At 43.3% G+C, this 576,716-nt stretch overlaps 5 protein-coding genes across 11 annotated transcripts; 1 reads left to right on the top strand and 4 right to left on the bottom strand.

The window, feature by feature from the left end:
• Positions 1–85,881: 85,881 nt before the first annotated feature.
• On the bottom strand, positions 85,882–154,599 carry TIPARP (TCDD inducible poly(ADP-ribose) polymerase). 4 transcript variants are annotated; one of them, XM_075937757.2, is made up of 6 exons: positions 128,982–129,110; positions 125,997–126,985; positions 105,201–105,369; positions 102,637–102,818; positions 89,390–89,665; positions 85,882–89,044 (listed from the first exon to the last, which is right to left on the bottom strand). In XM_075937757.2, exons 2-6 carry the CDS (start codon positions 126,923–126,925, stop codon positions 88,597–88,599), a joined length of 2,004 nt encoding a protein of 667 aa, XP_075793872.1. In that variant the 5' UTR covers positions 126,926–126,985; positions 128,982–129,110; the 3' UTR covers positions 85,882–88,596. The 4 variants fall into 4 exon arrangements, with proteins under 4 accessions (XP_075793872.1, XP_006123534.1, XP_006123533.1 ...); XM_006123472.5 differs by lacking the exon at positions 128,982–129,110 and adding an exon at positions 129,136–129,563 and having other exon boundaries at positions 85,883–89,044; XM_006123471.5 differs by lacking the exon at positions 128,982–129,110 and adding an exon at positions 153,783–154,599 and having other exon boundaries at positions 85,884–89,044.
• A 155-nt stretch (positions 154,600–154,754) lies between these two features.
• SSR3 (signal sequence receptor subunit 3) lies at positions 154,755–162,232 on the top strand. The gene is made up of 5 exons (XM_075937764.2): positions 154,755–155,040; positions 158,485–158,611; positions 159,692–159,790; positions 160,848–160,979; positions 161,691–162,232. The coding sequence occupies exons 1-5, from the start codon at positions 154,902–154,904 to the stop codon at positions 161,755–161,757; spliced, it is 564 nt and encodes a 187-aa protein (XP_075793879.2). The 5' UTR covers positions 154,755–154,901; the 3' UTR covers positions 161,758–162,232.
• On the bottom strand, positions 161,825–406,997 carry KCNAB1 (potassium voltage-gated channel subfamily A regulatory beta subunit 1). Of its 3 annotated transcripts, XM_075937758.2 has the most exons (16): positions 406,903–406,997; positions 405,725–405,780; positions 399,471–399,660; positions 260,745–260,788; positions 239,424–239,461; positions 232,868–232,947; positions 227,428–227,472; positions 221,444–221,488; positions 217,328–217,371; positions 210,580–210,666; positions 180,080–180,165; positions 177,591–177,711; positions 176,618–176,712; positions 167,561–167,681; positions 165,485–165,573; positions 161,825–164,909 (listed from the first exon to the last, which is right to left on the bottom strand). In XM_075937758.2, the coding sequence occupies exons 2-16, from the start codon at positions 405,762–405,764 to the stop codon at positions 164,820–164,822; spliced, it is 1,215 nt and encodes a 404-aa protein (XP_075793873.2). In that variant the 5' UTR covers positions 405,765–405,780; positions 406,903–406,997; the 3' UTR covers positions 161,825–164,819. The 3 variants fall into 3 exon arrangements, with proteins under 3 accessions (XP_075793873.2, XP_006123536.3, XP_006123538.3); XM_006123474.5 differs by lacking the exons at positions 405,725–405,780; positions 406,903–406,997 and having other exon boundaries at positions 399,471–399,848; XM_006123476.5 differs by lacking the exons at positions 399,471–399,660; positions 405,725–405,780; positions 406,903–406,997 and adding an exon at positions 346,809–347,807.
• A 28,482-nt stretch (positions 406,998–435,479) lies between these two features.
• On the bottom strand, positions 435,480–452,672 carry LOC102446760 (vomeronasal type-2 receptor 1-like). Its single transcript, XM_089780993.1, has 6 exons — positions 452,440–452,672; positions 446,521–446,812; positions 442,863–443,732; positions 439,360–439,587; positions 438,286–438,409; positions 435,480–437,217 (listed from the first exon to the last, which is right to left on the bottom strand). The coding sequence occupies exons 1-6, from the start codon at positions 452,670–452,672 to the stop codon at positions 436,220–436,222; spliced, it is 2,745 nt and encodes a 914-aa protein (XP_089637119.1). The 3' UTR covers positions 435,480–436,219.
• Positions 452,673–488,108: 35,436 nt separating this feature from the next.
• On the bottom strand, positions 488,109–562,464 carry GMPS (guanosine monophosphate synthase). Of its 2 annotated transcripts, none has more exons than XM_075937754.2 (16): positions 562,289–562,464; positions 548,196–548,377; positions 543,576–543,690; positions 539,531–539,628; positions 536,729–536,832; positions 532,557–532,750; positions 531,962–532,127; positions 529,993–530,144; positions 529,083–529,256; positions 523,581–523,686; positions 521,869–521,984; positions 518,095–518,220; positions 516,172–516,287; positions 510,925–511,055; positions 501,427–501,599; positions 488,109–488,661 (listed from the first exon to the last, which is right to left on the bottom strand). In XM_075937754.2, the coding sequence occupies exons 1-16, from the start codon at positions 562,313–562,315 to the stop codon at positions 488,560–488,562; spliced, it is 2,082 nt and encodes a 693-aa protein (XP_075793869.1). In that variant the 5' UTR covers positions 562,316–562,464; the 3' UTR covers positions 488,109–488,559. The 2 variants fall into 2 exon arrangements, with proteins under 2 accessions (XP_075793869.1, XP_025040649.1); XM_025184864.3 differs by lacking the exon at positions 562,289–562,464 and adding an exon at positions 550,362–550,619.
• Positions 562,465–576,716: the final 14,252 nt, after the last annotated feature.

Below are 576,716 nucleotides of genomic sequence, written 5' to 3' on the forward strand. Positions count from 1 at the left end.
TGTACAGCCGCTGTGCACTCTGCAGACTCATTGGAGGATAGTCCATAGACAACCTGTACTGCTATCAAAACAAATGTGCAACACTTAATGCATTTTATTTTTTGTGTGCTTTATAGTAAAACAAAATGTTGGGTTTGTACAGTACTTCTAATAATAAAAGTAATGGTGCAGCAAAACACAACAATCATTGTATATGATCACTTGAGTCATTGATAAGTATACATTTTAAACTTGTTTTATTGAGTGAAAAAAAATGTTAACCAGGACATAGGAATTTACCCGTGCTATCCAAAACTCCAATCTTTATCTTCCACTGGAACAGGCACAAGAAGGATAGACAAAACTTCACTCTTCTAATAGGCCCCTCTAATAATTGAGTATAACTGCTATTATTGTTGTTCTACAGCAGTGGTAGGCTATAATTTTCCAGGGGGGGGGCCACAATGAATTTTGGTACATGGTCCTGGGTCTGCTTCACCCCTAAAAGGGGGGGGGGGACCTAGGATGGAAGGGGCAGGGCTGAGGACTAGCCTTCCCGCAGAGTTGTCTGGGGCTGGAAGCTTTGTATTAAAAACACAGGAGAAGGCTCCTGGATCCCAGCCCCACTGCTACCGCATTGCCTGGCAGCCACCCAAAGTAGCTGTGACTATTTAAAGTGCTCACAGCTTCAACCCCTGCCGGGATAACATTGTGAGTAGGAGTTGGGAGCCATTTTAAAAGGATCTGGCTGCCTGAGAAACTGCCTGGAAATTTGGTGGCATGGGCAGGAGTCTGTAAGTAGCACCCAGATGTAATCTGCAGGCCAGATCAAAGTGTTAGGTGGCCTGAAGCTGGCCCCCCAGGTCCCATCTTGCCCAGCCCCATTCTACAGAGATTTGCAGAGAGCCTCTGCCACAGAATTGCAATTGAATGTAAAATTAGTATTTTACTGTTGCTCCCAGGGATGGGAGGGGACCTATGCCATCTCAAGCATCTGCTACTTTAGAATTTGCCATATTGCTGCATAATGGATTGTGGTGACCTAGATTCCACTCCTTAATCCATGCTGTGACCAAGAGATCAATTTAGCATTAGTAGTCAACAACTGGAGAAGCGGTATATTCAGGCCCACCAGGATAGTGTGAACAGAGAGAGGATAACCAGCTGACTACCTATCCAGTTTTATTGAAAATAGAAAATCCTGATTTCACTTGAGCTGTCTGTGACCCTAGAATTGACTCTAAAGCCTGGGTCAATCTCTATAAACTAGGACATCTGTTCACCCTCTATATGAACTGTCTGGCTTGCCAGCCCTGAAAGAAATCTGTTAAGAGTTTACAGTAGAGCAGCAAAAGAATTAATTAATTAAAGAAAGATATGAGAATCAGAGTAGGAGTATTTATTATGACTCACTCTGTTGAATTCATTTCATATTTTACACTCTCTTTTCATCAGTGTTGTTTTATGTGCAGCCTCCCAAATCTATACCAAGGCCAGAAATCTGGGGCTTCTTATTTTATTGTGTCTCATAAGCCTTGCCACAACAAGCCATACATTTAGTTCATACACTGGTGAAATTGTTTTATTTTGTTGGGTTTTTTTTATTAAACAGCTATGGTCAATCAGATCTTTTGTCTAGGTCCTGCACTCAGTGAACCCATGGAGTTCTCTGGTACTGCAGATGAGGCTTTGACCACAGAACATCCTCCTGGCCTCCTGACTCTGCATCTTTAAAGATGTTCATTTCCTAAGCCACATACAATACTGCCCTTTCATTTTTAAACTATGAGGCTACGTCTACACTGGCCCCTTCTCCGGAAGAGGCATGCTAATTTCTAACTTTGGAATAGGGAAATCCGCGGGGGATTTAAATATCCCCCGCGGGATTTAAATAAACATGGCCGCCGCTTTTTTCCTGCTTGGGGAAAAGCCGGAAAAGAGCGTCCAGACTGGCGCGATCCTCTGGAATAAAGCCCTTTTCCGGAGGATCTCTTATTCCTACTTTCAAGTAGGACCTAGACAAGTAGGAATAAGAGATCCTCCGGAAAAGGGCTTTATTCCGGAGGATCGCGCCAGTCTGGACGCTCTTTTCCGGCTTTTCCCCAAGCCGGAAGAAAAGCGGAGGCCATGTTTATTTAAATCCCGCGGGGGATATTTAAATCCCCCACGGATTTCCCTATTCCAAAGTTAGAAATTAGCATGCCTCTTCCGGAGAAGGGGCCAGTGTAGACTTAGCCTGATAGTTAAATGAGATAAATTGTCTTAGCAGAGGTTCAATAGGCCCCGCGCCCTGGACCCACAAAACTCTCATCCACCCCTGAATGCAAGGATGGGAACCTTTTTTGGATTGGGTGCTGCTGACCCACAGAAAGATCAATCGCGGGCCACATACAAGTGAGAAGCAAAAAAGAAAAACCAAACCCTCACTGACCTGGCCCCTCACAGAGAAGGAGAAAGTCACTCCTAATATTCCCTTTGCATACCAGAGCCTGGGGGCCCCAGGCTAGTAGATTTTGTGTGCTCCAGCGAGATGGTGGGACATGGAAGGAGCAGAAACCGCAGTGCAGGCTCCGCAGGGGATGGCCAGATCCAGGCAAGCCAGCGGCTACATCCGGCCCTTGGGCCTTAGGTTCCACACCCGCTTTAGTGAAAACATGGTATGCGATGAAATGTGCTAGAATTCTGAACTGAAAAAGTCTAGCAGCTAGCATCCTGCAATGGATGGTGAATTATATGGGCCTGTGATGCTGAGGGCCCAGCTCTACTAAAATTCAGGGCTGGGTCTCTCCCCTGGCCCCACCTGCCGCTTCTGTGTGCTTCCTCTCAGTTCCACTTGCTGCCCCTAGGCAATTTAAAATGGTGCAGGGGCCCCTGCTCCTACTACCAATAGCACAGTGGTGCTAGAAAGGCTTCCTGCTGCTTGCTCTACTCAGCTGCTGCATGTCCCTGGGGAAGGGGAGGGGTTCCACATGCTGACTCTGCCCTGAGTGCCCATGGCAGCAGCATGCAGAGACTCCTACCTCCCCGCCAAGAGTCATTGCCAGAGAGGAGTTCCCCAAGTAAGCACCCACCCCTCTCCCCCACCCACCTTCAAGAGCCTGCACCCCAGCTCCTCTCCTGCTTCCAAATTCCCCCCGCACCTCCCACCCCCACATCCCTTCCAGTCCTCAATCTCCCTCCCAGAGCCTGCACCCTCTTCCCCTCCAGTGCCCCAGCCCAGAGTCTGCACCCAGCACCCAGACTCCATTTCAGAGTCTGTACCCCAGACCCCCTTCTATACCCACATTCCCTCCTAAAGGCTGACCCCTTGCCCCCTTCTGCACCCAAACTCTGTCCCAGAGTCTGCATTCCTCTCCCCACTCAAACACTCTTCCAGAACCTTAGTGGGGAGGGATTTGAGGTGGAGGAAGTGTGTGGTCTCTGGGCACTCCCAAAATTTCCTAATAAATATCTTAAAGCGTCTATAGCCCACTTCACTGCCAGTGCTTCCTTTTCTATTGTGGAATAGTTCTGTTCTCGTGGGAAGAGCTTACGGCTCATATATACCACTGGGTGCTCCCGCCCCTCCGCCTGCTGGGACAAAACCGCCCCTAAGCCCCTCTCTGAGGCATCAGTCTGCAGCAGAAAGGGTTTCGAGAAGTCAGGGTGTAACAAGATGGGGGGCTTTAGTAAGTTTGTCTTTCAGGGTCCTGAAGGCCCTCTCGCACTCTGCTGACCACTGTACTTTATTTGGCTAGGTGTTTTTAGTGAGGTCTGATAATGGCGCAGCGATATTCGATAAACCAGGTATAAGCCGGCAATAATATCCTGCTAGACCCAAAAACTGCATACCTGTTTTTTTTGTTTTGGGTGTCTTACATTCCCGCAGGGCTTCTACCTTGTCTATTAGTGGTCGTGCTGTCCCCTGTCCGATGGTGTAGACTAAGTAGGTCACTTCCCGGCGGCCCAGCTGACATTTTCACAGATTGGCTGTCAGGCCGGCCTTGTTCAGGGTCTCCAATACTGCTTCTAAGTGTTGTAGATGTGTCTCCCATGTCAGACTATAGATCACCACATTGTCCATGTAGGCAGCCGCGTAGGGGTGGTGGGGCCATAACAATTGGTCCATCAATCGCCGGAATGTGGCCGTGGCCCCATGAAGTCCAAATGGCATGGTCACGAATTGAAACAGGCCAAAGGGGGTGGGGAAGGCAGTTTTTTCCTTGGAGGCTGGCGTCAGGGGAATCTGCCAATACCCTTTTATCATGTCTAGGATGGAAAAGTATTCCATCTGCCCGAGCTGGTCCAGTAACTCCTCGGCTCGAGGCATCGGGTAGGTGTCAAACCGCGAGATGGCGTTAACTTTGCGGAAATCAATGCAAAAGCGCATCATCCCATCCGGTTTTGGGACGAGAACAATTGGGCTCCTCCATTCACTGCGGGACTCCTACACAACTCCCAACTCTAACATCATCTGGAGTTCCTTCTGGGCCATTTCCCACATCTTTCTGGGTAGGGGCCGAAGTTGGCCTCGTACTTTATGGCCCGGACGGGTAGCGATATGGTGGTATATTGCGCTGGTCCAGTTGGGCTGAGTGGAGAAAAACTGTGTGAATCCCTGGATGACCTGCTGTAATTCGTTCCACTGTACTGGACTCAGTTCCTCACTCACAGTGACCTGAGCAGGTCCCTGGAAGTCTTCTACTGCAGGCCCCAGTTCTGGATCCAGGGGATACGGAGTGACTAGTAGTCCTTCGGCTGTTTTCCATTTCTTCAGGAAGTTGATATGTTATATTCGTACCTCTTTCCTCCTTCCGGGTAACCTCACCTTGTAATCTACAGCCCCTATTCGCTGTACCACCTCAAAGGGGTCTTGCCACTGGGTTAACAGTTTGGAGTCTCGAGAAGGCAGTAGGACAAGTACATGGTCCCCTGGTTCAAAAGAGCGGAGTTTGGCCCCTCGATTGTAATACCAGGCCTGAGTCTCCTGTGCCTGTAAGAGGTTAGCCTTGGCAAATTCCCTTACCTTCTGCAAGCGCTCCCACAACTGTAATATATAGGGCACCATTCCTTGGACCCAAGGTTCCTGTTATTCCCAGCTTTCTTTCAGTAGGTCAAGTATCCCCCTTGGCTGGTGTCCATAAAGGAGTTCAAACGGGGAGAACCCTGTTGACGCCTGGGGGACCTCCCGTATGGCGAACAACAGGGCCGGTAGGAGCTTGTCCCAGTGTCGGGGTCTTCGATCACAAATTTCCACAGCATTGCCTTTAATGTTTGATTAAAACGTTCCACCAGGCCATCTGTCTGGGAACGGTAAACAGTCGTTCTCAGAGGGTGGATATTTAACAACCATGGCAGTTCTGCCATCAGTCGGAATGATACATTGGTCCCCTGGTCGGTCAGGACCTCTTTGGGGATCCCCATTCATGCAAATAATTTGAAAAGTTCCTCTGCGAGGGTGAGGGTGGTGGTATTTCGTAGTGGCGCCACTTCCAGGTAACGCGTGGCGTAGTCCACCACCATGATATATTGGCAACCAGAACTGGCCTTCTCTACGGGTCCCACCAGGTCCAACCAAATCCTTTCGAATGGGATCCCCACCACTGGAAGTGCCACCAGTGGGGCCTTCGGACCCCCTTTTGGCTGGTGAGTTGGCATTCGGGACAGGATTCACAAAAGTCTCGCACTGCGCGGTGTATGCATGGCCAAAAAAACCTCAGCCCTTCCCATTGCAGAGTCTTTTCTTGTCGTAGATGACCTGCCCAAGGAAGCCAATGTGCCAGCTGGAGTACGGAATTCCTATATTTGCTAGGGATCAGGAGCTGCCACATGTTTTCCCCCGTCTGGGGGTTCCGGACCACCCTATATAGCCGATCCGCTCTCACATGAAACCGTGGGCCTTGAGGCTTGCGGGTGTCCTGGATTGCCTCCTCTCCGGGTTCTTGCACCTGCTCCCATGCTTGGCTCAATGTCTGATCTTTCCTTTGTTCCCTCATGAAGTCCCCGTCCACTTCCAGTGTTTCAACCTCATCCTCCCAGGTTGGGTGGTCCCCTCTGGCTAGCGGTGGGTCCTTCAGTTGGTTCCGAGTCAGCCTTTCCTCCCTTCCTAGACTCTTGCCTTGGGCGGCCTCCTCCTGGTCGTGCAGAGGGGAGCCAGGGCCCTGTGCCAGCTGCTGGCTCCAGTCTCATAGCACCCTGCCGAAGCCCTTCCAGTCCCAGCCTAATACCGCGGGTAGGCTAATGTCGGGCCAGCCCCACTCTGTAAATCCCAACATCCTGACCATCATCTAGTCACACCCATGCCGTTGGGTACGCCCGTACCTCCCCGTGTACGCATAATAGTTGAATTGGGGCCCCTGCCAGCTCTGGGTTTTAATCAGGTCTGTCCTGACCAGGATCTGGCTGCAACCTGAGTCCACTAATGCCATTGTGGGGTTTCCTTCTACCCATAGTCGCACAACCAATTTGGCGGGGTCCCTTGCCCCGTTTTGGAGCCCCACAGTCAACGCTTGTCCAAAAGGGCAGCCCCTGTGGGGGCTCTCCCCTCCATGTCCACCCCTTAGTCCACTATCTCCTCATCCTTTTTGCCTAAGGATCTTCCCTTCTCCCTCTCCTTTGGGTGGCACCATGCTAACCCTTGGGTTTCTGCAGGGGGTCCTTCGCCCAGGCCCCTTCTTTCGCTGAGCCAGCAGCTGGGCAGTGACCTCCCGCTCCCATTGGCGCTGCCACCGCTGCAACCTCACTGGCTGCTCCTGCAGCTAGTTCTGGTACAACTCTGCTGATGTTGCCATTCTGACAACCACCCCACCCACTTCCTGGGTCCCCTTCTCCCAAGTCTACCCATCTTCTTTGCTGGCCCCTTTGCACAGGGGAGGGATTGGGTACCCATGTTCTCCACGATGTGTCGAGAGGCCACCCCCATTCTGGGGGGGCCTGCCCAGATCCGGGGCATACTTCAGGCCTCCTGAGTCTGGTCACCAAAGTAGCCTGCCCCTATCTGAGGGGAAATACGACCCTCTGGCCAAGTTTTAAGGTCCAGTACACCTGCCTTAGGGGAAATATGGCCTGCCGGCCTAGTCCCAAAGTCCAATGCCCCTGTCTTAGGGGAAATACGGCCCTCTGGCCAAGTCCTTTATATGCAGGCTCTGTGGCCTCGTCCTTTACATGTTTCCCCACTCGACGGGGGTCTGGGAAGCAGGGGTAGGGGGGCCCAGGCCCTTCCTCTCCACTGGGCCCTGACCCAGGGCCCTATCAGAGGCGGGTGGCTCCTACAACTGGCTCGGCGCAGAGTCCTTCCTGAAACTCACCAAGCCCACTGGGGCTTTTCCAGCTCCCCATCCTGGGTCACTTCCTACCCCCTTTCCCCAGCCCGTCGCGGTCCCATCTGTAGGCGTGAGTCGGGCAGTAGTAGCGGTGGTTCCCCACCTGGCGTCCAATGCAGCGCCTGTGTTCAGGGAGGCTGTACGGTGGCTCCGACGTTGGAGTCGGGCCCAGCCTGGACCTGGCAGAGGCGAGATCGGCCTGGCGCCTCTCTCTCTGGCTGTGGCTCTGGAGGTCTTGCCTTAGCCCCTTCTCCTCTGGGGGTCAGCCCCAACTGAGCAGTTCTGCAGCTCTTTATACCTGGGTGGGACCCTCTCAGCCAGCTGGGCCAGGTGAATTCCCTGGGCTTGAGTGCGGGGCAGTGCCGTCCTGTCACAGACCCCTTCCAGGATCCAGCCAATGTGATGTGAAATTTGTTCAATCCCAGCTTGTTTTCTATGCATGTCAACATTTACAAGAATTTTTATGGAGAAATATAGGCACAATTTCCAGCTCCTTTTAAACTGATTGCATTAGGAGGGAGTGGGAAAGGATAATTGTTTTGCTGAAAACTAGGGACTGTCCCTCCTAAAATGGGGACATTTTGTGGTGTACACAGTGCGTTCTTAAGCACAGTTTGTTATGATTAGATGAAGGCAGCTGTAACTGAATTGTCTTTCGTTTATTGTCAGAAATCTGATTTGAACACTTAAACCTTCCCTCCCTCTTTAGTGTATGGCGTGGAAGGGAGGCATATTTACATTTGGTCACAGCAGGGTTATCAAACAGGGACAGTTGGAAGGAGGGAGGTTTTTTTTAATTTTGAAATGTTAGGATAAGATGTAAATCCCTGTGGAGTGAACACACGCCAACACAGACCAAAATCCTCTTTCACCAGCTGCAGAGACTTGAAAAGCCTGATCACTCAGTGAGAAACTCCCTTCCCAGGGGCAGGTCTGGCTGGGGACATTTTATTGAGAAGTTTGCGAGTTATGGGGGGTGGAGAGCAGCCTGCAGATCTCCCACTAGGTTTGCTGTAAGCGGGTTTCTTTCCCAGATGTTACACTCCCGCTGATAACGAGGAGACTGTGTGTTCCTCCTCCCTGGGGAACTCACTGCCTGTCCCAGCAATAGCGTGACTCTCCTGGCCAGGCTCAGAAAGCAGAAGCTGAGCGTTTAGAGATTAACTTGCTCCTCCCTCTCCAGAGCACCTGCCCGCCAGCCCGGCAGCAGGGAGAGGGCTCCGGGGTCACTGGGGCAGAAGCACGGAGTGCGTGTGCCTCAGCAGCTCATGAATCCCTGCACATCACGCAATCTCAGAGCCTAGCAGGCAGCGGCAGCAGCCACTGCGTGCCAGGTGCACACTCATGTCACACCACAGAGCAACCACACGGAAAGCACGGCTCTCAGCTTCTCCTGCAGGGCATGACCCTGCCGCCAGGGAAGGGCAGTGCGGTTTAACTTTCATGGCACCTACTTCCCGGACACTGCCCAGCCCCTGGAGCACCATGGTACCAAAGCAGGGCTCAACCTAGGCACTGAGTTCCAAGCTTACCCAGGCACCTGGCTCCACGGGCAGCGCAGGGCAATGTCCAGATCCTGGGCACCAACTGCACGGCTCTGTCAGGATGGGCCATGCTCAGTGAGTGCCTGCTGCCTCCCCCCTGGGAGTCTGATTTCTCAGCTGCAGTTCGCGTGTGTGTGTCCATGTGTAACTAGCTCCCCACAGGGCGAGGTTTGCGTGCAGACCTTAAAGCTGGGCTAACTCGCTAATCCTGCGCTTGGCCAAAGCACAGCAGTCTGCCCCAGCCCTTTCACCTCCGGGGAGCTTCTTATTTTCGCGCACCAGTCAGGCGGGCAATCGAAGCAGCTAATAAATAGAACTGATTTTCGACACCAGGACACAGAAGAAGTTGCCACCCTCTTATTAACCTATTTATTTGGGAGGGTGGAAATGTCACTGAATCACTTTATCTCTAAACACCCTAGCTAGAAATTAGGCAATTACTGCGGGGCTGACTGTCACTAGCTGTAGACGAGACAGCCAAATATAGCTGTCGCACGCACGCACGCACGCAGGCTTCAGGGGGTGTGTACATATTTCTCCACACGCTGATTTCATGGGGGTTTAAAAAAATCACCGCAGGGATGAGGCGCCTAGCAAAGCGGCGTACAAGCTCTCTCTGCGTGTGCTTCTAGCAGAACGTGACGAGCTCCAGCTCGCCCTTCTCCCCAAAGCTTCTCTCCCCTCCCCCGACCCATTTAATAATTCAGCAGCAGGCAATGCTAGCAGCTCCCTCCATGTTCAAAGCGCTTTACAAATATTAACTAATCATGCGATCTCCGGAGGAACACATGTTCAAAGGTCAAAAGCAAGGGTTGGCGAGTTCTTTTAACCCTGATCGAAAGACCTGGGTTTCTCAGTCTTTTCTACATGCTACGCGTAAGAAGCACAGCCCCCCCCTCAAAAAAACTGGTGCAAAACCACCTTCCCAGCTCATATTCCGGAAGGGGGGGGGAGGGAAATAAGTGTCAAGTAGTTCAACCACTCTGTCATACCGCCTGCCTCACCACAAACCACCCGCTTCACCTTGAATGGTGTGTGTGTGTATGTGTGTGTGGGGGGGGGGGATAGTTGTGCTGCGTGCGAAGCAGTACGGAGAGACTGGAACTGCGTTGATAGGTATTTCATTGCGTGCAGTGTTAAAGGAAGGGAGCCCGAGCACCCGGCCCTTTGATCAGTGTAAAAAACAGAAGAGCTCCAGCGGTTGCTTTGCCTTCCGAACATATGTTCCGCCTCCACGAGCCCGGTTAGTGATTTGCAGGGAGGGGGCCTGCAGGCACTGGGGAGGGCTGGAGGGACTGCTCTCTTAGCTCCTGTCACGCTACTGCTGTGTAAATTTCAGGGGAAGGGTGTCGTGCAGATCAGCACTAAGATCGGTTTAAATAACCACAGTGTTATGATTGTGAAACAGAGTAGTCACGCAGCAGCTGGGAGCTGTAGGGAAAGGGCAGGGCTCCTCCTCCCCCTACACAAGTCGAGTCTGCGGCTGTGTGAGAGGAGATCCTGACAATTACACCCACACCCCCGTACACACACTGCTATGGCACCAGGGGAGGTGATTCAGCCTGCCGTAAAGCAGTCACCCTTCGGGAAATGGGGTGATTGGTATTGAACACACACACACACGCACACAACGTGAGAGGTAGCAAAGCGGAGGTGGGATGTATGGTAGGGAACAGGCGCATAAATGCAGCATGATTAACTGCCAGTGCCGCCCCCATCGCTTTCTGCTCTGAAATGACCCGGGGTGTTTTCTAAATGTAGCATCAAATTATCCTGAAGCAGAAATCAGCACAGAAATAGCTGACACTGCACCCACCATCACGTTTTATAGGCTGCATATTCCTGGAAACGCTCAAATGGCATTGACAAGAGTGAAACTACCCCAGGCCCCTGCTCCACCAGGGTTTTCTCTTCTCACTAGACACATGAGGCCGCAGTTGAGTGTGTATGGAGGGGGAAGCAGCGTTCGACATTGTCCGAACCTGCTGCACTTAGCATGACTTTTAAGGGACGCTTTTTGTGCAGTTTGTGAGGCGGAATCACCGTGTTCAGCGCAAAGGCAAGTTGCAGGCGGCAGGAGCGGCTTCCAGGCCCAATGAACGGGCAAGGAAATGAGTGCAGAGCAGGCAGCAGCCGCCACAGCCTGCCTCTTCCTTTGTCTCCCTGGCAGCAGCAGCTGAAACAACAAATGCGTAAAATGCCCCCACAATACTTTGCCGTCGTGGGGCAGGGCCACTTATTCCGTGCCTCTAGGAATCAGTGTAATGAGGCCCAATGCACCAGGCAGAGCACAGGCACAGGAAAGTATTCAGATTGCGGGTTGGCGTGTTCTCGGTGTGACTAGGCCTGCTTCCATGATAGGAAGATTATAATAATTGAACAGGTACTTTATCTGTTCTGGTAAAAAGCCTGTTATTTTATATGTGGAAGGCTTCGTGCTTTTAGGGCTGCTCTGTTTTTGTTTTTTAATCCAGTACATGATAGTAGTAATACAATTTACAGAAGCAACCTTCCCTAGTTATCCTAAATCTACTCTTGTGTGACTTTCCTTATCATTCCAAATGCTCAGCTAGGGGAATGGGGAGCTGAAGCTATAATTTTGTTTTACTAGCCCATGGGTATGCATAGCACCAAGGGCGGATATAGGGCAGGGCGAGCGGGGCGGCTGCCCCGGGCCCCACGCTTCAAGAAGCCCCACGCATGCACCATGGCAAAGGGGGGTCACACGAAATTGGGCTGCCCTGAGCCCCGCAAAATGGTCATCTGCCCCTGCATAGCACTCCACACAGAAATAAAAACTAAGACCTTGTGTTGACACAGCGAGCTTGTAGCCTAGGTCTCCATAACAAATGGAGAGTGACACCAGACAAAATAGGAGGTGTCAAAGGAAGGAGTTTTCAGCAGTGTGGAAGGTCATGCTATGAGGCTGTTTCTGGTGCTATGGATACGCAGCAGGTTAGTTCCTGTTTTTTAAAACTGTATTGTTTGTTTGAGTTGAGGTTTTTTTCAGTGGTGTAGCTAGGTGTGGAAATTTGGGTGGGCCCTTATTTCTGGGTGGATGGGTAATAACAAATCAGTTTCTCCTCTGACACCACGTCCTCTTCCTAGCCCTGGTGCACTCAGCCACAGGGCACACCTGCCAAGCAGGGCATGCGTTCAGGGCAGCTCAGAATATGGCAAGGCAGAGCTACCAGAGCTAGCTATCTGAATGGTGGGTACATATCTCCGTCCTGGATTTCAGGTGCTTGAGTAACACTGTAGGGCTGCTGTGGCAGTGCTACATCCCTGCTCAGATTTTGGTGGGCATGGAAGTTGAGTGAGGTGGGGTGTAGGGATCTAAGCAACTAATCGAATAGTCACTTCCCCCACCTTGCTGTCTATCAGAAAGAGGCAGCACAGGGAAAAAAGAAAACGGGTTCGTGGGGAGCAGGCTTAAAAACCGGTTCTCCCCAGCTCCAACTCTGGGGGAAAGGCAGGGGCACAGCAACAGCATTCCAACTTTGAAAGAAGAAGCGCCACATGGAGCCTGGGGCCAGCGGGGGGACTCTCCGCTGGTCCCCGGCTCCACATAGTGTTTCAATCTTTGAAATGCACATGAGCCCCTTCTGGTACACCCGCCCTGCGCTAGTCCTTATCGACTAATCAAATAGTCGATGGAAATGCCATCGACTATTAGATTAGTTAATTAATCAAAATTTAACATCCCTGGTTGCGTCGCCCCGCCCCGACCCGCACAAGGCTACCGTCCCTTTTACATTTTTGCAGCAATGCTGGGTTCAGACGTGGGATGAAACCTCTCTAGGGGGTGTGTTTTGAGGAGGGAATTGAAGCTGAGGGGTGGATGGGAACAAAGGCCAGCAAGATAATTCCAGACAAAGGAATAGTGTAGGAGAAAGTGCAGAGATGTTTCTGGAAAAGGGTCTTCCAGGAGGTATGAAAGCTAGTGGAGCTGCCAGAGCATAAAGGAAGTAGCATGGTGGAAGATGAAAGAGAAATGTAGGCAAGGGAGGAACTGAGCACAAAGCACTGAAGGCAAAGACAGGGAGTTGCTGCAGAGGGCAATGTGATGCCAAGGGAGAATGGAAATATGGGATGAGTGGTAAGTGCTAAGATGATTTTGGCAGCAGCTTAAAACAGACTTTAGTGCATGGAAAGCAATACTGAAATAGATTAAAGGGAAGGAGGTTGGGACATTACCAAATCAAAAGACAAGGTAAGAGGGATGCAGATGATGCTATAGAAAAGGAATCAGTAGTGTTAGGCAATGACTTGATGTCAGGAGAGGAGACAGAGGTGTCAAGGATGATATCAAAGGGTATGTCTAGACTACATGCCTCTGCTGACAGAGGCATGTAAAATAGGCTACCTGACATAGTCAGTGAAGCGGGGATTTAAATATCCCCGGCTTCATTAAAATAAAAATGGCTGCCACGCCGTGCCGGCTCAGCTGATCGTCGGCAAAGCGCGCAAGTCAAGATGCGGATCAGTCGACAAGGGAAGCCTTTGTCGACCGCTCCTGTAAACCTTATTTCACGAGGCATAATGGAGCGATCGACAAAGGCTTCCCTTGTCGACCGATCCGCATCTTGACTCGCACGCTGTGCCAACAATCATCTGAGCCGGCACAGCGCGGCAGCCATGTTTATTTTAATGAAGCCGGGGGGGGGGGGATATTTAAATCCCCACTTCATTGACTATGTCGGGTAGACTATTTTACATGCCTCTGTCGGCATGTAGTTTAGATATACCCAATGGTGCTTGCTTGGGAGACAGGCAGGAGAGCGGATTTCATGACCAGGATGGAAAAGGAAGGGGAGATATGAAGGGAAATGAGTTCATATTGCATTTGAATCATCAGCAAAGTTCACTCTAAGCTGTGCAGCAGCATGGCACTGCAGCTGCTTAATGAGCCCCGCCCAGCCAGTGGCTCAGAACTAGGACATGAAACTGCCTAGCTGGGGGAGGGGAACTTCTCCCTCAGTGACAGCAGCAGCTCCCTGCTAAGGACAGAGCAGCAAGTCTCTCCCGCTGGCTAGGAGGGGCTCATTAAGCAGCTGTGGTGCCGTGCTTCCACGCAGTTTAGAAGTAATCTTGTTTGGCAGCAGGATGTCTAGGGATAGATGTCAGAAAAATTCAGAGATGTAAGATTGAAGTGAAGGACAAGTCTGGAAAGGGCCGCGCATAGAGAGATGCAGGACCTGGTGCAGCCTCCCCCAGCCTGCCCCAGGCGTGGGACCTGGGGCAGGTCCATTCCCACCCACCTCTTTCAGCTCCTGCTCCCCACCCTGCCCAACACCACCTCTTCCCCCTGCTCCACCCTTTTCCCAACTCTTTCTGTCCCTGCTGCCCCATCCCATCCTCTTGTACTCTTGTACTCCTTCCCTGAGGCCCTCTCCCTGGAGCTATGTGACCTGGGGATTACCGGGGGGGGGGGGGGGGGCTAAAGCAGGACAGCACCAGGGATCAATTCCCTACCCCCCGTACTCACCACAGTTGTGAGAGCTCGGAAAGCAGAGTAAACTGGCAGCCTGCTCCTCTTCACTGCCCTCTCCCAGCCAGGGCACTCAATGTCAGCATCGTGTCAGGAAACGGAGCACCCCAGCCCACTCCCCCGAGCCCTGCATCACTTGGGGGAGCAGAGTGCAACAGGCTGGGGCCAGGGCACTCTGCTTCCCCTGCCGCAGTGAGTGGTGATGGTGCCACTCCCCACCAGCTCCTCCCACCTTAAGTAATCCTGTAGGCTGTTCTAGGACCCATGGGATCCCATCTGTATAGAGGACAATCCCATCCATAGGATGGTTGGATGTGGCTTTGGGGAATCACTGCGCGGCAGCAGCAGTCAGCCGCCCCTCCCCCCACGCTCCCCGCGACAGCAGGAGCCATGGGGAAGCAGAGTACAGCAGAGCGAGCACGCCCACCAAGTGCACTCTGCTCCATGGCTCCTGCAGCTACAGGAAGTGCAGAAGGGCCTGACTGCTGCTGCCTCCTTATGCCATGCACACCCCTCCCCCACAATCCCCAAAGCAGCATCCTTGGGGACAGGGTGCCATGTGGGGGGGAGAGACTGGGTCAATGACAGGAAGGGGTGGGTTTGGGGACAGTAAAGACAGCCCCTGCGGCCCTAACCTCCCTCCCCCATTGCACCCTGTCCCCAACAAATGCCACTTCGGGGATTACCACGGGGGAGGGCTGGTGCCATGTGGCAGCAGCGATCACATAATCCCATTTCTGCCACTTCTTCCTGCTGCGGCAGGAGCCAAAGGGAAGAGGAGCAAGTGAGCCCGCTGACAACTGAACCAGTTGAGGATGGTCCGCAGGCCGAGAGTTTGAGATCTCTGGTGTAAAGAAAGAGGAGGATGGGGGTCACAATCCAAGTCTCAGGGACACCAGAGGAAGATAGGAAGATAGGTTCATATCGTCAAAATGCTAAGTGACCTGGGCTCAGAATAGTTGGGACATCCAAAGCTTTAAGATGAGAACTGTGGTCAACAATTTTGGTCTTCAAGCAAAATGGAATTTTCTGTCGTAAGGATAAAACTCCTTTATAAAGGGAGGGAGCTTTCTTAGGGTATGTCTACACTGCATGGCTATTTCACAATACCAGAGGATACCAGAGGTATCCTGAAATAGCTACTCTGTGTCTACACAAGCTGCCCGTTATTTCTAAATATTTTTTGAAATAATGGGCGCGTGCTGTTTCCCCATCCCAATAAATCTTGTTGCATGAGAGCTAAGGGATGGCTCAAAATAGCGCATTATTGAAAAATTTGGTGCTGTGTAGACATGCCAAATTTCAAATTTCAAAATAGATTCAAAATAAGATACGCAAATTGGGTATCTTATTTTGAGTTTAGGGTACTGTGTAGCTGCAGCCTGAGGAGCCAAGACAAGATACCCAAAAGAACTATGGACCAATACAAACCTCACCTCCTATCCACGTGCCAAGTGGCCTGCTTTGTTTAGGATATACACACTCAGTGTGGTTGTTAAAAACCTTAAAAAAAAAACCTCCACAAAAACACGTACCACTGCCTTTTGTAAGAGGATGGAGAGTATGAAGGAACTACAGATGACAGGTGCTCATCCTGATGCTTAATGCACTACTGGAAGGCGGTCAGATATTAAAATAATGAAGGAGGTATAAGAACCTATATGGAACTGATTAAATAGGGAAAGTCACCCACAAGAAAGTCACTGAAAAGTCAGGAAGGAGTGAATACTAAAGAGAATGAAGTGACTGACAGTATTGAATCCAGCAAACTGATTGGAAGGTCAGAGAGAAAAAAACAGGAAGTCATCACCGTACATTGGACAAACATCTCAGACACTTCGCCAAAGGATTAATGCCCACAAAACAGATATCAGACAAGCTCACAAAGAGAAAACAGTTTCTTGCCACTTTAACCAGAAAGGACACTCTCTAAATGACTTAGCCACCTGCATTCTGCTACAAAGACCTTTTACATCTGCACTTGAAAGGGAATCCTCTGAACTGTCATTCATGTTAAAATTCGACACTTACCAACAAGGACTTAACAAGTCTTTGAACTTTCTCACCCATTACCAAGACAGTTTCCCCAATTATCACCTGTAATACCATTAACTCACAAACATCCCACTCTCCCTACCTTTAATATCAGCAATTCACAGACACTTACCTTCCTTCCTCCCCCTTCCCACCCCCCCCCCCCCGCATCCCCCTTCTGTTCTGCAATGTGATTTGTCCTTTTCATATTTGTTCATTTTTTTTAAATTGTATCCTTTGGTATATATGGTTGTGACTACTTTCTTCCACTATTTGATCTGAGGAAGTGGGTCTGGCCCACGAAAGCTCATCATCTAATAAACCATCTTGTTAGTCTTTAAAGTGCTACATTGTCCTGCATTTTGCTTCAACTACCCCAGACTAACACGGCTACATTTCTATCACTATCACCGTAGATGTGAGTGACAGCAGCTTCAGAGAATGTGATTAGAATATATAGTGCCCGCTCCTTTGTATTTGTCTCCATAAAGTATTTTGAGATGCAGGTTTTCGTGAAAGTTTATATATCAAAATAAGGTCCCAACCATTACTTGGAATTAGTCATATTAGTCAAGGCTTACAGCCTTAAAATTGTGTTATAATGAATTCTACTCTGGACTTCCACCTACCTTCTGTTGCTCTGGATGGATCCAGTCAATCACCAACAATAATAGTGGTACTACTTACTTACTTTGTTCTAGGTGGTTTTAATCCTTTCCTGCACCTCCTCCTCGTGATGTAACATCATGGCTTGTCAATACAATGTGATGCATCAATACATGCTGCATTGTTGTGACAAATGACTTGATGTCTCACAGGACCATGGTAAATAAATGACAACCCTAGCAGATAGCACAAGGTGTACTTTCATTATGCACACATTTGGATGGTGGATAAAATTTAATCAGAATTTTATGCCTTGCAATGAAGCTAGGTTGACAATATTGTACAATAAAAACTGTAGTTTAGAATCTGACCTGGCTCCCATCAAACTCATTGGTAAAACTCCCGGGCTATGTCTACACTCGCGGCTTCTTGCGCAAGTAATATGCAAATGAGGCTAAGCATGGAATATCACTAAGCCTCATTTGCATACCTAATGAGCCACCATTTTTTTCAGAAGAGGCTCTTGTGCAAGAAGGAGCGTCTACACTGCCCCTTCTTGCGCAAGAAAAACCCTCTTGCGCAATGCCGTTATACCTATTACTTTTCAGGAAGAACGGCATTGCGCAAGAGGGTTTTTCTTGTGCAAGAAGGGGCAGTGTAGACACTCCTTCTTGCGCAAGAGCCTCTTCTGAAAAAAATGGTGGCTCATTAGGTATGCAAATGAGGCTCAGCGATATTCCACGCTTAGCCTCATTTGCATATTACTTGCACAAGAGTGTAGACATAGCCCCATTGTCTTCAAATGGATGCAGAATCAGGGCCTAATGTGCAATTTATTCATATATTAATATGATTGTAATGATATTAATATCAAAAAGAGGAATACCTTGCATGCAGTTTATTAAAAAGCAAAGATAATTACGTCTTTAGAACATAACAGATGTATGCAATAGAAATAGATCAGTGGCATGACAGCAAATTTAGATATATTGTGCACCATATGAAAACAGAAAACTGTTGGCCTGAGCCAACTTACATTTATGTCAGTGTAAACCACGATTAACTCCATTGAAGTTAATGAGGACACAACAGAATAAAATCAGCATGAGATCAGAATCAAAACCTGTGACTGTATAATGTAACTAAATGTATTTCCATTCAGACATTGGTTAGTCTGGCAACAATGTGGAAGAGAATCAGATTGATTCTATGATGTCTTGGAGTGGAAACATCCACCTTGAAGAACTTTTTACTTTGACTCTCTGAAAGTAAAAAAGTAGAGTCGAGTGATCTATGCACCATGAATAATTTATTAATTTAGCTGTCTTATTCCTTGTGAATTATCTGTGATCAGGTCATGATTTCTGCACATTTATTTGTATTATCCTAATGATGTGTAAAAGCAAATGTTAGCCTATAGATTGTTTGCATAATAATTGCTAGGAGTGTTTGCTATTCATCTAAAAAACCAACCAAACAATTTGGCCCAATTGGCAGCGAGAGGCCAAGAACAGTAGGGTGTTCAGGTGTACTGGCTGAGGCTGATGTGCACTGGCAGAGTTCTTGTCTGAAGCTCCTATAAGTACTTGCCTACATTATGCCTAGCTTTAGTCCATATTCGGGGCCTTCATCTTCATGAGCAGAGAATTCCTCCCACCATTTTCTCTGTATATATAAAAAAAAGATTTTACTGAGGGATGACAGAGTGACATCATCAGGCCACTCTGCATCCCACCTGCCTCTCTCCCGTGCCTTTCCCCAGTGCTTGGCTGCTGTGCAGTGTCTGGGGAGGTCCCAGAGCGGCAGCCGGGATCCACACGGCCTTTCCTGTTCCTTCATCCCTGGTGCTGTGGGAGGGAGAGCCGAAGCTGGAAGCTGTGTGACTTTTTGCCTCCCTGCTGCTCCAGTAAGTGGGGAGAGAGGGGACCACAAGCCGCGGGGCCCCTGAAGCCACATGACCACTTCCCTCCCCACTCCGTGGTGATCTGGGGAAAGGGGGCGGAAGCTGCGATCCTCTCCCGTCCCCTGCCCCCTTCACATGCCACCTAGGTTGGGGGGGAGAGCAATGGCTAGGGGGCAAGAAAGAGCCAGGGTGAGTTAGGGGGGAGAAGGGGCAATAAAGGGTTGTGGGGGGGCCCAGAAAGGACCAGTGGGACAGAAAGAGCAGGTTGGGTGGGGGGTGCGGAGGCCAGAAAGACCTGAGGCAGGCCCCAGGGCAGAAAGAGCTAGGGGCAGGCCTGCCCTGGCGGCTAGGAGCTGGAGCAGCGCAGCCTTCCCCTTTTCCTCTCCCCAGTGCTTGGAGGGGGAAGGGAGAGGGAAGGGAGCTGCATGGCCTCCTCTCTCCTCCTCCCTGATTCTCTGGGGTGTGGAACAGGAGCCACACAGCCTTCCCCCCCACCCCGCTGCTTTGGGGAAGTGGGAATGGGGTTGATGAGTGTAGCAAGAGCGCAGCCCCCTAATTTTCATAGAATCTAATGTACATACAGCATTGACAGTGGTGTCATTATTTCTCATGCCTGACTTCAACACCACTTCACTGGTGGAAAGTAAATACATCACAATCCTTATCCAGATGTATTAGCTGCCTAGCAACTGGCTTCCAAGGAAAAAAACAGGAGGTCAGGATAAATGCTTCCATTATTTTGATCCTTTAGGATCGAACCTTAAACGACGCAACATGGTCTAGTAGAGGGAGCATGCAATGTTTGTGTATCTGACTAAACCCTACTTTCTGTATTCTCTTGATGTCAGTGGGCCTACTTGTGTAAGACTTTTCCCATAAGCTGACAGCTTTCTTTGATAGAGTAACAGGCCTTGTGGATGTGGGGGAAAGAGGCACATTTGTGGTATATTTAGACTTTAGTAAGGCACTTGATGCAGTCTCGCATGGCCTTCTCATTAATAAACAAGGCAAATACAACCCAATTTAGGGGGAGTTGGATGGTGGGTAAATAATTGATTGATTAGCCCTTCCCAGAGAGCTAGGGGCAGAGGACCGTTTTGCGGGGCCCCGGGCAGCATAACTCCGCGGGGCCCCCCCTTTGCCACGGCGCATGCGCGGGGCATTTTTAAGCACGGGGCCCGGGGCAGCCACCCCGTTCGCCCTGCCCTATATCCGCCCCTGCAGAGAGCAGTTATCAATGGTTCACAGTCATGCTGTTAAGGTGAAACTAGAGATGTTAAAAAAGCAGTTAATTAGGTAACTGTAACCTGGCAAATATCTTAGCAGTTACACACTGAGGGCTCTGCAGCCTAAAGTTTATCTTGCAGAGCCCACAGTGAAGCTGGTTCCCTGGGAGAGAGGCCCATATCCAGTGCACACTGGGAATATAAGTTTTATACCACAGAGTTTGCAGCATGTCATGGCATCCAGCTCCCTGGGAGCCAGTGTGCGCCAGGACCTAGTTCTGCTCCCGGATACACAGCCAGAAGTATGCGGTGGCAGTGGCTCCCCAGGAGCAGGGCCAGGAGCTGGCATGTAATCCTTATGGTAACTGATAAACTTACGCTTATTGGTTAACTGTTTAAATGGTTAAACTTACATCCCTAGACATAACCAGTGGGGTTCTGCAGGGATCCGTTCTGGGATCAGTTCTGTTCAACATCTTCATCAATTATTATTTATAATATAGCACAGAGAGTACATATATAGAATTTGCAAATAATACGAAGCTGGGAGGGATTGCAAGTGCTTTGGCAGCTAGGATTATAATTAATAATTATCTGGACAAACCAGAGAAATGGTGTCAGGTAAATAGGATGAAATTCAATAAGGACAGATACAAAGTATTCCACTTAGGAAGGAACAATCAGTTGCACACATACAAAATGGGAAATGATTACCTAGGAAGGAGTACCACAGAAAGGAATCTAGGAGTCGTAGTGGACCATAAACTAAATATGAGTCAACAGTGTGATACTATTGCAAAAAAAGCAAATGTCATCTTGGGATATATTAGGAACGACTAGTTGACTATTGGATAAACACACTAGTCAACTAGTCGGTTCCCGCTCCCCCCCCCCCCAGCTTGCTGCCTCTATCAAAAAGAGGCAGCAAGGGGAGGGGAAGAGGAGGAGTGCTTCAAAACTGCAGTGCCACGTAGAGCCCGGGGTCAGATCATAGGCTCCACACGGTGCTGCCACCTTGAAATGCTGCGTGGACAGCGTGTGTTGTTTCAAAGCGGCAGCACCACGTGGAGCCCAGAGTCTGCTGCTTTGAAATGCCACACATTCAGCCTGGGTCTCCAACTGGCCCCAGGCTGCAGCAGCGCCACGTGGAGCCTGGGGTCAGTAGGGGGGACTTCTCTGCTGACCCTGTGCTCCATGAGATACTGCCACTTTAAAATCACCGCCTGGAGCCTGATGCTGGGCTCTCCACGGTATCAGTACCACATGGTGCCCAGGGTCAGCTGGGGACTCAGAGTCCCCAACTGATCCGAGGCTCCTTGCAGTGCTGCTGCTTTGAAATGCCACAGGGAGCACAGGTGAAGATGCCCTTATCGACTAATCAGATAGTCAATGCAAATTGCATCAACTTCGATTATCCCATTAATCTAAATTTAAAATCCCTAGGCTATATTAACAGGAGTGTTGAAAGCAGGACACAAGAAATATTTCTTCCACTCTTTGCAGCGCTGATTAGGCCTCAGCTGAAGTATTATGTCCAGTTTTGGGCACCACATTTCAGTAAAGATGTGGACAAATTGGAAAAAATCCAGAGAACAACAAAAATGATTAAAGGTACAGAAAACATGACCTATGTGGAAGATTGAAAGAACTGAGTTTGTTTAGTCTGTAAAAGAGAGGACATAACAGCTTTTAAAGACATGAAAGATTGTTACAAGAAGGAGGGAGAAAAATTATTCTCTTTAATCTCTGATGATAGGACAAGAAGCATTATGGTATCGTGCAGAACAGAATTTATCTTACTGTCTGTGGCGGTGTTTGCCCACCCCATCACATGAGTATGGCTATTCCGACATGTGGGGGCCGTACTTGATTGGTCACCAGACTCTCAGCCCACTCGCTAGTCCATAACTCCCTTGCCCTGTGCAGGACTCAGTCCACTAGTAGTCTGCTCCACGGAGCTAACGCTCTGTTAGTCACAATCAATAGATGTCCTTGACCCCAGGGTACTAGGGAGTAATGGGCAGAGTCGAGAAGTGCCCCTGTTTGTAGGGCAGTAAGGCCTAGTGGCCAGAGTCAGTGAGTCAGGGTTTCACCCCGGGTTGGAGAACACTGGCCCATCCTGCTCCACCAGGTCCCGACCCAGGGCCCTATGAGCGTAGGAGTTGCCTACCACTCTCTCTCGGTGGGGACTCCTGCCGTAACAAACCGAGGATACCTGGGTGGGAGGAACAGCTCCTGCACCCTCCCTGGGTCGCTTCCTACTGGGCCGTTGTATCTCCCTGTTCCCTGGTGGTGGTTTCTTCCTGAATCTCCATAAGGGTTGAGCAGGTGCTGCCTCTCGGCCTTTCAGCTCCCTCTATCTGGACCACAGTCTGTAACAACACTAGAGCTCTATCTAGGGATCCTTCCCTTTGCTGGCCAGCCCAAACTGAGCTGCTCTCTGGCCTTTTATACTGTCCCAGCACTTGGAGCATGCCAAGTCTGCTTGAACGGGAGGGACTTCCTCCGCTCAGAGGGTTTTCACCCCTCCCCTTCTAGTGCAGGGTCTGCCCATCCCCGCACACTGTCTTTATGCTTCCCACTCCTCGGTTTTTCCTTTGTGGGTCCTTCCTTTATCCCATGTTACGCAAGTATGACTTGTCTATCACATGGATTAGAGCTTTTAAATAGCACAAACTTAGTTTCTGGGACACAGCTATGACTCAGGAGAATAACTTTTCATAAGCTATACAGAGTTTTTTCTTTTGGTTTGTTGGAATTAATTCCAGCAGAGCAGTGAAGCACTATTGTCTGTTCTCTTTAGTGTGCACCTTTCATTATAATATCCAGGCACAGTCACAAATTTAAAAGGCCAACATTTCCTGTTTGGAAACAAACCATATTCTCCACTCTACAATTAAAGGCATTTTGTTATTGCTAAATATTTATATTGCAGTGATGCCCTGAGGTTCCAGCCAGGATTATGGCTCATTGTGCTTGGTGCACTGCAAAGTACAAAATAAAAGACAGTCCCTGCCTTCAAGGAGTTTACAGTCGGCCTACATCCAGAAATTAAGTGGTTACTCGCCAGAAGCAATATTGCCAAAATAATTTTGCAGCCTTTTTTTTTTTTTGGTTAGACGGAAAGTCAAAGGAAATTGATACTACCTCAGGCGCTGTCAGCAACAAGTTTTACAACTGAGGGGCCTCTGTTGAGACTGCCTGGCCCTGAGATACCAGACTGACCATCCACGGTCAGCAGGATGGACAACGTTAAAAATGAAAACAGACAGCAAAAAAAGTACTCTTTCAAGCTCCTCCCACATACATTACTTACAGCTGAAAAAGAATGAGCCAGTTGTTGGAGCACTAACTAAAACCACAGGAGATCCAGGTTGAATTCCTGCTCCAATACAAATATCTTGTGTGTCCCTGGGCAAGTTACTCAATTCCCCCTCTACAAAAGGAGGATAAAAGCACTGCCCTCCCTTACAGAGGTGTTTTGAGGGTAAATACATTAAAAGTTGTGAGCGGTACAGGCGCCACACACAATACTGTAACGATCCTGCTAGCTCATAATAGGACACTTTTCTAATCCCAGGTTTAACAGTGAGCCTGCAGAGTACAGGAATGGGAAGTAAGTCCAGGCTCAGTAGAGGCTGGATTAGAGCAGGAGCATTGGTCAGAGACAGTAGCCTGGAAGTTTGCCGTGGTGAGGAAGCTGGAGAGCATGCAGCCTTAGAAATTAGGCTGGAGGGTCTGAGAACAGCTAGACAGATCAGCTAGACCTACTGCTGGCAGGGTGCAGAGGCAGCCTTAGCAGGAAGGCCCAGGGGTGAAGCCAGAACGCTATCAAAGGGTTAGAGTGAGACTTTTATGTTATTTTCACACGGCTGGCCTGGACTGCCCATAGGGACTGGATTGGGAATTTCTGGGTTCCTTTTTGGTAGCAAGCGAGCCTGGAATATTCACATCTTTTATTTCTGGCAGCCCTAGCAAAGAATCTGCCCTTGTACAAAGTGGGAGTGCCCTAAGTAGATTCTCAAGGGCCGGAGGCTGAAGAGCCTAATGCTTGGAGTACATGCTGCACTTGTCCGTGAGCATGTGGTGTACTTAGGCCACTCACTGCCAGACACCTAGGGACTGGTGTAGCACAGCACTCACAGTAATGCCTGCAGTGGGGTCAGGTCCAACAGACTGGGCAGATATTCGCAGTATGATCACATGTCATGGAGTCCTCAGGCTCTGTTCTCTCTCTGAGGCTGGTAAATGATTCCATGTACTCACCCCAGGCAAATATATAACATACCCATAAATCTCATCAGTAGCCACAGATGAGAGAGCACTGAATGTTTCCTTCCAGCTTCTCACTGCTTTTGCTTCCTACGTTACCTCCTGTAATTGATCTGTCACGGGGCCATTGGGAAGACCTGAGTTGGGCTGTGGCTGGACAAGGCAATTCAGGTGGCGCTCCCCTCTAGTACTGACCTGCTGGTTTGTGGCCCAGGATGTTGACCCCCAAGCTTCCTTAAACTCTGCCCCACCTCTTCCCACACTGTTTCCACCACTCCCCAGCCCTTTCCCACTTCCACCCTGCCTCTGCTTCTCTCCCTCCCCTCATGAACAGCTGAAAAGGTTCAGAAAAAGGCAACAAAAATGATTAGGGGTTTGGAACAGGTCACATATGAAGAGAGATTAAAAAGACTTGGACTTTTCAGCTTAGAAAAGAGGAGACTGAGGAGGGATATGATAGAAGTCTATAAAATCATGACTGGCATGGGAAAAGTGAATAAGGAAAAGTTATTTACTTACTCCCACAATAAAAGAACTAGGGGTCACCAAATGAAATTAATAGGCAGCAGATTTTAAACAAAAAAAAGGAAGTTTTTCTTCACTCAGCACACAGTCAACCTGTGGAACTCCTTGCCAGAGGATGTGGTGAAAGCTAGAACTTTAACAGGGTTCAAAAAAGAGCTAGATAGATTCATGGAGGTTACGTCTATCAATGACTATTAGCCAGGATGGGTAGAAATGGTGTCCCTAGCCTCGGTTTCTCTGGAGGTAGGTGACAAGGGAAGGATCATGTGAGGATTACCTGCTGTGATCCCTTCCTTAGGGGCATCCACTAGAGGCCACTGTCAGCAGACAGGATACTGGGCTAGATGGACCTTAGTCTGACCCAGTCTGGCCGTTCTTATATTCTTATGATTACAGGAGGCAGAAGATGCTGGGAGGGAGCAGGAAGAGCAGTTCCACAGGGCTGCTGATGGGTGCTGAAAACCCACTATTTTTTTCTCTGCAGCTGGAACAAGTCAATGCCTATGCCCAGGGGGGCAATAGACTTGCCAGGACCATGGGAGCAGTGGAGGAGGGAGAGGCTCAATGTACCCAGAAGTGGTGGGACCTCGAGTGGAAGACATGGGGGCGGGGCAGTCAACCCTGGGTGCTATCCGGGGCACACTGTGCTGTGCTCTTCATGGTGCTCTCAGAGCTGCCCTGAGTACACCATCCAGTTCTCTGGTTGTGATGTAAAGGGCCCAGGACTCCAGCTGCTGTTGCCACAGTAACAGCAGTGGTCAGGAGTCCTGAGTCTTTCTGAATCACCAGGCACTGAGGCAAGTGCCTCCTTTGTGTCTCTCCCTCTCCCTCACCCTGTCAGTGAGCCTGCCTATGCCATAATAACGTATTAGGGAAGTTCACTAAACTAGGCACAGTCCAAAGGAACAAGAGACCTGACGCCTGAGGACCAGTAAGTAGGAGAGGCAGACAGAAGCCCAGGGGGGTTATCAGGAAGGTAAAAGCGCAATTGGGATTGCAACTAGCAAAGGATGTGAAGGATAACAAGAAAGGTTTCTACAGGCATGTTAACAAGAAGAAGGTGATCAGAGAGAGTGTGGGGCCCCTACTGGATGAAGGGGGTAACCTAGTGACAGATGATGTGGGGAAAGCTGAAGTACTCAATGCTTTCTTTGCCTCTGTATTCACGGACAAGGTGGGCTCCCGGACTAATGAGCTAAGTGACGCAAGATGGGATGAAGATGGACAGCCCTTGGTGGGTAAAGAACAGGTTAGGAGCTATTTAGAAAAGCTAAACGTACACAAATCCATGGGTCCGGGCTTAATGCATCCGAGGGTACTGAGGGAGTTGGCAAATGTCATTGAGGAGCCTTTGGCCATTATCTTTGAAAAGTCGTGGAGATCGGGAGAGATCCCAGATGATTGGGAAAAGGCAAACGTAGTGCCCATCTTCAAAAAAGGGAAGACGGACGATCCAGGGAACTATAGGCCAGTCAGGCTTACCTCAGTTCCTGGAAAAATCATGAAAAGAATCCTTAAGGAATCCATTTTGAGGCACTTGGAAGAGAGGAAAATGATTAGGAATAGTCAGCATGGATTCACAAAGGGCAAGTCATGTCTGACCAATCTGATTAGCTTCTATGATGAGGTAACTGGCTCTGTGGACATGGGAAAGTCAGTGGATGTGATATACCTTGACTTTAGCAAGGCTTTTGATAAGGTCTCCCACAATATTCTTGCCAGCAAGTTAAAGGAATGTGGATTGGATAAATGGACGGTAAGATGGATAGAAAGATGGCTAGAAGGCCGGGCCCAGCGGGTAGCAATCAACAGCTTGATGTCAGGATGGCGGTCAGTTTCTAGCAGAATGCCCCAAGGTTCGGTTCTAGGATCAGTTTTGTTCAATATCTTTATTAATGACCTGGACAAGGGGATGGATTGCACCCTTGGCAAGTTTGCAGATGACACTAAGCTATGGGGAGAGGTAGATACACTTGAGGGCAGAGATAGGGTCCAGAGTGACTTAGACAAATTGGAGGATTGGGCCACAAGAAATCTGATGAGGTTCAATAAGGACAAGTGCAGAGTCCTGCACTTGGGACGGAAGAATCCCAAGCATTGTTACAGGCTGGGGACCAACCAGCTAAATAGTAGTTCTGCAGAAAAGGACCTGGGGGCTATAGTGGATGAGAAGCTGGATATGAGTCAACAGTGTGTCCTTGTAGCCAAGACGGCTAATGGCATATTAGGGTGCATTAGGAGGAGCATTCCCAGCAGATCCAGAGAAGTGATTATTCCTCTTTATTTGGCTCTGGTGAGGCCACATCTGGAGTATTGTGTCCAGTTCTGGCCCCCCCCCCCCCCCTACAAAAAGGATGTGGACGCATTGGAGAGGGTCCAGCAGAGGGCAACCAAAATGATTAGGGGCTGGAGCATATGACCTATGAGGAGAGGCTGAGGGACTTGGGTCTGTTTAGTCTGCAGAAGCAAAGAGTGAGGGGGGATTTGATAGCAGCCTTCAACTTCCCTAAGGGAGGTTCCAAAGAGGATGGAGAGAGGCTGTTCTCAGTAGTGACAGATGGCAGAACAAGGAGCAATGGTCTCAAGTTGTGGTGGGAGAGGTCCAAGTTCGATATTAGGAAAAACTATTTCCTAAGTGGTGAAGCACTGGAATGGGTTACCTAGGGAAGCAGTGGAGTCTCCATCTCTAGAGGTGTTTAAGTCTCGGCTTGACAAAGCCCTGGCTGGGTTGATTTAGTTGGGATTGGTCCTGCCTAGAGCAGGGGGCTGGACTTGATGACCTTCTGAGGTCTCTTCCAGCTCTAAGGTTCTATGATTCTATGTGCAAGTCATACATTCTGCTTGCAGTTCTAAAGTACACTGCATTGATCCTCCCCATTGCTGGCAGTGGAGAGTTAGTGAGTTACCCTGCAGGTCAGACTTCTCTGGTAGAACTGAATAGAGTGCATACTGCTGCTGTGTTTGCAGTTCAGTACATTTTTGTTGTTGTGGTTGCTTGCCCCGTTGCTTGTTTTCAAATACACATGTTAGCATGCTGCAAAATAACAGAATACTCAGGCACTGGTGCTAGCATACTCACTGTGACTTCCTTAGTTTCCCGGGTTCCACTGGTCAGTGGAGAATTTAGATTTTTAATAATCCAGAGCCTGGCTACTCTCTTAACACTACATATACATTGTCAGAAGACTAGGGGTATGTCTACACTTGCACCCTAGTTTGAACTAGGGATTCAAATGTAGGCATTCGAAATAGTCAGTGAAGCAGGGATTTAAATATCCCACACTTCATTATTATGATCTCGCCAGCAAGTTACTCCGATCAACAGCTGCTGTGATAGTGAAAGTATGCGCTGGGACGCGTTACTTTGAACCAAACCCCTTGGTTCAAACTAACATTACTCATTTTTTGAGGAGTAATTTTAGTTTGAACCAAGGGGTTTGGTTCGAACTAATGCGTCCCGGTGCACACTTTCACTTTCACAGCAGCTGTTGATCGGAGTAACGTGCTGGCGAGATCATGCTAATGAAGCACGAGATATTTAAATCCCCGCTTCATTGACTATTTCGAATGCCTACATTTGCATCTGTAGTTCGAACTAGGGTGCAAGTGTAGACATACCCTAGGAGCGGCATATGATTTGCACAAAGGGCTCTGCCTATGGTGTATGAACTGTTTACCAAAGAGGGTCATAATGTATGGCGTGTCCTGATGGTTTGTGAGCAATGGTGGCCTGAGCACCCATTCCATCAACACTTAAAGCAATGTGAGGGCTGCTCTAAATTACACTCTTTAGCCCCTTCTGCTTTGTTGGGAGGATAGCAGAGAGTATCAGAGCAATGGGAGACAAAGCCAGTCACACAAGCCTTAATTACTGCTCTAAGGAAGGATCATCTAGAGCATACTGGAATTTACAGAAGCTCAGATCCCCTTCTACAACAGCCATATCCTTTAGGGATGTAAGCGATTAGTCGACTATACAATAAGAAAAAGTTTATTGGATAGTTGACTAGTCCCTCGACTAGATGCTTCCCTCTCCTTGCTGCCTCTATCAGAGGCAACAATGTGGGGAAGCAGGAGTTAGTGCTCGGGGGAGCTGGCTTAAAGCAGGTTCCCCCCAAAACCATCTCCACAGGGAGCAGGGGGGTAGCAGGGACCAGGCACGAGCTGGGAATAAGTTGATTCCTGGCTTGTGCCCAGTCCCAGATGCTGCGCTTCTGCTTTTAAAATGTATTAAGAGCCTACCGTCTCTTAATACATTTAAAAGTCAGAAGGCGGGGGAGATCCAGAACAAGCCTAGACAGCTGATTTCTACTCGTGCTGGGTCCTGCCCACAGTGCTTTAGCCTTTTTAATGTATTAAGAGCCATCAGGAAGGCTCTTAATATATTTCAAAGGCTAAAGTGCAGCAGGGGGGACCCATCGGGAGCTGGGGCAGCTGATTCCCAGCTCACGCAGAGTTCCCCCTGCTGCGCACCAGCCTTTTAAATACATTTAGAAGGCTGGTGCACAGTGGGAGGGGGGACCCTGCGTGAGTCAGGAATCAGCTGTCCTGTGCTCGCACTGGGTCTCTCCTGCAGTGCTTTAGCCTTTGAAATGTATTAAGAGCCGACAGGCTTTTAATATATTTAAAAGACAAAGCCGCAGTGGGGTTAGCTCCCGGGGCAGTAGCTAACCTCGCTGCGGCTGCCCTGCTTATCGACTAATCAATTAGTCGATAGAAAATCCGTCGACTAGTTGATTAACCTAAATTTAACATCCCTAATATCCTTTCCAAGGTATTTGGTAAGTCAATGGCCAAGTTGTGAACAGAATCCAGATCTCCTGACTTCCAGACAAACTGTAGCTGCATCAATATATAATAAATGAATTATCAGTAAAAGTGAACTCCACTGTAGTTGCTAAGGAACATTAGTCACAAGGATATCTTCATCTATATGTAAATAATTAAAAATGTCCCTTCAGAATTACTGCTTCTGCCAGCTCTTGTTTAAATCAGACAACAGTTTTTTTCCTTACTTTTCTCAAACCAGTGCATCCCAGCTATGAGACGATTTACCAGGACATCCTCATGCTTGCTATAATTCTCTTGTCTTCAAAGCAGCACACACAAGGGATGAATTGAGACCATCATTTCCAGCTAAGCCTAGCCTGTTGCATTACATTACATAATGTGTGAAAATACCAGTGCAGCTGGTCTGGCATGTCATGGCTGCACAAGGAAATTAAAGTAGATAAGACATAAAACACAAAGACCCAATGTTTGGCACAGTGGATGGATTTCTGACAAGCTCTCTGCACTGTGGCATTACCAGTCAATTCACTGCTAGTGATGGGTAATCCCAGCTACTTGGACCACGATGTTAAAATGTAGTTTTCTAAACATCGAAAAGGGAAATTGAATTAAAAATAAACAAATGTATTTGTTGTAAGAGAACATAGTTAAATTCTACACATAGAGCCAAATTCAGAAGTGACAAATGGCAGAGTAAGTTCTGTAAGAAAGCCAGTGGGCTTGGCATGTACTGAGTGGATGTAGTTTATACACAAATGGGGCAGAAGGTCTGGGTTATATCAGCAAAGGAATTTTTTGGAAGGTGTAAGATGTACATGTGGGAAACCAGCTTTTACATCTGTTCTCCCATTAGCAGCTTTTCCTCCTAATGTCCACTTATTCAATGACAAATGGTGGTGTAAATTATATCACTTTACATTGATTTAGTAAGGAGGCGTAATTTATATGGTGAGGGAATAGGCAGACCAGGCTGTAACAGGAAAAAGCTCACAAAATAAAACCCGTTTCCTTCTTTGCACAGCTTGATCTTACATTTTGTAGTCTCTTGTTGGTAGTATTCCTGCTACAGCCTTGCCTTCCTTCTTCCCCCATAGCACCTACTTACACTCATGTGTACCAATTTGTATAGAGTTAGCAACACATCATGGTAACTGTAGGCCACTTTTGTCTCTACAAGGAAATTGTAGCAATTTAATTAAATTCCTTACTGACATCAGCTAACTCAATAGAAGACACCCAAATCAAAATGGCTGTCTAGACTGGTAAGTTTTTCCGCAAAAGCAGCTGCTTTTGCGGAAAAACTTGCCAGCTGTCTACACTGGCCGCTTGAATTTCCACAAGAACACTGACGATCTCATGTAAGATATCAGTGCTTCTTGCGGAAATACGATGCTGCTCCTGTTCGGACAAAAGTCCTTTTGCACAAAAGGGCCAGTGTAGACAGCTCAGATTTGTTTTGCGCAAAAAAGCCCTGATGGCAAAAATGGCGATCGGGGCTTTCTTGCGCAAAACCGCTTCTAGATTGGCACGGATGCTTTTCTGCAAAAGGTACTTTTGCAGAAAAGTGTCCATGCCAATCTAGACGCTCTTTTCTGCAAATGCTTTTAACAGAAAACTTTTCTGTTAAAAGCATTTGCGGAAAATCATGCCAGTCTAGACGTAGCCAATAAGTTTATGACTCCATACAGAGATTGCATCAATTTAACTAAACTGGTTTCTAAATCAAGCTAGTTTAATTAGTACAGCTCTCAACTAGACAGAATTTTGAGTGTGTGCTTTGTGAAGCAGGAACTGGGACTTTATGTATTACATGAAGCAAATAATGAAAGTTTAATTTCACTCAGAACTGTCTCGCAGCTTTTTTTTAATCTCTAGTTGAAGGATTTTACAAAAAAGGCTGGGGCCAACTTATCAGAAGGGGCAAGTGATACATTTAAGAATGAAAAACACTTCAGAAAGGAAGAGAAAATTGCAGTTATTCCTTGTACAGTGCCCCAAGGAAGGAAATGTAGCTGCTTAATAAAGTAGAAGGTGTTGAATTAGATAATCGTATTTTTTCTTGTCTCTTGAAAATATAGCACTAAAGCCACTTTCTTCCATTTTAAAGGAAGATTGAACTGAATTTATAAGGTCAGAAACTGCCTTAATTTTACACAGGTTGTTCTCCATGTAATGGGCATTTTGTGAGAGGTGCAAGGTCAGTAAGTAGTCCTTCATTTGTGTACTCATTACCTGTGTGGCTGGAATTTGTCATTAGTACTGACAGACTTTTTTTGTTGAGTTACAAATTTATTTGATACAGCGAGCTTGTGTCTCATGTGATTGGCCAATCCAAGGACAGAAATGGCCGTAGGCATAAATTAGAGCAGCCCAAGGGAAACATAGAAGAGGCATATGTGCCAAAGACACAGGATGACCACTTTGACATCATAGACTCACCCTGGAGGTGAGCTGGATGCCAGGGGATGCTGTTTCTCCTCATTGACAGTGAGCACAGAACCTTGATGCTTTCTTCCATGCTGCCCTTTCAGCAAGAAACATCTGCCCCAAATCTGTTTGCAAAGCCACCATTACCTGTTTTAATGCCATCTCAAGTCCTACCTCTAACATGATGGCCAATAAGAATGACTAAGACATGGTCTCTCAGTGTGTGTGTACACTGTACCGTAGCTTGAAATAAGATACTCAATTTGAGCTATGCAAATTGTGCATCTTATTTTGAAATAACCCGCTATTCCGAAACATCCCTCACGCCTTATGGAATGAGGTTTTCAGGGACGTCAGAATAGCGAGCCCTTATATTTCAAAATAATGGGCTTGCTGTGTATCCCAAAATAGCATTGCAGTGTAGATGTAGCCTTAGAAATTCTCTCTCACAAACTTAAACCTGCAAATTATGCATATAGCTGATGTAAGTGGCTATGTATTTCTATTGCTGTTAGTGTAGTTTTCATCTCTCACCACTACCATTGAGTATTTTCCTGTTTTGTCATAGGTGGTCTTCAATTTCACTGTGAATTTCTTAGAACCATGGTTGTCTCACTACATTTTTGTACAGTGGCTATCACTGTGGGGCCCTGATCTTTTTAAAGCTCCAGATATTACCTCAATACAAGTAATTCATTAATATTGTGGCTCTTCCCCAGCACCGTTCGCATCCCTTTCCTTCTGTTGGACACCTAGCATCATGACTTTCTCATCCACAAATGAGCATTCCTCTCTTCATATGCTGGCCATCATCCTATAACTGAATAGTAGCTTAGGCTTTACCCTCTACACTTACAAGGCCTTCATAGCCCCTTCCAGCCTTGTTTCTGCAATTATAGGACCAAATTTTGGCATACAAGAGCTACACCTTTGTATGCCCCTGATATTGGAGTAGTTCAGTACACTCCTGCTCCCCACCCTGGACTAGAACAGTCTGAAGATTTGGCAAGTGAAGCAAAGCAACTCATAGGTTGAAATTCGTTCTCGTGAAACATTCAAACAAAGAATTTTAAACAACCAGAAGAGTCACAAAATCAAAGTCTGCAAACAATTTTTGAACACTTAAAGGCACAGTAAAGAGCAGCTCTAGTGAAAAACAGATTGTGAAAAATTTTTTCCTTTTTAGGTTAGGAAATGCACCTTCTCCAGTTGGCCCATGTCTCGCATGGAATTTTATACTTCATATGTGCACAGGGAAGAGGGGTGTCACTGTACATAGTGAAAGAGGCTATTATGGGAGAGCTTCCTGTTTGTGTCCCCATAAAAAGAACATGAGAAATGTTTGGGAAAGAGCCAAATTCTACTCTGATCTAGAGTGATGTAGCAGTACTTCATTAGAAACCCAATTTATGAGCCGTTTCAGACTAACAAAATAGAATTCAAAAGCTACCTATTCAAATATTATAACCAATAGATTTAATCTAAAATAATCAGGAATGAAGAGTCAGCCCTTGCTTTGATCTTAATTGAATGTAAAAGAACACAGAGCTTTTGAGGCTTGCAAGCACACTTCAGAAGGCTCTGCCTCTGTACTTGGTACCAGCAGGGCCACACAAGCCAGCAGATATTGTTATATCCCAGTTCTGCAGTTCTTACTCAGTCAAGACTCCCACAGAAGCCATTTGTGCATAACCTAAGACAAAAATGTTGCTCCTAGATAAGCCAGTGTTTAAGCAGATTAATTTATTGGCATAGGACAGACGTGAGACTCAATTCACTTAGGGCTAGGCTAATGAGCCTAAATTCTTCTCTGGAGTAACTCCATTGGCTTCAGGGAGTATACCAGAGGTGAATTTGACCTAACATTACCATCTTGCAAGAGATTCAGACTCTCACAAGGAGATGGTTAATAGGTGGTTAATCTAGAATCTACAGTTTTCAAAAAGATCAAGTAATTTAGAGGTGACCTGACAAAGATCACAAGGTTTACCAACATCTTCAGAGGTGCAACTTATTATGAACCTTGTCTGGAAACTCCATTAAAGGGTATGTAGATTAATCAGTGCCCCTCCCCCCATGGTACGCTGGGCCAAATCTTCTGTAGACAGAAGCTGCTCTGGCCAGGCTGGAGTGTCCCGCCTCCCTTCCCACAGGGGACTACTCCAGCCCCCACCAGTTAACCGTAACCGGTAAGGATGATGCTTACTGGTTAACCCTTCAGCTCCCTAATGTAGGTTCCTTTTCAACTTCTATATACTGCCATATCTAAGGGTAGTTCTACACTTGGCGCTGAAGGTGTGTGATATTCCCAGCTTGACTAGATGTACACAAGCTCGTCTTGTACCCATGAGGCCTTGGCAGGTTTGTGTTTGGGCAGCCACTCCCCATGCTCCACAGCTACACCTATGAGCTTTCGCTCAGTAAGAGCTAGCCCAAGTATGGCTGGCTCCTTAAGCCAGGAATCATACCTTTAGCACCAACTGTGCTAGCCCACTCCATTGCGCCATCCCACTCCATTGCTGTTTCTCATGCTTATGATTCAAAACCCATGGTTCGCCCCTTGCCCCATTTTGTGCATGAAATGCAGCAATTACCTATGCATTTGTCCAGACGTCGGGCAATCTTTAGCAAGAGAATTCAGGTACTTCTCCACTGTTTAAAGGAGAGGAAGGAGAAGAAGGTGAATTAGCTCTTACAAATGGACAGAAAGTCCACGGAATTTCCTTTCCACCCTGGCAGGCAGGATGCTTATACTATGTACATACATCTGTGTTCTTGGGCATCTTCCAACTGCCTTTTGGAGAGCATTACACAGGAAATGGATGCCACAGGGCAAATATTCATTCTTCCCATTTTCCCTCACAAAACAAGTACAGATTTGCTGTGGCTAGACTCACTTCCTGCAGAACAATTGCTTACCCCTGCTTCCTTCAGAGAAAGATGTTCTCTGTTTCAGTTTAGAGCATGACTAAAATGCAAAGAAGGGGGGGGTCCTAAATCTACCATATGTGGAAATAGCATCAAAATTTGCAACACAAAGAACATATATTTCGTAGAGAAGGGTGATGCTTGTTTTCATTGCCCAGGCCAGTTCAGACAAGCTGCCAAACTTGCAGCTACAGAAGTCCCCTGTGTTGCAAGGGCCCCACCCCACAAGTGTCAGGTTGAAATGTTGGCATGTTTACTGTGTTCATTCTCTAGAACTGTGCAGTGTAGGGTGTGAACTGCAATGATGCGGACTGTGATAAAAAATTAAACCCCATGGGAAATCAAGGTATATTCCTCCATCATTACTGATTCTTACCTCCTCCTATTTAACAGGAATTCTCTATTCACAAGTTCCCAAGCATTCTGCCAACACCCCTGGTGGAGTTCTGGACATGTTTCTTAAATCTCCCCACCCTCCGGAACTTAATCCCCCCACGTGGCTTGGAAAAACAGATATACAGAAGTTTCACACTGAATCTTGCATCCTGCAGAGAGGGTTTTGATCAAATGGCTTTGCAGGATGCTTCAGTTTTGCTTGCACTAGTCCTAACTTACATTCTAATCACAACACTGTGCAGGATGCTTCAGTTTTGCTTGCACTAGTCCTAACTTACATTCTAATCACAACACTGTGGGGGGGGGGAGGGTTAGAAATCAGAGAGTCTGGCTCCCAGCTACTGTTCTAAGCACCAAACATCAGACCTACCAAATAGGCATAACAGTGCAGTGAAAATAATCCATCATGGTTTTGGTGATGGTTCACCAGTTTTGCCTGCCTAACCTATTAGAATTCTTGCAGAGAGAATATAAAGTCTAGCCAGTGAATGAAACATGCTATCTGTTAGGCGACAGAGAAAAATCTGCTCTCAGATTAAATACCACTTAATTTAAGAACCAGGAAGCCAAAAGGAAGATAAATAGCCCATTCTCCTTCTGGAATGAGTGAGCAGTGCTAAGAACAGTGTTGTCCAATACATTTATTAAAGATTTGGATGATGAAATGAGCAGCAAGGTAGCACAATCTGTTAAAGAGAGAAGAAATTTGGGAGGCGTTCAGGAAAAGTCTAACAAAGTGAAGAACTTGAGCAATACAATGGCATATGAAATGTAATAGGGCCATGGGCAAGAGAATGCATGCTGGAAGAACAAGCTGCCCAGCTCTCAGACAGTAAGTTCTAATTATTGCAATGATTATTGAGGAAATACAGGCACCTGGATAGGGGTTAATGAACTCTATATCGTACCTGGCAGGCCTGAGGTAAGCACCTTGCCTCACACAGAGATCCTCCAGGCTTACCAGAATTCTGTCCCTATCACTTCATCCTTGGCCAAAATAATTGCTGCTACCAGTACACCAACTTCAGGCATGAGTTTGCCCAGTGGCTGACGAGCAGTTGCTGCAGCTATCCGATGACACAGCTGGTCTAGCAGACCCCAGACTGCTTGTACTCCACATTGCAAGTGAAGTGATGGGTGACAGCGGCTCTGAAGAACATGAGCCTCCTTAATCCAGTGTGGTGACAAGGAGCTTGGAGTTGGCCAGACAAAGTTAAGGCCTCGTTATCAGCTCCTGTGGGGCTCTTGTGGATCCATTGCTGGGGTTTAAAGTTGCTCTTCCCCAAGGGACGAGAGCAACAGCACCCGGGTTCTAGTAACTAGGACTAGGATGTCAGGATGCATTAAGAATGGCAAAGAGATTAAAAGTGATAGTGATACACTTCATAAAGCAATGAATATTCCTTGACTACAGCTTTACATTCAGTGTTGGTCATTTAAATAAAAACCTACTATAACATCAGGGGAGAGGAACCCTCTTGTTATTTATTTCAGGGATGAATTTGGCCCCTTATCTAAGACAGGACATTCGGTATGAGAAAAAGAAGAGTCCATGTAGAAGCAATGAAAGTGGTTAGAGAAATCCAGCTGAGTGCGGAGATGAAAAATAATGAGCCATATATTCTACTTTAATTGTATTGTGCAATACCATTATCATCAGTGGGGTTGCATGGAGTTTAGTAACAGAACAGGGTAGTCAAAGAGCTGAAGTATATGTTTTTCCATGGGTATAACAGAAGTATTTAGCCAAAAGACAAGACAAGACAAGACAAGAAAAAAGATAGAAATATCTAAAATACAGACTACAGAATAATCTGGCCATCATATACAGACCACTGGATACAGAATCAAAGAGCATCAAACTGAGCCATCAGCATATTGCAATATGTCAAGTCCAATGACAAAAGCCTAGCACAGTTGGAACAGCCTCTGCTCCAAAAATTACAGTCAGCCATTGATGGAACCCCCCCCCCCCCCCCCTGAAAAAAACACCTTTGTTTAAATAAGCATGTAGACCATGCATAACTTTCCATCCAGGCAGCTAAACCTGCTAGATCCTTATTTTGTCATTGACATTTCAGAATTCTCCTTCGTTCTGAGAGAACAGAGTTCTACTATTTCAGAACCTACAGATTAATGATCTGCTGATCATTCACATTGTCTTGATTATTTTTTTAGTTATCTTACATGAACCTGTAGCTAAAACTCTGTGCTGTGTGGGTAGTGGAAAGTACATTCAGATAAGGGTTCAGCTGGCATAGCTTTTACTTCCCCCTTCTCAAAGTAGTCTCCCATTTTTTTACATAGAGCTATTGCAATTTCTGACAGTTGAGGCTATCACTGTGTGCTCTTGAGGCCCAAATTAATTCCTCTTGAAAGTATAAGCAGACCAGTCCCCCATTAAGTGTATTTGACCATCTCAGCTAAGCACTCACAGTATAGGAGTATGCCTTGTGAAAACCTTCTATGCAGTTCTGGACAGCCCAGCACTCTGAGAGCTGTGAGAGAGAGACACACTGTGAAACTGAATCACTCCTAGTTCCAGTGTGAAGGAATTTACATACTGGTTTGGAGAAGTCACACTGTGCTGTACTTGCATGCACTGTACCAGTTTGCAGATAACAAAAGAACTTCTGTTTTTGCCTGTTAGCTTATTTTTCAAAAGAATGACCAGTTACTCTCAATTCAATAGAGGAACAGCAACTGTCCTATTTCAGAATTTTTGCCTTGTGGCCAGCTGTTCAGATTACTTTTGTACGGTTACAGAAGGCTGCCGTTCCAAACAAAGTATATCTGTTACATACAATCAGGGGAAAAACAGAGGTCTCCAAGTCCACCTTCTGCATTTTTATCTTCACATTTTATCAAGCCACAAATATCATTTTGTGACTCATGACTATGTCCAACTGTTGCAAAAAGGTTTCACAAGCTAAACATTGAATAAAAACATTGGCTTCCCCCCTTATGATAGATCTTTTACAAGGAATTCCTGTCTCTCCGTTATTAGAGTGGTGGAGAAGAAGCACTGAGCCTTCTTTTTCTGGCTCCAGACAATGCTGATGGGGTCAGATGCCACTGGGTGCGATTGTGAAAGGGTGATTGAAGTTCAGTAAAGGACGCCGCACATAGTTGAGTGTCAACATTTGAGAGCTTATATTGGGAATCTGAAATTATACAAACCAAGCAGGAATGTTTGGTAGATGCAGCTGGTCACCATTATGCAACCAGATTGCCAATATTATTGTTCATTTGACTGCTTCAAATGGCAGACATCTTGTAACCTTTAACTGATACTATAAATGATCCCGAAAGTTATATTACAAAGCAAAGTGTGGTTTAAAATTTTAAAAAGCCCAATATTTGTCATCTAACTACTATGTTGCTGTCAATAATTGTTCTTTTTTTAATTAGAAAAGTTAAAGTCTCCACAATGTTACAAAACTTTCAATATTTTCATTTCTAGCCGCTATTACATATACAGAATGTTTAATATATGGCAGATTTATTAAAGTAAAAACAGACTCTCATCCAATACCCATTAACGTCAATAGGAATACTGTATTTGCACTGACACCAAAGATCACAGCACAGAACAAATGGAAAAGTGACTAGTTTGCGCACAGACTCCATAATTATGAGAACAAACGGAGCTATTTAGTCTGACTAAGCAAATGTTGCACTCATGGGAAAAGAAATAAGGAACTAAATTCCATAAGGGTATTTGTTGTAATATTCCCTCCCACATCCACTGAAATTCTGCATGCAATTTGGTATGATAGAAAGCCCATGAAGGTATTTTGAGGAAGCTGCTATCCAATTGTGCTTATTCAGAGCTCTAAACTATACTAATTCATCCTCAGTGATTTTCAGGAAAAAAAGATTCTATCTTTCTTGTTTCTCCCACAACTTATCTTGAAATGAGTAACGAGAGAAATCCTGAAATAAACATAAAATTGAAATTGCGTGATGAGTTTGGTCACAGAAATCCCCTTAAGACTTGATGTGCTAAAAATACCACTGAGCCTGCCTACCTGCCCTCTGGGGTGCCTTATCACCCTGTCCTGCTAAGCCAGAACCTCAGGTCACCCCGAGCAATGGCACAGAGTTGGGCTCTCAGTCTACAGCACAGAAACACAGACACTGATCAGCTAGCTCAGTTCTGGGAAGACTCAGTCTTAGGGACTTGACACAGCACCCAGGTGCACAGACCCAATTGGACCAGAACACCAGATTAAATAATACATCTTCCTCTGTATGATAGTTTTATACACAGCAAGCTCATACTTGTTTGCCCTGTTCATCAATAGAAGAGCTATTCACAGCTTTTGCCCCCCTCCCCCAGTAACAATTTTTACACAGGGCTTATTAATAAACAAAGTGATGTTATTAAGTATAAATCCTACCTTTTAAGTGGTAGTGAGTAAATAGTAAACAAATCAAAGTTACCATGCAAAATAAAGCACATATCTAAGATTAATACACTAAGAGAATTTGTTACAAATCATAATTCCTCAACCTAGTTATTATTTCAGGTAAAATCCTCCTCAGGCCAGAGATGTCCATCAGGGATGGTCTAGACTCTAGACAGTACTTGGTCCTGTCTTGAGGGCGGGGGACTGGACTCAATGACCTCTCGAGGTCCCTTCCAGTCCTTGTATTCTATCATGTCATTTGTGTCCAGAAGTTCTCCTCCACCCCTGTCATTACAGTCCTTTTGTTTCCAGGTGTTTTCATGTAATCTCTGGGGATGAGAAGGCAGTCTGTAAAACAAGTGAAGATTATCATTGTTTATTACCCTTGTTTTATCTAGAATTTCCCTCAGGTAGGAAGCTTTTGTTCAATTCCTCCACATTTCTGTGGAAAAATACAAAATTCAAGATGGATTCCAGCATCAGGTGACATGGACACATGTCTTTGTAGCACGTCTGCTGGAAGACAGGTTTCCTCACTCAGTTGTCTTTTCCTAATACACTGTGTCTGGATTCATCATTGTTTCTAATGGGCGAAGGAGTGACAGGGCAGCCATGGCCAGGATCCACAGGCTTGACGAGATGGATCTGTCCTGCGGAGACTGTCTTACCCACCCTTGTTCTAGTGACATCCACATACAACTGATGTAATGCCTAGTAGGAATGTAAAGGGGAAACCAGTTACCTGATAAGCATTACCTTACTGGCATACGTACCAGGATAAGGAGTTAACTGGTGCTCAGCTGTGCTTAGGCAGCCGCCTGCCTGCACTGAGATGCAGTGGGCCCTGTCCGGCCCAGTGGGACGCTGCTCCAGCCCACGCAGGCCCACCATGCTGCAGCATGGGCAGGAGCTGCTCCAGCCCACCTGGACCCATCATGCCACACCTTGGGTGGTAGACTGCTTCAGCGGCCCCTGTCTGCGGTGCAACGCAGCATGCTGATTAACCAGTTACACATATAGGTTAACCAGTTAACATTTTAAATGGGATTTTACATCCCTAATGCCTACGTGAACTAAACCATACATGCACAAAATAGATATTACTTGAATATCTCTAAATTTCAGGGCTATTAGAATTGTAACCTAAATCTAGACATTAATGTCTCAGATGGCCTCTACTTTTAGAATTAAAATAGCAGACCAAAACACGTCTGAACTTTAGGAAGTCTGAAGTCTCGATTCAGATTTCGTGACTGTGATAAACAGCAATCACTTCACCAACCACTAAAATGTAGCCACCTCACTAATGTGCTGCAGCAAATCTTTAAATGCACACAGCAGCAGTTCAGGGTGAGAAGTGAAGTACACTGTGCAGTTAAAACCGCAGAGAACATTAGGTGGACAGAATGTAAGTATCAAAGATGACTGGAATTTGTTCAAGACACAAAGGTTAACTTCCTTATTCTGGGATTTTTTAAGAGCCCACAAGCGGTCAAGTTCTACAGCTTCTCCAGTACCCTTGATGCCTCACTGGAGTATTTGTTTTGTTCTGATCCTGATGGTAGGTAGACCACCAGCCACTGAATTACCAGCTCCGCTTCCTGCATTCATCTTGGTTTTCCTCAGAAGAATCCCTTCTTAAAATTGGTTAAGTTGTTGCTATTACTGCTTAGCCTGTGATGAGATCACACACAGCCTAAGACACTGTGGCTGCGGGTCATGAAAATGAAGTCATGATGTTACCCTTTATTACAGCCAGGAGACTTTTCACTGTATCTGCTATAAAGTCTCATTTTCATTTTCAGTGGGTGAATTGGAAACTTGGGACACATGGAAGTGTACTTGTTTTGAGTGATGCAATTATTTTAAATGCTAAAATAATTTTGAAAGAGCTTCATGTTAATACAGTTACACGTGGTAGCAGCTAGCCCATACTGTGGTCAGTGTTGCTGATGTCTCAACTTCCTCTCTTCTTGACTTTGGCTGAAGATGCATATTAACCTTTGATGCTCTGCTAATGTACATGCTTAGTAATTGTGCCTCAAAGATGTTTCATGGTGTTTTTACTACACTTTTCATGTATATGTTCATGCAAGATGGTAACAGTTCCACAGTGTTTGTTACAGTTATTTGCATAGCACTCTTCCTTGTTGGGAAGCTATGCTCCAGGTTGGGAAGCTACGCTCCAGAACACAAGAAACACAAGCTGTGCACAGAGGGAAGAGAGGGATTGTGCTAGGCAACAAGTCTGTGCTGCCTAGTGAAACTTGGAAACATAACCAAGAAATAAGGAAGAGACTGAAATCCCCTCCCCAGCAGAGGAAGTCCGTACAGTCAAGCCACCAGGAGCTGTTAGCAAGGGGAAATGTTTTTGCCCTCCATGAGAGGAATGTGAAAGGCTTGTGTACAACTTTCAAAATGAACAATGATCTTTGGAACAAGGGGAAGAGCTGATGATAATGCTGTTTAGAGAGACAGCCCCAGTTTAGTTGGGAGGGTCCTGGGGAGCTGGTGTCCTGGGTCAATTCCCTGTGACTTTGTTGAAGCAGTTTCCCAGTCCCCTCCCCCTCCCACTCCCCCCCCAGCTGCTTTGTTCGCTGGCAGCAGCTCCTTCCCTCCCCTGTTCCTGCTGACTCCTGACTCTCCTCTCTCAACAGCACCCAGAGCAGCTGCAGGAGCTGGACTATCAGCTACTCACAGTGCAAGGAAGAGCTGGAACTAATGGTTGCACAGACGGGCAGCTGGGAAGGGATAGCTGATTTGGTGCTGGGAGAGGAACTTGCATGGGAAGGAGGGGAAAGATCAGAGGGGCTAAGAGTTGGAAGCAACCACCAGAAGACTGATTTAGTTGGAGAAAAACAAAAAGGAGTCAAATGTTGACTGCTATGCATATTTCAAAGGTAAAGCCTATGCTATCCTAAGCAAGCCTTGTTAGAAAAATGTGCTTACTTGTACTAAACTTTTCCTAGGGAAAAGTTACTAGCAGTCTCCCTTTGTTGTGAAACAGCTCAAATGGGAGGAAAAAGCCCTTTGCTCCCAGAGACAGTAGGAGGGAGGTGATGAATGAGCCTAGAGACGGTATTTCATTCTCCTAAACATTCCTGCCACTCCCTAGTCAGCTCAAGGCTAGAGCCACAGTGTCCAGTTCTGTTACCTCCCTTTTCAGCCACCTAAAGAAAATAAGGAGAAATAGAATATTTGTTCGTTGAGTGATGGCATGAGATCTTTCCTGACTATGTCACAGCTCCTGTTTCAAATTTCTTATTTGCCAGTCTGTACAAGTCAGCATTTGGAGATCTGGAGAGTCTGGAAAAACTCTGTATCTACTCCCACCACACCTCACTAGGCCAATTTGGGCTAGTAAAAATATTGTTAGCTGATCACAAACAACTGTGTGGACCAGCTAACATGCTTTAAAAGTGTTGAATTCTGTCTGAAACATATTAGCTAGAATCCTTGTAGAAACACCCTGTTTTCCTAGTCCAGACAGAGCTGTGACAGGACACAAAATAGGTTTTGGGCAAGCCACATATAGGAGCTCTATTGTAACGTACATCTGAGTGTCTATAAGGCCATGTCTACACTTACAAGCTTATGGTGATCTCCGGCCAACATACACTGTGCACACAAACACTTGTGCTGGCAACATTTATGTCATTCATGGGGTGTTTTTTCACACCCCTGAGCAACAAAATTTTGCCGGCCTAAGTGCTACTAGTGTAGACTTGGCCTAAAAGATGCCAGTACAGTCACCTTTTAAACTGCAACACATTGCATGTCATAACAAACTACTCATATGTGAGTCAGATACATGCGTGCTAAATGCTTCCAGCTGCATAATGTACTGGGAATATGAGTCAAAAAATGTACCTCAGCTGCTGTCTCATGTACCTGGGAACTTCTTCCTGGAAGATGCATTGATGCTGGCATGTAAGGATTCTGGGGAACACTACCACTATGCCACCCTGCAGGTAAAGTGTTCATTTACCAATGGGATGAGTAATTCCCTAAGGACAGACGGTGAGGAAGGAAGGGGTGACAGCAATATTAGAGAATGCAGACACCTACATGAAACAGCAGCAAACATTAACCTCTCTCAGCAGCAGCAAATTGCTACATGTCTTTGCAAAAGAACCATTGGATATGTCAAAGGTAAGAAACAGAATAACTTGTTTCAGAGAATGAGGGCTATTTAGCTGTGTGAGTCACAAAAAAGGTTCATTAACTCTGCATTTATGTAATTTGGGGGGGTACATTTTACCCTCCAATTGCAGGGAATTTCTAGTGTTGCCTTCATTTCTTTTGGATCGATTCTTTATATTCCCTATTTCTTATTTACAAAATGCCAGCTTAAATTTTCTTAGCCACATTGTTACTAGAATTCCTCAGGCTTCAGCACTGCAGGCTATGCAAGCCAAAGCTCAGTCAAAATCTCAGAAAGGCATGTTTCTGATTTGAACATTCTACACAAAGCAAAATGCTGGGAAGAGCAAGTTCTCAGCTTTCTGGCTGAAGCAGAAGGATACGTATTATATATGTAGGGTGACCATCTTTCCCTATGCTGAATACAGGACACCTGGTACTCGTATTCAAGCAAGTTCAATGGCAATCAGTTGGAACAATGCAGTAAAAACATTCAAATTAACATCAAATTGACTGAACCCCTGTTAAAAAGGAATATTGCATAATATTGGGTTCTTTTTATTTACTGTTTTATCTTTAAGGCTTCAGGGTTCACAGAGAGAGAGGTGACATACACTCCACGCATGTCTCTCACATGGAGGGAGGGGCAGGTGACCAGCGCTCTCCACCCTCCATGCCTGGCTGGGTCCACTCTAGGAACCCACCTCTCCTAGTAACTGATGCTTCCTAGAGGCAACATGTAGTGAGGTAAGCAGATTCTGCCAGGGTTCATGCCAGAATGTGGCCAGCAGCAGATTCTCAGCACTATGTGTGAGGAAAGGGATAGGAGCTGCTTCCAGCTGTGAGGATTTAGAGTGAAGGGATGACCTGGGCCATGTCTTTGCAGAGATCATCTCTGCCTCCACCCCTGCTCCCCTATGGCTGGAAGCAGCTTGTCCGTTCCCATCTGCATGTTGTCAAAAGGCAGCTAATGCCTGCAAGCTGCGGCTGGCCGCTGACATAACCCAGCTACCTCCTTCCCCCAACTATAGCAATGGCAGGAAGGGGTTGTGTTGTGCACCAGAGCTCAGGGAACCTGACTGCGGAGACTTCTGTGAACACAGCCAGAGAAGTGGCTCAGCAGGGGAGGGTGTCTAGGAGACAGAGCAGCCCTGTGGTCCCTGGGCAGAGTGGGTGAAGAGGGTACTAAGCTCCTGTGGAGTCTGCATGGTTGGGGCATGAACAGGGTGGAAGTTACTTCTCTCCTCCTCCCCCTCTCCAGGCACCTGCCCTCCACAGCTTAGCTGAGGGGGGTTGAGGATTCCCCATGCCAGGATTATACAGGGATGGCACATGCAGGGTCAGTTCTTGGCCAGCGCCCTAGGCTGGAGGCAGTGGGGGTAGGAAGGAGCTGGCTAGTCAGGCTGTTGCTGAGCTGAGCGCTCTGACCAGGGGCTGGTTCTCTGCACAGTGCTGGGAGTGGAATGTCCCTGCCTGAGGCAATAGGGAGGAGCAGTGGGGTTGGAGGAAGGAAGCTATAAAGCAGCAAGAGAGCCAATGGTAGGCAGCAGAGGCAACATATAACCAGCTGGCAGCCCCCACCTAGTGCCTGCCCAACACTCACCAGCCACCACAGCTCACAGCAAGTGCCATTCGGAAATGAGAAGGGGGAGGGGAGAGAGGAGTAAATCTCTGTTGATAAAGAGCCAGGCGGCAGTGGGGGGTGCACTGACAGACTAGCAGGGGGAGCAGATTGCTCCATGCCAGGGGTGAGCAATAATTTTCACAGGGGGGCCACTTCATGAATTTGGTACCTGATCATGGACCAGCTCCACTTCTGGAAGGAGAAGGGTTGGGGAACAGCTGCCCCTTAGCACCGTCTGGGGCTGGAAGCTTTGAAGTAAAAACACAGCAAAGGGCTTATAGCTCCCAGCCTTGCCGCTACCGTATTACCTGGCAGCCTCCCGGGTCTCCTGTGGCTATTTAAAGGGCTCATGGCCTTGGCCCTGCTGTGTAGTGACATTGCTGGGAGCTGGGAGCCATTTAAATAGGATCTTGCTGCCTGAGCCACTGTCTGGGAACTTAGTGGCACAGGCAGCAGAATATAAACAGAAAGCAGCCAGATGCAGTCCTCAAGCTGGATCAAAGTGATAAGCAGGCTGGATCCGGCCCGCGGGGTGGATCTTGCCCAGCACTGCTCCATGTGCTGCAGCCTTGCACACCCATCCCCAGTATCAGGCACTGCACCTGACCCCTCCCCCACTCACTGCTGTCGGGAGGGTGGCTGGCGAGCAGGGATCCAGCTAGCAGCAGAACCACCTGTATTGATGAGAGGTGACAGGTAATATGGAACAATTTGCCTATTTTTAAGAAAAAGTTAGGATACCTGCAGGAGGGCATAAATATGGGACTGTCCCTTTAAGAACAGGTCATCTGGCCACCTTATATATACACACTTATGCATTTATAGTTATAAAGCTTGCAGGTGACACAAACATAGAGGGGTAAATCATGAAAAGGACAGCTCAGTGATTCACAGCAATCAGTACACTAAAGTATACAGTTAGCCATTTTAATAATCTGTGGGTGGGGGACTATCCAGAGAAGCTGCAACTCCGAGAAAGATTTTGGGAGGGGAGATAAACACAAACTCTGAGTGATGCTGTGACCCAAAGAGCTAATGCAATCCTGAGAGGCACGAACGAGGGAATTTCAAGGGGGAAAGGAAACAGAGAAGTTATTTTACCTCTGTATTTGGCCGTGGAAAGGGGGCTGCTGAAATACGGTATCTAATTCTGATGCCCACAATTCAGGAAGGATGGAGATAAATTGGAGAGGGCTCACAGGAGAGTCTCCAAAATGATTAAAGGATTAGAAAACCTGCCTCAGGAGCGATAAACTCAGAGCTTAATCTATTTAGCTCAGTGTTTCCCAAAAGTGGATCACAAGCCTAGTGCAGGGGGCTTGTGGTATCGTTGCCCTTACTTCTGCACTGCCTTCAGAGCTGGGCAGCTGGAGAAGGGTGACAGCTAGTTGGGTGTCCAGCTCTGAAGGCAGCGTTGCCACCAGCAGCAGCAGCAGAGAAGAGCATCATGGTACAGGGGTGGGGGTCATCACAGCCTGAAATATTTGTAGAGGAGTCCCCAGAAAAAAAAGTTTGAGAACCCCTGATTTAGCTTAGCAAGGAGAAGGCTAAGGAGTGACTTAATCACTGTCTACAATATCTGGCTCCTCAATCCAGCAGAAAAAAATAGCCATAACATGACTTTATGGCTAGAAGTTGAGCTAGACAAATTCAGACTGGAAATAAAAACGTACATTTAACAACCAGAGTAATTAGTTGTTAGAGCAATTTGCCAATGGCCATCGTGTATTCTCCCTTCCAGTTAATTTTTAAAATCAAGGTCAGATGTTTTTCTAAAAGATCAGCTATAAGAATCATTTTGGGGGAGTTCTGGGGCCTGTGGAATACAGGAGGTCAGACTCAATGATCTCAGTGATCCCTTCTGGTCTTGGGATCTATGATTTATAGACCAAATCCTCTCTCCCCACCCAGATTCCAGTGGGGCTGCTCCCATGAATAGAATTTGGCCCTAATGGACACTTCCATTTCACTTTAAAATGTTCTTGAAACTAGATGAGCCACAACCAAGGGGTGGCTGCCAATTGAATAGACCTCTTCAATCCAGCAGTTTTAATTAAACCTAATTTAGAGCAAGTTTGCTGAGTGACTATAACAAAGGTCAGCGATTGCCCATGCTTATGAGATACAAGAGGCTGTTTTGTTTAAAGTCATGATGCAATACAAAACACACCCCTGAAATTAGAATTTGGCTCTAGACATTTGCATGATGAAGGAACAGGAGCTCAGAGGCCTTTCATCTCAGGGAAGAGATAAATTTGCCTTACATTTTAAGGGAAGATATTATGAGGGTGTCAAGTTTTACAGGATAAAAGAAAGCATGAGCAGGAAACTTGCAAACAATGCTCTTCAGTCAGCATTGCAGCTGAGAGCACTGCGTGATGCGATGTGCCATACCACCACAATTCACTGTGCCGAGAGGAGATCTTTGAAAAGGAAGAAATCCCTGCAGAGAGAAATTGATGAGATTCTAGAGGAAAAATCAATCAGACGTGCTTCACGGCAAATGATTTCCTGTGATTTCCACAGAGAGGAAATTCCCCCCCCCCTTCCTCCCCTCTAAAAAAGTCTGCATTTATGGAAGAAAGCTGTTAGGAACAGGAGCACCGCACAAAATGCAGATACCTATGTTTGGCCAAGGAAAGCTGTGTGTACTTGGTATCTGTGCAAAACCCTCGCCGGACGACTCTGTGCCTAAGTTTTCAACAGTGTGCAGTTGTCTAGCACAACTATGGCTTTGTGTGTACAACAGATGCATGCTTTGTGGCTACAGTTTTAGGCATTTATATTTCAAAATTTGGCACAATACAACGCAAGTCAATCTGACAGGCATCACAGAAAGCTAAAAGCTGTTACATGCACCTCATTGATTCCTCACCACAACTATTTCCGATGGAGTTCCTAGCCCAAGTAACCTGTCTCTCCCCGACTCTTCTACATACCTATGTAACCCAGAGGCTCTGAGACCACTGAAAAGGGAGAGTGAATTCTGCTCCACAGCCTTAGCTAAGAGCTCATGAAGTAGAGCAGGAGAGGGGAACCTAAGGCCTTGGATCTGGCCCCTGAGGCTTGGGGCTCCCTGCAGCATTGGGGAGTCAGCGCTGTGGTTTCCAGGCCCACGCCACTACCCCTGCAGCTGCTCCTGCAGGGTTGGAGCACCAGCACTGGCTCGTCTCTGAGGGGTGGGGGGAGAGCCCTGAGCCTCACTGGCCGGAGTCAAGTGAGCCAGAGCTGGAGCCGACCCACAGGCTCTGCCTGGTGAGGGGAAGAATCAGCTCCATGCGCTGCCGCTCCCCGTTCCCCCAGCTGGCTCAGTAAAGCACTGCCTGGAGGCTTGTCCCCCACAAAATCTATTAGCCTGGGTCCCACTAGGCTCTGGTGTGCAAGGAGAATGTGTGTGTGGGGGGGTGTCTTTAGTGTCTTTCTGCTTTTCAATTGGGGGCCATGTCAGTGAGGTGTGGCAGCGGCATTTGGCTTTAGCCCGTAAGGTCTCAGGTTCAACCCCACCTACCAACAATCCGGGTTGGTCAGTTTTACACTTATGTCATACCACTGTAGGAGAGCTCCACAGAAAAGCCACGTGAGGCCTCATGCATAACAGGCCACAAGGTGTTTTTAGAGGAGTGCTTTAGAAGGGTAAATCAGTATCTGGGAACAAAGCATCAGCATGTGTTGCTAGCAAAAGCCTCAGTGCTCTAATGCCTTTGCAGAAAGAAATACATTAGTGCAGTTACCAAAAATTGCAGGTGTGCAGGCTATAATTGAAGCAGGCTGGAGGCAGAACTAATCCATATACATGTAGCTCCGCTTCAGAGCTGTTTTGACAACTCTTTGGTAATATCCCATTTTAGTTTTGCCCTGTGAACACTGTTCAACAAAAGCTCTGTATAGCTGGGTAAACAATGCGTCATGTGCAAGCTGCAAGAGAACAATTAGGGTACAAAGTGATTTATCGGAGCTGACTGTGGATGTTTTGTCTTGCACTGAATTACATGGGTTCTCCGATTAGACTGCTGGTGGGAACCTGAAACTGAATTCCCTGTGAATGGGGGGCTTGGGTGCTCGGATGAAGGCAGGGTTGGCCCTTGGACTCCACTAGAGAAACCCCTTCTTTCGAAATAACCATAAAACCTCTTTTTTTTTTTTTAGGAGTAAGGGTTATTTCGAAAGAAGGGGTTTCTTTCAAAATAACCGAGTCTACACGTGGTTTTCAATCTCAAAATACGGTATTTTGAAATAGCGTCCGGACGCGATTATGCAAATAAAGCATGGGAAATTCAAATCCGCACTTCATTTGCAATTTTGTTCAGCTGCATTTGCATACCTCCTTCAAGAGAGGAAAGCAATGTAGATATACCCTATGGCTACGTCTAGACTGACATGATTTTCCGCAAACGCTTTTAACGGAAAAGTTTTTCCATTAAAAGCATTTGCGGAAAAGAGCGTCTAGATTGGCACAGACGCTTTTCCGTAAAAGCACTTTTTGCGGAAAAGCATCTGTGCCAATCTAGATGCGGTTTTGCGCAAGAAAGTCCCGATCGCCATTTTCGCGATCGAGGCTTTTTTGCGCAAAACAATACCGCGTTGTCTACACTGGCCCTCTTGCGCAAAAGCATTTGCGCAAGAGGGCTTTTGCCCGAACGGGAGCAGCATAGTATTTCCTCAAGAACACTGACAATCTTACATGAGATCATCAGTGTTCTTGCAGAAATTCAAGCGGCCAGTGTAGACAGCTGGCAAGTTTTTCCGCAATTTTGCGGAAAAACTTGCCAGTCTAGACGCAGCCTATGTGTCTATTTGCATACCAAGGCTGATGCGGATTAAGAAATTGCAAAATCTACAAGAAAAGAGTATGCAGGGAAATACAATCAGTCATCACTGCCTCCTGTTGATAAAGACAATAAGTTGTTTTTCTGTGCCTGGGGGTACAGACACGTGGGTCCTTTCCCTGAAGGGGCAAAATGACACCACCAAAGACCAGCACCTACAAACACAGTGAGAGAGAAGCCCAGTCCCACAGAGATTACAGTCTCAATGCATGAGACAGAGGAAAGGTGGGACGGAAAATTGAAGTTGGGTGAGATGAAGTGACTCAGCCAAAGTCAAACAGCAGGTTAGCAGCACAGCTAAAAATAACACATAGCATAGGTCTCCTGACTCCCAGTCCATGAACAAAAGATCACAGCCACGGTCTTGGGGTGAGCATGGCTCTCCAAGACAGGAAAGTGTCTAGCTAAGGGTGTCTAAGTTCTAGAATGTATGTTGTAACTTCCCAGTGCTTCTCCTTACTAGTACTTCAATCTCTATGTTTTGTTAAAATAAACTTGTATTTGTTTTCATTACACACACCCCTCAGTGCTGTGTGCTAAATGGAGCAGTGATCTGTGGTAGAACTGGAAAGCTGAGTTGTATGGATTCTTGGGAAACAGCAAATGTGTGACTACTAGGAGCAACCAGAGGACCAGGGGCTACACACTCCAGTGAGATGCTCAGCAGTGGAGTATCCTGAATGCTAGCAAAGAAGCAGGCTCCATAGGCCAATGATAGAAATGTAGCCGTGTTAGTCTGGGGTAGCTGAAGCAAAATGCAGGACAATGTAGCACTTTAAAGACTAACAAGATGGTTTATTAGATGATGAGCTTTCGTGGGCCAGACCCACTTCCTCAGATCAAATAGTGGAAGGCCAATGAGGAGGGCTTATGTTGCCTTTGGTGATGGAATTGGGAAGCTATCGTCTTGCAGGTCAAGACATGGCTTCCGCACACAAGGGCAAGGTTTGGTGAGGTGCCTCACAACACCTGGTACCCTTAGGAAGTATCAAGACTCCCTACATACTGTGTTCACCCTAGCACCCCTGCAGTTAATGACTTTCTCTATCATGACTTTTTTCAGACCCCCTTGGGATGCATGAGGGGCCCCTTTCCCCAGCTTAGTACCAAGCTTAAAGGCAGGATTAAATCCAATGTGTGCTAAATATGCTAACTAGGTCCATATACAGTCAATGAGAACAGCTGGCAACACCTTATCTTAACGGCCTCCAAATCCTTTCTTACAGTGAGTTTTAACAGACAGCAACTGTGATTTAAATGAATGCCATTAGGTGATCAGGAACATATGTCCTGATGAGGTACGATTGTTGCAGACACACATAGTGCCCATCCCCCAGTTCCCAGCATCAGAGTTCCAAATTAAGCAGAAGATACTGGCAGAGCTAAGAGGACAGTTTTCTTTGGGAGTGAGTCTACATGCAGAGAGAGGATGATTTTTGCAACTTCTCACAGCCCTAATCAAGAACAGCTCTTGTCCAGTGGAGCACTGATGCTTCTCTCTTTCCTGGGCTGTGTCCAGACTCAGGGGTTTTTTCGGGAAAAGTAGCCTTTTTCCGAAAAAACTTCACCTGCGTCTAGACTGCAGCCGCGTTCTTTCGAAATTAAATCGAAAGAACGCGGCTTTTCTTTCGACGGCGGTAAACCTCATTTCACGAGGAAGAACGCCTTCTTTCGAAAGTGCTTCTTTCAAAAGAAGGCGTTCTTGAATGTAAATAGGGCTTCTTCGAAAGAGAGCATCCAGACTCACTGGGTGCTTTCTTTCGAAAAAGCGGCTTGCTCTTTCGAAAGTTCCGCGTGCAGTCTAGACGCTCTCTTTCGAAAGAGGCTTGCAGTCTAGACATAGCCCTGGAGGTTAATGTTCAGTAAAGCTATTTTTTAATAAATCAGCTGATCGTTCATTCATAAGGAGTCTTATCACATTTAAATGCAATGCACATATAAAGTATTGCCATTTGCAAGCGCCTACACCCTATGTGACTAAGCCACACTTCTCCTCTAGTTACTGATGCACATTCCAATGCCAGTGGAAAGTTTACTTAAAAATAATGTATCAAGCCACCCTGGCTCCCACTGTGAACATGGAAATGTGCTGCTCAGTAAGAAAGTAAAAGACCCAGATGTTCATAGGACTATAGTTTCTACAGGCCCCCGCAGCAGGGGAAGAGAACCTTAGCCTTGCCTGTGTCTGGGCTCCCCCTCAGCATTGAGAAGCCTGCACTGGTGCTGCAGGCTCCCTCTGCCCCCCCCGGAGGGCACACAAAATCTACTAGGCTAGGCCCAACTGATTTTTCTGTAGGTCAGCAGCCCCTGGCCCAAAAAAGGTTCCTCACCCCTGTCCTACAGAGAGCAAGACCCCATTACGCCAGGCCTGTTCAAACCAGAGAAAGTCCCTGCCCCAGAGACTACACTCCAAATGGACAAGACGGACAAAGGATTGGAGAGGAAACAGGCCGAGTAAGATGAAGTGCCTCAGCTAAAATCAAACAGCAGATCACTAGCCCAGCTGGGGATGGAAGGTCTGTCTCCTGGCTTCCAGGCTAGGGCCCTACTCACTGGATCACGTCGGATGAGCAACTGTGTTGTGCCAGCCTGTCCACAAACCATCTGGGCCATTGACCCACAACCCAAGATGTTCAATGATTGCGCTATAACGGGGCTGGGCAAGAAGCAGCCCCAGAGCTGGATACGGCCTCTAGACTGCATCTGACCACTTTCGATTTACATCCTGTTGCCCATGCCACCGAATTTCCAGGCAGTGGCTGAGGTAGCAGGATCCCGTTTAAATGGCTCCCAGTCTCAGTGCTACCCTGGTTGGGGTCAGAACCGGGGGTCTTTTAAATAGCTGCAGCAACATCAGGTGGCTGCCAAGCAACATGGTAGTCATGGGACTGGAACACGCAAGCCACAAGCCCTTTAAATAGGAGCAATTTAAAGGGCTCACAGCTCTCAGCCCCACCGCTACTGTATTGCCTGGGAGCCGCCATGGGCTGCTGTAGCTATTTAAAGGCTCCCTGTCACAGCACTATCCCAGCAGGGGCTGGAGCTACAAGCCCTTTAAATAGCCACAGCAACCCCAGGCGGCTGCCAGGTAACACAGTAGCGGCAGAACTGGGAGCTGCTAACCCTTTGCTCTGTTTTTACTTTAAAGCTTCCCACCCCAGACTCCGCCCCTTCCAGGTGGAGCCAGCCCTTGACCAGTACCAAAATTTATTAAGTGGCCCTGCTGCAAAAAGTATTGCCCACCTCTGCTCTCCAAGCTCACTTTTCGAAACATTCTGCTGCTTTCGTATCACCAGAGAGGGTGTCTAATGGGACTTCGTCTGTGCAACTATCCCGCAGTGGTTGAGATGAAACCAGACACGCCCTTTAGGCCACTTTTCAAACAAGGGATAAGATGAAAATGACAACTTTTTTTAAAGCAATAAGGAATATTTAAGGTCCCAAGTCAGAATAGTGCAGGTGGTGAAAGAATGCCATTCGGCTCTGGAAAAAAAAAATCAACTATTGATTGAAATTATGGAGTTCCACGTTGTCCCCAGGCCTGCTGACAGGGGAGGTAGGCAAGGGGGCAGTTGCTCTGGGGCCTGGCAATTTTAAAGGATCTGGGGCTCCCTGTACTACTGTGGCAGGGCAGCGGCTGGAACCCCAGACCCTTTAAATTGCTGCCAGAGCACTACGTGACCTACTCTGGGCAATGCTGAAGGCTGACTGCCCCCAGTCCTGTCCTTTCCACCCCAGGCCCCCGCCCCTTCTGGGAGCACAGAGCCAGCTTCTCCTCCTCCCCCCCACCCCCACCCCAGACCTCACCCAGGCGTAGCTGTCAGCTCCCCGATTGTCCCCGGTGATTTCCACATCAGACATACGGAAATTTACAAGGAAAATTCTCCCCACACCGTATCTGCCAACCTGGGAGCTGACTAGTCAAGTTAGGTGCTTTCAAAGCTCTGATAAGAGGAGACATGTGTGCAACCCCATTTGTCTTCAGCAGATTTGCACAGATACAAGTAATTGGAGCTTGTTACAGTATTTTACTGATGCACCAGGACAGACCGTCTCAAACTGGGGATTGGAACTCCTCAAGAGGTTGTGAGGTTACTACATGTGAGCAGGGGGGAGTCATGAGCTGTCAACTCAGTAAACTTCCACCCCAAACCCTGCTTCTCTCCAACATTTATAATGGTGTTAAATATATTTAAACATGTTTTAAATTAATAAGTGTGTGTGTGGGAGGGGGGTTGGAGGCCATTAGCCTCAGGTGGAAGAATCACCACACAGCTCCATAATATGTTGGTGCAGTAACAGCAGACGCAATGACTGTGACCCTCACTTCCAACTGCCCCTTGCACAAAGTTACATGCAGCTGCCCAGAATCCTGCTCTACTATGTGCAAGGGAGCAGAACCCCCTTATCCTTGTTCTGCTGCTGCTTAACCTCTGTGCCTGACAGAAGCATCACAGATGCATTTGGGACCTGAGTTAATGGCTAAACGTCACCCCGATGATATTATATTATACAGGTCTTTTGTACTTTATTATTTGCCAATCTCCAGGGCTAGGCCAAAGGTTGGGAGAATTCAGTGGTGCTTTCTTTCCAACTTTTGCTAAATATTTTTCTTTTTAATTTAAGCCACCGTTTTCCAGGGGAAATAATAAAGAACATGTTTTTCTAGCTAAGTGGGTGTCCGTGCTATGCAAACAATACAGTTGCTTGTTTGAAAGTCATCCTTCCCCTACTTCCAAAGGAATAAAATAGGAAAACAAATATACAGCAGCTCAGAATCCCGGTTGCTACCAGAGCCGGCTGAAACTGCCATTGCTTTGAATTCCGTACTAGCTTGTGAAACCATGCAGAAGCCCCTGTCTGTGCTTTCCAAGCAGGATTGCTTGATTCTGCAGTTTGCAGGGGGCAAGCTGGAGATCCCACAACAACTTTATTCCCTTTAAATGCAAACTTAAAATCACGAGTCACTTGGAAATGTAAGTGCCTCCATTTTAGAGGGAAGTAAAAGCCACCCAAAAGCATTTTAACCAGTTGAACTGGTTAACCATTGGCCATGGTTGGAGGGCTGCTCTGGCCCCCATTTGCTGTGGCCAGTGGGAGCTGCTCCAGTCCCGCCACACGAGGCTACTCCAGACCCATGGGCTGGGGGCTGCTCCAGCCCTGCCATTCACGGCTTCCGGGGTCCTGCCGACCGGGCCACCATGCGCGCAGGAGCTGCTCCCACCGGTGGGGCCCTCTGGTTAACTGGTTACTCAGTAAGCACCTCTCCTCCATTTTGTAGCTGTCTAAGTTGAGGCTCCTTAAAAGAATTTGACTTGCCGAAGGTGGATGCTTAGTAACTTCCAAAAATCAGGAATGTTTAGAGCTTTTTGAAGTGCACACCCACTATTTCCAGTCACTTATGGAATATTTATGCCCCAATTGGCATTCTATATTTATATTAAAGGGACCAACTGAAAGGGAGGCTCCATTGTATTAGGCGCCCTTCAAATAGCACTAGACAGGCCATCCTGGATTAAAGATGAACATGAATACAATCCATATAGTACCTTGTGTTCATTTTCGACTCATTTCAGTTTTTTACATGGTCTTCGCATATTGTTTCTGTCATGTTGATACTCCTGTAGAGAATGCACAACAGCAGCACCCAAAAGGACGAAACTGGAGCTTTCGAGAGTGGTGAGTTTGGAAAGAAGGAGAGATTTTGGGTACCTTGGGAAGCAGTTTGAGATGAGCAGAAACAGTCCACAAATATGCTCAAAGGATCATCACTGAAATAGTTAATGCTGACATTTAAAACTGTCATCTTTTGGTTTCAGAGTTAATCCACAGAATTGAAATAGGGCAAATTCATATAACTGAGCTATTGTTTCAAGCTGTCTACAGACTTAGGAAGACAACACTGCATCAGTTACATTTGGTTTTCATTGTCAAGGTTCTTTGTAGCCATATGGATAGAAAAATTGATTTTCTAAAATGAAAGCCCAGTTTCTGGAGTCCAATTCTGCAGCCAGGTGTAGATTTCATGTGCTTTGACCATGATTTTGAATGGGTGTAATTGGGCCAAATCAGCCCTTTTACCTAAATGAATCAGCCCTTTTACCTAAATGATACACCTAGGCTATGTCTACACTGCAGGCTTTTTGCACAAGAACAGTTGTTCTTGCCCAAAAACTTGCAGGGCATCTACACTGCATGCGCGTTCTTTCGCAAGTAAATTTATAGTACAGTGTCAGAAAACAGGGCTTCTTCCGGAAGAGTTATTCCTCTCCCCACGAGGAATAAGCCCTCTTGAGCAAGAGCTTTTCCACAAGGAGGCAGTGTAGACAGGCAACATGAATTTCTTGTGCAAGAAACTCCTATGGCTAAAATGGCCCTCAGAGCTTTCTTGCGCAAGAGAGCGTCCACGCTGCCATGGACGCTCTTGCACAAAAGCACATCTCTTGTGCAAAAGCTCATGGCAGTGTGGACGCACTCTTGTGGAAGACCTTTTGCACAAGAACTCTTCTGCAAAACAGTTCTTGCGCAAGAAGCCTGCAGTGTAGACGTACAAATGTTTCAAAGAAGCTTGCTCTCCAGTATACAATGGAGCTGTGGTTTAAGTTTGATTTCAGGCTTCATGGCTTATATTAAAACTTCAAAGGCTGTTTTCTTTCTTCTTAGGAAAACCAGGTCATTTCCAAAAGGAAGGAAAGCCCCAACTGGAGAGCTGGGCACAAACTTCGCTGAGAAGCTGCGAGGAGAAGCTGAGCATCCTGGCTTCTGTTTTAGACCCTCAGCACCTGATCTTAAACAGCTGAAATCCATGGGGAAGAAAGACTCATCTGAAACTTGGTTTTATTTTCTTGTGGGACCACTAATATTTTATTTGATAAAAACAAATTGTGACTAGTCCACGGGAAAGTTCTGAGCTGCTGCTCGCCTACAGCTCATTCCAGTACAAAACAGCAAGCTTCCTAACAGCCCACCCACAGACATCTGCGTATGGATTCAATTTCCCTTTCTGAAATACCCATCGGATATGCCCTTAATCCTCATTTAAATATCCCTGGCCACATCCTGCCTTTTTTCCACTAAATAAAGTCACTTGTGTTGCCTGTCTGATCATTTTAAAGGTGAGCATAGAGCAGCTTGCTTTGGAGAATAGGCTGTAAATTATACATATAAATCACTGAACTGTAGGAGAGTGGTCATCTTGATCAGGAATAACTCACAAGATTTTATAAAGAAATGTCATGACTCATTCACTAGCTGGAATCCCTGGAGTTATTACTGCCAGAAGAGTTGTAACGCTAATGAACATAATTCATGCAGATGCTCAAAGCAGCCAGCACATTCTACACATTGAGATAACAGGCTAGTTTCCCCTTGGTGTTATCTGTGGCCTCACCACTGAAAGTCACATCCTATGGTGTTGGGGTGAATTTGGCTCAAGATTTTAAGCCATCAGGTAGGGTGCTGCAAATTGAATCAGATATGCTACTTAGCTAAAAGGAAAAGAAATCTCTTCATAGATTGCTCCTCATTCAACAATCCCTAGAGAGAGATTGTAGGGGAGGTGTAGACCAGTAGATGTGAGATTTGGTTTCCTTACCTAAAGAGTAGCAGCAGGAGGAAGAATATACAAGGGTCTTTTAGGAGGGCAAAGAGAGTAGCAGCAGAGACATCCCTTCAGTATTTCAAGGACCCTACTGTTTTTGCTCTTATATGTGAAGGGAAGGAGAAGAGTAGAAGGGTCAATTTGTTAGTGAATGGCGTGTATTTAAAAATATTTCTACATCATTTTGTGATATGAAATAATGGGATTTTGAGAGGCTAATTGTTTTTAAATGCCACTAATTTTGCACTCCTAAGTAACTGCAGTTGCAATCAGCCGTGAGCCCAAATTGCAACCTAGATAACTCTTCACATGCATTAGGTATCTTACTCCTACTTCAGTATCTAATCAGTTATTTCATTTAACCGTGTCTTAAAAAAACAAACAGAAAAACCAATAAAAAAGTTTTTTTTTTAAACAAAATGTCCAATGTAAAAAATATTTGTAAGGAAACTTCTTGTGGCCCAGTTACTGAGGCAAGTTGGTACTACCTGAATGCCAGAAAATGAAAGTGACCAAATAAAAGTGAAATTGATTCACTATCCAAACTGAACATGTATGCACACTGCATCAGTGTAAAGAATAGTGAATTAGATTTAAATTGGTTTATTCATAATCCACGTTGTGATTCTAGCACTAATTTAAACAAAAAGTAGTATATGAACATTGGCCCACTAGATCATAACATTTTTATAATAAACCAGGGCTTGAAAATCTTGATAGTTAATTTAAGGAAAAATTTTCCACTCAGATCTGCACAGTGGATCTGGACCAGGGCTGGGCAAGAGGTTGTCCAGCTTGCCTAGCACTTGGATCCAGCCCACAGCAGCTCCTGGATCCACTGCTAATGCGTTGCCTGGGAGCCGCCAGAGAGGCACAAGCCCTTTCAATTGCTACTATTTAAAGGGCTCACAGATCCTGGAGCTGGAGCCAGGAGCCCTTTAAACAGCAGCAATTGAAAGCTCCTGGTCCACGGTGGTCCCCCTGCCTCCAGGCCAATCTAGACATAGGGTTCGAGGAGCATGCAAAGTCTCCTCTCCCAGCCAGGGGCAGGTGGCACTAGAGGGAACCACAAGTTGTTCAAAATAGCTGGCAGTTCTCTCTAAGCGCTGTGTGCCCCTGACAAGTGTTGGGGTCTGTGAGGCTAAGACTTCATGTGCTCTCCACCCCAGTCAGGGTCTGTGGGCAGTGAATTCTCCTGCCCCTTCTGGAGTGGCTTGTGACCATTTCGGAAATCCATGAAGTGGCTCCCCTTTAAAAATGATTGCCCACCCCTGATCTGGACTGTGCTCTTCAGCTCTTCCTCTATAAATGTGCAGGAAGGGAGAACTACAGGTCACAATCAAAATGTTGCCTGGGGATCTGTAAGGAGAATTGTCTATAGCCCACTTGTAATAATATTAGGTTTTATGTTGTCATGGTGACGTTACAAACATAAGTCCCTAAACACTGACCTCTGGCTCACACTGCAAAGTTAAAAAGGGGGTGGAGGGATGTTTCTAAAGATCAGTAAATACATGCTTTTTAAATGCTCCCTGCATGTAAAAAAGAGTTAGTAGAATTTAATCATTTTGAAGATATTAATTTCACTGGTCAATTTTGGTGCTGTAAAAGTGACACCACACAGCTTTTTAACTGGCTGTAACAGTTCAACTGCTTGGATCAAAGGTCAGAAAATATGGGTGTGTAGGTGCAAAGATATGCCCGAGGACATGCTGGTAATAGATCCATAAAATATTAATCAACCAGCATTAACCTATGAGGATTTAACCATTATTTTTCAAAAAGCTAAACGCTGACATTAAAGCTGCCTTTGAATACAGATTTGGCCAAGTTCTATGTCACCTGCATACTCCATAGCATCGGTGAGAATTGCAGCTGTATATCGAGCTCAGGAATATTTCCTGCTAGGTTATATCCGCCACCATCTTGTACTTCCATGACCCTCTTCGCCATAGCATCGGAGCAAGGGTTTAACTTACCCAGCCCCCATTCTTTCTGATCAGGGAGAAAGAATAAGATCCTTAAACAAGAGCAGCCTTTACTGGCTGGTGGTGCAGCCCCATTGTGAGACGTGGTGGATTGGCCAATTCCACCCATTTGGGAAATACACCAGAATAGAGTGTGCTGAGGAGCAGTGTAGGACCCACAAGCATCTACCTGTTCTTCTAATAGTGAATCCCCTTTTGCCCTATAGCAGCACTTTTTAAGGGCTAAAGGAGAAATAACTTGTTCCCGGTTAGTGGCCATGGTTGGGAAAGGCAAGTTAGGCTGCGTGCCAGTTGTGTGAGATGAATGGATGGTAGCAGTGTAAGGACTAAGCTCCTATGAAATCCCCACAGGCAAAAAATGATACTAGCCCCTGCAGAGAAGCTGTCGGGGTGAAACTAGCTTGGGGCCAGCCGGGAGAAATTTTCAAGACTTCTCTGGACCTAATTCTACAAATAAGTATAATTGTCCTGGCCTGATGTCTGAGGTGTGGTTTGAAGACTGATGCATTCTGGTATCAGCGCACAAATGGCATTTGACTTTTCTTACGACTGAGGGCCACCTAACATTCACCCATAGACACAATGTTCTCTTAGCCCTGAGAGCTTGCAGTTTCATTTGTTTTGGGGACTCTTGACCAAACCCTAGTGACACACACTATGCTCTGCTGTAGTCACAGACATTTCCCCAATGCCAGAGATGGACATGCACAGACCAGGAATCATAGAGCTTGTGCTTTACCAACGTGCCAAGGAATGTGAAGTGTTCACACATGGAAATCTAAACAACACAGCAGCATCAATATCCATGGGACCTGTGATTATCAACTGAAACAGCTTGTTGCCAAATCCCCAGATCCAGCCATAGGACACACGGTCACCTGGTCATGTATCAGCAAAGCACACTCGAGGACTTGTGCATAGTGAGTGCAAAAAAGGAAAAAAAGAGCTTTGCTATCACTTTACACCATACTCAGACTGCAACATATTCAGAAGAAGTAACTGCTGTCCTTGAAGGATCTGATTCTTACTCTTATTTGTTCATCCTGCTGCCCAGCATTTCCTGACCAAGTTTTGCCTCGCTCACAGCTAAAGAGGAGTCCCTAGGCTTTGTCACTGGATACTGAGCATAGTAAAGTGTCCCAGGCTATGTCTAGACTGCAGGCTTGTTTCAGAAGAAGCTTTACCAGAAGAGATCTTCTTAAAAAACTTCTTCTGAAAGGGAGCATCCACACTGCAAAAGCACATAAAAAAAGCTATCTGCTTTTTCGAAAGATAGCGTCCCTTCAGTGTGGACGCTATCTCGCATTTAAGCTGTGATTACTATGGACAGAGTGGCCACTAGAGCACCTGTGCTTTTGTCTTTTTCATCTTCTTTCAAAAGAATTCCCTCTTTCCCGTCCACACACACCTTTTTTGGAAAGAGCTCTTTTGGAAAAAGGCTTCTTCCTTGTAGAAAGAGGTTTACCAATGTTGGAAAAACCCCTCTGTTCTTTCTTTTTTTCTACGATTGCAGTGTGGATGTAAATGAAGTTTTTTTAGAAAAGTGGCCGTTTTTCAAAAAAGAACCCTCTGTAGTATAGACGTAGCCCCAGTAAAAACAAAACAAAAAAACCAGTTTCCTCTGTGATAGGTAAGTAATAGAAACTATGATCCCTGAATAATAAATAGTAATAATAGAAACAGAATCCCTGAGCAAAACATCGAGGATGAGATTAATCTTGGCTCTTGAGGCCATGCGTACTATAAAAAGCATTACAATGATTCAGGACATGCTAATGCTTCAGAAGACCTAGCATACTGCTTGTCCTCAAGTTGTTTGGGCAAGAAGGATCAAGGCTATACTCAGAAGTCTCAGATTTCCTTTCATCTGCTAATCAGGATTTATTCATGAAGGCAATGCCACGCCTGTGACTAAGAACTGAAGCAGAAGTAAAAGTAGATGCAGAAGGAAATATATGTCTGGTACCGTGAGGAGTCAAACTGACTTCTTACTGGATATGGTCTCTAGAACAGTGTTTCTCAACCTGTTTTTATCAAGTACCCCTTTACAAAACATTATATGTACCCCCTAATATCCATAGTTTTCAAACACACACAAAATTTTTTTGCTGTTGCAACTCTTTTTTAAACAACGTAATCATAGCTGGGTGGGCAATGAGATGGTTGGGTGTGAAAAGTACAAAAATAATAAAGTGCTGTAAAACTTAAAACAAAAATTCAGTTTTCTCCAAATTTCAGTTGTTTTGACGTGCCCCCCAGACTTCTCTTGAGTGCCCCTACAAGAACTCATACCATTGGTTGAGAAACACTGCTCTAGAGTCTAGAAGATGTAGTAGCAGCACACATCTTCAGCAAGGACTGTTCTGGTCAGACCTGCACCCCTGCTCTTTCTGCAATTCCATCTCCCAGCAGGACAATCACCGTTAGCAGGGGAATATATAGAAGAACACTGATACCCTGTCATACCATAACTCTTAGTTCTAGGGCCTAATTCTGACCTCCACTGTTGCTCATGACCCAATTAAATATCTGATTTTTTATGGCACAGTGTTAATAATAGTTACATTTGCTCATCTCTGTCTAAATTCACATTACCTCATTTTTTTCCCATTAGTGTCCATGGTTTCCCACACTGAGACTGGGCCCTCGAGACACAGCTGGTGTGCAGCCTGAATAGAAGCTATGTAAAGCACATAGAGTACTCTGCCACATAGAGTATTAAAAGAAATCAGGAATAAGCACAGGACCACATTCACAAAGCTAACAAAACACTCTGCCCTTAGATTCTACTTTGATTAGATATTTCACTTGCTGCAAAACAGATCACTTGTGTGCACAGATACAGTGACAACCACCATGAAGACTGGAGTCTCCTGTTTATCCATAAACATCTGTAGGTAATGGATTTATTAATTTATTAATGCTGCATGTTGACTTGGATATTGAAATGTCTGCTGTCTGACTTTATTAGTTAGTTTAATGGAGAGCACAAAAAAGAAAGGAGAGACACAGAACATTTCAAGATCAGTGTTTACTGAAAAATAGCTTACGGGGTGTTAGGAGAATTGGTTTTGACATGCAGGGCCAAGGCCTGGGAGCTGGAAGATCAAAAAACTTTAACAGTTTGAGAAAGGACTCCTTCTCGAGAGGCTCAGGGAAGTGTGTGTGTGTGTGTGTGTGTGTGTGTGTGTGAGTGAGAGAGAGAGAGAGAGAGAGGCATAAGGATCTTGTGCCAAATGGGGTTTTTGCACAAAAAACCCATTCACACTGCTTCTTTTTGCCCAAAAACCACTTGCGCAAAAATAAATGGCGAAAAATATGCTAATGATGTCACGACTTATGCTAATGAGTGCCTCATTAGCATATTTTCTGCCAGAAGAACCTGCAGTGAAGACAAAACCTCAGACACACCACAAAGGCGCAGCTAGTCCTGCAATTGTGACATTGTGCATAGCAGATGTGTGAGCTTCCCCACACCACTTTGATACTGTTCCTCAAACTTGACCTGGAGGGATCATCTCTAAGGGTCAAAGGGCCCCTGGTGCTGGAACACTTAATGGTGGGGGCGCTGAAAGCCAGACTCCTTACCCTGTCCATTTCCCTCCCCCAGAGCAGGGGTTGTGAACAATGCCAGGTATCTGGGAGCAAGAGAAACCAGACAGGGTAAAGGGGCTGAGGCTCAGGCTACAGCTGGGGTGGGCACATGATCAGGAGTGGAGTCCATGGCCAACAACCAGGACCCGGGGGTAGGTCCAGCAGCCGCAGCCCTGTGAGAAGGGACTGGTAGCCAGAGCCAGGTATGTCTACACTGCAACACTATTTCCAAGTAACTAGCACTTTTCTGAAATAACTTAGTCTGCATCGACACAGCAGGCAGTTATTTCGAAATAGTGTCAAAATACTATCAAGCTGGAGGACTTCTTTCTCGGACTCTTGTAACCTGCATTGTACGAGGAATAAGGGAAGCTGTAGGAAGAGTGCTCTATTGTGATATAAGTGCTGTGTAGACGCTCCCTATTTCAAAATAAGATATGCAATTGACGTAGCTCAATTTGTGTAGCTTATTTTCAGGTAAGCTCTGCAGTGTAGATGCACCCCTAGTTCCTACATCTATGCAAAGGGCAGTTCATTGGTCAAGTCCATCCAGTTCTTGACCTCTCAGCCGAGACTGTCAACATAACTGTCACTTCCAGTGATGGATTCATGATGTCAAGAGCTGGGAGCATGACCTGCAAGATGTAGAACACAGATTGTGGCTCCCCTGGAGTAAATGGCAAAATTCCCATTGACTCATCCATAGTCTCTATGGGTAACTCTACACAGCAATAAAACATGTGTGGCTGGCCTATGTCAGCAGAGCCAGGCTCATGGGGCTCAAGCTGCAGGACTATAGAATTGTAGTGTAGATGTACAGGCTAGGCAGTATCCCAGCCTCTGGAACCTATGTCTACACTGCAGTCTAAGCCCAGGGTTCAAGCACAGCCTCACGTCTAACCCCCTGCCATCAACACAAATGTGCAAACCCAGCAGTTGGACTCAGGGTCCCAGCTCCTTACAGAGCTGGAGTCAAATAAAGATCCAGGGTTCAATCCACATGGCTTTGCAGTGTGGACACAGCCCCAGTGGATCTGTGCTCTGGGAGTCCACCAAAAGCATCCCACAATCCTACCATCTGACTTTTTGTCCTCTGAAGAGTCATGTTTGGTGGGCAGTTAAGTTTTCCCACATTACACCATGAACAAAGGGGTAATACAGCCATAGTTTGAGAAGGGGCTTGGAAGCCTGGGTATGGGTGATTGGACTCAGGTGCAGTGTAGGCACTGAATTCCCAGGCTGGGACCCAGGGTTCAATCATTCCTAACATTGGTTACAAAGGAGAGTAGATGCTCAAGCCGTAGGCTAGCAGATCCTGGATTTGCTAACGCCATTTCAACAAACCCTTGATTTACATTTCAGGGTAGACATACTTCAACATGAGCTGGGTTTGAACTCCCTGCCTATCACTGAGTAGCTCAATGCCCAGAGATCACTGGATTTTACTTGCACGTATTGATCTTCTTTTAAAAATGTTGCTGAGACACATTCATGCTAATTCTAGAATGACATAAGCAATGAAAGCTATTGGAAAAAAAGAGGATCATGTTACCCAGTATACATCCTGATCGGAAAGTGCATAAATATAAGCCCATATATTTCCACATATTTTAATATCAGAGTTCTTAGCTGACATTTTCCAGAGATACGTGAAACAGGATACAGTTAGATTAATAAAAGAGCTATTTTCCCCTCCATCCTAATTGGCCAGTGAGTTCCGATCTGGAAATTTCTTACCCAACAATACTCTTCTTATGGCCGAAATAGCACTGTTTACGCTGTTGTCACAGCGTTTGAGGATTCTGTCATCACAAATCTGCTTCAAGCCTGAAACAGAGGAAATGCATTTTCCTAGAGATGGAAAAGATTTTCTTCTGTCAGTTGGAATAAAGTGCTAACTGGAGTATAAATAACTGATTATTTTTGTACATTTTACAGTCTGTTTTTCCCTTCTCTTTTGGCCTGCATGTTGGGTTGAGCAGGAAGAAGTGCCTTCTGAAGCTGGTTTTCACAAAGAGACATTGTTTCTAGCTGTGGATTAGATAGGCTAAAGAATTTGTCAGCAGCAACATACAAAGATAGAGATACCGGTCTGATTTCTTTTAGACTTACACCTGTGAAACAGCATTCATTTCACTGGAATTAGTCATCAATTCTTGTGGCAGGGAAATACTCCACTCCTGCCTCATTCCAGACAAACAAACCATTCAGAGAACTTTTTCAGGTAAAACACGCAGTGATTTATTTACCAAATGCTTTCCTAACAACTAGACAGGTTGTACAGGAGCTTTCACAATATCCTTGGCCTCTAAATTCCCGATCCCAGCAAGAGAAAATTCTCCAGTGTTCTTGACCCTACAGCTCCTCTACTTTCTCTCTACCCCATTTAGGTTTCCTTCCTGTGCCTTCTGAGTTAATAAAGTAATGAGCTTTTAACACTCCCCATCCCATCTTCAGTCTGTCAGTTTGGCACTGTTTCCACATTCAGGAATGTGTGGGGCAACTAATTGAAGCTGCGATGATCAGAGTGCTGGATCACTAGCTATTGTCCAGCGCCCTGCCACAACTGCACTGAGATGAACCAAATAGAATCTTGTCCTGATTATTTGTATTTTCAGGGTACAGTTAATTTTCAGCCAATGAACCTGAATTTTTACACCAAAATTGGGTAAAAATACATTGGAGTTGTGCACAGGGCTGGACAAGAAAGATAATTGTAGGGATGGAGGCACAGGGAATTTGTATATTGGTTTTATGATAGACAAATGAAATCTTTGGTTCCCCTCACTTTTCCCTCTCCCAATCTTTTCCAGTTGCCACATATTTCAGTTTGATGTTTAAAATATCTTGTGTGAAATGAAAACGTGCAAGGAAAAGTCTTAATTCAAAAAGTCACTTTCTACTGAAAAAAACAGTTCTGATGAAAAAAAAAAAAAGATTTCTCCCACTTATAAAAGCATCTTTCAGCTAATGATAATAAAGTGTTTCTTTAACATTATGCTGCAGAGCCTCTTTGTAAGAGTAAGATCTCCAGGCTATGCCAACACATATATTTATCACAATTTTCACAATATTTGGTGTTTTTCTTAAGACCCCGGTTTCCATAGTAACAGTGTGTGTGTGTGGGGGGGGGGGCATTAAAATCTAGATCAGTGGTCTCCAACCTTTTTACACACAAGATCACTTTTTAAATGACAGAACAAGCCAAGATCTACCGCCCCGCCCTTCCTTGAAGCCCCGCCCTCTCTATTCTCCTCCTCTCCATAACTTGCTATCCCCAACCCTTATATTGCTGGGGTTTTTTTTTCCAATTCTTCTGTAGGAAGAGGTTTTTCCAACATTTGGCCTATCCCCTTCTTTTGGAAGCCCCCTTACTCCTCATGGAAAGATGAATATAGGGGTGACCGAAAGATCATGTTTGCTCTTCCACTAAAAGAAGCAGAAGAACAAATACATCCCTGTATGCAGAAGTGTTTTTCTGGGATATCTCCGGAATCCTGAAAACTCCTGCAGTCTAGCCATAACCTCGCTGGGTTGAGACAGGATGTGTGGGCTCTGGGGTGGGAATGAGGGATTTGGGTGTGGGAAGGGGTGAGAGGTGCAAGCTCTGGGAGGAAATCTGGATGCAGGAGAAGGTGGAGAAGTGGATGCTGGTTTTGGGAGGGAGCGCCAGGCCGGGCAGCGTTGGGGGCAGATGTAGGGTTAGGGTACTAAGCAAGCCACAGACTTCTGGATGTGAGGGTTCAGGAATTTGGGTTGGGGTATGGGGGGGAGGGGTTTCAGTGCATGATAGGCTCAGATGTAGGGTCTGGGGGAAAGGGGAGTGCAGGAGTGTTATGATGCTGTGGCCAGATGGGGGCTTGGCCCCAATTTGGGGTTTGTTGGCCAGGCTTCATTTTTAAATGAAATACTACATCAAACAAAATGTTTCCGCGTTGTCTTTATTTCTGAGAAGGGCAGGAAACCTTTTTTGAGTCAGGGGTCACTGACCCACAGAAAAGTCAGTTGGGCCACACAAGTGAGATGCAAAAAAACCCTCCTCCAACCTTCCCCCCCCCCCCCAGCTTCACTAATGTGGCCCCAACTGTGTTGGTGAGAACAGGCGACATAGTACTGGGGAAGGGTGCTAGTGGGTGCTTTGGCAGGGGACAGGGTGCCAGTGGGGACAGAGTTCTGCGGCTGCGGGCAGGAGAGAGGGAACAGGGTGCTGGGAGGGCAGAGGACAGGGTTCTGCAGCAGGGGACAAAGTGCCAGTAGGGACAGGTTTCTGCATCTGGGGACAGGGTGCCAGTGGGGACAGAGTTCTGTGGCTGGGGACAGGGGAGTGGGGACAGAGTTCTGGGAGTGGGGATGGGAATGGGGACAGAGTTCTGTAGCTGGGGACAGGCGAGTGGAGAGTTCTGTGGCTGGGGAGAGGGAACTGGGTAGTGGGGGCAGGGGAGTGGAAACAGGGGGCAGGGGAGTGGGGACAGGGGGCAGGTGCCAGTGGAAGCAGAGAGTCCCCTGCATCTGCCTCCTCCAGGATTCCCCGCCCCCCCCCCCCCGAGGGAAGCCGGTGCATACCTCCTCCGGGCCCAACTCCCCTCCACCCCCGCAGCACAGGGAAACTCCGAGCACGCCTGCTCTGGGGCTGAAACCCCCACACGCGCCTGCCCTGGGGCCAACTCACCCCTCCTGCGCCGGTGCAGAGAAGTTGCCATGCTTCTCCCCTGGGGCTGACGCCTCCTCCCTCAGCATACCCAGCAGAGCAGCCAGTGCACTTCCGGAACCCCCAGAAGTGGCACTAAGCTGTGGGACATCCGTCCACCCATGGGAAGCCGGCACTACTTCCATTTTTGCTGGAGGTAGGTAGTGGGGCTTCTCAGGGGTAGGGGAAAATGGGAGGGGGCGGAGACGCCTTGCGATCGACTGGTCGAGGCCTCGCAAATCGACCAGTCGATCATGATCGACCTGTTGGTGACCACGGATCTAGATGTTCCTTGATCAGTGTGTACATTGGTTTCAGCTGCACCTCTCACCATTACTCTATTTTCTTCATGGGCAATAAAACAGACACCACACAAAGTCAAAATACTTACACAATTCAAAAGAACCAGAAAGACGTCCCTGACAGAAGTTACTGAACAAGACAAAGCACTTGTGACAAAACATTTGTGTTAATGCTACGATTCAGTGTCTCTCAGCCATTATATACAGCTCTTCTTATTGCTGTGAGAATTCCACTGCAGTCACTGGAAGAGCTACCCAGGGCAAACTCATGCAGCCTTTCATCAGAAAATCACTCATTGGGTCTGTCATGGCTCCTTCCCCACTCTGGCATGATAAATGCAGAAGTGGGGGCCAGCAAGTGTACCCCAAAGCCTTCTCTACCAGGCTTTGGTATAAAACTTCCCCCAAAATCTTAAAAACCTAGATCTTAGGAATAAAACTTCCGCTGCCACCACCCAAATGTTGCTAAAGAAACCAGGGGAAAGATCATTTGGGAAATCTCACCACTAAAATAAAAATCAGGGCACACCATTAACCAATGCCAGGTTAATAAAAAGAAAAGAAAGAACTTTTATTATTACAGCAGTATTCCTGTTGCAAGCAGAATGACTAGATGGGAAGGTAACAAAATATACTCATGGAGAAACTCCATGGGCCTAGAACTTAGTTACAAAGAAAAGCCAAAACATCTTTTAAGCAGTGCCAGATCTCAGATCCCATACCCAATCCTTAAAACAATAAAGCCTAACGAAACTATCTAAACTTTGCCCTACTTACAGAAAATGAAGAATGGTGTCTTAGAGAGAGAGAGAGAGAGAGAGAGAGAGAGAGAGATGCTTGTCCCTCTCTGTAGCTGCAGAGAACTCACCCAGAGAGACAAAAGGAGAAAGGAAAAAACCCAAATTCCTTTGTCCCAGTTTGAAAGTCCCACCTACATTCTTATTGGTCACTCCACCTGTCTAGGTGGAGTTTACCCCTTAATCCCCAGGCTGCTGGCTAACCCTCATAATCATGACAGGGTCCAACACTGCTCTACTTTACCCCAGGAACCCCTCCAACATTCACTGCACCGAATTTAGAAATGGTGTGCAAGATAACAGTGACTGTTCTAATCTGTACTCAGGCTGCAATAGCCACAGGGACCATGCAAGAGCCAAGAGTCTCTGGAAAGCTGGGCTCACCATGCACGAACCCTTCCACCACCCTCAAGTCCCTTCAGACTACTCACTCTCTGGCATGTGTCTGGCTCCAAGAGCTCTTAGCGATTGTGGTTCAGAGCCATTATATTAGCCCAGAGCCACCTGGGGACCCCCCAGTTTCAGGAATATTCTCCCATGGGATGTTCTGGCCATTTGTTGCCCCCTGTATACAAGGGCTACGTCTACACTGGCACCTTTTTCCGGAAATGCTTAAAACGGAATAGTTTTCGTTATAAGTTTTTCCGGAAAAGGAGCGTCTACATGGGCCCCGGAGTTATCGTTGTAACAAAGCGCTTTTCCGGAAAAGCACGTCTACATTGGTGGTGCGCTTTTCCGGAAAAGCAGAAGCCCGGAGCCATTTTGAAGAGGGCAAAGGCCACCAGACCTTTCCGGGGGTGGGGCCAGAGCGCCGTTCAGACACGTGCTTAAGGGGGTCTCGCCGGGCAGCCGTTGGTCTCCTGCTCCCGTGTCTTGGGGCCTCTGCCAGGGACTGGCACCCTTCGCAGGGTCTGTGGTTGCCCTCTGAGTTTTGGGGACACCACCCTTTGGCCCCCAACTGCTTTTGCCTGCGTTTTTTTTTTTTTTTCTGCCCTGCTCTGTCTGCTATGGAGCAGTGGGTGGCCATGTGCCTGGTCAGGCCCCTATTGGGGCTGTTCAGGTGGCTGCAGCTCGTGCTGCAGGCCGGTGCCCTGCTGTTCATGGACCAGGAGGCAGAGATCGCCTTGGACTCCCTTACCAGGGAGGCCGTGGCAACCGTGTGGCATCAGCACCCGACCGTAGACTGGCCCATCTGGAGTTTGGACAGCAGCACCGACTGGTGGGACCGGGTGGTCCTCGGACGATGGGACGACCACCAGTGGATCCGGAATTTCCGGATGAGACAGCAGACCTTCCTGCAGCTGTGCACCTGGCTCACCCCCGCGCTCCAGAGAGCCACCACCCGGCTGCAGGCACCCGTCCCCGTGAAGAAGAGGGTAGCCATCGCGCTCTGGAAGCTGGCCACACCGGACAGCTACCGCTCGGTGGCCCAGCAGTTCGGGGTGGGAAGATCAACCTTCGGAGTGATCGTCATGGAGGTAAGTCCCAGGGGGAGTGGAATGGGGGGAGGGTGCTGCACTCCAGGCCCAGGGACAGCCAAGACTCCCGGCTGGGTCGCCCAGGGGTTTGGGCCGCCCCTCCCTTGCATAGGCCCGGTGGGGGGGGGCGTGAGGCGAGGGGGGTCCTGGTGTGTGTGTGTGTGTGTGTGTGTGTGTGGACAGAGGGAATCAAGGGGGGGGTCCAAGGGAGTGCACACTCACCCCTGCCGTATGTGATGTGTTCCCTTGTGTTTCTCTGCACCCTTCTGCAGGTCGTCCACGCCATCAACGACGTCCTGCTCCCGCGAATCATCCTCCTGCGTGACGTGGATGATACCATGGCCGGCCTTGCTGCCCTCGGGTTCCCCAACTGCGGGGGAGCCCTGGACGCCACCCACATCCCCATCCGAGCTCCGGAGCACCGAGCAGGCCATTTCATGAACCGAAAGGGGTACTGCTCCATCGTTCTGCAGGCCCTCGTGGGCCACCGGGCCCACTTCGTGGACATTTACAGGGGCTGGTCCGGCCGGGCACACGACGCCCGCATCCTCCGGATCCTGTATCGCAGGTTGGAGGCGAGCACCTACTTCCCCTGGCGGGACTTGACTGTCAGGGATGTGCCTATGCCCATCTGCGTCGTTGGGGACACGGCCTACCCCCTGATGCCCTGGCTAATGCGGCCCTACATGGGGCAGCCGGACCAGAACTGGGCCCGGTTCAACGACCGCCTCAACCGGGCCCGAAACCCAGTGGAGCTGGCCTTTGGACGTTTAAAGGCCTGCTTCCATTGCTTGCTCACCCGTCTCGAGATGGGTGAGCAGAATGCAATGGAGGTCCTGGCCGCGTGCTGCGTGCTCCACAACATTGTGGAGCGCAATGGGGAGGCCTTCCTCTCTGCATGGATGGCAGCCAAGGCACAGACCTTGGAACAGCCCGACACAGCTGCCGTCCGCCAGGCGCGCCAGGATGCGGTGCGCATCAGAGAGGCCCTGGTGGACATGTTTGCCCAAGCCCCGTAGTAGGGTTGCCTGGGTCTCCCCAGACTACTCCCGCTCGTCCCCTACCCTTCCCCATCCCCTCCCCTTACCTCCCCCCCAATTGTAAAGCATCGGGTCAAAGCACGTTGGCCGTCATCGAGTCTGTTCGTCGGGTGCGTCGGGCTTAGTTAGGGTTTTTCTTTTTAGCTTAGGCTAGGGTTTAGGCCACCATCGCCTGTCCTGAAGAACAGCCATGAGGATGCGGGGTTCATGTGGAAGGCTGAAGTCAGCGTACCTGATTCCAGTCATCTTCCGTCGAGGGATCTCCTGGCTGTTCCTCTCCTGAGGCCCAGAAGGACCAAAGGATTGAGGTGGCCAGCAACACCACCCAATTGTCCTCCCTGCGCCTAGACTATGTTTAATTATCTGTTGTGTGCATCTTGTAACCGTTCTTTCTAGTTTGTTATCTATGTAAATATAGTTTGTGGTTTACATTTTAGTGAAAAGTGTCAGCATTTATTTCTGCGCCACAAACCACTGACCACTTACGAAGGGCCCCCCCAGTGATATAGTACAGATTTCGTTCTCCACAGTTTGCCACCATGTTAAATTTAACTGGCTACTTGGCATCTCACATCATTTCGTACACTACCTAGAGTTACACAATAACCAACACAGGAATGAACAGCAAAATAGAGAATTGTTTATTTACAAGGGGGGGGGGGGAGACCTTCAACTGGGACAGGAAGGGGGGCAGTTACTGGGACGGGCAGCCCCTGCGAGCGCTCCTCCGGGGGCCAGCCTGCCCACGCTGGGCAGACCGCGTCGGGGCAGGCTGCACGTGGAGGTGGCCAGGGGCAGGGGCAGGGATAGGAAGAGGGGCAGGAACAGGGGCAGGAGCTGGGATGGGAGGGGACATGGGCTGTGCTATGGGAGGGTTGGCGGGGGCCTGGGCTCCACCCATGCCATAGTGAATCGCATGCACAATATGTGCCATCAGCGTGTCCATAGTGGCGCGCATCCCTCGGCATTCGTCCAGGAAGGCAGCCCAGCCCTCCTGCCGCCACTGCAGGTCCCCCTGCACCCGCTCAGCGATGGAGGCCTGGATTGCCTCCACGGCGTTGATGTGCCGGCGAAGCAGCTGGTCCCTCTGGCGGAGCCTGTGCCTCCGGGGTTGGCCTGCTGGGGGTGCCGCTGCTGCCGCATTGGAGGGTCTGGTGCTTGGTCCCGCTGCAGGGAAGAGAAGAAAGGATGGGTCAGTCAGGCAGGCCGTCCACTGTCCCCACACCGCAGGCCATCCACCCCTGAGCCCAGGTGACCCCACAGTTGTGTGGCTTGGGCCCACTCGGTTCCCCTCCTGCCCCCGTGTTGTATGTTTGCAAGGAGGACCGCCCCTGGAGTAGAGTCCCCCCTCCAGTACTGTAAGCACCGGTCTGTATCCTGGCCCCGTGGAGGGTGGGAGGGTGCTTGTGTTGCATTCACCTGTGGAACTCCCTGCCGGTGGAGACTGTGAAAAGCTTTGGGCTAATCACTGGTGTTTGACAGGGAGCGAGATGCATCCCCACGCAGTGCCTGGGAGCACATCTGGCAGAGGCGGGTCTGGGCTCTCATATCCCCTCGCGTGGGATATTTCCTGGACGGAACCAGAAGAGTGACTGGGTGGGGGGATGTTCCATCTTTGCAGCAACACTCAGGGGCCCTTCCCCCTCCCACTATCCCTCCCGCAAGCCCGGTAGCCCAGGGACATGTGTGGCCACAGTGGGGACCTGAAGTGGGTCTGGCCCACGAAAGCTCATCCTCTAATAAACCATCTTGTTAGTCTTTAAAGTGCTACATTGTCCTGCATTTTGCTTCAACTACCCCAGACTAACACGGCTACATTTCTATCACTATTCCCTCGGGGAGGCAGCCAAGGCAGCGGGAGCAGGCGAGGGGCTCGGTGGGGATCCACGGTCACAGGACCGTGACGCTGCGGAGTACCCAATAGCAGCTGGCTGTGCCTCACAGCGAGGCATGGGACAGTGTGCCGTTCTCCGTGCTGCACCCTTGGCGGAGCTGCGGGCTCTGAGCTGAGTCCCTGGGGCCCTGGCCGGTTCCAGCCGGCATCCACCCTTTCCCCTGGTCCCGCCGAATGTGTGTGAGCAGCACGGTCCCAGGCGTGCCCTGCAGCTGCCTGCCATGGCCACGTGCCGCTCGGTCACCAGGCTGCCCGTGATTGCACGTGCTGCTTGCTGCCTTATGCTATGCAGCGTGCAGCTCACGTGGCCTGAGTGACATGCTCTCCCCCTCCTCCCTCCGGGATCCTCGCCCCCCCCCCCCGCCCTCCACCCCCCGCCTGTTGGGAGTGCAAACTGCACAAACTCACCAGTGGGTTCCTCCCCGGCCTCGGAGGAGCTGCTGGAGGGGGCCTGCTGGGCGAGGGCAACGCTGGCCTCCTCACCGCCAGATGCACTGGCGCTGTCCTCTCCCTCCCCTGGCTCGGTGGGACGGTTGATGGGGGGGCACTGGCAGGTGTCCATGGGGACAGCTGGGGCTTCCAGGGCTGGCTGGCCCAGAAATGCATATAGCCAGTCGTAATAGGGGCAGGCATCGGGTCCTGCCCCCCTTCCGTCGGTGGCCCGCACATACCCCAGCCGCAGCTCTTTGACTTTGGACTGCACCTGCTCGCAGTTGCGGCCGGGTGTCCCTGCTGCGCCAGGTTCTGCGCCAGCCGCGTATAGAGGTCTGCATTGCGGCGGCGGGACTGCAGGTCGTGGAGACCCTCCTCCTCCTGCCAGAGGTCCAGGAGGGTCTCCAGCTCCCTGGGGGTCCAGGATGGGGCCCGGCGTTTCCAGCCCCTGGGGGCTTCCTCCCCTGCGGGTGCAGGTGGCTCACCACCCACAGCTGCCATGCTGGGCTCAGAGGTGGCTGTTGGGCAGCACAGCGGCACGTGGCAGAGCTCAAGCTGCACGCTCTCTGGCAGGCTCCTGCCACGGGCGCCCAGCAGCCTCCGAGCTCTTTAAGAGCTTGGGTTACCAGGAAGTCCGGGGCTCCTACGGGGTCTCCCGGCATCCAAACCGCTTTTTTCCGTGTCTTCTGCTTTTCCAGAAAAGCTGTCTACACTGGCCCTTTTCCAGAAAAGCTTTACCGGAATAAGGACTTATGCCTGAGAGGGAACAGCGTAGGGTTTCCGGAATAGCGGCTTATTTTGTACAGGACAGCGTCGTTGCTTTTCCGGAAATTCAAGGGGCCAGTGTAGACAGCTCGCAGCTTATTCTGGAAAAGCGGCTAATTTTCCGGAATAAGTGGCCCAGTATAGACACAGCCAATAGGAGCAGTGTCAAGAGACCAGAATCAGGGCAATGGCCCCTGCCCAGAGAGCTTACAATGTGACTTGACCCATCCTGTGTTAAGAGGAGGGTTCAGATTTGTGGTGGAAACATGGCTGAAGTTGTCTGGCTACTTTTACTCTGCATTTCCATATTTGCAGATGCCTGGGGTTTAAGTGTAACCCTGGCTTGGAAATCTTGATTTTCTTCTGTTCAATTTCCAAGCCTAAAAAACTATTCTGAAGAGTTTTTCCCTTTCAGATCAGTCTTTAGCCTTCACACCAGCATAAGTGATTTCATGATATTGGTGGTAAGCCCGAGATGTTTATAGACATTCTCTAATGACTAAGGCAGAGATGACTAAGTTAATTTTCACTTCTGGCCTAAATCAGGATTTGGACTTAAGTTTCCAGAGAAGAAAAGCAAAAGCATTCACTCAGCAAATCCTCCAAAGCATACAGAGTGCGGGAATAAACTGCAAGTTAATCAAGACCTTGTGGGACCAGAGCCCTGCCAGAATACACACTGCATTTTATAGTCTGGCCTAAAGTTTCCTGCAAGTCTGGAAATAGCTATTTAAATCTAGCCAAGCCTGACAACCCCACCCAATTTAGAAACTCCCTCTTGACAAACACATGCTTATTACTGCTCTCTTCCATAGATCTCTCTACTATAAATTCACTGCATTTTCTGACCATTTCCCTTAAGCATATGCCATCACCTACAGGTTAAATGCATGAATATTTAAGCTCTTTATCATCACCAACAACACTTTGTATGCAGGTTTATCCTTGACTTTCAACACACCCAATGCACCATTTCTTCTCCTACTGGGATTCCAGAATTCGTATTATTATCCATATGTACTGAGACCTGACCCAGGATAAGGACCCCATTGTGCAAAGTGCTGTACATGAGCAGAAGAGGACGTTGGCCCTGCCTTGAAGAGCCTGCTCTCTAAATGTAATGCAAGGCACAAGTTAATTTACCACATAATAAAAGGGAAGTGGTGGGAAAGGTAGCAGCATGATGAGATAGGCCAGCTGTGACCACAACTTGTGGGTTTCAGATCTTTGTTTTTTAAATATAAATAGAGATCAGCAGTCCTCCCCCTCTCCCTGCCCCGGCCCTCTAGGTAGCCACTGACCTGATCCCAAACCCAGCGAAGTCAAAGGAAAGTCGCCCACTAACTTCAGTGAGCTTCCAATCTAGTCCATTATCTGCTGATTATTCTTGTTGCTATTCTGTTAGAAGTGGACCGGGTGGAAAGGTTTAAAGAAGGGCAGGGTTGCTGTTTCAGACCTGTCTAACCAGGATCCTATTGAGCAAGTGGTTGCTTGGAAAAAAGACAAAGATGTTTGTGAAGCAATTAACCAAGATAATTAAAATCTATTGATGTCTCCTATTCTTTCTGACAAATACTGCTCTCAGTTATGCACAGGCAAACCTTTCTGTCTCTGGCCCTATTGTGTGGCTGCATCTGAGGACAGAATTTAGTCTCTAGTGTAAACTAAACTGCATTGTTTTAAGAATGTGACTAGACCAACTTGTGGGCAACTCCTAGAGAGGAATTCTTCGCTGAAGTTACCTTGGGTGATCAGCAACTGGGTTAGCCTTGCCAGGCTTTCAGCAGCCATATTGCAAATGCCCACCCAAATTAGTATGGCCAGTATGGTGCTGTGCTCACCTGTGTGTGACAAGGCTTTCCAGGGGCATATCCCTTGGTTCTTTGTCCTGCGGTAAGGTGAGTCACTCTAGGGCAGTGGTCATCAAGTAGTAGATCTGGATCTACCAGTAGATCTTGGAGCCTCTGACAGGTGATCCTGACTGGTTTGGTCAAGTGCCCGCACTTCAGCTGCCCTTCCCCCGATTGCTGCGCACTTCCTTCCCTTTGCCTTGGAGCTGCCTCCCCCCACTCCTGGGAGCTTCCTGCTTGCTGTGCAGGGCAGGAGAGGAAGAGGGGCACTGATGTCAAGGTGCCCTCTCTCCCACCCTGTATCCTGGATTGCACTTTAATTCAAAAAGTGATTTCGTGCGTGAAAAGGTTGGAGACCACTTCTCTATGGTGATTCTTCCCTAGGGAATTGTGGGAGAAATTGTCTGGCCTTTGGAGGGAGTTGTGGGAAGACACTGGAGGACTATCAGAACTGGAGTGATTTAACTTATGTTCCTCATGCAAAGTCTGAAGTAATGTGTGAGCAAACCTGGCATTGAGGCTCTAAATAATACCACCAGCTAGCTTGGGTTTAAAGCACTACCCCATTTGGGTGAGAGGATTTAGTATGTGGATGGGAGGGATGTTGGGTCTTATTTGGGTGTTGCACCTAAGTTAATGTTGCAGTAAGGACCTGCCTCTACGGATCCAGGAATTTAACTGCAAGCACGGGCTCAATTCCCTTTGCGCTCACAGTAACTCCATTACTCAGTGACATTACATCAAACTTACACCTGAGACAGAGGAGAATCAGGCCCTATGCACTCAGTGTGAGCATGTAACTTGATCGCCATATGGTAAGGAGTTGCTAATTTGATGAGTCTTTGAAAGATACTCTGTACTTTCTGAACACGTTGGTATGGAAACAACATAAATATTGCCAATACCCTGCAGTGCAAGCAAGGACTTTTTATTGTCAGCACTTGAAGCTATTTTTATTAACTATAAAGGAAATTCTAAAAGATGAGGCAGAATACAGGAAAACTTCAAATCATCTGAATATCACAGAGGGGCAGTCAGAGCACTTGGCTAGTTGGGATCTTGGAGAAATGTGGGAGGTGCCAAGGTATACAAGAGTCACTGCAGGGGCCGGGGGAGCAGGCCTCTTTTGGGAAGACGAGGAGTTTTGCATAGCACTGGTGTGGGTGGAGGCTGTACAGTGGCTAGCAGAGCAAGACAGCTGCTTGTATGCAAAGGTTTCTACTGGTAGCTTTCGAGCTCAGGAGTGTTGGAACAATTTGTATAGCGTGGGCACTGAAAGCCAGTGAACAAAACCATAAAACCTGTGTATGATGGAAACTATTTCAAGCCAGGGGAGGGGCTGCCCTCCCAGTACCCCTACTTCCAGCATCCCTGTTCAGACTGATGTATGGAGGAAAAATTCACTATAATGCCGTCCACCCACTAGAAGAGAGCTTTCATATACAGTGTCTGCTAGCCCTGTGCAACACCTACTGTATCGCAGGTCACCTGACACACACAACCTGCTCCTCCCACTTTCATATCATGATTCTGATTCTATATGGAAGGGGGCCCAGTCTCCCGGCATACTCAGTGGAGGGTTCTCAAGTTTGAGTTCATTTCCCCTTTCAGCCTGGAAGTCCCAAAGGCTGCTGTTAGTCTCTTACCACATATTCTAGACTCCTTTTTTTCAGGGACACAAAAAGGAAAGAATAGAAGCTCACAGATGGGCAGTGGGGTCTAGACAGGTATTAATTGTGTGTGACCCTCATCACCCTGGGATCTGAACCCTTCACAGTATTAATGGATTTTATCTTCACACCCGTGGGGGTATTCTCCCCATTACCGACGAGGATGAGACAGAGGGAAGATTAAGTGTCTTGCCCAAGTTCACTGAGAAAACCAATGACTGATCTGGGAACTGGCCCTGCATCTTCTGAGTACCAGCCCAGTGCCCTCACCCCTACATCAGCTGCACTTTGAGTGTTGGCCTGGGTGACAAACCAGCTGGAGAACCGGAGTGAGGGGGAATCTATTTATCTGCGCGCTCTCTTTCTTTTTTTTTAAATTGTATGCAAGTTTAGGGGAAGTTAATTTTTAAAACGTAAATAAATCAGGAACAATTTGGCAGCATCACTGACTAGCTAATCTCAACAAGCATTTGTCAACATATGATCAACGATATCTGTTTTCCTACCCACAAACTCTCTGCCACATTAAACAAAAGCTTATTTTGTAGGCATTCCCTAGGAGCTGAACGGGACGGATTAATATCTGATTCTTTAATGGACTAAGGATTTTTCATGACATTTGGAAAAAGAGAAGCTCTGCTTTCCTCATGCTAAGCTTTGCACCTACACAGTGTGTGCTTTATGACGGAACCACGTTAGGATACTCCTGAGTGCAATCCAGACCAGACAGGGGTAATGTCACTTCTGCTATGAACATTTGGTACCCCACAATGCTTTGCTGCTGTAACTCCCACCTGTCCACTCACAAACAGCTTGTAGGTCACACACGGAGTCACAGGTGCTGAGTTTCTAATGTGCTGGGGGGTACTCTACCCATGTGTGACGGACCCCGCCCCCCGCCATTCTTTATGAAATGGACTCATGGACATGAACATTCATAACTCAAAGGTGGTTTGAGCAAATTATTTCATGTAACCCATCGATCTTCATGTCATGATTTGCTGGTTCTGTTTATCTTACTGTGTTGTATGTATCATTTGTGTGTGTAAAATTAGACACGGGCAGTGGGGAATAATTTGTGAGTTTCCAATGTGTGAATGGGAGACATGGAGGGTGTTACCTGCAACTTCGAGATGAGCCACTGTTAAACAATCTTTTGTCCTTAAGTCTGAGCAGTGGTTGGTAGGGAGTGGCCTCAACTCCTTAACAAAAGGAATAGGAAAGGAGACCTGAGTCTTTTGGCTGGGTTGCACCTGAAGGAAGGAGCCTGAGACCCCAGGGTGGGGAAGAGACCCTGGTTTAGAGTGGCAGCTGGAAAAGAGGTTTTAGGGTGAGTTTAAGTTTGCACTGAGGTTTCAGTGGAGAATTAGCCAAGCGGTTTTGTTTCTTTTGATTTGTAACCTACTTTGCTCTGCCTACTTTCTCTTATTACTGCTTAAATCCTACTGCTTCCACTTAATAAAACCATTTTTATTTTCTATCAAACCCAGTATAAGTGATTGTTCCCGGGGGGGGGGGGGGGGAAACCAGTGTGCACATTCCCCCTTTCATTGTTAAAGGAGGCTCACCTAATTCTTTGGGGTTTGATCCCATCTGGGGAGTGCTCTCTCAGGAGGCTGGGCCCTAAACTGCACTCTCCTTGGACCTGAAGTGGTTCAGGTGGGGGCAGGGACCTCAGTTCAGGGCCTTGGCTGGGGGAGACCAGTGGAGCTGGCCCAGCAGGATTGGGCGGTGAGGAGCCCCAGAGAGCAGGAAGGCAAGTGGCAGTGGCCATGTTAGCACCTCCAAGGGGTCATCTGTGACTGCACCCCGTCACACCATGGCTCTGCCTCAGGCCGACCCTGCTTCATCCCTCTCTCTCCCCCCTCCCCAGCACCTGATCAATCTACCTCCACCCATGCTCCACCCTAATCCAACCACTTCCTGCCCTGTTCCACCCCCTCCCCTGAGTGTGCGGTGTCCTCACTCCTCTCCATGCCCTGCCAGAGCCTCCTACACATGGAAAATAGCTGATTGGTGGGGTCCACCAGTAGGTGGGAAGAACATGGGAGACCCCCCATGGAATCAGCCCCTATGCCCTGAGTGACTGTGTAGAGCTGTTGCCTTCCAGCCATGTATCAGTTGCACTCTGGCTCCTCCCAGCCTTGGTTACCTCTTGCAAGGTGATTCCACACACACCCTGCTGATGATTCCCCCCAACAGTGTGTGTTCTGTGCTGCTCCATACATGAGGTCTGGTGATGAATGAGGTCCCATGCCATCATTTGCTAAAATGAAGATCAATCTGCTCCTACCCTCCTTCTTTGCCAAAGAATGGCCACTTGACAAGTGACCTCCCATCCACTTTGATGACTCTTGGCTATAGGCTTTAGCTTGTCCTTTGTCTTTGAGAAAGATTCACCCCCTTGTCTGGTAATCACCCTTGCATCACAAGTCCAGCTTATTGTCAATACTTTACATATAATGGTGCTACATACATCTCCCCCTGATATTATTGATCAGCAAGTGATTAGTTAGTTTTCAAAGGATACCCTACAAGGCAGAGTTTGTGCATTATTACAATGGTGTGAATATGGGGTGCACATTGTCACACGTTTCTCCATTCTCATGTTCTGTAGCAATCTTGTTTCTCTGAATGGTAGATTGGTCAGAAACCTTTGATGGGGGAAGTCAACTATTAGAAAAAGGTAGGACATCTGCACTTCTTCAGCAGTTGGACAAATGGACTCAGACAGCTGGGTTCCTCCAAAAGACTTGGGGCTTACTTCTCTTCTCACTAAACAATAGTTTTACACCCATGTATCTATGCTGCCTTCAGCAAATTTCTTCTCTGACTTGAGTTGGTGGATATTGGGAGAGACTGCACTGGAATCAGGGGAATTACATGGGATCAGAAAGAAGAGAGTCGGGTCCTCTGAATTTTTAGGAAGGTGTATGTGAATGTTCAGCATGTCCTCTGACAGCCGTAGGAAGTGCTAACATGCTGTTAGCATGGGGGAAATAAAGAAAATAACCAATATTAACTGCATTTCAAATCACTCAGTCTGGTGCCTATTCTTGGGGAAACACAGAACCATAATTTAGGAGATATTAATGATGTCATAACACTAATGAACCATTAAGAAATACTCCAAATATCTATTATTCTCTGGAAGCATTTACACATACTTGTCAGGTAGTTGGAAGGAAGCTGGAAAAAGTGGTCATAAAATCCTTTTTCAGGGGATTATCCACAGAGTGCTCCTGAGCCTTTCACCTCCAAGTCACCAATTCAAATCCAAACTGGACCAATATTAATATGAAACAACTGACATCTGATACCGTTTGCCGGCCCAAATGGAGTGAGTGTAGACTGTCTCCGTTCAGTGCCCATGGAACGAGTGTCCATATCACATACATCACCCTCAGTGGCTGTCAGTCACAAAAGGGAGACCAAGGATGACTGGATCAGTCGCTGAGTTACCTTCCCACCTTTCTCTCTAAGTAGTGGCAGGACACACGTGCAGTTAGCTTGCCTTAGAAAATTTCCCTTCTTCTACCACCTCCTCCTGGGATGTACTATTCTGCAGTTGAAAAGTGCCCCTGATTATAGGTGTGGTGTGGGGATCTGGCTGCCCTCAGTGGAAGACGGGGTTGCAAAAGCAGATCTGTTGAGAATTCCATGCTGGGCATCCTATGTCAGAGTTCTGTGAATGCTTGCTCACATTTTACACCACTTCAGGGTGATGAGGCAGGAGGCGTCTCATTCAGAACAAATCAGATGGCAGAGCCCACTTCCGATCTCCTCCTATAGCTCAGTAGGCCCCCGCCAGCTTCCATTGCCTCAGCTCTGATGGCACAGGGGGAGTCCGTGGCTATTAAACTCCACATTAGCTGTTTCCACTGCTCCCAGGTGTGATCTCACACTGCTGCTGCTGTCCCACCGCTGCCTCCTGGGTGGGATAGGAACAAGCTGCTGCCAAAACACCTTGCTCCCTGTGTAATGCCTGCATCTGCTGCCTGTTACCAAAATGATTAAATGTTTCAATTGCTACAGCAGGAACAGGTCATCCTGCTGAGTCAGAGCCATGCTTTGCTAGCCACTGGGAGTGGTTACTTCAGTGAATTGCTGGGCTCAGAGCATTTCTACACAGGGGCCCAGAAAAGACAGAATGCTTTCCCACAATACCCTGCAAAGAGAATTCATGCAGCGCCACAGCTTAGAGAGGCTCAAAAAGCCATGGGAAACCCCCACAGAAATCCTAGTGCCTCACATGGGTGCATACCACACCAGTGTGGACACAGCCATCTGGAGCTGTCCTGGGTAGGGACTGGGAGTGGGGCTGCTCCACCAGAGCTAGCCTAGACTGGGCTAATCGCAGTGAAGACATAACCTGTCCCTAGCAGCTAGTATAGGTAACTAAATAGTCTCAGCATGTGAACCAGATGTAACAGACTGTGATGTCTGTGCCAGGTTCTTCCAAACTAGGCAATATTTCAGGGAGGTGCTCACAGCTGTGGTCATTTCACTGTATGTTAACTGGGATGCCTAGTGACAGTAGCTTGTAAGACAACATTGTTAATTATTTCACAGCTCATCACAGCACAGGAAGGATGCACAATGAGGGAGTGACTTGTATGGGTGAAGCTTACCCTGCGAGTGGAGCTTGAAAGAATACCAGTCCTTCCCTGATTTAGACCCCAGTACTTAAAAGAAGCTTAGTAGGGAATGGGCTGGGTTACTGATGAGAGGCCTACAGTCCTAAAATCCCACTCAGAGTTAATAGCCCCCTGTCCATTGTAACCGGCAATTGCCATCTTCATGTAGTTTTTGTAAAGGATTTCAAAGAAGCTGCCAGCTGAGAGTAGTAAGAGGAGAGAGTGCAGGGTTCCCACTGAGTATCAGCCTCCACATGTCACGTTTTCATTTCCACAGGGAACCTGACTGGAAATTTGTTTCTTGCTGCCCTTGAGAAGCATTTGAAAATATACTCCAGAAACTCTATTGACAAGGGAGGTGGGGTAGTGGAATTCACCCACTGGGGAAGAAGGCATGAGGTCTCGAGACAAGATACCTACAGAAGTGAAAAAGCCTTAACTCTGAGATTTTGTCTCTGAAGGAAAGTTCTACCATTTTAATTATACCTTGCAACTCATAAAGCTCATGCCATAATAAAATTGTTAGTCTTTAAGGTGCCACCAGACTTTTTGTTGTTTATACTGGACTAGTTAAACTGAGCATTATATTGGTATAACCTTCTCTATGGACACTCAGTTCAGAAAGAGTGGCTTTTTTGGTTTTACTTAATCCCCTTCCAAAGTGACATCCCATGATTTCAAATAGGTCCCTTCCAAAGTGACATAGGAAAAAGGTTTAAAAAAGCACTCCTATACTAAGCATGCCAGAGGGAGCAAGACCCATTTCAATTCATACTAAGGTAACCTTCCCCTATAAACAAGTCCCCACCCCAGCCAGGTAGCATGTCTCAGTATATTTGTACAGAAGTGAAATCCTTACCTGGGTCTTTGAGAAGCAGCACCTAGCAGCAATATCTTTCCCTTATCTCTTCCGTCTGTGAAAAGCCCCTCCCTAATTGGCTTTTAGGCCAAACAAACATTGCTGCCTATGATCCCCATGCAATCAGAGCCATGCAAGAAAGTAGCTGTGCCTAGTTAACCCTGTCTGGTGTCCTTCCATTCCTCCAGCTGCACATGTGGCTATGGCTTTACTCACCCCAGAGGCCATTTTCTTGATTTCCCAAGAGGTCTCCATACCCCCATAACAAACCTGGAACCAGCTGACCCTTATTTCCCCCTTTAATACTTCCATCCCAAGTAAAGAGGGCTGGATCTTGCTTTATCTGGCACTTATTAAAGCTGTGCCGTGAGTCAGCCAGCAAATCTACACAAGGTCCTGGAACAGTGAGACTGTGGTAAGAACTTTAAGTGACAACAACCATGATTATTTGCTGTATCAGCCACATGCAAATAAGATAGACCCTTCCTCCTGCTTTGCATATGTATTAAGGGTCCTAAGCATACAAGGTGCACCATGCATGCTCTATTGCAGACTGCCTCCAGGACAGAGGGAAATGTTCAGGTTGGAAGAGTGGTGAGTGGCTTTACTACTACCAAATGACTCGTACAGTCAAAAACTCAGTGGGGCAGAGGGTGTTGTGCTGCAATGAGTAATATTAGTGATTTGATACTTCAGAGTAAGGACTTTGCTATGTGGAGCTTCAACTCCAAAGTTCAATGCCCTTCTGGTGAACCAAACTGTGTAATTTGAGTGCATTGTTATGCTGCTAGGGCAGCTACGTAGGTGTTGACTCTGTGGGTGCTCTGGGGCTCAGGCACCCAGGGAAAATAATAGTGGGTGCTCATCATTTATCAGTCCTGTGGCTGCTGATCAGCTGTTTGGTCAGTGGGAAGCACCAGTGGGAGAGTAAAGAGCAGCAGGCTGGTAGGGAACCTTAGGGTCAAGAAGAGGCAGAGCTAGAGTAGGACTGTGAGGGAGGGATGGAATGGGGGGCAGAGCCACAGGGCAGAGCATCCTGTGGGCAGCGGGGGTGAGAGCATGCAGTGTGGTTGATAGAGGGAATCTTGTGTCTCAGACTTATTGGCTCCCCAAGGAGAATGTGGAAGTGGAGAAGAATATTGCATGGCAGTAAAGGAACAATTCCAAAGATTCTTGATGAGACTCCATGGCAACATAAGGTCTCCAGAGCCTGCTTCTCCTTCTCATGCCAATGGGAATCAGGAGAACTTCCATTTAGATCAGTGGCCTTACATAAGTGCCCTATGAACCCAAGACGTACTCTTGGGCCATGTCTATATTAGCAGAAGAGGTGTTTTTACATGATAGCCAACACTTTGTAAGATCTGACTGTAGACAGGGCAAGTTGCAGTTTACTTCAATGTAGCTGATTGAGGTGAATACTCAAGGGCTGTGTCTAGACTGGCAAGCTTTTCTGCAAAAGCAGCTGCTTTTGTGGAAAAACTTGCCAGCTGTCTCCACTGGCCGCTTGAATTTCCGCAAGAACACTGGCTTCCTACTGTCTGAAATCAGTGCTTCTTGTGCAAAAGGGCCAGTGTAGACAGCTCAGATTTGTTTTGTGCAAAAAATGCCATTTTCGCAAGCAGGGCTTTTTTGCGCAAAAGTACGTCTAGATTGGCACGGATGCTTTTCCGCAAAACGTGCTTTTGCGGAAAAGCATCCGTGCCAATCTAGACACTCTTTTCCGCAAATGCTTTTAACGGAAAAGTTTTCCGTTAAAAGCATTTGCAGAAAATTATGCCAGCCTAGACGTAGCCAAGGGGTCCACCTCAATCATCGGTATCAAGGGAAAACTATGACTGTTAACTATGTAGAATCTAACATAGTTATCTCCTTGTAAAATCACTTAAAACACTAGTGTAAACAGGGCTTGCAAAAAAAATTTCATTGTGTCCTTGAAGCATTTATCAACTGCACTACTGAAATGAGACTGAGCTAAACGCTGTGATAGTAGTGTATGCAGAAACTCTGAAAAATACATTCATTGTTCAGCTGCTGGCAGGAAGTGGAATATCTTGTGGAATTCTAGTGCTGTAGAACGTGTTCCCTTTTGTATCACAACAGCATCTCCTGAGTCACTCAGGTGAAATTAGTAGACTAGAGCCTGCTCTACCCTAGACCAGGCAGGTCAGTTTAAGCTATGCCTTCCACCTGTGCAAAATGTGTAGCTAGATTTGGCTTACCTTAAGTCGAGCTGCTTCACCGTCTACAAATGTTCCCATCTGCTTCCCTTACACCTCACAGAATAAGGAGTACAGGATTCCAGCGTGGGCTTCCCTCAGAGTTCTATTTGGGAGTCTACACTAGACCTGCTAAATCAGACACTAGAAGATCGACCTCCAGAGCGTCGATCTTCTCTGTAGTGTAGACATACCTCAGGATACCTACATAGTTAGAAAATTTGGAAGGGGATATAATTGCTCTTTCAGTTTTTATGGATTTTTAATACTAATCTAGGAATTACTGCAATTCTATTACCATTGGCATAGAGAATGTTTTTTTCTTCCTTAGTTCATCTATTTAAAATAAAAATAATTCCCTGATCCTGCAATGACATCTGTGTGAGCAAATCCCTGCATTGTGTGGAGCTTAGTTGAAGCCAATAGGGCTCTGCTTATGCAGATGCAGATCAGGTTAACAGAAGGTACCATTATGATTATCTAGTCCGATGTCTGGCATAACTCAGGCGCTAGTCTCTCATCCAGTGATTTCTGTATCAAATGTCTATTTGGGCTACAGCATAAATTTTAGACAGATTTAAACACTTCTAGTGATAAAAGAATCCACCATGGAACTAGACAAGTTGTTCCAATGGTTAATTACCTTGACTGTTAAATTGCACTGCATTCTTAGTCTGACTTTGTCTAGCCTCAGCTTCTGTTCGCTGAATGTTATGTTTGTTAGCTTGAACTACTACTATCAAGAATTTGCTACCCATGTAATTACTTGTACATCATTATCAAGTCACTCTTTACCCTTCTCTTGTATAAGAAACATGAAATCTCTCACTATAAGGCAGGTTTTTTCCAGACCTCAAATTATGCTCGCTCTTTTCTGAACCTTTTCCAATTTTTTAACATGCTTTATGAGATGCGGACACAAGACTTGGACTCACTAAAATAACACACAGAGCCAATGCCATCTTCCTACTCCTACTTGATACTCCCCAGCTTATCCATGAGGATCATGTTTTCCCTCATAGTTACCGTGTCATATGGGAGCTCATATACAGATGGTAATATAGCATCTGCCCTAATTCCTTTTCCATTTAGCTACATTCCTGGATACTCTTGTGTCTCTTGTAATTATGACCTGCTTTCTTTGTCCCTACATGTATGACTCTGCATTTGGCTGCTGAAATGCACATTGTTCATGAAAGCCTATTTGGTCTGCATAATTGACTAGCCCTATCATTATTTATCACTGTTAGCTTTTGTGTTATCTGCAAATTTTACCATCAATGATTTTATATTCTTCCAGATCATTGCAAAAGATATCAAATGGCACTGAGCCAAGCACAGATCCCTGAGGCCTCAGTAGAAATACCCCATAAGATAAGTACTCCACATTTACAATTACCATTTAAAAAGTTAGTTTAGCTCTCTTCAAAAAATGAATGAGGTCCACGTGAAATTGTCCAACTCACAGATCTTAGTCAGAATGTCACACAGGACTCTCAAATGCCTCCAAAGTCTAAATATATTAAGTCAACAGGCGTCTTTACTAACCAAACTTGTAATATCATAAAAATTACATCAAGTTTGCTAGACAAGATCTATTTTCCATGAGATATTTAGCCCTGCCTTAAGTGCAGGGGACGGGACTAGAAGACCTCTCAAGGTCACTTCCAGTGCTACAGTTCTATGCAAATTATGTTGATTTGCATTAATTATACTATCATCCATTAATTCTTTATGGACTCTACAGCCTTTCTATAATTTTGACCAGGATCTATGTTAGTTAATGGAACTATATTTAATTGTGGGTCATCTCAGTTAAGTTCATAGCATTAGCTTTTATTCAGTCCTTAAGAATTTCCTTAATGTTTTAAAAATTAACAGTCAACATTAGTAGTTCATAGGGCAACCCAGCTGTTTCTTTCAATACTCTTGGTTGCAAGTGATCTTGCTCTTGCATTTAAATAGATTTTTTTAAGATTTCAGTATCAGGGAATAAGCATTTTTCAAGACAACTATGAACCAATACACCCATAAGCATAATCACAAAACAATTTAAATAATTTGACCCACAATTTTTTAAACATGAATATTTACTAACATAAATAAACAGGGTTTTATAACAAAAGGCACAGATTTTCAACTATAAACAATGGGAAAATATTAACAATTTGCACATACATAATCAAACAGCAAGTGCACAACTGGTCTTCAGAATTTTTTTTATATATTTTTAAGCCCTCCTCCAAGCCACTAACTTTATATCAGTTCAGCAAAGTCCATGTTTTTTTCACAAAAACTACTACAAATGTCAGATAAGAGTTCATTATACTGAATAATTTAGCAGTATGGAGGATTTTCAAATGGAAACAGTGTTACTAACTTCTTCATACTGAATAACAAAATAAGGGTAGCTCTGGTCGTCATTAAAAATGACAAAAATCTGAGGTTCAAAATAATTGTCTACACAAGAGTCATAAAGGTCACTGGTGATGCTGCCAGGGTTCACAGGTGGAGGTCTCCTCATTGTATGATTGCCCACGGTGTATCTTCCTGTCAGTACTTTAGCCAAAAACATGTAATGCACTCCTTTGGGTGACCTTTTGGAAAAGTTATGAGAGTAGCTCGCCTTCCTGGCAAAGTAACTGCCTTGTCCAAACATGGTAGCATGCTTTCCACAGACTCGTGGATCAAAGTTGTGCTTGCAGATTCCATCCACTACATCCTGGGAGGTACCATGGAACAGGTGCCTTTCATTCATTATTCTGTCAAGCCCTGTCATTTTTTTAGACATGTATTCCTTTTTCCTGGAATAGAAAAAGAGAGAAGGTGAATTTTCAGTGCACATCTCTGGATAAAAGTTTCTCCATATGCTAGTGTTATCTTGAAAGTTAGAACCATAAAAAGGAAAATGAGAACTTCAATGTTAAATGCAGCATATAATCTTCTTATACAAGAATTTTCAGGAAATATGTACACCAATTGTAATTATTCAATTTAAAGCTGAAATTTAAAGAGGCGATTTTAGGAAATTTGTGTATTGTTTAACAATCAGATTATATTTCATGACCAATACCATCATTTCTTTTTTATTTCAGAAGGCAAGTTTTCCAATGTAATGTAAGAAAAAAAGGCTTTTCATATGGACTCACCTTTTATATTTCTCCCAGAGAAACTGGTTTTGCACTCTCTGTATTTTCAAAACTCTATATTTGGTCTCTGGCACAGTCTTGTGAAACAGATTGTAAATGGTTCTGTAGCTTTTATCTTCCTTAGAAACAGGCACTTGGATGAAGTCCTGAGCTGGATCCATGCTAATCCAAGTTTCAGGATAAAGGTTTGGAGAGGTAATAGTAGTCGGAGATAAGACTTGTGAAGAGGCTGATTCAGCAGATGGAGTAGATATTGGAGGATTGCCACCCAGAGTCCTAGTTTGTGAAGGAGAATGAATTTGCATTAAAAAAAAATCAGAACTAAGACTTTCAAACTATGATTATTTAGTTGCCAAGGTTCTGTGGCCTGCAATGTGCAGGAGGTCAGACTACAAATTCATGATGACCCTTCTGACCTTAAAGTCTATGAGAATCTCAAATTATTTGCTGCTTTACAGCTATACAGCAATGCCGTAATTTATATAGTTCAAATACTCGTTTAAGAAGTCTGTTTAGTCCCATGATGTGTCCTGCATACATTCAAACCAATGCCAAAACTCTTCTCCTGAGAACAGCATTAGTTCACTAAGGGGAAAAAAATCTCTGTGCAAATACTGCTGGTGGAAACCTATTATTAGCATCGTCCTCAACTAGGTTTCTAATTTACAGAGAAACCCAGAATGAGTTGCTATGCTAGGCAGTTTTTCCTAAAGCTCTCGTTCAGACAGAACACTACCAAATGGAATTATTTTACAGACTCTGACTCATTAACCCTTTCCACTGAACAATCAACATACAAAATAAGAACAAAACATTTTGACAACAGGCCTCCATCAGTGTTCCCTCTAATTTTTTATACCCCTGTGCACAAAACTTTCATTATATGCACCTATGGCGGAGCTGTATCACATAACAAAAGTCATCCTGCACACACAGTATGTGGCAGGGGTAGGGACAAGGAGTTAGGGTTCGGCTCTAAATGGGGGCTCTGGGCTAGGGCAAGTAGCTGGGGGGTGAGGATTCTGGCTGGGGGTGTGGGCTCTGGAGTAGGGATGTAAAAGTCTGTTTAATTAGTTCATTTAAACATTAAGTTTAACCAATTAACAGATTAAACTGGGGATGAGGGATGATGCAGCCCCTCCTCCCCCGCCTGACATGACTAAGCTGGAGCTGCCCCACTGCTGCAGTCCGAAGCTGCTCCAGTTGGTCTGGAGTATCCCTGCCAGCAGTGTGCCACAGGCCCGCTGCAGAAAAACTCCAGCTGGGCAGGAGCATTCCCTGCCCATAGTGCGCCCCATGGGGGCCAGAGGGTGCAGGGGGCTGCTCCAGCCCCACTGGTTAACCATTAACATCCCTACTCTGGAGTGGAGCTGTGGAGTAGGGCCAAGGAATTCGGCATACAGGAGAAGGCTACAGTTGAGGCGGGGTGGGGAAGAGCTCTGGGGTGCAGAAGTGGGAGAGGGCTCTGGGGTGGACTTGAGAATGAGGGCTTTAGGGTGCAGGAAGGGGCTCCAGGCTGGGATTGGGGCTGAGAAATTTGGAATATAGGAAGGGGCTGCAGTTGAGGCAGTGAGCTGGGGGCTTTGAATGGTTTGAGGGCTCTGGAGTGGGCCCAGGGATGAGGGGTTTAGGATGCAAGAGGGGGCTCCAGGTTTGGTGAGAAGCTCAGGACTGGTGCAGGAAGAGGTACAGGCTCTGGGTTGGGAGTGTGGGCTTTGGGGTGGGGAATGAGTGGTTTGGGGTGCAGGAGGTGTCTCCAGATTTGAGGGGGCTCAGGTTGGGGTAAAAAGGGGGGGGTTGGGCTTACCTGGGCAGCAGTGCTAAGGCTTGGTGCCTGCCTGGCCTGGAGCACCATGCTGCACCCTGGAAGCTGCAAACAGATCTAGCTCCTGGGAGTTGGGGGAGAATGAGGCTCTGCAGCGTACGATGCGCGTGCTCTCACCCACAAGCACTGCTCCCCCCAGCTCCTGTGGGCTGGCAACTGGCCAAAGGGAGTGCGGAGATGATGCTCAGGATGGGAGCAGCACATGGAGCCCCCTTCCAGTCTAGAAGCCAGACCTACTGCTAGCTGCTTCCTCACTGGCTTCAGCACGGAATTGCCCCAGCTGCAGCAGCTCCATGCTGGGACCAGTGGGGAAGGTCCCTCTCCCAAAGCCATGGCATCTTTAGGGCTCGGGGAGAGGCCTCTCTTCCTGCAGCAGCCCTGAGCCCTGCGTAAAAATCAATAGTCTGGGTGTGACCGTATGGCCACGCAGCTTAGTGGTCTCTTAGGTGTCCATACTGCCTTAGAACAGTGCAGGCATGCATGACTTACAATCCTGGATAAATACTGCGAAAACATAATTAATATCACAAGAGACAGCTAAATTTTAATGTTGCATGTTATTATTCTAATGCTGTCCTGAGAAGCTCTCCAGAATTAGCTTTTATTTCCATGGGCCAGAGCATATCTGCACTTGTTTGTTTTCATATTTTGGACCAGCCTCTGTTTGCGGGAAGTGCTGCCAGGTAAAAGCTGACATGTAGGAAGGAGCAGCAATGCTGCTGTCTGTAATGGCTGTGGCAGCAAAGGACCATGCATGCCTGAGGAAGGGAAAACAAGTTTTTGCTACACATACAATTGGCGTGATTTTTAAAATGCACAAAAATAAATACTAAGGGTGAAGTTCTGGCCTGGCAAAAGTCCATGGGAACTTTGCCAGTGATTTCACTGGAGCCGAGATTTCACCCATAATGAATAATTCCAGTTCTGAAGCATGTTTCAGGTACATTTAAGACTTGCTAAGTTTAGATCACTTGCGTAGCATCTGGCTTATATTCCTCTGACCTGAACATGCAAGCCTTATTCAACTGAATTTTGCTTGCTTGCTTGAGTGTCCATGATCGAATAAGGCTATATAGAGTCAGATTCTATGAACTTCAGGTTTTCAGGTGATGTAAATAGGTGTAGCTCCACTGAAATCAATGTAATCTCTTGACCTGAATGTATTTTACAGTTTCTTCACTCAGTCACTGGGAGAGAGGAAGGGAAATTGATATGGACACTTTCCTCTCCTTTCGAGGGCCAAGCTATGGCAAAGGTGATCAGTAAAAGAGTAGTCATGAGTGAGCAAATACCATTTGGCCAAGGTCAAATTATGAAATCACCAATCTCTGATCTAGGGCTTTCTGGCACACACAATACACCTGGGTATCAAGCAGTGGTGCTCATATTAAATATACCCTTAAAGTTACCAGGTCACTTATATTTTACAAATCGTATCCCTACCGAAAAAGGGAAATCTATGTTCTCTGGCTTGGAGGAAAGAGGGTCAAGACAACTTTCTGTTTATCAATTACTACATTAGGTGACTTTTTTTGTCTATACCTCAGGCCCAGTCCTGCCTGCCTTACTTATATAAGTAGCTGAGTTTAAGTCAGTGAAACTCAATGGATGGGAAATGCAAGCAAGATTTAGTTCCTTATGCCATCTTTGGGGGGAAAAAAAGCTTACTATTGCACTATGTCTAACAAAGAATGTGCTGAAAACAACACTGTTTGCAGCCAATTTCCTTTGGTTAAAGTATGGTTCTAGTTTAAAAGTGATTGTGTAAAACTGGCAATTTCTTACCCCAACAGCCTGCTCTGCCTGTGTATTCAGAGACTCTTTAACTGACTTAATTTATATTTCTCCTGCTTTTCACAGCAGAGCCAACTCAACTACGGGAAAGGGAGCTGGATTCTATTCTTGTTCTGCTGATAATGCACGAACTGTCAACTAAATTCTGATTGCAGAATCTTTATTGATGGTGAGGCATAAGCCAGAAAGAATCCAATGTGACTTTCTGATTAAAGGTTGAACTTATAAGGCTAAAAACAGTTTTAAAAAAAAAAAGCTGTTTATTTTAAAAAACTTCTCAGATTTGATGTGGGTCTCTGGGAAACAAAACTTTTCGGAGTAGAAAAGGGGTGGGGAAAAGGGCCCGCCAAGTGGGTGGATCCGGCCCACAGAAGACCTGCCGCTCTCCCATCCCCAGGCCAATTAGAGCCTGGGAGCACGCAAAGCCTCCTCCCGCCCTGCCAGAAGCATGTGGTACTTTGAAGGGCTGAGCATGCTGCTTGCAAGGCAGGGGTAGAGCGGAGGACGCTTCGCATGCTCCCCTGTCCCTATTTTGCCTAGGGGCAGAGGAGTGCGGGAAGTCTCCTCCCATGCCAGGAGTATGGGGAACTTTTTTGGGGGGGGGGAGCAAAAGCACTCCCTCACCTCCAGACCAATTGTCTGGGGGTGGGGAACCTGGAAGTATCTTGGTCTCGCCCCTTCCAGTGTGGCCTGGGGCCACTTCAAAAATTTCCAAAGTGGCCCTCAGAAAAAAATGACTGCCCACCCCGGAGTAGAACTACACTTAAATCTTTCTCCTTACAGAGATTTCTTTCTCCTTACAGAGATTTCATCTGCTATACCAGTGGCCCCCAACCTTTTGGGGCTGCTGGGCATGGGGCTGCTCACGGGGCAAGGGCTGGACCAGATCATTCGGCGGGCGCACATAAATGCCCCGGCGGGCACCATGGCACCCACGGGCACTGCCTTGGGGACCACTGGTGCTTTACAATGCTGAAACACAGAACTGCTAGCCAAACTCTGATCTCCGTTGCAGCCCTATAAAAACACAACTCCATTGACTTCACCTGTGGATTTTTTTATATCTGTTTAAGAGAGCTCAGAATTTAGCTCACTATGTTCATTAATAGTTTAAAGGAAACCTGGAGGATGAATTCTGAAGTAATTGTTTGTGATATTACTAGGGCCCTACCAAATTCATGGTTCAGTTTGGCCAATTTCATGGTCATGGAGGCTTGGGGAAGGGGAGAAGGTCTTAAAATTGGTCAATTTCATGATTTCAGGCTTTTACATCTAAAATTGCATGGTATTGTCATCAGATAAAGAAATAGATCTCAAGATGGGTAAAGAAAACTTAAGTCACACCATTCTGTCTGGCAAGAAACTACTTATCAATACTTGAGGTTGTGGAATCCTCATTCTATGATCATTGTCATTACACTTTCCCTATTGTTTGACTGTGTGATCTGTGTCTGGTTGGTAACTGTTTCTGTCTGATGTATAATTAATTTTGCTAGGTGTAAATCAATTAAGGTGGTGGGGTATGATTGGTTAGGTAATTTTGTTATGAATGGTTAGTAAAATTATACTAAAATAATTGGTTAAGGTATAGCTAAGCAGGACTCAGGTTTCATTATATAAACTAGGGTCCAAGAAGGAGACCAGGAAGAAGACTGGAAGGAGCAGAAGCAGAAGGAAAGAAGCAAAAGGCCAGAAGAAGACAAAAGGGAGACAAACACCAAGAAGGGGGAAGACCTGGAAGAACAACTCACCTCCAAGACACAGCCTAAGATAAGAGCTGCCAGGATTCTCCTGCACAACCATGACGTGCAGCAATTAAGATCCAGAGAGACTGATATTGCCTGGCCAACAGGGGAAGTCTGCCTGTACCAGGATTGGTGAGCATAACACTGTGTGCTTAGCATGTGTATTCTGCTTGTTTGGGAACTGTCAATAAATAGAGTATAAGGATATTACTTTGTGAGGCTCTTTCCATGGCTAAAGATCCTGCAAAACCTACAGGAAGCTATGCCCTAGGAATTGGGCAAGGGTGGGTGTGTAAATTAACAGGGTGCACCTTGAGCCCTAGGAACTGGATAAAGGTGTGTGTGTGGAAGGGATAGAGAAATCTGTGTGGGTAACAGTTTGGTCACTTTCATGGTCATGGAGACTTAAAATTGGTCAATTTCATGATTTCAGACTTTTACATCTAAAATTTAACAGCACTGTATCTGTGGAGGTTCTGATATAAAATGGGATGGGGGAGGGCCTTCAGGATTTCCATACTGCAAAGCCCAGCTCTGAAGGCAGCAACTGAAGTGTTTCCTGCACTAGAAGAGGCTCCCACAGGCAGAGGTGGATGCGGTCTCCCCAGTGCTGTTAGGAAGGACTCAAACAGGGGCTAGTCAGACCGAGGGCGAGTGGTGGATTAATGCATGACCCCAGAGCTCCTGGACAACTTAAAAAATGGGTTCCTCAGCCCTTGCAGAAGCCATTGGGTGGAAGCCCTGAGCCTAAGCAGGCACACTGGGAGCTGAAGGCTTGAGCTCGGGAGCCCTGAGTTCCAGCAAGCCTGAAGCCCCAATCCAGGCACTCCAAGCCCCAGCTGAAGCCACAGGTGGATGGGGAGAAGAAGAAGCCTGAAGCTCAGTCAGGAGCTGTGGGGGGTAAAAGCCAAGAGCTGGCATCCCCTCTGAACCCAGGCAGGAGCTGCTGGGGGGAACTGCAGAGGAGAGGCGAGAAATGGGGAGGGCAGCATAGAATCATAGAACACTAGAATTGGAAGGGACCTCGAAAGGTCATCAAGTCCAGTCCCCTGCCTTCATGGCAGGACCTAGTACTGTCTAGACCAGTGTTTCCCAAATGGTGCTCTGCAGAACCCTGGGGTTCCATGAGGAGCCGGCACTCCCACACCCCCTCTGAAAGAGAGAGACGGCTAGCCAACTTCTTAAAGAAACAGCACACTTGTTTCCCCTTCCTCCCTGGCGAAGCAGAGGCGTAGCGAGGCGGGGGCAAAGGGGAACAATTGCTCCCGGCCGGCATACTAGAAGGGTGCTGGACAGGGGTGACCCACAGTGGGGAGGGAAGCACTTCCCCTTCCCAAAGGAGCCGGCACGTGCTGCCTAAACAGCTGGGGCTGTGGCACCTGGCAACTTAGTTCTGTGGCCTTTCTGCGCGGATGGGGGGGGAGGTCAGGAGACCCGGGGCTGCGCAGCTCCAACTGCATCCGGCATTGCAGAAGTAAGTTGCTGGGGTGCAACAGCTCCTGCTGTTCAAGCAGCATGTGCGCCAGCTGTTTGGGAAAGGGAAATACAGTTGCACATTTCCTGGAACCTAGAGGTGTTGCAGGATTGCCAGGTACTAGTCCCAGCTGCCCCTGCCCCCACCAGCACCCTTTCCTGGTCCCAGCACCCTGCCACCCACCCCAGTGCCCAGCAGGACCATGTCCCTGACCCCAGCACCCTCTCCCAGCCCCAGGAGCACCCTGTCCCCTGCCCCCACCAGCACAGTTGGGACCACATAGTGAGGCTTGTGGGTTTTGGAGTTGGTGTTTTTTTTTTTTTTTTTTTTTTTGCATCTCACTTGTGTGGCCCCAACTGACTTTTCTGTGGGTCAGGGACATGAGATCCTTGACTCAAAACAGGTTCCCCGCCCCTCTCATAAATAAAGACAATGCTAAAAACCATTTGAGTTTGACATATTTTATTTCAAAGTGAAACCTGGACAACAAGCCCCCACCTGGGACCAAACCCCCATCTCACTGCAGCATTGTGCATCATAACACTTCTGCACCACCTGACCCCAAATCTGAGCCTATCATACACTGGAACCCGCTGTCCTGAGCCTCTTACATCCTCAAGCTCCTGCATCCCCACATCCTCAGTCTTCTGCCACAACACTCCTGCACCACCCCCACATCACAAATCTGTGTCCTGAACCCATCATACTCACAGCCTCCTTGCCCTGAGCCCCTCACATATCCAACCTAAACTCCTGCACCCTCACATCCACAAGCCTGTGGCTTGCTCAGCACCCCAACCTTCCACCTGAGCCCAACACTCTCCAGCCTGGAGCCCTCTCCCTGAGCCAGCATCCCCCTCTCCTGTATCCAAATTCCCGCCCAGAGCTTGTACTTCTCACCCCTTCCTACACCTAAATCCCTCATTCGTACTCCAGAGCCCACACCTCCTGTCTCAACCCAGTGAGAGTGTATAAGGGCTGGGGATAGCAAGTGATGGAGAGGAGGGGAACAGAGAGGATAGGGCCTCAAGGAAGAGGTGGGGTCTTGGGGAAGGAATGTGATTTTTCATGCACTGATGGGACCTTCAAAGCTGAAAAGGGTTCCATAGCCAAATAAAATTGGGAAACACTGGTCTAGACCATCCCTGATAGACATTTATCTAACCTACTCTTAAATATCTCCACAGATGTAGATTCCACAACCACCCTAGGCAATTTATTCCAGTTAGGAACTTTTTCTTAATGGCCAATCTAAACCTCTCTTGCTGCAGTTTAAGCCCACTGCTTCTTGTTCTATCCTCAGAGTCCAGAGGTAGAACAAGTTTTCTCCCTCCTCCTTATGACACCCTTTTAGATATCTGAAAATAGCTATCATGTCCCCTCTCAATCTTCTCTTTTGCAAATTAAACAAGCCCAATTTAGGGGGGAGGGATAGCTCAGTGGTTTGAGCATTAGCCTGCTAAACCCAGGGTTGTGAGTTCAATTCTTGCAGAGAGCCATTTAGAGATTTGGGGCAAAAATGTGTCAGGGATGGTACTTGGTCCTGCTATGAAGGCAGGGGACTGGACCTTTCAAGGTCCCTTCCAGTTCTAGGAGACAAGCAATTGCCATCAATTTATATTTTTTCAGTCTTCCTTCATAGGTCACATTCTCTAGACCTTTAATCATTCTTGTTGCTCTTCTCTGGACCTTCTCCAAATCTTTCTTGAAATCTGGCACCCAGAACTGGACACAATACTCCAACTGAGGCCTAATCAGCACAGAGTAGAGCGGAAGAATGACTTCTCGTGTCTTGCTCAGAACACACCCATTAATGCATCCTAGAATCATATTGGCTTTTTTTGCAACAGCATCACACTGTTGACTCATTTAGTTTGTGGTCCACTGACTCCTAGACCCCTTTCTGCCATACTCCTTCCCAGACAGTCGCTTCCTATTCTGTATGTGTGAAACTGATTGTTCCTTCCTAAGTGGAGCACTTTGCATTTGTCCTTATTAAACTTCATCCTGTTTGCCCCAGACCAGGTCTCCAATTTGTCCAGATCATGTTGAATTATGCCCCTATCCTCCACAGCAGTTGCAACCCCTCCAAGCTTGGTATCATCTGCAAACTTAAGTGTACTCTTTATGCTGATATCAAAATAAAAGCTCAATCATAGTGAGCTCAAACAGGGGGGAGGGAACAGTGCGGAAGGGAACAGAAGCCCTAAGTGCCCAGAGCTCTGGCAGGAAGGGAGAAGCAGCAGCAATCGTAGAGTCCTGATCCAAGGTATGAAACAGAAGGGAGGGAAGGGGAAGGGAAACCTGAGCTGGGCAGAAGCTGCAGAGGCTGAAGGCCCCAAGCCCCACCTGGAGTCCAGGGTCCCCCCAGCTCCTGCAGGAACTGCTGGGGAAAGCAGGGAAAGGAAGCAACCCCAGAGTCATGGTGGAAGCTACAGGTGGCATTAGCCACGCCCAGTGCAGATACCTGGAGCCTGTGCAGAAGCCTGAAGACCAGCTCCCTCCCTGTGAAATTCGTAAGGCCCTAGATATTACAATGGTTTATTGTCTTTTTGCTCCTAAAGTGAAAAGATCAGCTGGAAAAAAAGTTAACAGTGAGTGTACACCCTGCAATGAAGCTTTTGTGGGGAAAAGTGTCCACTTTTGGCACTAAAAAACTTCCATTCCTATGAGACACTTTTCTTCCTGGCCCCTTTACTGTGGATGAAGAGCCAGTGTAGACACCGCTGCTTGTTTTGTCAATAGAACTGGCTTCTGTCAGTATCCCCTAATGCCTGCCCTGGTGGCTCTGCTCAGTGTTTTGATCTGTCCTGCAGGCATGCACCCCTTCCCTTTCAAAGCCTGGGAAGTATCTGAAAGCAAATCGTTGGACTGCTCCTGTTCTGCCCTGCACTACAAACTGGACGGCAGACAGAGTGCTGCTGCAGGGGGAAGGTTGAAGAGACTGCTGTGGTACTTTGACATTCCTCAGCACAGAGAGCTCACAGAGCTACTCAACATGCCACTCCCAGCAGCTGAGAAGGCTGTGGGAGAACTTGGGAGGGAATCCCACAACATTGCACTGTAAGATACATACCCACAGTGCACTGTTCACATTGTCAATGATGATGCCCCAAATGTGGACATGATCTGTCGACAGAGGGAGTAAGTGTGAACACTCTTTGGCAATTTTTGATTTGTTAACTTCTGAGTGTTGACAAAACTTGGTAGTGCAGACAACGTCTTAATATATATTGTTCCTTTATTTTGACAAGTGTAAATTAATTGTAAGCATTTGTGTAACATGAAAAGCCATTAAAAAGTCAACATTTGTCGACCATTATCAGGCATTTACCACAACTCCTATATTGTGTATCCTACACTAAACTTCGGATCCTAGCCTCTTATTTTAGGTATAAGAAAAAGTGGCAATTACTGTTTGTATCTGGTGGCAAATGTTGACTTTTTAAATGACATTCACTGTACTTAATAGTGAACTAATACTGTACTATAGAATATTTTGTAAGTTATAAAGTCCGAATAGTAAGATTCTCTACAACATATTGTTATTTTCTGCTAATCAGTAGTGTATGATCACTAGTTTATTTGTGAGAATTATCAGGTCTCTGGGCTACTGCATTAAGAATAAAGGAAGTTTATGGCAGGACAGTGGAAATTTTTACCATGAATCTATTAAAGTCACTGGGAGCTGAAGAGGCTCAGCACCTTTCAGGATCAGACCCTTAAACTGTAATAAAACATTACTTAGGCATAAAGGAAGACACCTAATGCCTTCATTTTCACCGAGATTAGAATCAGAAGTGTTATAATTAGAAGTCTATGTTTTTACATATTTACTCCTTTTTTTCCAATATTGTTAGTTCTTGGTTTTCCCCACAGAAGACTATAACTGAAAATGTTTCCAAACAATTACTTGGTTCAAAGCCATGAACCAATTAAATTTCACCTCACAATTATGATACTATAACAATTCAGCGAACTAATGAGCATTCTAGCCCTAATACAGCAGTTAAATCTTCTTTGATTGGCCCAGCATGACAAGCTGCCAGTCAGACAAATGACTTCCATCCTTTTGCTCAGAGGACAATATGTTCCTAACTATTGGACTCTGACAATGTTTCCAGCTGTGCTGATGAGATCACAAAAATGGCATTTTTATGTATTCTAATCAAAAAGAACTACAATGCAACACTTTTCTCATTTGGGTGAACAAGTTCACCCCCAATGCAGAGAATGATAAAACAAGGCAAGCTTCATCTCTAATCGTTCTTCAAAATGATCAAGTGTTTTTGAACATTTGTTTTTTATGAAGCAGAGCTGTTGGCTTGGTGATCACTTGAGAGAGAGAGAGAGAGAGAGAGAGAGAGAGAGAGAGAGAGAGAGAGAGAGAGAGAGAGAGAGAGAGAGAGAGAGAGAAAGAAAAAAGAAATGTGGACAACAGTTTGGCAATCTTCAAGTATATCTGTACTTCTCAATGTTCAGAAGCCCAACGAACAACTGTAAATTACGTCCTAAAAAAACCACAAGCACCCTTTTGTGGGAAGGAGCCCCCTCAGATGTTAATCATCCTGCAAGATGTTAAGTGCATTAATGCCAGGATTGCGAAAGCCATGGCTGGTATGACACTCTCTGTAAGCTGGGAGCCTGGAGAGAAGAAGGAATTCTGTCCCAGGAGGGATTAGGGTGACGTTAGTTTCATCTGAATATGGATATGGTGCGCCAGTCAGAAGGTCTGGAGTTCAGATACACACCCAAATGTCTGTCCAAACTGCTGGCAGTCCCAAACTCCTAAGTGCCTCAACATTCCATCCCACCACAGACTTTTCCTCATGACAGCAGGCCTGTCCTCCCTAACTTTCACCCACTCTCAAAATCAGACACCAAGTGCCTTTCCACTCTTTGCCTCGACCCCTTCTGCTTGCACTACAATTCATGGATTAGCTGAGGCCGGGAGATAAAGGAGGAGCAGTTAGCTACAGGTTGGCTCTCCACACTACTACCTCGTAAGTAGCAGGAAGCTGAGAGCCCCCAGGCCTCAGTAGAAGTAGGGAGTTCATAATATAAGCAATATAATTTCTGGTGACAATTCTGAAAGTACTAGACCAAATCCTACCTTGAATTACAACCGACGTTCTAATATTCCAAGGTTTGCAGCACGCACAAGGTAGAATTCTAAGACTGATCCCATTTGGGTAGCTAATCAACACCACAAGCTACCAGAAATTAGTATCTAGTCTCCCAAACAAGATTGTGCCTGAGCGCAGAAAGGATGAAGGAACTGGGGAGAGTGGAAGGCTCCTTATGGTTTTTACCAAATGCATGCATCTGTGTACTACTGAAGGTTAGATTTTGAGTACAGGATAGAAATGAGATTCAAGGAAAGAAAATGGCTACTCACAAAAGCAATAAGTTAAATATACACCCAGTTTCTATAACGTCCCCTACACTTGGTGGCCAGCATTTTGTCTTACACATCATTATAAATGACAGACTTGCTAACACAGCATTCAGCCATTACTGGGCAGAACTCCCAGAGATTTCAATACACTGGGAATTTAAGAGGTTTGTATTCAACTACAGTAGGGTTGTGCCCTGTAGGCTCTCACTCTAAAATGTCAAGCCAGAAAAGGCCATTAAGTGTTGGCATGCCATTTCCCTGCTCCACTGATCATAGAACACAATATTCCAGGATCAATAAATCAATATGTTCCAGAGACATGCTTGAACTAAAACCTCAGCTTAAAACATGTGGAAACAACGTAATGCACATTGAGCTCTGGAATTCATAGTTCAGGCTGATTTCTTCTGTGGACAATGCAGTTACTTTTCAGTGAACATCTCCAGTCTATGCCCAAAGAAATCTACAACATGTATGAGGAAGTCAGAGAAAAGAACTCTAAACATAATGCTAGTGTTATTCTTTCGTTCCTCTTCTAAACTGCTGAGCAGTTTACCTGTGAGCTGTTAAATAGTTGCAGGGTTTTACCACAGAGGTGGTAGAGGGTGATGTGGTTCTGCGACATGTTTATAAATCCACTGGTGAAGTGTGCAAAGCTTTGGGATAATTTTAATTGATACACCAATGGTACTGCTTCAGGAAAGCCCTTAAACATAAGCTTAACTTAAGATACACTTAAATACCTTTCCTCTATAAGACAGAATCAGGGCCCATTTTCATATATAAAAAGTAAGTATCAATAATTCAGAAATCCTACTAGATTGAGTACCAGAGTACTTGATTGAGTTCATTTGCCTGCAGTAAATAATACTGGACAAACCTATTATTTCTAGATTTTCCTAGCCAGTAAAGGAAAATTCCCCGTCATGTCTTAAAGAAGGTAATATTTGTCAAAAGACCTTTAAAAAAGTACCCTTTAACAGTAAAATGTCTACACCCTTGGATACCTACTGTAAGAATGGCATCAGCACAACACATGAGCGAAGAAGAGGTCTCCTCTTGATTTCTCTTCGGAAACATGCATTTTGTTGGAAGCCATCTTTGATGTTCAAGATATACTGATTGTGCCAGGTAACAAACCGAACCTCTTTCAGACCCCGACAGTTGGCTTCTTCTATCAGTTGTACAACAGGCTGTTTAAGAAAGAAAGGAAAAAAAGTTATGATAAATTAATGCAAAAAAATTAATGTTGCTTCAATCGTCAACAGTTTTTTGTAAAAGGTTTTTAACAGCTCAACTACACAGCTAAATGTTTACATGGGTATTTGTCTTATCACATTAATCTCAAATGTCTACTTCAGAAGTACTAATAAAATGGAGAATTACACTTAATATAATGATTTACATATTCATTCTGTTCATTTGCATTTAGACTGTTCTTCATTCAAGTATCTCAAAATTATTGACAAATATTAAATAAGTCACACTATACTCCTGTGTGTGAGGGGAAATAATAGCATCCATATTTTACACATGGATAAACTGAGGCACAGAAGTGACTTCCTGAAGCCAATACAGCAAATCACAAATAAAGACAAAAATCGAACACAGAAATCTCACCATTAGCCAATTTTTTTTCCTTTCCAAAGTGAGTTTTCAGAACAATGAACAAGTCCAAATGAAAAGAGCTTTCCTTTAAGGATAGATCTCTGTAACATACTCTGTCACCTCATAAGATCAGTTTCTCAGGGACTAACCACATTCACTTGAAACTAGCATGTGTTAATTTGCTCTTAAATGTGATAGTGCCTATTAGTCAGCATCTACACTTAAAATGTTATCAAGTCATTTCTGGAACAAAAGTTCAGCAGAGCACAGTTCTCATTTGATTATTGTCTCTGCTGGCTGTGTGCAATATCGATTCTATTCGACAGTCACCCTCATATTTAAGTAATTTCTACATATCCGTGGCTGTTTGTAAAGGAGCAATTGGAGACTAATGTACAGAAACCTTATAAACCTTTGTGTAGCAAAATGCAATAATGTTCTCTTTAATCTGGTGACACTCTTGGAACTAACTAGTTTCATTCTCTGATGCCAGAGGATTTTGGAAACATTGCTCCTGAGCCCAAAGACTCTCAAAAAGAGAAAAACATTACAGAGATTTAATGGTTCTGTTTTACTAAAAGTGTCTTTAGATTGTGATTCTCTACTTCTGTATTTTTACAGGAACAAGTCTAAGCCAAGTACAAGCTGAAAATAAATTGAATCCTATAATACCAGCCTGTATTCAGCCACTCTGCAGGTATATAAGGGAAAGAGGATACACAAGAGTTGTTGTGTTGCCTGAATGGGAGCTGTGCTCTGCATGTGGGAGAACTCTGAGAAGGATTTTGCTTCCTTGAGGCACAGTCCTTGGAAAAACAAAGGGTACATCCAGAATACAGGCATTGTCGACAAAGGCTAGACTACAGCCAGTTCTGTTGACAAAGCAAGCCGCTTCGTTGACAGAGAGTCTGGACGCTCTCTTTTGAAAAAGCACAGTGTGGATGCAATCGCGCCTTCTGTCGACAGAACTCTGTTGACAAAAGGCGTTATTCCTCGTAGAATGAGCTTTACCGCCATTGACAAAACTGCCGCGTTCTGTCAACTTACTGTCAACAGACTTGGCGGTTGTGTATACACAGGTATAGTTTTGTCGACAAAAGTCCACTTTTGTCGACAAAACCCTGTAGTCTAGACACACCCAAAGATTCCTGTGGCACCTTAAAGATATATCTGACAAAGTGGATTCCAGCACACAAAAGCTTATGCCCAAGTATATTTGTTAATCTTTAAGATGCCACAGAATTCCTCATTTTGCTGAAACAGGGTAACACAGTTGCCCCTCTAAAACTAGCGTTTCTTGGCATGCCAACCTGGGGAATGAGGCTCCATGCTGACCCAATGCAGGTGCCCCATGGCAAGATTAAACACGTCCGGTGAAATTCAATACCCTGCCCCACTTTACTAAGACCAAATCTGAGTTTGAGCAGGGGGAACTATGTGGAGACTGGGGCTGGGCAAAACTAAAATACACCGCTAACTATCAGTAGGGGTTAAGTAGTCACATAGCTACCATTCTAACCTCTCACTATAGAAGTTGATAAAACCAATGGGAAGCACCTTCACAACACTTTGGTCAATGATTACGGCCAATGACAGAATTACTGGCCACGTCCCTGTTCCTTCCCTGTCACCAGCCACAGCCTCTGCACTTTGCAGAAGGACTGTGGAGTTCTGCAGTTCTGGAAGCTTTCTTTTGCCATAAGATGCAGGGTGAATTTTGACCACAGAGAAACAAAATCTTTGCTTATTATGCATCAATAAATTTGCAGTGGAAATAAAACTATCCAGCTCCCTGCAAGCAAAGAGTATTGGCTCTCTGAGAAAGGACACATTAAGTATTTATACAGATACTACATTTGTTTGGGGAAAGAGATCAAGGAGGATGGATACCCACTCCACCTGAGCAGGTGTTTCTGGTATAGTTTTGGGGTTTGGTTCAAAATCAGTGTATATAATGTTTCAGATACCTCTGAGTACTCTCTCCAGCCAAAGTGGTCCCTGCAGAAGTATTTCCAGACTGTGTAGTAGTTGGAATTGGAACTGGGGCAGGATGGCGTGGACAGCCTCCGCAGTTGGTCAAACTCAATCGTTTCATACAAATTCATAACATTCAGATCTACCAAAAACTCATGTCCCCTGGAAAGAATAAGAAAAACAAAGAATTCTCAATTTTTAATCCATCCAAGAACACTTTGGGTAGAGGGGGTTGGAAACAGTGCTATTACAACATGTCTCAACTGCACCATGCTTAACCATTACTAGCAAGCTAAAGTGAAATCTAAGCACTCCGCATTGAATTCTGTACTCATACCACACAAAACTGCATGGACTTCCGCAGAGCTCCATGGGATCTAGGTGGACATAATCTATTTACAGCTAGATTATGACAAAACATGGCTGTATACAGTGTGGAACTGTGCTATCTTGGGGCTGCAGGTATGTGTCAGAAAGTTCTAGAATACCAGGTTGCATATCTATTACTCCATATTTTAGGATGCTGCAGAACAGTTCACTCTGGCTGGTCAATGTGGAGGAAGAGTATTGGAGCTACAACCCCACCTTCTCTCCACCCACTTTGTAGAAAGTGCTAGGAAGAAGCTGTCACTGCACTCAACCTCCTCTTGTAGGATGATTTGTGCTTAGAGAACAGAAGAGGGAAAGGTCTTCTTTCTCCAACATACACAAAGGCTATGGGCAATCTAACCTTAATATATTTATTAGGACACTGGTGAAGTAATACTGTATAAGCACAAAAAGAAAATAAATCTATCTAGTACAGAGAGATATGGAAAGATCAATATATGCATCCTTGACATTTGTGGCATACTATCTAAGGAAGTATATCACACAACCCTGTTTGATGAAGCAGCCAAATACTATTCAAAAGGTTATTCTTGAGAAAGTTAGTGCTTCAGGGGAGAAGCGGAAATGTAAATGTCTCCAGATGAGGAGCATCTGCTGCTAATCCATCGGAGAGTTCAATTATCTTTCATCATATGTGCGGCAGAAAAGAACTGGCATCATATGAAAAGAAAAACTGATTTCACTATTATGAAGCTTACCCAGAGAAATATTTGCTTTTTGTTCTGCTAGCTGTACTGCCGCTACAAAATCAACACTCGAACATGCAACTTTATATAAAAAGTAATTTGGTGCTTTCAGAAGTGTATGAGAGAAAATTGATATTACCAATCAAGAGTCTGAGCCTATAGTTTCTCTCTCAAGGAAAAATATGGCTGTTATGCTGATGCAGGAGTCATGTTTAAATGTCGCGTCAGTATGGGGGGTTTCAGTCAAAATTGCTTTTAACACCATTTGACTAGCTATTGTTGAGGGAGTTAGAGCAAAATATTCTTTTACATATTGATTAAGCAAACAACCTCACCAGCCAGCCAAACTGTTTGAAACTAATTTCAGGGGAACAGCAAAGGTGATCTTGACCCTCAACATTTTAAACTGATCCAAGCTAAACATTCTGTAATTTGATGGTGTTTGGATTTGTGTTAAAAAAGGCCATTCATATGTCTTTAAGTCCCATCTCCAATTGAAGCTACATGTACATAGTTCCCAAGTACAGTTCTTATGCCAATAAAAAGAGAGTGTATGAGAGTTTTCTTGCAAGACTACAGAATGGGGCCAAAGTAGTGATTTATGAAATTATCAACTTCACCCTTCATTGATAATAGCCTTCAAAGACCTTAAAATATTCCATAACGTTACTGAAAGTGTTATGGTTTATTTCAGGGCTGGGCAAAATCCGGCCTGGGGGTCCTGGCCCACGAAGCCTCTGGATCTGGCCTGTGGACCATCCTGCCGGGACCCTCAGGCACACAGCTGCCACAGGTTTAAAGAGCAGTCCAGCGACTCTCTGCTCTGGAGGGAGGAGGAGGCTTCATGTGATCTCCCTGCCCTCAGCCTAATCCTCAGCTCTTATTGGCTGGAAAGAACCAGCCAATAGGAGCTAAGAGATTGGCCTGGGGGATGGGAGCAGTGCAAGCCTCTCCCCCTCCAGGAGCTGAGAGCCACATGGTGGGAGCACCCTGCAGCTCTAAGTGATCTGGGGCTGCAGCAGGCAGGGAGCCCAGCCAGCCTTGGGGGTGCTGGCCAGGAGATGCTTAAATAAGCACCTCCCAGCCAGAGCCTGCCTCTGGAACCCCTGCCCTCCCACACTCCAACTTCCTCCCACAGGCCCATCCAAACCCTCTGCACGCCTCTGCTCCAGGTCATAACCCTCTCCCAGGCTCTGAACCCCCTTCCCCAGGCCATAATCCTCTCCTGCACCCAAACCCCTACCAGACCCTGCACCCCAATCCTCTGACCCAGGTCACAATTCCCTCCTTCACCTAAACTCCCTCTTAGACCTCACAATCTCCTGCACCCCAGTCTCCTTAACCCCATGCACCTTTCTATACCCAGCCTCCATCCTGGACCCCACATCTCCTCCACAAAAAAGTGCAGCCCTTGATCACTTTTCAAAATCTTGGAGTGACCCCCCTCCACCAGAAATTATTGCCCACTCTGGTTTATTTACATAAGATATTTAAGGCACAGATGTGAATAGCTCTATTTTCAGTCATGGGCTGAACTATTAGATGATTATTCATGCTGAACATCACGTTACTTCTTGCATGAGTATATCACAACCTAGCCCTTACCCATTACAAAGACAGCTTCCCCAATTATCACCTCTAATATCATTAGCTCACAGACATTTACCTCCCGCCTCCCCCCCCCACATTCCTCTTCTGTTCTGAAATTTGATTTGTCCTTTTCATATGTGTTCACTTTTTTTTTTAAATTGTATCCTTTGGTATATATGGTTGTGACAATTTTCTTCCACTATTTGATCTGAGGAAGTGAGTCTGGCCCACGAAAGATCACCACCTAATAAACCATCTTGTTAGTCTTTAAAGTGCTACATAGTCCTGTCTTTTGTTTTAGCCCCTAGGATGTAAGCTTTTATGGGCAGGAGATGACTTAGCTATGCTCTGTAAAGCGCAGTATACATTTTTGCTGAGGAATTTTACCCATCCTCTCTAGGGAGCTTCATCTCTGTGTATAGGGTTTTAGGGGAGGAGGCAGGGCCGGGTGTTTAAATAATAGAATATTTCTTCTTTGACAATCTGCATATTAAACTTAAAAAAAACCAACACATAGTCTGGTAGCACTTTAAAGACTAACAAAACATGTAGATGGTATCATGAGCTTTCATGGGCACAGCCCATTTCTTCAGATGACCAGTGGCATATTTTCAAGGTAGTTTGAGAAGAGAAGTTCATTAGAGCCCTGGCAACAAATCACAACATTTGCTACTTTGAAAACAGGATTCCATTTTCTATACACAGTCATAAAATTAATTTACAGCAAGTCTCCATATTATTAGCCAATAAATAAAATGAATAAATAATAAAATCAGGTAACTCAAAAACTGCTGCTTAGTAGTCAACCAAGAAATACTTCCAAGATCAGTGGTTTATTAGCAAATGGATGCTTAAACCTGGCCATTCAAAGGAACTAATGATTCCACAGGACCACTGATCACAGTACAAAGAGAGGGCTTTGTGAGAGTGAAACATACATAAGGCACATCTATATCTGTCTCTGTAAAATAATCAATTCCTGACAGGCCTGCACAAAGCTGCTAACACAGAATCACTCCACTCTTACAAGAAGAATCAGATTTCTTTATAGGGATGTAAAATTTAGATTATTTGGCTAATTTATATATATTTATATAGTCTGCAAGGACAAATAAGAGTCCTTACTGAATACTGTAAGATAAAACAAAAACACCACAACCAATAACAAACAACCCAACAAAACAGGGGCTCTGCCGTAAACACTCTGCGCCAAATTCACTCTTTTTCTAACTCCACTGAAGTCAACTTGGAGTTACACCAAAGATGAATTTGGCCCGTTCCATTTCAGAGTTAGGTGATTCACAGTTGAACTTTCAATCTCACTGCAGCAGTATAATTGCATAATAAGAATGTCTTCATGTAGTAAAATCCAATTATTTCACATTTATACCTTGCTACATATAAAGTACATTTTGCCATGCCATTATCTAAAAGATGTTATGTTATAGCTGTGATTCTAAAAAAGATTTCTGTTGAGAAGGTAGTATAATGTGCAAAAAATCACTGGAATGATTAACAATTTGTTCACTACATGTGTGGCCAATATATGAAATAATTACAAATTGAATCTGGTTATGAAAAATAACAAAATCTTGAAAAGGAGGCCTCTTCTAATATCTTGTGTGTGTTCTTACAAGTATCTCCTCCTACCCAATAAATCTTGATACACTCATTAAATCTGACGATCCACAGCATATTTTATCAATGAATAATGCACAAACACCTACACTGATTCAGAAATGTGCCCTCTTGTTTTAAGAGTATCCTATACTTTAGTTAAAAACAGCATGTACAAATCAAACACTGAATGCAATTGCATGTAAGACAATCAGCACTAGATGAAATAAATTACCAGTGTGAATCCGTTTAAACTGAATGTAGGTCTAAATAATACAAAAACTTTCAGGAGTGAAAAAAGCACCTTCCTCATATGCAATCATTTTGTTCCCTAACAGTAAGCTGTAAACTTCTTTATTTGAAAATAATGTGTGAAGATATAATTTCTGTTGGAAAGCCGTGCTATATTATCTGAAGTATTTGCAAGCAGCATTATAAATGTGAATTTGTGTGTTTGAAAGTTTCAGAAGATTTGTTTTTTGTTTATTTTTCTTTAAATAAATGCTTACTTCTGTATACTTTGACACAAAAATTCATCTTCGAATAAAATATCTAATTTTTAAAAGAACCGGGGTTGTTTTGTTTTTCCTTTTCACAATAGGATTGGTTTGGAATAAAACACAGACTCAGTTTCAATTCCTATGTGTTATATTTTTAAGCTAAAGCACAATTTTTATTTTCATAACATTCAGCTCTATTCACAAAACTGAAAAGAAATAAAAAAAGCATTTTAAAAATATTTGGTAAACTATTCAACAGCTCTATTTATATGTAAATATTTTCTTTGATGAATAAAGCTCTTTACTTGGTCATTATTGCTGATTTTACTAACGTAAGTATGAAGTGGACAAGGGTTTATAATAACCGTACATCAATGCAAATACTCCATAGCATAATCCAAAAATACAAAGAGCCATCTTTGCCACCACCCAAAATGTGTTTTCAAGGCCAGAGCTGTTCCTAAAATATTATGTATGTGATTAAGATCCTTGAAGGATCAAAGTCATAAAATGTTGAATGCTGCTAAAGGAATTTCACAGGCATTCAAACCATGGCTGGTTACGGATACGTGACTTTGATGTTTCAAACATAACTGCTAAAATACAGTATCTGACCTAACACCTTGTAGCTCAATTGAAAGGGTGAGAAATAAAGTACCATGAAATACTGATGAGTTGTATAAAATAAAATGTTATTAATTTTAGGGGAATGTACTGAACTGTGTGTTTAATAGTATCTAAATTATAGCAACTTAGACTTACTGGGTCAACTTTCCAAAACTCAGCTCTACATGAATGCACAAATAATTTAACACCACCGGCAAATGGAAACTTGGAGGGATTTTTTTTTTTTATAACTTTTCTTCTAATAGTTCTTCAGCCATAACAAAAGGTCAATTTATTCTTCTCCACAATAAGTATGAGGTTTACATGGTTAGACACTGATCCAATAAATGGACATGCAATTACTTTTTCCCTTATATCTGTAATTATGGAAAGTCTATTCACAGCTGAGTTTGCAACTGACTTTATTATGTGCTATGTTTAGCCTCCTTATATATCTGGTTAGCAAAAATAGCTTGGCCTGAAAATTGCTGTTGATTTTGAAGACTAAAGAGAACTCTTCTGAAAAGCTTTAATTCAATTAGTCAAATTACTTCTAAGTTTCAGATATTTTTCAATAACTATCTGAAATAGGCTGATTTTTACTGATGTCTAATGTTTCTTGTATCTTTGTAGCTCAAGGATTCCCAGCCTATTCCGTATCAGTTTCCCCTCCCATTTAGCAATAGGACAGCACCTTAACACTTGTTGAAAATCCCCAGGTTAAGATCCCATGTATGCAGCTCAAATACAGCTTATTCCAACCTCTTCAAAAACATTCTTCTAGATGGATAAAATAAGTTGTAATTAAGAAAATTTAGTAATGACCACTGTATCTATCTGTAGTGGTTACAATGTGTGTCTGAAAATGTTGTCCTCTGGTGGCTAGTTGCACCTTAGCTAGAACATAAGAGTCCTATTTGCTCCTATGGCATACAGGGGCTTCCCTTAGGACAAGCAGTATAAGCTTATAGTTCCGAAGCTAAGAGATCAAGATTTTTGAGCTAATTGTGGGGTACATGCAGTCACTGTTGGGTTTTTTGGTAACATGAATGGAACCGAATTTTTTAATGTATTTTGATTTATTTTTTTGCATAAAGAAAATTGGTCAAGCCTTTTTGAGTGATAGATAATTAAAACATTGCCATGAATATTGGAAGCTACTATTCATCTCCCTCAGAATTTTGCAAAAGCAAAAAAAGTGAGTGATTTCTTCTAGGATACAGCATAGTCGATTTTTTACTAAACAGTTTGAAAGCCAAACCGTTTTTTAAATAATGGGTGCTTTAAAAAAGGGTGAAGTTTTCAAAACTGAGGGTTTTTTAGATGCTCACCTCCCAATAATTTTTGTGAGAGCTAGGGGCCCAGGTCACCCAGACATCTTTGAACATCTCAATCAAAGTGTTTGACTTTTTGAGGTCCCTCTATAGTCTGACTGTAAAACTTTAAAGCTAACATTTTTAAAATCTAGGAAGGAAAATGTTTAGAACAGATAAGGTATTATTTAACACAGGTCCGTTTACTGAAGTGCCTGTATGAGCCGTGGATGGCTTTGAATATTTACCTATATTTCTATAACATTAAAAATGCTTATGCTTTTTCAATTGTAATATTTGTTGGTATTCATGCATTGCAACCTTAACATATGTTCACAAAGTTATTTGTCCATCAGGGACTTTTTCCTAAGGGTGTCAAATGTTTAACATTATATAAGATCCACTCTTTTACGATCACGATTCACCATTTCTGATATAAATAAATTAACAACGTGACACTGCAGCAGGTAAGCATGGGGTAGATAAAATGAATAATGGACAAATGTTTGGCTTGGGAATTAAAACTCATCCTAGTGGGGAAGGGATAAAGTGGATACTCCCTCAAACCCTCTTTGAGCTTAACCCCAAAAGATTAACTCCATGAAATAGAATACCATTCATGGAGACAATGTAATATGAGGGAGGGTACTGCTGGCAAAGAGATCAAAGGACCATCTCAGTCAATGTTGGTCAAGTTATATTAGTCAATTTTTATCTGGAAATATCATTAGCAGGAGTCAGAAGAAAGGAAATGGTGGAGACCATAATTTGGTACAGGCTTGGGAGAGCAGGAAATACATTTGAACACTCCGCTGCGTCAAGAGCTTCTTCCACTGCCTGTTTAGCTGTACAACATGTAACCTACAATAAAATAATCGTTGGCATTTCTATAGCACCTTCCAACTGAGACAGTTAATTGCAAATTGTGCCTCACAGCAACCCTATGAGGTAAGGCAGAATTTACCACACCCATCCAGACAAACTGAAATATGGAGAAGCTGTGACTTGTTCAAAATCTTTTAAGCACTCAGTTTTAGAGCTAGGAATTACTCTTGTGGGAATTATATGCCCCAAAATTAAAATTCTGTTCAAAATATTTTAAAACTCTGCGTATTTTATTTGCAAAAACACCCTATATAAGCACAAGTTTCAATTATTTTGGTAATTTATTTTAAAATGCCTATCAGCGATTATATCTGTAGCAATATAGAAGAAAATAGAAGTAGAATGTTAGGAAACCGCTATGACAACCTAGCTCCTATTTCTCTATTCCATCGCCCCCAGAGCCCAGCAGGGAGACCAGGCACTCACACCCTTTCCTTTTAAAACTTAGCCACAGAGCACCCCTAGCTTAAACACCCTCATTCCCTCCCCCTGGACCTCAGCTATGCCTCCCCTGATGCACACATGCCCTAACCCCAAGAGTGACTGCTGCTGAAAAACATGGGGAGCACTGGCCACATAACCACCCCCAGTAGGACTCCTCACCACGTCTAGCCCCGGGGTGGGCTGGGAAAAGGCCTGCCTCATACACTGTCCCTTCAGCACCTCTTTTCCCCAAGACTCATCTCCCAAGTGATGTGGCCTGGGGGACTAGAGGAGATTGGATGCTGGCAGCAGTGGTTGGGTCCCATACACTGACAGCAGAAAGTGGACAACCTGGCCCCAACACTCTCTGCTCACTTGCCCACATGGCTTTGTTTCCAGCCAGTGAGAGTGAGAAATGATCCGGACTATGGATGTTACATATCGTGTAACTGAATAATTGTGTAACTGCATCCAAATTTTAGCAGTTACATGATTATTCAATAGTCCCAGGTGGGGCTGGCATGCTGTGCGCTCCCGGACCCACTTTTGGGGAGCCCCCTGCCACCCAGCACTGCTGCCTCTATATCAAAGGCAGCAACATGGGGTGGCAGGTGGAAGCCAGTCTGCAAGAATCCCACCTTGCACCCCGCACAGCTACCTCTGATACAGAGGCAGCAGCAGCCCCTGTCCACAGGGGACCCGAGTTCCCTGCAGACAGAGGCTGCACCAGCATTCCACAGAGCAACTTCTGTACACATTGCTCTACTTCCCCCTGCTACTGCTGCTGGTGAGTGCAGGGAGCCTGACTGTTGGTGCAGGAACCAGGCTGCCCCGCTAGTCTCCCAGACTTCCCAAAGGCTGTGGTCCTGCCGGTAGTTGGACCCCTGCCCTCCCACCTGTAATTTTTTTTGGGGGTAGGGGGGCATGTTCTCCCTCCCCCCCATCGTTCCTGCCTAACCCCCAGAGCCCAGGGATCCAGGGGGAGAAATAACCTGATGCTGAGTCCTGGGCTTTTTGCAGATTCCTGCATGCTTCCTTCTCTTCAGGGCATGCCAAGAACTGCAGCTGCCAATAAATTTCCAGCTTTCTCCCCTTCCACCCAGCAGTGTTTTCTACTTGTTAGCTGTGCTCTGTTGATCCAACAGGGCCTAGTGGCAGCCAGCAGCTCTACAGACCATTTTTAAGAGGGAAAAGGAAATTCTGTACAAAAATATTAATTTCTGTGCAAATTCTGTATGCATAGTAATGCAGAATTCCCCAAGGAATATAGTAGTATAAACTGTCCTGTACTTTAACTAGATCATGCTTCTTTATAAAACTGAATTATTTATAGCGATCTAGTTATTTTATTTACATGATGAGAATATTCTGTCCTCTCTTCAGTGAGCACGTCTTAAGATCATATATATATATATATATATATATATATATATATATATATATATATATGTATATATATTGCATACACATAGGAGAGGCCAAATTCTGTACTCATTCAGATTGTGAGACTCCATTGACTTCAATGAAGTTGTTCTAATCTCATGCAATGCAGAATAGAATACGAATAAATGTTCCTCTGCACCCGATCCATAGAGAATGGCAATGAAGCCATCTGAAATCTATCTTGTATCCTTTTCAAAGTTACTTATGAACCTACTAACAGCAAATTAAAATCACATGTTGCTCTCTTCAAGGAACATGGTACTCTAATTCTCCTGATAAACTTAAGTTTAATGAAGGAATGATCTACAGACTATCATTGCAACCAGGCAATCAATATATAAACCTGCGCAAACAGAGGTTTAGGAGAATTTTTTTTTTTAAATCAGCAGTACCGTGAAAAAGTATGTGGGTTTTAAACTCTGCTCCTAAGTTCAAATACATGTCATGAAACTTACCACATATTAGACAACAGAGGGGGGGGGGGGGGGAAGGTGCACTGATCAACAAAGGTCTGTACAGGAAATGAAACTCAGTTCCCATCAGACCAGCTGTGATATGAAGCAAGATTAAGAGCTCAACACTATCTGAAAGAATGTAACTGTTGATTTCCGCTCTGTGACTAAACCCCACTCATCTCTGAAATAGCAAAAGTATATACGTTTTTCAAAAGAACAGACCAACTGGGGTCTCCAAATAGATAGGAAGTCCTTTTGTGCTAAAATCTGCAAGCTTGGTTAAATCAAATTCACTCACATGTAAGTCATACGAATACTGGTTAGGAATTCACACCTCCTGGGTAGCTTTGCCAATTTTCTAAGTGAGTGGTATTTTCTCTAATAGCAAATAGTTGTGCAAAGTAATAAGGTGAAATCCAGTCCTGGGGAGATGGAGAGCACAAAGCTTATACTGCTTAAACTGCAATGCAGGAGGCTGAATTTCACCAAAAGTAAATGATTTTAGAAAAACCCACTAAGTGAGGTTACCAGTAGTTTTAAACATCACAGCCTTAGATACTGCATGACATGGGTCCAACTCTGCTCCTACTAAAATCAATATGGGCTCATATACCAAAAGAGAGTCATGCTCTGTAAGTACTTGATTCAAAATATATTGAAGTCAATGGGAGTCTTTCCAATTACTTCTGTAGGCTTTGAAGCCTTAGATGAGAAGTAGAGTAAGTTTTGCTATTCAAGAGATCAGGACAAAACCTCATGAATTGTCATGCCAAATTAACATAAAGGGAAAAATTCAAATCTGGTGTAAACGAACTTAACTCCAAAAATTCATCCGAGATGTACCTATTAATACCAGGCCTTGATTTGGAAAAAGGAGAGGAAGGGACTGAATGAGATATTTCAAGTCTTTAATTTTGTGATATTTTCATGATCTGCCAATATTTTTTTTTCTAAATTAAAGGCCAATTTTCAAACCTGAGTCCCCAAAGTTGGGCTTCTAAATACATACCTAACAGGTACTGCATGATTTTCAATGGCACTGAGCACCGTTCTCTCTGAGGGACTGATTACTCACCTGCGAAGCTGCGCTACTGCACAATTCAGTGGGAACACTGGTGCTGAGTGTCTGCAAGTAGGCGCTTAGCTCTTCCAAAATATCAAGCCTCTTTTACTGAAATATTTGTATATTATCACAGCTCAAAGAATCTACCCAAAAGATGAAAATCCAAAAGTGAGTAATTAAAACACTCACAAGAAGTAACAGTTAAACATTATTATTCCCATTATTCTGCAAATGGGGATGCTACACAGAGAAGTTATGGGACTTGTCTCTGTCACTGAAATCCTGTGTGATCGTAGTCAAGAACAAATCGTGGAAATCCTAACTCTTAAATCCTCTGGTCTGACTTGAAGAACCATTCCCACCTTTGAAAAGCAAAAGCCTTTTTAGGTATTTCCCATCCCCAAATAAAGCCAAAAAAATGCATTGCAACACACTGTCTCATTTAACAAAATGTTGTGAAATACCAAGCCAATTAGTTTCAATGAGACTTCAAGAAAGGAATTTTTCTCATGATTTTCATAAAGCATGTGATTGGGTTTTGAGTGCTTCCTATCAGAAGAATGAGCAGCATCCTCCCAGCTGCAACATCTTGCAAGAAAGCAACTGCTAACTCTAAAAGCGGCAAACATGAAGTTCACTCATGATCTTATCTTTATTTCAACATTCTTAAACTAAAAAATGAAAGCAGGCAGGTGACAAGCAGGGCAGGAAATTATCTGGTATTTTGCTTAATCTGTCCTCTCACCACGTCACATAGCTCTTCTCAAATCTGACTGTAAGCCTTGCAGATCATATACAGTAAACATGTCACAGCAAGCAACATTCATCCCAAATTAATTCCTTCATCAATGATGCAAAACTTTTTCTGACTGAAAATCAACAATACTATTTTCCTCAAAATTTGCAAATATTCATAAACTGAGAAGTTAAAAAAATATTTCACAGATTGCGGAAGTGGAGAAGTAAAAGACCAATGTTTTTTGTTGCACTGCTGTAAATCTAGAATAATTATAATGGTCTTGGCTCCAGACTTACACATGTGTAATTCAGATGAGACTCTAGATCCTAACAAATACACTACTGATGTCAGACTTATGCAAATCATCCAGACATTACTGGATGTATTGGTTTTCAGAGTGCAAGTCCCAGTTGTCCCTTCTACTTACATTACAAGATTTATACTGAAATCCTCAGCTGGTGTAAATCAGAATAGCTCCTCTGACATCAGTGACAGTATTCTGATTTACATGAGCCAAGGATATGGGTTGTAAAGATTATGGGCTGTAAAGATTATGGGCCAGATTCACTGGAATTTTCAGTTTGTTTTGTACCCCTTTGGTGATGCAAACCAGCCAGAAACCAAGAGAAACTGACGGTAGGCTGGTTTCATTGCTGCTTTGTATCAACAGAATGGGATAAAAGCAGGCCAAATGAACCAAGGAATCTGGTCCAATATAGGATTTTTAAGTACTTGTAGTTCCTCAGATGAAAAAGCGCTCAGTAAGTGCAAAGTTCTGTCACTAACAAACAGTAATGTGGGCCAGTTTTTAAAAGGTTACTGCAACAGGTGCACTTTCAGGAATGCACACCTACCTGTTGAACACACAAAACCTCACATGTGCACAAGAAGTGTAAACACACATGCAAGAATTCTTCACCATTCAAAGATTATGAACTTTTATGTAAACCTGTTTTATTAACCTTTGACATTATGAAAACAATGGGTCTGATTCTGCTTTCACATAGAACATAAGAATGGCCACACTGGATTGGACCAAAGGTTTATCTAGCCCAGTATTCTGTCTGCCAACAATGGCCAATTCCAGGTGTTCCAGAGAGAATGAACAGAACAGGTAATCATCAAGCAGTCCACCCCCTGTCACCCATTCCTAGCTTCTGGCACACAAAGGCTAGGGACACCATCCCTGCCTATCCTGGCTAATAACCATTGATGGACCTATCCTCCATTAAATTTATCTGCTTCTTTATTTAATCCCATTATAATCTTGGGCTTCACAACATCCTCTGGCAAGGAGTTCCTCAGAATGATTGTGCATTATATGAAAAAAAATACTTCCTTTTGTTTGTTTTAAACCTGCTGCCTACTTCATTTGGTGACTTGTTCCTGTGTTATAAGGTACCAAGCAGGAATAACTCCACTAAGTCAATGAAGTTATACTTAACTGAAAGCAGAATCTGGCCCTGAATGTCTAGTCACCTCAAAGAAATGCAGTTTATTACAGTATTATCTTCCCTACCCCCAAATATAGCAGTGTATTCATTGGACCACTTCTGAATGATTGTCTTCTGCCAAATAATAGGGCATCTTATCCCCACATTTTTGGTCTGGTGTTTGATCCATTTCTTGTGATGACTATGCTTAGATTTATCATCATTGGTCAAATGGGGTGTTCCCAGTAAACAGATAGTATATAGCAGTTAAGTACAATCAAGGAGACAAATTTTCTCTTACTTGCTGTTTGGAAATAAGTAAACAGAGACCTTCCTTAATACCCTATTTGCCTGACTTTTCATACCGTAGCAACAGTAACTATATACGTTGACAAAATAAGCAAAACAATCAGCCTGAGAACTATGACCTGTTCATTTGGAAACAAAATTCTGCCTACCAAGGCACTGATACAATCCTATTGACTTTGATAAGACTGCATCTTTGTATTTAAGGGGTGCATTTAGTTCTAATGTATGTATGTTGCTATCATCTCAAAGTACTATCCAGCCTAATAAACCACCAGATTTTTTTCTTTGCATCTCCCAGGAATAGGCTAATGTAAACCAATTAACTTTTGACTGCTCAAATTCTCTACTGAAAGCTGATGAACCATAAAATTCAAACTCAGGCTTGTGTATCTGAACCAAATGAGGTCTATGAATCACTTTATAAAATGTCAAATAAGAATAGGGAAAATAATGAATAAATAAGTTTAACAACAGGGTCAGTGATTGTCAGATACTGGGAAGTATACTAGATGGGAAAGTGTATTTTCCCCTTGCAGTTTTACACAATTTTTATACATCTAACCTAGCAACAAAAATATCACATTAATTATTTTATAACCATATGGAATGATGGTCTCCTAGTTGGTACTATGGACTTTAACAAATCCATTGTAATTATGGATTAGTGAATGAAAGGGGAATGATCATTCCTAATCTCTATATTTTGCTGCCATTTTTTTGCTGCTCAAATAAAAATTAAATGGAGGCATTAAAAAGAAAGTTACAACAGCAATATAAAGTTTATAACATACAAGGTGTTTTCATTTCTCTGCTAATAAGCCGATGACAATTCAAATGCTGGTGATGTGGGGGACTTCCTTCAAGCAATGGCAACTGGTAATTCACTTCTAAGTTACCAGTATGAATCTAACACAGATCAGTAGAACCAACCCATTAGAATCTGAAAGTTGTCTGATGCCTTATACAGCCTGAGGTTATGGTGTCCGTGCAAGGCGGCAGCCACAAGTAGTAGAAGTACAAATCCTCATTTGGGGGTGGACTTTCTGCTCACTGTTTGCAATATAAAAGGTGCCAATACAAGTAAACTACCACCAAAGCAGGTACTCATCTTGAAAGTCTCATCAGAATGACCAGGCAAGGGGAAAAAATAACTCACTGCTAAATATTAGAAATGGTTGGAAAAAATGGAATTTCCATTCCACAGGATATTCCAACCTTTTAAAACATTTATTTCAACATTTCCCATGAAATAGAAATTCTGGGGAAAAAAGATCCAAGATCACTGAATTTTTTTGTTTCAATAACTTGCTTGAATTATTCTGTTTCAAATTATATATACACACATAATAAAAAATGCATTAAAATATACAAAGGGAAAACTAAATGAATCAACATTATAAAACAATAAGAAATTCAAAATTATTCTGTCAAAAATATTGAAATTGATACAATTCCACAAAATGTTCTGAATTCAATGAAAATTTTAAAAAGCACCCAAATGATTTAGGCCCTTTACGTCTCATTTTCAAAAGAGATTTAGGCAACTGGGCATCTGTCTCCTAAACTAAATACATGAATACTGAAATGAAATTACATTTATGACAAACAATACATTGTACCAGCTGCATTAGTATTTTATGGTTGACAATCAGTTACAAATAAACAACATTTCAGTAGTGGCCACCAACCCTAAGGGCCTCAGTTTTTTGGGTGGCAAACTTACCTTCTCAAGTTGAACACTCAATTGAGATTCTCAAAATCACAGGCCATTTTTGAAAATGTGATTGCAAGGACCTCATGTAAGTATATATCCTAACAGACTCTAAATGATTTCAATAAGTACGTCGTCTAAATTAAAGAGGACTTTAGGATCAAGGTTCCATCTAAACAAACTATTTTACTGAATTCTTTTCTGCTATTCCTCCTTAATGAACTGCACTGGTTAGCAATTACACAATATTGTGACGACTGGATTACCTATAAACAATTCTTCCAAGCAACCTCATTTAACATTTATAAATCTTTGCTTTTAGAAAGGATTGTTTTATTACCATAAGTACACAAGGAACAGACTGACCTAAACCAGAAGCCAGGTGACAGCTGCTTTCAAAATTCTAATCTGCTTATTGATACAAAAGGAGAAAGGGAATAAATGAGTGATTTCTGTTGAGTCCTATGACAGCTCTACATATATCTTACAAATTCTCCCAATTTTTATAGCTAGAAGCCAATTAGTTTGATTTCATACCTAAAAAGTAGTATAAGGAGGGGCAAATAAGAATCCATTGTACTGTATTATCATAAGGCACATTTTAAAAATCACTTCAAACACTTCTTGCTTAGTCTCTCTCTTGCTTTCTTTCTAGCAAATAATTTTAAAAAATAAATTCAAATCTATTTAGCAATACACATTCAAGAAATATGAAGAAATAGCAAGGCATAGTAAATTTCAGCTGTTCTTTCATTGCTGGTATTATCAATAACAATGATCTCATACATTGTAACAGCTGTGCAGATGAGAGAGAACCTGTTTAATTTAACAATTCAAACAAATGGACTTCAGTCAGAAAACCCTGAGGGGATAAAAAGTCTTCTGTTTTCCTATAAGTGACTTTAGAACCACATTGAAACACCTTAATAATATTAAAGTAGTGTCAGAGGCATGTTAATCATAGTTTGTCCAGTTTTAGGGTGTTTCTTCCAGTCCTATGATGGAGGGTTGCCACATGAACAAATCAAAAGAACAATGATCTGTTCTTGACTCACAGTGACATGGAATGTGAGAAGAAAGAAGGGCACAATGGAATGGATGGCCAGAAATTCCACTGCATGCAAGAATGTCTCCTTTCCAAACAGAGGTGCTGGGATGTTCAGCCAAATGAGGGGTCTGACTGTCTGCATATTACATGGTGACTTTATGAAGATCAGAATGCAATAAGTAATGATAAATTTAGTTTTGAAAACCTGATTAATATAGTACCTTTGAACTTTTCCCATTTTCTGCAGAAACAGATGCATTGTATATACAGCACTGAAAAAGTCCTGCTAATTTCGCAGCCAAATATCCCTTACCGAAGAGTATCCTACACTATTATAGCCTGGGCACTCTTACACTGGAAAGTGGTACTAGGCACTGTTCTCTCAAATACTTAGTGTCAATCTGGAATTATCCTGGGAGTCTCCTTAGATATATGATGATGAAGACTAAGTGTTTGACTTTTTTGAATATGGGAAAGTTCATATCCCTGACTACCTTAAAGCTGTTGCTACTTGCCTCCAAACACACTGAAGATTTAAGAAAACAAAACAGTGTGATCTCATTTATGATGAATTTATATTTTCAGTCAGAGGCCAAATTGCAGTAACTATAGATTTGAGGCATCCTTTCTACAAACAACTAATTAAACAAGGTTCACTACATTTCCTACTTTAAGATTACATTTCCTTTGGTAAAATTCAACAAATGAATGTGTATTTAGATGTGTAATGTAACAGATAATACAGATGAGGAAAAAGACCCATCTAAATATAAACCAAAATAATATATTTTTAATTTAGATTTTAATCCCTAATTGAGCCAGTAGTCCAGAACTATGAACATTTTTGAAGCTCTACACAATGAAAATATGATGGCTACAAAGTGTAATAATAAGTACCTGTGCCATGTAAACTATGTACAAAACAAGGGGAAAATAAACTACCACCTGCTGGTTACTAGAGAGGCCAGTTTCTGCTTCTCCTTTCTTGGACGTGCAAACTGCTGAACAGACATTTCCTTGTTTTATGCAATCTGCATAGATAGGCCTGTAAAGCTAGTCTGACCACAAGAGATTAATAGCTTTAGCCAAATAATGTGGTAACCATGTGAACCATGAGCTGCTCTAGCTTGTTTGTGAGCCTCTCAGCAAGGTTCAACATGCCGCTATCTGCATCTTGTTGCCAGGAAACACAACATCGCTCTGGAATACAGGAAAAGTCAGGTTGCAGTGACCACAAGTGAACTCCAGGAAGACTCATAACTGACCCCAAACAGTTCATATCCAAAGGATTAGGAAGTTTCACTGACTAAGAAATACTGTTTGTCAGAGAGAGCTTCCTCCTACACTACAACCCCTAAAAAGTATTTTTCAGATTCATTATTCAAAACTAGAAGTACCAATGCTAAGTAAGTTCTGTGTCTGGGTCAGGGATCAGCAGCAACGTTGCCGCTCTTAGTCTGTCACTGTAATCCGCTGGTGGGCCCAGGACATTTTGTTTATGTTGAGCATTCAGAGGTACATCTCCTGCGCAGCTCCTAATGGCCGAGGCTTGTCATTCCTGGCCAATGGGAGCTGAGGGAAGTGGCAGCCAGTCTGTGCTGCTTCCTGCAGCTCCTATTGGCTGTGCTGCCGTTTTCCACAACTCCCTTTGGCTAAGAATAGTGAAGCACAGCCACTGGGAACTTTGGGAGAGTTATGCCTATAAATGCAGAATGTAAACAAAGTGTCTTGTGGCCTCCAGCGAATTACCCTGACAGACTGAGTCTCAAAGGTTGCCTCTGGTTTAGGATCATGCTGATAATTATCTTGTAAGGGTCATCGCTCAAGGAATGAAATAGTTGGATGTATAGCAATTGTTAGATCTTGATTCCACAATAACAATTAATATAAATCTTTTAACAGAAAGGATAAGGCTGTGGAAAATTGCTAGTATACATTAAGCCTTATTCTGTGACTTGATTTTGTAATATTGACAAAGGCCAAGCTCCCTCCAAGTCAATGGAGAGACTAAGATAAAGTTTATAGGATCAGCAACTTCGTGAGGAAGTTTAGCAACTAAAGAGTAGTAAATATATTCATAATCTCAATATGCTACCTCCTCTTTATCTTCCCCAAACCTAAAATGAACAATACCCACAAAGAGACTGCTGTTTAAAATTGATTCAATTCTGGATGTTACTTCAGCAACACAGTCTCTAGCTGGCTATAGAACACATTCAGAGTCGTTTTGGCCTTAGCATTCCTGGATGTTATAGTATTACACTGCTTCTCTCACCTTACTCACAGCAATAGAACATAATGTGTTCTACAATAATCCTGATACATTTCTGACTAGTTTAGACAAACTGCATGTACCAAGATACCAAAATATTCACCAGATTGGAACTATGCATCATACATGTAAAGTGAGGGCACTATCCTGCTAGTTTTACAATCTCAAAGATGAGAGGATTAAAGTGGCAGTTAAAGGGTATCTGATTTTTTAAATTATTCACTCCTGACAATGTAATTGCATTTTTTCCTACCTTGCTTAACATTTCAAAGCAGGTAATGAGCTACCTAGGTATTACCATTTTCCAAGGTATTCTCAGTAAAAGGGTGAGGAATCTTAGGTGCTATAACTGAGGAGGCTAGGATCAAAGAACCTAATCTAGTGCTCAATAAGGTCAATGGAAAGACTCACACTGACTTCAGTGGAATGGTTTGGACCTCTGGTGTCAAAAAGGCAAGTTCAGCTTTGTAACCAAAACTGAAACGTTTCTGACCCTGAAATATTAAGGAAGAAGAAATGCTACTCTTCAAAGTGTGTGTAGAGAAAACAAATTCAGAGAGAGGCAAATACTAGAAATTAAACTCAAGGTTTAGTCTGCGTATGTAGACAAAAGGGGTGTTCCGCACTCCTCAGAATAAGTGGCACTGCAAACTTCTCAGGCAGGGCAGAAAAGATAGTAATATGAAAATAAGAAAAGATCTGAGAAACTACAAAATGTAATATTTCCTTTAGTATATCTCCAACACTCTGAGCTTTGCATTATGATTTCTTTTAAAGGTCCTTCACTTGAGCCAAGAGAGGGAGATATTTAATCCAGCAGACTTACTTTTCAGTAGAAGGACTCAGGTAAGTGTAGTTTCATTTCTATATTACACAGTACTCCAATGGAGAGGCAAGAGTCTACACTTGAAACACTATGCAGCTGTTTCACAGTGTAGGCACTCCCTGCAGCAACAGGAGTGGTTCTCCCATCAACGCAGGTAATCCTGCAATACAGAAGTAAATGGGAATTTTGCCAATAGTTTTGGTGGGAGTAGAATCAAGCTGAAAGTGAGAACTGAATCTGAAAAATATTTATCCTCTTGTCATTGATTTTCAGGCAACAATACATTGTCTACAGAGGAAGCTATGACTTCAAATATGCAGTATGACATTCCTGTGTGAAATTGCTAAAGCTGGAGAATAGTGCTTTCAAAAGTTTTGAATAAGAACATTCACAGTCAAATAGCTAAGTTATCACCAAACATTCTTTGCTAGGTGAAATGTACACCATTCTTATATTGAATTGTTTAATTTGAAAATTTGTTTGGAACGTACTAATGAAAAATGTAGTTGGAATGTATGTGGTTAATCTGTATTCACATTAACTGAGCATTATAAGTGATTCAGGCAGGACTGACAACAGTGCTTTCAGTCTTTCTATTGTCCTCTTTAAACAGCCAGAAATGAGTAGTTCCTAATGCAGAGACAAGTCTTTGAATTCAGAAGTTGACCAGCCAGTGCTGAACAATAGGTGTCATATCAACAGTCGCTGCTGACCCTGTCAGTTCTAGAGAATATAAGCTTTCATTTTTCAAAAGTTTCTCTGGCACAAAAACCCTGTAGATGATAATCCATGTGTGTCAGTCTTACTAAACTTGTAAACAGGCATACAATAATTTCAGATTTGGTCAGTGCCTATGGATTACAAAGGGAGTATTACCAATAACATCAATGGACAGCCCTACTGACTTCAATGGGCAATGGACCCTAGGAAAGGTATGAAATGACTCCGTTCGTGTAGGCTGTCCTGTTTCACTCAAGTCTGATAAGTACCACCTTGATCATTTTAGCAGAGGTTTTCAGATGTTCCAGCACTATGAACTGAGTTTGGAATTAGACAGATGTTGAACAAGTAGATCACCACCATTCTTTTTCTCCCAACCTAGAAGTCCCTTAAAAATATGCTATTCCCAGGTATTGTTATTTATCACTAAGCTAAAAGGGAGAATGTGCTACATGCTGTAAAAGAAAAGACAATCCCTACCCTGTAAAGTTCACAGTTTACAAGTATGTTTTAAAGGGTTTGGTAGCGGTGTGTCTGCAGAAGAGTGGAATATTACTAGTATTGGAACTTTAACACTTACCCAACTAGCTCAGAACAGGGAGACTGAAGGCAATATTACCATAAATGTCAATAAATACTGATATATTAAAAATATCTGAAAAAAATCTAGATGTATGGGAAAATAGCATTAAGTTTTATTTTCCTTAATTCCTTAACTGAGTGTACTTGGCTTTGCTAGTGAATGAATGCAATTACCTACCGGTACTTCACTTTGATCCTGTCATTGTCTGGATTGCAATAGAGTCTTTCCAGATGCTCCTGAGAGTCATTGGTTACACTTTGCCAGGTCTGAGTAGCAGTCCTCCTGATCTGCCAATGATAGGGCAAAACAGTATGATGTTTGGGGCAGTCACTGCCATAAATACAATTGCCCTGCAAAAACTCCACACAAATCTCTATCCCATCTTCCTGGTGGGTGTGATATTGCAGCTGGTTCAAGAGTTCAAACACAAGATCAAGTGAAGCTTCCTCACTTTTGTCCTGGAAGAGCCCTGCATTGAAATCATCATTTGGGTTCAAATTGTACTGCGTCATGCAGCTATTCTCCTGGAATAATCCAGATGTGTAGCTTTCCAGTATCTTATCTGGGCACACTGCAGCATCACTTTGGACTGAGTGACAAGGGTGATGCTGGAATGATTCATTTGTGGAATCCGCAGCAGTCCCAGGATTGGTTTCTGATGGGAAGCCTTGAACCCCAGATTGAATCTCCTGCTCAGCGTGACCAGGGGGAGGATGAGTCTCTGGCATTTGACCTTGCACATCTGGAGTTCCTGGCATCAGCACAGCCACATTACTGTCTGGCTGCGGACAGGGGGCACTGAGTTCCAGGGCCTTTTTCACAACGGGTTCACATACATTTCTATGACCTCCACTTTGGCCTCTGGGCACAAAGACTCCATCCAGGTTCCCTGCTCCCAGCAAACTGGTGAAGATTGGCCGCAAAGCCCTGAGAGTTTCTGCACCCAGCCTCTTCTGCACTTGCTGTTTCTTCTTGAAGCAAGGCTTTACTGGTGGGATCTTATCAGAGAGTCCTATCTGAGGAGGGAAGTCTTCTGAAGGAGGGCGCTTCATCCCCGGACACTGTGCCTGCTGCACAACACAGGCTGGCTCCAGTTCAGCATCCATCTAATAGACTCTGCTCTCTCCAAATCACTTTCAAACTCCCAGAGCCTCACAGGGGCCAACCTAGTGCAGAAGGGAAAACAAGACAGTTAATCTCTCTAATTGCTCATGGTTGACATGAACAAGATCACTCCTAGAGAGGATTTCAGGTCTACAACAGCAAACTCCTCCTCCTGTGTCTGTGGGTAGCCCCCAGGCACGCAAAGCATGAAACCGACTAAACTCAGACTAATTAATCCCAATCACACACTTGTAGTCTTCTCACACACAGAGTCTCCAAGATACACTCAGACATGCACACAGTCGCTGATGGACACAGGGAGAATAGGCCCTTCTTCCCAGACTGTTGTTTATTAGTAAATGGGGCTTTGGGTCATATTATAGAGAAGTATTACAGTTCCTTCTCTGTCTCACTCTCTCACAGACCCCTATTCTCACTCTATGCAGATAAATTTTCTTTCACACAGTCTCATATACCAACATACGTACACTTTTAAATATAGGGTTGAAATCCTGACCACATGAAAGTCAATGGGAAAGCTTCCATTACCTTCAATAGGAACCAGGATTTCACCTTTACTGCAAATACTTACCCACTGTTCCTCCTACCCACCCACAAGTCTCATAGATGCATAGACACTCCCATCTTATGTCTGGATACAGCCTCACACACCATACACTCTCTCACAATCTGACTCACATATACATCCTGCCCTTGGTCACCCTTGTATGACACACCAACAAGCACTTGCCTAACAAGGAGCTGGCAAGCTAGAATTGCACTACTCAAAAAGGGCATCAAGGAGTGATTTAATTTCTCAGGAATAAGGGAAACATTTGTAACAAAAAAAAAAAAAAAAAAAGGTCAGTTATTTACCAGAAGGAAAAAACAAATGTTTCCAAAATACATAAATTACATTTCTAGTGGGTTGCTGGAAGACAAAATGCTGATTTCTTACCCAAGAGTTTTATATATGATTACATTTATTTAATTAAAAACTATCCAAACTCACCACATGTAGCCTAACATTTTACTGTTTAGTACATCAAAGATTATGATTAATTGGAAATATGCATTCAAGCAGAGTAACTGAGTGTTCTGAAGTAAAACCTGTGAAAACCCAGATATGATCTAATTATTTTTTCATGCGGAAGGTCTGATCTGCAAAAATGATCTAGTTTTGGTTGCATATTTGTTATAGTGAAGTATTTATTTATAAATATTTCACATGAAATAGTGCTATCAGAATGGTCAGGAAAAGGAAAATAAAATTAGGCAAATGCTGTTGTGTTCCCTGATTTTAAGGTCTTAGGATTACTTTGAAAGGTGACTACCAGTCTGTCAACTAGAACACAAATTCAGCTAGAACACTTTTTTACTCTCCCACAGTTCACTATTAATCAGTTGTCTATTTTGAACCTTAAAATAAAACCTTAAAACTTCAGATAATGTCAAAGGTCCATCTGATTTAGGGCTTAAACATTCAGAATATAAGAGGATACAGAGTTACAGAAGTTGTATTATTCCACACCCAACTCTAGCAGCCTGTATGGTATGTAAGAAGTTCAGGGAGCCTTATTGCTGTTGGGGAACAACTGAGGGACTTAAAACGTTTTCAGCTATGTCTTTAATAATGCTACTGCATTTCAATGCTGCTATTGCTCACTTGACTGCTTTATGCCTCTGTGCTATAGTTTTTAAACAACAGATTTGGTTTGTATTACAAAACCGAGTTCTCCACCATGTCTATAAAAACAGAAACCTATGGGAATAATGATAATTACAATCTCTAGATATCTAAATTTAGGCACCTCTTTAATGTCACAACATGACCAGTATTATTTTGAAATGTTTAAATAAAGTTGCCCTGCGTCCAGACCTTGCGTGCCATGTTTTAGCAGAGACAAGTCTCATGGGTTACAAACTAAGCCCCTGAAAATAAGAAAGAGCCATCACAGATGCCCACCTCCCTTCACTTTGTTGGGGAAGCAATTCCCCCACCGCCCTAAGACAGGGTTGGACTGGTCAGCTGGGGACTTTGTCTCCTCCAGGGCGTACCTCCAGTCAGCAGCAACGCAGATCCGCACCCCGCAGTGACCTGCCAACCACACCGCTTTTGTCGCCCTCTCGCAAACACGACCAACTAGCTCGCTCTGCTAGAGGGAGGCCCCCGCATTCGGGATTAATTTGCAATCCACTTTACAAACAATACCTTGAGCTGGTGACAAAGATTTTACTGCTCGTCGGTTTCAATCAGACATGTACTTCCCTCCGTTCACAATACCTGGCTCTCCTGTCACAGCACAGGCTGAAATTGCTCTGCGGTTCCCCAAAAGCCAGCAGCAGAGCCCCAGGGGACGGGGGAGGTGAAGCCGGGGAGAGCGCCTTCGCTTTGGTCAGCAGCGGAGTCGATTCACTTGGCTGGAGGGGAGCTTGTGTTCTGGAGAAAGCGGCAGCCGCCTTCTTCCGCTTGCTCTCTGCAGCGTGTGAAGCTCATCTGGCTCTCACAGCCTTCCCGCCTGCCGATCTGTACGTGACAAACCACCCATTCCGCCCTCAGCAGCCGCAGCGCCAAGGCTCTCCAGATCCCTCTGCTTCTCACATGTTACACTCTAGCTGTTTTAAATATTGCTTCCTGAAAGCACTCGCCAGGCAGCTGCACGACTCTGGGCGGAGCTATGAGGCGGCAGCCAAGCTGCACCTCTCGGTACCAGGAATCCAGGCTCCTCCCTCCCTTTCTCCCACCCCAAGTGTGTGCGAGCGAGCCAGGGAGAGAGAACGCTCCTGTTTGTTTGTATAGCTCGGATTCTGTACTCTCTGTGCGGCTGAAAGCCCCACGGGGGCTGACTGAAGGGTCACTTTGTTCTGGAGACAGACAGGGGGAGAAATATGCACGGAAAGATTCCGTTTTCGGTCACATACTGAACAAATCATCATGTTTTAGTCCTTACCTCCCCTTTCCCTGTAATAAGAACTGCACTTCCAGCAAACAAACAAACCACCCAACCAGTAAAACACAGAGAGCTGAACTGGAAGGCTCCCATAAAGTATGATCCTGTAAGTAACATACACACATCCACCCACCCACCCACCCGCTTGACATAATTTCCTGGGAAAAGAATCCGCTTCTGCTTGTAGACTATAATCAGTGTCGGATCTGAAGAACAAAAAACAAGGGGCCAGGAGAAATGGAGTGGAGAGGGAGTGATACTATTTATATTAACTAATGTTAGTAGGCAGGTTTGGCACAAAGGAAATTTTCCCTGAAGTGTTTTAAATGAAACATTTTTAAAATAAGTAGCATCTCGTCAAATAGCTTTATTTTTTTTTTATCTTGCCTGTGTGGTTTTAAAAAATTATTCTAACAATTATGTCCCTATCTTTATTCTATGCTGAGATGAACATTTGCTAATAAGTATTAGACTATGCAAATCAAATCAAATATTCTTAAAAGTTTGGTAGTAATCAGGTAATTGAACAATACACACTCAGGAGATAATAGAAATCCTGGAGCATCTGACTTGGTTTTATAACTAATTTTAGATATAAAGGCCCCTTCTCCCGTATTCCCTGTACACCACAAATTTCCACTGTAGCCAATGGGTGCTTTGGGTTTGCAAAGAATGTAGGATTAGTCCCAAATAGCTATTTATATATGAAGAGAGAGAGAGAGCGAGCGAGAGAGAGAGGGATTCTACTCTAATAAATGTAACATAACATCAATCCTCATGGTTTAGTTAGGACAGTGGCTCTCAATCTTTCCAAACTACTATACCCTTGCAAGGAGTCCGATTTGTTTTGCATACTCCCCACCTCACTTACAAAAACTACTTGCTTACAAAAATCAGACATAATACAAAAATGTCATAGCACACTACTAGTAAAATAATTGCTTACTTTCTAATTTTTACAATATAATTATAAAATAAAATTGGGATATAAATGTTGTACTTAGATTTCAATGTATTATATAGACACACATATAGGACAAGTCAGTGTATGAAATTTTAGTCTGTACTGACTTTGCTAGTGCTTTTTCTGTAGCTTACTGTAAAACTAAGCTGATGTACTCCTCAGAAGACCTCTGTGTACTCATACTCCTGGTTGATAACCACTGCTTTAGGAGACATAAACCCCATGGATAAAATCCTTGGCCACAAACCCCATGGAAAATGTCTTGGCTCCACTGAAGTTAATGGGGATGGTCTCAATTTATTTCTCACTATGAATGATTAGATTTCAGTTCAGGTGTTAAGAAGGATATGCACCAGATCAGATCAAATTTAAGGGCGCAATCTGCAACGAGCTCCTTGTATACAGCATTCTGCACCAAGTAGAGCCCCTTTTACTGCAATGTAGCACCATATGGCACAGGAATGGGCCTGAACTGAGCACATAGAAGAATTGGAACTAAAGCCACTGATTAATATTTGTACAGAATTTTAAAGAGGAAAATGCTATGCAAGTACTATTACTATAATATATAAGCAATTTTGTTTTTTCTGAGTTTTTCTTTGAATAGCTTTATCTAGTATATTTTACATGTGGTTTTGTAAATAGGTTTCTAATTTTGCTTTTGTGGAGCAGCCGTTACCATGCTGTCATTTTTGTTGCTATACTTTGTTCAACTGCCAGAACATGACGGATTAGTTCAACATGCTGGTGCTATTGGTTGAGATGTTTCTATAGTGAGTCACAAACATACGTTTGATTACTGTGTTTCAGCACAAGGCATGGCTGTGTGTCCATCAACTTCAAGTGGCTGGATAGCACCAGAATTCCATTTACCTGGGGGTAATTAATTCTCCACATACAGTGAAATATAATGAGGTAAATAATAAAACACAGAAGCCACTGTAGTGTAATTACTTTTTTTAAGACCAGGGATCAATCCTTCACTCCTTTTGCACCCAGATGCCTAGTTATTTTAGTGACCGCTCTGTATGCAGAGGAAAATGCAGAACTGGATCCAAAACAGTGAAGGTCACTTTTAGATTAAATAACTAACTTCAGACTAATCTGAAAATGTTTTGCAGTTGTATTTAATACAGAGAGAAAATTCTGTCCCTGCTACATTACAACTAGAGGATTTATCTTCTGATCTGGGGGCTAACTTCATTTTAAAGAGTGGGTTATAAAGGTATTCCATCTGTAGCAAAAATGAAACTCATCTTCATTATAAATATTACTACTTGTTCACTGAGCACTGAGTGTCCAAAACGTTACATAAAATCAAGCCTTTGTAATTAAACTATACTTTGAGGTTAACAATATGCAGGCAATGAGAATGTGGAACATGCTGCCATGTCTGTATTTGTATCATATTAAACTAACCACACAGCTCAGTTTATTTTTCAAAAACAGCCAACACAGAAATGATCTAATCTGTTTGAAACAGCATATTTTATAAGTAAGCTATAAATAACACATAAGGTCAAACTCTTCACTTAGACAAGCATGTGCAATTCCCACTCATTTCAGTGGGGTTGACAGAGTGTAACTGAATTTTGTCCTGAATATCTGTAGACCAACATATAATTTTAGAAGATACATGTGGGCTAGCTGCAGAATCACACAGCACTTTCTGAGCCTACTCAGCATACAAAGAGAAACCATGACCACCAAGAAGGTATGAGCTCATTTCTATTTACGTGTTTCATGCCCTTGGCAATAGCAAGTATGTTTTAATTAATTCTTTTAAATTATAAACTGCACCAGAGTGCTGTAATTAACAATTTTGGCATAAAGTAATGGAATACTCAATATGTGCCCTTTATTTCTATACTGGAGTCAGAAAGGAAGCTTCTGAGCTTTAGCCTCAACTGTTCTGATTTAAAAAGAGGGGAAAGGGAGTTTCAGACTCCAACATGCATCTTTTGATAAAAATAAAATCTTCACATCTGAATTCTTGCAGAATGACATGTATAATTTCCCAACACACAAAGCACCACATTAAGTTGATCTTACTGTCATGGAGGGAAGCTACAGGTGTTGCAACGTGGGAGGATGTTGCAGAAGAAGGGAGAGCAGCAGATGTGCTGTTTGCTTTCTTCCCTCTTATGGCCCTCTGAAATTCAAATCTACACCACTGAGGCTCTGTATTTCTGAGTTGGGTGAAGAAGGATAGATCAGGAGCCAGAAAAGAATCATCCTGTGGCATACTTGTATCTTAACTCTCTGTACTTCTACTAGATATCCCAGTAAAAGAGAATGTTCATTATTTCTTTTCCATAACTTTTAGTCATCTTATGAGATGAATGGTAGGCGCAGCCAATGGCAGCAAGGCTACCAAATGACCCTTCTTACCCAGGGTTGCTGGTATCAGATGTCCAGAAAGTCTTGTCGAAAAGGGGCCCTGACAGTATCTGGTTAGTATTACTGACCAGATGCCAATAGTTCGGTTATCTGAATAAATGACCCCAAATTGACTTCTATACTGCCACTGGGAGGGCAGGAAGAGTAGCTCCAGCTAAAGCTGGAGGAGCATTCAGAAACTTCTTGGCTCCAGTGGAAAAAGATACTGGTGTCTGGCATCTGGGGAAGGGATTCTGAAGTGCATAGCCTCTGAAGAGCAAGGCCAGTGGCTTGCCTGTGTCCTCTTCTTGGCCTCCTTTGTGCCCCGCTTCTGGTGTAGACACCTCTCCTGCCCCCGTCACCCCTTTCTCCTCCACAGAGTGCAGCTCTTCCTTCCCCATCCTGGCTCACTCACCACACCCCTACCCTAACAGAGCAGCTCTCCCTTGAACATTGTGCCCCAGTCACTCCTCAACAGTACCTCTGGATCCCTGCTCAGCTGATGGGGAAGGGAGGTGGAGAGAGCAGCAAATGATGGGGGCTCAAGGGAAGAGCCAGAGCAGGGATGGGGCATTAGAGGAAAGAGGTGGGACAGAGGAGCTTCTGTTGCTTAGTGTCTGGTTTTCACAAGCTGACCATTTTATTTCTGCCATAGAGGCCCTGCAACAAAAATGTCTGATTAATTCCACTCATGGTGGGGATACCTATGTGTTCTGTCTGTTCTCAAGATCCACAAACCTTGCAAGCTACTTCTTCCACGTCACTCTGCAATCCCATCCACTTGATCCGGATGCTGCAGAAGAAACTGAGGGGAGAAGCTCAGGTTTCTTCCTCCTATTGATCTTCCATGGACAGTTGAATTTGAATATACAGCAACTTTTTGATCTACATGCTCCCAATTGTAATAAGGCACAGAAAGGGCTGAAACTGAGCTGTGTTACTAAATAGGTATTGTGCTATCAAGTCAGGTAGAAACAATGTTAGTAACCAGCAGTGGGTGTCACCAACAACGCCTACTGAAAAGATTAAAACCCATAGCTTAACTTTTGGGAATGCTAGACAGCAGGGCTCTACTACAGGAGCTGTTGGGCAGAAACTGCACCAACGGGTGCATATGAAAACATACAGAAAACTTTTCTAAATCCTTTGCTGTCTGAAATCAGTTTCCCATCACCTCACACACCATTTACAGATGGTCTCTGTAGGCTTAGATACCAACAGAAACATTTATCTTTTGGCCACATCAAGATGCAGGGTTTTTGTTAATAGCAAGTCAAGTCAGAATAGCATTAACTTATGAGATTTCTCCAGTTATTCAGTGATCTTTTAAATCTTTAAGAGCAAGACATGACTGTCTCTACTTTTCCAGAGATGGATTTGTCCCATGCTCTCCAAGACTTCTCCAGATTATTCCCTCTTTCTGAAGCTGGTAGATCTTTTCCAGATTGTCCAGAGTTTTGTATGTCAGAATACTACGGAGGAGATTTTAGTTTATGTATTGAACTTGAAGGCAAGATTCATAGCACGTTGCAGGGCACAAGCCATGGAAGCATATGGCCCAGAGTTTTTAAATGTGCATATTTTATTAGCTTCTTCATAATTAGGAAAACAAGTTAGTGACAGGAAAAAAACTTCTCATCCTTTAAGATACCTTTCCCAATTGCATTATCTAGTTTAGTCATTTGCCTGAAACTTTGTGTGTTTACATTTTCATTTTCTCAAATATGGGACAGGTGAACTTTAAAACTACTGAAAAGAAAAAAAAACTCTGAATGGAACTATTGTTTAGCACATATCTCTGTAGAGCACCTGAGCCAGTCCCTTCAGATAAAAGTGTTGCAAAGTCAGCATGCAAACCAGTTTGTACAGTAAGAAGGCTACCTTCTTTGTGAAATTACAGTGTGATGATTAGGGAGTGCAACATCTTAATTATGTTAAAAGCTTAGCTACTAGAAACAGAAACTGTGTGACCAACACCCATGCTAAGAAAGCCCACATAACACTGATAATAAATAAAAGTAAATTTGAGGTTATTTATAATAAAATTTGGATTCCTCTGTAGGCTTTAAGCAGAGAATCTCAAAGCGTCTTACAAAGGTCAAGCTTGACAATATCTTTGTGACATACTAAACAAAGCGTAATTTTTTTCAGGCACAATGTAAACATGTAACAGCAGCCTCCCTCACCCGGGAGCATACATACCACAATTTGCAATTTGGGCTGCACCTCCCAGGGCCTCCGTAAAGTATACCTTCCCTCTCCCCCATTGGGATGCTTAAGCATTACTATTCTCACTTTGTATTTTACAGATTGGAAATTTAGATTAAGTGATCTCCCAAGTTTATACAACAAGTCAATAGAAGAGCCAAGAATATAGCTCAAGGATGGAATCTTGTCTCAAATGAGGGTAATGTCAAGATTCCCAGTAAGTTTAATGGAGCCAGAATTTCACAAAAAGATTTCTGCACCATTTCCTAGATCTAATCCCATATCATATTTTATATATAGTAATTCTCACAACTAGCTCTCCAAAGACTTTTAAAAATGGGAAAGTATCATTACTGTTGTAAAGTGCTTTGAGATGTACTGAGCCAAAATGCAATCATAATGTTAAATATCATCAATATTACACAATTTAAATTGTCTGCTATATATTTTTACCATTAAGAGAAAATGAACATAGAGAAGTAAAGTGACTTATTTAAGGTCCAACAGCAAACAATTGACAGTAGGAAAGGAAACTAGGTCTCTGAGTCCTGATTCCCAGTCTATTGCCCTATCATCATTGTAAAGGATTCTATAGAATTACCTTTTTTCCCCTTTGCTGTGCAATAGGTCTTATAAAAAGGTGATAGAAAGGGAAAGAAATGTATGGATAAACTTCCTGTTCTTTTAAACTAAACCATGAAGTAGCTTCTTATTTATTTACAGTAAAAAGAGTAGAGTACAAAGCCATAATTACTTTAATATTTTATCAAAACTCTCGTCAGCATCTCACACCCATTAAATGTAATTTGCTAATGTTTACAAGCTTTGTATAAATAAGACATAAATATATTGCGTAGAAGTCAAGGACTGAAGTTAACTACCCAGGGAAATAAATTATCTAGACAAACTGCCACTCTGTTTAAAGTAATCAAACTTTCTGAGGCCTGTGCTTGACAGCCTTAAAAGGTACCATCTTGTTAATGTCTGAGGATAGGACAAAAAGCAATGAGCTTAAACTGCAGCAAGGACAACTTAGGTTGGATAGTAAACAAATATATATTTTTTAAAAATCCTAACTACTAGGGTAAGTAAGCACTGGAATTGTCTGGGGAGGTTACAGAATGTCTAACCTGCTCTTAAAACAGTCCAATGACAGATGAACACCTATAATATAAGGGATGGTCAAGATAATACTTAGTCCTGCCAAGAGTGCAGGGGACTGGAGTAGATGACCTCTCAAGGTCCCTTCTAGTCTCTTAATTCTAAACGCTAATATTGACCCCAGTAATAATATGAAAGCCCCAACCCTGTTCTGAAATGGACATGTGCTAGCAAGTCAAGTGACATGTTCTGAGGGGAAAAAAATGTTAATTATGTAGGCATTAAACAAGTTACTAACTGAAAAATGAAATTCTGAGATGTCTTAGTTCATGTTAGTGAGAGGTGCTTAATCTGCTACATAATCTAGCTTTTGAGACTGTACACTTTATTTGGATCCATTTTTAATGCAAATACTTCTTAGTTTGGGTTGTTATATGTAAAGATTGCCACTTTTAAAAAAAATATAGCACCCTATAAATAAATAGTGTGGAATTCTGGCATACTCCAGTTCCTGGATGTCTTATTTCCATTCACCCTCTTTATCCTAGCCTTGATGATTACAACCCTACAACCTTTCTGTGATTTTAATTTTTGTTTTTCAAAAATCAAACCATGTGCTTGGAATGCTCACATGAGGAAAAGGAACAATGATGAAGATTGGTTCTGAATGGAATGGGAGATTTGCAGAAGGAAGGCAGCAAAGGTTAATAGGTCCAAAGCTGTATCTTTAACTATGGCGCCACCTAGTGGGCAAATCTTGACCTTCTCTACACTGATCGTTTTCATAAATGCTGCTTGAGCCACAGCTATAGCTAAAACTGCAAGGTCCAAAGAGGATGAGGTGAGATTTTCAAAAGCTCTCAGCATTACCTACAATTGTTTCTAAGTCTGATTCCAATCTGAATGCTTCGCATTGACCTACCTCTGGTCTCACCGGGAGCTAGGACAGTGTGAAAGTAGTCTAGGGCCGACTCACCACTTTGTAAGCTCCCACTCCCTGCAAGGGCCAAACTGGGAGGGAAATAATTGATTGGGACTGGATGTCTAACCAGGTAACAAGGGGATTCAGTTTACTTGCTGGGGACTGTTAAATGGGAAACAGGAAAAGAAGCAGGAAGGAAAGGTAAAGGTATCCAAGATCTAAGAGAAATAAGACCTCTCATCCCCTGGGCCAAGGAGGTAGGCTAAAGCTTCATAAAAACCTTATGGTGATCAGACACAAAGCTGAAAGACACCACAAATAAAGTACACCATGATGCACTTACGCAAGAATGTGTGATAACAGCTTTCAAAGTAAAATGCAGGATGTAGGAGCCATTTACTTCAATAGCAGCAGTGTTAGGCCAACATTTAAGTGCTTCTGAAAATCTCACTCATATTAACAATAGATCTGACAATAAATAAAAAGAAGTACTTGGCCTACTTGTATTCTACTGCTGACTGATGTAGTCACAAATCTCATATAGTTCAGTAGTAAGGTATATCTGATTAACATGATTTTCTTTTGGGAGGACAGCAGTGCCCTGTTGCAGCAATAGCTTTGATAAAACACATCTGTGTATCTGAAGTAATTTCTGGTACTATCCACGAGCAAGTCTTCAATCACAATCAGACTAGTCGTTTTCTTCTGTGCCACCCATTTGGTTCTCCTGTATAACTGGAAAAGGTTGGCTAATTTAAGTTTTAGTTTTAAATTAAGGGTTCAGATGAAGTATTCCTGCAGATTAAAAATAAACACACTTGTATGATTTTTTATCCAGTCTAGGCCTGATTTTCCTTTCCTTTCTACTGGTGCAAATCAAGGGTAATTCCAATAAAGTAAATTGAATTATCCCATCATAAAACCCCTGAAAGCGAGGACTCCATTGGGTTGTAGGAACTCACCCCATGTGCTAGTATGTAGCCATATCAAAACTGTCTTTCCCCTTAAATCATAAATTCCACATCCCCATTTATGTTCAAAATAACGTATTAAGAACGTGATCCAGCTATGCATGTCTGTTTAGCAAGTAAGGTCTTGAATACTTATTGAAAACATTTTATTACCCAAAATGTACAAAGCACACAAATACAATATATAATTTCTGCTCACTCTCTTCTGGTTTGTAGGTAAGAAGTATCTGTGTATAATCTGATTCATTTGTAGGAATGTGTAATTAATGATTCAGAGAGTCAGTCCCTACCCTGAAAATATTTATCTGCTGATCATTTTTACAGACATGTTTTGCTATTTTAAGATTGTGGGCCAAGGACATCGGACCATCTTGTAAATATATAGAACAATGTTTTCAAATTATTACTACAATGAAACTCACCCATTCTTTGGAAGTAGGTAATTAATTTCTCTTATTTAGGTATAAATTCTGCCATGGGCACTGGCCATCTGAAGAATTACTCCAAATTATGAAGCCACCTTTATATGAAAGAATTGTATACAACTGCTTTTATACTTCTACTAGACATTATTTTCTAATAATGTCAACCAAATAAAACCACTAAGTCGTATGCCATATCCTTCAGCCTTTATAACCGTGGTCACCAACCAGTAGATCGTGAGCTACCGGTAGATCTCAGGGGCTCTAAGAGTAGCTCTTGAGCCCTCTCTGAACTGTGTGCCTGCGCAGTACATTTACATTAGATTTCCTCATTTGAGGAGCCACAACACAGGTGAGTAGCTGCGAGGAATGGTGGGAGCTGGGAGGTTGAGAGGGCTGAAACACCCCAGCCAGCTGACTGTGGCTTTCACAGCTGGAGCTAGACGCGGCCTCCCTGGGCTGAGCGCAGGGCAGCCGGGCTGGAGCGAAGAAAAGCAGCTGCCCGGCCAGCTGGCGATGACACTCAGCCAGGGTGCACCACGCTCCACATGGGCTGGCGCAGAGGAGAAGCTGCCTGGCCTGCTAGCTGTGGTGTTCAGCCCAGAGGAGGCTGAACAGCGCTCCAGCTGATTGGGCGGCTTCCCCTCTGCGCCTGCCCACATGGAGCTTGGTGGCACCCTGGCTGAACACCATGGCCAGCTAGCCAGGCAGCCACTTTTCTTCGCTCCAGCCCGGCTGTCCTGCGGTCAGTCCAGAGGGAGCGCGGGTCAGAGGCTCCCCTCCGTGGCTGGTGTAGGGAACTCCCTGCCCCCAACCTTGTTCCCTCTCCTCTGCCCCAAACTTGTCCCCCGCCCTCGTGGCCCCCTGTTCCTTCTCCCTTGCCCCCCCGACCCCGCTGCAGAAACCTGCCCCCCCCTGCAGAAACTTGTCCCCCAGCACCCTGCCCCCCCGCAGAAACCAGTTCCTTCTGGCACCCTGTTTCCTACCACAGAAACTTGTCCCCCTGCTCCCCTCTGCAGAAACCTGTCCCCCCCAGCACCCTGCCCCCTGCTGCAGAAACCTGTCCTGACACCCTGCCCCCTCTCTCCTGCCCCCACTGGCACCCTGTTCCCTGCTCTAGAACCCACTAGCACCCCTCCCCAGTACTATGTCCCCTGCTCCCAAATGACTTTTCTATGGGTCAGTGACCCCTGACTCAAGGCAGGTTCCCTGCCATTCTCATAAATAAAGACAATGCAGAAACTTTTTGTGTTTAACATAGTATTCTATTTAAAAATGAAGCCTGGCCAACAAACCCCCAATTGGGGCCAAGCCCCCATCTGGCCACAACCACTCCTGCACTCTCCCTTCCCCAGACCCCAGATCTGAGCCTATCAAACACTGGAACCTCATGCCCTCAGCCCCTCACATACCCCAACCCAAATTCCTGCACCCTCACATCCGCAAGCCTGTGGCTTGCTTAGTATCCCAACACTGCCCAGCCTGGAGTCCCCTCCCCGAGTCAGTGTCCCCTTCTCTACCTCCTCCTGCATCCAGATTTCCTCCCAGAGCTTGCACCTCTCACCCCTTCCCACACCCAAATCCCTCATTCCCACCCCAGAGCCTACACATCCTGTCTCAACACAGCAAGGGTCCAGCTAGACTGCAGGAGTTTTTCAGGATTCTGGAGATATCCCAGAAAAACTCTTCTGCATCAAGGGCTGCGTTTGTTCTTCCGCTTTTTTAGTGAAAGAGCAAACAGGCTCTTTTAGTCACCCCTATATTCCTCTTTCCACAAGGAATAAGGTGGCTTCCAAAAGAAGGGTTTTTTTTCTGACATTTGGTCCAGTGTAGACAGGCCAAATGTTGGAAAAACCTCTTCCTACAGAAGAATAAAAAAATAAAATAAAATAAGCAGCAGTATAAGAATTGGGGATAGCAAGTGATGAAGAGCAGGAGAATAGAGAGGGCGGGGCTTCAAGGAAGGGGCGGGACGGTAGATCTTGGCTTGGTCTGTCATTTAAAAAGTGATCTTGGGTGTAAAAAGGTTGGGGACCACTGCTTTAGAAGAATGTCTTTCTAGGTGATTTTTTCCACTGCGACTACAGGTTGGACCTCCCTGGTCTGGCACCCTTGGGATCTGACCCATCCCGAACTAGGGGATTTGCCAGACCAGGGGAGGTCTCTCCCCTCCTGGCCTGTGCTAAACTGCTGCTCCCCCTTCCCCAGCTACCTAGTCACTCCTTGGGCTGGAGCTCTCTAGCTCCTGCTGACCTGGCTGCTGCCAGGGCAGGAGCTATGCACCCAGCGTTCCCTGTCCATCGCTGTGGCTGGAGTTGTGCAGGAAGTGCTGGAGCTGCACAGCCAGGGCTGGAAATTCTGGTCTGCTGCTGGGGCCGGAGGTGCATGGCCAGAGTCAGTGCTCCCTAGCTGTCGCCAGGGTCAGAGTTGCATAGCCAAGGCTGGAGCTTCCAGGCTGCCACCAGGGCCAGAGCTACATGGCTGCTGCTGGACCCCTGCTACTGCCCAGCTCTTGGGGACAGATTTCCCCACCGCGCCGCCTGCTTCAGCCTCCATGGGGCTCCCAGCTGAGTCACTGGGCCCCCTCGCTGCACTCTTGCCCTGCGGCCAGACCTCCATATACCTGGACTCTGTGGTTCAGGAACATCTGTGGTCCTGCCAGACTATGGATGTTGCCAGACCAGAGAGTCCTGGTTAAGGGAGACACAACCTGTATAAACATCAGTGTTGCTCTAATCAGTGAGAGAAACTGATGCCCTGTCTAAAATGTAATTCTAACCAATTTGATTTACAGATTCAAAGGCCAGAAGGGGACACTGTGATCATCTAGATTCTAGTCTGATCTCCTGCACAAAACAAGAGATAGGATCTTGCACAATAATTCCTGTTTGAGCAAGGGATGTTAAGGACTAGTCGACTACCCGATAAGCAAATGCTTATCGGATAGTCAGTTGACTAGTCAATTCCCTCCCCTTGCTGCCTATATCAGATAGAGGAAGCAAAGAGGGGGGAGGAGGGAAGAAGGGGTACTTCAAAGCGTCAGCACTGCACAGCTGAGCTTGGGATCAGCTGTGCGGCACTACTGCACATGGAGCCCGGGGTCAGCTGGGGACTCCCCAGCTGATACCAAGTTCCAGCGTGGCATTTCAAAGCAGCAGTGCAGGGTCAGTGGGGGGGAATCTAAGTCCCCATACTGGCCCCGGGTTCCATGCTGCGCTGCTGCTTTGAAATGTACCAGAGCCCCCGCTGGGGATGCTGGTACATTTCAAAGCTGGTACATGCGTGCAGCCCGGAGTCAGCGGGACTTTCGGCTGGCCCTGGGATGCATGTGGAGTTCTGCATTGCTCCTTTGAAATGTACAAGAGCCCCAACGGGAATCTTGTATATTTGAAAGGAGGAATGTGGAAGTGACTACCGACTACTCAACTAGTAAAATAACCGTTACCTACCATCCTTAGTTAGAGCTAAATCCTCTTATAGAAAAGCATGTTAATTTAAAATTGCTACAGATAGAATCAAACACATTCAGTACGCAGTTGTTCCAGGATTATTTACCCTCACTATTAAAAATTCACACCTTACTTCCAGTCTTAATTGGTCTAGCTCCAGCCATTAGAACCTGTTAAACATTTGTCCGCTAGACTAAAGAGCTCATTGTCAAATATTTGTTCCTCACATAAGTGCTTATGGACTGGAAAAAGTCACCCTTTCCAACTGATAATGACACGTTTAATATGGTAAATTTCTGTCACATTTAAAAGACAAGTGATCTTGGATAGAAATGTCTTTTATTGTTATTTTCAAGCCATGCTACACTTTGGTCATTTGTAGGGCTGCCACATCAATCAGAGACTCAGTTAAAACATAGGAGCTTCAGGGGGTAGCCAAGTTAGTCTGTTACAGAAAAAACAAGTGGTCTGATAGCACTTTAAAGACTAACAAAACATGTAGATGGTATTATGAGCTTTTGTGGGCTGTGCCCACTTCTTCAGATGACCGGAGTTATGAGTTGGGGATATAAAAACTCAAAATAAATAGGAGAGGGGAGAGAAAGAAAAAGGGAGGGGGGTAGGAGACAGCATCATTAAGTATCTGGAGAATGGGTACTTAAACCTAAGCAGATAAAAATCAAAGTCAATAGATAGATACCTAAAACAGGAAGGATACCACTCAGGGAGCTGTTAGCACCTTCAGTGGTTATTAAATAGGTAGAGTCCCCACCAACCCATATCTCGATTGAGTCCATTATCATGTGACTTGAATTTGTGGATGAACTGGGATTCTAGGGTTTCTCTGTGTATTTGGCTTGTAGAGCTGGTTTGTGACAAGACAGATATTTGAAGGTCTGTCAGACTGTGATTAGGCAAATTGAAATGCTCACCAACAGGCTTCTGTATATTCCCTTTATGTATATCCGATTTGTGTTCATTGATTCTTTCCCACAGAGACTTTCTAGTTTGTCCAATATATATAGCAGTGGGGCACTGCTGGCATTTGATGGCATAGATCAAATTACTGGATGTACAGTTCAGGACAGTGCAAAACTCAATCATCTCAATCATGTATTGTAATATGGGTCTAACAATGTGGCAATTCATCAATATAGAGGGAACCTTTCAATAAAATTGTCTACTCACCAAAAGAGCATGTATAAGAACTTTACCACACACAAAAATTGCACTCATTTATCTGCCTCAGTTTAGAAAAAGGGTAGGAATTCTCTACACCAATTTAAGAGTGTCCACACAGGGGGATTACACCAATTTTTAACTATATTTAGGCAATTCCTTTAAGACACGGATGGGCAATAATTTTTAATGGTGGGACCTCTCCAATATTTTGGAAAGTGATCAAGGACCACACTTCTGTGGAGGGAGTGTGGGGTCTTGAGGCAGTGGTTGGGTGCAGAAAAGAGCTTGGAATAGAGAACTGTGGTGCAGGAGAGGGGGTGGAGTCTTGGAGTTTGGTTGAAGGAAGGCGTTGTGCTTGTGATCTGGGGCAGGGACTTGGGGTGCAGGGTCCAGGAGGGGGTATGGGTGCAGGAGAGGATTTTGGCCTGCGGGAGTGGCATTAAGAGGGGGTACAAGGTTTGGGGGGTAGTTGCGACCTGAGAGAAGGGGGAAAAAGGGAGCCAAGAGTTTGGGTGGTGACCTGGGGCAGAAAGTTGGGGGAGAGAGAGAGAGTGGGGTGCCAGAGGCAGGCTCTGGCTGGGAAGCACTTACCTAGGTGGCTCCCAGCCAACAACTCTGCAGGAACCTGAGGCAGGCTTCCTGCCTGTCTGCTGCAGCCCCAAGCTGCTCATGTGGCTCTCCATCAGCAGGGGGTGGAAGGGATGGAGGAGGCTTTGCATGCTGCCCCTGCCTCCAGCAAAATTTCTCAGTTCATATTGGAGAGAAATTGGCCAATAGGAGCTGAGGGATTTTACTAGGTGGCAGAGGCAGTGTGTGAAGCCTCCCCTTCCCTTCCCAGTGCCCAGAGCAGAGAGCAAACAGCTGTTTAAAGCAGGATGAGCTACTTTGTAGTAAAGGTCCTGGAGTGGCAGCCATGGGCCAGATCCAGTGGGTTGGATTCAGCCTGATGGCCACATCTTGCCCACCCCTGCTTTAATAGGACACTTTCAAAGTGGTTTAAGAATGCCTTGTAGCCATTTAGCTGTATTCATAAACTAAATCAATATAGGACACATAAACCAATGCAGTTCAATGTACACAACTTTTGTGTTTATACAAGGGTTAATTCTATGCTACATGTGACCTCTTGATATCAGTAGGCCCCTACTACATGGTAATAATTACTGGGTGGATGGCGGCCCCATGTTTCCTTTCATGTAGGCTGGTGCCTATTTAAACTAAATAGAGCTGGAATATTCTTGGTTTTATTATGTCAAAATACACTAACTTAGAAACACTTCCAAGAATTTTAAGAACTTCCAGGAGTAGGTGAGTTATTGTCTCACACGAGTAACAGTCATTCACTCATCATAGTTTCAGTGAATTAAAAAATGACCATCTGGAAGATAACATCACTGCAGTATATTTTATCTGACAATGACAGCTAACAGTTTTGTTGGTATAGCAAATATTTAATAGACCTCAGTTGTTAAATCAGTGGCTGATTCTGCAAATGCCTGACCTTTACACCTATGAAGTGTCCCACCAAAGTCTCAGGGCAGGTGTGAGGCTCTGACTTGTACTTTACAAGATCAGAGCCTACAACGTTAGTGCCTTAACTCTGTAAGTAGCCTCACTGACTTCAATAGGACTACTTTTGGAATAATGTATTATCCAACATGGGTAAGGATATCACAAATGTGCTTTCATGATGCTAGGTATATCAAAGGTAGTACTAGATTATTATATGATGTCATAACTAATCTATATAAATGTATGGATACAGAAACAAACCTTGTGAGAAAGCAGAACATAAATAAGCCTAGAACCTCATCCTGCTATCCTTATTTCGCACTGACTAAAGTCCTTAATTGTCTGCAAAAAGAATGCAGGACCTAGCTTTTGGTGTGAACTAGTCTGGGAGGCACAAAGAGTAAATTTTCACAAATATGTATGTTTCTGTAAGGGTGAAGGGAAAAGTTAGTCACACACAAATAATAAATTCTCTCCTCACTTAGATTGAGGTTTGGCCATTATTACACAGAGATGTCATCTACAAAGTCCAGATTTAGATTTAGGTCTGGACTTAACCACATTCAGTGGTGTTTGGGTTTCTAGTTTTGGTTTAGGACATTAATATAAGAGTCTCAGATACAGATAATCAGAACCAGAGTGAGTGGAAATTCACCACCATCCAGGATAACAAATAATTTTCCTCAAGAAAGGAGGACAGAAAACATCAAAGATATATGCACTCAGGCTGATGTGACTTCTTATGACTGCTACCTTGCAACTGGGATGTGTGATTGCAGTACACATCCATGTTTGCTTTGATGTAGCTAAATGAAAGCTAGCTTCGGTAATAATGCTGTAGCTACGACAGCAGGGACAGCAGCATAGGCTAGCTGTGTGAGTACATATCCAAGACTCTGGGCATAGTTGCGCTCTGGGGGCTAGCTCATACCATAGGCCATGCTGATATCACCACATTGCTACTGTTACTCAAGCTAGCTTTGATCAAGATATGTTTACATGTGCTTCAATCACACTTTCCTATTGCAGTGCCGACATACCCAAAAGGTAGGCATATGCTATATGCGCTACGGTTTGGGCTCAAACTTGGGCTCTGAAGCCCTAGAGAACATAACAGCCATACTGGATCAGATCAAAGGTCCATCTAGCCTAGCATTTGTGTTCTGACAGTGGCCAGTACCAGGTGCCCCAGATGGAATGAACAGAACAGGTAATCATCAAATCATCCATCCCCCATCTCCCAATCCCAGCTTCTGATGAACAAAGGCTAGGGATTCCATCTCTGCCCATCCTAGCTAATAGCCACTGATGGACCTATCATCTGTGAATTTATCTAGCTCTTTTTTTTAACCCTGTTACAGTCTTGGCTTTTATAATATCCTCTGGCAAGGAGTTACACAGCTTGGCTTTGTCTACACTGCAGGATTTTTGCACAAGAAGTTTTTTGCGCAAGAGATCTTCCAATGTGCTTTTGCGCAAGAGAGCTGCATGGATGCTCTTGCGCAAGAAAGTTCTGATCGCCATTCACAGAATGGTCATCAGAGACCTGTGTTTTTTGTGATATTCTTTTTGCACAAGAAACCCCTGTTGAGCGTCCATACACACCTTTTGGCTGGTTTTGCGCAAAAACCTTGTAGTGTAGACATAGCCCTTGACTGTGTGTTCTGTGAAGAAGTACTTCCTTTTATTTATTTTAAACCTGCTACCTATTAATTCCATTTGGTGACCCTCGTTCTTGTGATACAGGAAGGAATATATTACTCTTCTTTATTCACTTTCTCCACACCAGTCATGATTTTATAGACCTCTATCATATCCCCCCTTAGTTTTCTCTTTTCCAAACTGAAAAGCCCCAGACTTATTAATCTCTCCTCTTAGCCCAGTCCCCTAATTATTTGTGTTGCCCATTTCTGAACTTATCTCCAAAAAGATACCTTGATATTGGAAAGAGGCAACCATATATGCACTGAGGAGAAGGCTGGAGTGGCTTGAGAATCCAAACCACATCAATGCAAAGCCTACACAGCTATTTTTAGAGCACTAGCACAAGCCCCACTAGAACCAATCTGTGGACCTGGTTATGGAAACTTGCTCCCTGAGGCAGTGTAGATATACTTAGTGACCAGCATGGTCTACAAATGATATGGTTAGAACAAATAGCACATTACAAAGATAAAGGAAATCATAAAAGTCCAATAAGTCATGCTTGTGTGAGGAAGAACTTTGCGGGGAAATAATTATTGAAACCAAATAAAAGAAACTGCATCTTTGCTTAAGGAATGACTCTTTTGGAAGAACAGAGCAAGAGAAATGATTGCCAGACAGGAAAATTAATGGCTGATAAGTTAGCCAAGTGCATGTCTTCGGTTAGGATGCTTATTAAAGGGCAGCTTTCAGTCAAGAGAAAGAGGTGGGTACTTCTGACCTTTAAATATGATTCACTTTGAAAATATATCATGCTGGAACAGAGGTCACAAGCTGAGACATAAAACTTGTAGGCACAGGTGCAGGAAATCGAGAGGAAACACTCACTGAATTCTTGCTGATCCTTCTAAAGATGAGACTTAGTTATTTTAATAGGATTTAAAGAGAGGAGCATTTGGCAGTGTTTGTTCCTAATGCAACAGAAACAATATCACTGATACTGATTTTTTAAAGCAAGAGAGAGACACTGTTGGCTCACATTTGGTAGCTAATTGGAATAAACATTTTTTTCTAAAATATCAGTAGTCTCTAGATTTTATGTTCTGTGATTTATTACCTATCTATAATATATGGGAGTGGACCCTAGCAACTTCCATATAGGATACCATGTTTTACTCTAAGATAGTTAAAACTGTACAAACTTCATTGGGAATATACATTTCACCAAAAAGGTTACATCTAGGTAATCATATATGGGATTTTTGTAGCTCTCCCAGAGGATGTATCCTAGTCCATATTTCTTTTTGGCACAATTGTTAAAGTTGGAATTTGATAACCCTAGCCTAAAAATCTAGCTATACAGTATTTTAATTAAAACTGTATTTTATACAAGGAATTGTCATGGCAAAGCACAGAGTAATATAAAGCACAGATTAAAATGCTGCGCGACTGCAAAAATGGTTCTATTTAATCTGCTCTTCTATCAGATGGTTCAATTTTAGTTTTTAAGTTCTTGAAAATTTCCCAGGAATTCCTCACTGTTTACCTAAAAAATTTAAAATAATTAAAATTATGGATGTGACCAGCTAACTGGTTAACCAGTAACCATGAGCCTTTCTGGCATGCTTAATCAGACACTGGCTGGAGCAGTCCCCCACCTGCATTATAGTGCCATGAACCCTGCGTGGCCCCCCACTCACATCGCACCGTGGGCGGGGGCTGCTCTAGAGTTAATCAATTAAATGTAGTGTTTAACCAATTAACTTTTAAAAAAGATTATTGACATTTCTAATGAAAATCTGTGCAAAAAATTAATTTCACACATCTCTGGATAAATGTTGGGTTTAATACTGGGGGATGGAAGGACCGGGGGGGAAAAAAGCAAAAAACAGAGAAAAGAGCCCTGAAAGTTTTAAATCGGTTTAATACTATTGTTTGTATAAATGAAGTAACATTATAAACACATACTTCTCCCATTCTATGACTGCCATTTCTTTAACAGACAGCCTCACATTTGCACTTAATCATAAATTAGTCTAACAAACACAGCAACCTAATGTAATGTATTGGATTTTCTTAACATAATAACTGCATGGAAATACTGAAGTAGCCCAAAATTCAGGAGAAAAGTCACTACACCTGAATAATAGCTTTTGCAGAACTGAAAAACAAGGGTCTTATCAATGAAGAAAGCTCGTATGCACAAACTGTTAATCTCAAGGGACTGTTTTCATAGTCATGGAGTTATCATGAGACTTTGAATTAAACTAGAAAGAACAATATAAGTTATCAGGCTATAAATAATATTTCATCATCTTAGTAGAACTAATCCAAGACAGAAATGCTACAGGATGACTGGAGAGCTTCAGAAGCAATACTCACAATGATCTGCTACCTGCAGAAGTGACCTCTTTGTGTTCCCAAGCATTTATTCAGCCTTAATGAAACAAGTGTAATCAGAATCTGTGAAAAAGGTCGTATTTAATAAAAGGGAGCAAAGGGAAATGCCTTCATAGCTTGGAAGAATCACTATAAAATTTATAATACATGAAAATGACATGGACAGTCATTACTTTGACAGTACAAGCCCAAATGACAGACTGGAAATACTGCTCCTTATAGATGACATACAGACCTGTGGTGTAACACTCAAATTTAGAACAGATCATTTGGTGTAGTACAGAAACAGAGAAGAGACACTCATGAAATTTAGATTCGGATCAGAACTGAAAAGTTCTGGTGTGTTTTGACATATGATTTTATTTTGATGACTGCAAGCTCATATACAAGTTAAGGCCCACATATTCCCGTCCCGAATATAGAGCCAAAACAGGCTGGGCTCTAGATAGCTGTTAATGAGGCTGGTCACTGGAAATTGAAGGAATGCTCTCTCAGTTTAGCGAGCAACTCCAGAGTCACTACATGGCTTGTACTTCAGCAGTAGCCCACCTTATCCAAGGATGGAATGTAAAACAGGAGGATCTATGTAGCAAAAAAGACTTTGACCCTATCCTTGACATAGCTCAACCCTATCCTTGACATAGCTCAACTTACTGCTTGGGCACAACCTACTGCCTGCATGAATAACCTCTGCACAGGCCCTATAAATCCTGCCTCTCTTTTGAGTATCAGAACTACATCAATTCCACAGCCAGAAAGATTTTAACACCTAAAGATCGTTTGACTAAATGAAAACCTCAAAGTAATATTAATTATAATATTTAATATTAATCACAACAGGGTACTGGATGTGGTGGATTCTCCGTCTCTAGCAATTTTAAAACCAACATATGCTTTTCGATTAGAGGATTTAGTTCAAACAGGAATTAAAGTGATATTCAAGTCTGGTAAGGACCAACCTTCTTTTAGGCTGTCGTACTGATGACAATCATTCTTGGGCTTTGAGAAGGCACTGGAGAGTAATTAGTTTGAATGGCCCTGGGGAGGAGCTATTTCGAAATAACACCAGTGGAGCGTCCACCCTACAGCTATTTCGAAATAGCTTTTTCAGAATAGGTATTATTCCTCGTGGAATGAGGTTTACAAAAGTCAGAATAAGCCATCTGTTATTTCGAAATTATTTTGAAATAATGGAATTTCTGTGTAAACGCTTGCATTGTTATTTTGGAATAATGACTGTTATTCCGAAATAACACTGCTGTATAGAAGCACCCTAGAGCTGGCTGCATTTCAGTGGTTTATGACACTCTCATATAAAACTCAGTATTCTGAAGTTTCATGGTGTAAGGTACTCAAAATGCTTAAACAATGTTAGATGGGTGAGGCTATATCTGTACAAAATGGAAATAAAATTTTAAAAAAAACCTGCTATCACCCAAGGAATTTGAATGTATTTGTTTAGGCTATTTATATATAATGGTTCAACATAAAAGTTGTCTCCATTAAGGAAATTTTTCATGACAGTGCCCAAAATAGGTAAAGCATGATTTGCTCTTGCACTGTAGAAGAGACCAAGGCATATTTTAATTTATTTCCAAATCTAGTTCCAGTCTTGAATTCGGCAGGGCTGTGTTGCAACTCCAGACAGAGTATGATGAAAATATAGTTCTACTACATCTACAATGGACAACATAACTTGGCAATACCATATTGTGACTAGATTCAAATAGGGTGGGATCTTTGGTGGGGTGTATCAACAAGTCTTGAATCATCACATGTTTTGTACAACATCTGCTCAGTACAACAACAAAAAAAACCACATATCCCTCTATTAACAGTACTGAAAGCAGTACTGTGCTTTATCAAATGTCTAACAAAAGGTATGCAGAAAAAATTCACTTGCAAAATGGAAAGGGAGAGATGGAACCTGGCTCAACCATACTGTACTTTAGGTAACCCAGTTTACCTCTTTATAACCACTTTACTACCATACATTTTCTCTGTCATCATTTGCTTTCAACAAATAGCACGAACAAACAAACAAGGGATGTAAGCAACTAGTCCCCCGACAGGCTTAAAAGCCAGTTCTCCCCAGCACCTGTGGTAGGCAGGGGAAGGAAGAGGGTAGAAGGGACTGGACGTGAACTGGAAATCAGCTGTCCAGGCTCACGCTATGTCCCTCCTGCTATGCTTTAGCCTTTTAAATGTATTAAGAGCTGACACACTCTTAATACATTTAAAAGGCAGAGCCGCAACAGAATTAGCTCCCAGGCCAAGAGCTAACCCTGCTGTGGCTCCCCCGCTTATCAATTAATGGACTACATTTCATTAGCTGATTAAACTAAATGTAACATTATTAAAACAAAGTAATCAAACCAAATAAAGTAAAGTAAAATTAACTTCCTTACATGCTCTAGAAGTTTCTTCAGACTAGAAACAAAACTTTTACACTTCACAATGTAACTCTGTTTAAACACGGTTCAGACATGGTTACAACAATCCCTACTTACAATATGACTTATTCAGACCGTTTGGATTTGAAAAGCAAATGGTTTTAGCTGACCAAAAGAAAGAAGATCCTGTTCCAAAGTGATGTTCTCCCTTCCATGCGTACACAGTCCTGGGACAGGAACTTGGATTCCTATCCTACATATTACACGTCTTTAAAAAAAATTACTCACATTACTAAAATGGAGAAATGTTTGTACAGAATAGCACAGTCAAGGCACTGCTATACAAAAACCTGTAAACAACCACACCCTGAAATCTCCCCACAAGTAAAGCTGGAACACTTTGGTCAATTCACTAACAACATGTTTTGGACAGAAAGATCCTTTGCACATCGCTTAGTCACATAATCAAACAGTATTATTAATAAATATGTAGTTTTAGTGTTTGTTTTAACAAGAACCCAGAGGCAATTCTCAGTATTTCTACTCTCTTACTTGGATAATGCTTTATATTTAATATATTTAGAGTGCCATCTAGGGGGCAAACAGCATTTGTCAAAGCAATGGTTCTCAACTACAGGTCCTGGGGGGCCACTAGCAAGCCCAGTATTAGGCTCACTTTGGCCCATGGCAGAAAACCTAATGGCTGAAGCATGGGGCCTTGAACGCCTCCACTCAGAGCTGAACCAAAAGCGTGAGCAACTCAGCTTCTCGGGGTGTCTTGTGGCTTAACTAAATGCTCTGCTTGCTACCCCTTAAGCCAACCTGGGGTTTTATACACAAAAAACAATTGTTGTGGCACAGGTGGGCAGTCAAGATTTTATAACATGTTGGGGAAAGTTTCAGAAAGAAAAAGTTGAGAACCCCTGATATAAAGCATTTTCAGAACACATTTTGTGCATCGTAAAGCTGCAGCAAGGACCTGGAACACTATGGGTCAGATTTGTAAATGTATTTAGGGGGTTTGAGATAGGCAACTAATGGGATTTTAAGAAAAATCTAGGTGCCACGGGCATTGGGCACCTAGATGTTTCTGAAAATCCCACTAAAATGCCTTTGTGCATCCTTAGATGCCTATATACCTTTAAAAACTTTGTGTTATGGAACTTGTTTTTTGAAGAATTGACACATTTATGTAACCATTTTGGGGATGTGAAAAATTTCAAAATACAAGCTAGTGCAGTTGTAATACTGTCTGGAGACTAGGCTAGTGTAGACAGCCACGTTAATTTCTTGCGCAAGAAAGCCCGATGGCTAAAATGGCAAAAGACATCTTTTGCGCAAAAGCATCCGTGCCAGTATAGACGCTTTCTTGCGCAAATACTTTTAACAGAAAAACTTTTCTGTTAAAAGTATTCACGCAAAATCATGCCAGTCTAGATGCAGCCCTAATGTTTGCAGCCAAGGGGTAATAAGTGTGAAAAGTAGTAACAGTACCACTCAATGTTTAGAAATGGTTTAGCCATATTTTGAGCCATGGCTAAGAATAGAGGGATGGACTTATTTGCTGATGTGGTGCTTCCCTATTGGCCCAGAGGTAGCATGACATCACTGATAATAGCACAGTAGCAGTCTGCTGTCTACATTTTGGTAAACTTTCAATATGAGTTTGCAATTTAACAATAGGAGATCCAGAAAGATTCAACTATGCTTAGATTTTTTTTCATTGACATGTCATTCTTAAATTAATTTTGAAAATTTCAAGTACCACTTGCTAATTTGCAGCAAGTACCACAGCACCTAATTTGTCTCACAAAGATACCAACAAATTGGAAAATTAAGCAGAGAGCTTCAAAATGGATTGATTTGTGAGAAAAACTTAAAAGAACTAAAGATCTAAAGGGTTTTCTTTTTGCTAAGCAACAATAAAAATAGGAAATTATTGTCATGTATGTGGCAGATATACATACTAAGGAGGAAGAAAAAAAAGATGTCCTAGATGATACAGAGTAAAGAAACAAAATTACACCAAAGAAATATCCTAACAACAAGATCTGTTAGGTTGTGGAATATTCTCCCTAGACTACCAGTGAAAGCCCTCAAAGTTGAAACAAGTGTGAGAGAAACAGCTGTAAAGCACCTAAACCAACTATATTTTAAAAGGTGATCAGGACAAACAGCAAATGTGGTTCACTAGTGCCCTCTTTCCTGGGGTTTTTTTTTTTTTTTTTTTTTTTTTTTAAACACACACACAAGCTAAAATAATCAGGCACAACGTACTTCACCTAGTTTAGGATTCAGAATTTAAAATGCCCTAGTAAGACATGTCCTCTGACACTTAACACAGAAGATATTCTTTGTTACCTTAAAAACTTGATCCCCCAAGCTGGCAGATCTCTGCTTTCAGCCAAAGGAATCATACCAGGTGGCAATAGCAGTGATGCAAGACAGTGACTGCTTGGTGCAAAGTTATCATAATGTGTAATACAGTCCGTACGTCCTTATGTGACTTCACCATGTTGTGCGTAGAGTGGCGACCTCTCGACATTGCGTGCTCGTGCTTGATACAGCGATGCCCTTTTGGTGTGAGGTCAATGGGCTGTGTTGCCGCGCTGACACGTAGGTGTGAAGCCACTACAAGGCCAGCAATCACCCAGCAGCAGGGTGAGGTCACCGTGGGCCGTTGCTGTAGCACTTCAGAGCCCGGGCAGGAAGGCGCTGATGGTTGCACGGATACCATGGGGCAGACACGGAGGCAGCGCCACTGGGCCAGTCCCTGCTGCTGCCCCCTCTAGCGCAACTACACCCGTGGCACTTGGGCTGCATGTGCCCAATGCTAAGTCAGCGGCAGTTAATTGCTGCTGACGACACAGCGCGGGAGCGGGACTGAGCACGGACCCTGGCGCGTTAGCGGCCTAGCTCGCTCCACCGGGCAGCTGCTTGTGAAAGGAACGAACAAAACCGGCTTCCCCTGCCGGGGCGGACTCGGCGGGGTGAGGCCTGGCCGCGAACTCGGGCTCCCGGCTGCAGCCCTAGGCCGGGATACCGGGGAAGGGCCCCTCCACCCCGCAGGCGGCTGGTTCAACATCTCTGCTCGCTCGCGCCGCTTCACCCACGCCACAGCGCCCGCCTCCTTCGGGGCAGTTAGCCAAGTGGGAAATGATCCCCGCCCCCATCCACGTTGGCCGGGCCGCTGGTGACCCGGAAGCGATCTCGCTTTGCCGGGAGGCGGGATTATTTCCTCCGGCCTTTGTTTTACACGACGCTTCTTGTTGGGATCCGCTGGTTTAAGCAGCGCAAGACGGCCGCTTTCCGGGGCGTTTCAGGGTCGGGAAGAGTAGGGAGACTCCTGTTGACCCCGGAAGGACTTGACGCAGGGGTGTCCCCGCCCTTGCGTTCTGAGTGCTGAGTGTACGTTGGCGGCCTCAGCTACGGCTCCCGGGCAGGACCAGTGGTAGGACACTCGCGCGGCAGCTCTCGGCCATGGCTCCGAAAGGCGGCGGCGGGACCCGGCAGCAGTCGGAGGAGGACCTGCTGCTGCAGGATTTCAGCCGCAACCTCTCGGCCAAGTCCTCGGCGCTTTTCTTCGGCAACGCCTTCATCGTGTCCGCCATCCCCATCTGTGAGTGCCCGCGGGGCGCGTCGCTCGCTCCGCGTCTCGCGCTTCCCTGCCGGCCGGTGTCCTGGGTCGCGGCTGCAGGCAGCCTCCGCGGTGGCGACGTGGCACGTTAGTGGGGGGTAGCTGAGGTGCGGGCGCATCGCGGCTGCGTCCCTCAGGCAGCGCCCTGAGCCCGTCTGCCAGTTGGCTGCCTCCTGCCCTGGGGGGCGAGACCGGGGCAAACCAGGGACTCTCCTGGCATCTGCCGTGGGGCCCTTAGTATCCGCGGGAAGGGGGGAGGGAGGGTTCCCGAGTTACGCAGCCCGCTCAGAAAGAGCAGCGCCCTCAGTAGCATTTGCTCCAGCCTGGTGAAGGGGGCCCGCTCCCCAAATCCTGATGTAACCCACACGCCTAGTGTGGGTCACTGTCCCGTGCACTGGCACCGAGACCACAGCAACAGATAAGACCAAGAGACCACTACAGCAGTGGTCTCCAACGCGGTGCCAGCGGGGGCCATGGCACCCACCGGGCCATTTCTGTGCACCCGCCGAATGGGGCTGGCCCCGCACCCAGGTGCGTGGCAAATGGGCGGTGTCAGCCCCTGGGCGTATGAGCGGCCCCGGGCACGCGGCGGTTAGGTGGCCCTCACCCCCGGGTGCACGGAGTGAGGTCTGTGCTGGCCCTGGGCGCGCAGCACATGGGCAGCCCTGCCCCCAGGTGAGTGGCGAAATGGCTGTGCCGGCCCCGGGCTTGCAGCATATGGGAAGTGCCGACCTGGGCATGTGGCATAGGGGTGGTGCCGGCCCTGGGCGCGCACCACATGGGCAGCCCCGCCACCGGGCACATGGGCGCTGCCAGCTCCTAGGCATGTGGCACAGGCTCTGGGCACGCAGCGCATGGGCGGTGGTGGCCCTGCCCCCGGGACATGGGTTGTTCCGGTCCCGGTCGCGTGGCGTATCGGCGGCCCCAGCCCTGGGCGTGCAGCACAGTTGTGGCGCCAGCCCCGGGAGGGCAGCGCGTGGGTGGCGCCAGCTCCAGGCACACAGTGTATGGGTGGCCCTGCCCCCAGGCGTGTGCGCAGCCCCGCCCCTGGGCGCATGTGTGGCCCCGGGTGCCCGACATGTGAGTGGCCCAGGCACCCGGCAGCCCCAAAAGGTTGGGGACCACTGCTCTAAAGCATGGGCTTAGCACCAACTGGCTTTTAGCTCAAAGGGTATGTCTACACTACAATGTTAGTTCGAACTAACGGATGTTAGTTTGAACTAACATTCATAGCCGCTACACTAGCGCTCCGCTAGTTCGAATTTGAATCGAACTAGCGGAGCGCTTAGTTCGAACTAGGAAAACCTCATTTTATGAGGATTAAGCCTAGTTCGAACTTACTAGTTCGAATTAAGGGGTGTGTAGCCCCTTAATTCGAACTAGTGGGAGGCTAGCCCTCCCCAGGTTTCCCTGGTGGCCACTCTGGCCAACACCAGGGAAACTCTATGCCCCCCCTCCCAGCCCCGGACCCCTTAAAGGGGCACGGGCTGGCTACGGTGCCCGTGCCAGGTGCAAGCCTGCCAACACCCAGCTAGCAGACCCTGCACCTGGCATGGCACAGAGCCGCCCACCCCCTCTTCCCAGGACCAGGCTGGCGGCTCCTGGGAGCTTGCCCGGGACCGCAACAGGCGGGCACCTTCCTGGGCTAGTGCGGACATCGTGGACCTCGTCCACGATCTCCACACTAGGCACAGGAAAGTGGCTGTCTAGGGCAGGAGAGCTGCCAGCCTGGCCACCCAGGAGCAGGTGTGCATGAAAATCAAGGGGGTCCACTGAGACCCCCGACCCTGAGCCCTGAGCTTACAATGGCCGTACTGGGTCAGACCAAAGGTCCATCTAGCCCAGTAGCCTGTCTGCCGACAGCGGCCAACCCTAGGGACCCTGGAGGGGATGGACCGAAGACAGTGACCAAGCCATTTGTCTCGTGTCATCCCTCTCCAGCCTTCCACACACTTTGGGCAGGGACACCACTCCTACCCCCTGGCTAAGACTACTCCATGGACCCAACCTCCATGACTTGATCTCACTTCCCTTTAAACTCTGTTCTAGTTGTAGCCTTCACAGCCTCCTGCAGCAAGGAGTTCCACAGGTTAACTATTTGCTTTGTGAACAACAACTTTCTCTTACTAGTTTGAAGCCTGCTACCCATTCCTTTCCTTTGGTGTCCTCTAGTCCTTCTTTAGGGGAACTCATGAAGAACTTTTCTGTGTGCACCCTCTCCACCCAACCCCTGCTTTTAGAGACCTCTATCCTGTCCCCCCTCCATCTCCTCTTTTCTAAGCTGAACAGTCCCAGTCTCTGTAGCCTCTCTTCATCTGGGACCTGTTCCCAACCCCTGATCATGTTAGTTGCCCTCCCCTCTCCCAGCCTTTCTCTTCCCCTCTCCCACCTCCTTTTCCCAGTCTCCCCCAGTTTTGTTCAATAAAGACAGAGTCAATGTTGGAAGAAACGTTATCTTTATTTTGTACATCAATAAGAAGGGGGGCTAGGGAAGGGTAAGTGGAAGGAGGTGAGGGAGGAATGGGGTACGAGCCCCCGATGGGGAGGACTGGGCTGGCTCTGCGGGCTTCTGGGGGTGGAACCTCTCCTGCAGCCCCCCAATTGCCCCCTCTCCCCAGATGGCAGCCTGTGGCAAGTGCAGCCGGGCTGATGGCCGAGTGGTGTGATGTGCCCAGTGTGCGTACTCCGGGCAATCCAAGCCAGAACTGCTTTGCAAGCGGGGCACCCCTTAGAACTGTCTGTCCGGGGTGGGGGTCGGGACCCTTTAAGCGCAGCCCTCGGCTAGCCTGAGACAGCATCTCCACGCTCTAAGTCCTCCTCTGATGCCCTGCCGGCACTGCTTCCGGCCATCCTTAAGCCCTGTTCAGGGTCCACTCAATGTGGACTTGCTAGTTCGAATTAGCAAAACGCTAATTCGAACTAGTTTTTAGTTCTAGACACATTAGTTCGAATTAGCTTAGTTCGAATTAACTAATTCAAACTAAGTTAGTTCCAATTAGCGCTGTAGTGTAGACGTACCCAAAGAGTGGAGGCTCCCGTACTAAGCTTCAGGGAGGTCCCAGGTTCAGATCCCCATGTCGGTTACACTGGCATGACTATAACTTGGCCTCCAGCTTCCCTTCACTTAATGGGGGCACTGGGGCTGCTGAAAGCCATTGAATCATGTATATGATGGAAACCACTTCAGGCTGGGGAATGTGGTAGCAAACTTCTCAGCTGCCAGGTTATTGTAGATGAGCCCCTAAAAACAGATAATTTCTGCCTCAGGAAAATGGTTTTTTAAAAAATTGATGCCTCTGCTCTCTTAACACTACTGTTTCCATCCAACAAATTTGACCAATTCTAAACCAAGTGTATTGAAGATAAAATCTTAACTTGCCTCATTTAATGACTCTTCAAATCTTAATGAGTATTCTTGGTTTTTAGGGCTGTATTGGCGAATATGGCACATGGATCTTGTTCAGTCTGCAGTCCTCTACAGTGTAATGACCCTTGTCAGTACCTATCTGGTAGCCTTCGCCTACAAGAATGTAAAATTTGTTCTCAAACATAAGTAAGTTTGCTAATAAGTTGAATACATCTTTTCATAAGAGATAGTGATATTAATATTTACAGTGGGTAAGAATGTAAAATCCCATTAATCAGTTAAACATTGTTAACCACTTAGATGGGGCAGGTGAGGGGCTTCTGTGGCCAGGCTGGGCCTGAGGCAAGTGAGGACTACTCCAGTCTGGCCACCAGTTAACCATTGATATCCCTAACCGTGGGATGTTTTTTTCAAATATTTACCCAATTCTGGCTTATTGAATAAGGCTCAATTTCCTGAAATATCATTCTGCCCCTAGGAGGAGTATCTGAAAGGATCTTAGGGGTGTCCACTGTGTGAAAGAGATTCTCTAAGAACTTGCTTCCAATTATGCTTCAAAACATAATCGTAGTAGAAACAGTTCTTTGCTTTATATAAGGATTGGTGTAGTTTTGAAAGTTCTTAGCTGCTTTTCCATGACTTCTGGCATTGCATTGGTCAGTAAATTGTCTTAATTCTTGATTGAATGGAATTCTTGTGCATCAAGCTCAGACTAGGAATTTCATCAGAAATTTACTGAACTAATAGGAAAAAAATTAGAATGTCATTAGTTTTGGTGTGGAGATGAGCCTCTTCAGCCAAATAACCATTTCCAAGTGTCAGTGTGCTGAGGGTTTATGAGAATATTATATGAGAATCATGCTTAAATCTGTTCTTACAATTGTTCCATGTAACCCTTGGGATCAATATAGCTGGAAGATCAGAGGGGAACTATTTTTTTGGTGTCTATGTATTTGATGGCCTTAACATCAAAGTTACAAAAAGGTGGTACTCTTTTCTTTTCTTTGGCAATATATTTCTGTTGTTTGTGAGGGTCTATCCCGTTTCTGTGTGGAAAATATTTTTAACTAAAAGAACCAACGTTGGTAAAGATCTCACGGGCAGCTGTAGTATAAAACTACATTTAATCAGTTCTTTAAAAATCATCTGGCTTTCAGTTGGTGTCAGTTTAAGATGACACATAGTTGCTAAATGTTTTGGTTTGTTTTGGAATCTATAATGTTATTGGGAAGAAACTGCAGTTGAACTAAACTTGTGTCCTTGCAGAGTTGCCCAAAAGAGAGAAGATGCTGTTTCCAAAGAAGTTACTCGCAAACTTTCTGAGGCAGACAATAGGAAGATGTCTCGTAAAGAGAAGGATGAGAGGTAATAATTTTTTATTCTCATTGTAATATTTTTTATAATTTTTATATGGATAGGATCCTAATATTAAAGTCCCTTGATAGAATAGTTGGCATGACTTAAGACATCTGTCGTCAGTGGGAACTCTGTAGTTGAGGAATCCATGGTGAAGCCCTTTGACTTGAGGCAGGGTTAATAGAAAGTCTGTCTTTGGAACCTTTAATCAAGAAGGGATAAGAATTGCCACGTCTGACTGTCTTTGGAACATAAAAATTCAGCTTTTCACAAAAGTCTTCCTATAACTGAATCTAAACAATAGATTTTTTTTTAAAGAACATGTTTATTAGTGTTGAAGATTAGATCATTTATGAACAAATAGAGTAGACCTTGGATTTGTATTGAATGACTAAGAAATTTAGTGATGGGTATATTAGGAATACTTAAATGCAGATGAATACTTCTGAAAATTGAACCATCAGATTTTTAGAGTAAGAGCTATGTTTTCCTTTGGGTTGACACTATGGGCACTGTACCTGCAAAATGAGTATTCATCTCAATCTAGTAATAAAAGTTTAATTTTTAACAACTGTTGGACTTGGATTCTTGAAAAACACAATGACCTTAAGTATGTACATGTGTATTCAATATATATTAGGTTAGTATTCCTGTATCTAGCTTGTGAGGCCTTAGGTAGCATAACTGCATTCTCTTTTGTAGAAGCATCTTTAAAACAGTGAGCCTAGCTGTATATGTACTACTCGCCAGGGAATGTCTCTGTATAGATAATAAATTTGTTTATTTGTAATTGAACAGTTCCCTTGTGGTTTCTTCATGTTCTTTTAGGTAAAGAGAGACAATGTTTAACGGCATTGCCTGTCTCTGATTTGTATTAATTTATCAGCAACAGTAATGAAATAGTCCTGTTATGACTTTTAATGGTTAGTAACTTTGTTATGATGAAAGGTTCTTAGAGAGGTTTCAGTGTGGCATAAAAGGAGCCATCTCCCTGTGACGGAAGTGATGTTAGCATACAGATTTGCATTAGCCTAGAAATGTTTAATTTATTTGCATTTATACATAGAATTCTGTGGAAGAAAAACGAAGTTGCAGATTATGAAGCAACAACATTTTCTATCTTCTATAACAACACACTCTTTCTTGTCTTGGTCATCATTGCTTCCTTCTTTCTGTTGAAGAATTTCAACCCCACTGTGTATCCTTTGTTTACAGTGAAATACTAATCTTTTGTTGGTCTTTAAGGTACTGCAAGACTATTCGTTGTTTAAGTTTTTCCAGTTACAGACAAACATGGTTACCTCTCAGGAAATTTAAATGTTAGTTGCTGTAGACTGTTGTGCTACAGAATGTTTAGAGCCCTGCAAATCTGTGGCAATCTGCATCCATGATTCATTTTTGCAGATGAGAATACAAATTTTGTATCTCAAACCCTGTATATTTGCGGATAGCTACTTTATATCCATAGGTCTCTGCATCCACGGATGTCAATGCAGCTATCTGGGGCTTATTTTTTGTGAATGTGGATACAAATTTTGTATCAGCGCAGGACTCTAGATACTTTTCTGCTGTGCAGTAATTTCATGAATATGAAATCATGTCTGCAGCAAACGTACTTTATGCAGCACTAATTGATGCATTATTTAAGATACGCTGTCTAGCAGCATTTAAAACTTCTCTTTGGAGGCAAGTCTAGTCTTTTTTTTTTTTTTTTTAAATCAATGCATACTTATAAATAGGCTTAATTCCTATGAGCTTCTGTTTCTAAATTAGACAAGTAGTACCTGTTAAACTCAAATATAGCAAAACACTGTTTCCACACTTTCTCTTTAGACTCCTAAAGATGGTAATTGCAAGGGATGTTATTTGTGGTAGTTTTACATGTACATCCTTAACCTTTCCATCACAGAAACTATATTCTGTCTATAAGTGCTTCATCTGGACTGATCGCCCTGCTGTCTACAGGCTCCAAATAGATAAAACAGTGGTCATCTGTTTGTAATTGTGGGTGGGTCCACTTTCATAAAGACTTAAAGGTGGGAGATAAAAACAGTCTGAAAACTTGTCTGAAATTTTTTTACACAATTATAAATGTAAAACAAACTTTGAATTTAGTTTTGGTTACTTGATAAGATATTGTTGAAACAATTGAATGAATCAAAGTGGTGGCAGAAGGAAATATACAGTATTAGAAGTTGTAAAAACAAGCTTAACTCTTTGGAAGCCCTTTGTAATCATAATTAGAATGATTTGTAAAATGTTTGTTGGGATTTCCATAAACTGGATTAGGTTACAACTCAACAGCACAGAAAATAGCTGTGCTCTGAACTGCCAGATTTGAAAATGTGATGGCTTTTTATGTATAAGAGCTTAACCTCTTAGTTACAGAAAGGGACAATCCATCTCTTAATATGTATCATTTGAAATGTTTTAATAAAAAGTTCAAGAATACTGACCTGTAGTGGGCTTCTTGATATTTACCCTTGAAATTTTGGGGGACTTAAAACTTTTAGGTAGAAAAATATAAGTAGAGCTTTGTGGTTGTGTCAGCCTCAACCTTGCCCAGTAGTGTTGTGCTTCAGAGTCAAAGCCTCCATGTTACTTTTTAAAAGGCTCTGGTCTAGCTAAGAACCTGGAAAATATGACCCAGGAATAAACCTAAACAAAGTTCTGTTGGAAGTTGTGAATCTGAATTAATACTTTGGGATGAATGAGTTAAATCAAACCTAAAGATGACAATCAAAATGTCAACATTTTAACAGTAGTAGAATATACCTTTCTGGCATCCCTTTGGACAAAGGAAGATGGGTAGCATGCTGGAATCTTCCAGCAGTGTTACCCAGGACATTTGCCACCTCTCCAGTGTATATGTGGGGGACCAGGTAAAGTTGAGATGAAAGTCGGGAGCTCACAAAAGGTAGAGTCCATGGTCTTGGGAAAGCTAAGGAAGAAAAAGAAAAGAACCATCTTCACTTTCTTCTCTGGGGGGCCCTAGGCAATGAAGACACTCAAGTGGTATCCCACAGTCTGCAACCCTACCATCTGGGCCTGGGGAACTTAAATTCCAACCCTGCTCCTTCAGAGTTGCACCTCCAGCTGATCGTTAATTCTGCTTTTATAGGATCTGCCCTTCTCCAAGCTTGACATGCCTCACAGGATTGGGGCTGATGGTTAAAGACTTCCTCTGTGTCCCTTTTTGACTGAGAGGGGGCTATACTAGAGTTTCCTACTAATGTTGGTGAACAACCCCCAACTTCTTTATTTGCCTAATGCTTTAATTACTCCTCTTCTCAATGATCCCTTCCAAAATCCATCTAAATACCAAAATCTGAAGCTAACACAATGGTTTTGTAAAAGTTGTCACAATGTTACCAATACAAATCTAAAAACAATGTAGGAACAGGCTAATATGAATAAAATGCAATACTGAAGTATGAAACATAACTGTACTCTGCTTTCATCTACAAGGAACATTAACTGTCTTTTTAATATTTAAATATCGCCTCTGCAGAATTTGCAGAGTGCTGCAGGTATTACGTTTGGCATCACTCTTTCACTCCTGAAGCCCTTCCATGTCACGCAAGAATTAAATCAGTTCAGTTTGTCTTATTTCAATGTATATTTTAACAACTTATGGCCTGGGATAACCCCCTCATCTAACAATACTGTTTTTCTCCCCCATATTCCCTCTTTTGAGCAGTTGATCACTTAAAAGTAGTTAAGATCTTAGTGTGCCAAAGAGAGATCATTGACAACTCATTCATGTCAATGGAAAAATCTCATGTAATATTTTTATGGATCTTGTAAGATATTCATCTTTCTGCTGAGTGTATTCTATGCATTTCCTTGTCCTAAAAGTAAAGTCACTGCTAGTAATAATAAATGGTCTAGTTATAAGATTAGGTGCACAAAATGCTTTTATTGTGTACAAGCAGAAGTTTGATTGCAATTCCTAATATACAGCAGCTAAATTCATTTACACATAGATCAATGGATGAAACAGAAGAAAAGAAACATTTTTACTTTAAAAATATGAACTAGGTTCTGTTCATCTGTCATTTGAAATGTGTGCAACATTCATGAAGTTAAGAAAAATGTACAGCACTTTTAGGACCCTTGTATACCATAATCATACCCTTTATGAAGTGGTTATATATGCAATACATGTGGAAAATACTGAACTTACAGTAAATTCATTTTACAAAGCAAAGTAAGGTTACTTTATGAACCTGTTCATTAAACAGGAAGATTAACTGATAAATGAACCAGTGTTTCCTGTATAAGGATGAAACATTCACAAACTCATTGTTTTAAAAATACTTTGTCAAAAATACTAAGCATAATACTTATGGTTGATTTCCAGAATATAGATGGAGCAAATGTAACTTTTTCACAAACAAATACCAATTTTCTGATGTTCTACAGCAACTGTGAATTATATAATGAACAGCTAAGCAAGCTCAATATGCAAAATTCTTAACTAGACTATTTAGAAGCTAAATCACACAACTTGTAATTAACTTTCTGATTTTTTTAACTGTAAAGTCTCTGTTTAGCTACAGCCTTAATACTATATAAAAACTGCAAATTGTAAATTCTGAACTTGTAGCTGAAGAATTTTTATAGTTGAATTTTCTTAGAATGTGTCTTTACTAAAACCTTATGTTTTGTTTTTGTTCATTGAAAAAATATATCTGTACATCCTTCTTTAATTACCAAGTACCTAAAGGATATAAATATTTTTTTGCTTGATATGTGTATTTCACTGTATAAGCATGAGGTGCTAAGAGAAAAGTAAAAATTAATGACTTTAGTCAGAGATAAGAAAATACAAAGAATATTCTCAGTAAGAGAGATCAACTGTGTTTTTGAATTTTACTGCAAATTGGTAGCAACAGCACACCTTGAAAAATCCAGTAACAATAGAGACTAAGCAGCAAGCTGCTAATTTGATTCTCATGACTGGATATTAATTCAGTACTGTACTATATACAGAGCACTATTTTAACCATGCAGTCTTGTTTAATCATGCATTGTATTATGATCTGTAGTCCTTCTTGCTGTAGGGCTTATTCCCTAGAATATTATCTATTTCACTTACAATGTGTGATGTCATCTTTGGAAGAACCTAAGGATGAAGAAAAAATAAAACCCGCATGTTATCAGAATTGCTTAATGGTTCTTGATTAAACAGGTTTTTCAAAATTAAACCAATTGTATAAAATAATTGTTCTGTCTTTGTATGGTAATATTTTACATCTGTAGGGGATCTTTGTTCCTGCCAAATTGTAATGATTGTATGCTAGAAGATCTGTAACTTTTTCCTAAGGCTCTCAGGCCATTTTGTAAACTACAAACATCAGTGAATAGAAACGGGAGGGAAGTTTGTGGTCAAGGATATCAGAGCAAGCCCCTTATGAACAATGCTCTGGGGCTATTTAATGCAGTGCAGACCTTTGTTCTTAAATTCTTCTGCAGAAGATTACTGGAGATTGGAAAACACTATTTGTGGGCTACAGCGAAGTAGAGTATATTTGTTTCTTTAATTAAAGTGTCAGTGGTATTGAAGCTGAAAAATTGATTAAACATTTAAATTCAGGACATACTCCACATGGAGTATGTACAATTCTACCCTGAAATAACTTCAAATAGAAGTAAACAAACACTCTTGATACTAATAATATTTATTCATACGCTACTTGCCTGAATGGCTCCAAGATTTTCTATCAGTTGCTCAGGATTGGAAGATCCAAGAAGAACAGAACTCACACCTTCATTTCGCAGGCACCATGCTAGGAATCAAACCACATGCTCAGAAGCATAAGAATTGTCATACTTCATCTACGTCAGCCTAGTCAGGAATCATTTGTGTGACAGCAGTCAATAACAGATGCTTTAGAGGTGAGTGCAAGAAACCCTATAGTAGGTAACTATAAAGTAACCTGTCTACAAAGCTAGTTTCTTTTTAATCCCTGTTAGATAGTGGCTAGTTGATATTCTGAAGCATTAAGAGTTTATATTACTTTTTTCTTTAAGTATCCATCTAATATAACAGAATGTTCTCATTATCCATATAAAAAGCAAATCCTTTAAAAATTTTAACACTTGACACTTTGTGGTAATGAGTAACAGTATTGTGTAAGTATTTCCCTTTTTCAGTTGTGAATTTCCTGCCTTTCAGTTTCATTGAATGTCTCCTTGTTCTGATATTTTAGGAAAGGGTAAATAGACTGCTCGATTGTGTTATTCATTATACTGTGTAGCTTTATCTTATATTTACTTATTTCTTCCTCAAACGGTCCCAAGCTATCAAAGCCAATTTCCCCTAAGAAACTTGCACTACAAAGCCAGTTCCCCCAGCTTTTGTTGTTATATATACTTTTGAGTCTATTTCCACTCCAACTCCTCTGATGAAGTGGGTTTTACCCATAAAAGCTCATGATCCTATATAAGTGTTAGTCTTTACGGTGCCACATGATTAGTCATATTTAACATATGTGAGTGTTTCCATGCCTCAGTTCATGTTAATCCAACCCACCGTTGTTACTCTTATATCCTTTTGAGATGGGATGGCTAGAAAAAAGTAGTATACCCAAGGATCATGTGCACTTGAGCTGCTAAAACTGATATAAGGAGGAGGTGCTTCTTACCCCCCCCCCCCCCCCCCCAGGGAACAGGAATGATTGCTTAGGCAATTTAATGTGAAGGATCATTTCTCTGATAGCCATCTGTGCGCAACATTTCAGTAATGGTTCAAGGCAAGCGTGGAGAAGACAGCACACTTAAAAATGATTGACTTCTTTTGAAAGAAAGGCGTCTCTGCTGTGTTTAAAAAGCACAAGTCAATTGGGTTGGTGTTTTTTACAATGGTACCACACTTCTGGGACACCGCAAGAAGCTAAAGGCATGCATGATTATTTCATGATAATTGCTAGCTCACCGTATTGCTGTTGTATAAGGAAATGGATATCGTCTTTGCCAGAGACTGAGCCAAGAATAGGGTAGTAGTTTAAACTGGCATTTTACATTGCACTTCTTCCGTTTCATCTACTCATTTCCTGCAGTTCTTGCCTCTTTATAAAGCAGCATTACATCTCACGTCATCCATCGCTGGTGCTCTGGTCTACAGCTTTTATCTAAATGATCACTTGACTTAATCTGTCTTTTTGAGTGGTCACTTGACTCAAAGCACATCTTTCTGAAACCGGAAGATAGCCTTGCTGGCTGTCATTTTGAAAATGCCATTTGAAATGCAACTGGCCCCAGGGATATTGCTGATTCTCAGGCTATTAAGGCTTTTAAGTTACTCAGGGCTGGTCTACGCTACAGTGGAAGGTCAAATTAAGATACATAAATTCAGCTACGTTAATTACTGGTATGTAGCTAGAGTCAACGAATCTTAAATTGCATTTCTGCACCGTCCACAATGGGAGGTCAACAGGAGCAAACAATCCCTTACGCCTCACAACTACAAGGAGTACAAGTGCCAGCTGGAGCTTTTATGGGTCTGTACTAGACCTGCTAAATCAAATGCCAGAAGATTGCTGTCTGGAGCATCAATCTGCCAGTAAGTATAGATGTGACCCAGAGACCTCTATGGAGTGAATATTAATGTAGTACCCACAATGTCACGGGTTTGTGCCAAAGATCAGTCAAACACAAAAATTGGTATATGAGATTACTATACTAGTTCGAAAGTGGTCTTTTTCTTCAAAAGACATATATGAAGCAAGAGGAGAGGAAAGCAGCAATAAAAATTATATTTTTAGTATTTCTTACCAACTGCTAGCTGAGGTAGTGTGCAGCCAAGACGATCTGCAATTGGAAGAAGGTCTTTCAGCTTTATTTGCTGTTTTCTTCCTTCTTCACTTACAATTTTTTCTTTTAGCCACTGGTAACACTGGGAATCAAATACATAGGAAGGTTAAAACTAAGTGATTACAAACAAAGGTGGGTGGATCAACTTCTGTTGGTGAAAGAATCAACCTGTTAGTCACAGAGCTCTTAGTCATGTCTCTATAACACTGCAAACAGTGATTACAAATTCAATTAAAAATTCAGAGTTGTTACTGGCAACTTATCTTAGCCCACTAGGGAGATCTTGAATGATACAAAACTATTTCTGCATGAAGATGATGATGATGATGGGTAAAATAACTCATCTTGTAGATTCCACACTGATAATTTTGACAGATGAACTAAAAACTAAAACCTTCAGTATAAACGATGGAATATGAAACTACCCTACTTGCTTTTGATCCTGATTGGATTCAAACCCAGAATGGTTCTGTTTTCCTATTTGGGGAGGATGCAAGCAAAATCATAGCCCTTGTTAAATTTTGGCTCAAGGTGTTAGTTAAGATCTTGGAAAAACTGCTAACTGTATGGATTATTACCATCGAATATTGATAACAATTCCTCTGAACAATGAGATTTTAGAACCCTCTAATCCAAATCTGATTCTTCACCCTCAACCTTGAACTGTAATGTCAACACTAATTTGGATCTAGAGCTGAACAATACCAGCTTACGAAAGATATCTTTATACTATGATTTGTCAATTTCATTGAGGAAATAGATTCTTTTGCAATCAAATACAATATTTTGATCATTCTAATATTGTTTTATATTCATGTCATATGTGTAATAGCATAAGTTTATTCTTTAAGCAAATTAGATGAAATCTATTTAATATGCAAAACACTAGTAATTAGAAAGGAGCATGATATAATAATGTCCATAAAAATGAGTGAAAATGATATACTGGTTGAAACACAAGACTGGGTGACAGAGGAGCTGAATCCTATTGCTAGTTCATCCACTAATCATATGGCTTTGAGCAAGTCAGGATTTTGTGCTTCACTTTTATCTGTGAAATCAAAGTTTGTGTTCTGTATATATTTAATTGGTAATAATAAACAGGGTAATTTCACAGGGTTGTTGCAAGGCATTAATGAATTAATATTTGTAAAGCACTTTAAAATCCTTGAAACTCTTATTGTGCTTTCTATCCTTAAAACTTCCAGGGCTTTGTAGTAATGGACTAAGTATTATCCTCATTGCATGATGAAGAAACTAAGGCATAGGATCACACTGAAATCCAGTGGCAAAGCCAGGAAGACAACCTAGAGCTGCTGACTCCACTGGTTCATGGATCAGCTTCTATAAAAGAGCATAGATGTAAAATACTTTCAGATACTCAGATCTGTGTGCTGCTCTGTTATTTTTCAATCTCAAACAGTTGAGAAGAGCTAATGAAGGGAGAGATTCTTCATCCTTTTACATTTATTGCAGAGGGTTGATTTTTACCCATGAGATAATACAAATGACTTTGTAGTCAAACATCCTGAGCCTTTAAAAATGTTGTTAAAACCCTGATGTCTTAACGCACTGCCATGTTTCAAACTGTCAGTCACGATAAAGACAGTACATAACAGAGCAAATATTAAGTAGGCTTCAACAATAACAGGGAAAGTGGTGCCTTTTGCTGGGGCTAAATGCTAATATTTGTACAGTGAAATGAGTGAGAAAAATGAAAGCAGTTCTGGATACATGTAGATTCTGGCATGTCAGATTGTTACATTACAAATGGAATTGAAGTAACATTGATTTTCATGTTGCAGATCAGCACTAAAGACCTAACTCTACTGTTTTCTTATGCACTCAACCCCAGAGCAGGCCAGCAAGTTATGTATCACCATCTTAATGGATAAAATAAGTTTGTGCAATATCTGTGTATAATTTGAGATTTGAATTGTTGGTGCTAATGGTAGGACAGCAGCATGATAAGGAATAAAAGACAAGTGTAATGCATTTGATGTTTCAGCTCTGTTGTGATAGCTCACTGTTCATGGTGGGTGAGAGTTACTCTGGGAGAGGAATTCAATTTAAGATATGCAATTCCAGCTACGAGAACAGCATAGCTGGAGTTGACATACCTTAAATGGAATTTCTGTGGTGGCCCCACTGCAGGAGGTCGATGGAAGAAACTCCCCCATTGACTTCCCTTATTCCTCATGAACCCCAGGGACTACCAGGGCCAACAAGGGTGCCATCAGCGGTTTATTTAGTGGTCCTCACTAGATCAGTAAAATTGAACACCAGAAGATTGATCTCTGGGTAAATACAGACAAGGCCAGGGTGAGCTAATACCAAGATTCAAATAGTAAACTCTTAACTAAACTCCTTTTAGTCTCCTGTAGCCTTGCTTTTCTTCCCCGGCCTTCTCAATTTCTTTCTTAGAGTGACCCTCACTCTGGCCAGAAAATACTCCCATTAGAATCCATGAACCCAGTTTGGAGCATCACCCAGAATTATTCTCTTCCCCACCCATTTTACAACTTAGGGAAGGCATGCACCCAGCCAGTGTAAATTAATGTTAAAGATTACAGGAGTATATTGTTATAAAGTTCAGTGTTACATTATGATCAATAATATTAGACTCTGACAATGATGCTAACATGGTACTTATAGATTAAATAACTCACTTTGATAATTACATATCACTAACCAATGGCTGAATTGTATCTGAGTCTAGTATCATGTGATGTTTCTTTGTTCTTTAATGATGGTCGTCTACATGTAGTCTTATCTAGCCTTGCAACTTGAAATTAATTACTAGGGAGCATGGAAATATGAGGACTTAAAAGGGGGGAAGGAAATATAAAATTAGGACTTTCCAAAGGCAAGCTAATGAAGGCAAAAGCTGCACTCCATTTAACTCATGCTCAATAAATCAGAGCTATGAATCATTTTTATTACCATGCAAGGTGCTTTTCAGGATATTCTGTCAGTATAACAGTAGCTTAAGATGGACAAAATGCCTATTTGCTATGCTTGCTATATATTTAGAATTTACTTCCAAAACTACTGTTTAAATACAATTTTGTGTTCGGCAGTGGTCCCCAACGCGGTGCCCGCGGGCGCCATCTGGGCTGGCTCCGCCCCCGGGCGTGCGGCAGGTGCCAGCTCCGGGCGCATGGGTGGCTCCTGCCCCGGGGTCGCGGCACATGCCAGTGCTGGCCCTGGCCCCGGAGGCACGGCACATGCCAGTGCCGGCCCCGGGCGCATGGCGCCTGGGCAGCCCCTGCCTAGGGTCGCGGCACATGTTGGTGCCGGCCCCGGGCATGCAGCGCATGGGCGGCCCCTGCCGGGGGTCATGGCACATGCCGGTGCCGGCCCCCTGTGCATGGCGCATGCTTGACTCCACCCTCAGGCACGTGGCCTGTGAGCGGCCCCGGACGTGCGGCGCGTGAGCGGCCCCGCCCCCAGGCAGCCCCAAAACGTTGGGGACCACTGTGTTAGGGGAATATATGCACATTTAGAACATGATTCCTTTACTGCTATTCCCTGTATTATAAAAGCCTCCTGATGTACCTTGCATATGCCCTGATATTTCATATTATATAGTAAAGTCCACATAGTCCCATCCTACTCAACCCTGCCTTCCCCTCCCCCCAACTTCCCCCAGTCAGTATGGCTGGTTGATGTAATATAGACTGGTGGGACTGCTGGGAAGACATCTTTGCTATTATTATTTATTAATCTTCAGATTGTCAAAAGCCTCATCCTGGGCAGACCTGTTACACTTCGTTTGGCCCAGTGCTGATTGAAATGGCTCTGGTAGTTACTTTTGAACAGTGGTTTTCACCCTTTTTTCATTTGTGGACCCCTAAAAAATATTGAACGCACAGACCACAGAATGTGGTCATTCCGGTGACCACAGGCTGACAACCATTGCTATAGAGAATACAGTACTCTGTATTTGAGTAATTCAAGATTTTTCTTTTGTCATCTTAAAATTCTGCTGGTAGCACTGAGCAGCACTAAACAAATCTGGTGTATGAGTAGTTGTCTTTCAGCTGCTGACTAACAATATTTACTATTTACAGAAGTTGTTGTTTCCAGGCACTGAAAGAAAATAAAGAAATTTCATAAAAATGGCCTGGGCTGTGATTCTGGGATGCTTTAAGCATGAGACAACAGAGGAAGAAAAAGCTTGAGGTAAAAAACACAGGCAAGAATTCTAGGATCTGGAGGTTTATCTCTGCCATTTCAGAGACTCACTGTATGAGCTTGGGCAAGTCTCTATCCTATTTTTGCCTGTGTTTCCTAATGCAAAATGTTGATAGTGGACCAAATCAATTTCTGGGGCAACTCTGTCAAATGAGCTGAAGATAATCAGAGATAATCTGATCTAGTAATATTCACCATCTTTGAGGGAAGGTGGGAGGCTTAATGCTTCCTTGTTCAGTGTACAGCCAGGTGTGCAAGATATTGCACTCGAGGACAGTGCAAATGAGGGTTATGCAAAGATGCAAAATAAGATTAAGCCCAAGATGTAGCCCTCCACTCTGAGCAATAAGTCTGGAGTTTCCTGTATGTTATTTGCAAGCGTGCAGTATTTAAAATGGGGTGCAATTGGGGAATATGTAAATCAAAGATGAAGGGGATTAAGCACTAGCATTTAGCTATGAATTCCCTTCTTAAATCCTTTCTTCTATGGCAAAGGAACTAGATTTGCAAAAGTATTAAGAAGTGTGTTGCTGCTGAATGATGCACCACCTAACTTTTAGGTGCATAGAAAAATCACAGGAACAACACAGCTTCACAAAGCCTGAGTAAGATGCCTCAGCTTCTTATACAATGAATTGGGAGAGTGGCACCTTGGAACACAATCCACAAAAGCCTGCAGCCTGGGTAAGGAACCACTTAAGCTAGCCACTTGATCAACAGGTTCCATGTTTAGCCCCATCCTTTTCATTGAGATAAGTGCCTACTTCTGTGTGGGATTCTCAGCTGTGAACCCTGTCCTGGAATTAGATACCAAAGGTGTTTATTGTAAGAGGTGAGGGAGCTTCTGCAGAACTTTTTCCACAAAGGAATTTACCACATCCCAGGCAAACTCCCTAATAACCACTGGGCTATCAGATATTCTGATATGGGCTCCCTCAGTCTCTCCTGTTAAATCATTGCATATTAATAGTCATTATATCATGGTGACTAGACCCAGGGTCTCCCACCTCCCAGATGTGTGCCTTATCCACAGGCTATAGGGTAATTCTCAATATTGCTATTGGCTTCCCTTCCCATTGTTCTGTTTCTGGAGGTAGGCAGCCTCTGATCATGCCTAACAGATCAAGCCTAATCTGTGATTTCAGCAGATCTTTAAACCCCTATCTTCCCTGGTTAGTGAACCACCTTGGGGCTTAGGTGGGAGATAGATATCTAGAAGCCTACAGTAAGACGACCATGCACATGCTTGGAGGCAGAAATGTAGGTGCCTAGGGAACCTTTAAAACAAACTTAATCACCAAGCAAGTTTAGGTGCCTACTGGGGGAGGCAGCAGCCAAGTGGAGATTTTATGAATATCGGTAAAGCCTAAATCTGGGTCTTTGGCACTAGTGTAGCAGATAGACACCTAAGTCTCTTTGTGAATCTAGTCCTCAGTGGCCAAGCTCCCGTGCTTCCTTGGATTTCATCATTTTTATTTTGAATCCTTCCAGTTCCTAAGCCTGTCTCTGCTTAGCCCCATGGTATAGTGGTGATGCTGGGCATGGGGAGGGCTGTGACTGGAGCACACCGCACTCCAATAATTCCCAACTGGCACACGCTCCCCTGGGGACTATGGTGAGCTGGCATAGGTTCAGACAGCTTCTCAGCTGCCCTAACTTTTACACAAGCCAGTGCAGATCAACCTAAGAATCAAGGAGTCACAACTGGTTTTCTAATGCTGCTTCTCACTCCAGCACCAAGCAGATCTCTTGGCAGGAGAATCTGAGATTGTGTCTACAGCGGGCTGCAGTGTGGACAACAACAGGGAGATGCATGGCAAAAGGCACTTCAGTATTACAGTGTAACTGCCCTGTTTAGACACTGCTAGTGCAAAGTCTAAGGAACTTAGTGCATGTTAACATAGTCCTCATTCAATCAAAATGATGCTACTGCAAACTGGATATCGCTGTTCACATCCTGATAGTGAGCACTGTGGTGCAGTGTAGACAAACTGAGCCATTTTGTTTTTAAAGACAGCTGCAAAGTGCTTTTAGTTATAATGAAATGAAAGACTGGACTGGAAAGGACAATACAAAAATAATCTGTGGGCTATGAACCAGTGCCAGTTCATGGCAGAGCCCCCGGGCCAATTCACTTGTGTATTAGTATAGATCAACATGATTGTTAAATGTGTAATTGTATTTGGTGTTTATACTTCATGAAAACTAGTGGGCTATTACCAGCATTGTTCTCACTAATCTGTGTCGCATTATAATGTAGTAGCAAACATTTACATTGTGTATATCCCTGTAATTAAATGATCTATGAAATGGGAAAGAAGCCTTGTGGGATGAAAATGAAAAACTTGAACAGAAAAGTGCTAATTTCAAACCAAGTGGATCATTGTGTGTGATGATTGGAGGCCAAAGACAGAAGATGCATTCCTTACTCTCTGTCATCAAACGCAAAACCCAGATGGGAAGTGACACTGTCAGCTGAGAAGAAGCTGTAAGTGTGGATTCAAGGAAAGATCCTGGCTTTCTGGACTGTTTGGACTCTTACAGGGAAGTGTACCAGATACAAAGCAGAGATGCCCAGCTGCAATTGGGGTAGCCTGAAAAGACTTTTTGGAAATTGGCAGTTTATTACATCACTGCCGCCACTTGGAATGACAAACTGAGACTCATTTATGTGTCTTTTTTAATCGGCTTTAACTTCTTAATAACTCTTATTTCCTTTTCTTATCAAATAAACCTTTAGTTAGTTTAGCATAGAATTGGCTATTGGCTGCGAATTTGGTGTAAGATCTATTTACTAATGGATATGGTGTAAGTGACTGGACTCATGGAACAGGAAGCAACCTAAATGTGCTGTAATTTTCGGTGAAAATAACTATTTTATCACAAAATCCAGTTTATCTGGGTGGCAAGATAAACGGGAGAGTCTAAGGGGACTGTCTGTGACTCCTTGGTGAGACTGGCAGTCTCTATGGGGGTGCAGGGCCCAGGACAGAAATGACGAATTCATCACTTCCAGGACTGATGTGTCACTTCCTGGACTGACTGCAGAGGTCAGTTACACTAGCTCATGGGGCCCACAAAGTGTAGGGCCTGAAGGAGTCAGCACAATTCATGGTCCCCTAGGGACAGCTCTGACTGGTACAGTTATCCAAAGGAGTTCACGTTTGCTTGATGAAATCTAATTATAGAAAACAGCACCACACCAGTTGGGGATAACTGCCTGTTTTCTGAGGTAGCCACTCACAGTCATGAGCCACTTTGTACAGCCCGACAGACTGTATTCCTCCTCTAGCAAAGGGAAGGAATTGACAAAGGGAGTGGACTATGCAACCTGGTGGGTTTTTTACTGGGCCTTCCTCACCCATAGACAGAATATGCAGCTGCATAGGGCACTGAAAAATTTGGGGTACCACTAGGTCTTAATATTCACCTATGCACCTCTTCCTCCCTGTTCTGTTGCTCTGCTTCCTCTGGAGAAGATCTAGTTAACTTAAAACTGAAACAGCCTGCCAGACCTCTTAGCAGAACACTGAACCTGTGAAAGAGACATTGAAATGGTAATGAAGCCATTTAACAGGCATTTGCCAACCCCAGGTATATATTGTCCATTGCTGAATTTACTGTGTTAGTTTTAAAGCAAATTTTAAACTAAGATACTGTAGACTATTTCATTAGTATGTTGTTAAAAATTATAAAAATCACATCTCTAACAAATCATCACCCCACCTCAGGGTTGTCGTCAGGGTAAGGGCACCAGTTTAGTAGTACTGCGTAGGGTCTCATAAATCCTAATGATAGCCCTGGTCTTTTAAATCTTTAGTTTCTATTGGCATATTCTGAGTCTTCATGAAAAGCCTGAATAAAAGGGCTTTGTGCAGAGGAATTACGTGCATCATATAGAGGACAAAATCCTGCTGTTCCCCAACCTATAATTATGGCCTGGTGCTCTACTATGGTTGGGGAACTTTAGTGATACAAGCCTCAGAAATAAAGTGTTCAATACTCTGTCTTGAATAAACATACCTTTGAGAGCACAGATCATTACAATCCCTGCTTCAATTAGACATCCACGGAGCATTATTCTACTCCCTGTGGAGTTCTGAACAGGGATTTGTTCTGACCTTGTAGGCATAGCCTGCACAATCAAATTCCTTCAAAGAAGAGAGTGGTAGGGTAAGACACAGGTATTGCCAGAATTAGGTTTTCCTATACTTTATCTAGGTTGAACCTCCATAATCTGGACTTCCCTAATTCAGCAACACTTCTGGTCTGGCATAGTCAGCAATCCCATAGAAGCACTCAGAGGGACAAACTGGCAGTCTATGGTTAGGAGCATTCCTGGACTAGGGGGAAAGTGAAGCTGGTATTGGCCTCCCCTGGTCTGGCAAATTCCATGGTTAGGTCCTGAGGGTATTGGATCAGAGAGCTTCAACCTATATTTTTTTGTCCAAGATGATTTTGTTAGGCTCTCCTCTCAGTCTGGAAAAGCCTGTTAACAGACTGAAGAAAAATAAAGAAGGTTAATCTGGTCTAGCTCTGACTTCAGTGCATTTAGGTCAGTTCACACCAATAAGGATCTGGCCTAGAATGCTCACAAAGCTAATGAACAACATCACAATGATGAATTAAACTGTACCAATGAAACTGAGAATTTCTTACAAAACAGACTTTCATTCCTGCTGGCTTATGGTTGCCAGAGAAACTGAGCTGATGCATTATCAGAGCTGGGTCTATGGGCCTTATTATAACGAATCAGTTCATCTTTCATTTCAAGCCCTCCCAAGGCTATGCATTCACTTCTCTTGAGCATAGGAGAAATACCTTCAGTGAAGCCCTGGAGTTTTCAGGAACCCCATTTCCGTATTTCCCTGAGATGATCCCGCAGGCAAGTGGAGACCATGTCATTGCTCCAACCCCTACAAAGCAATCCGATAAGGAAATCACCATGAATTATGGTCATATTGGTACATGACAAGTGTGACTATCTGCAAACAGAAATACCAAGTTTACTGCTTATTCCTGTGGTAGAAGTTAGTGATATTCAATTGGAATAATGGTAATAACAGTCTCTTCCTTAAAAGGACCTGGATAAGGTTATTTCTTATTTTTAAAAAGCTGTTTGATTCCTCTTAGAGCAACTGGCACAGTCCTGTCATGGCAGCTGCCTCTTCCACATGCTGGTTCCTGCTCTTTCCAGTTAATGGCGGTATCCCAGTCTTGTCCCTTGGCTTAGGTGGCTCCTGTGTTTCACTGTTGAGTGGGGATGCCCCCTGCCTCTCTTTGTTATGCTGTCACAGCCCTTTTTCTGCACTGCATCTGACACCTCCCCAGAGAATGGCAGAAAAAGGTCCATCCTCCACCAGAACAAAGGGAGGAAAATGTGAACCCCCAGGCAATCTGCTCCTCTTCCGGCCCACCTTGTCCTCATCCCATCCCCAGCGCCGATCACTCAACCCACATAGTGGCTTGTAGCCATGGAAAAGACAAACTGTTTTGCAGGCAGATGCATCCCCTTCACTACAGAAGAAATGAGCTTTGTGACGGTGGCTCCCCTTCATGCTCAGATACAGAGATATCATTTGGGCTTTAGAAATTAGTATCTCAAAGTAATAGGTATCTACACTGAGTCCTCTCTTTGGGTGGCTCGGCAGATGTTTGTCTTCTACCACACTGCTATTTAACAGGGAAACACAGGAAAGGATTCTGAATGTCTATCAGGTCTGTGTCCTTGCTACTAGCTTTTCATTTCCTCAAGAGAAAGAAATGAGAGAACAGAGCAATCTCAATATTTTACCTATTTTGTGATATAATTCTGGCAGTTGAACCTCCACTTTCTCTCGCTGGAAAAGATGATATTCAGCCTGCTCACATACAGGTGGAATCATATTAAATTGTCTTGCTACAGAGTAGGCTTCCTGTACAAAATCAATAGAATAAAATGAAGTATTAATGGAGACTATCCTTGTGGGATATAATATTCCAATCAATTACACATCAATAAAATCAGTGCATGTCCCAGACCTCTAAGTATAAGAATCTGCTGCAAGAATTGGTATGTTCCCACATTTTTGTCAGATGCTGTATATATATTATATTACATTATATTATATCACATTACAATATAATTAATACAATATAATATACACGTTTCCCCAGCTTCTTTTTCAAAGAGCTTTTTACTGTTTGTAAAGTTGGGGAATGTGGGACCGTAAGGGCTGAAGGGGGTGCCAGTGCATGTGGCTGTCCTGGAAGTCCGCCATGCGCCTCATCACATCTGCCAGGACCGTCAAGACTCTCTCCTGGTTCTTCATTTTGAGTTCCCTGCATCCTCTCCTGTCCTGAGAATTCATGACCAGGTGTGCTGCCTGCTCTGAGGTCTGCTCACCATGCAGGCCACACCGGACATGAAATTCAAATTTTCCTAGGCCTTTTCCTGTTCACCTGGAGAGCAGCAGAGTTGAAAGTCCTGGCCAGAGAGGTCACAGTGGAGCACTGTGGGACACCTCCCAGAGGCCAAGAAAGTCAATTTTCACAACACTGCACCTGCACTACTCTAGAATCAACTATGCATGGTTGAATTTACTGTTACTCCTTTTGAAAAAGTCAATTTCAATACTCCCTGCTTCACGGCCCTTAGAATTGAAGGAATGGGCTTGGTGATGTGGACTCGCTGTTTAGAAAATCAACCTAAGTTCGACTTAAACTCCCAGTGTAGACCAGACCTGATAGTAAATGAGAAATTGCTTGAGATCAAGATTGTTGTCTAAGTTAGACACTAGAAGTATTTTATATTTGGTTTACTTTAAGCCATTTTCAATTTCTGTATCCTCAGTTACTGTCACTTAAATCTCTGTTCTTTATTAATAAACTTATTTTTTATTTTACCATAAAATCATCTCAGCACTGTCTATTAAAGCTAATGTGAGAGGCTGGTGCGTGCACTTTCTTTGGAGGCAGCAGACTTGATCATTTCAGTGAGTGTCCAGTGACAGGGACTGGATACTGCAGAGAGATGTTCTGGAGAACTTGGGAAGAGGGGTTCACTGTGAAGGTTTAGACAAGGTTTAGTCTGGCAGAGTCTCAGGGAATTTGCTGGTGAGGCAGACAAACTGGTGTGGCTCTGAGCCATCATTCAGTTTAAGCTCCAGCACAACTCTCTTTTTCTAAGGTTGGGGAGGTGGGATAGCACTGCAACTTAACATTACCAACTTACCTGAGGACAGTGCCACAGCTGTTATGTTTTAAAAGAACCCAAACCCTTTTTCTTACCCTAGATAAGGTCAACAGGGTTGTGCTTTTATCAGTGCACAGACAGTGGATGCCTAGAGTATGTCTGAAAAAACCAAGCCCCTGCAGAATCAAATCTTTTTACTGTTTACTTTTCAAAAGTCTCCTCTCTATTGGGGCATTACATGTCTGTACCCATACAAATGCCAGTGCAGATGTGCACTGCTAGAGGGTGGAGCTGAATCTGTGCAGTGCATCCACACTGATGTGGATTGGGGATAGCTACACCACTGCAAAAATCCCTGATGTAGTCAAGTTAAAAGTTTACAGTAAACTTCAGACTCAGACTTGCGGCAAATGATTTGATAATTTACTGATAAATATTCATTTCTGATCACCTGTTGGCTGCCTGATGGATGCCAGGCTCCTTCATCTTTTGGCCCTGGTTGATGAAGTGAAAACTCCTTGGAATTGAAAAATTGACTTCCATCCCTTTGGAACTTAAACAGTCAGGACTCAAATTTTCCAGGTCTAATTTTTTCATCACAAAAAGGAATAGCAATTACAGTATCACTTACTAAGGAAGTCACTGCTTCTAGATTGCTTGAGATTTCTGGAACTGACAGTAATGCTGACACATCTATTTAATATGGCTGTGTGCCGAGCTTAGTTATCCATGGAGAAACCCTCCCCAATCTTGGAATCCTATTCAGTGAAACATCATCCCCCGACACCCAGATGGAACACATTCACAAGTACTATTGTTGGGGAAGTTTATTGAATCATCCATGGCCACTGAGCCAACAGGAGAACTCCAACAGTCTTCCTACCAAGAGTTATGAAATAAGTAAAAACACCTAAAAGTTGGTCTACACTACAACTGGTTTTAATATTGGCTTAGCTGAACAGATTTTAAGACCAGTTTAAACATTTTCCCAGCATAGACAGATACTTATAATTCCACCTTTGCTGTACATTACGGCAAATTCTGCAGCCTTATATGTGGTCTAAAGCATGCAACAGAAACTGATGATACTTTTTTAAAAGCCACATTACCATGATCTCCATAGCACTCCACCGAGAGGTTCCCCAGTACATGGCCATCCCCTGGTTTATCACATGTGTCATGGCTCGGACAATTTCTGAATGAGAAGAAAAAATAAAGATCTCCATGAAATATCATATAAATCCAACTATTACAACCCAAATTACTATAATATTGACAAACTGTAAACAATGGAGCAGACAATCATTGACACGTGCAAGTACATTATACAGTGATTGCTAAATAAATACCAGCATAAACAGGATATTAATATTATCCATTATTAATGTTTGATAATACAAACATTAGTACATGCACCCAACTCTACCCATGAATCATGCCAAAACTAGTAGGCATATTTTCATACTTCAAGCTCAACAACTTTGGGTGTTTCGAACTGGCATGTCAGAACCTGATTTGGATTTCACTTTGATAATGTAAAACAGGTGTAACAATTTAAAGTTATAGAAGATGTACATGAGATAAGACAGTTTCCCCCAAATGGTGTTCCACGGAACCCCGGGGTTCCGCGAAGTGAAAATAAGGGTTCCATGAGACAATTCCATTACAATAACATTTTATGAGTTAAAAAAACAATTATAATATTTAAGCATTTATGAATTTGAAAACAATTTTAATTTGTGTGGCCACAATAAGTGTCCTTGTGTAATGCCAGCTTAGCCAGAGAGTGAGGACGATGATGTCACTACTCAACACTGCGCATGTAGTCAGTCAGTGGTGCGATTACCTGATATATAGCACTGTAAATCCCCATACTCACTCTCAGGGAGCGTGGATCACGTGGGTGACTGAATATGAACATGTACACATTTAATGTGATTTTTGTTTTTAAATATGTGCAATTAAACAAAATGTTGATCTCATAACCTTGTTTAGCATTTGTTTATTATCCTCTTTACTTATTTGTTGTCTATTTTTTCAGCTCCATACATAAGACGGTTATTAGGGGTTCCACAAAATTCTTTCGAGTTTAAAAGGGTTCCATGGCCAAATAAAATTGGGAAACACTGACAAAAAATAAGGCTCTGGGTTCAAGCTACTTTAGAAATGGGTGGCAGCTGCAGGATCCAGGTTGAGATTGTGAATCTCCAAAGGGCAGATGATGTCCAGTTGGAGAAATTTTCCCTGGACTCACCCATCTTTGTGGTAAATATAAGGCTATTAATAGTGAACCACGAGCTAAGCAGTTTGAGTAAATGACCAACATGAAACAAAAAACAATCCTAAAATAATGGCATTGTAGCCCATGTAACAGTATATTCTATCATACATCCTTGTTCGCATTTTTTCTGTTTATTGATAAAATTGCATGGTATGCAAATTTCAGGACAATAACCATGCTGTGTAGTGAATGTACATTTCTTATTAAACAAAATATTACATGTGGTCAGGCTGATCCATGACATTTTTCTAAACCTTTAAGAACACAAGAGGGCAGCATTATAAAAGAAGAGTTTTGGGAAATGTAATGAATAAAATCTGCTAAAATCTATAAAGTTCATAAGATTTCTTATTAATTTAATTTTACAAATCACAAGTATACACTCAGATTTGTTGCATTTTATTAAGATTGGTAAGATGCTAGTAACAAAATACAAAGCTGGCTAATCATATTTTTGGTTATATCAGTACACCTGTTTTTCTATTGTCCGTTTACACCCTCACCGAGTATCAAAGTACTGTATTAGATTATACCTCTTTGCCTTACAAAATTCTACAGTACTTATCAGTTTTATGTGGGGTTATGGAAGGGGATGATATGATTGCAATTAATAATGTAATTTAGCATTTATATAGTGCTTTGTCTTCCATAGGCTTCAAAGACCTTACAAATCAAGATAGGCACATTTCTCTCTATTTACTGATGGAGCAGCAGAGTGCAGAAGGTTTAACTAACATGTCCATAATCACTCAGAGTCAGTAATAGCCTCAGGACCAGAACTCAGATATCCTGACTCCTGAGTTCCTTGCGTAGTCCATGAGACCAGAATGCCTCACCCAGAGGTGTGACCCAGAAGTGGGTCTCCACAAATTGCCAAATGGATTTCATCTCGCTGGTTGAGAAAGCAGCATAATCTCTTGGTCTCACCAATGAGAGCTGTGGAGTATCCAGCACTTTAAGTTTAGGCATCCCTGAAGAAGTGGCATGATTTTTTTTTTTTGAGTATGTCTATACTGGAAACAAAGATGTGTCCTTAACTTAGAGTAACTAAGTATTAGTAAACATGGGTTAAAATAGCAGTGAAGACGTAGCAATGCAGCTTTTAACCCAAGTTCAAAGCAGAGCTGTCCACGTCTTCACTGCTATTTTAACCTCTGATACCTAAGTCAAGTTAACTAATCTGAGTTAAGAACACAACTGTTTTGCAACATAGATACAACAGATTTTCTAAAATCTTGGCTCGCAATATTTAAGATACTCAAAGCATTCTCGGGTACATGAGAAATGAACAAATTCTCTGTGCCAAAATCTGGAAAATGAGCAGGAAGAAAGTTATGTAACGGGATGCAAATAAACAAAACTCAGCTAGAGTTGATTTTTAGATGAATCTTATGGTTCCAATTTTTAGTTTTGGGAAGGTTAGGGACCTCACAAAGGTCCATCTAGCCCAGTATCCCATCTTCTAACAGTGGCCAATGCCAGGTACCCCACGGGGAATGAACAGAACATATAATCATCAGGTGATCCATCTGTTGCCCATTCTCAGCTTCTGATAAACAAAAGCTAGGGATACTATTTCAATAACCATTGATGGATCTATCCTCAATTAATGTAATTAGCTTTTTTTTAACTCTGTTATACTCTTGGAATTGAGAACATCCTCTGGCAAGGAGTTCTACATATTGTCAGTGCGTGATGTGAAGTAGTACTTTCTTTTGTTAGTTTTAAACCTATCTATTAATTTAATTTGGTATTATGGGAAGGAGTAAATTACTCTTCTTTATTCACTTTTTCCACACCAGTTGTGATTTTATAGACTTCTATCATATCCCCCATTATTTGTCTCTTTTCTAAGATGAAAAGTTCCAGTCTTATTAATCTCTCCTCATATGGAAGCCATTCCATACCCCTAATAATTTTTGTTACCCTTTAACATTTTCCACTGCCAAGATATATTTTTTGAGATGAGAGGACTACATTTGCATGCTGTTTTCAAGATGTAGGCATAAAAAGGATTTATAGAGGCAATACAATATTCTTGGTCTTTTTTCTCTCTTTCTTAATGATTCATAACATTCTGTTAGCTTTTTTGATTGCTGCTGCACATTAAATGGATGTTTTCAAAGAACTATCCACAATGATTCCAAGATCTTTCTCTTGAGTGGTAACAGCTAATTTACCTCCTGATCATTTTATACAGATAGGTAGGATTATGTTTTCCAATAAGCATTACTTTGCATTTATCAACATTAAAATTCATCTGCTATTTTGTGGCAGTCACTTAATTTTGAGATTCTTTTGAAGCTCTTTAAAGATGTTTTTCCATAATATACAGAGTGATGTATGCATATATAACAACCAAATTTAGTTTGCAATTGTTAGTTGCTTTGACCTTCAAATGAATATAGTTGCTGATTTTCATTCCAAAAAAATGAAAAAAAGTAGAAAGATGCAGAAGGCTGGGATGTGTAATACTAGCATTTCTAGATGCCTAGAGCAAGATTTTCAGCTGATGTAAATCATCTGTACAGCTTCAGTGGTTTAATGGAGTTATGCCAATTTGCATTAGCTGAGGCTCTGGTACCTAGAGTTTATAACTATTCATGTAATCATACTGTACAGTTAATTTACATAAGATCAGGGGGGATGTCTACACTACCCCGCTAGTTCGAACTAGCGGGGTAATGTAGGCATACCGCACTTGCAAATGAAGCCCAGGATTTGAATTTCCCGGGCTTCATTTGCATAAACTGGGCGCCGCCATTTTTAAATCCCTGCTCGTTCGAACCCTGTGCCACGCGGCCACACACGGCACGAACTAGGTAGTTCGGACTAACTACCGTTACTCCTCATTCCACGAGGAGTAACGGTAGTTCGGACTAGGAAGCCGCGCAGCACGGGGTTCGAACGAGCAGGGATTTAAAAATGGCAGCGCCCAGTTTATGCAAATGAAGCCCGGGAAATTCAAATCCCGGGCTTCATTTGCAAGTGCGGTATGCCTACATTACCCTCCTAGTTCGAACTAGGAGGGTAGTGTAGACATACCCAGGTAGCCAGAAGATTAACAGAATTCCCAACTTTTTTTTATTATTCTGGGGGAAATTGATATGCTGAAAAAATAAAGAGTTTCAAAATGCTCCAGGATATTTGTGCCCCAAGAATCTCTCTCTGGTGTTTAGTTTTATACCCTGTAAGTAGAAGCAGAGAGCTGCAGGCCAATTAGATGCAGCTGGGAGGTAGCTGGCTCAGGCAGATTGTGGCCAGCTGACTCCTCTGCTGGCTAGCTGAGGGCCTTTAAAAGCCTCAGCAGCTGGAAGCTGGGGGGTGTGAGAGGACAGAAGGGAAGTGGTGGAGAGACAGAGAAGAGGTTTGAGAGCACAATCCGTAACAGCATTAGGTGGAGGCAGCTAGGAAGGGAGTCTGAGGAGGCGTGGCCGGGTTTCTTACCACAGAGACCTGCTGCAAACCCTAAGTTTTGGGGTTAGGAACGAGAGACCTGCCCAGTGGTGGCCTGGGTAAGAGGGGCCCTTATCACAGCAGTGATAGATTTCCATCACTTGGTCCATAACAGTGTTGAATAGATCAGAGGCAGCTATACACCCTTGACAAATACCACAGTTGTACTCGACCCAGTTGGACATCCTACTATCTCAGTGGACACAGCTCTCATTTTGTGGTGCATTTTTATAAGAAGATTGAGGAGCTTGCCAAGTATACCAGCAGCTTGCAGGAAGAGACAAAGGGAATTATGATCAACAAAGAAAAAGGCAGATTTTAAATCGGTAAAGGCTATATACACCTCATCCTTGGACTTTTTCAATAATTCGTCTAATGGAGAAAATCTGCTCCATGGCTGGACATATACCTGTTCTAATGTAGATGACCTAGATTCCTCATGGTGGTCGTAACATGCTCAAGAAGAGTTAGCATGAACAGTTTTTTGCTTGGAATGGAAAGCAATGAGAGCTCATGAGGACATCACCTTTCCCTTTCCAAATGGAGAGAATAATCCACTGTGCCAGTTATTGCGTAGCATCTCATGAATCCACACTTTGTTGATAATATGGGTCAGCTGCCCCAAGACAGGAACCTCACCATGCTCCATCAGCTGGGCAGTTATACGACAAATATCGACAGCATGTCCATTCTTGAGTTTGCAGGCTGCACTTCGAAGCTCCTCGATGAAGACTTCCACTGAATCAGGTGGGACAGATGATATATCTAACCAGGGTGCAATTCACCCCTGGGCAGAAGACCAGCACAAGGACTGTGCATCACTTAAGGATTTAAGTGGGGCTATAGTAGCAGTTAGGCCTTCTACTGATCATTCAGTGTTTTGGCTTTTTTTTTTAAAGTTTTGTCTCCTGGAGTCAAGCAGTGGTGTGGAGACTGTAGCTTTTACTAAAAGAAAATAAATTTCTAATCCTCTGGGTTGCATAGCAAAGCTAGAAAACATTACCTGAATGCACTGCAAAGGCCAGAGAGCAAAGAAAAGAATACCAACTATATTGCTTTTGAAAATGCGCTTTTTTTTTTTTGAGACTTGACATGTTTTTTGAAGGTTTGGGGTTGCTGGGGTGAATTTCACATTTTGGGAATGCTACTTAATTTGCTGTTTAACATTGGCAATCCAATCAGTGCAAACCCGTTGGACACTGAATCAGCACAAGTGTCACAGGTTATGGCTACAAAGCAATCAAATGCCCATGCCAGCTGATTCAGGCTTATGGAATCCAAATTTGTCCTCTTCTCCATTCTTGTTCTATCCCAGTTCTGGACTACAAATGGTTGGTTATTTTCATGACTAATCATGACGGTAAAATCATAATCCTAGCCACCTTTAATAATGCTATAGCTATTGCTGATCTTAGGCATAACAGTCTTTCTGGCTGGAATATTCCATTCATTCAGAATCACTATTGTTAAGTTAGTAAAAAAAACAAACAAAGGCAAATTTAGTCGTTGGGGACATACATTCAGAACTGTGTGCCAACAAATGAGCAGTTGGACACAGCCGAGACATCATGACTGCTCACTTGAGGGTAAAATTAGTCATTGCACGACAAACCCCTCAAACAGCCTCTGCGTACTTTGTTCTCACTTAAGTCTTAGTTTAAACTGAAATGTTTATGTATTCCCATATGTCAAGGAGCAGGGGCTTTAAAAACACACCCTAAAATATCAAGAGACTCACACTACAAAGTATCTTGCAGGATTTCTGACAACTTTAAACTTCTGATTAGAGCGTAATCCTCTGTAGAACAAGACCCAATAATTAAAACCCTTTTTCTTGCTTTATATATAAACTTATTAAACCTCTTTCAAGAAACCCAATTTCAGCCAACATCATCTCAGTATTAAAAAATAAATAAATCCATTATGTGGAAAAATACTTAATCCTAATGAATAAGAACATAAGAAAAGCCATACCGGGTCAGACCAAAGGACAAACAGAGGCCTGGTCTTCACAACTTCCTCTTACAAGGAGTTCCATAGGTTGACTGTGTGCTGTGTGAAGAAAAACTTCCTTTTGTTTGTTTTAAACCGTATGCCTATTAATTTCCTACGTGGCAAGGAAAAGACGGCATGGAAAGCCTTCCAGTTAGTGGCAATAAATTTTCTAGGAAACAACAAGGCAGACAACTACAGGTTGTTGGTGAAAAACCTTCTCAAGGCATACAAAAGCCTTGGTTGCAACATGTCACTAAAGATACTTTTTTTGCACTCTCATCTAGATTTTTTTTCCACCGAACTGCGAAGCAGTGAGCAACAAGCATGACAAGCGATTTCACCAGGACATTGCAACAATGGAGAAACGCTATCAGGGCAAATGGAGCCCATCAATGCTTGTAGACTATTGCTGGACAGTGACAAGAGATGCTCCATTTAATGAATACAAGAGACAAGCCAAGAAGCGCTGAGTAGACACTGAATAGGACTAAACTATGTACATAATAGTTTTTTGCCTTTTGTTTCATAATAAATTTTATTTATATAACCCTTTTGCTGATTTTTAAAGTGTTACATAAACCAGACAGGTGAAATATTACCATGTAAAGCAACCATAAACACATGAAAAGACCTAGGTTTACAATTTATGATTAAAACTATCTACACAATATACATAGACGTAAAATGTAAAAACGTAAATATCTTGGAAACAGTAGCCAATCAGTTGTTTTAATTGTCATATTTGAATTCAGCACATCAAAATACATAATAAATAGCACATTTTATCTCTGAAGCAGACGACTTCTAAAAAATTGTAGACCAGTGTTATTAGTAAAGCACAGAGTGTCTTGCACCCAGCAGGAGCTGTCTTTTTCCAGGAAGAAAGTTGCAAGAAACTGACTGGGCTACGTCTAGACTGGCATGATTTTCCGCAAATGCTTTTAACAGAAAAGTTTTCCGTTAAAAGTATTTGCGGAAAAGAGCGTCTAGATTGGCACAGACGCTTTTGCGCAAAAGCACTTTTTGCAGAAAAGCATCCGTGCCAATCTAGACGTGCTTTTACACAAAAAAAGCCCCGATCGCCATTTTAGCCATCGAAGCTTTTTTGTGCAAAACAAATCTGAGCTGTTTACACTGGCCCTTTTGCCCAAACGGGAGCAGCATAGTATTTCCGCAAGAAGCACTGATTTCAGACAGTAGGAAGTCAGTGTTCTTGCGGAAATTCAAGCGGCCAGTGTAGACAGCTTGCAAGTTTTTCCGCAAAAGCAACTGCTTTTGCGGAAAAACTTGCCAGTCTAGACACAGCCACTGGAGTTTAAATCTATGGGATGAATTTTTGACCTATTAAATTGCAGTGAAGTTATTATGGAATCATAGCTACTGATCATTTAGATGGATTGAGAAAACCTGCTGGGGAGTTCTTATTAAATTACACACTACATTTGTAGCTGCATATATGACTGTTCAGAGCATCAGTTCTTGAAGACACACATCCTTTACTATCACAAGCATTCTCATCCTCTTTGTAAAGGGATCAAGCTAAGAAGCTCAGCAGCGCATAGATTATTTTGAAAATCTTGGAGTTTTTATAAGATTTCTTCTGCAGCTAGTGAGCAGCAGATAAATAACTTCTCCATCTATACTTCTAGAAGAAATCTCCCTGAATTAGGAATTATCCCTCTTGCCACGCTTCTGTTTATGCATATTTGATGTACAGTTTATTTTTTCATTGGCAGCTTGCTACATTTTATTTTGATTAGACTCTTTCTTTTCATTTGGACAGAGCTATTGTATTGCACACACTTTAAAGACTTAACTAAATTTATTTGTAAGCTTATGCTGATGCAATAAAGAGCATGATGAACAGGTAAATCTCTCTCTCTGGAATCCCTCAAATCGAGTAGGATTTCCCCTTGGCTGCCTATAGCTGATCAGTACGTAGATGAGAAATTAGGTCAATTCTGGCAAGGAACACTCTCTGGCAGTGGCGACATGTGAGATCTCTATCTGCAGTGGCACCGAGATCAGTGGCGCCAATATGAGCCTGGGCATGCTCCTTACATCGGGTTCTCTGATCTTCTTCATGGAGACATTACTTGATCTCAAAGTGTTGGGCACCATTCTTGATGGCGGTCCTCCATGTTATCTGATCTTTCCCCTCCTCTCCCAGGAGTCATCATCAATGCCGCACTTTACCAAAATGTTCTTAAGACTATCGCTGTAGCACTTTCTCTGCCCACCACAAGACTTTGTCTTGGTCCTCAGCTGAGTATAGAAAATCTGTTTAGGCAAGCATGTGTCAGGCATCCTGACCACATGACCAGACCATCGTAGCTGCCTGTGGGTGATTATTGCCTCAATGCTGCGGGTATCAGCCTCTGAAGGACACACATGTTGGTCCATTTGTCCTGACAAATGATTCCCAATATTATCCTCAGGTAAATTTTGGTGGAATTTCTCCAGCTCTTTAATATGGAGTCTATAGGGAGTCCAGGCTTCAGCTCCATACAGTAATAACGATCATGATGAACAGGTAAATAACTTAGCATTGAATGGTGAAAGAATGTTGCATATGTTTGAACAGTGGGTTATCTGATAGTCTTTCAGAGAGTGCCTGATTTTTAATAATGGTTTTGTTTATTCTTTGTTGCAATATCAACTTGGAAGTTTGAATGGAACACTTTATATTTTAACTTCTCTCTCCTACCCTCTCTGGTTAACTATGATATTTTATTTTATTTTATTACCTTTAAATAAATCAAACAAGTCAGCGTGGCAATGTGTATATCCTTGTCTACAGATGCAACCTTAGTGATGTATGAATAGTTCTGGAAAGAGATTTGTGACTAGGGAACCAGTCTTTTGCTTTCTCTATTAGGTAGCTGCCTGCCTGTACAGGGAAACATAAATATGTCCTACTGAAACAGTGGGTAGCAGGTTTGGGGTAGAAGTTGTGTATTTATTGTAAAGAAGTGATTATTTACGATCTGGAACACAATCCTTTTCATACTGCAACAATTTTGAAGATGATTGTAATGATTTTCCTAGGGGTCTGATCCTGGTCCTTGTGTGCTACCACAAATATTATGAATGTTTGTGAAACGCTGTGACAGGTCAGTTGAAAGGCCAAAGGGAAGAGCTGATTGTTTCTGTTAAGTTATAAAATTACTGATATTTATTAAGTAAAACTTGGTCCCAAATAAGCAGTACTTTATAACAGTTGTATGTGTGTGGCAGGAGATGAAAGAAGACAAAAAATAATTGTTTTATAATTGATTGAAATAATTTACTTAATTCTATTACTTAGAGTATGAAAACAAACCTGATATGTATACCACTAATGTAAAATTCCCTCCCCTTTTGTACATAAATGCTGTTGTGTACACAGCACACAAGCAATTGCTGTAAGTTTTGGATCACATGTGGTTAATCTCTGAATCCCATGGTGCATTGGAAATGAAGTATTGCTAGCATGAGCCTTGCACAATATTTTAATCAAGCACCTAAAGAGTTAGTCCTGATCATATCACCGACAGCGTGTGGGCAGACTGCTCTGCCTGCGCAGAGCCCCATTGACTTCAGTAGGGTTCTATATGGGTGCAGCAAACTCCTTGTGCATTGTCAAATGCTGGGCCAGTGCCTTAATCCTCAGAATGAACAGACCTGGGCTAAACTGGAACTCATGTGAGTGGTGAATTTCCAGTTGACAAGAGGTCACTAGGCTTCAACCATGAGAGCTATATATCTGCTTGCACCTGTATTCTCATTAACCTGTACTCTCAACTGCAGGGAAGGGTGTGGGATGCTAAGCTGGTTAGTCTGTTTGATTTTACACTCCGGGAATCTAATTTTCCTTGCTGAATACTAGCGTACTAACAAATTCCAGCTGGGTGCCTTTTGAGTCTTCTGCACTTAGCAACAGCTCTTGTATGTAACACTCTGGTATAGGTGGGCTGCCACATTTGGTCAAAATTCAAAATTAATTCTGATTACATGAGGCATTTTCTTGCACAGTAGAGAGCAGTAACTCATTCCAAAGCTTGGGCAGTGAGTCACCAACCCATGACCACACACTAACAGCAACATCACTTTCTACTTGATAACCCTGAACAAAAGGGCTTTATTTTTAGCAAGAAAAAGATTCTTAAAAGCCACCCTTTCTATGACCACTGCTCCAAAACCAGTGTTTAAAAAACCCATGACACAAGCGGTATACTAAGTATGAAAGCCACATAGTATTTTGTGTCATTAATCACAGAGACTGCCTCTCTGCCACGCCATCCGTCTGTCTCTCTGGACATGAAAGAAGAGAAGCTGTGGTCCCTATTATACCTTTCTTCCCAAGGCTAAGATCCATCCTTCCTCTATCTGAACAGAGAGGACATATTCCACACAGTGACTATCTCATTCATGTGAAGAAGCAGGGCTCAGCTATTTCTGTGGAACCAACTCTTTTCCATGGGTCTCAGCTTGTCCACATAAGAACAAAAATATCCTTATTTGGTTAGACTAAAGGTCCATCTAGCCCAGTATCCTGTCTTCTCACAGTGGCCAATGCCAAATGCCCCAGAGGGAGTGAACAGAATAGGGAATCATCAAGTGATCCCTCTCCTGTCATCCATTTCCAGCCTCTGACTAACAGAGGCTAGGGGACACTATTCCTACCTATCCTTGCTAATAAGAATTGATGGACCTAACCTCCATGAATGTATCTAGTTCTTTTCTGAACCCTGTTAAAGTCCTGGTCTTCACAATATCCTCTGGCAAGGAGTTCCACAGGTTGACTGTGTGCTGGATTAAGAGGTGAAGATTAGGCTGGCAGGGGAGAGAAGTGGTCAAGTCATTGGGAGGGCAGATACACAGTTTCTACCTCTGCTCCATGAATATTAAGCACCTGGGCATTGCACTGTATTTTCTTTTCGGGACAGCATCCCTTTTCATGCAGGCAGCTACAGATATTGAAATTCTTGGTAGCATGGCTTCAATTGATCTGGAGGCTTCAGGAAGGCAGAACTGGGGCAGAGGCAAAGCACTTCCACATATATGGTCCAGGCCCCCTGAAAATCTCATGGGCTCCAATATTCCTTCATTAAAGCCTGAATTCTTATCTATAAAAGCAGACTAAATGCTTTACAGTAGAAAAACAACAATACAAGTAAAGTCAGATCCTGGAGTAAGATCTGCTAATGCAGACTCTCTCAGACCTCTTCTCTGCTCTGGATCTGTCTCCCTCCAAACAGCCTGCTCCTCCCCAGCCCCAGCCCTGGTAGAATTCTGCGCCTCAGAATAGCAGACCCCAGCAGCTGCAGCCCAGCTGGGACTCAGTACAGGAGGGCATATCACAAACAATCTTTTCCACCCCCCACCACAAACTCTCTGCCCCCACATCTGCAACGCCAGCACCCACCCATCCACCCTCTATTTTCCCCACCTACCCCATGCAGTCTGTTCCCCAGCCAGGAGGCTGGAGGAGAGTTCTGGGTTTCTGCAGCTATGTATCCTCTCCTCTCCCAGCCACTTAGCCAGGAGATGGGACTCCCCAAACTCCCCTCCCCTCCAACTTCCCCCCAGCCACTTACTCCTTCCCTCCCTCCCTCCTCATTATGTCCCCTCCCTATCAGCTCTGAGAGGCAATCCTCCATCCTTATCATGGAGCTTCTGCTGCTGAGGGAAAAATGCCCCTCCCGCAGCCAGGAAGCTCTTTGTCTGGCAGCCCTAAGCCTCTGGGTGAAGCTTATTAAGCAGCTGCACTGCCATGGTTACTTACCTGTAACTGTTGTTCTTCAAGATGTGTTGCTCATGTCCATTCGATTCCCACCCTACCTCCCCTTCGTTGGAATATCCGGCAAGAAGGAACTGAGGTGGGGCAGCGCCGGCAGGGGTACTTATGCCCCGCCATGGCGGCGCCACTCCAGAGGGCGCCCCGCTGGTGCTACGGGTACCGCTAGGGAAAACGCTCCAGAAGACGTGGTGCACGCATCCAGGGAGTGTAGAACACGCTCCTTAGGGGATGCGTGAGGTTTAGGGAAGAACACTGGTAAATAAATCTCCTGGGATAGGTGAAAGGGGGAAACCACCTTCAGGAGGAAGGTTGGATGAGGCCGTAGCCTCACATTATCACGTGAAAAAACAAGGTAGGGTGGCTCTATAGTCAGCGCCCTTACCTCTGATACCCTTCTAGCAGACGTAATGGCTACTATGAAAGCAACCTTCAATGAAAGGTGCTTCAGTGAGCAGGTAGCCAAAGGCTCGAAAGGAGGGGACAGAACTAGGTTGAGGTTCCATTCAGGGTATGGAGCCCTCACCAAGGGATACAGTTTCTCCAAACCCGTCAGAAACCTTTTAACCACCTGGTTAGAAAAAAGAGAGGCTCCTGTCGTACCGACATGGAAGGCAGAGAGAGATGCCACATGGACTTTAATAGAAGAAAAGGACAGGCCCGAAGAACGGAGTTGAAAGAGATAGTCGAGAATAGCTGGAATAGGGGCAGAGGACAGTTGTACTCCTCTCCGGGACGCCCAAGACGAGAAGCGCCGCCACTTGGCAGCGTACAACCGTCTAGTAGAGGGCTTCCTACTGCTAAGGAGCACCATCTGTACCTGTCGAGAACATTCCCTTTCTGCTTGGTTCAACCACGGATAAACCAGGCCGTCAGGTGGAGAGACCGCAGATCCAGGTGAACCATTATTCCTCTGTCCCAAGGCTGGGTTAGCAGGTCCCGAACTGGAGGGAGTGCTATGGGGTCTTGGGTCAGCATGTCCACCAGGATGGGGAACCAGAACTGTCTGGGCCACCTGGGGGCTATGAGGATGATCAAGGACCTGAAAGTTCTCGCTCTGGTCAAAACCCTGGAAACTAGTGGAAATGGGGGAAAGGCATAGAGAATGCCCTTTGGCCACACAGTCGTCAGGGCATCCCCCAGGGAATATTCCTCCAGCCCCAGCAAGGAACAGTAGTTCCTGCATTTCGCATTGCGTGCCGAGGCAAACAGGTCTAGGTGGGGATAGCCCCACCTGCGGAAAACCTGGCTGAGGACAGAGTCCTTGAGTGACCACTCGTGGGCTCCAAAGGATCTGCTCAGTGTGTCTGCAAGTAGGTTCTTGCACCCGGGGAGGTACTCTATCTGAGGCATGATATCATGCATGACACACAGATGCCATAGACGCAGGGCCTCCTTGCATAGGGGTGGCGAACGTGCCCCACCCTGCTTGTTGAGGTAGAAAACCGCGGCAGTGTTGTCCATACGTACCAGTATGGAGCGGTGGGAGAGCCTCGGCAGGAATGCTTCGCAGGCCCTCCTCACCGCCCGCAGTTCCCAGATGTTGATGTGCAGGGACCGTTCGGAAGGGGACCAGAGGCCCTGAGTTCAGTGGTACCCGAGGTGTGCACCCCATCCTAGGTCGGACGCATCGGTGACCAGAGTCAGGGAGGGGGGAGGGGCATTGAAGGGAACCCCGCTGCGCACCACGGATTCCTGGGTCCACCAGAGTAGGGAGTCCAGAATGTCCGGGGGCACTGATGCTATGGAGTCCCATAGACCCTTGGACTGGCAGAAGGCCTTCGCCAACCACGCCTGCAGAGGTCTCATCCTCATCCTGGCATGTCGCACTGTGTAAGAGCATGCCGCCATATGGCCCAGTAGCCTGGAACAGACTCGAGGAGTCGTGATGGGGGACCGGAATAGTTCCAAGATCAGCTCCACTATGGAGAGGAACCTGCTGTGGGGCAGAAACGCTCTTGCCACCTTCACATCGAGGAGGGCTCCCACAAATTCTATGCTCTAGGAGGGGGTCAGGGATGACTTCTCGACATTTATCAAGAGCCCTAACCTTAAGAAGAGAGCTCTTATGAGTGATACGTGAGCTTCTACCTGTTCGTACGAGCGACCTCGGATTAACCAATTGTCGAGATATGGGAACACGTGTACCCCTCGATTGCGCAGAAAAGTGGCAACCACAGCCATACTTTTTGTGAATAGCCTTGGCGCAGTACGTAACCCAAAGGGGAGTACCGTAAACTGAAAATGGTAACGGCCCACCATAAACCGGAGGAACCTCCTGTGACCGGGCCTGATAGCCACATAGAAATAGGCGTCCTTTAAATCGAGAGTCGCGTACCAGTCTCCCAGTTGTAGCACTGGGATGACCGAGGCTAAAGTCACCATTCTGAACTTGTGTTTTACCACCGCCTCGTTTAAGAACCGAAGGTCCAGGATAGGACAGACTCCCCCTTTTCGTTTTGGGACAACAAAATAACGGGAGTAAAACCCCTTGCCTCGCAGATGCAGGGGAACCCTTTCTATTGCTCCTTTTTCGAGGAGTGCCCCCACTTCCTGAAACAGGATGTGTTCGTGAGGGGTGTCCCTTATTAGGTACAGGGTAGGGGGTTTTGAAGGCGGTGGGCCCCGGAATGGGATAGAATAGCCCGAATGTACAATGTTCAGGACCCAGGCATCTGATGTTATTCGGGCCCATGCCTGGGCAAAACGGGAAAGCCAGGCCCCGAACGGGGGCCCAGGGTGGCAGACTGGTACAGGACTCTCGAACGCCATGTCAAAATTGAGGCTTGCCCTGATTGGAAGGGCCGTGGGGGCCTGCCCGCTGGGAATCTGACCTGGGGCAACGACGTCGACCCCTAGGCCCTTGAGGGTACGCGGCCGCCCCGGAACCTCCACCGGAGGCCCGAGAGCAGCGCCTTCAGAAATCCCCACGGGGGACCTGGGGCTGCGCTCTACCCTGCTCCCTAAACAGAAGTTGTCGCCGCTGAGTGGCTGGCATATGTATGCCTAAGGACTTCAAAGTTGACCTAGTGTCCTTTAGGGTATGGAGCCTGGAATCTGTGTGCTCCGAGAACAAAGCCTTCCCTTCAAAGGGCAAGTTCTGGATGGTATGCTGCACGTCCGAGGGGATCCCCGAGACGTGGAGCCATGCTCCACGGCGTATAACGACACCCGTCGCCATGGTGCGGGCTGCCGAGTCCACGGTGTCCAAAGCCGCTTGGAGGGCAGTTCGTGTAATGACTTTACCCTCGGAAGCCATAGCTGCAAACTCCTGGCAGTCCTCCATCGGGAGTCGGTCTCTAAATTTTTCGACTGCCTGCCAGGTGTTGAAAGCGTACCTGCTCAGCATCGCCTGCTGGTTAGCGATACGGAGCTGCAGAGCACCTTTCTTTTTGGGCCGCGGCCTATACGACCAATGATCTCGGGATGGGTTGGGAGTAAAGAAATTCATGACCCGACTGCGGGACGAAATAACGCCTTTCCACCCCCTTTTGGGTAGGAGTCAGAGTTGCTGGCATTTGCCACAGGGCATTAGTAATTTTTGAAACCGTTTTGTTGAGCGGTAGAGCGAACCGCGCAGGGATGATGAGGATGTCTGCCATTGGGTCGGTATCCTCAATTATGGGCTCAACCGGAACGGCCATGTTGGAAGCCATGCGCCGCAGGAGGTCCTGATGTGTTCTGGCATCCATTGATGGTAGCCCGGGCGCTGGGTCTGCCAGTGCCTCATCGGGGGAGGACGACGACGACGACTCCTGGACCAACAGGGGGGCTGTCGTGGCCAGTTGCGGGGCCGGTTGGGTGGCCTGAGCTTCCGGAGGGCCTGTCTCCAGCACCGGTGGTTGTGGTGCCGCAGGATCTTGTTGCGGCACTAGAAGGGGGGAGGGGGGCGCCCTAGACAGGGACACAGAGGGACGGGAACGGTGCCCTGAAGCCTCCGACCCCATAGATGGTGGTGGTTGTCCCTGCCACTGATGATAGGCCCAGGGAGTCCAAAAAGGCTACTGCGGATGAGGGGGCCACTTCTGCTGGTTGTGGTCCCTTCGGTGCCTGGTTCTGGATCTGTGTGTCGAAGAAGCTCCCGATGACCCCGATCGCACCGACACCGCGTCCGAGTCCAAAGAGTAATCGGATTCCGGCCAAGGGGGAGCCAACAAGGAGTGCGGCGCAAACTTGGCCATCGATTCCTGTTTGCCCGCATGTGCACGGCGAACTCCGATGGTGCCTGCAGCACCGGGGTACCCAAGCCCGGTGCCGTCTGCGTCGTCATTTGCGGCACCGAGGTGCTCAGGCTCGGTGCTGTGTGTGCCATTTGCGGCACCGGGGTGCCTAGGCCCGGTGTCGGCTGCATCGCCAATAACTGCGGCACTGAGGAGCTCAGGCTCGGTGCCGGTTGCGATGCCTGGAGTAGTGGAACTGGGGTGCCCAGGCCTGGTGCCGGGTGCGCCGTGTACAGCTGTGGCGCCGGGGTGCTCAGGCCCGGTGCCGTTTGCGCCACCTTAAAAGCTGGTTCCCCCAGCACCATCTCCATAGTGCTGCCTGATGTTCCCCACACTGTTTCCTCTATGTGGGGGAGCAGGGGAAGGCCCAGACTTGCCGTGGGTAGAGGCTACTCCAACAGCAGCCCCTGTCCACGGGAGGTCCCAGCTTCCTGCTGGAACCCCCCTCCCTGGCAGACAGGGGTTGCTGGACCCAGCATGAGCCAAGACTGAGCAACCCCAGCTCAGTCCTGGCTTGCGTCGGGTCTGGGAGCTACCCTCACTGCAGCTTTGCATTTTAAATGTAGCAAGAGCCAGGCTGCCTGTGTCCCCTTCTCCTACTCCATTTAAACTGCAGAGGTGCAGGGGGGTAAGTCCCGGACCTGACGTGAGCTGGGACTTAGCAAGCCTTCTCTTATCGACTAATTTTATCAACTGCACGATTAGTGAATTACTCACCTCTTAACATCTTTAGTATAGTGCCCTCAAAAGTTCTGCTTGGAGCTTTCCAAGTATCTATGAGGGCTTGGTATTGAGGCTGAAGCAGGTGGGAACAGCTGTCTGGGTTTATAATCTTTTTGCTTCTTAAACAGGTCCACATGCAGCAGCAGCACTGATACATGGATTGGTTGTTGAGGCCTGAAATGTTTTATTGAGGACAACAGGCAGAGAGACCCAGGGACGTGAGGATGGATCTAGAATCCTTCAAGCTTCATACCAATTTGTTCAGAGAATAGAGAATTGCCTTCAGATAGAAGGTCCTGGATATTGGCAGAGCAGTGGACTGGAAACAACAGTGTCTGCACATGACCAGTGCAGACACCATGAATATATTCGCCAAATCTGCCATATCCAAGGTAGCCTATAGATTTCCCTTTGTCCACCAGCATGGAGAACTCCTGTCTTGACTCCTGAACAGAGTCCTTCAACTTCATCATCAACTCCCAAACATTAAAACTGTCTCTCCCCAGCAATGCCTGTTGGTTGGAGATGCAGGGGAGTAGAACCCTGTAGAATAAACTTTTCTGAAAAGGGTCTAATCTCTTCGCATCCTTTGGTTTGCTAACCCTATCTGTCCCTTTTATTGGCCACTAAGACCACTAGGGACCCTAAAAGGGCCTGGGAGTAGAAGTAGCCATAGACTGAGCAGGAACAAAATACTTTTTGCCCCTTTTTGTGATTAGGAGGCACAGAGGATGACGTTTGCTACAGGGCTTTAACTAGTCCTATAATGGCCTCATTGAGAGGCAGAGTCACTTTTAAATGTCCCACAATGATCAAAATATTGACCAGGCCATGAGAGAATTCTTTGACTACCTCCATTTCTAGCCCAAGTTTCAAAACCACTCTTTTCAACTGCTCCTGGTGAGCTGCAAAGTCACTGTGAGGGGGAGGATAAACACACGCCAGATGCTGCCTCATCTAGGGATGAAAAGAGGCCTGTAATAACATAGGGTCCTCCTCTTCTCTTTCTGCACTGACTGCGTCCACATAGCTAGGTCCTGAACTTTGATACCAGGCTTGGTCTAGGAATCCAGGTTGGGAGACAGTCACAGGGACAGGTCCTATCTTCTTTCTGAGACTATGGAGTACAAGTGTCTGGAAGAAGGCCCTTGTGTTGTAGAATCCCCCATGCTCTCCTAAATGGTCATTGCATCTGCATAGGCCTGTGCCCACAGAGCCAAGTACTCCACAGTCCCCCTGTGCTTGGATTCACCAACTGGTAGTGCTGCTAGGGGAGACACTAGCAATGGTTGCTTGTGTGGGAATAGGATCTCACTTCTGAGTCTGACAGTGGGTCACCTTCTGGAGACAGCAGAGAGGCAGTACGCATGGGTGCCAGGGAACAGCGCCAAGGTGGGAAGACCTGTGTAGGCACAAGCAGGAACTGTTTCTAGATGGTACTGAGGAGGCAGATATTGAACAGAAGCCTAGGACTACATGCTTCTTTCTGCCCCCTCTTGCCCCAGCAACGTCACTACCACCTTTTGTACTGCTGATAATGGCGGTACTGATAGCTTGAACAGGTTCCTGGCCACTGCAGACATCTCCAGAATAGATGGTATTGTGATCCCATTGGTGCCATATTGCTCCTCTGGTGCAGAGGTATTGTCTGGGACTGGACTCTGCAGAGCCTGCATATGAGGTAGAGTTGACAGTGCCAACCTTGGAGCAGGGGCAGAGGACCTTGTGCTTGGGTCTCTTCACAGTGGGGAAGCTCTTCGCTAGCTGCGGTTTATGTTTTTTGTTTGGCACCAGTGAAGGAGGATGGTGCTGAGAGACTTTCACAGTGGGAGGAACACCCAGTGCTGAGGTATTGGGTTCAGAGGAAAAAACTTTGGTTTTCCTACCCTCTTCCTTAATCAGAACTGTCAAAATACTGGAGGAGGTCATTCCTGGAGTATGTCCAGGCTGATAGGAAGCAGGAAGAATCAGAAATCTTGAGTTAAAATCAATTCTCTTAAGATTCTTAGTCATATATTGGTTGATTCTTCTTTGAATACTTGCTCATGTCCATTCCATGTTAGGTATGCGTACACTGTGTGCACAATTGCCTGAGATTTTTCCCTTAGTGCTATTTATACGGCTGGTTCTAGTGCCCTCTTATACCATTGCATGAGTGTGCAGCATAAGGGGCTTCAGTCAGTCCCTTCAGTTTCTTTTTGCCGCCTGTGACACTCACTGGAACAGCTCCTCCTCCTTCAGCAAACTCTTACTCAGTGGTTTTAGTTTAATCCTTCCTTTCCCCTTGTTTCTCTATTCAAATCTTTATTTTCTCAGTTTGCATTGTTGGAGATTAGTTTGTGTATAGCAAGCTGACACTTCTCACTCTGTTAATGGAGTTTGGTTTGTTACTGATGTCGGGGTAATACCTAATTCCCTGGTTATAAGTCCTGTACCTCCTGCACAAACACATGCTTGTGAGTAATCCACACTTGCCTGGGAGAGACTCATGTCAGGAAATAGTGTCAGATCTGTCGGGACATTAAGCCTTGTACAGAGGACAGAGAGGTCAGGCTGAAGTTCCTCTTGATGCAGATAGCTCTCCAGCCCTCGCCAGAGCTCAGCTTTTAGGCTGAGTTCTATACTATTAATTCAGGAGGTTGGTACTTATTCCTGAACCAGTTTATCTGCCCTTAGTTCAAAAACAGTATCCTGGAGTTCTATTTCTGGATTTTTTTTTGATGGGCTGCAAAGCAATGCAGGCTAAGGGAGTAATTAAATAGCTGTAAGGCATTTATTATTTACCATTTATTGACAGATAAAATTCCCTACATTTTGGCCCTGCCCATAAAGTATTAACAGGATAACGCTGTTTACTCACATGTAAGTTCTTGACATTTTGGCCACTGGTACTGTAAACAACATATGCCTTAAGATTACTGAATTTACCTCACAGCTTGGTGGTTCATACATACTCTTTTACAATCTATAAACCACTTTCCACAGGAACCTAAGCAGCACTGTAGGAAAACAACTGCAATCCATTAAATAAATCTGGATTCACTGAGGGCAACTGCTAAGTGGTATTTTGGATTGGGACACACAGATCTTGAAGAACAAACACAGACTGGTTAGAAAGAACCGTAACTGAAGAATGTACATGGAACTTTGAAATACAGACTTAAGAAACTAGCATGCCTTTACCTTTAAATTCTAGCTGCATATGCTGCTATTTACTAGAATCCTATATGACTTTCAATGCTAGAAAGAATTTTTTCTCTCTGCTATGACTAGATAGTTCTATTTCAAAGGTTTCACTGTGCTTTGTATTATGGACGCAAGTAAGCAAAGGATAATTTTATTTACTTATGCTACTAACATTGAGAATACTGGGGAAAACATGAATACATAAGGAGGAAGAATCAGGAATGATGTAGGTTTATTTTTCCCCCGTGAAGTTGAACATGTATTGTGCATGCCAGATATTGCAGAACTGACAGATGGTTCAACAGATGCTGTGAGATAGAAGCAGCTCACTAGGTGAACCATTAAAAAAAGTACATGAAAAGAGTAAACATCACACCATTCATAGTCAAATCCCTCCCTCAAGCCCCCCTCCTCTGGAAATCTTGCCTGATGCCCTAGGGTTGTAGAATGCTATAGAAGAATTATAATTATGCTGATGCTAATATTGCAGATTGTCTTTAATTATTCCAGTGGAATCTTTTACTTTTCTATCATTAGAGCTGTCAGAGCTGTCAAAGAAAGGGTTGTGACAACATTCTAGTGCAGACTATGCTAGCAATCCTTCCTTTTTAATCTGCTCTATGGTGTAGATGTATCCACCAAGAGCACGTCTAAACTACTAAATGAAGCTGATCAAAAATTCAAATGAAGCATGGATTTACAAATCTCGCACTTCATTTGCATAATCGCATGAGCACTTTTTTGAAAAAGGGTTTTTCGAAAAAGAAACCAGAATCTAGATGGGGTTCTTTTGAAAAAAATCCCTTTTTCGAAAGAACCCATACTCCTGAAAAAATGAGGTATATGGGTTATTTCGAAAAAGGGTTTTTTTCCCCCAAAAGAACCCCATATAGACTGCAGTTTCTTTTTTGAAAAACCCTTTTTTGAAAAAGTGCTCACACAATTACGCAAATGAAGCGTGAGATTTGTAAATCCGCGCTTCATTTGAATTTTTGTGCGGCTTCATTTACATTCCTCTTTCAAAAGAGGCATGTAGTTTAGATATAGCCCTAGAGAATGAATTTTTAAGTTCATGAAGGAATTCCTTCCACTCCACGCAAAGCAATGAAAAACTGACCAAATGCATTCCATGAAATAAATTTGGATTCACTGAGGGCTGCAGCTAAGTGGTATTTTGGCTTGGGACATGCAGGTCTTGAAGAACATAACACAACTGGTTAGAAACTTCTTCTCTGAGCCTGTCCTCATTGGATAAGTCAGTTTACTTGGGTCTGTATTGTAAGAGGACATTGGCGACACTGCAGAATAATGGAAAGGTCCAGGTTAGAGGCAGGCAGTCACCTCCTAAGTGGTTTATTTGGAAAGTAACTCATGCTTTTTAAAGAGACACGGGCCAATGGAACAGTAGATTAGAAATGCAGAGTAGTCTTGCCTGATAGGGATGAAGTGACATTAAGAATGGCTCTCTTTCTTTTAAGAGTTTGTTTTCTCTTAGGTATGGCAGGAGGAAGAATAGCTTTCCAGCTACATTCTGGCCACCATGAAGCCTTTGGTTTTCAGTGAAGGTTAAGTCCAACTGGAAGGACAGAGGATGAGTAAAATCCCAAAGGAAAATCTTGTTTGGAAATCCCATGGGATTGCACATTTATCAGATTCTGGCCCCACAGCCAAGTGCTATTTCTTAAAGTCAAGACTGGGGGATGCAGATAACATAAGAATAATCAGGGTGAGAAGTCTGGCATGAAAGGCGGAGACACCGTCAGAATGGATGGCGAGACCACTGTAAGAGCATCATTTTATTTGTTTTTCTCTTCGACTTCTCTGGTTTTCAACCACTGTTTACCCCACCATGGAAAGACTAAACCAAGCTGAAGGGGTACAATCAGCCTAAGGAAAATTCTGGTAAACACTCACTGCTCATCTTCTGAGGTAGAATATAACTAGGGAAGTGGAGCTTCAAGATCATGTGTCAGCATTCAAAATTCTGCAGCTCCTTTGGTCTCTTTTGCCAGGTGTGAGGTAGATGCAGAAGCGCTGACAGCCTGTGTGCACCCCTGACACCACTGTTGTCACAATACCAGTGGTGGCAGCTAGGAGTCTCAGGTTTTGGGGGAACTGCCCTCACTGCACCACCCTCCGGTCAGTGGGCCTGGTTAGGTGATAATCTGTCTAGGAAAAGACTAACCCTGTTCACTGAGGGAAACTAATGCATGAATGTTTTAATATCACTAAATATAAATGTGTACCTCTAAGAACAAAAAATATAGGCCATATTTACAGGCTGGGGAGCAGTGACCCTGAAAAAAATTGGGGATCATGGTAGATAAGCAGCTGAATGAGTTCCTAATGTGATGTTGTGACCAAAAGAATTAATGTGATCCTGGGATGTATAAACAGGGGAATCTCAAATTGGAGTAGAGAGGTTATTTTACCTCCGTATCTGGGATTTGATGGAACTACTACTGGAATACTGAGTCCAGTTCTGGTGCTCACAATTGAATACCAATGTTCGTAAACAGGAGAGGGTTCAGAGAAGCCTCACAAGAATGATTAAAGGGTTAAAAAAACTTGCTTATAGTGATAGATTCAAAGTGGTCAATCTATTTAGCACAACAAAAAGAAGGTTAAGGCATGACTGGATTACAGGAATACTTAGGGAACAAATTTTAGATAATGGGCCCTCCAGAAAGCAAAGAAAGGTAAAATAAAAATCCAAGTCTGGAAGTTGAACATAGACAAACTTAAACTGAAAATAAAGGATGATATTTTTAAAAGGGAGAGTAATTATCCACTGGAACAAAGCTTGTGTTGGATTTTCTATCACTGAACATTTTTAAATCAAGATTGATTGTTTTTCTAAAAGATCTGCCCCAGGAATTATTTTGGGGATGTCCTACATCCTGCATTATATAGGAAGTCAGACTAAATGATCACAATGGTCCCTTTTGGTCTTGGAATCTATGAAATGCTCAAAGGTTGCTCTTGCAAAGATGTTGCATGAATTAATTTACAGCTTGGTAGCAGAGGTTTTACAATCTGTTACAGCGTTAGATGAAAAACTCATAGGCTACGTCTACACTGGCCCCAAATTCCGGAAAAGGGATGCAAAGCAGGTAAGTCAGAATAGGGAAATCCGCGGGGGATTTAAATATCCCCCGTGGATTTAAATAAACATGTCCGCCGCTTTTTTTCCGGCTTGGGGAAAAGCCGGAAAAAAGCGTCTAGACTGGCGCGATCCTCCGGAATAAAGCCCTTTTCCGGAGGATCTCTTATTCCTACTTTCAGGTAAGAGATCCTCCGGAAAAGGGCTTTATTCCGGAGGATCGCGCCAGTCTAGACGCTTTTTTCCGGCTTTTCCCCAAGCCGGAAAAAAAGCGGCGGACATGTTTATTTAAATCCACGGGGGATATTTAAATCCCCCGTGGATTTCCCTATTCTGACTTACCTGCTTTGCATCCCTTTTCCGGAATTTGGGGCCAGTGTAGACGTAGCCATCGTGACTATCTTGTCCAACATCCTGTTTGCATGTTATTGTCCAAATAACTTATGACTTTCTCAAATTCAATAATTATTCAGAATTACTTGCTGAATTTTTTGTCGGTAGCTCATTCATTGCAAATATTCAAAATTTTAGTTGAGTTGCTTAGTTTTGTTTGGATAAATAGGCCATGGAATGTTTCATTATTACCGTATTTATTATTTGCATTGGTGTGGAATCCAGAAATCCAGGACCATACTGAGGTAGATGCTTTGTAAATACATAACAAAAAGACAATCCCTGTGTCTATGCCAAACAATAAACCCTTAGAATCAGGTTTCTGGCTTGTCATTTTTACAACTTGAGAATTTACTTCCCAAGAATTCTTTGTGCTCCAACGCAGGCAACATTGGTTGGTAGGTAAACTGTTCTTAGAAGAGCAGGTTCTTTTCTACTCTAGGCCCAGACACTTTCTAAAACATACCCAAAACCAAGAGTGACTTAGAAGATCCCTTGTGGTTTCTTCTGCTGCTGCTCAATAAAAAACATGAAGGCCATAAGTAAGGGCAGCCATAACATGCTTACACATAAAATACTCTCCACACTGTTTTATATTATATTACAACTGACTGAGCAAAAAGGTTATTTCTCCCTCCAAGATACAACCTGTCATATTCTTTGACCTTATCACCTATTAGTAAATCTCCTCTCATCTTAAAATCTCAGGCGAGCTTCCTAAACGTCTAGCTGCAGGGAGTTGTCAGTCAGTGTAACGCAAATGTAATCCATCCAGAGTTCAAACTGGAGCTTATCTTAATTTATAAATGGACATTAAAACCTCTGGATTTCAAGCTAACACTTTAGACAATGATTGCAAAATTTGCGGGCTGTTTAACGTAATTATTTTACCAGACTGCAAGGTTGGTTGGTTTGTTTTTAATTAAGTTTATAGTTCTAATGGGATAATATTCTAAAATGGAACCTATGTAGGGCTATGCTAGCTTGAAATACATGGCCCTACACATGCTACGCTTGTCAAGTCAAAGCTGAGACTTTCCCTAGCATTGAAGAGAGGGTGCCTTGTACACACCACACTTTAAAAAGATGTTTGTTAACAGGTGTTACCTAAAACAACACCTCAAAAGTCTAGTCTGGACAAGGCCTAGAAAGGCCATACCCTAATCTTGATTTTCTACCAACCTCCATTTATTTTTTGTGGCCGCTCTGCAGTAGCAGGAATTTGGTCACAACTTTATAGCTCCAACCCAAGAATAATAATAAAAAATATAATTGATTCTAGGTTTAAAGGATTTCCATGATGCCTCCCATGTACTAAGTGTTGCATTCCAGATCATACTACAGGTTGAACCTCTCTGGTTCAGGACCCTCTGGTCCACCAACATTTGCAGTTTGACAGGACCATGGATGTTGCTGGACCAGAGAGCCCAGAGGTTGTTGGCTAGCAAGTCTGGCTGTTGAGTGGGTGCTGGCAGCAGAGTTCGGCCTTCAAGCTATGTCTAGACTGCAGGCTTCTTTCAGAAGGAGCTTTTCCAGAAGAGATCTTCTGAAAAAACTTCTTTTGAAAGAGCACGTCCACACTGCCAAAGCACATTGAAAAAGCCATCTGCTTTTTCGAAAGATTGCTCCAAACTGAATGGACGCTATCTCGCATTTAAGCTGTGATTACTATGGACGGAGTGGCCACCAGGGCCTTTTCCTCTTTCCTTTTCTTTCGAAAGAACTCCCTCTTCCACATCCACACACGCCTTTTTCTTAAAGAACGCTTTTGGAAAAAGGTTTCTTCCTCATAGAAAGAGGTTTACTAATGTCAGAAAAACCCCTCTGTTCTTTTGATTTCTTTTGAAAGAATGTGTTTGCAGTGTGGACGTAAGTGAAGTGTTTTTGGAAAAATGGCCATTTTTCTGGAAAAAAACCCCTCTGTAGTGTAGACATAGCCCCAGTTGCTGGGGTCTGGCAGGAGAGTGGAGCCGAGCCAGCCCAGCAGCCCCAGGGGCTGGGAGCACAGTCCAGCAGTCGCCAGGAGCGGAGCTCTGACAGCCTGGGGCTGGAAACACAGCCTGGCAGCCACTGGGAGCAGAGTCCAGCCAGCCCTGCAGCTGCTGGGGGCAGGAGTGCAGCGCAGCCAGCCTGGCAGCCAAAGGGGCTGGGAACCAGGAGCGCAGCCTGGCCAACTTGGTTACCCCAGGGATGGCACCCCTGTGAGATCCCTGACCTCCCCTGGTCTGGCAAACTCCTTTGTTTGGAACCTGTCAGGTCCCGAAGGTGCTGGACCAGAGAGGTCCAACCTGTATTTAGTAATTCCAGAGCATACTATCTACTAATTCAGGCTAAAACTGCTGATCAGCCTGAGAAACGTTTATCTATTGAACCTGATCCTATACTATAAAAATCAATAGAAATTTTCCAAATTATTTCAATGGGAGCATGATCATATCCTATATGATAGCAAGACATCATAGCAGTTTTCAAGAGTCTGAAAGGGTGTCATAGGCGTGTGCATGGAGTGTGCCGGGTGTGCCCAGGCACACCCTAAAGTTCAAAGGGCCGCGCCCTGGTGCACAGGGGAACGGACGCTGTGCAGGGTTTACCACGCATGCGTGGCTAAAACCAGCGGGTCTTAGGACCCCACGGAAACAGGCGGCAGGGAGCAGAATCGTCACCCTGCATCCCCAGCAAACGAGGTAAGTTTAAACCCCCGGTGGGAAGGCGGGGGTGTGCCTGTCCCTGGGCAGGGGATGGGAGCAGCACGGCTAGGCCAGGGGTTGGCTCGGCTCGGGAGCAGCACAGCTGGAGTGTGGGGGGAGCAGCACAGCTAGGCTCGGGGAGGGGTGGCCCGGAGTTGGGGGCAGCGCAGCTGGGCTCGGGGCGGGGGGGCCCGGGGGCAGGGGTGGGAGCAGCATGGCTGGGCCTGGGGATCTCAGGGTCAGGGGCAGCATGGCTGGGCTCGGAGCCAGAGGCAGTGCAGCTGGGCTCGGGAGCAGCACGGCTGGGCTTGGTGTGGGGGGGCTTGGGGCCGGGGGCAGCGCGGCTGGCCTGGGGCAATGAGGCTGGCCAGGGGAGGGGAGGGGGAGGTCGGGTGCAATGCAGCTGGTCCGGAGGGGGGGGGAGGGAAGTTGGGGGCAACGCGGCTGGCCCCTGCCCCCCCAGAGCTGCTTCCCATCCCCCCTTCCTCCCAGCCCCCCTCTTCCTCCCTGTGAACCCCGCGTTCCTCAACCTCCCTTCCTGCACCTCCTTCCTCCTGGCCATTCCTGCGGCCCCTGACCCCCCGCCAGCTCTGCTTCCCGCCCCCCCTTCCTCCTGGCCAGCCCTCCCCCCACTAGAAGCTCCCAGTGCCGATTGCACCCCACCTTCCAATCATTCCCCCCACCACCGCCAGGCTTCAGTCTGGCGCCCAGCGGGAAAACCAGACATTGCACGTGTCTGGTATTTTCTGGATTTTTTTTACCAGACAGAAGGCCCAAAAACCGGACTGTCCGGTAGAAAACTGGATACCTGGCAACCCTATAAGTCGGACCCAGTGCAGGCACCAAATGATGGGGAGACTGCCGGAACTCTGGGAACCAGAGACTGCGAGGTGGGGGTTTGTGACCCAAAAGGGAGCTGAGAAACCTGAGACAGAGTAGGGGGAGCACCAGAAGGGTGATAGTCAGGGCGACCCTAGAACTCTTACAGACCAGCTGGCGGCTGCTGGAGGAGGGGGGGAAAACTAGGGAGAAAGGGTCAGAGAGGAAGGGGCTTGTGCTGAGGGGAGGGGACAGGTCAGGAGAAGAAAGGAGAAGGCACAAAGGGACAGAGTAGAGGAGAGAGACAAATGCCAGGGGGCCAAGTGGAGACAATGAGGAAAGAGAGGGGGGACAGGATGATGCTAGGAGAGGAGAGGGGAAGGGCTTTGGGGGGCTAGAGGGGAGAAGGGGAGGTGCCGGGAGAAGGCTTGAAAGAAGGGGTGGGCATGAGGTAGGCAGGGATGGAGCAAGGCATGTGTGAGGGCACAGGGGAATGAGGGGAATGGGGGCAGAGGGTGGTGAGGGGGCGGGCATCAGGGAAAGAGGGCAAAGGGGGCAGCGGCAGTAAGGGAAGGGGGAGGCACCAGGAGGGTGCAGGGGTAAGGGAAGATGCAGGTGCCAGGAGATTCTGCGAGTGAAGCAGAAAGGCAGACACTTGCAGGGGAGGGACCAGCACCAGTGGAGAGAGGCAGGGCAGGTGTGTAGTGGGAGGTGTTAGGAGAGGGGATGGGGAGGGGTAGCTCACATGATCAGAGTGGGGCTACTGGAGGAGTGGGGACAGGGGGGAGAGAAGGGCTGGTGGAGGGGGGCAGGTCTCAGGAAGGCTGAGGGCAGTGAGAAGGGCAGGAGTCAGGACAGCAGAGGTTGGTGAGGAGTTGGGTGGGGGCAGCAGGTACTGGGGGAGCTGATGGAGCAAGAGGAGGAGATATGGCAGCAGAGGGAAAGGGTAGAGGTTTATATGGGTATGTCTACACTACAAAGTTAATTCGAACTAACAGCCGTTAGTTCGAATTAACTTTCATAGGTGCTACACATGCAAACCGCTAGTTCAAACTTAATTCTAACTAGCGGAGCGCTTAATTCGAACTAGGTAAACCTCATTCTACGAGGACTAACACCTAGTTCGAATTAACTAGTTCAAATTAAGGGCTGTGTAGTCACTTAATTCGAACTAGTGGGTGGCTAGCCCTTCCCAGCTTGCCCTGGTGGCCACTCTGGGCCAAACCAGGGAAACTCTTCTGCCCCCCTCCCGGCCCCGGTGCCCTTAAAGGGGCACGGGCTGGCTACAGTGCCCATGCCTGGTGCAAGCCTGCCAGCACCCACACAGCAGACCCTAATCTGATGCCCTGCCGGCACTGCTTCCGGCCATCCTTAACCTCGGTTCAGGGTCCACTCAGTGTGGACATGCTAGTTCGAATTAGCAAAATGCTAATTCGAACTAGTTTTTAAGTCTAGATGCGCTAATTCGAATTAGCTGAGTTCGAATTAACTAATTCGAACTAAGTTAGTTCGAATTAGTGCTGTAGCATAGACATACCCTAAGATACTTATTAATAACTTGGGTGCCACAGTGGCACATCCAAACAAGCCACAAATTCAGTACTGGTGCACAACACAAAATGTATTGTGCTCATGGGAGGAAACTCTTAGAGGAGACACTTCCCCCAGCCTCTCCACCCCCCAAGTTAATGTCACACACATTGGGTTAAAGGGATTGCAGGATAGTTGCATGGGGGGGGGGGGTTGGTGATGGCCAAACTAATCCTCATTGGTAAGAGGATGGTGGAAAAAGGCCTTGGGGGAGGGTTTCACATGACACCTTTTATTTCTGGTCATGTGTCCATATTGCCCCAAAAGTATTACCCCCAGAGGCATAGCTAATGGGGGTCAAAGAGTACATTTAAAAAACATTCTTTGAGTGCTCACCCTAATGAAATGTGCTGTGCACACCTATGAAGGGTGTTACAAGAAATCAAGAGAAAAATTGTTCTTCTGGGCCTCTGATGAGAGGACAAGAAGTAATGGGATTAAATTGCAGCAAGGGAGGTTTAAGTTGGACATTAGGAAAAACTTCCTGTGTGGGTGGTTAAACATTGGAATAAATTGCCTAGGGAGGTTTGTGGAATCTCCATAATTGAAGATATTTAAGAGCAAGTTAGAGAGACATCTACCAGGGATGATCTAGATAGTGCTTGGTTCTGCTGTGAGGGCAGGGGACTGGACTTGATGACTTCTCAAGGTCTTTTCCAGTTCTAGCGTTCTATCATTCTATATGAGCAGAAGACAATAGAAGAATTTCAGCTGACCACTGCCCAGAAAAAATGCAATCTAACTGATCTTGTTTTAAAATAAGAATAAACTATGGCATTGAACTATGCAGCATTCCCTTTCTGTAGGCCAAGTACTGGACCCCGTATTTCCACTGGCGAGCAGGTACTGGCTCAAGTTGTGCCACTAATGTCAATGGGAATTAATTCTCACCAATGGCAATGAGGTATTAACAAACTGGCCCAAAAATGGGCACCTCAAGAAATCATTTTAAACTTAGTATCACAGGCACATCCTGAAAACATCCACTGGGCAGAAGATTTATTACATCATAGGAAGGGACAGGTAGATTTCATTTTAGGCTTAAAGAAGTTTGGTACAAGCCTCACAAACAAATTCATTTCAGATGCATTTGATAAAAATAAAAAAGGGCATAAACATGGGAAAATCATCAACAACATTAAAGCCACCTCAGAGATATAACAAAAATCATCACTACTTTCCTTTAAAAAAAATCTGATTGTATTTAGGGTAAGTGTAAATTTTAAGGACTCGAAGGTCTCAAGCGTGGGATGTTTTATATTTAATCCACCTCTTCTGAATATTTAGTAAATAGATTTTCATTTTTCACCATGATTGGTTTAAGCCTTTCATTCAGAATCAATAACATTAAAATATTTTATTAAAGCTCTCACTAACCTTCCATGGGGGTATTATTGTCTGGTCGATTTGCAAAGACAACATCCACATACTCCAGCTGCAGTCTCTGGAGAGAAGCCTTTAATCCTAGGAGCAGCAAGAAGAAAATACAGCATCAGAAATAGTCAGAATGGTCTTTGTAACACATCACAAAAGAGGTGAAAGTTCCGACATATCACAGTATTGGACTATCCTAAAATGTACACTGGAAGTGGACAATGAGGTCTCATGTCTGCTCAACCACATTAAAAAAAAATAATCAAAGTTTGGCTTCATGTAGAATTCATAGCCCTCCACAGGATTTTTTTTTAAATTACACACATATTTGGATTGGAAAAGACACCATCCTGGTGAGCCTGTCAATTGGCAGCCTCCAGGGACAGAGTTCAGAGCACTGATGTTGTTTCAAAGTTAATCTAATCAAAATCCTGACAGAGAGTATTTTTTCGTCACCCCATGGCACATTGCATTGGTACAGTTCCATATAATTAAGCCTTGTCACTCCAGGGGCTTTCCAAAAATGAAAACCCAAGGGAGAGGAATCATGACATGCTATTATATATTTATGATTACCAAGACTAATACAACCCTGAAAAAATAATATTCCAAACAGACTCCTTCAAATGTCACCTCTACCAAGTTAGGCAGAATGTATCCTTCTAGAATAAAGGACTGCAAAAGTTACCCAGCAAACTGCACCACACTTAACTCATAATGTTGCCCAGATAGACAGGCTACATAAGGAGGGAGAGCAAGGGCTTATGGCCATTTACTCCTGGGAACCAGAAGAGGTAGGTTCCATTCCTGACTCCTACAGATTTATTATATGTTAGGCCAAAGTCACTTTCTGCATCTCAATTTCCTCATCTATAAAATGGGACTATAAATCTAAACTATTATAAAAGGAGAGGTGTCCATCATGCCATCTGTCTCAGAGAACATTTGCGAATACACTGGAAGACCTGAGAAGTTTCTAGAAAATGCCAGAATGAGTGAGAAATGAGGAGTTGAGGGGAACCCTGCCCTGTGGTGGAAGCGGGAGCAGTGGCAGATGGCCCGGGCGCAGCCAGGGACTCTCCCCTCAGGCTGCCATTAGCAGGGGCTTGGGGCCAGCAGGGAGATGGCAGTGACAGTGGTAACATACAGACCTGTGCTCACTGGGGTGGGCGGCTCATGGGCCAAGGCCCCACACTGCTCCTGAACCCTGGGAGCAGCCTGTCCAGCAAGTGGGGGCATAGGAGGCAGCACCTTACAGTACATTGAGCAGCTGCTGCCGCAACATGATAACTTCTCCAAGAAGCACATCAGGCCCAGGGACAAAGTAGGAGATGCTGTGAGTGGTGGGACTGGCTCTAAGTCCCTACCCGCCATGCTCTGCCTGTCCCTCCATTGGCCCCCCAAGCTGGTGCCCCCAGGTCTTCCCATTCCCTGCCCTGCCCTCTCCCACGCCTGTCCCTCATGTCTCCTGCTTGCCCACCCAACCTTGCCACCAAACCCGCTAGCCAGTTGCTGGGGAGGCACTGAGCCCTGCCCTGAGCCCCGGCCAAACCAGGCTGACCTGAGTGTACGTCTATCGTCACAACAGTAATGCTAGTAACGATAATGCTTACTCACTTCACCACAGTGCTGGGAGGCTTAATTCATTATATACACGTAAGTGCATTGAGATCTACTGTTTGATCATGCTACAGGAATTCAAGGTTCTATGTGGTGTTTTCGTAGCAGTGAGATAAATATGTAATATGTCTGAGAGCTCCCCAACAGTGTACTGTAATGCTAAATTTATTTTAAATTGTTTAATCCTGACCCTTGCCCTCCCAAAGAAGATTAGAACCTCAGTTGATGCCAGCTGGCTTATTTCCAGAGGGCTAAATCTGCAGATGGTGTAAATCAGAGCAACGCCAGCTATAAACAAAAGTTCATGTGTGTTTATTAATGACATGATTACAATAATGATCCTGAACAGAGAGAAAATATACATTTCCAGATAATTAGAATTCTATATTTTAATGGTGAATCTAGCTCATTTAAATTAGTTATAACAAGTGAATGATCATTTTTGTAATTACCTGAGTAAACTGTACCCCTGTGCTATGAATCACAGCCTTGTCTTGTTTGAAAATGTTTTAGAAATCTCTCAGGTAACTGTACAGTGAAGTCTTCTTGTCATGCTTCATAGATAAAACCCTCTGTTCGTGACACCCCTCACAGGCACATTGTACCTCTAATTAAAATAGAACTACCAGTATCTATTGCTGAGATATGTATCATGGAATGCACAGCTCTACAATGTTCAAAGAGAATTTGAACTGTGTGCTCCTGGGAGCTCTCCTCTTTGTTAATTTTAATTCTGCATGAAGGTAAGAGGCCCTTTTCCTTTCTCTCTCTCTTTTGCTTCTAAAGTGATCAGTATCTTAACTGGAACAAGGCAAAATGTTTGCAGTGAACAGTTCATTAAGTGTATTTGGCTTTTTTTTTCCTGCTCATTAGCTATCTGCAAACAGGCATAGTGGAAGAATAGTGCACACAAACATATTCCCGCTTCCAGGCTGTTCACATGTTATTTGCCACAACTACTGCTTCACATTTCTTTCTCACAATTTGTTATTTGTGCTGTGCATAAGAAGCCAAAACAAACCCTAGAACCAGTGTACTCAAGTGATGGGGCATTGCAGATCCAGATGTTGAGGCTTGAGCCCATCCCTATAGCATAATATATTATAGCTATGCATAATTAATATTTGTAGTTCTGAACTTTTTTCAAACTTGATTTATTTTTTAACACTAGCAATGTTTTGGATCAAATGTCAATACACCTAGAAGAATGGGACATGCATTTCAATATCTTTTGCAATTGCTACCAGCCACAATTATGTTTTATTTTATACGTGAGCAGCAAGACTAATCATCTCCAAGATTCATAACTCAATATACAGCATTTCATTTTTCATCATGCTTGTAAATTCAATTATTGTTAAACAATATCTATTCAAGGGGTATTTTTTCACATGGAGTTTGCTATTGAAATTTAAAAAGGACAGTATCGTAGCGAAGAGCATGGTTGTGTAATGATGCACACCAAACATTGCTCTGCGGGAATCAGAAAGATTTTATTTCAGCACACAGTGCATGGGGGGTTTAGCTTCAGAATAAGCAGACTGACATATAGCACATAATTTTGTAGTAGTATAAAGAACATATCATACAAACTCCTTTAAACCAGAAGACAGAAACGGGTCAAATAGCCACAAGAAGCAGGTGGGTGGAAATCCCTTTGTGTGGTTTATGAACACAGATATGGGGCAAATTCTATCTTGCTGTAATGGAAAAAGAGCCTTCCTTCCTGCCTTCCATGAAGGCACCAAACACAATAGCAGCTCTGTGCTCTTGGAAATACAGAAATGTGGGGCCCAAGCCATAGCACCATTCCCTGAAAAAACTTGCAGAGGTGAAGGACCAAGCTGAACTGGGAGTGTCTCAGCATTCAAGGAAAGTGTTCCCATTGTACTATCCTCCCGTGGCCATGAACTACTCAGCGGAGTTTAAGTCTAGCCATCTCTGCTAGTTATTTGATTTGCTTTTGTCTTCTCCTGTGAATGGAATGTGTATTGTATATTATACACCTGTCTGTTTACTCTAAAGCACAAGAACACTATGTGTTGTGTGCTAAAATATGATCAGCAGTTTTTGGTATGTATTGTTAAGCAGCCAAACTCTTCTATGTTGTCCCTGCTTAATTTCAAATGTCAAACTCTATAAACAAAAGTGTACCTCTGAAGTACTATCTTGCCATAAACTTACCAGGGGTGACAAGAAGACTCACTGAGTTTAACACGGGGCTGAGCTTGTCTGGCACAATATGATCCTTAGAGGTACGTGATGATCTCAAAAGGCAAATATGCAGAAAGTTCAACCTGCCTCAGCACCCATAAATGTGTATTGCCCAAGTATTTGTCCAAAACCAATTTGTCCAATACCAATATTATTATTAAGCATTTATACTTCAGCAGCACAGAGCAGCAAACTGGGTTGCCCGTTGAGCAAAGTTCTGTACAGACATGAGCGCGTATCTAAGGAATGCCAGAACCTGGCCACATAATTCTGGTCATTTAAATTTAGGGGCTGATTTTAAACTTTTCACTTCTATGGTCCATTTAATCTACTCTTATGCTCCAGTCCCATAAGCAGACCAAATCCAATTGGTCTATTTCCCATTTCAGCTCCTTTTCTACATTACCCTCCAATATTCCTTTTCTCAGGTGACTCAGAGCAATGCTACCCCCTCCTCTCTCCATGTTTTGCATCTTACTGAACCATGGGTATTAATTCATTCACTGTCTTCATCCATTTTCTTTCTTTTTACTAACTTATTGCTTTTCTTTTTATGATCTGTACATGGGTTTTCAATCAAAGCGCTTCCGATATTGCTTCAAGAATTCTTAATATGTCAAATTTTAGACAAAATCATAAAACTTTCCAAGAAGCTACAATCTCCCTATATGAAGTTTATATAACCCACACAACTTCTGGGTGTGGTGCATTGTCTCATCTAGTGGCACTGAGGCCACTTAGAGAGAGAATAATAGTCTGCTCTATAGCCTTAGCTGACTGCCAGCTGGCTTTTAGCTCATGCAGTAGAGGCTTATGCACTAAGCTCCAGAGATTCCAGGTTCAATTTCACCAGTCACATTTGCAGCTGAGATTGCTGACACTCCATAAGATAGAACTGAGTCTGGATTTTCTTCTCTGTTCTATATGTACGTTACAGACAAAAAACTGTGTCAGATAGATCAGCTGCTGGCTCCAGCTTCTTAGGTTACCCACCACCCAGAGAAACTCAAAAGGTGGTGAGGTTGGCGTTAGGCTGGCCTGGGTTTCCCAGGATGTACGCCATGGATGTCTTGCCCCTTCTGATTCAAAATATCTCAGGTTGGTGTTGTGCTGCTAATGGTAAGACGCCCTCCTGTACTGGCTGAAAGAGGAGGGCTGAGCTGCCCCCCACTTTTAGGCGGAGAGGGGGAAAAGCCAATGGCCATTCCAACTCTGCTTCTAGCTGTAGTATTGTTTTCCCTGCCCTGCAATCCCATGCACTGGGAGAGCAGGAGGGACAGCTTAGAGATGGATATAGTCTTTGGTGAATTTATTTGGCTCTGAGCTGGGATGAGAGTGAGAGAAGGGTTTATATCTATGAGAATTGTGTGGTCTGATGTTTAGCTGAGACAAAGATTCAACAGCAGAGACTGCCAAGAATCTGTCTGAATGAAACTGGGCCCTATAGAAACAATAGTAGGTCAGCATATAATTAAGGACTGCATCATAATATATATGTACAAAAGAGCCAAAATAGGGTTACACAGGCAAAACTAATGTGTCAGGCCATAAGTATACTATATTGAGCAATGTTTTATCAGCAAGCCAAATGTAGATATATATATGTGTGTCATAAGGGGAATTTAAGTATTAGAATTTTAGCAAGGACTTTTTTTGAGACGACAACAACACATTTTGTGTTAAATGTAACTGGGAGAGAGCAGTGAAAGAAATTGGCATAAAAGAAAAAACTGAAAATGTTCAAAGATAAAATACCTGTCCAAAATGTTATAAATTCATTCTAGCAAACCTCTGGCTTATTAAAAATGGGTAAAGAAGAAAACACACAAATTAATCAAAGATAACAGAGGCATTCAGAAGGAGGTGAAATACCACATACAGAGGAGAAATTGAAAGCATACACAAATGAGAAATGAAACAAATGATAAGAAAAATGGAGGATAAAAGAAAGAGTTCAAAGGAGATTATGGATCAGATCTTCAACTGGTGTAAATAAGCAGAACTCCAGAGCTTCAATGGAGCTACGCTGGCATGGGCCAACCAGAGTCTTGGCCACAGACCTTAAAGTTAAACACTTACAACTTTTTCAAATACACAAAACCAAGAGTAGTTCTTTGTTTTGATTTATGCATTCACATCATGCCCAGCTCAAGTTCTCCCTCTCACCTTTACACTTCCCTCCTTCCTTTAGTAAAGAGGCCTGTACAAGCACAGATTCTTCCCATCCAGTTTTTCTATTTCCAGCCAATTTACAATTTCATTGAATTGATCAGATGAAAGGAAATTGTTCTAACATGATCAAAACCCCTTCCCCCCAGTCAGCAAACAGCCAACAAGAGGGGACAACAGGATAATTTAAAAAACAGCCAGTTTTCACAAATGCAAATATAGGGGCTGATCCCATTGAACTCCTACAGATTTTTATACAGAGTAGGATCGGGCATATTCAGGTCAGCAAGGGGCCCTCCTCTTCACCTAAGCCACCAGGTTGGCTGGCTGAGCAGCTGCAATAGGGGGGCTGAGCAGCCTTAGCATACCACAAACCAATCTCCCAGTATAGGAGATGAAACCAGCATGGAAAATCAATTTGGGGGAGGCCAGCACAGGGGGAGCAGCTGTGTAACCCCCTTAATGTCCCAGTGCACAAGACAATCAGTATGGAGGGACTATGGCTGCTTTTCCATATGGTTGGAGAAGCAACTATGGTTGGAGAAGCAACTCTGCACACTGGCCCAGGTTGCGACATGAGTTTTACCTCCCCTCATCCTCACACTCCCTCTGCGCTGAGCCTGAATACTTTGGCTTCATGGAAGATGGAGTGAATCTCATCTTTGTTCTCCCCTTCCCCTCCTTATTCAAGATGTTCCTTAAGCCAGATGGGTTCTTGCAATGGAGAAGGCACACTGACGGTACATACCTTCAATAATGTGTTTTCTTGAAAGCCCCCTTTCTGTTTCAGCTCTGCAAAGATATAACAGGTAATGTGACAATCAGCGTGGGTGTTGTTATTATGATAAGGCTCTTTAAGAACTGATGTTCTTAGATTTACTAATTTTGTATTCTAGTCAGAACAAGCTTTGAATATCTGACAAATGAGACAGAGAAACAGCTGAGTCCCCCAACAGGGTCATCCTTACCCATATGCAGAATACTCAGTTTTGTATGGCACCTGAAAATTTGGGACACCACTGGGTCTTAATGTCTATCCACCCACCTCTTGCTATCCCAGTTCTGTGGCTCTGCCTCCTCTGGAGAGATCTAGTTACTCTAAAAGTGAAAAGGCCTGCCAGACCTATAAACAGAACAATGAGGCTGTGAAAGAGCCATTCAAGTGGTAATTAAGTCATTTGCAGACATTTGCCAATCTCAGGTATTTACTGTCAGCTTCTGAATTTACTGTGTTAGTCTATAGGGCCTTAGTTTAAAATTTGCTTTAAAATATTTCATTAGTGTGTTGGTAAAAATTATAAAATCGCATCTCTAAAAAATTGCCCCCCGTCGGCTGCCATCGGACAGAGGGGCACTAGTTTAATAGAACTGAGTAAGATCCCATAAATCTTAAGAATCGCCTTGTCCAGAGACAATAGCATCCAGAAGTAACAACATTCATATCAATAACAACCCAGTAACATTCATCCTTTCTATATTAATGTACAACCTGATGTGCAATTTACCATTCTTTTAGAAGTGGCAGAATGCAGTGGTTAAGTTCCACTGAAAGGTAAAGCAAAAAACCAGTAGAAGCCTCAATTAGATTTGATGGAATAAGATTTAAACCAACCCACTACCCTAACTGGCCTCCTCAGAACAACCTTATTGAAATATGAGAAATGCTTTTCCTGCAAATGAAGACATGCAGCCAGTTTTATTAACTGTAGTAAAACACATTCTATGGGCTTTCAGAGATATTGCAGTCCTTATTGAGACAACAACCATCTGAGTCAATAGGAATTTTCTTTGAGTAAGGACTGTGGGATCAGGCCCAGAATTATTAAACAAGACATAGTGTCTTCACATATTGTATATTCTGTAGACTTCTCACTTCTAAAGCAAGAAATTGCATCCTTTTCATGGGCTCATATTTCAAATCTAAACTAGAGTTAGAGGCAATATAACATTTTATAATCTTTCTTGCAGACTGTTTAATTTTGTATGTGTTTGTAGCATATCTACCATATTTTGAGTCTGAAGGGAAGCTTTGACACAAAGTAAAACAAGACCTTTAATATAACACTATAGCAGTCAAATGCATGCAATATGCTTATTTATATTCAGTGTCTGCTGGAGAAGACAAAATCTATATCCTATCTCTCTAGCTTCAGAATTTATGGTAAATAATTTCAGTGAAATGACAAAATCATTTTATTGTTTTATACAAAATGTCCAAAGAAAACATCCCAGTTCCAGATGTTGCAGTTTTTGTAACATAAGGATTAAACTTTATATTTTCTCTTAGACACTCTGGGTATGTCTACACTACAGAGTTAGTTCGAACTAACGGACGTTAGTTCGAACTAACTTTCATAGGCGCTACACTAGCGCTCCGCTAGTTCGAACTTAATTTGAACTAGCGGAGCGCTTAGTTCGAACTAGGAAAACCTTATTTTACGAGGATTAAGCCTAGTTCGAACTAGCTAGTTCGAATTAAGGGGTGTGTAGCCCCTTAATTCAAACTAGTGGGAGGCTAGCCCTCCCCAGGTTTCCCTGGTGGCCACTCTGGCCAACACCAGGGAAACTCGTCTGTCCCCCTCTCGGCCCCGGACCCCTTAAAGGGGCACGGGCTGGCTATGGTGCCCGTGCCAGGTACAAGCCTGCCAGCACCCAGCCAGCAGACCCTGCACCTGGCACGGATCGAGCCAGCCACCCGATGCCCCCCAGCCCTCCCCCTCTTCCCGGGACCAGGCTGGCGGCTCCCGGGAGCTTGCCCGGGACCGCAAGAGGCGGGCACCCGCCTGGTCTAGAGCGGACATCGTGGACCTCGTCCACGATCTCCGCACTAGGCACAGGAAAGTGGCCGTCTAGGGCAGGAGAGCTGCCAGCCTGGCCACCCAGGAGCAGGTGTGCATGAAAATCAAGGGGGTCCACTGAGACCCCCGACCCTGAGCCCTGAGCTTACCATGGCCGTCCTGGGTCAGACCAAAGGTCCATCTAGCCCAGTAGCCTGTCTGCCGACAGCGGCCAACCCTAGGGACCCTGGAGGGGATGGACCGGAGACAGTGACCAAGCCATTTGTCTCGTGCCATCCCTCTCCAGCCTTCCACAAACCTTGGGCGGGGACACCACTCCTACCCCCTGGCTAAGACTACTCCATGGACCCAACCTCCATGACTTGATCTCACTTCCCTTTAAACTCTGTTCTAGTTCTAGCCTTCACAGCCTCCTGCAGCAAGGAGTTCCACAGGTTGACTCTTTGCTTTGTGAAGAACAACTTTCTGTTACTAGTTTGAAGCCTGCTACCCATTCCTTTCCTTTGGTGTCCTCTAGTCCTTCTTTATGGGAACTCATGAAGAACTTTTCTGAATGCACCCTCTCCATCCAACCCCTGCTTTTAGAGACCTCTATCCTGTCTCCCCCCTCCCCCCCCCGTCTCCTCTTTTCTAAGCTGAAAAGTTCCAGTCTCTTTAGCCTCTCTTTATATGGGACCTGTTCCCAACCTCTGATCATTGTAGTTGCCCTCCCCTCTCCCAGCCTCTCTCTTCCCCTCTCCCACCTCCTTTTCCCAGTCTCCCCCAGTTTTGTTCAATAAAGACAGATTCCATTTTTGAACACAATTGTCCTTTATTTTGTACATCAAGAAAAGGGGCTAGGGAGGGGTAACTGGAAGGAGGTGAGGGAGGAATGGGGTACGAGCCCCCGATGGGGAGGACTGGGCTGGCTCTGCGGGCTTCTGGGGGTGGAACCTCTCCTGCAGCCCCCCAATTGCCCCCTCTCCCCAGATGGCAGCCTGCGGCAAGTGCAGCCAGGCTGATGGCCGAGTGCTGTGATGTGCCCAGCGTGGGCACTCCGGGCACTCCAAGCCAGGACTGGTTTGCAAGCAGGGCACCCCTGAGAACTGTCTGTCTGGGGTGGGGGTCGGGACCCTTTAAGCACAGCCCTCGGCTAGCCTGAGACAGCATCTCCACGCTCTAAGTCCTCCTCTGATGCCCTGCCGGCACTGCTTCCGGCCATCCTTAACCCCGCTTCAGGGTCCACTTAATGTGGACATGCTAGTTTGAATCAGCAAAACGCTAATTCGAACTAGTTTTTAGTTCTAGACGCGTTAGTTTGAATTAGTTAATTCGAACTAAGCTAATTCGAACTAAGTTAGTTCGAATTAGCGCTGTAGTGTAGACGTACCCTCTGATAGCCTTTGATTTCAGTGTTTCAAAATACACTGTGTAGTCCAGATTGAGCAGACAGACAGAATGTTCGTGCAGAATTTGAAAAGCAAAACCTGTTAAATCTCTTTTAATAATTTAATCAGTAGTTCAAACACTGCTAACACATCAGAAGTAAATTCAGCCAGTAAAATTTGTGCTTCACGCAGAACTCTCTTTCATTTGGCTCAACAGTAAGAGAGAGATGGCCCATTTTTATCTCAAACAAGATGGTCTTTTTTATCTGAGCTCACTGTGGGGAGTGAGCTCAACTCAACCGCTAGGGTCAGCCAGATATTTTTATCACTGTGTTAAAGTGCTACCACACTGGCAGGATTCGGCAGCTTTTCTCCTAGGGAGTATTATACTGGTTGTGCTACTTCTGGTTTCATCCATGTTTTGGAAATGAGGATTTAAGAGACTGCACTCAAACAATCTAAAGGAATTACCTTACATCTAAAGAGTGCAGCTGGGCTATGCTTTGTAGAGCTATTTGCTAGAGTCTAATGTCACATCAGTATCTTTGTTGAACACTGTCTTCTTTAAGAGTCCTCTTCAAATGAGAACAAATTAGCCTTGAGAATTCACTAACCTGCATATAACTCAGTTGCCTTAAGGGGATAAAGCCATGCAGAATTAAACTGTATTATCTGTAACAATACAATTATAAAACTTACTTTCCACCCCAGTAGAGTTTTGTTGTTATGACCAGACTGGACCTCCTGTGCATAAAAAAGAAAAAAATAGGTTGCAGTTTTGTTTTTAATAGGCATATGGAGTAAAAATTAAAACAAATCCCTCTTCAGATGTTGTATCACTGCCCAAGTAGCAATTTCTTTTTATTTATAGCTAAAGAAGTCCAAAGGTCTATCTTCAAATGAGACCTTCAATTCAAGGTTCTTGACTTTAGCCTACAGCAAAATGCATAACAATGACTCTACATTTGGATTGCTTCTAGTGAACAACTATACACTTTCTTATTCCAGTCCAAGTGTAGATGGTCAATGGTGCAATACAATCTTGTTACATTGTAAACAAAATGTGGACTGTAACATAATAACTAAGTGTGATGGGGTGATGCAACTCCACACTACGGGAACCCCTCCCCCCCGGTGGCAGGGTGAAGCAACCCCTCATCGGTCGGCCATCCAGGGAGCCAAGGGAGGCGGAGCAAGTCAGTGGGACCCACCCTGAGGAGGCAGCCATGAAGGCTGCGCAGACCCCAGGGGAGAGTTGGTCTGGGGTTGGGGAGACAGCCGGCACAGGTGCAGTGGAGGCAGGCCGGGCCAGGGACATTGGCGCGAACTAATGATGCCACCGGGAGGCCCAGAGGAGGCGTCACCAGCGCAGTTCCGGGATTCGGTGGGGAATTCAAAAGGGCGACAGTCACCCAGGAAGAGGGAGGTTGCAGGGATTCGGTGGAGGCACGCAGGGGCCGGAGGAGGCAGGTAGGAAGTGGCCCAGGGCAGGGCCCAGGAGTGGCCCATGGGCTGATGTGTTTAGGGGCGACTCCCTGTCAGCCAAGAAGGGAAGAGCCATCCCTGCCTTAGGGCCCTGGGCTGGGACCTGGGAGAGTGGGCGGGCCCGGGTCCTCCCACCCCACCGTCCGCGGCAGGGATCCGTACATGCGAGAACTGTAGCATGGGCTAAACGGTTTGTTTTTCCGGTACTGACTGTGCCGAGTGTGCATAAAGATAATAGTGGTGATGGGGAGATCACAATAAAAGGGCATTGTGGTGCAGATGCAAAGGTGGTCTCTGTACAGTAAGATAACATCTATACTCAAGTATAAGCAAAGTTAGCATTTTCCTGAAGAATTAGGGGCTAATTCTCATCTCACAACTGTATATAGCAACTGGAACTCCATTGAAATCAATGGAATTACACTACAGACTGAATCTCTCTAGTCCAGCACCTTTGAGATCTGACTGTTGCCGAATCAGAACATTTGCTGACCCACAGTAGGCCAATATTGTCTAGCAGAATTACCAACAATTCCACTGCTTACTGGGCTTTTAGAAGACATTGAGGGGTAAATAAGAGCTAAGTAACAGCACCGAACACCAAGAGCCAGGGATGGTGACTGTATATACACTTTTTGGGATCATGCGAAACTTGGTCACACCCATGATAAGTGGATACCCAGCCAACTAAAATCATGCTGAACCACAGATGTTGTCAGACCAGAGAGCACTGGACTAGAGAGGTTCGACTTGTAGTGTGAAAGTGATGGTAGTGAGAGGAAAATCAGATCTGTTCAGCACAGCATTTAACTCTCCCAGAAAAGGAAAAGAAAACATATTAGTCACTGCTTTTAAAGGCTCATTTCTCAAGCCCACAGATGAGGGATTTATAAAATCACATGCTCTGCTGTAGCTGCTGCTAAGTACTTAGGCATTACAGTACCCACAGGAACCCCTGCTGGTTATGATGAACAACAAACTATTCTGGCAATTTCAATAATGCTGCTGTGTCGAGAGAAAGTAGTAGAAAATGTCACCAAAAGAAGCTGGTGTAAATTACTGTTAGGAAACTACTTCAGTGAGAAGCAGTAATAAAGAGACCTTGAGATACTAAAATCAAAAGAAGATGTAAGCAGAGTCTGAATCAATGCTTCCATTACAGCCAGCTGGAATGGGAAGGAAATCCGGGGTGTGGTTATGTAAATACAGTTCACTCAGTTTGCTGTTAGAAGGTGTTTTGTCCATTGTAACCAATTTGGCTGTGGAGAGGTCACAAACGGTGTTATAGCAATAAATGCAGGAATTATAAGATATGCCCACCAATGCTTGCAGTTAGTGTGGGAATGCAGAAAAGTCAGTCTGTGTTTAACTCTGTTCAAAGGAGAGGTCCTGTCAGTGTAAATAAACTTGGATGGACAGAGGCCCCTTTTCACAAGTCCTACAGATGAAGCCGGGGAGGAAGGTGAGCCAGCAGGCTTCATGCCCTCCAGGTGCGTGCTGGAAGACTGGTGTGCTGTAAGGCTATTTCTCCCCACTGTTTCAAGAAAGAAAGGCTCCATAAAGAGTCTCTTTTGTATGTAAATTTACTCCAGTGAATGCTGGAATCTCTTCTGGCTGGACTGTGCTTTGGGCTAAGAGCAGAAATCACTAGGTTTGGCCCAGAGCCAAACCCCCCACAAGCCAGTGGAAGATGCGATGAGCAGGCAGCAGGGTGGCGATGGCGAGGTGTGACAGCGCCAGTGAGCAGGTGGATGGCAAGTGACCAGCGGAGTGGCTGAGATGCCTCCTACACGCGCCCCCAACTTAGGATGGGAGATGAACTCTGCAGATCACCTGTGAACTCTGGTCTTCCCTGACCAAGGGCAGCGACTGAGTGGGGTGCAGAGTAGGGATGCATATGCTTATTGGGTAGTCGAGTAGTAACTCAACTAGTCACTTCCCCCTTCCCTTGCTGCCTCTATCAGAGAGAGGTAGCAAGGGGGGGGAGCAGGAGCTGGGGGGAGCTGGCTTAAAAGCTGGAACCCCCCCCAACAGTCTCTGTGGGGGGGCAGAGGAGGCTGAGGCATAGCACGGTCCCAACCTCTGCACCTCTGCCTTTGAAATGTAGCAAGACTCCCAGGCTCTTGCTACATTTCAAATGCATAAGCACAGAGGGGGAATACCGGGCAAGTGGGGACTGCTTGAATCCCTGCTCACCCCATGTTCCCCGCTGCACCTCTGCCTTTGAAATGTAGTAAGAGCCACGGTGGCTCTTACTACATTTAAAAGGCAGAAGTGCAGCTGGGATAGCGAGCATCCCACCTCCCCCTTATCAACTAGTTGGTGGAAATTCCATCGACTATTTGATTAGCTGGTTAATCAAAATTTAACATCCTTAATGCAGAGAAGGTTTGGGCATGTGAAGGAGATGTTTACATTGCTGGACATGAGAACTTGAGAGGAAAAGGACATCGACTAACCTTCTTGAGCTGGGATGTTTACTCGTGGTTTTGGTTATGAACTTTGTTTGTGGTGTTTTCCCAAATTAATGCCATGTTACTTCTCTCCCCTTTTATTAAAAGTTTCTTTTCCACACACGCTTGCGAGTGGGGAAGCACTGCCTCCCAGAAGTGTTGTATGAATTTCCCAGGTTACTGGGAGGGGGCTCAAGCCAGTTCTGGGATGGATGGAGAGGAACCCCTACATATTGAACCTGGCCCTGGGCTGCTGCTGGCAGAAAAGTTACAAATTAAACAAGCATCTATTGGCTGGAAAATAGTTTGATGTATACTCCAGAATCTTTGTCAACCTCTCTTCTGGGGCCTGACCCAAAGGCCATTAGTCGATAGAAAGGTTCCCAATGATTTAAATTAACATTGAACAGGGCCCAGAATTTTTGTTCTGACTTCAATCAGTTGTACGACTGCAGCAAGGAAGAGTGAGCAAAATTTGTTTCATAGTTTTATATACATAAAAAAATAATTCAGCAACCATCAGCCACACGTGCTGACAGCGAATTCTGTTGAATATGCACACAGAGAATGTACAGTTCGAATAAAGCAGCCCCACTACATTTATAATACTGAACAATTTGGGGGCAAGCTTTCAAGAACAAGAGCTTGTTCCTGGTAAAATCAATGAGATTTCTGCCACGACTTAAAAAAGAACAGGTTCTGAACTTATGCATACATAGGCAACAGATTTGTAATGCCATGGGAATTAGGCACCTAAATACTTTTTAAAAACTGCCTTGGGTGCCTACATTGAATTATGTTCAGAGCAGCAAAAGCATAGGGCAATATATACAGCATGGGGATCCTTTTAAAAAATGTCCCCTTTTTTATTTAAGATTTATCTAAAATTAAAATAATTATTAACTCAAATTCCTGCATAGATTCTGAAAAGATATAGAACAGTTACAGGATTTTTTATCTGTACTTTTGCACTTTGTTCTGCAGCACTCTGAGTCTCTACTGAATAATCATTAAACTAAAGGATACTTATATTTGATGTGTTGAGAACTGGAGTGCCATTGGGATTATTTCTTAGTGGAGGAATGCACAGGACAGATTGTGCAGATCTTTAAAGATCATGTAAATGTCACTTAAATTACACAAGTATATGCTAGGGTACATTCAGAAATGAATAATTTAAATTAGATCTCATTTGAAGCATCCAAAAAGAAACCCCCTCTTGCTTTTTATCTCTTTATATATATAATGTTACATGGGGGTAAAAATTGCTCAGATTGCAGAGTCAAGAAAACTTAAGCCAGGCACCCAGAAAATGAGGAACACATACTTAGAGACCACCTATGAAAAGTCTGGTTTAAATGATTTGACCACCATCACACAGAAACTCTGTTAAAGAGGCAGGGATAAAACAGCTTTCCAGAGCAACATTCAACTGCCTTAACCATGAGACCATTCTTTCTCTTCCTGCAATCCCTGCCCCATTCACTGCATTTTCCAGCTTCTAAATCTACAGACCACAGTTGCCTTCAGTGCAACTTGATTGTTCACCAGTGCAGACCCATACTGTGCACTGAAGTAGGCAGGGGTCCTATGGAAAAAACAATGTGATAATGATAGTGATAGAAATGTAGCCGTGTTAGTCTGGAGTAGTTGAAGCAAAATGCAGGACAATGTAGCACTTTAAAGACTAACAAGATGGTTTATTAGATGATGAGCTTTCGTGGGCCAGACCCACTTCCTCAGATCAAATAGTGGAAGAAAGTAGTCACAACCATATATACCAAAGGATACAATTAAAAAAATGAACAAATATGAAAAGGACAAATCACATTGCAGAACAGAAGGGGGATGCGGGGGAGGGGGAGGAAGGAAGGTAAGTGTCTGTGAATTGCTGATATTAAAGGTAGGGAGAGTGGGATGTTTGTGAGTTAATGGTATTACAGGTGATAATTGGGGAAACTGTCTTGGTAATGGCCCACGAAAATTGGCCCACGAAAGCTCATCATCTAATAAACCATCTTGTTAGTCTTTAAAGTGCTACATTGTCCTGCATTTTGCTTCAACTACCCCAGACTAACACGGCTACATTTCTATCACTGTCTTGGTAATGGGTGAGATAGTTCAAATTCTTGTTAAGTCCTTGTTGGCAAGTGTCGAATTTTAACATGAATGACAGTTCAGAGGATTCCCTTTCAAGTGCAGATGTAAAAGGTCTTTGTAGCAGAATGCAGGTGGCTAAGTCATTTAGAGAGTGTCCTTTCTGGTTAAAGTGGCAAGAAACTGTTTTCTCTTTGTGATCTTGTCTGATATCTGTTTTGTGGGCATTAATCCTTTGGCTTGTGATAATGATGTAATTAAAGACGATATCATAATGTAACATACAAGGGAGCTGAATTAATTTGCCTAGACAACCTTAATTCTGGTATTTTCTAACTTTTCCTAACGTAGTAAAACATATTTTTTCCAACCTGGTTCTCAAAAGTGGCTGAATCTCCCCTTCCTCCCCCCAAAATTCAGTCTGAGGCGGATAGCTGGTATAGAAAATTACAGTCCAAACAGGTAAAGTCTATGTTTATGCCAGTTTTTCCAAGCAGCCACTGGTTCCAGCAAATGTTAAAAAAGCTATTTAAAAAAAAGAATTTAGATATGTTCTCTGGTGCTGACCTTCTTCCACTGAAATAAAAGAGAATTTTATCATTGATTTCAATTGCAATAACCATCAGGTCCCAAAAATCTATACAGTACCTCCAGCCCTTCTTCTTGATTATATTTCCCAGAATCACCTCAGCCCTGGGGAGGGAAAAAATGCACTTTGAGTATAAAACACTTTAAAGACTAGAATGCACTGACCATAAAACAAATCATGAAACCCATTATTCATTGGGACTCTCTGCCATAAGCACCAATATGTAACATAAAAAAAATCTGCTCACATTCAACTTTTATTTTTTCCCACTTAAAACATTGAAAAACGGCTTATTGCCCCATGTTCCTGCTGACCTTAATGTGCCTTTTTGCACTGCCTTTATGCAGCAAAGTTGTAAGTTAACAATCCAGTGTCTGTGCTAAACAGAATCAATGTAATAAATGTCACACTTGTAAAGTCAAATGTGAGTCAAAGAATTGGTTTTTAATTGTAGCACTTCTCCCCTCTCCAAATGTCAGCAGAGTCATGTTGATTGGGCAGAAACACACTGCAGTTTCAGTTTAGCTATAGAATGTCTACCAAAACGGCTGCAGAAAATTGTAAGCCAAACCCTTAACTGTCTTGCACCAGCCTGTATTGCCCAAACACTGCAGAAATGTCATTCAGTTGGACGGGCAACCCATGCAGCAGAGAAACTGCACATGAGCCTGCTTGAGTACTGCGCAGCTAAAGTGACATTGCTAGTGGGTCTGCACAGGGAGATGTGGAGGAGGGAAATTGGCCTTTTACCCCCAAATGGGAGAATGACCAGCACAGACTACCTTTACCAGCATTGCCTGGAAGCATGCATTGATGGCTGTGTGCGCTTCCTTCAGCCCCATTGTGCTTCAGGGCATAACCAGCCAAAACACAACTCTAAGTAGGACTTTGTTCTTTTTAAAATTAGTCAGTTTAAAGCTGAGTGGTACAAAACTGCCTTCACAAAGGCCAGGATCTAACCCACTATATTTTGGGTGTGCACGCTAAGTCAGCTCCAGGTCATTTTGTGCATGCAAGAAACTGAAAATACAGAATGAACTGAAGGGGAGCACATACTGAGCAGCAAACTAGGGGGATGAAAGCCCTTTTTAGGGCTTAGTTTCTGGAAGAAACAGGGAGACTAGACTGAGAATTTATTTGTAGTACAGCAGGGATTCCCAACCTGTGGTCTGCAGACTCCTGGTGGTCTGCAACGGTCCATGGAAAGTTTAAAAGTAAGGATTGGGACCACCGTGGGACTGGGACTTTCCACCAGGTGATTCTCACCTGAGGCTTGCTGTTCGCAACCATCCGTCCTCCCATTGCCAGCTGCACTGCTGTTTACGTTCCAGGCCTGTGGTGGGCCCAATCCTTACTTTTCTTTTCCTTTTTTTTCTCCCTGAGGGCTCCGTGCCTGGCCAAGGGTGGAGTGCCAGGGCAGGAGCTGCCTTTGGACAGGAGAGCCTCCTCGCCATATCCTCCCTGGATGGGCAAGGGATGTAGGGGGCAGAAGCTCAGGAAGCAACATGGGCCAAGGGATATGCCGGCTGCTGCTTCCTGCCACTCCCCTTGACCCAGAACAGGGAAAGGCAGGGACAGAGAGCTGACAGCCTCCAAGCCTGCAGATGTTCCATCTGGATAAAAAGTCCCAGTGCACCAGCAGTTTACCCTGCTGCTCTGGGAAGTGCTGTGGACTCTGCTGGGACACTTGTTTGCTTGCAGAGTCTGCATTCGTTTGCATGGAGGCACAGAGCCTCTCAGCTCCCATTGGCTGTGAACAGCAAACAGCAGCCAATGGGAGCTGAGACGCTCCATGCCCTGCAGTCTGCCCGTCCCTCAGCCTGTGCTGAAGCTGACAAGCTGTGACTGTCCTCTGGAGTTGGCTTATAAATGGTCAGTCACTTTTTACCATTTTTTCTCTCTTTTTGAAATGATCATGTTACGTGAATGCGTCACTCCACTCCAACCATTCAATAAAGATATATGGCACCTCAAAGTGGTTACAGTTCAATGTGGACACCCGTATTCTCTCTCAATACTACTATATTTGTTTAGATAACATGAACTATTATACATCTCAAATGATTATCAAGCAATGGAATGTTTGAAAATAGTTATAGTGTTGGGGGTCTATAAAATTTGCATAGATCGAAAAGGGGTCCATATGCTCAAAAAGGTTGGGAACCACTGTACTAGAGAATGAGGGGAAATGCGCTCTCTCTAAAGTATCTGCTTCTGGTCTAATGGCTTGTCTAAAGAAGAAAGTTGCACCGATTTAACTGTGCTGATGCAAGGGATGAAGGAGGCATAAGATGCTCCCTTCCTCTAAGGATGTGGGATGACGGGGGAAAACAGTGAGAGGGCAGGGCATGGACAGAAACTTGGCTCCTCCCCCTCCAAGGCTGAGCAGCGGAGCTGAGCTGGCATAGAAAGAGAAGTAAGCTGCAGAGTAACAGCAGTTTACTGCTCAGCCCAGAGCCAAGGGAATGACCAGGTAAAGAATTGTGACTTTCAGAGTCACAATCCATCCCTTGGTCTCCAGCTAGCGTAACAGAGTTGCACACTTCCCCTTACTTAGCATGGGCTGTGATGTCACAAACTAACCCAAAAGAACTGAGGGTATGTCTACACCTCAAAGTTAATTCAAAATAACAACCGTTATTTCGAATTAACCTTACGAGCATCTACACAGCCAAACCGCTATTTTGAAATAAATTCGAAATAGTGGAGCGCTCATTTCAAATTTGGTAAAGCTCATTCTACGAGGAATAACGCCAAATTTGAAATAGCTAATGCAAAATAAGTGCTGTGTAGACACTTATTTCGAAATAGGGGGCCTCCAGCCTTCCCAGGGTGCCTTGGTGGCCACTCCAGCCTCAACCAAGAACACTCCTCTCCCTCCCCGGAGCCCTTAAAGGGGTAGACTCTGGCCACAGTGCCTGTGCCAGCTCCAAGCCTGCCTACCCAGAGCCAGCAATCACTGCCCCGACTCAGTGGCCCCAAAACATGAGCCAGTAAGCCACTGACAGCCAGCCCTCCACCACTCCCCAGGAGCAGTCTGCCAGGGTCTGGAGAAGGCGGGCACCTTCCTTATCCAGGGTGGAGATCAGGGTGGACCTTACTCAGGTTTGGGGGGGATACCCTCAACGTCCATGATCTCTGCACTAGACGGAGGAACGTGGCCATCTATGGCAGGATAGCTGCCAACCTGGCCACCAAAGACCACATGCGAACCCAGGAGCAGGTTCGCATGAAAATCAAGTTGGTCCAGTGAGCCCCCAACCCTGAGCTTCCCCTTCCAGCTTGCTTCTTTCTCCCAGGTTTTCCCCCTCCCCTCACGCACTCTCTTGCCTCCTTTCTCCAGTCTCAGCAGAGTTTCATACCCTCCCCCCCGTTTTGTTAAATAAAGAGAGTTTGTGTTTATGAAAATACGTGTATTTTATTTGACATCAGGAAGGGGGGTTAGGGAGGAGTAAGTGGAAGGACGTGAGGGAGGAATGAGGCACAAGCCTCCAGTGGGGCAGACCAGGGAGGCTCTTAGTGCTCCTCAGGGTGGAAGCTCTCCTGTAGAGCCTTCTGGATACTGACAGCCCCCCAATGGACCTCCTGTTTGGCAGCCTGCAGAAAGTGCAGCCAGGCTCACAGCAACGCATTCACGAGAAACGCCAGAGTGCCCAGGGGCAGTTCCGGCTCTATGCTGCAGAGTGCTGTGCTGTCCCGAGTGTGGGCAATCAGAGCACGCAGAGACAAAATGCTTTGCTGTCCCTCAGAGGTAGGCAAGCGAGCAGGTAAACCAGAGAACCAGCTGCCCTGGGTGGGGTCCCTTTAAGCACAACCCTCAAATAGTGTCAGGCAGCAGCCACACAAATAAACTCCTGATCTGACGTCCTGCCGGACCTGGTTCTGGCCAGCCTTCAAGGTGATTCAGCGTCCACTCAGTATGGACACTCTATTTCAAAATAGCAAAACGCTATTTCAAAATGCATTTTGTGTGTAGATGTGTTATTTCGAAATAAGCTATTTCGAATTAACTATTTTGAAATAACACTGTAGTGTAGACATACCCTGAGTGATTAATATTTGTAGAGAATCTCCCCCCTCCCCTTTTAATTAAGCCGTGGCATTAAGAGCCTTAGTCCTCCTTCCATAAAAGCCATTTCCTTGACATTTTGTATCAGGATTTTAATACCATCAGCATCATGAGCTGTTAATCACCATTAAGAGGTATGCTGACTTTTCATTTATTCTGGATGCGTTTCTCCATACATCTATAATGAAATGCACAGAGTGGGGGTACATGTGAAGTACTAGCAACACATTTAGATTTGTTAGCCTGATCCAGTTCTCTCCCTTGTGAATGGGACCCCAAAATAGGGTCTCTATTTCTTCAGTGTGGCTACTGAGCTGGAATCTCAGCTGGTGTAAAATTGGCACATGATCGTTCACAAAAAAAAGTGTGAAATTCTTGCTAAAAAATAATATTCATTCTCTCTCTCTCTCTTTGATTTGTTATTTAAAATTTCTGGGCAAGGGCCCACTTTCCTCTTTGTTTACACAATGGCACCGGTGTAACTACCTAATGACTGACACTGGGCAAACACCTCCTCCTCCTCAGCTTAAAGATGGCCAGGGCTGGAGGCCTTGCAGAAGTGATTAATCACTCTTTCAGAGGTGGCCCTGCATGTGGAGCCCTCTTTGTTCCCTGCTCAAGCTGAAATGGGGATAAATGCAGCCAAGTACCCTACATTCCTGGCAAGAGTACAGGTACCTGCTTGAGAGAGGAAAGAGGGGAAAAGCACACAGATATCCCAGTCTCTCTCATAGAAAATATGAGGTTCTATATAAAAAGCGTTGGTTTGTTTTTTAGAAATATAGTTTTTAGTCAGGTGTCATTATAGGCAGGGTGTGGAGTAGAGCAAAACTCATCCCAGTGGGATGGTGAGTGTTTCACATGGAGGGGAGTAGCAAATTTTCACATCCAATTGCCAGATCAGGAGATCTGGGACCAAGTTGGCTGAACGACTTGTTAAAGTCTGCAAACCTGAGCTTTGCTCATTGTACTGTATGGTATGTCCAAACCTTAACAAACCCCCAGGGAACTCTAGCAAACAGGAGAGGAAAAAACATGAAGCACTATGAAAGAAAAGACTTGATTTTCATACATTGTGTGTCACATTGTTACCCTGGGTATAAGTTACACCCCAATTTTACAAAGTTCTTGGAGGGCACCCCAAATACTTACAATTCTCCAGAAAGATAAAATTGGGGTGAAGTTCAATAACTTTGTAACAGGGTGGGGGTACTAAGGCATTGGGGATCAAACATGTACATGAATCAAATTACAAAAATCAATATGGGTACTCCAGATTTACATCAGATTAACTGAAAACAGAACTCAATACATTTCTGTTGTTGTACTGCTTTAAAGGCTGAGTGAGGTTGGCAGCAAATAAATAGGTAGTTAAAGTGAAACTTGACTTGGTAAAATACTCCAACACATTGAGCAAGACATGCACTTACTTCCCTGCTGCGTACACCTCAGCTGTATCAAAGAGATTTACTCCACTCTCATAAGCGATTGTCATTAGCTGTTCAGCAACCTTAGGGAAGACGGAGACCTACGATTAGTCAAGTGGATGCAGAAACAACCCCAGCATGCGTGGCATGCTACTCACCATCTGGTCCAAGGAACAGGACAATGACCTTGGAATCCAATCTGGCACAACTGTAAGTCCCCACAGCCAACAATGCCAAATAAGGTAGCTGGTGCATCTTAGCCCTTTGTCCCACCAAGGAGCAGTGCAGTTAACATATCTGTCCCAGGATGTGCAAAGTTGTGGCAATATCCAATTACTTTATTGACAGTGTTGGAGCTTTCCCGTGTCATTATTGTCAAAACGTGATTATCTGAACTACTGTTAATTAAAACTCTGTTATCCAAAAGTCAGACACATGCCCAAGTGTATTGATTCGTTTTTAGCTGCATAGTGCTTTAATCAGAGTCACTCAGTGCAAGTGCAAACATACTAGAATCTACTGCCTCCCATAGATACCTGTCTGTAATTCCGGAGTCCCCGCTACTGGGTTCAGACAACAGGAGGCCAGAAGACAGGCTGTGACAAATAGTTGTACAAGCACGTTCCAGAGTCAAAGGCCCACCATTCTCAGTGCCCTGACTCCATCCCACAGTTATTCACATCTAGGGGCTGAAGAAGCATCTTCAGGAGATTTCAAGTGACAGAAGCATGCGAGTGGAGAGGCAGTGTTAGGTAGCTGGGACATTACCCCAACAGGGCTTTACAGAACAGTTTTAACACCTTGACTTGCACTCAGAACCAAATAGGAAATGTTACCATTAATGACTATAGTATGTTAGGGCCTCAACATATCTTGGGAGGGGAGAATTCCCCATGCTGATGGGCCAGCAAAAAGGGCTGAAGGTGCATAGCCTTGAAACATTCTCCCAGCCAGCCTGCAGAGAAGAGCACAGGAGGTGACCCATTAGGTGCTGTGGAATCCTGGGGGGAGGGCACAATGCCCATTTGGTTCCTTGCTCAAGTGATACAGCTTTACATTGCCCACAGAATAAGCCCGAAATGCAAGGATACTTCCATATCTCTTGGCTTCATATTGTATTCAAAAGATAGCACCTCTAACAGAGCAGCATCTCCTAACATATACTGGTGCACTGGTTCAGTACTGACACAAGGGAAGCATGCCACCTAACTCACTACCGTCAACCTCTGCAGCATCTATACGTTCCCTGGATGTCTCCCTTGATTTAGCCTGGTGTTGCTAGATCTGATAGGGGCAGAGCACAAAATAAGTTCCCCAATGGTGGGATAGAATTTGCATATATTGCCAAAATGCCACTTTGGATTTTTGTAAAACACAGCAGCCATAGTCCTGCTGTGTCTCCACTGAAGCCAATGTAATTGCCCCCAAAGTAAATCTGGTCCCCAGAGTGAACATAAAATCAGGTCATGGTGATTGGCATAAACTATACATATTTAATAGTCGGTTGATGGAAGTCAGGTAATTTCTCACCACTAGTAGGCATTTGAGAATGCTCACAGAGTTAATTACAGGTATCACAAATGGTTATAGATAATTTTTATGTGGGATTTATTATAACAACACCCAGTGGCATCAGCATGTCAATTGTACAAATTCTGTTTTTCAAGGGTTTGTAACTTGCCCAGTACTAGCAGCAGTAGGCTCAAGATAGCCAAACAAAAGTTGTGTGCTTGTTTTACAGGTGCACTGATACATTAAAGTGAATTAATTTGTAAACAGTGCAGCACATACCACAAAACAATGGAATTGAGGACTTACCCTATTTAAGGACAAATTATGGGTATGTCCTTAAATTGTCCCATTGTGCCTATGCACCAACATAAGATGTTACAGGCACATAGCACAAGGCTAAATACTGTTCTCATTTTCGCAGGTATAAATCCAGCATAATTCTACTGAAGGCAGTGAAGTTTCCCTAGATTTTCAACAGCATTACTAAGGGGCTGGCAGTCAGCATTCAGTCTGAAAACTCAGTGTGTGTGCTTGGATGCTCTGTAGGGAAGTGGGGGAAAGAATCCTTCCCTTCAGCTGCTGATCTGCTGCAGACTTGTGTTCCTCACTGCAGAGGTTTCCTTGTACAGCTCTCCCTCAGAAGCGCATGGGTCACACTCCATCTGGAACTCCAGTATGGGTATGTCTAGACTACATGGCTCCGTCGATGGAGCCATGTAAACTAGTCTACCCGACATAGGCAAAGAAGCAGGAATTTAAATAATCCCCGCTTCATTAAAATAAACATGGCTGCCACACTGTGCCGACGATCAGCTGATCCGGCACAGCGCGGCAGACTAGACGCGGATCTGTCGGCTGGGGAAGCCTTTGCCGATCGATCCTGTAAGCCTCGTTCCATGCAGCACTGCAGTGGTGCATTGATTGTACACTGCCTTACTTTGATAATCATTTTAACTGACTATACAATACAGTGCGGCATTTTCAAATCACTGCTGCAGTCCTTGGAAAACATCCCATGCTTCAATGGAGAGCAGCTGCAACCAAGCACAGAGCTCTGGCCAGCAAAAAAGAGGGATAGAGAGGAGCTAGCAGTTCAAACTCTTCCCATTTTCTAAAGGAAAACAATTGTTTTAATGCAAGTAGTTCACACAACCACAGCCAGTCCTGGTTACTTATACAGTTAATTGGTTTATGACTGAAATGGATTGTGAAATGTAAAATTGGCTGGCTCAGTAGTCCAGTTAGTAGAGCTGCCCAGTGTTAGGAAGAATCAAATTTCTTCTGCTCCAAAACCTGGCAATCCTCTCTTAGGAACTTAATTTCATGTCACAGGCAGAGGGATTATGAAGTCAGTATGCTTATGCATGGACCCCAAGGAACGCACAGACAAGACTTTCAAAAGTGTCTAGTGATTTTGGGCACTTTGATTCTTGGTGCCCCGGTTGTGACACCTTAAAAAGGCTTGATTTTCCAGTAAGTGCTGAGCTCCTGTCATCTTCTATAGAGTCTCAGGTTGGACCTCCCACCCCCCAAATCACTACTCAGCTCTGGGAATATTGATCATATATTCCTGTCCACCCGAGTCAGAATATGAGACAAAGTAAGATGCATCTACTATTTCAATATGTCCTCAACTGAGCATACCATATACATACTGTATAGAATATTTACAGTATAAATTTGATTTGTTTTCTTAAATTGAGAGATCAGAAAATGTGCTCTCAGAAGAGCAAACTTCAGAGACTGAGGATGAACTCCCAAGCACTGAAAAATTACAATCACAAGTGGACACAAATAGAATGTTAGGACAGTAGGACTTTCCAGAATTGGGTATTTGTTTCTTAACTTATTCAAAACTCCAACCTGTCACAATGTTGCTTCCACTCTGATACCAAACACACGACTACAACACGTTTTAAAACGATGGAGTGTCAGATTAAAAAGCTGAGGGGTAGCAAGCTGCAAGCACAGGCTCAACCCTGCAGAAATAACATCGTGCACCTGAGTAGTCCTATTGAAACCAATGGCAACTTTTCCTGCATGTAAAGAGAAGCTCATGCCCTAGTCAGCATGTTGGAGTCCAGGTTTAGGACCCACCTTTGCACTCTGCTCACTAGATTGATGGAGATCACAAATCACACACTGTGCAGAAAGGACATTCTGGTCCTCTTGGGGTCACTGATACTGCTTGATGGGAAGTGATGATGAGAGTTGTATGCATCATTATACTGCATTTTTTCACATACACCATATACGCCAAGGTCTGGCTTGGGCTGCACATAAATAAATCTATAGGCCTTTAGGATCAAATCTGTTCTCCAACTGGTGATCTCAAAGCCTACCGAGTGAAAGCGTTTAAAGACTTTCCCTGTAACATTTAGCAGTTATAGGAAAATAGTTATTTTGTACAAGAGCCTTGGCTTTACTTAGCTCCTTTGCAAACTCCAAAAACCATTCAGGCAAGATGAAAGTTGACTATTTAAACACATAAAAAGAGCACAGAAGTAAAACAAGCATTTATATTGAAACTGTGATTGAGTGATAATGCAAAACAAATTTAGATAGACCCTATTAAAGTCTCTCTCCTCTGGGAGTTAATATATCGGCATCTCTTGTTTTTATTAACAATCTTTGATAAACAAAGAAAATTAATTTTACTCTCAGTCATGATGCACGAAGGACATTCAGTTATCCTCTTTTTAATATAGAGGCAAAATGGAGGAGAGACAGGATGGAAAAGGTGGGGGATATGTGGTCACTGGGGATGTTTTTGGAACACTGGGGCACTGCAGTGGATGCTGTGGCTGGCAAGTTGAGCATGACAACAGCTGCTTGGACTCTGGTTCATATTCTAGTCAAGGATGTCATCCATTTGGATCCTTACTCCTTAGACAAGACAGCCTTGGAAGAATGTTGCATAGCTGATGTCAGGATTCGATGAAAAGCCAAGAGAGTGAGCAAGAGAATAGGAAAAACAGGGGAAGAAGGGCAGTGGCAAAAGCAACTAAAAAAGAACAGGGAAAACAATACAGGATCTCCAATGCCTCTTCACCACAAGCAGTTAGATATCTCCAGAATGAAAAATCTTTTTACAGTTACTAGAAATGAAACCAATAGAAATGTAATAGTTTTCTATGGATACTAGTCTGTGAATCTATGGGAATGCAATTTACAAAGAATACAGTTCTTATGTTTTTTAATCTTCTTATAACATTCTATTACAAGGGATATAATTCCGCAGTAAATTCCATAGGATACTAAAAACCTCATTGTTTTCCATTTAATGCTCTGATTCCTAAAATTTATAGAAGGGAGGGTTTCCATTTTTGTTGATTTTTGGTGAATTAATCACTTATGAAATATGCTGGGTTGACAGCCTAGGAGACCCAAGTGTTCTACTGATCCACAGGACAGATCCAGCACAGCAACGTGAACTTCCTCATGTGATTCTGCCAATATGACAACTCTCTAGCGATGACAGAGGAGTTCAGTTCATGGTTCAATTAGTCCTTGGTAGAATGCAAATTAGCATCAAACATGATGGTGACTGACATGGACACCTGGCATCTAAAAATAAGTATCAAGACCACCAATCTACTTCACAATGGCCATTGAGATGCTATCTAATAACAATGATGGGCTGGTACCAACCTGGGATAGACTTGAACCAATGTTGCATCAGTATTTTGAAACTGATATTTCCCCCTATATTAAAATGTTTTTAAATGACCACATTTAACTAAGTGAGAGTGCAAAACAGATCAGGCCAGATATATCCAGTAGGCTTATTCCAGAAGTCAATGCACATCACCCAGAGATGAGCTCAGCCCATTGTCCCCTGACTTAAATGTCAAAGATCAGACTGGCTGACTCACAGAATGCCAAGGTAGGAGTTCTATAAAACTGATAGCACCCGTTCAAATGGTTTTACTTAGATTTGATTTTAACTAGACCAATGTTCCTTGCAAGCTGAGCGCTTGGGCAGCCACCCAAGAGAGATTCAGCTGATTAGCTGGGCACCCACAGAAAGCATCATACATTTCTATTGGTGCACATCCATACATGCCTCAGTGCACATAGCAAAATGTTTTCCACACATGGATGGAACAAATTAGAGGGAACATTGCTAGAGATGGACCTGCATTGCAAAGTCCAGATCCAAACTATCCCAAAATGTGAAAGTGGAGAAACAGAGGTTCAGATCTTGGATTTTCATTTAGGCCCAACCCTAGTTTTAGCTGATAGGCTCACTATGAAAAAACAAACCCCAGAAGGCATGAGGAATTTTTAAATGATCAAGATCAGGGATGACTAAAAGCCTGAGCCTTACATACCATTTGGAAGATAAAATGGTTTCTCTCTCTTAAAAAAAAACCTCTCTACATCTTAACACACAATACCTCTCTCCTTCTGCAAAGGTTATTTCAATTTCTCTGTCTTGGTAATTCAAGTGAGGCTGCTGCAAGTTTTTGTTATGGATGACTCAGGTCCATGAAGTTTGCAAAGCTTAGTAAAATACATTAGTTATGCGGTGCCTTTAAGAGGTTATTAGCAGAGATTAAGAGCCATCTGTGATAGCCAAGAGTCAGTGTTGACAGTGGAAAGCCCAAGGATATTTTTAGTTGTTTTATCTATACTTTTCATGTCAAAATCTATCTGCCACCTCATTATAAGCTGACATTGTGCCTATATTTATGGCTGTACTGGATTACTTACATTATGAAAAAAGGTTCATACTTCTACTGTGGGAACAATCAGATTCTCCTTACTTACTCAGTGGTAAATGCTGATTCTTCTTTTCATAGCTGTTTGAAATATTTTTTTTAATGGAAAGGTGTTTTTTTAATTAAAGTTAACCTTTGGAAATGTCATAATTACTAAGACTTTGTGAAATGCAGAAGAAGTGCAGACTTTCTGTTCCTAAGTATGATAATTCTTCGTCATTTCCTGTTACAGAAATAGACTCCGCAGAGTCTGCTGTCTCCGGCTTGCTTGTACAAAACATTTGTTCAATTTATGAGTTTTACTTTAACCAAACATTACTTACGTCATCTGAAATTTGACCTCCAAATGTGACCCATGTCCCTAGAAAAAATAAAATCATTTGTTACTGTTAAGGATTTTTTAAACTATACAGTACACTGTATAATTATAATAGTTTTCCTTAGACATTCTCGTGATGATGATTTGTTTAATGGCTAAGCTCTGTAATAAGATGTGCTTGTTTAAACTTATTTGGCAAATGAATCACAGAAAGTCTGTGTTTTCATTTCTTAAAGAGGTGTGTAACAGAAAGGTAGGGTATCCTTCTGTCTGGGGTGGAGGGAGATGAAATGTCTTAAAAAGAGCACACAGCTGATGGCTAAATCAGTTTGAAAATAGCCTGAAACTGATATGATCCCCCTACTTAGCTCAAATGAAAACTTGTCAAGGATTGATAGGTTTCATCTCCCTATCTTCTAGCAAGCTTCTTTTCCATAAACCTCCAGGAGGCCTTCCTTGTTCTTAAACCACCCCTAATGATGCATCAAGTTCAAGTTTCTGAGTCTGCACAATCCTATTCTTGTTTCTACCTCTGTTCTCTTTTCTTCCTGTCTACATACTCACAGGGACATATTCTCAGCTGGTAAAAAGTTCAATAATAATTTACATGTGCTGAGACTCAGCTCCAGCACTCTGTTTGCTTCATTCAGGCTTCCTGCCCAATCAACCATTTTGTATCTGCCTCCCAGTCTCATGTTTGCATTTCCATCTCTGCTGCTTCTTATGTATGGAACCATTTTCCGGCAGGGATGTTTCTGCTAATTGCAGAATAGTTCAGAAATCTGACAGGATTACTACATACATCATGAACAGCTAAATAAAACTCCTCCTGCACCCCTTTTGGCTGTTTTCTATCTTTCTTTGCCACAAGTTTATTTGGGGTAAAATGGTAAACTCAGCTGTGACTGAATTTGTAGATGACACCAAAATTTAGAAGAGTAGTAGTGTACACACACACACACACACACACACACACACACACACACACACACACACACACACACAGAGCTACACTTCAACTTGAGCAGGGGGATTTTGAGCAGGGGGTGCTAAAGGCAATGAGGGAAGATTCAAGATGAAGATTCAAGACAAATTCCCCAACCCTCTATCCCCCAATCAACATATCCAAACCCTCTGTCCCCCTCTTGCACCCATACTCCCTCCCAGATCTGGCATCCCACTCTCCTGCTCCAGATCATAGATCTGGACAGAGAACTTTGATGCAACCATATTTTATGGGAATACACAGTTCCAGCAAAATTAAAATACCTCCTGAAATTGGCTTCGATTTCACCAGAATTTCATTAAAAAAAGAGAAGGGGGTTGTGGCAGTGTAGCAACATCTGACATTTCTGGAACAAAACTTTTTGTTTTTTGTTGTGACATGACTTTTTGTTTCAATTTTTATTTAACTTTGTATTATAATACATACATCAATAAGATACTGTATCATAAGAAGTCTAAATATAAACATTTTAATTGCCTCAAAACCATTTTGACTGATTCCTCCCCCATCCCCCAAACATTCTTTTAGTAATTTCTTCTTAATGAGAACTGTCTCTCTAATTCAAGCCTGGGCAAAATACAGCCCGCAGGCCGCATCTGGCCCACCAAGCCACTGGATCTGGCCCACAGAGGCAGTGGGGAGCCCCAGGGTGACTCCCCTGCTTGTCCCACAGCCACGCACACCACTCAGAAATGCAGTTATCCAGCCCCGTTCCTGTTTCAAAACTGGAGGGGAGGGGAGAAAGCTTCAGGAGCTGCCCCTACACCGGATACAATCCCATTATCTGGTTCAATAGGAGCTGCCTGTTTGAATAAAAGGCAGCCATGGAGAATCTCACCCCCCTCATCTTGGCTCATTTATTCACTCAGTTATTCACGTGGATGGGCAAGCAGGCTGCCTGGCTGGGAAACATTTTAAGCTCTGTAAGCCTTTAGCTCTGAAGGCAGGCAGCTTGGTTTGGTTGCTGGCTGGTAAGTCTCCTGGCCAGAGCCTGCCTCTGGAATCCCAGCCCCTCTCTTCTCCAACCCTCTGTCCCCCCCATCAACATATCCAAACCCTCTGCCCCCCTCTTACACCCATACTCCCTCCCAGATCTGGAACCCCACTTTCTGGCCCCAGATCATAATCCCCTCCTACCCTAGGTCACATCCCAAACCCCTGAATTCCAGTCTCCTGCCCTCTGTCACAACCACCTCATTTACCCAAACTCCCTCCCAGACTCCATTCTCCCTCCTGCACCCCAATCACCAGCCTATGCTCCCTTCTGCACCCAACCTCCTTCCCAGATCCCACGCCACCTCCATTAATATCACGGAAGAGTGTGGCCTTCGACCACTTTCCAAAATCTTGGAGTGGCCCCCCCCATCAAAAATTATTGCCCACCGCTGCTCTAATGAGTATATGTTTCAATGGGAACTGTCAATGTTTAGATTTAATTGGCTACTTATTAAACCACAGCATTTGTGGTACCAGCATTTAGAAGATTGCTTCATGAAGTACAACTTTTACTGTTTAAATTAGACAATATAGGTAAAATTACTATGCCTCTAAAAAGAATTGAAGTCACACACTGCATACTATGATTAAGTAATAAGTATACACTTTGACAGTCTTTGCTTCTGTTCTAAATATCTGAGACTATACAACATGATAAACACGATATGGAAAGCAGAGTGTTGAAGAGTGAAAAAAGGAAATATAAAATTATCTTTTGTTCTTTGTTACCTAGTTACCATGTCAGTTTGAATTACAGCACAATTATTCTTTTTGCAGCTATTCAGGAATTGCATATTTACCACATATAAAATTGACATATGTAAATGTAGACAAGTCTCAGAAGGGTAGCCAAGTTAGTCTGTATCTGCAAAAACAATGAGGAGCCCTTTAGCACCTTAAAGATGAACAGATTTACTTGGACGTAAGCTGATAAAGTGGATTTTACTCATGTAAGTTTATGCCCAAAGAAATATTTAGTCTTTAAGGTGCCACAGGACTTCTTGGTGCCTGCACATGTAGTATGTATCAAACGTGATAACATAATTACTTACGATGAGCACTATACATTTAAACAAGGAATTTGACAGAGCTCAGAGTTAGTTATACTGTAGTTAGAAGATAAATTGTATAGAGAACCTACTTATACAAAACACAACATATATTGTTAGAGAAGAAATAGGTAACCCAGGAGCGGATGGGGTAAACAGAACTGCTTTATTGCCCACACAAGTTAGCCTCCGATCCCCATCACATCATTCTGAGTGGCAACAATTTGGCAACAATTATACCCATTTATCTATTTTACAGTAGTATGGTAATTCACACGTCTATCACTACTTTCCCTAAAACCTTATTTTTGTGTATTCATTCCCATACAATGAATATAAATAAGCAGGTGATGAATATTATTATACCCAGCTCTAATTACTGTTTACAGAATTTCTAATTAAATCAACACTTTTCTACATTACAAACTTTCCAAATCAGCATGTTACAGAGATTACAAGAAAAGTAACCCTGAAATATTTTATACAGAGCCAGTGAGGGTAAGTAAAAGACACAACAAAGAAGAACAGCTGCATGCTTATCTATTTTTCTAGGCTGCAAAAATGAAGGAAAGGAGCATATTTATACATCAGAAAGGATCATATCTGCTTTGACCGGACTCTAATTTATCTTTCCAGACTGCAGAAACAAAGAGGAAAAGTATGTTTAAGAGCAAAGCCTGCTGTGGCTGAAGTCCTTAACCACTAAAGTTTAGTCAATGTATGTTACACTAACATACAGCTGCCCAGTTTTGTTTGTTATGTGGGCAGGCACATGCTTGACAGCTTGCATCAGTTTCACACATCCTCACCAGGAGTGACTATGTTGATGGAAAATGTGGTACACTGCAGGTAAGTATTCTAGCGTGCCCTGCGCTAGCACCCACCACAATGCAATGCTTTGCATTTGACAGCAGTTTCTGTGATATCAGCAACTTGTAGATAAAGGGGAAGGGGCTGGCATGGTATACCTAAACTTTAGTAAGGCATTTGACACGGTCTTGAATACCTCCTGATCAATAAACTAGGGAAATACAACCTAGAAGGGGCTACTAGAAGGTGGCTGCATAACTGGCTCGATAATCATTCTCAAAGAGTAACTATTAACAATTCAGAATCATGCTGGAAGGGTATAACAAGTGGGGTTCTGCAGGGGTCTGTTTTGGGACCGGTTCTGTTCAATATCTGCAATGATTTAAATAATGGCATAGAGAGTACGATTATTAAGTTGCAGATGATACCAAGCTGGAAGGGATTGCAAGTGCTTTGGAGGATAGGGTCAAAATTCAAAATGACCTGGACTAGAGAAGTGGTCTAAGGTAAATAGGGTTAACTTTAATAAGGACAAATGCAAAACACTCCACTTAGGAAGGAACAATCAGTTTCACACATACAGAATGGGAAGTGATTGTCTAGGAAGGAGTACTGCAGAAAGGTGGTTAAACACTGGAATAAATTGCCTAAGGAGGTTGTGGAATCTACATCATTGGAGATATTTAAGAGCAGGTTAGACAGAGATGATCTAGACTAGGGGTGTGGAACCTTTTTTGGATCGGGGGCCCTTAGACAAAATCGGTGGGGTCTGGCTCTGCACTCTCAAAAGTAACAGGGCTTTGGGTGGAAGGGATGGGGTTGGGGGCAGCCAGCCCTCAGTGCCACCCTAAGTATGCCATGCTATGGCCTCCCACCCCAGGCACCCCTGAGACCCATCCAAATTGTGTCATATGATGTTCCAGCAGCAATTTAAAGGGCCTGGTGTTCCAGCCACCACCACTGCCTTTTGAATTGCTGGGCCCTGGGAAAACTGCCATCTTTAACACCCCCAATCCCCATTGGTGGGCCTGCAAACAACTCCTTCGGCTAGCTGAGGAAGACAAGAATCAACTTTCAAAAAACGTAGCAAAAAATCACAATTTCTTTGATAATTATTTAAGTTAACGATTTTCCAAGAATTATTCAACTTTAAACCACTATTTTGACAACTCAAAAACCATTATAAAAAGAAAAGGAGCATTTGAATTTTTTGAAAGCCCAACTTCAATTTTTGTTAAACTCCAATGAAACTAAAGAAATCTCAGAAATGGACTTAAAACGTGAAATTCTCCTTCAAAAAACCCAAAGGAAATAGAACTACAGGTTGAACCTCTCTAGTCTGGCACCCTCAGGAACTGACTGGGGCTAAACTAGAGAACTTGTGGAACAATGGGAGGCCAATAATGTCTAGTAGCATTACACATACTTCCACTGCTTAGTAGGCTCTTAAAGTCATTTAAGGCTAAATTACAGGTAAATAATGCACAGAACACCGAGGGCCAGGACTGGTGACTGTAAACAAACTCTACGGAGCCATTGGAAATATGACCACACCCATGATAAGAGGACATCCAGCTAACTAAAATCATGCTGGACCATGGATGTTGCCAGACTAGAGAGGTTCAACCTGTAGCAAGAAAGAAAGAATTCCAATTCCACTGCACATAATACATTAGCTCCCAAGAACATGACATGGAGTTAGTGAAAGGTTGACAGCAATCAACTTTGATTCTTAACAAGTCTGCAAGAAGTGTAGTCTCCTAAAATTTCATGAAATATCATGAAATTAGGTAGGAGAAGGATATAAAACTCTGAAATGAGAATCTCTCTCACACATATTCATACACTGCTCTCCTGCTCAGACAACAAGTGTTCCACAACTCCTCCCATACACAAAACCAAGGAAACTTCCCAAGACTTTACATGAATTAGTGAGATTAAATTAACTAAGTTACTTACCAGGGGTTAGATTCTAAAACTCTTGTAATGATTTTATGGGCATATAAAAATGCTATTGTAATTTAAAATACCACACAGTTCCTTTTGTTAATTACCAAATAGTGAGACCTAATTATTTCTGGAAGGGAGACCGGAACTAAATATTGGTAAATAGAGAAATAATGGGATTTAACAGGATTTAAGATTCTTAATATTTGTTAATAGGCAGTTTTTATGACAGTTCCTTAAACTGCATTTTCTAAATAATTAATTTAAATATTGTCTCTTAGTTCTTAAAATTTAGTTAGGATTGTCTATAAACTATCTGGTTATTAGCAATAAGAAACAATGTTCACCTGCTCTTGCACAATTTTGACCAACTATACACAGATTAGTTATCTAATAAGATTTTAAAATTGAATTTAAAAATGTGGGGATAGCATATACTATGGTCTGAATTTAACACATGAAGAATGTTCTCCAAAGCGAGTTCACTCAAGTAGTAATCTCTGTTAAAACATTTCACTGAGAAACATGTAATTGTAATGAAGAGACTATCATTTGTGTTGTTTTGCTTAACGTTGTCTTTTCCTTTTTTTTAAATAAAATACCCATAATTAATAATGGTGATTATTTTGCAGGGCTTTAATCATGGAGTCCCTACAATATATAAATTAATCTGTGACTACAAGAACGAGAGTCACATCCCTGAATTGGCAATAAGGGTATGTCTACACAGCAAAGCTATTTCGAAATAGCAGCACTTATTTTGAAATAACTTTACTAGTGTCTACACAGCCAAACTGCTATTTCAAAATACATTTGAAATAGTGGAGCACTTATTTCGAATTTGGTAAACCTCATTCTACGAGGAATAATGCCAAATTTGAAATAGCTATTTTGAAATAAGTGCTGTGTGGACACTTATTTTGAAATAAGGGGCCTCCAGCCATCCCAGGGTGCCCTGGTGGCCACTCCAGCCTCAACCAAGAACACTCGTCTCCCTCCCCCCATCCCTGGAGCCTGCCAGCCCAGAGCCAGCAGTCACTTCCCCGACCCAGTGGCCCCAAAACATGAGCCAGCAAGCCACTGGCAGCTAGCCCTCCACCGCTCCCCAGGAGCAGTCTGCCAGCTCCCAGGAGCCTGCCAGGGCCTGGAGAAGGCAGACACCTTCCTGGTCCAGGGTGGAGATCATGGACCTTATACAGGTTTGGGGGGATGCCCCCAATGTCCATTATCTCCTCACTAGATGGAGGAACGTGGCCGTCTATGGCAGGTTAGCTACCAGCCTGGCCACCAAAGGCCACATGCGAACCCAGGAGCAGGTTTGCATGACAATCAAGCTGGTCTGACGAGACCCCAACCCTGAGCTTCCCCTCCCACTTCTTCCTCTTGCTTCCCTCTTCCAGCTCCCTCCTCCCAGGTTTCCCCCTCCCCTCTCCCATCCTCTCTTCTCTCTCCCGCCTCCTTTCCCCAGTCTCACCAGAGTTTCATTCCCTCCCCCCAGTTTTGTTAAATAAAGAGAATTCGTGTTCATGAAAATACGTGTATTTTATGTGACATCAGGAAGGGGGGTTAGGGAGGGGTAAATGGAAGGACGTGAGGGAAGAGTGAGGCACAAGCCCCCAGTGGGGCAGACCAGGGAGACTCTTAGTGGTCCTCAGGGTGGAAGCTTCCTTCAGGACCTCCTGGATACTGACAGCCCCCGGATGGCAGCCTGCAGAAAGTGCAGCCAGGCTCACAGCAACGTGTTTATGAGAAACGCCAGAGTGCCATGAGGCAGTTCCAGCTCTATGCTGCAGAGTGCTGTGCTGTCCCAAGTGTGGGCAATCAGAGCACGCAGAGACAAAATGCTTTGCTATCCCTCATCGAGGTAGACAAGCAAGCAGGGAAACCTGAGAACTGGCTGACTAGGGGGGTCCCTTTAAGCACAGACCTCAGGGAGCCTGAGGCAGCAGGCTCACACAGTAAGCCCTGAGCTGGTACCCTCCTGGGACTGGTTCAGGCCAGCCTTAAATGTGATTCAGAGTCCACTCAGTGTGGACGTGCTATTTTGAAATAGCAAAAAGCTATTTCTAAATGCATTTTGTATGTAGACGCTTTGTTTCAAAATAAGCTATTTCAAAATAACTATTTCGAAATAACACAGTGTAGACATACCTTTCGAGAAGTAGTTAGTAAGAGTTGGCCTCCCATTCCGTGTTTCTCTAAACTAAATATTTTAGTAATTTTTAAAGTAAAGTTACTTGGAATCATTTTAAATTATCCATTTCTATACTACAAGTTTGAAAACCCAAATACTTGTTAAGTCACCTCTTCTCTCTATATATATTTATATTTTTCTTGTATCTTCTTGAAAATTCAAGTTAAAAGTAAATTTATAGGCTCCTTTATGGGAAGAACAAGCAATGCACTTCTTGATCAGAAAGTGACAGAGGATGAATGATATTCAGCAGAGAAGGCAGACACTTTTCTGTTCTGAATTTCATTTTGGAAATAATTGTTTTCCATACAAATATTTTGACGTTTTCCAATCCTATGAAAAAATCAAAATATTTCCTCAAAAAAATTTCATTTATTTCAAAAATTTCCACCGAATACACTGAACATTTCCAGTCATTTCTAATTCTGAGTTAAATAGTGTAGCTGAATTGAAACTCAGAAGATCTGGATTGAATACTCACCTCTACCTCAGATTTCCTGTGTGACCGTAGGCAAGTCTCTGCACCCCAGATAAAACAGGGATAGTAATACTTACTTGCTCCTTTGCCTTATTTGCCTTTACACTTCAGGAAAGGGACAGTTTCTTCCTATGTTTGTTCAGTGCTTATCTCAGGTTACGTCTTCACTTGTTGTGCCAGAGGATCAATCTTCTGACATTCAATTTAGCAGGTCTAGTTAAGGAATAAGGAAAGCAGAGGGGAACATTTGCTCCCTTTGGCCTCCCTATGTGAAGAGCGCACTAAAGCTCATTTTAGGTAATCCAAATCCAGCTACATATTTTACATAGCTGGAATTATGAACCTTAAGCAGACCTTCCATGTCTAGTGTAGGCCTGGCCACAGTAGCACTCTGATCCCAAACAATAATAAAGTTAAAAAAGAAAATCAGTTTTAATCATTTTTGGGCAACCAGATGCATCTGTTATACGGGGGGGGGGGGGAATCAGAATGGAAACAATTTTCAATGTCAGATCTTCAAATGGTTATTATAATAACTGAGTTAATTGCTTTAAAAATCTATGAAAAATACCTTGAGTGTCCTTCTAACGATTCTTTATCCCACTACAGTCTCAGTGTGATTTACTGTTGAGATATGCACGCCTCAAATTCAGGTAAGAGAACAACAGACTTATTTATATATTTTATGAACTAGAGATTCTCTTCTGAATATAGATAACCATGAATCTATGCTATAAATCATACCCCACTAAGGAAAGAAGTACCAAGGAAGAAAACACTCCAATGTTTAGACATATGGAGATTAGCTTGAATGTTGAAAATGTTTCATCTACACTATCCTGATGGGCACAGTCTCTCTTTGAATGTTTGTTGTTTATATTAGAAATGGCTAAATGCTCTAGTATAAATTCACAGCACTGCAGTGCAGAAATGATAATATATGCTTGCTCTCATACCCGAGTTCCACAGCTAGCTTTCCAATAAAATCTAATCGCCATTAACACTATAATTCTTGGCCTAAAATTAGTCCTTGTATAGCTAAGCAAAAATTCCAAAAGGTTTCTCAGGACCCCCTTTGCCATCATGAGTACATGAAACTAGCCAAGTCATATTAGCTCCAGGGGGAAGATGGGAAGAATTTCTCTTTCTGTTTTTAATTGCAAGCATATGTACAATCGTATAGATTTTTCTATATTCCTCTACTCCACCTTGTCTATGTTGTTTATCTTCATTGGCTCCGCATCTGCAAAGAGAACCACAGCAGAGTGATAACTGAGCCCTGTAATTCCAGTCACACAGTTTTCACTGCATGATGAAACAATTTTTGGGAGCCGTGCACTCTTCTTATCTACTTACTATACCTCCGATACCTGCTTCCCCTTGTTGCCCCTGAATATGGGAAGCCTGAAGTTACTTAAAGTTAGACTCAGATGTTGAATATCTATTTTCTCTTTCCAGCAAATAATCATTCCCATCTACCCTGTCCATCAAACTGAGTTTGGGAACTTATTAAAGATGGTTCCGCTACCCCAGTTTCTAGCACCTGATCTGATGTTCTCCGATTTCTTGGGGAAGCTCAACTCATCGCCACAGAGCTCAGTTAGCTCAGCAGCACTTGCTCCAGAGCACACAACACTAGAAAATGGGCAATAATCATCACACTGGTGTTCCTCGAGTAGGGAGACGCTGTAACATGAGGAAGAAGTGATGCCAACAGCAGTAAGTCTGATAGCATTAGATGAGCTTTACTTTCCTCCGTGGCATAGCCTGCTGTACAACATCTTGCAAAACTGCTGGCTAACAGAACCCTTCATTATTTCTGGAAACCTGAAGCTTTAATTCCCATGTGGATCTTTGCAGTATGCTTTGGCCTTATCTTGTGACAACACACAACACAAGTTTCACCTCTGTGCTGTCAGACAAATGCACATACCCCATTACTGCATCCCAAGAGGGAAACAGTGTTTCCTGCAAAGTACATGCTGCTCGAAAGCTGGCTGGGGATATTATAAAAGCTGATTATGCTACAGGTTATTATAAATGCATTGCTTCCAACAGAAAATAAAATGCTTATCTGGTGAGTCCAACAGTGCATCTCAGAGTAAGCATGATTTATTTCCTCAGTTAACGGCTCTGTTTCTAAGAAAGAAAATACTGAAGAAAACCCCCCTAAATTTTATTTCTTTTTAAACAATTAGCCTCTATTAAGTATCTCTTTTCCCCCCACTGTTCATTTTCTTATGTTTCCTTCAATAGAAGAAAGGAATTTTTAAAGTAAGCCACCATGAAAAAATTAACACTGCATCTACCGGGCACTTATAAAAACAGGACCCAATTCTGCAAACCTTACCCATCAATATAGTCTTTACCACTTAATTTCATTGGCCTGCAGGCATGAATAAGGACTAGTCACATAAGTAAGAGCTGGAAGGATTTGGCTCATGAGACCAAATTCTGGTTCCTATTAAGGTTGTGTACATTTGAGTGTTTCCACTGAAATCAATGGAGCTTCACCAGATTTGCACCAAGCTTCTGTAACAAAGCAGAATTTGGCCCTAAAAATCAGAGTGGGGACAGAGAGCAATTTACAATTGAAGGAAAGTTCTAAGAACATTAAAGAAGTTTAAGGCTACCATTTGAGGCACAAGATTTCCTCTGGACATTGTAAAAAAAAGAACATTGACAACAACAATAAAAAACAAACAGAACAAAGTCATTTCATTTCAACTAACTTTGTTCATTTCTGCCTCATTAGCCTAAAGAAGACCTCGTGGCTACAATGTCACCTCTGACCTATTCATTAAAAATCACCCATTTTCTGTGACTGTATCCTATCTACCAATAGATTTCCTGTTTCAAAATCTTAAAAATAAAGCACGGGTGGTGACCGTTTGGGCTTGCCTACCCAAGGAAGTTATTTTGGGTTAAGGGAGGTGTGGATTTAAAGCAGAACAGCTATTCCTGACTAAATCCATAGATGCATGCTCTTATTCCAGAATAACAGTGCCTTATTCTGAATGATTTTAAATCAATTTTCAAAGTGGATTAATCTAATTCCAAAATAGGAATATCCACAGAAGAAGTTAACCAAGAATCAGGAATAACTCCACTTGGAGACAAACCCTTTGTTTCACTCCATTTAAATCAGTCTTTTATATTTTCTGTTAATCAAAGGTTAGCTAATATGTGCTCCAAATTGTTTTGTTTTATGTGTAAACATATTTCAAGTTCAAAGGAAACTTAAATTTTGTGGAGGAAAACTAGGGAAGCAGAAAAATCATACCATTAAAGAGGATATACAAAGATAAAAAGAAAGCTGAGTCCATCTTAGAGTTATGTGCTCAGTGCCACCCTTATGAGATGAGGGACAAGCAGCTCAAAACAAAAGTTTTAACCTTTCAAAAAGTTTTGCTTCCCCTTTGAGATATATTGGAACTTCCAGTTCATTAAAGATACCCGGAGTGCATCACTCAAGGACAGTGGAGGTAACCAGAAGTCTTACTGAACCGCTTCAGTGACCCATAAATATTAGTACTTTCCCCAAAGAAGAAGAAAAAGAAGAGGGAAGGAGGAAGGGAGGGAAGGAGGGAGAGATAGATAGATAGATAGATTAGATAGATAGATAGAAAGAAGTTGTTTCTGTGATAGATACCTCCATCATTTGTCTAACAGCATTCAAGATGTAAAGGGGGTTGATTCTATTTATCTCATCTCTGAGGGTGCATCTACACTGCATGGTTATTTCGAGATAACAAGCGTTATTTCGAAATGACGCCAGTCTACACAGCCATTCCATTATTTCGAAATAATTTCAATAATGTCTTATTCCAAAATCTGTAAACCTCGTTCCACGAGGAGTAACGGTACTTCGAATTAGAGAGCCTAATTCGAACAACCTACTCAGTGCCGCGTGTGGCCGCGGGCACGGAGTCTGCACTAATGGGGATTTAAAAATGGTGGTGCCCGGCAAGATGCAAATGAAGCCCGGGATATTTAAATCCTGGGCTTCATTTGCAACTTCGAATGCCTACATTACCACCCTAGTTCAAACTAGGGTGGCAGTGTAGACATACCCGTACTTAGTTATATAAATGTTGGATTTTGTGGTGCATATACCTGCTCCATCCCAGTCAACACAAATGAAGAGTGACTCAGGTGGAGGGAATGAGAAGCACGGATCATGTACTAAGCTTTTGTGGGATGATAAATGGATCAACTCTTTCTCTCTCTGAGCAATAACCATGGGGATTATTCACAAACACTATTCTGTTTCAAGTTACTTGTTATATATGTATATAAACTCCTCTGGCCCCAGATAGATACTACTGATTCATTACCAGCAGATGATCGAAGACAATTAATTTGAGAAAGCATAATCTGAGGGAACCAGGATTTTAGAAAGACTACAGAATAATTAAGGAGTATGTATTTCTCTTATTGTGCCCCTTCTTTATTTCTGCTCTGTGTCATATTTTTCTCTATTTGCTTTCTCTTTCTTACAGTAGGGCATAAGCATACTTCTATCTTGGTGAGATCTCAGAAACTGTTAGAACAGATTACTGGGTTTTTGGAAAATCTAGTAAACCTTAAACTAGACTCTGATACTGTTGTGAGCCAATAAATTAATCTCTTAGGGCATGTCTGCACTTTACAGTGTTATTTCAAAAAAAGTTATTTTGGAACAATAACTCCTGAAAAAACTATTTTGAAATAATGAATCCACACTACAAATCCCCATTGAAATAGCGCAGATCTATATCAAAATAGTACATCCACACTCATTGGAGCCTGGAACACATTTAAGGCCCCTCCAGAAGCACTCTGGGAAGGGCATCAGGACAGCAATCACTTCCTGGAGCTACTTCCTGAGACTGAGGCTTATGCTTAAAGGGACTCCCCTCTACGGCCGTGACTCAGACTTTTCCCTTTTTGCCTACCACCTTTGCCTACTTTTCACCTTTGCCTTTGGGGACAGTAAACACCACATCGTGTGCTCTGGTTGCCCTTGCAGATGCCACAGCACTCTCAACATGGAGCTGGAGCTGCTGCAAAGCAGTCACAAGCTCTTAGACCTCACGCTGCACCTTCTGGTGCAGTTTATGCAGGCTGCCCTTGTGGCACTGATTGAAGATGATGACCAGCCTGGAATGTGGGGCCTCCTCACCCAGGTCTGGGTGTCCCTCATGCACCACAGTTCTTTCCCCTCGCCCCTTCCCTGTACACTGTGCATCACTGCTTCTGGAAACAGAAGACCAGTACCAACTGGTGGGACCAGATCGTCTTGGAGCAATGGGATAACCAGCAGTGACTTCAGAACTTCCACATATGGAAGGACACCTTCCTGGAATTCCTAAAGATGCCCCCTGCTAGAGTCTAGGGTCAGTGACATGGACATGCCCAGGTGCATCATGGGTAATGCAGCCTACCTCTTGTTCCCCTGGCTCATGAAGCCCTACACATGATTCCTAGACACCACCAAGGAATGCTTCAATGCCAGCCTGAGCAGGTGCCGCATCGTGGTAGAGGGCGCATTCAGCTTCCTTAAAGGGAGGTTCCAGTGTCTCCTGACCCCCCTAGACCTTGCAACTGGACCATCCACCAGATGGTGGTGACCTGCTGTGTCTTCCACAACTTTTGCAAAAATAAGGGGAAGACTTTCCTGCCGGGGGGGGGGGGGGAGGAAGAGACTGAGCAGCTTGCAAGGGTTTTTGAACAGCCACAAACTGCTGCCACCTGGCAAGCCCATTAGGAGGCTGTGTGCAACCGGGAGGCCCTGAGAAAGAGTTTCAGACAAGGCCAGCTGTGAGACTCTTGCCCAGGCCTCCCCATAAGGGGCCTCTGCATAGCCCCTGTGTGCCTTTCCTCCTGCATCCCTCCCTTCCCCAACTCCGCCCTCCCTTGCAGACCAAAAAAATAAACTTTTTGTTTGGAACAACAGACACTCTGATTTTTATTTGGGGAATCTAGAACTGGGGAGAGACTGGAGAAAGAACCCAGAGGAGAGAGGAGGGAGATGGAGGAGGGAGGAGGAGGTGGAGTAGTTCAGGGCTGGGGCTGGGAGTGGTGCCTGCCTTGGGTGATCCCACCACATCATGTGCAGGGCCCTGGTGGCTCCAGGGAAGTGGGGGCAGGAGCAGGTACAGTGGGGCGGGGCTTGGTAAAATGTGGGTGGTGGTGGTGGGTGGTTGCTGGACCACTCCATGGCAGCGACTATGCGCTCAATGGCATTGGTGTAAGCTGCAAACATACTCTCATGCTGCTGAGACAGCTGCTCCCAGATGGCATGGCACAGCTCCCAGTCAGCATACCCTTAGAGAACAGCACAGCAGAAATGGCTTAGAAAAAAGTCAATTAAGCTAACACTTTTGACATGGCAAAGATATTTGATAGAGCTCTTATGGAAGCTGAAGATGTTCAGAAGGATGCGTCTGTTTACAAATCGAAGTACAAAAGAAAATTGCCTAGTCAATTTCACACTTTTTTTACTGCCTAGATCATATCAGGTGTTATATATGGATCATCACTTACTGGATTGACTTAATTGCCCATATCTGTGCTTACTGTCCTTTTGTCAATAAGAGCGGCAACCACTTGTTTAGTTTTCAAAACCCAAAATTAGCTACTACAGAACATGTGTCCTGTGCAGCTGTGCTCATAAAAGAACAATACAGTTAAATATCTCCAGGGTCCCATATTAGGGGTGGGGAACCTATAGCCTGAGAGGTGGATCCAGCCCCTGAGACTGAGGCTCCACCCTCCCCACATCAGGCAGCCTGCACTGGCACTCCATGGGGCTGTAGCGCCAGTGCCAGCTCCCCACTCTGGGACAGGGGGAGGTAGCCTCAAGACTCGCAGGCTGGAGTCAGGCAATCTGGGGCCAGATCCAACCCAGGGCTCTGCCAGGCAGGGCGGGCCCACTAGGCTCTGGTATTAGAGGGGAATGTGGGGAAGTCTCTGCTTTTCAGTCACGGCCATTGCCAGTGGGGGCTTTATTTCTTCTCCCTTTTGTGTGGCCCCTGACTGATTTTTCTGTGTGTCAGCAGCTCCAACCCAAAAAAGCAAAAGAACATAAGAATGGCCATACTGGGTCAGACCAAAGGTCCATCCAGCCCAGTACCCTGTCTGCCAACAGTGGTCAATACCAGGTGTCCCAGAGGGAATGAATCGAACAGGGAATGATCAAACGATCTCTCTCCTGCCATCCATCTCCATCCTCTGACAAACAGAGGCTAGGGACACCATTCCTTACCCATACTGGCTAATAGCCATTAATGGACTTAACCTCCACGAATTTATCTAGTTCTCTTTTAAACCCTGTTATATTCCTAGCCTTCACAACCTCCTCAGGCAAGGAGTTCCACAGATTGACTATGTGCTGTGTGAAAAAGAACTTCCTATTATTTGTTTTAAACCTGCTGCCCATTAGTTTCATTTGGTGGCCCTAGTTCTTATATTATGGGAATAAGTAAATCACTTTTCCTTTTTCACTTTCTCCACACCACTCATGATTTTATAGACCTCTATCATATCCCCCCTTAGTCTCCTCTTTTCCAAGCTGAAAAGTCCCAGTCTCTTTAATCTCCTCTCATATGGGACCCATTCCAAACCCCTAATCATTTTAGTTGCCCTTCTCTGAACCTTTTCTATTACCAGCATATCTTTTTTGAGATGAGACCACCACATCTGTACACAGTATTGAAGCTGTGGGCATACCATGGATTTATATAAGGACAATAAGATATTCTCGGTCTTATTATCTATCCCTTTTTAAATGATTCCTACATCCGGTTTGCTTTTCTGACTGCCGCTGCACTCCGCGTGGACATCTTACTTTACATTTATCCACATTAAATTTCATTTGCCATTTTGTTGCCCAGTCTCTTAGCAGATTTTCCTGATGTTATCATCAATTTTCCCCAGTTTCTTCTCCCCGTGACAACATTTGCTCACAATGGGACTATCCACACACCAACACTGGGTAACGAGACAAATCTTCTATGCAGTCTAGCATCTATTTCTAGGAGAGGAGGTCTTTTTGTCAAAATGGAGTTCATTTTTCACTGTACAATACTTATAAAAGCTTTTTCATGTTTCTATTTTACATCTCAACTATAGATTGCAGAGCACTTTTCAAATCTGAGCTAATTGTCACAGCACCCCACTGAGTAAGGAGCACCAAAGCCATTTTGTAGGTGGCACAACCAAAGTCTTCCCAGTCTGCCTCATTAGTGACAAAAACACTATTCCTGACAACTCGTCCTGTCCCCGAAACGTTAAAACTCCCCCTGAATCTTCAAGGTTACTGTAAATAGTAGTCTGTATATGCTAAGAACTTAATAACAATGTGACCAATCTATCTGCTGACATTTTCACTTTGCAGCACACTGCCAGGATTGTGACACCCCAGCCAGACTGTTTGGTGGCAAGAATCAGCATCTTCAAATTTGCTGTTCCCCCAGCATTGTGTTGGGTGAGTGGTAGCAGCAGGTGAGAGTTTGTTACATATATTTCACACAGTCTATCCTGTGACTAAATAGGTTGGAAATATTCCAATTTTTTTTTGTTGGAAAATGCGAATGTGTCCAAAGCAAAACAGCCATTGACTGCATTGAAAATGCATTTACATAACACCGACCTGAGCAGTCCGATAAAACTGAAACAGAACATGCTGACTTTCCCTTTCAAAATTACTTTTCATTTCAGTTTTTACACACTTTACATTTGATAACTGAACGTGAAGTCGAACTCTAAATGAAACCACTTGATTGAGCCAAAACTTTTTAAAATTTGTTTTACTTTGTTTTCATTCCATTCTGAAATCAATTTTTTTTAATAACAGATTTACCACAAGACAGAAAATCAGGTTTCCAAATGGCTCTCCTAGCAGTCCTCACACAGGGTGAATCTCCTTCATGCCAACATCCAGTGTATCCCACGAACAGCTACTGCAGATATTTGAGTAGGGAGTCAACAGACTAGGCTTGTCCTTACTTACCCCAAGATTGACATTGGGTCAATCGATCTCCCGGGGCACAATTTAGTGAGTCTACTAAGGACCAGCTAAATGAATGCCCTCATTGACTCCACCAAGTCACAAGGAGTAATGGAAGTTGATGGATGAGTTTCTCCCATCAGTCTCCCGCAGTGGGGACGCTGCAGACATTCAATCTAAGGTACATTGACTCCAGCTGCATTGTTCACATAGCTGGAGTTGCGTATCTTAGGTCAACTTTCTCCCCTAATTTAGCCATGGCCTATGCAGTGTAACAGGATACAGAAAAGCTTCTTTTCTGTGGTCACAAAGGGTGCTGGTTGCAATAGGATTCATGTGGTTCTGCGGTATGAAAAAATGTGCACTAAAATGGAGGGAGATAGAGGGAAATTTATATGAGGTCAGGCAGGGAGGCTCTCAGTAGCCCCATAGTTCTACACTTTGAGGGCTCACTGTGCATAGCCACGGAGAGGGGTTTGGATGCAGTTATAGATGAGGGGGCTCCACTGCTACATAGATTGTCTGCTACGATCTACTGTGTAAATAAGATTGCAATCTGAATACAAGCTACTGAACCTCTGGGCTGCAGAATGGGCCACCGAGTAATTTTATTACTATTATGAGGCTTTAAAAGATTGGGCTGAGGATTCCTTTCTGGGCACAGACCATGACATCTGACACCCTGCAAGGAAACTATATAAATAATTACATGCACGAAAGACCCCAAACAACTCAGGCTAAAAATATATATATATTAACATTGCAAGGTTAAACACTCTAAAGGTATCTCTCTACACAGCAGGGCTAAAGTCAAATTAAGCTATGCAGCTTCAGCTACGTCAATTGCGTAGCTTAAGTCGAAATAGCTTAATTTGGCTTTTGGTGCTGTCTCCACAGCAGGAAGTCGAAGGAACAATACCCTTTCTCAAGAAATAAGGGTTTCCCAAGTTAGAATAAGAAGTCCTCCAGCTCGACATTATTTCGAAATAATGGCATGCTGTGTAGATGTGTCCTAATTTAGGAAACCCAGAATTAAAGTTGAAAAGAAGATCAGACAAACAATTAAGCTTTCATTCGTATGCTCCACAGCTTTGGAAACATGATTTGAAATGCTTCTATAATATGTTTGTTTGCTGGGAAGGGAAATAATGTAATGAGTGACAATCTCTCTCTTCCCCCACCCCCTCTTTTACACACACACACACACACACACACACACACACACACACACACACACACACACACACACACTTTCTCAAATTATGTGCCTACATTATTTTGTTATAAATCATTCATCCAAGCATTACTGCATTTTAACACCTTTTTTCACCTTCGACCAACATCATAGCAGAGCTAGATTTCTAGGGAATCACAATTAATGCTTCATTCAACACACCTCTAGACAAACAGAGCATATGCCCATATGCTCTCTCTGTGCAGTCCTCCTCACTTTTTCCAGATATCCAGTTCTTCAGTTTCTCACCACAGAACTGTACTTGCAGCCAGAAAAAAAACAAGTACAAACTCCTTAAATAACCTGGGATCCTAATTGTTTTTCCTTCGGTATATTAGGATGAAATCCTGCTGGCATTATTCACAGGAGTGCTCTCACTAAAGTCATAGATATCATTTGCAAGAGTTGAGATATTAAGATTTGTCTAAAACATCGTACAAGTTCTCACTTGGGAATTTTAGCTGAAGGGATAAAATATCCAAGATAGCATGTGAGGAATTAGCCTTTTTCATCATAGTACCTACAGGACTAGAATGTGTCTAATACTTCCTGATTAATTACATTTATATTACATCTGATTTGAAAAATGAAAAAAAACCTCATAAAGTTGTTAATTAAACATACATTTTGCAACCTTAAAGGCACAAATACACACACACACACTATATATAAAATCCAGTGCCTCGATTTCCCCATCTATAAAATGGCATTAATGAGAACTCTTTTGTGCAGTCTCTGAAGATGATAAAGGGGGTAATCATTACATATGCTTTACGTATAATATAAAAATATATTGGGCTAGATCAGGGGTCGGCAACCTTCGGCAGGGTAATCTGCTGATGGGTCATGAGAATGTTGTTTATGTTGACTGTCTGCAGGCACAGCCCCCCATGGCACTCAGTGGCCACAGTTCACCATTTCCTGCCTCCAGTAGCTGAAAACTATATGTCCTCTGCTCTGGTGGCTGACTCACCGAGAAGAGTGAGTCAGCTACTAGAGAATGGACATATCTCTTAGTGAGTGTGTTATAGCCTCCTCCTGTTGGGGCAATTCATCCCAAATGTTTATGGTCCACAGGAATTCTTATTCCCATGAAAGAGACACTTTGTAAACACTTAGGGTACGTCTAGACTACATGCCTCTGTCGCCAGAGGCATGTAGATTAGGCTACCCGACATAGTAAAATGAAATTTACATGGCTACCGCGCTGAGCCGACAAACAGCTGATCAGCTGTTTGTCGGCTCAGCGCAATAGTCTGGACGCGCGGGTGTCGACATCAAAGGTATTTGTCGACCACCCAGGTAAACCTCATCCCAGGAGGTTTACCTGGGTGGTCGACAAATACCTTTGATGTCGATACCCGCGCGTCCAGACTATCGCGCTGAGCCGACAAACAGCTGATCAGCTGTTTGTCGGCTCAGCGCGGCAGCCATGTAAATTTAAATGAAGCGGCGATTATTTAAATCGCCGCTTCATTTTACTATGTCGGGTAGCCTAATCTACATGCCTCTGGCAACAGAGGCATGTAGTCTAGACGTACCCTCAGAATCCTGTGGCACCCTAGGGTATGTCTAGACTACATGTCTTTGTCGCCAGAGGCATGTAAATTAGACTACCCGACATAGTCAGTGAAACCGGGATTTAAATATCCCCGGCTTCATTAAAATAAAAATGGCCACCGTGCTGTGCCAGCTCAGCTGATCGTCGGCACAGCGTGCGAGTCAAGACGTAGATCAGTCGACAAGGGAAGCCTCTGACGATCACTCCTGTAAACCTTGTTTCATGAGGCATTAGGGAGCAGTCGACAAAAGGCTTCCCTTGTCGACCGATCCATATCTTGACTCGCACGCTGTGCCGACGATCAGCTGAGCCAGCACAGGGCGGCAGCCATTTTTATTTTAATGATGCAAGGGATATTTAAATCCTGGTTTCACTGACTATGTCGGGTAGTCTAATTGACATGCCTCTGGCAACAGAGGCATGTAGTCTAGACATACCCTTAGAGACTAGGGATATGTCTACATTGCATTCCTCTTTTGAGAAAGGAATGCAAATGCAGATGAACAAAATTGCAAATGAAGTGCAGATTTGAATTTCCCATGCTTCATTTGCATAATCACGTCCGGGCGCTATTTCAAAATACCTTCATTTTATAAGGAGTAAGGGTTATTTCTAAAGAAGGGTTTTCTTTCAAAATAACAGCATGTACACAGCATTTCTTTTTTCAAAACAGGGTATTTCAAAATAGCACCCAGATGCAATTATGCAACTGAAACGCGGGAAATTCAAATCCACGCTTCATTTGCAATTCATTCATCTGAATTTGCATTCCTTTCTTGAAAGAGGAATGCAATGTAGACATACCCTAACAGATTTATTAGGGCATAAGTTTTTGTGGGTAAAACCCACTTCATCTGGGTTTACCCACAAAAGAGTATGCCTTAATAAATCTCTAAGGTGCCATAGGGCTCTTTTTTTTTTTTTTTTTTTGCAGATACAAACATGGTTCCACTTCTGAGACTTATAAATATAGGTTCAAATTTGCTCTGGCATAATAGACCATAACTACAACTGAAGTCAAGCCGAAATAGTATATTTAAAAATTTAAACAGACTTACCAAGTCCCAGGCATGAAACTCTTAGTCCAGATTTCCCAAGATTTCTAGAACAAACAAGAAAATTATTAGAAGAGTGAAGTTCAGATCCCATTAGAACACACACAATACTTCAAGAAGGAAAATTGCAGTCTGTGAATACTGACAACTAGTTTTGTTTAAAGAAATTGTTTTCCAGCAGAAAGGTTATGTTCTCATCTCTAGTTCATGCCCCCATAACAATATTTTGCTGGGATAATATTAGAAATGGGGTCATTTTGGAATGGGGAGTCTTCTGGCTACATGGATTTAGACTTGTTGTTTGGCACATATGAAAACAGAACTTACTGGATGGGTGATGAAGTATGTGAAACTATTTTAACTTCCCCTAGTGCTTCACATTTAAAGTTTCCCCCCCCCCCATTCTATCCAGGTTAGTGTTGCTGACATGGCACAAAAGCAGTGGTTTGGTTCATGACAACTACACAGTTAGCTGACAAAATATCCACAGGATCACTGACGAGTGGAGAGCCCACTTATAATCCTCATGAAAAGGCCAGTTAAGGCTGCCCACTAGGGAGTTCATTATCCTTTGTAGATGCATGGCAGAGAGGATGATCCTATGCTGGATGCACCACTTCAAGAGCAGGATCACTTCCCAGCAGCGTGGGGCAGATCTCTCTCCCCCTCTCGTGTGTTATGTGATGAACAGTAGTCATCTTTTCCACTTGACCAGACATGAGTGGACCAGATGAAAGGATGGAACCTCTTGCACACTTTGTGAGCTGCCCAAACCTCGAGAACGGAAGGTGCCAATGCTGGTTCTGGCCAATGAGACGGAGAGCAGGGAGAAGTTCCCAAATCAGACAGAGGTCTCATGGAGAGCTCCATTAGATGCCTGTGGAATCTAAACTCTGGTGACTGGCCTGTGTAAGGGGGAAAGAAGCAGCTTCTGTGGAATGTGTCGTTCTCTGAGGCAACACATGCAACTTTCTGTGCAAGTCACTCACCAGGAAGAACCAAAGGGAGGCCAGGTAGGACTGGAAACCTAGGATCTGGAGTATTTTAAATGACCCAAATGCTAGAAAATAGATGGGGAACCCCTCAATCTGGGCCAGCTAGCTTTAAGCTAACTACTATCTATCTACAAAAACTAAAAAAAAACAGACGACAGTATGCTCCAGGTAGAAGAGCAAAAGCTGGAAGGCCACAGACACAAAAGAGTTCCATCCCAGGCTGCAAGTAGTAGAATGCAACAGGAAGGGTAACAGTCCATGCTACCCCTTTGTCCTTTCCTGGGAGCACGAGGAGGTGAAGGGTACAGGCACAGAGCATCAGACACTGCTATTGAAAAACTTCTGGCCCTGGGCGTTCAGAGTGCATATATACCCACCGTAGGACCTGTACTCAGAGAATCACACTTTTCACCATGGTCCCAACTGTGTGTTCCTCATTTCCTCGGTGCCTGACTTGATATTCTGGGGTCTCATCTTCAGAAGCCCTGTCTGAAGTCAGTGGGCTTTGAATGTATAAAGTGCTGCGTTTATATACGCTCCCTAAATCAGGGTTTAAGTGTCCAAAATTGGCCACCTAAAAGGAGTGGATACTCTGGACTTTTACCTCTATGCTTCAGCTCCTCACCTGTAAAATGGGGATATCACCTTCTCAGGCACCAGGGATATCATGAAAATAAATTCATTAATGATTGTGAAGGAAAGATCTGACACATTTTCTGAAAGAGTTTTTTGTGGGGAAAACACTGATTCAAATAGCATTGATATTTTCCTTGTTTTTTTTTTTTTTCTACAGTATGCAATATTTCACATGGAAGCAATTTCTGTTTTTCAGTCAACTCTAGTGAGGCACTTCAGTATCATAGTGATGAGCAAATTATTTTGAAATAAGGTCCTAGTGTAGACTAGGGCTTAATGTGTGCATACGGGGTGGAGGGGGAGGGGGAGGAGTGGAATTAAAGTTACATAAGCAACCATAATTTTGGTATTTCCCATCTTCTGAGCATTTGAGTATCAACCATAATAATGTACTTTTAACAGACATGTACATATAAATTGCACATAAAAACCTATATCTATATGTATGTATCTATAATCACATAAGGAAATATATATTAGTACATAAGAAACATACTGTATTATTAAAATTATGATATCATGTTGCTTAAGTCTGACAAATTGCATAGCTAGTATCTATTATCCCAGAACATTCTTGAGAAATTATATTTTATAGTGGGAATAAAAATAAAAGTGGCTATGTTTAGATATGTGTAATGTTTATTATTCTTTGTGATTCTGTGAGTAACACATCCATGTTTCTTGTGATTTCAATATCATTTAGTATTCATTGTAGTAACACTGATTAATGCATTTGCCTTATTCATAACCAAGTGTCTTCACTTTTCATCATCACCTTCACACTTGTCAAAATATACATATCCATCATAACCATTAAAGTAAACTACATGATCACCAGAGGATTATGTCACAAGAAATCAAAACAAGTATATTTATTCAATTATCAAATAAAGCCCAAATTTTGAAGAGCAGAAGAAGCGCTGTTTTATCTGTAGCAGGATATGGGTTAAATGACATGACAGAAAGACAGTAACCTGAACAGAACAGGACTGTAGACAAGAAAATTATCGGTGAGGCCAAGAAATACAATTTGAAATGACAAGTGTAGTCCATAACACCCATTTAATTATAGCCTCCTGCGTTAATCTGTAAATTCCTAACAGTGTCCATGGATTTTTGTGTGTATGCCAAGCTTAAGGTATAATTTTGCAAACCATGTTCCTACCTTTTACTCAAGAGCCCTTCAAAAGCTGAAGCCGAACAATGACTGTGATTCATGCAGCTGTTAGTGAGCTATTTTAAGTAAAATAGGCTGAACAGCCTTCTGACTTGCTTAAAGCAAAGTTTAGATTCTATGGACTAAATCCTCATGTCTATACTCAGGCCCTGGTCACTACTTTCTGAAGGAAATTCCATGTTGTGCACTTATGCATTGTGGAGGGTGGAGGTTATTTCCATATTCTTTTCTCGAGAGTGTTGGCTTTATTCTGTTGCAAAAGAAGCAAGAGGAGTCAGTGCCCCCTATATCCTCTACATGTACGAAATGCACATTGATACCAGGGCATTGCAAAAGGGGATCTCACTCAGCCTGTAACACTCTGTTTCAGGCCCACTGGCAGAGGAGAAAGGAGTGGGGGACAAAAGGGACAATTGCTCCCATGCCCAGTGATTCAAAAAGGCCCAGAGCTCCTGTCCATCACATTCTTCTCCCTCCTGGCTAGGGAAGGACGCGGTCTGGGGAATGAGTGGCCCACACTGCGAGCTTTCCTTTTGCTTCTTGACAGTGACAGGAAGGGGAACAGCAAGCAGCAACCTGGTATAAATGCTCAGCATGAGGAAGAGCGTTTGAGCTGAAGAGAAAAAGCAAATGAGCATGGACCCTATCAAAGCAGTTCTGTTGCTCAAGTGAATGTTAGTGACCCTTGTTCAGAGCTGGGAAAACTCCTGCATGTCAGAAAAAAACATCCCACCCATGTCACTGTTGAGCTCTAGCAGTAGCGACACCAGCACATATCAAAAAATTGCTTACTCTTGTCTTTTACGGGAGTATGCTTTGACTTTTAAAAGGTTGCCAAAAAAGTGCCCTTGGTTTTGATTTTGAAAATAAACTCACCTTAATTTTGGCAAAAAGTTTACAAGCAGCTATGTAAGAACTGTCAAACAGTTTGATGAAAACTCCTCCTCTCCTCTCTTAGGAATAACTCTGGAAGCATTGATCCTGCAAGTCCTTTCCCAACAAGGGCTTATTGGTTAATCCTGTCGACTACACTCCCCCCCATATAGTCCAAGCTCCCCATGGACAGGAGCTGCTGCTGAAGAGCAGCTCAGACCCCCCGGCAGACAGAGGCTGCTGCCACTCCACATTGTCAGGACCATTATACCATTACAATACAAGAGATTTTAAATATGAGAGTTTAGTATCTAAAATGATAACACTGTAATAGTGGATCAGACAAGAAAGTTGCTACTTTTTAAGTAAAAAGGGCCTAGCACAAAAGTGTTTCCCCAAAACATGGACTTTTCCTTCTAAGATATACTGCATTCAAGGTCCTATGCTGCAATGCACAGTCCTGGACCAGTGATAAGTTTAAAGCTCTTTCATCTTACAACCTCCTTCTTACCTTTCCCCCTTCCAAACTTCTGGTCAGTGTTATCTGTTGCTGTGTTAAGTCTAATTTAGGATGTAAGGTTCTCATCACTTTGGACTTATATATTTGTCTGTAAAGCCTCATGCATACTTATGATGTTGTAAAAACAACAGGTAATATTACAGTTGGGAGGAAACAGTTTTCATATTGTGCAAGAGTTTGAGACTTCAATTTTTTTCCTGTCCTGAAAAGTGGAAATCTCAATATTTTGTGACACACCAATCCAAATGGGGTCAACAGAAACATTTTATGTCAGTAATTTCAAAATATTTAATTCTGATTGTGACACTGTACCAAAAAGGTTAAATAACTTAAATGAAGTAAAAAAATCTATAAAATGTCATTATGACCCCCAAAATGAAAATTCCATTAAATAGTGTCAAGATGGGATGTTTCAACCATGTGGGATCTTTTTTCAAAACATTTTTGAATCAGGAGATTCGTCAAAACCAATCACTTCATGTGAACTTTTTCAGTTTCTCTGAATAAGCACTTTCCAATGAAAAACAAAAATATTAACTGGAAAATTCCTGATCAGCTCTTGCAATTACATTCACAATTTGTCATGACTTCATGTACCCCATTGGGAAGCTTGGATTCATACCTGTCCAAATAATGCAGCATCAATTTCTGACCTAATAGAGTGCATGATGTTGGACCTGAAAATTAGAAACCCTCATTTATAGAAACATGATTTACAGAGTTCTTTAAAATGAACTAGCACTAACTTTTCTGTCACTCAGTGGCTTGTATAGCATTAACACTACCCAGCTTCATAAGCAGATAATGCAAAAACTAATATTAACAATATTTAAACTGTTTTCCTCTAAAACATGACACTTGGGGGAAAAAAGATTGGTGTGCGACAGTGCAACTTTCACTGATACTCCTGTAGGGTGACCTACATAATTCACTCATGGTCCCAATGCATGGGGTCAGACCAAATTCATGCCCACGAAGGCTGGGACATTTAGAAAAAGCTCTGGAGTGTGGGGTGCCAGCTCCCTTAATGCAAATCCCAACCTTACGTTTTATCAGGTGCACAGTCATGGATTCAGATTTATATCACAGTTATCCATAACATGCCCAACATACAAATCAAAGGAAAAAGCTTAAATGGCTTATGCTGTATAGAACGACAGGTAATAAATAAGAGTACGGAAGCCTGACTAATAGGGCTTGAAATTGTTGATGGCTGTCTGAGAGAGTCTTTACTGAAGCTATTTCCTGAGAAAGTTTATCCGTGTCTGCTTCAGTTTTCTTCACAGACAAATACATTCCAAGGACAGACGGAACCATTAGATCATTAAGTCTGAGTTCTGCATATCACAGGCCATCGAATATCAATTAGTTGCTAATACAAGGAGTCAAATAACTAGTGTATGACTAACACTTCCGCAGTCTTGATATGAAGACACCAGAACTGGATACAGTACTCCAGTCCCACTAATGCTGTCCAGTCCCTCCCTTTGCTACTGTCCGTTTATACATGCACGGATTGCATGAGCCCCTTTTGGTAAATGAACCATGGAACACAGAAATCCAAGCAGTTAAAAAGGTGCCTATCTAAAAGATCTAATATTTTCATCATGCTTATCTAAGGTTATTAGGAAGACCTAACTATGCTTTAATGTCATGTAAAATTTCATTTTCTCATTAAGAAGGTCAACTGAAAACAACTGGGTCACACATCTAGATAATGTAGTATAAAACCCTGATAATCCAGTTTAGAGAAGTCTTACTGAGAAATATATTTAAAGTCATTTTACATGTAGGCTCTGTTTGCGGGGGGTGGGCAGAGGGAGAAGGGGGGAATTTGATGGCTCTGTTTCTTTGACCCATGTTCTAAAACAGAAAATCAACATTATTAATGGTTACTGTTATACCTGATTCAACCCCCGTTACTATAATATCTGACCACTTCACAGCCTAATATATTTATTTTCACAATACCCCTGTGATGTGGAGACATGCTATTATTCCCATTTCACAGGCACACACACAAAGTGACACACCCAAAGTCACACCAGAAATCTAACAGGAGTAGGGACTTAAAACTAGGTGTCTCAAGTCATACAAATGCTCCAGTCACTGGCCCATCCTGCTTGGTACTCTTAACTTACCCCCAAAATCCCCAACTTTTTCCACTTAAGACAATTTGCTTTTTTTGTCACCTATATAGATTAATTCACACCCCCAGAGGGGATTATTCCTTCTTAGATTACATCTTCTTCAATATACCTATCCTTTTAACCATTTACCAGTCCTTGATAGGACCTTCCCTCTTATCCCATGAAGCTTACTTTGTTTAAGAGCCATTGGTGAGGGACCTTGTCAATGACATTTAGAAAAATTTACATGCATTATATCCACTGGATCCCCCTTGTCCACATGCTTATATTTTACTTTTTGACTCGTTGGCTAGTTGTTCTTTTTGGCCTTCCTAAATGTAATTTTACATTTCTTTTGCCAGAGTTTATTGCTCCTTTCTATTTTCCTCACTAGGATTTAACTTCCATGTTTTAGAGAACGCCTTCTTGCCTCTCACTGCTTTTATTTTGTTTACTTATTTTCATTAATTTTACAGCATTTTGTTTATTACTTATTGTTATAGGTTGTTTCCTCTGTTATATATGTGGTCTATCAAACAATAAGAAAAATATAATTGCACAACCACAAAAATTGGCAGGTTGACTTGGGGGAAGATATAGTATCTGATACTAGCTTTAACTTTTTTAAAAAGTTGTTTAGCTTTCCAGCTGACAGTGTTCCCCTAAAATGAGAGTAAAGGGTATCCACAGAACATCGAAAGGAAGCCAACGTTCAGTGTACGCCTACTGTGTTCATCCCTTTCCATTTACATGGGCTTGATCCTGCAGCTATTCATATATTTCTGCAACCCACCCAGGATCTAGAATTTTGTATACAAAAGAACAACAGAAGAGACCTCACAGCAACTAGTGTTTTTAATAACCTGTGTTATTAACATGGCTCCTTTATTTTATTTTTTTGTCGCTGCACATACAATATCAATGCCACCACATCTCTGAGAACACTGTTTAGTTCTAAGTAGGTGTCACATGAATACTGGGGCCAAATGCTGCCTCAAACTGGCTTCCATGGCAGCCTTCTGGGTACAGACGAAAGCAGGACTGATCTAGGAATACATTTCTAAATGCTAAAGTGGGGAATTTATTTCCAATAAAATATTTAGGACTCAGGGATGGCTTCTGCAAGCCAGAGCACCTCTGAAGCAGACACATCTGGAGGTATTGTGCCTTTGAAGGACTTTCTAGTCTAAGGAGAAGCATCAGCAGAATTCCCCTCCTCCCTCACACAGTCATATCCTCATCCTTGCCCTGCACAGAAACACCTTCTTTACATCACCGAAATTGCCAGCTTTCCTGTGCCCCTTCCCCCCCCACCCCTTGCAAGTCCTGCAACTAAATTACAGCCTGTCTTGTAGGAATCTAAGGGCTCGCCATTCTAGTGCTCCTATGCAGGAGCAGCCATAATAGCCCTCAGAATTGGTGTGTACTTCCTAACCAATTATAAAATGTGCAGGGAAGTAAAGTTTTAGATCTCAACCTCTTAACAGTGGCCCTCTTACCAGCATGGAAAGGCTGACCTAAAGAGAGAGGAATAACTCAGCACAAGATCCCAAAAAGGAATTGATACAAATTAAAGTAGCATCTACAATTACCCAAAAGCAGCGTGTCTCTGATAGGGGGTTAAAACCAATGTTCCCTCTATTTTTCCATCCATGTGTGGAATACATTTTGTTATATGCACTGAGGCATGTGAACATGTGCACCATCCATAAAAACACAGGCTACCAGCTCTGAGTGCTCTGCTAATCTGCTAGGTGCCATTTAAATCACTCCTGGGTGGCTGCCCAAGAACTCAGGTTATGGGAACACTGGTAACAACCCCTAGGTGGGGGTACCAAATGACAATTGGAGGGCATGAAGTGTTGAAAAACAAACCACAGCAAAAAAAAAAAAAAAACCTCCCTGCACACTTTGGAATTCAAGGCCATATCTCTCTGTCAATCTCTCGAAATGCAGACACAAATACATTGTAGAGTAGGGGGCTGTGTCTACATTGGCATGACTTTGTGCAAAAGCAGCCACGTTTGTGCAAAAATTTGCTGCCTGTCTACACTGGTGGGGAGTTCTTGCGCGAGAACACTGACGTTCTAATATGTGAAATCAGTGCTTCTTGCACAAGAACTATGATGCTCCTGCTCAGGAATAAGCCCTCTTGCATAACAGTTCTTGCGCAAGAGGCCAGTGTAGACAGGCAACATGAATTTCTTGCGCAAGAAAGCCCAATGGTTAAAATGGCCATCGGAGCTTTCTTCTGTAAGAGAGCGTCCACACTGGCATGGATGCTCTTGTGCAAAAGCACATCTCTTGCACAAAGGCACATGCCAGTGTAGACGCTCTCTTGCACAAATACTCTAACGCAAAAACTCTTGCGTTAAAGAGTATTTGCGCAAAATCTTGCCAATGTAGACGTAGCCATGGTGTTATCAGAGATATAGTCTTACTCTTATTTTTAGAATAAATGTAATAGATTTCGATTGTTTTAACTTGAATAAGGGGCTGACAACATGAAAAGACTGAGATACACAGGCACTAGGAAAAAGCTATTGTTCATCCCGCTGGGTTACAAACTCATCACAACATGGCATTAAGGAATTTCCCTCCATGGCATAGGCAATTGGCAAGGTACAGTGTCAGCAGGCACCGGCTACTGAACATCTGACAGAAGCCACTGACAGAGAATGGACTAGATGGCCCATTATTCCGTTTTCTTTTGGTAACTGCTTCGTCCCTGGGACAGTTTAAAAGAAAATAATGAACCATCTTAAATTTCCCAACCCCTCTCTCTACTTCCACCCCCGTTTTCTGTTCTCATATTAAAAAAGGGTGCCTTTGGGTTAAGGCCTTGACATGATATGTGTGAGAGAGGTTTTATGACTGCACTGTAAAGAGCTAAAAATAGATTAAGCTAAAAATATTGATGGACCCTGAAAGCAACAAAACCCATCACTACCTGATCAAAGTCTAGCACTTTAAAGTTAAAATGCAAATATATTCAAGCTGTCTATATGGATTAGATACAGAAATATAACATTTCTGGCAAGAGAGATGCATATTGGTCTAAGGGGATTACAGAGTTTTGTACTACTGGAAATGTTCCACCCACTACAGCATTTTTTTTAGGAAATGCAAATTGGAATTTGCCTTACTAAACAGTTTATAGTTATTTTGTCAAACAAAAAAACCTCAGAGTCCTCGTTAGGAGATTTTGTACCTTTCAAGGTCAGATTCTGCCTTCATTTACACATCTACAAAACCCAGTGTTGTCAGTAATGAGACTGCATGGATTTAACTAAGGGAAGAATTTGTCACATAGAGCTCTATCTTTTGGTCATGTGCTTATGGCCCAGGACTGTGAGCCAGCAGATCTATATTCTCTTCCTGGTTTTGGCTTCCTGTCTGAAATGAAGCAAATTAATTGAGCCCAAATTTTCAAGAGTGGCCTATGATTTTATCTGCCACTTTTTTTGCCCACTGAAAGAAAGATTGCAGGTGCAGCTCATCCCTGAACCACGATAGTACAAACATAAATAGCCTAGAGAAACTAGGCAGCTTGAGTTCGGTTGACAGAGGAGGCCAATAGAACCCAGAATCTTGAGGGACAAATTAACTTCAATGAAGCAAAACCCAATCACACCCACAAATGATCTGGTTGTAAGGGTTTAATGACATTCAGTTTGCAGACTTTGCTAAATAGAGTCACTAAAATCCCACATGAGGACATATGCCTCTCCAACCTTATCTCCTATTCAGAACAGCACTGAGCTGGAAGCCTCTCTTCCTCCTAATGCAGGATGTGTTTGCAGGGAATAAAAACAATAAACTGTGGCACTTTTACATTTGAAAATTGTATTAGGGTCTCCTTGTCCTATCATCTGAACCTCAGGCTCTCTTGATGAGCAATCACCTTGTTCTAGCAATTTCCTGTTCTAACTAGTAGGTGGCACCATGTGAAATCTTATTACCTCTCCAGGGGAGATTAGAATAGAATGGCAAGTAATTGCTACACTTCTGCTGGTTGACGGTAGGCGTATCCAGAGAACAAAGTGCTATCTCACTAGCAAGAGAGTGGGAAAATGGATTATTTCCAATATTTTACAATTTAATGGTGTTTTTAATCAGTCCAAGAAATATCCAGTTTCCAGATTTCATCTCTCTTTATCTAAGCCACCTTGCTACCTTTATTCAGAAAACTGACATCAGTGGAGACATAGCTCCTTTGATCAGCTCATACTTTGTCTGCTTGTCTTTTACTTGACCTGAAACACTTGCATGTGGGTTTGTCCCTCTGAGTATTTAGTTTTTGTTTTTTAATCTGGAACACAGCAGCTGCTTTCCACTCATGAAAATTTCAATTAGCCCTTTCATGAATTCGGAGTCACTTCTTATGAATACCGAAGGAGAAGCCCTGCTTGAATTTCCAGAAATTCTCTTTGCCAGGCACTGTTGCTACTCCCTTAACGTACAGTTTGCAGCGAATAGAATATTTGACAGATTATTCACCCACTGAAAAGAGAGTTTTGCATGACATCAGCAGTTATCTTAGTGCAAGATCCTTGCTTAAAAAAACAGATTTCAAAGTCATAGTTCAGTGTCTACTTGGCAGCTTATACAAACACATCCATTATCTTAAATACACAACAGAAACTAAAAACTACAAAAATCATTTGTCTGTATATGAAACAATATGCTGACTGTGGAACACACATTTTTCATACACTAAAGCAGTTATGAAAAATGTGACACCTTGAGAATTTACAAATGTTGTCATGAAAATTGTCCATCACACGTTGCTAAGTCAATCTCCACAAAGGAAGCAAAAAAACCTAAGACCATGGAGCTGGATCATTGATCAGAAGGTTGCAATCAGTGATCAGTCTTGTTACTATCACTGTATGGTGGCAATACTGTTTATTTCAGAAGCGTCGAATTAAAGAGGGGAGGACAGGAAAACAAAGGGATATTTGAAAAACCATCTCTCCTACAGCCTGCATTTTTCTGTTCACAGCTGTCACTGATGTGCAATGTTAAGCTTGTGCTTATTCACTGTGTAGGCGAGATTTTTAGCAGAACAGTACAGTTGTAGATTTGGGAGGTTTTGCATTCATCCTCAAAAGGAGAAAATACAGTTATCTTCATTACAGTTGTCAAGAGTAAAGCAATTTTATCTGCTAATACGTAGGGTGTGTTGCAGTGGAATACGTCATGGTATGTGGAAATAAAGAAGGCAAATTGCTTCAATAGCTACCACAAACTTTTCAGAATGCTACCATATGAAATATTTAGCAAGCTGCTCCACTAATTAATGGAAACTACGTAAATTGTTTAACAATCTCAGTACCCATGTAACATATGTTCACTGCATTTGAAATTTGGACCAAACATCTTCTCCTGAGTGCAAGTAAATATTGTCCAATTTCTTAGTGCCTCTAAGCATGGAGTTTTATGCTGCTTGGCAGACTTTTAGGATGGACACAAATATATTCCAGTGAATGCTGCAGCCAGAAGTCATTCCAAATGTTTTAAATTCTGCCATATGTGTTGGATTATGTCACAGCTGCCTGTTCTAATTAACATGAAAAGAATGAAGACTGAAGTGACTGAGGATAAATATGTCACTGCCATAAGAGCAGGACATGGTAAAGTGTGTTTAAATGGGTTAGTTCTCAAACCTGGCCTAATGTTATTTATAAAGTACAGAGTTATCATGTTGGTTTCCTTTAGACAATGCTCCGTCTCAAACGGTGAAGGACCTTGGAACCCTGAATGAAAAACATACCTGCCTGCTAAAATAGATGGCTTGTTTTTAGCATGAGATATTGTAAAAGTCCTTCCTGTTTCAGTTCCAAGTCTCTTAAGAAGCTTAAATTATAATACTCTAATGAGTTTAGTTACATGGTGGCAAATCAGCCAAGACAGTTCAAGTAGATGAAGGCCTCTCTCTTGACTCCAGGACCCGACATTTATCATGTGACTTGCCTCACCTACTCACATCTAACAAAACTGCTCAGCCATGTAAAATGGGAAATACAACACCATGAGAGATGAGGAAGAGCAAAAGGCAACAGGTCTGCAATGGGTGTGTACGTTTGTGGATAGAGTTAGGGGAAGAGTAGGTTGTGGTTTGCGCCATCTCTCAGTGGCCAAAATCCTTTCCTTCTCTCCAGACTTAATATGTAGTGAAGGAGGTGCTGGGACTCAAACAATTTTTTGCTTTAATAATGGACATAACAAGTGCAGAGGTGCTAGGGCTTAGTCTTGGCAAGCCTTGGAACAAATTAAACACTGCTCTCTGGCACGCACGTTCATATAAATAAGATCAACAAAACCTAGAAACATAGCCAGTCCCAAAGGTAACAACCACACGGGAATCAGCCAGTATGGTAGGAGGTAACAGTCATATCTTCTTTTTTTAGTAATTAGGAGGGGTGTTTCCAGGGGGAAAGGAGGCTTCTAAGGGAAAGATTCTTATTGGTAGGTGTCAGTTGGCATATATTTCATCATATACATACACAAACAAACAAACAAAAAATTCCTTTGATAATCAACATTTCCTGACAGGAAAAGAAAAAAAAATACTGCTTTAGAACCCATTAGCATTTCCTTTAAGGTATTTACAGTAGAGTCCCAATTATCCGACCTAAACGGGACCAACAGGTGGTCAGATTAACGAAAATGTCGGATAATAAGGATTACCTGTAGTTGATTCGGGTGCCTGGCCCCTTCCCTCCCTGCAGCACCTGGAGCGACAGGGCAGTGAGCGGGGCCATTCTCCCAGCCTGCGCCCAGGGGCTGCAGGAAGAGAAGGGGCCAGGCAGAAATGGGGACTGAGCGGCGCTGGCAGGAGCAGCAGCAGCAGGGACGTCAGCAGCTGGGGAAGGAGAAACGGGCCAGGTCACATGGCAGGTGGCCTGGGGCAGCGCGGAGCTTTAGTTTTGCTTTCAGGAGCCGGCTATGTCTGATAAAGCGGAATGTCGGATTAGCGAAGGTCGGATAATCTGGACTCCAATGTACTTTGTATATTTTGACATGTGATGTTGACAATTTGGGTTTTAATGGTTATCAAGCTTTAACTTTCTGAATCTGGCATTAAATCTACAGTCTATTACCATTAAATAATTATTGTCTGACCCCTCCATCATCAGTCCACTCTTAATTTCCTGCAGCTGTGAAAATGTAAATAAATAAAAATCAGAAAAAAATGCTTAAAATGAATATCGGTAACTGTTGCAATTATGAACAAATAAAAATTGAATTCAACCGTGTGTGTGTGTGTGTGTGTGTGTGTAAATAAAAACCACATACACACAGAACACTCATACACAGTAACTACTGAGCCCAGGGGTGGGGACTTTGATTATGTGTCTCTTCCCTTCTTCCCCCTAAGCCCTGCAATCACACTAGATTTTAATAATTGAATTTAGTCCTATATTTTTGTCCTTCCTCATCGGAGAGATATATTGGAAACTGAACTATTTCTGAGAAATCAGAAATCCATATGCAGCAATGCTACACTGCAGAGAGCATCTGCAAAAATATTGATAGAGCATAAATCTCACATTGTATACTGTGTTTGTGGGTTCTATAAATAGCTTAAGACATTTTACACAGGTTGGCCTTAGAGTCTTAATTTAGAAATGCTGAATAGGAATCAATTATAAGGGCTTGATTTTACAGGACAGTTCTGTACAAATAAGACAGCAATTCATAAGAGAGTTTGCATTTAAAGATATTACACACTCTCAGTCTCTGGCTATTTAAGAATGTCCTGATTTCTGCAGTCAGCAGCTTTGTATCCGGCCTGCTGGCTAAGAGTTAATTATTACATTCATCTCATTCTTGGGTGGCTTCCAACCTACATTTGGGTATGAACATCCACAACTCCTACAGCATCTTTTCTTTGTCCAACTTCAAAAATAACAAAATAAAATTGGCCTTGGGAAGTACATGAGAAGACCAAAAAATTAAGCTTGCACCATTCATAATTCTCAACCCTCAGAGCTGAAATACCTTCAGCCCCTTAATAAAATTCCTTTAGTCAGTAGAAGTGTCTCTTAGTATCAATAAGAATGATTTGATTTTCACCTGTGAGTTTATAAAAAACAACCACCCTCACCCATGTTTAGAATCCTAAGTACTTCAGCAAAACCAGGAATACTGAGAATAGTGTGGTGCTAGTTACTGAAGAAATTTACTACTATGGGTAGAAGGAGGATGGCTGGGGAGAAAAGGCGTTCTTCATTTAAAGCACTGTGCTAAAACTCAGGAGAACTGCCACATAGCTCACATGTAATCTGGAGCAAATCATATTTCCCTGCTCCAATGGTGGAGGTTGTGAGATGAAGTTTACAAAGCATGATGGGGTCTTTGGAAGGAAGGTGTTCTAGAAGTATGGAATATTCATTGTCAATCTATTGTTCATGGCATGAATAAGAATCCCTTAGCTTTATTCTTTATTAGCTTTATTCTTTATTGCAGTTCTGTGGATGTTTTTCATTGAAGGATCTTAATGCACTTGACAGATATATTACTGACTTAGATCTCTCAGAGCACCTCACTGAGGCTCTGGTCCTTCAAGGCACTTAAGCATATGCTGAACTGTTTTGCTCAGTCAAGATCTGAAGGCATGAAGTCACTGAAGTCAATGGGAACCTTTCAATGAACTTCAGCAGGGCTTGAATCCAGCCCTATGGGTTTATCTACCCAGCCAAAAATAAAAAATCCATCCTTTCAATTGTACTGCCTGGAATGATGTTGCTCTATCTAAAATGCTGTTTGGCTGCCACTGTTCCTATTACAGAGGCTTAGAGTATGGCACAGGCAAAAAGACCTGTGACAGTGAGACTCAGAGCTGGGGTCAAATAACTTGGGCTTGTGGAGCTTGCATTTCAGGAATAAAGATACCTACGTAGATGCTCAGGTTCCAGCCTGAGCCTTGAAATCTACATTGTAATTCAATAGCCTCGTAGCCTGAGCCAGATGACAGGCCAGCTCCAGGTGTTCAACTGCAGTGCTGACACACCCCAAGGTTCTCTGCAGGAGGTCTTTCTCTTGCCATATAGAGATACCCTAGGCCTCTGTAAGAAGCGCAGAGGCAGCCAAACAGCACTTAAGGCATAATAACATTCCAAATAGAATAACTTTGATGGAAGAGGCAAAGTTCTGATGATGTGGTATCAACAATTTGACAGTATCTTTAGTGATCACAAATGGGCACAGGCAGCCAAAACTTTGCCTATTCAGCTGGAGTACTTACAGTGCAGAACAAAGGGTGTAGGATTCACTTTAGAAGATTAAAGGATTTATACTTTCATATATTTCTGTTAGCTATTAGTGGTCAAGAAAATCAGTGATGTGGCTTACATTTGTCCCGCATTCTGCTTGTACAGCAATTGAAAAGAATTGTTAAATACTATTAAATTGGGTTCTGAGAATATTATTGTTATTTTGTCTCTTTGAACTACAGAGTTTACTATGGCAAGTAAGAAGCATTTTTAAATCTAGACTAATAAAGTTCAAATATACATAGTATTGTTGTAAGTGAAGAGGTTCAAGCTCACATTATTGTAATGATTTTATAAATAAATACCTGTTCAGATAGTAATTCAGAGTTGCTAAGGAATTAAGTAGTCATAAAAAACAACATGGCACTGCAGGAGTCTTGATGTCTTCTTAATGCTTTTGTAGCTTCTTTCTTTGGTTGTGATTTGAGAAATTAATAAAATTAACCTTTGTAAGTTGCTCTCTGTTTTGAAATCTCTTATTGTTCTCATTTGCTAACATCATAGCAATTGAATTTTACTTTATTTTTTCAGTACAGTAAAAATGTCTATCCGGCACTCAATTAACTGGCATTTTGATCTCTCCCAATACAAATCTTCAGTCGAGTAACTGGGACTTCTATACTGCCCTGCACATTCTGCATTCAACTTTTGTGCAAAGAGGCAGAAGATAAGTAAGCAAGCTGAAGCTGAAGTTGGGGATCTATTCAAAGTGTGTGATAGGGCTATTACATTTAGCCCAATTTCCAATGCCTTCTACATCTACAATTGCATCAGGCTCCATGAGATTCCTGAACTGCCTTCTCAATCATCAAAGACAGATTAAATTGCATTTAGTGTAGTTTGACTGTTTAGTGTATTTTAGTGATCTGGCTGTATGCTATGCATTGGCCACAGTGTCATAAGATAAGCCACTGTATATAAAACTGTACTTGTATCCATCTAATTGCTTCAAGAAATCAATTGCTCTGCAGTGCAGTACTTCTACTGGGTTGGTGACCACCTGTATGATATTTTATACTTTCTTCTTTTTATTGTATCCCTAATTCTTTAAAAATTGGTATTCCATTGGTAAAGTATAACTCTCAGTTAACCAGAATATTCAGTTAACCAGAACAGTCAATTAACCAGCACTTCCCATTCCTCCAACATACTGGATAACGGAGGTTTTACGGCAGCTGCATCTACCATGAAGATTTTTTCAAAGGAGTTGTGTATATTTTCTCAGTGTTCTTACGGATTTGTATTACAGTGGTGACTACAAGCTCTCAAATGAGATCAGGGTCTCATGGTGCCAGCTCTTCTACACACACATAGTAAGATGCAGCCCCTGCCTTGAAGAGCTTACAGCATAAAGTCCTGATCCTAAATGTGTCTGTACTGGCAGGTTCCTGTATCCAGGTAAAGTCCCACTGAAGTTAATAAGGCACTTCCTCCATCTGAACAGTTGCAATTGCAGGACTGGTGCCCAGACCGTCAAAATTAGGGATGTGAACAGGTTAATCATTACCTGGGAGTCAGCAGCGTTGAGTGGAGGAAAGGGGAGCAGCAGCAGGGGGAGGAGGGCTCATATCTGGGAGTTGACAGCCTCGTGGGGGTGGGGGATAAAGGGAAGCGAGGGAGGGCTGCCAACTTCTGGGAGTTGTCAGCTCCCGCAGCCCTACCCTGTGTGAGACTGCCAACTCCCAGCCCATATGGGGCCCTGTGGGGCTAGAACAGACCCTGACCATGGCGCGAGACCCCCTTTTAATCAGCTAACAGGTTAAATTTAAAGTTTAATCAGTTAACTAATTAAACAGGATTTTACATCCCTAGTCAAGATTGACAAAAGAAGTGTTATTTCCATTTAATAAATGGGGAATGAGGCACAGAGACAGTAAGGCCTAGTCTACACTAGGAAATTAAATCAGTGTGACTATGTCTCTCTGGGGTAAAAAAATCCATACCCAAGGACACAGTTAAACCAACCTAGACTCTAGTATACCCAGTGCTAGGTTGATGGAAAAATTCTCTCATCAGCCTAATTACTGCCTCTTGGGGAGATGGAGTATCTATGCTGACAGGAGAACCATTCCTATTGATTTAAATAATGTCTTCACTGAAGCGCTGCAGTGGCAGAGCTGCAGTGTTTTAAGTGTAGACAAACCCTAAGGGTACATCTAAAGTACAACCCTCTTTCAAAAGAGGGATGTAAATTAGACATATTGAAATTGCAAATGAAGCCCGGATTTGAATTCCCCGTGCTTCATTTGCATAATCGCATCACGGTGTTTTTTTTTCGAAAAACACTATTTTGAAAGTGAAACCATGGTCTAGATGCAGTTCTTTTGAAAAGAAAAGCCTTTTTCGAAAGATACTGTACTCCTAAAAAAGTGAGGTTTACAGGATCTTTCGAAAAAATGCCATGACATGATTATGCAAATGAAGCACAGGAAATTCAAATCCCGACTTCATTTGCAATTTCGATGTCTAATTTACATCCTTCTTTCAAAAGAGGGATGTAATCTAAACATAGCCTAAGTGACTTACCCAAGGTCACACATGATGGTTGTGGCAGAGCTGGGGGATCAACTCCCAAGCCTCAGTCCAATACCTTAACCACAAGATCATCCTTCTGCTATCATTGCATGGTAGTGAGAGTCCTGGTGTAGACTTACGAAGTGCTTTGGACTGAAAATATAAATCTTAAATTTCCTTCATCCCAAACCTGTACAACAACAAAGACAACCCTTAAAAATATACACCACCTAATAACCAAGCTTTTGTAAAAAAACACTCTTGCTCCAAACAACTTTCACTCTGCATAGTAGAAAGCATAAAGAACCTGACACACAAACACAGATGTCAGGAAATAGAAACCTCATGCCAGTTCTGATGGTGACAAACTGCACTATAACTGCAGCCTTCCAAAAACTTAAGATGTGCTCATGCCAAGGGGTTTCAAATCAGCATGGATTCTACGATTCTGTGAAATCATGGGGAGGGAGGGAGAAATCCAGCTAGAAACTGCCTTTCTTCCTTTGTCTTCTACCCTCTGACAGTTGATTAGAAGAGACAGTGTTTTTGGTTGACATATCAGTACAATAATCTCTCTTTACATATAAATTTTTTTTCCTGTGGGATGACAGAGTGATGTGTCCCATCTGCCTCCTCCCTCTGCCCCGCCTCTGCAGTGCTCAGGGGGGAGAGAGCCAGGGCTTGTGCACCACAGCCTCAGCCCACCTGCCCCCCAGCAGTTGGGGGAAGAGAGCTGGGGCCAGGGCATCCTTGTCCCAATCCCCGATGGCAGGGAGGAGGGTGGCAAGAGCCAGGGCTGGTGTGCCACAACCTTGCCTTGATTCCTCCCCTTCCATGGCAGCTGGGGGGAGAGAGCTGGTGCAGCCCCCTAGTTTCCTTCCAAATTATTTGCCCCCTAAATTTACAGAACATGACGAATTCATACCATTTTCACAGAATCAGAGAACATTAAAAGTGGAAGGGACCTTTAGCGTCATTAAGTCCAGTCCCCTGCATTCATGGCAGGATCAAGCACCATCTAGTTCATCTCTGACAGATGTTTATCTAAGGGCACATCTAAACTACGTTCCTCTTTCAAAAGAGGAATGTAAATGAGGCAAATCAAAAGTGCAAATGAAGCGCGGATTTAAATATCCCGCACTTTCACTTTAGAAAAACCCTTTTTTGAAAAAGCGCTCGGATGCGACTATGAAAATTAAACAAGATTTTGAAAATTAAACAAGGTAGCCAAGGTCAGACCTAGCTAACCATCAGATGAAAGACCTAAAAATATTCCCATACAATAGGAAATGGTATTAGTAATGCAGGGCCTGATCGAAAGCCCACTAAACTCAATAGTGGATGTCCTTCTTTGCTTTCAAAGCTCTTTGGAACAGTTCCTCAGGATGACATACTTTTCCCTGCAAAGTTGTTCTAAACCAAGACTTCAGCCAGATAAGAGGACCTTGAACTGTTCCAGGTATTTTCTCACAGATGAAAGCTAAAACTGAGGCACTAAGTGGTACCGCTCATTAAGATCCCCTGGTATGGTACGTTTGGTGTCTTGGCCAATTTCCATTCCTACTAATTACATCCTGCCTTCCTGCTATAGCCCTTGTAGATTCAGGTAAATATGGTGTTCATTTCCCTTTTTAAAAGCATGATTATGGGGTTTTGGTATCACAGAACTGCTGCTTAGCTCCCTCGTAAGAAGCATCTCTGTTATGGCTGAAAATGTCTCTCTAGTCTTTAAAGCACTGTGAGACCACTGTGGACAATGGATGTCATGTGAAGATGCAGTGCAGCTATACTAACACTGCACCCATTTTCCTCAGCACAATGTCCTGGAAGGTTGCAGAGGGAGCAACATGACTCATTATCTACACAGTAAGAACTGATGCTTCTATTTAAAGTTAGTTTCCCATTACAATGAGCAAAGAGTCGAGGAAATTTTAAAGTTTGCTGTTCATTTCCTAAGGGTGTTAGGCAAATGTTTTCTTTGTTGTGGGTAAAGCATGACAGGCATTATGGGTGATTAACATCTCCCAGAGGTTGTGCTGTAGGGACCTGCTCAGATGTGAGAATTGGCAACAAAAAAATACACAGGGGTCCACATGGACAAATGACAAACTGTGTATCTAAACTGGGTCTATGTGTCTCTGGGAAAGGTAGCCCTGCCTACATTGTCCTCTGATACGACAGACATACATGTAGATCATTTTTTATTTTAATTCCTTTTTCTACAGAAAGTTCTATTCCTACTGTTAAAATAAACAATGCTTTGGTTTAAAAGGGATGTGTGGTCACCATACACAGTTGGTTACAGTCTCCCAAAGGGAAGAACTGCAGGTGTATGAACACAGTCAGACTTGGACCTGCTGGGTAAGCTGAAACATTGAGTAATCAGCCCAGGGCATGGCCTAAGAGTAAGAGAACAGTGAAATCATGCTGCAGGAGAGGGAAAGGCAGGAGTCCGGTCACATGGGGGGGCTGCACTCAGAGACACCACCAAGGGGTCAAATATACATCTAGTCCTGCAGCCACAACAGATGTAATCCCTGCCAATCTAATTTGGTCACACTGTGCAGCCACGTTGCACAGTTGTAAATGACAACAAAAGACACGCAGCCGTGGAGAATTAGACTTATAAGTAGGAAAATAAACCAGGCCCTTGACTTTAACAATGTTTCTGGGCACAGCTATACAAAGGTTTCCATTAATGTTTTGACTTCCTAGGCCAGCTCCGTGTATAATTCAGATAAAATGCAGCTTTCCTTTCCTGCATGCAAATGATCAGGATCTACCTCACCTCTGATCTAGTTTCATCCTCTATGAACTCATGCTAACAGTAAAAAGCGATCTATTCTTCCTGATCTCATTCTATCTCATCTGAGGAATATTCAGTATGTGGCTATTGGAAAAACTATGGATGGAGTTCTGTAATCCTTATGTCCTAAAGACAAGGAATCTTTCGTACTATATCACCTCTTGGACAGCTGAAGTTAAGGGAGCTATACTTGTATAAAGCTAGAATGAGGTCAGGATCAATTCTGCCCCACTTTTTTGCTTTTAAATAGTTACAATCAGTATCCTATACAGGTTGTAGCCCTTTCTGATGAGCTGTGTTGGCAGACCTGTGAAAGTGTCATAGGTACTTAAATCCTAGTTCTCTATCATCATCTATTATATTATGTCTAAATTATATCACATAATAAATTATTCCCCACCTGCCAAATTCAATTACTAGGCAAAAATTGTGTCTTTGGAAGAGTCAGTACTTCATTTCTGATTAGGAGGTGGGCTAACTTGATGTGTGTCATTTCATTTCTCAGCCCACAAGTAATGTTACTCATGGACAAAGGTGAGCAATGAACACAGCCTGAACACAGTTCACTCTAAAACAATCAGCATTGCATAAGCACTCACTGAGCCAGAAAAGCTATCTATAGATCAAGACAAGACCCCAGAGGAGGTTCTCAGCAAGGTGGGCAAAGTGCTAGTCTTGAAACTAACTCACTGAGGTGGGAAAACAGCATACAAACACACAAAGCCAGCTAATGCACTAAGGAATCCATCCTCTTGCTACTGAAGTCAATAAAAGCTTCATCCCCTGACTTCAGCAAGTGTAAGGTCAGACCACAGTATAAAATTAATATGTAGAATATTATTTAAAAACAAAACAGAGAATCATGTGTTAAAGAATAAAGGAAAACCAGGAAGGCAAAGGTCAGTGTTAGGCAAGAGAGAAAATGAGTTTGCTTTACAGAGCCTGATCTGTTGTGTAAGATTGGGTCCCAAACCTATTCAAGTCAATGGAAAGGAGGTTCCTGTTGACTTCAGTGGAGCTGGATCAGGCCCCAGCATGATAAAGCAGATGTTATTCTATTGCAGAAATGACTGAGATACAAGTATTGTGTTATTTTATTGTGAGTGAAGACCAAGACACTGTGTCTCTTACCTGAATGCTATGCACCCAAATCTTTCTACATTCTAAATCTTTCACTAAAAACTAACATCTTATGCAACACCTTTCATCCCCTCAGTAAGCTGAAGTTCTTTTTCTTTGTCTGTGTCATTGTCCAGCTTGAATCTTCTCTCACTTCCACTGAAATCAATGGAGTAAAACCAGAGTGAGAAGAGATGTGTCCCCAATGTGCTCCTTATCGTAGTGATGGGCAATCATTCATTGCCAAGTATGATCATCTTCCATGTGAGTTGTGGACCATCAAGTGGCTGATAAAGCCAATCCTTGAACCACAAGTTCTATTACAGTGAGGACAGATGTTTCCAGGTACAGCAGGGTGCTGTTGACCATGACTACAAGCCAGTCGCCCCTTCCTCCTGTGCCTTTTCTCTATTTGTTGGCAGGCAAATTCAAAATGCAGGGAGCCAATGCGTAGGATTTTCTCCATTTTGAGCGATCCTGGGCGAGTGTCTTCCAAGTGTCAATGTCAATGGTGCACTTCAAGTTATCCTTTAGAAAGTCCTAATAACAATTCCATTTTCCTCCCACGTTATAGTATTCTTTCAGCTGAGAAAACAGAACCTGTTTTGAGAAGCGATGGTCTGGCATTGGAACAGCGTGACCAGCCCTGCAAAGCTGCTGACAGATTGTCATTGCCTCGATACTGGAGGTCTTTACCTCTTCCAGAATACTAATGTTACTGTGCCTGTCTTCCCATTTGATCATCAAGATCTTGTGGAAGCAGCATTGGTGATACCTCTTAAAGACTTTCAAGTGATGTCCGTAGGTTATCCAGGTTTCAGACCCATACAATGATGTTGGGAGAATGATGGCTTGATATACAAGAAGTTTAGTATGTGTTTGAATGTCATGATCTTCAAAAACCCTGTGCCATAAATGAGCAAAGGCTGTACTGGCACAGCTCAGACAATGTTAGATTTCTACATCAAAGCTGCCTTGGATGAAAGATAACTTCCAAGGCAGAGAAAATGAGTGACATTCTCCAGTGCCTCTCAGTTGATTTTAATAGATGGGGCATATGTGGTACCTCATTTGGAGAGGGCTGATGGAGCACTTTGGTCTTCTTGATGTTGAGGGTGAGACCAAGGCATGGATGAGCTTCAGCAAACACATTCAAAATAGTTTGAAGACCTTTCTCAGAGTGGACAAAAACTATATTGTCATCAGCATACAGAAGGCAGACGATAGATGTGGTAGAAATCTTACTCTTAGCTTTCCGCCTGCTAAGCCTAAACAGCTTTCCCTCCATTCTGTAGATTATTTCAATGCCAGCTGGGAGCTTCCCAGCAATTAAGTAAAAAAAATAATGGTAATAAAGATTGCAAACATAGTTGGGGTGATGAAACAGTCCTCTCTGACTCCTGTTAGTGCTTTGAAAAGTTGACTCTGGGGTATTAGTTCTGCTCAGAACAGTCACTTTCATTTTGTCATGAAGCAATTTTAGAACACCAATGTATTTATCAGGACATCCAATCTTCCAAAGTGCCGTCCAAAGGCCACAACTATTCACTGAGTCAAAGGCTTTAGTTAGATTAATAAAAGCCATGTAACAGTGCTGAGAATTGCTCCCCTACACTTCTCTTGGGCTGTGTCCAGACTCAGGTATTTTTTCGAAAAAAGTAGCCTTTTTTCGAAAAAACTTCACCTGCGTCTAGACTGCAGCCGCGTTCTTTTGAAATTAAATCGAAAGAACGCGGCTTTTCTTTCGACGGCGGTAAACCTAATTCCACGAGGAAGAACGCCTTTTTTCAAAAGTGCTCTTTCGAAAAAAGGTGTTCTTGAAAGCAAACAGGGCTTTTTAGAAAGAGAGCATCCAGAATCACTTGCTGCTTTCTTTCGAAAAAGTGGCTTGCTTTTTCGAAAGTTCCGCGTGCAGTCTAGACGCTCTCTTTCGAAAGAGGCTTTTTTGAAAGTATCTTTTGAAAAAGCCTCTTTCGAAAGAGGCTTGCAGTCTAGACATAGCCTTGCAACTGCTGTTCAATGAAGATCGTATCTGCAGTTCTGTGACATGGTTGGAAGCCACACTGTGGCTCTGGTAAAATTTCTTGTGATAAGGGCAGAAGATGGATTGCAAGGACCCGTGCCAGAAAGCTGCTTACAACAATAGGAAGAGTGATGCTATGACAGTTTCCAAAATCCTCTTTATCCCCTTTTTTGAAGAGGGTGGTGTCCCTCATTTCACTGGGTATCTCCTCCTTTATCCAGATTTTAATTATAAGCAAGCTAAGCTGTTGAATTAACTCTGGTTCACTGTCTTTAAAGATTTCAGCAGGGAACCTATATGGACCTACTCCCTTTTTGTCAAAGAAACATAAAAGGACATAACTATCTTCGACATATCAAGCTCAAGTTCAGTAAATCTGGAGGTTTTCCATGCAGTTCCCTAGTCTTCCAGAATGTGGGACTTTAACCTTTCCTTAGACATCTGCGATCATCTTGTCACTCCTCAAGTCTCCAGTATGGATTCACCCTTTTATAGGCAAGTTACCCAGCATGTTTTTTTGATCATTTAAATATGGAAGACACCCCTTCAGCTCTTCTACTGTCCTGTTGAAGCAGATTGTTACAGGCTCTGCTTCTTTCTCTCCCACCGAGGTAAGTACGTTTTGTACCTATTATATATTTTCTCCTTTTTATTTATTACTCGGAAGATACATACACAGAGTTAGGATATTAAGTCTAACAACCTGAAACCAGTGCTTCATTTGTACACTGTATCTAAAAGTCAGCACATTTAATAGCCCAGAATTATATTAGCTCTGTTCCGTCTCAGAAAAGAACATCACTGACTGCACTGCAGTCATAGCATTGGTAGCAGCACTTAGGGTTTCCATAGAGATCTTGGATTGCAAGTAGAGATCTGCCACAGTCAGCTCAGGGGATTTGCCCATACACATGTTTATAAACAGACAACAACTTAGAACCTTCTCTGTCTTGCCACATTTTTGATCCATTTTATCCTGTCTCTGGCTGCTTCCAACTGCAATTATTAAAAGCCACAGAATACTGCAGACCAAAATTAAAAGCAAGTCAAAATGGATTGCATGTCTTGAGAAGAGGTTACATTTTATTTTCATTTCAACTCAATGAGCATGCCATGGCTTGGCATAGACTGTACTTGGCTATTTCAGTTTTTATGATCTCACAAAAAAGGGAAGCAAATGAATGTGAAATCACATGGGACTGCACTGGAAGATCCATAAATGAAGGTGGTGGGCCTGGAAAGGGAGAGAGAGACCTGGTTAGCTAGAAAGTTGTTTGTCTGGACACAACTTTATTCCTGTTTAAACTGGGCACTTTCTTTTCCTATTTACACAATAAGGGATTAAACTGCTAATGGATGTATACACAGAAAAACTTGTGCTAACCAAGTTGCATTCCCCAGCTTGTCAGAGAAAAGGTGGACTTTTTCTGTGGGACTCTAGCATGAACCTGCCCAAAAAAGAAAGACAGAAAACAGACGTCAAGGAGGGGGGAAATAATGCAGAAGCTAGGGGGGGTGTTGGTGTTTCTCTTCACTAACTGCTAAATGTATTTAAGAGCAAACCTGTGAAAAAAAGAAAACAGTTCACAAATGAGGGTCAGATGAAACAACAAAGGCAGTAGTGAAGAGTGAATCAGTAACATTTAGAGGCATTATATTAAGCTGGAGAACAGAACACATGGATAGCAATCCCTTTATCTCTCTTGCGGCAAATGGGCTAAACTACTCAGGCTTTACTCAGGTAGTAGCAAAAACTTCGCACTTACTGATCCCTGGGAAACATGGGGATTTACCATAAATGGCAACCAAAACCATTGCTGCCTACCCGCAGCAATTCTTTGACATTCCACGGACAAGATTTGGCACTGCACTGAGCAACTGCAATTTTGATTAAACTATTCAATCCCATGACCTAGCACAATTATTCATAGAAGGGCCAAACTATCAGCAGAAGTGAAGCAGGATGGCTTCATTGAGCTACAGTGATTCACACACCATCATGCCAGTTGTTTGTAGAAAACAGACAGACCCACACACCGGAGAGACTTTCTAAAATGCACTGGAGCCACACACGTGATATTTCAGCCAGTGTTATTTAGACTCTTGTTTCATCAGCAAAATGTGGGGCATCTCTCCCAAGACAAAGCCAGCTTGACTCTATATTAAAGGTCGAGTGTCTTTGGGATATCAAATCTCTAAGGCTTCCTAGGTGAGATGCTTTAATTTACTGAAAACAATGAGAGCAGATATTGAAAAAGTTCTTTTTCTTTACTTGAGTGACCTGATTTTTAACATTCCAGTAAGTTTTTTTTCTTTCTTCAGTACCCCTCCCCTCTCCCTTCTAATATGTCTATGTCTAAGCAAGATTATGTAGGGCAATACCAAATTTACAGAAGTTCTATCACAGATTGCTCAAGGGAAGAGGCTATTTTGTTGTATTAGTAGCAGTTCTTCACTGGAGCAATTTTCTGCCTTCTGCTATTACGGAAACTACGTAGTAACACAAAACTGGTAAATCCTATTAATCTACATGCAACGCCTACAAATGGGCACCTATCTTTTTTTCCAGGTTCATAAAGTTTCTCTTAAATTTGTGCTTTAGTCTCTGTGCCTTATTCCCCATCTGTAAAATGGGGATGATAATAGCACTCACAGGAGTGTTTGAAGATAAATCTGTTAAAATTATAAACAACGAATAGTCCTGTGGCACCTTTTCCCTGATCTAGTCTAGGACCTTATTCCAAAATAACCCCCCCTCCTCAAGCTCCAATATATAAAAGGTGCAGTCACACTACAAAGCCCGTTACTTTGAAATAATGGGCTGTGGAATTTGAACTCTGTTCTCCTGCTTTTCACGAGAAGTAATACTAATTCTAAAATAGTAATTTCAAAATAATGTGGTGTGAACACTGTGTTGCCACTAATTTGAACTAATTGGCCTCTGGGAGGCCTCCTGCACTCCCCAGAGTGCTTTCTGCAGCTCTATGTCCGAAGTAGCATGTCCACATTAACAGAGCCTGCCTTGGCCTAATTTCATTGCTTGCCTACAGTGAAGACACACGCTAGTTCGAATTCGTTAAATAGGGAGTTCTTAAGTCAAATTTAGTCATTTTGAAGTAGCTTCCTAGTGTAGACATTTGGCCTTCAAGACTAAGTATATATATTTGTTAGTCACTAAGGTGCCACAGAACTACTCATTTTTAAAATTATAGACTAACACGTCAATCCTTTTGAGGCTATTAAAGATTTTTCAGGCTTCGATACTACATTGTTGGGAACTATATAAGTAACTTTAGGCTAGGTCTACAAAAGGAACATTATACTGGCAGAGGAATGTAAGTATACCATACCAACAAATCACTTCTGTACTTTATACTGGTACAGTAAAACTACTCCCCACAAGTGAAACATGCAATACAGATAAAAGCATAGATTTGCCAATACAGCTGCATCTACACTAGGGACTTACGCTAGCACTGCTACGTCAGTCAGGAATCTCCTCACATCCATGACCAATGCAGTTATGCCAGCAAAGGCCAGTAGCACAGACCTCACCTAAAAAATACAGTAATCCTCCCACTCATAATATTTAGTTCTGCCTTCAGTACAGGGAACTGGACTAGATGACCTCTAGAGGTCCATTCCAGTCCTATAATTCTATGATTCCATATATGATAACCTGTGGAATTATGTGCAATGTAGGTGAGCGAGTAGTAGCTCAAGCAAGTGCAGTCAAGAAAACCATCATCAAAATAAACAGGTTTTGTAGTCTGATTTAAAAGCAGTCAACAGTAGACCCCACATCAACAGCATGTTATGGGACTTGTTAGCAGCAAAATGAACAGTCGTGTCTGTTTGGAAATGTCCAACTGAGCTACAGAGTAGGTGCACTCAGTTCCTAGGAGTTGAGATCACATCACTCTCATATGACCCTATGTGGGTGATTCAAGAAATAGCATTCATTGGTTTTGAGGGTGTGGAATTCAGTGTGCTTTGCCAGGAGCGATGTTATAGTGAAATAAGGCCTTACAAAGATGAGGAAGAGAGCAAGAGGTGAATAATGGGGAATCTTCTGGTTTGGGAAAAATACCAGTGTAAGTAAAAGCTTTTAATCCAGTTCCCGTTGTCTAAATTACCTCATGTCAATAAGTTAGAACCTCTGACCAAAAATTGACATCATCTTCACCTTACAGTCAAATCAATATGGGATTTGCTACTCATTTATTAATATTTTAATAGGCTCTGAGAACAAATAATAGATCCCAATTTTCAGAAGGGCAGAGAACTCCCAGCTTCAGCTGAAGTCAGAGGAATGCAGATGCTCAGCTTCTTTGAAAAATCACCGGCCTTGTTTCTGGAAAAGTTGTCTGGAAAGAGAAGACTTTTCCGCTTTTATGGAATGTGGAGTCATTAATTTAAGCAAGCTGCGATAAGCTGTTTGTCGTTACCGAAAGTGGTGTAGGGCACTCAGAAAAGGAATGAGGAGGGCTGTGTACACATACAAGGGAAAGACTGTCAAGAATAAATCACACTCAGTAAGTCAGGCCGTGTCCAGACTCAGGGGTTTTTTCGGGAAAAGTAGCCTTTTCCCGAAAAAACTTCCCCTGCGTCCAGACTCAAGCCGCGTTCTTTCGAAATTATTTCGAAAGAACGCGGCTTTTCTTTCGATGGCGGTAAACCTCGTTTCACGAGGAAGAACGCCTTCCTTCGAAAGTTCCTCTTCCGAAGGAAGGCGTTCTTCAATGTAAAGAGGCCGTCTTCGAAAGAGAGCATCCAGACTCGCTGGGTGCTCTCTTTCGAAAAAGCGGATTTTTCTTTCGAAAGATCCGCCTGCAGTCTAGACGCGATCTTTCGAAAGATGCTCTTTCGAAAGATGCTTTCAAAAGAGCATCTTTCGAAAGAAGCCTGCAGTCTAGACATAGCCTCAGTGTGTGTCTAATGAGATTCCCTAATTGGAGACTGAGCTGCAAATTTTCCACACATCGGAGACTAAAGGATTCAGAAGAGGTGAGAGAATACAAGGAAGAGAAAGAGACAACAAGAAAGAGGCACCAGAAAAGGTACCTGGAACTACACATGCAGAGAAGGAAGGTTACTGAGCATAACCTGAGTGACAGATGAGAATGTGCCAAGGATAAATGTCTAAGCAAACTCAAACCTTTGAACAGTTTCTTTTCCAGGTGTTGCAGACACTTATCTTCCCGAATCACAGGTACTGTTGTTACTTCACTTGAAATGAACAACCTCCCATGCATCCCCAGGAGAAGCTGAATCAGCTGTGGTACTTAGAAAACCTATTCCTCACCCTGATCACCATAAGATATCCCATTAAAACATATGCTGAACAATAAAACATCTAGAAAAAGTTACTTTAGGTAACTGTAAAATTTCCTTTTAAGTTTGCTGCCATAGAATACGTCTGTGAGTATTTGTTCTGTGATTTATCACAAAGCTCTGCATGGACATGAAATTTGTATCTGCATCCACATCTGTAGATGTGGATTCCCACATATATAAAGCCAATATCTGCAAGTCTGCAAGGCTCTATTTATCACTGAATGAACACTCAGTGATTTACTGTGATGTCTTTTCAGCTATCAGTTTGCTGGATCTATTTCTTGTGTTGGGAAATGTAGGAGGCTACATCAAAGGCATAGCCCTAGTTCCTCCATCTCTATCATCATCATCATAAGCACTTGATGGATGAGCTAATCTCTTATTGGACCAATTTCTGTAGGAAAGGGGGATAAGGTTTCAAGCCACACAGAGCTCTGCTTGAGATGTGGGACAGGAACTCCTACCATCACAGCAAAAGGCAAGGTGAAACAGATTATTTGGCAAGTCTCACCTTGCGTCTTCCTGTAACACTAGGGGTTCCTTTTCCAGACCTGAAGAAGAGCCCTGTGTGACTCAAAAGCTTGTCCCTTTCACCAAGAGAATTGGTCTAATTTAAAAAAAAAAAAAAAAAAAAAAAAAAAAAGATTACCTCACCTAACTTTGTCCCTCTAGAATCCTGGAATGGACACAGCTACCACCACACTGTATATCATCATCATAGCACTTTGCACACTGACCAAACAAAAGAAGGCCCTTTCTTGATGACAAGATAACAGAATTTCAAAAACAAGCCACCATCACTCCAGAATCCAAGGGGGGTAAAGTACCAAAATCCTGGCAAACACCTCCGTTTTGATTTTCAAAGAAGGAAGATTAGACTGTTCTGTACCAATACAATCTGTGTAGTGGGGCCAATAGACATATTGGAACCCTGGGCAACTCGGAGGGGGGCCCTCATGTCCCCAGAAGGAGTGGGACCGGGCCTACCTTCCCCCAAGCAGCCTCACCACCACCCGGAGTATACTCTGCCTACCCTATGCAGCCCTCAACAATGTCTTGAGTGTGCCACATGGAGTTCTGGTGGCAATTTAAAGGCCTTGATTGCCACCACAGTAGCAGCAGCTGGGAACTCTTGGCTCTTTTGAATCACCGGGCCCCAGGACATCTTACTGACAAAGGCCATTCTTTTTACAAGAGTAAAAATAAAGAATTTTTAAATACACATGATGCCCACATGATCCCTTTTGGTATCAAACACAAATGTACATATTATTGTGGTATTTTTGGCAAGGCAGAAAACTTCTTCTCATAACAACTACAAACTGCTGAGAGTTTTACTGCATTATGGCACCAGGAACGGGGTATGTTAGCATTCTGCATGCAGCCTGCACCACTTTCCCTAGTACATTAATCATAAATTTTCAATTTAACAACTGTAATGGATATGTTACTGGGCTGAGAGTTAGGAAACCTGGTTCTTACTCCTTATATTGCCTTTGACTCACAATATGATGTTGGTCAGATTAAACTTCACTACACTTCAATATCTCCACTTGTAAAATGGAAATAAAAATACTTAACAACTCATGGGGTATCGTAAAGGATAGCTCCTTTATGGAACACACACACTAAGGCTGTATATACTACTGTTATGACTATTATTGAAATACAAGACAGGTATAGATATAAAAATATGTATCAATGCATAATACTGTAAAATATTGACTATCAAATGTAGATATAAAATGCACATGTGCAGACACAAAAATGGATGTCTGTATAAGCAACTTGATTTGCATGTGTGTGTGTGTGTGTTCATATGCTTGACTGTGCACCATTGCCCATGCTCTTTGTGCACATGCCTGGAGAAGCATCCACATTCTTTATTGACATAGGCACACATTACTAGAAGTTCTGAAGTGTGAACATTTGACCCAGTATTATTTTTTCACACTGTAGGTCAAAGTTTATAGAGAGATCATTCTGGCTACTTCTGCTTCCCAGCAACAGAAATTAAGTGAAAGTAAATTGCTACATGGTATTAGAAAGAAAAAATGTTTGATTACTAAAAGAAATGTAAATCATATTATTGGTTTTTAATAAAGATTTCTACAATTGACCAGTTCCCCATCATTTGGTATGTTTTAGTCTCTGTTTCTCTGTAACTACAGAACCTGCTCAACAGTCTATCCAACCACAGAATTCTCTCTCTCTCTCTTATTTTAAAAGTTTTAAAAGGATACTCATTTAAACTTTGATTCTGCAAAAACTTGTACACCTACTTAACTATATACTTAATATGCTTAACTGTAGTTGATGGGACTACTCAACTAAATTACACATTTATTGAAAGTGTTTCATGATTGTGAACTTATAATGGCAAAGCTATACCTTTAAAAAAATATGATCATTTTTGCTACACATTTTATAGACACAAAATGATGCTTTTTATGCTTAGTAAAATTTAAATATCCTTGACCTTAAAGGACAGGACTTCTCCTGATGTAAATCATCAGAGCTCCATTGAAATTTATAAAACTGTGCTTTGATTTACACCAGGCAAACATCTGGTCCAAAATGCTGTAAATTAAGCAAATGGGCAAAACCAGCCATTCAAAAGAGATTTTATCTGCTGTTGCAGCCTTTCAGCACACATTAGATGATGTAATATTCTAAAAGAGTTCCTGTCCTTTGCTAACAGATATATCCTGCATTCCAATATTCAATTACTTTGAAAACAAACTGAAGATAAATTACCCTTATTTCTCACACACAACTTGTAATTTCCCTGAATTAACAAGATAATTCTATAGTGGCTCACATCTTCACTAGGTGGGGTGAGTTAATGAGCTGCATGAGTTTAATGCATGTTTCACTGAAAAGGCAGATTGCAATTTAGTGATGTTAAAAAAAATTACTAAGGCATGGAAATAATCTATTACTATAAAAGGTATTTCCTCTGTCAAGGATTTTTTCCTCATGAAATGAGCTAAAGTTGTCTTCAAAGAGCACGTTAGTATTCAGCAATTTGAAGAAAGCATATTTAAGATCATGATTAGCAATAAGTTCAGTAGCAACTGCACAGTAGTGGCTGCTAGAAATGATTCTTTTCATATGGTTCTGGGCAGGAGACTACACTCAATACTGTAGAGAGATTTACAGAACTCATCACAGTCATTCATGCTGTCATGACTACCATGGTTGATTACTGCATTTCCCTGTAGCTGGGAATAAATATTCAATTTGTTAAAAACACATCTAGATGGTCTAGAATGTGGCAACTCACCTTTGATGCTCACACTTCTGTGATGCCAGTGTTTACCAATGTTCCCTGTAAGCTGTGCGCTTGTGTGGCCAGTCAGGAAAGATGCAATGTCACCCAGCTGATTAACAGAGAGCCTAGAGGTAAGTTTTTTGTGTGTGCTGGTGGTGAACATAAAAAATTATTCTGCTCTTGGATTGGGAAAGATTAGAGGAAACATTGGTGTTTATGTCATTATAATGTTTACTCACTGAACAGCTTTCTGGGCAGTGATCATCCCTACATTTAAAATTAAACTTTAACAGTAGAGATTGGGCCTGATTTTCTCTGGTTCCCTGCACCTCATTCAGTTATTTATACCTGTTTAAAGTGGGTGCAAAAATGCTCTCAATGCTGAATGGGTAGCATTTTCTATTCCTTTTGTGTTGGCAAAAAAGACTGTACAAAGTGCAGAGTAAAACCCTGGCTTGTCCCTTCATGTCTTCCCAAGGCCTAAGATTCCCACCATGTGCATGATAATTGCTGTGTGCGCAAAAATGAAAAATTCTGCACCGAAAAGAGAGTCTGCAAACAATACTTAAAATTCTGCAAATTTTATTTGTCAATAAATAAACGTGGTGGCTCCAGCATGGAAATGGGGGGGACAGGCTACTGGCTCCATGGAAGGGGCAGATCACTCTGCAGCCTCCTTCCTGCCAGAACACAGACTCCGCAAAGAGGCTGTACCAAACCCCGACACAGTGCAAGGGCTAGGTTGGCTCCAGAGACATCCAATTGCCCTGCCCCTCTGCACCAGGTGCACCAAGATAGTGAGCCAGAGGGATAGAATCTCACACATCCATCCCTGACCTCCAATCCAAGTATGTGGCAAGCCCAGCAGAATCCAAGTGTGGGGTGAGAGGGCTCTGTAATAGGCAGTCAGGGTGTGGGCAGCTTGGTGGGGAGAACTGAATGCATGGGGGCTGGTTGGAGGTTCTGAGTAGGGATGTAATAATATAGTTGATTAACCGATAAGCAAAAGCTCATAGGTCAATGCTGTAGACTACATGCACTCCTTCCCCACCCCATCCAGTAAGCTTTTTAGCAGGCTGATCAGCAGCCTGACTCATTCCTGGCTTGCACCAGGTCCAGGACATTCTCCTGCTGTAGCTTTGGATTTAAAGTGTATTGGAAGCCGGGCGGGCAGGCAGCCTGGCTCAGTTCTAGCTCAGACTGGGTCCAGGAGCTTAGATGCACCCCTGCCCTGGATAGGGGCTGCTGCCACCCCACACTGCTGCCTTGGATACAGAGGCAGCAGCGTGGGGCAACCGACAGCTGGTCTGCAAAAGGAGTGGGGTTTTAAACTGGCTCCCCTCACGGACCAGCTCCCACCTGGCACCCCACACTGCTGCCTCGGATACAGAGGAGTGGCAGGGGGCTCCTCAGGAGTGGGACTGGGGTGCACTGGCTGCTGGCTCTACCCCTGGGGACTATAGAAAAGTCGAGTAATTGATAAGAATTCATGAGGTTAATCAACTATTCAATTAACATTATTTAACACTCCTAATTTTGAGCACAGGGGGAAAGGGACTCTTCAGGGGGATGCAGATGAAGGTGGTTGGAAGTCAGCAGGGAGGTCTGGATGTGGGAAGCCTGGGGTGCAGGTGCAGCTGGTTGGTGCTCCGTGGGGTGGGGTCTAGATGTGGGGAAGCTTGTTGGTGTTGGTCCAGGTGCAAGGGGGTGGAGATCATCAGTGTAGGGCTTGAGTGCAGAGGATTCAGTGGGAGCTGTCCTGGATATAGGGGTGGGGACCCAAATGCAGGGAGTGATGCACAGCTGGGTGGAGATTCAGGTGCAGAGTCTCAATGGGGAATTCTGGGTACAGGGAGTGATGCTCAATGGGGTACAGGGAGTGATGCTCAATGTGGGGGAGGCTGTATATATGAGAGGGGTCAAGATGCACAGGAAGTGGGTAGACAGAGGACCATATCCCTGTACAGTGAACCCTTCTGGCTGAGGAGTGATGGGGGCAGGAACTGGGGTACGCAGCAGAGCAAGATTTCTAGGGGTGGGTTTGGAGTTCCATCCTCGCCAGCCCAGCTAGGACTAGCAGCTGCATCTAGTACAGGGTAGGAGCAAACAGCTGGTCATTCATTCACAGCTATCTACCTCTCTGGCAGCTGTTCCAGGTGTCCAAAATGATGTGCCTGTACTGCTTCGGAGGGGTGCAAGACTGTTTTTGTGCCTTCCCTTTGTTTCCCCATAAGTAGTAATTTTTTTCCTGCAGGGAAGCAAAAAAACCAGCAGGGGACATGAATTGTGCATACACGTAGTAGCACAGAATTCCTCCAGGAGTAAATGACCTAAACTTATTTTGCCAGCAAACAAATTCCTTTTTGAAGAAGACACACTACTCCTTTGTGATTGAACCTTTTATGGCAGTTATAGAAATCTGGAAAACTAAATTATGATTCCTAAAAATGTAATGCTATATTCTCATTTGCAGTGTTTCTGAACACAAATTATATTTAGGCTAGGCAGAATTCCTTTTTTTATGTTGATGGATATTTATTTTAAGCATGTTTTCCTATTTTTAATTGATTTAGTTTTTCATAATCACACAAAATTATGGGGATTAAGCTCCTCCATTATTATCCGTTTTGAATTTCCACAGTTTCAGTAACTTATGGGGGAGGTTGGATAATTATTTAACGACAGTGATCACAGATTCAAGAAGTTACAGATTTGTAACTGTTAAAACACAAATTGGCAACATATGTAAAAAAATAAAACAAACAGCCTGACATCTCTACTAGGTTCTCAAGTAGCATGTTTCTTACTTTGCCTATCTGTACAGTTCTATTGTCAATAGAAATATTTTCATCCATCTATGTATGTACAGATACATTGACATTTATCAGCATTTGTGGATAATCTAATTCTTTAAATCCTAATTATATTTCTCTGAGAACAGATATCTGTTCTGTAACCCCCTCTGTCACACAACTAGCCTCCCCTCCTCCTATCCAATTATCAACTATAATTACATTTTCTTGCTGTGTGACCTTTGGCAAATCACTTAATTCCCTATGCCTTAACATTTTACACATTTTGAGCCATAGGAAGCGACAGATCCAATGTTATCAATGACTCTTGAGCCATAAAGAAGATAATCCCAGATAACTAAAAATATTTTCAAGAACAAAAGCAATTAAATGACCCCTTATCATGAAAGAGCGACATTTACAAGACAACACAAATCTAGGATATGTAAGCATCTTTCATATTAAAATTCAATTATTCAGGTTACAATACAAATATTTTCATCGTGTATTAGCTCATATTTACTATTTTCATATGGGAAAGTGGGATAGTCTCACACACTGGAAATATTAAGACTGTGCTTGCCAATTTTTGCAGACCAGAGACAGAGAGGGTGTGTGTGTGTGTACGTGTACCAGATTGAAAGAGAGAGAGACTGGATGACCTATTCCTGGTAAAGAGATAAGTCCCCCTTTAGATACAAAATCCCTTTCACAGTCCAGTCACCTATTCAAATGTAGCTCAGAAATGCAGTGTGCCAAAGCTGTGATCATTGTATGGCAGCCTTTATTTGAAATAGGTTAATAGCCTCAGGGCTCATCTAGATGAGCCATTCCTACACAGCAAGCTCGGTGTACACTAACAGCACGCTAATCTGTTGTGCACAGATCTGGCAACAGACGTCACCAGTCCTAGGCAATGCAAAGGGAAAGGAGACAGCTCTGGCCCCCTAGAAAGGAGGAAAGGGCATGGCTAGAGTGCAGTCAGATCTCAGTGCCACCTGGACTGTGCCGTGACTCTCCCTGTCAGCCCAGAGCACTGCCAAGACAACATTGCACGTGGCTTCAGTGGGGATTTAAAGGGCCCAGGGCTCTGGCTGCCACTGCTGCTGTGGTAATGGTAGAGGCAGCCAGGAGCCCCAGACCATTTTAAATTGCCACACCTAGGGGCATCTGCCCTCTTTCTTCCCCCTGTCAATGGCCCTGGTTGTGCAATTCCTATCCAGGTGGATCCTGCTACTGTGCAATAAAGTTTCCCAAGTATGTATTGACCTACTCCAGTTTCAAATCGTAGTCTAATTTAGTTCTTGGGAAGAAAACGTCCTGATCACAAAATCACCAAAAAGTACCTGTTTGGTACTAATTGACTGTCTCAACAAAAAGGCCAACACCCAGATGGTTGTATGGACGTGAACCATCCTCCTCTAGACAGAATCATTCCAGAACAAGTTTGAGATATATTGTGGGTAAAGAGGATGTTTCATTTGTTCTGTAACGTTATTCTATAAAAGTCATTCACCAAGAATCTTTTACCAGCACTAAATCCATCACAATTTTAAATCTCACCCTTGTCAAAAACAAAACAAAACAAAAACAACCACCACCAAAAAAAAAAAAAACACCCTGCATATAACCACATGGTAGTAACTCATGTTCATTTCATTGCATCACAATATTTAAACAAAAATTATATAAAATTTAAAATAGCTGAAAGAAAAAAGTGACAATTCTGTGTCAATATGTCTTGGCTCTGACAATATTACAAATATCTGTACTATTGACATTATAAAAGAATTCTAGTTGTAATTGATGTCTTTAGATTGCAACTCTGCACATAGGCAAATCCCCCAGAACCTCAGGGGAGGGGTAAAATAATGCTGTGATCTTTGCTGGATGGAATGCCAGGCTTGCCACTCATAGAAGATGGTGTTTGCATGAATCATAGGGCCAGAAATGCTTATTCACTAAAAGCAAAATCCCAGCCTGGGTAAATAAGCTGTATTCTGAGGAATTCCACAGGGCTCGGGGAGGGAAGGAATCTGCTCATCCTTCAGGATTCATGGGCAAACCTACAGCAGTCAAAGTGGAAAGAGAATTACCAGGAGATGCATGGAGCGAAAGATGCAGATGCCATGTTTCCCCCTTCTCCACTCCCCAGCATAGTAAATCACATGGAGCATCCAGGCACACCGTGACATCCACGGAGCCTCCCTGTGCAATCACACAAGCTGCCTGTTGGACCGTTCACATGTATGGCGGGTGGGTGGCTTTATTATTTAGGATCTGACTCTTTTTCTGTTTCTTGAATGGAAGTGCCATCATTGAGTTGCATATAATCATTAATTGGAATTATACACATTCAACTGTACCAAAATGATCCCTAACGTAGCATCATTTCCCAGAAAAGCTCAGCCTTCCAGAAATGAGATTGTAAACCACAGGAATGGGTTGGAGGTAGGCTCGCTAGAGCATAGAGAAAGGAGGGTAGTTATAGGCAGCAGATGGGTATTTTAGTAGCTATTTATTTCTTCGTTAATTTTTGGCTGTGTATGTGTGTGCAGGAGAATCTGACAATCCCTAGCCAAGACATAACCTGCAAAGACAAACAAGTCAGCTAATACATTGACATTTAAAAGATGTTTAATAAGGTCTTAAATAAATGGGCCATATTCTTATCCTCTACTGCACACTACAGAGCCACCATAAATTCCAAACTAGAAGAATGATCAGATGACACAGGGCTGGCTACATTGGCACTAATCCTCCCACTCCCTGCACTAGAGGAGACATGCAGGGTGGCCAAGGTGCAGCTTATGATGCTTTCCCGGATCCTCAGGTGGAGCGGTGGTTTCTATGAGATTATTTCAGTCTTAGTATTTTAAACAGGCTGCATGCAGGGCTTTCAAACACGAGGGGATGAATTGGTCTCTGGCTGGCCCAAGATTGGGAGAGCTGAAAAGGTAGCTTAAGAGCCACCTCTCTTCCACCCCTACCCTCTTCACTGCATGAACTGTACAACTTAGCAGGAGCTGAAAATCTTGGCCCAATATTTCTAAATAGAATCAGAATCACAGAGATCAGAGATGCAAAATGCAGTGCATTTAGTTCATTCCACTGCCAACATAGGATGTTTCTCTTGAGCACATTTTCTTTGTTCAGTCCAGCTTTTAAATGTCCCACGCGATGAGGCTTCCATTACTTTCTTTGAGACACTATGATTCAGTGCATCTCGTGGCCAGGAAACGTTCTTCAACATTTAGCCTAAGTTTTTCTTTGCCTGATTTCATCTCATTACTTCTACTCATTTGGGATGGCATTTTCACTGTAATAGCTATTTGCAAATCTCCTGAACTCACTTAAGGAACATTGAAGCATTTATTCGTCAAATAAAATATCCTTTCACTAGATCACTTGTTTCCTTAATTAACTCAAGAAGTGTATTGTGGAGAGCCCACTATAACTTGCTGCTCATTAAAGGTCCACCAAATTCATGTTAAGGAAAATTTTGCAAGTGAAAATTTTTGACATGAAAAATATACTGTTTTTAACTCAAACTGAAGATAGGCGGCAACCACATAAACCTCATTTATCATAGCTATTTCAGATCCATAAGAGTCACTGAGTTGTGTCCTAGTACCTTGTGAAAAACCTTGCATTAAACTTGTATCTGCTTGGTGTATTCTATGAACACTTTTATTTGAATTATTATTTAGCAGTAAGATACGTGCTAGCAAAGGAATCACAGCGTAACAAAATTCAAAGGAATATATAACGTCTTCTCTAATGAGCTTACAGGGTACTGTCAACACTCTGCTCTCAGTTGCACTGATATAAACCAAGAGCAACTCAGGTGAGGCTAACTGAGTTACTGTGGAGTTTTCATGCATGAAAGTTGGGAATAAGGCTGAAAATGACAGGCAATGATCAGACACTGAAATAACCCAGTGCAATGATCAAAGCTGAGTTTTGTTTGTTTGTTAACTATCAGAGTGCTGACAGCATTTTATTGATGTGGATTAGCATTTAGGAACGTTGTAGTGGGGAGAGTCTGAGACACCTGGGAGATGCGCTGAATCAGGGAGATCAAATTTGTTTTTTTTTTAATTGACAGTAATTTTAATTAAAGAAAAGGGGGTGGGTGGGAGGAGAGAGAACATGTGTTGAAGATACAGCTTGTGCCATATGGTCAGAAGGATATTTGTCATCGGTAGTGCAGGGAAAGAAGTGACGGTAATTATTCATTTAATCAATTAATTCTAGAGTAGATGGATCAGTAAGAGATATGAATGGTTGAACCTTAAATTAAAGCTACCTCCAAGTGACAAAATGCATTCATTTTACGACCCTCTTCAAATGCACTCCTGTATAGCAGCGGGTGGGATGACGGTTATGTAATGTAAAACTTACACAGATACTGGCTATTGCAATAAATACAACTTTATTAACAATGCTCAAAATACACAGAGCAAAATGGGCTCTTCCCTCAACTGAGACATGCAAGAGAGAGGAGAAGGAGCAGAGTTGGCCAGATGTAGGGTTATTGAGCCATCCTGCTGAGGCAGAGCATTGCTGAGAAGTGCGGAGTACCTCCAATTCCTATTGCCTGAGGTGGGAATTAGGGTGTTCTGTCCCTTTCAGAATTGGCCCTTAGAAAGCATCTGCACACCTCCCCATCTCACCCTTAATGCCTGCTGCTGAAAGAGATGTAGGGAAAAAATCAGATGACGCACACCTTCTCTGTGACCTCTTCACTCATCCCTCCCCTCTACCAAGCACACACAGCATGGCTGTAATCCTTCCTCCATTGAATCAGGTGGTGATTTGCCACTAAGTTTGATGGGTTGAGGATTGACCCGCTCTAATATTTTACTAACCCATCTTTCTTGAAGGAGCCTGTGGCTCATTTAGGGCATTTACTGTGTTTCAGCTGAGATTCCAAAAGTCAATCACCTGAGAGACTCTTCAAAAAATTGACACACTAAATACATTTGTGTGTCTTTTATAGTGTCTAGTTATAGTTGCCATTTAACCAAGTCAGCAAAGCAAAACAAAACAGAAACCCACTTACCAGGAATCTTTATTCCAGACACATAGTCCATTAGGTCAAGAAATGAAACATGCTGCTACCATGATAGACAAGAAATGAAACTTTAGGATGATGTGTCTCAGAAAATATAACTTCTGCACCGTGATGTCCTCTCCTCTTCATACAGAGAAGTAGCCTGTATATCTATTTCTGAGTTCTGGCACACATAAGATACCCCAAGTTTTTCTCAAAGCCCCAGCTCTTGGAGTCCTGTGACTATGTGAGATGCTCAGCTTTTATTTAAAGTAACCTATATTTCTATCTTTCATGTTCAGAGGAAACGTGAAATCGTGCGCTATAAAGGCTCAAACCAAAAGGCAAAATGTGTCTCCAACTTTTCATATTTAACCCCTCCCCCCTTCATTTTTAATTTTAATTTTTGGAAAATGGATTAATTACTTTTGAACCCTTGTGGGTAGAAGTATTATTTTGTGGCTGCATTGCTCCAGGAACCGTAGGAGGAATTGTGCAACCCCTCAGCACCCTGCTTCCTAGAGTTCCCTGCTGGGACTGAAACGCCTTGTTTCCCCCAGCAGGAGCCAATGCCATGACAAACACAGTGAAGCCCTAAGTCTCAAAGCAGGAATAAAATTTACAAAGCCCCCAACACCATAACAAAACCCACACACCAGCGCGGACAAACAAAACCCAAAAGAAAGGAGTGTATTAAGCTTGGTCTTTGAAAAATATACCTGCAGAATGTTTAATCAAATAGAGGAATAAATAACCTGTGTCATGAGATTAAAAGGGGTTATACTTTTATATATCATGTTATCACTTCACCGTTACAGAATTACCAATATAAATGACTTGTCCCAGAGAATCCCACTCAACATTCTCTCTCTTCCATGACATAATAATGAATGAAGGCCAGTTTCAGCGCATGCTATCCCCTCCTCTGGACATTAGATTTGATTTTTCTTAATGTGCAACACTCAACTTTTTATGTTTTGTATGGCAGCTATGACAAGTCTGAGCAGGCAAAGCAGCATAATTATTTTTGAAGGTACCAGATTGATACATGCAGTGCTGTGATGACAATTGACTGATTTCTACTCAGGGCCCAACTCAGATTCTTATTCCAGCTATATCGTTCATTGTACTCCGACAGGAGATTCATTTGCTGGGGTAGACACCTCCTGACTTGTTTCAGCAGCCTGCTCCCAGGAACCATCTGTGGCACAGATTTTAAGAAGGTTTGTGTGTCCTACATAGAGCATGGCCAAGTGCCAACACGGGCCCTGGAACAAGGTGTGGGGGGATGGCTCTGAGCCTTTGAAAGGGACAGGGCCTCAGGCAGAAGGGACAGGGCCAGGGGCAGCCAGCCCTTAACACCATCCAGATAATGGCACTGGGCTTCCCCCCAGCCCTCAGAGTTCCACAGAGCACCCAGTGCAACACTCCAGCACTCTAGAAATGATTCAAAGGTGCCTGGGACTCCAGTCACCATCACTGCCGTGTTGCCGGGCCTACCTATATAAGTCTAAAATCAATACCTTGAGAAAGTTAATGGCCGGTATCACTCAATAGCCCCCTGTATGTTAATCCATCAGAGAACTGGATGGCAGGTATAGAGATACTTGCTTTCCAACTCAAATTTAAATTTCTCCTTCAACTTTCATTTGTGGACTGACTTAGTTCTTGTTCAGAAGCTTCAGGGGGTAGCCGAGTTAGTCTGTATGGAAAAAACAACAAATAGTCTATAAAGTGCTACCAGACCAACAAAACATGTAGATGGTATCATGAACTTTCATGGGCACAGCCCACTTCTTCAGATGAACAGAGTTTTGAGTTTAGGATGTCCAGACCCAAAATAAGTAGGGGTATGTCTACACTGCATTCCTCTTTCGAGAGAGGAATGCAAATACAGCTGAGCGAAACTTCAAATGAAGCACGGATTTGAATTTCCCACGCTTCATTTGCATAATCACGTCCGGGCGCTATTTTGAAATACCCTATTTTGAAAAAAGAAACGTTGTCTAGACACGGTTATTTCGAAAGAAAACCCTTCTTAAACCTTAAACCTCATTTTATAAGGAGCAAGGGTAGTTTCGAAAGAAGGGTTTTCTTTCGAAATAACCGTGTCTAGACAACGTTTCTTTTTTCAAAATAGGGTATTTCGAAATAGCGACCAGACGCGATTATGCAAATGAAGCGTGGGAAATTCAAATCCGCGCTTCATTTGCAATTTCGCTCAGCTGCATTTGCATTCCTCTCTTGAAAGAGGAATGCAGTGTAGACAAGAAAAGGGAGGGTGGAAGAAGAGGAGTGGAAGACAGGGAGCTAGAGGGAATCAGTAAGTATCTGAAGATTGGGTAGTTAAAACAAAGCAGATAAGAATCAAAGTCAATTGATAGTATCCTTCCTGACACAGGAGTCTACACAAAGAGCTGTTTGCACCTTCAACGACTATTAAGTTGATAGTGCTCCAATCATCCTTCATCATGATTTAGTCCATTAGCATGTGAATTGAATTTGTGGAAGTTCTTGTTATATCTTAACTACTCTGAAGACTCCTCATTTGTAGTATGGCCAAGGCAAGAGATCACTTAAAGTGCAGCTTCACGGGGTATTTCACAGATGAAAGGCCAGTGTGAAACTTGACTGGTGCTGCAGTATCCAGGGTCAAATAGAAGCAAGGAGTGCATCTTCTGGTCAGGATTCTCAACTGATACAGCTAGAGTCTGCTTAACATGGAGGTTGCCAAGGCTCATGTTTAAGAGCTAAATATATGAAGAAAAGATTTTAACATTGATATTAATGGATAGTTTAAGAATACAGATGCCCTTCAGAAGTCTATGTTTCTTTATATATGAATTATATGGAATCCTGCAACAGAAACCTAGTTCTCTGTGTAATTTCTATAGGTGTCTTGCAGTAATTCTCTCATTGTTTTATTGCTTTGCAATTGTGTATATGTTTTCCATGAGGCTTTTGATACCAAAATGATGAATTTAGTACAAGAAGCTGAACTGAACAGAATAAGTCTTAATCAAGCTGCATTGTTTGGAAGTGGCCCACACACATAATCCAGGATCACTCACCCAATATACATCTACAGCCACAGAAGAATATTGAGGCTTCAAAAGGCTCTACACAAATCTATTTTGTTTGGTTGGCTGTTTTTTTTCCTTCAATAAAATTTGATCTTCTAAGTCACTTAAATTAAACCTCTTTTACCAGAGTCACTCTTGATGAAAATGCCAAGTTGCAGGGACAGATCCCTGATTGGTCAGTTCTGTTAAAACAAATAGTTGGATGCAAATTACCCTCCAGAGCCCAGCACACAGTCTAACAATCTCAAAGCTTGCACAACAGGGAAGCTTGCTCTGAATCACAAGCTTGAATATCCCCATTAAGATGGAATTGCCACGTGTAATGACCCTCAGAAAGAGAACCATAGAAAAACCTTACCAAGGAGTGAGTGGTAACAAAGGACTCTGAGCTAGGGAAGAGCTGAAATGGAAGGTATTGTTCACTATACAATATCACATCTGCATCATGAACTCATATTGAATTTGTGTGAGGCAAGCCCACAGCCAGACTGCTGACTGCCTCAGGGAGGGAGGATTGTGGGGGTGGTATAAATTGAGCACTCAAAAGGCATTTTTAAGTGTTTTGACTTTCAAAAAGAGACACACAGAAGAAAGAAGGTGGGGGAGGAAAAGAGTATCTTCATACAAGCAGAGGAGAGAGGCAGAGGCACGAATTGAGTCCTTACAGCCTGATCCTGAAAACCACCACGGTAATCCTCCCCCATGCGCAAGTCGCATTGTTTTCCTTGTATGACTATTCAAAAGAGTAGGGGCTGGCAGGATCAGCCTGTAGCGCCTTTCATTGCTTTTAACCCACCCTTTCCAAGAAATTGAAGGACAACAAGCACACGGAGGAGAAAGAATGGAATACGCTGTAAGACATGCATACAATAAACCCCACAACCACAAAAAGAACAGTGTGGGGATAATACAAACTTTCCCGGCAGTGGGGACACCTCTGGGCACAGCCTTTGGATGAGAGAACCTTCACAAGGGTCCTCTTGTGAACACTCTTCACTTCATCCTGATGGGTAGTAGAGTATGGGTCCACCTCTACCCTGGGGCATCCCGAGGGATCTGTGGAAGACCAAGACCATCTGCACTTGCTGTGTATCCTGGTAAGCTCTCCCTACCAGATTCCTGCCTATCCACCCTCACCCCCCAGGAACACGATGTTGAAATAATAATAATAATATAAGGTCTGAGGCTAAATATCTTTGTCACCTAAGGTCCCTGGGGCTCTGGGAGGAATGACGTATGCTTGCCATCATTCCTCATTTACCCCCTCTACTACTCTTGTGATAACTGAGATCTAGCAGGCCTACTTTAACTGTGAGCCTAACCACTGGAAAGTCAGTACAGGACAATGGAAAGTCACAATTACCTGGCACTTTAAAATAAAGTTACTTTGGCCTAAAAAAAAAAAAAATCAAAACATGTTGCTTTTTATAAGTACCAATAAAACATTTACACTTCTTTTATATTTTTATGTTTGCCACAAACAATACAATGAAATAAATATAAAACTGTGAAATGTTTTAGTGATACTGAATTTGCATTTTTTTCCTAACAACATTTTGGCAAAAAGGTATCACCCAGTGCTAATTCCTGTTGCTCCTTATATAACCCAGAGGCACTGAGACCGCTGACAAGGGAGAGTGAAGTCTGCTCCACTGCCTTAGACAAATGCCAGTTGACTTTTATATTATGTTGTAGAGGCACATGGCTTTAGCCCCTAAAGCTGCAGGTTCAATCTCGCTTGCTAATTACCAGAGTCCATCAGCTTTACACTTAAAACATGCCCATGGGTTTTTTGCAAAGAAAATTAATATAATTTTGTAATTAAAAAAAAACCCTGCTATTTTGAATACATCACAAAATGGAAAATATATTTCAAATACATTAGCTCGTTTCATTGTTAATATGTTGTACCCTTCCAGTGTAACTATTTGGAAGGAAGCAATAAAGTATAACACTGGACTTTTAAATCACGCCACTCTCTGGTTCAGCAACATCCATGGTTCAATATGATTTTAGTTAACTAGATGTCTGCTTATTGTGGATAGGGCCAAGTTTCCTGTGGCTCCACCCACCACCCCTGTTCACACCCTTCACTGCCCCAGGCTGGGGACAGCCAGGACCTCAGGCAGCAGCAGAGAGGCTGCTGGAGCTGGTACAGGAGTGGGCAATAATTTTGATGGGGAAGGGGTGGGTTACTCCAAGATTTTAGAACGTGGTTGAGGGCTGCACTCTTCCATGGTATTAATGGAGGTGGCGTGGGGTCTGGGATGGAGGTTGGGTGCAGAAGGGAGCTTGGGGTAAGGGATTGGGGTGCAGGAGGGAGAGTGGGTCTGGGTGAAGGAGGCAGTTGTGATCTAGAGCAGGGGACTGGGGTGCAGGATTTTGGAATGTGACCTAGAACAGAAGGGGGTTGTGATCTAGGGCAGAGGACTGGGGTGCAGGGGTTTGGTTTGTAACCTAGGGTAGGAGGGTATTGTGATCCGGAGCAGTGGATTGAGGTCTCAGATCTGGGAGGGGGTTTGAGTGGAGGAGGGGGCATGTTGCGTGGGGGGCAGAGGGTTGGGGAAGACATGGGCTGGAGTGCCAAAGGCAGGCTTTGGCCAGGAGACTTACCAGCCAGCAGGTCAACCATCCTGCCTGCAGAGCTAAATGCTTGCAGAGCTTAAAAATTTTCTCTGCCTGCCTGCCCATCACTGTGCCTGCACAGGCTGCCCAGCCATGTGCTTGTGTGAATAACTGAGGAGGGGCAGGGGGCATAGTGCTTCATGTGCTGCCTGTTATTCAAACAGGCAGCTCCCAGAGGTCAGTTTCTGGCCAGAAGCTGGCCAATGGGATTTGTGCTGGAGACAGGAGTTATGCCTGAAGCCTTCCCCCCTTCCCCTCCGGGCTCACAGTTTTAAAGAGAAATGGCCCCGCAGCCACTTTTCTGAGCAGTGTGCAGGGCTTCAGGAGAGTCTTCCCGGGGCTTGCTACTGTACCTGTGGGCAGGTTCTGGTGGCTTGGTGGGCCAGATCTGGCCTGCAGGCCGTATTTTGCCCAGGCCTGGCTTGGTGGCTGGGACATAGGGCCAGCATGGGAGCCCCTGTACTATGGTTGACCTACCAAGGTTTAGCAAATTCTCTAGTTCAGCACTGGTCAGGTCCTAAGGGTGCTGGATTAGAGAGTTTCAACCTGCATTATATCTAACCTATACTTCTTCTCACATACAGCCTTGATGTTTTCCCTTGCTTACTTAATTGGCCTTTCCATGATCTGAAATCTCACTCCTCCTTTTCATATAGGCTTCTTATGTTAATCCAAAGCCCTTTAGCTCTTATGTTTCTCCTTTACCCAGTGTGAGTCATTGTTTGCTTTATTCTTTCATCCTTCATGCGCAAATGTAGAACCTCATAATAAACTCTGCAGTAAGCATGGTCTTGTAATATAGGATCTGCCTTTGTGATCCAAGGTCCTTTTTATGGACTTAAAAACAAAACTGGCTTAGGCATTTTTGGATGAGTCTGTGAACTTACCCAACTCCTGTCCTGGACACTGATTATTAACAAGGAGTCCCGTGGCACTTTCATGCTCTAATACCCTAATATATTTGTTAGGCTTTAAAGTGCCACAGGACTCCTTGTTGTTTCTGCTGAAACAGACTAGCGTGGCTGCCTCTTTGAAACCTGTGATTATTAACATTTATTTACTATTTGTTTAGTGCCAACAGTAAACTTAGGGCAACACATGACCAAAAAAAGTTAGATAGTCTTTGATCTGATTAGTTTAGTCTAGAAGACAAAACACTTGGAGACACAGAGCCAGATCCTCAACTGGTATGCTCTGACAGCCAGTGGAGCTAAGCTGCATATCTATCCCAAGGAAGATGATATAAGGTTGTTTTTTTAAAAGGCCAGTTAGATGGTATTCACACTTTCCCCACTCATTTTATGTAACAAGGTCTGAGGGCCACGGGCAAATCATCACCAGCCTCCCACTGCAGGAGAAGTAGAGCCCAGCATGGTTACCAACATCTAGAAAAGATTTTCAAAGGTCAGTTTTCCAAATAAATTAAGGGTGTGGGGCTGCTGGGCCCCCTACCACAAGAGGATTGTGTGTGCAAGTTGGGAAACTTAGACATTTATATAGCAACATTTCCTAATGATACTCGACTGCACACATCTGATGTTTATAAAGGAGCATTATTACCCCCATTTTACAGATGGGGTTATTAGGGCTGAGAATTTGAGTGATTTAACACATCACAGAAGAAAGACATGTCAGATTTGGGATTAGAACACAAGAATCCAGTTGTCACTTTGCTGTTTAACCCTGTAGACTGCATCATCTCATGCTCTTGAGTTCTTTTTGACCAGACACCATTCTGACTGCTGGGCAGAGGAGCCAATTCTACTAAAGCTCTCTAGAAGGTCAGGTACCAGCCACATGTAGCCAAAAAGGTAGTAAATTACCTGAGTTATTTACAGGTAAATATGTACTTCCTCCTATTGTCTAACTTTGCCCAGGAATGTGGTTGCTTCAGTGACTTCAGATGCTTCAATACTGGAGCCTCAGTTACTCACGTCATTTGTTCTGTCTGGCATATGAAATCAGTTAATAGGCAAATTCTCCCTAGAGCGGGCAGAGAGGTCTTAAATGGAATGATTGGGGAGGCTAAACTACTCATTCATGTCCAGATTTTAGAGTCTGTCCTTCATGAACAAGTCGATTTACATTAATTAATGGCTCCAAAGTGCTTTGGAGAAGTAAAGTGCTCTGCTAAGGCTCTTACTGGGTTGGCAAAGATAGGGAGGGTGAGAATGGAAGTCTGGAAGTTACCCCACTGGTGCATGGCTTCTGTACCTGTTTTGTAAACAGAGCACTTCACTTTCTGGAGCTGTCAGTTGGCATTCTGGGACACAATGGAGAGTGGCATAGAAAACTTGTATCATTTTAAAAATGACAGGGCGGAAAGGAATGTTTCAAACAAAAAACGTATAGTCTTCAAATTACAAATTTTACAATTGGTCATAATCTGTCAGAAATAGTTCTCTCTCTTTTGCTAGTAATGCATTTCTCACCATCTGTTCATCTCTTTTTCTTTTCCTTTCTGAAAATACAAAACTCAAAAACTGCAGACCTAGGGGTCATTAAAAACCTGAATGGGAGAGTTTCTTAGATTTCGTCTTTGGAGCCCATCATCTGCAACACCCAAACATTGTACAATTGTGTGTCATGTGATAACATCACAATACTTTGGGTTTGTCTACCACACTCGAACTGCTACAGCAGCACAACTACATCATTGCACCCATGCTACAGAGGAGGCACTACCAATGCCAACAGTAAGGTTTCTTCTTTTGGTGCAGGTAATCCACCTCCCCGAGAAGTGGTATCTTGGTCAGCAGACATTTTTAATCAACCCTGAACTGTCTATGTAGGGACTTAGTTTGGCTGAACTAAGCCGCTCACAGGGTGTGTATTTTTCCATGAGCAACAGTTAAGATGACCTAATTTTGTAGAGTAGGCCAGGCGTTAGTCCTTATATAGTACACTTCACCCATAGACTGCAAAGCACTTTACAAAGGGAGGTGTCATTCCCATTTTACACATGGGGAAGCAAGAGAAAGGGGAAGTGACTTGGTCAAGGTGACACAGCCGGTTAGTGCCAGTGTATAGTGGTGCTGTAGCCCACTTCAGCCATGAGAGGGTTACAAGTAAGTCAGAGAAGGCTTGCACAACCCTGGCCAGTTAAGGCAGGGCAAATCAGCCAAATAGGACCAGGCTAGGCCCTATAAAAGGCTGCAAGGGCTGAGGGGAGCACACACTCTCACTCCAGCTGTGGAGAAGAAGAGACCTGGCTGCCTGGGAAGCTACAGAGAGTACCTGACACAGAGCAGAGCTGGGGAAAGGCAGGCCGAGCTGAGGAAGCTCTGGCCTGACCCAATTCCCAGGCTTCAGGGCCTGAGGCAAGGCTGGAGAATATGAGAGCTGCAAGGAGGCAGCCAGGGCAGGAACAGGCAGCAGGTCCACACCCCCTTGCCAATGATGAGTGGCCATTTCAGACGGCAGTTTGCCCCTGAGTCGGGGTGGAGGACAATGAGGACATAGGGTCACTGAGGCAAGGTGGGTATAAAGAATTGGGATTCCTGGGAGGGGAGGACCCGAGCATATGGAGGCACTGCCACGGGGCAGTACAGCGAGGAAAGGGCACCGTGGGCAGGAAGGGACAGGGGAGCTAAACGAATGCAGAAGAAGATTGGTAACTGAGAGTATGTCTAGACTACAGGGTGTGGTTTTTTTTAAAGTGGCCTTTTTTTGAAAAAACTTCCCCTGCATCTAGACTACTTCCACATTCTTTTGAAAGTAAATCGAAAGAACGTGATAGTTTTTTCAACCACGCAAAACCTCCTTTTTTTGAAAGTGCTCTTTCGAAAAAAGGTGCTATGTAATGCAAACTGTGCTTTTTCAAAAGAGAGCATCCAGCCTGCCTGGGTGCTCTCTTTCGAAAAAGCGGCTTGCTTTTTTGAAAGTACTGATTGTACTCTAGACGCTCTTTTTGGAAAAAGCCTCTTTTGAAAGAGGCTTGTAGTCTAGACGTAGCCTGAGGGTGAGACATCAGCCAGCAGAAGGCTCTCATACTGAAGAGCTAATTCCTGAGAAGACCAGCTGGAGGCGCCACACCCACTAGTTGACCCCGCTACACACAACCAGGAATAGAAGCACTGACGTGCCAATGATTCCCAATAGCAAAACATTTTTTAAAAAAATCCTACATTTGAATGCATCATTTCTAATAATGCACTGTCATAGGGCTGGAAGGTATGCCATCATAATTCTGTTTCATCAAGCCTTCTATCTACTCTTAATACCTAATCTGTGTCAGTTGTTCTCTTTCTCCCATATCTATATGGCTAAAATCAGGTTAAAAGTCTGGAAAATCCAAAAGCGATACTGTGGAGAAGAGATGGAAGCTATAGCTTTGAGAGTCCAATGCATGCACTGCCAGCAATCCTCTCAATACAGCCTCTTGCTAAAGAAAGCAAAAATCAGCTACTATTCCAGACACATTGAGATGAATAACACTGATTCTAAAAGATTTGCCTCATACTGTAAATTCATTTACAGAGCATCCTTTGCTGGCTGTCTTTTCATCTCTGATATTTTACTACATTTGTTAGCTAGAAAAGATTTAACTAGCTAGCCAATTGCCAATTTGCCTTTTAATAAAATTGTCTTTCTGTTACAATCTGATTTCGATGTTTCCCATAGAAATGATCTTAAATGTCTAAGAGGTCACTAATTGCAGTCTGCCGATGGGATGATTATATACCTGTTTACAATAACCTCCCTATTTCTTCTGGAGCTTTTATCATACACCTTTCATACTAACAACCAGGATATTTTGCTGAGCCATTCAGACATTGTGGTGGTTTTTGCCCTATGATTATTCCTAGCCTGTGTCCCCTTTTGCTGGAATATGTTCAAATGCATTACTTCAAAAGAGGAATTTGCTGAAGGTTGCTCACTGAAATCTGGTGAACCACAGCATTTGGTCCTGAGATCATTTTCTTAAAGCCTATTTCTTTCACTCTGGTACAGTGTTATTTAACGTTTTGGGTTACAATTCCAAGAGTGCTCAGATAAAATATGATGATTTACAGCTCAGAGTCCCACGATTTCTTCCTTTGTAAACTGATTTCAAGGTATACATGTTAAAAAATTCCTTGCAAGTGCTACTTAGCCTGAATTAATCCCTATCCTTCCTTTTCTTGTAAAACAATTTGGATGTACATTTTTAGCACCTTGGAAACAGATTAAGGGTCCAATGCTGCAACTTGCCAAATGCTTACACGTGCTGTATGCTTGCAGCTCTGACTGGAGAAGGAAGAGATGGTGCTCAGCACCTAGCAGGAATGGATCCTACATTTGCAATGCTCCTTGTTAGCAGAAGTTCCACATTTAGGATTAGATTGTGACAGACTATACACCTATGCAAGGGAAACAGGATTCTAGACTAGACATACCCCCAGGCTGATCCAGAATGGCAATTCCAAGACAAATGGAGAGAAAGCAACATACATTTGAAACACTGAGACTTTGAACTTTCTCCACCTGAGGGGGGAAGGGAAGGGCATACCAGGGAAGATATTTTCCCAACCTACAGCACTACTGATCCAGCAGAGAATGCTGTCGATTGGGTGCAGCAAGACACTACTCCTCTGGCATACGAGAGCAGCAATGAGGGAACTGTGCCGTGTCTCTGAGGAATCACATGTCTGCAGGCTTTTCTTGGGGTGTGCAGCTAAACCATCATCTCTTGCTCCAGGCTGGTCATAAAGGCACAATCTAGATCTTAATTTACTGCTCCCAGGGAACATGTTAAAATTAGGGTTTGTCTCTACAGTGTATTAGTCTCCACCACCACGTCCCCCCTACTTGGTCTGTATGGACCCTCCTGGTGTAGACAATAGAGTTTTATAATATCTTATGTAATGTGCTTAATAGGCAGTGTGAAAATAAATGTTAAACAACTATAACTCTCCTGGCCATCCTTCTCTGGGTAGCAGGGAGGAACTGTCTTCTAGGCCCTTAATAAAAATGCATCAGGCAGATTACTTGTGTCTGTATCAGAGGTCAAAGGAGAAAGAGACCAGGAGGATCCTCCTGATTCAGCATGAACACACTGATGCTCTTAGGAGTAATTAAAATACAGGTTGTGTTCTAAAGAAAATATGATGAATGATAAAAGTTTGTACTAATAGATGCTTTGTATTAGAAGTAAATTGATACCTTTTTATGGACAATTGTATCCCTTTTCCCATGTGACATTTGTGTAGTTCCTGGAGAGGGGGAGTCAATGCATTTGGAATGTGAGTGCCTGGAGAAAGATAACTTGAAGGTTCAGCAGTTTCAGAGTTCAGAAGGTCGAGGAAGGGGGAGAAGAAGCTGTAAAACTCAGAGGCACACAGGTACCATCAATTAGGTCCACAGTGAAGCAGACAGGTGCAGGACATATAGACGGACTTGGAGTTAAGACATCTTTGGAATAACACTGGGAAGGAGGCACCAACGTGCTGGTGCCAGGTGACAAAGAAGAATAACTTCCAGATAAACAAATGCTAAGCGGAACTGACGGTGATTAGGAGCTGATACAGCAAAATGTATAGACTTTTAATGGGAGAAAAGTCCTATAAAAGATTTCCGTGAGTCTCTGGGTCTCGTCTTGTCAAGATTGAAGTGTCGGTCTGGACCGAGAGAACCCCCGCTCCTTCCCCCTCACATTTTATTCACCTGGCCAGTGAGTTAATGTGAGCAACAGATAGGTAATGTTAAACAATATTAAACAATGACAAGACTATGTGTGTGTGTGTGGGTAAGTGTGAATATGCACATAACAGAATGATGTTACATTATCAATAAATGTGGCGATTTGCTGTATGCCCCTAAAAAGATCCTGTGATATTCTTTCAAGTATAACACTTGGTACATACTAAAATGTTTCTAGTCTGGAAATAGGAGCACATTAACATGCACCAGCAGGGTCTGCATGAATCAGGTAGTGGGTGACATGCTGGTGAGGACTGGAAGTTTCACACCACTACTATGGACAAAAAGTACCATGTAGACCCGTGGTCCCCAACACGGTGCCCGCGGGCGCCATGGCGCCCGCGGGGGCATTTCTCTGCGCCCGCCAAGTGCTCAGGGCTGGCCTGGCCCCAGGCACGTGGCGCATGCGCGATGCCGGAGCCGCCCTGGGCGCGTGGCGCACGGTGAGCGCCGGCCCCGGGGGCTCCGCGGATTCACCCCCCGCGGCGCATGGGGGGGAGAGAGCGCCAGCGCCGGCCCCGGGCGCGCAGCGCTTGCGGGGGAGGAAGCGCTAGTGCCGGCTCCGGGCGCGTGGCGCTTGGGGGGGGGGGGGGGGATGGGGGAAAGAGCGCCAGCCCGGGCGCGCGGCGCTTGGGAGGAGGGAGGGGGTAAAGAGCGCCAGCGCCGGCCCCCGGCGCGCGGTGCTTGGGGGAGGGAGAGGAGAGAGCGCCGGCCCCAGGCGCGCGGCGCTTGATGGGAGAGCGCCGGCCCCCGGAATGCGGCTATGGGGGGGCCCCCGCCCCCGGCTCCCGCCCCGGCGCCGGGCGGGCGAACGGCCACGCCCCCTGGAGCCTGGCAACCCCAAAAGGTTGGGGACCACTGATATAGACCAACCCTGAAGCATCAAATTCTACTTCTGGAGGGCTTGACTTTAGTGTTGGTGTTATTCTTAGTGTTTAGTTTGAAATCTGGGCACTTGACTTGAGAGCTTTGTGTTGTACAGAAAGAAACATCAATACATAATAGCTGCACTTATGTAAGACTTTTCATTTGTCCATGACTGTCCTTGGGGAGAGAAATTATCTAGCTGTCTCAGCACAGCAGCAGGGATTGAGAGTGCCCGAGTTCTAATTCTGATGTGGCCTCCCTTTCAGCCTTAGGCAAGTCACTCAACCTTTCTGTCTTTCCATATGGAAAATAAAACCTACTCCACAGAAATATTGGAAGGATTAATTAATGTTAAGTACTATATAAATACTACTTGTCCTTCTGCTGAAGGCTGCTACAGTCCTGGCTGCTTTACTTGGTACAAAATTCAGCTGCAAAATGGTAATGTTAATTCTCTCCTTTAACTTCAGTGGTTTCTGGTGTCACAGTGCATATAGATTTTGGTATTTTCTTTTGATTGTTCAGTTCAAAAAGTACCACAGCATTTAGAAAATTGACAGTTGTCCCTCTAACCACCTCTGATAACAAGAAAATGGCATTTGTTTCAACACATGCCCCTTATTTTGGAAAATAGAGGCTGATGTAGGGCACAAGATGTGGTGATTGGCTTTTCAATGGCAGCTTCTTACCTTGAAAAAGCAGTGATGTGCTTTGCTAAGAAGAGCACATGAGAGGTCTACTCTACTGCAATATGTCTACATAAGCTTAAGTCAACATACCTTCGGTCAAGATAATGCAGGGTCCACACTGGTGGGGGTAGCGGGAAAGGGATCTATGGGAGACATTCTCCCATCAACTTCTCATTGGGGGTTGTGTACGGGGTCAACTGTAGAGTGATCTGCAGCTGATCTGACAGGTCTTCTCTAGACCTGCTAAATCAATTGTCAGTGGATCAGTCTCAGAACATCGATCCTGGCTGTAGTGTAGATGTGACAGCATATAGAGACAGAGGAAAGGAGACAGCTGGGGAATGGTGGTTAGGCACTAGAGGGCTAATGGCACTCGCCATCCTGTGTCCACAAGACAAAGTGTTCAGTGTTCCTGCTAAGCTGCACAGCAGAGCTTCACAGGCAATTAATCAGCCTCCACCCAATCACAGAGGCTGGGCAGAGCTAATTAATCACCTGTGCTACAATGCAGCTTAGAGGGAACTCTGGTTGTGTTAACAGCTGACAAGTTATGATCACTTGATATGTAGCCCACATACCCCTCATGCTAATCAAACCAAGCAACCACACTTTTTGCATGTGGACAAAAGTCTAATTAAGGGCAACACATGAGCAACAACACAAGCTAACTTTCAGGAAAGACAGGCCTTAAGTACTATTTTTCACTGGGACAAGTTACAGGAGCTCTTGGGAGAAAAAACTGATCTCAGATTTTTTATCCCAATCTCTAAACCAAAAAAGCCTGGTTAAGTACACAAAGCTGTGAATGCCTGTTGATACCACATCTCTGTCTGGTCCACCTATTGGTAGTTTGAAATCAGTGAATTATTTTCTTGTTTAAGAGATACCTTATTGAGTTTACTTTCAGCCTCTAATTTCATGCCTGAATTATTTGATTGTACTTCTAGTTTGTGTTTTGTGACTGAGCAATAATTACACAGGGCTTTGTGAACTCTTCTGCATAAGGAGTTACATAGATAAAATTGGATTTGAATCACTTGTCGCTACAGCAGATTGATGTAGCAGCACTGTGATAAATAACACTCTTCCCCCTTCCCTCCACCACTGTTTTCAAAGAGTCCTAATTGAGTTTAAGATTTTATAACAAATCAAATCAACTCGACAGGGTTGATGTTTTTCTGCAATTAAGTCTGTGTGAACAAAGCAGGGAGGTTCTGCTTCTGCATTACATGCACTGGGGCTGGAAACCAGAAAGGATAAAGCAGGAGGGTACTAGTAAAGATAACAGAGTTACAGCCATAGAGCATTAGAGCAAGATAGTTCAGAATCAGACCCACTCAATGTTATTTTGTAAATCTGGCCCTCTTACCAGTGTGGAGGCTTGAAGTAAAGAGATCCCAGCATCTCTCAGTCAGCAGCACAGGCGCTCCAGGAACTGCAGCTGAAACTGCTTGCTTAACCTGAGCTTAGGGGACACTAACAAACCATGGGTACTGCATGAGCAGCCCAACTGACATGCTCCAGAGAACATGCACAGCTGGGACCACACTGATGTGATGTGCCTAATAAGCTCCATATTTGGAAAGTGGAGGAGTTACTGATGCTAGAAGCTGGCTGATGTGTGGATGACCAACTGCAATCCCTGGAAAGGTTGCTTATGGCTTGGACTTGCAAGTTGTGCCAAGCAAGGACCTTGTGCCCAGAGAGAGCTGCAGCGAGTCAAGTTACAGTAGGCAAAGACCTCCTAGCTCTAGGGTTCATTGTCTGCTAAAAAAGAATGGAAACTATTTCTCTCAGCCAAAGGATTGGCTGGTAGCAATACTTGGTAGCCTCTACTGCCCAGGGAGACAGGAAATAGCCACAAGCTTGTGGTTGCCAGGAAATAGCCACAAGCTTATGGTTGCCAGGGACTCAAAAAGGAGAGTTCTGAGCTTCCCAGCAAGAGGCACCCACGTTTTACGTCCATGTCCAACTTTAACATCTAGACGTGGAGTTTTAATGTTGGGGGATTGGTTGGCATCCTGAATTCCTTTGTTTGTTCCCTTCTCCTTCTTTCAATCTCTCCCCATCTTTTCCAGACCTAAAATGTTGTTTACCTCTATTTGTTGGTTCTTGATTCCCTGTTATAAATTCTAATATCTTAGGCATTTTCTATACTAACTCCCACTGTCGATTTAATCTACATCACTGCAGCTATGCAAATAGTGTAGCTGAAGTCTACATACTTCCCACAGAGTCTGGTGTGCGGTAATGTTGGCTGGCTACTCTTCTTGTCCTGGTGGAGCACTGTCATCAACAGGAGAGTGCTCAGAGATTGATTTATTGTGTCTAAGCAGACATAATCAGACTGATCTAGACAGTGCTTGGTCCTGCTGTGAGGGCAGGGGACTGAAGTCTATGACCTCTTGAGGTTCCTTCCATACATTCTATTCTATGATAATTCAACTGCTGGTGGATCAATTGCTGCATTGTCATTTCCTGGCGTAGTGGAGACAGAGGTAAAAGGGGTTTCTATTAGCTTATTTATATGACCAGGGAGACGTGAAGCTATCCCCCCCCCCTCCCCCCAGCAGACCAGAGAGACACGGAGCGGCTTTTCTCAGCAGACCACCTCAGCTTGAGAATAAAGGACAGAGGGAAGTGAGGTGTGGGAGAATAAAACTGAGCTCTGGAGAAATGTTTGGCTAGAGTTTCCCCTACAATATGTACCAGTTCTGACTTACATACAAATTCAACTTAAGAACAAACCTACAGTCCCTATCTTGTACGTAACCCGGGGACTGCCTGTAGTATATTGCAACACACGTCCTGACTCAACTTTTAATGTCAACATAAAGAGTCCTGCATTAGGCCTGCTGGGAGAAAGGGTGGTTTCATGGTTAAAGCACAACACTCGGAGGTAGGAGATGTGTCTTCTCTTCGCTTGGCTCATTCATAGATTTCCTGTGTGACCTTGGGCAAGACATGTTCTCTCTCTCACCTTCTTTTTTGATGTCTGACAGGAGAATAATAATGCTCCTCTATCTCACAGAGGTACTATGAAACCAAACCCTAATGTACCTGAAGTACTTTGAGATCCTCTCATAGATACTGCATAGAATTATGAAGTAGTATAACATATTTTCTTACTATTTTAGTGTGATAATAGGTGCTATGTAAAACAACTGAGATAGTCAAAAAGAAGCCAAAGAAATGGATGAAACAGAAACTGAAGAGCAATGGGCATAATAAACAAAACACAAGCAAAAACAAAAGAAAATGGTCTGCACACACAAAAGGAAAGAAGTGGGGCCTAGAAATATGTAAACACTGGCTTGGCAGCAAGTAAGGTACAGGCAGCTGATTTGCAATTGGCACTTGTGGACTCAGCAATACCCAAATGGCATCAGTTCCACTGCTTCATGGAAGCAGGGTATTTAGGTGGTAGTTTTAGCTGAAAAATTCCTGTATTCAGCCTTCCTCCTTCCCCCACAGCAGGGACAAGGGGCTGTGGTGCAGACTTGCCAATGCAATCAGCCTCAATACCAGAGCAATGCTGTGAATGAGGATATAACGCACAATGCTTGTCCCCAGTTGTGCTGGGATTTCCTATGGTCACAACTGATACGCTGTTTGTAGTGAGAGTCAAAAACTTTCAGTTCACTATTTAGATACTGCAGACAAAGGAAGACTGAGTATAGCTGGTCTCAAGCCACCACCATATAGTAGGTGTTAGTTCTGACAGACTACCAACAAGCAAAAATGGAGCGGAAAGAGTTTCTCCTTTTCTTAAAGTTCTTTGTTGCATGAAATAATTCTGCCCCCCGAGATTGCCTTGTAGTTTTCCTTTCTTCCTTCTTTTATCTCCCACTCAGAGTTCCCTCTTCTGTACGAAGACAATCTGAACTGGAATTAAAGAGCCCACTTTCCCAAGGAAATGAATAGTCAGTGAAACCCTCTAGCTGTGAATCATATTCCTCTTAAATTATTTTGCTGTGTTTTTATCATTGCCACTAGGGACATGACAACATGAGTGGGAGCAGGCCTACTGAAGAAATAGAATGCAAGAACCTAAGAACGTAAGAACGGCTATACTGTGTCAGACCAAAGGTCCATCTAGCCCAATATCTGACAACAGCCAATGCCAGATGCCCCAGAGGGAGTGAACAGAACAGGTGATCCCCCTCCTGTCACCCATTCCCAGCCTCTGACAAACAGGCTTGGGATACCATTCCTACCCATACTGCCTAGTAAGCACTGATGGATTTAACCTCCATGAATTTATCTAATTCTTTTTTGAACCCTGGTCCTAAAGTCCTGGTCTTCACAGCATCCTCTGGCAAGGAGTTTCACAGGTTGACTGTGCGCCACATGAAGAAAAAAATATTTTTGTTTATTTTAAATCTCCTACCTATTAATTTCATTTGGTGATCACTAGTTCTTACATTATGGGAACACAGAATCATAGACTAGTAGGACTGGAAGGGACCTCGAGAGGTCGTCGAGTCCAGCCTCCTGCCCTCATAGCAGGACCAAATACTGTCTAGACTATCCCTGATAGACATTTATCTAACCTACTCTTAAATATCTCCAGAGATGGAGATTCCACAACCTCCCTGGGCAATTTATTCTAGTGTTTGACTACCCAGACAGTTAGGAACTTTTTCCTAATGACCAACCTAAACCTCCCTCGCTGAAGTTTAAGCCCATTGCTTCTTGTTCTTTCCTCAGAGGCCAAGCTGAACAAGTTTTCTCCCCTCCTCCTTATAACACCCTTTTAGATACATGAAAACTGCTATTATGTCCCCCCTCAATCTTCTCTTTTCTAAACTAAACAAACCCAGTTCTTTCAGCCTTCCTTCATAGGTCATGTTCTCTACACCTTTAATCATTCTTGTTGCTCTTCTCTGGACCCTCTACAATTTCTCCACATTCTTCTTAAAATAACTTTTTCTTATTCACTTTCTCCATACCGGTCATGAATTTATAGACCTCTATCTTATCCACCCTCAGTTATCTCTTTTCTTAGTGGGAAAGTCCTAGTTTTTTTAATCTCTCTTCATATGGCATCTCTTCCAAACCTCTTATTATTTTTGTTGCCTGTTTCTGAACCTTTTCCAATGCATCTTTTTTGAGATGAGGTGACCACAGCTGTACACAGTATTCAAGATGTGGGCATATCATGGATAAACATAGAGGCAATAAAATACTATCTGTCATTCTTTATCCCTTTTTAATGATTCCTAACATTCTCTTTGCTTTTTTGACTGCCGCTGCATATTGAGTGGATGTTTTCAGAAAACATCCAGTGATGCCAGGATCTCTCGAGTGGTTATAGCTAAATTAGTCCCCGTCATTTTGTATGTATAGTTGGGATTATTTTTCAATGTGCATTACTTTACATTTATCAACATTAAAAATTCATTTGCCATTTTGTTGCCCAGTCACCAAGGTTTGTGTGATCATTTTGAAGCTCTTCGCAATCTGCTTTGGTCTTAACTATCCTGAGCAGTTTAATATCATCTGCAAATTCTGCAACCTTACTATTTACCCCTTTCTCCAGATCATTTATGAATATGTTGAATAGGATTGGTCCCAGTACGGATCCTTGGGGGACACTACTAGTTACCTCTCTCCATTCTGAAAACTTACCATTTATTCCTACCCTTTGTTTCCAGTCCTTTTACCAGTTATCAGCCGAGACAGAACCTTCCCTCTTATCCCATGACAACTAACTTTACTTAAGAACCTTTGGTGAGGGACCTTGTCAAAGGCTTTCTGAAAATCGAAGTACACTATATTCACTGGATCTCCTTGTCCACATGCATGTTGACTCCCCTCAAAGAACTCTAGTATATTAGTAAGGCATAGTTTTCTTTTACAGAATCCACATTGACTTTTCCCCAACAAATTATGTTCATCTGTGTGTCTGACAATTCTATTCTTTACTATAGTTTTAACTAATTTGTCAGGTACTGACTTTAGACTTACTGGTCTATAATTGCCAGGATTATTGAGGTTTTTATTTTGATATCCTCTCTGATCTCCCTTAGCATTTCATAGTCATCATTATCACTATCCAGGTCAGGTGGTCAATAGTATATCCCTATTGCTATATTCTTATTATTAGACCATGGAATTATTATCCACAAAGATTCTGTGTAACATTTTGGTTAATTTAAGATTTTTACTTCATTTGATTCTACATTTTCTTTCATGTATAGTGTCACTCCCCCACCAGCATGGCTTGTTCTATCCTTCCAATATATTTTGTATCCTGGCATGGCTGTGTCCCATTGATTGTCCTCATTCTACTAAGTTTCTGGGATGCCTCTTATATCAATATCCTTTAATACAAGGCACTATAGTTCACCCAACTTACTATTTAGACTTCTAGCATTTGTGCATAAACACTTTAAGCCCGTTAAAAAAAAAACAGGAAACCCAATGGTCTTTTACTTGGAAAGGCAAATTCTCTAAATGATAAAGGGACAAATTTTGCAGCCCTTAATCAAATGAAGTTCTCACTGATATCAAACATAGAATAAATAAGAACCATAGAATGTATCCTACTGTTAGTACATGGATTTCTTTTTCAGAACCGTTTTCATTGTTTTGATATTTGAGCGTGGGCTCATGTGGGAGTAGGACACTGCCCTTATCACTGTTATTCATAAAAGAGATGTTAGAAGGTCAGCGTTGAGTAGAGCATATTCATTAGTTTGGTTGCTGGGGCAACTAGTTATAGTGATGGCATTCAATTACAGTCTATTACAGTGATGTTATTAGAACTGGAAGCAGCAAACAGAACACCAACGGTTACCTTCACAGATAAGTTCTTCACACCATTTTGAGCCCTGCACTCTCTTACTGTGTATGGACGAATTTCTTTTTTGCCCTTATCACTAATTCCTCTTCCAAAATTGAGCCAATGGGCTTTTCTTTTAAGTACTTTTTTCAGGTATGGCAGTTATGTAGTGATGCTTTTAAAGTGCAGAATTCAACATGCCAGAAAAGATGGCAAGTTAGTTACTTAAAAATAAAACTGTATTACTGCTGGAATGAATTGATGGCAGCCATAAGGTCGGAACTCCACTTTGCACAGAACAGAGAGAGCAAAAGACTCTTCTTCACGTTACTTATCTTTACACTGGCAGTGTCTCTCAGCTCTGACTAGCATGGGTTGCTCCAGGCCCTTAGGAGGACTTTCTCCCTCTGCTGAGGCCACCAAAAATGGTGTTTACTTGTACCAATTGCTTCACTGCTCTGTGCCTCAGTCTACCCAGCTATAACAACAGGAACAACAATATTTACTAAAAAGCACTGAGACTTACAGATGAAAAGGGCTAAGTAGCAGTGGTGTTAGAATGGGCTGAGTGCTGACAGTATATTTTGGTGAACACAAAATTAAAGCAGTCTTTGCCCCAAAGAACTTCTAATCCAAAATGTGAAATGGGGGGAAAATGCATGGGGAACTTAGAAATTATGAACATACATGCATAATTTTATATACACCATGAACAAATTCTGCTAATTGTTATAAAGTGCTGGGATACATGCACTTGTGCAGCAATTTTTGCCATCTTGAAATCTGCTCCAGTTTAAAAAAACTGAATTAGACAAATAATTATGGTTCTTTAGTTTTTAATCGATAGCTCTGTCACTTTTTCACAAAAAGATGACTGTGAAATTAGGCCTTTAAAAAAAGTGACATTTTACAGCAGGATGCAAGCTTGTAAAATGCCTGCCAAAAAGAAAGTAATTAAACTGTTATTTTCATTTCTATGAGAAATAACAAAGATCTTCAGCATACAAGGCCTGACAGAATTGGCTCCATCTGATTGTGGGTTTGGAAGGGATTCTGTGGCATTTTTTTTCTTTTCATGTACAAACCCTGGCTTCACCCATTAGCTAATTCTATATAATAGATTCATTACATACAGTGCAGAACAAAGGATGCCAACAAAGAAAGAAAAGATTTTGCTTTGAAAGATCCTGAGCAATAGCTTGGAAAAAATAATGCATGCAACATTAGGTTTGAAATCATGAGATTATTTGTTACATTGCAGCAGATAAAATGCTTTGAGTAGAGCAGAGTAATGCAACGTTATGTATCGTGTCTGCAGATCCCTGTTATAAAAAATGCATGAAATAAATGTGTTGTCAAATAGTCTTTGTAAAAAATCCCCTTCAGAAATGCCAACAATCTATTCAGTCTTTTCCCCCACCCCTTTAAATCTTCCTCTAAAACCTGTTTCCTCTACATCTTACTCTTTTCTGCTTTTTATGACACACTGCATGAAGGATGCTCTTTAAACAAACACATGGGAAAGGGGTGCCAAGAGACTGCATTGTATGTGTCAATTCAAAGGTTCTAGAATAGATAGAGCGAAAAAATTCAGAAATAGATGATGATATACAAAACATCATGCAGAAATACTGTAGCAGTATATCCACCGTAAATGTAATTCAGTAACTTCAGACAGTTTCAAAGCTGGGAGGTAAAGATCACAACATAAGAGCTTCTGTCTTGGACTCAAGGACAAGGTAGCTAAGATTCCTGATCAAAAGAGAAGTGGACTGGTAAGAGAGAGGCCTAGAACTTCCCAGTCAGAAATACATTGTACATATCATAATAATTGAATATATTACTTTTGACCACATCAAATACAGTGGCAGCAGTGTAACAACTCAGAGCCTTCTGCTTCCCATTCATAGGGTCCTACCACTTGAGCTAAAATAAAGCCTTCTTTAGCTGCAGAAGTACCAGGTCCCATGGTTTACATTTGCCTCTTTCTATTTCCACCCAGCGTTTCCACACACTGGACAAAACAAATACCATGGCTCGCCTCAGGTTAGTCTTTTTGTACCTTCTTTATATGAAGGGGCAGTTACTTGAATTATTCAGATTAATTATTTCATCAGGTTGAAGCAAGCATGACAACCTTCCTCTCGTCAATAAGGTTGCCAGATGGTTTAACCAAAAATACTGAACAGCCCTGCAAAAGACACCGTTGAGAAAAAAAGGGGAGAGGGGAGACCAAAGTTGTTTTTTTTTTTTGCCGGCAGCCATCTTATTTTCTTACTCTGCGCAACAGGAGAGCTCCCCTGTGGAACCAGGTAAGTGGGGAAGAGGGGAGGCTCGGGGAAGCTGAGGGGGGATTTGGGAGGGGCACAGGGGCTGGGTTGGGGGGGCAGTTGCTGAGTGTGGTAGGGTTGCCAAGTGTCTGGCATTTTCACCTCCTCGCAGGGGAAAAAAACAAATCAGAAAATACCAGACATTTTAGGTGTCCGGTATTTTCTGATTTTTTTTTTTACCAGACAGGTGGCGAAAATACCGGACTGTCCGGGTCAATAGCAGACACCTGGCAACCCTACTCGTCAATCCAAGATGAACATTACAACAACGAGAAACGACATGGTTCCACTTAGCAGGGATGAGAGGAATATTTTAATTGTTTCACTTTGTGCAGGTTTATGTCCCCAGAATTTCACTGTGTGTTATGGCTTTGCACTTCTCTGCTTGAATTGCGTTATCCTTCCAACTGCTGAGCAGTTTCAAATGACTGCATGGCTAGCCCATGCCACCCCAAGTACAAACCTTGGTGGATATCTTGAGTACATACTCAGGGCAGATAATCTGGTCGCCTGCCACTGCCAATGTTAACATAGCTACACTACTGTTTTTAGCATGCTTGCTTGATGAGACCTCAGACACATCAAGTCTGACTCATTAGAATGCGCTCTCACTCTCACACACAATCCTAAGTTTCTTGCTCATTCTGAGTACATATATAAAGATTTAAAATGTTTTTACTCAGGGTCTGAAAGAGAAAATACATCTGAGGCCTCGGGCATGGGGCTTAGAGCTTGGAAAGTTTCCAAGCTTGTGTACTCTGGTAACCATGGTGACTACAGACCCACATTCTACACATGTGCAAAAGAAGTCTCCATGGAGGGAATTGCGTGTCAGAATATTTGACAGTTCACTCAAAAAATGAGCAAGACTTGATTGAGAATGTGGGGGTTCTGAAACTACAGTCCAAAATGTAAACTACACTGGACAAATTCATGACCCTTTATTGGCCGGGAAGACTTCATGAAACTGCTAAAGAGGGTTACAGTCCATGAAAGCTTATATCCAAATAAATTTTTTAGTCTTTAAGGTGCCACAGAACTCCACAGAGTATCCATTTTTAGCTTGTGGCCTGCTATATTCTTATTTCCTAGCTGCCATTTCCCAGAACTTTTTATGAAGCAAACACAACCATTATGGATACAGGCAGAGAGAGGCTTTGGAGTTGGCTTTTAAAACATAGCAATGTTTAGTTTACACCTTAAAAGCCACTATGCACAAACACGTTTGATTTACCCTCAATATTCAGTACTCAAGTAGATATTATTGTTCCAGTCAACTGATGGAACAATGTAATTAACATGCTTTCACACTAGCAAGATACATTCATGAGGCTTCATCTACACTGCCAGTTCTTCTGGCAAAAAATATGTTAATGAGGGATCATTAGCATAAGTCACAATCTCATTAGCATATTTTCTGCAGTTTCTTTTTGCGCAAGGGTTTTTTGTGCAAAAACCCCATTTTGTGCAAGAGCCTTATGCCTCTTCAGGACAGGCATATGGATCTTGCACAAAAGGTGTTTTTTGCACAAACTCCTTCCCTCGTCCACACTGCTTCTTTTTGTGCAAAAACCCCTTGAGCAAAAAGAAATGGTAGAAAATATACTAATAAGATCACAGCTTATGCTAATGAGTCCCTTATTAGCATATTTTCTGCTGGAAGAACTGGTAGTGTAGATGTACCCTCAGACTTATCTATCTTTTCTCATTAAGTTGTATTCTTGGCAGCCTGAGACATTTTTCTCGACTGGCTGGATACACAGCTACACTGAAAATCAAGAGACACCATCTTGTAAACACAGATTTCTGTTCTGCCACTTACTCACACTGAGTAGTACTTTACTCCATGAGTTACCTCAGTGAGTTCAGTGGAATTCACCAGTGAGCAAAGTACCACTTAACATGAATAAGACTAGCAAAACTGGGTTTTTAAAACCCAGATGAAATGACAGCATTCCTTTGGAAATGCTTGTTTTAAATTTCTTCAGTGACCTACCAAACAGGCAGGTAGGTTATCATCTTTGGTTGGCAACATTTTGTAATGATGAATCACAAAACCAGCTCTCATTGGCAACTATAAGCATCCTTTATCCACCCTACGGTAAATATTCAGAGCTGCTATAAGAAATATGTATGTTTTACAGTCCGAGGGAAACCAGAACTATAGAATCAGGAATGGCTTCGCTTCCTGAATTTTTGCATAAAACATTAGGTTTTTGTCTACTATTTAAATGGCATAGCACTCAAGTTTACCATTATTTTCATGCAAAACTTCCACTGAAATCGATAGTTGGATTGCCCAAATAAGGATTGCAGAATTGGATCTAGAGTTATTTCCTCTCTGTCCCACATATTTATTTCCATATTTCTCTGCTGTAGTCACCCAATTCCTTGCGTAGGTAGGCCTGACCTGATGTGAGTAATTAAGCAGATGAGGAGAGACCTAGTTCTTTGGAAGATAGGATTAAATGAATCATCATGTTGAAAACAGAATGTTGTATGAATTTGTATGGCAATCACGTTGACAAAGACCAGGCCCTGAAATCCTGGTCCTGTTAATGGGGGAAAAAATCCCAATGACTTCAATAGGGCAAGATTTTCATCACACACATCCACAAACAATTTTGAAATGATGAAGTACAACTATTCAACTCTTAAGACAGATTCTTGCAACATAACTCCAATTAAGTCTGTGAAGCCTACATACGCCACATGAGAATCCAGATGAAGTCCCAAAGCTTATATCTTCGCATAGGACTATAGGTTTTTTTCTCTTTCTCTCATATCACATCTGCTATTTTAGGTGCAGCACTTTCTTTCATGGAACCAAAAGTGAATTTCTTTGGGCACATCTTCCAAAGATTACCTTTTCATGGTCTTAGTCTAAAATAAAAATAAGCCTGTTCAAAATTTAAACTGTATTTTGTCAAAGCAGCCATGTTAAAAGAAAACTTTCAAATACTTTGAACTGTATACCAGGCTAATAGTTAAATTAGCAGTACAGGCAGTCCCCGGGTTACGTACAAGATAGGGACTGTAGGTTTGTTCTTAAGTTGAATCTGTATGTAAGTCGGAACTGGCGTCCAGATTCAGCCGCTGCTGAAACTGATCAGTTTCAACAGTGGCTGAATCTGGACGCCAGTTCTGACTTACATACAGATTCAACTTAAGAACCCCAGGCATCCCCAAGTCAGCTGCTGCTGAAACTGATCAGCGGCTGATTCCAGGAAGCCCGGGGCAGAGGCTTCCTGTAGTCAGCCACTGGTCATTTTCAGCAGCTGCTGACTAGGGGACACCTGGGGCAGAGCAGCTGGGGTGCTGCTGGGTTGGTCCAGTGGCACCCAGAGCGGCGCTACGGGACCAACCGGCAGCGCCCCAACTGCTGTACCACAGGCGTCCGGAGCAAAGCCGCGGAGCACGGAGGCAGCGGGACAGCCCAGACGCGCCGTGGCTGTCCTGCTGCCCTTGGGCTCCGTGGCTTTGCTCTGCTCTGCTCCCCGTCCCCCAGGTCTGCAGACCAGGGGGAGGGGGAGCAGAGTAGAGCAGAGCGGTGGAACGCGCGGCCAGCTGACAGCCCAGACGCGTCTGGGCTGTCAGCTGGCCGCGTGCTCCGCTCTGCTCCCCCTCCCCCTGGTCTACAGACCAGGGGGAGGGGGAGCAGAGCGGAGCGGAGCGGAGCAGAGCAGAGCAGAGCGGCAGAACGCGCGGCCAGCTGACAGCCCAGACGCGTCTGGGCTGTCAGCTGGCTGCGCGTTCCGCCGCTCTGATTTGCTCCGCTCTGCTCCCCCTCCCCCTGGTCTGCAGACGGGGGGAGGGGGGGGAGCAGAGCGGAGCGCGCAGCCAGCTAAGAGCTGGCCGCGCGTTCCGCCACCGCTTTGCTTCCTCTCCCTGGTCTGCTCGAGACCAGGGAGAGGAAGTGCCCCGTTCGTAACTGCGGATCTGACATAAGTCGGATCCGCGTAACTCGGGGACTGCCTGTATTTCTAAAATCTTTTCTTCTGTCCATTTAAGCATTAGTACTATCTTGCAGTTATAATAATTTTTTCCAGTTTACAATGCGTAAAATAGATAACTCGGCAGGAGAGGAACAAATAAGATAATTTTTAGCAAATATTCAGCCCTATAATTTTAAAAAATTAAGTATCATTTCCATTGCAGCAAGTAACTGAGGTATCACACACTGTATACAAACTATTTTCCTGCCTATCGTTGAACACGTAGTCATGAATTGTGCCAATTTAAACTCACCAAATAAGGCAGACTTTACTTTTCCACTCTGATATTTGGATACTTAATATAGTTAATATTGCATCAGAATGATCTGTTTTACAGGATGCATACATCAGTGTCTCCTATTATTTTATAATCATGCATGGGGAATTTGAATCCAATTTCTGCAATGAATTACAGTGTGTGTGGAATGATCACCAGTGTGCTGATTGTGTTTACTGTTGGTGACATTTTGTTTTGTTTTAAAAGGAAAAAGAAAAAGAAACACTGGAGCTGCCTGACTCCCCCCCCTCCCCCCCCACACACACACATCCACTCAGAATGCACATTTGCCACCTCATGATGCTTTATGAGCAGTAACTTTTGTGACAATGGGAGATAATCAGTCACTGCCCTCAGTTCACCAGCATACTTGTAGAGATCCACTATTGCCTCAGTTGTCATGGCAATGGCTGTCTTTGACAACTGATGTGCCTCAGACAACCATGATATTCTTACAAAGAAGGAACAAAATACAGGACTATGTAGCACTTTAAAGACTAACAAGATGGTTTATTAGGTGATGAGCTTTCGTGGGACAGACCTACTTCCTCAGATCAAATAGTGGAAGAAAATAGTCACAACCATATATACCAAAGGATACAATTAAAAAAAATGAACATATGAAATTGTATCCTTTGGTATATATGGTTGTGAAATTTTCTTCCACTATTTGATCTGAGGAAGTGGGTCTGGCCCACGAAAGCTCATCATCTAATAAACCATCTTGTTAGTCTTTAAAGTGCTACATAGTCCTGTATTTTGTTTCAGCTACACCAGACTAACACGGCTACATTTCTATCACTATTTTACAAAAAAGGGACCCAGCAGGAGCTGTAATGAAAGTAGGCTGGGTCTAAACAAGCTCTGATGGGTTTGTACTATGGTATGTTACCTTTTGAAAATAAAAAATTGTGTACTTACTTTTTTAAAAGGTTTCATTAAAGTAAGATAAAAAATATACAGAAAAAATGGAATTTTATATCTGCTTCTTACAAATTAAAAGAGAAATGTTCAGAAAGAAGGAAATTCTAGCTATGAGCCCAACTCAATGTTCTATTATGCATTTTTAATAAGTAATTTAGAAGTTGCAGTAAAACATAAGTTGCATTAAAATGTTTTGCTTGAATTCAGTTTAATTTAACTACTTTCAGTATATTGGTCAATATGGCACTGAGTGGTAAAGTATAGCGCTTCCAAAATTTTACAGTAGTAATAAAATATACATTGAAGGCCACAAGAGTGTAAGTGCTTTATTATTTAAATAGCACATATAGAAAATACTTTCCTTCTATTAAAAATTCACAAACAAAAAGCTTCATTTGATATTTGTTTTGTGAGAGCGACTTTTAACTAAACAAAAAAATGGAAATATAAAGTTAAGGATTAAAAAGCTGCACTCAGGTTAGGAAATGCCAAATGAACGTTGTCCATACCACCTTAATGCAACTCCCTTGCACCTATGCATTATGTTTAATTGCATGCAGAAATAACTATCTATGAACAATTTGATATCAGTGATTTTCCCAGCATCTCATGGGAACTCAGGGGCAGAGGCAGGGATAGAATCCAAGTCTTTGTCAGCCTTCAACTATCTTAACTGATAAAATATCATTTCTCTTTCTGCAATCCCCTTCCTCATTCAAATGTCCAACCTTCCAGCTTCTGCACCAAAAGATGCAGGAGTCCTACAAGCAGCAGACTTTTGCACTACACTGCCCCGATTCATTCCCTAGCACATCGACCCTGTGCAATGAATGAAGAACCAGGGAAAAAAGAATATAGTATCATGACTGCCTCAATGTACACACACAAAAGGGGCCAAACTGAAGTCAAAGGACAATGCTTATTCTGGCATTTCCAAATTTGAGCACGCTTGATTTTGCAACCTTTTAATCTTTTTTAATCCTTAACTTTCTGTTTCCCAATTTTTTATTGTTGAGTTTATTGATAAGAGCAACCTTAATTAACGTTTTTTTTGTTGTGACTACAGTCTGAGATGGCGTGCAAATTAATGGTGAATTGTGTCCCACCACAATTACTCCTTGGTTTTTTGCCATGCTTTTCTGTAACTTTTTGAAAAATACTTGGGCCCTTAGGGTACATCTACACAGTAGCGCATACCTCGAAATGAGCTACACAAATTGCGTAGTTTATTTCAAAATAGCTTATTTCGTCTCAGTGCTAATTTAAAAATAAATTACTATTTTGGCATCTTACTTAATCCTCATGCAACAATGGTCACGAGGAGGCTGGCATAAAAAGCCCATTATTTTGAATGTGTTTTGAAATAATGGGCATGCTGTTAAGACACGCAGAACGCTATTTTGTTATCCCAAAATAGTGCCACTGTGTAGACATACCCTAAGTGTCCTTAATTTAATTTTGCTATCTTGCCATCATGGTGTCAGCAAGAATTAAATTAGAAAAATCATCTTTTCACTGATCCCCAGATTATGACTGGCCCTTATACAATTATATCCTGAGGAGCAAAAAGTAGTAAGGCATCTCTCCATGACCAAATTCGTGCTCAGTTATGAGGTGTATAAATCCTCTGCTGCAACAGCTACAAAGCAGTTCATAGGCAGAGCAGGTACCTCCACACCTGATACAGGTTGAAACTCTCTAGTCTGACATTCTCTGATGTGGCAATATCCATAGTCTAGCATGATTTTAGTTAGCCAGATGTCCACTTGTGGATGTGGCCAAGATTCCTGCAGTCTCAGAGCTTGTTTACAGCCTCCAGTCCTGGTTCTCAGTGTTCTGTGCTGTTATTTAGCTCTAATTTACCCTTACATGTCTTCTAAGAGCCCAGCAAGCAGATGTGTAGTGAGGGTGTTATACACCCGGGGGCCAAGGCAAAATTGGCATCCCCTCCCCACCGCCAAATGGTGGGGCCCCGAACCTGGCGCACAGCTGAGCCTGACCCTGGGAGAAGTCGGGGGAGCTTGTACCGCGTCTTACCTGACCCCCTCCAGTTTGGGGCTGGGTCCCTCACACACTAACCCTTTGGCAGAGGTGGAGAGGGTCAGGCTAGGGGCAGAGAGGCAGGGAGGAGGTAGCTCCAGCAGGTGGTGGTGGGAAGAGGAGGAGCAGGTGAGCAGAGGCATGATGGGGGAGTGTAGGAGGGACTATACTGGCACCTCACTAGTGTGGCACCTATGGGGCCACTTCCTCTCTTCCCTCCCCCCCCCACGCCCTCCTCACTACATCACTGTAAATAATCCACCTCTTAGGATATTTACTGTTTAATGAATTACCTATTTTACTCACTACAGACATATAAATTATAAAGTTTTGTGGCTTACATTCTGTTAAATAATTTTCATTAATTCTCATTAGGTTCATGTCTTTTATGTAAAAAATGTCAAATTCTTAAATATATAAGTTTTATAAAACATGACAGAAATTAATGTTATACAACCTAAATATGAATTTCATCACTATATTTCATTCAAGCATTTAAAACCACTGTTACAGCAACTGAGTACACATTGTTTTAATGAATAAAAAGTAAACAAGATTTTGAGCATATCAAATTTATTGTAATAGAGAGGTAGCCGTGTTAGTCTGATCTTGGTAAAACAAAAATAAAATAAGTTATGTAGCACTTTAAAGACTAACAAGATACCCAAAACATTAATTGTAAGCAATCTGTAATGCTTTCTAACTGATCATTTACTTACCTAGTTAACCTAATTGTTTTTCACATTATCACACAGCGAAAAACTACATGAGAGCTATGAATGCAAGAGATTAACTCACCTGTTAAAACAACACTGAAAAACTTTTAAATAAAACTAACACAACACAAGAATCACCCTCACTTTCTTGAAGGCACTTGAAGCAGTAAGTAGCCTAAGGCCCAGGATATCCTACAAACGTGGCTTTCTGTCTGCCATGAGGACTTTTTCCTTCAGGCTGCTATGAGATTCTATCCTTAAGTAAAGAATAGAGATCTCTCTGAGCTGCTCTTCCAAATATCACACAAGCCATTCAACTGAAGCCATAGATATCAAGATTTAAGACCAACTTTGCCTTGAGCAGACTGCCTCTCCAGGTGTTCACAATCACAACATCCGAACATGTATAAGACTTTTAGTTGAGAAAGCCACGTTAATCCCAAGTCTCTGCTATGACTGGGAGATGGAAAATCTGCAACAAAACATGGGGTGATCTATCACTTCAGTAATGCCAACTCCTTTAGAATTGAGGCTCTGATTATCCAGCACCAGCTGAGGTAGAGCAGGCAGTGTATGCACATCTGATACATTTTTACTAAAACGCCTGCCTGCCCAACTTGCCAAAGGAGAAAGGAAACAAGGGGGAAAAAGGAATGGTATAGTATAGAACCTTTTTTCATAAACTTCAGAGGGGTTGCCAAGTTAGTCTGTAACAGGAAAAACTTAAAAAACGACAAAACAGTCTAGTAGTACTTTAAAGACTAAAAAAAACATGTAGATCAGGGGTAGGCAAAAGGGCCTCCGTGGGTCGGATCTGGTCCATGGAGGCCTTGCTGCTCCCCCACCTCCAGGCCAATTAGGGCTTGGGGGCAGGGCAGCACGTGAAGCTCTCTCTGCTCTGCCCCCACCCTGGGAACAGCACACGGCACTTCCAAGCACCACATACTCCTCACAAGGTAGGAGGAGGCTTCCTGCGCTCCCCCACCCTCAAGCCCTGATTGGCCTGGGAGTGGGGGAGTGCCCAAAGCCTCCTCCTGCCCTACCAGAGCATGGATGCCTAGTGGGAAGGAGGGGTCAAAGGGGCTCCCCACCCCAGACCAATCATGGTCTAGGTAGCCCCGCCCCTTCCTGTTTAGGCCCCGCCCCTTCAACAGTGACCCAGGGCTGCTTCAAAAAATTTGTAAGTGGCCCCTGGGCAAAAATTATTGCTTTCATGGGTGTAAGTGGGTTGTGCCCACAAAAGCTCATACCATCTACATCAGGCATGTCAGACAGGCTTCTGGCGGGCTGCATGTGGCCTAATCAATTTTTTGTGGCCTGCCACTACATTTTATAAAAGAATAAAGTGTGGCCCGCTGGCCGCTTGGACTATGTGGCCAAGTGCAGATCACGGCTGGCTGGGCTGCTCTGTACAGGCATCAAGTTCCTGCACACAGCTGGCTGCTACGCTCACACCTCCCCAGCACCTGAGGAAGCAGCGGTGACACTGGCTCTAGGACCCAGGCATTAGGTATGGGGGGGAGGGGCTGGAGTGCCTGAGTCTTGGGGAGGGAGGAGGCATTGGGTTAGAGCAGAGGGGGTGCTCTGGGGGAGTGGAGGGGAATTGGGTTAGAACGGGAATATGGGAGTGCCTGGCTCTGGGGGAATGAAGGGAGGTATTTTGTTAATGGTTTGGTTTTTGTTTATTTATTTCCAAATAAAATCACAAAAATGTATATTAATTTTATATCAAATATATGTCAATTTTTCACAATTGCACGAATAATTATATGTTTATGCAAAATTTTAAACTTACAAAGTATCTGAAATTTTCACAGAAGTCTGTTCTATTCGATTGACCATAGTCTATACTTATTTTTATTTCAACAAAACAAGTTATGTATCATATACAAAATGTAAAAGTACAGTAAATTTATATTTAAATTAAAAAATTTATGAGTAAATAACAAATTTACACAAATTATTATATTATATTAAAACAAGACCTGAAAATATTATAAAATATACCTAAAACAAAATCTATAATAATAAATAATTACAACTTTCCAAGAGAAGTACATTTTCTTTGGTGTCCCTGAAAGCTATCAGTTTTCATTTGTGTGGCCCTCCGTGGGCTTCAGGTTTGACATGCCTGATCTATATGTCTGTTAGTTAGTCTTTAAAATGTAACCAGACTATTCTTTTTTTAATTTTTTCCTTTTATTATAAAGTATCTTTTATCTAAAAAAAGTTATAAGTAACCCCAATGCACCTACCTCTTCCCCAAAGCCAGCCTCCCCATCCCAATGCACTCACGCCTCCCCCAGAGCCAGCCCTCCTCCCCCAGGGCCTCCTCTTCCAATGCACTTGCCCCTCCCCCTGAGCCAGGGCACCCCACCCGCAGGGCCTCCCATCCCAATGCACTTTCACCTCCCACTGAGCCAGGCCCCCCCAGCATACCCCCATCCCTATGCACTCACCTCCCACTGAGCCAGGCCTCCTCCCCAGCATACCCCTATTCCAATGCACTCACCCCTCCCCCAGAGCCAGTCCCCCAGGGCTCCCCATCCCAATGCACTCACCCCTCCCGCTGAACCAGCCCCCCCCCCCCGTGCCAGGAGCACCCCCTATCAAATCCTCCCTCCCCCTCCAAGCCAGGCACCAGAGGAACGGAATTGATGGGTAAGGAAATCTAACCTTTTAAGTGGCTACTGCTGCTACCCAGCCCTGCTGCCTCAGCTTGCAGCGTGTAAAGAGCTGGGAGCACTTAGCCAACTCCAGGGTCTCTGTTCAAAAGTGTCACATGGGCCAGAGCAGCATGTGCTTTGCTCCCACCCCAGCCCGGCGCCCTCCTAGTGTGGTGCCCAGAGACAACTGTCCCACCCACACACACTCCTGCTTCGCTGCGTCTCTGCCAGCAAGCAGTAGAAGTGTTGCTTATGCTCCTAGACAATATTGCCCTCTCGTGGATTGGCAATTCTCTGGTTCACCACTGGTCAGGTCCTGAGGGTGCTGGACTAGAGAGGCTCAACCTGGACTAATTAACTGACTAGCTGCAGATCTGGCAGAAGAGTATGGCTGCCAAAAAGGCTGCGGACTACCCCAGGGAAGTTCCTTAGCCGTGGTCTGCCAAAGAGCTACCTAAACAGCTCCTACAGGGAGTGGGATGAGATTGCTGGCAAACAACCATGCAGATATTCTTTCTTCCTACCCCTGCAAGGGGTGGGGGGGAGGGGGAGCTCAACTTTAAGGGCTTCATTTGTCAGGCCATTGGAAAGATTATGATGCAAGGATTAACTAGTGCCCTGCATAGAATGGAAGACCATGAGAATGGTGTCTTCATAAAGGAGAGGGACCAAGTCCCCTCACATGTTCTCTGCTTTCCAGGTGGACTACACTAAGGTTGAGCAGCATCTTCTTGCCAAATTTTTCCCCACCCCCCAATACAGGGGCAGAGAAGTGGGATAGAGGGGGAGAGAGCCATTGCTTTGCCTTCTGATCTCCCCATCACAAAGTAGCACAGCTGTTTGTAGATGGGGACAGGCATATTGCTTTTGTTTCCTTCACATAATGAGCGATAACAGCGTAAATAAATAAATACATCTTAGGAGCCCAACTATGTAGCAATTTTTTTTAAAAGAAGCAATTAAACAGTGACAGCCATAGCCACATAAGGACATTGTGCTATATGTGTATGCTAAATGAGATCTATCCACATACAACATAGAAAGGAGGTGATGCTGGCCACGTAGTCAGCTGCATGAATTTATCCTTGTCCATATCTAATATTTACTGTATAGTAGCCATCTTTTGCTGCAACAGCACAATAAGGATGGCACAAGAGAGAACTGCAAAACCTTTATTTTCTTTGAACTTCAAACAATTTCTCTCTCTGACAGATAAAACTACATCAGCCAACTCTTTGGGAGCCATTTTCAGAAGCATAAAGTTCTCTGCATGTTTTGCAAATGAATAGAATTCCTTTGTCAGTAACAATGTTGCCCACAGCACTAAATATATCCACAAAGTAATCACTAAAATGTTGGCAAGTAAAAGGAACCAACAAATTTTGTTAGTCAGCTAGTGCTGCCTTCCAATTTCTGAACAGGAATTATTGTACAAGTCTTCTATGACTCTGACAGGACAGTAGTTCATTTGATAATGGAAGTATTTTGTGTGCCATGCTAAATTAGATCTAGCTAACTAGAAACACTTTTGCCATAGGGAAGAGAGGTCACTATAAGAAACCTCTACTGAATTTATATAAAAATAGTGAAATCCAGCCGTATGTACCAATATAACCATCCCTATATGCTATTAATGTATGTCACTCAGTGCAGTATTGTACTTCTCCATAAACTAGAACCTTTCCCAAGGATATAGAATAAAACTAGTTTGACAGGTATCTTCAACAAGCCTAATGATTTGGAAATAGTTTAATGCAGAATTTAGAATACTGCTATGTGTCACAAATTGTACAGCAGATGTGAGGTGCTGCTGGATCTTAATTTGCCACTTGGCTAGAGCTTCCTGTGCATCAGGGGCCTATTTTGGTTTCTTTGATTCTAAAGGACAAAGAAGAGAGAGCCATTAGAGATGGCTAGGACATTTTTTCCAAAATTTCATTACGGTGAAATACACTGTTTCATCTGAGCTGGCAAATCTGTTTCCACAGAACTGTCGTTTGGAAAGGTTTTGGGTCCAGGGAGAGAGAGGAGGGCTATATAGCTCCCTGCTCATCCTGTCTTAAAATGGTCCGGAATGAAAAACTACTCAGAATCAGGCAGAGCAGGGACTTAAACCTAGATCTCCTAGATCACAGGCCAGGTGAGAAAGAGAAAAATGCTCTACTTCTCTTCCTTTAACATGTGAAAGATTTGGTCTTCCTTCCAAGGCAGAACAAAAAATAAATGTTAAAATCCTGAAAATGTTGCAAAATGGAATTGCCAATCTTTTGCTAGCTCTATGAGCCATAGCTACATATCCCCTTCACTTTCTGCCCGAAACCTTAATATGTAAAGCTGTATGTGTGTAACATGCTATAATAAGTACATTTTAACCATCTGTGTACCTGTTAATTGCAAAACCTTTATTTACAGCAGTTATGAGCACCACAGAGGTACTTATACATAGATAACATAAATACCTTTGACATAGTATGCACAATACAGTAGCTCCTCAGGCATTATTTTGAAAGCCTAGGTATTATCTGAAGTGGCCAGAATGAAGGGAAAACAGCTATACAATAGGAAATTAGGTGTGTTTTAAATATATTAGCTAACATGTTAAAATCCCAATGTAGACAACACATGTTGGAGCTTTAACATGTTAGTTGGTTAAGTTTAGAGTTTATCTTGACCAGCTAACACATTACAACTACAATGTACCTTGTTTGCACTAGGATTTTAACATTGTCACTTACCATATTAAAAATACATTTTCTCCTAGTGAAGACAAAGCCTTATACTGGTGTAAAACTGGAGTAACTCCCATTGATACCAACAATGCTAATTCTAGTATAGCACCACTGATTGCTGTGATGTTAGTTCCAATTTACCCCTGGGTAATTCAGAGCTTGAATACACAAACATTTAGATCGTGGCAAGCCAGAATATAAAGCTATTCCACACTAAGGGTCTGCGTGGACCCTGCTGATGTGTAATAACATTTCCCTAGTGTGCTTTGATTTATCCCACTTTGAATTCAGACAATAAATCAAACCACACTAGGAAACCATTAGTGCATTATATACAGACACTTAGTGTGCGGCCTCTGTCCCCTGCCTTTGGCATGCCTGTGGCCCTGCTGACCTTCTCTTCCCCCACTCTCTCAGCACTTCTGGAGCACCATAAACAACTGATTCGTGACATTCAGTCTGCTTGGAGAGGGAGGAGTAAGACTGGAGACAAGGCATACTTGGGGGAGGAGGAAGAGTGTGAACAGAAAGAGATGGGGCCCGGACTTGGGTGAAGAGGTAGAATGGGACAGGGCAGGGATGGAGCAAAGGTGGGGCATGGAGGAAGGGGTGGAGTGAAGGCATTGCAGAGTGGGGAGTCAAGCAACCCACTAGCTGAAGGGGAAGTCTGCATCTATGACACGAGATATCAAAAATATCATGAGAGTTTTCCTCATACTTCACAATCAATTTTGCAGATCAAAGAGTACAGTATTGCCTAAATTTTGCAATAAGCATCTAAATTGTGTGCATTTATCCAAATTTGACAGAATCAGATGAAGTTTGCTTAAAACATTTAAATGCTTCACTTATAGCCTGTTGTATTTCTCATGCAAAACAAATTAAAAAACAACAACCAAACATTGGACTAGGAATATATCTTCCCCTGGATTTACACAGCACAGAGCACAATATTAGTGTTCAGTTAATACTTTCTACTTTCTACATGATAATACTATATCTCAATAAGGGCATTACAATTTTTTTACCATCGTCCAGGGCTACTGTGCACTGTGTACAATGCACACTGTAATGCATGGAAGAAATTACTTGCAATAATGGGTGCAAAAATGGCATTCCTGGTGGCTGTATCTTAAATGGCTTTGAATGTTTGCAAAGCTCCATCTTGTGAGTGCAACAATTATTTCCCATGTATGACCAAAGGCAACTTTTCCCCATCAACCCCTAATAAGGAGTGTGACCTGTGCTGCCCAATGAATGGATCTTCACCTGAGTTCCCTGTAAGCTGTATGGTTGCCTGACTGCACAGCTGTTTTCTGAACTGGCTCAGAAGTTCAAAGCTCCATGCAGGCAGAGAGCACAGCTGACCAGCAAGTGGAGGGGTGTTATCTCACTGAGCAAGTATTTAATTGAGGCTGCTCCCTGCTTGAAACTGAGCAGCTCCCAGAGCAGGTTATAAAGGGAGAGAAGCAGACAATAAGTGGCTGGTGTGGTGGAGGAGGAGGAGGGAGTAATTAATTAATTGGCTGAGAGGGAGTCAGAGGTTAGGGGGGTTTGAAAAGTTCTGCCTGTGCCAGAAGAGAGAGGCAGGAACTCAGCACTCTCAAGCCTCCTGGGAAGGGGGAGATAAGGAGCTGATTGCATTGAGTATGTGGAGGAAAGAGGGAGTGGGTGAGTGCTGGCATTGGGCCGAGGTGGGGGGAGTGAGTTTGTGAGATGGAGGAGGTGTGGATAATTTGTTTGTGCTTTAGCTGCAGTTAGGACAGGGCAGACTGCTATGCCTGCTGGTTTGAGTAGCAGAATTTTATCCCAGCCCCTGCCTGGGCTGGGAGGATCAGATTGCACAGGGGTAACTCTGAGAAAAGGGGGTGGGTGGGTGTTGGCATCTGTGCAGTGAGCTGGAGGAGCAGAGAGTTTGGGGTGTCCTGACTGGCTGCAGTTCTCTCTGTCTGTCTGGGTTGGAGGGGGGGAAGCAGGCTGCATGGAGGGGTATGTTTGCACTATGAGGACGTATGTATGAATACATTTCAAACAGTTTACATAGGTGTTAGTGGTTTATCATAAGAAATAAGATTTATTTAACAGATTTTTTGGAGTGTTTCAGATATCTAAAACTCTGATCTTAATGATTTAAAAAAAAATCCTGTGTTACTAATTAGTACATCGTATATTGTATTGCATTAAGTCCAGATCTTTGCTATGTGGTAGAGTTCTGGCTCTTATGAGGCCATTCAGACTTCGGAAGTACAGTCCAAAGGGCACAGCGATTCACTGAGTCAAAGGCTTAGATCAATAAAAGCCATGTACAGTGGTCAGTTTTGCTCCCAACACTTCTCTTGCAGCTGCCATGCATTGAAGATTGCAGTTCTGCGACATGGTTGGAAGCCATGCTACAGAGGAACAGATTACTAGGAGGGCATTGTCCAAAAGGAGTCTTTAACTTTCCAACTCCCTTCCCTGCCCATCCTGGTCTTCTAGCTCTCTAATTTGTTAACCTTCTAGCACACAGAAAACTTGATCTCTTCCCCTCTCCCTTGCGTGCGCGCGCGCACACACACACACACACACACACACACTTACTTATGGGTTTAGAATTGGAGAGGTTTGAGTTAACTGTATTAATTAAATAAGCATCCACTAGCACATGCAATGTTTCTTTTGTTACATATCTTAAGTAATGGACACTCAAGAGGTAGGATGGACGCATATATAGACTTTTATAACCCTAAATCAAAAGCTCTATATGCTTATGGAGATTGCTTTATCCCCCCAGTAAAAAGCATCCACAACTGGGGTGAATTTCATTACTGTCCATTTAATAATTTACAGCAATACTACTCAACCGTGCACAGCAAACAGTGAAGAAAAATCTCATCCACTTAAAAGTGCAAAAAAGAATTTAAGGAAGCAAGAATATAATTATCCATGTGAGAATTGGGTTAGGACACTAGATTCTATACCACAGCTGACACAGAAAATGACTTGGGAACATTATCATCAATAGCGGACAAGATTCCATTTTACATCTCATGCAAAGCACAGCACCTCTGGTAACACTGTTGCCCGGACATCACCATGTTGAGTCACTGGTTCAGGACTGGCTCAAAGGGCCACTGGCTCTCCTGCAGCTTTTTGTAAGTCAGAGTACGAACACTGACCTGACCCAATAGTGTGTTTAGTTTGTCACAGACAACTAAATCTGAAGGTTGTAAACAAGTTCCAAAGAAAACAAGCAGAACCACCAGTTAAAGCTGAAAGACTCCTTAACTTACCTAATACTGCCTTGGTATGTTGCACTGTTCAAACACTGAAGGTAATTAGGTGCAAGAAATTGCTCTAATACGGAGTTTTAATCTTTTGCTCTATATTTTTTGTTTTAGCTTGGTTTAATTTGGACCCATAGCACTGATTTTTAAGTGTACTCCTCCCCTATTTCATTGAGTAACAACATCATGACACTGCTCTTGTGTCTCCAGGGGGAATAGGCTGAGGTCCATAATGTACAGTCTGTCTGTTTTATGCAGTGTGACAGAAGAATTTGTCCATAGTTCTCTGTGAAACCGGTCCAAATCAACCTAAGGAAAACTATAACAGTCTTTATAAATACAAAGCACTTTTAAACTAAGCTATACGGTCATGATTAACAGCAAAAGGTCTCCCTCCTAATAAACGGCAATGTCCATTAAAATATCGTTTACACAGAAGCACTTGTTATGCTGACAGTAAGATTATCAGGACTCAAGTAAGAAAATGGGCAAAGTTAGAGATAGGATAATAAATGCCTGGCTCAAATGGAGACAGATAAATTTAGTAGTAGTATGTGACAGGATGATGTAAGTTAGATTAAAACTGGGCAGACCACTATTTTATAGTCTTTCTGTTTTAGTGTATTTCTCTGAGCAATGGGCAACAAAGAAGCATATGCAAATGACCTGTTCCACAGAAGTTTGAACATTGAGGTGGATGAAGACCATAAGAAAAACACCATGTGAGACACATGTTGTCCGAAACATGTTCAAAGTAACATTCATAAATGGGGGGAAAAAAGTGAAGGGAGTACAATATTAGATGGGTTGGCCCTGTAACTGCTGTCCTGACAACCATGTCGGTAAGAGAACCCAAAAGATCAATGCTGAAGCTAAAAGGGAGGCCCAACCCAAGAAGAGGTGTGATGACCACATGTCAGCACATGGTGTGACAGAGGATATGGCACTGAACAGACCACTTTGGAGAGAAAGGACTTTAGAGCAGACCCAATTTCATGAAGTTTGCACACACAAAAAGAGGAAGAAAGAGGAAGAAAAGCATTTGTCATCACTGCAGTTAAACTCTATTTCCTTCCTCACCATCCCACACCCCAAACCTCACCTTGGGGACACTAATAGCAAGTGTAAAGAGCGTTTGTAATATTAGTACTTAGGAAGGGATCTGTGCACATCAGAGCTGAGGTGAAATGTTTTGACATGTTCTACAATTCTAGGTGGGTTACATGATGTGCTGTATAATACCCACATATTAGATGCACACTGGATAAATAAAACAACATGTGATTTATCCCTGTTAGCTAGAAGCAGCCAAGCTAGATTCCTGAGTAGCCTGGATTAAAAGTATCACGAAATACCTGCAGGGAGGACTTCCAGTGTATTTGAATTACTGCTTCCTCCTTAGGGATTTTCCAAGGTTTGTTACCAATTTTCTAACAAAATCTTATGATGTTATCTGACTAAAATACAACCATATACATCATTGCTGATATCACTGTTATATAATTGCAACAAATCTTATGCAAATTATGTAAAACAAGGGTATTGACAGAAAATTTATGATTTGCTGAATATGATTAGCTATTTGCACGCATGTATTTGACATTATTAGTATTGACTCTATACCTATATTTCAAATGTGTTTGCTTCTGAATAGCACCCATGAGGTATTTAGCCAGCACTCCTTTTTCTAAAAAAGGAGCTAGAAGTTAGGAAGAAGGAGTCCGGCTAGGCCTTTTGTTCTTCAAAAACTGCTGCATCCTGGTACCTCACATTTTTCTTCCCAGCTTTTTCTCTCTTCTTATATGCTGATGGATGTAGAAATAGATGTTTTTGTTTTTAAAAATTAAGCAGCAGATTGAAATTTTCCAAGCTAAACATCACAACTGAAATTAAGACTTGCAGTGCTCTGGATAACATCTGAACATATGGAGAGATTCTCCAGCATAACTGAACTGAAATATTAATGGAGTTAAAGTGAATGTAGCAGTTTTCACTTGTTTGTCAGACTTCTGTTTTCCCATTTCTTACAGAGAATGTAATCCGATAGCTGTGTAAGTTTAATTGGTGGTAAAGGTGCCTTTAAAATATAAAATAAAATAAAACAAAACCCCTCCAATATGTGCTTGTTCTTGGAGAGGGCTCTGCCTATAGCATCACCCCAGGACTCTGCAGCCTGCAAGTGCAGGACTCACACAGGAGCTGGGTGCATTTGCTGCCCAATTTCCATTATGCTTTCAATGCACAGGAACTGGGAGCCAGCATCTGGCCAACTCTCATAGTGCCCTCCTATCACCATTTGCTTTCAGTCTTTTGGATGGCAACTTGATGCCTCCAATCCTTTGAAATGAAATGAAATAAAGTTTTAAAAGTAAGGTCCTGATCATCCTCCTGGCGAAGCCAATGGCAAAGCTCCCAGTGATGTCCATGGGTACAGGACTGTCTCATTAGATTTAAGATTCCACAGTGCATTTATTTTCAGTCAGCTTTGCACTTTAAATTCTAAGCTAGGTTCTGATCTGGACTGACTCAAAAATACGCATTTGAGAAGAAGCCACAGAGCTGGTTCCTCTCCCACCTCCACTTCTGTCACACACATACTCACTGTCTCTCTCTTTTACATAATCCACTGACAGGATCATTCTCTTCAACTACCGACAATAAAAAACTGCCTAGCAGTCGTAGGAGGCAAAGCACTGTGGCTGAGAAAGCAGCATTAAAAAAAAAAATCACACTGTGAAGTATGCATAGCCAGGCAGCCAGATATGTCCTTAAAGTTATCAACAGAAGCGTAAGGGGCTAGGTGTGAGTATTTGTGTTTAGCATAAAACAAGGCATCATTTTAAATAGCACCTCAATTTGTCAGAAATGACATGATTAAAGCAGAAAATGAACTGAGAAGAACTAGAATCTTCAGCCTGAAGTATGGGGAAATTACAGACCTGGCACAATTCCCATTCAAGTCAATGGAAGCACTCCCTTTGATTTCAGGGAGAGATGGAACAGGCCCTAAATTTGCGTGCTAATCATGCAATTTGTAGAAAAGCCAGAGTGCATTTATTAGCATAGAGCAGCTTCATCATCTCCTCAGATACAAACTTCTCTCTGTGTCTATTCACCAAACTCAGAATGATCCTTTACATTCTGATCATCTCTTTCTCCCAGCTTCCTGCCCGTTTCTTCTCTGTAGGAAGGAACTGATTCTCACTGTTTCCAGTTATGGGTATATTTGGGATTGTAAACAAGGATTAATCTTAAGGGCAGGCAACAATCTGGTTACAAATTAGATACAAATCCTGCAGTCCTTACTCAGACATTACAAAGTCAAAACTCCCATTGAAGTTGACAGCAGCTGAGCCTGAATAAAGATTGCAGAATTTAGCCTCAGGTATCAGAATTTATCTTGAAATAAACCAAAATGTTTCCAAAAGAGGCCAGCGTTCTGTTCCTATTTGGGTCCCTGGATGGAGCGAGTAAGAAGATGCATTTATTTGCATTAATGCATCTGCAGTATAATGTGCCTTTGGAAAACCAACAGGAATAATTACTACCAGTTTAAACACCATAGGCTGTAAATGTAAGAGATGCAATTCTCATAGGAACTAGTGATTTTCTCTACAAACTAATTCTCTCAACACCCCTAACATGTATGCATGCATTTACTGAAGAAAATGGCACTGATAGGTTGTAGGAGTTCCTGGCTCCAAATCTGTGCTCATTCCACTACTCTATACTGTCTCTCACTTCATACTAGGGCTATTAGAATCTATTGATTTATCAAACAAATACAAAAGGGCATTCTACTGATATGATCACCTCTTCAGTGCTGCCTGGCAGAGGCCAGGTTCTACAGCTGTTACCTGCTTATTATCCTTCCACATTAGCGTCAACAGGAGCTTTGCAAACATAAGAACTGCAAAATCAGGTCTTGGCATCACAAAGTACGGCTCTGTGTGGTAAGCTGTAGTTACCCACTTCCCTTCTTTGAAAACCCATGCATGTCCAGTGAGCGCAACCAGCTGGACAGTGATGTCATTCTCAAAGGGCAGTATTTCTGAGAATTTGCCACAGTAAAAATTAATCTGCAAGTTTCTGACTCTGCAATGTCATATGTACAGATCCACAAGTCCTTGTGTTGCCTGTACTTATTTACAACACCGATGTTAAAAATAATCCAGTCTGTGATGGTGTCCAGCAATTTTTCAACAAGGGTGCATAGATCAAATTAACCATACTCACTAAAAATTATTCTGGACAACTGGGATTCTTCAAAAGCGACAAGGAGTCCTGTAGCACCTTATAGACTAACAGATGTATTGGAGCATAAGCTTTCATGGGCAAAGACCCACTTCATCAGATGCAAAGTACGGCTTTCTGATGCATCTGACAAAGTGGGTCTTTGCCCACGAAAGCTTATGCTCCAATACATCTGTTAGTTTATAAGGTGCTACAGGACTCCTTGTCACTTTTGCAGATCCAGACTCACATAGCTACCCCTCTGATACGTGGGATTCTTCAGAATCTCCCAGATCTTCTGTGGATATTATTTACCAGCAGTTCCAGACTACAAAATTACACCTGCTTGGGTAAATTATGAAGTTAAGTGGCCCTTCAAATGCAATTCTTTAAAGGCCAAACCCTTGTGTCATCTTTGTAAAATTATCATAACTACAAAATACCTTCGGTCAAACTCTGCACTCGGGTGCACATACATATAAATTTGGAGCAACTTCAGTAACAATCTAGATTTACATCAGTCTGAAAGTAGAATTTGCTCTTAATTCAGTCATATTAAATTCCATGGTATCCAAATACCTCTTCCATAAAAAGTGGTTTGCTTACTAAGGCAGAAATTTCTGGCCATAAAAAATAATCAACTGCAAATATGCAAAACAAAAGTTACCAATTACAGTCAGACTCAGTCCCTTACTCCTAAGGACAAGATTCTGCCGCTCATGCTCCTTTTGAGTAGCACCATTGCACAAACAGCCTTGTAGATCTCAGTAGGGTAATTCAGGGCAGAATCTGACCCTAGATTGCTATCTCCTCTTTTCTAAGAATCAAGGAATTCCAGCACAAGACAGAGGATACGATACGTTCACGGTCCAGATAACATGTCAAATGCATATGGATTAAGTCATAAAACTGCTTATTTTTCCAAGTTAAAGTAACTCCATAAGTACTTGTATCAGTTGATACAAAGAAGCTTTCCAGATTCATCTCTCTCAAATGCTCAGTCTGCTGTGACACTCAATTTTATTCTTATACATACCCATGTTAAGAAAAAAAAAATGGTCGGAAGCATTAGATTTTCTAGGACCCTGGTTATGATTTTGTCTACATTTCACTTAAAATAAGTTCCTCCTTGTCCTCACATAGCCAGTCAGATGAAAGGTCTTGAAGGGATCCTTAGGATAAGACAGAGCAACTAATTTAGAGACATTTTACCCAACATGTGCTGTAAAAATGAAAACTTTTTCCATGCAGATATTTGTTGATTTGTAATTCAGTCTTTTTATATATGAATACTAACAAAAGGTGTGTCAAATGCTACTTTTAACATCATCCATATGTAACGGTACACAATTTCAGTGTTTGATATCATAAAGGAAAGGAAAGAAAACGCTGTGTATCAAACAGCAAATGCCTATGCCTGCAGAAACAGCAGGACTCAAATACCACTGAGGAGAGATACTTGACTTGAAAGTTTAAAACTTAGGGCTTTTTGTAGGATTTTTTTAATGTCCTTTTTAAACAAGATTCTGGGATTTTGGAAAAGGGAATCCCTCTGGAAGCAGATGAGTCACCTATGGTAAAAGAGATATGACACAAACATTATGAACAGTGAATATTGTGCCCATACCTATATTTCATGCCAGTCTGCTTTGCAGTTGATTCTTTTAAAGAGATATGGTGCTGAGGGGTAAATGTCCCCAAACTGCGAGCAATAATAGCCACCGTCCGGAATTTTGCCCGGGCTGCACTCACTACATTTGGAGTAGTGGTGTTCTGTTTGCTCATAAGCCTGTCTTCACCATTTCGATTCTTCAAATTATGTTCTGTACAAGCTATGGAAACTTGCATTGCTCCTGCAATAAACCTTTATTCTAAATCCAAATCTTAGAGCGTACTCAAACCTTCTCACGCTCTGAGAGCAGGGCTATAGGATTCTGAATGGCTGGAGATTTTAGTCCCAAATGCTGCTAAACAAGTCTCCTGATCCAGTCTCAAAAGATGACTGAAAGTAGTAGAAGCAGCAGTGGTAGACGGTGCAGGCAGAGAAGAACAGTACGGTGTCCCTGGGATACAAGTAAACAGATAAGCACTGAACTTGGTAAAGCAAGCAACAGAGCAGACAGCTTGATTTTCAAATCTTCCTTTGAAAAAAAAAATCTACTGCTTAGACAAAAACATCCAGCTAGTCAAGTGCTTTCAGAAACATAAAGCTGTACCTTCATGATAAATCACAAGAAGCAACATCCACTCTGTCTTGATGCAGGCTTGCATCTGCTTGCTGGCTTTAAATCAATGCAGGCATACTGCAAGATGTATCTTGAACACCCTCTGGATCACAAAATGCTGAACAGGCAAGCTTTGGAACCGAAGAAACATCTAATCACAAGAAAGTCTCTACAGACCAGGAATATCCATCTATTTTCTTTGTCTGATGCTGCAGAATACAACATCTAATCAGGACCCTTTTCACACATGCTTAGTTTCAAGCCCTGTGAAGGTGAAGCTGAAAGTCTGCACCGATATGGTTTTGCAGCTGCTCCGTGAAACATGCAGAGCTCCCTGTAAGAAGCTTGCAGAAAGCATGGGAATGGTTGCTTTTTCTTTTGTGTGCAACATAGAGACAGGCACTAGAAGCACATTCTTCCCATAAAAATAATTGGCAGAACTGCTAATCAAGGAGAGGGCTCATCACAGTGACAGTACAAATTGATGTTAAAACATGCTAGACAGACAACTGGGGGGAAATGCTCTGCTAACGTGTGCTGGTGAATTAACACATTAATCCCTTGTCTGGCACACTAAGATACTGCGTTAAATCCCATGTTATCAGCATGCCACAGTTAATCTTTTTTTCATATGAGAGTTTCAGCTAAATTAGCTATGGCACAAACTCTTCACAACTTGCTGCAAATCAGGTTGTAATTAAACAAGGAAAGAGTAGCACAGCACTGACAAGTCATGGACTACCCTCTGCCATACTATGGAGCCATATTTTTAAAAGGGTGTGAATGCTGGGCACATCAAGGGGGGGTACGTTCGAATGGCTGAGTTGTGAACGTAGTCTGGGGGGAGGCACATAAAACCTGTTTTCAGAAATGCAAAGGACCCCCTCACGCTATGCTTAAGAACTAGTCACAGGCCAAGTAGATGTAAAAACAGATATATAGATTCTAATTAGCCCTCCAGTGGCTGCTACCAATCACTACACCTTTAAAGAGATGAGAATGTGGAGCATGAGGAGATGGGGCAGAGCAGTGGTAGGAGATAGTAGAGTCTCCGGGCTCATCTAGACTACGCTGAAGTTTCAAAAGGATATGAAAATTCTGTGGGAATTTGCATATCTTCTTCCAATCTCACTTTCGAAGCAGATCTTGGAAAGTGAAAGTAGTGGGGATGTGGTTTTTTTTGGCAACCCTCCCTTTTTCGAAAAGCCACTCTTCCTCAAAAAATAAGGTTTACACGGCATTTGCATATCCTCTTTTGAAACTTCAACGTAGTCTAGACATAGCCTCAGACACCGTGTTGATGAGTACGGGTGCTGGAACAATTTTTATAGTGGGGGTGCTGAGAGCCATTGAACCAAACAATAAACTCTGCATATGATGGAAACCACGTGGAGCCAGGAGATGCGGCAGCACTCCCAGCTCCTCCAGCTCTAGCAACTGTGGTGAGGAGCATAGGAACTGCAACAGGGTTATGGATTAGATGTGGAAGAGACACAGGCTCTCTGTATGGGTTTGTGGGAGGGGGAAAAAAGATTCCGAGGATGGAAAAGATTGTGGGAGATAGAAGCAAGCAAGAATTTTGGAGGTGGCGCTAGAAGCCAGCACAATATTGAGGTAAATGAGTTAGAGGAAGACAGTAGTTCAGAAGCACAGGAAGGAGCTACAAAGGGGTAGCTGTGTTAGTATGTAACTAGAAAACCTTAAAAAACAATGAACAGTCTTGCAGCACCTTAGAGACTAACAAAACATGTAGATGGGATCATGAGCTTTCATGGGCACAACCCATGGCATTGTCTTCTTGATAACGAGCCTCAGCCAAGTATCGGCATATGCAGCTGCCGTTGGCCCTTGTCAGCAATAGGTTGTGTCCTCAGCCCAGCTTTCAGACCCATTATCAGGCCTTTCCTTCCATAACCAGCTCCCAGACAACTGCCAGTCTCCCACAATCTCTGGCACTTCCCCAAACTGGTCCCCTTCTGACCTATTGCAGCCCTTCCCTTTCCTGTGCTGGAGGGGTTATGGAGCCCCTCTGCTGGCTGGATGTTGGTCTGGTAGTAAACACAGTGCTCAGTAATGGGCCAACAGGGTCATTACAAAATGATCATGCGTCCTCTGCCTCGTTTCACACAACTCAAGTGCCACCCTCTCAAAGGTCACAATGAGATACCTGGCCCTCTTCTTCCTTAGGCATCTTGATCAACAATGAATCAGTTAAGTATATGAACATTTAAATAACGATTTAATGCTCCAGTTTTAATTCCCCTTATTTTCATACCATGGGGAGTCAAGCAGCAATCAATCATGCTCAGGTCACGTTTTCAAAGCCATCAGGGCTAGATTCTTAAAGAAAAGAAAGTAATGGCTCTGCAATACAAAGCAGCAGTGTCCACAAAACCAACCCACTGAAAACTCATTCACAAGCCCACCTCATTGAATCCTAGCGCTTGCATTGTATTTGTTTAGGGATGCAGCAATTAAAATGATAATGACCTGGAAGCAAATATTATGAACCATGTAGGAGTGGGGCTCACAAAGTAGGGCAGTTTCACTCAGCCAGAGTAGGACAGTTTCTGAATCCTAGCCTCTCAAGAGCTCAGGCAAGTGATTCCTTAACTGTTGGGAGGCTTGCAGGTATCTTGTGACTGCTTTTCCACAGAAGTTCTGCCAAGAATCTTCTCCATTCCCTCCTCCTAGCCTTTCTGATACATATTTAAAGTAATAAACAGTCTAGAGAGTAAATAAAAGGACAAAACAAGAACAAGTGGCACCTCGCATACACTTGTGACTGCATGGACCAGCATGGGGACAGAGGTGAGCATGCCCTGAAGAAGCACAAAGAAGCAGGCAGTAAATCTTCAAAATGCCTGCATTGCAAGCACACTTGAACTCCAAGGGTACATATAAACTACATGGCTTCGTCGACAGAGCCATGTAGAGTAGTGTACTCGATAAAGGGAAATGAAGCGGCAATTATTTAAATAATCGCTGCTTCATTTACATCAAAATGGCTGCCGCGCTGTGCCGATAAGCTGTTTGGTGGCACAGCGCGGTAATCTGGACGCTCCGCGATCAACAAGGGAAGCCCTTGTCGACCGCCCCGGTAAACCTCATTCCACGAGGCATAACAGGGCGGTTGACAAGGGCTTCCCTTGTTGACCACAGAGCATCCAGATTACCATGCTGTGCCACAAACAGCCAATCGGCACAGTGCGGCAGCCATTTTGATGTAAATGAAGCAGCGATTATTTAAATAGCCGCTTCATTTCCCTGTGTCTAGAAATCTCATCTACATGGCTCCGTCGACGGAGCCATGTAGTCTAGACCTATCCCAAGTGTACATATAATGCCAACAGGCATCGGCTATAGGGTGGGATTGAACCTGGGACTTCTTAAGATTAGTATATAGGCCTCTACTGCATGAGCTAAAAGCCACATGCCTCTGAGCTAAGGCTGTTGCAGACTCACTCATCTCTAATAGGTCTAGCTGATGCTAGATGTGGATAGAGCTCCTCCACAAAGCAGACATAGATTACACCAGGGTTGGGGGCCACTGATCCACAGAAAGATCAGTCAGGAGCTGCACACAAATGATAAGAATTGTTCTTGTTATTTTTCAAAATGGGGAGGTAAATTCTGTAAGCATAATTAGTTGCATCACCAGCAGCACCTTGAGGTCCCCCAACCAAGATAAGGGCCACATTGTGCCTGGCTCTGTACAAAACACAGGGTAAGAGACAGTTCCTGTCCTGCAAAAGCTTACAATCTAAATGAAACAGAAGCCGGCCTGGTTTGATGGGTTAAAGGCCAAGTTAGAGTTAAGCGTTGTAAACCTTACTCTCTAATGCAGAAGTGAGCTTTGAGCCTGGCAGGTTAGAAGTCTAACATGCCAACATCTGTTACTAAATACACAAGTTATAAAAATGTTATTTTGCAAGCTTATTTCAGGGCAGGTATCTGATGTTTACCATAGATCTAAGTGTAGTCCCCTTACTAAAGGTGACTCTGCTTGTTCTCTGGGAAAATCCTGTGTGCTGCAATCTAGCCCCAGAGACTACAATTCCCATGAGCCCTTGAGGAAACCAGGAAGGAAGTGGCTCTTTGTTTTGGGGGTCCGTCTCTCTCCATGTGTGTGGAGAGAGACTCAGCAGTCTGTGGACTCTTCCCTTTGTTTTTGGAAAAAAAGAAGCCAGGCTGCTGTGGAGGAGTTTTATCCAGTCCCGGAACTGTTAAGTTGCAGCTACGGACAGATTCAGAGCCTTTGGGACTGGAATCTAGCAGGCTGCTTCTGACTGCCCTTTGGCTGTACCTGTGGCTAGAAGTACTACTCTGCACCCAGCACACAGAAGGAGACTAGAATCATCCACTCCAGCTGCAAAATCTTAAAGCACACCCACACAAGCAAGTGTATGGTATTGTGAGTCCAGAACAGTGCACACTCTGGGCTGGGATAAATGGTGGCAGTGCAAATGCCAGATAGATAAGTTCCTATTATTTCTGTGTACTTTGTTAATGTTATTCACTGTTAATCTGTTAAACTCTGTTTCTTTAAGGTAAGTAAAGGTTGTTCATTCTACTGTAATCTATCAGATGTATATTATTTATGATTTGTAATTGTTGTTCTGGAGCTAGATCCAGATTATTGCTGGAATAATTTTATTCCTGGAGGCTCCTGAGGCACACCCTTAATTGTCTATGGGGCCAGCCAGGAGGAGGCACCGCCATTGTATGTTCTTTATGAGCAAGGGACAACAGCAAGGGGGTGGATAGGGTTTCCCCAACTAAATAACATCACCACTGGGGTACTCAGGATCTCCTTTTATGTTAAAACCATCAGGTGCCCAGGCACACCTGTAAGTGTAACCTGCTCCCAAGTAACCCAGGGAGGAAAAAGGGGATTACCTAAGGAAGAGCAGCAAAGCACTGTCAGAGGACAGAGTAACATGATCATCCCAAACTCAATGGCTACGTCTACACTGGCCCCAAATTCCGGAAAAGGGATGCAAAGCAGGTAAGTCAGCATAGGGAAATCCGCGGGGGATTTAAATATCCCCCGCGGATTTAAATAAACATGTGCGCCGCTTTTTTTCCGGCTTGGGGAAAAGCCGGAAAAAAGCGTCTAGACTGGCGCGATCCTCCGGAATAAAGCCCTTTTCCGGAGGATCTCTTATTCCTACTTTCAGGTAGGAATAAGAGATCCTCCGGAAAAGGGCTTTATTCCGGAGGATCGCGCCAGTCTAGACGCTTTTTTCCGGCTTTTCCCCAAGCCGGAAAAAAAGCGGCGCACATGTTTATTTAAATCCGCGGGGGATATTTAAATCCCCCGCGGATTTCCCTATGCTGACTTACCTGCTTTGCATCCCTTTTCCGGAATTTGGGGCCAGTGTAGACGTAGTCAATTTGTTTAGAATTGAGTGTATTGTTTTAAGATTTGAAAGGAGTAAATCTAGTATCATGATGATACCACAGACACGTGCTTTCTGTAGCAATGGAACAGCCACTCTCTAGAGCACAGAACTCTTTTAACATTTGGTGTTAAAAGCTTTCAACCCAGATCACCTTATGCTAACAGGCCATATGTTAAACTGAGAAAATTAGAGTTGAGATATTTAAATTGGAACACAGACAGGCTTGAATAATCTATTTACAGTTTTAAAAACCTGTTACTAGAGTATGAGAGAGGCATAAAAAAAGAGCTCAAACTCTTGCACCTTCCCCTACTTGCAACTCACATATCCTGGGACTAACACAGCTACCACGTATTACTAGCACAGCATTTTAGAGTTAATACATTTGAACCTCTTTAATCCAGCAACACTGGGGAATGGGGTTTGCTGGATTAACCATTTTGCTGGCTCAAAGAGGAAGTGAGGGGGTTTAGGAGTAGGGCACTTTACCTGGTGCTCCGCGTCCTATGTTGCTCTCAGGCACTGGCCCCTGCTACTATGGGAGCGGCGGGGAAAAGCCTCCACCAGAGTATGTCACTATACTGCTGTTACCCCAGCTAGAGGCAGAGAGAGAGGGAGTGCACAGAGTAGCTTCCGCTTCCACCCACCAGGATATGTACACCAAGGATGTTCATGAGTAAGAACATGTTCATGTTCTGGAGCACAGAGGTTATAGTGTATAGCAGGAGTAGGGAACCTTTTTTGGACTAGGGCCATTGACCCATAGAAAAATCAGGCAGGCACGGGATAGCAGGGGCTGGAGTGCCAGCACAGGTTCCCCAGTGCTGGGGGGGCTGGATCTAGGCAAGCCAGGGACCACATCTGGCCCCTGAGCCTTAGGGTATGCACCAAACACTATCTAAAGAGCATTTTAAAACAACCACAGGAATATTAGGGGACAGAAAATAATCCTTGGTGCATTGCATATGGAATTGTTGAAAGGCATGGCTCTATGACTCTATTACTATAAGCACATAGTTTCAAATATACTTTGCTTATAAGCACGGGGATAGCAGAAACAGTTGAATGTCAGGTAAAACGAGATCTCTCTCCCAAAAAATGTTACAATATCTTCAGCGGGGGAGGAAACTGTATGACAGGGAGAGCAGCGTAAACTAACCTTTTTTATTTTCTTTGTGTGACTTATTCTGCCACCCTTATTCATGTGGAGTAGCACGTTACACTGTGAGTAATACCAGCGGTAATACTTTGACCCTCTCAAAGAATTGTAACAGATTGCTGAGGCGTGATTTCCCTTTACAAAAGACAAGCTGACTCTTCCAAGAAATTGTGTTCAGGTATGTGTCTGATCATTCTTTACTGTAATTTCAACCAATTGGCCAGGTACTGAAGTTAGGCTTAGCAGTCTAATTGCTAGGATCACCTCTGGAGTCTTTTTTTAAAAATTGCCCTTACATTAGCTATCCTCCTGTCATCTGGTATGTTTAAGTGATCATTACATGTCACATTAATTCGTTCTGCAATTTCACATTGGAGTTCCTTCAAAACCTGACTCCTACCTGGTCCTGGTGACTTATTACTATTCAACATACCAATTTATTCCAAAGCCTCCTCTATCAACAACACAGTCTGGGACAGTTCCTCAGATCTATCAGCTAAAAAGAATGGCTCAGCTGTGGGAATCTTCCTCACATCTTCTGCAGTGAAGACTGATGAAAAGAATTCATTTAGCGTCTATGCAACAGCCTTTCTTCCCTCAGTCCTCCTTTAGAACCTGATCACCTAATGCTCCCACTGATTGGTTGACACCATTCCTGCTTCTGATGTACTTTAAAATTTGCTATTAGTTTGAATATTTGGTTAGTTGCTCTTCAAAATCTCTCTTTTTTTTTTTTGGACTGCCTAATTATAACTTTTATACCTGCCAGTTTATGCTCCTGTCTATTCTCAATAAGCTTTGACTTCCAATTTTTAAATGACACCTTTTTCCATCTAACTGCCTCTTTTACTTTTAACTGCGGTGGGATTTTTTTTTTTTGGCCCTTTCACTGTTTTTTTTTTAAGGGTATACGTTTAATTTGAGCCTCTACATACACATACTGTCTTTAAAATGTTTCCACGCAGCTTGCAGGCATTTTAATCTTGTGACTGTTTCTTTTAGTTTCCCTTTAACTGGCTTCCTCATTTTTGTTCTGTTCTCCTTTTTTGAAGTTAAATGCTACTGTGAGGGCCTTCTCTGGCATTTTCCTCCAACACAGATGTTAAATCTAATGACATTGTGGTCACTATTAGTGAGTTGTTGAGCTGTATTCACCTCTTGGACCAGAGCCTGTGCTCCACTTAAGACTAAAGCAAGAAGAACCTCTCCCTTTGTGGGTTCCATGACTGGCTGCTCCAAAAAGAAGATATTAATGGAGTTTATAAATTGTATCTTTCCTTCCCATCTTGGGGTGACATAGACCCAGTTAATATAGGGATAGCTGAAGACCCCCATTATTTTTGTGTTCTCTGTGTTTACACCTCTCTAATCTCCCTAAACATTCCAATCACCATCCTCATGAAGTGGTTGGTAGAATATTCCTACCACTGTGCTCTGGTTCTTCAAGGATGGAATTTCGATCCATAGACATTTTATGGTACAGTTCAATTAATTTAAGATTTTTACTATGTTTGTGTCTTTGCTCTTTTTCACGTATAGAGTTACTCCCTCACCAACCTATTCTGTCATTCCTATGTACTTTGTACCCTGGTATTTTCGTGTCCCATCATTCCAACAAGTTTCTGGGATGGCCATTACATCAATATCCTCATTCTGTACTAGACACTATATTACCATTTCCTGATGCTCCCTTGCTCCTAAAGAGAAATAACTTACTGCAACTTGTAAGTACTGGGTGCATCGGTGGAACTGGAGAAGGGACCCAAGCCAAGGCTATGTTCAACCTCCACTCTTCACTCCCATCCCACTTGCTCAAAAATGGTATTAACTAGCCAGGTAGCTTGTCCCTGAAGCTATGAGGAGAGAAGTGAAGAGACTAGCACAAAGTGGTGCATTTACTGATGGCCCCTGAAGAGTACAAAAATGGACCACAGACTTCCCTACACTTAAATAGCTCATTGGCATCATGAACACCAACATCTTACCAATTTTCTCTCCATATCCAGAAATACATCATCATTCCACTGTAAGTCACAGAGGCCGATCTACTTCAGCCAGCCTCCAAAATATTTACCAGGCAGAATCCATCACATATTAGTCAGTCCACATATCACACCATAGGATAGGAGTCCTATGGACAAAGCTCCCTGACGATAGTTATTAATGTACTTTATAGAAACATAACAATGCTTATTCTGACATTCAGACACTCATTTTCTATCTTGTCTCAAACTGCATTTCCAGTGCTTTTCATGTTTAAAGATTCTGACAGTGCTGTTCTAATATAACTAATATTGGTTGACAATCTGAAGACTGTCTTAAGGGACAGTGGGGGTGGGGCTTATTGGGGGTTACACATAGTGCTTGTATGTGAAGTAATCCTAGGTATTTTGCAAAGGCTCACATGCAGATGAAATGCTCACCCTGTTGTCTCCAGAAGCTAATAGAAATTAAACAAAACTAAAACTTAGATTAAGCAAAAAAGTATTGCCAAAAACTCTTCATCCTAAAGCCAGCTATCCCTTTTGACCAGCCGTTAGCAGGGAGACACAACACACACTGAACAGTAGGTGGCACATGCAGCTATAGATGTTCACATCACAGAGGCCTGGCTGAGTCCCCAACTGCCAACCTGGGTCCCACCCAGCACACCCCTTCAGCACATCAACAGTCTCTTCCGGCTGCCTAAGCTACAGCCCCTCTAAAGCTGGTGTCATGGCCATGTGGAGCTGGGCTCTGCCCATGCTCCAGAGCCAAAGGTCCTATCCATTCTCCATATGTTTCGGGGGGCGGGGGCTGGAGGCACACACTGCCATTTCCCCTCCTTCCCCTGTGCTTCCACCAAGTCCAGGGAAGGCTGGGCTGTGCACCGCCACCTGCTGAGGGAGAGGTGGCCTGCCCTTACAGTGGGGGTGGGGGACAGGTACGTGGTTCCCATGGAGCCCTGGGTGGCAGGGACAGGAATTTGGGCAGAAGGGGTAAGGGAGGCTTGCCTCCCCAAGCCCAAGATTCACCTACTGCTCATAACTGAGTGTTACTTTTTAAAAAGGTCACAACTTTGCCTCCTGTTTTGTGCTTTTTGCTCTGGGCAGACAGAGTTAAATACTAGGTTACACATTTGCGTGACAATAGAGGTCCCCGCAAGTAACTTGGAGTGAAAAATGGGGCAAGTAAAAACATGGGTCTACAAATGCTTAAACAGACCAGATTTTTAAAAAAATATCGTCCCTAAATGTCTAATTACAACCTACCAGAGCAAGAATATTTTAAAATAAAATGCAGAATTGTGTCCCTACGTAACCTACTGCTCATAGAAAAAGAAATTTAGATTAAGTCTCAAAGAGATGTCATGGCCCCCAGCAGTACTTAGCTACAAAAAGCTCATTCAAGGATGCAGTTTCAGACTTACCCATCAGCTTCCTAAGGTCTCTCAAATCAATCCTTTTGCTTTTTTTTTTTAAACACTTACTTCCCTACCTATCAGTTTGGTGTATTGTCTGAGAAAACATTCAGATTCCTTCCCCCTGCACAAATAGTCAAATCACCCCTTGCCTCAAACTGAAAATGCAATTGAAAGCAAATATTCTAGAACACAGAAGAGCTAATTATATTTCCTTGTTTTCCTTTTTCTATTTTCTCTGTTACTACTACTTATTATTTGTAATTTGGGACAATGCACTTATTGTTGTACCAACACAAACAGACAAAGGAGAGAGGATGCCCTGGGAAGTTCAGAAGCAAGAATAGTTCTGTTTTAGATGTATTTATTATAAACGTGCTGATCTGCTCCCAAGTCCATTTCTCTGCTCAGGATTCTGGGGAGGGCTGAAATAGTCAGAGGGTCAGTTGTGTGGAGGTCCCTGGAGAGAAAATTTTCTTCAGACAAGATGTGCCCAGCACTCCCCTGGGATATGCCTTCACTTTGAGTGGGAAGGTTGTAAACTCTAACTGGATTAGCTGTGTTTGAGATAGTACACTAAAAGAGTGTGGCGGCTCAACTGGTACAAGCAGTGAAGCGAGCTAGGATATACCTTCTGTCTTGATGGATGCATATTTAGAGCAGCTGCCCCTTCCACTGCTCACTCCATCACAGCTACACTCTATTTTTAGCATGGTATCTCAGTCACAGCTATCATAAACATACCATATTTAGAATGGTTCTTCAAGCTGAAATTTACACCCCAGCTCCATGATTAGGCATATCTTTGGGTGCAGTTCTAGCTAATCTAAGTACTTATATAGCCCTCACCACCATATTGTCTGAGTGCAGTTGAAATAATCAATAAGCAAGTGCTCTCCTCTATCTCCAGGGATCACCTGAAAAGTCGAATAGTTTAGAATGCTGAGAAACAGTTCTAATTGCTCTGTAGAATGGAACTGTCCATTTTCATAGGCGATGTCTAGACTAAAATGATTTGTCAGAAAAAGGTATGCTCCACAATTAGCATACCTTTTTCTGATAGTTTTTGTGGAAGTGGCTTTTCTGAAATTTGGCCTGCCTACACTGAGCTATTTCAGAAGAGCCCTTCTTCCTCGTGGAATGAGGAAGACAGGGCTTCTGAAAGAGTGTGTCTGCTCTTCCGCGCAGAAAAAAAGAGTGCAGCAGCAAGCGGAAGAGCAAACACGTTCCCTGGTATCCTGGAAAAAACCCCGTAGTACAGACATAGCCTTACAGACCTAGTCAGTTTTGTAGTTTGTCTTTTAAACATATGGATCCAAGTTCTCTGTACTGAATGAGCATGTAGGCACATCATTCCCTGGATGACACATCACCATACAAACATCACAAGCCAATATAATCCCTGTGTGGCTAGGAGATAGTTAAGACTAGGACTAAGCCCAAAAAAAAAAAATCCTCTAAGGATCATCCTTAATGTTACAGACAAGTGCCAACATTACCCCTATCAGCTTAATCTGTTCTTTTCAACAAAAACAAATTTGTGATGGGCACATCCTGAGTTGATGGATTCTCTTTATAAAAAATTGGAATGAGACTCTTCTACCCACACACAGGCTACAGGGATTTGTGTAAGCCTCAAAGAAAAGTAAGAGGGCTCATGACTAAGCTCCAAGTCTCTACTGGGATGTTTTGACTGATGGTACAATATCATCATGATATGCTGTCATGTTGTTATTAATGGTCCATTTCAGTGTCACAGGATTTTAAAAATAATAAATTTCAATATTATGAGTATTTAAATCTGAAATTTTGCTGTGTTATAGTTGGAAGGGGTTCTGACCCAAAAAGGTTATGAGGAGGGAGAGTGCAAGGTTATTATAATGGGGTTGTAGTACTGTTATCTTTACTTCTGTGCTGCTGCTCATGGTGGCACTGTCATCAGAGCTGGGTAGCCAGAGAGTGGGGACTATTGGCTGAGAGCCCAGCTCTCAAGGCAACACTACACCAGCAGCAGCGCAGAAGTAAAGGTCGCAGTACCATACCAGATCATCCTTACTTTTGAGCTGATGCTGCTGGCAGCTCTGCCTTCAGAGCTGGACACCCAGCCAGCAGCTGCTGCTCGCCCGACACTCCGCTCTGAAGGCTGTGCAGATATAAGGATGGCAATACCATAATCCCCTAAAATAACCTGATGATTCCCCTCACACATACAGTCTCTTTTGTGTCAGAACCCCCAGTTTCAGAAATGCTGTTTTCCTGTGTGACATCTGTTTAATATAGGGTAAAAGCACACAAAACACCGTCATTCCTGGGGAAGACTAGATTTCATGATCCATGACAATTTTATGGTTGTGAATTTGGTAAGACCCTAATTATTGCCCTCTGCAGTTTAATTGAATTAATTAAGAGCTGAGTGCTGCAGTGTCATCAATCTATCATCCTAATGGTACCTAAACAGTAATCATCATCAATTTCCTTAACTAGTTAAAGGTTTTGGATTGTAAACAGCAGTCCATATTCATATAGCTGTCCAAGATAAGGGTGCAGTGTCAGCCATTTTAAGATACTGAATTGAAGTTTTACTTGGTTACTAAGCATGAATTCGGCATCCACAGGGCAAGAAAACAACACTCAAAAGCATTATCTTCATAACACCTATTATAAGGTTAACTATATAACAGCAGTGGGAATAGGGCCAGAACCTCTAGCCAAGTTCAAAGCAGCTAATAATCCATCTGCGTTATAGCTAGGAAAATGGACAGAAATGAAGGGTTGCTATTTCAGCTAAAAGCATGTGTTTGGAACACTAAGTGCCCTATTTTGCCTTCCGTTATGCTAAATTTAAAGTAGCTCAGCAGAAATCAATGGATTCTTATAAAAAAGAGTGCAAGCGAGAGCTGAATCAGGTCCTCCTTTTCTCCAAAAAACCTCTCCTATAAAAATGTAAGGCTCTCTTAATGAATCAGTCAGAAAGAACTGCTAGTAGATTCTTATGAAAATCAGTAATTTAACATTTCAAGTGGCATATTTCAATATTTTATTTTCCAATTGCATGTCGGAACATCCATCAAAGTTACTTCATTTGGCACTGGAGGAAAGTCTTGTGTATACGGCACTGCTGGGGGATTCAGGAGAGGTGAGATCAGTTTCAACTTGATTTCCTGTGTGATCTTGGGCAAGTCACTGGACCTCCTCGCTCAGATGGGGAGAGCGGGTCTTCTTCACCTCACAGAATCAAACTGGTATTTCATTAATCTCTGTGAGGTATTCACAGACTATGTCAGCAGAAGCAGTATGAGTCCCTGGATAAGAAGGCTGGAGACAAATGCACAGTTCAGTGGAACCTCTCTGGTCTGAGATTCTCTGGTCTGGCAGCCAGGCTGGGGTGCAGTTGGGCCAGTGTCCAGGAGCCCAGTTGCCAGGACCGACAGTGAGGTCAGCAGCGAGGAGGGGTATCCTAGAGACCGGGGCTGGCTGCTGGTAGAGCCCAGAGGCCGGCTACAGAGGTACCCATATTGATCTCCTTTGGTCCGGCAAAGACCCTCGTTCAGGACCAGTCAGGTTCCAAGGGTGCCAGACCACGGAGGGCCAACTATATCATGCTTCACAATCTTCCTTCTTTGGCTTAAATTGGCTGTTTACAGGGTTCTTGAAGGATTTTGTATTTGATCTCTGAAGTTTTTACTAGGACATCTTCACCTGGGCTTTAGAAGCATCTATTATTCACCATCAGAAATAAAGCCACACTGACAGGTACATACCAATGCACTGGACTTCTCCTGTCTCACCCCTTTAAATACTGCCTAATTGTTGTTTTGGACTCAGTATTTTCTGTAGCTTGCTTTTGATTTAATCTGTTGTTGTTCTACTCAAAACAGAGCAGATGTGCCTCTGAACTGCTGACGTGCAATGCCAAGTTACCAGGTGTTAACAGGCTCTTTTAATGGAGCAGGAGCATAAACTGACTGCTGAATAAGGAGTATCCTAATGCCTTTAGTTTTCATGTCTATTGTAAAAAGGACCACAAACACCAAAATACAAGTTAAGACCTACAAGAATAGTGAATGTAGTGGAGGAAACACTGCAGGACAACATGAGGAACCACAGAAGACCTACTGCTAATGCTCACCCTCCTTATAGTAAAAGAAATAGCAGCAGAGGCACTAACCACTTAAGTTATTCAAAGACGGGAGAAATGGGAGAACTTAGGAGTGCTGCCGCTTCTAATAATTCGTGAGACCACATAAAATAGAAGAGGAAGTTTTATCTGAAGAGAACAAAAGCTTCTCACTAGCGATGATCCAGTTCCATTAAGTTCTGGTTTCTTCCTAACTCGTCTGCTTATCCCTACTTTATAATGCTCATCTGGTAATCAAACTGCCTGGAGGATGAATAGAGGAACAAGCAAAGGGGAAGGATGATTTCTAAAATAACCAGTACCAAAAACAGCCTGGATGGGTTTGAGCTATGGGTGTGCTCCCTGGGCCAGCCAAAAAATTCCAAGAAAAATTCCTGAAGCACGACTACTCCCAGAGCTCCTCCCAGTGCACCTCTGTAGAGTCCCTTGTATTGTGCTGTGCCTAAACGGTATGATTAATCCCTAAATAACAAGTGACCTAATATTTTCCTATAATGTTGTCTTACGTGTATATAAATGCTTCAGGGGTTAGCTAAGTTAGTCTGTACGGGATAAACTTAAAAACAACAAATGATCTGGTAGCACTTTATAGACCATCTACAATAGACTTCCGATAATCCAGCAACTTTGGGACCGAGGTGGAGCCGGATATGCTGGAGTACCAGGATGTACTATAAGGGGGCATACTCCCAACCCAATCCCCTTCTCCTCCCCTCCCCTAGAGCCAAACACCTCCCCTCCCTGCTGTAACCCAGTGCTCCTTCTCCCCCAACCTTATGTCTGGGTCTCAAGGCAACTGCCTGTGCTCAGTGACCAGCTGCTAGCAAGTGCAGGCTGGATGCTATGTGTGCAGGGGACCATGAGCGGAACGGCGCAGGGCTGCGAACGTGCATGAGGCTCACAGCAGCCCAGCCGTAAGAGCGGCTGATTGGAGCACTTCTGGGTTCTAGTTGATGCCGGGCTATTGGGAGTGCTGGACAACTGGATCCTGGACAATTGGAGTTTTACTGTACGGCTACGTCTACATTGGCCCCTTTTCCGGAAGGGGCATGGTAATTTTAGAAATCGCAATAGGGAAATGCGCGGGGGATTTAAATATCCCCCGCGGCATTTAAATAAAAATGTCCGCCGCTTTTTTCCAGCTTTTAGAAAAGCCGGAGAAGAGCGTCTACACTGGCCCCGATCCTCCGGAAAAAAAGCCCTTTTCCAGAGGATCTTATTCCTACTTTAATATTATCTTGTGGTGGTGAGCCAAAGAACATCAGTGCTACATAATTACATGCAGCATTAAATGGGAAATCGAAACCATTTTCCTCATTGCCTAAGAAATGGCCTTTTTTTAAGCTACTACTCCACTCTTGATGCAATTTGGCCACATATCGCAACTTAATTATATGGTGTCAGCTGAGCAACTTGGAAAGCAGCTTTTCAAGATCATTTATTTCTTCAATATTCTGTAGAAAAACCCACCGCCTCTGATTTAGGACAGGCTGCTCTCAGATGCACAGGTACATGGCTGGACCACCATTTGTAAAGTCAGCCACTACATTCTACTGTGGCTGTATTTAGAAGACCTGAAGTAAAGCCTTTGCCCACGTATCTGAGAACAGAACGCGAGACTGTAATGGCATAAATGAGGGTGATAAAATGCCCAGCCTAAAGGAACTTTTCACTTTCCATCATTACTGGGATTTTCTATGTGTTTCTCACAGCACAAAGAGAGATTGAGTGAGAAAATTTTGTTTTGGGTCAAGAGAGCAATTTCTAAGAGAATTTTAGAGAATTTCTCTAAGAATTTCTTACTGTTCGTCACAGCTCTGAGTGAGACACATTTAGAGTGCCACACCAACTATTGCACATTTTTAAGGACAATACCATTACATGTCTCAAAAAGAACTAAACCAACTGTAGAGATACATGGCACAAAATTGATAGGAGAACAAAGGTCTAATTCATCATGCAAAATTAGGATACACACAGAATAAAACACTGAACTGTACTTGCACTTTGTTCCAGGGTCTAAACCAGAAGAAATCACTAGCAAATTGCAGTAAGACAAAAAATAAAAAGGTAACTACTTTCAAGTTTGATGCACAGTAAAATAGGAATTCATCATTTGTACAATAATTTTAACTAAGTTAGATGTTTTGACAGGTTCTCAGCAGAGCTTCACTTGCAGCATAATTGGATCAGCTAAACTTTATACATTTTCATGGAATGGATGAGAATTTAGTCAGCCGTGTAACTATGACATGATCTTCCCCATAAAACCTTTTCAATTCTAAATTCATGTTTCAAAAGATATTTATATTGATTTTATTTTAGTTAGGACAATACATGCATGCAGCTGTCTTCCCACTGTAGCATTTCCAAAATCCACAATACTCCATTTTTTTACACTGTCTCAATGTAATGAGCGTCTCAGTTTTAATTTCTGAACAGGAATTCTTAGGGCAGTGGGTACACTATAACAGATGTCAATATAATATCAAGAACCAGTTTATCTCCAGCCTTCAGTTACATTCCATGTATGCCCCAATAAATGATTGGGTAGAACATTAAAACCTTTTAAGTACACTAAATCTGAACTTTACCATCCAAAATATAGACCACTGACAGAAACACAGCCATTCTAAATTTCAGTGTCTTTCCCAAACATAATTATCAATGTATTAATTTCAGTTAATGGCATGAGCCCTGATACAGCTAAGAATTTAAGCACAAGTATTCCCCCATTGATGTCATAAACAGTGCATTCACTGTATACCTAAGCTATAATGAACACCGTGTGAAGCGTTCAGCTTTATCAAAGATCATCTTAAAACCAAAATCAAAACCCTAGACTCAGCTGGGTACATACATATCTTTTTTGTTGTTTTCAAATTAAAACACCACCACCTTTTACATATTGAGTCTATTAGAGTGCCTAAAATGTCACAGCATGTATGGTTTTACTTATATGCCACTGGTCAACAACCCACCAGCCTGAAAATGAAAAATCATACATTATTGGTTCTTTCTCCCTAACTGGCTAAACCTAACCAGTTGTGAGGCTTAACAAAAGACATTTTCATTTTTTCTGGGAGCTCAAGCTGCAGTTCTGCTTCTTTCCAAAAGAAAAATTAGCAGTAGGTACGGTTTCCATAACTTGTATTTTTTGTCACGTGTAAATAGTGAGCCTCCTGTGTGTGTTCCTTCTTAGACTACTGACTTGAGTTGTTACTTGTGTGAAGCCTCCTGCACAGCAACTGTAATCATCACCTCCAGCCAAAGAGGCACAAAACTGGCTTTAAGCCATCTTCATGCCTCTATCTTGTTCCTGGGGACTTTCTTGGGTAGGCCAGTTTCCAATACACCCAAGACAGGGATTGCTGGTGCCCAGGCATAACCTTCACTCCCTTCCCTGTCAGATATGCCTCTTGCTCTGATCCTGGAGCAGATGGAGCAGGAATAGCGATAGAGGCTTTATGGCACTTGAACATCCCCCTGTGCAGTTGATCCTCCTGTTCTCCGCATTAGTCTTAGATCTCAGTCATAGGTAATATTAGTTTAAGCCATTCTGCTTTAACGAGTCTGTTCTAATCAGCAGGCATCTGATGAGATTTTTCATTGCCGAGGTCAATTGCTCTGTTGAGAACAATCAGATTGTTGTTTTTGGCCATTGACATTTATTTGCTGCAGACTTTTATTTTTGAACAGACTTACAAAGCTTGCACCACCCATCATTATTTGTCCTCCCTTCTGTCTACACACAAATCTCTCAGACTCAGACTTTGACCTTCAATCCTAAATCTCTGCAGAGTTGATGACTACAAACCCAAATCACCCAGGGTTTCCAGCCCTATTGCTTTGCAACTTAAATGCAGGACTCAGGTCACTGCTGTCCAGCAAAAGTCTCCCACAATCTCATGGTCCAACTTCCTTTTCCTCTCTATCCCAAGAATTGCCAGTTGACTCAAAAGAAAAAGGGGTCCCCTCTGGTGTAATGCAGCAGCTCAGTGAGTCAATGTCTAACCTTTCCATTCTCTTCTGTACACCAAGCTGCAAACACCCTTATGTGTTTGCCATGGAGACTGAACAATAGCAGTCTTTTGTCAAGTATGCTGCTTCATGGTCACGGGAGCACAGCCAGATTTTGGTAAGTCTCTGGTACAAGGCCAGCAAACCAGTGGGCTGTAGTAAAAGTACCAGGAATGACCATGCATACAAGCTAACAATGAAGAACCTGGTACCACTACAAATTTACAAGACTGAGTAAGCAGTGCAAAGGGTGGATTAAGCAGCTGAAGACTAAGCCTAGAAAAAGCAGAGACCAGAACTGCACCTCGGATAGTTTATTAATGCGATGCCAATTTTCAGAGTTTGACCGGGAGCTGGGCATTACACCAAGCACGGATCTAAGGGTGCTGCATGACGGTCAGCCAAGATGGCTCCCTGCTGTCCGCAGAATCCAGCCAGGAGACTGATGGGAGCCAGCAACAGGCCCACTGGAACAGAGTGAAGTGACTATTACTGAAAGTGCTCTAGAGAAGAGTCTGGAGCAGGAAAGCAGCACACCCTAGATCTGTACTCAGAGGGGCACTCTGAGGAAGGTGTTGTAGATTATTGCAATTAAAAGGAGAAATGGATGACCGAGTCAAATATTTTCTTTAGTGCCTTTTTTAAAAGCAGCAATCCAAAAAGGCCTTTTGTAGGGTGCCCGGTGAGTCACCATACTCCAGTCTGGCATCCACTACTGGAGTCTATGAAACCTAACTATTATGTATGTGTCAAGATTGCCTGTGAGTGACACCAGAGCAGTTTTTCCTACAAAGCTCCTCAGGTCATGAATACTCTAAGAATTACAATAAGGCCTTCTGGGAATTGTACAAATGAAAATCCTTGCTAAGAGCTATTTGTGGTGGCCAAGGACTGATACATAAATAGAGAGGGGAGGGGGGGAACCAATGTCAAAGTTGTCAGCAAATGACACATTCTAAACATGCTCCTTTATTCCTGAGGAGTGACCAGGATTCTGAGGTAACAGGTTTATACACAAACCACCCTGGACCATATATGGAACATGCTTTTGATTGCAGTAGCTTCCCATTCTAAGTGGCCTGGAATATTCTGTATGAATTCAAATAATTTAGTGCATCTTATAGAAGCATTAAGATTATTTTTTGAGGGCCAGAATTCAGTGACAATGAAATTCAATTTACATTCAAAAAAAGTTATCACACATGCAGTATCAGTTGCTACCATCACAACAGTGACTGGCAGAAAGATGAATGCTACAATACAAGTTTGCAAATCTTCTATTGACCTACAGAAACAGTGCATGTTACTACAAATTAGACACCAGCAATGTTTTTATAAGATGAAATTTAGGATCTCACCTGAATGTATTAAACTTCTATCAACAGAAAGATATTTTAAAAAGCCAGTGTAATGAAATGGCCATAAATAGTCACACTAAATTCAAAATTTTTTTTTTTTTTACTCTGAGATAATTCACAGACATTTGGAGTAATCACATCAGAATGGTCCTCTCTGTCTTATCAGTCAGAAATGGCATCAAACATATCCTGGAGAAGATACATACACTAGCTTCTAAAACATCCTGCTAAAATTGTGTTTTGCACCAGTAACACCTATGAAAAATACTAAGCCTAAAATATAGCCATAGATGAACCTGTCCTTGTTTCTTCTACAAATGATTCTAACATTAGGGAGCAGGAAGATGTTACTGATTCAGTCACACCAGAAAATACAGTCACTGTCCCATTATTGTAGTCATGTCTATAAAGCAGTATCTGGAAACAAGTAATAAATCATCTCTGGGACTTATTTTGTAGAAGGTTGCCTATTCAGTCATAGTAGTTTTGTTATCAATATGTTTGTAACTGCTTTTTGTCCCTTTATGTATAGGACGAAAAGTATCCCTTTCATGGTCTGTGAGCCCTCTAGTGGCACTCACTATGTTCTATGTTTTAGAAACCAGATGAGCAACAGAATGTATACAGCCGAGCCTTGCTTGTCTGTGCATAGTTGGTGAACATGGTTATTTAGAGCCCAGCAGTGCCACTGCAGTTTCTTCAAATTATTGTCATGTAAGGAGCAAACAGAAAGCAAAGTGAACATAAAAAATTCAAGAATCATCAACAGACCCTGTTTCCTAATACTGTCAGTGAGGAAAATTCCCTGCAGTTCCCTTACAATTCAAATGCTAAGTATGAATGCAACAAGTCCTTCCACAAATAAAATATCTGATAATCAACTTTAGAACCAGTAAGATAATGCTCAACCACATCCATGGATTCTACATTATTATGTGCCTATAATTCATTATGAGAACTTTCCTTTCTCTACAAATAGCAGCAAATGATTGAAACAGAGATTTGTTTTATTTGGTAGTGGGGAGAGAGGGGAGGTGTTAAAAGAAATGATAGAAGGGTCTCAAAGGCCTGAGAATTTCAACAAACAAAATCCCCTCGAAGCCATAGCATCCTGCAATGCACCAACTGAATTTCAAACAGTCTCAAACATCTGATTAATTATAATGCTTACAGAATCCAATGTTTCAGTAAAATATTCAGTGTTGCATTAATGAGGCATCTGACTCTGCAGAACTCATGGCTGAATCCAAGCGTATGCCCTTGCCCTAGTTCCTGCAATTACCTGAAAAGGCCACAGCCTCCGCTTTCTTTTTTAAGAAGCACTTGTCGCTAAACCTGATGGCTCTACATACAAACTTGAAAACATGATTTGAGTTTAGTCAATGCAGTAACATCAGACAGAGTCTGCAGACAGCCTGTGCCAAAAGCTTTGTTCATTTATTTCCCATTCATGTTCATTTAACTCTGAAACCTGCTGCTCTAGAAGTGTCCCCAGGAGAGTGCTCTGTGCATGTGGGCTGCCACAATCTGGTGTCATGGGGACCCATGCCCTCACCCCCATATATGCAGCCCTCTGCTCATGGGGGTAGGACTAAGTCCTTCCACTCCCAAGACAGACACCAGTTTTTCTGAAGAGAAGCAGCTGCTGCAGTCCAGGCAGTGGTGGAAAAAGGACTGGCTCATGTGCACAACTGCCTACCCATAAAGATGGCAGTCTAGCAGACAGCATTTGTTTGAGTGGCTGCTGTAACTCCAAGCCTAAAGAGTAAAGGGGCCTCGGTATTGGGAGGGACCCATGAGAGTGTGCGAACTATAGCCCTGAATTGCTTTCATCCAGCCCAACTATAATCCATGAGGGTGTGCCAACTATAATCCTGAATAATAATTTTTAGAAACCCCACCTGTATTTAGGGAGCAAGTACCTGATATTACAGTCTATGCACTCTAGTTTAGGTGCTGTTACTTTAAGAGCAGACCACTGTCTCTGACATCAGAGCCACATCGTCTTACTCAGCATAGAAGACCTGTACTTTAGACCAAGTCACAAGAGGCAGCCCAATCTATGCTGATTCAGGTAGAATTCTGGCAACCAGAACCTCTAGAGTCTGTTTTCCCTTCTGCCAACAAGTCACTCTGCAGCTAAGCAAGCCATTCAATTTCTCCATGCATTAGTTTTCTCATCGGTGACAAATACATAATGACAATTTCCAACATTAATAAAATATCAAAAATAAATCATTGAATAAAAAGCTTCCTGTGAAATTTTCTATTTTGCTCTTAACATTTTTCTTTTTTTTTTTTCCTTTATGCTGCTCAACCCGAGGACTTCAGTGGCATCGTGGAGAGTAGGGAGACCCAGACCGCCTTTTCCTCTGCAATGGGTTCCAGCTCCTCCTGAGCCAGGCCCAAGCACTCCCAAGACAGCCAGCAAATATAAACCCTCCAGTGAGGGTAGGGTCAGTGCGTCCACCCAGTGCAATGTGCCTGAACCACCTCCACTGCCTTCTCTCAAGCTGGAGGAGTAGTGGCGCTACTCTGAGGCCTTCCCAAATAGCCAGGCTCTTGGAGAGCAAGCCCAGCCACTCTCATTTCTGCCACTTGTACCCACAATCTTGTCCTTTCAGGCATTATCCAAAGGTCATGACCATAGATAAAGATGGGTACACAGTAACCCACGAGCTTCATCCGAGAACTCAGCTCTCGCTTCAGCAGCATGGATTGGTACAGCACCTGCATCGCTGCTGCAACCCCACCAGTTTGCTAATTGATCTCATACTCCTGCTTGCCATCACTCTTCAGCAGGACCCCTAGATACTTGAACTCTTCCACTAAGGGCTGTTTCCCCCATCTCCTGGAGACACTCTTCTAGACTCTGACCTCTGATTTGGAGTTGCTGATTCTCGTCCGAGTTGCTTTATGCTCAGCAGCAATATTCAAGTGCATGTCCGAGATCACAGTCTGAAAAAGTAGGAAATATATCATCTGCGAACAGTAGAGATTCCACCTCCAAGTGTCCATATCAGATGCACTGCACAGCTCAGCTGTGCATCGATATCCTGTCCATGAAAATCATGAACAGGAGTGGGGACAAGACACACCCTTGGCAGAATCACCCATCGTAAAAGAATTCAACTTAATGCCAAGAAGCCAAACACAACTCTCATTCTGAGAGCAGAGGGACCATATAACATGCAAAAATGGCACCAGCACCTCATTCTCCCACAGCACTTCTCACAAAACATCTTGCAGAATGCAGTCATATGCCTTCTCCAGAGCTACAAAACAAAAGTATACTGGATTAGCAAACTCCCACTGCCCCGAAAGTATCTGCAAGAAAACAAAAAGCTAGTCTGTAGTTCCACAGCCAGGATAGAATCCATATAATTCTTGAGCCTGAGGTTCAATTAAGAGGCATTACCTCCTCTGCAATACTCTGGCATAGGTTTTTCCAAGGAGGCTGAGAAATGTGTTCCCCTGTAGTTGGAACACACCTTCTGGTCTCTCTTATTAAGGATTGGGACCATCACCTCAGCTTGCCAATCCAGAGATACTGCACCCAGCTTCCATGCAGCATTGAAGAGGCGCATTAGCACACCAACATTGTCCTGTGCCTTCATCATCTCTGGGAGAATCTCGTCCACTCCTGCTGCCTGATCACTACATTGGCACTTTACTGCTATATCAACCTCTTCATCAGAAATAAATCTGCTCTTTCTGGAAGTTTCTGGTGCTGCCCCCCAAAAAGAGGGAATGTTCATCAGGTTGAGGACTGCCTCAGAATTCTCCTTCCACCTCTCAATGGACTCCTCAGTCGAGGTCAGAGTTTCACCATCCTTGCTGAGCAGAAGGTAGATCCTGGAGCCTCTGACAGGTGATCCTGACTGGCTTGGCAAGGAGGCTATCAAGTGCTAGCACTTCAGCTGCCTCTTCCTCCAAACCCCACTGTTGTGCTGCTCTGCCTTGGAACTGTCTCCTGGGCGCCTCCTGCTTGCTGTTTGGGGTGGGGAGGGGACTAAGAAAGGGGATGCGGATGTCAGAGTTTCCCCCTGCTCCGGTACCCCATCTCCACAGCATGAGCTGCCTCAAAAGGGATGAGGCAGATGCAGGGCCTCAAAGAAGGGGCAGGCAAGGAGTCAGGGCAAAGATATTTGCGTTTGAGGTAGATCCTGGTTTGACAAATCCAAATAGTGATCTTATGTTTCAAAAGGTTGGAGATCACTGGTTAGAGAACTCTCAACTCGTTCTGAAATTTTTTCAAGATAATGTTTGTCAAGTCTTCTGCTCACGAGACAGAGGGAACATCAGGAAAAAAAAAAACAGTTGAAAATTTGCTTCTTTCCAGGAATCTCTCAAGACAAGTGAGAAAAGATTAGATAGGGGGGAATGCCATTCCCAGTACTTGTAATCTGTTGACAAGGTTCTCACTTGGAAGAAAAAATATTTTGGGAAGTTTTTAAACCCTCATTAATAAAAAGTCAATCTCCTGCAAAACTACAAGAGAATCAGCTGGAGGAAAGGGAAAGCTAATACCTCTCTGAAAAAATGTTATTGCATGTATTTTGCAAGTTTTTATGATGAAAAATGTGCAAATTACATAGATGAAAAGTGGAAGGTGCCCAGAAAGTGAGCTTAAATAGCCTCTTGGAAATTGCACCCTCCTCTCGCTGCAGTCCTCAATAAAGATGTGACATCCATGGGCTTCTGAACTCTGACATTCCCCAACTGCCAGAATAGCCACTTAGATCCACAGTGAACCAGGCACAGTTTGCCACAACTCCAGCACTCCCCGAAGGGTGCATCTCCTCTCCAGGATTCTTTCAGCAGGGCATCATGTAGTACATTTATAGTCCCCCTAGCATGGATATAAATATCAGTCTCGACGGTAAAGCACAGATTAGGTCAGTAAAGATGCAGCCAAAAAATGTGGTTTTGTACCCAGAGTGCATACCCTACACATTCTCTGTTGGCCCAAGCTGGCCTCTCCTGTCTCCACTGCATTTTGAAGAGTATAGTGTCCCATTCTCCTCCACTGGTAAAGTGCTGGAAGAGGGTGAGGGACAAGTGGTAAAAGGCTGCTGGCTCCCCACTGCTGGAGCCTTTCCCCTCCACAGGCCCAGAGAAGGCAGCGTGGACTAAGGATTTTAAGGACTAGTTGACTATCCGATAAGCATTTGCTTATTGGATAGTTGAGTTGACTAGTCGCTTATTCCTCCCCCGCCACCTCTATCAGATAGAGGCAGCAAAGGGAGAGGGAAAGAAGGTACTTCAAAGCGGCAGTCCTGCACGGAGCCCAGGCTACCGGCTCTGTGCAGCACTGCCCCTTTGAAATGTCACTGGGGCATTTCAAAGCAGAAGCACAGTATGGAGCCCAGGGTCAACTGGGGACTCCCTAGATGAACCCGGGCTCCATTCAGCATTTCCACGAAGCATTTAAAAGCGGCAGCATCACACAGAGCCCAGGATCAGCTAGGGACTCCCCAGCTGATGCTGGCTTCATGAGGCATTTCAAAGTGGCAGCGTCACATGGAGCCCGGGGTCAGAAAGGGACTCTGAGTCCTCTGCTGAACCTGGGCTCCCTGCGGGTTCTGCTGCTTTGAAATGCACAAGAGCTTCCATTGGGCACAGGCACTAGTTTAGTAGTATGATTAGGGCCCCATAAATCCTAAGGACAGCCTTGGAGTACATATTATGCTTTTCACAGCAGTGTGTAGCTACACACACCTTGACATACTCTAACTTGTGTCAGGGAATGGACTACTCCTGGCAGGCCCCAGGTTCAGTGAAAGCAAAAGGTGCCATAAGAATGTACACAGCTCAGCTAGATCTGAGAATTGGGGTCTTTAGGCAACTATATACACTATAGTAAGCCCAATCATGCAGTCTTCACATATACACCTATTGCAGCCCAAGGCTGCAGAATCAGCTAGAATACTCTGTGTATGTGTATTATATACATACACACACAGCTACAAATCATAAAGTGACATCCATTGCTAAACCCACTTAAAATAATGAAAAGCAAAAGCCTCCATTAGGATTTCTAACTGCAAGCAGCACAGAACCAGTACTCTTTAAATAGCTGTAGAACATTCTAAATGAGTGAGTATCTGGATTGTGCGGGGGTATACTTTACTTCTGAGCACTGTAACTTGAACAAGCAAGTGCTTTTTAAAAAGTGCCAAACAAGCAAAACACATAGATGTACATTTGCTCTCCAGCAGTAATTTATAGACCATATTCATTTGCAAATCCAAAGCAACTCCCCTGATACCAGTGGAGTTACTCTGAAAATAAAATGCTACTACAGGGATCAGAATCTGGCTCCCCATTTCCGATTCAGTTTGAATTAAAAGCTGGATTGGTGCTGCTAAAATAAGCTGTGCTGTACTAATACAGTACAGTAATTAGTAAAAGCCAGTAATAGACAAAAGAATGTGACTGCTCCTAGATCATACTTTGAGGCAAAGCCCCTGCCCTCACCAAAAATATCCCACATATTATGCTCCACATACGGGCACACAGTCAAAGGCCAATCCCATTAGTCTAACACAATTGCTTACAATAAAAAGGCATTTACAGTCTGTTAAACATTATGATGGTCAAGCTGACAGCCCTGCATTTGGTGCCACCTCCTCTCCTCCTTGCCCCAAGAGAGCTGATCTTTATTTTATTTTTTTTGGTACCTTAGGGCATGCCAAAAGGTCTGTCTAGCTTATGTATTTTGAGCTACTGATGGGATGAGGGTTGAGATGAGAAGAGTAAAATAGGGCATTGAGGGATAGAAGATTCTTATTTTTACTGGGTTAGTACAGGCTGAATCTCTCCGGTCCAGAGATGTTGCTAGACCAGAGCCCCAGCCGCAGAGATTGAGAATGGTTGGGAGCGGAACTGGGCTGGCAGCGTGCAGGGCCGGTGGCCCAGGAGGAGAGGAGAAGCCTGGCCAGCTGCCTGTAGGGCTAGTGGCCAGAAACAGAGCCTAGCTGATGGGTCAGCAGCCCACAGGAGCAGGGCCAGCTGCCTGCACGGCCAGGTGGCGGAGAGCAGAGTGACAGGAGCAGCTGCCACTCCATGTGGGTTCTGGGGGCCAGAAGCAAAGCCTCAGAAGTGGAGCCAGCAGCCTGCAGGGCCAGTTACCTGAGGGCAGGGAGCCCAGCCAGCAGCCTGCAGGGCCAGGAGGAAGGGTACAGAGCCCCACAAGCAGGCCAGTGACAGCAGCCAGCAGGGGAGCCGTGGGAGAACCTGGAGGTCTGATCTCCCGTGATCCAGCACACTTCTTCATTCAGGACCAGGCAAGTCCAACCTTTACAAAGAATTGTTGGATCTTTCAAATTATGTAAGAGCACCTTCCAATAGTCACAAGCTAATGTTGTTCCACACTTCATGACTGTAGCAAAAGGATCAGCCACAAAGTAAACATCCTTCTCTCTTACAGGCAAATTAGGAGGGATTTTGAAATGGTTTCATATTCTGATTCCATTTTCACACTGGATCAGTGTGTATTTACTTAGTGCAGGTGTTTATAATAACAGAGAGATTAGGCTATTTCCCAATTATGACGACCCTGAGACTTAGTATTCCATTATGTCTGTTCACTGGGAATAAAAAGAAGACTGGATTAGTGTTAGCTTCAAAATGCAGAAAAATAAATATTCTTGCACTTTGTATTGTGTCTTTATTTTTGCATTTTGACAATGTAACAAAATGTGTTTTACAATCCTAGCTCTGAACTTAAGAGACAAAAGACTTGCCAAAGGGGTCAGTAGTGGTTCTGCCACTGAGGTACATGGGAGACGATCCCACTCAAACAAAATAAAAATCAGACTACATCCATCCCTTGTCTAGGTGCTGTTCAGAGCTGTTGAATGAACTGAAGAGCTCTTTCAGATAAAGAGTCTGTGCAGGGGCACGGTCCAGAATGTACCCCAAATTCCAGCAGCAGGTTCCAAAGCTGCATCAGCAACTCCATAGAAAAGCCCACAAACCATAATAGAGCACTGTCGGGCACTTTCAAAAGTGCCTTTAAGGAGCCTTTGTGCAGCCAAGTTGAGATATTACGTTTTTAACTAAAATCCACCACTTGAATTTGCTGACATGTAATGAGATTAAAAGTGTTATGGGTAGAAAATGATCAAGATGCACTTGTAAAGCTGTGATCGATTTTTTTACAAGTGACATTAAAAGGTTATGTGAATAAGCTGCTACACTTCTACAACAGACCAGAAAAGAATAAAAGCTAGTGCTTTACAGTTATTCATTCCTTTAATCTTCTCTTATTTTCACTGCTCATTTTTATTAATGACTTTATTAGTAAGTATTATTTCACCCTTGGACAGACTCGTATTGATTTTCTAAATTGGTGTAGTCCATTGCTAGTTTTAAAGCTACCCTCCCCACCCCCCAGAGTATTAGGACAACCTTCAAATGCTCAAAAGTGTCTCTGACTCCTTATGAAATGGTTTTTATGCTACTGGAATTACACAAAGGACTTCAATTTTGTTTTCTACATTCCTTCTAGCCCAGGAAAATGCTAAACAGGAAGAGATGGAAATAGTAAAACCATGAAAAAACATATCAGCAAAGAGCAGTTCTTCAGCAGGCATCTCAGACACACAAGATGTGAAAAATTGCCTTTAAAGTCAATTTTCTTAAACAGCATAATAGAGAACTACTTAGAATTTGAGACATTATTTTTAAGCCTCAGAGGGGTAACTCTGTTCATCTGCAACTTTAAAGATAATGAATAGTCTTGTGGCACCTTTGAGACTAACAAAACTATATAGGATCATAAGCTTTTGTGGGTAGGACTCACTTCATCAGATCAGGTGCTACAGGACTACTTGTCATTTTTAAGCCTGTTATGGGAGCTTCTGAGTGGCCTTTCCAATGTTATTATGACAGATGATCAGCTTTCCATTTTTATGCATTACCAATTCTGAGAAAAATGAAGAATAAGTACATTTGTGCAGGCTAAAAGAAACCAAATCAAACCGTAAAACTGCAATCTATAATTGAACAAATAGTGCATGCAGCCACTGTGTTTAGATCACTCATTTGCTGATGCAGCGAAAGCTGCAGTTTTTATATAAATGCACAAAAAAAGTATTCAGATCATGAATGACTGATAATACAGAAGATGAAAAAAATTAATAAAATTAGTTCACATAAAAAGTAATCTCGCCTATTCCTCAAAGGAGTATGAATAATAATTCATAGGAAGCATTTATACAGAAATTGTGCAAGTGTGCCTTCACTACATGAGATTTTCTGCAACAAAATTCTTGCATGTTTTAAAAGAATTATTATATACTCCAGTGTGATTAAAGGGGGGGCTATTTATTCAATGTTTAGGAGTTTATACACTGCTCAAACCTATTTTAATGGAATCTCGTGGTCTCCCTCTGATTCTACAATACTATTAATTTGTATAGTTATTCTATAGCATCCAGAGGCCCAACCTGAGATTAGGAACCTATTGTGCTAGGCACTGTACAAACACAGGAAAGAGTGCCTGCTCTGAAGAATTTACAGACTAAATAGGCAAGACAGCCTAAGAGTGGGTGCAGGGAAGGATTATCATCCTCATTCTTTCAGTTGACAAACGGAAGTCCAGAGAGAGCAAATGACTTATCCAAGGTCAGACAGGAGGCCTATGGTAAAGCAAGCAATGGAATCGAATATCTAAGTCCAGTGCCTTGATCTTCTTCCCATAGGAGCCCTTCCTCCCATAGCATCCTTCTCCTTGGGAAGCAGGCGTACAAACAGAATTTTCCTAATGAATGTGCAGGGAGGGAGAGCTCTGAGAAATCTCAAGTGCTCTCCCTCTGCACCCCACCCCACACACTGCCTCCCCCCACATCCAGCCTCAAAAGAGCCAAAAAGCCTGTATGCACCAGGGGTTAGGCAGTTCTGGCTACCTCAGAGCCCATCCTCCTTCTGTGCCTCTACTTCCCCCAGAAGTACTAAAGCACTCTTGGGCACTGGAAAGACTTTAAAGGTGGGGGAGCTATGCAGGCATGTGGGCTTGCAACACTCCTCACCTAAATTTGGCCCTCGTTAGTGTTCCTTGTGACCTGTGCGCTTGTGTGGCCACTCAGGGTGTGTCTAGACTACCTAGTTTTGTCGACGCTGGTATACCTCATTTTACGAGGCAAAACATTTTACGAGGCAAAACACCTTCTGTCGACAGAGTTCTGTCGACAGAAGGTGTTAATGCCTGTAACGTTGCGTCCAGACTACGGAGTTCTGTTGACAAAGCGGCTTGCTTTGTCGACAGAACTCCATGTGTCTGGACGCAAATTGTCGACGGAAGTTTTGACGACAGTATCTGTCGACAAAACTTCCGTCGACAAAACACGGTAGTCTAGACGTACCCTCAGAAGACATTCAAATGGTGCCCAGCTGTTTAGCACCCACAGCGAGGTTTTTTGTTTCTACTGGTGGTGCACATGCATGTCTCGGTGCACATAAAATTATTCTGCACATGGATGGAAGAGTTTATATAGAACACTGGCCAAATTTGAGTGAGTGACAGTTCAGTTTAGCCAAGTTTCCAGCTCCACTCATGGGACAAAGATAGGAATAGGAGCTGTAGTCCCTACCCACCCACCCCCAATTGCAACCCTGCTTGTAGGATCTTTTCCCACAACCTGCACATGGAACTCCTACACTTATCACTTAGGGTACGTCTAGACTACCGCGTTTTGTCAACGGAAGTTTTGTCAACAGATACTGTCGACAAAACTTCCGTCGACAAAGAGCGTCCAGACACATTGAGTTCTGTCGACAAAGCAAGCTGCTTTGTCGACAGAACTCCGTAGTCTGGACGCAATGTTACAGGCAACAATACCTTCTGTCGACAGAGTTCTGTCGACAGAAGGTGTTATGCCTCGTAAAATGAGGTATACCAGCGTCGACATAACTGCTGAGTTCTGTCGACATTATGCCACATTATACACTATTTTGCTAGACTATCATATGCTCAGTACAGTTTTCAGGAACAGACTCCAAATGCACTTAGACAACACACTAATATAAATCTGGTTGCAAGGTGGCATTGCTTCATGTAGTAAGAAAACAAATGAACAGAGTAGCATGTAAACACTGCATTTGTCTTAGGCTAAGTATTAAGGGGTATTTATAGGGGAAAACCTGCTAAAATACTGGCATAACTAGCAGAATGGGAGGATATAGAGTTGTTGAATATAAGGACATTGATGTGGAAAAGGAAGGATCTAACTGTGGAAAGGAGAAAATTTCGAGAACAGTTTTTACTGGATTTATTTTATTTTTTGAACTAATCAAAACTTCAAAAAATCTTGGGATTTCATCAATAGAAGCTCTATGCTAAAGTCTGGGCCTAAATTTTTATTTCCTCTGAAGAAGTTCAGCCATCTGTGATAAACTCAGATTCAATTATGAGAACGCACACTGCCCGCAGTACAGACACATACATTCAAACTAAGATGCAACTAACAATTATACCACCAAAATACACTTCTCAAATCCTTTCCAGAGCCTGTATTTTATACTGAACTTTGCTGACATCCTTGAAAAAGGGGGAAAGCCCTAAGGTACTCTAACATTCTTTCCACCAGCTGGAAAGCATGTATCATGCATTTAATGTTTTTAAAACTAATCTACTTGTGGCAGTGCAATTTCAAGTGAAATTATTTTAATTGAAATCTGTGAGAGAGACCTTACTATACCTGGTATTTAAGAAAATGTAAAAAAAAAAACAACTTAAAGTCACGATAATTGTTAGTTGATCTGTATGTTATGTATAGGCCTAGGACCAAAGGACCTTAACACATCGAAACTATAGAAATGCTTGATATTCTTATTGGCAGTCTATTAGAAGCAACACATTTCTCCTTTAGGTCACAAAATACTGATGTTCACAATTTTCAAGATGTCTAAGCATGGGCTCTCCTGCCAACAGCAAGCTGCGTTTATGGCCAGTTTATGAGAAACTTTCAATCAATTAAACACCCCCATTTATAATAGGGTCTGAATTCAGTTCAGTTACGTCCAAAGAAATGGCAACAGTTTACTCCAGAATGCATTTGACTGAATTTGTCCCCGTAGCATGTACACTAAAGGCAAGATTCACCTTAGCCACCACTTAAGCCTTCCAAATAAGACTGAGTTTCCCTCAAATAGAGAGTTTCCATTACCTGACAAGTCTAGTAGACTTGAAAATTGGTCTAACAAGGTTGCGTCTACACAGCACCATAACTTGAAATAAGACACACAATTTGCGTAGCTCAAATTACGCATCTTATTTTGATGCTATATGAAAATAACTTGTTTTGTGATTTGGCGCTGTCTACACAGTGCCAATTTCAAAATAAAGCATTATTCCAAAACATCCCTTACTCCTTGTAGAATGAGGTTCACAGCAACGTCAGAATAGCGAGCCCAAAATAACGGGCTCACTCTGAAGATGCAGGATAGCTATTTCAGAATACTGTCGTATCCTGAAATAGCGTTGCAATGTAGACATACCAAATGATCTGTAAATCAGTTATCACACTGCATAGACTAGTCAAATGCTCAGTAGGGCTTAGGAAAAAATAAGCTTATTGAAGAATTAAAAAAGTTTATATTTTTGTTCTGTTGGGCTAAGTAATTTTTATGTTGAAATGCCCAAAACTGTCAAGTCTATGTGCTGACAAAGTATTACTGAACAACAAATCTTGTCCAAGCAACAGCATGGACGCTAGAGAAATGTAGAGCCCACTGGGAGTATTCTGCCTTCCTTGCTGATGACGCTTTCAGTATCCACGAAGTAAGCTTTAAAACTACACCTTCTGGCTACACCAGAAACTGTGACAAATGAGAGCAGGTTGGCAAATAACTTTCCAGCATCAGATGCTATTTCTCTACATAATGCTAAGGATTCAATTGTAATTTTTCAGGGGGGAAAAGTTATAGAAAATGTGACTTATGCATGTTTAACATGGAAAAATAGCACCTATATACTTCAAGCCAGCTTGGGCACATTAGCAAATAAGTATGGAAATGAGTGTCTGATCTACAGCAGAGTGAGTTAAACATATATGCACATTTTGTTGTTCTTTTTGTTAACTGGGATTTAAGTATCTGTTGTAGCACATTTAGAGGCTCTTGTAACATACTTTCAGGTATAGAAGCATTTCTATAAAATAAAAAGCTGGCCATCATAATTATATACAACCAAGCAAGTTCTCTTCGCTAATATAGCTCACAAAGCTAAAGAGCTCCTCCTGCTGAAAGTCTAACTAGGGAATTTGATTTAGTGCTGTATGAAATGAACTTTATATAAACACATAAAAACAGAATGTCTTCGTGGATGCTCATTCCTCTCTCCCCGCACCCAGTCCTCAGGTGTGTTTATACAGTGCTCTGCCTGCATGAGGCTCGCTGTGTTTACAAATTAGAATAGCAGCCAAACTGCATACCAGGCTAGTGCAATTGTACAGGGGAGTAAGATTGCACTGGTACCTACATAGCTGCATTAGTTGTGCTCCCCACTATGGCTCAGGGGGAAAACATGGGGCTGTGTGCCCAGTACTCTCTCCCACACAAGTGGGCAGGAAAGGAAAAGGGCAAAACAAGTGCAAGAAGTGGGTGGAGCCTTGGTTTCTGCACAAGCCTTGAAGGCGTTGGCCAGCAGAACTGAATCGGAATATAAGACGCCTGTTAAGTTACTTCCCCAGGAGAGCAAGGGGACACCCTGTGGGTGAAATCCTGGCTCCTGTTGAAAAGTAATGGCAATATTTCCAATGATTTTACCAGGGAAACAATTTTGCTGGCTGATCCACAGTTCTTTGATAGAGTGGATGCATTGCCCTACGAGAAGCCCTGTGTCTCTGGAACAGCGGCATTAAGACTTACTTGAGTAGGAGGTCATGCAAAGTTTTAGGGTACATCTACACAGCACCCTTAGCTTGAAATAAGCTACACAATTCGTGCTATACTTAGCTGCATAGCTTATTTCATAATTTGGCGCTGTCTACACAGTTGCTATTCTGAAATTTCCCTTAACCCTCATGGAACCATGTCGGAATAAGCCACCCATTATTTCGAAAAAATGAGCTGCTTCAATAAATAAATGCATAGTAGCTATTTCAGGATACTTCCGGTATCCCAAAATAGCTCTGCAGTGTAGACATACCCTTAGTGGCTCAAGAGGAGTTCTGGGAGAAATTCTGTCTCATGGGAAAATATGTAGTTAAATATTATGACAGTCTGCTGGCTAAGCCAGAGCTCTGCCACTACAGCCTGGCTGAAAAGGGCAACTGAAGTCAGGTGAGCAAGCCCATGCCTGAGGGGCTAATGGGAACCAGTTGGGGGCCTCATTAGCCAGAGAGCTAGATAAGGCTGCCAGAGAGACAGTTGTGAGGGAAGGGGAGGAGCCAGAGAATGGCTGAGTATGCACCCCAGCCAGCTAGAGGGGGTATGTGAGTTTTCTGCAAACAAAAAGCTCAGTAAATAGAAGGCGGTGAGAAATGGACACAGACAATAAAAGGCATGAGTGATTGCACCAGAAAGGGTATCTGGCTGATTTGTGGATGAAGAAGGGACCCCCAACGTGAGGGGCCTGGGTGAGGACCTTGCCCCAATATTTAAAAAAGAAAATACAACATATGTGCACTGTGGCAGTTTACACTGTAAGAATCTTAGGCTACATCTAGATTACATCCCTCGGTTGACTGAGGGATGTAAATGAGGCTCTTTGAAAGTGAAAATGAAGCGGGGATTTAAATAACCTACACTTCATTTGCATAATCACGTCATGGCGCTCTTGAGAACAAATGCCACTTTGAAAGTAAAACTGCAGTCTAGATGCAGTTCTTTCGAAAATGGCAGGCTTTTTTGAACGATCCTGTAAACCTCAAAAAATGAAAAATTTCACTTATGCTAGAACTCAACAAGGAGGATGGACTGAATTATTCTCAGTGTATTTTCCCCAAAAATAAACTGTTCATTAGGTGGATCTTTCCCAGGTCCTGCCAGCTTCTATGCATGTTACACAAAATCTATGGATGTTTAATAGGTGAAACAACCTAGGGACAGTCTCCTTGCTATTTAATTGAATCACATCTCTATCTGCAGGGAAGAGTAGCTAGGCATTCCAATAATGAGATGGACTGCAGCTATCTGCTGAAAGCAATTTGATTACATTTGTGTAACAACATAACAGCACAAAGATACGGGTGGGGGAACAGTGTTTTGTGACTACTGGGCCAAATCTAAAGTTTTTGCAACAAGTAGTACAAACTTCACTTTTCTCTGCCACAACAAACTCCTTGCACTCCCACAACTTTATCTTCTTTTTTGCCCCTCAGCCCTCCTGCTCTGTCCTATAACTGAGATTGTGTCCTCGTGTGTCTCTTCAAGTGGACAGTGTTGTCACTGGAGACCTCAGCCAAGGATTTGTATCAGCATCATCTGAAGAGTCCCTTATGTGTACAGAACACATCTTTATTATTTTGGAAATAAAAAAGTCAGAAGACACTGTGACATCATGTCTGTTCTTTAACAAACATTCCAGAAGAGTTTTTTTATGCAGACTTAAATACAAGTTTCACAAATAGAAACACCCCTTAGTCCGTGGACCCTCAGTTCTAGTAGCTGTACCCAAAGATACAGCATTATTGGATATGATTGCAGTATGATTGGTCATCATTTCTTTCATCTTAATAGTAGGTTACAATCCCTTGCTTCTGCAGTTCAGAGTTCAGTATTATTGCTCAATGTTGCATTTATGGGACAAGGGTGGTAGAATACTGCAGTAGGATGCAGTCATTTAAATCCAGCCATTGACTTATGTCTGCCTCTAGAAGTTCGTTTTCACTATGGATAAAATTCACCTCCCTTCGGGGTTAGACACTTCCTAGCCTTTGTGTTAAGTCACACTTATACCTCAAAACAGAGCATATGTGAGACAGGAGTGAATTTCACTGGCTGGAAAGTTAGAATTGTATTTTGTGAAAGCTTGAGATTTTGCTATTTGGCTTTGTTCCACAATGGGTCAATACTAAGACTTTTTAAAAATGTGGGGGGTGGGGAGGGGGAAAAGAAAGAGACTCACCACTAAGTAGCCAGGAGTCTGTAAGTTAGGATACATACCTTGGATTTATGAGAGATAGATTCAAGTTCCTACACATGGACTGAGGACTTGAAATAGAGTCTCCCACAATCCAGGTGAGTGTCCTAACCAAGGAGCTATTGGCTGTTGTGGTGTTGGGGTCTGTGTTTGGTTTTGACCACAGAGTCTATCCTAAATGTGTCACATTTTCCTGACTCGTGTTACATCAAAATGGATATGTTTCTGCAAAAAATGTTTTGGCTTTGCAAATCAATATTTTCCAATTTAAAATGTTTTGTGAAAAAAAAATTCTGACCAACCTTATTTAAAACTGATTCTAGAGAGTCACTAACATGTAATTTCTATATCTTCTACCTTCTACAATTTGCAACCAATTAGTAAAAAATATTTAACTTCTGTTCAACCTACAGACTTTCTGAGCCATAGTTCTGTAGCACCAGGAGTTTACTGCTTTGATCAGATAAAGAAAGCTATTTAACTTCTAAATTTGTTATTTACTATGTGTTTTGTGTAACTGCATAGTGACAAATCTAGTTTTCCTGGTATATTACTTGAAGAAAAGCAATATACGTTTGTAGCAATCTGATGATTTCCACAGGAGAACTGTGGTTTCATTATCGAATAATTATAATCTCCAACTCTCTTAAGAAGTTTACCGGGGAAAAGATTAGAAAAGCATAGAATATTTCGAATCTACAAAAACAAAATGGGTTTTGCCAATGTTTTCTGAACTCCCCATGAATGACATGCGCCTGGAAAAAGCCCAAGTAGTTAAACCAATTTAAAAAAAGCTGGTATTTTCAAAGGGAATTAAGAATTTCAATGTGAGTTTCTCAATAACCTTGAACGTCATTGAAAATCCCAGCTCAGTAGCCATGCATTAGGATCATAAAAGCATGCTAACAGCTTGATTTTCAAAAAACCTGAACAGCAAATTTCCTTTGGGAAAAATATGGTCACCCTAGTATTGTGTCCAGTTCTGACCACATCTTTCTTGAAGTGTGTGCGCAAATTGGGAAGGATGGGAGGAGGGGGAGTGAAAAGGAAAGCAACTAAAAATGATTTTAAAAAAGTTTAGAAAACTGACCTATGGGTAATGTTTTTTAAATGTTGGGCATGTTTAGTCTTGACAAAAGACGGCTGAGTGGGAACTTGACAACAGTCTTCAAATATGTTAAGGGCTGCTATAAAGTTGCTCTCCACACGTACTCTAATAGGACAAGTAGTCTGCAGCAAGGGAGATTTAGATGAGATCTTAAAAACTTTCTAACTATAAGGGCAGCTAAACTCTGCAACAGGCTTAAAAGGGAGCTGGAAGTTTTTAAATACAGATCAGACAATCACTGGTCAGGGATGATCTGGGTATTCTTGGTGCTGCCTCAGCACAGGAGGCTGGATGAAGACCTTTTTAAGGTCATTTCCAGCCCTGTATTTTTATAACAACAAGACATCTAACTCATTTTGCATATCGTATCTGGTCACAGGGTATGGTTACAGAAGACCCCCTTGGGTTTGTTTCTTGGTGTCTCATCATGCCACTGACACCAGCCGTCTTGCTCTCTGGAGCTCCCCCACCATGCTGTCCTTCTGGGCCAGATTCTCTGGTCTCCCCCAGACAATGGGGGAGTTGGGTGTTACCACCCCCTGAAGAGCAATGCAGACACTGAACCACTTCAGCTCTGGGAGAATATAGTTCTGGGGCACCGCACCCAGGAAATCAGACCCCCAGAAAGGATCAACCCCCAAATAAATTAGTTTTTCTTTGAGTAAAAGTTTTACACAAAGGAAGTCCATGAGGATGTTCGCCCTCTTTATCAATGAAAGACAGAAATACCTTGGCCATTACCCCAAGGTAACAATTATTTACATTAGACTTGATAGTAAACAAAAAGTGTTTGTATTATGTATGAACAGTAGAATTTAAATGGTTTGCAAATGAAAAACAGATTGATCCAAGTAAGTTACTAAGTTAAAAATGAAAAAGACAATGCATAGCTGCTGCTAATTCACTTTAAAAAAAAAAAAACTTATTGCAAGCCAATTTCTTACTCAATCTGTTCTTGTTCTAGGCATAATAAATATTCAGGTCAGAGGCAACCTCTGTTATCTTCATCTGGGTCCCCAGCCCTCTTTGGAGCGTACCAAAGACAAAGACAAAGAGCAGATTCCTGCTCTGGGGAAAAGACTATTTAAGCAAGAGGAAGTAATTTTTTGTTCTACATTCCCCCTTCCATGGAAAAATAGCTGGGTCAAAATGGAATCCCACTACCAGGTGATATGGTCACATGTCTTACTAGTCCAATCACCTTCGGACTCACAGGACAAACAAGGCTGTTTACATGTTGTTAAGTTGATCACCCTGTCATTAAGGCTTGGGGAGCACCAGTAACGGCTCTCATTAGCACATTTAAAAATAGAAATATGAAGTGTGAGACTTTTATAACTTCTTGTAGAAGAAGGATACACACAATAAAATAGGATATACGGATTAGCCAGTTGTAACATTAACATTGATAGGTTACAGGTAGGGTTACCAGGTAGGTTTAGAAAAAATACCAGACACACTTGATAGGGGCGAGGGGGACTAGCTGGGAAGGGGGTGAGGCTAGCCGGGAACGGGGTCGGGGGCAGCCTAGCTGGCCTGGGGAGATCGTGAGGAGAAGAACCAGCCAGAAGCAGAGGTGGCCAGGAGGGGGTTGGGGGCAGCAAAGCTGGTCAGGAAGGGTCGGAGGAAGTGGGGGGGGACACTGACCCGGGCACGTGCAGACTCCGGGGCTCTGTCAGTCCTGCACACTGTCCGGAGAAGCGCAAGTGAGTCCAGCTGCAGCTCCACCATGCGCTCAGGAGCAGGGCCAGGCCTTCTTCTCCTCCCCAAGGAGTCAGATGCAGCCAGGGCTCCCAGTGCCAATCGCGCCCCGCCTCCCAGCCACTCCCCCAGCCCCCGCCAGGCTTCCATCCGGCGCCCAACCAGAAATCCAGGAAATACAGGACATTGCACATGTCTGGTATTTTCTGGATTTTACCACCAGACAGAGGGCCCAAAAACTGGGCTGTCTGGCAAAATACCGGACACCTGGCAACCCTTCTTATTTTGTCCAGGCATCTCCAAGTTATGCATATTTATATTCATAAAGCCAATGTTCACAAAGCATGGGGAGAGGGGACGGTCAGAGGGCCATCCTGCATTTTTACGCTGATCCATAACCCATGCAAATTAAGTGGTTGACCTCTGTTGTAAACGTAACAGAGGCAATGCCTGAGAGTACCCACAAGTTCACATGACCCTTGAGATTTCTGCCAGGGTTTGCAGGCCTTGCTTGGTCACATGGTGCTGCCGGCTCCCTCCCTGTCAGAGCCTGCAGGCTGCAAGCTGCACGCAGTGAGGAAGGAGCAGTTGCAACACTGGAAGCTGCCAGGAAGGGCCAGACTCATGCTGGTCAGGAGGCAGCCAACCCTTTAAATTGCTTCCCATCCCCACCATCAACAGGTATGGGTCATCTATGCAAAAACCTGTGATTAACCAAGCAAGGTAGGCTAAGTAGCAAAACATTTCTCAGCTCTTGCAATTTTTCCTTTGGGATCTTAGCCTGCTTACTCAAACTTTGTCTCTATTTCCACATTTGAGAAATAGGGATGATACTTCATAGGGCTTTTGAGAGAGAAGGTTAATATCTAAAGCACATCAACCCTGACAAGCATTGTATAAAAAGTGTGAATTGACAGTAACATGTAAAGCTTGGGAACTGCATGATTTTCCCCCATTGCCTTGGCACACCTTTTAAAATCTTGAGCCCAGTGTATCTGCCATGCTATTATATCTTGCACAGTCCATGGCCCCCTCATCCTCCTTAAACTGGTTAAGTCAAAAATCACACCTGTTGGCAGGTTATAAATTGGCATCTGATACAATTTCTGTTCTGGCCCAGTTTGTTTCAGTCTTTAGTAGAAGGTTAAAACCAACAAGAATGTAGAAGAAACCTCTATGCAATAAAAACCCTGCAATGCCAGGTAATTGGTTTTGTGTACTGACAGCTATTTTAGAGGGATACTACTATTGTCAAAAGCAAAATTAACACTGGTGTAGTTTCAGAGATTCAATGATAGGCTGAACTAAGCTGCATTTGTTAAAGCAATGAAAAGGAAAAAGACTTATCACCTTATAAATAAACCAGCTTATGGGTATTTAATGAGTGTGCCTTATTCAAAATTCATTACTTTCCATACTAAATTAAACAGCTTTTAATAACAAAAGGGTTTGTGTCCTACCTTTAATTAAGTGAAAGATGAAAAACAAAGAGGCAAAGAGAAAAGCTCCAAAGTAACCACAAGTCCAGCAAAGAATTTGGATTAGCAGAAATTGGATTTGTATTTAATTTTGAAGAAAAAAAAGTAGCAAGACCAATTTAAAACCACCCTCAGATTCTAAATGGAAAGAGCTGCATTCTTCCCTTCTGAAACAATGGTCCAAAAAGTCCTTATTCAGCCCTTTACTTTGCTACTGTGCAAGGAGACAATATAAAATCTATGTGCGACTTGAGCCCAATTTTGAGAATTGCATAGGCCTTGTGCCTATCCACTGTACGTGGTTTCATCCAATGTGAATAAGGCATGTGCGAAGGCTTCAAGATTTGGTCCCTAACTCTCCAGTTGGTCAAGGTCATTTTGAATTCAAACTGTGGCCTCCAAAGTGCTTGCAATCCCTCCCAGGTTATCTGTAGATTTTATGAGCACCCTCTCAACTCCATTATCCAAGTCATTAATGAAAATATTCACTGATGCCAGACCTAACACTAATCCCTGTAGGACCCCCATTTGACAAGCCCACTCAATTCAACAGTGAGCCACTGATGGATTACTCTCTAAGTAGGATCTTTCAACCAGTTGTGCACAACTTTATAGCAATTTAATCTAGTCCTCATTTCCCTAGTTTGCTTATAAGACGATCACATGGGACAATGTCTAGAGCTGGCCTTCATAAAGGCTGTAAACTCTCGGAGCCCAAAATCTCTCGGAGCCCAAAACTGTTGCTATGTGTCTACAGCTGACAATGGACGTAGCGTATATAACATTGGAGTCCTGGTGCAAACTATTTACAGTAATGCTTTTGGGTGATGGGCATGGCTGGACCATATATTGAGTCCAGGGAAGCAGACAGCTTGTATGCACCCCTGGACAAGGGGGTGGAAGGCATGGCTCCATGCGCCCAGAATGGGCAGGGCCTGGGGTTGAAGAGATAGGGCTGGGGCAGCCAGTCCTGCACATCACCCAGCGTGGCGTGCCGCCTCAGCCCTCAGAGCTGCATGGTGTCATGCACCAGTGGGGATTTAAAAGGGCCCAGGGCTCCAGCCACCACCACTGCTGCTTTAGCAACAGCAGCAGCTGGGAGCCCCAAGCCCAGGAGGGCCTACAGCTATTTTGGGTCCCCAGGCAAAGTGTGGGGAGGTGGCTCCACACCCCCAGAAAGGGCAGAGCCTCAGGCAGGAGGGACAGATCTGGGGCAGCCAGCATCCAGTGGGGCCAGAAGTGCAGCACCTTTCCCACCCCCAGTCCTCGGGGTGGCAGGGAGGGAGGGAATAACACTGCAGTTTAGATACCTGATCTTGTAGTGTCCTAAATAAACAAGGCACCCCATTAGGGAAGTTTGGATCCTAACATTGTGGCTCAAGACTGTCTTTAAGCAACAGCAGCCAAAAAAGAGAGTTCTGGTTTGTCCATATTTGCTCGGTTTAATCAGCACATGGGTGCTGGAACTAGGTGTGCAGGGAGTGCTGCAGCACCTCCTTTCTTGCAGTGGTTCCCATTATTTACAGGAGTTACAGTTTGATTCCATGGATTACAGCATACAAATTGTTCCTGTGCCCCTGCGTACGCATGTGCCTCAGTAACAGACTCTCCCCATTTTAACATGAAGATCAATAAACTGTAGAGGATTAAAGAAGATTTTTTCAAAGATTAATAAAATGTAAAGACCCTTTTATAAGATAAAATAAACTAACTCAACCACCCAACAGTCATTTTCAAGGAATAAACATACCATTTCAGGCTGCTACAATACCAGTTAAAGTGTAACAGCCTGAAAAAAATGCACTTGGCATTTTGAAATACAAAAAAAAAAAAAAAAAAAAAAAAAAAAACACAACCAAAACAATCATTCCTCTTATAACAAAATAATAAATTCAAACCAATCAGATGTTTTCAGCAATGTGTCTAAAAACCATGTGTTGTGTTATAGGTTATTTCCACAATTCACTGTAATATTTCACTGCTCACTACAAAAGTTCCCCGCCGCTCAGGCTGAAGAAACTTTATCAAATAATTATAAACTGTGTTTTCCTTCAGCTGTGCAGATTCCTCATCTCAGCATAGAGAGTTCAGTCCTTTCCTTATCTGTATGTACTAGAGTAGGTATGATTAGAGGGAGAAAGAAAAACAGGAGAAAGGGAAGAAACAGCAAGGACCTCATCTAACTCCCTCAATGGGATTTGGATTGTGTCCAAAGAAAGCTTGAGTTTTTAAATCAGAAACTCAAACTCTGCTAATATTTTGTCTAGGGCTTAACCCGAGTCCCATTGCCAGAGAAAAGAGCAAGTACAAGCCTCAAAATCTGACTCTCTCTGCCACCTTTTCCTTTGCCTCCCTCCAACAAATGCCAATCCCGTCCCCATAGGAGTTTTGCTGTGGACTTCAGCAGGATGAGATCCCAAGACCTCGTCTACAGAGTTCCCCTGATTTAATCTAACCAGATTAGAAATCTAGTTAAATCTATGCAACCCTCTTGCGTGAACACTCACTTATACACACTCCTTACAAATTTAAGCTAAATAAATACAAGGAAATCTTAAAACCAGTTTAAGTGTCCAATAACTGGTTTATTTTTAAAATAACTTTTTAGTTTAAAAATCACAACTTATGTAGATAAGGCTTGAGTTTTGCTCTTTATTCAAGTAATCCAATGGCAAGAAAGTTGAATAGCTAGGACAGGGCTACTCAACACCTGGTCCATTTGTTTGCAGCCCACGGTGTGCAAACGGGACTCAGCACGGAGCCCATGGGCGTGATCCTTTGAACATGGCCTCCACTGGAAACACACTCCACAATGGTGAGTTGATATAATGGTCTTCTGTTAATATGCATTTTAGTAATTAAATTCCTGGACTGTCATTGCTCATTAAAAATTGTCATATGGGTGGAAATTGGGTAAATATTGCATTTTATTAATATCAGCAGAACTGACTTAAATGAGACCTGGATGTTGTATAGTCTTGTCTTAATCTTTGTATTCTTGCCTGTCAGTGTGAAAGAAGCCATTCGAGTATATTTGCATATATATGCAACCACACTTAAGTTGCAGCCTTTGACATGTGCTGAGAGTATCATTGTGGCCCCCAGGGCTTCCAAAGTTGAGAAGCCCTGAGCTAGAAGAACTTGATAGAAATGGCCTTATAGAAGACTGCAAGGGAGACATCTGTGATGGCACTGTCAAAGAGTTTCCAGTCCTCTGTGCTGGTCTATTTCTAAAAGTACAACTAGAACCTTAGATTGTAAGGCCTTGTCTTCACTTATCGGAGGACTGAGGCTCCGTCAATCAATCCACCGCAGTTTGATTTAGTGGATCTATTAAAGACCTGATAAATCAAATGCTGAGGGCTTCCCCATTGACTGTGGTACTGTTAAGGGAAGTTGATAGGAGAGCTTCTCCTGTCGACCTTCTGCTGTGGGAAAAAATTATGCAAGATACGTCAACTCCAGATACATGAACTGCAAATTTTGAATTGATTTTCTCCACCAGTGTAGACCTGGCTAAGAAAACCCTTGGTTCTCCAAACAGTTCATTTCAACCCTAGGTAGAAGGGCAGCACAAGTCCTTTTGCAGCATTTATAAGGTATAAGATATAAATCTGGTGTAAGAAGAGTTTGAATGGTACAAAGGGCCTTCAGGGAGCTTTGCACTTGCAATTACCTAGGAAGACTGAAAACCAATTGAACAATCCACATCTGGATAGACTGCCCTGGAAGCAGAAACAGTTCTGCCTTAGTCCTGCCTTAGACCCCAGGGTAAGAAAAGATGAAAAGCCTAATAACTTTCCTGTACATTGAGGAGCAGAGCAGATATCAAGGGACCCATGGGGGAAAGAGTGGCTTGGATAGGTTTTACACAGCATTTCCAAGCTGCAACATACATAGGCACAAGCAGATATAGGAAGCATCAAGTAGGCTAGTGGCATCTCATTGTCCCCAGGAACATGCACAGGTGTGAGGCACTTCATCATATGCCTTTAGTATAACACACACACACACACACACACACACATACACGTCTGTGCTTGCTGTGGATCAGCTCCTTGACACCACTAGCCTTCATTAGCACAAGCACTGCCTTTCAGGCCCCTGCAGGTGTTGCTTTCTGTGTGGGAAGCAATCATCATACAACAACATCTAAGTCCTCAGAGTGTCCCTGCTCTGTCCGGCCCCTTAGCCACTGAACACTCAGAATTACTAGGCCTGGAGTTCCGATGGAAACCGGCTTGTAATATTCAATACAAGACCAGCACTTTGCTTAACACCACAGCACTTAGATATAATTATAGTGTAAACAAGAATAAAGTTTAATTAAAGATTAGAGATCCAGGTGATATCAAGTAAGATTATAATAAATGGTTACATATAAACCACATTTTCTAGACACACACAAAAAAAATCAAATTAAAAGTTTTCACCCAAAATTCCCACCAGCATTTTCATCCAAGGCTGGTTGAGATCTTACTTTCCTGAAACAAACTCATTGTTCATTTACTTACTGGTAGGTGAGGGATGCTAAAGTATCTTCTTTATCCCCCAAATATAGTGGAGCAAACCTTACTCCCCACCCTCACCCCCATTTTCTCGTGTTATTTTTTTCTTTGAAGTTTTCACAGTATCTCATTTACATTCAGTTCAGAATGGTGATAGGAGATCCCTTTGTGAAACATACCGGATCTAGTTTACCTGTAAACAGTCAGTTAGATAAACATTTCTTGTCTGACAGCAAACAGGTTTTTCACTCTTTGCTGGTGACCAACCCCAGATAGACCAAGAGCATATTTATTATAACTATGCTGTTTCTCAATAACCACCAACCATACGTTCCATGATGGTATCAGTGAGCAGTGTGACTTTTGAGATCTCATATGACACTCTGATGAACTACAATATATATCACAAACCCAAGAGAGAGTAGCCGGGAAAGAAACATGCAGAATTTACCCCAACCCCATCAGTCCTCTCTGTATACCATATTAGGGTCTGATTCTGATATTTATAAGGAGCAGTTGTATCTTACTCTGTGGTTAGTCCCACTGAGGTCAATGGGATTGTACTCATGGAATTAGGAGCTCCTCAACATGAATAAACATTCAATATCAGGTGCTTAGCTTTCATCCAAAAGGCAGCAACATTAGAGCCACAACCTTAATAGGTCACAATAAAACCCTGTGTATTCAAAAACCAGATAATTATCTCAATTGGATGCCACTTGTGAGAGATACATTTCAGTCCATTTCCCTGTTTCCTAGAGGAACTGGTGATGGGATACTAATAATGCTAGCAACAGAAAGATTGCTTAAGAGTATGGTTCTAAAAATCCGTATTAACTGGTAGGTTTCTGATTCCAGGTCTAGACTAGTAGCACCACCTAGAGCACCTGGTTATCTATGATAATTTTGCCTGTTATTTCTGATCCTCTTCCCCCCACCCTCCAATTTTCAGGGATAGTTTAACATATCCCGACAAAAGGATATTCTTTTCTCTTATTAATAGTGTTTAATATTAAAAGGGAATTGGTAAAACATGTTTCTTCACGTAACTAGCTAAAGTGAGGTACACTCCTGCAATATATCCATTAAAAAGCATGCAATAAACTCTTTCACTTAAAGCCTCAAATTAGCACACAAAAACACTGTCAAATTTTAGAATTCTATACATATATCCATGTTTTAAACAGAGACAATGTATTATGCATTCAATAACAATTGACTAAAATGTGAAGTGTCATACTCCTGGAAATCAACATTTTATTTACATGTTTTTCATTGTATTTATTATTTGTCCTAGTTTTTCCAAGAAAAAAAAAGTTAAAATTTCCTTGAGGCAAATTACAATCTGAATTTAGATCATACATTATGCAGGGTACATTTACTCTAGACAATGAAGAACAATTGTGTGTGTGTGAAAGAACAGGCAGACAGATTTTAAAGGTAGATAAAGTAGGTAGATCAACTATAGAGATGTTCTGTCAGATGCATTTATACTATAAATAGATGTATTTTCGTTAAGTACATTTCCCAGACTAGGAGAGTTCCACGTAGCTCAAAAACTTGGCTTTCATCAACAGCATTTTTCCAGTAAAAAATATTACTACATCCACCAAGTCTCTCTAACATCCCGGGGCCAAAATGGCTACAACTCTATGTAATATCTTAAAGAACATCTCTTTGTACTTATCTATTTATAGCCATTTTATTGTCATTCTTTGCTGTAAGATTTATTGGGCCAGATTTCTCTCATTTCAACTGTTTTTTAGTAACTAGGTTTGACTATGAAGATAATCCGACAATGGGTATATGAAAGTACCTGTATAGCATTCCTGTCTCAGCTTTGACAGTTTCGTGCAATGATAGTCCATGCATATGCAAAAACTTCGCTAGTTCTTTCAGTTCTGCAGTTCCACTTAGACTTTCAGCCCAGCATCTTGCTGGAGGGCAGACTTTAAGGATGGTGCTTTGCCTTTTACCCCTCAAAGGTGCTTCTTTGTTTTTTGGCACACTTGGCTTGGGGGGTGGGATTTCCGTGCAGGAAGGTTTGTATAAATGCATATTCCAAGATAAAAGCTGATCAAAAAGATTCTCAAAGTCCAATAAAGCCTTGGAGATTCAGTTTCTCACTAGTTTCCACTTTTCTGGCTTCTCTATGTTCTTACAGAAGGGAAGTCTGTTGCCATTTTATTTCTGTTAGGCGATGCTGCTTTAACTTTGTTATGTTTGCCTAATAGAACCATGGGACTATAAAGCAGAGTTTTCCCTTGCAGTCACTGTAGCTTGTTGCTACTGGCTCATTTTAATTGGTGCCTAAGATGGATCCTAGCCGGGATCAGTGACCTTTTTCCAATCAGTTGAAACCTCTCATGGTCAAGCATTCAAAGAGACTGTGTGTTGCCACTGGGAAGAGAAAGCCAACTCTGTTTCCCATGTCTTATATTTAGGTCAAGACAAATTTTTGTTCTGGATTCAGTCCAACTCTGATAAATGCAGGTTCTCATGGGGTTTATTTAGGGCCTTTGGCTGGATACTTGAATGATGTAATGTCCCTCAGTCAAACCATCAAGGCAATTTGGTTTCTCAGAATACATTATAGCTTCACTTAAATCAGGTGAATTGAGCTATCAATTTCTTTTCCTATTATCGAAAGGTCCATTCTGGATTCCTGACCATTATGAAAATGGCAACAGAACTGGGGAGGGACCAGTGGGTCAGGAACGTCAGCAGAGGGAAGAGAAAAGTTCCTGTGAGAATGTGCGATGTGAGATGTCAGCTTGCCCTCAGTCAACTAGACTTGCTGCATAAGGCAATGGTCACCCTGCTCAGTGCACGCAGCAGCAAGCTGTGTTTCCTCCCCTTTCTCTGCAGCACAAGGCTGGGAGAGGACTATGGAGCAACAGCTCCAGTTTCTTACCAACTCTGGCTGCTGAACCCCCTCACCCCCACCCCACAATCCTGTCTGGTCCGTTTAGAATGCAAGTTCTTAGGGGGCAGATACTTATTTTGTTTGTGCAGGGCCTGGTACAAAGGGGGCTGGATTAGGGATGTAACAGGGTAGTCGATCATTAATCAATAAGCAAAAGCTTATAGGTTAATGCTGTAGGCTACGTGCATTTCCCTCTCCTCTCCGTACATTTTTTTAGCAGGCTGGCCAGCAGCCTGTCTCAGTCCTGGCTTGTGATGGATCCAGAACGTACCACCGCTGCAGGTCTGCATTTAAAGTATTACTAGGAAGTAGGCGGGCAGGCAGCCCTGCTTAGTTCTGACTCAACATGGGTCTGGGAACTCAGAATCAGCCCCTGCCCCTGGATACAGGCTGCTGCCACCCCTGTATCAGAGGCAGCAATGCAGGGCAATTGGAACCCTTCGCGGACATCTACCACCTGGCACCCTGCACTGCTGCCTCTGTATAAGAGGCAGCAACAGCACAGAATGGCAGGGAGCTCCTCAGGAGTGAAGCCGAATTGCACTGGCTGCCAGCACTGCCCCCAGGGACTGTCAAGTAACCGGTAAGAGTTCATGAGGTTACTTGACTTTTCAATTAACCGATATTTAACATCCCTAGGCTGGATCACAGTTGATGTCTCTAGACCAGCAATGGGGAGCCTAGGCTAGTGAGTGGGTCACAAGAGAAGCCCTCCATCTCAGTGAGCAGCAAGATTGTCATAACCAAGGTGGTCTCCTGGGATAGGCTAGTTTTGCTACCTGTGTTTGCATACCTAGAATTTGCAGGAGGTACCAATTGCACCATTGCAGTGCTTTTGATTTGTTGCAGAGGGAGTACCAGGTCTCATAGTCAATGTTGTGAGCAATCAGCACACACCTCACTTCACATGCCCTTGTTTTACATGCGCTTCACTTTCAAAATACCTGTGGGGGAGGGGAGGAACCTACATGGGTGGAAACAAACAGAATCTGGCAGCTCTGCACATGAGCAACGATAAACAGACTGTCTTGTGAGCCACACAGAACCCCCTCAGGCTACAGGTTGCTCACCACCGCTAGGCCTTTGTAACACAAATAGACAAACTCTTAGAATTTTTAAAAGCTATTGTGGCTACATCAAACACTTTTCTGTAGCTGTGATAAATAGAAATTTCCCACAAGACTGAAACACTTCTCTCTTTTTCTGGAGACAGACTGCAGCTATGGCTGGGTGGCAGCCTAGAAGTAGCACATCCCAGCTAAGAGTGGTCCTTCGCTGCTAGCCTGGCGGGAAGTGGGAATGGGGCTGCAGCAGAATGCTCAGCAGCTGGTGTCTCTCTATTTTGCTTGGAGCTTTGAATAGTACTGACAGGCTCCAGATGAGACTATTTGCACGAGTCCAAGTGTATTGTCTATCGGCATGTTGCTCTGCCTTTAGACCACTAAGCCAACCCCTTCCTCTAAACCTCAGATTTGTTATACCTAGATTCTTTGGAATCAAACTGAAATCCTGTAAGTATTAATTCAGTTCTTCATCCTCCCGAGGGAGAACAGCTGAGTGCCATGCAGTTTTTCTGTAGACTACATAGCAGGCTTTGCAGTAGGGTCTGTAAAAAACAAGGCCCTATCTGCTCTGTGTGGACCTTAAAGGTCCCATAGTGCTTTAACAAGATTAAGGGGGTTGTCCCAAATGTCTCTTTCCCCACATTTTTGTGCATTATGCAGTTTATAAATTGTGAGTCTTACTGCCTTCTTTCACCCTCTAGCCTAGGCAGCATTTCAGAGGAGATATGTATACACAAGTTGCCTTTAAACCCCTCCCCCTTCATATTCCACCCACACTCAAAAACAATCAGCACTTGTCAAATAAATCTGCAGATAATTCCCAAGCCTTGGGCTAGAGAATTGTTGGTGTCTCAGATACCACTGTATGCCAAAGATAGAAAAACTTTAGCTTTTTAATGGTACCCACTGTATGCAATTTGTAGTGTGTTTAAGATGTATTTAAAGAGCACCTGAATTATTATATCAAGAAGATTAATAGAGATCCCAGATAAACCACCCAAAGAACATGAATCAATATAATGCATAAAGGAATAGCATTTGTGAGATGACAAAATATCACAATTCTGCAACCCTTTGCTACAACTCTCATTCAGTCACTAATACTCAGTAAGATTAGATCATCAAAAGATTAACGTACCATGGACTCAGCTGATCCTTCAAAGTAGATAAACAGACTGATCTCAGAAGAGAACATATTTGAAAAGACTGTAATTCAATGTCACCGAGAGGGTGATTTTTGCATGCAAATGTGGATGACTCCAGTTATTCTGTCTCTGCAAACTGTGGGTGACCAAAACCTAAGGAATTCAGACTGGTGCTGACAAGGTCATAGATGTCTTATGTTTCGATTGAAACAAATTGTTATATTTTTTAAGGGCCTAAACTATTTTTAAGCTTTGTGTATAAAAACTGCTTCAGTGTCAAGTAACAGTAAGTTCTGTTTACTGTTCTCTGAAAGGCACACTAAAAACACCACATGAGGCTTCAGGGAACAGGCTATTGACATTGGCACTGGAGATTGGCATATGAAAGCAATTTGTAGGAAACAATCAGATCTTTTCGTAGTCTCTGAAATTAAATTTCATAGCAGTTAACACAACCATAATCTAAGGAAGTCAGTGACACTGTCTCTAAATATATTATCTACCAATCGGCCCTGTTTTTACTACCACTCAAATTACATTAAAAAAACACACATTTTCATAGCAATGCAATGGGGGGGAATTTATCATGGAGCTGTATATTGGATAGCATTCAGAGTTTGTTTCTATAAATAAGACACCAGTGTTAGACCCAAACTCCTCATCAAGATACTCTGGGGAAGGGCAGTTCAGAATCTAAAACCAGAACCAAATTAGAATTTTACCAGCAACATAGCTCTCTGCATTGACCAAACCAAAATACTACATTGGAGCATCCTTAACCCTTTTTGGGTGATGGCTGAGACCAGAGTTCTACATCAGAGTAAAATCAGATCCTACCTCCACAATGATCTAAACAACACTTCTAGGTCTAACCCCACAGATTTGGGGGGGGGGAGGAGGTGAGAGAAGGGGGAGGCTAGAAATGCAAATACAAGCAATGCTTCTTGGGCTCAACAGAAGTGAGTTTTCTTTGCTTTGATTCTCTGGGGCTTTGTCTAGACTGTAGGCTTCTTTCAGAAGAAGTTTTTTCAGAAGATCTCTTCTGGAAAAGCTTCTTCCAAAAGAGAGTGCCCACACTGCCAAAACGTATCGAAAAAGCGATCTGCTTTTTCAAAAGATAGCATCCACACTGAATGGACACTATTTCACATTTAAGCTATGATTACTATGGACAGAGTGACCACCGCCTGTGCTTTTTCCTCTTCTTTTGAAAGACCTTCCTCTTCCCCATCCACACACACCTTTTTCCAAAAGAGCTCTTTCGGAAAAAGGCTTCTTCCTCATAGAAAAAGGTTTACCAATGTCAGAAAAACCACTCAGTTCTTTCGATTTTTTTCAAAAGAACGTGATTGCAGCGCAGACGTAAGTGAAGGGTCACAGTCATTCTGTTTTTACAATGTGTTTTTCACTCCACATTTATTTGAAAACTAAAAACAGTTATTGCGTTAATATTTCCCTTACTGGATGCTGTCTGCTACTAATTTCTTAGCAAACATACATGCAAAACCTCTCATTTCTATACCAACTGGCTCACATTTTCCTTTTAGCTACTTTCAATTTTCAGCCTTCTTCCAGCCTCTCATCCATGAAAGCTTACTGATTCCTGGCTGACTTGTAAATGCAAGACCTTTCCACATCAGTCACTTTAGACGCTTGGCTTTAAGATATAGGATGATTTTGCCTGACTTTGGGGTTAAAAGTCTGGCTGTCAGCTAAATGTATTAAAGTTGGGCAAGAGAAACTACTACAAAAACAACACCCCACCCTCAATTCCCACCCTGACAGAGATGGGCTGGATAAAAAAATGCTTGTTAATTCTTTCCTTCTACCTGCCATCCACTGAAGAAAGTGGGGATATGAGAGTGAGATCCCACTCAATCTGGATGGGGTGACAGAACCCAGCCTATGACTTGTATCATTTTATGACAGCAGGTTTGAAACACTGATAACCAATTTATATTAAACCCCTACCTAATTAAGACTCCTTAGAGATTTGATATTAGAGACCCATAAACCTAAGCCTGGGTCTTATTTGCATTGATGAGTCCCCTTTACATTTAGAATTTATTAAAATCAGGCTCCCATAGGCTTTGAGTTTATAAAGGGGCTTAGGTTAGAGACAGTGTAGTGAATAAAAGGAAGAGGTTCCTTTCTCTCTCAGAAGTGGCTGGTTTTCAAGCTGACATCGACCCATTCCCTCACAGTTTAGGAAAATTCTGCAACAAGGGTTTGCAAATGCTTTCATTCCATACTCTCAAAACACCTGCCGAATCCTTGCACATTAGCAGTATATTGGGTACTCAAACAAAATCACACTTGACATGATAGCTGATGAGATACAAGTCCAAGGATTCAGCAACTTTGTGACATTCAAATTTGACAATTACAGGCAATTGCCTAATTTTGTACTGTACACATATTAGAGTTCATCTCTACCCCTACCTCCAGCCCCACTGTAAAGTGTTTAGAAAATTTCCAATAGCAAACAGGATACAAAATCCTGAGAGCCTTCAGGTTTCTTGGTAGGGGTCAACACTTATTTGAAATAAGTTTAGCTGTCTTACCTGTGAGGCATTCCAGTGGTGTACGCAACCGTATGCTCATATGCTAAGTCACATATTTTCAGATACCAGTTCATCTCCAGTTCTCGCATGAGTGCCAGTCTCCAGGCCCGTTGCTGGATCTGGCCTCTGGTATTGAGTCTATTGTCCTTGCTGCTTTCAGAGACGCTCTTTGAAGCTTTTTCTCTACTCCCTAAAGAAAGCACAGAGTGTTTCCTAAGCTTTGTTGTCTCATCAAAATTTTTACCCCCCACTGTCCCAGTGCGTGCCGCAAGCATTTTTGGGTCTTGCCTGTCTGCAAAGGAACCACCACCTAGCACTAAGTCACTGCCTGAAAGTCATTTAAACTGATTTCAGCATGTACTTTCCTCTCTCTATAACCTTATCCTGGCCACAAAGCTGTAATTAGATATGTGTCTACAGGGCTTAACCAGAAAGAATAGTCGTAACCTATTCATAGGAAAATCTGTAAGCTGCCTACCTGTTGACATACTTGAATACACAAAGTAGTAGTATCCCAGGTTTCACAATAAACAACAAATACCACTCTTAAACACACTATCATTTTACAAGACAAGAAAAATTGTTGTATATGGATAATCTTTTTACATAGTTACAACCAAAACATCTCCTACATATATTTCACTGAATTGTTTTGTCATGATGTGCATTTGAATTTAGACCTAGCTGAAAATAATTGTACGTAGTTTAGACCCAGATTATGCACAGATTTAACATGTGCTTAACTTTATATAATATGAATGGTCACATTGAAATCAATGGTGGGAAAATGACTGTGTAAAGTTAATGTGTATAGGAGGTCAGAGGATTGGAGCTTATTTTATTATTACTGCCTTTTTAAATAAAAAAAGTGAAAACCTACTGAATTAAATTACTTCAAAAAAGAAATTAGAATTCTGATTCCCTTGCTTCTTTCATATTGTAACAATTTATTTTTATATTTCCATAAAAGAATGTTGAAGATTATTTTCTCAATGTAATACCTTTAGAGATGAGGATAGAAGATTATGCTTGCTACTGGTTATTCTGATATCCAAGGATTAACTGGGCCTTCAAGCCAGTAAAAATATGGTAAATAAAAAGAATGGATCCCAAAGCTGGATCATTTTCCTTTTCACTGTTAAGATACAAAAGATGGACAAGAGCTTTGAATGCAGCCTGTTTACTGCATGCACATAGCTGTGAAGGGGACAATTGAAACCTATGAAAATATCTGTTTGGAGAAAAAGAATAAACTTTTTGGACCAATTGTCTAATTGTTCATTGTATTTGAAGGATGACATACTTGAAGGTCACCAACTCTAGAACTCAGCCCCACACTGGTTCTTCTTCTTGTATATTTAAAGGAGAATACCAGATGCTTTAAAGGAGAGGTAACGACACTGGTAGCCACTGCAGTCTTGTACTAGGGTTGCCCTTAGTGCTAACAGCTGATAAAGCTGCATCAGTGATAGTATCACTGGAAGTTATTGAATAGAGTTCCCTACTAATGTAGTTAGCCTATGTTTGGGTCAGGGCTTTTTTGGAATTTTAAAGTATGCTTAGATCCTGTTTCTATAGAAGGGCCTTTAAAATGCTATTCACTATCCCTAGAAAGTCTTGATAAGGAGGCAGGTGATTTATTTTTTCCAGCATGATCATGTGAGTTTATGTAGGCTGATAAGCTTTCATGATACAGTTTCATAGAAGGTCACTGCTGAGTCGTCCCCATGATCAGGTTAAAGACTGTATAACCTATTTGTAACTTTTGTAGTCTCCATTCATATGTTGGGTCTTATAACCTGTTCTTACAAGACCAAGGTTTACTCAGGCAAGTAATCCATCTGCTTTGAAGCTGTCTACTTGCATGAGTGAGGATTCTTTAAGCTTTCCAGTGTCAATGTGCACATGTATTTGGGGTAGAGGCTGTTCCTGGAGGAAAAGGGCCATAATCCTGCCTTTCCCCATCCTAGCAGACCATGTGGATCAGGCAGCTCCAGAGTGTCCCAAGTAAACAAATACCAGTTGTGCCTGGCCCTTGTATGCTGAACTCTGGGGGTCTGACAGAGGTACCCTGTTTCAGCGCTGGGTAGGACTGTGTTCCCTGAAGCCCACTACTGAAGAAGGGACCTGTGCCCTAGGCCACGGGAGGCTAAGTCACCTCTGAGCTGGTGAAACACAGGCGCTGTGTCATGGTTTCCATTCTTGTCTGCCCCCTGTGTGGTGGCTTGCACATTACTCCTACCTCTCTGCCACTATCTTTTTTAAGAGACTGCAAAGAGGAGCTAAACTTCAGTATACACCAGACACTTCCTGTTTTTTCCACAATTCCTCCAGCCATTGCTTCTGAGGTTTGTTGTTGTACTTTCTCTGCATTTTGAATTGACCCACCAACAAGCTGAGGAGGAAGGAGAGATTGGCTTCTAGTCATGGTCAACAGCCTCCTACTGTACCTGGAAACATCTGTCCTCACTGTAATAGAAATTCTAGTTCAAGCATCAGCCTTACCAGCCACCTGAGGGTCTACAACTCCCAAGGAAGATGATCATACTTGGCAAAAAGAAAAAAAAAATCATTTGAAATTCTGGGTAGGGAAATCAGGTTCATTCATTTATGGAAAGAGGAATGAAAACTAACATGTTTTCTGGAATGTAAATAGACATTTAAAAATAAATAAAACAGAAATAATTAAATTTAATAGAAATATATAAATTACTCTAACCGCCACCAAAAATGTAACAGAGTATCATCTCCTTTGTATAGAATTTTGAAACCAAATTTTAAAATATAAAGAAATATTCTATCCTACAGGATGGGTAATTAGCACCCACACTTCTTCCCCATAAGGGTTAAGGCCAAAGCCAGTGCTCACTGACTTTCCAGTGACCTCCATGGGCTTTGGATCAGACACCACATTTCTAAAAACTTAATAATAAAATTTGCTCAAATTACAGATGTCCCGTTTCAAACCTTACAAACTTCTTTAGATGCCTGCATTTGAAAACTGGCTACTAACAGCTCATATGAGCATATATGGAAACTTGCTTTTGAATTGAGTTTCAGATTTTCCATTACCATTAAACAAACACTGCTTGGTCCCAAATGCAGTGCAGACCTTAAAAGGTAATAAGCACACGAAAATAAATTAAATAAATCAAAAGCACATGCTTGCAATTAGTTCCTCCTTTAAACAGGGCATTGCTCATTTCCCAATAGATTTGTCAAAGGAGATGGTCCCTGAACTTGTCAGTTTAACATTATGGCATGTATAATTGTCTAAAGTGACTATCTTATTAGCCAGAGAAGGTGATCCAGATAATGGGATTGCTTTTCAGGAAGTGAAGTTAATCCTTAAATATTGATAACAGGATGCTGCAGATGTATTCCGACACACACTGGTTTAATCAGACAGTACAGCAATGGTGGCCAAACTTTCAATATAATTTATGCAAGAGCAAACAATGAGCTGTCCTACATGCTCACACAAAGCTAATATTACTCTCCCATTCACCTGCACCTAGTTTCCCAAAGGCATAAGTGGACCCTATAACTATGTCTACACTGCAGAGTTTTGTGCAAAAACTTGCTGAGTGTCCACACTGCAAGCCCATTCTTGTGCAAGAAAAAGAACAGTAAAGCATAAAAACACAGAACTTTTTGCACAAGAGTTATTCCTATCCCCACTAGGAATAACCCTTTTTGCACAAGAGGTCTTGCGCAAAAAGGCTTGTGTGGACAAGCAACAGGAGTTTCTTGTGCAAGAAACCCCTATGGCTAAAATGGCCATCAGAGATTTATTGCGCAAGAGACCATCCACACTGCCATGGATGCTCTTGTGCCAAAGCACATCTCTTGCACAAAAAGCACATAGCAGTGTGGACACGCTCTTGTGCAATAACTTTTTGCACAAGTATACTTGCGCAAAAAGTTCTTGCGCAAGAAGCCTGCAGTGTAGACATAGCCTAAGGATGTTGCAGCAAGAATGAAAGATCTGAAGCTGTTGAGAGACAGCCATGTTGAGACACTTTCCTGAGAAGGGTCCCAACTAATCCTCTCTCCCTGTATACAGAATCCTGCTTCTTCCTTCAAGGCAAGAAGCAGAAGGGACAAGTGGCATAGCTCAGCACCAGTAATGCATGAAATCAGGATGGTGTGACCTGCAGATCACACTCAGGACTAGCACTTAGGAAACCCAGATGCTATTACCAGCTCTGTTACTCACATGCTAGTTGACTAAGGTCACACAATATGCCAACTCATTTAAACTTCTTTATGTATGCCCAGCTTCCCACAGTGAAAAGCAGGGCAGCTAAGGCTATTTGCCACATAAGTCTAGAAGGCTTAATTTATCATTTGCTAAGCACTTTGTAGTATTCAGATGGAAGATAAGCTTGCCCTGCTCCTTCCCCAAGGCCCAACCCCCTCCATACTCCATCTTCCTCCTTCCATCACTCATTCATTTTCCCTGGGCTGGGAATGAGGAGTTTAGGGTGTAGGCTTGGGCAGAAGGTTTTGGAATACAGGGGGACTAAGGGCTCCAGCTGGGGCAGTGGATTATGGGCAAGAGGGAGGGTGGGGTGTAAGCTCTGGGTGATGTTTACCTCAGGAAACTTCCAGGAAGGCCAGTCAGTCCCTCCAATTCTGCCAGCTGTTCCCATCTGCAGGAATCATCCCTGCTGCTCCCACTGGCTACGGTTCCCAGCCAATGGGAGATATGGAGCCACCACTCAGGGTGGGACACTGCACAGAACCCCCATAACTATCTATTGAGTATAGGGGCAAAGGGACATGCTGCTGTTTCCAGGAGCCATATGGATCCAGGGAGGGAACCTGCCGATGTGGTCAGCAGTTCTGACTGGAGCCACCAGTGTCCCTTTTCCACCAGATGTTCTGTTTAAAAACAGGACACCTGGGAACCCTAATGGAAGGAGCTACAGAAACAATAAGTACATTATAAACAAACACGAATGGGCAGAGTAGGGGAAAAGGCAAGATTCTCATTTTAGAGTGACAAAAAAAAGCAGGGCACAAGAATGTAGGCCTGAGGCAAGCCTTGCAGCACAAGGCACAGAGGGCCACGTAGAATACTATGGATCAGTCAATTTATCCTCAGTGTCGAAAAGGTTCAGCTGCTCCTGAAAGTTGCATAGGTAATGTGGTATTCAGAATTCTATGTCCCTCTATAATAATCTTAGAATATTATAGTTCAAACCCATATGTTTGCAACACAAAAGTTACACTGATTTGTAGGTAGCTCTGAATAAATTGGTTAAGCTTCATTTCCCTTGTGAGGGAGACACTCCTATCATAGGGATTCCTGTTATCGGAAGTTCAGAAGATTTTGTCACACTGCAACAGGAGCTGGCATGAAGATACCAAGCAAGGACTTATTGGCTAGATAAAAGAGCTTAAACCCAGAAGAGTCTGAACTAAGCTGAACTGTGCAAAATATGCTCTCATACCTGAAAACTCATAGTTGTACCTGGTTGATTTCTAAAGCTGGAAGAGGTGGAAATGACCATTTAGTCCAACCTTCTGCATAACACAGGTTATAGAATTTTACCTTGATTCCTGCATTGAGCCCAGAAACTTTGGTAGAGTTATTACTTATCTTTTGGAAAGGCATCCAGTCTTGATTTAAACACTGTCAGTGAGTAAATCCACAGCTTCCCTCAGTAATTTTTTTTGGCTAATTAATCAACACTTTAAAAAAAACCCACCCTGCACCTTAGATTTCCTCTAGCTTCAGTTTCCACCACTGACTCTTGTGCTTTTGTCTGCTAGATTAAAAAGCCCTCTCCTAGCAAAAGACTTCAGTTACAGATTGTGATCAGGTCACCTCTTAACCTTCTCTTTACTAAGCTAAATAGATTGAGTTTCTTCGTAGACCAGCACTGCAAAGCAGGATTTCCAGGACTCAAGTCATTTTTGTAGTTCTTTGCTGAACACTTTCCAATTTGACAACCTCCCTTTTCAAATTGCAAACACAGATGCAATACTCCAGCGATGATCTCACTAATGCTATCTACAGAAATAATACTGCTTCCCAACTGCTACTTGATGTTTCCTTACTTATCTATCTGTGGAATACTTTTGCTGCCATAGCCAGCTCATGTTTAGCTGGTTATCCTCCATATCTTGTAGGTCTTTTTCTGTGTCACTGATTGCCAAAACATAATGCTTTCCTATGAGAGTCTGGTTCCAAGGTATGCCTGGCATATAGCTTTATTAAAATGATCCATCCCCCTCATACTTACAATGGACAATAAAGCACCCTTTCACATACAGAATGACCATTCTTCACAATCTTCTTCTGTTGAAAAAAGCCATTAAAAAACAAATTATAAACAATTGCATTAATTTTTCAGCAGAACATTCCCTTGATAAATAGTCCCAGCTCTGTACTGTCAGAATTTGACTACATTTTCCTTTAGGTCATTTTCATTAAGTTCAGCTCATTTTTAAGTGGGGATTGTGAGAGAGATCCTTTTTATATTTCTAAACAGAGCCTCCAGTTCCTCAAAAATCCACATCATGGTTCTCATCTAGTTATGAGAATGGATTCTCACCACTGGCTGTTTTACTTTATGTAAACATACATTTATATCTGGCCAGAAAATGTTCATCAAGAGTTTGCTAATGGAAAAAACTGATTTGACTAAACTAAATTTTTTGATAAAGTCAAAATGATGTTTATGAAGGTCCTACAAAAATATGCAAAATTGAAGTTGTGGGGGTTTTCAGAATTGCAGAACACACACACTACGTTTTGTTTTGACATCTGTTTTAATTTAGTGTAAATATGTTAAAGTTCCACCATGAGATGGGAACTCTGAGTTTCAATCACTTCTAGTGTACTTTGGTCTAAAGTCCATTCTGGTGCAGTCATCCTAGCCAGTCAATTTCCCCATTCATCTCTTGTGGTAATATCTATTTTTAGAAAAATCAACATGTAATCTATAAAAAAGATGATCCTAAGTGAGCCAGTTCAATAAGTCTCTCCTCAACAAAAGCCAGGAACAGGAAGAATATTGTGAAGCTATTTATTAAAAGTAGATTATTAATTATAAAGAAAAAACAAACCTCAAACAAATATTGTGGGAAAGCTTTGGCCATGCCCAAGGGTCCTGTACTTCCTGGCAGGTTGGTGTTTGCCTCAGAGGTCCTCTGTGACCCCCCAAACAGCCCCTTGCCCTTTACTAGAGGCAAGGGCCAGAGCCCACTATACCATTCTCATTGACAGGCTAGTGCATACTTTGGGGTGAAACCCCTCCATAGCCCTGCCTCCAGCCCCATATTGGCATGGGGAGGTTTGCGGGGGGAACTGCTACTTTGGCCCAGGGGCCCTAAGGCAGCAACAACTGGCAGCATTTCCTCCACTCCCAGTCTTGCAGCCTTTCCCTGGGCCACTTCTCCCAACAATCCCTCTCATTACCTTCTCCCTGGTACCTGAGCAATCCTTCCTGCTCCTCCACAGCACTCTACCACAGTCCCTAAGCTTTCAGTGTCCCTCCTAATCCTTGGCCTCCTTCCCTGCCCTTCCTGAGGAGAAGCCTTTTAAACTGGCCCCAGCAGACCTTAATTGGCTGCAGGTGCTCTGATTGGCCTGCTACTTCAGGCAAGCTCTTAAATGACCCCAGGAGCCTTCCTGCCTTCATTAAGTGGTAGCAGTGCCTGGCCAGTTCACTCAGGGATCAGAAAACTATTTACCCAGTTTCCTGCATATTTGCCCTCCCCTGAGCTTCTGTAGCCAGCTGTCCCAGGGTCTGTTACAATACACACTCAATTAGGAAAATGCCTGTACTAAGAAGAGTCTAAAGATACACATTGTATTTCACAGGCAAACAAGGGGGTTCAAATGCATGTTACTGTGAGAAAAGTCTAAGCGATCATCTGTGGTCCCCCAGTGCCAGCCCTGCAGCCCTGGCCTCCAGCTGCAGGGCTCCAGCCCCAGTTCCAGGCTTCAGCTGTGCCCTGGCAGATGCTGGCTTCAGGCACCAACTCCCAGCCTCAGCTACACGGCTGCAGGCTCCAGCCCGGAGGCTTCAGGCACCAAGCCCAGCTCTGGTGGGAGCTGACCCCTGTTCCAAAAGCATAGCCCCAGGCTTTCCTGCTGATCCCTTGGCCTTGACCATTCAGCATCAAACACCAGCTCCAGCCACATGGCTCCTGGCCCTGGCATCCAGCTCTAGGCTCTTTCCACAAGCACTAACCCAAAACTCTAGCCACACAGCAGCCTCCAGCTCCTGCCCCCAGCTCTGGGTTCTGACCACAAGTCCAGACCCCTGGCCCTGGCTGAATGGCAGCAAATGTCAACCCCCCAGCTCTGGCTGTGCAGCAGCAAGTCTCACTACCCACCATACACCATTCCTGGCCCTTGCTAACTTCTCTGGCCCTACATCTATCTCCCTGATGCACCACTGCCTTCATGGCCTTACATCCTTTTCCCCCTTCCAGCCTGCATCCATCCCAGCATTACCCCTGCTTACTCCAGCCCCAGTTCAAGGCTTGATATGTCTTGGAGCTTGCTGAGAAAAGTGATATATTAACAAACATGCAAGTATCACTTTTCACAGCAGACTTACTGGCTAGCTGAGAGGCTGTAAAAAGTGATAGGTTTGTTAATATCGCTTTTCACAGCTCCCAGATAGATACTAAGAGTCCTGTGAAAAGTGATATTAAAATGTACTAATATCACCTTTTCGCAGCATTATTTTTACACTGAGTCTGCAAAAAACCTACATAAATAAATTACAATATCTGGATATGTAACTTCATATTTACGTTTTTTTCTAAATCCAACAGTATTTTAGGGAAAAAGCATCAGTGCAGCCACCAGTAAGAATAGGTGGTTACACTCTGAGTCCAGCAAAAAAAAATGTATAAGAACTCCTGATGGACTCAGATGCAAATCTTGCCCTGTATTATCTTCTTAGAGTAATGAATCTTCCTTACTGGGGTTTGAGTTAATGTAATTAATTGTTATAAAGGTGTTTATTCTCCTCTGATGATGTTTAAAAGATACTAATATTTATTTTCCAGGGGGGAAAATTACAACATTTAGCAAAGTTGTTCCAAACTGAAACAAAAAAATCTAATGTTTCAAAAGAGTCCCCCTTTTTTTTTATTTAGGACCATCAAAATGTTTCATTTGTATTTTATATATTTTTGGCTCTATGAAATAAAAGTTTATACATTATAAGAGTCAAAATACATTTCAACTTTTTGCACTGGAAAATGTTATCCAAAACATGTTCTTGAGATACATTTAGATTTTAAAAGAAACTGCATTTTCAATGGAATAATGTTCCATCAAAAATAGTTTGACCAGCTCTTCCTATCTGTCTAGCCATGATGTAGCTCTACTGGCATAGCAAGGGGAGAAGTGTTCATATAAATAGGACATGGACATTTTTGCCACTGTCTTGAAACTCTCAGAAAAATATTCCTGTAGAATGTTCCACAATTTCATAGATTACAGGGTAAACGCTCCATTTGGGACTTTTTGTCATGGTGAAAAAGCCCAGAATAGCTTTGGAAGTGAATTAAGTTAAACCGCACAAAGACACTCTTATGGTACATCTATACAATATGCTCCACTCGGAAGAGTATAGAGTACATACACTTCAACAATCACACTAAATAGTGTAGCTGGTGAGACACTGCTTAGGCAAGGGCTTGTCTCCACTAGAGAGTGAATTGATACTGGAGTGATTGATCCACCAGCAGTTGATTTAGCGAGTCTAGTAAAGACCCACTAAATCAACCACCAATCCCTTTCCTGTTGACTGCAATACTCCAGCAGAATGATATGAGTAAAGGCAGTTGACAGAAAGTTATTTCTGTTGATCCTCCAGAGTCTGGACCCTTCCAAAAAGACCTGCAGGAAACTTTTCCCACTGCAGTGAAAGACTCCTAGAAGAGGGAGGCTCCAGGAACACTCAGAGCTTTTCCCCGTTGCCTTCCCCACTGTTTATTGACATGTATAGCTAGACAGCAAAATGAGAACTCCACTTGCATTCAATGCGGCATGTAGCTACATTTGCCCTGTATGCTGCTGCCAGATTGTGTCCACTTCAAACCACTAAGTAAAGAATAAGTATCCAGACAGAAATTTAATATAAAGTCACTGTTGAGCTTTAAAATTCACAGTCTACCTATTCCTCACTAACTTCCTTGTGAATTCCTTGTGTAGATAAGCCCTTAGCAGAGGGGCAGGCAAGATCTGGCCTGCGGGCCAGAGCTGCTCTTCCAAGACCAAGGCAATGTCTCTGCCTCCTGCAGCTGAGGCTGCTCAAAACAGCTGGCTGCTCCCTTGCAGGGGATGGGGTGCAGACTTCAAGTGCTGCCCCCATCCCCAGGCCAATTGTTGCAGCTCCCTTTGGCTGGGAACTGGCCAGTGTAAGCTGCGATAATTGGGCTGGGGGTGGAGGTAGCATGGGAAGTCTCAATCTCCACACACACCCCTCCTTCCCCCCTCCCCCCCCCCCCCCCCCCCCCCCCCACACACACACAGAGCAGAGCAGAGAGGCACATGAATAAAGGAAGCAGAAAACCATTTTGAGCAGCCTGGGACTGTGGCAAGCAAAGAGCCTGCCTTGGTGTTCCACTGGACTTCTGGCTGAGAGCTGCCTAGGTAAGCACCTCCCAGTCAGAGCCACCCTCTGACACCCCACTCCCTCCCACACCCCAACTCCCAGCCCAGGTCATCGCCCAATCCTCTGTATCCCCACGTTTCAGGTCAGATCTCCCTCCCAGATCAGAATCCTCTTCTGCACCTATACCCCCTCCCAGAACCTGGACCCCAAACCGCTGCCCCAGGTCACAGTCCCCTCCACCCAAACTCCCTCTCAGAGCCCACACTCTCTACTGCACCCCAAGTTCCCTTCTGTACCCAGCCTCCATCCCAGACCCACACCTCCTCCACATAGAAGTGTGGCCCTTGAAAATTATTGAGCGGGAAAACGTATCTGGCGAAGGTGTTTTTCAGCTTTTTACTCACAATGAGCTTGCAAACTAGATTCTTTAGTCTGAAACCCCCTTCTGCAGACTCCAGTATTTCCAGTGTCAAATTAGTTTGAGCTCAATTGTGCCTCAAGGACTAAGATTCACAGCAATGGCTCAATGGGGAGCATAGAGCTGAGCTGCCCCTGGAAGGAACTGTAGCTTTGGCAGTAACAAGTCCCTCCCTACTTTCCACTTGCTCCAGGTCCATGAGACAAGTTATTCCCATCTCACAACTCTGCCTTCCCTACAGGCTTAGCTTGCCTCTGCTGACTAGAGCAATGGGAAACAGGAGCAAGGCCTTACTTATTTCCCATCCATTCCACTCGTTCACAGGGAGTAGGGTGAGTGAGTGTGCGATACCTCTGACCCATCTGCAGCTGGTCCAATGGTTTGAGCAGCCTTCCCAAAGGCCTATGGCCTGTAACTCTCATGCCCCTGCACAAGCACCCAGCCAGACTCAAAACCTAACCCTTGCTTGACAGTGATTTCAAACATTTGGTTTTTAAAACTACTGCTTAACATGTGGGGCAGACTGATGCCAACTGGACAACAGGAGTCCCCCATTCTGGATTCTCTTGGCTCCTTTCCCACAACCACAGGCTGGCACACTTGGGTAATGGTGGCCTCTCACCCCAGGCACTTTCAGTACAGTTCTCCTCCTTTTATTTCCAAGCAGGAACAGTAATTTATTTTATTTTAGTAGTTTTATTACTGCCAAAACTTAACTGAATTTTGATCAAAAGTGCCCCAAAATGTCACAACAGAAATGGAAACAAGGCTTAGCCTGTCCAGTCATTTCCCCTTGTCTGCTGCAAGCAGAGAGCTTCTGCTCACCTAGTGTTCTGAAGCAGCTCCGTGCCCAGACTGGAGAACCAAGATTCATACCATTTAACACTTATTTCAGTAGTTTTTACTTTAGGGGGTTGAAATTGTGACATGAAAAACTATTACAATTACAGGCAATTGCTTTAAGAGTAAAGGATGGCCTGGGGCAGAAACCCCTCTGGGCTCATTGGCTTAGGTGGCTGGAAAATCCTCAAAACATTTTTACTACTTGAATGACCACTGCCTTCAGAGTGGTCAGAGTTCACCGCAAGGTATCCCTTCTATAGGCTATGAACTCTGCTCCGACAGTCACCAAGATGTATGTGGAGATTACACTGGAATGATGCCAGACCTCATCCACACAGGCCTCTGGAACACCTTAGGTCTTCCTTGTACAATTCAGAGGTTTGTCTACAGTGCAACGTAAACTGTGGTGGAAGCACAGGTAAGCCTACCTGTTCTTAATTTTCTCTGTAAGTGTTCTCAGTGCCCCTAGATGAGACAATACACTGCACTCAGGTGTGTAGATTACCTAGGCAGAGATGGGATTTGGGTGCACTTAGCTACTACACAGAAAGGAGTGTGGGTGTTGCATTTTTTTTTAAAAGAGCCCTTCTTCCAATATTTGGGTCAAATGGTTGTTAACAAAACTGAATAAGAATTCATCATCCCTCCGAATCAGCTTTCACTGCCTTGGTAACTGGCTAGCAAAGTCAGCAGAATTAGGAGTCAGACATTAGTTTTCCTTTGTCATCATCTTTTACAAGGGTAAAAAAGGAGGAGGGGTACCAAGTTGTGTTTGCATAAGGCCAAGCGGATACAGAGCTCAGAAAACAAATGGTAATTTATGTTGAGTTTGTTCTTTTTAGACTCCACTTCCTTCCATAAACAAAGGCTTTGATCCCAAAGTCCTTACACAAGCAAAGCTTCCCCTTGAAAATAGATGGTAGTTTTGCTTGCATAGAGACTGTAGTTTCCAAATTAGAGAAGCTAACATGGAGATGATGGTATTTATTAGATCAGGATTTAAGTCAGACAATTCCACAGTAAAGTACCAAAGAGCAAACAGATTTAGTGCCTTGCCATTTCTCACTTAGCTCTACAGTTCAGAAACTTCTTAAACTCAGAGATGATGAAGAAGTGTGTCTAAGTCTCACAATAACCCACAAACACCAGAAAAAGAAGCAGCCACAATCCCTGCAGGCTCTTGTGCCCCCTCTGACATTTATTTTAAAAATTACATCTGAAAAATATTAGTCCTTCCAAAACAAAAGCGGTAGCGGAACCTTTCCTCTGCAGTACATCTACTATTCCCCCCACTCTGCTGTTCTGCTTAGGTTTGGATTAGGAAAGATTGCTTTGCTTTATAGAGCACACCAGGAAATTTGCTATCAGGGAAAAACTATTGTCAAGAGGATTTGGGAAGATTGGTCTCATTCCCTGCTGTGTCCTTGGAAAGTGTTGCATATATCAAGACAGATCAGCATGGCAGGCAAGAAATAAATCTAGACTGATTATAAGCTTCTCTTCATCTTCCTGGAGCCACTACTGTGATTAAGTTTTATTTTGTATCCAAACATGGGCTCACCTTAGAGATGTTAGAAAATGAAGAGTACTTATAAGAGCAGAAACAGAAGATCCATTTTTTTATACGTTTAATGCACTGCAAGTGAGTTGGGTTGGGTAGATTGCAGCCAGAGGGTATGTCTACACAGCAGTGTTATTTTGGAATAATTGATGTTATTCTTAAATAACAGTCTGCATCTATACCACAAACACTTATTTCGACATAATGTTGAAATAATGTCGAGCTGGAGGACTTCTTACTCCAACTCCTGTAACCCTCATTTCACGAGGAGTAAGAGACCTCAGAGGAAGAGCACTCGCTCGGACTTCCTTTTGTGTAGTCAGCACCAAAAGATAAAACAATCTATTTCGACTTAAGCTTCAATTGACGTGGCTCAAGTTGCGTAGTTTATTTTAGCATTAGCCCTGCTGTGTATATGTGCCCAAAGAGATTATCTGTATCCTGATTAAGTTGGCATACTTGGAAGTTTAAAAATACTTTTCTTAAAATCAAATTTTAACCTGGAATGCTTTCCAGTTATTGAGTTTTGCAGTAGCTGCATAGAACTGCATGATCTGCAGAGCAATGTGATCGTTAGCATAAATATTCTGATGTTACAGCGATGTATGTGAAACAGATCAGCCCTTTCTCTTATCACTGAGGTCAAAGCTGTTAGTTAAAAGTTTTCCTCCCTAAATTGGAGTTCAAATTCACCCCTCATTTAGGCTGGCACATTGTTGTGAGGAGCCCCAAAAAAGTTTTCAGAGGAGGCTGTGGCAACTGAAAATGCTTATAATCTGGATGGCCTGAGATTCTGTATGGAGCCAGCCAGGACAGCTGGAAAAGAAGGGGAAAAAATTGTGTTGATTATGGCCAAGCATCCATGGGATCTGCACCCAACAGTCTGTCAACTGGATTTCTATGGAGCCACAAGCATGAATGAAAGCTGCTTACCTCACTCACTGGTGGGAACCATGAATGAGCAAGTGTCCCGAGTGCTGACTCCGCAGGCAGCACAGTTATGCTTATAAAACTGACATGACCGAGATCCTTTGACCTGACCAAGCTGTGCTCAGTGGAAGCCCAGAAGGCACATGCAGATGTTTAATTTACTGCCTATAGCTTCCAAGGCTGTTCCAGGAGTCAGAGATTGCTGGGGAAGAGGAACATTGTCGTTAAAGTCACTTCTCGTTTGCCACACTTCCTACACTACTTCCAAACCACCAGCCAGGGAACTCTTCAGGCAGCTGGAAGCTGGCAACTTTGTGGCTGCTTTGCACTATCCTTCTTCATAAAAAGCAAATATATAGGGCCTAATCCAGGACTCTTTGAAGTCACTGGCAAATCTCCCATTGGCTTCATTGGTGCAGGATCAGGCTAATAAGGTCTAAATCATACCTATCCTAATGGACATTTTACCACACATCTACTCTTCTGTCCACCAGAGAAGATTTATTGAGATAACATTGAACTCAGAGCACCATTGAGGAGATGTACACTCAGAGCAAAGGATGCCAGAAAACAGAGTCCTCCAGCCAGCATTCAATGCACATTATAGTTAGTTTTACTTTTAAAGGTTGGCTGTCGAAGTGACAGAGAAAGGGATATTAATGCACACATTAATAGGCTCTTTAAGGCTACTTAGTATAACATGAGTGACATTTGCTGCTCCTTTTTGGGGCAGTTTCTGCGATCAGTGGATGAATATGCCTCCTTTAACTTCAATTGATTTCTCTCCAGATCTCTGGTACTAAATTCAGTCAGTAGATGAGCTCCAGGAGACAAGACGACATTTACCCTGTTTTATTTCAGGGTATTTTCTGAAGTAAGCATTTTATCCCATCTGCACTGTGGCTTTTTCTGACAGGTCTGCATGAAAGGTTTGGGGTCACAGCTGAAGAGATGTCCTGGGGTCTCTGAGTTGTTCATATTAGCTCCCTGCTGTGTCACCTCACAATCTTTTGAAAATGTCAAGGAGCCCTTTTCTTATTGCACAGCTCCCATTCAATGAAAATACTCAGTGTGTGAAGTACACCACAGCCTCACAGGACCTACGGTCAGCATCTACAGCACAGTAAAAACTGCTCTCCTCAGACAACTGGTACAGATGAATTAAAAAAAAAACATTTAAAAAAGATGCTGAAAATACCTGTTCTATATATTAAACAATGCATGGCAAAATCATTTCTTCTGGGTTATTTGGCCCTCTGCTGGCAAGATGACTCAAATCTTTCTACCATAAATTAAAAACCATTCCAAATGGGGTTCATAATGATGCCCGTTCAACTAAAAGTTACTGAGCTGAATTCTTCCCTAGAATGACTAAACTGAAGTCACTGGAATCGGTTAGTAGGTATTTAAGTGGCCAGGTGCTGATTTCAGATGCACAGCTGTAAACCTGGATTAACCACTGACCTTGGCCAAACCACTCCAGATTTACACCAGCGTAACCAAAATCCGACTCTCACCTTGTTCTTATTTCGTGAGGGTCACTATTGTTTGGCAATAGCCATGTAAGTGACAGGGTTCTGGCCCAGAAAAGGGTCACAAAAGAATTAGGGAGGAAACAAAGTGCTATCCTTGCCTTGAGTATGAGATTTCTTTTTAAAAACCACTTGCTTCAGAGACCAGAGAGAAATCTGCAGAGTAGGGTTACCAGTTTTGGTCAGATGCATTCCTGGAGGTTGTGTCACATGACAGTCTTTCATTCCTAGAGACTCCAGGACAATCTTGGAGGGTTGGCAACCCTAAGGCAGAGGCTGGAGCCGTCCTGCATGGATAGCTCCTGCTTTATGTGGCTTCACTGGCCCATATTCCCCTGTTAGCACAGCTCCAGCACAAGCCTTGCTAGCAGAGCACCTTGGAGCAGCTCAGTAGCAGCAAAGAAGTGATTCAAGTAACAGTGACAGAGGCAGGGCAGAGGCCTGAATGGCAAAGAAAGAATAAGCTCTGGTTAGTTGACTTCTTCCCCTTGCCCTCAGAATCCTGCACAGCTCAGCCCATATGGGGAACCAGTGGAGGCCCTTTCATGGTTGGAAGATGGGATGTGCTGGGCCATGGTTTTCATTTAAGGTATTTGAACTAGGTAGGGGTCCATAGGCAGCTGATTAGTCATCTTGTAAAACCAGAAGGCCAGATCCTCAGATGGTGCAAACTGACCCAGTTCCCTACCAGATAACAATAGAGACACACCAGTTCATACCAGCGAAAGATCTGTCCCAAAGCCTGTTTGCTAAAACAGGCAACAGATCTCAGAGTTCTGTGTCATGTGATTACTTTGCTCCCCTTGTCCTTTGGTGAGTGGGATGTATGGAGCTATACATGGGTGAGAAAGGGCAACCTGTGACTTGCAGGCGACACAGGGCCCAGTGCGGCCCTAGGTGTGGCCCACCAGACATTTTGTTTACTATTAACCACACACAAGGTTGCCAGATTCTGCTGGTTTCCCTCGCCATACCTTTTCTTTTTTCCTACCAATATTACAACCGTGACACACATATAAAGCAAGGTGCACATGAAGGAAGGTGTGTGCTGCTTGCACACAACATTGGCTGTAGAGGGAGCACATGACTCTCAGTCAAAGTACTGCTAGAGGTCAATCAGCACACACTGCACATTTTACGTACTCAAGTGCATTTAGCAAAGCTACCCTATGCTGGGAGAGAGTTTTGATTACGACACTCATGTGGGCCACACACTAGCCTAGATTACCCATCACTGGTTTAGGACAATGATATAACCAAAAGAGGACAGTTGGGCAATGACTTTGGATAGGTGGGCAATGGGGGGGCAAAGCAGAAGGAATGGGGCATTAGAAATTGGTGCCCCCCTTCCCACTAATCAGCCTTGGAGAATGGGACATGGACACGCAGGCCAATGAACCATAGGCCCAAGGATGCACTTGGGGAGCAGGGTCCGAGCACAGGTCTTGCCCTGTTTCACCCACCTGCCCAGCGCACCAGCCCAGAAGCAATGCCTGGTGCGGGTTCTAGCCCTGCTCCTCCAAGAAGATGGAGTGGAGCTAGCCCTTGACACTGCTTCCAGCCAGAGCACCAGCTAGAATGAAGTAAGTCCCCATGCCCTAACTCCATGCCCCAGCTGGAGCACCAGGCAGAGAGTGATCAGCCCTCCTCCCCTTGCCCTGCACCAACTCCACTCCTAAGCAGAAGCACCGAGTGGAGTGGGATAAGCCCCGACCCCACTCCTCAGGTGGAGCGCTGGACTGACAGAGCAGAGTGAGCCCTCATCCCCACCCCATGACTGGAGCAAGCTGGCAGAATGGGGTACGCCTCTGAGCCTCCACCCTGCTCCTTAGCTGCAGTGCCAGGTAGAGTGGGGTTAACCTCTGCTTACCCTCAACTTACTCCCTGGCTGGCGCACAGAGCAGGACAAGAGCTGGGGCACAAGGCAAGCCAGGTGGACCTGCAGGCTGGTCCTGGATGCAAAGCGGGTGGGTCACAGCTGACTCAGGCCCACCTGTAGCTGTGCCCCTGGGACATGGATTAAATCAGGGTGTGCCCAAAGAAGGCAGTGAGAACACTTACTCAAACGACAGAGGCATTTGTGTACCTTGGAGACCTTCCTTGAACTGCATTCCAAATCGGCTCACTATACTCCTGTAGCCATTGGCTTTATTAGATTTTTGAGAGTAAGGGCTCTGTCATTTCCATGACTAAGTGAGACATACAGTACTGTACATTTGAAACTGGAGCCTTCATCATTAGACAAGGGTTAATCTGGTGCTTCACACACACCTACTGACGGACACAGATTTGTTAACAAAACTACTTCTTGCCACTCCTTGTTGCTGCTTCTCTGACTCCCACCTATGGTATTTATTACTTTGAGCTGTGCTCATGGACCATAAATAAACTGTCATTTAAACTGTCAAATACTAGTGAATACAGACACATAAACAACAGAAGCCCTGATAAATCATTTGGACCTCAAGCTGGGTTACTTCCAACCAAACAGAGGAGGAATGATCACAGCTACAGAAAAATGCAGATTTTTCTGAGAATGAATCTCCCCTGTAAATCAAAGCGCATTTTCACTGTGTGACGCTGCAGACAACTAGATGGCAGGACGCAGCTTTGTTTTAAATGTTTAATCTCAGGCTCATGTTTAAAACATTATCCCCCTGACTGTGTAAGTCTCACCTCAGCCATTCTAGTTCTATTCTGTGTCATGTCTGCCCAGCATGCTCAAATGTATTAGCTAAAAGGTTTCCATTTTATTCAGATAAAACCAATTTTCAAATAAACCATTATCCCAGGATAATTAATCCCCCATTTCCAAGAACTCTGCCCACCTGTTACCTCACTATCCCTATAGATTTAGGTGCCTTAAAGAAAAATAATGACAATTTTGGCCTTTATCACAGAGATCTGAATGGTATTAAGCTTTCAGTGTGCGCACAGTAGATACTTAAGACTACCCAATACATCATAGAAAGTGTGCTGCAGTCATACATACATCTAGGCTGTGTCCAGACTCAGGGTTTTTTTCGGGAAAAGTAGCCTTTTTCCGAAAAAACTTCACCTGCGTCTAGACTGCAGCCGCGTTCTTTTGAAATTAAATCGAAAGAACGCGGCTTTTCTTTCGACGGCGGTAAACCTCATTTCACGAGGAAGAACGCCTTCTTTCGAAAGTGATTCTTTTGAAAGAAGGCGTTCTTGAATGTAAATAGGGCTTCTTCGAAAGAGAGCATCCAGACTCACTTGGTGCTTTCTTTCGAAAAAGCGGCTTGCTCTTTCGAAAGAGGCTTGCAGTCTAGACATAGCCCTATTTACCTAGCTACAGAATATATTCAAGTTATTGCAAAGACATCTTCCCCTGAGATTATGAATGGAAACATTAGACTAAAGAATCACTGAACTAGTGGCCCGTATGATTTGAGTCTGAACTGGTCAAGCTAAAAGCTTTGCGTGGTCCTGTGCAGCGTTCCCTCTAAGCTGCACTGCCACTGTACTGCAGCACAGCTTCACAGGTGATCAGTCATCCCCACCCACTCAGAGGTTCAGGGCTCCATGGTAGGGTTACCATATTTGAACTTTCAAAAAAGAAGACACTCCTCAGAGCGTGTCAGTATCTATCAACTCACATTGTATTAATGTGTGGTATGGTACACTATACAGCTACTGATACAGATGCACTCCTTCTCAGGAGTGTCATCTTTTCTGAAAGTTCAAATATGGTAACGCTATGCAGGGAGCTGACTGACTGTGCAGAGCTGATTAATCACCTGTAAAGCTACGCTGCCCTGCAGCTTTGAGGGAACACTGGTCCTGTGGCACCTTAGAGACGAATAAAAAATATATAGTATCATGAGCTTTCATGGGCAAAACTCACTTCTTCAGATAAGCTTGAGGGGAGAGAAAAAAAAAAGGTGACGCTCAGAATATATAACAGGGGAAAATGTACTTGTCACATAGTGCCAGTGCTTCCCCTCCCCACACACACACTTCCTCTCTCCCTTCTTTTTCTGTTATATATTCTCAGTGTCCCTTTCCCCCCTTCCTCTCAAGCTTTTCTGAAGAAGCAGGTTGTGCCCACAAAAGCACATTTTTTGTTAGTCTCTAAGGTGCCACAGGACTATTTGTTGGCTTTTAAAGTTACAGACTAACACAGCTACCTGTCCCAGATTTTTAAAAGCTTTGAGTGACGGATGATGTCGGCAGTGTCCCTCCATGAAGAGAGGTAGGTCTTTCTTTGTTTTTTGTAACTTCAGCACATGCCAAAGACAGTAATGACAGAGCTTAATACAGCAGGCAGTAGCACATGTTGGACAATTAACGCCATGGTAGTTATAGCTCAGATTAACCCTTGATACTCCTTGGCCATGTCTACACTGGCAAGTTATTCCGGAAAATCAGCCGCTTTTCCGGAAAAACTTGCCAGCTATCTACACTGGCCGCTTGAATTTCCGGAAAAGCACTGACGATCTAATGTAAAATCATCAGTGCTTTTCTGGAAAAACTATGCTGCTCCCGTTCGGGCAAAAGTCTTTTTCTGGAAAACTGTTTCGGAAAAGGGCCAGTGTAGACAGCATAGTTCTGTTTTCCGCAAAAAAGCCCTGATCGTGAAAATGGGCTTTCCGGAAAATCATGCCAGTGTAGACGTAGCCCATGAGTTTTAGAGGTGACCTGTCAGCTTTGAAGAAGGCTGCAGTTAGAAGACTCCATATGTGGCATCTGTAAAGCTACAGAATGTCCACAAAGGTGAGAAAACTCCCCCCAAAAAGGTATTTCCATAAGCCAGCTCCCCGCTTAGGGCATTGTCTATGGTACCCTGTCAGAAATGCCTAATCCTTCAAAAAGGGAATCAGAATCCCAACTCCAGGCCAGAGGGAGGTGCCCATCTCTGCTCAGGATTCACAGCCAGAGAACCCTTTCCTTAACTGCTAAACGCATTAGATGAATGAGTCATTCCCAAGGAAAAACAAAGGCAGAAGTAGTATCACCCCCTTATGCCCTGTTGCACAGTGTTTCCACAGCCCGGCTGAGTGGAAGACATGGTTCCAAATCTTTCCTTTATCAGATTCAAAACTAGGAGTTGACCCCAGGACTCCCACCTCCTGTGTGAGTATCCCAGTCACCAAGCATGCAAGTCACTCATTGATCATGGACGTTATTCTACTTGCTGAAATAACTCAACAGGAGAGCTTGAGACACCATCCCAGAATACCCTCGGATAGCAGAGAACCCTTTTTTCCACCCCACACTCCCAAATCCTGTGCAAGTTGTGCATTCTGATGTGCTGCTGGGTAGGGAAGGTCCAGTCTGCGATTCCCATGTAGGTGAAAGTTAGAACACTAGGGCTATGTCTACACTGGCAGCTTCTTGCACGAGAACATCTTGTGCAAGTGTTCTTGTGCAAGAAGTCTTGCTCAAGAAGACATCCACACTGCCATGTGGGAGATGTGCTTTTGCGCAAGAGCGCCCATGGCAGTGTGGACGCTTTCTTGCGCAAGAAAGCTCTGATGGCCATTTTAGCCAGATGGTTTTCTTGTGCAAGAAATCCCTGCTGAGTGTCCACACTGCCCTCTTGCGCAAGAGCTTCTGTGCAAGAGGGCTTACACCTGTCAAAAAAGAGTGTAGCTCTTGCGCAAGGAGCCCCCTCTTACCACGCCGTACTGTAAATTTCCTTGCGCAAGAGCAGGCGGACAGTGAGGATGCTCTGCGGATTCTTGCGCAAAGAACGGCCGAACTTGCGCAAGAAGCCACAAGTGTAGACATAGCCCTAGTAACTCCTTATGGATTTTGGCAGATTTAGGCATGACTAATATCAAAAGGTTTCCCAGGGAAGAGGACGTTTAAGCACCTAGGGCAGGTGAGCTGGGGCAGGAGACTGCTCGGCTGCAGCCATATGTCTGAGGTAGCAGGGGAGCTGGATGCAGCAGTGGAGATTCAAGGGGCCTTGTGTAGAAGCCAAGGGAGAATGTTCCTGAGGCACAGAACTGGCTGAAGAGGCAGGCTCAGGGCAGGACCCATGCTACAGGCAATGTTGACCTAAGGTACCAACTCCAGCTACATGAATAGTGCAGCTGGAGTCAACATACCTGAGACCAAGTTGTCACTATGTCTCCACTGTAAGAAGGTCCCTTCATCCCTTTCACCATTTTTGTCTTTTTTTAGTCAGTTTGATTGGCTCTGTTTTGTATGTGCCTCTCTTCTAAAAGCATTTCAGCTGCTTCTATTGCTGTTGCTCATTCTGCTTTATTAAATTAAATTCCTTTCTGCCAGCAATTATTTTTGCATTAGCTCATTAATAACAAACCAATCTGTCCCACAGTATATCTACTAGGACATTTCCAAATGAGCAATGTTCAGTTAGTCTTTTTAGCACTGCAACATACACAGCTACAGTTTCACCTTGTCTTCTCCTCCAACCATGAAACTTTAAATTCTGTATGATACTGTTTGGCTTTCATGTTTAGTGCTCAAGATTTCTTGCAGGTCCTCTAAACTTTATCTTCTGGTTTCTGGGTTTGTAACCAGCTTCTAGAGAGTGTAGGTGTTGTGCATGTCCTTATTCACTTGCAAGAAGAGTAGCTCAGTCTTTCAACATATTGCTGCCTGGTTTATTGCATTAATCTCATTCCCCCCTCCGCCCCAGAAACTGCCATTTTTTCATTTACCTCTTCACTAATTTCGTGAAGGTATCACCAGTCAAACAAACTCTTGCAATACCGCAGGCTGAGACCTTGGGGAAAATGAGCAAGTGAGAGAGGGTGGGGGATGCAAGCAATGGAGAAACGAGGAATAGAGGAAGCATGACAGGGTAGGGGCATTTGGTTGTGTGTGATTAGAAGGTTGGCAACCCTACTGCTCCCTGCATGTGTCTCTGTGCTTCTGCCTGACAGGCAGAGACATGAGCACCCTGCTGGGATCATCTCTGACCCAAGGTCTCCCGCTGCTTATGAGGCAAGAAATTCTACATTCATTTTAAAGGACACATGACCAAGAGCATGCATGAGGGGAGGATATAGGGCAGAGCGAGCGGGGCGCCCACCCCAGGCCCCGTGCTTCAAGAAGTCCCACGCATGCGCTGTGGCGCCACCGTGCATGCGCTGTGGCAAAGGGGGGGGCCCGCGAAATTGTGCTGTCTTGGGCCCCGCAAAATGGTCATTTGCCCCTGCATGCATGTGACCTGCACTTATGCCTTCCAGTCTTAAAAGGGCCATAAGTCCCATGAATGTGCCCCAAGAGTCAGTGTCCTTTTTCATGCCTCAGTTATCCCATGAGGTCAATCTTGCCAACCTCAAGAGGCCAAAAGTCATTAATTGAATCAAAAAGGGTCAGACTTTAAGAGACTCTATGGGAGGGGTTATTGTCCATCTTAATTTTTTTACCTCCACAGCATGTGGATAGGAATTTAATGTCCACTTCCAAAAAGTGCATTAAATGAGGCTATTTGGCTCTACTGAAGGAACTCCCATCCCCACAGCTGCCCATCCCCCCCACAGCAATTTACTCTGACATCCCATCCTTATCAATGCAGCTTTTCCTCTGTTCTTCAGAGGTACCCACTTGGCCAGGCATGCAAGGCTACAGCAGGGTCCTTAGCAGCCACCCCTTTCCAAGGTGTGTGCACAGGAAGGAAGATGAAGCAGGCCTGTTGCCAGTGCTCCGAGGCAAGGAGGAGAGAATGCAGCTGTTCAGAGCAGGGGGGTGCTTTAGCTTAGAGTTACTAAGAAGAGGAGGAGAGATCCCTACCTACAGCAGCAAGGGTGCTTATTCTGCCTCAGGAGGCAGGTGGGAAAGGGCCACAAGCAGACAACCTGTCAGAGACTCAGATTCATTAGAGCCTGGCTCCAGCTTCAGCTCCAGCCAAAAAAAAAAATCACATCACTCAAAAAAAAAAAAAAAAAAATCAACCCCATGGAGACAACATTCTACAACTGTATGTGTCACAAGTCCCATTGACACCATTAGGAGAGCTCCTGTAAATTAGAAGCATAAGTAGGAGTGGACTCGCCAAAGGCACCTCCTCCTATAGCCAGATACCTCCTCTATCAGCTGAGGGATCATAGAATCATAGAATACTAGGACTGGAAGGGACCTCGAGAGGTCGAGTCCAGTCCCCTGCCCTCACGGCAGGACTAAATACTGCCTAGACCATCCCTGATAGACATTTATCTAACCTACTCTTAAATATCTCCACAGATGGGGATTCCACAACCTCCCTGGGCAATTTATTCCAGTGTTTGACCACCCTGACAGTTAGGAACTTTTTCCTAATGTCCAACCTAAACCTCCCTTGTTGTAGTTTAAGCCCATTGCTTGTTCTATCTTCAGAGGCCAAGATGAACAAGTTTTCTCCCCTCCTCCTTATGACACCCTTTTAGATATCTGAAAACTACTGTCATGTCCCCCCTCAATCTTCTCTTTTCTAAACTAAACAAACCTAATCCCTTCAGCCTTCCCTCATAGGTCAAGTTCTCTAGACCTTTAATCATTCTTGTTGCTCTTCTCTGGACCCTCTCCAATTTCTCCACATCTTTCTTGAAATGCGGTGCCCAGAACTGGACACAATACTCCTACGCTGCGCTAGTTAGGCCTCAGTTGAGCAGAAGAATGACTTCCCGTGTCTTGTTCACAACACAGCTGTTAATGCATCCCAGAATCATGTTTGCTTTTTATGCAACTGCATCATGCTGTTGACTCATTCAGCTTGTGGTCCACTATAACCCCTAGATCCCTTTCTGCCGTACTCCTTCCCAGACAGTTGCTTCCCATTCTATATGTGTGAAACTGCTCCACTTAGGAAAGAACACTTTGCATTTGTCTTTATTAAAATTCATCCTGTTTACCTCAGACCATTTCTCCAATTTGTCCAGATCATTTTGAATTATGATCCTCTCCTCCAGAGCAGTCGCAACCCCACCCAGCTTGGTATAATCTTGTGACACAGCCCGTTAGCCAGGTTTCCTGCTTCCAGAGAGTTCAGCAAAAATCTTCAGCCCCCAGCTCCAGGCCCTGTGGTCTTTACATCATGTCATCTTTCAGAAAGTTCTTATCTCTGTACCTCAGGGAGCTTCACACCATGTTCCCTGGTGGTTGATAGAGGAACTCCAGCCCACCCTTTCTTCTGGGCCAAAGAGAACCTGTAGCAATTAGGCAAGGTCTGTTTAGTCAGACTCTGTTTTCCCCTCTCCCACAGTCCATTTCTGGCCCACTGAGTACCTGTGTTCTTCTCAGGCTCTATAGACTCAAGATTTGTCCTTCTTCAGGGCTGGACTCAGACAGACACCCCAAGTCCTCCAACAAATCCCAACTGTAGATAAAAAATTGCATTAACTTCTGCTCTTCACAGGCTTGAGTTTCTGTCTTTCAAGGCCCCTCTACTCTATTCCTCTTCTGACTACCTCTGAAGCCTCTCTTCCCAGAAGTCCAGATCCTACTTTCATTAGGGCTCACCACAAGACCATACCCCCGTGAGAGCAGCTGTACATCTCTGCTGATTCTGCACCAGAGCTGTTTCTTAGTAACTAATCCTAACATTCAGTCTCCTACTTTGTTTCTAGAGCTACTCACTTTGTTCTCAACCTAAATTGGTTCTGGCCCATCCTCCAGGTGTACTAATTGAGCTTGCCAGTTCCCCATAATCCTTCCAGTGCAGCATGGAGTGTACATCACATCATATCACAATATGGAATCCCAAAGACCACTGACCATCATCACAAATGAAATTTGTCCTCTCCACAGATTAAGACGAACACCAAAGTATTTTCCAAAAAAAAAAAAGAAAAGTACACATTCTGTTTACTGTCATGACATATCTCATGTAGCTACTTTTCTGTGCACTACAGTATATAACAGATAATACTGCCAGCAAATTAACCCACAGATGGGCCATGGAATCTGAACAGCAAAGGAAGGTCATTAGAATCTATCTGCTGATAATTACAGCCATTTACTATTTGTTGCACTGCTGCTGTCCTGGTGCTCCAATTAGCTGTATTATGTGTGATAGAAAGACCAGTGTAATTAACAGTGACAGACAGTAAAAAAGGCTCAATTTTTTCACCAAAGATGCAGAACATGTGTTACAATATGTGCAATAATCCTAAAGTTTGTATCCTGAAAATGCTCTGTTCCTGGCTTTCATAATTTTGTGGGGTTTACTGCTGTAGATACATAATAATCTTCAGCTGCAGCAAATCAATCTCTCCTAATTAACACACTGCAGTGGAAATCAGTTGTGTGTTGAATAGCTGGAGCATTTATTTGCCTCACCCTCATACAATTTCAAATGAAAAAACTCTGTGTCAAATACTGCCCGCTCCAAATACCTGTAAAAAGAATCCTTGAGGGGTTTAATTAACATATTTCTTTTCCTTGCTGATCTTTCTGTAGAAAACACTGAAGGGTGGCTATATTCAGTGATCATTAGACACTCTGGCTATTATGTGAGAGATTGTCAAAGATATAAAGGGCCCTTAAATAAACAAATCTCACTGAAAGTCAACAGTAATCTAAGAAAAAGTGGTTGCATGACATAGTGTTGAGAGCCATTATTTTTAAGTAATCTGATTATGATCTTAGAACCCTAAGGCTACATTGGCATGATTTTGCACAAATACTTTTAACGCAAGAGTTTTTGCGTTAGAGTATTTGCACAAGAGAGTGTCTATATTGGGCTGGGACTCATCCTAAGAACAATGCGCTTTTGCGCAAAAGCGCGTCTACATTGGTGGGACGCTTTTGTGCAAAAGCAGAAGCCCGGAACCATTTTGAAGAGGAAAAGGGCTCCAGCCCTTTCCGGGGGCGGGGGCTGGAGCTCCTTTGAGACACCTGCTTAAAGGGATCTTCCCAGACAGCCGTTTCTCTCCTGCTGTGGGCTATAGGACCTCTTGCAGGGACTGACAGCTGTAGCAGTTTTATTTGTGGTTTCCCTCTGCCTTCTTGGACACCACTGCCTTGTGCCTTTTAGTTCCTTTGGCTGATTTTTTTAACTCAGCTTGTTTCTTGTGCCATGGAGCCAGGGGTGGCCTTGTGCCTGCTCTGGCCCCTTCCAGCCATTTTGGAGTGCCTGCACTGCTCCTCCAGGTCCTCGAAGCGCAAGTCACTCTGGACTCCCTCACCAGGGAGGCCATGGTGTCCCTGTGCCATCCCCGCCCCACCGTGGAGAGGTCCTTGTGGAGACTGGACACCAATACCAACTGGTGGGACCGGCTGATCCTGGGGCAATGGGACGACCAGCAATGGCTCCGGAAATTCCGCGTGTGAAATCAGACGTTCCTGAAGCTGTGTGCCTGGCTCACCCCTGCGCTGCAGAGAGCCACCACCCGGCTGCAGGCACCCACCCCAGTCGAGAAAAGGGTCACCATCGCACTATGGAAGCTGGCCACCCCGGACAGCTACCGATCGGTGGCACACCAGTTCAGGGTGGGCAGATCGACCGTCAGTGCCGTCGTCATGCAGGTAAGTCCCGGGGGAGCGGGGAGGCAGGGTGCTGCACTCCGTGCCCAGGGGCAGGCAAGACTGGGTCACCCAGAGCTGTCCCTCCCTTGCACAGGCCTGCTGGTGGGGGGGGCCATGGGGCGAGGGGGCCCTGGTGCGTGTGTGTGCTTGTGAGGACAGAGGGCATCACGGGGGGGCCCCCCAAATGGGCACGCACTCACCCTGCCTTATGTGATGTGTTCCCCTGTATTTCTCTGCACCCTTCTGCAGGTCGTCCATGCCATCAAAGCCGTCCTGCTCCCAAGAGTCATCCGCCTGCACGACGTGGAGGCCACGGTGGCCGGCTTCGCTGCCCTCGGGTTCCCCAACTGCGGGGGAGCCCTGGATGCAATCCACATCCCTGTCCGTGCCCCGGAACATCGAGCGGCCCATTTTATAAACAGAAAGGAGTATTTCTCAATTGTACTCCAGGCCCTCATGGACCACCGTGGCTGCTTCCTGGACATTTATGCAGGCTGGTCCGGCAGGGCACATGATGCCCACATCCTATGCCTGTTTGGCAGGCTGGAGGCGGGCACTTACTTCCCCCAGTGGGAATTTACTGTCGGGGATGGGCCCATGCCCACATGTGTTGTGAGGGATGCAGCCTACCCCCTGCTGCCCTGGCCAATGTAGCCCTACATGGGGAGGCCGGACCACAACCAGGCCCGGTTCAACGACCGCCTCAAGCGGGCCCGCAACCAAGTGGAGTGCACCTTCGGGCGTCTGAAAGCCGCGTTCCGTTGTTTGCTCACCTGTCTGGAGATGGGTGAGCGGAATGTCCCGGAGGTAGTGGCCGCGTGCTGCGTGCTCCATAATCTCGTGGAGTGGAGGAGGGAGGCCTTCCTCCCGGCATGGATGGCAGGCAAGGGCCAGGCCTACAAACAGCCCCACACAGCTGCCATCCGCCAGGCGCAGCACGATGGGGTGCGCATCTGGGAGGCCCTGACGGACATGTTCTCCCAGGCCCCATAGTAGGGTCACCTCTGTCTCCCTTTACATCTCCCTCCCATCCCCTACACTTCCCTCCTCCCCTTCCCTTCCAATAAATAACCAACATAGGTTTTTTTGGAACACAACGTTTGAACTTTTTATTTACAATGAGGAGGGGGGAGATGTAGGGTGGGAGGGGGAGGAGTCTCTTAACTGGGAGGGGGAAGAGGCTCTCAACTGGGAGGGGGGAGCTACTGCTGGGAGGGGTGGCCCCTGCGATTGCTTCTGCGGGGGTGGACCTGCACATGGGGGTCAGGCCGTGTCGGGGAAGGCAGCACGGGGAAGTGGGCAGGAGGGGCAGGAGCAGGAGGGGGCACTGCAGGAGCAGGAGGGGCAGGAGCAGGAGGGGCCACGGGCATTGCTATGGGAGGGATGGCGGGTGCATGGGGCAATGCCATGCCATAATGTATGGCATGGCCAATGTGCGCAGTGAGGGCGCATCTGCCATGCGCACATATAGGGCATGGAAGGGGCCCCAGGCCTCCTGGTGCCACTGCAGGTCCGCCTCCACCCTCCGCATGATGGCTGCCTCCACCCGTTCTATGGCCTGCACGTGCCGCCAAAGGAGCTGGTCCCGTTGCCGGACCCGCCGGCTTGGTGGTTGGGTGGCTGGGGATGCTGCTGCTGCCTCAGGGCTGGAGGGTCCCCCGCTCCTGCTTCGTCCCGCTGCAGGGAACAGAAGAAAGGATGGGTCAGTCAGGCAGCCCGGCCACTGTCCCCACACACCATGACCTTCACCCCTGAGCCCAGGTGACACCACAGTAGTGTGGCTTGGGCCCACTCAGTTACCCCCCTCCGCCCGTGTTGTATGTTTGCATACAGGACTGCCTCTGGAGTAGGGTCCTCCTCTAAGTATTGTAACCTCCGGTGTGTGTCCTGGCCCCTTGAGGGGTGGGAGGGCACTTGTGTTGTGTTAACCTGTGGAACTCCCTGCCAGTGGAGGCTGTGAGGCTTTGGGCTAATCAATGGTGTTTGACAGGGAGCAAGATGAATCCCCACACAGGGCCTGGGAGCACATATGGCAGACGTGGTCTGGGCTCTCAGATCCCCATCACGTGGGATGTCTCCTGGACGGAACCAGGAGAGTGACTGGGGAGTGTCTTATCCTTGCAGCAAAACTCAGGTGGCCCTAGGGCCGGCCCGAGTGCTTCCCCTCTCCCCCTCCCGCTAGCCCTCACACACGGTAGCCCAGGGACATGTGGCCACAGTGGGGACTTCCCTCGGGGGGCCAGCCAAGGCACCGGGAGCAGGCGAGGGGTTCAGTGGGGGTCACGCTCACAGGGCTGTGACGCTGCGGTTTTCCCAAGAGCAGCTGGCTATGCCTCACAGCCAGGCATGGGACAGTGTGTCATTCTGCATGCTGGAACCTTGCGGAGGTGCAGGCTCTGGCCTGAGTCCCTGGGGCCTTGGCTGGTTCCAGCCGGCATCCACCCTTCCCCCTGGACCTGCCGGATGTGTGTGCCCAGGAGCTGCCTGCCGTGGCCATGTGCCACTTGGTCACCAGTTGCACGTGCTGCATACTGCTAATGCTACACAGCGTGCAGCTCACGTGGCCTGAGTGACGCGCTCTTCCCCTCCCACCTCTGGGCGCCTGGCTCCCCCCCGCCCTTGTGAGTGCAAAATGCAACATTCACCAGTGGAGCCTTCCCCAGCCTCCGAGGACACATGGGAGACATCGGGGCTGCCGGAGAGGGCCTCCGCCTGGAGGGTCACAGTGCTGCCCTTGTCCTCCGACCCTCTGGCTGGCTCGTCTTCCTCCCCCGCCTTGCTGGGCCTGGTGACGGGGGGGGGGCACCTGCAGGTATCCACAGGGATGGACAGGCCATGCGGTGCTGCCTGGCCCAGGATCCGGTGGAGCCGCTGGTAGTGGGGGCAGCTGTTGGCTCCTGCCCCCTGGCCCAGACATAGCCCAGGCACAGCTCTTTCACCTTAGCCCGGACCTGCTCGAGGGTCTGGGCTGGATGTCCCTGGTGCGAAAGTGCCTGGGCCATGCGGTCGAAGATCTCTGCGTTGTGGCGACGGGTGCCCCGGGTGTCGTGGAGGGCCTCCTCCTCCTCCCACAGGTCCAGGAGGGCCTCCAGCTCCCCTGGGGATCAGGACGGGGTTCTCTGTTTTCTGCCCCTTGGGGCCTCCTGCACTGGGGGTGTGGATGGCTGTTCCCACCCTGGAGCGGCCATCCTGGTCTGGTGGCTGTTGGGGACGGCAGCAGAGCCGCATGTTCTCTAGACCTTTAATCATTCTGGTTGCTCTTCTCTGGACCTTCTCCAATTTCTCTAAATCTTTCTTGAAATGTGGTGCTGAACTGAACACAATACTCCAGTTGCGCCCTAATCAGGGCAGAGTAGAGTGGAAGAATGACTTCTTGTGTCTTACTCACAACACTCCTGTTAATGCATGTCAGAATCATGTTTGCTTTTTATGTAACAGTGTCACACTGTTGACTCATATTTAGTTTTCGGTACACTATGACCCCTAGATCCCTTTCTGCAGTACTCCTTCCTAAACAGTCGCTTTCCATTCTGTATGTGTGAGACTGATTGTTCCTTCTTAAGTGAAGCACTTTGCATTTGTCCTTATTAAACTTCATCCTATTTACCTCAGACCATTTCTCCAGTTTGTCCAGATTATTTTGGATTATGACCCTATCATACAAAGCAGTTGCAACTCCTCCCAGCTTCATATCATCTGCAAATTTAATAAGCGTACCCTCTACGCCAATATCCAAATTGTTGATGAAGATATTGAACAGAACCAGTCCCAAAACAGACCCTTGCGGAACGCCACTTGTTATGCCCTTCCAGCAGGATTGTGAACCTTTAATAACTACTTTCTGAAATGCTTAGCTCTGGAGTCCAGAAACTTTTTGAATGGTTCATAGTCATTTTTATGGAGATCTTCAAAGCTGGAAACATTTACTTAACATTCTCTGTAGAATCTCAGAAGGGTAACTGTGTTAGTCTGTATCTTTGAAAACAACAAATAGTCCCATGGCACCTTAAAGGCTAACCAAAATATATAGAATCATACGCTTTCATGGGTAAAACCCATTTCATCAGATCAGAGTTGATTTTATATATTTTGTTTATTCTCTAAGATGCCATAGGACTACTCATTGTTTTTGTTTTCTATAGAGACAGTTATAAATCCTAACAAGGAATAATGTATTAGCAGAGAATAATGTATTATTTTACTGCATCTGTGCGTGGTGTACCCACTAGCAGAATCCAAAAAAGCTAAATGATAAGCAAAGTGAATGTTCCAATTTTTGACTGGGCCAAGCTATGTCCCAACTTAACCTACTACATTCCAATATATGCCTTCCTAAATTGTCCTCTTTGCAAAATTATTTTTGAGAACCTAGGGGAAAAATGCCATCCTGAGAATTTTTAGCAGATATTTGTGGAGTTAGAAGTACTCTGTGATTGCCTTATATAGCGAGTTTTAGAAAGCAGATGAACTGAACTTCAACATAAACTTGGAAAGTCACTGAACCATTCTAGTGTACGTGCCCTGCAGCAACAGGTTACCCACACCAAATCTGCCGTCACTTGCCAAGGTTCCACTGAGACTCACGAACAGGTGTTGGATTTCTGAGTGTATTGAAACAGATCTCTGCACCTGGAAATTATACAGTGTGTCAGAAGTGCAATTAAGCGGTACTTAGAGTTGAAACAGATATTATGCAATAGGCTCTGCAAAATGTAAACCTGAAGCAACAGTTTTGGTTACTCTGTACAGTGGCTTAATTTTTTACATGAAAACAAACTTTATTTCTTCTTAGCTTTCCCTCTTTTAATGAAGTAAAATGGACAGATTTCAAAACAGTATAGTGAAATTTTCAAATGTATGGACTTATCTTGCACTTATATTTACTGCATACATTCAAGGCATGCAACATATATCTGTGCTTACTGTGCATGCATTATGCAAGTGAAATTGTAGCCTTGTCTCTCTTATTGCAAGTTGAATCTAAGACAGATGATTTACAGTACCCCCTAACAGTCTGTCTTAACAAATACCACAAGTGCAAATTGAAGTCACCAAACTTTACTGTTCTTGAAGTGTGTTTTTTGTGGCTTGTTGTATTTTGTTTTTAATGCACAGGAGCTAACCTCACACACAATTTACTTGTCTATTAAACAAACATTTGTGAACATGGGACTTTTTTGTGGCACAGGTGTCTCTCATGTGAAGTTTAGCCAATCTCCCTTCCCCAATAACAGCTGCGTGTCTCCACTGCCAGCAAGCTCATGGATAGACGCTTGTATGGGATATTCCTTGAGGAAGTTAAGAGTTCAAACAACTCTAATCTTCCAGAAAACTTGCAGGGTTGACTCCACCTCCCACTTTTGCAAATCATATAGCAGACTTCAGCTAGTATCAGATCCTGCCAGAGTTCACACAGCTCTCCTGTCTTCTCAAACAGCAGACCAAACCAAAGCCAAATCTGATGCCACATTGTAGGGGAAAGTGATGCCATCATTGATTAAACTTATTGAAGTCACTTTGGAGAGTCCAAGATTAAAAAAAAATCCACAGAATAAACTGTAATAGCCACGGTGACTATTCCAATAGTATATATGGAGATGTTGAAAGCTGCACAAGCATCTGAGGCAAAAGACACATTACGTGATTTATCAGTCTATCATCATTGCATAAACAAAATCAAAAAAATAATGTGCAGGATTTGATACCAACTTATTTTTTCTGTTGAGGTATCTTGACTACAGTGCTATGATATACAAATAGCCTGGGTTCATCAGATGTGATACTATATATCACAGCATCACGAAATCATTGGTGATTGTATCTCTAAATATGAGACATTTCTTACCAGTTGGTATTACCAAGTTTGTGTTTATCACTAATGCATTGAGGGCACAGCCTTGTATCCATTACTAATACCCTGAGATCACTAGAGTCCATAACTGAGAACATAAGTTGACCTTAACTCTTCTCTATATTAGGTTCCTTGTTGCCTTCACAGAAATAAAATAACAAAGTCTATAATATGTATGATCAGGTAACATTTTCAGTAAGGTAGCAAAAGACTCTAATGCTTATGAGCTGGTTGCAGTGATAGGCTACATTATCAGTGCGCAAATAATAACTGTTTAAAATTATTTTTTTATTAAGGGAAAATGTGAATAAAATATTATATGTATAAAATGTATTGGTCTTTCCCAGAGGCACAACCTTATGCTACCATCATGTGGTGGCCTGGCTGGTAATTATATTCTGACCCAAAAAGAAAAAGGCCCCCAAATCTCTGTTTTTCTATATTTGTGACTGGGAGGAGGAATTGGTCTACAATGTTCTTATTAGATGGCTTCGCTACCTCTCTGAGTAGAATTATGTGTTTGTGTTGACAGAAAACAACAAATATCACAACACTGCAGGTGACACCATATCATAGTCTAAGGGGCAGACAAATTATTTTAATTACTCACATCTTCCACAGTTCACTGTGATTATCTTATGAAAGCATACCATGTACCCTTAAGGGAAAGGAGAAAGCTTAAATGTATTTTTCCTGCTCTGGAAGATAGACATGTTGAGCTAAGAACAGAGTTTAGCACACAATCACATGGGTATAGTCATGAAGTACAGCAATAGATACATGACTAAAGGAATATTTAAGGGCAAGATGCTCAAATTCTAAGGCAATAGATACAGCATAAAAAGCTAGATAGACAAGCAGAACGATTAGTTTAATAGTAGCTCTGTTTATTGCTTTGGCCTACTGGGAACAAGCAGGTTTTATTTCATGCTACTTTCATAAGCTACAACAGATTCCAAAGTCACATACCCTGTACCTACAGATATAATTGCTATTAAGAAACTCTTTATTGCTGAAAACATTAACAATGTATACACTAATTGACATTTTGATGGGACACACTAGAAAACACAGTATGCATTTCCCTGCTGCTCCAACAAGTGCTAAACTCAGAACTGGAAATATATAGAGATGGAAAAGTTTAAAAGCAGTGTAAGTCTTGAGGCTTATGCTTCATTAGGAACTAAGAGGACAAAAATCAACTACAAAAAATTACCATCAAGCATCTACAAAAAAAAAAATTACAAACCATGAAGAACAAAACATAGTTACAGATTATATGTAATATAAAATACAAGTGTACATTTTGTGCAGTTAAAATGAAAGTATACAATTTGATAGCTAAATTTGTAAATTTAAATGTTGTTTTCTGAAGTTACTCTAAAGCAATCTCACATCCCAGTTACAAATTGCTGCTTTATGTATATACAAACGAAAAGCATATGCATAGGGCTGTGGCGTGATCAGGGCCCCTGAGTTCTGTCACACTTTGGTGGAGGACACTTATAATTTGGGAGCAGCTTCATTTACATTTTAAAGATGAGTTTAACTATTAAAGATTAACTAGCCAAATACATTTAGTACAGAAGAAATGTCCCTATATTTTAATGTTCTGCAGGTGTCTGCACTGACCAGGCATAGATGTTCACGGGGGAAGCTGTATATTTGGCTGCTGGGCAGGAGACAAATGGGTTTCTGCCACTCATGCAGGAACGGGGGCAGTTTGAGATTGTGAAGATGATTCTGAACTGTTGCACACTTTCATAAGTAGGCCCCAAAAGAGGACAATGGCAAGTTTCAGCCACATTTCAGATTAGGATCCCCCTCTTCACAGTAATAGGCCAACACTTCTCTGCTTTCCTATAGTGATCTTCTGAGGTGGGGCTTACCCAACCTGACAATGCTAATATTAATGTGGGGGGTACATAGGCTTCTCCCTATCCCAATGTTCGAGTGGAAGTGGTGCATTCTATTTCCCAGTAAGGTATCAAACATCAGTGATTCAGGGGAAAGTTTAGATTTCTGCTCCCTGGCCAATATCAGCAGAACTGGAAAAAACTCCATTGGTCCCTTGGCTACTGTTTTACTAGTTGCCCTTTAATTCTCTGGCAACAGACACAGATCTTCTGGGAAACAAAGTTATGTAGATAGAATCGTCCTATCAGTTTATATCCCTTCTCCTGTCCAAAACTTAAGTTAGATGGGAAATAAACCCTACACGACTGGAAAAAGGCCAGATGAGAGAAAAGCATAAGCCCCTAATATACATCAGAGGAACAGAAAGCCTCTGGGCTTTGGATGCTGGGTGATGATGAAAGAAAAGGGAGGAGCCCACAGACTGCTATGGCAGGAGAAGGGAAGGAACTTGGATGGGGAATCTAAATGAGTTTTTTAGTTTCTAAATTGAACTGACAAATTTCAGCATGTTTTCATAGATTTATCTGACCCAGTGTCGTATTTTTTAAATGAAGCCAACATTTAAAATCAATTTTGCATGCCCCAAACCTGTGTAAACTAAGTCTGCAGGTTGAATTACTAGATGTCCAGTTTGCAACAAGAACTCCTGGTTCAAATGGCAGCTTCACTCAGCACCACTGCCCCAGCCTTAAGCGCCCTTCTGCACCCAAACTCCCTCCCAGAACCTGTACCCCCAACCTCCTTCCCTAGCTCTGAGCCTCCACCCACACACACCCTAAACCCCTTGCTCTTAGCCCAGAACCCCCTCCTATACCCCAAGCCCCAACCTGGAGCCCCCTCCTGAACCCCAAAAACCCTTGTTCCCCACTCCACCCAAGAGTTCTTAGCTCCAAATAGAGACCTGACTCTCCCCCCAACACACACCAATCTCCTGCTCCAGCCCAAAATCCCTTCCTGCACCCCAAAGCCCTCATCCCCAGCCCCTCCCCAGGTCTCATCCTTCCTCCAGCACCACAACCCCTTATTCCAGTACAGAGCCCCCTCCCATACTCTGAAACCCTAATTTCTGGCCCCAGCCTGGAGCCTACATCCCCCGCCAGAGCTCTCACCTCATCCCACACCTCATGCTCCTGCCCCAGCCTGGTGATGAGTGAGCAAGTGAGGGTGGGGGAGAGCGAACAATAGGGGTGGGGTTGGAGTGAGTGGAGAGCAGAGCTTGGGAGAAGGGGCAGGACTCGTGGAAGGGGAGGGGCAGGAACAGGGGTGGGACAAAGGAGTTGAGTTTTCTGCCATTAGAAAGCTGGCAGACTACTTACAGGTAAAGTTGCTGAAACACATAATCTAAGCGAGTAGGTTCCACACAGTCTTAAAGGCAAGCATTTAATATCCCACAAGAACATATGCTCCCCTCATTCCATCTCTCTTACCCTGCACACTCCCTATTTATTTAGCATAAAAGCAAACATCCATCTATAAAAGCTCCCCAGTGGTGACATGCCTTATTTTCTCAGTACATGTAATATGGTTTGAATTTGGTTGTGCCATCTTTGCATTGTCCCCCAAGAACCAGAATCTATAACTTTACATTGGAAACGATGGCAAATCAATGGTACAGGAAAATCCATAAATGCTAAAGAGCAGGAACTCAAAACATCTTCTACTCATCAAGTGCCAGAGTGGAGAGGGTACTGTTGCTAATCTCAGTGGTGCATGAGGCTGAGCTGGGCGGAGCACTCTTGTCATTAGTGGTGGCTTTGCCTGAGATAATTTCCTCTGTATTCCTTTCTGGCTTCAATAAAATAATGTAACATTTTGGCACAAATATGCAACCAAGCAAACCAAAGCTTGATGCCAAAATTGCAAATATCTCAACAGCTACTTTGAATTTCCCTCTTGTACTTAAATAGGCTGGAACAAAAGAAATCCAGACTATGAAGAATACCAACATTCCAAAAGTGATAAATTTAGCTTCATTGAAATTATTTGGTAACTTGCGAGCTATGAAGGCAGTGATGAAGCATAATACAGCAAGAAATACATCAAACCCAAACATAATACATAAAAATTCTATGGAGCCTTCATTACACTCAAGAATTATCTTTACATTTTGAAATTCCATATTTTTGTACACATATGGAGGAATACATGCAAGATAGGCTGTGCAAATACACACTTCAATTATCACAGAGATTAGCACAAGAAGTTTTTGATGAAGAGGTTGCATGACTATATGAGCATGCTTCTCTGTAGGCTTGAACTTGGTATGTCTGTATTTTAACAGGAGCACAATCGTTTTTCCCAGTATACAGGACAAGCAAAGAGAAAACCCCAGGGCAAGGATCACCTGGCGGATCTGACATGACCACTCTTCTGGTTTACCAACAAAGAAGAAGGAAGATAACAAAGTAATGACAAGAGATAGCTGAATGAGAAAGCTCAGCTCTCGGTCATTGGCTTTCATAAGAGCAGTGTTTCTGTGCATTCTAAAAACAAAGGTCACTGAAAGGACAATACAAGCTCCAAACAGAGAGAGAACTACCAGTGTGGTCCCTAAAGCATCAGTATAAGCCAGAAACTCCACCTCCTTTAGCACACATTCATTCTTGGGTGTATTGGGCCAGTAATCATCAGGACACTGAAAGCATTCTCTTGCCTCTGTTAAATACATAAAAGAGAATTTTAACAGGATTTAGATATGGACCGTTACATGTATCTGTTTCTAAAAGGCTCACTTTTTTTTCACTTGGGTGAAGCAAAGAAGTTAACCATTAAGAAGTTTGGGCAGATGGATTCCTCCTGCTAATGGAATCTCATACCATTTAACTGGGAGAGCTGCTGGGGATAAAATTTAGCTAATGTGTTTCAGTAATTGAAAATAGCTTCTGTAAGGCATGCTCTGACATATAAATAGCATTCTTCATGTTGACATGCTCGTAAGAGTAGAAAAATTATAGAGGGTTCAGATATGTGCTGTGAGATGGATAAAATGATTGGCAAGCTTACTTTGTAGTCAGCTGCTCAAAGAGCTCAAGCTATTTAGCTACCCAAAATGAAAATTATGGGTGATTTGATCACACTTTAAGTATCTACACGGTGCACCGAAATTTGGTAACTGAGGGCTCTTCAATGTAGCAGACAAAGGTATAACATGATCCAAGTTGAAACTAGCAAAATTTTTACTCAATAAAGTGCACATTTTTAACAGTGAAGATAATTAACCATTGAAACAACTTACCCAAAGTTGGGATAGATTCTCCATCACTGGCAATTTTTGAATCAGACTAGCTGTTTTTTTAAAAGATTACTCCATCTCCATGAGAAATTCATTCAGAAATCCTATGGCCTACTTCATGCAGGAGCTTAAACTAGATGATCAAAATGGTCACTTGGAGCTCTACGGTCAATGAATTAACAACTGGCTAGAAACTGAATTTCAGTTTTGTGGAAAATTTTGAGTTTTCAGAAATATTTTCATGCTGAATTGGAGTGGTTAGATATAAGTACCTCACTACAATGGTGAAAGGTTTTCTACAAATGATATAGCCAGAGAGAGATTTTATGAAGCCTTGAGTTTGCCAGTTATAAAAGTTCAACTGTATCTGAAAGAGAACTATGGTCAATCTGACTTTATTTCCTGTAGAGCTGAGTGATAGAGGCCTTCACTGTTTTATTATCCAGACAAAATCAGAGATATGTCTAAAAATATTCATTTTTGTACTGTACCTGTTTCATTACTTATCTCTCCATCTGCACATGGAATACAGACAAAACAGCACACAGGCACTCCATGTTGGATCCCCTTTCTTGTACCAGATTGGCAGCTTTCAGTACACACAGAGCGGGGAGGCTACAAAGAACAGAATACAATGTCAAATCTACTTCTTCTACAGATAAATGCTTTAAGTGTATAAATATGTAGCTAACAATGGTTCATTCCCAAAATGCAAGCCTGGCCTCCCAAAAAAGTTAATTTATTATGCTCTAATTGGGACCGTGTCATCTTTTCTACCCTAAAACTTAAGAGCTCAGTTCTGTGCTCCAGATAAAATGTATTATTTGTTATTTTTCCACCAGACAGACTGGCCAGACTAAACTACAGACAGTGTATTAAATAATTAATGCACTGCTAGAACATTAAAAATGCAAAAAAAAAAGTTATCCATTACTGTAGGAAGCAGTGTCACACAAGGAGTAAAATAATGCATTTTTATAAAGAAACTGGTTGTATTTTAAATGAATATATCCTTTACAAAAATCCGTACACTTCTGTACTCAACCAGACAAATTGGTTTCTAGAAATAAGTTTTGTTCCTAAACAAAGATATAATGTGTGCATTTGAACAAACATATATTTGTAGATTAAATATGTGACTTCAAACACACTGAAAAATGTTCAAGATCAAGACCACTTTCTAAGTGGCAAAACCTGCAAACCTTACTCAGAAACTACTCCCATTAAGTCAATAAGGAATGCATGATATGGCCAACACAAAGTAATCACAGATTTATTTTCATTTTTATTAATTATTATTCTTTATTTCTATTGCAGCAGTATACTGACCCCAATCAGGGATAAGGGACACATTTGTATCTATACACAACACAAATTAAAATCCGGCCCAGATATTTTATAAACTAGTATTTTGACTATATACACAACAATGAAATAGACAAATAGAGCGAGGTAGGGCAATGGCTAAGAGGTGGGATAACTGAACAGGCAAAGTGAGTTTGCATAACACCAGTCTCAAAAGTCACAGAGGTAAATTAAGAAGATAAGAGGAAAATTTTACTAACTTTTAATGTTGGAGTGTTCCAAAATATAGAGTCATTGTTATATATCTTCATCTCATGCCCATCTTTTGTATCATTATAGATTCCAATCTTCACAAAGGAGATTTCTCCAGTTTCTTTTAACTGCCAGTTTATAATGTCATATGATGCATACACATCTCCATTGTCATCTATCTTTATTAGCTCATTGTCAAAGGTTGTAAATTTAACATTCTTCAGATAATACATTAACTATAAATCAAAAGAGGAAATTTATTTACAGAGTTACATACACTAGTTAAGAGTTGGAAAGGATCTGAAGTAGGACATGGAACTGTCGTGTCTTGAAATGCCTCAAAGATTTTTAAAAATTAAAATTAAATAAGTTTTAAAACATAGAATCATAGAACTAGAAGGGACCTTAAGAGGTCATTGAGTCCAGTCCCCTGCCCTCACAGCAGGACCAAGTACTGTGTAGATCATCCCAGATAGATGTCTACCTATCCTGCTCTTAATTATCTCCAGTGATGGAGATTCCACAACCTCCCTAGGCAATTTATTCCAGTGTTTAACCACCCTGATACTTAGGAAGTTTTTCCTAATGTCCAACCTAAACCGCCCTTGCTGTTTAAGCCCGTTGCTTCTTGTCCTATCCTCAGAGACTAATGAGAACAATTTTTCTCCCTCTTCCTTGTGACACCTTTTCTCCCTCTTCCTTGTGATACCTGAAAACTGTTATTGTGTCCCCTCTTGTGTTCTCCTTTCCAAACTAAACAAGCCCAATTCTTTCAGTCTTCCTTCATAAATCACGTTCTCTAGACCTTTAATCATTCTGGTTGCTCTTCTCTGGACCTTCTCCAATTTCTCTAAATCTTTCTTGAAATGTGGTGCCCAGAACTGAACACAATACTCCAATTGAGCCCTAATCAGGGCAGAGTAGAGTGGAAGAATGACTTCTCGTGTCTTGCTCACAACACTCCTGTTAATGCATGTCAGAATCATGTTTGCTTTTTATGCAACAGTGTCACACTGTTGACTCATGTTTAACTTGTCGTCCTCTATGACCCCCTAAATCTCTTTCAGCAGTACTCCTTCCTAAGCAATCAGTCCCTATTGTATGTGTGAAACTGATTGTTCCTTCCTAAGTGGAGTACTTTTATTTGTCCTTATTAAACATCATCCTGTTTACCTCAGACCATTTCTCTAGTTTTTCCAGATCATTTTGAATTTTGACCCTATCCTCCAAAGCATTTGCAAACCCTCTCAGCTTGGTCTCATCTGAAAACTTAATAATCATACTCTCTATGCCATCATCTTAATTAATGGTGCATCAACATACATACATATAATCTTGTGCCAGAGAAGTGGTCAAGTAATCCCCCCCATGGGAAGAAAAGCAAGAGAGGAGGAGATTTTTCATCAGTCTCCCTGTAAAGATGGGCTGTTTGATGCTTATTACACTATCAAACTGATTGATATTCCTTGAAACGCATTAAGTTTTATGTTGTAAAACTTCTATGTAATTCTATTCAGGTCTATTAATAACTACTGGATTTTACCACCTCCAATGAAAGTTCATTCCACCTACAGCATTCATCACTCTGCCTAAAATAATGGCTCCTTAAGTTCCTCTGATATGTATTGGGACAAATCTGCATCTAGAGTAAATTATCCTAAGTCTGTTAATTTAAATGGGGTGGTGACAGATTTATACAGGTTGCACCTCCCAAAACCAGGATTCTCTGGTCCAGCAACATCTGAGGTCTGTCTAGGAGCCTGGTGAGGCTGGTGTCTGCGGAACCTGTGTCCAGCAGCTTGGTCAGGGCCAGAGATGGCAACCCAGTCAGGGCAGAGCCAGAGCTAGTGTTCAAAGGGCCAAGGCCAGCGTTCAGCAGCTTGGACAGGTCCAGAGTCAGCATCCATGGGACAAGAGCCAGGGTTGGCAGTAGCAGGACCTGTGTCTGGAAGCCCAGCTGGGGCCGGCAACCCAGCTGGGCTTAGGAGGGACAGCTGGGCCTGGATGTAGGGGGCCAGCTGGGGCAGAAGCAAAGCCAGCAGCAGGGAAGGGCAGCAGGCTCAGGGGCTAGTGGCTGGGGATCTCCCCATAGCCAGAAAATTCCTTCCTACCGGTCCTGAGCATGCTGGACCAGGGAGGTCCAAACTGTATTAACTAAGGATCTGCTACATTCCTTATTAACTTGAATGTGTACCTCCTATGTCTGGTGTGTCCAAATGATAACAGTGTACCAGATTCTGCCATGGGGTATGTGTGCAGTAGAACCTTGCTCCTTGAGTAGTCCCCATGAAATCAGTGGGGCTACTTATGGATCAAAGTGCTACTCAGAGCCAGATTATCAGGCCCTGGCCTAAAGTCTCATGTCATTTACAAACCCCCAAGAACTTGAAAGCAAGGAATAGACATTTGCACTGCCAACTTCACAAATACAGTCTCAACTAACAATCACCTTGGCTGTGTCTAGACTGCATCCCTTTTTCATAAAAGGGATGCAAATTAGACATATCGCAATTGCAAATGAAGCGGTGATTTAAATCCCCCCCCCCGCTTCATTAGCATAAAAATGGCTGCCGCTTTTTTCCGGCTCGGAGCTTTGCCTCTTAAAATGGGGGATAAGGGATCTTTCGGAAAAGGCTTTATTTTCCGAAAGATCCGCGTCTAGACTGGCGCTTTTTTCTGGCAAAGCTCCGAGCCGGAAAAAAGCGGCAGCCATTTTTATGCTAATGAAGCGGGGGGGATTTAAATCCCCACTTCATTTGCAATTGCAATATGTCTAATTTGCATCCCTTTTACGAAAAAGGGATGCAGTCTAGACACAGCCCTTATGTTAAAAGGGCCTGATTATCGGATTTCACACCAGCAGAATTCCATTCTCCTATCTACTTACAGCCTTTGACCAATATTGTCTCATTGGTTCCATGTACTCCCCTGTTGGTCTGTCTATACCCATTAATCTCTTGTCTGGCAAATGACTGTAAGCTCTTTAAGGAAGGAAATATCTTTTTTGTACAAACAGCACTTCACATAGTGGAATCTCAGACCATGTCTGGGGCTCCTAGTCCTATCATAATACAAATAATAATAACTGAGCACCCCCACAACATCCCTGTGAGATAAAGTGCCATTATTTAACTAATGCATAGACTGACTAGCCCAGGGTTACACAGGACGTCTGTGGCAGGGCAAGGAACTGAAGCCAGGTCTCCTGATTCTTAGGATAGAGGCCCTAACCACAAAACCATCCTTCCACTTGCTTTACACAGATGTAAGCAAAATCTGAATCAGGCTCATCTAGTACAAATCATAAATCATTACTTGATTTCACCATATATTTTACATTTACTATTCCTTATTTATTATTTCATTTTTTCTACAGGTAATACTGAATGTATCTTCTTTAGGGATGTATTTTAAAAAATTAAAAGAAAGTTAAATGCATTTGTGCACCCCACATTAAAGTTCTTTCTTTAATACATCAAGTAAAATTATATTAGGCAAAATTAATGCTTACCTGCCAGGGCTCAAAATCATCTATAATTGCACAGGATTTTTTTGGAAATGGTCCGTTTCCTTCTACGCAGGTGTCTAAATTGTTAAGGGCATGGGCCACAGTGAACACAGCTTTATAGACATTATACGTTATTCTGAGTTCTGAAACATCCAGGTAGGTATTTTTTATGTCCTCTAGTTTCTCCTTTCCAGTACAGAGCTGATGAAACACAGGATTTACTCCTCTCTCTTGGCCTGATACATTTGTTCTAAAATCTGTATTATAAGGTACGCTGCTGTTAGGCCAAGTACAATTGAAAGCAGTCTGCCAGAACTCAATAGTCAAGTCATCGCTAGCATCATTATCTGGATGCACATCAAGCAGAAAGTCTTTTAACCCTGGTATGTCACCTCTCCGTATGCCAAAACCAATGGTCCCACGAAGGAATGGGAAATATTCAGGCTTAGCAATTAGTGCTGATGTAACCCAGGCCTCACTTGCAATCCAGGTTTTGCCAGTAATGTTACTGTGTGCAATTTCTTCCATTAAGGGACTGAGATCAATATCAGAAGAATATACTACAATGATATTTGCTGTGGATTCTTTTATAGCATCCACAATTGCTAGGATTTTTTCCCTGGAATATATTTTTGGAATGGTCTCAGAGAAAGCAATGCAGATTCCATATTTCTCTACATTTTGTTTAAAATACTTTATTCCATATTTTCCATAGTCATCATCTGCTGCTATTGTTCCTATCCATACCCAACCAAAATGTCGGACAAGTTCTGCCATAGCCAGTGACTGATGGTCATCGTTTGGAATAGTCCGTAGAAAGGAAGGGAACTGGTACTTGTCAGAAAGAACCGAGCAGGAGGAGGCATAACCAACCTACAAAAAAAATGTATTGATGCAGGGATTACTGGCTCACTTGATGCTTTGTTTTTTCACTTTCTTCTGTGTATGTATCATTGTTAATTATAGTGCAACATTCACCATAGCCAAGACCTAGCGTTTAATGTCACTATGCAGCCTCATAAACTGCTACCTCATTAGAGATTATTTTTATGTTGCTTATATGTCAGAACCTGAGTTTTCATAAAACTAAATAACAAGCCTTGATGGGTGTGGTGATGGATTTCGAAAAGCGAACCAAGTGCCAATCAAAGCAATACAGAGAGCTTGAAACAAAAGCGCTGAGAGAAGTGCGAATGCTCCTACTCAACGGGGTGTACACAATAAAGCCTAATAATTACAATACAAGCATCTGAGCCAGGGGTCAGCAGCATTCAGAGGAGCCTTGGCCATACCACTTTTTGCCCAGCCATTGTCCCTGCATTGTCTGCTCGAAGGAAACAGAATATGAGCTACAGGATGGCTCTGAGCCAGCCACAGATCCCCTTACACAGAAGTGCCCCATCAGTGGACAGTTAAATCTGTTCTGTAGCCAGCAAAATGTGGGAAAGTAACCTGAGTGCTGTCAAAGTGTGGGGCTTTTGGTTTTGTTGGTCATTAAAGTCAATGGTAGGTGTTCCTGAGACAGGATGCGCGTATTTAACCCTCAGGATGTAAGCTTAGAGACAGGCAAAGCTCTGCCAGGCATTTATATCAGTTTTGCCTGAGGATAAAGGTCAAAATTAAAGACTTAGACACTAAAGCTCCATCAGTTTCAACTCAGCTGTTGTGATTTAGTCCACACTGACCCATTTTTGTAAAATGTGCTCTTCTTTAGAAATAACCTGTCGCCATTTCTAGGTTATGGTGCTTGTGCCCAGTGAACTCTTGATCCTACAAATTGCTAAGGGAAGAGCATGCAGGAGCTTGCTAGTCTCAAACTACCAGAATTTTTAACCCCACTTTATTTGGCTAGCAGCTGCTAAAATACAGTTTGAAGAATTTACTTTTCCAGGGGCAATTAATGATAACTTCAATTCCTTGTTGACACTTCTATTTGTTTGGCTATTGTTTTCTTGGGTATTACAAAGAATTTGGATAGTGTAATTAGTGAGATAGAATAGTAACCATTATCAACGTTTCTTTTTGTCAAAAATAAAGTAACCTTACTCAGAAATTGGCAAACAGAAGGCACTTTAATATGGCTGATCCAAATCTAGGACGCAGTTATGCAAACTACAAAACACATTTTGCTAAGTTGCTCAGGTCCTATATGTTCAGCAGCCTGCAGGAGGTATTCAGTTCTTGACCGATTCAGGCACTGGGAGATGTTAAGAGAAAAGACCCATAGGAAGAATTCTATTCCCTTATCATTTGTACATTCGAATACATGGATTAAAACTGATATTTAAATCAGCCCATAGCCTGGTTATTTCTGAGCACCATGGGCGGGATCCAGTTCTCATTGAAGATGCTGGTAAAATCCCACAGACTTCAATAATTTTACAAGATTTTAGCATGCACTTTATTGTCATAGGACATGCAACCAGTAGTACTAGTAAATGAGAGGGAGTATGGCTAATTGTTAGAGGAAGGAGCAGGGATTTGTTACTTCTGGGTTTAGCCCCCGCTCTGAAACTTGCTCCCTATGGGTATGTCTACACTACCCCGCTCGAACTAGCGGGGTAATGTAGGCATTCGAACTTGCAAATGAAGCCCGGGATTTGAATTTCCCGGGCTTCATTTGCATAAGCCGGCCGGCGCCATTTTTAAATGCCGGCTTGTTCGTTCCACGAGGCATACAGATAGTTCGGAATGGCTTGCTAGTTCGAACTATCTAGCCCGTGCCGCGTGTAGCCGCGCGGCACGGGGTTCGAACAAGCCAGCATTTAAAAATGGCGCCGGCCGGCTTATGCAAATGAAGCCCGGGAAATTCAAATCCTGGGCTTCATTTGCAAGTGCGGTATGCCTACATTACCACCCTAGTTCGAACTAGGGTGGTAGTGTAGACATACCCTATGTGTCTTTGGGCAACTAATATAATTCTTGTATGTTTCAGTTCTCTCACTGTTAATATATTGTTTGCAGTGTTGTTGTAGCCATATTGATCCCACAATATTAGAGCTACAAAGTGAGCTAGGTAATACATTTTACTGAACCAGCTTCAGCTAGTGGAAGATCAGCTTTCAAGCTCCACAGAGCTCTTCTTTAGGTCTGGGAAAGTTACTCGGTGTGTATCTACACTGCAGCTAGAAACCACAGCTGCAGCCTGAGCCCAAATGGCTACACTGCATTTAGTACTTAGTATAAGCCCTAGTACTTGCCCCAGTCAACTGGTACAAGGCTAGCCACATGCCTAACTGTCACAGCTAAATACAAGGTAGAACAGATTGTTTATTCTAAATAGTTCTTACAATATGTGTTAGACCATTCAAAGTGAAGACCATTCAAGGTGTAGACTCCATCTTGAATAACTTTAATAACTTCTCTATTGGACCAACTCCTGTTAGTGGAAGAGAAGCTTTTGAGCTTACACAGAGCTCTTCTTCAGGTCTGGGAAATGTTAACTGCTTATACTCAACAATCTGTTAAGTTTTGTGTTTAGCTGTAACACGCTGAGTACCTTTCCTAGGCCAGTATCAAAGCTCTGTGTTGCTTGAAAGCTTGTCTCATTCATCAGCAGAAGTTGCTCCAATAATGAGAGATTACCTCTCCCACTCTGTTATTCAAATAATGGCGTATTGCTCATTATATTTAGATTTTAAAAAATACCACTTTCATTTACCTCAGGGAAATAATAGAGTCCTAAAATTCTTGAAGATGCAATAGTCAATGTCGATCCACCAGCTCCAATGACAGCTATGAGAGGTGCACCAGCACTGCATCTGATGTTGGGCATGGTTTCATTCTGCCCAGTAAGGTATGCCAAAGTTGCTTCAACAGTTCTAGATGTTGTAAAGCAGGTATCATAGATGTGATAACCCAGTGTTATATTTGGAAGAATATCTAGCCTATTGTTAACCTCATGGATGGCATGTATCATGGCTTTGGCCCAACGGAAACCTCGAAAGTTAAACCTGCAGAGACAAAGTACTCGTCAGTGCTGAATACATTTGCCAGAAGCACTTCCACACAAAACACACTTATTCTGTCATTCCTAAAAGCAAAGCAACATATTTTCTGAGTGCATGGTTTTCCCTGAAAATTAATGGGGTGTGTTGAAATCTGATCCTGTAAAAGTTGATATAATTGGAGAGTGTTCAGAAACTTCTAGAAGGCACTCAGCATCTCCCAGGATCAGCTCCAAAATGAACAGTAACTGAATTATCATGGCGGGTCTAACCCTGCAGGCCCTTACTCATCTGAGCAGTCTCATTATCTTTATAATCTTGTTGCAAACACTGATCATTCAGTTGAGTAAGGACTACGGTCACAGGTCTTTCTTTAGTAGTCACTTTTTTCTGTTGCCACTCATCAAAATGAATGTGAGGAAGACCATCACTGCAGCTACCATGGGGGACCCCATGGGATCCCAGGGTTGATAGAACGGTTGAGACAGCCGCCGTGTTGGTGCTGGGAGTCCTTTGCCTCCTTTCCTGGTGCTAGCTTGTGCACTGTTGGCACACTGTGCACTGCGGAGGAGGTATTTGGCAAGAGCTCTGCTGAACCAGGGTCGGGCTGTGGCCAGAGGGTTCTCTCCATAGGAATCATTTTGAGTCTCTGCTCACAGTTGTTAGGGATCCTCAGCCTTTATAAATCTAGCACTTATCCTTTTGGTGACTCTCACCAAGGCCCTTCAAGCAAGAAGTGTGGATGTCACTTTTCAGCGTAAGTTTACTATACTTTGCCCATGATTTAAACCCCAGAGTCTGAGGCGTGCCCTGGTGTTGGCGGAGAATTGGGAGAGACACCCCCATAATGGAAATTTAGAAAAAACGAACACTAACTTTACAACTGTTACTAAGAAAATTAATTGACTATATACAAAATCATAATGGGACACTGCTAAACGCGCCTGAGAAGCGGGATCAAGAGACATTCCAGCAAGCCGTCACCCATGATAAGAAGGATTTGAAGGGGTGGCAGGTCATCATGGTCCTATATTGAGCAATATATAAAGGTGCGACTCCACAGGTTCCCCAGGCCGACCCTACTGGTATAGCTAGGAGAAAAATCATCCAGTTCTCATGCACACACAGCGTATGCATATACCTGATTGGAATTTATACAAACAAGCTTTCAAAGAACTATGATTTATTCAGAACTGAGTGTAAATCCATGTTACATTCAAAGCCTTACTGCTTCGCTTTGACAGCATTTGGGAAAATGGTTGGGGGAGGGATGCTTTTGTTGTTTTATAACCACCTGAGGAGCTTTTCAAGATACCAAACCAAAAGAAGCAATCTCTGTTGTTGGTTGCTTGAGAGTCATAAGTACAGTTCTTACATTTTAAATATTTAAATAGTTTGGAGGGGAGGAGGAGATCACCATAACTAGAAATAATTGTACTTGTGTAATTTATGTATACCGGCTGATTTTGAGATTTAAAACAGACTTCTGCTCTCTCTACCCTAACAGACTGAGTTTGCTACAAACCACTAATAAGGGAAATCTCAGTTCAGTGATGAATTCGATGTAATAAGCCATCAAATAATTCACTTTAATGGGACTCTTCTGAAGTGGCTTTGATCTGTGAGGGAGTGAAGGAAAGGTTTGTTCCTGTTGTGGAGAAATCTGATGTGCTTATATACTGGCACAATATTGCCCAGACACTACACAAACACCCTAGAAGCTTTAATAATGATAATAATTTGTTCAAGTCCTGTTTATGGAAAGCAGAACCAAAATAGAGAAGCTAAAATGTTTCTTTGCTGTTTCAATACAGGAGACCCTCACTATTCATGGAATCGTTATTCACAGTTCCATGTATTCGCAGGTCTTCAGTCCCAGCTGCCAGGCGCCATGGTGACTTCCCTGTGCCTTCCAACATCTGTGGTGAATTTCCTGCAGATGGTGGGAGCCACAGTGATTTCCACACAGCTGCCAAGCCCTGCAGTGAGTTTGGGAGTCGTGGGGGCTGAGTGGATCACCACAGGGGACAGGAGCTGCGGCTCCTAGTATTCGTGAATTTTGCCTATGAATGGCAAGGTTTTCCTGCATGAACCAATATCCCTCTCCAATACTACAACGAGTGCCCTTTCTCTCTGAGTTTTGTCTTGAGAGTCTCAGTCACATGAACTCAAACCTAGGAGTGTTTGTCTAGGCTTCAAGTCTTTCCTCTCATCAAACATTTAACTGTTTTAGGTGGAGTACCAGTTTCCACAGTCACATCCGAGCAATCCATTCTTATGGAGTCACAATCCAATCTGTGCCTAAAACTAACACCCCGAGTTAAAACATACACTTGATGTTTTGTGCTCTCTGGGAAACAGAAAAGGGAGCCAGGATGTCACCAAGAAAACCCAGCAGAAGCATCCCAGCCAGCCCCTGCTGCTTGTATTGCACTGCAGGTAGTAGTAAGCAGCAGCAGACCTGCTATTTCTGACATGTTCTGCTGACCTAGCCATAATGTACCTAAGACTGTACTACAATCCTGAGCGGCCCAGTGGTGATGGGTTAGGAAGGAAGAAAGGAAGCAGGCAGGCATGCTCAGCTGGCCTAAAATAAATTTACACTCGAACAAAACTCCACCAATGCCACAAATCGTTATGAGAAAATATTTTACATGTTTGCTTCCCACCCTGCTATCCCTTCCCACTTCCCCCGCATAGCACAGCCAGACCAGAGTTTATGACTTGTGAATTGTATTCACTTGTCATAAATATACAGTGCCTTTCCAGAGAATGAGGGCTGATCCTGCCAGGGGCTGAGGATCTTCAAATCCCATGGGACTCAAATGACAGTAGAGGGCCCTCCACAGATTAATCAGATTGCTTGACTTTTCTCTCACCCTTTTAGACCAGCCTATAATTTGGATGGTGACAAGGTGTCATTGTGTAACATGAAAACTTGCTTAGTTTTAGCTCTCCTTGCAAACTCAAGGTTGGTTACTTGCAAACCACACTGGTTGGAAAATTCACAACGATCTGCAAAGTTTTCAGAGATGTTCAGATTCAGGCATTTTGGTCCAAACCAGCTGCACCCAGCGGCGGATTTAGGGCCGGGCGAGTAGGGCGGCTGCCCCGGGCCCCGCGCTTCCTGAGGCCCCGCGCATGCGCCTTGGCACCACGGCACATGCGCTGTGTCAAAGGGGGGGGCGTGAAATTTTGCTGCCCGGGGCCACACTGCGCTGCCCTAGGCCCCGAAGCACTCTCATCCACCCCTGGTTGCACTAGTTATATGAATGTAAAATAATTTTGTTAGCCTTAGCACCGAACTGATTGAATTCCAGCAGCTTTTTCATTACACATTAAGCTCTGGTGCCAATTCTTGTTGACTGAAACAGAAGGAATGATTTCTAAGAACCCATGCAACGTGGAGAATTAGCCTTAATGGAAAGTGAATTCTGACACTGAAAACCTACATTTTTATATCAGTAGTTTGGTTCAAAGAATTACATCCATTCAGTTTAGGAATAGGAACCTGGACCGTCTGTGCTCAATGCAAACTCACTAACACAGCTCAAATTTCAGATATAAAATTCTAAATGTTATTGAAATGCTGAGATGCAATCTGTAGCCCTTCCTCATGGACAACATTTTTAAATAATAAATACATTTGAGAAAAATTGTAAGCTGTACACACTGAAAAAGGGGAGAGATTCATCATGAAAACTATACACTATGAATTATTCACACAGCTTTACTTGCGGCTAGTCAATGTAGATTTTTTTCCTTCTCAGAATAAATAATTGTCATATACCAATCCTATTTCTATATAATATGCTTCTTCTTCCTCAAAAGCAACAATAAAAACCCCTGAGGAAGCATACGTTGAGCTATAGCTATTCCGATCTATGGTGTAGTTACTATAGAGAAGAAAGCATAATTTCTGTTCTGTTTTTCATTATGTGGGATGTGCGCACAATTGATGTACCATGCTTCCAGAAATGTGATATTATTTCCAGCAATACTGCTGCTATTTTCTACTCAACAATGCCAAAAGCTTTAACAAATACTTTATTGTGATATATGCTGGGGACAAAATCTTAAGAGATGCTAAACACATGCAATTCATAATTATTTGGGAGTTGCTGGCATTCTACATTTCTCAGCATTAGATTCTTTACTTACCATTACAGAATAATAGAACACATTTTGCAACAAAGTAATCATAGTGGCAAGTTTACCGGGAATTACTTGCTAGCAAATTTTAACAGGTATAAAAATTACATATTGTTTAAAAAAAATACAATAAAATTAGTGTTATTGAGTATTATTTGTATTTTTCAAACTCGAGGGTACAAGGATTATTTTTATAGCCTGTACTGTACTGTCAGCTTTTGTGCAAAATTCATATTGACTTCCATAAAAGTTCTGTGCAAGAAGCAAGGGTCTGTAAAACCACTAACCAGCATTTATTGAAGTCAGTCGGAAGAAGTGTAAGTCCTTGTTCTTTATTCAAATAGTATGTAATATGGGTCTGATTCTGAAAAGGGATGCTGAACACCTGCAATTCCCATTGACTGCAAAGGAAACTACAGGAACACAGCACCTGCCTGCATTGGTAACTGGTGATATTAGTAATAGCAAAGTGTTCTATACCATTTTTATCTCTTTTCAGAATCAACTTTACTGGCTCCTAAAACATACAGAATAAAATATGGTTAATGCATAGTGTGTAATTACCTTTATTCATAAACTCACTGCAGCGGTCTTGAAAAAGTTCCCCAGGCGTTTCACAGTACAGCCTACCATACAGTTCACTGAATGTGACGAATAGCTCTACCTGCAATTGAGTCTTAAACCCCTTCAGCACGCATAACACTCTCTCTCTCTGCTGGGAATGGCCCTTCCAGAAGAGCACATCAGTAAAATCTGTGACATTTTAATATTCCCTAAACATAGACACTATTTCACGGTTACTGGACAACAAAAATTGGTGTGATTTTACTCGGTGTTGTAAATGTATTGGCTTGGGAACAATGCTGCCAGGTGCTAATCTATTCGATTCCATCAAGATTTTCATGCTGCAACCATTACAGTGGTGTTTGAGCACTTACCTCCTGCTCTAGGACTGCACTTAACCAGATGTCTAATTGAAAACTTATTTATATTCCCACTTAAATCATTAGAATTAGCCATGTGCATAAAGTTAGGCACATGTTTAAGTGCTCAGCTGGGTCTGGGCACTATTGAGAGTCCACAGTCCCCTACTACTTAGAATAATTAATAAATGATGCTAGAAAATTCAGATTTTAACACAGACATTGTGCTGACTGTAAGTTGGTGACTAGTCACTGCAGTCAGATTTACTCACAATATTGAACAAAAAAACAGAAAAATGGATGCCCTTTATGTATCTGTCTCTTGCACCCAAATGAGCCATATCTATAGATAACCTTTCTGTCAAGTGAGTCTAAAAATGTTCTTCCATGGTCAAGCCATTCAGAGCTACTCTTCAACTTGTCTTAAGTGGAAGCCACTATTTGCATATCTTACACACTCTAACATGTTTATTCAATAATAAAACACATGCACAGGCACTCTCACACATTCCCACCTGCATTTATCCTCCAAGCTGCCAGGGAGGAAAAATGTCTTACCCTTCACATTTTGGTGACACTGGCTCTGAAGAAGTTGGTTCTTTTTCTGGTATAGACCTGAAGTGAATGGGAAACATTCCTCCTATGATCAGCGTACGATTCTCAGATTCCACATAGCCATGCAAATCAAATTTTCCTAGCAATCTACATGTACCTTCTGCACCTTGAATGGCCAGCATATGCAGAAAGAATGCAAACAATCCTAGAAGCAAGCACAACTTCAAGCTGGCCATTTCATTAGGAGCCACTTTTGGGAAATGATCAATGTAAAAAATACTCGAGCCTTTATAAGGCCCTTGACTATATATTTACATCTATCATCCTATGAAAGAATAAGCAGGTTCCCCAGAGACATAGCTTGCTATCCTTACTACCTAAGTGGCAAGCCACAAAGACTGTATCTCATTTGCAATGCACTATACAGAGTGAGGATTATGCGGATATTTTGAAAAGTATCTAAAATTTGCCCTGTTCCTTAATAATCAAATTAAAATGCAAGTTATTTGTATTATTTTGTGCACTCTCTACTGTTGAAGTGCCAGAATTCTGGCTCTGATGTTTCCATAATGAGTTAGGACCTTTTAGGAAGGTGCTAGGAGAATATTTTTAAATTATCTCTTCATAAGTCGTATTCAGATGAGCTATTAATGAGGTAAGTATGAAAATTATGCAGGAGCAATCCCTTCCTTATAATACACATCATAGTAGGAGACAGATGGATCTGATCCAATTATATTAGATACAGATGTGTCTGCTTAGGCTTTGGACACTCTCAGTAAAAGGAAGCCTGATGATGATGTGGACACACTGCCGGGTGTCTACTTACTTACCATCAGAAGTCTGGCTGGTGTGGATGAACCTTTCCCCACATATTATGGGTGTGTTTCTTTAAGAAAGATGTTGACACGATTAGAATAAAGATCAGACTCCAGAGGATTTGGGAGCCAGCTGCTCCCCCTTTGAGCTTTAACAATCAGTTTCACCTCAGCACCTGGGTACCTTGTACCTAAAAACCAGTGCAGCTTTTCACTGTAATCTAGCTAAATATTTTGATTTATAGTGTCCAGATATTAGAAAAAAATACTACTCATTGCAACTTCTGGATTTCCAAATTGTGGCATATAACACGAGAATTGTGGTCCAGCTCGTTACCATCAGTCTCCTTAGCTTTTTCAGTCATGCGCTATATATTTTGTTGAAAGAGAAACTCCTAATGCCTTTGAGAATGTGTTTCCTAGAAAACCTTATGGCCCGCTTGCAAATTTGATTAACACAGAACCACTTAAGAATGCTCAAAAATGAAGGGAGAAATCATGAGATAAATAAGACACAAAATAGCTGAACTGGGAATGACCCTCACAACATGCAATTCATATTTTCCATTTTAGCTCCTTCTCCAAGGGGAACATTAGTGGTTTGTGAGTACTGTATCGAATTAATTTATGGTAAATGTTATACAAATGTAAGTGCAACTCCACTAGAGGGACCCTTAACTGAAGCTAGAGAAATACTATTCAGTGGCCTAGGCCATGAGTTTGGAGAGCTCAAATCCAGTTCCTGAATACCACATCCTGTTTCTTAATCAAACTGAAGTCAATGAGTCTGTGGGTATTTGGATCAGATGCAAAGGGCCATTAAAATAAAACCCTCTACAACTGACATTAGTTGGCATTTTTGCTGACCTTCTTTAAGGAACGGGCATGAATTAAATGGGGATAGAGATTATTATATCGTCTCAGGCTGCCGCTTAGGAATGGTTGCTCTGGGTCAGAACGGAGTCACCATGTCAGGGCAATGCGCATGAAGTTTGTGATGTTTCTGCATTGTGCTGTATCAGCTCTGTGGCTAGAGGACATCAAGCTCCCAGGTTGGTAGGTTAGATCTTACTGAAGCACTAAGTTTCCACAGAGGTTTTTTTAAAGAATAAATTGCAGGGTAGAGAAATGTACTGCTTGTTCAAATTGTGCAGAAGTAGGTGCAGAGTCTTTTCTACTCTTGCTTTCCCACAGTGTATTAACTGTTCTTCAGTCCTAGCAACTATAAACCATTTTTTCCATTGTTTAACGTGGTTATGGCTCTAACACTGTGTGTGCCTGAGCCCCTCTTTCATACTTTCTAGGTCACATGATCTTAGTTTTTAACACAATACACTTGTCACATCTTGTCTTTACCTTCCAGCAACAGAAACACCTGAACCCAGAAGCATAGGAGAGGCATCTGAGGCATCAGGGGACTAAGCAGTGATGGAAAATTACATGCTGCTGAGCTTGGTACCATATTTACTTTGATCGACTTATTAACTCTTTGAAGGAAGATCACATTATTTACATGAAAAAGCTCTTTGTATCTCTTAAACATGAGGGCTGTGTCTATATTGGCGCAATCTTGCGCAAAAGCGCAAAAACTTGCTGCCTATCTACACTGTCCGCAAGTTCTTGCACAAGTACACTGACATTCTAATGTATGAAATCAGTGCTACCTGTGCAAGAACTCTGATGCTCCCGCTCAGGAATAAGCCCTCTTGCGCAACTGTTCTTGCGCAAGAGGCCAGTGTAGACAGGCAACATGAATTTCTTGCGCAAGAAAGCCTGATGGTTAAAATGGCCATCAGAGCTTTCTTGCGCAAGAGAGTGTCTACACTGGCATGGATGCTCTTACACAAAAGCACATCTCTTGCACAAACGCACATGCCAGTGTAGACACTCTCTTCTGGAAGAGTTCTTGCACAAGATCATGTCAGTGTAGACGTAGAGGAGTAGTTTACTATCCCTGCCTGTCACTGCATGAGAAGAATGACAGGCAAACACTGCAGCCATGTATTGCAGTTACAACCATATGCAGATACTGCTTATCTTTACAAGTCCTAGATGAGGGACCCCCATAGAGACCTCAGATCCTGCTTATGAGCAGTCCCATTGCCTTGGGTTTATGGACATGTCCACTCAGCAAATTAAGTAAGGTGTGACTGTGGCCCAGGCAGGCATACCCCTCACAGCTTTAATCTTAAAATAAATAAATAAATAAATAAATTTTAAAAAAGCAACAATGGTCCTGTTGCACCTTAGAGAATAACAAAAATATATAAATAGTGTCACGAGCTTTCATGGGCACAACCTGCTTATTTGGGTAAGTGGATTGTGCCCACGAAAGCTCACAATACTGTTTATATATTTTTGTAAGTCTGTAAGATACTGTAGGACCATTGTTGTTTTTTAAGTATTTTTAGTTACAGACTAAACCGGCTACCCTTCTGAGAGCTTAACCTGGATAGACAGGATAAAGGATAACAATAGTATACCATGTAGACATGGTAGCCAGGCTTCAGCATGGGGAGACACTGAAGTACATGCCTGCCAGGGAACCAGAATATGTTGCTAGCCAGTATTGAAGTCTGTGCCACCACATCAGCATTACAACTGTTATGCATGCTAGCTAGAATAAAGATAGCATGGGCATGCTGCACTACAATTACTCCTTTGTTTGCTGTGTAGACATCCCCTAAGTGAATGAGTAAATGTAGCAGAGTGAGGCCAAGGTTAGGCTTCAGCGTAGCACCTTGCTCAGAACCACGATACTCAGTCCACTGAGAAGGAACATATGCTTTTCAGCAGCAGAAGTGAAATGGAAAAGGGTTTTACTGAGTTTTGCAGAGCTTTTAAAATGGTTAATGGACATTAGCAGTGATTCCTATTCAACACATTTATCATTTCAAATAGTGATCTTTGTGCTACTAGGTCTCAATTTATCTGCATGAAAAAAATACAAATAAATGTCTGTCTAGTAAGTAGGTTTACCTCAGCCCTGATCATCTAGCGATCTCCCCTAGTGTCTGAAACGTCATAGGGTTTCTTGCCAGTGCTTGTGTAAGAATCTCATGGGGCTCCCTTATTATAGCTGTGTGATTTGCATGTTCTACATTGCACAATATGTTAAATGCATTATGGGTTGATTGTGTAACTTTGCTGCCTCCATGGCAGACAATATTCACAGAGTCCAAGGCCAGAAAGGGCCATTGCGATCATCTAGTCCAGCAATGGGCAACTTTGGCTAGTGAGTGGGGCTGGGTGGCCCTCCTTCATCTCTATGGGCCACAGGAGTGTTGTAAACAACACATTCCCCCAGAATAGGGTAGTTTTGTTAACTGTGCTTGTGTACCTAGAATTTGCAGTGTGTGCAGATTGAACTGTAGCAGCACTTTGACTGGCTGCAGAGGGAGTGCACGACTCTCACAGTCTATGTTGTGCGCTATCAGCGGGCAACTCACTTCACATGCCCTTGCTTTATGTGCGTGTCCTTTTAGTAACCTAAGAGGCTCAAGAGGCTCCCTTTTTATGTTTTATTATTATTTATTACTGTTTATTTGTTATATTTAGAAAAAAATTACATGTACAGAAACCAGCAGAGTCTGACAACCCTGGGCATGGGCAATGGTAAACAAAATGTCTTGGGGGCCACACACAGAACCCTGATGGGCCACATGTGGCCCTCGAGCCACAGGTTGCCCGCTACTGATCTAGTCTAAGCTTCTGTATAACCCAGGCCATAGAACTTCTCCCAAGTAATTCCTAGAGCAGAGCTATTAGACAAAGAATCAGTCTAATAGTTAGTGATGGAGACTCCACTACGACCCTTGGTAAATTGCTCTGTTAAAAATGTATGATTTATTTCCAATCTGCATGTGCGTAGCTTAAGTTTCCAGTCATTGGATCATGCTATACTTTTCTCCCTTTGTTGTAGGTATCATACAAACATACAACAGACCGTTCCTGCCCCAAAGAGCTTACAGTCTAAATGTGCTGTCATCAACACACACTCATTCCCTGCCAACCAGTGAACAACAATGAATTACCTGAAGAAAAAATATAAAAAATGATGAATTAATACACCACTCTTGGTCACTCTCTCATTCCATCGCTAATTCTGGAGGTTTTTTGCCTTCCTCTGTAGCATGGATCACGGAACACTTGCTGGAAGATTCTCTGCATCTTGGGGTCTTCAAACCATCATTTGAGGACTTCAATATCTGAGATATAGGTGAGAGGATTATTCTAGGAAGGGGTGGGTGAGATTCTGTGGCCTTCATTGTGCAGGGGATCAGACTAGATGATCATAATGGTCCCATTTGACCTTAAAGTCTATGAGTCTATGAATTCAGATACCAGGGGCTGCTGTAATTCATTCAGAACTTCTAATTAAAAAAATTATATTTGGACATGATATTTTCCAGAGAATTTTTGCCAGAGAAGACTACTCTTAGCTATCCCTTAGAGTAGAACTGGATTTTGTTCTTTTCTCTGCAATGTAACAATCTTGAATTTTGCACCGATTTATCATTTAAATCCTGCATACACCATCATTTAACATACGTCTCAGCATGGGGAATGTGACCATGGGCATCACCCACAAAACATTACTTTGGGGAGGTCACACATTGCTTCTCCCTATCTCCATCATGTTTCCCCTTCTTTGCTGCCGCTGCCGCTGGATGCACCTCAAAATCCACTACTAAAGGCATTCTGGGGTAAGGTGATTGCATGGAAGTGCAGGCAACACATCCCACCTCCAGAAATTTAGTGCATCCACTTCAAAATCCAGGTCTGTGTTAGCTGAGCCAAGCTTTCCCATGCATTGAGCCACTGTGTCTTGCAAAGGGCTACTTAAATTTCATTAATGAAATAGTGAGAAATCCAGTCCAACTGTCCACCGTGATAATCAGGCTTCTCTGAATAGGAGCATTACGTTCTGTTCATCTTTTTGTTTTTCTAATATAATATCACAGTAGCTAGCTACTGAATTTTGCTATACTTCTTTGGTAACACAAGATGGCAGCAGTACTGCATTGGTTGGTTTAGCACTGGACAAAACTTTGATTTGGGGCATTCCTTGGTTCCTATCACAGTTCTATATATAAAGGGCCCAAAACTGCAGTGGAAAACAACTTTTGGTAAAAATTGAGGATGGGGTCTGAGAATAATCTTATCTCTGGTGAAGCGTGTATAAGGTGGATCCGCCAAGAGGGCTGCAATTTCACCATGAGGGCTGCATCGCGCAGGTGTAATCGTGACGAGAAAGGACACTTTCATGGCCAGGTGCTGCATGAAGACCACCACTAATGGTTCAAAGGGTGGTCTTGTCAATGAGTTCAGCATTAGGTTAAGACCCCATGATGGAACAAGTAGGCATATATGTGGACGTGCTTTGGATAGACCAGCTAAGAACCGTTTGACGATCGGATGAGCAAACACCAAGACATCATTTACCAGTTCATGAAAGTCTGTGATGGCCAAGAGATGAATTCTTATGGAAGTGATGGAGAGCGCAGCGGCACTGAGGTCAATTAAGTATTCCAGCACAGTAGGTATTGGGGAGGTATGTGCTTGTAGATGGTGTTGATTGTACCATTCCTGAAACCAATTCCATTTGTTTTGATAGGTGCATCTCATAGAAGGACGACTACTGAGGAAGATCTGTTTTACTCTCTGAGAGCAGGTAAGTTCATCATTCTGGAGCCATGAAGAAGCCAGGCGGTGAGCTTAAGAGCCTGACGGTTTGGGTGATAGGTTTATCCATTGTGTTGACTGATAGGAAAGAGAATGGGGTTGGCAATTGACAGGTAATGGAGGTAAGGAAACCAATATTGTCTCAGCCAGTATGGAGCTTTCAGAATGACCTTTTCTCAGTCTGCTTGGATCTTGTGGATTACCCTGGTAACCAGGGGAATTGGGGGGAATGCATATGACAGAAGACCTGTCCACGGTATGGTGAAAACGTCTCCTGCCCGAGTGCTTGCCCTGACCCCGTCGAACAGAAGCTGTGACATTTGCAGTTGACTGCTATTGCAAAAAGATCTATGACCAGAAACCCCCACTGTCAGATTATGGGCAGGATGATTTTGAGGCTGAGCTCCCACTCACGTTCAGAAAAATGTCTGTTCAGTTCATCCACCATAGTATTCTATTGGCCTGATGTGTACATTGCCATCTGTGTGATGTTGTTCTTCACACACCAGTTCCAAAACTTGTTTGCCTCGGCACCTAGTAAGAATGATTGGGCACCTCCCTGTCTGTTGATGTAATACATACATGGAGCGTTGTCCATGTGTGGTAGGAAATGGAGACAAGCATTGCGGACCCCCCTGAATTCCAAAATATTGATGTACAGTATTGCCTCTTGATATGACCATCTGCCATGGACTGTGTGATGTCCGCAGTGAGCCCAGAAGGGAAGTGTCTGTAGTTATTACCTGTGAAGGGCCTGGTTGGTGGAAGGGCACCCCAGAAAGGTGATTGTATGGATAGGTCCACCACTGCAGTGATGTCAGCACCAATGCTGTAGCTGTAACTGGTTTGGCGAAGTTGTGTTCGTTGGGGATATACATTGTAGACATCTCATATGTAGTCTCATGAGAAGTACTTCAAAGGTAGTAGCCTAGGGCCTGAAAACGTGCAAATGTTTGCCACTGGGAATTAGAGAATGTTGTCTATTATGTTGCACAGGGTCTGAAAGCAGTTTAGAGGAAGAAAGATTCTGGCCACAGTACAGTCTAGTAGTGCTCTAATAAATTCTATTCTTTGGGTGAGATCCAGAGTAGATTTTTGTATGTTTATCAGAAGACCCAGGAGGGAGAAAAAAAATCTCAGGTAATATCTGTCATGACTATTGTGTGTTGTTGAGAAGTCCCCTTGATTAGATAGTCATCTAGGTACGAAATATGATAGCACCCTGCTTTCTGAGGAAGGCCATCACTACTGCCAGAGTCTTGGAAAACACACATGGTGCTATTGATAACTCAAAGGGGAGGACACGGTATTGGTAATGTTCCTTGCCCAGTGTAAACCAGAGTGAGCAGGGTGTATTGTTATATGAAAATATGCATCTTTATCTTTTTTCAGGAAAGAAAACACTGCTTGAAACTCTGTCTTCTACCTATAGGAAGTATTGTGAAGCTCTTTGACGCTGTTTAATTTCTCTTTAAAACCCATATAATCCCATGGAGAAACGACACAGCAGGAATATTATTCCTTCTCTCTTTTATATGCCATTCATATAACAGTTTAAAGGACTCATTGATTGTCCGTCTTAGCATGTTTCAATTTAGGAATTAATATGAAGAGTTTAGAAGAAGAAAGGCTCTGGCCACAGTAGAGTCTCGTAGTGCTAGACTATTACAGGTGCAGTCTGAATGAATGCCATAGGTTTCTCTCAGGGCTGCTTCAGCTCTCAGGTATTCTGGTTTTTTTCCCCCTCTTAGATTCTATTATTCTTGGCATTTTGTTTGCCCCACTGTACTGATGTAGAGCTGGACTACAGGAGAAAACGTATTTAAACAGCACCTTCCTAAAGAGTACCAAAGATCATGCAGCACCTCAGTCTGTAAGTCCCATACAAAAGACTCACACTGTAAAACTGCATTGCACTTGATTTTGGTGCTTCAGAAGGAGAACAGGCTCAGTTACTTCTGCCAGGATAGAAGATAGTAGCATTGAGGCCACTCTTTTTTGACTTACATTTCAAAAACATCTGCCTTAGCAGGGTTGGTTGCAGAGACCTCTTTTAACTGGTGGATTTTGTGCCGCACCAAACTTCCTGATAAGTGTCCATGATTTCTGCTAGATCTTGATGCTCATGATTCCGTGGAGTAGATGCATATCAGACTTCATGTGTAAATCACTAAGTCATCTCTTTTTCTTATTAATGTACATGATTGGGAGACATTGTGAGGAGAAAAAGAATTGATTGTCTAAAATCTTTTTGAAAAAAATGACAAGTAGTCCTGTGAGACTAAACAAAATATATAGAATCACGAGTTGTTGTAGATAAAACCCACATCATCAGATGAATTGGAGTCAAACTTTTCTAAAACTTTTCTAAAAAGTTTTCCTAAAACAGGACTGATTGACACAGTACCACTTAATTACATTTAGCAGGTCTGCAGAGAATCTGCTATAGTGCAGTGGAGTAAAGTTATGTCAAAAGTACTATGACAAATGCCACATTCAAACATTGTACACAGATGTATACAGGAGGCATTGTGTCATTACTGCTTTTCCAGTGTAGTCTGGTGGTCTGAGCAGGAGACAAGAAGTCATTTCTCTTAGACTGTAGTCCAGGCTCTGCCACTGACCTCTTGTGTGACCGTGGGCGAGTCAATTAACCAATCTGTGTCAGGTCCCTCATCTGTAAAATTGTGTAATGTCTCTTATTCCATTCACAGAAATATTGTGAAATGTAACTCATTGTTAAAGGATTCTGAAGGTTCATGTAGTTAAATGATTATTAAAATGATCACTCATCCTGCACCTGAAATCCTATACAAAGAGCTGCCAGTCTCTAAACATGCAACTGTTATAGAGGTGAAACTCTGCTTCAATGATGGGATGAAGAAAGATCTTTTGAAATTGGGGAAAGAAGTGTTGAGTTGGTCCATGTGTACACAATGACAGGGCCAGTTTCAAGACCATGGTAGTCCCAAAAAAAATAGACACTTTCACTCGGGCCATGTCTTCACTTAGCAGAAGATCAATGTTGCCATGATTGATCTTCCAGAGTTTGCATGTCTGCATGGTTTGGGGGAAGGTGCAGGGAAATTGAACTCAGCTGGGTTGCAGAGTGGGGAGGTCCAGGGAGCTGGGCAGGCCTGGGCTGGGCTACAGGATGTGTGTGTGTGTGTGTGGAGCTCAGAGCTCAGTTTGGAGGAGGGAGGTGCCAGGAACCGGGGCTAGTCTCAAGGGGAGGGAAGGGCAGGGTATCAGCACTTGGCTCAGCAATTTTGTAGGGCTTGGGGGAGGTGCAGGGAAACGGGGCTCAGCTGTGCTGTGGGGGAGGCATGCAGGGCTCCAGTGCATGGCTCAGCTGGGCTGAGGTGGATGGGGGAAGGCATACGGAACAGATGGGCAGCTCAGCTGGGCTGTAAGGGGCTACAGGGAACTGGTGCTGCACTCCCTTGGATTGTGGGGCATGGTTTTGGGGGAGGTGCAGGGAACCAGCAGGGGTGGGCAGCTCAGCTGGGTTGCAGGGGATAGAGGTGCAAAGAAGCCTAGTGGGGAGGGGGAAAACCAGGAACCCTGAAATGACCTCCACTGGTCCAAAAATCCCTCATCTGGGACCAGTCAGGTCCAGAGGGTGCCAGATCAGGGAGGTCCAACCCCTACCCAAGTCCTCTCCATGCACCCTCCTTTGTAGCCAGACACCATACCCCCAATTTGCTCCTGCTCCCTCTCCCTAGCCAGACATTCACAAATATATGCCATAGTAAGTCAGGTCCAAAGTACTTAATAGTGTTAAAAAAACTGCATTATTGCTAATACAATGTTTTTAATGGACACTAAAAAGATCCAGAATGAGATTATTTCAAAAACTTCTAGCTGAGTTTGTCCCCTCAACCCAGCTGCTGAACGATAAATAAACACCTAACTTCCATTGATTTCAATGAGAGTTAGGCACCTAAATACTTTTGAGGATCCTATTTAATTTTTAGTGGAAGGTGGGCACCCAATTGGCTGAGACACCTTTGCAAATCTCACCCACAGTGACTCAAATGTTCCTGAAGTTGACTGATTCTACAGTGCAAAAATCTTTGAAAGTGTCAAATCTTAAAATAAGTTCTACTCTGATTCCATTCAGTGGCCAAACTCCTGTTGACTTCAGTGAGAGCAACAATAGCTCCTCAGGATGTTTTCTCCTTGGAATATTTTCTAAGAAGCATAACATTATCTTACCATGCTGTCAGGATGTCATCTTGATAGTTCTAATATCCTACAATAGAACATTCTTCTTTCTGGCTGCGTGCTGAAGATGACCATCAATGGAGTGCTTGTGAATGAGCTTCCTCATGTGACAGTCATAGTTGGATCATGCATCACAAGAATAATCATTCAGTGCATGTTTGTAATCAAGAGCATGATATTGTTTATCTAATCAAATCTGGCAAAGTCTCCTTTAAACCATGCTTTGAAATGAGTTATACACCTTTTCCAGTTATACACCTATTTGAAAGTAAAGGACTGGTCACTTACAAATTTATTTTATAAACAACTTTTTAAGCAGCTAACTTCCTAAAGCTCTAATTAGAATACATTTTTTCACTAGTTTTATGCAGTAATTAAATATGTGAAAATTAGAGCTGTATGAAACCTGGAAATTCTTCCAAAATGAAATTCAGGCACAAATCAACCCAATTGTGCAAAGCATTTCCATTTCAAAAGAACTGCATATTCCAACAAAACATGTTTTTCCAACTTGCCATAGTAGAAATGAAATAGATGCACAATGCCTTATTACTTTAAAGTAAATTCAACAATCCCATGCCTTGGAATTCTCTGTGTTCCTAATCTCCTTATTTCCATGTGTTTTACTTTGTTCTTTGCCTTATGCATTGTCACATAGAGAGTCAACATATGAAAGGGGAAAAATTGTTGCTATCTTCATATGTTAAGGCATTAAAATATATACAGGCAGTCCCCGGGTTACATGGATCCGACTTACATTGGATCCCTACTTACAAACGGGGTGAGGCAACCCCGCACTAGCTGCTTCCCCCCAGCAGACCAGGGAGACGCGAAGCTAGCGCTCCTCCCCAGCAGACTAGGGAGACGCGGAGCGGCTTTTCTCAGCAGACACCTCAGCTTGAGAATAAAGGATTGAGGGAAGTGAGGTGTGGGAGAATAAAACTGAGCTCTGGAGAAATGTTTGGCTAGAGTTTCCCCTACAATATGTACCAGTTTCGACTTACATACAAATTCAACTTAAGAACAAACCTACAGTCCCTATCTTGTACGTAACCCGGGGACTGCCTGTATATTTCCAACAATTACTGAGACCAGTGATTTCCTAGCAATTGTGAGAATTATTGATAGATTAATACATTTTTCCGAACTGGCACATATACAGACAATGCTGAGAATATTTTCTTATAAACTCAGCTGTTGATCCTCCAATTGGACATATCAAAGCATAGAACATTATACTGCTGTACATTCAGAATACTATTTGATCACAAAACAAAATCAGATAATTTTATTCTCTTCAAAGAAACTGAGGCTTTTCAAATTCACAAAGCTTATTTTGCAAAATGTTCTGTTAGGGCTAATGGCTATGCCTGCTGTCACATGTTAATGGAGTACATTTAGATGGAAAGGACACAGTCAGAAAATGATTATCCTGATTGAGAGGAAAGATCTTTCCTATAAATAAGAATATCTTCTCTCTTAAATACAAGAGTATCCACATTTTCTGAAGTTTGCAGATTAGATAAAAAAAATTCCCTGACATGCCAAGAATTGTGAGATGGCTTAGAAAAGTGATTTGCTTTATTTTTTTAAAGTCATGGTGTTTGTCATTCTGCAATTAGTTTGCAACTTTATGCAAGCTGTTTGTCTCCAAGCATTAGTATATTTGTACCAAATAACATGTCAGACTTCATAAGGGTTTAGATTGTCCTGCTTCAAATATTTTGCAGATAAATAAAGTTGCCCATTTTTTATTTGAGCAGCTAGTCAAAAATGCAGGATCTAAGAGAAATTCCAGTTAGAAATAGAAATATATGCACTCTAGTATTTTTTTTAATGCCATTTTATTTACTTACAAGAAATATACTAAGTCTCACTTCACCAACTGCATGAGGAACCAAAACGAAAACACCAGTTTCTTAGCTTACAACCTGGCTTATCCTCCTTGGACAACACATAACGCAAAAGTTTTCTCTCCAGCTATTTTCCATGGTCATACATGGTACTCATCAGCTACTGTTGGTCTCTCTCTTTGTTCTCATCATTTTCATTTTACATGTGTTCTGCTTTCTCACACAAACACAGAAACTCTCTCAGCAAAATCCCTCCACCCAAGCAAACTCCAGGCTATGGGTTCATTATCCCTTTTTGTTTTAGGTGAGGGGCTTCTGATTAACTCAGTGGGTGCACCTACACAGCAGAGCTTAACTCAAAATAAGCTACGCAAATTGAGCTACGACAATTGCGTAGCTTATTTTGAAATTGGGAGCATCTACACTACACTTATTTTGAAATAGAGCCCTCTTCCTCTGACTTCCCTTACTCCTCATGCAATGAGGGTTACAGGAGTCAGAGTGAGAAGTCCTTCAGCTTGACAGTATTTCAACATTATTTCAAAATAACTGCCGACTGTGTAGACATGGAGTAAATTATTTCAAAATAATGTTGCTGTGTAGACGTAATCTTGACAGTTACGTCAATTGACTGGAGTATTCACACACAGTCTCAATGAGGTTCCTGATCCAAGCAGTATCCAGTACCTCGTAGCATAACAACAGCATCCCAAGCTGCAGCCACATCGCTACGGGATAATAAGTCTTTGTAAAGACACATAATAGATACTTTCAATACAATATGAATTACAGCACAACAGGTTATTATTTAGGACAGTGTGTGAGGGCATGAACTCCATGCTATGAATATATAATTTGAGAGACTGATCCTGAATTAAAAAATAAAAGCCTTAGCAGCACTTGATTTAATAATCCATCAACTAGCATGTCATAAATTTGTGACTGACTGTGGCGGGCCCCTCCCGCCTGAGTCTGTAACACAGTTTAAAGTGGGCCCTTTAAGACAAGGCCAAGGCCCTCCAGCCTGAGTCCAGAACACAGTTTAGGGTTGTAGCAGGGATGCACCCCAAATAGGGGGACCCAGGCCCACCCTATTCCACCAGGTCCCGGCCCAGGGCCCTGCGAACGACCGGGCAACGGGTCACTCCCTCGGTGGGGCAATCCGGCCGAAACGCACCGAGGTTCTCTGGGCAGGAGAGGAGGCTCCTGCTCCTGCCCTGGGCCACTTCCTACCTGGTTCCCTGGGGTTCCTTCCCCTGTACTCGCCCAGCTTGCTGCGACCTCCGGGCCAGTGTCTCCTCGGCAGGCAGTCCCTGGGTCGCACCAGCTTGCCTCCGCATCCCCTCCGGCCTCTCCTGGAGTCTCGGTCAACAGCTGTGTGGGAGCCCTCTTCACAGGTCCTTCTCTTCCGGCTGACTTCCCAGACTGAGTCCTTCCCCAGGCTTTTATAGTGGAGCTACAGCCTGGGCATGCTTGGTAGGGCTGTGGGGGAGGGGCCCCTGCAGCCATGTAACCCTGGCTGGGCCCTTCAGGTTCAGTGCGGGGCTGCCTCGCCCCGTCACACTGACCTAAAGAAAACAAATAAGAACAAGGATAGAGTAGGTTACAAGTCAAAAGCCAAACCTCATGCAGTACAAAATCCTCTTTCTAATCAGCATAGCAGATGTTACACTTAACCCGTGTCTTCCACTGTGGGATCTGAACATCCCAGTCTGAGCCAGATTTCAAACCTGATACAAAGTCTCCTTCCACTATACACTTTAAGGATAGATGATTAATGATGGGTAAACTTACTGGGACAGAAAAGCCTTTAAACAGATAATGCCACCTAGTTCTTACATTGCGCTTTTATTCACAGATCCTATTAATAAGATGGGCCCTGCAACTCTTACTTTGGCAAAAATGCTCAGTGTAACAACTGCAAGGTCAGGGTCATAATTAGAAGAGTGAACTTAAACATATGTGCACAGCATTCCAGCCAGAACTACAGGACATAATTCAGAACAAGTCAAGGGACATTAGTCATTCATTAGTATGCATTTATAGATTTTAAAAAATAAGATAAAATCATTATCCATATCCAGTATTTTCTGGTGCTTTTTGTAAGCACTTATCGTAGGGTTTTAGCTTCTCTGACATTCTCCAATTTCCTCTAATAGCTCCAAACATCCTCCAGGTTATAAAAATAGAATCATGTCCAGTTTGCTCTAATCTTAGATGATCAGGATATTAAAATGCTGAGGTACTGCTAAGATTATAGAGTCTTTTTTCTCTCATCAGTCAAAACATCTTTTCATTACCATCCTGGGAGTATATTTTGGGTTAAACTCCCATCTGACTTCTTGTTTGTCTATAAATTTTGTAGTAGCAAGACCAAAATGTCATGCAACTATTTTACCCGTTAGCATCACAGGCCTCAGGGTTAGTGGAGAAAAACCCTTTTTATCAGTTATTCTTTTGGTCCAATCTAATCAAGAGGTCACTTCAGGAATATACTGTTGTATTAAGATTTACTCATGTGGAACAATGGCCAATTTTACATATATAATTAGAGAGCAATCATTTCTTTACTATTACATATCACATTAATTCTGATAGCACCCAAAATTTATTAGACACATTTTATGTTGGTTTTGCTTGGTTTTAAAGTGGTGGGTGTGGGCTTTTTCCCCCTGAGAGGGAGTGTTTTGTTTTTAATGTACTAAAATTATAAATGTCAACTCTAGACTCATTGTTTTATCATGGGCTCCTGAATCTTTTCAGCAGGTATGAGAGTGTAGCTCTCGGAGGGTCTCCTTTCCCTACAGGTCAATGGGCGGCCACTCCACCTCACTATACGCCAGCTCAGCTCAATGAGGAATTGGCTATGCCACCAGTTAGGGTCTTAGGCCTGTGGTCAGGTCATGCCCACAGTCAGTAAGAATCCTCTTGGGAGTGATGGTCATGGACCCTCCCATCCCTAGTACAATCATCCCATTGCTTCTGTTCGATAGGGTCTCCTGATCCCTTCCCTCAGATAACTCTTCCAAACCATTCTCCACCATAGTACTTGTGTAAAGAACCTGAAAATGGTTTCTTACTTCTAACTGCATTGGGGGTCCATAAGTTCTCCTCTTTCTTCTAGAGATCTCATGCTGCCAATTTTCTTTCCCACTCTGCGTTGCCCTCTCCGATTCTTCAGCATACTGTTCCTGCAGTACCAAACTTTGACTTCTATCCAGAAAGTCTTCATTTTCTCTGATGCAAGAAAGAGGCTATCCCCTCATGAATACATGAGTACTTTGTCTGAGGTCTTCGGCAGTAAGGCATGTGATTCATGGGGAAATTAAATTAAGAATAATTTCCAATTATAAATCCTGAGACTCTTGAACAAATTGTTAGCTAAAACTCCACAAAAATAATTTAGATGTGAGGTGCACATCATCATTCCACCTTTTCTCTTTTACATCTGGGTTTCTTGGTGTCTGTGACTTCAAGCCACTAGCCCTTCTTGTCCATCTAATTAAAAATGTATGCTTGTGGGGGGAAAACCTATATAATTGAACAGTGGCCTCCTATCAATCAAAAGCTAATTTAAAAGGACACAAACAACCTTAATATTTCTATTTGGCATATCAGAAAATAAAAGTGGTCAAACAAGAGTCAACCTTTTAATCACAATAAACCTCAAAAACAGCTGGAGCATACCTGTATGGTATGGAATTCCAGAGTCCATAATTTAGGCCAAAACCTCTACTACTATAAAGTAGCAAAACTTTACAGAAGATCTGCCCTTAGTGTATTTCTTGAATAAATGGTTTTATACAAATCTCATACTTTTCATGATGACCAAATACATCTGATAGCCGAAATTTTTAAAAAGCAGAATTTAGCTCAAAAGTAAGGGATGATAGATTTTTTTTTACCTTAGAAACATTAGTTCTTGAAGGTAATTCAAAATAGCTTGCCTGATTTTAATTAAAAGACCAAAAGAGGCCTTTTTCTGTCCTAAAAAATAATTTTTGATCTAAGATTAAGAAACATTTCAGGCTGAAAGATTTGATTTTCCTTTAAAAAAACCTAGAAAGGAATCAAAACTAGGGCTAAGGTCCTAGAAAGCTATAATCAAAGTAAATTCACAATCATTTTAAAAAATGATTTTATTTACATTGCATCAGTTAAACAATTTATTATATTAGGTGACAGTCTATAAGAACAAAAACAATTTTAAAATAAAAAACTTGTCAGGCCAAGTCCAAATGAACAAAACCAAACCGCTCAAATATTTAAGAAAACAGACAGCTAACCAACTTCGAAAACACAGTACTCTAAAAATGTAAATGGTTTGTGGCATATGAAATCTAACATTAAGACATGCCAAAAATAGCCAAGATTAAAAAGATAGTTATTGACCATTTAGAGTAGAAGCATAATTGATTAATTTATTCATAATCATTCAAATCATCAGCTATCAGTTTCCCTTTTTTTTTTATTTCTTCAAAGAGCAACATTTTGGCATTACTGAATTTTTTAAAAATAAATTTCTTTTCTCCAGGCATATCATACTCATTATCTCCTGCAAACTAAAGTTCTTATTCCAAGATAAATGAAATCAATTTTTAAATTGCAATTGTATTGCTTTAGGGAATATGCAAATTTCTCTCTCAGATAAATCCAAGTACCTATACATGTCTAAACTGGCTATATAACATCACTTTTTCCAAAACATGCACAAAAATAATATGTAAATCTCCATAAAATACCAAGCAAGATAACCAGAGCCTCCTTAATTCTTTTTTTTTTGCGGGGGTGGGGGGGAATACCATTTAAAATCTAGATGGAATGTCTGAGCACAAATTCCAAAGGCATTTCAAGAATCAGTGTCAGGAATATCAAGTTTACCTGGAACAAAAACAATGTACAATTTTTAATTTTTTTTTTTTTTTTTTTTTTGGATGGAGCAATATATTGAGCCAGATTCCTACACTAAGGACTGTAAAGAAGCCTGAAAGTATGTAAGTATGCTTCCTTACTTTACAGCCTCTTATTACCACGCGAGGTAACCAAGAACCTTGGTTTGAATGGGGATCTGTTCCATTGTCTTTTATAACTATGTAAGTAAGGGCTTTAAACTCCTTCATGTGCTGTTCAGACACCCTCTGTAAGCACAACAAAAGAGAAGAGCTGGTGAACAAATGCATTTGCTAAATTTTATTTTTTATTAGTCCAGGCTGGAATGTGTCACCAGGAATCAGTAACCATCTCCCCAATACCCTGAACCAAAACCAGGCCAAAGACAGCAACCTCACAAGGTCTATAGCACATGGTTGAGTGCCCTAGAGCAGCCCTCTTTGCATCTAGTTTTCTCTAGGAAAGGTGAAGGGGTGGACAGCCACAGGTAACAAAAGCCTCAGGCACGGAATTCAATCAAATTTACATAAAGGCATTAGATCACAGCAAATTAATAGTTCATTGGTTTCATGGGTCAACTATAAGTTGTTGATTTTGCTTATTTTCAAATGCTTATCTACTGCAGCAATTCTCAACTAAGGGTCAGGGCCTCCTTGGGGACTTCGAGTAGATTTCAGGGGGCCCACCAAGTAGGGCCAGCGATAGATGTGCTGTGGTCCAGAGCAGAAAGTTAAAGCCCCACAAGATGTTCTGAAGCCAAAGCCTGAGCAACACTGCTCTGTGGGGCCCCTGTGACATGGAACCCCAGGCAAATGCCTTGCTTGCTACCCTTGAATGCCATCCATGGCTTTTAAATGCAGAAAATCGGTTGCTGTGGCACAGACGGGCCATGAAGTTTTTCTAGTATGTTGGGGTGGACCTCAACAAAGAAAACAATTGAGAACCACAGTTTCTTGGGGCTCACTGGAATGTTGACATTCTGAAGCACAATACAGACCTGACATTCTAAACTTCCTATAAAGAAAAAAATACCCTCACAATGTAGAGCTTAGATAGGACAGATATGAAATAAAGAACTCAGAATCTCAAATAAGTTTTCATAAAATAATGTTCCAAAGCAAGACTAGACTAATAAGATACGCAAATTTGATAATGTAAGAATACGTCTGTGAAAGACTTAGAGTTCTATTATAAATTATTTTCACTGAATACATCTGTTGATCAAGATAGTAGTTTCCTCATTGAAATCCCTACTATAAACCCACTTCTGGAACATTGCCCAAGAACCAATGTGCCTAAACTAAAAATCCAAACATCAGCCTCTTTATGTTGTCTCTGTATATACTGAAGTCAGATATGTTGCAATGGGGTGTGAAAAATCTACCCAAGTGACATAAAAGCTGACCTAAACCATCATTTAGACTGTGCTGGTTTACTGAATTTTTCCATTGATCTACCTCCTCCCTCTTTTAAAGATATAGAAAAGCCCACAAGAACCACAACCTCACATTCCTACCCCATGACCCACCTCACTACTACATTATAAAGTATATTACTGCTTCACTGTCTTTTAGCTAGAAAACCCTACCCCTCAAAGACCATATTTTTTCCCAATAACTCCCAGTAAATAGCATTATCTCTTTTGATCTAAGCAACAGGCCAAAATTCAGGGTCCTATCAGGTTTTTTTCCCCCAAGTAGGAGGAGATATTGCACTAAAGAAAACATCTAACTCACCAATCATGTTTATTTACAAAGAATGCACAAAATCATGTTTCACTGAACACAAGAAGAACCAAACAACAGGAGATAGTTCCCAATTCCTCTCAGCATCAACTCTATGTCAACCAGCACCCCCCAAGAACTTGCTCTCTGGATTTTCCCTCAGGGCTGTATCACCAACTTCTTGTTCAGGCTCCTTCTCTGTCTCTCTTCCCTTCTTCTTACTCACACAAACTCTTAGCCAAGCCATGACCAACCAAAGCCCTCTGGCAAGGGAAGTTACTCACCTTGTGCAGTAATTGGTGTTCTTTGAGATAGGTGTCTAGGTGCCCTTGTGCTTATAATCGGAACTTTTTAGCAGCAGCATTCCCCCTGGGTACTGGTACTCACATGTGGCACTGCCTATGATGCAGCAAGTGTGCTGATGCACACGCACCCTCAACCATCTCCTCAGTTCCTTCTCTACCATAGAGAGGTGTTAAAGCTCCGAAGCAGTAGGGAGGAGGGCAGGTAGTGGAGTGCCCACAAGGACAGCCATCTTGAAGAACACCAGTTACTGCAAAAGGTAAGTAACCTCCCTTTTCTTCTTCGAGGAGTGTCCCTGTGGGAGCTCCACTGTAGGTAACTGTGGAGCAGTACCCTGAGGTTTCAGAAGGAGGGGCTTCCAATCTCATTGGTGGACTGCCAAGAGAACTGCTGTACCAGATGTGTACATTGTGAAGGGTAAGTATCTATGGCATAAGGTTTCGAAATGGTATGTGTGGAGGCCCACGTTGGTACTCTGCAAATGTTCCTGATGGGCACATTGTGTAGGAAGGCCGTAGATGTGGCCATTGCTCTAGTGTGGGGCTACTCAACACGTGGCCCATTGGTTTGCAGCCCGCAGTGTGATTTGGGGTTTAAGCGGGGCTCAACACACAGCCCGTGGGCGAGAGCCAAAACAAAAAAAGTAATCAATATAATGGTCACCTGTTGATATGCCTGTTTTAATAGTTACATTCTCCTCTGCTACAGCTGTTACACCTGTTTTAATAGTTACATTCCTTCAGGTAGGAATAAGAGATCCTCTGGAAAAGGGCTTTATTCGGGAGGATCGGGCCAGTCTAGACGCTCTTTTCCGGCTTTTCTACAAGCTGGAAAAAAGCGGCGGACATTTTTATTTAAATCCCGCGGGGGATATTTAAATCCCCCGCGGATTTCCCTATTATGAAGTTTAAAATTAGCATGCCCCTTTCGGAAAAGGGGCCAGTGTAGACACAGCCCAACAGTGGAGCAGCCACAGGGACACTCCTCGAAGAAGAACATATGGTTCAAATTCCTGGATTGGCTCTTGTACCACCTTTGTCTTAGATCAGCAGTTTCCAACCGCCAGTCCGCAGACTGGTGGCAGACCGCGAACTGCTGCTTGCTAGGCCGCGGCACACTGCCAGGTCATGCCCCCAGCGGCTAATTGAGCCCTGCCCGCTGAGGAGCATAATTCCCTATACGAGGTGTGTGCTTGCCCTACTGGGACAGTGTCACTATAGCCCCGATTCCAGATTTGGCGGCAGCTACATGGCCCAGCTGGTGTGGCCGTGTGGAGGGCAACTACTACAGCAGCTGGGGCCAGTGCCACTTGGAGGGCAGCTGCTCCAGTGGCCAGGGCCTGCTCCATGTGGAGGGCAGCTGTAGCAGAGGAGAAGTGCTCAGGCGCCCCCAGGCCAGTCTCCCACCTCGCTTCTCATGCGAGAGGTGAGACCAGGGAACCAGCCACCCCGTGAGCCTGTTCTCCTGCCCATGCTGGCACTGCTATGCAGCTCCCTCCCCCCTCGGTGGGAGCCTCTCCCTGGCCTCCAGCTGCTCTCAGCCTAGCTAGTATGCACACTCGGGGACCTGCTGGTGCCTAGCCGTGCTGAGCCCTGGGGGCTGGCTCGGGAACCCCTGGCACAGCAGCCAGGATTGAACAGGGGCCACCACTACCCAGGTGGCTGAGGTGAAGGGACAAGGTGGTAGAAGTTCTCAGAGCTTCAGTCAGCGCCCCACTGCTTTCAGCCCAGCCGCTCCCTAGCTTGGTCCCCTCCTTAGCTCACACTTCCTTGACCCCTTCTTCCTTGTCCCTTCCCTTCTTCTCCATGTTCCCCCAGGTCGCTTATTGCGTGCGTACAGATGCAATATAAAGTAACATGTGACCACTTAAAATAAATCACTATAATGAATATGCAAATATGCATATACATGAATTACCATAATGAATATGCAATTGTTTCTATACCGGTCTGCCAAAACTTTTTGAATGAGTTTCCCAGTCCACAGTTTAAAAAAGGTTAGGAACCATAGTCTTAGATGGCTGCTTAACCCAACCCACTGCAATAGAAAATGTGACTGATTAGCATTTTGGGATGGTTTATTTTAAAACTTGAACTTTTGAAGAATTCACATAAAAGTAATTTTAAGAGAAAAAAAATCTTCATCAAATTTATGTACTTACAAGTCACTCCTACTATGATCCTTGAATGCCAAATTTTATTTTTGTTTAGGCCACAGTATTTTCACTATCAAAGAACAAGGGAAAGGACTAGTTTGTAGAGAACACTGCTGATTTTTCATGTAGTGCTGCAGAAATAACTCCCTTTTCCTAAAAAATTAATTTTATCTTGTGCAGTAACGACTGTTCTTTGAGCAGTGTGCCCCTGTAGGTGCTCCACTGTTGGAGGTGGGTCATCCCCAGAGCTGCAGTTTGGAGCTTTTCTTAGCTGTTGTCAGTCAGGTCACACATGGATGGAAGGCACCACACACCACTGGCCACTTGGTGCCCCATGCACGCAGCCCAACCCCCCTTTCAGTTTCTCATCTACGTCCGAGGAGCTAAGGCTCCCAGCAGAGGAGAGGAAAGGAGGATTGTGGAGCACCCATGAGGACACATACATTGAAGAACAATTGTTACTGCACAAGGTAACTCCCTTTTCATCTTTGAGTGATGTCCCCATGGATGTTCCACTGTTGGTGACTACAAAACAGTATTCAGTCTGGATGGTGGGAGTCAGAGTTACTGCTTGGCAGCAGCAGATAGTATCAGTGTAGCCACCGCTTTATTGGCTGCTAGCTACAGCATGATAACGTAATCCCTGGCAAAAGTATGGTCGGATGACCAAGTGGCTGCCCAGTCGATGTCTTTAAGAGGCACGTTGTTTAGGAAAGCTGAAGATGTTGCTATAGTACGGGTGGAGTGTGAACTTGGTGGAGCTGTTAGTGGCTTATTGGGAAGAGAGTGGCATTGCAATACACAGAAAAATATCAGTTTGGAAATACATTTGGCTGAGATTGGAGTGTCCTTCAAGTGGTCTGCAATGAATACAAAGAGGCGCAGGGACCTTTGGAACGCTTGTGTCCTGTGTATACAGGGTATGGAGCATGGCATCCCTGGCGTATGCATGGGGTTTCGGAAAAAACGTAAGTAAAACTATGGGCTCATTGATATGGAAGGAGGTGCTGATTTTTGGCAGAAATGATGGATGCAGTTGTAAAGTTACTTTGTCCTTGGCAAATATTGTGTAGGGCAGGCCAGCCATTAACACTTCTATCTCACTAACCCTGCTTGCCAAGGTAATGGCTACTAAAAACAGCATCTTCATTGTAAGGAGAGAGGGTGGGCAAGTGGTCATGGGCTCAAAGGCGGGGAGGGGCTCAAAGCAGTCTAAAACCAAATTTAAGTCCCAGGAGGGTTCTGGGGCCCTCTGAAGAGGGTAGAGGTTCTGGAGGCCCTTAAGGAATCGCCTGGTGATGGGATGAGAAAGGCAGATGATCCATCAATCCCTTTGTGGAAGGCCATAACTACTGCCAAGTGCACCTTGACCGAAGAGATGGATAGGCCCCACTTTTCAGATGGTATATGTAGTCGAGGACAGAATGAAGCAAGCCTTGTGGGGATCGATGCATGTCTGTTGACACCAGGAGGAGAACCGTTTCCATTTTTGCAAGTAAGTGGTTCTGGGTGGATAGTCTCCTGCTATGGAGGAGGATGGTTCTTACTTGTTCAGAACACTAGGATTCGGCACTGTGGAACCAGAGAGGAGCCAGGCATGGAGGTGAAGTGTATGGGATTGAGGGTAGATTAATTTGCCCTGGTTCTGAGAGAAAAGATCGTATCAACATGGAAGTGGGGGTATGTCTACACTACCACCCTAGTTCGAACTTGGGTGGTTAATGTAGGCAACCAAAGTTGCAAATGAAACCCGGGATTTGAATTTCCCGGGCTTCATTTGCATATTGCCGGGCGCCGCCATTTTTAAATGTCCGCTAGTTCGGACTCCGTGCCCGCGGCTACACGCGGCACGGACTAGGTAGTTCGGATTAGGCTTCCTATTCCGAACTACCAGTACACCTCGTTCCACGAGGACTAACGGTAGTTCGGAATAGGAAGCCTAATCCGAACTACCTACTCCATGCCGCGTGTAGCTGCGGGCACAGAGTCTGAACTAGCGGACATTTAAAAATGGCGGCACCCGGCAAGATGCAAATGAAGCCCGGGAAATTCAAATCCCGGGCTTCATTTGCAACTTCGGTTGCCTACATTAACCACTCTAGTTCAAACTAGGGTGGTAGTGTAGACATACCCTGGGTAAGGTGATTCGACAGACATGAGCTGAAGATACAGAAACCAGGTCTGTCTGGACCAGGATGGAGCTATTAGGATAACTCGAGCCCTGTCCGACTGGATCTTGCACAGGATCCTGGGGGCGAGTGGGACAGGGGGAAAGGCAGAGTGCAACGGTTTGTTCTAGCAGATTAGGAATACATTGCCTGTGGAGCCCTTGCCCAGTCCGGCTCTGGAGGAGAAGTGAAGACACTTGGCATTGTTCCGAGTTGCAAAGAGATCTATTGCTGAGTAGCCCCATCTGTGAAAGACAGATGCAGTCACCATTGGGTGCAGCTCCCGCTCATGGTCTGTGGAAAAATCGCAGCTCAGAGTATCTGCCATGAAGTTGTTGACCCCAGGTAGGTATGATGCTTTTAAAGTGACCTCGTGATGAATGTACCAGTTGCAGAGGCAGATGGCTTCCACACAAAGGGACCAAGAACGAGCTCCTCCCTGCCTGTTTATATAAAACATGGTTGTCATATTGTCTGTGAGTATATGAACGGAGTGATTGGTAATGGTGGGAGTAGAATCCTAGAGCTGGAAGAGACCTCATGAGGTCATCAAGTCCAGCCCCCAATCCCAACTAAATCAACCCAGCCAGGGCTTTGTCAAGCCAAGACTTAAAAACCTCAAACTGGAGATTCTACCACCTCCCTGGGGAACCCATACCAGTATTTCACCACCCTCCTAGTGAAATAGTTTTTCCTAATATCCAACTTAGACCTCCCCCCACTGTAACTTGAGACCATTGCTTCTTGTTCTGCCATCTGTCACCACTATGAACACCCTCTCTCCATCCTCCTTGGAACCTCCCTTCAGAAAGCTGAAGGCTGCTATCAAATGCTCCCTCGTTCTTCTTTTCTTCAGACTAAACAAACCCAAATCCCTCAGTCTGTCCTTATAAGTCATATACTGCAGCCCCCTAATCATTTTGGTTGCCCTCCGCTGAACCCTCTCCAACGCATCCTCATCCTTTCTATAGTGGGGGGCCCAGAACTGGACACAATGCTCCAGATGTGGCCTCACCAAAGCCAAATAAAAGGGAATAATCAGTTTTCTAGACATGCTGGCAGTGCTCCTCCTAATGCAACCTAATATGCCATTAGCCTTCTTGGCTACAAGGGCACACTCTAAACTCATATTCAGCTTCTCATCCACTGTAATCCCCAGGTCCTTTCCTGCAGAACTGCTACTTAGCCATTCGGTCCCTAGCCTGTAACAATGCTTGGGATTCTTCCATCCCAGGTACAGGACTCTGCACTTGTCCTCATTGAACCTCATCAGATTTTTTTTTGCCCAATCCTCTAATCTGTCTAGGTCACTCTGGACCCTATCCCTGCCCTCCTGTGTATCTACCTCTCCCCCTAGCTTAGTCATCTGCAAACTTGCTGAGGGTGCAATCAATCCATCCCCTCATTCAGGTCATTAGTAAAGATGTTGAACAAAACCGGTCCTAGAACCGATCCTTGAGGCACGCCACTAGAAACCAACCGCCAACCTGACATCAAGCCGTTGATCACTACCTGTTGGGCCCGACATTCTAGCCAGCTTTCTACCCATCTTATCCAATCCATACTTTCTTAACTTGCTGACAAGAATATTGTGGGAGACCATATCAAAAGCTTTGCTAAAGTCAAGGTATATCACATCCACTGACTTTCCCATATCCACAGAGCCAGTTACCTTATCATGGAAACTAATCAGATTGGTCAGGCATGACTTGTCCTTTGCGAATCCATGTTGACTATTCCTGATCACCATCCCCTCTTCCAAGTGCTTCAAAATGGATTCCTTGAGGAACCCCTCCATGATTTTTCCCGGGACTGAGATAAGGCTGACTGGTCTGTAGTTCCCTGGATTCTTCTTTTTTAAAGATGGGCACTACATTTGCCTTTTTCCAATCATCAGGGATGTCTCCCGATCTCCATAAGTTTTCAAAAATAATGGTCAAAGGCTCTGCAATGACATTTGCCAACTCCCTCAGTACCCTTGGATGCATTAAATCCAGACCCATGGATTTGTGTATGTCTAGCTTTTCTAAATAGTTCCTAACCTGTTCTTTCCCCACCAAGGGCTGTCCACCTCCTTCCCATTCTGTGTTGCCTAGTGCATTAGTCTGGGAGCTGATCTTGTCTGTGAAGACAGAGGCAAAGAAAGCATTGAGTACTTCAGCTTTACCCACATCATCTGTCACTAGGTTACCTCCCTCATCCAGTAAGGGCCCCACACCCTCTCTGGTCACCCTCTTATTGCTAACATGCCTGTAGAAACCTTTTTTGTTACCCTTCACATCCCTTGCTAGCTGCAATTACAACTGCGCTTTCGCCTTCCTGAAAACTTCTCTGCATTCTCAAGCAATATATTTATACTCCTCCCTCATCATCTGTCCAAGTTTCCACTTCTTGTAAGCTTCCTTTTTGTATTTAAGCTCACCAAGGATTTCCCCAGTTAGCCAATCTGGTTGCCTACCATATTTGCTTTTCTTACTGTGCATCAGGATGGTTTCTTCCTGTGCCTTTAATAAGACTTCTTTAAAATACTGCCAGCTCTCCTCGACTCCTTTCCCCTTCATGTAGGCATCCCAGGGAATCCTACCCATCAGTTCTCTGAGGGAGTCGAAGTCTGCTCTTCTGAAGTCCATGGTGTGTATTTTACTACTCTCCTTTCTTCCTTTGGTTAGGATCCTGAAATCTACTGTCTTGTGATAACCAGGAAAGCAGTGGTCACCCACCTCTACTTCCCCTACTAGTTCCTCCCTGTTTGTGAGCAGCAGGTCAAGCTGCACATGGCCCCTGGTCGGTTCCTTCAGTACTTGTACCAAGAAGTTATCCCCAACAGTCTCCAAAAATGTCCTGGATTATCTGTGTACTGCCGTATTGGTCTCCTACCAGATATCAAGGTGATTGAAGTCCCCCATGAGAACGAGGGCCTGTGATCTGGAAGCTTCTCTCAGTTGTCGGAAGAAAGCCTCGTCTACCTCATCCATCTGATCCGGTGGTCTACAGCAGACACCAACCACAACATCACCCCTGTTGCTTCCACCTCTAAACTTAACCCATAGACTCTTAACAGGCTTTTCTCCCTCTAAATACTGGAGCTCTGAGCAATCAAACTTGTCTATTACATACAATGCAACTCCTCCTCCTTTTCTCCCCACCTGTTCTTTCTGAACAGTTTATACGCTTCCATGACAGTGCTCCAGAGTAAAATGCCTATATGCATTTCTGAAGGCTCTGAACTCGAGGAGATTGATGTGTAATACCACTTCATGTGGTAACCATCTGCCCTGAGCTGTATGATGGTGCAGATGTGTGCCCCATCCTATCAGTGAGGTGTCTGTCATAATTTGTATTGATGGCTCCAATTGATGGAAGGGAACCCCTGCGAGGACATTGTGGGGGACATCCACCAGTTGAGAGAGTTCAGCACATGTCTGGGGACGGTGACTCGCTTGTGAAGTGAATGACAGGATGGATTGTACATCGACACTAGCCAGTGCTGCAGGGCATGGAAATGGAGGTATGCATACTGGACAACATATGTGGTAACAGCCATATAGCTCATCAATTGAAGGCAGGTATGTATGGTAGTAGAAGGGCTCATTGATAAGAGTGGTTGCTAGGTCCCAAGTGCAATAAAACATTGATGTGCGAGATGAACCCGGGCTGATATAGAATCGAAGTGAGCTCCAATGAACTCTATTTCCTAAATGGGATTGAGAGTTGACTTCTGTTCGTTTATAAGAAGTCCTAGATGACTGAATAGATGCTTGGTTTTTGAGACAATGCTGGTCGTTTCTGCTTGTGAGTGGCCCTTTATAATGCAGTTGTCCACGTATGGAAAAAATCACAACCCCCTGTTGTCAAAGGTAGGCTGCCACTACTGTGCAGACCTTCGAGAAAACTCAAGGGGCAGAAGAAAGGCCAAAGGGGATCCTGCACTGAAAGTGATCCTTCCCCACGGTGAAGTCTGTGAGAAGAATGTATTGTGACGTAGAAGTACGTGTCCTGTAGGTCGAGGGCTGCAAACCAGTCCCCTTTGTCTAGTGCAGGAATAATTCAAGTCAATGTGACTATTTTGAAGCACTGTTTCCGTAGGAACTTGTTTAGCTTGTGTAGAACTAGAACTGGTCTCTAGCCCTGTGTGCTTTTGGGTCAGGAAGTAAGTTGAATAAAACCCTCTTCCCCTGTATAGATGGGGGACTCTCTCTATTGCTCCTAGTTGGAGGAGCCGATCGATTTCTTGCCTGAGAGGGGTCTCGTGAGAGAGGTCTCTGAAGAGGGACTGAGAAGGGGGCAGGATAGGGGAAAGTGAAGTGAAGGGAATAGTATACAGATGATTTCTAGCACCCACTGGTCTGATGTTATGGAATCCCAATGGTGGAAAATGAGATGCAGCCTGCAGGCAAAAAGGTGTTTCTGGCTTATTGTCATTGGATGGTTGGGGAAGTCAAGATCTTTGACCAAAACTTCCAATTTGGTGCTTGGAGGCCTGGGAGCCAAAGGAGCGTGACTGAGGTGAGCACTTCATCTGGGGCCATTATCTGGATCAGTTGCAATTGTACGCTTTGTGTTGGGGGTGGTTGTAGTAGGTGCCCTTGTTTCTGTTGTATGGGATATGATGGCGTATACATGCCCAGAGGCTGGAGAGTGGTTCTGGAATCCTTGCTGTTATATAGGATCTCATCTGTGTTAGCTGCAAACAGCTTCTGTTTATCGAAAGGGAGATCCTCCACCTTGGTTTGAAGCTGCCTGAGCACTCCTGCTGCATGTAACGAGGAGGCTATCCTCATCACAACTGCTGTGACCATTGATCTAGCCGCTGCGTCAGCCAAGTCAATTGCCAAGAGTAGTGACGTGCAGGTGATGATATATCCCTCGTGGACATATCTAAGGAAGGGCTTTTTTAAGTCTGGGAAGTGTTCCATAAGTCCGGCCAGTTTGGAGTAGTTGTCAAAATCATGGTTAGCTTAGAGTGCAGAGTAGTTAGCAATTCTGAGTTGTAGTGTGGCTGAAGAATATATTTTTCCCCCAAAGAGGTCTAATTTTCTATGCTATTTGTCGCTGGTTGCCAACTTAAACTGAGGGGCTTTCGAGCATTGGTTTGCTGCATCCACCACCCACATATTTGGTAGGGGATGGGAGAAAAGGATGTCTAGGTCTTTAGGAGGGACAAAGTACTTCCTGTCCACTCTTTAGCAGGCTGGCTGGCTGGAGGTGGGTGTTTGCCATATGTCATCAAACACTTCCATAATGGCTTCATTGATTGGTAGTGTAATCCTTTCCTGAGAGGAGAGGCAGATGTTCTTCAGGAGGCGATGCTATTTCTTCTTTACCTCTTGAAACTGAACTTATTGGCTGGTGGCGACCCTCTTAAAAAGTTCTTGAAATTGTTTCATGTCATAAGTGGTGTGCATGTCCTCCAGAACTTCAGCTTCATCAGGAGATGAAGATGAGTTGTCTCTAAGGGTATGTCTAGACTACATGGCTCTGTTGCCAGAGCCATGTAGATTAGTTTACTAGACATACCCAAATGAAGCTGCGATTTAAATAATCACGGCTTCATTTAAATTAAAATGGCTGTTGTGCTGTGCCGATCAACTGTTTGCATACTGGGGAGGTCGACAAATGCCTTTGATGTCGACCGCGGAGCATCCAGACTACAGCGCTGAGCCAACAAGCAGCTGATTGCCACAGCGCGACAGCCATTTTAATTTAAATGAAGCCGCAATTATTTAAATCGCGGCTTCATTTGGGTATGTCTAGTAAACTAATCTACATGGCTCTGGTGACAGAGCCATGTAGTCTAGACACACCCTAAGGGTACGTCTAGACTACATGCCTCTGGCGACAGAGGCATGTAGATTAGGCTACCGGACATAGTAAAATGAAGTGGCGATTTAAATAATATGCCTCCTGGGATGAGGTTTACCTGGGTGGTCGACAAATACCTTTGATGTCGGCAGGGGAGCGCCCAGACTATCGCGCTGAGCCGACAAACAGCTGATCAGCTGTTTGTCGGCTCAGCGCGGCAGCCATGTAAATTTAAATGAAGCGGCAATTATTTAAATCACCGCTTCATTTTACTATGTCCGGCAGCCTAATCTACATGCCTCTGTCGCCAGAGGCATGTAGTCTAGACGTACCCTAAGAGAGCTCTCTGGAGCTTGCATTTCAATGTGATTTGAACCTCCTCTCCCTCCGAATCAATCGTAGTCAAGAGGATGTGGGATGGGGAGGGCTAGTGGAAGCCCCTTTGCCGGAGTAGACGAGGCCATGGAGCAGCATCTATGAGATCCCGTGCTCCCATGGGGCCCAACAAGGTGGGTAATGGGGAGGAGGGTTCAGCCACTCTGGGTACCACGGCAGGTAGTATGGTCTTTCCCGGTACTGATGATAGTAACAAGATGCCGTAGAGAGGAGTGCTGTGAAGAAAAGACACTCCCTTTGATTGTATTCAGCAAGTCCGGGGAGTGTTCATTCAACAACTGAGATCTTACAGAGCATGGAGATGTGTAAGGTGAAAGAGGCACTGGAGAAGGTTCCCTTGATAGTGGGAGGGAACCCAGGTGCCTGGTTTATTATCAGGTGCTGGTGAGTTATGAGGAGCTGTGACTGGCTCCATGCGGTCAGCATGCTGCGGTGCCTGTGCCGTAGCCTCTACAGGAGGAGGCATCTTTATGATGTCAGCACACTGGGAAGCAGTGCCGAAGACTTGCAAGGCTGCTTCGCTGCCAGTTCCAAGCTCTTGCCTGGTGCCATAACTTGTTTGTTGGCATAACTTCTCCAGTTCCATTGATGACCATGCCAGCCCCAGGTTAACGCGGGGTGCTGCTGCAATGGTGCCTACTGAGGATCTTGGCACCAAGATGCCGGAGGTGCTAGGCACATCTCCTGGGTTCACTGTGGCAGATGGGTTAGAGGGTAATGACTTCACCGGGGAGACCCCTCTGTTCTGGTGTTTGTGAGGCAAGAGGGAAGCAGCCCTTTTCTTCAGCAGGTCTCTTGGGGGCAGAACTGGCTGTGGCTCTTCTGTCGGTTGCAGCACCTTTTCAAACACTAGCCTCCAGAGCAGAAACTCCCAGTCCATCCTAGCCCTTGCTGTAAGGCTGCAGCAATGGTCACATTTTTGGGGTGAATGTGACTCCCCAGTGTATACACAAAATGTGACCATCAGAAATGGGCATGAGGTCATTGCACTGCTGGCACTTTTTGAACCCTGGAGAGCTCGGCATAATAGTATATAGTCACCGTTCACTGAGCGTGAGGGTGGCCAATAAAGCTTCTACTCAAGATGTCTGTTCTTTCTTGTTTTGTTTTGTTTGTTTTGTAAAATCAGGAGAAAATGAGGAGAGGGAGGGTGAAAGCAATTGCAGCATGACAAAGGCTGAGCTGCCGCCGAGGGTGAATTATCTTTCTTTTTTTTAAGAACAAGGTACAAGCAATGAGTAACTAATGAAGAAATGCTAAAAATTGGTAAAAGAGGCAGAAAAAAAACTGTAAAGCTGCGTAAGGAGAATAAACGCCTGAGGCGAAACATGAGCTCTGTCCGCAACCAAGGGTGGTGAGGAACTGAAGGGGGGGAGGGTCGGCCTATGGGGTGCCAAACCACCAGTGGTGTGAGGTGCCTTCTGCGCATGCACAGCCCAACAACTGCTTAGAAAAGCTCCGAACTATGGCTCTGGGGATGACCTGTCACCAACAGTGGAGCACCCATGGAGACATCACCCAAAGAAGAATGTAGGCATACAAGGATTGTGGAAAACAATGGAATATTTGTGAGGAATCCTGGAGGGCATGATTTTGTGATCTAAGTATCAATTATATTTTAAATCTCCTCAGGACATGGTCCTTTGTCATTTAAAGCAATGAACAGACTGTTGGCACTGAAGAAATTAATCTGAAATACATAGCGCTACTACAGGTCCAAATCTTGACAGGATATTCTAAGCATCCTATCTTTAAGGGACCTGCATAATATACATTTCTTGGACTGTGACATTTGAGACAGAATGCTCGATATTGAAATATTTTGTCATATTTGTTTAATTATTAGCAGATTTTACAGAGCAGGTTTTATCATTGTATGCCTAAAGAAAACACTCATTCAAAAAAGGGAGATAAATGATCAAATGTTCCATTTTCATTTATGCTATTGTTGCTGACAGCAAGCACTTAAGATTTCACATGAAAATGTGTCTTGTGAGCAAACGCATTATGGCTACCTTCCACCTTTTTTTTTTTTTTTTTTTTTTTTAAGAAGAATTTACATGTTAGTCATAAAAGAGAAAAAATGACTGGGGATTCAGTCCATCAACTAATTTGTTTCTGATATTTAAACAAATGCTGTTAAGTATAAATGTAAGACACTCTTTCTGTGAAGGAATTTCACATTACAGTGAGCCCTCGCTACTTCGCGGTTCGACCATCGCGGATTCACGACTTCGCGGACTTTTTTCTGTACATTAAAGGGTGGTTTGTTAACAGTACTACGTAAAGGGAGGGTTTTAAAAGTCTGAATATACATGTTAAATAAATACGTAAATATGGTGTCCCTACTTCGCGGATTTTCAGCTATCGCGGTCGGGTTTGGAACCTATCTACCGCGATAAACGAGGGTTCACTGTAGACACTAGATAATAACAGTAAAGGCAAGGCTAAATTCCAATCTCATATTTCATTGAAAAGTTTAGGACAGATCTGTTTTCTTCACACATCATACCCATTCCATTGACTTAGTCCTACTGATGATTGTGCCTACTTCAAATGCATCCCATATAATATTTTGAAAGGAGACAGGACATGGCCTTACAGATATGCTTCTTTGTTCCTACAAGTGACTGAAGGTACAGTGATTTTATCTTTTTTTTTCCCCTCTTCCCTCCCCTCACCCATAGCTCCAAAATGGACCATCCACTCCAATGCAATTCCTGCTTTAAAGCCCCTCCCCAAATAAATCACACAAACATTCAAACAAGTAACATACTGTATTTTTTATTTGTGGATAAAAATTAAGGCTCACAGTACTTGATATCATTTCACAAGCAGAAAAATGTTTAAAAAAATTGAGAATGATGGGAACTATCCCCCCATACAAATTCCTTTTTAAATGTTGACATGTCTCACCGAAGACCTGAGGTGAACAAGTTGTACAGGGCAGCTACACTTCTGGCTTTAATAAGCTATGTGCTAAATTTACTTATATTCTAAATGTAAAAATGTGCTATTCTCCCTTGCATCTGGCTGTACTACATATGTGGACTCCATAAAACCATTAAAGGAAGAATTGCTGGGATGGCAATTGATGTCAACCTCACTCAGAATAATCCAATACTTCCTAACTTTTTAGTATGAGTATTGAACACAAAAGATGGGAGACATTTTAAGACCTAGGAAACTTTCTGAAATAAGACATTCTGTTCATAATGCAGTATTTTATATACCCTAAATATATGCTAATATTAATTTTTCTAGTAAAAAAGATGTTCCTAAAAATATGGGTCATGTCAAACTCCACTTTATTAATAGGGACCTGAAAGCAATCCACTATGTTGCAGATCAGATACGATGACAATGTGCACATCAAACTTCATATACACACTGTATATGTGTATATACTATAACCATAGTTTAGATGCAACTCTTATGACAGTTTGACATGCACCAAATATGAAAAATGTTCTTCCTGAACGTACATCAAACTCAATATTGCAGACACTAGGGTACAATTTATTTACCTTTATGTCATATTTAAACCTCTGAATGCTATAAGGAGGCTCTGTATTGTCTCTCCTTTTGAACTGCATCAAAGCTCTGAGACGATATATAGTCCATATTTACTTACATGAATGCCAACTAAAAGGACTTAGAAGAAAAGGCCTAATTCTAAAATTTAAAGAGATGCCCTCTAATTTTGGTAACAAACTTTAATTTGTTTCATTCTCCATCTCTTCTCCCTTCTATCTGGTCTGAAGATCTACTTCAGAACATTCGCAGAACTGGTGACAGCAGCAATAGCAAGTTTACCTACAGTAAGTGATAAAGGCTACATACCAAGTATTTAGACAATGTGCAGTATCTCTACAGCTCATTGAAATGAAATTGCTCTTTATCTACTTTTGACTGTGTAATTTGCTTATAATCTTTCTCTATATATATTCATGAAAATAACTATCCTCAGTACGCTTACGACAAAAATTATAGTATTAAGGCCATAATTTTATCAGGGAGTTTTGTTAAAACTGAACTATGGAAGAGGAGTTAAAATGGGACCGAAAGATGGAATATTCTTCTGTCCCAATGAATACTTGTTAACTTTTGGTCATTATAGTGACTCTAATTGAAAGTTTTTACAGCTCATAGACCAAGAGCAAGACTGCATTATAATAGCAATTTTCATCCAAAAACCTCATTTAGTTCTAGAAGGATGGCTGTAGTAATTATCTCCATTTTAGACATGAGAAAACTGAAGCACACAGAGGTTAAATTTACATGACTTCCCCAAGGTGTCAAAGCAGGAGAATTAGGATTGGAAACAAGTCTCCTGTGCTTTAGCCACTAGAGCCTTCGGCCTCCTCCCAGTAAGCTAGCTATACTGTGAGATGTTCATGAAACTTTTCAGAAAGCTTGAAGATGCTACGGTACAATATCACACCCCATAATGAAGATTCATAACTCCCAAGTGGCATGGATAAAAGTATCATGACACTAAAAACTGATAAATTAAACTAAACTTTTATACTATAAGCCTACGTAGTAGTACTAAAAATGGGAAACGTGGAATCAAAAGGTGGTCAAACTTATTAAAATAAATGTATATCAATCATTATTCCAGTTCAAAAATCTATGTAATGGAAATAAGTGATCAGCGAAAGCTCTGAACTAGCTCACTTTATAAAATATATTTAACAGATATAGCCAAAATCCATAAAAAAGGTAATTTCACAGCTGAATGAAATACAGTTTCAAAAATGGACATGAAGAAAAGAATGGATATGGATACATAATTAAGGTTCCAACTGTGCAAGTATCTAATAACGCTGCTCATATCAGAACCCTTTAACTGTTACAAGAATAACATTTCAAGGACTGCAGTTATATGAGATCCCCAAACTTATGCGGCTGGAAATACTTAGCCTTTGGCTTAAACTTATTAGAGAAACATGGGTGGTCCAATATAATCACATCCCTTTTTGTGAGTTACACCTTACTCAAATAGTAAACAGCAGTACACAAAGGACTGAAGTATTCTGTATTCTGATTAACTATGCCACCTCTGATGACAATAAAATATTCAAAGAGCATAACAGTCTTAAAATCAAACTCCGTACAACACGCATGAATACTTCCCCTATAAAAGGAAACCTTTATAAAGTAAACTCTTACCAAGTATAAACAAAAATGTGGGGACAGGCAGTGGGATGGGAGTGGGTCATTGTGTAAGAGTTTAAAAAACAGCAAAAGTGAACTAGATCATTCTAACTAAAACTGGTGGTCCTGCAATGAGCTGCTCAAAACTTCACTCCCACTTTTACCACTGCATCAGTCTCCAGAGTATATTCTGCTTTATATTTTACTGATGTCTATATTTTATTATATATGATTAAATGTATATTGAAGCTTGATGAGAAGTGTAGATGTGTGTTTTTGTTGTCCATATACATAATTCAATCTGTCAAAAGAAAGTGATGTAAGAGGGAGCAAGCAGAAAAAGGAAGATGAAAGAACATTTCATATTATTTTAGCATCAATCTTTCAGAATTCAATGTTATTGTCACGGGCTAATACTTCCATCAGAACAGGCTTAACAGTACACAGCAAACAGATACACATTAATTCCACAACTCAACAGTACCCACTACTCCATTTGGCAAAATATTTATTTATAATAAATCTGTTCAAAAGCAGTTGGTCATATTAATTATTCATTTTACATTTTTAGGCTGTAACAATGATTTTGGTAAAAGTAAATAAACTGTCTCTTTTTACACAGTATACAAAAACAGAGACATGAAATGACAGTAACAATAAAACACATGAAAACAGGAAGAATCAGTAAGACAAAAGGCAAAAGCAATATGAATCTGTCTGCGCACAGGCAATGCTGCCATGATTATTTATTACCCGTACAAATCCTCAGCCCCACTTACAATTATCCCCATCATAGCTCTTAACTGCAGATTTACACTCCAGGAGAGGAATCAGATGTTATGTAGCAGCTCCAGTCACTCTTTTCACAGTACTGCATGTCAACACTGGGAATGGTTTCTGATATAATTTAAACTGCACACAGTACTTTAATAAAAAAAATAGTTACTCCCATTCAGTAGTCCCTGGTGGCTTTGATGTCAAATCATACATCACCCGAGAAATGCCAGGAATCTTCTTAATCTCTGTCACCATCTTGAGCACAACCTATGATTAAAGGAAACAAGTACTTATGAAATTATTTACTTTGGAAAAACTGCATCCTAGAAAAATTGAAATATTTAAAAGTAAGTTTTTTACTATGGTAGGTTAGATGCAAATAGAAAAAACGACAACCACTAGTACACTGATGCGATAAGAAAATTAAAAAAAATCCTAATCTTTACTGACCAGTAAAAAAGTGGGAGTCAAATACAGAGCATTTTACTTGACAAAATAAACTTTGTATTTTAAACATTTTTCATTTATAAAAATAAAGCAATCATACCACATTTCAAAATACAGGACTATGTAGCACTTTAAAGACTAACAAGATGGTTTATTAGATGATGAGCTTTCGTGGGCCAGACCCACTTCCTCAGATCAAATAGTGGAAGAAAATAGTCACAACCATATATACCAAAGGATACAATTAAAAAAAAGGAACACATATGAAAAGGACAAATCAAATTTCAGAACAGAAGGGGGAAGCGGGGGGGGGGGAGAGAAAGGTAAATGTCTGTGAGCTAATGGTATTAGAGGTGGGGAAAGGTAAATGTCTGTGAGCTAATGGCATTAGAGGTGATAATTGGGGAAGCTATCTTTGAAATGGGTAAGATAACTGAGGTCTTTGTTGAGACCCACGCGTAGAATGTCAAATTTTAGCATGAATGACAGTTCAGAGATTCCCTTTATAGCAAATAATTTCAAGCAAACTGGCAAAGTATAAAAATGTACTCTTCAACTTTATCTCCACTCACACAAAAGTAACAGCCTAAGTAAAAAAGATGAACTTTAAATCATACTCTGGAGGTTATCAAATAAATTGTATAGGAACAACAGAGAAAGAAAGTTTCTGAGAAAAAGGTCCTCCATTGACAGCCTCTTGTATTCCAGACTTCAAAATTTAGTTAGTGTTAGCAGGAATCCCTCAGAGTGAGTATTTGAAAAATAATTTGTTGATTTAGTAAGAAAGTCAATTACTTGCAAAAGAAGAAAGCTTATCAGACTTCTACAGTTTGAAGAGCACTGAGTCTAAGAGGCAGTTACTCATCTGTGCAGCAACTGACATTCTTTGAGATGGCTGTCCCTATGGATGCTCTGCTGTAGGTATTTCGACACCCTGAGCTTAGAATCGGAGATTTACAGCAGCAGTAGCTCAGACAGCATAGTGCTATCTTGCGACGCCGGGAACGGTGACTGAAGCATGTCATCAACCATCCCTCCGTTACTTCTCTACCATGGAAAACTTCTTCAGACTCTGAAGCAGAGAGGAAGGAGGGTTGTGGAGCACCCACAGAAACAGCCATCTTGAAGAACATCAGTTACTGCACAAGTGAATAACCGGCTCCTCTTCTTTGAGGAGTGTCCCTGTGGGTGCTTCACTGATGGTGACTACAAAGCAGTAATCTCTTTGACTGGCCATCTGTCCCATTATGTTCACCTGAAATTGCGGGTAGGTGTACTTTGACTTTAAAGTTACCCAGGCCCTGTTTTTTTCAGAGAGTGTACAGTCCAGAATCTTATAAAATGGTGCGGAATGAGGAGAGATGGACTGAGTGTCTGCCCGGGTAAGAAAACATCGCCATTTTGGGGAGTAAGTACATCTTCTGCTGGCCTTGCGACTGTTAAGAATTATTTGTTTTACATAAGAACGGCCATACTGGGTCAGACCAAAGGTCTATCCAGCCCAGTACCCTGTCTGCCAACAGTGGCCAATACCAGGTGTCCCAGAGGGAGTGAATCAAACAGGTAATGATCAAGCCATCTCTCTCCTGCCATCCATCTCCATCCTCTGACAAACAGAGGCTAGGGACACCATTCCTTACCCATACTGGCTAATAGCCATTTATGGACTTAACCTCCATGAATTTATCTAGTTCTCTTTTAAACCCTGTTATAGTCCTAGCCTTCACAACCTCTTCAGACAAGGAGTTCCACAGATTAACTATGCACTGTGTGCAGAAGAACTTCCTTTTATTTGTTTTAAACCTGTTGCCCATTAGTTTCATTTGGTGGCCCTTAATTCTTATATTATGGGAACAAGTAAATAACTTTTCCTTATTCACCTTCTTCACACCACTCATGATTTTCTGTTGTGGATAAAGGGGAGGAAATGCTTGCATGCACCTCTGAGAGTTCAAGCATGTTGATGTGAGCTGATGTCTCATGAGGCAGCTGTCTGCCTTGGATGGTGTGGTTGTTGAAATGTGCTTCCCAGCCCTCCAGAAATGCGCCCATAGAGAGCAATAGGGTAGGTGTTATATGTTGGAAGGGTACCCCAGGACACAGGTTTTGTGGCTATAGCCAGTATTCTAGGGAGTGTTTTATTTTGTTTGAAACACTGAGGGACTTGTCTCCAAACACTGTCTGTGTGGGATATAACAGGTCTGGAGCCATCCTTGTAGGCAACACATCTGGCATATCTGGAGTCTGGCAAGGTTTACTACACAAGCCATTGCTGACATATGCCTGAGAATCGGCAGGCATTGTCTGGCTGAGACCGAAGGTCTATTGATTATGGTAATGGCCAAAGTGGTCAGAGCCAGGGAGCAATGCTGTGGGAGTTTGGTGTACACATGTGCAGTCTAGGATAGTGCCATTAAACTCTAGTTGTTACGTAGATGTGAGTTGAGACTTTTGTTCGTTTATTCAGAATTCCAGGGAAGTGAAGAGATTGAATGTGGGGCTAGTATTCTGTACTGTTTTTAGCAGGGATGGAGCAGTTATTAGACAGTCATCCAGATATGGGAAAATCATGACTCCTGACTTCTGTAGGTGAGCTATGGCTACTGATAACACCTTCAAAAATACCCTCAGAGTCATGGCTAGGCTGAATGAAAAGACTCAGCATTGGTAATATTGACCATGCAGACTGAAGCATAGAAATCTTCTGTGTGCTGGGTAAATTGTGATATAGGAATAAGCATCCTGTAGGTCGAGGGATGACAGCAAATCTCTTTTTTGTAGTGCCAAGGTTATGCCTGCCAATGTAACCATTTTGAAATGTTCCTTTTTTAGGAACTTATTTAGATGGCGTAGGCCCAAGATAGACCGAAAGATGGAAGCCCTTTTCAGAGTCGAAGAACGACAGTTACTGCACCGAAGGTGAGTAACTTCGCTTTCTTCTTCGGGAATGTCTCTGCGGGTGCTCCACTATGGGTGACTGCGTAGCAGTAGTCGCCAGAACGGAAGGAGGGCAAGAGTCCCTATTTATCCGCTATGGAGAGCACTGCAGTCGCCACTGCCCCATCTGAACAAGTGCCTAGAGAAATAGAATAGTGTTTGGCAAAGGTCTCATGTGAGGACCAGGTTGCCGTCTTGCAGATATCCTTCAGAGATACCCCTCTATGAAAAGCTGTAGATGTGGCCACTGCTCTAGTGGAGTGGGTGCATGGTTGGGATGGAAGGGGTAAGCTTTTCGCTGCATACAATTGCATTATGCATGAGGTTACGAGATTGGAAATCCTCTGGGAAGATAGGCGTTGACCCTTTGACCTCTGTGCCAAGGAGACGAATAAGTGGTCCATACACCTGAAAGATCTAGTGCGATCTATGTAGAATGTTAAGGCCCTGAAGGTGTCCAAGGAGTGTAGGGCCGCTTCTCGTGGTGAGGCATGAGGCTTCAGGAAAAAGGTTGGCAGAATCACTGGTTCGTTGACATGGAAATGGGAGACGATTTTGGGTATGAATCTTGGGTGTAGTCTCAAGACTACTCCATCCTTATGGAAAATTGTATATGGTGGCGTGGCCATCATGGCGGAAAGCTCACTCACTCTGCGTGCCGATGTTATGGCAATCAGGAAAACGGTTTTCAAAGTGAGGAAATGCAAGGATACAGTCGCCAAGGGCTCGAATGGCAGCCTCATTAGGGCGTCGAGGACTACCATCCAGGCTCCACACCGGTGGGACTGGGTCGTGTGGTGGGGCCATGTTGGTAAGGCCCTTGAGAAATCTCTTAGTAGTAGGATGGGCAAAGACAGAAACACCATCTATCGGTGATGTGAATGCTGATATTGCTGCGAGGTGCACCTTGATGGAGGCCAACGTGAGGCCTTTGTTCTTTAGGTGCAACGTGTAGTCCAGTACGGAGGGGATCGACGGATGTGTCAGACTGTGGTGGTTTGAGGTACACCAGGAGAATCTGCGCCACTTGTGAAGCTAAGTTTTTCTCGTGGTTTGTCGTCTACTGTGTACTAGGACGTGTTGGACTGGAACGGAGCAGAGGGATTCGAATGGAGTCAGCCAGTTAGGAGCCATGCTGTTAGGTTCAGCATTTGTATCTGGGAGTGTTTCAGGCGTCCTCGGTCTTGCGTGAGAAGATCGTGGAGAGGCGGAAGGTGGATTGGTATCCGCACGGAGAGACGGTGGAGGAAGGGAAACAAGTGCTGGCGAGGCCAGTCCGGGGCTATGAGGATTAGCATTGCCCTGTCCACCTTCAGCTTCTGAAGGACTTTGGGGATCAGAGGTATGGGGGGGGAATGCATAGAGGAGGGGTCCATGCCAAGTTATAAGGAAGCCATCCCCCAGGGATGCACGGCCTAGGCCCGCCCTGGTGCAGTACTTGCGGCATTTTGTATTGGTGGGAGTTGCAAAGAGGTCCACTTGGGGAGTACCCCAACGTTGGAAGATCTCGCGTAGGATGCCATCGTGCATTTCCCATTCATGCTTCACATGGAAGTGTCTGCTCAGGAAATCTGCCGCCACGTTTGTGGTGCCAGGTAAGTAGGATGCCGTAGGTGTTACTCCGTGGTGAATGCACCCGTTCCAAAAGCAGATGGCTTCCGTGCATAGGGAACGGGAGCGAGCGCCGCCTTGGTGATTCACGTAATACATGGCTGTGATGTCATCCGTGAGTATCCTCACCGTGGTGTTTCGAATGTAGATGAGGAAGGATTTGCATGCGTTGAAAATGGCGCGTAGCTCTGGAAGGTTTATGTGTAGCTGTGCTTCTTGTGGGGACCATTGGACTGAGAGGGAGCCCATGTGAGCCCCCCACCCCCCTAGTAGAGAGGCATCAATTGTGATTTGCTGGAGTGGCTCCTGCCCATGGAAAGGTATACCTGACAGAAGGTTTGTGTGGCTGGTCCACCATAGGAGTGATTGGAGAACTCCAGGTGGCAGCGTTACCGGGCTGTGGAGATCGTATCTGGTGTGGTCGTATACGACAGTCAGCCAGTACTGAAGGGTGCGCAGATGTAGTCTGGCGTATTTCACCACATATGTTGTGGTGGACATATGGCCCATCAGTCTGAGGCATGTGATGAGTGGAACGGTAGGGCTGACGGTGATGGTGTGAATGAGGTCTTGGATAGCTTGAAACCTCTGTAAGGGTAGGAACGCTCTACCGGCAAGTGAGTCTAGGCGGGCCCCAATGAACTCGATGTTCTGAGTGGGGCGCAAAACGGACTTTTTCTCGCTGAGGAGGAATGCGAGCGATTGAAAGACTTGCCTCGTGAAGTGAACCATCTGGGAGACCTCGTGTGGAGAAGGGCCCTTGAGTAGGCAATTGTCCAGGTAAGGGAGGATGAATACCCCTTTGGCGTTAAGAGGAAGGCCGTGACCACGGATAGAACCTTTGAAAACACTGTGGGGGCTGACTATAGTCCGAAGGGGAGGACCTTGTATTGGAAGTGGTCCTTTGCCACAACGAAGCGCAAGAACCTCCTATGAGCTGGATGGTTGGGGACGTGGAAATAGGCGTCCTGGAGGTCAAGGGCGGCAAACCAGTCCTGTGGATCTAACACAGGGATTATGGCAGCTAAAGTCATAATTTTGAATTGTCATTTCTTGAGATATTTGTTCAAACGGCAGAGATCTAGGATGGGGCGCCAACCTCCGGACCTCTTCTGGGTGAGGAAATAATGTGAGTAAAAGCCCGTTCCTGAAATCCTTTGGGACTGGCTCTATGGCACCCAGAGAGAGAAGGTGGTCGACTTCTAGTCGGAGGAGGGTCTTGTGAGAGGGGTCCCTGAAGGAGGACGGGGTGGGAGGGGTGGTGGGTGGGATGGCTATGAAAGGGATAGGGTAGCCAGAATGAACAATCTCGAGGACCCATCTGTCCGTGGTGATTTTTGCCCATTGATGTAGAAAGGGCCTCAGCCGGTGGTGAAAGAGCTGGGTCGTACAATTTGTGATGCTGCCTGTGACTGTCTGCTCACCCCTGACCAACGCATCAAACCTGTTGCTTGTTGTTGGGAGGCATGTTCATCCTGCCGTTTGGGTTTCGGTGTCGCTGAGGCCTCTGGCGAGAGCGTTGGTTGTTGAAGGGCCTCTGTTGCTGGTGTTGTTACTGCCACTGATGTCTGATGTAGGAGTAGTCATATCTGAGCTGGTATGGTGAGTAACCGCGTGTCTTAAAGGGGGGAGTGTACATCCCCAGAGTTAGCAAGGTTCAGGAGTCTTTAGAGGAGTGTAAGATGGAATCCGTGGTCTCTGCAAAGTGCTTATCCTTGTCAAAGGGTAAGTCCTCGACTTTGGCCTGTAGTTCCGTCGGAACTCCCGCTGCTTGAAGGAAAGAAGCTCTGTGCATAACGATGACAGTAGCAGTTGAGCGAGCAGTGGTGTCAGTGATGTCCATGGCTATTTGGAGGGACGTTCTCGCCGATGTGTAGCCCTCTTGAATTACTGACCTCAGATCGATTTCTTAGAATCAGGGAGATGATCCATGAAGGGGGTGAGGCGTGAAAACATATCAAAGGTGTGATTGGAGAGATGCGCCGAGTAATTGGCGATTCTGAGGAGTAGCGTTGCTGAAGTTTAGACCTACCTGCCCAGGAGGTCAAGTCTCTTTATGTCCTTATTGGAGCCCTGTTGTCTGAGGTGTGAGGCTCTAGCCCTCTGTTGAGCTGTGTCAACTACTAGGGAGTTAGGCTGCGGATGGGCAAAGAGGAATTCCATGCCCTTCAGTGGTACGGAATATTTCTTGTCGGCCCGTCTGTTGGTCGGAAGAGCCGCCGCTGGAGCATGCCACACTTCATCAGCCAGTTCCAGGATGCCCTCGTCAAGAGGAATGGCCAGGCATGACCTATGCTGCGGCTGGAGATTCCTGAAAAGCTTGTGCTGCCTGTCCTTGAGTTCCTTCAGCGGAATCTCTTGTGTAATAGCTACTCGCTTAAACAACTCTTGGAACTGATGGAGGTCATCTGGTGGAGACCTGTAGCCCGGTGTGACTGCCTCATCTGGCGGGGACAAGTCTGGGATGGAAGTCCCCGGTAGGTGGTCCCCGGAGGCAGTGTGATCCGTCTCTGATGGAGGATGAGGTGGTGACGATGAATGATGTGGAGGGGTAAGGGGAGCTGGAGTTGGAGAGCGTCTGCGTGATACCTAATCGTAGGCAGAACGTGATTGATCAGAGTAGCCACTGCGGGAGTCTCAAGAGTGGCGGTCGTCGCGATATTGGTCATGTCGCGGTGAGCAGTCGTCGTGATAGTTGGAACGGGCGTAAAATCGGTAATGGTATGGAAAGAGCAGGGCGAACAGGAGCAGATGTCTGATGCCCTGGAAGAAGCAGGGGACGCAGAGAGCTGCCTGTAGTGGTGTCTGCGGTGGAAAGGTGCAGCAGCCAGGAATGGTGAAGGCAGATTGGAGGAGGCATGGGGGGACCCATGCCAATGGGTATAGTGGCGTGGAGAACGAGGCACCGGGGGAGGCGAGGACGGTGCCGGCGAGAAAAGGCAGGAGCAGCTCCGGTGCGGGGAGATCAAAGGAGCAGGACTCCGAGCTCCTCATCTGCCGGCGTGTGCTGAAGACACAGCCGGCGCGGTGCTAATCAGTGCCGGGGGCTCAGAGGCGGCAGCAGCAGCCGGCGCTATACCGGCAGGGAGGCGGATCAGCGCCACGTAGTCCGACACCGCATAGAGGCTTTGGAGCGGTGTGGGTGCCGGCGCAGTGATGTTCAGCTCCGGGGTCCGATATTGGAGCCGGCTCAGCACTCTGCAAGGGAGGCAGAGGGGGAGGCAATGCTGCCTGGAGAACCTGCATATGCGGAGGCTCCCGCGGTCACTTCGGCTTTGAAGCCACCGAGACAGAGGGATCTGACTTAGCTGTGCCAGAAGTCCCCGGTCTTTCAGGCTGACTTTATCTGGTGTTCAGGGCAGCTGGTAGGGATCTCGTGGGAGAGATCCTGGGCTTTTTCTGAAGCCCCGTAGTCGGGGAGGAAGCCTGGCACTTCTGGGGCTGCTGGTCAGATTCGGTTTGTTGCGGCTGCAGGGCTTTATCGAAGGCGCCTGTGAATGCGCCTCTCTCTCTCTCCTTTCTAGCCCTGGAGGTGAGTCTGGTACAGTGGGTTCACTTCTGGGGGACATGAGATTCCCCCAGACAACGGATGCACTTCGAGTGGCCATTGGAGGCTGGCATTGCCTCCCGGCAAGAGCCGCATTTTTGGAAGCCGGTAGCTGACATTTTGCCGGTTGCCCTGAGGCAGTTCTTGTTTGCAGTTGTGGAGAGACATTTAGTTGTCTGAGTATTAATAATTTTATCTCTAAAGTAATGGTAATATAGTGATAATGTCTCTGTTGACTTTATCTCTTCTCCTTCTCTCTCTCTCTCTCTCTCTCTCTCTCCCCCCCCCCTTTTTTTTTTAAAGGGGAACACAACTATATACAAGGAGCGGACAAGAGAACAGCTGAGAGGCGGGAGGTAAGAACAGTATGCAGTCTCCATTCTTACTCCCGTTTAGTAGTTCTCTCTCTTTTTTTTTTTTTTTTTTTAAGAAATAAGGAAAAAAACAAAGGAAAGAGGAAATAGAGGTGTATGTACATGGGGGAACTAGAAGGAATCTAGTTCAGTGAGTGAAATGAGGAGTGTGGTTCCAACCATCTGCAGCCTGAGGTGGTAAAGAGGAACTGGAGGGGGGCCACACCGTGCAAGACAGAAAAGATTGCGAAAGCCGCGGGCCTGCAGCACATGCGCGGTCTGGACGAACACTGCTCATCACAAGCTTCCATCTGCAGCGCAGGGGCAAGCCCAGCACCCCATAGCGGAGCACCCGCAGGGACATCCCCGAAGAAGAAGTATGCGCTTTCCTGCCGAAGATGCATAACCTCTTCCAATTCTTGTCCTGGGGGTTGTTTTGAACTGGGTCTGCTTGCCCCTATGATGTACCGCATCAATGACAAGAGAATTTGGGGTAAGATGGGAAAAGAGGAATTCAGCTTCTTTGGCCAGCACAGAATACTTTCAGTCTGCCCGCTGTGACAGAGCAGGTAGGATAGAGCAGGTTAAAGGGCTTGGTGGAAGGGGAGAGAGGCAGCTCTTGCAGAAAGAGGCAGCAATCCTGGCTAATTAGGGGCAGCTGAGACAGGGTGGCTGCAAATCAATTAAGGTCCAGGTGAAGCTGACTGGGGCTGCCAGGAGGCCTCTTTTAAAAACCCTCCCTGCAGGTGGAGGGAGGAGAGTGTTGACAAAGAGTCTGGAGTGTTGACAAGGAGTTTGGAGAGCGAGGAGAGGTTTGGAATGTGGAGAAAGACAACTGATAAAGAAACCGGAGGAGCCAAGTAGAGCAGCAGCAGCCCTGATAAAGGCTGCAGGGAGACGACAAACACCAAGACAAGGAGAGTGAATCTTATACGGCGACTCCTAAATTGTGGGACAGTGGCCTGTCCAGGGGCTAGGGGTCCAGGAGTGGGATTGACTCTGCCACACCGCTTAGAAGAAGATGGGATGGACATGGGGGTTTGCCAGATTGCCTTGGCAGCATCCATGATGGTCTCACTTATTGGCAAGGCTATCTTTGAAGAAGAGAAGGCCTGAAGGATATCAGTCAATTTATGCTGTGTTTTGGGTACCTCTGCAAGAGGAATGTCCAATGAATATGCTATCCTTTTGAAGAGGTCTTGGAATGATTTGAAATTGTCTCCTGTATTAGGGTGTGGGGCATGATAGTCTCATCCAGTGATGATGATAAATGTGTAGGAAGCATGGCATCATTTTCCTGTACATCCTCCAAGCCTCTGTGACGTCTTGGAGTGTGTCCAAATGGGGCTAGGAGAGGAGCTCTTGTCTCTGAAGAATCATTGCTTGTGAAAAAGCAGATTGTTGAGCCCATGGGTTCCAATTTGGCCAAGTGGTAGGGAGCGGAATTGGTGGCATTCACGGAAATGGTTACCAGACTTGTCCTGGCATCTGAGGCTGCTGAGGGTGCATGGTAGATTTGGAAGATGAATGACAGGGTTTCATCATATTCATTATCGTCACTTGAAAAGGGCGGGGCACAGCTAGTCGGTGCCATTAGTCTCCTAAGCCCTGGTACATACGAGTACCATCGGTACCGAAAAGCAGAGTGCCTAGTACCAAGGATATGGCCAAATCCACATGGGAAGTAAGTGGCCGTGGTACGGTAAAGCTCAGTGTCATTGTCAGTAATGAGACATTCCGTGCCAAATGCATGGCAGCCTGCGCAGAAAGTTTCTTTGGTGCCATCAGTGCAGGCATCTGCGGTGCTGCCAGTTCCTTAGTTCACTGGAACAGCCTGTCTTGCTCTTAGATTTTGAGCCTGTTGGAGGGCATGGCTGTTTAGACACCTTACCCCCTCAGGACTTGTGTGTACCGGACATGCCTGGTGTCTGATAAAGATGGTGTCGTTGGTGGTACTGAGGTGGACTTTGCTGCTGGTGAGCACTTTTTTGAAGGGAAATCTTTCTCTGGCAATGATTGTCTTTTTTGTTAAAGGGTTTTTTTTAGTTGGCGGGGTCCTGAGGATGGTAACCCTGATCCGAGGTTGCTGTAGGTGATTTTTGAAGCGGTGAGGTCTGATACTCTGATTCACAAGCTAGTCTTAGCAATTTCTCTAGGGGGAGCAGTTTTATTTGAAGATCCCATACCTTAAGAGACTTCGCTGAAAGCTTTTTACAATTGGGGCATTTTTGTGGGACATGAGCTTCTCCAAAGCATCTAATGCACTCGACATCGCCATCTGAAACTGGAATGGAGAACCTGGAAGCAAGGAATCTTTTGAAAAAGGAGAAGCTTGGCATGGTGGAGACCCCATGAAGGGAAGGTACTGAGAAAAGGAGGGAAACTGAAATAATTTATATTTTAAATAATAGGTTAATGAAATCACTGGGGAACAGTGAGGAAACCTGGCGGAAAAAGAGCAACATGGAAAAAGGGGCTCTCTTATCTGGAAAATACGTAGTGAGGAGAGCTGCTGTGTTCAGACCTAAGTCTACGGCAATAGAAAAGGAACTGAGGGATGGCTGATGATGTGCACTGGTTATCACTCACAGCATTGCAAGACGGCACCATAAACACATTGTCATCCAGGGTACTACTGCTATAAATCTCTGATTATAAGTACAGGGCACCAAAACACCTACAGTGGAGGACCCATAGGGACACTTTTTGAAGATGAATTATGTATTTTGTTTCAGGTATCCTCTTAGTGTGTATTCTATATTAATATACAAATCCACATGGCACAACACAATATTGCTCTCCTAAAGCAACTGAAATTTTAAATCAACTGCAATTACTTCCATAGGTGTACATTTCTTCCACACTTTCAATACTATTTTGTCACAATGTTATTATTCAATATTATGAGACATCAAAGCTTTATATATAGCACAAAATACGTATTTAAGACTTTAAATAAGAAATTTATACTCTCAAATAAAATGAAGACCCTCCCCATTTGTACACTAGAATTGTTAAAATGCAAATATATTAAACCATCTGGCTACGTCTAGACTGGAATGATTTTCCGCAAATGCTTTTAACGGAAAAGTTTTCCATTAAAAGCATTTGCGGAAAAGAGCATCTAGATTGGCACAGACGCTTTTCCGCACAAGCACTTTTGCGCAAAAGCATCCGTAGCCAACCTAGACGCGCTTTTGTGCAAAAAAAGCCCCGATCGCCATTTTCACGATGGGGCTTTTTTGTGCAAAACAAATCTGAGCTGTCTACACTGGCCCTTTTGCGCAAAAGCTTTTGCGCAAAAGGACTTTTGCCCGAGCGGGAGCAGCATAGTATTTCCACAAGAAGCACTGATTTTTTACGAGATCATCAGTGTTCTTGCAGAAATTCAAGCGGCTAGTGTAGACAGCTGGCAAGTTTTTCTTTTGCGGAAAAACTTGCCAGTCTAGACACAGTCTCTATGTTTTTTAAATCTATTACAAAAGACTTCCTTGAACCAAGTCAAAGAATTTATAATCATATTTATGCTACTCTGACCTATGCAATAATTATTTCTAATCATTTAATGTGTGAATTAGCATTGAGACAATGACAAATAGTAAACCCAAGAAACTCGAAAGAGTAAGATTTAAACCATTCTTTACACATGCCATATTTTTAATAAAGCTTCACACTACATGAAAATGGTGAAAATGACCAAAATATGCAAAGAGAGTATCTAAACATAGGGTCCTAAATCTATGTGTATGTACCTAACTAGAGTTAGTCAGGTTTTTTGAAGTGCTGAACAACTACAACTCCCACTGAAATAAATAACCTATGGCTTGAAGGTTTTGATGAATATTCTTAAGAAGGGGGACTTTTTACGACTGTTCCTTGTTTTACCAACTGCTCGAAACATCCTTATGGGCTTATTGTATGGCAGGGATCCCTCCAGACAGAATATACTGACAAATCAAAATAGTAATCAGGAGTCAAATTTCACATAATATTTACTAACGTTTTAAAGTTTTAGGTAAAAATCATCCCCTTTTCCCCAAAAAAACCCTCCCAAAAAGCAACAAAACAGACTATGTGAAAATAATCTTGGGTTCAGGTCACATAAAAAATAAACATATTTTACAAATGAACTATTACCTCTTCTGGGATTTCATTGCCAGGAGTGGCTGCAATGCCTGTCATGAAGTCACTAGTGATAAAGGTTCGAATAACCACCGATCTCTGACAGGAAGGTTGTTTCTGTAGGGGGTCTCGGTCAAAATGCAATGGTGTCAAAATTACTGGCATCTGGCTGATTTTTCCGGCATAACCTTAAGCAAAATGGCAATAAAAGCTACATATTAACATCATTGTCCTAAACGGATTTTACTTCAAATTACACAACATGCATAAGGATATATCTGATGAGGGAAGACTTTGTATCACTTTCATACTGTACATAGTAAATGCAATATACAAGAAATATATTTACATGGACAATAAGTTTTATGAGCTACCCTACAAAAACATCATGCTGGAACATTGTGATAATACTTTCACATAATATTAATATTCTATATACTTAAACTACCAATATTGCCAAATATGGTAGAAGTCCTTTTTACATAGAACATGGAATGTAGAATTCATTCATACAAATGGCTGGCTGACTTTCATTAGGCACCCCTCCTCCTATTATTCTGTATCAGGTAAGAAATAACAGAACTGGCAGTGAGTTCAGGGAGGGTTTATTCCTTCAAGCAGGGGTAACTGAAAATATTACAAAAGGGAAAATTCATATTGAATATCAGGAAGAGCTTCCAAGAAGTTTTGTGAAACAGTAGTCAAAGTGTAGTAGTACAAATCTTGTAAAAGAGGTTACTTACCTTGTCTATTCCATCTAGAGTATGCAAGTGCCCCATGCACCTGAAGTTGGAAGATTTTTACCAGCAATGTCCATTACTTAGTTACCAATAACTCAGATTCACAGAGAGGGATCTCATTGAGTCAGGGGTCGCTGACCCACAGAAAAGTCAGTCAGGGCCACACAAGTGAGATGCAAAAAAACAACTCCAAAAAACCCCAAGCCTCACTAATGTGGCCCCAACTGGGGGCAGGGAACAGAGTACTGAGACAAGGTGCTGGGGCAGGTGGTGGAGCGGGGATCTGGCCAGGGGGAGGGGAGCTCATTACTGCCTTTTTTACTGATGTAGAAAACTGTTGTCATGCGGTCTGACATCACTGAAATGTGGCAGGTTTACAAGAGTGGTAGGAACGGTTTGCAGGACTTGTAAGCTTGCAGTTCTAGTAGGTTTATATGTGCATCCTGGGCTCTTAGGCAGTCCATGTCCCTTGCCTTGTATGCTCTTTTGGATTGGCACCCTACTTACAACAACAGTGAAGTATCTATGACCAATGTTTTCTCAGGTGGCTCCGTCTGTTCCTTGTTCCCCCATCACCCTACAGAATTTCATGCTCTATGAGGGAACAAGACTAACTTGACCATACACTGCATACACTTTTCAAAGCCAAGGCTGCAGGCAAGAAAGGCAAAGCCTTGTCAAGGGTATCACACAGGTGCAGGAATCCATGTGATTTAGGTGGATGAGGCATGAACAAACTGACATTTGTAGGATGTATGAGCCCAACAGATCCTTTATAGACTGCAATTTGTTCTGAAGAAGATATTCCTTGACACTAACAGAGTTCAGTGGTATTAGTCGGTTGGATGGATGCGGGTGTCTTCCACAGATCCTCAGATGTTTCCATGATTGCCTCGTCAATTAGCAGGGCAATCTTACTATGTAATGTAGGATGCAAGTTCTTTAACAAGTGATGTTGTTTCTTTTGCACTTCTTGGAGGGAGACATGCTGACTTGTCACTACTCGCTTGAATAGTTCTTGAAACTGTTTGAGGTCATCAATCGCTACTGTGTCTGCTGGTATAACTGCATCATCCTGTTGGGCACTTAGGTCGTCAGGGTGTGTGATGCTTATTGATTGAATATCAGATTCATTGTCCGAAATTCGTTCCTCCTCCTCCTCCTCCATGTGTGTTGCAGGAGGTAGGGGCTGTGGATGAGGCAGACTCCTTCGAGATGGTGTGGAGTGGGCTGAGGACCGGTGTCTGTATGGGTCCCAATGATCCCAGGGCCCCCATTTGGGTGGGTAAGGTGGGGGTGGGTAAGACCAATAAGGGTGCCATGGGCTTTGTTGTGGTCCAGCCCTATGATAGTAGGAACGAGACCTCCTTGGCGACGTGTGTCACGAAGAATATGTCGTATGTCGGTCATCATCCGGTAAGGGAGCGTCTTGCAATGACACTGGAGACATAGATCTGGGAGGGGAATGCCTTACAAAGGACCTCCCAGGTGAGCAGTCAGTGGGAGGCAGGCATGAATGCTGTTGCCTGCTGTGAGTGTCAGATGCTGTTTGAGAGTGCTCTGTAGCAGACTCATGGATCTCACTGTCTGCTGCTGGCGCCGGTGTAGAAGTATGGTTTGCAGTTGCAACCGGTGCCGGCTGTGCACGGGGTCTCTTTTGTTGCGGTGCCAAGAGTTTGAGTGGCACCGTCCCTTTAAGCAGCACCGGAGTTTTCCGCGGTGCCGGGGCTTGAAGCTTTTCTTTCCGCCCCGGGTTGTTAGCGCGTTCCTGGGACGGCTCGGAGGCAGCACGCACCGGTCCCGGTGCCGAACGCGAGGATTTTCCCTCTGCTTTGCTAGCAGGGGTCCTCGGACTTCCTTGCCCCTCTCCCTGAGTCTTTGGGGAGGAAGAAGGTGGGAGAGAGCGCGATGGTGATGCTCTCTGCCTTGTAGTTTTTGGCGGTGGGGGGGTTTCATGCTGTGGTTCCCCCTGCTCTGTAGGCTGCAGAGACTTTTCAAACAAAATCATCCTCAGGCGGAGCTCTCTATCCTTTCTAGCTCTCTCTGTGAGGGAAGCACAGTGTGTGCAGCTGTGGGGTGAGTGAGTTTCCCCCAGGCACTGAATACATTTTGTATGGCCGTCAGAAGCCGGCATAGGCTCGCAGCACTGCTCACATTTTTTAAAGCCTGGGGAGGCAGACATAGTTCGGAGATTCTTATTTCTTAAAAGTGTTAGTATTCTCAGTGTTTTATTTATTTGTGACTGTTGTGATAGTCCTTTCCTTTCCTTTTATGTCGTTTATATGTTTTTCCAGCTGAGGAGCCGGTCTGAGGTGAGTTTCAGTCCCCGAGGGGAGATTTTGTTGTCAGTTTCGTTCTTTTTATAAAAAATTGTTGTTATTATTTTAAGAGAGAAAACAAGGAAAACTAACTTGGAATATAACAGGGGGGAAAACTGTGGTAACCTAACTAATGGAAATACAGTCTGAGAGACTGAGAGGGAGCTCCTGCTCGCTCCGTCCGCTGACGAGGGCGGTTCAAGAGAAACTGAAAGGGAGGGGATTGAGCCGCGCGCTGCAGAGGGCGGAAAGGGCTCGAGACGCCTTCTGAGCATGCGCGGCTCAACGGGGGGGAAACTGCTTTGCAAAGCTCCGATCTGCAGCTCAGGGCGACCCTTCACCTACAGTGGAGCACCCACGAGGACACTACTCGAAGAGGAATTGGACTTGTTTAGTTTGGAAAAGAGATGATTGAGAGGGGACATGATAGCGGTGTTCAGGTATCTAAAAGGGTGTCACAAGGAGGAGGGGGAAAACTTGTTCTTCCTGGCCTCTGAGGATACAACAAGAAGCAATGGGCTTAAACTGCAGCAAGGGAGGTTTAGAATCATAGAATCATAGGACTGGAAGGGACCTCGAGAGGTCATCGAGTCCAGCCCCCCGCCCTCAAGGCAGGACCAAGCTCCGTCTACACCATCCCTGACAGATGTCTATTTAACCTGTTCTTAAATATCTCCAGAGAGGGAGATTCCACCACCTCCCTTGGCAATTTATTCCAATATTTGACCACCCTGACAGTTAGGAATTTTTTCCTAATGTCCAATCTAAACCTCCCTTGCTGCACTTTAAGCCCATTACTCCTTGTCCTGTCCTCAGAAACCAAGAGGAACAAATTTTCTCCTTCCTCCTTGTGACACCCTTTTAGATATTTGAAAACCGCTATCATGTCCCCCCTTAATCTTCTTTTTTCCAAACTAAACAAGCCCAGTTCATGAAGCCTGGCTTCATAGGTCATGTTCTCTAGACCTTTAATCATTCTTGTCGCTCTTCTCTGTATCCTTTCCAATTTCTCCACATCTTTCTTGAAATGTGGCGCCCAGAACTGGACACAGTACTCCAGCTGAGGCCTAACTAGTGCAGAGTAGAGCAGCAGAATGACTTCATGAGTTTTGCTTACAACACACCTGTTGATACAACCTAGAATCATATTTGCTTTTTTTGCAACAGCATCACACTGTTGACTCATAATCAACTTGTGGTCCACTATGACCCCTAGATCCCTTTCCGTTGGACATTAGGTTGGACATTAGGAAAAAGTTCCTGTCAGGGTGGTTAAACACTGGAATAAATTGCCTAGGGAGGTTGTGGAATCTCCATCTCTGGAGATATTTAAGAGTAGGTTAGATAAATGTCTATCAAGGATGGTCTAGACAGTAATGGGTCCTCCCATGAGGGCAGGGGACTGGACTCGATGACCTCTCGCGGTCTCTTCCAGTCCTAGTATTCTATGTGTCAGGGTTTTTGGTCAACAGAATTGCATCTGGGGAGCTTTGCTGCTCTAAAGGGCCCCGTATAGATATTTCTGTGTGGGAGTTTTGGACTGGAATGTGGTGCATTAAGTGTGCCCTGCTGAGGTCTCTGCTTTTTCAGCAATGGATCACAGGCCCTCCGGTGGCAGAAGGGCACAAATATTGGTCTGGGCTTGTAAGATTGTGATGCATATTTTCTGTTTGGAGATGTACATCTCCAGAGAGTGGATGGTTGCCTAGAATTTTTCAATGAATGTAAGGAACCACTGGTCTTCTCACTTAACATTTCAAAAAGTCTCAGGGAGGTAGCCGTGTTAGTCCCTGCAGAATTTCCCATGTGATACAATTGGGCATCTTGAATTATTGATGGGTACACTAGGCATATTATCTTGAACATCACCTATTAACTATTATACAGTAATCTTGTAAATGTACTGTTACAGGGTCACTTCTGGTTTGCCATGTCATGTTAATCCTTTTTTAGACTGCAGCCAAAGATAAGAGATATATAGTATTTAGGATATAAACGTGAAATGTAAGTATTAACTAATTTTGTAGAACATTATTTAGCTTAGCCAAATTAGACTTCAGGATAAATCGGCATAAGTTAATAACATTAGAGACTTCCTTAAGGTAGAACTGCCTGTTGCTATGGTAATAAAGCAACAAATATTAATGAATATAAGAGGAACTAACGAACAAATTAGCCTGTGAAAAATGGGGAAACCCAAAAGCAATGGAAGTTAAAATAAGGAAAAGGTGTTAAAACCTTCATAAATCTGTATGAAAGTCAGTGGGCATCAGACTAACACATAAGGAAAGTTGTATCCCAGCCTCAGCACCATGAGAAATGCCAGGATTATGAGCACTGGTGTTGGTTATGGTGGAGATGATGAATAACATTCTGAGTTTATCCACAATACAGGGAAAGAGCAATGCAAACATGCATTATCTCCTTTACCTGACTGCAGTGTGTGGACTGTTTTGTTAAGTTAATAGAAATTATTACAGAAAGAGCACTACATAGTTTCTGTTGTGCATTGTGGAGGGCTCCCCATGAACCCTCTACAGTAGTTGATGTTAGGGGCTGAACTCTCACAGACTGGAGTAGATGCAAACCCTCATCTTGGAAAGGGTAATTGGTTAAACACAACCACAAATATGGTTTATAAGGCCTTATGGAACTAAGCAGAAGTCTTAACAATCCTTGGCCTTTAGGTCTTGCATTATAGCTGCTTTTATACCTAATACACACTCAAATTCTTGTCCCCCCTATACTTATGTAACGCAATCCTGCTTATTCCTATACCTACAGCTCAAATCTACTAATCAATAGGGCTCCGTGTCTTTCACAGAAGTTGTAGACATCACAGATTCTATAACTTTCCTTGACTGCTGTGACTTTTGCAGTGGCCAGTATGGCTGACCGTAGGACTACCCAAGCAGTTGGTCCTGGGAAACAGTCATTGTTGCAGTGGCTCAGCAGCCAGCTGCCCAGGTGGCCTCAAAGCCAACTACACCAGCCACTGCTGGAATGGGGCCCCAGGCAACTGACCCAGAAGACTGCCCCGAAGCAACAGCCAGTGCAGCTGACCTTGGGGACTGCCTGAGCTGTGGTCCAAGGGGAGGCCACAGCAGCCTCTGCTCGGTGGCCCAACTGCCAACAGGCTCCCTGGAGCTCCCCCTTCCTAAGCAGGCTCCCCTCCCAGCAGCAGTCTCCTAGCCCCCATTAAGATTAAGTCCAGGATATTTATGGAAAATCATTCATGGACAAGACATGGGCCATGAATTTTTGTTTTCTTCCCCTGACTTGTCCATGACATTTACTAAAAATTCCCATGATTGATTACATATAAATTAGCCACAACAAAAGGTAATATAATCAGATGATTAGCTACACTAGACAATCTTAGCTAGCTTTAAGATGGCCTCATAATGGGAAGCATCACCTGTGCCACTTAATAAATGTATCATTTTCACATAGTTATCCTGCAACTATTGAGAAGAATCCAGTCAGAAACCATGCCTGCAGATGGAGAGTGTGGACGCATGGATGGTGTATGTGACCTCCGTTCTGAGTCAATATGCAGGAGTGTGGGGAAATGCCATGGCTTCTTTGTGGACAAATGCTTCAGACACAGATACCATGTCTGTCTGGGCCAACAGGGAGTGATTACTATTACTATGGACCTGTCCTGCTTTATCCTGTTGATTACTCGATGGAGAACTGGTATTGGTTAGAACGCGTATGATAGTGGTGAACTCGTTATTGTGAACGCATCCCCTAGAAAGTGCATTCCAATGCTCTCACAAGAACAGTACTTCTTGTGGGTACTAGTTGCAAACAAGTCCACAACAGGGAATCCCCACTGACTGAACACTTCTAATAGGAGATTGGTATCGATCCCCCATTCATGATTCAAACTGAAGTTCTTGGTAAGGGTGTCTGCCATGGTATTGAACTTGTCTGGCAAATAGGTGGATCAAAGGTGTATGTTGTATGGGACACACCATCTCCATAGCCAGACTTCATACAGAGGTGGTATGACTAGGCTCCATCCTGGCGGCTTACTGTAGTACATGGTTGTCTGATGGGCCGTAAAAATGTATACTTTTTTTGCAAATTAGATGTAAAAGGTGTTGGCAAGCATTGTTTACTGCCCTGCCCTAGGGATGTGAAGGACTAGTAGACTAATCGACTATCCGATAAGCAAATGCTTATTAGATAGTTGACAGGATAGTCGATGAGTCGCTTCCCACTCCTTGCTGCCTCTATCAAATAGAGGCAGCAAAGGGGGGGGGAGGGGAGGTACTTCAAAACGGCAGCACTGCTTGAAGCCTGGGGCCAGACCCCGGGGGGGCTCCATGTGGTGCTGCCACTATGAAAAGCCACATGCAGCCCATTGCCAGCTAGGGTGTCCCCAGGCTGCACACAGTGTTTCAAAGTGACAGCGCTGCATGGAGCCCAGGATCAGCTGGAGACTCCTCAGATGACCCTGGGCTCCGTGAAGTGCTGCTGCTTTGAAACGCTGCGGGGAGCCCGGCATCAAGCTCCTCCTAGCATTTCAAAGCGGCAGTGCCGCATGGAGCCAGGAGTCAGTGGGTAAGTCCCCAACTGACCCTGGGCTCCACGCAGTGCTTTTGCCTTTGAAGTGTAGCAACAGCCCTAGAGTTTCTGCTATACTTCAAAGGCAGAGGCAAAGTATCAACTAATCGAACAGTCAATGCAAACTGCAAAGTCGAATCAATTATCCAATAATTAACATCCTTATCCTAACCTCTACTATGTTTATGTGCAACTTGGATTCCTCTGGGAACCATTGACCTTGCACCTTCAATTTGCCCGATGTGTGCACCCCAAACCAGGACAGATGCATCTGTGGTGACAGTTATGGACGGTAGTTGAAAGTGGAAAGGTACTCCCTTGCACACATTGACTGGGTTTGTCTACCAACCTAAGGACTGTTTCACTTTGATAGGAATTGACGTGGTTTTGTTGATACTGTGGAAATCTGGCTTGTAAACTATTCTTAGGCACAGTTGCATGGGTCTCATGTATAATTTAGCATGTTGTACCACAAAGGCAGCTGCAGCCATGTGACCCAATAGTTGAAGGCATAGCTTTGCAGTGACTTGGGAACTGCTCTGAGCCATTCTTACCAGTTCCGTGATTGTCTGGAACCTTTATTGTGGAAGAGAGGCTATTGCCACTGTGCAGCCTAGGTGGGCTCCTATGAACTCTAATTTTTGTGTTGGTGTGAGTTTGCATTGTTTTAGATTTATTTGTAAACCTAGGCTCTGAAACATTGACATAGTCAAGGTGACTGCATCTTCTGCCTCCTGATATGTTTGTGCTTTTAACAGGTAGGGACTCCTCAGCTGATCCCAAGTTCTAGGGAAATGCCATGCAGAGCCTGGGATCAGCTGGGGAGTCCCCAGCTGACCCCAGGCTCCACTGCCCCTTTCAATTGACAGCCCTAATCTTAGCACATTCGGCCCACTCTTCACTATTGAGCCATCACTTCATATTAATTTGTTATGTTTCAAACCCTCAAAGTAGACTAATGGATTGTTCAGCTTAAAGCAGGGGTGGGGAACCTAAGGCTGGGGGGCTACATGTGGCACCCATCTTGTCTGGATCTGGCCCCTGAAGCTCAGAGCTGCCCACCCAGCAATTGAGAGCCCACGCTGATGATCCAGCCTCCCCTCCTCCCCCGTCCCATTCTGGGGCTGGAGCACACAAAATCTACCAGCCTCCCCCCCAAGGTTCTGGTGTACGTGAGGAATGTGCAGAATATCTTTCTCCTTCTCAGTCAGGGACCACCAAGTCAGTGAGGGTTTGGTTGGGTTTTTTTGCTTCTCACTTGTGTGTAGCCCCCGACTGATTTTTCTGTGGATCAGTAGCCCCTGACCCAAAAAAGGTTCCATACCCTGGCTTAAAGAAATACCTCAAACTTCAGATAATAAGTAATATTGTCTGCTCTCAGCAGCTCTGGCTACTCTTATTGAGAGGTTTCTATTATTTAATATTTTAAATCATCTCTCAAACATTTAATATTTGGGTAAGAAAAGATGATCACTACAAGTGAAAATGGCAAGAACATCATATGTAATTTCATATCACTGATTCATACACACAATTCCACAGAGAAATGGAAAGTGCTAGAGGAAGATACTGTTGCTCAACAAACCAAGGATGAATTCATAATCAGGCATTATGTAGTGTCAAAAAATCATTTCTGAGGTGATTTCTGTAAGAATAATTTTAAAGACTAAATTTCATTCTATTTGGACGACATCTAGTAACTCAAGCCATTCATTGCAGGATAAGAAATAAGTCAACCACCATATTAAGTAGTGATTATTTGAAAATACACGGCACAGTTCTTGAATATTCTGGCTCAAAACATGTAACTACATACTGATTTAAGAATTACAAGCATTTTCTGATAAGCATAAGTTCATGTATCCAGGCTAAATACTTACCAGACTCCCTGAGAATATTATGAGCCTCAAAATCAGCTTGGCGTAAAGTGCTGAGGACTCCGGTTGTCAGGAAAGTGGGTGTAACATCCATAGGAGGTTCTTTGACTGGTGGACCGAACACATATACAACTCTAGGAGGATAAAGTAGATTGTAGAAAAATACATTTTATGCCTAAAGAATTAAAAAGGTTGCTTGGAGATTATATCTTTACTGTTTCAGTGAAGCACATGAGACCGAGAAATTTTAAGAGTATGATTTTTTTTAATCTTGACCCTTATCCACAAACTTTAATTTTAAAATAAAGACAAGACATTTCAGTTGGATATATTCTGTAAACCCGATGTACCTTTTTCTATTTTTGGAACTCAAAAGCTATTTATTTTATTTCCTACATACAGTGCCAATAGCTCTAGGCTTGCTTTTTCCTGTGAACTACACAGAAATGCCCATTTATTGATGTTACTGAAAGCATTTTTCAACTGATGGCAGTGAAAGTTCATATTGTTTCAACAATATACAATACAAATTTTACATTTGCATTCTGCTTCTTCTGAAATCTCCTTTGAAGAATCAAAGCCTCCTTGAGGAGGCTAACCTCACAGTTTGAGAAATAACACACTGTGAATGAACAGTTCTATTGCTATTTATAAATCTCTGGTGATTTACTAATTATTAATAAGTAATACACAAGCTTTTTTCTTCCTTGCTCTAGAATAAGGTGAAATATGGATAAAGAACTGATGCACAACACAAATTAATACATCCTTAGCAGGCCCGCCAACAGCAATTGTGGGCCCCAATGCAGAACAGTGAATGGGCCCCCTCACCACACACACACACACACACACACACATATTCATCTAACATTTGTTGGCGTTGCACCTACATTGGCTGGTGCCCAGCAAGTTGCTGGCTGTGCTGTTGGGTGTGCTCTTCCTGCACAGCCAGGACTTCCACATGCCCAACCAGCTGCCTTCACCATTGCCAGTACCAGTCCTATGGCTAGGAGCTCTGCAGCTCATTTGGGTAATTTAAATGGCCTGGGACCCCCGTCACAGTGGCAGTTATCTCCCCTCAGCAGTCCTGATCCTTAGTATATGTTACAAATACTGTAAACGTTGATATTTAAAGGAATTATGTCTTTGACATGCCTAACAATGCCGAGCAGAGAAGTACTCAACATAAATCTGCCATATCAAACTGAGACTTAAAGTAAAAAAAAAAATCAAAACACAAAAAACAAAAACCCCTCTGCAAATAAAATGAAAACACAATTTTTGTCCAAATAAACTCAAATTATGGGCAAGCATAATTGGGTTTTTTGGGTTATAGCAGTGGTCCCCAACCTGTGGTGGTGGCCAGGCGCCAGGGGGCGTGGCCGTTCGCCCGCCGGGCGCCAGGGGGCGGGGACGGGGGCAGGGCCCCGCCATAGCCGCGCGCCCCCCCCGCCCATAGCTGCGCCCGGGGCCGGCGCCCCCTCCCCCCCAAGCTCCGCGCGCCCGGGGCCGGTGCCCCCTCTCCCCCAAACTCCGTGCGCCGGGGGCCGGCGTCCCCCCCTCCTCCAAGCGCCGGGGGCCGGGGTCGGCGCCAGCACCCCCCCCCCCCCAAGCTCCGTGCGCCGGGGCCGGCGCCCCCTCCCCCCCAAGCTCCGTGCGCCCAGTGCCGGCGCCCCCCCCCCCCCCTTCCAAGCGGCCGGGGCCGGCGCCCCCTCCCTACCAAGCTCCGTGCGCCCGGTGCCGGCACACCCCCCCCAAGCGGCCGGGGCCCCCCACCCCAAGCGCCACGGGCCAGGCCAGCCCCAAGCACGTGGCGGGCGCACACGAATGCCCCCGCGGGCACCGTGGCGCCCGCGGGCACCGTGGCGCCCGCGGGCACCGTGTTGGGGACCACGGGGTTATAGAATAAAAACTGTGAAGTTATGAGGTTGGAAGACTATTTTAATAAACTACTCAAAAGTCAACTTTCTCCTCTCCTTTTAAAGCCCCCTATAAATACAAAGGAGAAAGTTTGAGAATCATGTACTAGGCACCATACAACACCCAGAGACATAACAAAACTGAATGAACAGCAGTAACATTCAGTTATGCAGTCTATAATAGACTACAGCAACACATACAAATATGTTAAAAAAAACCATTATACTTATAAGTCAAACACACAAAAATTAGGAAGTGCCAGAAATAAGGCTGGTGCTGTGCATAAACATTATGAGATAGTATGTAATCACAACTATTTTTTCCACAGGAACTCTGCCTCATTCACAGTTCACAAATCTGTTTTGTTCTTGTGCAGCTTTATGCCTTTTTGTGGCACATTATTCAAACCTTATACAAAATTATTAATTTGCTTTTTATAGTACTCATCACTACAGTTTCAGTGCTTTGTAAATATTAAATTTATCTTCACAACACTCCCTGTGAGATAAAGTGATGATATCATCCTTTCACAGATAGGAACTGAAGTACAGAGAGAATAAGGTAAACAATTTACACACATTTTGTTTTCCTGATTTGAAATACCCAGGACCCAATTTTTCAGAGTACTTAAAATGTTCAAAGCACAACTATTATAGATTTTAGTTGCAACTCAGAGTGCCACGCACTTCTGCATATTAAACACAAGGGTATCAAGTTAGGCAACCAGAAATTGAGAAATAAATTAGTAACCCACTATGAACAGTTTTGTTTATGTGATTTATTTAGCATTACACAGGAACTCTGTGGCATAGGTAAGGACAAAAATCCAGTTCTCCAGAGTCATATTCAATTGCCTCAACTATGAGACAGTCCTTTCTCTTCATGCAATGCCCTGCCTCACTCACTACTACCATGCAACAAGTGAGGCAAGGCTCCTACAAACAACAGCCTCCCTCATTGCATCACTCAGATTCATTCCCCAAAGCAGGTCCATTCTATGTCCCAGGTTTATTCCCTAGATTTCTTATTTAAGACTCAGTCTTCTTGCCCAGCCAATCCTAGACTCCCACGCTGGGCTTGTTGTCTGAGTCCCAGTCTTTCCTCCTCACACCTAATCTCAGTCTCCTTTCCCAGGAAGTCCCAGGTCTCTCCCTCCCACCTGAACTCTTTGTCCCATCAACCCCATCCTGTCTGACCTGTCTCCTCACCATGATCTCAAAGTATCCCCTGCATAATCTCCTCCCCATCACCTTGCTCTAGTTTCCTCCTTCTCTGGCTCTGTCCCCCAATCTCTCTGCTACGCCACTCCCAACTTTCCACCTGCTCTCTGGCTACCTGTCAGAGCTCTTCCCCACCTTCTCCTACTGATTCCTAGCCTCAGTCTCCCTACAACTCCTTGCTCAATCTCAGTCTCCCCCATAAGAGTGACAGAAGACAGCCTGAATGAGTGCATGAAGCTGGATTTGACCAGTTATGATGTAAACTCCAAAGAAATGTGTGAAAAGATGCAATAGCAGAAGTCCCATTAAATAAAGTCTGTGAGTATGTTTCATTTATGCTATTAATCAATCATTATATCAATTATCAATAACATTAAGTTGTATATTTTCAGTCATGCAAATGGATATTCTTATAATGTCTCTGTTGACTACTTGCTTTGAATTTTGATGAGTTTGGCTTTTTGGTTTGAAAAAGTTGCCAACTCCTGGCTTAGATGCTAGTAGGGAGATCACTGAGAGCACTGGAGAGAGGGACTCACTGCTCTAGTTCCAATGTCTAATCCCACACCAGCTAAGAACAGCCTTTACAGGGGGAAAAAGATTCCAGGCCATAGCATATCCTTTGGAATGGTGCATGCGTAGGGTAGGTCTACACTACCACAGTAAGTCAACATAAGGTAAGCAACTCCAACTACATGAACAACACAGCTGGAATTGACATAGTTTAGGTCAAGTTAATTCAGTATCTACACTGTGTGGGGTTGACCGGAGATCTCCCATCAACTTACCTTACTCTTCTCATTGGGGGCAGAGTACAGGGGACACCTGGAGAGCAATCTGAGGTCAATTTGGTGGGTCTTCATTAGACCCACTAAACTGATTGCTGATACATCGATCTCCACTCCACTGATTCTGGCTATCATGTAAATATAGCAGTAGTGTTATCAGTACTAGGAGCTGCAAGAGGCCCAAGCATACTCAGTGAAGATGGCATTTTCAGAAAATTTAGCTGAGCAACTGTGAACTGTCATTTATTTTTCAAAGGCCAGACTTCAGCAGATTTTCAAAGGAACAACAAAAAGGCTCATCCTGAGACAAAGTAAAGCATCTGCCAAATATCAAATACCTACTCTAATGCAGAGCTTTTTAAAATAGAGGTCACCAGAATTTACTATGTACAAAACATATTTTTCCATAGCCTCATTCTTGGAAATGGCTGAACTGTGTTGGCTGAAGTTTCCCCACCAAAAAAGCAGCTTGAGGCAGACACCTGGCATGGAAAACTTAGTTAAAATTATAAGAAATTAAAAATAGTATCTTATAATGAAAAATGTCATGCAACATTAATAACAGACAGCACTACCAGGTTAAGGGAACCAAGAACATTTATCTCCTTTCAAGCCACAACTCTTTTAACTATTAGCTTGAATGGCACTATTGCTACATTGCCATATATAAATTTCTATAGCAAAGTGCACCTAGACCTTTCTTAGGCACTGTCTAATTAGATCAGTGATAAACAGATGGAATTAATATTTCATAGTAAAGAAAAAGATGTCTTCAGACACTCAAAGGGCTAGCAAATCTGATGTTTAACAGAGGTAGTTTTCTAACACAGGTGGAACAAACTGAACTATTTATATTGCTTAGTGTTGGCTTAACACAGGTCCTATTTAAGTCAATGGGAGTTTTACAAGTAACATCAGTGACAGCTGAGTTAGGACAAGCCAAAATATTTTCTAAATTGCATCCAATAAGTCCATTCATTGTTTGGAGCAGCCATGCAAAATAGCAGATTGCCTAGCAAAATGGGGCCTTATACAAGTTTTACTCTATTTTGTCTTATCAAGTGACCATCACCAGGGGAGAAAACATACTGATGAGTATTTCAAGTCTGTGCATTTTTGGAATAACTGCACATCAAAATTCATTGGACAGTGATTATAACTAAATCTCATAATGTTTAAAAGGAAAACACTTAAGTTATATTAGCTACTTTCAGTTCTCAGTTTCTAACCTTTGTTCTAATTTCTGCAATATAGGCACAATAATTATTAATAAACTGACAAAAACAAAGATAATTATTGCATACCAAATTGAGAATATATACCTGTTAATGTTGTGGCACATACGCGGTATGAGCCTGGCTAGGAACATAAGTGACTCCCAGTGCGGAGTATCTTTACTTGAGATCCCACAAACATAGCTATATGAGCGACAATCACCCTAGGAAATAACAAAAAGTGAACCATCAATAATCAAACAATTAACATATAAAACAATATACAATACTTTCCCAATTATTTCATAGCTGTTAAAAATCAAGTTAGAAAACTAAAATGTTGAATTGTTGATGTAAAATTAACAATTATAAGCCCACTGAAATCAATATGACTGCCTGACTATAGCTTAGGCAGAACTTGAACCTATATCTTTAATTTGCCTTGCAATTCCTGGATACTGGAAGGGTCTCTGAATATTGAACTTAAATATTAAATATTCAGCAAAATTATGCTATTCTATGAAGAATTTAAAAGACAGTATTTCATTCTTAGTTTCCAGTGCTGCCATCTCTTCAAACTTTTAACATTATTTTATGAATTCAAGCTAGTTCTACAGGTTGGACCTCCATATGGCACATTGGGGACTGACCCGTGCTGAACAAGGGAATTTGCCGGACCAGAGGAGGTCCTCTGCCACCAGGCTCCCACTGGCTCTGCTTCCGGCCCAGCCAGATATACCGCCTTCAGACGACTGTGCTGCTGGCTCTGGCCCTGCAGCCGGATCCCTCTGCTCCAGGATTCCCAGCTCCGCCGCTGAAACCCCTTGTTGCACGGCTCCCAACACTGCCTGAGCCTCTACCACAGGGCTTCTGACTGTACCCCTGGAGTTCCCAGCACTGCCTGAGCGCCCTACTGTGGGGTTTCTGGCTGCATGGCCGGAACTCTTCATACCACCTGAGCTCTGGGCTGCATTACAATAGCTCCCTGAGCTGTCGGAGCTTCCTGAGCTCCCTGATGCGAGGCTCCCCATGCTTCCAGAGCTCCATGCCCCAAGGCTCCCTGACCTTAGGCTCTATGATCCAGAGAGTTCTGGTTTAGGGAGGTACAACTTGTATTAAAAATGCCCCAAATCACAAAATATTTTCGAAACATAACCAATGCCATCTAACAAAACTCTAACAAAACATTTGCCTAATATTGCAAGGCCAACCCCCACAAAAGAGGTAGGCTGAACACACTACTTTCCACTAAACACACCACACCACTTTCCACTAAATTTAATTAAATGACCTTGCCATGCATAAATAATACTGTAAGCACCTATCAAGGTGGAAGAAGGCATTTAAGCCTATTCTGCACTTCTGTTTGGTAATATGTAAATATTTAATTTCAACAAAAATAACTTATTTTTAAAAACTCATTGATATTAGAAGAGCACTTGGCATGCATATCCATAATTGCTATACTAATGCAAATGCAGAAAATAGTTCCATTTAAAGCAAGTAACCAAGACACTGTACCCTATGAAACTGATCTCAAAAGAACTAATGAGAATAGATAACAATCAAACATAACAGTCACAAAAAAGTCAGGAGAATCCTTGAAATGTCATGTCAAAAACACAAATGTAATAAAGGCAAGCTGTTTGGTGTTAATGCTCTTGGTTTTGGAGTTTTCTTTTTAATTATAATGAACATATAAATAGGTCAAATGGGTAGTATAAATCTTTTGGCACAGCATCTCAGAGGTGTTACCTAATCTTAAGAATTTCAGTCAGCTGGATAGACACTTACGTAAGGCCTGAATAAACTTCCTGAGGACATCAGATTACCTGAAGACCCACACATCAACAAAAAATAAGTTATAAATTAGAAGTAGTATCTTGTGCCTTCTCTTAATTTTCTTTCCTAGGGACATGGTATTTTCTTCATTTTTATTCTTAAAGCATTAATTATTGATTATATTACATTGCAGTCTTTTGTATTCAGCATAAGCAACCTTCAACACCTCTGCAGACTCACTCCACTAACCTGCACTCCCACAGTTTTGATTGGCAGCAAGAAGGCATTCAGTGAATGTAGGCTTGTGATCTGCATCAGTTTCTCTTGGTCCTCTTCAGTCGTGCATGCTTTGACCCTTTGCAACAGAGTGTGTGGCTGTGCAAGGGGGCAGAAAATAACTTTTCATAATTTTTATAAAAAGACACATTCAGATAAAAGTTATAAATATTTATGCAGCCAACTGTTGGTTTACACTCTACATTTATGATATCTTTATTCATTGTAGAGCAATGAAAAAGTTTTATTTTAACAAATCTTAAGGATTATGAGGAACAGTACAGTCTAACGGCATAAGCAGATTTAAGCCACATCTAGAAAGAAAAATAACTTAAAGCTATCATTCACTGCGATTTCCATGTATGCTATTTCTTCCAGATGCATGAGACAGCAGCATCCTCATAAAGGCGACAATAATCTTGACACTCCAATTAGGCCACTGGTGATCAGATAATTCATCAGCAACCTATGGCCAGGTGTGATGAACACATTGTTCTCAGTGTAACTTCTGATAGCTAATTTGAAGCCTTTTTCAGCTAGACAGATGTAGCTGAAGTTATCATATGGTAATTACTGCAAATAGAGGAAAATGATACACTACTAATGTACTCCAGTGCTCAGAATTCCTGCGTATTACATCCCTCAAGTATATCAGACCCTTACTTCTCACATTATGATCTAAAAGACCAATGACAGTTCATGCAGGTAAATTTAAAAAAAATACAACTACTATTTTCTGCTAATACTATATGGCTGGAAACAGTCACATAAGTTCTCTTAGCACAGTAATTTTTAGATTGTTCTAGCTAAACAACCCATTCTGATACTGTAGAGCAGTGGCTCTCAACCTTTTTTATACCGCAGACCAGCAAACTCATTCAAAAACTTTTGGCAGACTGCCACTGAAACATTTGCATATTTGCTATAGTAATTAATTGATTTGAGTATTTGAATATTCATTATGGTGATTCGTTTTAAGCGGTCGCATGATATTTTACATCGCATCTGTACACACACAATACATGTCATTGCGTGGATGTGAAGATCAAAATCATACATTGTTAAAAAGAAGCAATGAATCATAAGATTAAAAAATTTAATCACAATTTTAAACAATAGGATACGATACCAATTAAAATGTACAATAAATATTGGGATTTTTTTTCTACATTTTCTAATATACTGATTTCAATTACAAAAGAGAACACAAAGTGTCCAGTGTTCACTTTATATTATTATTGAATTACAAATATTTGCACTGTAAAAATGATAAACTAAAGAAATAGTACTTTTCAATTCTCCTCATACACATACTTGTAATACAATCTCTTCATCGTGCAAATGCAACTTACAAATGTAGAATTTTTTATTTACATAACTGCACTCAAAACCAAGCCCATGTAGAACATTAGAGAATATAAATCACGGGTGGGAAGTAATTTCTCAGCAGGGGCCACTTCAGAAATTTCTGAAGGGGCAATGCCAGGACACTTCCTTGCTTCTCCACCCACAGACCTTGACTGGTCTGTGGGTGGGGGAGTGCATGAAGTCTTTGCCCCCGCCCACGCCAAGAGAACCTCTAGCTGTTCAGAACAGCTTGGCAGTTCCCTCCAGGTGCCTGTCCCCCTGATGGTGGGAGACTTTGCATGCTCCCACCCCGGGCCCCCAGGTCAATCAGCATCTAAGAGAGGGGGGGACCATGCAAAGTCTGCCCCCACCCTGCAATGGAGAACCACACTTAGGGTATGTCTACACTAGCCACCCTAGTTCAAACTAGGGTGGCTAATGTAGTCATTCGAACTTGCAAATGAAGCCTGGGATTTAAATATCCCAGGCTTCATTTGCATGTTCCCGGGCGCCGCCCGGAGGAGTAACGGTAGGAGTTGCAGGAGGAGTAAGGGTAGTTCAAATTAGGAGCTTTAATTCGAACTACCTAGCCCGTGCCACGTGTAGCCGTGGGCAGGTAGTTCGAACTACGGGGCACTTAAAAATGGCAGCGCTCAGGAACAGAGAGGCTTTTTTGCCCACTCCTGATATACATCCACTCTGTTCTCCTGCTTGTTCAGTAATTCACTCAGACAAACAAGTTTGTTTACATTTACAGGAAATAATGCTGCCTGCTTCTTACTTATAATGTCACCTAAAGTGTGAATGGACATTCACCTAGCACTGTTATAGCCAGAATTGCAGGGTATTTAATGTTCCAGATATGCTAACGTTTATTTACCCCTTCATACTTGGACTAACATTCTAGATGATACACTTCCATGCTGATAATTCTCATAACAAAATAATGAATAAATTTCTGTTGATGGCATCTGAGTCAGCTGATGAAATGAAAGTGCATTAGTCCACACGGCTCTGCATTGTTATCCTTCTTACAGTGCAAATATTTGTAATAACAAATAATAAAGTGAGCACTGTACTCTGTGGTGTACCGGTAATTAAAACCAATTTATTCAAAAAGGCCTACTTGTGTTAGTCATGTTGTTTCCTTTGTCAAGCTACAGGGATTTTGTCATTTGGCTGCCACGGAGCTGGAATCGGGGCCTTGGTGAGGCTGCCCAAGTAGGGATAGCCTCACTACAGCCCAGTTCCAGCTGCGGTACATGGGGCAGCCACCTGCCCCGCAGCCCCGCCAGTGAGGCCATGCGGCTGCCGTGGAGCTGGAATTGGGCCATGCTGAGGTCCCCCAGTAGGAACAGCCTCATTGCAGCCCGCTCCAATAGGGACAGCCTCACTGCGGCCCATTGCCAGACCACGCCCCCAGCTGAGTGCTGCAGCCCAGCAGGCAGGGGTTCACAGCCTGCCAGCAGTCCTCAGACCAGTGGATGGGAACTGCTGCTATAGAGTAATACAAAATTAACTTTTTCTTTTTCTAAAAACACATTAAACATTTAAACACAGTTTTATTATATCACCAATAATGCTGACTATGCAGAAAATCTTCAAGTTGGCACAAATTAAGTATCAAACAGCACTTCTCAAACAATGCAGCATACAACTTAAGAAGATAAGACATAAGCCCAGTATGCTGTCTTCCAAAAGTGACAAATGCCAGGTGCCCCAGAGAAAATGAACAGAACAGGTAATCATCAAGTGATCCATCCCCTCTCAGCTTCTGGCAGAGGCTAGAGATACAATCTGTGCCTATCCTTGCTAGTAGCCAATGATTGTCTTATCCTCCATGAATTTATCTAGTTCTTTTTTAACTCTGTTATAGTCTTGGCTTTCATAACATCCTCTGGCAAAGAATTCCAGACTGTCAGTGCATTGTGTGAGGAAATACTTCCGTTTGTTTGTTTTAAACACGCTGCCTATTAATTTCATTTGTTGACCTCTTAGTTCTTGAATCCTCCCCACCCCCTGACCTAACTCAATGAATCCGCTCCCCTGAGCTCCTACATACATCCAACCCCCTGCCCTTAGCCCCGTGCACACCTCTCAGCCCCCTGCTCTGTCTCCTGAACCCCCGCCCCATGCCCTGAGCCCCAATTCCCCACCTGACTCCTGAACCCTCCACTCCTTACTCCGAGCCCCTCACACATCTAACCTCCTGCATCCTCCACTCCCTACCAAGTGTCATTATTTAAATAAAGCATGTACATTTTATTTTTTTTAAGCCTTACTACTGCTAGTATACTATAAATATCACCCTAATACTTCAAAGAATTACCATTCATATTTCTTTCACGTTTTTGGTTCCCAAGAGACCAACCTTCTTCAGTTTCAACAATATTTAATTACCTTTTTAACACTTGCAGAAAAATCTGCTACTATTTTCAAAATATTGTTAGTTTCAGGGAAGTCTTTGCAAACATAAGGTTCTTCAGCACATATTACTCTGATTGCTAGGCCAGGACCTGAAATGCAAAGTTAAACCAATATTACAGTAAAGAACATGCAAGTGAACAGTCACATTTAAAATGTTCTATATGCATCTCAGAAGAGACAGCTTTATCGTTAAGTAGAGTTTGTTTATTTTGCTGATCTGCAGTATTAGTTAGCTTAACAAAATTTTTATCAAGTTTGTTCCATACACAAAATCTGCTCTGAAGCAGCACTTTGGTTACTTAACTTGTACATCCAGACATTGTTTACCTACATCCTAAAGTACATGGTTATGTCAGGCAGTGGTTAGTGCCTCTGACGTTTTGCTACAAATAGAAAAGACTGTAATTACAGCAATGATGAGACAGTCGCCACTGCCTCCTCTTGTTATATAACTTGCATGCAAAAGTTGTGGAGATCTGAGAAAAACTTCACAATTACAAGTCTAACACATCACTGAATAATGCTGACAGTGGAACTGCCTTCAAAGCTGATTATCACAAAATTGCTTTTAATTTGGCTCAGTATCCTAATGACAGCTCTTGCAATACAAAGGCAGTGGTACTCCTAAACTAATTCATAGCTTTATATAGTACTTGTGCTACTAATAGGCTGGTTTGTGCCACCTGCCAGCTACTATCAACTGCAAAAACTATGAGACTACTTTTGTTCCTAGCATATTTTAAAAACTACACCAACCCTTTTAGGAGGGTTCAGTTTTCTCTAACACAATTCTGAGACTGTCTGGTCAAGAACTTTTGCTATCTCTTATAGTCCCTTATTTCTACAAAAAATAAATTGTTCCTGGAAAGGAATGACTTATATTAGTGTTCCAAATTAGACCGTACAAATAGTATTCAGTTACACTTCACTGTTAATGGAGTTTTTGGCCTATGGAGCTGAAATAGAAAGCATATAAAAAAAGCAACCAGACTAATAATTCTTTATCACTATAAGCACACTCTCTTATAATGAGTGCTTCATCTCTAGAAAATACAAAATCTGCTTGAATATAAAGCCATAGTAGATGATATCAAGTTCCTATCTTAACACTGTAGAGATCTTTTCTTATATGAAAATATAAAACTTATTCTGAGCACTAGTACCATTTGTTGTCATTGACTTTAATGAATTACACTAAGGATGTTAAGTATCATGTAATTGACTAATTAGTTGATAGGGCACCTTTGCAGTGTAGCAAAGCCTCATGGCTGTTGCTATACTTCAAAGGTGAAAGCACCGAAACCCGGGGTCAGCTGGGGACTCCTCCATTGACACCGGGCTCTGTGCGGCGCTGCCACTTTGAAACGCTGTGGCGGTGTTTCCAAGCAGCAATGCCGCTCTGAGCCTGGGGTCCAGCTGATCCCAGGCTCCATGCAGCGCTGCTGCTTTGAAATGATGCGAAGAGCTTGATGCCAGAGCTGACCGCGGGCTCTGTGCAGCACTGCCGCTTTAAGTACCTCCATCTCCTCCTCCCACCCTTGCTGCCTCTATCTGATAGAGACAGCAAGGGGGTGGTGACTAGTCATCTATCCTGTCCATTATCTGATAAGCATTTGCTTATCGGATAGTCGACTAGTTGACTGGTCCTTAACATCCCTAAATTACACTAATCCTAAATACCATACCTGGGAATGGATGCCTTGAGACCAGATCTTCTGGGAGGCCAAGTTCTCTCCCTAGCACTCTTACTTCATCCTTGTGGAAGTCCTTCAGGGGCTCTATTACCCTACCCTAAACAAAAATAAAGTAATTGACATTCAAGTTTCTGAGTTCAAATAGCATTTTAGTAATAACTCCAACCATCTGTTAACAGATAATGTTGTTTAAATTAAATTAGTCCTATGAAAAGCAGGCAACTGCCAGTACTGAAGATTAATACCTGACGCAGAAAGGATGGGTACATATGGATTTTTTTTTTTTTTTTTGAGAAAATGCTTAACAAGAAGAGGAAATAGGTGAACATAAAACTTTACCACACATTTAGCTTCAATGATAGGAAAAAATAAAACTGTTCCATCAGCTGCCTGATAGGCCTCTAGTTAAAACTGGTTAAATTATTTGTTGTGAATATGCCATACAAATTTAGAAGCTTTTTCAGTTCAGTCATTCACAAGCCAATCCAGATGTCTTCAAATATATTAATTAGTCACTAAGGACATGGGGAAAAAATCAGGTTATGGGCCAGTAACATCAACTATTTTCTATATGGTGTAGTCATCTATTCTCTATAGGTTCTTACTAGAAGATTTACCCAGCATTACTCGGGTTCTCAACACAAATAAATTTTGTTTTTCTTCATTTAAATCAATGTTCTGGAGTGAGGCTGGAGCTAAGGGGTTCAGTATCAGGCTACCTCAAGGAAAGAGGACAACCCCAGCCTTCTCTCACCTCAGTAGCTTGACGCCAGGTGAGATACGCCTGTCCATGGCCGTGCAGCGGGCACAGCCGGGGTAGGGGTGCATGTACCCCAGATGGGAGACTGATAGACACAGAAGGACACACAAATAGAAACTGTCCCAAATATAGAGTAGATATAACATTTATCACTGTTCATGTCTCACATCTGTCACATATTTGTTCTTTTAACCTTTGCCTGGATGGAGAAGAGTACATAATCACAAAAATACAGAGCTGGAAGGGACTTTGCCTATTTCAGAGCTTAAATGCCCTTATAATTAAAACGTTTTTCCTAACATCTAACCTAAATCTCCTTTTCTGCAGATTAAGCCTATTATTAAGCCTTCAGCAGACATGCAGAACAATTGATCACTATCCTCTTTATAATAGCACTTACCATACTGGAAGACTTATAAGATCCCCCTAAGATCCCCCTTTAGTCTTCTTTTCTCAAGATTAAACATTCCGATAATTTTAATCTTTCCTTATAGGTCAGGTTTTCTAAACCTTGCATCATTTTTGTAGCTCTTTAGGCTCTCTCCATTTTTTTCTTCAAGTTTAGTGCCCAGAACTGGAAACAATACTCCAGCTGAAGCCTCACCAGTGCTGGGTAGAGAGGGACAGTTACTTCCCATTTCTTAGATGCAACATTTCAATGGTAAACCCTAGAATATTAGTCTTTCACACAACTGCATTGATTCATATAATTTGTGATTCGCTATAACCTCCAAATCCTTTTCACCAGTATTACCACCTAAATAGTTTTATAGTTATGCATTTGACTTTTCCTTTGTAAGTACTTTGTACTTGTCTTTATTGAATTTTATCTTGTTGAATTCAGGCCAATGCTTCATTTTGAGAAGATAATTTTGAATTCTAACTTTGCCTTCCAAAATGCTAGCAAAATTCGCAGTTTGGTGTCACCTCCAATTTTCATAAATGCACTCTCCACTAGGCATATTAAATTTAGATTAATTGGTTAATTGAATAGTCAATACAATTAATTGTTAATTGAATAGTTAAAACAGTCCCAGGGCTGTTGCTACACTTTAAAGGCCAAAGCGCTGCAGGGAACACAGGGCTAGCAGGGGACTCAAGCAGCCCTGCCTCTTGAAACACGCCAGGCTCCATGCAGCACTGCCACTTTGAAGCTCCCCTCTTCTCTTCCTCCTCCTTGCTGCCTCTTTCTGATAGAGGCAGCAACGGGGGGTGTGGGGAAAGGAGGAAAGAGGGAGCAACTAGTCGACTAGTGTGTCAACTATCTGCTTATTGTATAGTTGACTAGTCATTCACATCCCTACTCTCCACTCCATTACCCAAGTCATTAATGGAAAAACAAACAAAAAAACACTGAATAGTACCACACCCAGGAATGACCCCTACAAAACACCACTAGATATGCCTTCAGTTTGACAGCAAAAGGTTGATAACTACTCTTCAGTAGTCTTTCAACCAATTGTGCATCCAACTTACAGTAAAATGTCATTTAGACCACATTTCCATAGTTTGCTTATGAAAATGTGATGTGGGACTGTCAAAAGTCATACTAAAATCAAGAGAGATTACACCTTCTGCTTCCCTACTAAGACGGTAACACCATTAAAGAAGGAAATTAGATTAATATGAAACATCTCATTTTAATATTTTTTTAAATTATCAACAAGGGCATGTGCACAGACACGTTATTATATGTTAATGTTAGGGAAGGGAAGGATAAAGAAGTGCTCCTTGCATGTATAGTAGAAGGTGGCAAGGTTTGTTTGTACTGGTTCGGAGTTCTTGTGGGAATTCATTCTACAGTTTCAAGTGAAGACTTCAGAAAGCTCTGTCTCTATATTAAGGATAAAGCTCATACATGAAGGAAAAATCCATTGCACCAGAGAAATTAACTTGTTAAGCATGGTCTTCATCCCCCAGCTTTAGAAGAAAATCTTTTAATACTCTAGACTCAGGCCATCAAGAATATTGTAAAGTACAGAGATATTGAATATTGATTCAATATTCTATGGCAGGGGTGGCAAACCCAAGGCCCAGGGGCCAGATGGGGCCTCTAGATTGTCTGGATCTGGCCCTCGAGGCTTAGGGGTTCCCACAGCATTGGGGAACCCGCATTGGCACTCCAGCCTCCTGCTGCTTCCCTGTAACCCCTGGCCCCCAACTGATTTTTCTGAGTCAGCGGCCCCTGACCCAGAAAAGGCTCCCCACCCTTGTTCTATGAGAAGCCAGAAAAGTAGAACCTTGGGTTTATGAACACCAGAGTTACAAAGCAATCAGTCAAACACACACCTCATATGGAACCAGAAGTATGCCATCAAGCAGTAGCAAAGACAGACAAAATAAATAAATAGGTTATTTAATGGTCCTGCCTGGTACAGCACCCTCAGGACCTGACCAGTCCAGGATGAGTGATTTTGTCAGACAAGGGGAGGCCATTTCTGGCCCTCCTACCACCAGTGCCACTGGCCTCCTGCCCAGCTCCACCCCGGCTGTTGGTCCCCTCTGCCCTGCCAGGTGGCCTTACCACCATACACTGGGCTTCTGGCCCCTGGCTGGGCAGCCCTGTTGCTCCATATGCCAGGCTCCTGCATAAAGGGACAGTATTAAGGGCCCAAAGTAAACTATTCCACTGTGTAGGAAAGACAGAAAGTATGGCAAAAGACTGCTTTGGCTTAACCAGATCTTGCATGATCTAAAAATCAAAAAGGAATCATAAAAAGTGGAAACTAGATCAAATTACACAGGATGAATATAAGCACACAACACAGGTATGCAGGGGCAAGATCAGAAAGGCAAAGGCACAAAATAAGCTCAATCTAGCTAGAGACATAAAGGGTTACACGAAGGCTCTTAATACATTTAAAAGGCAGAGCCACAGCCGGGTTGGCTCCTGGGGCCGGGAGTTAATCCCACTGAGGCTCCCCTGTTTATCAACTAATCAATGGAAATTTTAACAACTAGTCTATTAGTTGATTAAACTAAATTTAACATCCCTAGTTCAGAGTTATGAACATTTCAGAGTTACAATCTCCATTGCCAAAGTGTTTGTAGCTCTAAAATTCCACTGTATAGGAATGCAATGCATTCCTGCAGAGGTCAGTTATAATGTTTTGTGTCCACTTCGTGACCAAGTATATTGCAATACTCAAATTCAGTTGGGAGGTTATGAAGGCGTGAGCAACTGAGGCAGGTCACTGTTTGCCAGAATGAGATGGAGTCTCATAGCCAACAAGAGACGGAACTAAGCATTACTCTAATATGCTGCTGCAAAAGTGCTTAGTGTCAATAAGGAATTCAGGAGCACACCTAAGCCATGGACTGAACTGACAAATTTTGGGTGCATGTCTTCAACCAAAGGAGACAGTACTATGGTTGAAATTTCCAAATGCTTTCCTCTGACAACAAGCACCATCTCTGTTGTGCTCAGGTTCAGTTTCAACCAGCTTTCTTCATACATGGGCTAATTTCATCCTAGCCCTGGGCCATATTAATGGTAGAATTGTGATAATCTGTGATAAAGGATAGTTAAAGCTGTGAATCAGCTGCATATTTTTGGCATTAATCCATGTTGTCTGATCAGCTCACTTATTAGGTGTGTGTAAATGTTGTACAGGAGCAGAGAGAGAGAGAACTGATCTTTGCAGACTCCACAAATAAGCGGTTTAGGAGGTGCCGTTTCCCATCGCTACTTGTTGGGCAAGTCCCTCCAGAAAGGATTCTAGCAATTTTAGTGTATTACCCTGGACCTCTCCTGCCACTCTGAGACATGAGAACACTGTCTTACAGTTGACATTGTCAAGCGCTTCAGAGAAGTCTAGGGTGAGAAAAAAGGATGCATATGTTCTATCCATTGACAACAAGTCCACATTCAGATCATGTCCATCTAGGATAATAGCTTCAATTAGATAAACAAAAAAAAAATACTTCTGAAAGACAGTCTTGTGCCATTGATTCCATGTGAGCTTGAAACAGCCAATCCCTTATTCAGCTAACTTCTCTTTGACCTTACTCAGAAATTGAAAGTTTGGCACTTGGCTGTAGCTGAGCTAGAACAAGGCTGAATCTGAATTATTGTGTTTGAAGGACAGGGAAAGATTCCTTCCTGAATAAGGGATTGGCTGTTTCAGACTCACATGGAATCAATGGCACAAGACTGTCTTTCAGAAGTCAGGAAAAGTGTAAGTTTTATTCACAGGTCTTGAGTCCAGGCTACCTTAGAGAGGGTCTAAATTTTGTTGGAAAGTGAGTACAATGAACGCTGAGAAGGCAGACAAACTCCTTCTTGATTAATGAGTTGCAGGTGGGGTGGAGCTAGGTTGTCTGAGAAGCCTCTTCAAACTAGCTTTCTATCTCAATCACATGGTATTGTTTCTGCTCTGTTATTGTGAAACACTTTTTAAATGGAAGAATGATGAAAAGCAAAACTGACCATTTGTAAATATTTTTCCAAACTATTCAGAACTGTTCAAATAATCGACCCACCAAAATTACTTTAAGGGAACTAGGAAGCTAGAAGAGTAAATTAATTACAACCAAACATATATTACAAAAAACACCTAAAGGCCCTACCCAAAATAGTGCCCTGCCACACTGGTCTCTGTACAAAGTCTCCCTAGTGTGTTGAGAGTTATATGGATAGAAGATATATACACTATTTCTGTTTTTTCCACATTTAACTTCAGATTTGGATTACACGAATATAAAATAAATGTAATACCATCATTTCTATTTACCTCTTCTCTCAGTTTTCTGATCAACTCTGTGTCATTGTGATGAGTTTTGATTACTTCAGCTTTGCCACTTGCAACAAGGGAAGCACTTTCAATGAGATCAGGTCTTAGGGTTCCCTGAGCAAGAAAGACCTCTTCAGGTTTCAGGTTCATTTCTCCAATTACCTCATTGGCAATCTATAATGTAGAGGGAAAAATAAATGTTTTACGTTGATCAAATAATATTGCAAACCTCTCTGCTTTAGACCACTGATAAGACGACTGCTCCTGATAATATTTTATTCCTCAAAGGGGAAAGCCAAAAATCTTGCCACACATTTGTCTGTTATGTATTTAGGTGAATGATGAATAAAAAATACTTTTAAATACTTGAATTAATACTAATACTAACATTGCTCATGGCTACGTAAACATCCTCCCTGCATCATTAATGATAAGACAAAACTGAAAATAGCTGCAAGTTGACAGTAATAAAAACACACCAAAACCAAGATATTAACTATCAATTTAGTAATTTCCGATTTAGTAAAAGTATGTTATTGTTAAAGCTTGTGTAATGTACATTAGCCATTATACATGACTCAGCCAATAAATTGCACAGTGGACAGAATACATATATTCAACTGTTTGTGACCATCACCCTGTGATCAGCGACAGACCTAATTTTGCTTCAGCTAACAGATTCTCTTTAAAATTATGTGGTAGAGGCCTTGGCTCTGGAGCAAGATGTTTATGTTCTATCCTCACCTATGTCCAACATCTGCATGTCAAAACATACCTGACAGCTGATGTCCTGAAGCATACACTTCCAGAGAATGGTTCTCTCAAAAGAAGATATTTTAACCAGCAGGGTAAGACTGCATTTAAAATATATTTAAATGACAGCATTCCTTTTAAATGCTAAAATAATTACCTTCACAAAGGTGTCACCAATAATTTTTCTTTTTTCCTCAGGACTTGTAGTCATATTTAAAGTTTTACTAATCCTCTTTCGGGGAGTTCTGTCTTCATCAGAGATTGGCAGAGTTGTTGTACCATTGTAGAATGAATGGGCTGCATTTACCACTGCACAAAATACAGGAATGTATTGACAAACTCAATATACAATACTAAACAGGATTATAGAAAATAAGTCTATGACTTGAAAAAGATCACTTGGTAGTCATCTTCAGACACTCTGCATTTTACAGGGCTACTCAAGCACTCACTCATTACAGGATTGTCTGAGGTGAAGGTTTTTCTTTCACCTCCCTTACTAATCTATTCCACTCTATAATTACCAAGGATTAGGGATATGAAAGGTTAACTGGGTAACTAGTAAGCATTACCCTTAATGGTTGTGATTAACTGTTGGGGACTTGAGCAGACAAGGGCACTACAGCCTAGCTGGAGCAGCCCCGTTCCTGGTGGTGCAAAAGGGGCTCCAGCTTGACACTAAATTTAACCAGTTAACTAAGTAATAGGGATTTTACACCCCTACTAAGGATGGACAAAGCTGAGACTATTCTGGGCAAGGTTTTCTTTGTGAAAAGTTGGAAGATATAAAGGTTATAGCTGTTTGCACTGTTCATGACTGGAAGTTTAAATGAATGTGTTGCCTAACATATACCATGTTACCAGATGCCTTGACAATCTGAACATAAGAGATATTAGACACAATACTATTTATTGCCAAATTAATTAATATACAAAAGTTACTAATGAATTACATGATTTTATGTAAATAGTATGAATGATAGGATATTTCACTGCCTAACTTTGACATGAGTCATTTGTCTGCTCTGATCCCATCATATCTCTGAGGATAATCAAGCCAAAATCTTACTGCACAAAAAAGGATACCGTCTGATATCTCAATATGTACTGATTGTAACTGAAAATAGGTTAAAATAAATAAGTAGGTTTCTGCCCAGAAGCCATTGGTACAATATACACCTGCAAAAGAAACTTGTTTATTAAAAAATATGAAAATAAGAAAGGTATCACACTCACAAAGTGGCTTAAAAATAAGCTAGAGAACAGCAAGCTAAATATTTCAGTAAGAAAAAACTGTTTCATATGAATAGAGAACTGCAACCAGTGAAGGCAGCTGATTCATTTGCCAGTGGAAGAAAAGGAACTGATGACTGAGGCAGATGCCAGCTGTCATACAATGCCTCAATAGCTGTAATCACATATTTGGCACTGGTGAAGTGGTTTAATTCTCAGTGCAGGATATCATATTTCAGTCATCAGTGGAAAGTACTACTCAGTGAGTTAGAATCTGTACACTGAAACTTAAATTTTAAATTTTTTGGGTCTGAGATGGTGTTTTTCTATGTGATTTTTCTACGATGACTAGCACAGTGTAGTGTTTTCTGGTTTGGATCTCTAGGGAATCCAGAACTTTCTTGTCCAGAAATATCCATTGTCTGGAATGATTTTTGTTATCTGGATGTACACTTATCATGGGTATGACCAAGTTTCCTATGGTTCCATAAAGTTTGTTTATAGCCATCAGTCCTGGCTTTCAGTGTTCTATGCTGTTATTTAGCTCTAATTTACCCCTAAATATCTTCTAACACCCCAGTAAGTAGCAGAAGTGTTGGTTATGATGCTAGACAATATTGACCTCCCATGTTCCGGAAAATTCTCTGGTTCGGAACCAACCAGGTCCCGAAAGTGCCAGACTAGAGAAATTCAACCTATATTAAATAAAAACAGTACATTTTTCAGGGCTACTAATAACTATTCCTTTTTTATATTTAATTTCTCAAAATTGTACACATCAGTTTCATTAGACAATAAAATTGTGATTACTTGTAAGATTATGTATTTTTCTTTAGAAAATTAGCCAAACTATCTTCATTTACATTAAGTATAAGCAACATGAAATACAGCACCTTTGACCTGAATTCCAAGCTTTTTGAGTGCCTCCTCCACAGACTGACTTTCCCTTTTGCGCATGAATCCATTATCTATGTGTACAGCTATGACCTGGTCCTGGTTTAAAGCTCGATTCAGGAGAGCAGTACACACTGTTGAGTCCACACCTCCACTGAGTAAAACCTAGATTAGGGTCAGAAAAAAACTGCACTTGTACAAACATTTATGGGAGAATGATAGTTAGCTAAAATCTCAGACTGAATATAAGAATTACCATGATCAGAACAACGTGTTCTGTTGGTCCAATAAAATATATTAACTCATCGGTCTCCTGTATTTAATACCCTGGGATCAACATGGCTACAACAACACTGCAACAGTAACCAGAACAGACAACTAACCTACCTATCACACTATACCCAGTTCTTTGAAGGAAAATGAAAAGCTAAACAAAGTAATAGAGGCAAACTGTGCCACATGAGCTTCCTAAACTGTTGGCCAGTTTATACCCTGAAGCATGAAAATTTTCATTTTTTAGGTAATCAGCATAACTACCAATGTCAGTTTTATTCATAAGACTGGAAGTTACAAACCTATTATAAACTTACTTACCAAGACCTTTGATGAACCCACTTTCTCCTTGATATCTTGAATACATGCAAGTTCTCTATTTTCTACTGTGAAGGTACCAGTGCATCCCGCAATATCATAGAGGAAATTCTTCAGTATCACTTTTCCATTCACTGTAAGGCCAACTTCAGGGTGGAACTGAACTCCATACAGTTTTTTAGATTCATTTGCTATACCTTGATTTAAAGAGATAAGGCATTAAAAATTACAACAACAACATGAAAAGGTCAAATACAAGTTTTAAAATGTATACTGTATCAGATCTGAACTGGCAGATTAATTCATAGCAAAATATTTGAAAAGTAATAGTCACTAAATTGATCATAAAAATTCCTAATACAGTAAAACTCCAATTGTCCGGCATCCAGTGATCTGGCACTCCCGATAGTCTGGCACCAACTGGATCCTGGAAGTGCTCTGGCCAGCCGGACAATTGGAGCTGCTGGTGGGGAATGGCGCTGTGAGGGGTGAACCCTCCGCCGTTTTGCAGGAAGTCGGGGGAAGCCCCGCGCTGCCGCCGAGAGTTTCCGGGAGGAGAGCGGGCTCCCCACCCTCCAGACTGCAGTAGTTATCGCCGAGCAGGGGAGTGAGGGGCAGCGCTGCAGGACCAACCCGGCAGCACCCCAGCTGCTCTGCTCCGCCGCTTGTCCACCCCTTGTCAGTTTCAGCTGCTTCCCCAAGTTCGCTGCTGCCGCTGCTGAAACTGACGAGCGGCGGACAAGCGGCGGAGCAGAGGAGCTGGGGTGCTGCCGGGTTGGTCCCACAGTGTCACCCCTCACCCTCCTACTCGGCTATAACTACTGCAGTCTCGAGAGTGGGGAGTGGGAAGCCCGCTCCCCTCCTGGAAACTCTCGGTGGCAGCGCAGAGCTTCCCCCGCCTTCCTGCAAAACGGCGGAGGGTTTGCCCCTCGCCACGCCGTATCCCGCCTACCCCCCGGACTCAGTGTGGGTCCCAGCAGACCCATCACAGCCCCCCCGCTGGAGTACCTCCCGATACTCCGGCATATCCAATAATCTGGCACCAGATAGGTCCCAAAGGTGCTGGATTATCGGAAGTCTACTGTACTTCACTTTTTACATATAACATGTGTTTTAGAGGTTTCTATTATGAAGTTCCTTTGCTCGCCCAATGAAGATATTCACACAGTAACTTGGCAGGTGATGCCAAACTGAAATTCTACACTTTCCACATTTGGCATTTTCTATGCAGTTTTACCTCATCTCCCTAAAGAGGGATATAAATTAGACATATCTAAATTGCAAATGAAGTCAGGATTTGAATTTCCCACACTTCATCTCACTCCAGCACCCCCCACAACCAAACCCGTGCCCTGACTTCTGCACCCCACTCTGCCCTAAGCCCTCCCCATATACCAAACCCTCTGCCCTGAGCCCCCCACACCTCCCAGCTTGCCCTGACTGCTACACCCCCCATCCCTAGCCTGAGCCCTACATACACCCAACCGACTACCCTGAATCCTGTACCCATCACTCCATGTTCCAAGCCCCCATCCTCTGCCCAGAACTCTCCACACCTCCAAGGCTCCTGTCCTGACTCCTGCACACACCCACCCCCTGCCCTGAGCCCCCCCATACCTCCCAGCCCCCTGCCTTGACTACTGCACCCGCACTCCCTGCCATGAGCCCCCACCCCCATTTCCAACCCCATACCCTATACAATCACATAAATAAAGCATGTACATTTTCCTTTTAATTAAAAAAACCAAACAAACATTACAGTTAAGGACCTGAGCAATGCTGGGTACATCTGCTAGTACCAGTATATGTATTTTACAGAACTTGGAAAACTTCTCTAAAGAGAATACTTTGCTCAACCTCAACACTGATTAGGTAATTATTAGGGCTGTCAAGCAATTAACAAATTTAATCTCGATTAATCGCGCAATTAATCGTGTGTGCCTCCTCTTTGAAACACCGCTGCCGCGTTTCAACAGGGCAGCGCTGCATGCAGCCTGGGATCAGCTAGAGTCCCCAGCTGACCCCGGGCTCCATGCAATGCTGCCCCTTTGAAGTGCAGCACAATGCGGAGCCAGGGGATCAGCTGGGCACTCCAGCTGATCCCCGGTAGGGAAGTTAAAGACTAGTTGACTAGTGGACTAGTCGATTCTGACCCCCACTTTGCTGTCTCTTTCAGATACAGGCAGCAAAGGGGAGGCAGGGGTACTTCAAAGTGGCAGCACCGCACAGCTGTGCGGCACTGCTGCATTAAAATCCCAAGGCAGCGTTTCAAAGGGCCAGCCGTGCAACTCCCCAGCTGCATTTCCCCAGAACCCGCATTCAGCTGCTGTGGAGTCCCCAGCTGACCCTGGGTTCTGCTGCCACAGGGAGCCCAAGATCAGCAGGGAGTCCCCAGCTGACCCCGGGCTCCACAGATGCCCCTTTAATATGCCACCGCTGGCATTTCAAAGGGGCAGCTGCTGTGGAGACTGGGGTCAGCTGGGGACTCCCTGCTGATCCTGGGCTCCGTGCGGCAGCAGAACTCAGGGTCAGCTGAGGACTCTCAGCTTATCTTGGGCTTCCCACAACAGCAGAACCTGGGTTACACTGCCGCAGGAAGCCCAGAATCAGCTGGGCAGTTCCCAGCTGATCCCAGGCTCCCTGGTTGCCCCTTTGAAACACGTGTGGAGGTGACATTTTAAAGGGGCAGTGGCAGCAAAGCTGATCCATGTGCTGCCGCTGCCCCTTTAAAATGCCGCCTCCGCACACATTTCAAAGGGGCAACCCTGGAGCCCGGGATCAGCTGGGGACTCCCCAACTGATCCCGGGCTCCAAGAGGCATTTCCCCAGAACCTGGAGTCAGCTGGGGAGTCCAGACCAGCTGACCCCAGGTTCCACATGGCACTTCACAGAAACCTGGGGTCAGCTGGGCTGGACTCCCCAGCTGATCCTGGGTTCTGGGGAAATGTCGCCTGGAGCCTGGGATCAGCTGGGGACTCCCTAACTGACCCTGGGCTTCACTGACCCTTTCAAATACACGCAGGTGGCATTTCTAAGAAGCAGCCACCGCAAAGCTGATCTCCGGTATTGCGCTGCCCCTTTGAAGCACCGCAGCGGCACTTCAAAGGGGCAGCGCAGCATTAACGCCTGCCATTAATACATTAAAAAAAATGTAACGCATGAATCCTGGACTGCGTTAATCACAGGCATTAACACATGTCAACTGACAGCCCTAGTAATTAGACAAGAACTTTTGGATGTGCTGGAAATTTCTAGGTTTTCAATTTTGCTCAATGTTTTAAAAGACTTCAAAAATTTGGAGAGTGAATTGGAGTTTTATACAATGAGAATCTGAAACGCTTGCCAGTTTCCTCTATAGTAGTTATATAGTTGTAATTTTATTAAAAAGCTGAATAAGTACTTTAAAAAAGTAATCTTGACTATTGGCAACAGTAGGTTTGCTATTCAGTACTCCTGCAGGTGACAGTATTGAAGATTTGCTACATATGAAATATAGCACTGTGCCTGACCTGAGGTTAATGGAAACCACTCTACAGAATGCTGGTCTTCCAACAATTCAGAAGTTTCTATCCTTGATTTTTACTCAGGAATTTAAATTAAGAGCCACATGAGCGGTTTAAGATTTCACAAAATAGCTTAGTACACATAAAACTAACCTATAATCAACTGGCTGCAAAAAAGGTGGCTTCATTCAGTGAGCTGCAAGCTGAGTTAACAACTTAAAGTACTTTTTCTTAGTCAACTCTCAGGGCAAACATATATACAATTTCCCCATGACCCTCTATGCAAGAGATTTGAAAAATGTATTTTATTACTTCAAATTCTTATTACTGTTAAAATGCCCTGAAATGACAATAGTAAATAAAAAAAGTGAATTAAACACATTAGATAATCAATATTAAAGAATTATTGAAAACTATTTTGCTTTTCCCTAATGCCTTTTCTAACATTTCTTACTTGAACATTTAAAATAAAAATTCAATCTGCATCAATTTCAGACTTTTTCTTTATTAGTACAATGTTGCAATGTTTGAGTTAAACATTGAGAAATGTTTCTGATATTCCTGAGTTTCATAAAAGCTTATTTTTACAAAACGTAAATTATGTCACAATTTGATACTTTCCCTTTTAAAAAAAGGCTCAAGAGAAAAGTCATAATTATGTAGAATACATACCTGCTATAATGTTCCCAGATTGTGCAACATTTCTGAACCCATCAGCTACTTTATCTACGCTGTCTCCATGAGTGAGGAGAACAATTTCCTCCTTCTGAAGGCCCCTAAACACAGGATAAAACAGAATCAGTGTAAGTACAAAGAAGATCTAACTTTATTTATATATTAAATTATGAAATATTAAAAATTAAGCACACAACATATTTTCTGATACTATTTCATATTAATATATTAGCTTCTTGCTGACAGAATTTTTTAGTTCAGACGACTAATGCTCTAGGGTGCAGATTCTCCACTTTTTCAAAGCAAGGTCAACTAAGAAAACATTTTGCAAACCACGTTCCCTCTCAATGTTAACTACTCTCAATCTCATAAAACTTCTCCCAGCAAAAGAGAAAGAACTTGCCAGTTCATAGGATTTCACTGAAACTTTAGCAGTAGTATTAGCCAAAAGTAAATACAAAACTAAGATAAAACTTTATACTAGGGAAGAAAGAATATTTTAGGGAAAGATATATATGAATATGGGCTGAGCTGATCAATGGATCTCATTTACTTTACTATGATGCCACTGACGAGTGACTAAACCAATCCTCTATCAGCAAATCCAATTACAGATGTCATGTAAAAATCCACCATCGGTGCGTATTGTACACTCTTTTCAGACCCTATATTTTTCTTATAACGTCTGGAGAAGTTGACTCTCGAGAGTCTGTACAATAGTTTGCCACCCGAACAATCTTTCCTCAGCTATGATTTCCAGGTTACTTGGAGTTATGCCGCATGACTTCATGTTAGCCTTTAAGAAATCTTTATAATGCATATACTGACTACCAATAGAGTGCTTTCTGTGATCATGCTGGCTGTAGAAGACCATCTTTGGTATATCTGTAGTATCCATCCTCACAAAATGACCAACCCACCAAAACTGTTTGTTAACAGTGATAGAAATGTAGCCGTGTTAGTCTGGGGTAGTTGAAGCAAAATGCAGGACAATGTAGCACTTTAAAAACTAACAAGATGGTTTATTAGATGATGAGCTTTCGTGGGCCAGACCCACTTCCTCAGATCAAAATAGTGGAAGAAAGTAGTCACAACCATATATACCAAAGGATACAATTAAAAAAAATGAACAAATATGAAAAGGACAAATCACATTGCAGAACAGGAGGAGGATGCGGGGGGAGGGGGAAGGAAGGAAGGTAAGTGTCTGTGAATTGATGATATTAGAGGTAGGGAGAGTGGGATGTTTGTGAGTTAATGGTATTAGAGGTGATAATCGGGGAAACTGTCTTGGTAATGGGTGAGATAGTTCAAATGTTTGTTAAGTCCTTGTTGGCAAGTGTCGAATTTTAACATGAATGACAGTTCAGAGGATTCCCTTTCAAGTGCAGATGTAAAAGGTCTTTGTAGCAGAATGCAGGTGGTCAAGTCATTGAGAGAGTGTCCTTTCTGGTTAAAATGGCAAGAAACTGTTTTCTCTTTGTGATCTTGTCTGATATCTGTTTTGTGGGCATTAATCCTTTGGCGAAGTGTCTGAGATGTTTGTCCAATGTACATAGCAGACGGACACTTTCGGCACATGATAGCATAGATTATATTTCTGGATGCGCAGGAATATGTGTTCTTGATCTTATAACTCACTTGGTTAGGTCCAATAATGGTATCAGCAGAATGAATATGTGGACAAAGCTGGCAACGGGGTTTGTTGCAAGGGAAGGTACCAGGGTTGGTATTAGTGTGGTATGTCCTGTGGTGGTTGGTAAGAATCATCTTGAGGTTAGGTGGTTGTCTATAGGAGACAACAAGCATTGCTTCCATGCCCATGATACCACACGGTTTAAGAACCACTGTGTTAGGAATTTTGTCCCACCAATTTCACATAGGCAATCTTCTTGAAGCAGCTCAATGATCATTGGAGTAGTGGGCTCTTTCTGAACAGATTAGAACATAGCCTCTGTCTTCTTGAGACTCACAGTGAGTACAAAACAGTGAGCAGAAGTCTCAAATGATGAAAAAGCTGAATGAGCCAACAATGTGCAATCATCATAATCAAACAGAACATCATGGATAGGTGTAGCGAACACTTTGGTGCAAGCCTGAAGTTTTTGGAGGTTGAAAATGTTACCAACAGCTAACGCACAATCCTTGAAAGAACTAACAGCATCATCCAAAAGTAGATGCTGAATAGGACAGGAGCAAGGACACATCCTTGCTCTGTACTATTTGATACTTCAAAGGTGCTGTCATGTTTCCAAGGATGTGACCCAGAATATCATCATGAAAAGACTGAACTATATGGATCAATTTTTCAGGGCAGCCAATTCGCGCAAGTACCTTCTAAAGCCCATTTCTGTTGCCCATGTCTAAAGCCTTGCTCAGGTTGATGAAAATCACAGAGCTAACTATAAGGAAAACTCCAAAGTAACATACATGGAAGACAGAAGAGTATAGAATATAGCCCCCAAACCTTTTCAGCATATGTAAGGTATAGCGTGATTTTTTTTTAACAAGAAAATGACATAGGAGTTTGCTTATCTGTTTCAAAAAGACAGAGGCTAAAGTTCTGCATACAAAAATGCATATCTATACATGCGCTTAACTGGGCCATTAATTTTAATTGTATATGCAGCTGCAGTGTTGCAATAAGCTATATAAGCAAATGGTAGGCAATTTCACATAAACATGAGTGAAATTTCATTTTGTACCTTACAAATTTAACCTGTGTCTGTACTGTCACTAGATTTCATTTCTGGAATGGCATTTCCACTTCCATTTTTGTTATTACAAGTGCCTGCATACCTGAACAATGAGCATGTGTTATCCAGAGTAATGCTGAAAACTCCATCTTCTCTAACATCTTTTTTGTGCACTGTACCTCCAAATACCTTATTCATCATCTGTCGAATCAGAAACATTATAATTACCTTTTCGTGTAAGTTCCCACAGTCAAACATCATTGAATCATAGAATACTAGAACTGGAAGGGACTTCAAGAGATCTTCAAGTCCAGACCCCTACCCTCAAGGTAAGACCAAGATTTTAAATTTAATATATAAGATTTTTCATTTCCATTTAATATATTCACCTTGCTCTCCTACTTAAAATGTCTGGCCATCACAAAAAACTGTAAGTCACTGAAACCTCCTGAAGACAAGGCCACTCTTATACTAGTTATAGAACATTACTACCAAATAGTCAGAACCTTCATTATTTCTCACTATTCAATGATCAGTCTTCTCTTCTGCTGGCCTCCTGTAATAGGAGTGGTTCCAGCACAACTTGAAACCACTCCTATTATAAACTGTCTAGGTAGGCCGCAATACAATTAATGCTATGAAATCAAGAACTTTAGTGGCAGGCTTTGGAGTCTACCAATTTTTGTTTCCCCTTTTATTTTTTCAGACCAATGAATATGGCATTTCCTTGCACTTGGTTAGAAGAGAATCAATTGGCCTATTTTCACATATTCTAGAGAAAATTTATATCAACATTTCATAACTAACAGGAGTTCCATTACCATGTATATTTACATTGATGACATAAGTCCACATACTGTTTCATAGCTCCATAGTATCAGAATCAGTCCTTGGAATCATTTGAAACATCTTATAACGTTGCTTATAACACAATTTATGGCTTAGATTTGCAAAGTTAAGCATATAAAACTATATGCATATATTTGTGCTTACAAATTATATACACATGCAAATCAGGTATCCAATACACATGGCCAGTCACAAATAACTGCATGCTTATGCAAATATCTGATTTGCCTGCACATTAGTTAAGCGTATACAAATATGCATCTAACTGTGCATGCCTACCTTTTGAAATCTGCCAACTCTTACCCATAAATGGTATAAACCAACTGAAAATGTTGATCCACTTCCCTAATATTGGTACATGACAGGATGTGGAAAAAGCCATTCATCTATCATTGTTTAATCTTATTTGAGTTCTCTCAATCCTGTGACTGTTTTCTAAATTTTCATTCCAAATATAATGGGCAAAGAATTTTCATCCCACATTCAGGCACCAAAGTATGGACTCTTCTACTGCAACTATAACTAATGACTTTGACAGTGACTTTGTCTTCTCTTCCCAATTATTTTAAAGTTTATTTTATATAATTACACAAAACAGTTAGCTGTTTAAGGTGGTATTACATTTACTGCATTTGGCTGGCTCCACATTATTCTAACCAACTAAGTGGTTTGTTTATACGGATTAGGGATGTTAGCAAATTATTATTTTCATACACATCTAACTGCTGAATTTTAAAACCGTCTCCCCACTCTTAAAAGCCAGCTCCCCACGCATATCAGCTCCTACCTCCCCCTGTGCTGCTACTTCTGATAGAGGGGCAGCAGCATAAAGGGTGGTATGTGGGAGACGGTACACGCGAGAAGAGGGCTTTCAAGGCAGCTCTCTGTACATACTGGCTCCGGTGGACCCACTCATGCCCCTCCCCTGGCCCTACACTGCTGCCTATTAGAAGCAGCAGAGAAGGGGTGGGGGAAGATAGGCAAGAGCCGGTGCTTGTGGGGAGCTGGCTTAAAAGTCTGCTCACTGCAAACACTACCTCCTACCTGCCCACCGCTTGTGAACGTGTAAGTGCTGAAAAATTCAGGGGTTAAATGTTTACAAAAATAACTGTTTGCTAACATACAGCGGCAACAGCAGTGGGAGGAGCAAGGCTCTGCGGGAGCTGGTACATGCAGGGAGTTGGCTTGAAAGCTAATTTCCTACATGTGCCATTCCTGTGTCCCCCATAGACATCCTCCATGCTGCTGCCTCTGTGGAAGGGGGACAAGCAGCTCTGCAGGAGCCAGCAAGCGCATGGAGCTGGCTTACAAGTTGGCTCCCCGTGGGCACCAGCTTCTGTCTTCCCCCCACTTGTTGCCTCTGATACAGAGACAGAAAGAGGGGAGGGGTGCTTGTAGCCATTAGGATTAACTGATGAGTCTAGGCTTATCAGTTAATCGTGTAAATGACTACATGCTAACATCCTTAACCAGGTATGGGCAAAAGGGCCTCCGCAGGCCAGATTCAGCCTGCCAAGCAGATTGATCTGGCCCACGGAGGCCCTGCCACTCCCCCGGCCCCAAGCCAATTAAGGCCTGGGGGTGGGGGAAGTGCAGAAAGTTTCCTCTTCCCTACCTGGAGCATGTGGCACTTTGAAACACTGCACACTCCTGGCAGGGCGGGAGGAGACTTTGCGTGCTCCCCCGCCCCCGAGCCCTGATTGGTATGGGGGTGGGGGAAGCGCACAAAGTTTCCCCTGCCCTACCCCCGTCCCCGTGAATAATCATATTTGCAGAAATACTTATTTCTGAACATATTTTCTATGTATTTCTGTTGCTTCCTCATCTAAATTTGTAAAATGAAATCATAACAGAGCCAATATCCCTTTCATTGATTGGCTCTTCAGCCATTTGTTTACTATAAATAAGTTATGCATCCTAGGTCCCAGTATTTCTGAAAGCAAGGAGCAATACATACATCTGAGACTTCTCCGGTACATAATGTTTAAACAACTTTATTTTGGCTATAAGAAGAACATAAAGGTTTAATTCTGCCAAGCCAGCTTTTTTTATAATTTTGATGAGTAATATTAATGTTTGGTTTTAAGCTTTTTTTTTTTTTTTTTTTTTTTTTTTTAAGATTTTTATCCATTTAATTCTCACAACTGCAGGACATAATGGCGGGGACGGAGTTGTCAGACAATAATTATCTGATGATAGTAGACACTGAGATTAAAAAAGTTAAAGCTACCTAAATGCCACTCCTGCACTGGTATTGCTACTAGTGGACTCTAGTAAGTTCTTGAACAGCTTCTCTCTTATTTTGCCTACCTGTAAATGTCGACTCATCAAAATTCATTTTGTCAATTTGTATATGATGAAACTGACATTTACCAATAAAAATATGCCTTATATTTAGGCTTGGAAGGATTATGTGATAAACAGCTGAAACAATAAAAAATGGATGCATATCACAGGTGAATTATAATATAAGTGGCAGGGAAAAGCCACTCTGAATGCCTAAATGCATTTTGGATCAAAAGTTTATTTATATGAGACTCTGAATAATAAAGAAATATATACGAAACAAAATTTTTCTTCATTCTGATTTGAAATGTTACAACAGCCTTAAAGAAGAAATATTCTGCCGTGTATGTTTTCTATTTCATGGGATTTTTTTCCTGTTCTTGTTAACTACAGTTCTTACTGATTTTCAGGGGGAAAAAAAAATCAACCATTCTGAAGAACACACCTGATATAGCAGGATTCGTGACTATATTGGTAATGATAAGATTAGATATTATTGTAGTAAAAACATCAATTCATTCAGTTTCTAGTTTCAAACAGACATTAAATCAGTTTATATGTTTTCTATTAGCAGAACTGCTCCTGAAAAACTGCCTTAAGGAGTGCTACACACACAAAAAGAAAGAGATGAGCCACTGATTGAGCATACTATGCCAATTGTTTATGGAAGAGGTGCATTCTTCAATACCAGCTAATGTAAAAAGTTCCATAGCCATTAATTTCAGTAATAAAAACATGATAAATGTATAATAGAAGCAAGAGTCAGAGGAAAAATACACAATTTTCTTGTGCTATTTTCATGGCAGAGACCAGAAGAGTTTGTATATAGTATACTCAATATTTTCAAAATTATCATTCACACTAAAATGAAATTCTTCATGAAAGTTTTATTTATCCTATTAATTATACTTAAGTTATATATGAGAAAGTTCTAATAGATAGGTCTTAGTTGAGTGACTGAATTAAGACCTGGATATAAAATATTTGTAGACAAACATATCTGTGATTAATACCTGCATGCCATAGCAGATTCCAAGAACTGGTTTTCCTATTGTAAATATTGCTGGGTCAAACCAAGGTGCATCTTCTGCATACACAGAGTTTGGTCCTCCAGATATGATGATAGCCCTACAAGCAAGATAGATTTAAAAAATAAAGAGTTCAAAAACAGAACATATTTACATTTTTAAAAATTCTATGTTTGCATTAAATGGTGATAACCTACTCCCTTATTACGATCCCTTGTATAACCTCAGTTTGCAGGCACTTAAAGCACAAATCAAAGATGCCACATTTTCCAGAGCTGGAATGGGTAAAAATGGCAAGTTGTATTTGCATAACTTTTGTACCAAGACCAAAAAATAGATGCAAGCCAACCTAAAATATGATTGTAGTAACTGCCTCTTTACTGAACGGCTTGGATTTTTTTTCTTTGCTTGTTTTCTGTTTTAAACAATAGGGTTCGATTCACAAAGGGACTCTGCAACAGTCTCACATTAGTCTCAGTTTCTCCTACTGAATCTATTTCATTTTCTATTACAGACTTAAAACATTAAATATGCCTGGGACCAAAGAGAATTAGACTGATTCTATAGTCCAGATGTTAGGTTACTTGAGGGATGGGAGACCCACATTCAAACACCTTCTCTTCATAAGGCAATGGAATCCCACACATGCTAGGGGAGTGCCTTAACCACTGGACACTCTTCACGCATCCATTTTTGTGGTGTTAGACCAGTGGTTTTGAAACTTTTTGGCCTGTTGCTCACCTGGCTCAATGTATACCTTTCCGCGGACCACAAATTGCTAATGGAAAATCACTGTTGATTACATAATTACACCTGAGCCACTGCACTAGTGCTGCAGCTAGTGAGACTGGTTTAATTGAAATTATTAAACAGATTAAGCATTTGATGCACCTCCTATCCAAAGACGTCAGTGTTCCAGAAATAAAGGCTAATGTTGAAATTGCAAAATACTTTCATAACAATCACTTTGCAACAGCTGCTCTGCTACAAATCGAGCTAACTGTTCCACAAGAAGTGTCATGGAACTCAGTAGTGGACTGTTTTGAGCACTACATCAATAACTGACCTAATCTGATGACAGTTTGTGAACAGAATCATGAAAAAAAATATGGCACTGTCACAGCCAAAGTTCTCAACGTTGGGCTGAAGAGAAATGTTGAACACATACTGAGTACTCTAAAGCCCGTTTCTGAAGACTTGAACAAAATGCAGGAAAATAGCTGTTTTATTGCTGATGCTGTTGAAATTTGGAAGAACTGAGTGAGATCTTAAAAAGAGAAATATGCAATGACAAAGAAAAATTGCAAGCATAAAAACATACATACCCACAAATGGGTCAAGCACTATGTCCAGCTCATTTCCTTGCAAATATTTTCAGTACTCAGTATCAAGGTCAAACCTTAACTTCTGAGGAAGAAGAACTGGCTATCACATGGGCATCCAGCAATCATCCCTCCATAATGCCAACTATAATAAACATCAAAGCTAAGGGGAGAACCATTCAAGGAATATATGTTCACTGAGGATGTTTTAAAGAAAGTCACATCAGTGAACTGGTGGATGTCACTTAAGCACTTGGATTGAGAGACAGTTGATATGATACTTGTACTTTTAACAGCAGTAGCTTCTTCTGTCGGTATAGCAAGAATATTTACTTCTTTTGGACTCATTCATTTCAAACTGGGAAATTGTTTAAGACCTCAATAAGCAGGAAAGTTTTTTTTTCTTTTTCAGATTATGGATAAACAAGAAAATGAAGGTGAAGATGACTGAGTTAGCTGCAGAAGCCAATATTTTAAGTTTCTCTTGCTGATCTGGCTGACAGTTAAATGAAATATTTTTTTAGAAATGAAAGATTATTTTAGTGAAAAACAATTTTAACAAAAACAAACCTGATTTTAAAAAACTTGAATGTTTAACTGAATTCAAAAATTCATGTGCTTGTTTTGTTAAAATATTGTTGTTTTAGTTAAATAAACCAAATTTAAATGTCTGACTGTTGATGTTCTCCTGCTAATATAGCACAGCAAGAAAATCCTCCTATAGAAATGGTAATTGTTCACCTCCCATTATTGTCTGCCAGGCTCTGTGTATCTGTTAAGAGTGGCAGACAATGATAAATCCTACACAGGTTCATGGATGTTTAAAAAAGGTGCAAAATTATGGAATATAGATGGAATTATAGGATAGAGAAGTTGCATGCTGGAAAGTGGACCCTTTGCTCTTAGACCACATAACTTGTTTCTACCCCATGATACATTCCCAATCCTTTCCAAAAGGCACCAAGCTGGACAGTAGTAAATTGCACAATGGGATACCTACCCACAATGCACTGCATTGTGCATCAACATAAGCACTTGTGGTGAACATATCAGCGCTGATGCGAGGAGACAAGTATTCATGTGCACAAAGCAATATATTAACAACTGTGATGGCATAATGCTGATGTATCGTGCATCAGCCAAAGTTGGAAGTATAGAGATGTCTTTATTCTAATATAAGAATGCATTTTTCTGATTGAGCTTGTGTTGCATATATCAGAATTAAAAATTTAAAAAGTCCACAAGTTACAGCAATATACCCCTAGAGGTATATGTAAACAAACTGAAAGGCTGCTCCGGCATATTCTGTGATTTGATCATCTGCGAAGTCAAAGAACTAGCAAGTTCACTTACATCCCTATAGATCATCTATTCCCGCAACTAAGTTTTCCACTGCTGGAGAGTGGGTATCTTGTTGTTAATGTGTGAGGGTTTTTTTGTTTTTTTTTAAACATGTTTAAACAAGTCAGTGAAGCATTTTTGAAAATCCCACCTACCATCTTGTCAGGTAGATATATTAATTGAAGATCAAATTTGAAAGTTTTGTTCTTCTTGCTTTTAAGAGGTCTTATAGCCACAGAATAATTACAATTTAAGCAACAGTACAGAGAGATGCTTCTGCCACCGACTTGACAATGACAAACAAGTACATCTCCATCCTGCAACAAGGAACCAACTGCAGGGGGGGTAGCAGAAGATGTGTTATGCTCAGTCAGGCCAGAGAATGTCAGCATGGAGCCAGATTATTTCCACCACAATTGGCACTCCGTCAACTGGAAACTATAGTGACACCACCAACTAATTTAACAAATATCATTAAAAGGCCCTTAAATGACTACTTTCAATCATTGCTAATATGATCTAGATTTAAATAAATGTCTGTAGAAGAAGAAAGCTTGGTATCCTTTTATCAGTTACCCAAAAGGACCAATAACCTTGACATTATTGTAGATCCTCCTCAACCCTGAAACAGTGACCCTTTGAATGGCAGTGTTTCACCTAGCTTTAAAAAGTAATTATTTGCAGTGCCACAAAATTGATAGCATCACAATGATTGTATATCATGGCAGAGGTTTTGAAAAGACTTCAGGTTGTGTTTTGGAAGGGGATCCTCTTTCTTTAAGATAAAAAACACAATACCTGTGTAATTCACATAGTTCAATGATGGACTGAGTCCCTAAGTAGCCTGTTTTAAGATACCACACTGGAAACAACACTTTCTTAAGTAAATGAAAAATTACACAATATTTTAATAGATTTTAACATGTGTCCACTTTTCAAAATTTGTTTGTGGGATCTTACAACAAGATCTTGAAGTATTTTCTAGCTGCAATTCTAAGAGAATTACATACACAGGATGTATTGAATATATTAGGTATGCAATAGTGTAGTAATATCTACTCTAGTATAGCCATCTGTGTTTTCTAAAGAAGAGTAGTGAATTCAGATTATTGCAGACTCATTAATTTATAATGGCATTCTACTAGAGCAACAACAATCATTGGCTAGAGAAAAGCAATTCAAGGAAGCAATTTCTATTATGTGCTACTTCTGTTATGTGATGTGTGCGCAAACTGCATTCCTGGGATTTTTTAGTATGCTGGCATTATGGTATCATGATACTAGATACTCAAGTGATTTGCATAAATCAGTAAGACTTGGATAGCAATTTTTTCCTTAAGAAGCTCTTTTTTCAAATGCTAAAACAAATGTGTAAAGCATTAATCAAAACGGTAGAACTTTTTAAAATAAGCACTATCATAATAATTTTACTCACCTCCCAGAAAGAATCTGACATGATATACCATACCATTTCCAATTTATATAATTCTTTGATGGAACTATAAATATTTAAGTGCTATAAAATTTTCGGAAAAATGAATGATGCAAGATTTCTTATTTACTATCACGAGTATTACTTTTAAAATGTATTTTCCTGTTGAAAGCCTAGCCAAAGGTTAATATTAGATTTATCACAAATATTTTGCACATAAAAAAGTTACTCCCTCAAAAGACTTGCATAACAACAGAAAGTGACCAAGGAAATCAATAGTTTTAACAAAACTAAATCTAATGTTGGAATATGTAGTAAATGAATGCACTAGGCAAGTCTTTGTGCTAGTTTCTCCAACGAAACTCACATGTCCCTGATTAAATACAACATAAGCAGTGTTATCACCACAGTGAATAAAGTACGGTATATTATAAAAACAAGCAATTAATTCTGTTGCTGAGATCCACAGATTCCTTTGCATTTAAATTAAAAAAGAAAGATAGAGCCTACCGGAATCCTTGCTCCTTGATTGCAAAAGCTGGAGTCTCCAAAGGGAAGATCTCAGATTGGACAAACAATTCTCGTACTCGACGATCTATGACCTTTCCATACTGAGCTCCAGCATCCAGTATTACCACTGCCCCTTCATAGTGATATTGGCCATCCTTGAGATCTCCTCCAGCATTCTCTGGCTGCAAACATTATTTACATAAGTACTTTATCGAAACAGTTATACTATTAATGCAGAAGTTTCAGAGGGGTAACCATGTTAGTCTGTAACTGGAAAAACTTAAAAAACAATCAAAAGTCTTGCATCACCTTAGAGACTAAGAAAAAGTGTAGATGGTATCATGAGCTTTCGTGGGCACAACCCACTGTGCCCACGAAAGCTCATGATACCATCTACATTTTTTGTTAGTCTCTAAGGTGCTGCAAGACTATTAGTGCAGAGTCAGGACAACAAAGGAATCTCTTCTGAAAGAACAGATTAATTCACTCTGGAGGTTAATTATTATGGGTACAAATTCAGTCATCGGGTAAGAAAAGTTCTTTAAGATATAAAGCGTAACATTTACATTGCAATACAAAGTAAAAACATTTTAACAAAAAAGTCTTAAGATACATACAGTAATACTGACATAGGCAACCTAAATACCACATGCCAACCCATGTGTGCCATTTACATGAATGACATTTTTACTACTAATTAACTTAGGATGCAGCTATGTTCTCCCCACTCACATCTGCTCACCCACCAGGACAAATCCTGGGAAAAAAGAGATTTTCTACCACATTTTTCCACTTACATAAGTGGACCCACCCACCAATACAATCACTTAAGCTTCTGAAACAGTGGAATTTCAGTGTTTCACAGTGAAAAATGGTGTTTCATAAGTCTAAAACTGGGTATGGTAATTTTAAAAGTGCATAGATTGAGCCCTAGAAAAAAGGTACTTAATTGACAGCCATAGACACTGAAAGGGCACCCCAAAGTCAAATCAATGGCAATACAAGTTTACCCATACCATCCCCTTATGTATAGTAAACCCTGCCTAGAAAAGATCACCAATAGAAAGTTAAAATGATAGTTGATATTTTATGCTTATTCAATCTGATCTGCTAAGCTTGCCAGAAGTCACAATTTGAAAGTAGCCATTTTGATGCAACGCTTCAAACAGTTTGCATGTCAGTTTAGTTTCAGGAGTAATTTTTTTTCCATGTTAATTACTTGTATCTTAAGAAAACTTAAGATTGTATTTTAGATTGGGAGACGAACTAAAGCCTTTCAATATATTACTCAAGCAGACATTACTCAAAAACTTCACTCAGGCAGAAATCCTCCTTAACATGTTATGTATTCATGTAAGTGCCAGGTTATGCAATTGTAAAGTAATTATAAGATGAATCAATTACATAAATAGGAACTGCAGTATTGTTCTGGGAGAAAAACAACAGTAGAAGCTCAGAGTTATGAGCCCCAGAGTTACAAACTGGCTGATCAACCAAACTCATATTTGGAATTGGAAGTACGCAATCAGGCACAGGCCCCAAAACAGCAAATACTGTACAGTATTATGCTAAACATAAACAACTAAAAAAAAAGGGTCAAGGGGTAGCTGAGTTAGTCCATACAGGATAAACTTAAAAAACAACAAATAGTCTAGTAGCACTTTAAAGACTAACAAAACATGTAGATGGTATCATGAGCTTTCATGGGCACAGCCCAGGTTAAAAAGATCTGACAAGGTAAGAAAATGGTTTCTGTTCTTCTTTCATTTAAACTAAGATGGTTAAAAGTAGGATTTTTCTTCTGTACAGTAAAGTTTCAAGTCAATATACTAAATCAACGTACAGTTGTAAACTTTTGAAAGAACTACCCCTCCTCTTTGTTTTGTTCAGAGTTAAGAAGATTTCGATTTACAAACAACCTCTATTCCCAATGTGTTCATAAATCAGAGGTTCTACTGTACTATGTGTACTGGCATCACTACAATTCAGGATTAAAAAAGGTTGCAATGCTCTTTCCCTTATAATGGCTGGATGCTTGGTATATCAAACACATATTACCAGTATTATGTATTTATTACTGATCTAACATTTACTGATAGTTAAACAGAAATGGCTTGTCAAGAGCAAGAGAGCTAAGCTACTGTGTTTCAATGGACTGCAACAAACCTCACAGAGACGAAAGGGATCAAACACAAAGAAAGTATTAATATTATATCCTCTTTCAGACATCAGCAGCCTTCAAATAAGGGAGTCTGCCCTTTAGCTCTACAGATATTGCTACCACTTTGGATATCAAAAGTTCTTCTCCTACAGGTCCCACTACTGATGGATTCTCCATGAATGAAAATTCTGTCTACAGTATTTTCCTTGCATTTCTACTGTGAGGCAAGAATGTTCTTCAACTTCTATGGCAACATAACATTCCAAAAAATTGAGATAAACATGAAACATCTTTTACTTGTAGTCTAAATTAGTTAAGAGTGGAAGATGCACAGGAGGATTGTAAGATGACCACAGCTTGAGAACCTAGAGCTGTAAGCTTTATTGGTGGCTGCTTGTAAAGAAAGCAAGGGAAAGGAAAAAGCTAAAACCTTTTCACAGCTTGTTTCAAGACTAGAGTCTGTCACTTAATTTTTCTCATTAATAAGAACACCACTGGAATTAAAATGGCATGTGTCTCTGATAAGAAGCAGTAAGATGATTTAATAGTTTGGGGCCAAATAAGGAACTATAATAATTCTTCTCACTAAAGTTGCATTATGTTTACATTCACAGACACACATACTCACCCACACAATTTCCCTCTTTTATTCTGTATATAGCATAAAAGCTGTGGGTTTGTTACACTGATTAATTTAAAAGTAGTGTTTATTTTTCAGTTTTTGAAAACATTCCTATTCTTTGTATTAGCTCATCAATAATCTACATGTTGGGCCTCCCTGGTCTGGCACCCTCATGACTGGAGTTTGCTGGCCCAAAGGAGGTCAATTCTGGTCTCCTGCTGCTGGCCTCTAGGATCTTCCAGGGGCTGCCAGCCTCTGGCTACCAGACCCCAGGCTGTATGCATCTGTCTGTGTGTCTGTATGCGAGTCCGTTTGTTCAGGAGCGAGGACCATCACATTTGGAATGCAGCTTTCTCTTATCCTAACTTAAAGCAAGGTCTGGGTTTGGTTGTGCCAGGAGAACTGGCAACACAGGGAAAAGTACTGTTTTCCATAACACTCAAAGAGAGGGCCAGCTGTTTGGAGAGTTGCAATATGAGAGTGGCCACTTGGGGCACAGAGTCCACAGGGGGAGCTATTGTGGAGTGTCCACTGTGCAAAGCCATACCACAAAGGGATTGGCCAGCAGGGCTGATGCTCTGCCATCTTGCCTGCAAGCATATTAAGTAAGTAGCCCCCAACACTTCTTCCCTGAAGCGCTGAAGGACTGTGGGGTGAGAGAAAACAGCCACTGACAGCCAGAGGGGAGAGAAAAGGCCTGTGCCAGATAAGGATGTTAAGAGGTGGGTAATCGCTAATCGTGTAGTCAAAAGAATGATCAACTACACAATTAGTTGATAAGGGAAGAAGTGTTTAATCCTGGTTCATGCCGGGTTTGGGAGCTACCCTCACTGCAGCTCTGTGGTTTAAATGTACTAAGAGCTAGGCAGCCCGGCAGCCCAGCTCCTTCTGCATTTAAACTGCAGAGCCACAGAAGGGGTGGGTCCTGGACTCGGCGCGAGCTGAGAATGAGCGAGCCCGGCACAGTCCTGGCTCACACCAGGTCTGGGACGTATCCCCACTTCAGCTCTGCAGTTTAAACATAGTAAGAGCTGGACTGCCTTTCCGGCTCTACTACATTTAAACTGCACAGCCGGAGTGGGGGGCTAGGGTCCAGCAAAAGCCTGCCCAGATGGAACAGTCCCAATCTGTGGCGGTCTGCTGGGAAACCCGCAGACAGGGGCTGCTACCAGAGCAGCCTCTACCCACAGACAGCCTGGGCCGCTGCAGACAGGGGCTGCCTCCAGCATCGGCTCCTGCTTCCCTCGGTGCCTCTGATACCGAGGCAGCAATGGGGAGGGAACGATTCAAGTAGTCGACTAGACTAACGCGTAAGTCAACTGATGGCTTATATCGCTAGTGCCAGATGGGACCTCCCACCCTGAGTCTCTCCTCATCCCTACAACCCTCACTCTTGAACCCCACTCCGTACCAGCCTCCGGCACCTCCCATCCCCAAGACTTCCCTGAAGGACCTGGGCAACACAGGGTAAGACTGCTAGTTGATTCATATTCTTGAATGATCCACTGTAAGCCCAGCATCCTTTTCTGTAGCACTCTTTCCTAAGGAATCATTTACCATTTTTTATTTGTACAATTCCTACGTGCAATATTTTGTATTTGTCCTTTTTTAATTTCTTCATTTCTCCAGTTTCTCAAGATTATTTTGACAGCTAATTCTGACCTCCAAAGCACTGACATCCCCTCTCAGCTTATCAGCCACAAACTTTATAAATGAAGTTTCTATTTTATTATCCAAAACATTTATTAAGATACTGAACAGAATCAGATTTAAGACAAATATCTGTGGGACCCCACTTAATATATCCATCCAGATTGATGGTGTATCATTGATTACTACTCTCTGAAGTACAGTTTCCAAAGAACTGTGCACCCATATTATAGTAGCTTCGTCTAGGCCAGGGGTGGGCAATAATTTTTTTCCGGGGGACACTTCAAAAATTTTTGAAATGGCCCCAGACTGCCTCGGAAGGGGCACTCCTCAAATGGAAGGGACAGGGACAGGGACAGGATGCTTCCAGGCTTCCCCACCCACAGACCATGATTGGTCTGAGGACAGGAGAGCCCCTTTGTCCCCCTCCCCCAACTAAGCACCCATTCCCCTGGGGGTGGGAGGAGACTTCCCATACTCCCCCAGCTCCAGGCCAATCAGGGCTTGGAGACAGGGGAGCAGGTAAAGTCTCCTCCCACCATGCCAGAAGTGCACGGTGCTTCAAAGCGCCATGTGCCCTGTCAGGGCAGAAGAAACTTTGTGTGCTTCCCTCGTCCCCAGGCTCTAATTGGCTTGTGGGCAGGAGAGCAGCAAGGCCTCCAAAGGCCAGATCAACCTGTTTGGTGGGCTGTATCTGGCCCACGGAGGCCCTTTTTCCCACCCCGATCTAGGCTATATTTCTCTTGTTTATAAGACGTTCACATGAGACAGTATCAGAAGTCTTACTGAAATAAAGATGCATCTGTTGATTCCCCCATCCACAAAACTTTTTACCGTGTCAAAGAAATATATTAGGCTGTTTTGATGTGATTTTTTTCTTGACATATCTATGTTAACTTTTACTTATCACCTTATTTTCTCCTGGTTGCTTGCGAACCGATTATTTGCCCTATTATGTTTCTGTGTACCAAAGTTACACTGACTGACCTCTAATTCCCTGGGTTGTCCTTATTCTTTAGATAGTGTATATTTGCCCTTTTGTGATCCCCTGTGATCTCTCCCATCCTCCATGAGGTCTTAAAGATAACTGCTAATATCCTGGAAATCTCTTCAGCTGGTTCCTTAATATTCTAGGAGATATTTATCAGGACCTGTTAACTTAAAGACATCTAACTTGATTCAGAAGTTCTTAATTTGTTCTTCCCCTATTTAGCCTTAAATCCTACTCCATTTATAGTGATGTTCACAAAGTCACTCACCTAACTACTAACTTTTTTAGTGAAATTGGAAACAAAAAAAAAAGGCATTTATTTAACACTATGCTTATTGCTGCTTTTTCTGTTCTGGTCTTTCCCCCCTCATTGAATAATGGGCCTAACCTGTTCTTGGTGTTCCTCTTGCATATAATGTATTTTAAAGATATCTTCTTGTCACTCTTTATGTTCCTAGCTACTTGAATCCCATTTCTTGCCTTGGCCTTTCTAATTCTGTCCCTACACGTTTGTGAAGTAACTTAGTTTTCACTTTTTGTATGACTCTTTTTGAGTTTCAGGTAATTGAATATTTTCTGGTTAAGCCAGTGGTCTCCATACTTCCTGTTTGTCCCATCTGTTGGGATAATTGCTCTTGTGCCCGTAATTAATGACTTTTTAAAATATTAATTCTTAACTACATTCTATAATATTTCCATTTAAAACATCTATAAGAAATGGTAGAGCAGCTTTAGGCTTCTGTCAGTTAGTTCTGAATTCAATAAGCAACAGTAAGTAGGTCTAATATGGTTCAAATCTAACTCTCATATTAATTCTAAATATGACACCATGACAACAATAGGATTGCATGAATGTATAAATTAGGACAGAATCTTACTGATTTATAGTTTGGCTGAAAATAAGAGATCTCACATACAAATTAGATAAAGAAAACCTTATTTAATAAAAAACAGAAAAGGGAGAAAATATAACATGGACTGAATACATCATCCTTAGCTTTACACTGAGATCTTTTTTCATCAGATCAGAAAAGCATGGGGAGGATAAAAGGGTAGTACAGAGCAAAAAAATACAGCAGGACTGTTTTCATCTATCCTGAAATATTTCTATTCAACTAATTTAAGTCACAAGACATTAAATACCATGTAATATGTGAAAATCATTTACAGTTATCTGTGACTATCAGTCATGCACGCCCATTTGCACTACTACAAATTAGGCATCTTATGACTTTCATTTGCTGACATTTCCCCGGACAGAAATCTAATAATTCTAAATCCTAATACATGAAGTTGAAATTCAAGATCAAACAATATACTGAAATTACATTACCACCAGTTACAGCCCCGTGAACCTAAGATTTTTGTTGTGATCAAAGTGGATAAAAATCGATGATTAAAATTTTAAAAAAATTATTTATTTATTTGAATTGGATTTTTGTTTAAATCAGATTTTTTGATATAATACGTTTTGAAGGAAAAAAAATTAGTTTTAATTAAGATACACTATTAGCTCAAAAATCTCTCATCATGGAATAAGGATTGTAAATTCTAATTCTATAGTAGGAGAGACTATATTCATGTACAGGCAGTCCCCGACTTACGTCGGATCCGCACTTACGAACGGGGCTTTCTCGCCCCGGAGGTCGGGGCGAGAAAGCCCTGTTCGTAAGCTGCTCCGGTGCCCCTGGTCTGCTGGAGACCGTCTCCAGCAGACCAGGGGCACCGGGCGGGTTCCCGCGCTTCTGAGGCTTTGCCAGAGCAAAGCCTCAGAGGCGCGGGGAACCGCCACTGCTGCCGCTTCAGTCTGGGTGCCTGTGGTCTGCTGGGGACGGTCCCCAGCAGACCACAGGCTCCCGGACTGAAGCCGCAGCCGCGGGGGGGTCCCGCGCCTCTGAGGCTTTGCCAGAGCAAAGCCTCAGAGGCGCGGCACCCTGCTGCCGCTGCGGCTCTGCTCCCCGTGTCCCTGGTCTGCTGGGGGGGGGGCGCGCAGCTAGTGTGCTTCCCCCCCCCCCCAGCAGACCAGGCTTTTGTTTTGGACTCTGGGGCAGAGCAGCTGGGGCGCTGCCGATTGGTCCTGCAGCGCCCGCTCTGGGCACTACTGGACCAACCCGGCAGCACCCCAGCTACTCTGCCCCAGGCGTCCCCAAGTCAGCTTCTGCTGAAACTGACCAGCACTGACTACAGGAAGCCCCAGGCAGAGTTGCTCTGCCCCGGGCTTCCTGGAATCAGCTGCTGATCAGTTTCAGCAGCAGCTGACTTGGGGACGCCTGGGGTTCTTAAGTTGATTCTGTATGTAAGTCAGAACTGGCAGTCAGTTTCAGCAGCGGCTGAATCTGGACGCCAGTTCCGACTTACATACAGATTCAACTTAAGAACAAACCTACAGTCCCTATCTTGTACGTAACCCAGGGACTGCCTGTAATCTTTAAGAAAACTTTTGTAAATGAGTTCCAATAGTTCATGGATTAGGGACCCAAACTTATGGAATTCTAGAGGCTCCTATATACTTAGGTTAATCTATCCACCCCATGAGACTCAGTGCTAAGTCTAGAAAATACCATCAGAGAAGCTTAGTATTGGAGTTCTCAAACTGTGAATTTGTGTTTCCAGAGATAACATGCTTGTTAACAGCAAGAGTGTTTTTAAATAAATCAATAAAATATAGAGGTGAGAAATAACAGACTTCCACTCTATTGTCCCTCTGCAAATTTGAGTACACAGAGTCAATTCCTTACCCTCTCTCTGAAAGTGCAAAGTTTCAAAAAGTTCAATGAACAATATTGTTGGGAGTAGAATACCTCTGGACAAGGAGACGAAGTCTAGAGATAAATGTGAGAAGGAAGAGACAGTAGAAAGAAATGTGAAACTGTTTGAGCAGTATATTCCAGAAGTCTTGAGGTCTTTCTGAGTATAGCCTGTATACCATTCTTTCACTAGAAGGGAAAACCTATAGTAGTAGAAGGCCATGAAAGAGATCCGGTTTGGGATATTTTAATGAAGTTCTTCTACCTGTGGGTAAGACAGGAATGCATGCAAAATGCAAACAGTGCAACACAGAAATCCAAGGCCAGGTTGCTGAAATGAAACCATGTCATGAGAAGTGTTCCTTCTGAGGAGGACTCTGCACTGAAGACGATGAAATGAACATGCAGGGTCTTCATACTTCTTTCTGAAGGACTGCCTGTGTTTCTTATGGACTATTGTGAATTATTATGTTTGAGCAAAAAATATAATTGTTACTCCATAGGAGTCATTTTTATGCAGCTGTGATAAAAATAAATAGCTGAAATAGGCAGATCTTCCTTTTATAATTTCACCTTTAGAGTACTAAGTGTCATGAATGTAATGAGTAATAGTAAATGAGCCGTATGGTGATAATAATTAAATAATTTCATTGACTTATTTTGTTGAGGACGGATTCTCCTAAACATACAGGCTTCTGAAGACTATCCTCATTCTAGATCACCATCATTTTCTATAGTTTCAGAGTTATCTGCCATTGGTAGGGTTTTAGTCACAACATGCATGTCACATAGCCACAGTAATATAATCTGTAGCAAAAACCAAAACAAAACCACCTTCATCATCCAGAAACAACCATAGATAAGTTTGTGATAAGAACCAATATATTACAAAAAGAGGCCCAGTTTGTTTATGCAACAAGCTCTCCTTTTTGTATGATTGAGAACTCACACTTCATTAACATGTTTCAGTCATTAAGACCAGGAGAGAGCCGGGCTGGCAACTTTACTCCCAGGGAGGTGGCTTTGCCCATTTGGCTCCCGGAATGAGGCTTCATGTAAACATCATCTTATCACATAAGCGGTTAGTTGGTTACACTCTAATATCTCTATTGAGCATTAATTATATCAATAACTGGCCTACTCTCATAACAGTTTGTGAACAGAATCGTGAATAAATATATGGCACTGTCACAGCCAAAGTTCTCAACATTGGGCTGAAGAGAAATGTTGAACACATACTGAGTACTCTAAAGCCCATTTTTGTATACTTGAACAAAATGCAGGGAAATAGCTGTTTTATTGCTGATGCTGTTGAAATTTGGAAGAACTGAGTGAGATCTTAAAAAGAGAAATATGCAATGACAGAGAAAAATTGCAAGCATAAAAACACACATACCCACAAATGGGACAAGCACTATGTCCAGCTCATTTCCTTGCAAATATTTTCAGTACTCAGTATCAAGGTCAAACCTTAACTTCTGAGGAAGATGGACTGGCTATCACATGGGCATCCAGCAATCATCCCTCCATAATGCCAACTATAATAAACATCTTAGCTAAGAGAGGAAACCATTCAAGAAATACGTTTACTGATGTTTTAAAGAAAGTCACATCAGTGAACTGGAGGAAGGCACTTAAGCAATTGGATTCAGAGACTGTTGACGTGATAATCACACTTTTAACAGCAGTAGCTTCTTCTGCTGGTATAGCAAAAATATTTTCTTCCTTTGGACTAATTCATTCCAAATTGAGAAACTGTTTGAGACCTCAAATGCAAGAAAGCTTGTTTTTCTTTTCTAGATGAATAAACAGGAAAAAGAAAGTGAAGACGAATAAGCTGCAGAAATATTATCATGTTGACTTCACTAATACAGTTTTGATTTAGTTTCAAATATTTTAAAAATTCATTTACTATTTGAGTTTTAGACAATTTCAACAAAAAAAACCCTCATTTTTAAAAACTTGAATGTTTAAATTCAAAATACGTAACACTGTTATTTTAGTTAAATAAAGCAATTTAAATGTCTGTCTGGTGATGTTCTCCTGTTAGTACAGCATGGCAAGAAAATCCTCCAATATCAATGATTAACTTGTTGAATTGGAGATAGTTCACATCTCAACAACTTCATAAATATTTGCTTCAATTACCTTCAGTAAATATCTTCTTTAGTTGCCTTTGGTAAATAAAATAACCAAACAACCATTCATTTTCTTATGTAGTTGTAAAACTAATCTGAAAAGTTTTCAAAATAAAGCACTGTTTAAAGAAGTATAGTGTGTCCCTTCTAAAAATGAAACCTACATCTACCTCTGAGTTATGAAGAATATGTATTAAGGTTATAACAACCAAAAATGAATGTATTTTTATGTGGAAAACCACAATTAAATCAAGTCTTCCTGACTAGTGATTTGGATCAAATCCACCCTGGTTGTGATCCCCCTCCAAACTGCCTTATATTACCTCTCCTTTGGTGGTATAATAATGGAAGTTCTGAAACATTCTTTGTGGCATTAGAAACTGTTCTATTCTGTTGTTTTAAATGACCATGATATTAAACAAATGACCCTTGCAGAAGACATTGCTACTTGTGTACATAAATATAGAAATCAATTACAATTTCTGAATTCTGTTCCGTAATCATAAATACACACACACACACACACACACCCTAGCAGTGTCTCTGCAACATTACACTCATTTTATACATACAGGCTATGTCTACACTCGCAGCTTCTTGCACAAGTAATATGCAAATGAGGCTAAGTGTGGAATATCACTGAGCCTCATTTGCATACCTAATGAGCCACCTTTTTTTTTCAGAAAAGGCTCTTGTGCAAGGAGGAGCATCTACACTGCCCCTTCTTGTGCAAGAAAAACCCTCTTGCGCAATGCCGTTACACCTATTACTTTTCAGGAAGAACAGCATTGCGCAAGAGGGTTTTTCTTGCCAAGAAGAGGCAGTGTAGACACTCCTTGCGCAAGAGCCTCTTCTGAAAAAAATGGTGGCTCATTAGGTATGCAAATGAGGCTCGGTAATATTCCATGCTTAGCCTCATTTGCATATTACTCGCACAAGAAGCCACGAGTGTAGACATAGCCACACTGTATACGGCAAGACTTCTATTACCCCAATTTTAAGTTTATTCGGTACTTGAGCAGCAAATCTGTTTTTTTCTGTAGCTCAGACAAAAGAATTAATACTTGAATGCCTAAAGTTTATATTTATATTCTGGTGCCTAAATAAATTGCCTATCATAGGAGCTAACATCCACAGACCACTGAAGTCAGGGGCTTAACAAGCCAAAACTTTATGTTGGGTCCAGTCTATTCAAGCTAGTGTAGGTTTTATTTTGGTTAAGAAAGCTCTAAAATACACACTTGAATTTTTACAAAGTACAAAAGAAAAGCACCTAATCCAATGTTCTCGTAAATCTTTAAAATATACCTAAATTAAACAGACCCATCAGTTACCCCAGATCAAAGCTAATAACCTAGCAACCTCATTATTACAACAAATTAACCAACCCAATACTTATCTCCCATAGATCCAGGCCATCATTACCTAAGCTGATGGTTGCTATAGTCATTTCCCCATAGGCAAGGGAGAAAAAGATGGACTTTCAACAGGGTGACCAGATATCCCATTTTGGTCAGGACAATCAAAAGCAAATGGGACAAATACAGTTTTCCCAAAAAATTGGGTTGTAACCCCTACTGAGGTATGGAGCAATGTGTGGAGGAGTGAGAAATGCCTTTGGAGCTGTGCACAGCAGAACATCTGCTGCTTTATTTATACTGGCAAAAAATACTCAAACCCAGTATGGATGCAGTAACACCAGCATAGCTTATTCAGGTTTGGAAATTAAAAGAAGATGTTGTTGTATAAAATACCTTAATAATGGTGTATCTATGTCAGCAAAAAATTCGCATCCTAACAAATACAGTTAAACCTATAAAACTTGTGTAGACCACCCTTTGTGTATCAATGTGTCTTCATAAGTAGAGACAAAACCAAGTAAACTCACTTTGACGTAAGCTCCCCATGCACATTACTTAATTTCAAGAATTACTGTATTTACTATGCTAAATTGAGTGTTATTTATTGCCAAAGTGTGGTACTGAATCATTAGAAAAGGCATTCCAATCATGAGAACTCACACTCCCATCCCACTGCTGCAAATACATAAGCCCTGACCTCCAAAGTCATCAAGATGGTATGCAATTCTCACATACAGGACTTGTATCAAAATTTTTAAAGCATTATGGGATTCTTCAGGATAAAAGTCACTATATGAACATAAGAGCTTAATATAATTGTTTTGTTTTTTAATTAAAATAAAATTAAATGATCAAAAACAAAATATAAGGCAATGTCATATAAGTGCTAATGAGCTTGTGATAGCTCTAACATATGTGGGGGAAACGAGTAAACTAGTTGACAGAGGAGTTTAAAAATAAGCTAGTTCAATTACCATGTTTTAAGTAAAGCTCCTCTGAACTGGAACTGAGCTATAATGAAGTCATTGTAAATTTCCTGCCCTGTACATCCTCAAGGCCTATGAGTAATAGAAACAGCAGAGGAGCCAGGCACATGCAGCTCTTTTCAGGCAGTACTTTGCAGCAGTACCGTACAGGGGTCCATAAGATCGGATAGTTCATTCCTAATTCTTTCATCAAGACCATGAACTACTAAATACCAGACACTTCCCATCTCTATTCAGCCCCATGGATCACATACTATCCATTATATTCAACTTTATCTGTTTCATATCATAAAGTTAAAGGCCAGAAAGGCTCTACTATCTAATCTGGACACTAAACTGCAATCACAATACCCCTACCAAATCCAAGAACTTATCCCTGACTAAACCATAACTTCACTACAAATTCACAGACAGTAACTGGGAGAAGAGCAAGAGGTATCCTTCCCTTAGGAGCTAAGAAGAGGTGCATTATTCAGTCTACTTACTGTGAAAAGAGAATAGCAGTTTTTGGCTTAGAAAAAAATATTGTACCCTCCTCTATGGAATTCTCACTCGTCAAAAGCTACAGAGCAAAGTAAGATATTGGGAAGGAGATGGAAGAGACCTGTGCTCTTTCCCCACTGGAGGGATGGAGTAAGGGAAAGGCCACGATTCTCGGTTACCATGCCCAGTCCAGCGTCTCATGTCAACAACACGGGGAAAGCTCTGGAGACAAGTGTACTGTTTCTCCAGTCCACTGAGTGGGGCAGGCATACTCCACCACTCAGGCGTGAGCAGCTGGCACCTTTACAGTTAACCCAAATCCTTGGGCTGGGCACCTAAGCGGCTTCCCCAAACCTGCAGCTAACAGGGGCGCCAGTGTGTCTCCTTCTCCCCTTTTCCCCCGCTCTCACTCCTCCCCAAAAAGAGGGGGAAAGGCTGGGCCCCCGGTTCTCCCCAGCCATCGCGTCAGGGGCACCTGCGGGGGGCAAGCGGCAGCGACAATGCAAAGCCCCCGCCAGGGGAACACATGGGCGCCGCACAGGGACGCTGCAGCCAAATGCCCCCTTCACTGCCCTCTTCCTCAGGCGGTACCGCTGCCTGCGCTGGAGACTGCGAGCGGCAGTCACGATGCCCCCTCCCCCGCTGCCTGTACCATGTGCCCCGGGCGGCGCTTCCTGCCGCTGCGGGGAGTCCGGTCGGGGACTCATCAGGGCGGCAGCGAGCTCCCGCGGTCTCGCCGCGACTGCTCCCGGGCGGGCGGCGGGGAAGGAGGGAGCCCGAGAACCGGCCTGGGCGCGGGGTCCCAGCCCCACCAGCCGAGCGCACAAAGCGCCCAGGAGGAGGCTGGCAGGCCCGGCGCGGGGAGTGTCCTGGGGCGAGCGGCCGCGCGGCCCTGGCTGCAGGGGGAAGGAGGCGGCGGCGCGCTCCCTCCGGGGCTCCCGCAGCGGCACTGACCTTGGCGTCTCCATTGCACAGAGCCATGGAGCCGGCTAGGGCCGGGGCGCCGCACCGCGCCGCACGGCCGGGGACGAGGACAGGGCGCCCGGAGCAAGGGGAGGCTGCCGAGCTGCCGCCGAGATGAGCTAATCCTGCCAGTGTGCGCCTCCGCTCCCCTCTCCCGCCACTGGGAGGAGCCCAGCCCAGCGCCGCCCCACTCCCTCCTCCTCCTCCTGCTGCTGCTTCCGGAGGGGCTGGCGAAGCAGCGCGCTCCGCTCCTGCGCGGGCGGGGGGACGGAGAGGGAGGCGCGCGGCGCCCTAGTTCAGCCCAACGCCTCAGGCCGTTAACAGCTGCTTTCGGCCGCTGAGTGGAACGAAGCGCCCTCCGCGCGCGGCCGGGGCCGAGCCCGAGCCCGGCTGCCTTTCTCTCGGCGTTCCTCTTAGCCGGGGAGAGCTGCCAGGCCGCTTGCTGGGGCTCCTCGTCCGTCGCTTTCCCCTTCGCCCCGCCAGCCTCGCTGCAGAGCGTCCCTCTGCGTGGCCCCCGCAGCTGGGTTTACAATCCGCTACGCACCCGGCCTGGACCTCAGCCCCTGAGGGGGGCCGCACTGGCTACCGGCTCCGGGTGGAGGCGCCATCTCACGCCTGGCTCCTTTGAAAGGCGGCGCGCGCGGGTCTCTGCGTCTCCAAGTTGGACGGATCCGCTTCGCCCGAGGTGAGGTGCCTTAGCCCGCGGAGACTGAGCGCTCTGCAGGCAGCGGGGAGACTCTGCTGTGCGGCTGGGTTTAACCAGCCAGCTTACAGGGGGACAAAGGGTAAGAACGAAACTGGGAGCTGCCTCGTCCGAAGCGTGGCGTTTCACGTGCTGCCCTGGGGCTGAGTGGCGAGCCTGAGAGCGGCAGGGGAAAGTACCCGCCAGTTGCAAAGAGAAACGTGAGAAGACGCGGAATAAATAAAACCACTTGACGTCTTTGGAAAAAAATGTAAGAGGTGTCGAATGGTAAGGCAGGGCGGGCCAACCATATAGATGAGCTAGGCAGTCGCCTAAGGGGCCAGGCTTCAAGGGGCACCACATAAGACTGAAGTCGGTATTTTTCTGTATTTAAAAACATATTATCCCTTATATATAAAAGTATCAAATATTGTACTTGTAAAACAGCGGGTCATTGCCATGTCAGAAGTTATTTATTTCACATTGTAGCGCACAACTATGTATGTAAATGCAATTAAAATGTGGCACACATAGCTTTGAAAAAGCACTACCTGGGTTTCCTGCCTGAGGGCAGGGTCTGGCAGTTCAGTCATTCTCCATAGCCCAGTGTTGGCCAGTCATACAGGTGAGTCAATGTTGCTTGCCCTTTAGTGAAGGCTGGTCAGTTACCTGCCACAGCTGTTCTGCTGTGATCCCCAAGACATTGTGCCCATGAAGAATTTGTACTGGACTTGCAAAATTTGTTAAGAGGTTTTTACAAGATCGTAAAAAGAGAATCACAAGATCGTAAAAGGAGAATCACAAGTACAAACACGATTGTGTATTTATTGTAATCTGTTAAAGTAATATTAAAGCCCTGCTTTTAGAACACTTGACAGCTAACGTTAACAAATACAACTTACATATACATTCCTTTCCATTCTAATTGGATAATGTTTGAAAATAATAAAAATTCTGACCTTCTGTTTAATTTTTTATTAGTTTTAAGTGAAGGTTGAAATGACAAATAAATTATAGTGTACCAGATTTATGTTACTGTGATGTCATTGCATGCACATTATCTCACTGGGAAGGTTTCAGCAGGCAGAGAGCTACATGCTTTATTGTCCCATGGTGTTGCAAATTCATAATTTCTCTTTCCATACATTTACTCCACCTTTAATCATTCTTACCAATCATTTTGATTCATTTATCTTTTAGTTTAATGTAAAGAGTATTTTACTTTAGTATCATTGTTCTTTATTTTGATAACTTAGTGAAATGGTTGCTTAACATTTTTTCATAAAATTAATACCATGGCAGATAAAAAAGAAACACTGTGGAACTCAATATCACCTAAAAGGAAGGCTGAGGAGATAAAATGCAAAAAGGTTCCTTCCTCAAATATCTTCAATTTCAGAAACACCAAGGCTGTGTCTAGACTGGCCAATTTTTCTGGAAAATCAGCCGCTTTTCCGGAAAAACTTGCCAGCTGTCTACATTGGCCGCTTGAATTTCCGCAAAAACACTGACTTCCTACTGTAAGAAATCAGTGCTTCATGCGGAAATACTAAGCTGCTCCCGTTCGGGCAAAAGTCCCTTTTGCACAAAGCTTTTGCACAAAAGGGCCAGTGTAGACAGCTCAGATTTGTTTTTCACAAAAAAGCCCCGATCGCGAAAATGGCGATCGGGGCTTTTTTGCAGAAAAGCGCGTCCAGATTGGCATGGACGCTTTTCCACAAAAAGTGCTTTTGCGGAAAAGTGTCCATTCCAATCTAGATGCTCTGTTCCGAAAATGCTTTTAATGGAAAACTTTTCAGTTAAAATCATTTCCGGAAAATCATGCCAATCTAGACGCAGCCCAAGACCAAAGCAGTTCACAACATCAAGATGAAGGCAGCTTATTTTAGATAGAGGCAAGTCACAGCATCAAACTAACACTAAAGTTGAGAAAATATTTGTCTGCAGACATATGTGCCACGGTTGAGGTAGAAAAGGTAACAAGGAAGTAGCAGGTAGATATATGGAAGATGAACTTGCAAGCACTTACAGTGCCTACACCCTTGCATGTGGCCTAGATGTGATGATCTTGTATGACAAATTCTAATGGAACATGGACCCAAATAAGTTCAGGAATATCACTTCCTGAAAGATGGAAATGAAAGAAAATTCTCTGCACACCACTATGAGAGGAAACTCACCAATGGGGAAGAAATACTTTGACAGTAGATATAATATTCTTTGTTAAAAGATTTAGTGTTTTGCTTCTACTGCAAACTGTTGAGCAGTCATGCAATTGGTACGTCAGTTACTGAAAAGAGATTAAAGGATTGGAAAAACATGTCTTCAGTTCTGTGAAATGATGGGGGGAAAAAGTCCTAAACTTTTGAAAAACTTACAAAATTGGAAAGACCTTGAACTACAATTGAAAAAAAAATTGGAAAACTTGATGAAGAAAATTTAGATGTAATCAAGCAAGAAGAGAACTGGAGCCAAATACTGGATCATCTGGCTGCTGTAAGAAGAGTTCTCAGTGGGCAAAATCTGGCATTCTGCAGGAAAAATGAAAATTATACAGTGCAGGTAATGGAAACTTCTTAAAATTTATTGCATACCTAGCTTTGTTTAATCCACACATGAAGAAGCATCTATGTAACATAAGTGACCATGAAACTCATGTTTGTTTTTTTAGAAAAACTCTGCAGAATGAGCTGATTCAACTCCTAGCAAATGCTATTAATGAGAATCTTAAAAGCTCTCCATTATGCAAAATTCTTTTCAATAATTCTGGACTGTATACCAGATGCAAGTCATGTTAAGCAGATGACAGTGATCATTTGCTTTGTAAATGCATCAAAAATCTGCAGTTGATAATGCCGAAGGAACATTTTGGAGGGTTTGTATCCTTGATGGAGACAAGCTGAATGTATTCTACAAGGGTATGTCTACACAGCAAAGTTTAATGAATGGAAATGCCTGTCTCCTAGAGCTGGAAGGGCCCTGAAGGCTCATTGAGTCCAGCCCCTGCCTTCACAGTAGGACCAAGTACCATCCCTGACAGATTTTGCCCCATAATGGCCTTCTCAAGGATTGAACTCACAACCCTGAATTTAATAGGCCAATGCTCAAACCACTGAGCTATCCCTCGCCTCAGCTAGCACACCCCCTATTTCAAAGTAACTTTCCTAGCGTCTACACAGCCAAACCGCTATTTCAAAATAAATTTGAAATAGCGGCACGCTTATTTTGAATTTGGTAAACCTTATTCTATAAGGAATAACGCCAAATTTGAAATAGTTATTTTGAAATAAGTGCTGTATAGACACTTATTTCTAAATAAGGGGCCTCCAGCCTTCCCAGGGAGCCCTGGTGGCCACTCCAGCCTCAACCAAGAACACTCCACTTCCTCTCCCTCTTCCCGGAGTCCTTAAAGGGGTAGACTCTGGCCACGGTGCTTGTGCCAGCTCCAAGCCTGCCAGCTCAGAGCCAACAGTCACTGCCTCTGACCCAGTGGCCCCAAAACATGAGCTAGCAAGCCACTGGCAGCCAGCCCTCCACCACTCCCCAGGAGCAGTCTGCCAGCTCCCAGGAGCCTGCCAGGGCCCGGGGAGGGCAGATGCCTTTCTGGTGCAGGGTGGAGATCACGGACCTTATTCATGTTTGAGGGGGATGCCCCCAACGTCCATGATCTCCGCACTAGATAGAGGAACGCGGCCATCTATGGCAGGATAGCTGCTAGCCTGGCTACCAAAGGCCACATGCAAACCCAGGAGCAGGTTTGCAAGACAATCAAGTTGGTCCAGTGAGACCCCCAACCCTGAGCTTTCCCTCCCCTTGCTTCCCCCTTCCAGCTCCCTCCTCCCAGGTTTCCCCCTCCCATCTTCCACCCTCTCTTCTCCTCTCTCCTGCCTCCTTTCCCCAGTCTCACCAGTTTCATTCCCCCCCTCCCTGTTTTGTTAAATAAAGAGTTTGTGTTCATGAAAATATGTGTATTTGATTTGACATCAGGAAGGGGGGTTACGGAGGGGTAAGTAGAAGGATGTGAGGGAGGAATGAGGCACAAGCCCCCAGTAGGGCAGACCAGAGAAACTCTTAGTGCTCCTCAGGGTGGAAGCTCTCCCGCAGGGCCTCCTGGATACTGACAGCCCCCCGATGGACCTCCTCAATGGCAACCTGGAGAAAGTGCAGAGAAGCACCACAGTGCCCAAGGGCAGCTCCAGCTCCATGTTGCAGAGTGCTGTGGTGTCCTGAGTAAGGGCAACCAGAGCATGCAGAGACAGAATGCTTTGCTGTCCCTCATTCAGGTAGACAAGCAAGCAGGGAAACCGGAGAACTGGCTGTCCGGGGGGGTCCCTTTAAGCACAGACCTCAGATAGCCTCGGGCAGCAGCCCCACACAGTAAGCCCTGACCTGGTGCCCTGCCAGAACTGGTTCTGGCCAGCCTTAAATGTGATTCAGAGTCCACTCAGTGTGGACACGCTATTTCAAAATAGCAGAATGCTATTTCTAAATGCATTTTGTGTGTAGAAACGTTATTTCGAAATAAGCTATTTCAAAATAACTATTTCGAAATAAGATATTTTAAAATAACGCTGTAGTGTAGACATACCCCAAGAGCTTGAAGGAATGTAATTTTCTATTGAGAATTTACGTGGCCAAGGCTGACAATGGGAATAATATGAAGGGTAAAGACACAATGGTATACAAAAGAGAATAATATAAATTGATCCTCCAGTGGTTTTTTGTTCTTTGCAGAATACATTCCCTGAATTTTGGTTGTCATTGATGCTGCCAGATGCTGTTTGGAGGCTAATAATTTCTTTGACCTGGTGCAATGCATATGTAGGTTTTTTTTCCCCCAATATGTCATTGGAAAGTTCTTTGTGTCATGTGTGTTCTGTAACTCTGAAACCATTGAGTCAAACAAGATGAGAGGCTATGTCTACACTTCAATGATCTTGCTCTGCAATTTGCGTACCTTTTTCCGATAGTTTTTTCACAACAGGCTTTTCCGAAATGTGGCCACATTTCGGAAAAGCCTCCTCTTTCAGAAGAGCCCTTCTTCCTCGTGGGAGGAGAAAGACAGGGCTTCCAAAAGAGCGCATCTGCTCCCCCCCCCTCACTCTCCAGCACCATCTCTGTAGCAAGGTGGGGAGGCAGGGACCAGCGGGGAAACAGTGCAAGTGGGGACTGAAACAGTCCCACTCACACCTGTCCCACTGCTGTTCCTCTCCCTTTGGGATGAACAAACACCTCCTGTGGCTCTTGAACATTCCAAAGGAAGAGGCACAGAGTGGAACTCGTGCTAGTGGGGACTGCTTTGTTCTCCACTGGCATGGGTTCTTGCTGCATCTCTCCCTTTGAAATGTACAGGAGCTGCCGCGTATCTTGTACATTTCAAAGGCAGAGAGGCAGAAACACACTGCCTCTCTCCCTTTGAAATGTACAGGAGCAGTGGGCAGCTCTTGTACATTTCAAAGGATGAGGCAGAGTGGGATAGTGAGGGCCCCCTTATCGACTAATCAAGTAGTCAGTGGAAATTCCACCGTCTACTCAATTAGCTGATTAAATGAAATTGAATATCCCTAGATGGGGGTGCAGGATGGGGTGAAGAGGGTAGGGTCTGGAAGGGAGTTTGGTGGTAGGAGAGTTTGTGGGGTGGGGGTATGAGGGATTTTGGAGTAGGAGGGGGTTGGGGAAGTAACACAGAAAAGGGGATGGTGAGAATGCAGCCAAATACCTAGCTGGGGAGGGAGGGAAAGAAGTGGGGAGTAAAGGGAAGTGCAGCTTCTGCAAAGTAAAATTGTATCTTCCCTTCACATCTTCCCTCTGCTCCAGCCTCCCTGCCCTCAGCTCCATGATCCCTGCCCAGCCTGATCTCCTGCATAACTCCATGCCTCTCAGTGCAACCCCTACCCCCACCGATCCTCCTTCACACACACACCCCTCCTGCCCCTACATCTCTGTGCCCCCAGCACACTCACTGGCAGGGCAACCACGCTGGGACTCGTAGCCCCCCGGGAGTAATGCTTGGCATGGAGAGGTGGGGGGTCAGAGTACAGCATATCCGTTGGGAATAGAGTTGGCTGAAAAATTATTTTCACCCACCCCTAAAATGTCAAAGTTCCTTTCATCTTACAGTTTTAAAAAATAGAGCTATTTGATTTATATTTTTGTGAATATTGAAAATATTTTCAAAACATAACACTTAAAATATCAAAAAAGCAAAAAATCTTGTCTACTCATGCCATAATATTGTATTTACTTTCTCTGCCTCCAGTATTACAATTTTTAATGCCCCCTTTTCCAACATATTACAGCAGATATTGCAGTCTCATTGACTTCAGCATCACTACTCACAATGAATAATATAAAGTGCATACCTTTCAGCATTGTGGTCAAAGTGTGGAGGCAGGAATGGCATCCAAGAACATCTTTAGACTGTCAGTCGTATACTTAAATAACACACTCAGTAGCTGTGTATAAATTAAGAAAGAAAAACAAACCATCTCAGGTTTTTCATGAAATTTACAGACTACTTGAGCTTTGCAGTTATAATTAACAGTACTATCAGAACATCCTCAATGGATACTTGCATATTTGGGGTATGTTGTTACTTATATTAATAGTAATCTGTTGCTAATAACATTTATAATTAGTATGCATTCTATAATTTATTTACTAGTAATTGAATACATACGAATTACAAACCATATTAATTATAGGTGTTAGCATTGTGTGCCCTTTTTATTCCCTAATTCTAAATTTGCTAAATATTTTTATTGATTTGATGCCTGAAAGGAAGCTGTCATGGTTGTCCCCCTGCTTTATGAAAATTGGCTTAAGGACATGAATATGTGTAACTCAAAGATGTTTTAGACAAAATACCTCATGTGACATAACAATTTTAATGTTATAATCTGCTGAATGTGTATATCCTATTTTTATGCATGTATCATTCTTGTATGTGAAGTTAGAAATATGAAGTGTGAATCTGTTTATAGTTCCAGCTATGTTAATGAGGGGCCATTAGTGATACTTCAGGTCCTTAATGACTCAGTACTCAAAGCAAAAATCAGTGAATGGTTGTGTTTGTCCTGTAAGTATGGTGACCACATTTTCTGAATAAAAAATAGGGATACATTAGCTACACCCTTTGAAACCACTAGCCTTGCCCCTGGCCCCTTGGGCCATGCCCACCTGCCACACGAAGTTTCACTCCTGGAATAGTACTTCTGAGGTCAAGATGAACACATGACTGGAACTTCAGGGGGTAGCCGAGTTAGTTTGTACAGGAAAAAACAACAAATGGTCTAGTAGCACTTTACAGATTAACAAAACATGTCGATCAATGTTTCTTAAACTATGTTCTGTGGTAAACTGGTGTGCTGCGAGGCAGTCGGAGGTGTGCCGTGGAGAACAACAGAATTCAAAATGGCCACCCTTAAAGGGGCAGGTGACATTTTTTGCTCAACAACCCCCCCCCCCACCCTTTTTTTCCCTCAATAACTTTCCCCCTCAACCCTTCCCCCCCCACCTCTCTTTTCTTTTTTTCCCCTCAACAAAAAATCCTTGGTGTTCCCCATTAAAAAAAATTATTGTTTGGTGTTCCTTGGTCTTAAAAAGTTTAAGGAACACTGATGTAGATAGTATCATGAGCTTTCGTGGGCACAGCCCACTTCTTCAGATGACCAGAGTTTTGAGTTTAGGATGTGCAGACCCAAAATAAATAGGAAAGAAGAGGGGGAGGAAAAAAGAAGGGGAGTGGGAGACAGGGAGCAGAGGGTATGGAAAATCAAAGGGAAAAACAGGAAGGTAGAGCTGGGAGTCAGTAAGTATCTGAAGATTGGGTAGTTAAAACAAAGCAGTTAATAAAAGTCAATAGACAGTATCGGCCTTAACATAGGTATCTACAGAAAGAGCTGTTTGAACCTTCATTGAATGTTAGGTCGATAGTGTCCCAAGCATCCTTCATCACAACTGAGTCCATTAGCATAAGAACTGAATTTGTGGATGAATTCTAATTCCAATGCTTCTCTGTGTATCTGGCAAGTAGAATTGGTTTGTGAAAAGACAGCCACTTGAAGATCTTTTAAACAGTGATTAGGAAGTTTAAAGTGTTCCCCAACAGGTTTCTGTATGTTCCCTTTACAAATATCTGATTTGTGTCCATTGAATTTCCCACAGAGAGTGTCCAGTTTGTCCAATATATATAGCAGTAGGGCATTGCTGGCAATTGATGGCATAGATCAAAGTAATGGATGTGCAATCAAATGACCTTTTGATTTGGTAGCTTATGTTATTGGCTCCAGTGATGAATTCGCTAGTATAGATATGCGGGCAGAGTTGGCATCGCGTTTGGTTGCAGGGCTGGGTTCCTGGATGCTTATGATGTGGTTGTGTGGCATGGTTACCGGAAAGAATTTGTTTCAGGTTGGGGGGTAGTCTGTAAGCAAGAATAGGCTTTTCTCCCAAGTCCTCAGAGAGTGAGGGATCATTTTCCAAGATGGGTTGTAGATTGTGTATAATGCGCTGTTGGGGCCACATTAGTGAGGTTTGAGGGGTTTGGAGGGGTTGTGTTTTTGTATCTCACTTGTGTGGCCCCAACTGACTTTTCTGTTGGCCAGTGACCTCTATCTCAGAACAGGTTACCCGCCCTTCTCATAAATAAAGATAATGCTGAAACCTTTTGTGTTTGACATATTTTATTTAAAAATGAAGCCCAGTCAACCAGCCCCCAATTGGGGCCAAGTCCTCATCTGGCCACAGAATCATAACACTCCTGTATCCTCTACCCCGACTCCAAATCTGAGCCTATCATAACTGGACTCCCCTGTCCTGAGTCTCTCATCCCCAAAGTCCTGCACATTCACATCCCCAGTCTTCTGCCACAACACTCCTGCACCATCCACACACTGCAAATCTGTGTCCTGAGCCCCTCATACTGCCAGCCTCTCTTCATACCCCCAACCAAAACTCATCCACAAGCCTGTGGCTTGCTCAGCACCCCAACCCTCCATCTGAGCCCAGCACTCCCCAGCCTGGAGCCCCCTCCCTGAGCCAGTATCCCCTTCTCCATATCCTACTGCATCCAAATTCCACATCAAAATCCCTCATTCATACCCTAGAGCCCACGCCTCCTGTCTCAACGCAGTGAGGGTATGGCTAGACTGTAGGAGTTTTTCCAGCAAACATGCTCTTTTGGCAGCCCCTGTATTCCTCGTTCCACAAGGAATGAGGGGGCTTCCAAAAGAAGGGGGGTTTCTGACATTTGGCCCATTTTAGACAGGCCAAATGTCAGAAAAATTAATTCTTTCTTTTTTTCACTGCCAAAAAAAGAAGTGGCAGTGTAGCTGTACCCTGAGAGAGTATAAGGGCCGAGGCTAGCAAGTGATGGAGAGAAGGGGAACAGAGATGGTGGGGCCTCAAGGAAGGGGTGGGGTTTTGGGAAAGGGATGATGTAGATCTTGACTTGTCTTGACATTTAAAAAGTGATCTTGGGTGTAAAAAGGTTGGAGACCACTGATTTACATAATATAGGCATTGCCATCATGGTATTGACATATACATTTCTGAGTAGCTTTACATATAAAATAGCCCAGCTCCATTGATCTCCATAGGAGATATATCTTACAAGCAGTGGTGCTAAGGGTTAGTGACATGGTCTTCACCATGTAATGTTTATGGTTAGTTCAGTATTGTCATTCTGGCTAATGGAAATGGAGGACACTTGATAGTTTTGCAGTAACTTCAAAAAATGCAGTTGCAGTATATCTCATTAGGGATGCAAATTCCCATTCATCAGTTAACCGGTTAATGTTAGGTCACACTAGGGCTGCCACTGATTCCCAGCCCCCTCCGGAGCAGCCCCTGTCCACAGAAAGCTGGACTCCTCATGGAGAGAGGCTGCTCCAGACTCTGGCACAGTCCCTGCCTGTGGGGCCCCCGGCTTCTCCATAGACAGGGGTTGCTCCGGATAACGGATACTGTGTCTGCAGCAGACCGTCTGCGGGGCTGGCGGAGCTCCCTTCCTGCAGTAGGCGGGGAGCTGGTCTTGCGGGGAGAGGCCAGGGATACCTCTAGTTCAGTGATTCTCAATCTTGTTGGCTCGTGGACCACCTGGCTCAATGTAAACCTTTCCGCGCACCACCAGTTGCTAATGGAAACTCACTGTTAATTACATAATTACACCTGAGCCATTTTTCTAGTGCTGCACCTAGGGAGAATGGTTTAATTTAAATTATTAAACAGATTAAGCATTTTAACTCTGTGTTAAGTTTATCAAACTTCATTTTAAATAAAAGAAAATATTAATTTATGTCTAACACGAAAGGTTTCAATGATTTCTTTATTTATGGCAGGGGTGGGGAACATTTTTTTGGGTCAGGGGCCATTGATCCACAGGAAAATCATTTAGGGATCACGTAAGTGAGAAGCAAAAGAACTCCCAAAATCTCAAACCCTCACTGAGGTGGCCCCCAACTGAGACACCTCACTCCCCTGGTGTTCAAGCCCCAAGAAGCGAAGGGAAGGGACAGGGAGGACTGAGGTTCAGGTCTTTCCATGGGTCAGATTTACTTTTCTGGTGGATTTTACGGAGACCACTTAGGTTGTGGGGTAGGGCCAAAAATGAGGGGTTCCGTGTGTGTGACAGGGCTGCCAGAGAGTGAGATAGGATGGGGTTCAGGATCTGGGAGGGAGAGATGGAGGGAGTCAGGGGCAGAAGACAGAGAGGTTATGAGGTCTGGGTGGCAAGTAGGGTGCAGAAGCAGTCTGGGAGTAGGGTGTCTGGCAAGGGGGAAGGAGCAAGAGCAAGGGAGGGTGCAGTGTGTGGCCTGGAGGGAGGATGCCGAAACAACGGTGGATGCAGGAGCGGACTGGGTGGTAGGGTGCCTACCTGGGGAAAGGGTGTCTGGCCAAGGGGGGGGAGTGCAGGAGGGGACTAGAGGTAGGTGTCTGGCCAGGAAGGAGGGTGCAGGAGCAGACTGGGGGTAGGATGTCTGGCTAGGAGGGAGGGGGCAAGAGCGGCCTTTCGGGGGAGGGCTTAGACATCCGTGGTCCGGCACCCTCTGGGTTTTTCCAGATAAAGGGAGGTCATTTCAGGCCCCCTGCTGCTACCCACCATACTGGGCTTCCTGCCACCCATTTCCCCTAAACCCCAGCTGGACCGTGGGCCACTCTTCGCTCCACGCCCACCTGCGGGCCGCTCTTTGCCCCCCTCTGTCCAACCAGCCTGCTCTTTGCCCCACCCCCAGCCCAGCCGTACACTGCTTGTCCACCTGGGCCCCCAGCCCAGCTGCTTGCTTGTTTTCTAGGCACTCCCAACAGGCAACACCTCCTCCTGCTGCTATTGGCTGGATCCCCAGCCACAGGAAAAGCCTGGTAAGTGTCACTGACTTCTACATTCCCCAGGCCGGGGAAGAGGGAGGAAAATCAGCTGCACAGCCACTTCTGGCTGCATTTGGAGTCTGGGGACTTTCTGGGACATTTCAAAGCTGTGCATGACACCAGAACAGGACATTAACATTTGGGACTATCCGGGATTTCCTGGGCTGTACTGTCAGCATACCTATACACAAACTAAGGTTGATCGTTGAAAGACATGTGACCATGCCACCTGGCACTGGAATCCATCTCGAACCTGATATTTTTCCATTGGGATGGTGTGGTGTCAAACAAAAAGGGTTCTCACCCTGGGAAAAGTCTATTTAAGCAATGGAAAGCCATCAGTCATTTGACTTCAGATGGGCCTTTGAAACTGTCTGGTCTACCCTAAGGGCTCATCTAGACTACATGGAAGATTTGAAAGAGCATATGCAAATTCCTCAGGAATTTGCATATCTTCTTCCGATCTCACTTTTGAAAGTGGATCTCGCTTTCGAAAGGAGAAGGGGTTTGCCGAAAAAGCCACATCCCAACTACTTTCATTTTCAAAAGATCCGCTTTCGAAAGTGAGATCAGAAGAAGATATGCAAATTCCTATGGAATTTGCATATCCTCTTTTGAATCTTCCGCATAGTCTAGACAAGCCCTAAGAGGATACTTGATAATAAAGAACTCTGAAAAAGCTGTAGACCCAGGTCAGAGTAAAGATCAACTCTGATGAAGCTCTTTACCTGAGATAAGAACAGCTATTTAGGGTAAGAATTTACCTGTAACAAGTTTCTTAGTGGATCAGAATTAGCTGGCATTTTTTGTTCATTTCAATTTAGTAATTTACTTTGATCTGACTTTTCACTTTCAACCATTTAAATCTCACTTTCTGTTGTTATAAACACACTTTTGTTTATTATCAAGCCCAGTATAAATAATTGTTATCTGGGGGAAGGAACCAGTGTGCATATCTCTCTTTCATTGATAAAATGGGCAGACCATATGAGCTTTCTCTATGCAAACCTTTTACACAAGTAAGATGGGTTTATTTGGGGTTTTGGTTCTTTTGGGGGGTTGGTTTTCTGGAGCTGAAGTGGTCCAGTGTCTGTATTGCTCTGCAGTAGCGGGGAGGGGAGGGAGAGCAGGAGGCGGCGAGAATCCAACTCTGAGCCTTGTCTGGGGAGATCAAAGGATCTGGTCCAGCAGGACACGGTGGAGGGGAACTCCAGAGGGCAGGAATGTGTGTTCCAATGGCATGATCAGCATACCAGGGGACAAACCCAAGGAGTTTTCTGTGATTCAGCCCATCAACCCTTTTTTCTTTTGTCCATTTACAAATTTGGTGTCAAAATCTGAGTTTAAGCTGTTTGTATACCCAAAAAAACTGTGGTAAAAGAGAACTGTGGGATGCAACAGTTGTATTTCAATTCTAACTCTTCCAAAAACTTACAAAGTCAACTTTTCTCAAATAAGGATGTCACTGTTAGCTGATGATCAGGGCAGTGTGTGTGTGTGTGTGTGTGTCACATCCAACTGCTGAGACACAAGGTCCCATCGCAGTGGGCAGCCTAGGAGGCTGAAGGGCGCCCTGAGAAGTTTAACGTCTGTGTGTTTACCGCTAGGACCAGGATCCCGTCGCGGAAGGCAGCCAGAAGGCTGAAAGACGCCCCAGAGTTTATAGGAAGAGCTTATTGCATCTCAGATTTCAACTGCTAGGATACAGGATCCCTTCGCAGCGGGCAGTCTAGGGAAGACTGAGAGATGCCCCAACGGATCTGTCCTCTGGAAGTGACATGATCCAAAACGCCCAAGCTCTCCCTATACCTGTCCCTTATGACCAGCTGAAGTTCTCTTAAATTGTGCTTGGTTCTGTTACAGCAACTGAAGGAGTCAGGTTAAAGCTTAAACAGTTACAGGTTTATTAAAGAAGCTTATAAATCATATGATTACAATGGCTATTGCTCTATTTCTTAACTGCTAGCAAATATAGATCTTAAAAATGGTTACAAAGAAAATAAAGATAGAAAATAGAAATAATGGTGACAGCTTAATCTTTAAAGAGCTCTAAGTCTATGTGTACACGTAAGACAAAGGACCACATTCAGGTACAATTTTTACCCCCTTCTGTGCCTCTCGACTTCAGCGGGTCAAGCCAGGGCTGGTCCCTCAATTCCTAGGAAAGAGGAATACGAGGTGGGAGTCCCCATCTAATCTCAGGAGGCCAATCACCTAACCCAACCAGCAGATAGATGGTAGATTGACCCTCAGAGTAAATGTGCTGCTGGACCCATCTTTATACCCATAGGGGCCCGTATCCTCTTTCTTATCTAAGATGCCAAATTGTGTTGGTTTGTCTTTGTGATGCCAGTTCTTACAAGCCAGTTT

This window comes from Pelodiscus sinensis, chromosome 10, assembly GCF_052426305.1.
Source record: "Pelodiscus sinensis isolate ZL-2025 chromosome 10, ASM5242630v1, whole genome shotgun sequence".
Lineage (NCBI taxonomy): Eukaryota > Metazoa > Chordata > Testudines > Trionychidae > Pelodiscus > Pelodiscus sinensis.

What these genes read in the sequence shown, in the direction of transcription:
- TIPARP (XM_075937757.2), bottom strand. Translation starts at nt 126,925, where the DNA reads ATGGATGCTGAACTGGAGCCAGCCTGTGTTGTGCAGCAGGCACAGTGT. An exon ending in GCTGGAGAGAGTACTCAGAG is followed by an intron (nt 102,819 to 105,200) that starts GTATCTGAAACA and finishes TTTCTTAAACAG; the next exon opens with CCTGTTGTACAACTGATAGA. An exon ending in GTGCTGATGCCATTCTTACA is followed by an intron (nt 89,666 to 102,636) that starts GTAGGTATCCAA and finishes TTCACAAACTAG; the next exon opens with GACTCTGGGTGGCAATCCTC.
- SSR3 (XM_075937764.2), top strand. Translation starts at nt 154,902, where the DNA reads ATGGCTCCGAAAGGCGGCGGCGGGACCCGGCAGCAGTCGGAGGAGGAC. An exon ending in CGTGTCCGCCATCCCCATCT is followed by an intron (nt 155,041 to 158,484) that starts GTGAGTGCCCGC and finishes CTTGGTTTTTAG; the next exon opens with GGCTGTATTGGCGAATATGG. An exon ending in AAGAATTTCAACCCCACTGT is followed by an intron (nt 160,980 to 161,690) that starts GTATCCTTTGTT and finishes TTTCCATCACAG; the next exon opens with AAACTATATTCTGTCTATAA.
- KCNAB1 (XM_006123474.5), bottom strand. Translation starts at nt 399,745, where the DNA reads ATGCTTGCGGCACGCACTGGGACAGTGGGGGGTAAAAATTTTGATGAG. An exon ending in AAGAAAACACATTATTGAAG is followed by an intron (nt 210,667 to 217,327) that starts GTATGTACCGTC and finishes TGCTGCTCCTAG; the next exon opens with GATTAAAGGCTTCTCTCCAG. An exon ending in CAATAATACCCCCATGGAAG is followed by an intron (nt 180,166 to 210,579) that starts GTTAGTGAGAGC and finishes CTTCTCATTCAG; the next exon opens with AAATTGTCCGAGCCATGACA.
- LOC102446760 (XM_089780993.1), bottom strand. Translation starts at nt 452,672, where the DNA reads ATGGCCAGCTTGAAGTTGTGCTTGCTTCTAGGATTGTTTGCATTCTTT. An exon ending in GACTCTATTATTTCCCTGAG is followed by an intron (nt 443,733 to 446,520) that starts GTAAATGAAAGT and finishes TTTTTTTTGTAG; the next exon opens with GTTGGTTATGCCTCCTCCTG. An exon ending in AGAGATAAGTAATGAAACAG is followed by an intron (nt 437,218 to 438,285) that starts GTACAGTACAAA and finishes TGTATTTAACAG; the next exon opens with AGGCAAGAGAATGCTTTCAG.
- GMPS (XM_025184864.3), bottom strand. Translation starts at nt 550,424, where the DNA reads ATGTCTGAAAGAGGATATAATATTAATACTTTCTTTGTGTTTGATCCC. An exon ending in CTCAAGGCATCCATTCCCAG is followed by an intron (nt 521,985 to 523,580) that starts GTATGGTATTTA and finishes TTTGCATTTCAG; the next exon opens with GTCCTGGCCTAGCAATCAGA. An exon ending in TTTCTGCAAGTGTTAAAAAG is followed by an intron (nt 518,221 to 521,868) that starts GTAATTAAATAT and finishes CCCCTTGCACAG; the next exon opens with CCACACACTCTGTTGCAAAG.